The sequence below is a fragment of the Bos indicus x Bos taurus genome, chromosome 5 (genome assembly GCF_003369695.1).
Source record: "Bos indicus x Bos taurus breed Angus x Brahman F1 hybrid chromosome 5, Bos_hybrid_MaternalHap_v2.0, whole genome shotgun sequence".
NCBI lineage: Eukaryota > Metazoa > Chordata > Mammalia > Artiodactyla > Bovidae > Bos > Bos indicus x Bos taurus.
Window position 1 is genome coordinate 3261416 of NC_040080.1, and position 505512 is coordinate 3766927.

The 505512-nt window shown below is 55.2% G+C and overlaps 10 protein-coding genes and 4 long non-coding RNA genes across 31 annotated transcripts; 7 read left to right on the forward strand and 7 right to left on the reverse strand.

The window, feature by feature from the left end:
- Positions 1-903: 903 nt before the first annotated feature.
- Positions 904-3178, forward strand: LOC113892096. Its single transcript, XR_003510965.1, has 2 exons — positions 904-1296; positions 2703-3178. It is a non-coding gene; the product is annotated as an uncharacterized LOC113892096 (long non-coding RNA).
- Positions 3179-12557: 9379 nt separating this feature from the next.
- CELSR1 (cadherin EGF LAG seven-pass G-type receptor 1) lies at positions 12558-157130 on the forward strand. Of its 2 annotated transcripts, none has more exons than XM_027540486.1 (35): positions 12558-16226; positions 66404-67042; positions 87730-87952; positions 93408-93523; positions 93902-93990; positions 111503-111660; positions 113008-113171; positions 113538-113663; positions 115881-116047; positions 121084-121269; positions 122124-122237; positions 123020-123194; positions 123763-123904; positions 125416-125536; positions 127179-127362; positions 127795-127896; positions 128496-128590; positions 128969-129178; positions 130386-130569; positions 132017-132160; positions 135882-136086; positions 137097-137264; positions 138870-138996; positions 140624-140824; positions 145858-146032; positions 149111-149223; positions 149596-149675; positions 151197-151323; positions 152005-152130; positions 152492-152586; positions 152816-152919; positions 153048-153197; positions 153588-153818; positions 154072-154339; positions 155188-157130. In XM_027540486.1, exons 1-35 carry the CDS (start codon positions 12623-12625, stop codon positions 155195-155197), a joined length of 9123 nt encoding a protein of 3040 aa, XP_027396287.1. In that variant the 5' UTR covers positions 12558-12622; the 3' UTR covers positions 155198-157130. The 2 variants fall into 2 exon arrangements, with proteins under 2 accessions (XP_027396287.1, XP_027396286.1); XM_027540485.1 differs by having other exon boundaries at positions 12559-16226; positions 155155-157130.
- A 4194-nt stretch (positions 157131-161324) lies between these two features.
- Positions 161325-176733, reverse strand: TRMU (tRNA 5-methylaminomethyl-2-thiouridylate methyltransferase). Of its 4 annotated transcripts, none has more exons than XM_027540487.1 (11): positions 176597-176733; positions 172665-172830; positions 171866-171972; positions 170023-170145; positions 166762-166934; positions 166095-166148; positions 165944-166010; positions 164633-164733; positions 163028-163172; positions 162119-162201; positions 161325-161689 (listed from the first exon to the last, which is right to left on the reverse strand). In XM_027540487.1, exons 1-11 carry the CDS (start codon positions 176676-176678, stop codon positions 161537-161539), a joined length of 1254 nt encoding a protein of 417 aa, XP_027396288.1. In that variant the 5' UTR covers positions 176679-176733; the 3' UTR covers positions 161325-161536. The 4 variants fall into 4 exon arrangements, with proteins under 4 accessions (XP_027396288.1, XP_027396290.1, XP_027396289.1 ...); XM_027540489.1 differs by having other exon boundaries at positions 166762-166875; positions 176597-176732; XM_027540488.1 differs by lacking the exons at positions 171866-171972; positions 172665-172830.
- A 4385-nt stretch (positions 176734-181118) lies between these two features.
- On the reverse strand, positions 181119-200595 carry GTSE1 (G2 and S-phase expressed 1). Of its 2 annotated transcripts, none has more exons than XM_027540494.1 (12): positions 200493-200595; positions 199957-200041; positions 195389-195446; positions 194666-195290; positions 191503-191673; positions 190712-190835; positions 188559-188933; positions 184742-184814; positions 183085-183315; positions 182701-182905; positions 182069-182272; positions 181119-181609 (listed from the first exon to the last, which is right to left on the reverse strand). In XM_027540494.1, exons 2-12 carry the CDS (start codon positions 199976-199978, stop codon positions 181526-181528), a joined length of 2172 nt encoding a protein of 723 aa, XP_027396295.1. In that variant the 5' UTR covers positions 199979-200041; positions 200493-200595; the 3' UTR covers positions 181119-181525. The 2 variants fall into 2 exon arrangements, with proteins under 2 accessions (XP_027396295.1, XP_027396294.1); XM_027540493.1 differs by having other exon boundaries at positions 182060-182272.
- A 2941-nt stretch (positions 200596-203536) lies between these two features.
- TTC38 (tetratricopeptide repeat domain 38) lies at positions 203537-227821 on the reverse strand. Its single transcript, XM_027540495.1, has 14 exons — positions 227714-227821; positions 226660-226737; positions 223790-223871; positions 222195-222366; positions 220870-221043; positions 219413-219488; positions 216068-216187; positions 213286-213345; positions 212375-212413; positions 210874-210955; positions 208656-208821; positions 207450-207609; positions 207165-207238; positions 203537-204858 (listed from the first exon to the last, which is right to left on the reverse strand). Exons 1-14 carry the CDS (start codon positions 227744-227746, stop codon positions 204765-204767), a joined length of 1410 nt encoding a protein of 469 aa, XP_027396296.1. The 5' UTR covers positions 227747-227821; the 3' UTR covers positions 203537-204764.
- A 2908-nt stretch (positions 227822-230729) lies between these two features.
- LOC113893375 (polycystic kidney disease and receptor for egg jelly-related protein-like) lies at positions 230730-238625 on the forward strand. The gene has a single exon (XM_027543380.1). It carries the CDS (start codon positions 230730-230732, stop codon positions 237693-237695), a length of 6966 nt encoding a protein of 2321 aa, XP_027399181.1. The 3' UTR covers positions 237696-238625.
- A 136-nt stretch (positions 238626-238761) lies between these two features.
- On the forward strand, positions 238762-267684 carry LOC113893376 (polycystic kidney disease and receptor for egg jelly-related protein-like). The gene is made up of 3 exons (XM_027543381.1): positions 238762-238813; positions 240464-240570; positions 259647-267684. The coding sequence occupies exons 1-3, from the start codon at positions 238762-238764 to the stop codon at positions 266739-266741; spliced, it is 7254 nt and encodes a 2417-aa protein (XP_027399182.1). The 3' UTR covers positions 266742-267684.
- Positions 267685-267829: 145 nt separating this feature from the next.
- LOC113893377 (polycystic kidney disease and receptor for egg jelly-related protein-like) lies at positions 267830-281957 on the forward strand. The gene is made up of 4 exons (XM_027543382.1): positions 267830-267896; positions 268986-269098; positions 270026-270205; positions 273908-281957. The coding sequence occupies exons 1-4, from the start codon at positions 267830-267832 to the stop codon at positions 281057-281059; spliced, it is 7512 nt and encodes a 2503-aa protein (XP_027399183.1). The 3' UTR covers positions 281060-281957.
- An 8071-nt stretch (positions 281958-290028) lies between these two features.
- On the forward strand, positions 290029-298642 carry CDPF1 (cysteine rich DPF motif domain containing 1). Of its 8 annotated transcripts, none has more exons than XM_027540507.1 (4): positions 290029-290092; positions 295012-295124; positions 295980-296091; positions 298061-298642. In XM_027540507.1, the coding sequence occupies exons 2-4, from the start codon at positions 295012-295014 to the stop codon at positions 298205-298207; spliced, it is 372 nt and encodes a 123-aa protein (XP_027396308.1). In that variant the 5' UTR covers positions 290029-290092; the 3' UTR covers positions 298208-298642. The 8 variants fall into 8 exon arrangements, with proteins under 8 accessions (XP_027396308.1, XP_027396305.1, XP_027396301.1 ...); XM_027540504.1 differs by having other exon boundaries at positions 290067-290475; XM_027540500.1 differs by lacking the exon at positions 290029-290092 and adding an exon at positions 290102-290880.
- Positions 298643-298811: 169 nt separating this feature from the next.
- PPARA (peroxisome proliferator activated receptor alpha) lies at positions 298812-372742 on the reverse strand. Of its 4 annotated transcripts, none has more exons than XM_027540496.1 (8): positions 372638-372742; positions 371444-371590; positions 327964-328213; positions 320738-320898; positions 318951-319089; positions 317832-318034; positions 310343-310790; positions 298812-306158 (listed from the first exon to the last, which is right to left on the reverse strand). In XM_027540496.1, the coding sequence occupies exons 3-8, from the start codon at positions 328175-328177 to the stop codon at positions 305911-305913; spliced, it is 1413 nt and encodes a 470-aa protein (XP_027396297.1). In that variant the 5' UTR covers positions 328178-328213; positions 371444-371590; positions 372638-372742; the 3' UTR covers positions 298812-305910. The 4 variants fall into 4 exon arrangements, with proteins under 4 accessions (XP_027396297.1, XP_027396298.1, XP_027396300.1 ...); XM_027540497.1 differs by lacking the exon at positions 372638-372742 and adding an exon at positions 372143-372523 and having other exon boundaries at positions 305566-306158; XM_027540499.1 differs by lacking the exon at positions 327964-328213 and having other exon boundaries at positions 305566-306158.
- Positions 372743-374043: 1301 nt separating this feature from the next.
- LOC113892105 lies at positions 374044-380387 on the reverse strand. Its single transcript, XR_003510966.1, has 2 exons — positions 379987-380387; positions 374044-375852 (listed from the first exon to the last, which is right to left on the reverse strand). It is a non-coding gene; the product is annotated as an uncharacterized LOC113892105 (long non-coding RNA).
- Positions 380388-403195: 22808 nt separating this feature from the next.
- LOC113892106 lies at positions 403196-440298 on the reverse strand. 3 transcript variants are annotated; one of them, XR_003510967.1, is made up of 5 exons: positions 439594-440298; positions 419051-419213; positions 413977-414104; positions 412491-412632; positions 403196-404870 (listed from the first exon to the last, which is right to left on the reverse strand). XR_003510967.1 is itself a non-coding variant. In XM_027540509.1 (5 exons), exons 1-4 carry the CDS (start codon positions 439726-439728, stop codon positions 412576-412578), a joined length of 483 nt encoding a protein of 160 aa, XP_027396310.1. In that variant the 5' UTR covers positions 439729-440298; the 3' UTR covers positions 403196-404870; positions 412556-412575. The 3 variants fall into 3 exon arrangements, 2 of the variants coding, with proteins under 2 accessions (XP_027396310.1, XP_027396311.1); XM_027540509.1 differs by having other exon boundaries at positions 412556-412632; XM_027540510.1 differs by lacking the exon at positions 403196-404870 and adding an exon at positions 409437-410687 and having other exon boundaries at positions 412556-412632.
- Positions 440299-460999: 20701 nt separating this feature from the next.
- On the reverse strand, positions 461000-466833 carry LOC113892107. Its single transcript, XR_003510968.1, has 2 exons — positions 464717-466833; positions 461000-464080 (listed from the first exon to the last, which is right to left on the reverse strand). It is a non-coding gene; the product is annotated as an uncharacterized LOC113892107 (long non-coding RNA).
- A 7161-nt stretch (positions 466834-473994) lies between these two features.
- On the forward strand, positions 473995-475114 carry LOC113892108. The gene is made up of 2 exons (XR_003510969.1): positions 473995-474129; positions 474719-475114. It is a non-coding gene; the product is annotated as an uncharacterized LOC113892108 (long non-coding RNA).
- Positions 475115-505512: the final 30398 nt, after the last annotated feature.

Genomic DNA, 505512 nt, shown 5'->3' on the forward strand with positions numbered 1-505512 from the left:
CCTCCCCTGACCAGCCCTGCCACCCCCGGGCTCCGTCCCACGACTCATCGTGCCCTGCAGCTCCCTCCTGACTGGCACAGAGGGTGCAGAGACCCCCAGATCCCCAGAGGATCTGGGGGTGCCCCCTTCACACCTCTACCCCGAGCCCCTCTCCTGCCACGCCTGGCCCAGCTGCACCCTCTGCATCCCAGACATGCTCATGGGTGCCCCCGGCTACACCCCACGGCAGCCCAGCTTCCGGAGGCAGGCCGGCCTTCTCGGACTCAGCACTCTGTGATGTCTTGGCCAGATAAGTGACTGGTTAGTCTGGTGACTGGTTAGTGTACTTCTTATCTCTGTCCTCAGGATCTTGCAGGAGCTGAAGTCAGCAGTGGCCTGGGGCCTGGTGGCCCGGGGAGTGTGTGTGTGTGTGCTTCTGTGTGTGTGCGTATCTGTGTGTGTGTGTGTCTGTGTGTTTGTGCGGTTATTTGCGCATAGGTGTTTGTATATGGCTGAGTGTGTATGTGTGTATTTGTGTGTGTGTACATGTATTTGGCTTCCCTGGTGGCTCAGACGGTAAAGTGTCTGTCTGCAGTGCAGGAGACCCAGGTTTGATCCCTGGGTTGGGAAGATCCCCTGGAGAAGGAAATGGCAGCCCACTCCAGTATTCTTGCCTGGAGAATCCCATGGATGGAGGAGCCTGGTGGGTTACAGTCCACGGGGTCGCAAAGAGTCGGATACAACTGAGAGACTTCACTTTCACTTTCTTTCACAGGTATTTGGGCTTCCCAGGGGGTACTAGTGGTAGAGAACCCGCCTGCCAGCGCAGGGTACTCAGGAGACATGGGTTCAGTCCCTGGGTTGGGAAGATTCCCCTGGGGAAGGGCATAGCAACGTGCTGCAGTGCTCTTGCCTGGAGAGTCCCAGGGACGGGGGAGCCTGGCGGGTCCGGTCCAGGGGGTCGCACAGAGTCGGACACGACTGGGCTCACACACACTTGCACTTGTGCGCTCAGGACGGAAGGGAGCGCCGTGCCCCCACAGCAAGGGGCAGGGGGAGGCCCAGGAGAGACCCCGTCCCGAGCCGGGGAGAGGGAGGCAGCCTGAGGGCCTGGGCGCATCCTGGCTCCTCCAATTCCTGCCGCCGGTCCTCAGACGGGACACCCAGCTCGCCGTCTCCCGAAGGACACGCTCGTCTTCCTCTCGGGCGGTGGGGGCTTCAGGCTGCGGCTGGTTCCCCAGATGGCAGCTCGCCCACCTTCCTGTGGGAAACCTGACTGGAGACACAGGCGCCTGGCTCACGCGGAGCCCGCAGAGGGTGAGCAGGGCGGAATCTCACCCCCGGGGCTGTGTGCAAAGCTCTCTGAGGGGCCTGTGGGCTCCGGAGTTGCCCGAGGTGAAGGGGCCAGCGAGGGCCTTGACGGGCCGCCTGGCCTCTGAGCCCCTTTCCACGGGGTGAGGCTCCCCACCAGGCAGCACCGCCAGGCTCAGGGAGCCGAGCAGCGGAAGCGCTCAGTGAGGTGCGCAAAAGCCGAACTAGACGTCATGTCGCCCCCTTTACTGAAGCAGAACCGAGAGCACCCTCTTCCCCGGGCACACGGCTGGAGGGCGGCAGGAGCGGATGCCCCCAGGCTGCTTCTGCTGCGCCCAGCTCTCTGTCCATCCCCGGCAAGCTGGCCTCTCCACGAGTTACCTTCCACAGCCCGCCAGTGAGCCAAGGTGCTAGTCAAAGGAGTGACTCTCAAATGCTGGAATTTCTGTCTAGGAGACAGATAAGAGAGCAGGGCTCCGGGGGACTGGCTGTCATGGGGCAGGTGGCCTCGTCCCTGTCACCAGGAGACTCTCGGCTAGGGTGTGGGGACAACCCACCTGGCACCTGCTCCTGCCAGGGCCCCGTGTGTGAGTGTGGACACACCCCTTTCAGGGTGGGGACCTGTACCCTCAGCCACGCTCCCTGGGCACCACCTCACAGCGGGCACCACGTTTCATCAAGTGATCCTGCTTCTCTCACGGCCACTGCTGTTCTAAAACGCGCACCTGGCCATGTCCTTTCACAGCTTAAAATCCCTCTCACCTGCAGCGAAAGGCCAGACTCCTTCATCCCATCCCTGCCCACCTCTGAGGCCTCATCTCCCACCCCTCAGTAGCACTGAATGTCGTATGTTCTCCACTCTCCCCCAACACACACGATGCTCTCCGCCTCTTTCATGCTTTTGTGTAAGTTTCTCCCTCTGGCTGGAATTCCACATTCCCATTTACCTGGTGAACTCCTATTCATGCTTCAAAGCCCAGCTGCCCTTTTCTCAGACCTTCCCCCTCCTAAGAGGGAGAGAACACTTTCTCTTTGGAGTGACCCTGCCCCTCAGTCTCATCTGACAGTGTTTTAACGAGTACATGGGAGTGTCTCTCTGCCTGGCAGGCCTCGGCCAGGGCAGGCCAGCACATCTGAGTAAGTGGGGCCTGCGTCCAGCACAGGGCTGGGCAGAGGGCAGGCCCTCAGCAGCCCAGATGAGATGCAGCGCCCTCCCCACCGTCTTGGCTCCAGGAAACAAATCTATAGGAGTGGGCTTGGGGGTCACAGTGGGGTCCTTTGGGAAGGCTCCCAGCCTCCACCCTGGATCAGAGGCCCCTGTCCTCCCGAGGACGCGTGGGTGGGCGAGGCTGTTGATGACCTGATGCTTTGGCTTCTGCTGCCAGCACCGCCTGGTTCTCACCCTTTCGCAGGCGGTGTGAGCGGAGGCTTCCCCGCAGGAGCCCCAGCGCCAGCCCTGCGTGGCAGGCAGGACAGCCCCCCGCTGGACGCCCACCTCCTACTCTCCCAAACCTGAGACTCGGGTCACGCTGCAACAGGAGCTACGGCGGAAGGTGGACCCAGTGGCTGAGATGGGAAACGACCCTGGATTATCCCGGCGGCTCCAGTGTGATTGGAAGGAAACCTCACGGTGGAGGGGGGACGGGAGAGCCAGTGTCTGTGACTCAGCGTGAGAGAGGCCATCGCTGGCTGTGGACGGACGGAGGGGCCGTGAGCCAAGGAATGCGGGTGGTCTCCAGAAGGTGGGAAAGGCAGGAAGCGGGTTCTCCCCCCCTGGAGCCTCTGGAAGGACGCAGCGCTGCTGACATGTCAACCACAGCCTCGGGAGACCCCTGTGGACCCCTGACCCCCAGACTGTAGGGTAATAAATGTGTGTTGTTTTAAGCCACTAAGTTTGTGGGGTGTTGTTACATGGCCGCAGGAAATGGATGCACCCATTTCACAGACGAGGAGACTGAGGAGGAGGCTGAGAGAAAGGACCTGCCCAAGCCCACAGCCAGGGCACCGCCGTGCCCCCTGACTCACTGCCCCACGCTCCCTGTCCTGTCCACTCTCCTTCTCCAGCAACCCCCACGGTCCATTCCGCAGAGGTGAGAGGCTGGGAAGAGCTGGCCGCCGTCATTTTTCTGGCTGCCCTCGTGAATAAGTGAATTTTGTGGACAGAGAAGCACGTGTGCCTTGAATCATGCAAAACGACCAAGTACCCAGTTTTGACAGAAGTCGAAACTTGCAGGAGCCGAACGCCCTGCCAACGGTCCCTCCCCGGCCCCCCACCCCCAGGCCCCTGCAGCAGGTGGCGGCGGGCCCCCGGTGTCAGCGGGCTCCGGGGTTCCTCAGCTCTGTGGGTACCAGGAAGGGAGGTGCCCACCACACCCACTGCCTCCCGGGGGCAGCCTGGTGGCTCTGGCCTATTTACAGCGTTCCCATCCATCTTCGTTCCTTTTGATCCGAGCAGGGGCTGTTGCTTTGAGGCACAGCAGATCTCAGCATGCTCACTGAGCGGGCGTGACTCACCGCCCGGCCCCGGCGAGGGCTCTCCTCTGCCAGCAGGACGGGGGCCTGGGGCTCACCTGCCGCTCCCATCAGAGTCTCTGCCCCCTGCCCCCTGTACCCGCACACCCCAGATGACTCCTGGAAACCCCCGGGACCTCAGGCCACCTGCTCCCCTGCACGGACGGGGCCTCTATGAAGAAGGCGTCTTTAGCTTGTCTTTTCTTTCTTTCCAGACTGGGGACTTGGCTTTGGGGGCTCCTCGGGGCTGGCACCTCTTCCTTCGAAGCCACTGGGGGGATTTCAGTCATGCTCCCAAACCTTGCCCCTGTCTCCAGATGGCCAAAATCCCCATGCTCACTGGAATCTGGGGTAGCCTTCCAAACCTGAGGTCTGGGGGAAGCGCAGAGCTGGCCACTTCCTTCCTGCTTGGGGTCAGGCTTGGCCTAGAGGGCAGTCAGGGGGGCCCTGTATCCTGCTCCAGCACCCCACGTGGTCGGCTCCCTCCCTGTCCCCGGGCTGACCAGTCTGGAGGCCTGTGTTGTGTTCCTGACACGTCCATGGAGCGGACGGCTGGGCTGGGCTGGGGTGAGCACACATTCTACCGTGTGTGGCAAAAATAGTGGTGACCTTTCAGTCACTGTTCCCCGGAGTCGGGGCCTCTGCCGGCGTCATCCCCCCGCCAAGGGTCACGCGCTCATCTCCGAGGGCCCAGTGAGGGGACGCACGCGCACAGAGGAGGGGGCAGAGGGACAGGGCCGGCTCCCAGGCTTTGGACCCCAGGGTGTTTTAAGAAGATATAACTAGGACTGGGGACTGTCTTCACCTCCTCTGGGTCACTTCTGTGGCATCGTGAATGGACTCACCTCGCCCACTGTCACGTGCCCATCTCCCCCACAACCTGGAAAACTTTACAAGTTCAGCGAGAGAAATATACAAAGCACGGGGTGGCCCCGGTCCCCGTCTCCCCTGCAAGAGGGAGGTGGAAGCTTCCTGAGGGAGACGCGGGGCCTTATCCACCTTCACCTCCCCGCAGCTCCCGCTTCTCATCACTCTTCCCCACGAGTGCTGCGGCTGAGGCACCGCGGCCCTTCGGTGGAGACAGAGGCTCCGTGGAGGAAGGCGCTGGTGCGTGAGGCCCACGGTGTGTCAGAGTGAGGAGGCGTGCAGGCAGGAAGGGACAGAAGGGACCTGCGTCACCCACTTCCCTGTCGCCTGGCCCAGCTCTGGGGGCCCTGGCGCCTCTGTTTCTTTCGCCCCACTTCCACTCCACAGACAAGTCCCGCCGACTCCCCTCCAAACCCCAGCCCAGATCTGACCATCTCTCCACCCTCTGCATCCCCATCGTCCCGCTCAGGACGCCTAGGTCCTCCCCACCCACCTCCATCAGCCAGCGTGCTGGTCTGACAGCTTTCATCAGCTCTCTGCCCTCTCCTGTGCTCAGCTACATGCTGCCTTCCCATCAGACCCCAGGGAAAAGCAGAGCCCTGACGGTGGTCCACAGGACCCTGGCCACTCCCCATCCTCCAACTGCACCAGCTGCAAACCCCGGCACACACACTCCTGCTTCAGGCCCTTTGCACCTGCCGTCTTCCCTGCTGGACTCTGCTTCCCCAAGATGTTCCCGAGGCCGGGTCCTCACCCCTTCAGCCTCTGGCCCTTTGTCACCCGGCCAGGCAGCCTTTCCAGATCACTTCCCCCAAACAGCCCTCCTGCCCCTTTCTCCCCGTTATTCTACTGTTTATCCTCGGCCTGAAGCATATTTCTTTGTTTTTACTGCCTGTATCCTCCCTGTATCCTTGTGTAATCGTCCACAAGGGCAGGGCATTGCCGGCTGCATTCACCATGGTATTGAGTGGACACTGAACGAATGCATGCATGAAGGGAAGGGAAGCCCAGGGCTGGGTACGCAGCAGCTGCAGGGTCCCCTGACATTGCTGGTCAGTGATAAGGAGGAAGGTGATGGTGTTGGGGAGGGGGCAGAAAAACAGAGGCCACCAGCTGCCCGGCCTCTCCCCAGTCCTGCCTGGGGCACTCCCTTTACCCAGCAGGAACCAAGGAAAGTCCCTGAAGAAAGTCCCCTGTGAGCCATTAACGACAGCATGGTTGTGGCCCTATTTTTGTCAAAGTATAAAAATAGAGAAAATTTTCAAAAAAGACTTTTGAGTGCAAATTTGCAGAGAGGAGTGCCTTGCTTGTACTTTTCCACTCAAAAGGAAAGGCGGTTATTCAAAATAATCAACAAAAGTGGAAGAAACCCAAACATCCATCAGGTGATGAGTGGATAAACACGCCACGGCCTAGTCACACGATGGAACATTACTCAAGCATAGAGATGAATGAAGCGCCGACGCGTGCTGCTGCAACCCAGGCGATGCTGTGGGGACGGAGCCAGACATAAGAGGCCACGTGCTGTGTGACCCCACTGACTCGAAGTGTCCGAGACAGGCAGATCCACAGAGACAGAGAGTGGATCGTGGTTGCCAGGGGCGGGGCTGCGGGGAGGAGGACAGCCAGCTAACAGGTACGGGCTCCTTTCCAGGCTGATGACAGCGTTCTGGAATTAGAGAATGGTGATGTCAGGCAGCTTTGTGCATATACTAAAAGGCACCGCGTTGTACATTTTTAAAAGGGTGATAAAATATATCTCAAGAAAAGAAGAAGAGAGGTACGGGAAAGGGAAAAATAATCAAAGAAGATAATCAGCAGCGCTCCCCTGAATTGGCTTTGTGATGGCGTGGGGGTGGGGGAGGACGCGACAATGACGATGATGACGATAACAGGAACAGAACAAGGACGCCTGCCACGGCGACTCTGGGGAAATGCTGGATCTTCAGGTGGTCTCTGCGGGCCCGGCTCGCAGCCACGCACGGGGCGGTCTCCTGCTCAGCTCTGTTCCTGCCATCTGCGGCTTCCTCGGCCCTTGGGCGCCTCCTTCAGACCAGCCGGCTCCCTCCAGGGGCTCAGGCACTGATCTGGGCCTTCCTGTCTGCCCACTCAGGTCACTTTCATGATGAAAGTCAAAGAGAGTGAACAAGTTGGCTTAAAGCTCAACATTTCAGAAAACTAAGATCATGGCATCCGGTCCCATCACTTCATGGCGAATAGATGGGGAAACAATGGAAACAGTGGTAGACTTTATTTTGGGGGGCTCCAAAATCACTGCAGATGGTGACTGCAGCCATGAAATTAAAAGACGCTTACTCCTTGGAAGGAAAGTTATGACCAACCTAGACAGCATATTAAAAAGCAGACACATCACTTTGCCAACAAAGATCTGTCTAGTCAAAGCTATGGTTTTTCCAGTAGTCAGGTATGGATGTGAGAGTTGGACTATAAAGAAAGCTGAGTGCCGAAGAATTGATGCTTTTGAACTGTGGTGTTGGAGAAGACTCTTGAGAGTCCCTTGGACTGCAAAGAGATCCAACCAGTCTATCCTAAAGGAGATTAGTCCTGAATATTGGAAAGACTGATGCTGAAGCTGAAGCTCCAGTACTTTGGTCACCTGATGTGAAGAACTGACTCATTGGAAGAGACCCTGATGCTGGGAAAGATTGAAGGTGCGAGGAGAAGGGGATGACAGGGGATGAGATGGTTGGATGGCATCACCGACTCGATGGACATGAGTTTGGGTAAACTCCCAGAGTTGGTGATGGACAGGGAGGCCTGGCGTGTGGCAGTCCATGGGGTCGCAAAGAGTCGGACACGACTGAGTGACTGAACTGAACTGAACTGGTGACTGGACTGGATAAGAACCTGGAGTGTGAGTTCCAGCAATGCCCGCCCCGTGCTGTGCGCTATGGACTCCAGTTGGCCAGGGGTCCCCAGACCTTGGCCCCTCACCCTGCAGAGTCCCCAGAGCCCCAGGGAGTGTGGTCTGGCCTGCTCAGGGCAGCAAGGTGCTACCCAGCTCAGGGCTGCAGGCCCCACATGTGCACTCACCGCCCAGAGCTCGGGCCTGTTGCCGGCTGCAAGCTTGCTGGGGCAGAGGCTGTGCTTGGCCACTAGAGGCCAGTGCAGCCCGAGGTGGGCCTGGGTGGGCCTGCGCCCGGCTGGCTCAGTGCCTGCGTGCATGTGTGTGTGTGTATTAGGGGTGGGGGGACCCGGGTAGAGGCAAGGCCCATTGTCGCCGGCGTCCCCTCGTCCCCAGCTCCCCAGAGAGAGGCAATGGCAGCTTGCACGCGAAACCTGTGCCCATCACCCTGTGCTCACAGCACTTCTGGGCAGTCCATGCCAGCTTTGAGAAACTTCCAGAATCCTCCCGGGACTGAGGCCTGTTGGGGATGGGCTGGGCACACGTTGGTCAGGTGCCAGTCCCTCCCGGAGCACCTGAAGGAGTTGAGATCTTCAGAGGGGCCTTCACCCAGGGACCCCCGAGGCCACACACCCCAGTCCAAGGGCCTGGGAGTCCGAAAGAAACCCCAGCGCTTGTATTTAGAGGCTCTGCAACTTCCAAGCAGAAAAGCCATCTTCTTTTTGTCATAACGTTACGCGGCTTTTTCGGGGCAGCACTGGTAGCTAGAATGTGCTCTGTGAGGATCTAAGTTTCCTCCACCCCCTTGCTTCTATTAACCTCTAATTAAGTCAAGGTCCTGCTTTGTTCCATCTTTTAACTTTCACAATTTCCACCAAAGGTAAGGGGCACCGTGAGAGCAGAGGGCACGGCAAATTCTGCTCCCAAGAAGGTTTTCCCTCTGAATTCTTAAAAAAAAAAAAAGGGCACAGTGGGGCCCGGCCTGGACTTGCTTTTCCGCTTTCACCAATAGGGTGTTTCTTTTTGCTCCTCGCTGTTTAAAGATTGGCCCAGGAATTTATTGTTAAGGAACAGATTCCAGAATTCATGTGGGCTCTGGTTCGAGCCCCTGGCAAAAAGCATTTGGGGCTGCTTTTTAGAACACGTAGAACACCAGAAATCCACACCTTCTGCCTTCTTTTTTCTTAGTTATGTTTTTTATTTTTAAAAAGCATTCAGTTCACGTGAAACACCTCAGGGAGCATGCAAAATATAAACCCCGGTTACGATTCCTGAGCCCGGGAGGGGAGGGGAGGCAGCCACGCCAGGCGCACAAGCAGCTTAGGCAGGGGTCTCTTCCTGCAGCGGCTCTGGGGGGGACGGAGGAGAGGCTGCCCCCTCCAGCCACGCCTGAGGGAGAGGGCCTGGGAACCGGCCGCAGCTCCCCAGGTGGTGCTGGACAGGCCGCTGCAGTGGCGCACCCCTTCCCATCGCCCCGGGCGCATGCCTTCCCGTTCTGGGCCCGGTTTCACTCTCCACGAACAGTCAGGGTGGACTGGATCAGGGACCAAGCACGGACTCCCTCACTCCTCCCCACCACCCCGCCCAGGAAGTCGGATGGAAGCTACAGCCCCTACTTCTCCAGAAGCAAGGACAGTGCACACTCTGTCTACTTGGCCATTTCCATCACACCCTGGGAGGCAGCTGTGAAGCCCCGTGGTCGCATGTTCCTTGGTGGAGATTTGACTACAGCAAAGGTGACCAGAGTAGGTTTGTACCCGAGCCAGATCCAGGCCAGCCTCCTTCTGCAGAAGATCTCATTAATCCCCCAACAACGTTAGGAATCTAGACTCCTGTTATCTCCAGTTAGATGAGGAGTTAGGTCCTGGCGAAGCCCACATTCCCAGGTAGAGGCAGAATTGGAGCTCCACTACCTCCCCGCCCCCCCGCAAGCATTTCAGATTCCTGAATCTGTCTCGTCGAAGCAACTGGATCGCCCGGAAGTCACATCACAAGCCAAGGCCTGTTCTTAATTCCTTCCTCCCACCCCACTCTTTAAAATTTTGGACTGCAGCATACAGGAAATAGAAAAGCACATAAAGCAGATATGTAGAGTTCAGGAGGCAGAGTGGTAAAGAATCCTCTGGAAATGCAGGACATGCAGGAGACTCAGGTTCGATCCCTGGGTCGGGAACATCCCCTGGAGAAGGAAATGGCAATCCACTCCAGGATTCTTGCCCGGAAGATTCCGTGGACAGAGGAGCCTGGTGGACTACTGTCTGTGTCTCGAGCATGCTATGCTGCCTCAGTCATGTCCGACTCTGTGCGACCCTGTGGACTGTAGCCTGCCACGCTCCTCTGTCCCTGGGATTCTCCAGGTGAGAATACTGGAGTGGGCTGCTGTGCCCTCCTCCTGGGGATCTTCCCAACCCAGGGATGGAACACACATCTCTTATGCCTACCTGCACTGGCAGGTGGGTTCCTTACAACTAGCACCACCTGGGAATCCCGGGGTCGCAGAGAGTCCACACGAGTGAGTATACAACCCCCCCCCAAAAAAAGAGTTCACTGTAAGATCATAAAGCCAATACTCCGCTAACCCTCAGGTGTAGAAGCCGTCACCCCCTGCCCCCCAGCCCTCCTCTTGACCACGCTCTCATCACGTCCTTGACTATTTTTCATCTTTTCCCTGTTTTCCCATCTTTTCCCATCTTTTCACTGTTCATTCCTAACAGTGTGGCAGAGCAGCCTGCTTCTGACCTCTGTGGGAGTGGAAGCTGTCCCTGCGTCCCCCTCTGGGCCCCTGGAATCAGGAAGTGGTGCTGGGCTGTCCCTGCGGTTCCCTGCAGCTGGCAGGTGTCTTGTTCCAGGAAAGCATGTCCACGCCTAAACCCACTCACTGCATCTGAATTTTCAGAAACCAGCAAGAGCAGTGCAACACAACCTTTTGTTTATTTAAACCCAACCCACCCTATTCAAAGTCCCATTGCGAAATAAGCGCTCCAGGGCTTCTCCAGCAGGGGTCCCGTTCCCCTAAATCCCGGCTGGGAGCTTTCCAGGAGTCTGGGATGGGGAGGGTCGTCCCAGCCTTCCTGATCTTAGAACTCCTGCCTCTGACCCTCCCCAGGAAGAGGAAGGGCAGTCTGGGGAGGCCCTGGACCCTCACATTTAAGGGATGGACAAGCAGCACCGACTGCATTTCCCTACGGGGCTTAACAGTGGAAACTCCCAGATTAAAAGGTTCCAAAACCCATTTACGTTTTAGGTCAATAATAACGTATTCAAATCGTTGCTGAGGGGAAGAGAATGCTGGTATTTGCCTTCAGCCTAAGCACACTGTATTCGGTAACTTTCAGCCATATGGGTTGTTTATTTTTTGTGCCCCAGCTCCACAGCTATTGGCGCTCAGCTCAGAAATGCCGCCCGGGTCCCAAAACTCCATTCTAGAGACAGGACGAGTGGGTGAGGACTCTCACCCCTACGGCTGCCTGGGGAGGGGGGCGGGGGGAGTCACAAGGAGGGGACTCCGTCCGGATCCCCCCGACCGCTGGGAGGCGAGGGCCTAGAGTGTGTTCTGGGACCCAGAGCTTCGCGGACGACAAGTGCATCTCCCATCAGGAGGGGCCACAGCCCTAAAGCCCCGCGGGAGCGGGAGGGTGTCTCGCAGCACGAGCCCCCCCGCCCGCAGGCTGTGCCCGCAGGAAGCGAGGCAGGTGTCAGTCAGTTCTAAAGCACCCACTCCCCATCTGCGCCCCGTAGGAGGCGGCAGTGGTGTCTCAGCCCTAAAACTCCCTTCCCGGGCTGTTCCCCGCAGGAGACGGGGTGGGGCCGGAGACCGGCCGCTGTCGTAGGGTTCTGGGGGTCCCCCCGCCTCGCCCGCGGCGGCTCTCCGCCCCCCGAGCCTGCGCTCCGGGCCGCTGCGCTGCGGCCGTAGCCTAGGGGCCTCGAGCCCGAGCGCGCGGCCGCGAACTGTGCGCTCCAGCCAGTCTCACGCGCGGGAGACGAGCTCGCCTCCGCCGACTCCAACTCCGATCCCAAGTGTCAACTCGGATTGCTTTTCTTTTCCTTTAAAAGTTCCCTTTTAAACCCAAGGGGACCCTATTCTGGTTAGTCGCCTATAGAGTATCAAAGTCCAGGAAAATTTCTCTGGGTTAAGCACTTTAGCCTCGGGCATATGGCTGTAAATCTGTAACCCCCACCCCCACCCCCACCCAGGCAGCAGCCGCCGCTGGAGAGCTGCCCCCTCCCGGGAGCCTCCGCACCCTTCACTCTCCCCTGTCGGTCCAGCCCGGGTGGCGGTCTCCACGGATCAGCGTTGCCGGGGTGGGGAGGGGGGCTTCGGTTGCTCTCAGCCTCCGGAGAGTGGAGCCACCGCCGCACTGGTGGCCACGGCACCAGGCGCCCCCCTACGCCGCTCCGCCCGCCTTTCCCGGCCCGACTCCTTCGGCCCTGCCCCCAAGGGAGGCCGGGTGGGGAGGCCGCTGGAGAGTGGGCCCTGCCCGCAGCCCCCGCCGCCGCTGCGCCCCCGCGTCTCCATAGCGATCCTCCCGGCGCTCACCTCCGGGCCGGCTCCCCCAGGGGCCGAACAATACGCGGCGGGGCCGGGGGCGGGGCCGGGCCGGGCCAGGGGCGGGGAGAGCGCGGGCGCTGGGGGCGCTGGCCGAGCGCACCGCCCAGGCAGCAGCCGGCCGCTGTGGTCTCGGCCGAGCAGTGCGGCCCGTCCCGCTCCGGGAGCGCAGCCCTGGTCCCGCCGCGGGCCCGCCCCGCTTCCCACGCCGCCCTGTCGAGCCCGCGCAGGAGCCACCTGGAACCACCCAGATCCGCCGCCACCGCAGGTTGATGCGCGACGCCCTCCCGGGACGCGCGGAGGAGCCATCTTGAAACCAACTTCGCAAACTTTCGCAAAGTGCTCTTGAAGTGGAAGCTGCGGGGGAGACCGGGAGCCCGGCCCCCGGTGTCCCCTCCAGGGCCCCCGGGGAGGCGGGGCGCGAGCCGCCCCGAGGGCCCGGCACCGGGCGCGCGGGAGCCGCCCCCCGGCCGCGCCGGGTGGATGCGGAGCCGCGCCGGGTGCATGGATTGTGCTCGGGCGCCCGGCTCGGGCTCCGGGCCATGGCGCCGCCGCCGCCGCCGCCGCCGCCCGTGCTGCCCGCGCTGCTGCTGCTGGCTGCGGCCGCCGCCCTACCGGCGCTGGGGCTCCGAGCGGCCGCCTGGGAGCTACAAGTGCCCGGCGGGGCCCACGCCTTCGCCCTCGGGCCCGGCTGGACCTATGCGCTGGACGCGGCGCACACGCCCCGGGCGCTGCGGGAACTGCTGGACGTGAGCCGCGACGGCCGGCTGGTCGGGCGGCGGCGCGGACCCGGCGCGGGGCTCCTGGGCTGCGCGCGCCTGGGGGGACGTCCGCTGCCACTGCAGGTCCGCCTGGCCGACCGCAGCGCCCAGACGGCGTTGAGCCTCCGCCTGCGGGCACGCGCGCACGGTCCCGGTTGCGGCGCCCGGCTCCGGGGCCGACGGGCTCTCGGCGCCGAGCTGCGCGCGCGAGCTGTGCTAGCGGTGCCTGGCCCCGGCGCGATGCTGTGCTTCCCGGCCCCTGGCGGCGGCGGGGCCACGCTACACTCGGCGCTGGCCGCCTTGACCACGTTTCCCGCCTGCAGCTGCCCGCCGCGCCCCGGTTCCCGCTGCCCACGCCGCCCTGTCTGCCTGCCGCCCGGGGGCTCGGCCCGCCTGCTCCTGCTCTGTGCCCTGCGGCGCGCGGCCGGCACCGTCCGGGTGGAGCTGGCGCTGGAGGCGGCCTCGGGGACGCCTTCCCCATCGCCGTCGCCGTCGCCGCCAGGCCTGCCTCACGCCGGGGCGGGGCCGGCGCGGCGGGCCCGGCGGGGCGCTGGCGGCAGCACCACCCCGCAGTTCCAGCTGCCCAGCTACCAGGTGTCGGTGCCCGAGAACGAGCCCGCGGGCACCGCGGTCATCGAGCTGCGAGCGCACGATCCCGACGAGGGCGAGGCGGGGCGCCTGGGCTACCAGATGGAGGCGCTGTTTGATGAGCGCTCCAATGGCTACTTCCTCATCGACGCGGACACGGGCTTGGTGAGCACCGCCCGCCCGCTGGACCGCGAGACCAAGGACACGCACGTACTCAAGGTGACTGCGGTGGACCACGGCTCGCCGCGGCGCTCCGCCGCCACCTACCTCACTGTCACGGTCAGCGACACCAACGACCACAGCCCGGTCTTCGAGCAGTCCGAGTACCGCGAGCGCGTGCGCGAGAACCTCGAGGTGGGCTACGAAGTGCTGACCATCCGCGCCACCGACGGCGACGCACCCTCCAACGCCAACATGCGCTACCGCCTGCTGGAGGGCGCGCGCGGCGTCTTCGAGATCGACGAGCGCTCGGGCGTGGTGCGCACCCGGGCGGTGGTGGACCGGGAGGAGGAGGCCAGCTACCAGCTGCTGGTGGAGGCCAACGACCAGGGCCGCAACCCGGGCCCGCTCAGTGCCACCGCCACCGTGCACATCGTGGTGGAGGACGAGAACGACAATTACCCCCAGTTCAGCGAGAAGCGCTACGTGGTCCAGGTGCCGGAAGACGTGGCCGTCAACACGCCGGTGCTGCGAGTGCAGGCCACGGATCGCGACCAGGGCCAGAACGCCGCCATCCACTACAGCATCGTCAGCGGGAACCTGAAGGGGCAGTTCTACCTGCACTCGCTCAGCGGCAGCCTGGACGTGATCAACCCGCTGGACTTCGAGACCATCCGAGAGTACACTCTGCGCATCAAGGCCCAGGATGGGGGCCGGCCGCCGCTCATCAACTCCTCGGGGCTGGTCTCGGTGCAGGTGCTGGACGTTAATGACAACGCCCCCATTTTTGTGAGCAGCCCCTTTCAGGCAGCCGTGCTGGAGAACGTGCCTCTGGGCCACTCGGTCCTGCACATCCAGGCGGTGGATGCTGACGCGGGGGAGAACGCACGCCTGCGCTACCGCCTGGTGGACACTGCCTCAGCCTCCGTGGGGGGTGGCGGTGCTGTGCCCGCAGCCCCGGCTCCAGCCGCGGACTTTCCTTTCCAGATCCACAACAGCTCGGGCTGGATCACTGTGTGCGCGGAGCTGGACCGCGAGGAGGTCGAGCACTACAGCTTCGGGGTGGAGGCGGTGGACCACGGCTCGCCGCCCATGAGCTCCTCGGCCAGCGTGTCCATCACGGTGCTGGACGTCAACGACAACGACCCCGTGTTCACGCAGCCGGTGTACGAGCTGCGTCTGAACGAGGACGCAGCGGTGGGGAGCAGCGTGCTGACCCTGCGAGCCCTCGACCGGGACGCCAATAGCGTGATCACCTACCAGCTGACCGGTGGAAACACGCGGAACCGCTTTGCGCTTAGCAGCCAGAGCGGCGGCGGCCTCATCACGCTGGCGCTGCCGCTGGACTACAAGCAGGAGCGGCAGTACGTGCTGGCCGTCACTGCGTCCGACGGCATGCGCTCGCACACCGCACAGGTCTTCATCAACGTCACCGACGCCAACACCCACCGGCCCGTCTTCCAGAGCTCGCACTACACAGTGAGCGTCAGCGAGGACCGGCCCGTGGGCACCTCCATCGCCACCATCAGCGCCACGGACGAGGACACTGGCGAGAACGCGCGCATCACCTACGTGCTGGAGGACCCCGTGCCGCAGTTCCGCATCGACCCCGACACCGGCACCGTCTACACCATGACGGAGCTCGACTACGAGGACCAGGCCGCCTACACGCTGGCCATCACGGCTCGGGACAATGGCATCCCCCAGAAGTCCGACACCACCTCCCTGGAGATCCTCATCCTCGATGCCAATGACAACGCGCCCCGCTTCCTGCGGGATTTCTACCAGGGCTCCGTCTTCGAGGACGCACCGCCATCCACCAGCGTCCTCCAGGTCTCCGCCACCGATCGGGACTCGGGCCCCAATGGCCGCCTGCTGTACACCTTCCAGGGCGGGGACGACGGTGACGGGGACTTCTACATTGAGCCCACGTCCGGCGTGATCCGCACCCAGCGCCGGCTGGACCGGGAGAATGTGGCGGTGTACAACCTTCGCGCTCTGGCCGTGGACCGGGGCAGCCCTGTGTCCCTGAGCGCCTCGGTGGAAATCCAGGTGACTGTCCTGGACATTAATGACAACCCTCCAGTGTTTGAGAAGGATGAGCTGGAGCTGTTTGTGGAGGAGAACAGCCCGGTGGGGTCCGTGGTGGCGAGGATTCGAGCCAGCGACCCCGACGAAGGCCCCAACGCCCAGATCATGTACCAGATTGTGGAAGGCAACGTGCCCGAGGTCTTCCAGCTGGACCTGCTGAGCGGGGACCTGCGGGCCCTGGTGGAGCTGGACTTCGAGGCGCGGCAGGAGTACGTGCTGGTGGTGCAGGCCACGTCGGCGCCCCTGGTGAGCCGGGCCACGGTGCACATCCGCCTCCTGGATCAGAACGACAACCCGCCGGTGCTGCCGGACTTCCAGATCCTCTTCAACAACTACGTCACCAACAAGTCCAACAGCTTCCCCACCGGCGTGATCGGCCGCATCCCGGCCCACGACCCCGACCTCTCGGACAGCCTCAACTACACCTTCCTGCAGGGCAACGAGCTCCAGCTGCTGCTGCTGGACCCCGCCACGGGCGAGCTGCAGCTGAGCCGGGACCTGGACAACAACCGGCCTCTGGAGGCACTCATGGAAGTGTCAGTTTCCGGTGAGTGGCCGCAGGGGCTCCTCGGGGCACCCCCCTCCCCCCGGGGAGCGGCAGGGGGCTGCCAGGAGCCGCCTGGCAAGCCGGTGCACCTTCGGGCAGGGCCCCGGCGGCTCTATGGGGATCTGTGGCCTTAGGTTGGATGGTGGAATACCGCTCGCGGGAGGCAGGCCACATGGCTGCTCTCACTGAGCTTGCTGGGAGCAGGCCTGGGCATCTTCAAGTTCAAGACCGGGCCTTCCCAGGCTTTTCTCAGAGGGCCTGGCTCCCTGCGTTGTGCTATTGAAACCTGGCTCTGGGGTTATCTGAGTCGTCTGGTTGGCTCGATGGTGCTCTGCAGTCAGCACTCGCCCGTTGGGAAAGATCAAAGGTCACTGCCCTCCCCAGGTGCCAATTAGTTCCCGGGTGGGACCGTTGGAAATTGCTGGATGGGTCCCTGAGTCACCCTCTAAGACGGCTGCAGTTAGGTGCCTTCGTCTCTCCTTTCTGTCTCCTCCAGATAATAACAGGCGGGCTTCTGCGTACTCGCCCCTGTGGGAGCGCTTTGAAAACGTAGCCTCGTTTGATCTTGGCTTGTGCTCCTGGACAGGGGCTTGTAATTTGTGTGTAACTGAGAGGCCTGCCCAGGTTGGTGCTGGAGCCAGTGTGGGAACCCAGCCTGCCCGCTCTGGGGCTGGAGGGACGGTGTCCCGGCTCGGCCAGCCCGACCCAGGTGGGCAAGGGTGCCCTCCATGCTGCTGACCCCCCGGGACAAGCAGGGCGGTGGGGCAGAGAGGGGGGCAGATAGAAGGACAAGGAAGAGAGAAGGGGAGTGGGTGGGGGGGGGACAGTCAAGAGACCCCAGGTGGCTCCTGCAGGCTGTGACCTTAACTAGGAGACGAGACCGTCATCAAGAATGGCTGCGATCTGTGCAGTTGAGTCAATATTTCAGATGAGTTGTTTAAATGATAAATTATTACAATGCAGCATACCCCTGGATGAATTAGCAAGTTACTTCTCGGATTTATTTTGTTTCCACATTTTGCTATAACTCTCCATATATCAGGGATTGTGTTGCATGTAGGTTCCAGCTGTTTGCTTATAAAAGCTGGTATCTGCAGGTCCAGTTTGGAGGCAGTGCAGTACCGCGACATTGACTTTGGCCGCCTAGTCTACCCGCAGGTGAATATCGTGGGTTTTGTGAAGTTGTGACTGTGTGTAGAGAATATGGAATAGAGCCTTAAGGAGAATTGTCAATCAGGGTTATGGATTTTCCGAGCAACGATAATTTTTTTAAAAAGTCTCTCTCACAAATTTCCACTTTCATTTTTTTTCCCCCCTGTATCTGCTAGGTAGAGCAGAGTGGAAAATTCAGCCTATATAAAAGTGTCTTGGCAACATCATAGGGTTTTGAACTTACGTGGGACATGGTGCTTTTGTGGGAACCGGAGCTTGCTGGGAGCGAGGGTGTTTGTGTCCGAAGCATCAGGAGTGTGGCCCTCCCCGGCCCGTGATGTCTGGTTAAGGGGTTTAGGATGGATTTCAGTCTTTGGAGGTTGGGAACTGAGGGCTGTCTTGTCTACCTGGTGGGTCCACAGCCAGGACCGCACTGGAAGGTGAGCCGGGCGCTCCGTGCTGTGTAGTGAACATCCGGTGGTCCAGCTCTGGGCTCTGAAGCCCGTGGAGTCTGCCAGGCACTGAGGCCTCGTGTCCACCTCCCAGTTGGTGGTGGTCACCTGGAGCCGGACTTCAAGCACTTTTGTAAACTCTTCTTACTGCCTTGTCACTTATCCATCCGGTACCTGGGATGCCAGTGGCATCATGCTGTGCCCATTATACAGATGAAGAGGCTGAGATTCAGAGGTGTGAAGTCACTTCCTTGGGGTCACTCTGCTGGCGAGCAGAAGCACCAGGCATCCAACCGAGACCCAAACCCTCCCCTCTTACCTGAGAGAGACGTTGTGAGGAATTAGTTGCTACGGTGAATTATTGCAATGCTCTGGTTTAAAGTAGACTTGCGAGACTTTCCTGACCATCCAGTGGTTAAGACTGCTCGCTTCCCATGCAGGGGGCGTGGGTTCAGTCCTCAGTCGGGGAACTAAGAACCCACATGCCTTGGGATGCAGCCAAAGAATTAAATAAATAATAATGAAGTAGGCACCTTGGGATCCTACACAGCCCTCCAGCCGTTTGACAACTAGTTAATACTTCGAAGAACAAAATACTAGAAACTGTAAAAACTGTAACTCCCAACAGCACGGCTGTGTGTAGAAATGGAACAAAGTTAACCGGAGTCAGAATCTTAGGTTTTCTTTCTTTCTTTTTTAAGAAACAGTGGGAAAGCTGTGGTTTCAAACTCTGCTGCTTTCATTGAAGTGTTACTGGCTTCTCCGGGTTTACAGCCTTACCCTACAGCTTCTGGCGCCCTGGAGCTGGAGTTATTAGCAGCTTATAATCTGCAGTTGTTACCGCCCTGGAGCTGCTGTCAAGAGAGCCCAGCCATCCACTAGGTTTTGTGGGAGCCCTTGAGGACAGGCTGGGTGCCTTCAGGAGAGGAGCCCGCTGGGAAGGTGCACAGGATTGGAAGGGGTATGTGGTACCCAAGATGGACACGCTTGGGAGGAGGGCAGCTCCTTGTGCCTGGATGGGGGTCTTAGTATGGTCTGGGAGCCTATAGCATTGATGGTTTTGTGTAGCCCACCAAGGACAAAACCCCGATGTTCTCTGAATTCTAAATATCGTCACATTCAAATCTCCGCCATTTTTAGAAAGCATCTGGTGATACACGGTGTTAGTTTTACATGGGACAGTTTTGAATGAGATTTAGCATTCAGTGGGAGGGGAGCCATCAAACCCGGAGAGATATTGAAGGACAGGGAAGCCTGGCGTGCTGCAGCCCATGGGGTCGCACGTGGAGCCCCTTGGGTAGTTCTCCTAGGAGCTGCTCATTTAGTGAACGGACGTTTTAAATACCCACCTAGGCACGTGTGTGCCTTTGGGTGTCGAGGCGTGAGTCTCACGTTACGGAGCGCAGCACTGGGGGAAAATGACCCGTGCTTTGGGCCTGAGGGCCTTTGGGGTGGTAAGGGCATCGTTGGTGGGGTAAAAGTGGTCGGGCCGTGAATCATTCAGAGGTGTCAGCAAATCTCAAAAGTCATGAAACAATGAGACTGAATAACCTTTACCCGCTTACTTCGGTGGGGAGCCGATAGGATAAAGTTGTCTAGGCTTGATAAAGGTTTAAAATGTGTTTTCTGAGTTAAATCCAGGATATCGCGGGGACAGCGACTGCCAACAAGGAAATAGCGAGGTGGGCATAGTACCAGGCGGTGTCTGGAGGCAAGCATTATGTTTCTTTTCTGCTTCTCGCCGTGTGGAAAAGGATCAGACCAGCTTAACCACGTCAGTTGTCGAGCTGCATTCTCCGGTGACATAACCGGCCCTGGAAGACTTAGGCACCTGGGGAAGCAGTTAACCGTCTCGGGGCTTCAGTAGCCCTGGAGGTAGTGTCCTGTTAATGTACTTACTTTCAGAAACACTGGCTCAGAAACAAGGGAGTGTTTGTTTATTGAGCACCTACTGTGTGCTAGACCTACTGTGTGCCTGGCCCTGAGCGGGAGGTTGGGTGGGGACAGTGGGTAAACAGCAAAGTGACTGCAAGGGGAGGGTGGGCTGGGGACGCCCCTAACCACAGTCAGGGTGATGCGCCCTCCTGGTGGCGGGTGGGGGTGGGTGGGGCAAATCTCCCCCTCCCCTGAACTGCTGTTGGGAACATGGCTCTAGGGTGAGCATGGTGCATGGAGGGGATTCGGGAGGCTAGATGGTCAGATGTGGGAGTGAGGTGGGGTTGATCAGCCGACTTGCCCCGCCTGCTGGGAACACCTCCCCCCCTCAGCCTCCTCCCCCCTCCGCCCCTGACCTCATGCTGCCCATCTGAGCCCTAGGCCTGCTCCTGCAGCAGCCTCATCCACAGAAGGCATCCCTGGCACAGGCTGGACCTGCCTCCAGGGCCTCCGGCTTGGGCTGCTGGCACTGGGATTTGAACTCTGGGCAGCGGCTCACGAGCTGTGCTTTTGGAAACAGGCAGAGGAAGCTGGGTGATGAAGTGTGTGCAGGGGGGCCGGACCCTGTGGACCCTGTGTGGCTGGACCCCTTAGGCGTTGTCGTGAAGATGGTGGGACGTGTGGGTTCGGGCCGGGGAGAGCAGCTGGGGTCACAGCCAGAGGTGGGCTGCACGGCCTCGGGGGTGACAATCTGGACCAGCACGCCGTGGGTGGTCAGTGACCCGTCGGCAGGGCACTTGGGCTGTGATGGGGACGGGGGTCAGGGCCAGCCTGGGGGCGTGGGGGCCTGGCCTGAGTGGCCTGTCAGGCAGGCTGAACCTGCCTGAGAACTGGAGCTGGAATAACCACCCCGCAGGAGGAGAGAAATCAAGGGTGCCAGGCCAGGGGGCCGAGGCAGAGCGAGCGCCGGGAAGCGGTCAGCAGTGGTCGATGCCTTTTGGTGTCCAGGGGGCCTCAGGCCAAGTCACTTTGGGTTGGCCAAGAGGAGGTCCTTGGTGGTCTCCCTGAGAGCCAGGGTGGAGAGGGGCTTGCGGGGTGGACGACTGGGTCAGCGGGCGCCGGGGAGGCTCAGAGGGGAGGCGGGATGGCCGTGGGAGTGCGGGTGGAGTTGAGGGTGGAGAGGGGTCGATGAGCTAACGTGTACCGCCCTCCTGGTACTCCACCCTCCTGTGCGGGCCGCCTGTCGCAGGCGTGGGCCCCTTTGGGGAGCCGTGGACTGGACCAGGCTGGGGATCAGCGTCAGGGGCAGTTGCGGGCCTGCTGTGGCCGAGCTGCGTGCACCAGGGGCTGCGGGACTGGGGTGGGGATGGGGGCCTCTGTGTCTGCTTGAGGACCTAATGCAGGAGCGGGTGGACCCGGCTCCCCCGTCTCCGCGCTGCCCGCCCAGTGACCCGAGGTCTCCGGCCCCACCCACCAGCAAGGGTGACAGAGAAACCGCTTTTTTAAAACCTGGGAGAAGTCGCGGCCACACGAGCCCCTGGGAAGGAGGCTGGAGCTGAAGTCACGTCGGGAAAGGTGACTGGTGCTGGCGACCTGGTGACGCTGTGGGAAGTCCCCTTTGGGCTGGGCTGATGCACGCATGCACCTGCCCACCTGGGGGACACCGGCGGCAGAGACCCGCTGAGGATCCAGCTGGGTGGGTGCTGGGCACCCCCCCGCCCCTCCAGCAGAGGCCGTGCCCCGGGACGTGTGGTGTGGCTGGGACCACAGAGCCTGCATCTCCCCCAGCACTTATGTGCTGCGAACAGAAGTTGATTTTATCATGTGGGGCAGAGAGTGCGGAGAGTGTTCCCAGGTTCGGCTTGATTCTTTCCAGCTCACAGCCCTGGGGGAAATAGTTTTGGTTTTTTTTCTTCTGTAACCTGAACACGTAGACTCTCCTGCGAGCCCTCTCTGAACGGTGGGTGGAGGGGGATGGTAAGGAACCCTCTTCCTTCTGCGTGCTTGGTCTGGGAGGGTCACCCTGGTAGCCTGAGGAACCGTGGGTGGGGACCCCGCTTGTGGGGACAGAGGGGATAACACGGCTGAGGACCCCGGGGCGCCCTCGGCTGTGCCCTGCGGGCCTGAGGCTCGGCACACAGCAGGTGCTGAGCGAACCTGTGGTCCCCGGGGAGGGCCGGGGGCCGCTGGTGCGGAAACAGCACAGCCCGATCACATCGCACTTTCAGTCTCCTCTGCTCCCCTGGAGGCTTGGCCCCAGGTGGAAGGAATGGGCTGCTTTTTTTTTTTCCCAGGAAAACTCTAGTGTCTGGATTCTCCTGCTTTTGCTTCAGGTAAGAACTTGTGGCTCCCTGGCTAATCAGGCACCTTTTAGGGAATGAACATTCCGGAGCTGGGAAAAGCCCAACGCAAGGGCTTATCATCCTCAACATTCTGTCCATACTCTCCTGATGTTCTGAAGAGAGGCGGTGGTTTTGTCTTAAATACACAGACACACATGTACACACACACACACGTACACATGCTCACACATGGATATACATGTACACACAGGTACACATGTACACCCAGGCATACACACACGCACACAGATACTCATGTATACACTTATACACACGTATATGCAATACACATGAACACACGTGCACACATGGCACACATATACATGCACACACACCTACACACGTACACACCCATGCACACACGTGTACACATATGTGTACACGTGTACGCAATACACACGTGTACACACACTTACATGTGTATACACACATGATCCTGACAACTGCTTTGAAGGCAAACTGTAGAATCACCTTCCCTCAGCTAGCCCACCCTGGGTTTTCCCCTTTGCTCTCACATGGAGGCGTGGGGGCCACACAGGGGCTCCCTCATGACTGGGGGCTTGTGCAGGCGCTTGGGAGGGACAGAGGATGGGGACCCCATGCCAGGGTGTCCTTCTAGCCCTTGGCTGGTGTACATCACGATGTCGGGTCCACAGTGCCTGACAGGTCGGCAGCTGAGGCTGTGGGGACCAGCCTGTGGCCACCTTTCCACAAGCTTTTCCATTGGCGCCGCCAGGACAGGTGACCCTCGGGTGAGCAGGTGAACTGGTGTACCTCCTCCCTGAATCTCGTGGGTGAGGCTGCAGAGCCTCCGTTTTCTAAGGGGGGATGTGAGACGAGCTGTCCGGCCCCTCTCCTGTCACTGTGTCTCTGCTGAATGTGTGGGCGCTCCGGGGCCCCTGTGAGGCTTGTGCCAGCTCTGGGGAGCCGGGGGCTTGTGGGCTTCCCCGAACCATCCCCCTCGCTGGCCGTACCCGCTGGCCCCCTGCCTCCTCTCTGCTGTGGCTTCGTGGTCAGGGGTCAGAGCCCGGCCCCGAGGACCAGCAGGCCTGCGGTGCAGGAGGAGGCTGGCCTCAGAGCTGGACAGGGGGTCTGGGGTGGTCACAGGAGAGCACGGTCACCACTGTTCCGGTTTGCGTGCCTGGGCCCTGCCCACGTCATCTCGCTTGGATCTCAGAGAATGCCCATTACACAGCAGAGAGACTGAGGCCGGCAAGCTGGTTGTGGTGGGAAGGACCAGACCCTGGTGTCCAGGTGCTTTAACCGCTGTGCTGACCACCTCCTTCGATCTCCCCCTTTGGCCAGCAGCTAGGCCCTGGACGGGGGAGTGCAGGTGAGGGGGCGCCGAGGCTGGAAGCTCCGTGTGGCAGCCCGTTGTCCAGGCTGGGAGGCTGAGGGCCGAGTGTGCTCCACGCTTAGTCATGTGGGAGCATTCCCTTGCCCCTCGGGCGAGCAGGGTGGGGAGCTGCCCCTGAGCCTCTATGGGGCCTCCTGTGGTGGAGCCGCATCGCAGGGAGCTGTGGCGTGCAGGACTGGTGTGCTCCAGGTGCAGGCAGGACCCAGGGCCGGTGCAGGGGTCAGAGCCTTGGGCAGAAGCGGCGGACACCGATGAGGAACGTGCCTGAGCAGCTGTCTGATGTGCCCCGGGAGCACAGGTTCTGCGGGTCAGGGAGCGCCCCCACCTGCCTTCCCTCCCGCCATCTGTCAATCAAGCCTTTTCTTTCTTTCCTAAAAGTCTGTTTTTACTGCCGGTTCTGTATCTTTCTTATCTTTTCAGGATTTTAAAAATACCTAATCTAAATGACACTTGGTTAAGGTAAACTGGCAGCAAGTCGTGTAAACAAAGCCGTGCTCTAAGCGTTTGGAGATAAGAGCCCTCTTGCAGGGTAATAAATTTTCATCAGTGAGCTGATGGTCGCGGGACGGTTTCTGTGAAGTGCAGTAGTTCAGCTGCTGTGCGGCCTGCGGTGGGGACGGCCGCATGCGGCTGCCGTCCCAGCAGCTGTCCTTTTCGGGGCTGTGACCCGTCTCTGGTGTTGAGAGAGCACAAAGTTTCAGGGGGCAGCAGAGACAGGCGCCGACTTCTGACGCTGGTCGGGCGGCCCTCTCGGGGCCCACACTGCAGTGGGGGCAGGGGGCAGGGCGGGTTGGTCATTGCCCAGGACCCCTGCTCCCGACCCTGTGTGCTTCTAGAAACGAAGGGTCGGAAGAACAGCAGTGCAGCTTGAGCTGTGGCTTGGGAAACTTTTCTCTCTTGTACTTTCTCACCTTGCACGTGCTGAGAAATGATCATATGTAAAAGTGGTTACGAAATATTTTCATAACCTGTATCTGATAAGGGATTGCTATTCGGAATATATTAAGCACTCTAGCAACCCAACAGCAGAGAAACAAACAGCCAGATTAAAAAGTCAGCAAAGGGCTTGACAGATACTTCTCCCAGGAAGAGAGACAGATGGTCCACAGGCGCGGGGAGAGATGCTCAACATCACTGATCCCTAGGAAAACGCGGATCAGGGCCGCAGTGGGACTCCGCCTCCCACCTTCAGGATGACCATTGTGAACACAAAGCAAAACAGAAAATACCAATTGTGGGCCAGGACGTGGAGAAATCAGAACCCTTGTGTGCTGCTGGGAATGTAAAATGGTGCAGCTGCTGCAGAAAAGGTGTGGTAGGCAGTTCCTCAACTGCCACAGAATCCAGGAATCCCACTTGTGGGTGCATACCCACAAGAAGCGGAAGCAAGAACTCAACAGGTATTTGAATGCCCGAGCTCACAGCAGCATGATTCACAATGGCCAAAGCTGGATGCAACCCAGGCGTCCTTTGATGGATGAATGGATAGGCAAAAGTGGCCTGTATACACCACGGAATATTATTCAGCCTTAAGAAGGAAGGAGATTCTGAAACAGGCTGCCATGGGGGGTGCACCTTGAGGATATTGTGCTCAGTGAAATAAGCCAGACACCAAAGGACCAGCTTTTTTGTAGGCGTATGAGACTCTAGGGTGGCCAAATGCGCAGAGATAAAAAGCAGGGACTTCACTGGTGGTCCAGTGGCTAAGACTCCTTATGTAGTGGCCTGGGTTCGACCCCTGATTAGGGAACTAGATTCCATATGCCACAACCAAAGATCCCGCATGCTGGCCAAAAAAGAGAAAGGAAAATGCCGTGTAGCACAACTAAGACCCAGCATAGCCAAATAAATTTAATACTTTTTTTTTTTTTTTAAAGAATGAGTATTACCAAGGCTGGGAGAGAGGGATGGGGGGAGGTTTTGTGATGGGTATAAAGTTTCAGTTTTGCAAGATGATCTCTGGAAATGGATGGTGTTGATGGTTGCACAATAATGTGAATGTACTTAGTACCTCTGAGCTGTAGATTTTAAAATGACTAAAACATTAAAATTCACGTGTGTGTGCATGCTAAGTCACTTCAGTCGTGTCTGACTCTTTGAGGCCCTATGGCCTGTAGCCCGCCAGGCTTCCCTGTCCAAGGGATTCTCCAGGCAAGAATACTGGAGTGGGTTGCCATGCCCTGCTCCAGGGGATCTTCCCGACCCAGGGACTGAATACAGATCTCCTGCATTGCAGGTGGAGTCTTTACTGCTGAGCCACAGGGGAAGCCCAAATTTTATGTATATCTTACGATAATTTGTTTTTAAGTGCCACAAAGCAGAATTATTCTGGTCACTCAGGTGCTGGCCAGATGGGAGCAGGTACCTCTGATCTGTGGTCCCCCTGCCCGGAGGGCAGTGCCCTGATCCCTTTTGTCCTGTTTTGGGTCCTGACAGCATCCAGATGGACCCTGCAGAGCCCAGGTCTCTCATTCTGCGAGTTCCTGAACTCTTAACCTCTGTCTTGTAAACAGCAAAAGGGGCAGACACGGTCATATAATTTTGTGTCTGGCACAGGGGTAAAATCTCTTTGATGTTTAACTATATATGAGAAGCCGCAAAGATGAACGTGGATCTTAAGGCCCAGGGTAAGCAGAAGGGTGCTCAGTGCCTGGGTCCCCAGGTGTCCCCAGGGGAGGAGGTCAGCTCAGGGCTGGAATCCAGACCACAGGCCGGTGCCTTGGGGGGAGACCAGCAGAGGGGTGGAGACACTGCTGCCCCTCCCGCGTGTGGGGGGCTCTGCTCTCCCCAGCCCTGCCCTGTCCCTTGGCCCCGACCCCACCACAGCTCGGCACGTCTGCTGGTCCAGGCGTACTTGGCTGGCATTCTGACACATCTAAGCAATCAGATGTGATCTCTTCTCCGTGTTTATTGGGGTGACATTCATGTAGCATAAATAAACCATTTCAAAGTGGACGCTTCAGTGGCGTTCGGTACACTCAGGATGTCTGCAGCCACCACTGTGACTTTCAAGAGAGCTGGTGGCCCGAGAAAGAGGTTCTGGGCTTTTCCATGAACCGCCTCCCCAAGAAAGGGGGGTCTCCAGGGGAGGCATCTGGGTCAGGATGAGACCCCCATAGGCATGGATTTCAGGAGTCACGGAGGGAACGCAGTAGTGAATGTTATAGGGTGGGGCGGTGGGGTGAGGCTTCTCAGGAAGGTCTGAAGTGAGCTGGGGCTTGGGCAGGTCCGACTGATGGGGCTCTGGGGCCCGACGGGTGGAGGGGCAGTGACTAGTCTCAGAGAGGGGCTTGGAAGCTGCCGTGTCGTGGGGATTGAGGAGCAGTTACCCCAGGCCTCTGGTGCTGAGGTTGACAAGTCCCAGGGTCGTGCGGTCAGGACCAGCCAGAGCCTTCACCCCCGCATCCTCCCAGATCTGAGCAGGGCAGAGATTCAGGGCCAGCCGGAGCCTTCACCCCCGTCCCCCCAGATCTGAGCAGGGCAGAGATTCAGGCGACATCATGGGAATGCTCTGGACTGTCCTGTGTGGGATCCCCACCGGGCACATCCGCAGCCTCCTGTTCCCTTCAGAGCTTTGCTGGGGCTGCGCACAGACGGTTTGAGCTGTGGCTTCCTTGCTGAGCCCAGTCCTCTCTGTGTCCCTTCTGCAGGGTCCTGGCTTCACTTACAGACTTTTACAGGCTTCAGCCTGGGCTCCACACCAGCCTCGGAAGCCAAGGGACTTGTGATCGGCCGGTTGTTAGACTGAGTCGGAGGGTTGGCCGCTTCTCTTTGGACCCGTGCTTTGTGGTTAGAGGCCTGCTGAGTTGGCTTCCTGGGGCTGCTGTAACAAAGTCCAGCCCCACCCCCAACAACTGGCGCCTTCAAACAGCAGGCGTTTATCCTCTCACGGTCCGGAGGCCAGAGATCCGAAATCAAGGGGTCAGCAGGTGCTTGCTCTGAAGCTGTCAGTGGAGGGTCTTCCTGCCTCTTCCGGGGCTGCTGGGATCCAGTCTGCAGGAACATCACTCCAGCGTGTCTGCCTCAGTTGCCACCTGGCCTCCTCCTCCGGGTGTCTCTGCGTCTTCTTCTCACTCATAAGAACTCTACTCAGCAACTCTACTTCTGCTGAGTTGTTGTTGTTTTTGGCTGAGCGGCACGCAGGATCTTGGTTCCCCGAACGCGGTCGAACCCGAGCCCCCTGCTGTGGAACTGCAGAGTCTTTACCCCGGACCACCAGGGAAGTCCCTCCAGTTCTATCGACTTGAGGGCCCACCCCACTCTTCTGGTGGCTCAAACAGTAAAGACTCTGCCTGCAGTGCGGGAGACACAGGTTCTGTCCCTGGGTCAGGAAGATCCCCTGGAGGAGAGCATGGCAACCCACTCCAGTATTCTTGCCTGGAGAATTTCATGGACAGAGCAGCCTGGTGCGCTACAGTCCATAGGGTCACGAAGAGTCGGACACGACTGAGCGACTGACACTTCCCACTCCTAGACGTGCTGTGCTGTGAGTGCTCAGTCGCTCAGTCGAGTCTGACTCTTTGCAGCCCCGTAGACTGTAGGCTCCCCTGTCATGGGAGGGAGCCTGTGGCTCCCTCTGTCCATGGGATTCTCCAGGCAAGAATACTGGAGTGGGTTGCCATGCCCTCCTCCAGGGGATCTTCCCGACCCAGGGATCGAACCCATGTCTTATGGCTCCTGCATTGCAGGCGAGTTCTTTAGCAGTGAGCCCCTGGGGAAGCCATCGTCTCCTGGATGACATCATCTTAATTTATATCTTCATCACATCCTCAAGGATACTGTTTCCAAATCAGGTCATGTTCACGGGTACCAGGGGTTGGGACTTGGTCATATCTTTCGGGGCACACAGTTCAACCCACTACAGCACCTGCTGCATACTCATGCATGTAAGTGATTTCTTTGTGTGAAATCAGGTGATGGAACTTTCCCAGTGGAACCCACAGTTTGCCCACCGGAACACCCGAAACACAGCATGGGTCTCCTTATTGTAGTGACCCATCGGGACCCTGCGCTCTTCTCTCTTCCCCTCAAACTCCTCTAATTAGACTGAATATCACACTGGTTGAGGTCCCGTGTTGGTTGCCATCCCACAGGCCCCGCACTGTCCATGCGCTTAGGAAGCCGTGGTGGCCTTTGGATCTCGCTTCCAGGTCCCGTTCGGGCAGCAGGGGTGCAGAGTGTGTGTTCAGCGGAGGGTGGGTGTGCGGCGGGTGAGTGTGCTTTCAATGACAGTGCCCCCAGCTCTGCCTTTTGTGCCTGATGCCAAGGGGCCCGGCTGTGGGAGTGGCCTTTCTGATCCATCCTGTCTTCTAAGCATGGAAAATTCTCTACTGTGCAATCGAAATTCCTTCCAAATCTTCAGAGAAGAGAAAATGGAAAATATGAAGGTTTATTGTTCTGGGAGGTTTCCTGTGCATCCGGCACGTGGCTGTCGGAGGTCAGGGGTGTGTTTGTGTGTGCGTGTGTGTGTATGTGTGTGTGAGAGTGTGACGGGAAGTCCAGTGCAGTGAGTTTCAGCGCGTGTGCAAGGGCACCTCACCGTGGAACAAACATGACTGAGGAAGCGGAATTGGCGGCCGACAGCTCTATGTCCAGACAGCACCACTTTCTGCTACATAGATAGTGCTGGATGGAGTCCGTTCGGGAGGGAAGCCGGGGGAGGTGGCCCCGAAGCCAGGAAGCAGAAGCCTTCAGGGTGGGGGCAGCTGTCCGACCCGGCTGGCCCGAGAAGGCCATTGTGTTTGCTGCGGGAACTCGCTCTCCCCAACCTTTGTTTCTGTCTCATCAGTCTGGCATTTTTTTTTTGAACCCAGAGTGACTTTGGGACAGTGTGAGAGCTGACCAAGCTCTTTCAGGAGCCAAACCGGTGCGTGGCAGCTCCTTTCTCTGGAGCTGGGAGGCCCTGGGAGGGGTCTTCATCCCTCTTTGAAGTGACCCCCTCAGGAAAGGGCTGCCTCCACCAGGACGCCCTCCATCCCGCTTCCCCGGAACCAGTGGGTCTCCGTGTTGGTGTTCTCTGGAGCCGGCGCCCCCAGCTTCGGGGTCCGTCCCTCCTAACCCCTGTTTGAAAACCAAAGAGGGTGTCTCCTGGCTCACTGGCCGGGACACGAGTTTGAGTCAGACCCGGGGGGTCAGCGCAGGTTCTTCTGGGCGGCAGGAGGGACTGTGCCGTGTAGCTTGGGGCACAGCTTCCTGCCGCAGGCCTGGGCTGTGGCCCGTGTCCTGAGAGTTGTTTTTAAACCCCGTGCGAGCTGGCGAGAGGCAGAGAGAGCGGAGCCAGGGCGCACAGGCCATGAGGTGGCCGTGGGGAGCCCCAGGTGGGTCACGGTGGAGAAGGGGCTTCTCGGTGGGTGTGCCCGTTACCGTTGTTCTGTTACAAGGTCACCCATGCGTGATACCCGTCAGCCGGGGCCGTCTCATAGTGTCTGATAGTGTTCTCGGGGTCGACTCAACAGACCCTTTTAGGGAGGCGGCCCTCTTGGGAGGAAGCCCTTAGTGAAAGTGAAAGTCGCTCAGTCGTGTCCGACTCTTTGCGACTGTACAGTCCATGGAATTCTCTAGGCCAGAATACTGGAGTGGGTAGCCTTTCCCTTCTCCAGGGCATCTTCCCAAGCCAGGAATCGAACCCAAGTCTCCTGCATTGCAGGCGGATTCTTTACCAGCTGAGCCACGAGAGAAGCTCAAGAATACTGGAGAGGGTAGCCTATCCCTTCGCCAGCGGATCTTCCCAACCCAGGAATCAAACTGGGGTCTCCTGCATTGCAGGAGGATTCTTTACCAGCTGAGCCACAAGGGACACCCAAGAATACTGGAATGGGAGCCTATCCCTTCTCCAGAAGATCTTCCTGACCCAGGAATCAAACCAGGGTCTCCAGCATTGCATGTAGATTCTTTACTGGCTGTGCTACCAGGGAAGCCCATACATCCTTAGCGCCACCAGCTAATAACACGGGGGAAACCGTTTGGCTGCCCGAGGCTGTGATCGCTGAGCACGGTCTTGTGTGCCGTGTACAAGCGTGCAGGCAGGACAACTTACTGAACGCGAAACCCACCAGGCATCACGCGGTGGACAGGCCAGTGGCGTGTGGAACATTCTCAGCGCTGTGCAGCCATCGCTCCTGTCTAGCTTGGGGATATTGTCATCCCTCTAGCTTGTACGCTTTTTGTTTTACTTTACTGATGTTTGACAAGAAAGTGAAAGTGAAAGTTGCTCAGTCGTGTCTGACTCTTTGTGACCCCATGGACTGTAGTCCATGGAATTCTCCAGGCCAGAATACTGGAGTGGGTAGCTGTTCCCTTCTCCAGGGGATCTTCCCAACCCAGGGATCGAACCCAGGTCTCCTGCATTGCAGGCAGATTCTTTACCAGCTGAGCCACAAGGGAAGCCCAAGAATACTGGAGTGGGTGGCCTATCCCTTCTCCAGGAGATCTTCCCAATCCAGGAATCGAACCAGGGTCTCCTGCATCGCAGGTGGATTCTTTACCGACTGAGCTGTCAGGGAAGCCCATGATGTTTGACAAAGTACTGTTAAGTCACTAGCATGCGTTGTGACCAGTTGCTTCTAGCGGACTATCTGGTGGGAAGGGAGACTGGTGTCCACCCTCGTTCTCGTGGGGCCTGTGCTGGGGGGCTGTAGCCGAGCCTGGAGACATAGCTTTGTGTCTTGACCTTTGACCTTCTGCCTGCTGCCCCTCGCTGGCACCAGAGTTGACCCAGGGGTGTCACCATATAGGACTTCAGTGCTAATGGTGAGCATGTCCTGGGCAGAGTGGGCTGGACGGTCACCTCGATCTCCCCGAGCCTGACAGTCCTTCTTGCATGACGCCCTGGACTCCATCGGAGTCCTCAGGTCTCATCCTTCACGTCCAGCCCTGTGGTCCATCCAGGGCAGCACCAGCTCATGCTGACCAGGCCCCATCCCCTCTGCCCACTGCTGCCCGCTGTCCCATGTGTCTTCTAGGGTTCGCTTGTCTCCGCCCTTCCCTGCCCACCCCGTAACCCACCTGCCTTGGGCTTATCCAGCGCCTGGCCCCACCCCCTTCCCCAGCTCCTGCCCCTCCACCTGGACTGAGCAGGTGTGTCTGGGCCTGAGGCTGTCTCAGCCTTCATCAGTTCAGTTCAGTTGCTTGGTCGTGTCCGACTTTTTGTAACCCCATGGACTGCAGTACGCCAGGCCTCCCTGTCTACCGCCAACTCCCGGAGCTTGCTCAAACTCACATCCATCGAGTTGGTGATGCCATCCAACCGTCTCATCCTCTGTCGTCCCCTTTTCCTCCTGCCCTCAATCTTTCCCAGCATCAGGGCCTTCATGTTTTGTTTCTAAATGGTATTCCGTGTCTCATGCCCTACCTCAGTTCCCATCTGCTGGGGCCTCAGCCTTGGTTGCTGGAGGCCTGGCCTGGCACCATGGTGGCTGCTCAGCAAGTCCCCAGACTGAGGGTCCCCCACGAGTCACCTGGGTCACCTCCCTCGGGGCACTTTCTCCTGGGTCAGATGCCAGGTGGCGGAACTGAGCTGGTGGGGCCCCTGCTGCCCCCACGGGCACCCACGTTCTGCTCCCCCCGCCATCCCGGCCACCCAGTCACCCTTCCCAGCAGCCCAGTCTCAGCGAGGTGTCCCTCCTGTGACCCTGTGGCCCTGGGACTTGGCACACGCGCCTCCCAGCCTGCTTGTAGGAGCTGTACCCTCAGGAACTGCAGAGGCCAGCCTGGGTGATGTGTTTCCAGTGTTGGGACGGTTCGTACTTTACACAGAAAATTTGACTCTCTAGGTATTCTCCAGACTTCCCTGCTTTTAAAAAAGCTAATTTTGTTAATGAGATGAGCTGTTGGGGAAGCAGAAGCCACCCTAGGTATTTCAAGCAGGAAGGAATTTGACGCCGGGAGTTGGCTTAGGGGGCGGAGGCGGGCATCCTGCTCTCCCCGCCCCTCGGTCTCTGCCCCTGCTCCACGGAGACAAGTGGTCACCTTCTGTGGGCTGTCCATGCCACCCAAGGGTTGGACCGAATCAGTGACTTAGGACAATCCTTCAGCAACAGAACTCTCTGCACAGGAAATCATGGGTTTTAAAATGAATCCATTCCAGCCGGGGGCCTTGGGGCTCGACGGGGGAAGGGGGAGGCTGCAGTGCAGGAGGGTGCCCATGTGGGTCCCCGCCCTTCGGGGGCGCTGAGTTCTGAAGGCAACACAGGCTTGGGGGTGTGGGGTTTGGAGTGGACACCAGAGGCCCAGAGCGGCCTAGACGCTTGCCCAGTGGGCTGGCGGGCTGACGGGTGCAGGCAGGCATCCCGGGGGTGGGGTGGGGCTCCAGGGCTGTGCCTGCAGTGACTTGCTCTTCTCGGAGGGATGGGGATGACTCAAAGCTGGCACCCTGGCCCGAGGCTCTCTCTGCAGCTCAGCCGAGCTGTGAGCAGATGTTCCTCTTCGCTGCAGCCCCGGCTTCCTCCATGGAGGGACTTTTCCTCGAGGGTTTGCTGCTCTTGACACTTGGGAGGGGGAGCACAAAGGAGTCAGTTACCATCTGTGAGCGTGAGAGCGCGGGCAGGGAGAGTGACCCTGGTGCCCGCCTCGCAGCCGGGATCTGGCCACGTGGGGCTCTCCATGTCCCCCCAGGTCCAATCAGACTCGCTGGCAGCCCAGAGAGACGGGGCCTCCGGAGACAGGAACGTGAAGCGGGCCTCGGTGGACGGAATCCCGGGGGGCCTATTTAGATGTCGGGGCTTCTGCACCACACGGCTCAGCAGCTCAGGAGTGGCTCCCGCAGTGCAGTTTAGGAACCTTGACCCTGGCGTTGGCATCCAGCGGGGTGGGGAAGACCCCCAGTCAAGGTTAGAGGCGGGTCCATTCTCAAAGGCCTGTTCCCGCTGCGGGGCTGGGCGATGAGAGAAAAGTGGACGAGCCCAGTACAGAGCTGGCTCAGGCTGTTCACAGGACATTCGCGTGGGCTTTGTTACTCTGAGGCTGTGTGAACTTTTGCTTCTGGCTTTCGCTTCTGGGCTCGTATTCCAAGGAGCACGTGGCGGGGAGAGCTGGGCCTGGGGATGGCCCGATGGGCCGGACAGAAGCGTTGCAGGCGTGCAGGCAGCATCTCCTTCCGTGACTGTAACGCCCCCCGCCCAGCTTGCTGTCTGCTTCTCGGGTTTCATGGTAGAGGACGTGGCTTGGGACTCGAGTGTGTCTGATCCCTTTCCTTTCCGTGTGGATGTTTTGTGTGACACACTGGACTTCCTGGTGTGAATAAGGATGCTGGCTAACCCCCGCAGCCTGAAAGCCTTACTTAGGACGCTCCGTGGGCCTGCCCAGGGGCTTTTGAGGTCTTAGTCCCCTGACCAGGGATCAAACCCGTGACCTCTGCAGTGGAAGCAGAGTCCTAACCACTGGGTCGCCTGGGAATTCCCCGTGGGGACTGATTTTGAATGTGGATCTTAATCTCCCTGCCAGGCTACTCCCCCGTCCTCTCTGCATCTCAGTGACACCCCGGGGTGCTCCGTGACTTCCTCGGGCCCCCAGGGGGCTGTGACCCTGCGGGGTGCCAGACCAGTCCACCCAGAGCTGCTGTGGGTGCTGCCTCCCTCGTGTCGTCCAACGTGCAGAGAATAAAATCCTCAGTGAGATGTGTCAGTTCGTGCCCCCCGTCTGGCAGACTGGAAGCCATCGGGCGTGGGGCTGGGGTGGGGCCTGGCTTGTGCCAGCTCGGGCCTCCGCGCGGAAATGACTCGCACTTCCCTGGAGGCAGCGGGAGCCCAAGTGTGTCCTGGCGGAGTGCAAACTGCTGATGCTGGGGGAAGCGAGCGGAACCTGTCACTCCACGGTTCCTCGGGCAGGCCGGGCAGTGAGGAGGGAGGCCGGGCTTGTGTCGGGTCTCCAGGAGGCACTCACAGGCTGGGAGTGCCGGGGGGCCGCAAGGTGGTCACCGAGGGCCCCCTCTGGTCAGTGGAGAGAGTGGCTCATCCAGGCGCTGCCCCACATTGGGTGGTGCCCTCGTGGCCCCTGACCCTCCGTCTGCTCACCTGGGCCCCCCGCCCCCTCTGCTTCTGCCCTCAGTGACGCCCTGAGGTGCCCTCTTGTGCCCAGGGGCATGTGGCACCGTGAGTGCCACCCGGCTGCCCCGAGAACTTGTGGCTGTCCGTGCTGTGGGTGCCCAGCTCGACGTGAAGGAAGGCCAGTGTTTGTTGAATGGATGTATGCTGATGCGCCAAAGACATGGAGCAGAGTTAACGTTGGGTTACAAGCTGGGACCTCAGGGAAGGTTTACCCCTTGTTGCGCTCTGCTTGGGAGACCTGTGGTGTGGTGACGCGCCGTGTCCCCGCTGGGGTTTAGCAGCCTTGGCCGGGGGGTTGTCAGGAGCCTGGGCGATGCTTACGGGCTGTGGACCTGCCGGGCTGGCCCCCTGGTCTGCAGGGAGGGAACACCCGGCTGCGCCTGTGGTCTTGCCTTTCCCCATATTCGTCATGTTTTTTTTATCCCACCTACGGTGCCTGAAAAGTGAAAGTGATGGTTGCTTAGTCGTGTCCGACTTTGCAACTGTAGTCTGCCAGGCTCCTCTGTCCATGGGATTCTCCAGGCAAGAGTACTGGAGTGGGTTGCCGTTCACGTCTCCAGGGCACCTTCCTGATCCAGGGATCGAACCTGGGTCTCCCGTGTTGGAGGCAGACTGTTTACCATCTGAGCCACCAACACCTAGGAAAAGACAAAACCAGAGCAGCTACTGAGCAGACTGAGGAGAAGGTGACGCTGTGCGTTATTTATTAGTTTATTATTTTTGGCCACACACCACACGTGGGCTCTCAGTTCCCCGACCAGGGATCGAACCTGTGTTGCCTGCGGCGGAAGCCCAGCGTCTTCACCACAGGACCCCTGGGGAAGTCCCAACACTGTGCTTTTTAAATCTTTTAAAGCTTTATTGTGGGCTATAAACAGAAATTGCTTTTCCGAATCAAAAGCATTCTTGGTTTGTTCAAAAAGCTCACTCAGAAAATTCTTCCAATGTTGAAAAGCAGTAAAGGAGGAAGTGGGCTTCCCTAGTTGCTCAGCGGTAAGGAATCTGCCTGCAACGCAGGAGACGCGGGAGACTCGGGTTTGTCCCTGGGTTGGGAAGATCCCCTGGAGGAGGAAACGGCAACCCATTCGAGTATTCTTGCCTGGAAACTCCATGGATAGAGGAGCCTGGTGGACTATAGTCCTTGGGGTCGTGAAGAGTCGGACGTCAGGAACAAGGGAGGGAGCAGGACCTCGCCGCAGACCCCAAGCCCAGGGACAGCCCCGCCGCCCTTGTGGCTGGTCAGCCTTTCCCTGCGGCCCTTTTCTCTCTGGCTGTGTCTGCGGGGAGGAGGGTAGTGGTCCCTGCTCATCCCACTGTCGCCGGTCCGCCTGCCTGCAGCCCTGCTGGGGTTGTCATGGCGATGGAGCTCTTTGTGAGGCACCTCTGGGGCCCTTGCCCTGGAGAGCCGTCCCTTTGTCCAGGGACAATGGGGCCCTGAAGGACCGTGGTGTATCTGGCTCACTTTAATGACCTTCGAGGGGAACCCCTGGGGAGGGGGAGTCCCTGTCTCCTTGGAATGAGCTGCTCCTTTCCTCAACTGCTCACCCTCGGATCCCTCGCTTTAAACAACACGTGTGTGTTTCACGGCAGAGGCCTGAGCTGTTCTGACTTCACCGCAGTGGGCCAGGGGTGGACTCTGAGGGTGGCCCAGGGGAGGCCCGTCCGGGTCTGCTTCGTGCAGAGGGTGCAGAGCCAACCAGCTCACCAGGTCTCCGGCCTCTGTGACAACCGCCCTGGGGAGCACGCTCACCCTCCTGGACTGCAGTGCCTCCCGCCGTGTTCCGGACGTGGGGCTCCCCGCCACCGCCGCCTGTGTGCTGGGCACGGGGTGGCCTCTGCCAGGAGCCGTGAAGCTCCAGCTGTGTCACCTGTGTCCGGGGAGGCGGCGGGCGGCGGGCTCAACGGAGGAAGCGAGAGCCCCCGGTGCTTGCGCTCCAACCAACAGCCGCTGGCTCCGGGCACGGGGCCCGCCCTGCCTCCAGGGGCCACGGGCCCCCTTGCTGGGCCTCTACCAGCCGACCCCTTGTTCACCCCTAGCCAGGTGTCCCCTCCTTCCTCAGAGGGCATTCCCCAAGTCCAGTCCCTCCTGAGCACCCCAGAGGCCCTCGCCTCTGTCTCACTCCCATGCTTGCCATCTGTTGGCCCCCAGAACAGCTTCCCCCCGTCGGCACTGTTGACATCCGAGGCCTGGTCATTCTCTGTGCACTGGGGGATGGTTTTTTTTTTGGCAGCACCACTCGGAGCGGGATCTTAGTTCCTTGTCCAGAGATCGAACCTGCGCCCCCAGCTTTGGAAGCTCAAGTCTTAACCACTGGACCACCAGGGAAGCTCCACCAAACGGCATCGCTGGCTCCCACCCTCCAGGCTCTGGGCTCCCCGCCCCCAAAGTCCCAACAACCAAAGCTGTTCCTGGACATCAGCCCAGGTGCCCTGGCCTCTCCCCCGACCCCCTTGACGTGACCACCTAGAGCTGGGCATCCGCTCAGAGGGTCCTGCCTCTCGTGTTCGGTTTGCCTTTGATCCCCTTGCCTGATACAGCCCAGGCACCCAGGGAGTCCTCGGGAAGCCCTCAGGGGTCACGGCGTGTATAGTCTGGTAGGGCCGGCTCGGGGCTGGTTGCATGGAGGCCGTGCAGAGTGATCCGTGCAGCATAGAGCTGGGCCTGTGGGTACCAGCTAGAATAGAGGCTGGCTCAGCCCGACCCCGCCCGGCTGCGTGACCCCACCTGGCTGTCCTGGGTGCCCATCACCCTCTCTGAGCCCCAGTCTCCTCACGTAAGGGGTGTTGAGACCGCCTTGCAGATGTTGTGGACACTGGAACCCCCAGTGCAGGCCCCCCAGACCCCAGAGTCCTCTGATCCTGCCCCAGGAGTCTGCGGGAGGGCTGAGGCGCCTGCACCCTCTGACCTCCCCGCAGCAGGCCCTGGGCATGCTGGACTGGAGGGACCACCCAGCACGGAGACAGGGCACCCAGAGCCCCTTAGCTTTGTGCCAGTGGCTTTAAGACGGAGCAGAGGACGAGGCTGGTCACCACCTTGTCCTGCCTGGTCCGGGGGCTGTGGTGGCAGAGTTACGGAAGGACCCTGGGCTGGCCCACTGATCCGGAGGGTCCCCGACATGGCGCTGGCATCCCTGGTCCTTGCGGCCGGCGGCCTCCGGTCACCTCGGAGCCCCCGGCTCCCCGGCGCTGACGCCTCTCGGCCTTCCCGGCGCTTTCTCAATCTGCACTGTGTTCTCAGCGGCGCCTGCGGGAATGCGCTATTTATAACTGTGCGCAGACTCTTTCCTCGAAATTCTGGCATTTCTAAATTTCACCCAAACCGGGACTTCATGGTCTCCGGAGGGGAGACGAGCTCTCAGGATGGGGCGGGCGGGAGCGGCCTGGGTGGCAGCGGCTGGGGGCCGGGCCCCTCTGTCCGGGGCAGGGGGTGGGGGGCCACGAAGGGAGGCAGGACGCTCGGAATTTGGCGAGGAAGCGAGGGAGGGGAGGCACGGGAGTGTGTGAAATGCCACACCACAAAGGACTCTTGTGGGCCGAGGGGCCCCGCGGGGGCGGGAGCCCCCAGGGCAGACAGCAAGCAGGGCCACTGGCCCGTCTGACCCCCGCGTTCCCGGCCGGCGCCCCCTCCTCCCTCCCGCACGTACATGGGCTCCTGCTTAGTGTCCAGGACGTGGAGGGGAGTCTGCCCCCATGGCCCACCCTGATGGAGACGGAGGGCTGCCTGACAGAGGGGACCTGGAGGTGCTGTGCTCGGCCGAGGTGGCCCTCGCCCTGGTGTCCCCGCTCCACGGGCAGTGCCCTGGCTGTACGCGTATCCCCAGTGCTGTGGCTGTGGCAGGACCACAGGGGTGGCCAGGGCGGTGCTGGCATGGCACGATCGGACAGGATTTGGGTGACACGCAGAAGGCTCCAGAGCACCCCTGGCTGTGTCCACCCCCGACGGCTGGGTCTCAGGGGCCCTGGGCTGGTGGGTGATTGTGGAGGGCCAGCGGGCCAGACCGGCCGGGCACTCTCTGAGCACCGAGTGCCCCCCAGCACGTCGTCCCACTGGGGAGCCCACCACCCAGGGCAGTAGGTGGATGGCCAGGGAACTGGACGGGGGCGGGGGTAGGCGGGAGGCAGGGGCCCCACCGGGCCGGCCAGCACGTCCCCGGCGGGCTCCTGCAGTGTGCTGGGCTGCGAGGGGTTCTGGGCGCCTGGCAAGGGAGGAAGCAGGCAGCATGCCCCCCTCACCTCGCCCACCCTGTAGCGGGGAACCCCCCGCCTGGCTGGACAGGGCTCCCCAGCACTCAGAGCCAGGGTGGGACACCAGGTGGCATGGCCAGCCAGTTTGGGGGCAGGGAGGTTCCCAAGGGCAGCTGCAGAGGCCTGGGTGGAGGGTGAGGGGTGGTGAGGGTCAGGGACCAGTCAGCTGGGCTGAGGGGCTGAGCGGTGGGGAGTGACGGGGTGGGGTGTGACGGGGTGGGGTCAGCACGCCTACTGCCCACTCTGAAGGGGAGAGCAGGAAGCTGGTGAGTGTCGGGTGTTGGGGGCAGCCAGAGCCAGTGCTGGGGGGGACGTCGGCATAGGGACCCCCTTGGGCGCCCCAGAGAAGCATGCGTTTGCCCACTGGAGGAGCTCGGGTGACCGTGGTCTCTAGGGGAGCCCAGCGGTTTCCCCGACCCCCCCCCAGACCGTGGCAGATGTTGGGGGTCTGGATGGAGGCAACCCCCAGCTGTGGGTGCCTGGCTGCTGCCTCGATGGGCTCTGCTGGCGTCTGTCTCAGCATCTTTGGGGTGCCCTTGGGCCCCAGCCCCCCGTTACCGCCCATCTCTCCAGGGACCTCTCGGCGCCTGTTTGCATGTAGGCGATGGGCTGGAGGCCTGAAAGTCTTCTGAGAGTCAGAGTGAGCTCCTGACTCGAGTTCGCGTGTCTGCACCCCATCAGCGTAAATGGGTTGCTCTGTGTCACTGGGGGAGGGACTTCGGTGCTGGGTGTTCTGGGAGCATCCCCCAGAGGGATGGTCTTGGCGGTGGGTGGGAGTTCCAGGGAGAGAGATCTTTCCAGTCGTGCTGGGACTGGAGCCGGGATAGCGGGGCCCTGGTGAGCTGGACCCCTGATCTGCAGAAGGGGCCTGGTGTGAGGGCAGGGGCAGGTGTGGAGTGGGGTCTGGAAAACGAGGGGAGTAAAGACAGTCTGAGGGGGGAGGAGGGACCTCCCTCGCCAGGTGCGCCTGGTCAGAGCGCCCTGGGGGCTTGTCCGCAGCTCTGCAAGTCCTTCCGGAGCCAGGCTTTGCGGGGAAAGGGGAAAGATGGGTGGAATAGATTAACTTTATCTTTTATAAAAGTTCTGAAGAATCTTGTTAAAGAGTAAAACAAGCTTGTAATAATTCAGAAGCACACAATAGTTTTCTGTTTTCTGTGAATCCTTCCATACATTTTTCTGTGGATAGAAACTTACGTGGAATTCTTTTCTTCACCTCCCCATCTGCCCCCCACGTGCTCCTTCAAGTGGATTGCCATGGACGTTCCAGTCTAAATTCCTAGAAGTGAAATTATTGGTGCCAAAGGTCTGCCCCTTGCCTTTAGAAAGTTTGGACTAAGTTGTACCCAAATCCTCTGAATTTGCATCATCATGGGAAAGATGAATCTTTTTCATCCTCTCTAATCCTGAAGATAAAAATAAGTGTCTTCCTTTTTTGATGTGTTTTGAGAGAAAGGAAATCGTTTTTCCATCAGTTTATCAACCATTCCCGCTTCTTCTGTGAGTCGCCCGTCTGCTTTTTCCATTAGGCTGCTCATCTTTTACCGATTTACCTTTGCTCTTTGTATATTTGTAGGATCTCCGTATATACAGCACACCTTCTTACGTCTTGCACACGTCTTTTGTAGTTTTGAACTCTTCTCTTAATGCAGTGGCATCGTTGTAGCTCGATGGGGTGACTTGATGGAACTGCGGCCGTTCTCACTCCTGGCTTCTGTGTGTCCCAGGACACCATGTCACCACCACAGACAGAGGGAAAGGGAGCCCCAGGCTGAGTCCCTGTGCAGGCTGACTGCCAGTGGGAAGCAGACACCAGCACAGCCACAGCCCCTGGCCCGCAGACCCAGTGTCCGCTCAGGGCCCCTGGATGCAGATGCTGGGTCTTCTGGCACGTTCTCCGGCTGACCTCCTGGCTGGAAGTAGGCAGCAGAAGGCGTCTGGTGGTTGATCGAACATCACCGGACCACCGGCAGGTTGGATTCCTGGGTGCAAGACACCATTCCTAGGGCGGGCAGGCTCTGAGCCTGCTGGCATCTTAGGTCCTGTCCCCAAGAGCTCCAGGGACCCCACGGTGGAGCTAGCTGAGCCTGTACATCCAAGACCACTTCCATCACCAGGAAAGAGCCTCACTAGGAAGAGCTGCTGGTAACCAAGCCTCTGGAGGGGGTGGGGGCAGAGAAGGGGCACAGTGCTCGTCGCCTTTGGAGTGGGCGTGTCCAGCTGGATCAGAGGCTAAGCAAAGAGGGTGGTCTCGCTGCTCCCAGGGGTACACCTGTGCCGCTCACCCTCTGTGGGAGACTTTGCAGTCAGTCATCCCTGGCCTGCCTCCTCTGTCTTCTTGGTTTAAAAGCATCTTGTTCCTTTCTCCTCCTGTCAGGGAGCCCATGACTGTGCCAGAGAGGATTAAACAGTATTCAGACATTCTTTTCTCAGGCAGTTACTCCCAGCTGATAGAAAGATGCGTTTAGTTCTTTCTCACGGGAGGTGTTCAAATGTCAAAGGGTGATGTTTGCTTTAAAAAAACAGCATTATAAGTTCTGCCTTTGTGGGCGGGCATTAAAAGTATGATGTTACGTGTGTGTCATGCGAACAGACTGGTTTTCAGCTCTGATGGGCCACCGCCAGCCCTGGAGTGTACCCGGCCAGCTCTGCGTGTAATGGGAGGTCATGAGCCGGCCATGCCTCTCAGCCACAGGCCAGCCGACATTCGGACCCTGGGCAGGGGTCGCGTCGGTGAGTTCCACTCTGAGGCTGCAGTCGACGTCCGCTTGTTGCTGAGAATGTAGGCGGGATGGTGGTGATCCAGTCCCCTTCAGGAACGGTGACATCTGACCAAGGACCCCAGGAGGCCTTGCTGTGAATTCCCCCGAAGATCAGAGAGTGCAGGTGTGGCCCGGCCTCGGCTCTTTTGTGGCGGCTACGGGGCCATTCACGCCCCCTGTGGTAGCCCTCCCGCGTCATTTTGCTAGTGGCCTTTGTCCGGGCCCCCATTCAGCCCGCCCCGCCATCTGAATGAGCACAGAGCTGCCGCTGTCATTGTCCCGAGGTTACTGATCAACCGCCTGCCTGCCCGCGCAGGGCTGCCCGTTTCCATGGTTACCGCCGCCGCGAAAGTGATCCCAGAGCCCTGGGGGAGGGGCCGGAGCAGCTCCACAGAGAGAGCGTCTCCGGCAGGCGGTTGAAACCCTGCACCAGAGTTTTACTGCGAGCTTTCCTTGTGTCCTGTGTCCCCGGGGGCTACGGGCTCAGCTCTCCTGTTAGGCCAGCGCTGTGGGCGAGGGGCTGAGATGCAGTTACAGCACGAGAGGTCCTGACCAACAAAAGTCAAACTGGGGTTGGGGGGACCATCACTTCTGGGGGTCTGGTGTGTTCCAGGGGAGAGGAGCGGGGAGGGCTTTGGCTATAGGGAGGGGATGTGCAGACAGGGGAGGGGTTTCAAGCCCACCGGTCGGAAAGATCCAGAAGGGAGCTGGTGGAACCCTTGGCATCTGGCAGCTTGGGATTTTGAGCATCAGAAACAGAGGATGCTGGGAGATGGGGGCAAGGGTGGAGGGGCGGGGGGCACAGGGCAAGATGGCAGGGCACAGGCTCAAAAGCCCCTGCAGAATTCCCTGTGGTCGGGGGCGGGAGATCGGTGAGGTCGAGTCCTGTCTCATTCCTTGCTGTTACAGCCAAAGAGTGACTATCCTTGGGACAACGGTCTTGGGGCGTGTATTCCAAGGCGCCTTGAAAATAGATGTGCAGAAGTGGGTTTGCTGCTTCAAAGACCGAGCTTGTTTACATTTTGAATGAATTACCAAATTGTCTTCTAAAAATGCATCACTAGGTGACATCCTTGCCACCGGCTCAGAAGCTTGGTAATCTGTGTCTCCTCCTAAGCTTGATGTTATCGTTGTCTAAAACGTTTGCCAATCTGATGGGTGAAAAACAGCCGTCTGTTGAATTTTTGCCCTTCTCTGGTTCCCTGGAGATGGAGCGTCTTTTCACATGTTTATCGGCCATTTGCATTTCTGCTGGGGCCTGCCAATTCCTGGGCTCCCCTCCCTGGTTTCTGCTGCGGGTTTAGCATTCCCACGATTATAAAAATGTCCCATGTTTTATTTTTTTAATTTTTTTAAGAAAGTATTCCTGTCATGTATGGCTCTTTAATTCGTTGAGTTAAACGCGGGGCAATGGTGTAAAATCAAGGTTTACTTTTATCAGTGGTCTCAATACGCTTTATTTGCACGGTCCATCCCCCGCTCCTTGAAATGCCACTTTCCTCACAAAGTGCATGCCCACAACCAGGTAAGCGGACCTGTTTCCCACCTGCTGCCGGGGCTGTTTGCCCCCACCCAGCTCGCTGCTTTAATGACTGATGCACTGTCGGTCTCCTGAGAGCCAGGGCTGCATAATTCCTCTCATTGTTTTTGTTTGTTTTAAAAAAAATATTTGCTGATTTTTTGTTTTTCGATGCGTGGGGTCTTAGTTGCAGCATGCTGGATCTTTCGTTGCAGGGCACGAGCTTCTTTCCTCTATGGTGAGCTGGCTCAGTAATTTCGGTGCAAGGATTTAGTTGCCCTGAGGCACGCAGGATCGGGGTTCCCCCACCAGGGGTGGAACCCAGGTCCCCTGCATTGGAAGGCGGATTCTTAACCACTGGACCACCAGCAAAATCCGACTTTCATTGTTCTTTATCATGATTTTCTTGGGCTGTTCTTATGGGTTTTCTCTTCTGTGTGAGCATAAAAATACCTCATAAGGCTTCAGTGAATAATAATAATTAAAAAAAAAAAACTGTAGGGATCTTGGTGGGAATTACATTGTGTATATGGATTACTTTGTGTCATGGGTTAACTAGCGGGCCCCCAGAAAATACATCTACCAGGAACCTGTAGGGGTGAACTTCTTTGGAAAAAAGGCCTTTGCGCATATAGTTAAGGGTCTCGGGATGAGATGGGCTTGAACGAGGAGGGGCCCTGAGTGCAGTGACCAGCCCCGAGGACAGCAGGGCAGGACACAGAGGGAGAAGGCCATGTGGGCTGAGGGTCACTGGCAGCACCAGAAACTGGGAAGAGGCGAAGAGCAGACGCTGTTTCAGAGCCTCTGGAAGGAGTCAGCTCCCCCAGCCAGACCCTGATTCCAGACCTCTGGCCTCCGCGGCCGTGAAGGAATAATTTCCTGCTGTGTTGACGGCACCCAGTTCGTGGCAATTTGTTGCGGCAGGTCCAGGAATCCAGTACACTTTGGTTCAAGGGGTATCTTCTAGTTCAGTCACTGAGTCGTGTCTGCGACCCCGTGGACCACAGCACGCCAGGCTTCCCTGTCCCTATCTCCCGGAGCTTGCTCAAACTCATGTGCATCGAGTCGGTGATGCCATCCAACCATCTCATCCCCTGCTGCCCCCTCTCCTCCTGCCTTCCATCTTTCCCAGCACCGAGGTCTTCTCCAGTGAGTCAGCTCTTGCTTTTCTGCCTTAGAAACATGGTATGTTTTCATCTCTTTATGTCATCTCTTATGTGCTGTGGTGAAATCAATCATCTCCTCCACATACAGGCTTCATTTTAGGCTCATTTCTAGGGATTTCATGGGTTTTGTTGCTGTGGTGAGGACTCTGTTGATTTTGATTGTATTTTTAACTGGATCTTGGTGGGTGCTGTGAAGTAATGAATTTTTGGTGATGTTGCATCCAGCCACCATCACAAGCTCTCTAATTAAAATAATTCCTGAACTGATTCTCTAGGAGAGCTGTCATATTGACTCAAACAACAAAGATTTTGCTCCTTTTGTTCAGATATATCCTCTCTCTCCTGCTTTTTTCTGTCTTACTTTGTGGTCAGGTGGCTTTACTTGCTCAGACCCCCTGTGGCCCCTGTTCATTTGCTAACAGACTGGACTGGGATCTCCTGGCATGAAGTCCAAGAGCCTTGTGGTGACACTCGGTGCCACTAATAACTTGGCTCGTATCACCCAATCAGTATTCATTTGGTTTCTACTTCTGGAGAAGGTAATGGCACCCCACTCTGGTACTCTTGCCTGGAAAATCCCATGGATGGAGGAGCCTGATAGGCTGCAGTCCATGGGGTCGCTAAGAGTCAGACACGACTGAAGTGACTTAGCAGCAGCAGAGGCCAGACCTTTGATTTAGGTTCTGAATTTGCAACATTGTGCTGGAAGTCAGCCAATACAATAAGACAAGAAAAAAAAAAACCCTGTAAACATAACACTGTTATTATTATGAATAATAAAATCTATTAATAATAACATTGTTATTATTCACAGATGATGTGATAACAGAGAACATCCGAAAGAATCTGCAGGTAAATGGTTAATAATAAGGGACCTCAATAGGACTGCTGGATGCTTGGGTAATATATGAAATCAAATGTGTTCCTGTGTACAAGCAGTAAATGGTAAATGAAATAAGATGTATCATTTTCAATAGCAGAAAAGATCAGATAACTAGAAGTAAATCTAATAAAAGATGGGCAGAAAACTCTAAAATGTTATTATGAGAAGTTCAGATAGACTTAAGTACGTGAAGGAGGGATTAACTGTGTTCTTGGATTAGAAAACTCAATACTGTAGAAATGTCATTTCCCCCCAGACTGATGTATAGATTCAGAGCAATACTAACTAAAACCCACAGGATTTTTAGGGGAAATTGAAAAAAATGGACAAGTTAGTTATGAAACGTATGTGAATACATATAAAATTTACATGTAAATACATATAAAATTTACATGTAAATACATATAAAATTTACATGTAAATACATGTAAATTTGGGCTTCCCTGATGGCTTAGGCAGTAAAGAATTCATCTGCAATGCAGAAGACCCAGGGTCGATCCTTGGGTTGAGAAGATCCCTTGAAGAAAGGAATAGCAACCCACTCTAGTACTCTTGCCTGGAGAATGCCATGGACAGAGGGGCCTGGCAGACTGTAGTCCATGGGGTCGAAAAGAGTCTGACACAACTGAGCGACTAACACACACACATGTAAATTTACACGTATAAATTGCATGTTAATTTACATATAAGCTCACAGGTAAATAAAATCATATGTAAACTTTGTTTGTACATGATACCGGCCAAGAAGATCTAAGACAACCTTGAAGGACGAGGAGGGTGGACTTGGTCGGCTACGTGTCAGGCTTGTTACAAAGCCATTGTGATTAAGAGGGTCGGCCACTAGCCAGGGACAGCTAGATAGATAGGCCAGCGGAACTGACCAGAGAGCCCGGAAAGCAGGCTCTGCATGTTCAAAAGTTTAACTGATCAAGTAACAAAGAATAAATCGAGAACACAGAAGAGCTGAGTTACTCCCTGTGAGGGTGGGTCCTATGCCTGCCGTCGAGCTTCTGGATGTGCTGCGTCCTCAATATGCTCTTTTGACCTGTCTTAAGATGTACTAACTTCCTCATCAGCTGGGCCTATTCTGCTCCATCTAAGTTGGAAGGTGCCTTGCTCACAGGCAGGGGTCCTGCACAGCGGTTCCCCCAGGCACCCGGGCACCCCGATGGCACGTCACGTCCTCACCCAGCTTATCCTTCTGTCCCTGGAGGCCTTCGGGCCCAGCAAACTTTCCAGATAGAGGGACCTGTCCTTGGGGCTCCCCGTGGGCAAGTGAGAGAAAGGACACGGACCAGGGTCACTGTGTGGTGGCTGCTGCTGACAGGCAGGGATGCTGCTCAGTGTCCCAGGGCAGGGGACAGTCCCACGCGACAAAGAAGGAGCCCACCCCAGTGTCCATAGCGCCCGGGTGCAGAAGTCCGACTTCAGGAGATGTACCGTGCGGATTTCAGCTGAGCTCCTTCCTGCGCTGGGGGAAGGGTGTCCTGACTCCCTCCTACATGCAGAGGCAGCGAGTGTGAGAAGGTCCTGGAGCCCCTGACTGGACATGGGCTTGCAGCTTCACACACCATTAGCCAGTTAGGTGACCCTGGGCAAGTCACGTAACCTTCTGACCCTCTGAGGCCTGGTCAGAGCTGCCCAGGAGGATCGCATGGAGACTTGATGACGTTCCCAGGGTCAAGCCAGACTGGGGGCTGGGTCATGGTTGGTGGATGAGAAAACCCCATCTGTGTCTGGAGCATGGGCTGCTGCATCAGTGGAAAGGCTTGCATTTTTCTGTTGTTCTCAAGGCGAACCCCAGCTCCCCAGGTCTGCAGGCTGCAGCACGTGCCCTGTGACATGGTTGGGGAGGCCATCTGGGGTTACCTGGCGTTTCACCCCAGGTCGTACCTCAAAGGTATTTTTTGAGTAAAATGCTTATGGCCCTAGAGTGCCCAGGTGAGTTTTTATTTCTCTCTTACTGTGACATAAACCGTCGAGGCTGAGAATAGGAATGTTTAGATGGAGGCCGCAGGCAGAGTGTTCAGGGGCCCGGCTCGGCTGGAAGCTCTCCCGACGGCCCCTCCAGAAGCCGTTCTCCGCCTCCTTGTCAACAGGTGCATGGCCGGGCAGGACCCCGAGCGTCTGGGGGCTCTTCTGGAGGGAGGAGACCAGGGCCCCTCTCCAGGCCTCTGGGTGGGGGTGCCCGGGTGGCCCTGGAGCTCTTTGCACATTGAAAGCCTGGCCTCGGGAAGCGCCCCATTTGCTTGTGGCAAATGGGATGAGGAAGCTGAGAACGGCAGGGGAAGGGCCAGCTCTCACACCCACCAGGCTGGGCAGCTGCAGAAGGCTCATCCTGGGAACCCCCAGCCCTAGCGTGTTTCTTCTCAGACAGACTGAACACTGCTGTCGGAGACCTGGGCCCAGGCTCATCTCTGAGTCAGGGGAGGCTGGGCCGCCAGGGCCCCTTGGAATCTCAGCAGCGTCTGGCCCCTGATTACAAGGGGCAGGACGGCCACTCGGCACCTGCAGAGGCCTGGGCGCCCCAGCTTGGGCCTCCTTGTCTCCCGCGGTCATTGAACCCTTCATGGTGGTGATAAATGATGGTCTCGGTGCCCCCGGAGCCGAGCGTGGGAAAGTCAGGCCCCGGGTTAATAGTTAAAAGCGCCCTCGTCAGAAAGGCATCCACCACCCCTGCTGCTGGGCCAGGCACGGTTGCTCCTGGATCCTGACCGGCTGGCCCTTTGGGTTGTGACAAGTAGAGGAATTGGGGACAACAGCCATCTGTTGGTTAACACGTTCAAACAAAGAAAAACCACTCAGGCATCTCTGACTGGTTGCACACTGAAAGTAATGGTTTGCTTCGGGAGAACTAGCTTCCTGGCAGGTAATTTTTCAGATCAGTGTATAATCAGCAGGAAGGAGGCCCTGCCCTGGGGTGTGGGTGCTTCTGGGCACCTGAGCCCATTTATCCCTTCCTGCCTCTGAGACCCCAGGTGCCACCTGCTGAAAAGAGTACCGTCTCGGTGCAGACGAGCAGGTCCCTTGTCACCAGGCACAGTGACAAACGGGGACAGGGAACGCCAGGGCCAAGGCTGTGTGGACTGGTAACCTTCACCAGCTGCCCAACCAGTGCCCGTCCTCCTGCAGGCCCCTTCCCCCCGAAGCCCATCTCACGCTGGACACCTCCCCCAGCACCCCAGTCTCACCCTGGATACCCGCTCCCACTCCACACACCCCCATCTGCACCTCGGATGCCCCTCAGGCTGCGATTGTCTGCAGTTCCTCCTGTCACCCCCACCAGACTGAGGACTCCTTGAGACAGCCCTGTGGGTTCTCCTCTCCGAGATCTGGGCTCAGAACACAGAGGGCTGCAAGGATTGGCTGCATTAATGAGTGATGACAATTTTAATTAGTTTTTTTGAGTTTAGCTTGCAGATTAGGTCGTTAAAAAGGCTTATTATCCCAAACAATTTTAAATTATAAATGAGTTGTGAATGTCATGAGTCGCAGTAATTCCTGAGCGAATTGCATACATCCTTTCCAGGACCCTTGGGGGAACTAAGAGGGAAATCCAATTTGTTGTTTTTAAGTCATCTCTTAATCACTTAATAACAGGAAATCTGATATTAGATTAATCTCTTCCTTCTGTTTAGACCCATGCTAAAGGCGCCACTGGGAGAACTTGGAGCTGGCGTTCTTCGGAACCTCAGAATTGTGTGTGCCTGTGTGTGTGTGTGCGTGCCTCTGTGTGTGTCTGTGGGTGTCTGTGTGTCTGTGTGTGTGTGTGTGCCTGTGTGTATGTGTGTGTGTGTGTGCCTGTGTGTGTGTGTGTGTGTGTGTCTGTGCCTGTGTGTGTATGTGTGTGTGTGTGCCTGTGTATGTCTGTGGGTGTCTGTGTGTGTGTGTGTCTGTGCCTCTGTGTGTGCCTGTGTGTGTGTGTGTGTGTCTGTGCCTGTGTGTGTGTGGAGGAGGGGAGGGCTGGAAGTCCCTGGCCCGGCACACAGCAGGTGCTCCTGGGAGCCAGGAGGTGGCCTGCGGGGCTGGGGAACACAGGTGTGACCCCTGCCTTCGGGGAACAGGGCTGGACAGGTGGGTGGGAGGGACGAGAGGCCAGAGAACATTCCTGATGTGTGACTTTACCAAGTACCTGCAACACGAGAGCGTCTTAGCAGCAGAGCAGAGTGGGCCACAGCGTGCGTGCGGACTTTTGAGTCTTTCTCGAGTATTTTCACCTTCAGATGACTTCAGAGCCGACCCACAGCTCATTAGTTTCCAGGAAAGGCAGTAAGGCGGCCGCCAACAAAGGCCGCAGGAGGAGACTCCCAGGGCACCTGTGAGGAAGGAGGACTCGTCCTCCCCTGGAGCCGAACAGAGGAGGTGGAGGCGTGGTTCCACCGTTTGAATCCTGGAACCTGGTTTCGCCATCTGGACGGAGAGGAAAGAGGCCTGAAAGCGAATTGTGAGACTCAACTCCAGAAATTTAAGATGTAATACAGACAGGAGAAGAAAGGATGCCAAAACACACACTTCTGCTGTTTGCTGAAAGATATGTTTTCCCCGGGAGGACCTAGTGACTTTTCTCCTGCGCATCGTCTGGTTTCTGGTTAATTATCTAAAATGGCCAGGTCTTACCCTTCTTAGGTCATGCAAAATCGGTCTCTTGAAATTTAGGGTTGGAATTTTCTTAGCAAATACTTAACCAGAAAAAAGAAAAAAATCCTGCTTTTCTGCTCTGGGCAGTTTCGATGTATCATGTAAATTAATAGATGCCTGGGCCAATATTTGATCTTTTCCCCCAAAGGAAACAAGGCTTCCCTGGTAGCTCAGCTGGTGAAGAATCCGCCTGCCATGCAGGAGACCCCGGTTCAATTCCTGGGTCTGGAAGTTCCCCTGGAGAAGGGGAACTTCAATATTTATGGGCTTCCCTGGTGGCTTAGACAGTAAAGAATCCGCCTGCAATGTGGGAGACCTGGGTTCGATCCCTGGGTTGGGAAGATCCTCTGGAGGAGGGCATGGCGTCCCACTCCAGTGTTCTTGCCTGGAGGTCCATGGAGATGCAGAGTCAGCCACAAGAGCGACTAAGCCCAGGGCAGTTGCCCCGGAGAGAACGACGCGTGGGGTCTTCGCTCGGTGGGAGGGAAGGGCCTCGGGAAGCAGCAGAGATGGTCCCTTGCTGTTGGAGGGTGGTCGTGCCCCTGATGGGGGCCAGGCCGGGTGTTTATTGTCCCGGTAGCACAGGGGTGAGCTCATAGAGAATGTCAGTCCAGCATCTCCGAGGGCCACACGGTGTGAGGGCAGCTGCCTCCCTCGTGGGGAGCCTGAGCTGCCCCCTCAGACCTGGGGAGCTCAGGCACCAAGGGGCCAGGCCCTTAATATAACCTCCCAGTGGCATTTGTAACTTAGAAGAGGGTTCAGTGAAGTTACTCTGCCCGGGACTTCAGGGCCCTGAGGGCGTTGCTGGCAGGGGGCCTGGAGGGTAACCCTAGTCCCCGTCGGATGCTCTGCCCTGTCTCTTGAGGAAGGGTAAGCCTGCGGCGGCTGCTGCCACAGGCTGGGCTGGAGGGCTGGTGCTGTTCCGTGCTGGGGCCCTGCAGGCGAGGGGGCGGGCCGGATGGGTGGCCCGCACTCTGCCCAGGTGCCAGGCCCCCCCACCCCACCACTGCAGCTCCCTCTCTACGGCCTCATTCCCTGGGTTTCTGGACTGAGAGCCCTCTCTGCAGGGGCTCAGAGCCGGGCAGGGTCCGGGGCCATAGGTGTGTCAGAGCCGGGCAGGGTCCGGGGCCATAGGTGTGTCAGAGCCGGGCAGGGTCCGGGGACCTCAGGCGTGTCCCAGCCTGGCAGGGTCCGGGGACCTCAGGCGTGTCCCAGCCGGGCAGGGTCCGGGGACCTCAGGCGTGTCCCAGCCTGGCAGGGTCCGGGGGCCTGGGAACGTCCTGGGTCTTGTCTGGCGTCACACACGCTGTGCTCAGCTCTGCGCTCTCTTACCTGGAGGCAAGGGAAGTGGAATCTGAGGCGGTGGCTTCCAGCCGCCTTTGTTGTAGCCCATTTGCTCATAAATAGGTACAAATTATTGGTATTAGAAACCCTCGCAGCTCCTCTCCTCATTAAGCCTCTGCAGTTAATAATTATTTTCTCTCTGGAAAGCCTTCGTGGGAAACAGCGGAGGAGACGTGGGAGGCTGCCCTTCCTCCCGGAGGCGGGGTGTCCTGGGCGTCCCCGGGCCCCACGCCCTGGGCCCGGGGCAGCAGCCTGAGCCGTGGGAGAAGCAGAGGGGGTCACGGCTCACGAGAGCAAAGACGCAGCCCCACAGCCCTCCTGGGCCTCAGGGGGAGAGCCTGCCGTCCCGCCTTCCGTGTGGGGAGCCAGGAGCCCAGGGTCACGGCAGAGGTGGGCGGCGGGGCAGGGCTGGCTGGGCAGCGTGGGATCGGGGACCGCTGTGACCCGGGGGTCACGCTGCGACAGTCTTGTCTCTTCTGTTAGTTGAAGCCGTCCGAGGCCCACCCAGATTCCAGAGGAAGGGGACACCCGTTCACCTGTGGGTGGGAGGAGGTTGCCACATTTGTGGCTGTTTTAAAACCACACATCCCTCAATCCCATCACTGCCCAGACAGGGAAAACCTCACCTCCTTCCTGTCTGGGAACAGGATCCCCATTCAAGCCTGAAACCTCGGGCCTGCCGCTTCGCCCCTTTCCATCACCCCCATTGCACTCCCATTGCCTTTACAGAACTTTCACTGTTGATTTGAAACAGTTCAAAGCTATGAAATAACAAAGGACAGTTACACTCACACATGCGCAGTGCAGCCTTCCACGCCCCTGAAGCCCCCTGGGTGTCACCTCCCGGTCCTGTCCTGGTGTTTGTTTTGACTCTGGGCCATGTGGTCCTAGATGTTAGGATGCCAGTCCATAGCCCTCAGCTGCTTTCCCCAAATCCCAAAGTCTGAAAATCAGAGTCAGTTCGGTTCAGTTGCTCAGTCATGTCCAACTCTTTGCGACCCCACGGACTGCAGCACACCAGGCTTCCCTGTCCATCACCAACTCCCAGAGTTTACTCAAACCCATGTCAGTTGAGTCGGTGATGCCATCCAACCCTCTCATCCTCTGTCGTCCCCTTCTCCTCCTGCCTTTAATCTTTCCCAGCATCAGGGTTTTTTAAAATGAGTCAGTTCTTCACATCAGGTGGCCAAAGTATTAGAGCTTCAGCTTCAACATCAGTCCTTTCAATGAATATTCAGGACTGATCTCCTTTAGGATGGACTGGTTGGATCTCCTTGCAGTCCAAGGGACTCTCAAGAGTCCTCTCCAAGACCACAGTTCAAAAGCATCAAATTCTTCGGCACTCAGCTTTCTTTATAGTCCAACTCTCACATTCATACATGACTACTGGAGAAACCAGAGCTTTGACTAGACGGACCTTTGTTGACAAAGTAATGTCTCTGCTTCTTAATATGGTGTCTAGGTTGGTCATAACTTTTCTTCCCATGAGCAAACGTCTTTTAATTTCGTGGCTGCAGTCACCACCTGCAGTGATTTTGGAGCCCAAGAAAATAAAGTCTGCCAATGTTTCCACTGTTTCCCCATCTATTTGCCATGAAGTGATGGGACCGGATGCCATGATCTTAGTTTTCTGAATGTTGAGCTTTAAGCCAACTTTTTCAGTCTCCTCTTTCACTTTCATCAAGAGACTCTTTAGTTCTTCTTCACTTTTTCCCATAAGGGTGGTGTCATCTGCATATCTGAGGTTATTAATATTTGTCCCAACAGTCTTGATTCCAGCTTGTACTTCATCCAGCCCAGCATTTCGTGTGATATACTCCGCATATAAGTTAAATAAGCAGGGTGACAGTATACAGCCCTGATGTACTCCTTTTCCTATTTGGAACCAGTCTATTGTTCCATGTCCAGTTCTAACTGTTGCTTCTTGACCTGCATACAGATTTCTCAGGAGACAGATCAGGTGGTCTGGTATTCCCATCTCTTAAAGGATTTTCCACAGTTTGTTGTGATCCACACAGTCAAAGGCTTTGGTATAGTCAATAAAGCAGAAGTAGATGTTTGTATGGAACGTTCATGCTTTTTCAATGATCCAGCAGATGTTGACGATTTGACCTCTTGTTCCTCTGCCTCTTGTAAATCCAGCTTGAACATCTGAAGTTCGCGGTTCACGTACTATTGAAGCTTGGCTTGGAGAATTTTGATCATTACTTTACTAGCATGTGAGGTGAGTGAAATTGTGCGGTAGTTTGAGCATTCTTTGGCATTGCCTTTTTTTGGGACTAGAATGAAAACTGACCTTTTCCAGTCCTGTGACCACCACTGAGTTTTCCAAATTTGTTGGCATATGGAGTGCAGCACTTTCACAGCATCATCTTTCAGGATTTGAAATAGCTCAGGTGGAATCCCTCCACTAGTTTTGTTTGTAGTGATGCTTCCTAAGGCCCACTTGACTTCACATTCCAGGATGTCTGGCTCTAGGTGGGTGATCACACCATCGTGGTTATCTGGGTCATGAAGATCAAAAATTCATTTGGCAGCAAAACCAGACCCAGACCAGTGGGAGGCTGTTGACAGTTTTTATCCTTGTTCGTGTGACTGTTCACACGCAGTCTGCAATAGGATTACCCATTCAAAGGCGAGATCAGTTGTTATGTAAAATGGAATATGCACTGTTTATAACTTCCATATTAAAAAACTCCCAAATTCCAGAACCACCCGGCCCCAGGGGTTTCAGGCAGAGGACCTGGCCCTGTCTCACTGGGTCGTGTCTGTGTCTGGGCTGTGTGCACGGCGCCCGCTGCGTGACCTTACGACGGCCTGCCCCTCCACTCGGCACCGTGTCGGCATTTCAGGCTGTAGCTGGTTCCTTTCACTGTTGCGTGGCGTTTCGTCTGTGAACATTCCATTCTTTTTTAAAAATTTCATTCATTTTGCCTGTGCCAGGTCTGGGTCGCCACATGCGGGATCTTTGATCTTGGTTGTGACTTGCGGGGTCTTTAGTCGAGGCTTGCAGGATCCAGCTCCCTGACCAGGGGTCAAACCCGTGTCCCTTGCACTGGAAGGCAGATTTTTTGCCACTGGACCGCCAGGGAAGTCCCCGTTCCACTGGATCTCTTCTGCTGCTTGGACATCTGTGTACCTCCTGCCCACGGGGGCGTGGTTTCCCCAGCGGTGACTGCCTTGGGGTGATCCCCCTGGAGTGACTCCCCTGAAAGTTTCTCCCCGTCGGGCCTGAGGGTTAGGTGACTCCAGAGTTTTGCAGAGTGATTGGACCAATCACTTTCCACCAGCAGTAAGCAGCCGTGCCTCCCTCGAATGGGCCTGCCGTCACTTGTGGGAGTCTGGCTTCTTCACTTTCGCCAGTCTTTGGGTGTAAATTGGTATCTCACTGTGGTTTGGATTTGCATTTCTCCAATTGCTAGTGATGTCGAGCATCTTTAAATTTGTTTTAGGGCCAGATATCTTCCAGTTTGTGGCTTGTCTCGTCATTAATTTTTAAAATCATATTCTTTGTAAAGTTCTTCTAGTTAATATCAAAATGATACACTTTTCCCCTTTAAGATCATGATTTACATCTTAGGAAATCCTTATTTGCCTCAGATCATAAACAGTAGTTCTGTACAGTTCCTTCTGAAATAGGTTTTCCCTTTCATACTGCTGGCCTTAATTCCCTGGAATTGCTTTTCGTGTTCAGTGTGAGACGGGGATCCAGTGTCATTTGGTCTAGGGTTTCCCTGTGAGTCAGCAGGTGAAGAATCTGCCTGCCAAGGCTGGAGACACAGGAAATACGGATTTGATCCCTGGGTCCGGAAGATCCCCTGAAGAAGGAATGGCAACCTACTCTAATGTTTTTTGCCTGGAAAATTTCATGGACAGAGGAGCCTGGAGGTCTGCAGCCCATGGGGTCTCAAGTCGGACACGACTTAGTGACTTAACAACAATAACAGATAGACGGCCCCGGGCCCACCTGTGGAATGCTCCTCTCTCCCAGCGGCAGCTCGGCCACCTGTCGTTTTCCTGTGCTCGTGGGTCTGATTCTGGTTTCTATCCTGGCTCTAGCTTGCTCCGTGTCAATCCCCTCCAGTTACCGTGGACTCGGACGAGCGGTCACGTCTCCTGCAAGCTGTCCCCCTCACCCTGCCTGGCTGTGCTGGTCTGTCTGTCTTCCTTGTGGATTACAGACTGTCTTGCCAGTTCTGTGAGGGACCCTTTTGGGACCCAGACAGATAAGGCAGTGATTCTTGTGTCAGTTAGAGGAGAAGGGCTGCCCTTTCCATGTTGGCTTTTCCTATCAATGAATATGGTTGGATCATCTTTGTTTCTGCCAATAGTTCAGTTCAGTTCAGTCGCTCAGTTGTGTCCGACTCTTTGTGACCGCATGAATCGCAGCACGCCAGGCCTCCCTGTCCATCACCAACTCCTGGAGTTCACTCAAACTCTTGTCCATCAAGTCGGTGATGTCATCCAGCCATCTCATCCTCTGTCGTCCCCTTCTCCTCTTGCCCCCAATCCCTCCCAGCATCAGAGTCTTTTCCAATGAGTCAACTCTTCACATCAGCTGGCCAGAGTATTGGAGTTTCTGCTTTAGCATCAGTCCTTCCAAAGAACACCCAGGACTGATCTCCTTCAGAATGGACTGGTTGGATCTCCTTTCAGTCCAAGGCACTCTCAAGCGTCTTCTCCAACACCACAGTTCAAAAGCATCAATTCTTTGGCACTCAGCTTTCTTCACAGTCCAATTCTTACATCCATACATGACCACTGGAAAAACCATAGCCTTGACTAGATGGACCTTTGTTGGCAAAGTAATGTCTCTGCTTTTGAATATGCTATCTAGGTTGGTCATAACTTTCCTTCCAAGGAGTAAGCGTCTTTTAATTTCATGGCTGCAGTCACCATCTGCAGTGATTTTGGAGCCCCCCAAAATAAAGTCTGACACTGCTTCCACTGTTTCCCCGTCTATTTCCCATGAAGTGATGGGACCGGTTGCCATGATCTTCGTTTTCTGAATGTTGAGCTTTAAGCCAACTTTTTCACTCTCCTCTTTCACTTTCGTCAAGAGGCTTTTTAGTTCCTCTTCACTTTCTGCTATAAGGGTGGTGTCATCTGCATATCTGAGGTTATCGATATTTTTCCCAGCAATCTTGATTCCAGCTTCTGCTTCTTCCAGCTCTGCGTTTCTCATGATGTTCTCTGCATAGAAGTTAAGTAAGCAGCATGGCAATATACAGCCTTGACATACTCCTTTTCCTATTGGGAACCAGTCTGTTGTTCCATGTCCAGTTCTAACTGTTGCTTCCTGACCTGCATATAGCTTTCTCAAGAGGCAGGTCAGGTGGTCTGGTATTCCCATAATAGTAGTTTATCTTTTTATTCTTTTTGTTTATAAAGGGCTTCTGTATCTTTTATTGGATTAGTTCTTAAGTGCAGTCTATATTCGTTCTATTGTAAATGATATTTTAAAAATTGTGTTTTATGAGACTTGTGATTTAGTATATAGGAAATGAGCTAGATTTTTCTTTTTCTTTTTTAAGGCATCCTTTGAGATTAAAAAAAATTTTTTTTTTTTTAAATTTTGACCGCACCATGTGGCATGCTGGATCTTAGTTCCCCAACCAGGGATCGAACCCACACCACCTGCACTGGAGTGCAGAGTCCTAACTGTGGACCGCCGGGAAGTCCAGATGTTTTTGTCTCGCTCTTTAGCTACCTTGCTATGTGCTCTGGTGCGTTCTGACGGGTTGCCTGCAGAGCCTGTGGAGTTTTCTGTGTCGTTCGTCGCATGATCTGTGAGTAACGATGTGACATCTTCATTCACTCATCCATGTGCATGGCGCTGACCGGGCCTCCAGGACGACGTGGAAGTGGACGTGGTGGGCACCTCTGCTGAGTGCGCTGTTTGCTGTTGTGTTTATCATCTGAGGGAAGTGTCCGTCTCGCCGTTGTTTGCTAGCATCTGTGTTAGGAGTCATTGCAATATTTTACTGACTCTTTTCCTCTATTTATTGAGATGCAAATATGCTTTTTATAAAAAAGTGTTATGTTAGCACATTTTCAAATGTTAAAGTCTTAAGATAAATCCAACTTGGTTTTGATACATTGTTTTATTTTTAATAATTATTAGATTTCGTTTTCTGCTTTATTTTTAATAATTATTAGATTTCGTTTTCTGTTTTATTTTTAATAACTATTAGATTTTGTTTTCTGTTTTATTTTCAATAATTATTAGATTTCGTTTTCTGCTTTATTTTTAATAATTATTAGGTTTCGTTTTCGTTTCCTTTTTAAAGGGTTACTACATTTTGTCCATGAGTGGTGTGGCCTGTACTTTTTCTTTCCAGTGCTCTCCTTGTCTGATTTCTGTCTTTTTTTTTTTTTATAGTTTTGTTTGTTTATTTTTGGCTGTGCTGGGTCTTCGTTGCTTTTCTCTAGTTGTGGAGAACAGGGGCTCTTCTCGTTGCGGTGACGGGCTCCTCCTTGCGGGGGCTCCTCCTTGCGGGGGCTCCTCCTTAGGGGCACAGGCTCTAGGGTGTGAGAGCCCAGCAGTTGTGGCTCCCAGGCTCTAGAGCTCAGGCTCGGGAGTTGGTGGTTCACCCTCTTAGTTGCGGCACATAGGGTCTTAGTTGAGGCATGTAGGGTCTTCCTGGGCCAGGGTTCGCTCTCCTGTCTCCTGCATTGGCAGGAGGATTCTTAACCCCTGAGCCAGGGAAGCCCTCTCCTTGTCTGACGCTGGTGTCAAGGTTACGGTAACCTCACAGGATGGAATCTTTCACGGCTTCTGTAACAAATGACCACAAGTATGGTGGCTGGAGACAACCTGGATGTATCCTTGCTCAGTTCGCTGGGTAGGAGTCCGGCACAGTCTCACTGGGAAGAAACCGGGTTGTGGCAGGCTGCGCTCCTGTCTAGACGCCCCGGGGGGACTCTCCGCCCGGCTCCTCCAGCAGCCAGAGGCGCCCCCACCGCAGGCTCGGGCCCCCTCCCTGTCTGCGCAGCGGCGGTGCGGCATCCCTGTGCCTTTCTCTCACTGCCTTCTCTTCCGCTTCTCGGGGCCCTGTGGTCACACTGGGCCCACCTGGATGGTCTCCCTGTTCCAGGGTCAGCCTATCAGCAGCCCGACCCTTCGTGACGTAGCGTGACACACTCACGGGTTCCGGGCCTCTGGACTGGGCCTCATCTGGGGAGGTGAAGCATTATTTTGCCCACCACGCAAAGCCACAGACAAAGATTTACACGCGTGCCGAGTAACAGCAGGGGGTCCCCTCCTCACCTGTCCCCCACGAGCGCCACTGGGGCCCACGTCTCCTGCCCAGAGGCTTCCTGGGTCTCCTGCTTCTTTGGAACCTCCCGGACTGCCTGTGGGCTGCTCGCTAACTGCAGTGACTGAAGAGGCCCCGGCAGCGCCCATGGGCTCAGCAGCCTGCAGGGTTAACAGTTAACAGTTAACTGGGTTAACAGTTTCATCTTTACTGCCCACTGTAGTCTCGGGCTGACCTGCCTGGGGCCGCAGGACATATGAGTGACCCTCGGCAGGTGCCGGGGCCATGTCACCCTGATCACCCTGGAGGTCGTCGCTCAGCTCGGAGCCAGGCAGGACAGGGCACTCACCAGTTCTTTTTTTCCCCCCAATTTTTTAAAATCAGAGGATAACTACTTTACAATACTGTGGTGGTTTTGCCGTACATCAACGTGGATCAGCATTATGTGTGTGTGTGTGTCCCTCCTTCCTGACCCCCCCGCCCCCTGCCCACCCCATCCTCCAGGTTGCCACAGAGCGCCGGCTTTGGGTCCCCACGTCGTACATCGAGCTCCCACTGGCGGTCTGTCTTACTCGTGGTAACGTGTAGGTTTCAGTGCTGCTCTTCCGAATCTTCCCACCCTCTCCTTCCCCCACTGTGTCTAAAATGTCTGTGTCTCCTTTGCTGCGCTGCAAGTGCACATTCCCTGAAGAAAACCAGAGTTGAAAAAGACACGTGTACCCCAATGTGCATTGCAGCCCCGTTTACAACAGCCAGGACACGGATGCAACCTGGATGTCCATCACCCGATGAACGGATAAGGAGGTTGTGCTATACACAGTGGGATGTTACTCAGCTATAAGAAGGAGTGCGCTTGAGTCACTAGTTCTTTGAAATCCATTTGGACCTGAGTCTTTGTCGTGGGGGAGCTTTGGCCGATTTCCTAGGATGGGACACAAGAGTGGCCTGTCTGGCTCTGGCAGGGCAGAGTGAGGCCGGACTGACTCCACGTTGGCCCCGACGGTGGAGGGAAGCCCCACTGCACTGCTGGAGGCATGGAGCCCCTGGGCCGTCCTGCCTGACGCCCAGCTCCCGGGTCTCACCACCAATCTCAAGCCAAAGAAGAGTCCAGAAACCTCCGTGTGGTCTCCCAGAGCAGGGCTGTCACCTGGGTGTGATTCTGCCCCCGTGGACGTCTGCCGAGGTCTGGAGTCGTTTGTGTTTGGGGCTGCTCAGGGGTGGGTGACCACCTGGCCTGGGAGTGCTGTGTCGCGCCCTTAGCGCCCGGGCCGGCCCCCAGCCGCAAGTTACCCACCCCTACCCTTAGTGTCCGCGGGCTGCCCACGGTGCGGGGGCCCAGCCGGATGCTGAAGGCCCTGCCTCTCCGCCTTTCTCCCCCGAAACGTAACACAGCCTCTGTCCCCAGCGAGGAGTGTGGGAGGATCTGACTGCTGGCTTCCTGTGCCGCCAGCGAGGCTACGCATTGTTCAGCCAGTGCTGGAAATAAAACAAAACCCAGGAGCAACAGCGGTCCCTGACAGACGCTCCACGAGACCCCGTCGGAGCCGGGGCTGCCGCTGTGTTTTCACTGAGGGTGTGTGCTAGTCTCTTTCGCAACGTTCAGTTGACAGTGTAAACAGCCGGCCTGGCCTGAGCGGGAACTCGTGTTTTCACCGTCACCATGGGTCAGAACGTGGCTCCCAGCTCTGTCAAAGCTTCTGCTCCCCGCTGTCGGCTCATCTCCTCTGACTCAGTTCATCAGTTAGTTTTAAGAAAATCCTTCTTACAATGCCTTTTTCTTTTTTTTGGCTGCACTGCTTGCCAGATCTTAGTTTTCTGACCAGGGATCGAACCTGTGCTCCGGGGAAGTATAGAGTCCTAACCCACTGGATTGCGAGGGAGGCTCCACAATGCCTTTTAAAATAATTTCTTTCCTTTTGGATAATCTCATGCAAGATAAAACTATACTCTTTATAGGGTGAATCCTTAACTCTTTTTTCCTTTTTAATTATTGAGGCGGCATTCACATCACGTCGTAGAATGAGCCGTTTCAAAGTGGACGCCTCAGTGGCATTTGGTACGCTCAGGGTGTTGTGCAACCACCCCTCTGTCTAGTCCCCAGATATTTCCATCACCCCAGGGACACCCACACCCACCAGCAGGCCCCACGCCCGTCCCTGGCAGCCCCATTTGGTTTCTGTTATTACGGATTTACGTGTTCTGGACAGTTCATGCGTGTGAAATTGTAGTGTGTGCTTCTGAGACGGGCTTCCTTCCCTGAGCGTGTTTCTGAGGTTGTCAGTTCTTCGTCTCCCTGTGTCTGAGTTCGTCATATGGAGGCACCACATCTAGTTTCTAGTGTTTTTTTTTGGACCACATCTTGTTTAGATAGGATGCATCAGTCCATGGGCACGTGGGTTTCCACTTCCTGGCTCTTGTGAATCGTCGTCGGCTGCGCCAAGGACCACGTACAAGATTTTGTGTGGATATATGTTTTCATTTATTTTATATTTCCCCTCGGAGTAGGATTCGGGGTCAGGTGTCAATTACATGTTTAACTTTCTGAGGAACCGATCCTTGACTCTTAGGTGAAAGTGCTTATCTTGACAAGAATGCGTCTCAGCTCCCAGCTTCTGTAGCCCAGGGTCAGAGTGGCGGCTGGGAGCTGTGAGAAGCCTTCCTGGAGGTAGTGAGGCCTGGTACGATTTCAGCCTTCCAGAAGGTTCTGTCCGGCATGGACACAACGCACTGTTTCATGGGATAACTCGATATTGTGGATGCTGAATTCGACCCTGGGACAGGAGCTTCGCTCACACACGAAATTAGGAGAGGGCGTCTCTGAGTCAGAGTTATCCCGTATCAGAAAGCTTTACAGTAAAAAATAAAAGTGGGAGTGAGAGGAGAAGGCAGCTTTGGGATCTTGGCTGTTTCTTTATTCATTTCTTCATCCTTCCTGTTTGTTTGTGTATTCATCTTTCTTATTCAAACTGTAAAATTTATAACATAAAGGCTGTCGTTCAACCGTTTTTCTGTGTACAGGTCCGCGGCATTAAGTCCACTCACACCGTTGTGTGACCGTCAGCCCGTCCGTCTCCAGGACGTGTTCATCTTGTGCAGCTGAGACCCTGTCCCGCTTAAACGCTAGCCGCCCCCCACCCCGGCCCCCGACACCCGCCGTCTGCTCTGTGTCCGTGAGCTCGGCCGCTCTGGCTGCCCCGTGTCCCTGGGCTCACACGGCATCTGCGCTTTTGTGTCTGGTCCCTCTTGCTCAGCGCTCTGTCCTCAGGTTCCTCCGTCTCATACCTGTGCCGGGACCCCCTCCTTTGTAAGGTCTCCCCGATCCTTGTGCCTCGTGAGGCCGGGTGTTTCCTGACGAGTGTCGGGCGTGTTGGCCTCACTTGATGATCTGGTGATGTAGCTGGACCTGTGCGGGTACGATGAAGCTAAGCACGGTCAGGAGGTCCTCCTGGACTCGGGTGGGTCCCGATCCAGCACTGGTGTCCTTTTAAGAGGGGAATCTGGACACACGACCCACGGCGTGACGTGAGGCAGAGGTGTCTGCAGGCCGAGGACTGCTGGCAGGCACCGGACGCCAGGTCAGCACCAAGGGACCGGTCATCCCTCTGAGCCCCTGGGCGGAACCAACACTGCTGACCCTTGACTTTGGACTTCCGGTCTCCGCACAGAGAGGGTTGGTGTTTTCTGAGCCCCAGGCTGCGGGCCGGCCGTCCCGACACGCCTGTGTCCTGAGGCCGCGGCCATCTGGGCCCTCCTGCCTTCTCCATGCTCCATGCTGGGAAGGCGGCTGCCCTCCGCCGACTGACCCCATGCCCCGGCCTCCTGGGGCCTTCCTGTCTCACCTTCCGCCAGCCCAGCTCTGTCCCCTGCCCACTGAGGGCCCCCGGCTCTGCGGGCACTGAGACGGGCGGGGCTGAGCGAGCCCAGGGTCTAGACTGTGGACGACGGCTGCCCCCTGACCAGAGCCGAGCTCGTGGACGGGCCCCTCCCTCCATGAAGACCTTCGAGGCCCCCTCGCCTGTGGTCTCTGGGGTTTGTGGGCGGTGCCCACTGGTGGGTGCCCCAGCCCTGCAGCCCTTCTCCTCTGTCTCTTCTCTGTGACTCAGGGACCATGAGGGGACCTGGCTGAGCTGGCGAAAGCCCTTCGCCCTCCCGGCTTGGAGGCCCTGGTTCCAGCCCCATTTGCAGCCGCGGACGAAGGACCTGCAGCTCAGGCCCGGGGAGTCCTGCGGGAGCTCCCTGGTCTCCCAAACAAAACAGGCTTCTGAGTGATCGACCAGACGGCTGCTCAGGCAGAAGCAGGTGAAAGGCCCCTGAACATCAGCGACATTCCTGACCAGAGCTTCTGCAAACAGTCAAGATCATCCAAACAAGGAAAGTCTGAGAAACCGTCACAGCCGGAGGAGCAGGGGACGAGACGCCTACACGTCTTATGCGGTCCTGGGACGCCGAGGACAGGAGGCGAAACCGAAGAAAGGACAGGGGAGTGCGGGCTCCGGTGAACAGTGTGTCCATCTCGCTTCATTCAAATACACACCCCACACAGTGTGATAATAAAATTAACTGTGGGAGTAACTGGGTCCTGAATATTCACTGGAAGGACTGACGATGAAGCTGGAACTCCAGTACTTTGGCCACCTGATGCGAAGAGCCAACTCACTGGAAAAGACCCTGATGCTGGGAAAGATTGAAGGCGGGAGGAGAAGGGGACGACAGAGGATGAGATGGCTGGAGGGCATCACCGGCTCGATGGACTTGAGTTTGAGCAAGCTCCGGGAGTTGGTGATGGACAGGGAGGCCTGGCGTGCTGCAGTCCATGGGGTCACAGAGAGTTGGACTCGACTGAGCTCCTGAATAACAGGACACTGGATGCTCGGTATACAGGACCTCTCTGCACTGTCTGTGCAATTTTTCTGTAAACTAAATCTACTCTAAAATAAAAGTTTTCCTTAAAATTTAAAAACAAACTAAAAAAGTTTTTGATTTAAAAACAAATTCAGCAACCCAGACAGAATCCCTGTCAGCACTGAAGTTTTTGCTCCCCATGCTAGTGGCTCTCTGGACTTGCGTGTAAACATGTGTGTTGTGTGAAGAGTGACTTACTTTTGCCCCCTAACTTCACGTTGTCTGGGTCTGCCCTGATGCCTGTGGAGGGGGATGTCACCCAGTCGGTGTGGCTGAGCTGAGCTGCACGGTGCAGACAGCCGTCCTTTTATTTTGTGGCTCCCTGTTGATGGGCAGTCGGGTTTGTGCTCCTGGAGACTCAGAAATCCAACCCAGATGATGTAAACTCAGAGCAAATTCATTGTCTCCAGGACCTGGTTGTCCAGGACAGTCCATGGTCTTGAAATAAATTAATGGTAAGATTAACAGTAAGGTGCATAAGCACCTTTGACGTGAGTTAATATTCAGTGCTGTTTTCTGGTCATAACCTGGCTCCTTGGTCCTGGATGTTCCTCTGTGCTCTGCCCTCCTGGACTCCCTGTGGGAGGGTCTGAGCCCTGGACCCCTGGGAGGGAGAGGGCAGGACAGCTCAGAGCACATCCAGATGGCCTGAGCTTTTGAGCTTAAAACCAGCATGACCCTCGAATCTCGGACCAGAACCCATCTGTGTGTGGTTTAAGATTAAAAGAATGTTTCATAACAAGTGCTACCAGGAAAGAATATCCTATGTCTCGTATTATTACATTGGGCCTTTGCAAAAAAAAAAAAAAGAGAGAGAGAGAGAAAAGAAACACCCGCAGAAAAATAGCTTGGATGGAAAAATGAAGTCTCTGAAACTGTTGGTGCTAATGTCAGTCTTGGGGTTAAAGAGATGCCGCTGGACAAGGTTTTTCCCTTCCCCCCTCTGCTGCCCCCTCCCACCTTCCCCCGAATGTTTGTCCAGCGGCCTCTGAGTGCCAGGGACCGCTGTAGAAGTGACAGGTGCAGCAGGAACAAGACCTACAGGTTCTTGGTCCTCACGACTTCACTGGGGGAAGAACGGACATGAACAAATAAATCAGGCCGCGGCCGCTCCTATGCAGGAATTAAAGTGGGGGTGTGGCAGAGCATGAGTCGGGGGACGCGGAAGGCCCCTCTGATGGGGGTCGTGCCGCTGAGTCCCGGGTGGCCCAGGGAGCAGCTACCAGCGACAAGGATGCCGTGTTCCAGGCAGAAGATGCGGCGCGCAGGGGCCCTGGGGCAGGGGGGTGTCTTTAAGACAAGGGAGGGTGGTGAGGATGGACCACGCAGGACCATAAGGACCGTAAGGTGTGTGGGCGCTTCCCTGGCGGTCCAGTGGTTAGGACTCCATGCTTCCACTGCCAGCGGCCTGGGTTCAGTCCCTAGTCAGGGAACTAAGATCCCGAAAGCAGAGCAGCACGGCCGAAAAGAAAAAAAGTCAGCCTTTCCAGGTTATCGTGAGGACCAGGTGGAGCCGTCAGAGGGCGTTCACTGCCTGACCTGCTAGGCGGTGGGTGTGGTTACTGGGGGAGCCGGGGGCCCCTCCACCAAGCATGAGTTCTCAGGTGTGAGACTTGGCTTCCCAGGGTCTCAGTTTTTCTCGCCTGTCAAATGGGGTAATGCCGGCTTCTCTTAGAATCCCTGGGAGTCTCAGGTTTGCACCCGAACGTGTTGTGACTTCTGCAGCGGTTACGTTTCTCCGCTGTCTGGACAGGTTTGTGACTCAGGGTTCCCCACAAGTGGCTTCTGGCTCCTGGGTGTCTGAGGAAACCCGTCCCAGGGCAGAAGCTCCCATGCTGTGCCTGCCGTGCCTTCTAAGGGCTCCCAGCAAGCTGAGTGTGGTGGCGGCTGTGCCGGGTCCAGAGGGACAGGGTGGCCTCCCGGGCTTGTCGCCTCACCGCATCCTCTCGGGGGTCCTGAGGCTTCCCAGACTCGGGCTGGAAGGTGGTCCCTGGCCCCTGACCGTCCGGGGGCACAGCCCAGCTCCAGCTCTGGGAGGGTGGGGCCCGCCGGGGGCTCAGAGCTTGCCCAGATGCCCCAGGGAACCGGGGCGGGGGTGCTCACGCAGGGCACAGGCTGCACCCGCATTGTGGGGCATCCATCTGGGCTGCCGGGACCCAGAGCCGAGCTGAGTCACAGGGATGAGAATTTGGCCAGGTGTTTCTCGGGCCCCAGAGCACGTGGTGTGGGCGGTGGACGGGAGCAGGTGGAGGTCCCTGAGCATTGTGGCTGCACCTCAGGGCTGCCCTGGAGGTGACGGAGCTGCCCTGTGGCCATCGTGGCCGGAGCCAGTTCCTGGGGCAGCCGCTGGACAGCCCGCCTGGTTCTGGGCTGGGAACCTGGGGCATTGCTCAGCCTGGTGACCCAAACCCTCCGCCGTCTCTGGCCACCAATTCCTGAGGACCTCCCTTCATGAGTGGTCATTTGTGTTGGCTGAGAGGCCGTGTTCTCCTGTGTCTTCCTAAAGCAACACATGGTGAGCTTCTCCTGGATGCTGGGCTTCCCAGGTGGCGCCCGTGGTAAAGAACCTGCCTGCCAGTGCCGGAGACATAAGAGACATGGGTTCAGTCCCTGGGTCGAGAAGATCCCCTGGACAGGGGCATGGCAACCCACTCCAGTATTCTTGCCTGGAGAATCCCACAGACGGAGGAGCCTGGCGGGCTGCAGTCCATGGGGTTGCAGAGTCAGACACGATTGAAGCGACTGAGCACGCACGGGTGTGTTTAGATGAGCAGGACACAGCCAGGAGGAGAGAGGCCGTCAGCGCAGCAGAGGTCAAGGCCGTACCTGGGCGGGGACCGTGCTGGACACCGTGGGCTCTGAGCTGGGCTGGGGGGTGGGTGGGTGGCTGGAGCAGGTGCAGAGAGAGGAGAGAGCAGGGAGAACGGGGTCTCGGCGTCCCCCCGCGTCTGGAGGAAAGTGTGTGAGGCCAGAGTCTCAGGCAGTGAGGGCTGGGTTGTGTGGTGAGGGTTGAGATGTCCTGATGAGCTGGGGGGGCGGCTCCCCTGGGGGCTTCTGAGCTTGATGGGCGTGACGGGAGCTGTGCTTTCAGAAGCCGAGTGCTGGGGGAGGAGGGAAGCAGGCCCTGGGATGCGGGGTCAAGGTCGTGGTCACGAGTGGGCAGGGGCCTGGGGCTCGGGGGTGCCGGGCGAGGGGACCGGGCAGGCAGGCTTCTGAATGACCCCCCACCTTCTGTCTCACAGACGGCATCCACAGCGTGGTGGCGCTCTGCACCCTGCGGGTCACGGTCATCACGGACGACATGCTGACCAACAGCATCACCGTGCGTCTGGAGAACATGTCTCAGGAGCGGTTCCTGTCCCCGCTGCTGTCGCGCTTCGTGGAGGGCGTGGCCGCCGTGCTGTCCACCACCAAGGACGCCGTCTTCGTCTTCAACATCCAGAACGACACGGATGTGAGCGCCAACATCCTGAACGTGACCTTCTCGGCCTTGCTGCCCGGCGGCGTCCGGGACAAGTTCTTCCCGTCGGAGGACCTGCAGGAGCAGATCTACCTGAACCGCACGCTGCTGACGGCCGTGTCCACGCAGCGCGTGCTGCCCTTCGACGACAACATCTGCCTGCGGGAGCCGTGCGAGAACTACATGAAGTGCGTGTCGGTGCTCAAGTTCGACAGCTCGGCGCCCTTCATCAGCTCCCCCACCGTGCTCTTCCGGCCCATCCACCCGGTCAACGGGCTGCGGTGCCGCTGCCCGCCTGGCTTCACCGGCGACTACTGCGAGACCGAGATCGACCTGTGCTACTCCAGCCCCTGCGGCGCCCACGGCCGCTGCCGCAGCCGCGAGGGCGGCTACACGTGCGAGTGTCAGGAGGACTTCACAGGTAGGGGGCCCCCCACTTCTCCCCGGGGGGCTCGGGGGCGCGGGGAGGCCCCGGTCACCTGTGCCTCACACCAGGCTTCCAGCTCACAGGTCAGAGTGCCCGGAAGTTTCCTCCGTCCACTCCCTTCCTGAGGGACGTGGCCAAAGGCTGGACCCCGGGTCCCCGGGTGTTGGCTCTGCTTCCTGACCACAGCTCCGGGGTCTCCACTGACCCGTGCTATTTAAGCCACCCTCTTAAGCGTCTGCCTGCAATGCGGGAGACCTGGGTTCCATCCCTGGGTCGGGAAGATCCCCTCTGGAGAAGGAAATGGCACCCCACTCCAGTATTCTTGCCTGGAAAATCCCATGGAAGGAGGAGTCTGGTAGGCTACAGTCCATGGGGTCGCAAAGAGTCGGACTGAGCGACTTCATTTTCACTTTTCGCTTTCTTTGGAAGGACAGTGGAGGAAGCTTGGGCAACCAGAGCCCACTGAAAATCTATCCAGATGAAATGACATGTGTTTTGTTTAAGTGGCTTCATTTTCTTTTAAAGATTTTTTTTTGATGTGGACCATTTTTAGTCTCCGTTGAGTTTGTTACAATATTGCCTCTGTTTTATGTTTTGCCTTTTTAGGCCACATGGCACGTAGGATCTTAGCTGCCCCCCGACCACAATTAGCTGCCCCTCCCCCGACCACCAGGGTCAAACCCACATCCCCTGCCTTGGAAGGCGGGGGTCTTAACCACTGGACCACAAGGGAAGTCCCTAAGTGGCTTTGAATTTAAAGTAGTTCATTCCTGATTTCGAGTTTAATTGGTTATAGTGAAACAGCATAGGAACCTCCCTGGTGGTCCAATGGGTAAGACTCGGAGCTCCCAGGGCAGGGAGCCAGGTTCGACCCCTGGTCAGGGAACTAGGTCCCACGTGCTGCAACTGAAGATCCTTCGGGCTGCAATAAAGATCCAAATAAATAAATATTAAAGAAATTAAAATAGCATAACTGGGATAGAAACAGTGAGCCACTAATTGTTGGGATCTGGAAAGATGACGTTGGCTTTTTCATGCCTCGTTGTCGCTGTAGAAATTACTCATCTTCCCTGCCTCCAATATACGCTTCGCTTGAGACATCCTCATCTGTCACCAAAATGAGTCTTTCTAAAGGCAGCCGATGGTTGTTTTTAAAAACAAAAATCCTACCGAAAGCAGCCCAGAAACACACACTCTTGCTGTGGTCACGTAGAATCCAGTCGCCCGTTCGAGAAACAAGTGTTCTGAGGCAGATGGTGACCGTCTGTCTTTCTGGAAAGTTCTCTGAGGTCAAGTGGGACCTGACTCGGCCCGGAGGAGGCTCTGAGAGTCTTCTGTGGACCATGTCCTCGGTGGGCATGTTTTGTGTAGACAGTGGGGAGACCGTTTCTGCGCGCGTGGGGCGTGGCCCGGATGGAGCCCCGGCCAGGGCTTACGGGCACAGCAGGTGTTCCGGGAGCAGGACGAGCATGAGCCTGCGGTGGGGACTCCAGGGGCGGGAGGCAGGCAGGCCGTGCTCTGCGCCGAAGAGGAGGAACCACTGCTGGAGGAGGCGGTGTCTGGCAGCCTGGGGAGCTGGCGTGCGCCCCGGCCCGCTGCGTCTGAGCCCAGCCTGGTTATAACCCGCTGGCACGTCTGTGGCAAGAGAGGCTTGATTGCCCGCCCTGGCGCCCCTCAGCCGTCTGTGTCCATCTGTCCGTCCATCTGTCACGTCCGGCCCTGCCCATCTCTTCTCCATGGTCTCCCAATTGTTAACTGTAAATTCCTGGCTGCCCTGGGATCTGGTGATGAGCAGGGAAGGTAAAGGGGACCCCGGGGCCCGAGCCCACACCTGAGTCATCAGGGCTGTCGTCATGCCCAGGAGCCGTGCCACGGACACGCGGGTGGGGCTCCACCCCTTCCTCCCCTCCCACTCCTCGCCTGTTCTGTTCCGAAGTCCCTGCCCAGTTGTGCCAGCCGTGGTCAGCCCTCCACACAGTGGGGAAATGTTCCCCGCCTCCCCGCCAAGCTGGGTGTCTCTGCCTCCCTCCCCATCGCATGGCCTAGATGGGGACTGGGTCCACAATGACTCCTGCTTCCAGCGGAGAAGCCGTGGCCCCAGGCCCCTGGGACAGAGCCTGGTGCCCTCCAGGGAGTCAGCCAGTGAGCGGTCATTTGCTAGCTCAATGAGCATTAGTTGAGTACCTGCTGTATGCCGGCCAGCGCAGGCATCAGACCTGCCCCGCCCAGTGGGGTGGGCCACCCAAGGTTGCCATGCAATCGGCCGTCTCCCTGGTGGAGACACATGACGGTAGGGGCCACATGGGGGACACCCCAAGCACCCCAGACTCTGGCGGCTTCATCTTGAAGATGGCCAGCGTGGGGGGTGCTCTGTCCTGATTGAGCAGACCAGCGTGGCCTCGTAGCCGCAGCCACAGACCTGGGCTCCAGAAATCCCAAATGTGAGCTTGAGGCCACATCTGGGCAGGGTAAGCAGAGGCACTGGGGACCCGTGGACCCTGGGTCCTCTCCACAGAGGCATCAGCCTATTGGTGGGAAGGACTTCCAGACTTCTCAAGTTCCGTTTTCATCACCAGAGTCATTTCTAGAGAAATTATGCCCGGGAATGACCCGGTGTGTCATCGCTGCTGAAAGGTCCTGATGGGCAGGGGCCTCATCTGAACGTCCTTGGTACTGAGTAGTCGTACGCATTTCCCTCCGAGATAAGGCTGAGTCAGACTGATTACTCCTCCTGCATCCCCCTTCCTCTCTTTCTTCCTCTCTCCCTTTGAAGCCCTGCTCTCTCGCTGGAGGTAATTGAGCCCATTTATTCCTGGTGAAAGCCGTGCTGTCGTCACCAGCGTTTTATTACTGGCTCCCGGGTAAGGCGAGCTCCGGCCTGGCGGGAGGGAAGCTGGAAGGGGCCCAGGACCGCCGGAGGACCCCGGCTTCCTGTGTTGCCGGACGGGAGATGAGCTGGGTGAAGGAAGGTATCAGTTAATTTCAGGAAAAGCTCATGAATCTGATGCTGGAAAAATACCCCGACGGCTCCCCGGGGTTTGTTCCGTCCCTTTTGGCCTCAAGGAAGTTCCAGGGCCCCCGGAGCGAGGGCTCCCTGTCCTTCTAGGGAGGAGGCATCTCTCCTTGTCATAGCTCTGCGTGGGGGCCTGGCTGGGGTCTTCAGGGGCCCCGCTCTGGAGGGAACGGGCACAGAGGACTGCAGGCATTGAGGTCAGCCTGGCGACCTCGCATGCCGGTTTCCTGGATCTCGGTCCCTGTCCGCTCCGGCCTGTGAAGAGCGTGGCTTTGACTTGGGTTTTGGTTAAACTCCCCACGCATGTGGCCCATCCCTCCTGCCTCCTCTCCTCCGCACCTGCCATCTCTCTGTCATCACCGCCCTTGGGTTCCAGCCCAGTGCTGTCCCTGCTCTGGGGAGCTTCCAGGAGGTCCCTGGCTTCCTGAAACAGTGACTGTTGATCTCCCTGGAAACTCCCTCTGTTTACATGTTGGTCGATCTGCTCTCATTTGGGGTGTGAGCCGCATATTTCCACGACCCTCAGGAGGGCAGCAACCTGAAGATGGTACTCGGTGGGCCCTTCTGTGTGCTGTCCTGTTCCAGACGAGTCTACCCCATTTCCCTGATCCTCCTAGCAGCTCCGTGGCCCGAGTCGAAAACTGGAGAGCCTGTTGTGCAGGACATTCAAGTGTCTCATCTAGAGGTTCTCTGTGGGGGAGATTCTGCCCCTAGGGGACACGTGACAACATCCCAGGATGGGGGTTGGGGTGCCCGTGGCTGGAGGCCAGGCGTGCTCCCAGTGCACTCCAGGGCATGGGGCGTCTCCCACAGAGAACGGTCCTCCCACAGAGAACGGTCCTCCCCGGAGTGTTCTGGTGGCGGCAATGGGCCTGCTCTAGAGCCGGGTGAGGGTGAGGCAGGATTTGAAGCTGGTGCTCTGGCTTCTGAGCTCAGGCTCATCCACCCTGTGGACCCCTTGAGGGCGGGATGGCCGGGTTCACCTTTACCGAGTCCTTTTTCTTGCTTCATTGACGTCACAACATCTGTTCAGAAGCGCCTTTTGCATGCAGGGCGCTAAGGGTTCCAAGTGAAGTGCGAAGGGTCTCTGAGCGGTGGCAGCGGGAGAATCACACTGCGTCCCCCTGTTCCCGAGGTCAGTCCAGTCGCTCAGTCGTGTCTGACTCTTTGCGACCCCATGAACCGCAGCATGCCAGGCCTCCCTGTCCATCACCAATTCCCGGAGTTCACTCAAACTCTTGTCCATTGAGTCGGTGATGCCATCCAGCCATCTCATCCTCTGTCGTCCCCTTCTCCTCCTGCCTTCAATCTTTCCCAGCATCAGGGTCTTTTCCAACGAGTCAGCTCTCCGCATCAGGTGGCCAAAGTATTGGAGTTTCAGCTTCAGTATCATTCCTTCCAATGAACACCCAGGACTGATCTCCTTTAGGATGGACTGGTTGGATCTCCTTGCAGTCCAAGGGACTCTCAAGAGTCTTACTCAGCACCGCAATTCAGAAGCATCAGGGGGAGGCAACTCCTCCCAAGGAGGACTTGCCACTGGGCGGGGCCAGGGCAAGCCTCGGGCTGTGACTCTGAGCCTGGGTCCCGCTGCCCCTTGGTGTTCGTGTCCCTAATTAAACAGCCTGATCGCGCCTCGCTGCCATGGGGGAGACCGTGTCCACCCAGGCTGTGGTCTACTAGGCCTGCCACAACCCCGTGAGGTGGGGACGGTTGTCACCCGGTTCAGGGACACCCAGATGCAGAGCTTGGTGGGGGGCGGGCGGACCCCGGGGTCTCTTTCCCGAGCACCGATTGCAGTGCCCGACCCAGCCTCCCCACCTGGCCTCCCCACCCTGGCTTCTCATTTCAGCCTGTTCAGGGCTCACAGTGGGTGCCCCCTGCCCAACCCCATGCCTCATATTTAACCTGAAGCCAAACCTCCCGGCCCTGCCCCTGCGATCTGCTCTTCACGGGTGCCTGGGGTAGGGTGGGTGCCCAGAGGGTCCCTTTGGTGCAGAGCTTCAGCCTCCCCCACAGCCTCGGACGCCGACCTCAGCCCAGCACACCGCCCCTTGCTGGCCTTCTAGGAGCAAGACTGGCTCCTCTCACCAGGGCAGGCGGGAGCTTTGAGGTCAGCTGGGAAGGAGGGCTTTCCCGGACAGCTCAGCCACGTGCATGTCGGGGGACGAGGGGAGGGTCCTGTTTATTCCTGAGCCTCTGTGTTTAGACCCCGGGCCGCTCCTCTGCGTTCAGAGGGTTCAGCGAATAGTCCTGCTCTGTGCGTGAAGCGCCCGGCTCTCCCTGGGCTCCCGACGTCCACGCTGCCAGACCCTGTGTCGTCAAAGGTGTGCCCCAGCGGACTTAGCCTGGACTGGGGATCAGAGGGTCAGGGACCACTTAGTACCGTCTCTGTGGTGCTGGGTTTGAGCTTTGTGCTAACTACCCCTGGGTGGGACGTCCCGTTGTCCTAGGGGGGCCCTTCTGGGACTCTGACTGTCCCTCAGAGTGACCTCCCCCAGGCTGGGGGCCTGGACTGTCCCCAGGGTGACCTCCCGAGGGCCAGGGTATTTTGTGTAGGTTCAAGGCCAGAGAAACTGTTAACATAAAAATTGAGTCACCTTTTCTGTTCATGGGGAAAACACTGAAGTCAGTTCTGGCGCTTCTCTGATTCTGCTGTGAAAAATGACGCTTACCCCACCTCTGAGTGTTCTCTCGGCATCTCTCATCACCACAACGGCATCTCCGCGCTCCCGGGACGCACTGACCCTGTGCCCTCGTGTTAGACGGAAAGCGCTCCGTGCGTCTGAGCTGTGCCCTCCTCCTGGGGGTGACGGGCACATGACACAAGAGAAATACGTTTGCTGCGCTTATTGCCGTTTACTGGATTAAAGCTCATTTGGAAGAGTTCGCCGTCAAGTTGAATTTAGTCCTTAAACCCGAGTGTTAAGTATCATTCGAAATGAAAATCATTATCTGGCCTATAATTAAAATCTCAAATAAAGCAGAGGCAGAATCCTTTCTTAGGAAGATGTACTTTCCAGATACTCAGGATTACTCCAGTTTTCTCTCTTTGTAGCATCTACAGCTTCCTGGTTGGGGATAGCAGGCATTTCTCGAGTGCATTATCGTAAAGCTGGGGAATTATTGCACTTCTGGGAGACTTTGTTTTCCATTAAAATCATATTCGAGGCATTGCGGTGAGGATAAATTTGGCCAGAGAGCTCCTTTTCTCTTCCATGGAATTCTTTTCCCCAAAGCTGGGACTTTTGGCACACAGCATTAGCGTCTTCCTCGCCGGTCGGGGTGTCCACGCACAGCCAGATGGTTTCTGGGGAGAAGGATGGTCCTCGGGGTCCTGTTAGCTCCCTGGGCCTGCTGTCACAGGGCCGCACACTGGGTGGTTTAAAGTAACAGAAATGTATCTGGAAGTCCAAAATCAAGGAGTTGGCGGGGACTTGCTCCGGGGGACAGTCCTTCCTGCCGCTTCTTAGCTTCTGGTGGCCCGGGTGGTCCTTGGCTTACAGCTCCATCTCTGTCTTCATATGGCCTCCCCCACCCCACCCTGGGGGGCTCTGTCCCCATGTCCAGATTTCCCTCATCTTAAAAGGACACCAGTCATTGGACTGACGCTGAAGTTCCAATACTCTGGCCACCTGATGGGAAGAGCCAACTCATTAGAAAAGACCCTGATGCTGGGAAAGATTGAGGGCAGGAGGAGAAGGGGACGACAGAGGATGAGATGGTTGGATGGCATCACTGACTCAGTGGACAGGAGTTTGAGCAAGCTCTGGGAGTTGGCGATACACAGGGAAGCCTGGTGTGCTGCAGTCCACGGGGTTGGACACGACTGAGAGACTAAAGTGAATTGAACTGAGTCATGAGACCAGGGCCTTCATCAATCCAGTATAATCTCACTTTAACTTGGTTATCCCCTGGAGAAGGAAATGGCAACCCTCTCTAGTATTCTAGCCAGGGAAATCCCATGGACAGAGGAGCCTGGTGTACAGTCCATGGGGTCACAAAAAGTCAGACACGACTGAGCAATTAAATAACAACAGCTTGTTTCCATCTACAAGAACCTGTTTGAAGACTAATTCCCGAGACCAGGGATTAGGGCTTAAACGTAAGGTCTGGGGAGTGGAGGGGTGCTGTTCCACTGGCCTCAGGGCTTCTGGGGGTCGGTGTGATGGCCACTTCTTATCAACCTGCTTGTCCAGCAGCTGCTGGGCCAAAGGACACTCAGACTCTGTGGTTTACTTTCTTTTTAGACACCGGAACACAAGCGTTCCCCACATCCACCCAGCCGGCGTCCAGGTGGGTCAGTGAGCTGGGCGCAGGGCCTGAGTTGTTGAGAAACAGAGGTCGGTACTGAAGTGTCCGACCGCAGTGAGCGAAGCGGCCTGAGGACGTGCGGGCGGAGCCTCCCTGGGCCGTCCCGCCTGCTGTCCTGGGGGAGACGGGGCTCCTTGGCCGGGTCCTGCCAGGGTCTTCCCCGCATACGTGCAGGCTGTGTCGGATGTGCGTGCTTCTGCGGAAAGACCTGGAAGGCGGGCTCCACAGGAGCAAGGGCTGGGCTTGCCTCCCCCCAGCTCGTGTCCTGCAGCTGCTGTGATAAAGTCCCACACACGAGGGGCTTAAACTGCGCGGGTTTATTCTCAGAGCTCTGGGGCCCTGGGGAGCCCCCTCCGGGTCCGGCTTCTGGGCGCTGCCTGCTCTGCGTGACTGGTGACGCCCCCCCTCACCCCGGGTTTATTCTCAGAGCTCCAGGGCCCCGGGGAGCCCCCTCCGGGTCCGGCTTCCGGGCGCTGCCTGCTCTGCGTGACTGGTGACGCCCCCCCTCACCCCGGGTTTATTCTCAGAGCTCCAGGGCCCCGGGGAGCCCCCTCCGGGTCCGGCTTCCGGGCGCTGCCTGCTCTGCGTGACTGGTGACGCTCCCCCCTCACCCCGGCCTCTGCCTCTGTTGTCACTGCTTCCCCGCTGACCCCCGACCCCCAGGACCCTGGTCGTTACCTCGGGCCCCCGGGGATCCAGCTGGCCTCCCGGTGTCGAGTCTCAGGGTCCCTACCTGACCCACACCCGCCCAGTGCCTTCGTGGGGTGAGGGCACGTGCCCACAGGCTCCAGCGGGTAGGGTGGGAGCCTCCGGGGCTCTGTGCTCCGCCACCGCGCCCCGGTCCTGGCGCTCACTTGGTGCTTGTGTGGGGATGCGCACGCGAGGCCTTTGCCGTGGGCACTGACGTGGGGGGTGGAGGGTCCCTTCTGTTTCTGTGGAGGCACCACGTGGACTGAGGGCCGCCCACGAGTGTTGCTGGGAGTCCAGTCTGAGCCCCAGACCCAAGAGCGGCCACCCCGGACGTCCCCACAGAGAGCGGTCTCTGCTCACACAGCTGCCCGTCGCCCACCCTGAGCCCTGCCCCTGGTGTGGACAGGCTGACGTCTCCCCGGGCCAGGGGCCTGCGGGGCTGGGGTGGCGGGGTGACTTCTCTGCGGGTGGCCGGGCGCAGCTGAGGAGGCCGTGTGTGTCAGCCAGGGCGGCACGGCTGTCCCGACTCCAAGCGGCGACTGAAGAACGTGAGTTCTTGCTCGGGACGTGGCTCCGTCCCCAGACACTGTCCCCGCTCCTCCTGGCACCGTGCGGGAAGGGGAACCTGAACCACCGGCGGCTCAGCCGCTACTCCGCACCGTGATTAAGGTTTTAGTGAGCACTCCGGCCGAGTCTGGACACGTCGCTCTTCCAGAGTTGGCATGCTTTCCCCACAAACTGATAACGTGCTGGGCACACCCCTTTCCGGCTTGGCCCCCACAGCTGCGGGTTGACTGTCCACTGACAGGATCTTTCCCGTGGTCACTGGGGACCCCCAGCCCGGCCTCCAGGCCTCTCCCCTCACCCCCACGCAGCAGCCTGGGGCCAAGCCCTGCACCTCCGTCTCCCCCGGGGCGTGGGGTCTCTGCCACCCCTCCTGCACAAGCCCATCCTCTCTGCGAGAGGTTCCCGGGCCCGCCCGTGCCCCCACCCTCAGAGGTGCCCATGTCATTAGAACTGAACTGCAGGCCTGAGTCTGAGATGCTGTCCTGGGGCTGGTCCTCAGGATGTTGCAGGACAGATTCCCCGGCCACAGGCTGGCCATCCCTGGGGCTCCAAAGCGGGGACCTCTGGTCTCTGGAGAGAGGCCTGCAGAGGCCCAGGAGGACACAGGGGAGCCCTGGGCAGCCCTACTGTCAGCCCACAGGGCAGGATGAACCTGCCTCCCAGCAGGCCCCAGGGGATGTTGGCGGCGGCCAGTCTGCCTGGGGTGGGACCCTCCGCCCGGCTCTGCCTCATCCTGGGCCCCCAGCTGAGCCCACATCCCTGGCTGGGGAGGACCCTGCCTTTGCTGTTGGAGGCGGAAGCACCTGGTGAGGAGCCAGGATGGGGTTCTGTGTGCTCAGGCCCTGGTGGTCAGCTCAGTGGCACCTCCGCTGGTCGCCAGGCGCACCTTGCCTCAGGCCCTGCGTGTTCATTTGGCACCTCCTGGGTCCTTAGCAGCTGCCCGCCGGGCACCACGAGGGCCTGGGGGACACGGGGCACTCTCTCTTCCGTGGCCCTGGGTCTGCTGAGGTTTCTGGAGATGCTGAAAGGTGTCAGGTGTGCTGCTTTCTCCTGGGACTGTGCCCAGGAGGAAACTTCTGCTGAGTCAGACTGGCCTCTGTGGTGTGTTTAGGATTTATCGTGGTTTCCCGTGGCTGCAGGAATTGAAGACCAGACGGGGCGGCCCGACACAGCAGAAATTCATCCTTTCACAGATCCGGAAGCCAGCACTCTGAATCAGGGTGTGGGCGTGGCCGCCTCCCTCCCCAGCAGGCGCTGGTGGCCCGGGGCGGGTCCGTTTGCCTCCTTCAGCTGCGGTGGGCTCGGGCTCCCTGGGCTTGTGGCCACAGTGGCCTCTGCCCCATCCTCACGTGGGCTGCAAACCCCAGCTGCTCCTCTTTCTCGATTGCAGAGGGCCCTTCTGGGTAACAAGGAGGCCTCATCTCCACATGCTTATTTTAATCCCGTCTCGCGCCATGTGACGTGATATTCACTCGTCTGCCCCGTGGGGTGATGTTCACAGGTGCCGGGGGTCAGAATATGGACACATCTCTCAGGAGCCACCGTTTAGCTGACCTCAGGTTGGCTATTTTCTGTTCCCCCCACCCCCCAGAGGACATCAGGGGGTAGGGAGAGCACCCGTTTTCTGAACGGAGGGTCCCCAAGTGTGGCTGCGGGCCGGGCCGTCCCTGTACCAGGAGGTTGGAAAGCACAGTGACTTTTCAGGTTCTCCGGGTTCCAGCCCCTCGGGTGTGTAGGTGACTCTTGACTCACAGCCAGGAGCTGAGGGTGAGTTGGAATCACTTTTCTTTGCTGCTGGAATGCATTTTTTAATTTATATTTTAAAAAATGGGTGTGCCGGGGTTCTGGGAATTTGCTTCAGAGACAGTAGTGAAGTCAGCCCAAGGCCCAGCCCGGGACAGGCCTGCCATGGTCTGGGCTTCCGGTTTCTGGCCTCTGGGAGGCCTTTCCCAGCTGCCTTGCCCACTGGGGGAGGAGGCTCGGGGGCAGGGCCAGAAGATGAGACAGTCCAGCAGCCCTGAAACTCAGAGTAGGAGGGGAGAGGCTGGAGGAGCGGGGAGCAGGGCTTTGGGGTGCAAGGGGTGGACAGAGAGCACCTCCAGTGTCAGGAAGCCAGTTCCTAGCAGGTGTCACATGACAGCTCCGCGTGCCAGGTGTGCAGCTCAGAGCTTCACGGAATCAACTCATCTCACCTGCACCCTGGCCTCCGAGGGGCCTGGATAGTTCCGGGGCCACAGACAGAGCTCCCGCCTTCAGTGGGGGGGTGGGTTTCCAGCCGGGGAAACTGAGGCAGTGGTCAGGAGCCTGCTCGGGACATCTGTCCACCGCAGCGGCCTGCGGGGGCTGGCTGGGAGGAAGGCAGGGTGGATGGGCCGATTTTCTCAGGGTTTAACCTTTGCAGGACCCTGCCCTTGTCTCCGCTCCCACTGCTGAAGCTGCCCCCGTGAGCAGGGTGGGTGGCTTGCCGTGGGGTCTGGTTCTTTAGTTGGCAGCCCTGAGCTGCTGCTTAGGACCAGGCGGCAGCTGTCTCTTTATCGAAACGCTGGTGGCCTCAAGCCTCTACTCGCCCTTCCCCTCCTGGGCCCCGTCCTGCCCTCCTTCAGGGCTGGGGGTTCGGCCTGGCTACGCAGCCCCCGCTGCCGGCCCCCAGCGCCTCACCTCCCCTCGCCCCATCGGGGCAGACCCGGCCCTTCTGAAGTGCCTCTTGGCGGGACCACAGTCACATCAGCATCTCCTGGTTCCTGCCCTGCCCCTCGGCTCCCAGACCTGCCGTGACGGTCACACACACGTGCACACGCCCCACATCACATGTACACACCACACACACACCACATATACACACACGCACACCACATAATAGACACATCACATAATACACACACACGCGTGCACACACCCAACATCACATATACACAACACACACGCACATTATACACACACCACATATACACACATGCACATCACATAATAGACACATCACACAATACACACACACGCATACACACAATATCACACACACACACCACACACAGACACATTACACATACATGCCACACACATCACATATACATGCCACACACATTACATATACATACGACACACGTCACATATACACACAAATCACATAGAGATCACAGAATACACACACATTACATATACATGCCACACACATGTCACAGATATACACACATGCACATCACATAATAGACACACAAATCACACAATACACACCCACATTATATGTACATGCCACACACACGTCATATATACACACAAACATCATATAATAGACGTAATAAACACACATTGCATATACATGCCACACACACCACATATACACACATGTATATCACACAATACACATGCACACACACCCACATTACATGTACATGCTGCACACATCTCACACACATTACATGCACATGCTGCACGCATCACATACACACACATGTACGTCACATACACACGCATGCACACACACCCACATTACATGTCCATGCAAAGAGCATGCACACATCAACAAACACTCTGCTGGGCCTCAGTTTCCCACCTGTAGGATGGGGGCGTGTAAGAGCTCCCACACCAGGGGCTGTGAGGCTCCCCTGTCCCCTGTCACCCTGAGCTGTCAGCACAGTTGCCTTGCACACGAGCCCATGTAAGCTCGGTGCATCTGGGGCTTCTCTCAAGGACTTAAGGCCCTCCAACCTGGGGTCTGTGGTTCTGGCACTTCGGGCTGGGGTCCAGGCAGGCAGTGTCCCTCAGCCCCCAGCGTCAAGCCTGGGCAGGACAGGCATCCCATGGTGGGGACGTGTGTGAGGCCATGGCAGCCAGAGGGGCCTCAGCGTTTGCAGCTAAGAATGCTTCTTTAGGAGGTGGGGATCCCACAGTGGTCTCTGTGGGATTGTGCCCTTGCCACCGTGAGCAGGAGGCTGGGTCCCAGACCCTGTGGGCAGGGGTTGCGGTGCTGTGTGCAGTATGGAGCACAGCTGTGGGTCTGCTCGGGTGAGCCTGATCCTTGTTGTGGGGTGAGGCTGGCAGTCATAGTGGACAGGGGCCGCACAGGAGCAGCAGGGGGTCTTCCCCAGGGTTAGGGAGACTTGGAGCAACATTTGAGCCCAAGCAGGGCACTGGGACGCTTGAAACAAATTTGGAAATCCAAATTTATTTTAAATGAGAATTCCTAGAAGAGGAAAACTGAAGTTAAATCTTGATAAGCAAACGTAACTGAAAACATTTATTACAGTAAAATAGTGTTTCTTGTAAGATATATATATATATATATATATATATATATATATACACACATATATATTAAAGATAGAGGGCTCACTGAATTTGATCCAAGTTATTTGCCTGAAGTAAGATGATGATGTTGAAGCTGAAGCTCCAATACTTCGGCCACCTGATGCGAAGAACTGACTCATTTGAAAAGACCCTGATGCTGGGAAAGATTGAAGGCAGGAGAAGGGGACAACAGAGGATGAGATGGTTGGATGGCATTACCGACTCGATGGGCATGAGTTTGGGTGAACTCTGGGAGTTGGTGATGGACAGGGAGGCCTGGTGTGCTGCAGTCTATGGGGTTGTGAAGAGTCGGACTCGACTGAGTGACTGAACTGAACTGAAGATGATTTTAAGAATTAAAAGCCATCACATCATGTCTCTTCCCTACTCTGAGTTCTGTGGTGCCAAGCTGGCTGTGATGAGGGTACATCCACCATGGGAATCCGGCCATTGGGATCTGCCAGGTCACCACTGCATAGAGGATACAGTTAAGGAAACACGGAAGTGGATTCCTGTGTGGTTTGAACAAGTCAGCGGGAACGTCTGCCTCGAAAAGTACCCTGTTCAGGTGCCCATAGGGCCCTAGGGTTGGCCTGGGTCTCGCCCCCGGAACCCAGGGGTGAGAGCCTTTACAGGGAGCCCCATTCATCTGAAACTGGCATGCTCAGAGTTCTCACTGCCTTTTTTATTTTAAAAAAGTCATGTTTATCTGTAGAATTAATTCTTCATTCATGACATCAACATCTTTCCCGACATCATTTGAACCAAACATGTGAATTTTGCAAGTTTTATAATTCTGTACGAGCAGTCGTCACCAGCTTGCACGTGGGGAAGTCCTGGCATTTTATGACTTCATCTCACAGGCACTCGTCCAGAACCTGCTGCATGCCGGGCGTTTACCAGGCACCCTCTGTGTGCTGGGCATTCCGACTTGACCCTCGGACAGGCGGTGCCCCTCCCCCAGAGCCTGGGGAGACAGAGGCTGAGGGACAGTCATGCAGTGGGTGTCACCCTGGGGCTGGGACGGGCTGGGATGGAGAATTCTGGGCCCATCAGAGTCTGACCTGGCGCCCTGGCCCTGCCCAGGTGGGCGAAACCTCCAGAGGGATGTGGGTGCCTGAAGTGGGTCTGCATCTGGGCACCGGAGAGTCATCTGCAGAGACTAGAGAAGACGTGCCAGGCCAGAGAAAGGCGGTGTCCACGGGGTGACTGCTGATAACAGTGAGCGTGTGCGAGTGTGTCTGGGCGATGCCAGGACAGAGAAAGGTGGTGTCCATGGAGTGACTGCTAATAGCAGTGAGCGTGTGTGAGTGTGTACGCAGATGCCAGGCCCAGAGAAGGCAGTGTCCGCAGAGTGATTGCTGATAGCAGTGAGTGTGTGTGAGTGTGTTCGGGGTCTCCTCCGTTAGTCTAGTGAGTCCCGCGGCCGCCCTTCATGGAGGGTGACTGTGCGGCTGGCCTGGGAGGTGAGGAGCTGGTGTCGGCTGGGCAGGTATGTGTCTGGCTCCCCGAGGCGGAGGGTCTCTGTGGAGCGGCAGGACTGGCTGGGAGCCAGGTGGGCTTTCTGGAAAGCTCCCCTGGGTGTTCTGTGGGGAGCCAGCAGATCTATGAGGCGCTGAGCTGCTGCGGGGGTCCCAGAGGCCCAGGGGTGGTCGCGGCGGTTGTGCAGATCGGGCTGGTTTAGACTGGGGTATGACCGACAGTGGAGGCGAGTGACTCGGGCTTGGGGGGTGGCTCAGGCCCTGGGGGTGGCACGGACCCTGGGGGTGACTCGGGCCCTGGGGGTGACTTGGGCCCTGGGGGTGACTCAGTTCCTGGGGGTGACTCGGGCCCTAGGGCTGCACTGGTGAGGACAAGGCAGGAGGGGTGGGTGGCTCCAGGGCTCTTGGCCACCATCCTCCGTGGTGGCCGCAGGACCCTCCCTGGGTGGGGGACCCAGAGAACAGACTTGGTTTGGGGAGACAGGTCTGAGGCCTGGGTTTGTGGGGCAAGAATGGGAGGAGCGGGTGGGCGGGTGTCGGCCCAGAGAAGGGGCCCGAGGTGTGGCCGTGGAGCTGCGGAGCTGGCCCCTCGCTGGCCGGCTGGGGAGGCCGGAAAGAGCATCCCGGGGGTCAGGGAAGCCAGAGCCGGTGAGTCACCGGGTCCCTGAGAAACCAGGATCGCAGCCCTGCAGGCTCGGGTGCAGGCCCCTGAGGCAGCGTTTACCGGGAGAGCGGTTTTAGGGCGGACGCAGAGGCCAGCAGGGGGCTGGATGGTGTCCCCCCAGGTTCATATCCAGAACCTCAGAATGTTGGAAGCAGGGTCTCTCCAGGTGTAATCCGTAAGGCTCCCAGTGATTAGTGAGCATCGTCCCGGACTCGGGGTCCACCTGAACCCAGTGACTGGAGTCCTTATAAGAGAGAGGATGGGGAGACGAGACCCAGGGAAGATAGCCACGTGACCACGGAGGCAGAGATGAGGGATGCGGAGGCCACAACCCCAGGAACAGGGGTGGGGGGGGCCTGACAGCTGGAGGAGGCGGGAAGGAGCTCCCCTGGAGCCTGCAGAGGGAGGTGGCCCTGCTGACACCCCCAGATCTACGAGAGAATTCGTTTTTGTTCCCTTTAAGCCCTCTGCTTTGCCGTATTGTCACAGCAGACCCAGGAAACAAATACAACTACCTATGAGAAAAGAAAAACCTTTTGTGCTTAAAACAAATAATTTCACGGCAACTGAGCTTTATTTGCAGTTGATTTAAAGTTGCACGATGGGTTAAGCAGAGGAATGGAGGAACCCCGCAAGGCAGCACGCCCTTTCCGCAGCATGGTGGAGGCCCTGCAGCAGCGGGCTGAGCGGCTGCGGGGCCGCGGGCAGCACACATCCTGCTGGGCTGTCCTCCCTTCCCCAGGGCCGCCTGAGGACCCAGGCTTCCCAGCAGCTGCTGGAAAACCACCCGTGAGCAGGAGTATGGCGGGCAGAGTCAAATGCAGGCCTCAGAACTGAACGGAGGGCACGCTCGCTCTCTCTGTGCAGGGCCCTCCTTCTCTGGGCCCAGGCAGCTGGGAGCCCGTTGCGGGAGGTGGAGGGGTCCAGACGTCCCGTTGGCTCGAGGGCAGAGCCCGTGAGCCGCCGCTGTGGCCTTGGTGGGGGCGGGGCTGCGCTTGCCTCCCGGTGACATTGACCACCGGGGCGAGCCCAGCAGGGCAGGGTTCCGGGCGCCGTGGGGAGGGCCGGGCCAGGCCCCCCTTTGTTTGCCGTCACGGCTTAGGGAGCGCGGCCCACCCCGGCCTCTCACTGCCGCTTTATTACTTCAGAACACGCTGTGCTTGGCCCTCGACCCGCCAAGCTGGGACTTGGAGAGCAAACAGTCCCAGACGTCACATGGATTTTAAAAGGGGAGATTAGAGAATCTGAAGTGAATGAAGAACAAATACACCTTCGGCTAAGCATTTACAATTAATGAATAGAATTTAAGAAGGCTGCGAGCCGCCCACCTGGGAAGGGGCCAGGAGCAGGGCTTAGTGTGAGAGTGTGAGAGTGTGGGTGCGTGTGTGTGCATGTGTGTGCGTGTGGCTGAGGGCAGGTGTGAGGGTGCAAATGCATGTGTGGGTGTGAATGCTTGTGAAAACGTGAGCGTGTGTGTGACGGTGCGAGTGTCAGCAGCGTGTGACTGGGTGTGAGTGAGGGCGCGTGTGTGCATGTGTGTGAGGTTATGCGTGCCCACGTGCGCGTGTGTGTGCACAGCCTGCCTGGCGTCTGTGGCGGGCGGGGTGGGGCGCCCTGGTGACCCCAGAGCCGGCGGGGAGACCAGAGAGTCTGCCCCGATGGTGGAGCCCAGAGTGGGGTGTGCGGCTGGGTGGGCCTCTCCTTTCCAAGCAGCGTGTGAAACCTCTGCTCACAAGTCATTTGGGGGCAGCTGCCTGCTAAGGGAGAGCAGGTGGGTGTCCTGGGTGGGCCTGTGGTCTCTCCCTTCCCTGCCTGGTGGGGAGGAAGGGGATGGAAAAAAAAATCCGCCTGACCCTGCCAGGCCCTGGGGGTGGACACAGCTCTGGGTGGGGGCTCGGCCTGGGCCCCTGGCCTGGTGGTCCGTGTGCGGTTATGAAATTCAGTAAGAGCTCAGCGGTTGAAACTCTCCTGCCTGTGTTTGAGGGGCTCAGGCTGGGTCACCTTCACTTAGCAAGTTGTGTGTCCTCAGCTGTTGCAACCTGGGGAGGAAGATACTCCGGGGAAGGAGAGGAAATTCAGATTTCCCTGGTGCCCCGCTTGTTTCCGAGGATCGTCGTGCCAATTACAGATCAGTTTCACCTGCTCCTCAAAAATAAGCTCTTGTGAAGCGTTCCCTCTCAGTGACGGATGGAGTTTTCTTACACCTGTCAGTTACCAAGCTCTCGAAAATAAGAACGTTCAGAGGTTGGCCTCCCTGAGAAACAGACCCCAAGGCCCGAGATCCGCCTTCCCAGGAGCCACGCCTGGGCAGGGGCTGGGGACAGGGGCTCACGGGGCTGCCCAGAGGAGAGGCTGGGCCTCAGCAGTGCAGCAGCAGAGGCCTCTGTGACCCCACATCTCAGCTCTGGCGATGCGGTGCAGAGGAGGCTGCCCTGGGCCACGGGGCTGAGCTTCCCCATCTCCCTGTGGAGCTGTCGCTGGCTGTGAGCTGCCCCAGCGGGGGCCATGCCACTGTGGGTGAGGAATTTCGGGGGGAGGGTCTGAGTGCAGGGTCGCAGCTGTGAGTGGTCGTCACCCAGCCCTCCAGAGCCTCTGTCCTGGCGGGGCACGTGGGGTACACACAGTGGGGTACCCACTCTCCACCATATCCAAGAATTAATGATCGGGACTTCCCTCGGGGTCCAGTGGTTAAGAATCCACCTTGCAATTCAGGGAATGCGGGTTCCGTCTCTGGTTGGGGAACTAAGACCCCACGTGCTACAGAGTAGCTCAGCCCACGTGCCACAACTCGAGTCCGTGCGCAGCAAGGAAAGATCCTGGATTAACACAGCAAATATCGTGTGCTGTGACCAAGACCCACCGCCGCCAAAGTTTAAAAAGCTGATGATAAATTTTAATATCACCATCCAGTTTGTTCACATTCCCAATTGACTCATATGTGACTGCTACCGTCTGAATTGCATCCGCCCTGCCCCCAAATTCACAGGTTGCAGCCCTAGCCCCCAGTAGGACTGTGGCTGGAGGTGGGGCCCGCAGGGAAGTAGTTCAGGTAAATGATGAGGGTGGGCCCCCATCCGATAGGGTCAGTGTCCTCCAAAGAAGAGACGACAGAGACCTGTGTCTCCCGGTGCACAGCTGTGGAGGACGGGCTCTGTGAGGACAGAGCGAGAGGGCAGCCAGGAGGGAGCCCTCGGGGGAACCCAGCCGTGCTGGGACCCTGATCTCCCTGAGACTTCCAGCCTCAAGGGCCGTGAGAAATACATTTCATCATTTAAGCTCCTGGCCTAAGGTATTTTGTGATGGAGGCCCGAGCAGACTGAGACAGTCGGGAATGTATTCGCACAGTTCAGTGTTGAAGAGGCACAGAAGGGCACCCAGGGACACCCGTGTCTGAGGACCCTGGTGACTCCAGTTCCAGGGTGGTGCTGCCTCTGTGCACCCAGGCTCCTGATGCTGGGTGCCACCGAGCTCTGAGTGTCCTATCTCTTCATACCCGAGAGCTCTAGCATCACAAAGGAAAGATTGATCAGTGTGACTGCACCCAGATGTAATACTTCTGTTGCTGTTGTTGAGTCACTCAGTCACAGCTGACTCTCTGACCCCATGGACAGAGGAGCCTGGAGGGCTTGCTTCTTCCCAGGCAAGAATATTGGAGCGGGTTGCCATTTCCTACTCCAAGGGATCTTCCTGACCCAAGGTTCAAACCCACGTCTCCTGCACTGCCAGGCTTTATATTTGTATTATAAAAATGTATATTATACTTGTATTTATATATTTATATTCTTTACCACTGGGCCACCAGGGAAGCCCTATAATATTTTTATGTGCCACAAATACAAAAATAAATTGAAAGTTAAACTTAAGCCAGGAGGGAGTTGTCATAGAAATGGTAGAACATAATTTCTGAAATTTACAAGGAGCTTGTATACAGAATAAAACAAGACCAACCATCTGATCGAAAAATGAACGCAGGAATCATCGGGCAGTTCAGAGAAAGGAAAAGGATGTTGCCAGTAAAATTCGGGCAGATGTTGCACCTCAGCAAAAATTAATGCAAATAAAACACCTTGGAGGTTCATTTGTCAGAAATATAAAATATTTTACAGATTGATCACCACTCTGTGTTGGTGAGGATATATGAGTTTGTGCATCCTTTTGTGGAGGGCAGTTTGGAAATACTTATCAAGTGCGTACCTTGATTCACCACTTTCAGGAATTTTCTCTGGAGAGATATTCTTAAAACACACCAAGGACGTGTATCAGAAAGTTATCCGCGGGGGCCTCCTCAGTGGCTCAGTGGCGAAGAACCCGCCAGCCGAGGCAGGAGTCACGGGTTTGATCCCTGATCCGGGAGGCCCCCATGTGCCACGGAACAGCGGGTCCCGTACCCCGCGACTCCCGAGCCTGTACTCCAGGGTCTGCGCTCTGCAACGGGAGAAGCCACCGAAGTGAGAAGCCTGGGGACCACGACTGGAGAAAGCCCTTGCGGCAGCGAAGAGCCAGCGCAGCCAGAGACAAATAATTAATAATTTAAAAAGTGGTCTGCAGTAAAAGCGAGTTATAAGCAGCCTACCTGTCCATCAGCAGTAGAAGGAGAAACATCGGTGATTTGGGTTCTGATGGGGTCCTCTAACAGAAGACTGTGCAGCCACTGGGAGGAAAGAGGAGAAGCTCTGAGTGCCCACAGGCAGGGTCTCCACGGTACCCCTGGCCCTGAGCCCACATGCGGGCGGCAGGGCACCCCGCTCTCCTGTCTCCTCCGGTGGGACCTGCAAGAGACTGAAGATTTTCCAGGCCTCACTGTTTACATGGTGATTTTTTTTTAGTGTGTGAATGTAATACTCTTATTTTAAATGTATTCATTAAGGGACCGCCCTGGTGGTCCGGTGGTTAGGACTCCACGCTTCCACTGCAAGGGGCGTGGGTGCGATCCCTGGTTGAGGAACTAAGATCCCACATGCTGAGTGGCACGGCCAAAAAATTTTTTTAAATGCGTTCATTTAAAACTCAGTACCTGGTGAAAATATGGGTGAGAGCTGGGGAGTTTCCGGTTGTTGGAAGCGCCTGTTGGTCTGCGGGTCTGTGAGGGGCTGGCGATGCCCACCCTGTGACACGCAGGCCCGGCTGTGTTCCAGGGAGTGAGGGTCATGCAGCCAGGCCCCCGCGGCGGCCTCACCACTGATGGGCAGCCTGGGTCTGGTAGGCCTCTGGGGCAGAGACGGTCAGCCTGGGCTCCCTGGTCAGTGGAAGCTTCCAGAACTCCCCTGCCACGGGGGTAGCCGGGGCTGGGGGGGTGCAGTTTTCGCAGGGAGGCCGTTGGAGCACAGCTGGGGGCCAGTGTGCAGGACAGACTTGATTACAGGATCGGAGCCCAGCATGGTCAGGGGGGCAGTGGGTCTGCGTGGGAGGTGAGGGACTGGGGGCGCTCTGACGAGCCCCAGGATGCCCAGCCGTCGTGCAGACATGGGTGTGGGGAGGGCACGGGGCCCTCTCAGCATTCTCAGTCTTTCTAGGTGGGGCTCTTGGAAGAGCGCCGGGCTCAGCTGGGGGTTCAGAACGGGTGGGGTGCCCCTCCCCTCCCCCTCCCCTCCCCCTCCCCTCCCCCTCCCCTCCCCCTCCCCCCACCAGGCTGCCGTGTGACCCCCTCTCTCCCGCTCCGTCCCCCTAGGCGAGCACTGCGAGGTGAACGCACGCTCCGGCCGCTGCGCCCACGGCGTGTGCAAGAACGGGGGCACCTGTGTGAACCTGCTCATCGGCGGCTTCCACTGCGTGTGCCCCCCCGGCGCGTTCGAGAGGCCCTACTGCGAGGTGACCACCCGGAGCTTCCCGCCGCAGTCCTTCGTCACCTTCCGGGGCCTGAGGCAGCGCTTCCACTTCACCGTGGCCCTCGCGTGAGTGCCCGCGTCCCCGCCCGTGCTGGAGGTTGGGGTGTGGTCTCGGGTCTTGGGGCGGCCCTCCGGCCCTGCATCCACGGTCGCCCTGGCCAGCGCTGCCTGCAGGACCCCGTGCAAATAGAGGGTGTGGCCCCTGATTCAGGGGCTTCCCCTGTGGCTCAGCTGGTGAAGAATCCGCCTGCAACACAGGAGACCCCGGTTCGATTCCTGGGTCGGGAAGATCCGCTGGAGAAGGGATAGGCTACCCACTCCAGTATTCTTGGGCTCCCTGGTAGCTCAGCTGGTGAAGAATCCACCTGCAATGCGGGAGACCTGGGTTCAGTCCCTGGGTTGGGAAGATCCCCTGGAGAAGGGAAAGGCTCCCCACTCCAGTATTCTGGCCTGGAGAATTCCATAGACTGTATAGTCCCATGGGGTCGCAAAGAGTCCGGCACGACTGAGTGAGTTTCACTTTCACTTCACTTTCCCCTGATTCGAAAGTGAGAAATTTCCAGTTGGCAACAGCAGAGCGTTAACGAGCCTGGGGCCCTGTTTGCCCAGCTCCCACGCCTGTGAAGCCAGCCCAGACGCCCTGGTGCTGCCCACCTGCCACCACACAGGCACCTCTGCCATCCAAGTGCCCAGAAACAGGGGGCAAGGGCTTGGGACTCAGACTCGGCGTGGGCTCCTGTGAGGTCTCTGGCGAGCTGGGTAACAAGGGCGAGTGGCCTCACCCCTTTTAGCCCTAGTCCCTTAACCCGTAACCGGGAGCAGGTTGACTGCACGCTCGGGCCATTCTTTTATTTTTTCATCTTTTTCTCCAAGAGAATTTGGATTTAACTTTTAATTTTTAAGATCTACTGTAAAGATTTTTCTCAAGTCCAACTTAGTAGAATAAGGTGTTTTCTGTGTTTGGTGAGTATTTGGGGACGCAGTCTTTGGGGACACAGTCTTCATGGGAGTGCGCCATCCGTGTGCCCCAGAACCAGATGCTTGCTCTGAGCTGCCCTTTGGAACTCGGGGCCTCTTGGGGCAGGATGGCGCAGCTCCTCTCCTGAGGGTCCTGCCCCACCCGGGGAAGCCCTCCCCTATCTACCCCCCGCCACTGCACTCAGGTCCTCTGAGTCCTTCACCCCCATGTCTCCCTGTCTGGCCGCTTCTCTCCCAGTTTCCAGCATCTTGGCCTGGGCCACCATCCTCCCCTCGGCTGACAGCTGTGGTGTCCTCGACTCTCAGCCCGCGCCAGGGGGATCCGGGCCCGCCTGCCACCCGGGGTAAAACCCAGCTTCTGAATATGGCACTTGGCGGCCTCCCTGTGCTGACCCCTGTGACCCCGATCCTGGCGGGGGCCGCCCTCACCTCCTGATGCTCTGGCCCCGCCCAGCCCTGCGCGGGTGTTTCCTCGGCCCCTCCCGCCTGCCCCCATCCCGTCTCCCGCTGCTTCCTTCAGGAAGCCCAGTGAGCAGGCTGGCCACGCCTGCATTCCAGTGCTGGCCGTCCAGGCTTGGCCATCGCCTGCTCGACTGCTGCCTTCAGCCTCCGATGCCCCTGCTTGCGGGATCAGGCTGCCGTCCACCCTGCCTGCCCCTGAGGTCCTGTGGAGGACACACAGTTAACACGGGGCTTGTACATTGGCGAGTTTTCTACATTGTGGCCCAAATCTGCTCGCTGTAAACCCATCCCCCACACTGGGCGGCCGGGTGGGGGGGCCTGGTGCCAGGATTCCTGGCCCTGATATTTTTTTTCCTGGTTGTCAGATGATTCGATTGGGCTCAAGTCTCTGAAGCAGATGCTCGTCCTTAGAAGCCTTTAAATGGCCCTTTGGGTTCCCTGGCTGGGATCCGGGCTTCAGCCCCAGGACTGCTGTGCCCGTGCCTGTCCACCCGCTGGCCAGAAGCTCCTCACGGGCTTCTTATCCTGCGTCCTGACACCCAGGGGCCCAGAGGCCACGAGCAGCTGACTGGTAGTTCCATGCCGACACGGTGTGAACACTTACTGTTCCCCACCTGTAGCCTGGAGATGTCACTGGGGGGCCTCCTGGCCTCCCAGAACAGGGGCTCTTCCGCCCGGTGGGGGTGGGAGGGGTTGAATTGCAGAGGGCAAAGCTTCCAGGCATTCTCAGTGGTCTGGAGTGCCGGCTGGGGCCCTACAGAGGTGGGCAGACCCCTGAGCCCCCAAACCCACCTGGGCCCGCCCACCTTGTCCAGCTCCAGCCCCCCGGTAGGTTCTCGGGCTTGGACATTCGCACTGGGTACAGATGTGTCCTCTTGGAGGGCATTCCGTTTACAGACGCAGGTCCCTGGTGAGATACCTTCTGGGCTCTGCCCAGCTCATCACAGACCTCAGCGTGGACCGCTCAGTGGCCAGCCTGCTTATCCTAATCTGCAGGCATTTCCCCGTTCAGCCCCCTTCCTGAATCTTCCTCGGAGGCCAGCTTTAATGAAAGAGCAAGAGTGGCCCTCATCCGTGAGCGTGCCTGTCCTGGATCCTTTGAGCATCGCCCCCTTTCCCGGCAACTTGGAAGGAGAGTGGGAGACACAGCTCTGGTCGGCCCCCTGGCCCGACTGCAAGGCTGGAGTGGTGTTTGATTCCAAGGGCAGTTGCGAGGTTTGGGCCGTGTGGAGCCCGCTGTTGGGGGTGATTGCTGACATCTTGGTGCACGGTTCGCGGCGCCACCACAGCCTGTAAACCAGCGAACCAGGGTCCCTCTCCAGGGTGTGGAGAGGGCGCACATGAGTTGGCATGTGCTGTTGCCCTCCCACCCTCTCACAGGGCCTCCGTGCCAGGCCTTGGTCCCGGCCCCGCCTGCTCCCAGCCCAGTCCCTCCTCTGCCCGTAAGCCCTGTGCATAGGAGGCCACCGAGTGGGCACAGCCTCCAAAACAAGGGCTCCTCTTTGGCACCCTCGGCAACTCTGCGTGCCATGTGCCTGGATGTTTAGCAGGCTCCTGTGGGTGCCCATCCCCAGGTCAGAGGTGCCCTGTGTCTTCTGGCAGATTCATTGCTCCGGGTGGTTTTGCTGTCTCTGTGGCCGTGGCCGCTCACCACTGGGCATGGCCAGCAGCCCTCCATCGAGGGCAGCGCAGCCACTAAGCTGCAGGGGGCTGACCTGAAAGGTGGCCGGAAGTCCTGGGGTTGGGGAGGGGGGGTGGCCCACGGATGCAGAAACTGGCAAAGGAAGTCTGGCAGCTCCAGACTCAGAAGCTGAAGAGCAGTCGTGTTTAATTCAGCGTCCCTCTAATTCAGCGTGTGTCTCTGCTCGGGAAGTGCAATACTTTAGGTGATCATGTGACAACAATTTAGGGACAGTTTCCCATGGGCCTGATGATGGCTAAGGTGTCCAGGTGACGCCAAACCAGGGAGCGTTCTGCATCAAAAGCAGAATGTGAAAAGTCCCCCAGAGCATGGGCGGGGCCGGGAAGGAGCTGGCCCCCTGCCTGCTGGGGGCTGCGCCATGAGAAAGGTGGGCTGGGGCACTGGCCCAGGGCTTTTGTTTCAGGCAGTTTCTCTGGAAGCTGCCTCTCCCCTTTCTGGCTCTGTTTGCCCAGGGCCTGGGCTCGAGTGGGCGCCTCCGCCCGCCTCCTTTGTCCTTTCTGTTGCCCGGCCCCCTCTCCAGGCTGCGGTTTCTGTTTCTGGCCTTTCTTCTTTGGCGCTGTTCAGACCCTGCCCGGGGCCCCAGGGCTCTTCGTTAGCTCTTCCATCCTGGCAGTGCAGGGGGCCCACCCCTCAGGACCCTCCCGCACTGACCCTCTGCACCGGCTCCCACCCTGGTCCAAAGAGAAACCCACACCTGTCAGACCTGCAGAAGGGGAGCAGGTGCGGCCCGCGGGTCTCAGGAAGAGAGCCGCTGTTAATTCAGCTCCTCTCTTCTTCTGCCTGCTGGCTCCACATTTTGCTCTGCAGGTATTGTTTGGGTTGTCATTGGCGCCCGCTGCCTCTAAACCGAGGGGCTGCCAGCTGTGGGCGGGAGGTGTCAGTTCTGGGCACCTCAAGGAGTGGGAGCTGGGGTCAGGGCTCAACGCTGGCTCCCACAGACCCCTGCTGCACGAGAGGGTAACTGACCTGGAATCAAAGAAAGGACTTTCCCCACTTAATCTTGGGGGAGAGGGACACCCAGCTGTCTCAGGAAACAGTCTTGTGTTTCCCCTGGGATTTGCGGGTTCTTTGTAACCAGGGAGTCCAGGAGGTGTCGGGGTGTGTCGGGGACCCTCGGCTCTGATGGTAGCGGTCTCCTATTGGGTAGGAGGAGATTTCTGAGGCTCTTTGTTTCTTGTCGGAGTAAGTGGTTTTTTACTCTCGATGCTTCAAGTCTGACAAGACTATTTTCACGCGTCTTTTGGTTCACGGGAGCCCCATCCATGCATGGATGCAACACATGGGTGTCACACACTCTCCTGGACCAGATCTTTCTTGTTTGGTCTTGGAAATGCAGTTGTGAATGAGAGTCATCATCCCTCCCCTTAAAGGATCACTTGTCCTTTTGTAAACATTTTTTTATTTTAAAAAGTTTTTCAGCCTGCGGGATCTTTGTTCCCCGACCAGGGATCAAACCCTCGCCCTTGCACTGGAACCTTGGAGTCTTAACCACCGGACTGCCAGGGAAGTCCCAGGAGCACGTGTTCTCCTAAAGGAACAAAGAAGCAGGACAATTTCAGAAATGAAATGAGTGGCGTGATAGACTGTGGGCGGGGCACAGTTTAGATAAAACGAGTTGGGAAAACACAACTGCAGCGATGCCTGGGAGACCTGCAGAGGCGGGGAGTTCACCCCCGGGCAGGAGGCAGCAGGTGCGGAGGCCCCTCCGGGGGCAGGGAAAGGGCAGAGGGACCCAGCGTGGCTGCGGCTGGAGCCTGGTGGTGGAGACGAGGGGCTCCGGCCTGAGCTGGTCATCGGCACCTGCTTCCCGTGCCCTGGGGGCACGCGTGAGTCTGCCCCCCTGAGCAGCAGGCACCCTGCCTGTGTTCAGTGCCCAGACATTCCCCGTTGGTAGAGCGTCTGTGTCACCCTCCTAGAGCATCATACGGAGGTGGTGGTAACCAAGCTCCCCCCAGAATCTGCTTTGCTCCTTCCAGAAAAGAACGTCGTTAATCAGGATTTGTGCTATTTGTATGTTAAGTCGTGTCCAACTCTGCAATCCCATGGACTGTAGCCCGCCAGGCTCCTCTGTCCATGGGATTCTACAGGCAAGAACACTGGAGTGAGTCGCCATGCCCTCCTCCAGGGGGTCTTCCTGACTCAGGGATCGAATCCGCATCTCTTGTGTCTCTTGCATTGGCAGGCGGGTTCTTTACCACTAGCTCCTCCTGGGCTGTCAACTTCTGATGTGAAAGAGAGTCCCGGGACCAGGGTCTTGGCTGAGCATGGCCCATGCTGTCACCCACTCTGGCTGGGCCGGTCGCCCTGGGCGCCCCGCCCCCGGCCACCTGCAGATTCCACCCTGGGGTCATTCATTGTGTGATGTGTTCTGCCCCCAAGGTTTGCCACTCAGGAGAGGAACGCGCTGCTGCTGTATAACGGCCGCTTCAATGAGAAGCACGACTTCATCGCCCTGGAGATTGTGGACGAGCAGGTGCAGCTCACCTTCTCGGCAGGTAAAGCCTCCCGTGCGGGAAGGAGCTGCCCTCGGGCTGCATCCCAGGCACTTGGTTGGTTAAAACCACCCCATCCTGCAACAGCGCCCTCTAGCGTGCCAATCCCTGGTTCTCCACCTGGAAATCCATCCTGTGGCGTGGGGGCGTGGGGGGGGATCCCCGAACGCACAAAGATGTTCACTGCAGCGCTGTTTATAATGCTGTAGGCACAGCTCCAGTGTCCAGAGACTGGGGAATCCTGCGCCCTCTGTAGGATGAACATATTGACAAAGCCGTTGAAAACGTCTTCCCGGTTGCTGGGGAGAACGCGGGTCCAGAGGGTCAGAAGGCCTTTTCGCCTTGGGGGTCTGCTCACTGTTCCTCTCTCCGGCCCCGCAGGCGAGACCACGACCACGGTGGCGCCGCAGGTTCCCGGGGGCGTGAGTGACGGGCGCTGGCACGCGGTGCAGCTGCAGTACTACAACAAGGTAGGCATCCCCCGCCCGCCCCGCCGGCAGCCCCGGCCCATGCGCCGAGGTGCAGATAAGCATGCCGGGTGGCAGAGTTACGTAGGAAACGAGCATCTGTTGAGGGTCTGTGTGAAGATACCCAAGCCCCGCGGTGTGGCAGATACTCCCTCAGGGAGCGCTGGGACCCCAGAGATCACCCGACCCCCAGGGCAGGACGCAGAAAGAGCTTATTCATTGCGGCTGCCTCGGCCGAGCCATTACTGGGGGCTGAAATCCCAGGCCATTCAAACACAGTTCCAAAGCCTAAACCTTCCCTGCCTCCCTGGATGAAACCCGAGAGGCAGAAGGCTCTCCCAGGAAACGCTGTGAAGGTCTGGGCGTTTTTGGGGGGTTTCCTTTCATTTTGCTGTTTCTTGACTCCTTGCTAGTTTTTGCATCAGAATGCCCCGCTTTCCAATTGCCGGGGATTTGGCAAGCCTCTCTTTTCCTTCTTGGGGAACTCTGGGGCGCCTCCCCCTCATGGCATTCAGCCACAGACGTGGGCCTGGCTTGGCTCGCAGACAAGGGGTCCCCGCTCGGTAAGGGATACGCCCACGGAGAAAGAGCGCTGCCTTTCAGCCTTTGGACACAGTGGGGATCTAACTCTCCACGTCTCCACCGCCCTGAACGTGTAGCCCCTGGCAGTGATTGCCCCGCAAGGTGACCCTGGTTTTTTGCCCCCACCTGAAGGCAGGCGCTCCCGTTACCCCGCCCCGGGTAGAGGGCGGCCGGATTCTGACTCGGGTGTGGAACTCGGCGCCGTGTTTGTGATGAGGGCCGGGGTGCAGGTCTGAAGCGACGCAGGGGCTGGTGTCCCTCTCGGGAGCGTGAGGACCAGGTGGGAGGTGTCCACAGCTGCCTGGGACAGACGCCCCGCGCTTCCCGCTCTGTTAGGCCCGGGCCATGGTCTTGGCGGTGGCCGTGTTACCCGACGCAGGGCCGAGTGTGAGAGCTAAGGACGTGGGCTGGGGGCTGGGTGTTGGGTGGGGGGCCCAGAGGGAGGCAGGGCGCCCCCAAAGACACGGGGGCAGTTTCCTCGCTGCCCCGTCGTGCGTGCAGGAGCCTTCTCCTGCGGGTGTGCCTGTGGCCATTTGGGACAGTCATTAGCCAGCGCGAGGCACCCACCTCCTTCCCACCTGGAACAGCCTCTTGTGGCCGCAGTGGGAGATGAGGGGTGTAGGGGGACCCTCAGAGCTGACCTCCCAGGGCTTGAGGACAGACGGATCCTCAGCTTGGGTTTTTCTCTCTGCGGGGTCTTAACCCACCCAACCTCCTTTCCCCAACCCGTGGGCCTTTCTGACCTGATTCAGCTGCTCTGGAGGAAAGCAGGGGTCCCCCCAGGGACCCCCAAGGGAGTTCTGCCCCACAGCCCACTCGAGGTCAGATGCTTTCTGACGCATCTCTCTGCCCTGGAGGCAGTGTGCTGAGCAACCGTAGGAGCCGCAGGGCAGCAGCTCTCAGCTGGCGCAGGTGTGAGGGCTGCCCGAGCCTCCTGGAGGGCCAGGTGCCCACGGCATGGGGCCCCGTCCACCGAGCAGGGACGGCCGGCTCTGACCTCAGGGCCTCGATGTGCTCCAGCCAGTCCGGCAGTGGACGGCCCTGATGCCCCAGGTCGTGGCGATGACTTTCCCACGTCCAGACGGGACCAGCAAGAAGCCATGTTGGTGGCAGGGCTCCTGCAAGGCCGACCCCCTCCTGGCGCACAGATGGGGGACACGGGGGTCAGTGGTTCTCTGGGGCTCTTGAACCTGTGGTTCTCTGGCTCAGACGCCTGTGGGCTCTTTGTCAGGATGCTGCACACGCCCTCGAGTAGAACGAAGGGAAAGTTAAGAGTCACAGCGGTGCTCCAGGGCCACGCGGCAAGGACGAGGTGCCCGCCGTCTGACCTTCCTGCCTCTGAGCTCTCAGCCTCTGGCCTCCTCCCCTTGCCGGCAGGGCCAGGACCCCAGGGAGGGGCCGTCCCTGGTCATCCTCTGGGGGGAGGATGCGTGCGTCCGGGGGGCTTCCCGCCCAGCAGGGTGCCAAGGAGACCCCCGGGGGCCCCGCTTCATGTCAGGGAAGCACCCATGGTACCTCTTCCTTCCTGCTTGTGTGGGAAACATACCTCCCGGGGCCGGCTGAAGACTGGGCTTGGGGGCTGAGTCGGCCTCGACTCCCCAGCAGGGTCAGCTGCCAGTGGTTCCAGCTGAGCAGAGATGGGGCCTCTGGCTCGGCCCGCCCAGCCCTGGTCCCAGGGCGTCCATCGGCCTCCGACATCGCCAAGGCCTGCCTGCTCACAGCGCCCCTGCAGGCGGCCCCGAGGAACAAACTCCCTCCTGAAGGGGCCCCCGGGGAGGAGGGGCCCAGGAGACGTGGACCCCTGCCACCCCCGCTTCCGATCCTGAAGCAGACCCTCCGTGCGGGATTAGGCCTCTCCTCTGGGCCACTCAGCTGCTTCCTCTCTCGCCCGAGGCTGCTGGGTGGAGGCACCCTGCAGTTTGCACGCAGACCTGGAGGCCGCCCCTGTGGTCTGCCTCCGCGCACCATGGGAAGTGCTCGGGATTAGGGCGTCTGTCTCGGGGGCTTTGTGTCTCTTGGGGCCAAGGCGCGGGCTTGTCCAGGCGCAGAGCCCCACCCACCCTGGGCCCGGGCGGGGAGCAGCTCAGGCCCGTGTGGAGGGGCTGCGGTGGGGGGCTGCGGGGGCCCGTGGCTGCGGGGGGCCGCGTCAGGATGCGACCGCGGGCAGGAAGGAGGGCAGACGTGAAGGTGGTCTGTGGGGGGCGGGTCGCTCTGCTCTGCAGCTGTTTGTCTGTCTGTCATCCACGTCGGGTCTGGTCCTCAAGGTGGGTCCTGTGTGGGAAACCCCTGGGGCCCCATGGGGCCTGCCCCCACGTCCACGGTTGCCCTGGGGCCTGTCTGGGCTATTTTACCAGTCACCGCCCCCCGCCCTCCGAAACAGGTAGAAACCTCCCCAGGATGGCGCAGGAGGGCTTACGACCAAAGGGGACAGGATGTGGGGCTTCCATCCATGTGGGCAGTGCAGAACCCAGGGCTGTGTGAGCCTTGAGGCCGAGAGGGACCGGGAGAGCGCAGAGTGGAACCTGGACAGAAGAAGTAACCTCCTGGCAATGCCCCCCACCCTCAGTCTCCTGTTAGGCCTCCCACTGGCCAAAGGCAGCCAGGAAGCAGAGGACGTGACCCCTTGATAGGGTCCATGCGGGCTGGTCCCCCAGGCAGAAAAGTGAAAGAAAGTGGAAGTCGCTCAGTCGTGCCCGACGCTCTGCGACCCCACGGACTATGCAGTCCATGTAATTCTCCAGGTCAGAATACCGGGGTGGGGAGCCTTTCTCTTCTCCAGGGGATCTTCCCAACCCAGGGATCAAACCCAGGTCTCCCGCACTGTGGGTGGAAGAATCTTACCAGTTGAGCCACACGGGAAGTCCCCCAGGCAGGGAGTCCAGCAAAGTCAGTTCCCTTTTTCTTTCTGCTTGGGGTGGCATTTTAAGCGAGAAGGGCCGGTGGCAAAATTCCCTTTCAGTGGAGCTCGGGTGCCCGCTGGAGCTGGGTGTTTTCCTGGGAAGGTATTTTGAAGGCGGACACTTTGTACAAACATGTTGAAGTCCGTCAGGCGCAGGTGGAACCTGGGGCCTCTCTGCTCACACCGCCCATGGAGGTTCGGGGAGGATTTGGAGGGTTTGTGCTCTGGTGAAGACCTGCCTGCCAGCGCAGGAGACTCAATAGACACAGGTTCGATTCTGGGGTCGGGAAGATCCCCTGGAGAAGCAAATGGCAGCCCACTCCAGTATTCTTGCCTGGAAAATCCCATGGACAGAGGAACCTGGTGGGCTGCAGTCTATGGGGTCGCAAGAGTGGGACACGATTGAGCACCCACTCACGCACGCCCACGTGGTCATCACCTGGTCGCAGATGTCTTTTCCTCCGAGGCTGTTGTGCATGATCGATAAACGTTTTCCCCGCCAGCTTGCAGAAGGGTCTGTGTGGCTCATGCTTAAGTGATTTCTCTGCACTGGGAACTCGGGTTCAGCATTAGTCAGAGCTCTGTGGGGTGTCTGTCCTTCCCCCTCGCCCTTGGGCATCAGAATGTTTGTGTTGAGACCCCCAGGGCCATGGGGAGGGGGGAGGAGCACCCCCCTGTGGGAGCAGCAGGGAGCACACGTCTCTGCTCTTCGCAGGGAGGACAGTCTCTTGCTGAGCACCAGCAGTGCCCCCAGCGCGGCGGGGGGGGGACATCTGGAGGGGTTACTTGGAGGCCTTCACCCTGTCCAATCAGGCATCTGGGGCGCAGACACATCAGCCAGAAGGTGACTGACGGGATCCTGGGCGGGGCCTCGGCAGGCGGGGCCTCGGCAGGCAGGGCCTGTTCTGGTCCTGGTGACTCCCAGAGGACTGGGTTGTCTCCGGCCTGGTGCTGGAAGCATCTTGGAGCAGTGAGAGCCTGGCTGCACTGCTTCTCTCGGTGCCCGCATCCTGTGCTTCTCACCGAGCAGAGCGTCCCATGCTGAAGGTTCCAGTGACCCTGGGGGAGGGGCCGCTGGTGTGGGGCTCGGCGGGGATGGTTCCACCCCGGCCGCACTCATCCCCAGGCTCGTCCACGTCCTTCTTGACCTCTCGGGTCTGTGCCGCACATGACGTTCCAGGGGCTCCAGGGAAGTGGGCTCTGCGCGGCATGGTGCAGGGGGGTCTGATTGCCTGATTGTGGTGTTGAGCAAGACTCTTGAGAGTCCCTTGGACTTCAAGGAGATCCAACCAGTCCATCCTAAAGGAAATCAGTCCTGAATGTTCATTGGAAGGACTAATGTTGAAGCTCAAACTCTAATACTTTGGCCACCTGATGCAAATAACTAACTCTTAGAACAGACCCAGATGCTGGGAAAGATGGAAGGTGGGAGGAAAAGGAAATGACAGAGGATGAGATGGTTGGACGGCATCGCTGACTGGATGGACATGAGTTTGAGTGAACTCCAGGAGTTGGTGGTAGACAGGGAAGCCTGGTGTGCTGCAGTCCATGGGGTCGCAAAGGGTCGGACACGACTGAGCGACGGAACTGAACTGAACCACCCCCAGGCTCAGGGGGCTCCCTCTGCTTCGGCAGATCTTCCAGAAGACTCAAGGGTTTCCACTCAGAACCTTGTTTCAGGCTGGTCTTCATGGAGGTCCTCCTGGTGTCCTGCAGACCTCTGTGGGTTCACCCCTGGGCAGGGCTGCCCGGCCTCTGGGTCACTCCCTTCTGCCCTTTCTTCGTAATACATGGAGCAGTTACTGAGTGCCTGCTGCATGCCACGCATTGTTCTGGGTATGGGATACACAAAAAGACCAAAAAGATAAGACTGTTGTCGTGTAGGTGTGCGTGTTCCAGAGGGCGTGGGGGAGGGTAGGAAGGGAGAGACAGTGAGCAGAGGGAGAGAGAGAACTCGAGGGAGGGAGGAGGTCCGCTTTACCCGCAGAACTCCGGATCCTTTCCGTAAAGGCAGGTATTTAGGAGTCAGGATTCAGGTGCGGGATGCACTCGTTGCTCCTAGGGGGTCTCACTCCCAGTCTCTTACTGGGCCAGTAGGGCATGTATATGTATGTACAGGTATGTGTGTGTGCTCATATATACTCATACTGAAATTCATGTTTCTTTCTGTCTCTACTTATTGAAAACTTTGAATTCCGTTCCAGCACCACAGAGTCATTCCAGTTTTTTTCCCCTTCCATGTTTGTAAATCTTTTCTTGCTCAGTGAGAAAACCTGTTCCCATTGCCCTCGGTAAAACTCTTCATTGTCTCAATCACCGTCGTTTAAACGGCCTCCAACCCCAAAGGGCCGCCACCTCCTTGCTCACTCTCATCCCCCACCAGGCCGCCTCCCCAGCCACCCTTCTCATCCAGCCCAGCCTTGTGACTGCTGCCTCTCTAGGCCCTGAATCTACCGACTGACTCCAACCGGTGCTGGGAACAAGGGACGTTCATAGAGATTTGACATAAGTATTCAATTATTCAGAAAAGGGAAGAAGGGGGAAAAAATGAAGGAAGTTTGTTTAAATCTGTGTTTTTAATTTAAAGGAAATGAAAATACAAAATGCCAAAATATGTGGGATGCTGAGAGGGAAATTCATAGCATTTCATACTCACATTAGAAAAGAGCTGTGCTAGGCTGTGCTTAGTCAACCAGTCGTGTCCAACTCTGCGACCCCATGGACTGCAGCATACAAGGCTCCTCTGCCGTTGGGGATTCTCCAGGCAAGAATACTGAGGCTGCATCTCAAATCAATCATCTCAGTTCCCACTTCAGTTCAGTTCAGTTGTGTCTGACTCTTTGCGACCCCATGGACACACGCCAGGTTTCCCTGTCCATCACCAACTCCCGGAAGGCTCCTACTTCAAGAACCTCCACAAAGAAGAGCAAAATAAACCCAAAGCAAGTAGATGGAAGGAGTGAATAAAGACAAGAGCAGAAACCAGAGATTTTTAAAACAGGAAACCAATAGAAAGAATCAGTGGAACAAAGAGCTTTGGGAAAACCCGTAATGTCATCAAACTTCTAGCAAGAAAAAAAAAGAGAGGGAGAGAAGATAGGTTAGTAGTATCAGGAATAAATTCTCAATTCCTTGAAACACACACACTGTCACAAACCAACCAACACGAAATAACTAATTCAAACAACTATGTTACTATTACGGAAACTGTGCTTTAAAAACTCCCCAGGATGGAATCTCAGGCCCTGGTGGTTTCACCTGAGAGTTCTATCAAACGTTTCCAGAACTACACCGATTGTGTACAGTGTCTTTCAGAAAATAGAAGAGGAGGGAACACTTCCTGGGCCATTTTTTTAAGTTAATGTTCCCCTAATACCAAAATCAGATGAAGACAGTACCAAAAAAAAGCTACAGACCAACGTTTCCCATGACTATAGATACAACTCATGTACACAAAGATTCAGAACAGCTTACATCCCTAACATTCCCAAACTGAATGGTTAACACAGACTGTACATCCACGCACCACGGAACCCGGAATACTACTCAGTAATAAGACAGGAGGAACTTCTGACACATGTAAGAGAAAAGTGTGCTGACCAGGGAGAGCCAGCCAGTCTCATGAGTTTGCGTCAGCAAAGGTCCATCTAGTCAAAGCTATGGTTTAAAGTCATGTATGGATGTGAGAGTTGGACTATAGAGAAAGCTGAGCACTGAAGAATTGATGCTTTTGAACTGTGGTGTTGGAGCAAACTCTTGAGAGTCCCTTGGACTGCAAGGAGATCCAGCTAGTCCATCCTAAAGGAAATCGGTCCTGAATATTCATTGGAAGGCCTGATGCTGAAGCTGAAACTCCAGTACTTTGGCCACCTGATGCAAAGAGCTGACTCATTTGAAAAGACCCAGATGCTGGGAAAGATTGAAGGCGGGAGGAGGAGGGGACCACAGAGGATGAGATGGTTGGATGGCATCACTGACTCAATGGACATGAGTTTGAGTGAACTCCAGGAGTTGGTGATGGACAGAGAGGCCTGGCGTGCTGCAGTCCATGAGGTTGCAAAGAGTCAGACACGACTGAGTGACTGAACTGAACTGAGCTTGCGTGCTATGTGGTTCGATCTGTATATCACTCCTGAAAGAGGGCATGGCAGACCTGGAGCACGGATGAGTGGCTGCCTGGGCTGGGGGTGGGGGTGGGAGGGCCGTGGGTGGGGTCCTCATGCTGATGGAAACACTCTGTATCCTGACAGTGTCGGCGTCCACATCTGGGCCGTGATGTTTGCAGTTGGTGGAAACTGGGTAAAGGGCGCCTCAGACCTCGCTTATTTTTTAGAATTGCGTGTACATCTGAAATTAACTCAAGGGCTTAATTAAAAGAACTTGGAAAGATGGACAAATATGTGCTGGCATACGCACATTTTTTTCCTGAAGGGCACCCTCCTCCCCTCTGAAGCAAGTCCATCAACAGCACGGATCAGATAGCTGTGCTGGGTCCTGAGCCAGCCCACGCGTGGTATCTTGAAACATCAGCTGTTTATTATTCCTGTGATTCAGTGATGGGAGGCATTGTTGCAACTCTTTCTGCAGAGAGTCCGCCGCATGTGGATGCCTTTGGGAATACGGTTAATGAGAAGGGGGGGCCTTTGTGTTCGCTTTAACTTCCTGTGATGTCTTATGTGTTTCATGCTTTCTTTTATTAAAGAATACAGCAGGAGTCATCTGGGTGATGGGCTCGTGAGCCATTTTTGTTTTCTTTTCTGAAAAGTTTTCCGTTTAGAAAATCATTTGATTCAAAGCAGGTACGAGATAAGGAAGCTAAACTCTTTTCAAGTGTAGGTAGGCATTTGCCAAGTCCATCAATGCTTCGTGATGCAGGAGAGGGCCAGGTGGGTGGTTGCCGTCCCCCGGTCTGCACGGGGTCTTCTTAGCCTCGCTCCTCCCGCTCACGGAGGTGGTAGTCTGGGAGCCTTGCAGGCGAGTCGGTGGGACACGCTGTACACGCTCAGTTCCTGCCGGGCAGGCTCACCCGTTCCAGTCCGAGTCTGCGGTCTGGGGGGTGAATCGTTTTGTTTCTCTCTGGCTGGATTTCTTGCTTTCCTCGGCCAGTTTCTGGGGACAGGAATGGTCCCTGTTGTGTCTGGACTGGTGGGTAGCCAATCTGTGTCTGACATCGATGTTCCCGTGACCACAGTGTGAGCCCAGTGCCCAAGCGGGCGGGGCGCCCACCTGCTTCCTTTCCAAACACGCCCCATCAGAGGGCAGAGTCACCCGCCATGGAAACAGAATCACTCAGCCCCACCCGGGCCCCCGACCCCCGCCTGCCGTGGAAAGTTGCCCGCAGCCCAGAGCTCCAGGCGGCTCCCTGTCTGGTGGCCTCGTGCCTCCACCGGCCGCCCTGTCCCACCCAGCACGCCCAGCTCAGACCCCGTCACCGCCCCCCAACGCTCTGCAATGAAACACTGCCCGCCCCAAGCCCTCTGCCCTCCCAGGCTGCCCCCCTTTCTTCACCCCTACCCCCTGCCCTCCCCAGGACCAGCCTGTCACTGCCGAGGGCCTCACGTCCAGCCTGGGAGGAGGACACAGAGGGATGGGGTTGGGGCTGGACGGAGCCCACCTGCCAGCGCCCTCCCGCTCTGCCCTCCCCCCCCACCTTCCCAGCCCTTCCAGGCCTCACCCCTGCCTGCTCCCCACCGACCCAGCCCTGTCCCCACCCCTGCACGGCACCCTAGAGGCCTGCGCACCCGAGGTGGGGGCAGGGAGGCTGACCCGGAGCAGGGTGGAGGCAACTGGGAGGCGCTGGGGGTCTGTAGGGAGAAGCTGAGGGTCCTGGGGTCTCTTTGTGGCCATGCATGCTCTGCGGACAGAGGCAATCCTATTGGGGTCCCAGCAGGAGCAGAAGGGGGCTTTGCAAGAGTGTGTGTGTGTGTGTGTGTGTGTGTGTGTGTGTACATGTGAGTGTGAGTGGATGCTTCTCGAAAGCCTCTCTCTCTTTGTCCGAGAAGGTTTTCCGAAAAGATGACCTGTAGCCTGCAGACCCCGGCAGCCCAGAGACGTGTCACTGCTGACGCCGCCTCCCTTTCTCTCCTGGACCGTTCCAAGGGCCCCTCTGCGGCTCTGGTCCAGCTGGGAGCAGCCGACGTCAGAGTCATAGACTCCAGGGGTTCAGGGCGTGCACTTCTCGTGGGGCGCTTGAGGGGCCTCCCCTTCGTGTTGAGCAGCTTCTGGTCCACAGAGCCCCTAAAAGAAGGAACATGTGTAAATGTTCCAAGAAGGCACTGTGTAAATGGAAAGAACCCTGACCTTGAGCCCTCCATCTGTCACTGGAGAAGAGACCCCCTTGGAGCAAAGCTGCGTGAACTCCTGGGTTCCCAGAAAACTCGGAGAGCCTGCCCGGCCAGGCAGATACAGATAAGGGACCCGGCCTGGTGGGGACGGCAGCTCTGACGCTCCTGGGCCCCGCTCACCGGCCCCCGAGCTTGTCTGGTGAAAGGCCACACCTGGGGAGGATCTTTTCCAGAACAAAAGGCGTCCCCACGGAGATCGCTGGGGCCAGTAGGAGGTGCTTCTTCATACGCAGTGCCGAGCGCACAGGCCACGCTCGGTGGACCTCTGCCTCCCAGCCCTGGGTTTTCCCACGTCTGAGCAACTATCACAAAAGCACCTCCTTCGACCTGTGGCCGCAGTCCTCAGGAGTCGGGTCACTGCATTGCCTGAGAAATGGACAGCTCTGCGGTGGTTCGTGTTAAGGTGACCAGCTGATTCTGACCCTTGTGAAAAGTCTCCTCTTTTTAATGCTCCCCAAATAAGAAGGGTCCATTCTCACAGCACAGTATTCTGCCGGGCAGCCGGACACATGAGGGACTCAGAGCTGAGCGGTGCTCTGCGCCCTAGAGAAGGACCGGGGACTGCCGCGACGGCGCGCGGAAGCCCGGGCTGCTCGCCGCTCCTGGTCTGCTGCGTGTGGTTTTGCCGTGTGGCCGCTTGCAGGATCTTAGTTTCCCTGCGAGAAATTGAGCCTGGGGCCTTGGCAGTGAAACTCCCAAGTCCTAACCACTGGACTGCTAGGGAACTCTTGTATTTTCTTTAAAGGTGTTAAAAAAAGAAGCTATATATTTTTCATGCAGGAAAACAGCGTGGCGAAAATACAGGGAGAACGGCCGTTTGTGTGTATTTTGGCTTTCTTCCCGCCTTTCTTAGCAACAGCGCGGCAGCAACAAACTTCCTGGAATGTTCCCTTCACAAATGTCCCTGTGCATTTAATCCCACCCGGGAGGCCCCGTTTTCACCTCGGTTTTACAGCTGAACCTGGCTCAGGGGTCTGGGGTGGAGAGTGGGAGTCAGGGGACTCTGCTAAGTGGGGTAAGGATGTGACCTCTTGGCCTTTTGGAGGTGATGCTCGTTGGAGGCTGTGGACCTTGCTGTCCCCTGGCCCCTGCCAGCCTTGGGCCCTGGCTGCGTTGGTGTGACAGCCAGCCCAGTATCAGGGACTCGGCAGGGGGCCCGGGTCCTCAGTTCTGAATGACACTGGACTTAGCCTCTCTCCAGGAGATGCTGCCAAGCTGGGCAGCGTGTCCCCTGCCCCAGGTCCCCGGCAGGCGAAGCAGGCAGGAGCAGGTGCCCCTTTCGGCCAGCCGTGCGCCCTGCCCGGTGGCCCCGTCAGGCTTCCATGCAGCAGTGTGCTGCCCACGCCCTGGGGGACACTGTGCCCATCCTAGGGTGCGGGCGTCCCTTGTCTCAGAGGAAAAGGGTCAAGAAGGCCTGGGCTTAGGTCTTAATGTTAAATTCAAGAAGTAAATATGTTTACTGCTTCAGTTCAGTCGCCCAGTTGTGTCCGACTCTTTGCGACCCCATGAACCACAGCACGCCAGGCCTCCCTGTCCACCACCAACTCCCGGAGTCCACCCAAACCCGTGTCCATCGAGTTGGTGATGCCACCCACCACCTCATCCTCTGTCGTTCACTGCTTCATCTGGGGGAACTCTGAGCTCCTGCCAATTTCACTGAAGAAGGTTCTTGTTGCCGTTTAGGCACTAAGTTGCATCCGGCTCTTGCAACACCATGGACTGTAGCCCATCAGGCTCCTCTGCTCATGGGATTTCCAGGCAAGAATACTGGAGTGGGCTGCCATTTCCTTCTCCACTGAAGAAGGTGGAATGACTTCTTTTTCTACATTTTATTGAAGTATAGTTGATTTACAATGTTGGGTTTAATTTCTGCTGCCCAGAAAAGGGATTGATAGATATTCTTTCCCACCGTGGTTTTACCCCGGGACATCGAGCATCGTTCCCTGCGGTGCACATGGATGTTGTACATCTACTCTATATTTAACAGTGTGCAGCCACTACCTTGCATCCCACCCTCCTTCTCTGCTCCTGCCTGGGTGGCTTTGGGGCAAATCCCTCCCCACAAGAGAGGTGGACCTAGCTCTCCATCGCAGAGCCCAGAGCCCCTGTGTGGGGGCCTGGTCAGTGCTCCGGGTCTGGGAGGTGCCGCAGCCTGCCTAGGGGGCGGGAGGGCATTCCCACTTGTGTGTTACAGGCGGGGAAGCTGAGCGTCAGAGTCGCTACCAGAGCATCCAGGGACTGTCTGCACGTGGGGCGCCCCCCAGACCCAACCTGGGCCCCCGGGGACGCAGCATCTTGATCTGCTGTTGGAGTTCCAGCAGAGTCCTGTTGGGAGGCTCCCTGGGCGTTTGGTTTGGATCCTGGAAGTGTGTGTGCCTGGGTGTTTTCTCCTCTCGTCCACAAGTTAACATCAGAGAGAAACACCACGCCTGCTTTGGAGGGGGGCCTACTCACCTTTGTGCCTGGACCGGGGCGGGGGCTCACCCACATTTCTCGGTGTGCCCATCGTCCAGCGGGCTTCGTTCGTCCAGCCGGCCCAGTCGTCGGGTCTGAGCCTCACACATACACGTTCCAGGCTGCATTTCCACTCTTTGTGACATTCCTCAGGCCCAGCCGTCTGTGAATTCTTTGATATGAACGTCGGTTAATCATTTCTGACACAGAGCGTGGATCTATTTCGTTCCCAAGACTTGCCCCTCCTGGTATCTGGTTTCGAGCCCCCACCCCACACCTCCTTCCCTTGCAACCAGCATTTGAAATTGAACCCCCATCCGCCTCCCTGATGAGGAATTGTCTGTAGCAGGTTAAAAGGCTGTAGAAATATGAGCACTTCGTGGGGACCAAGCCCTATTGTGTCACAAACAATCCCCACGGGCTGCTCCGGGACCCCTGAATGGAAAAGCCCAGGGAGGGGGGGTTGCTGCCCAAGGAGAAGAAATAGCTGAAGGGAAATAAAAAGGGGCAGACCCCAAGTGACGACTTGGGGCGGGTTCGCCGGGAGCCAGGAACCCGGATCCGCACAGATTTGCAAAGCTGGTTGTTTTGGCCCGCCCCCCCCCCCCCGATGCGCAAGGCATCCTTCAGAACTCTTCCCGGGGGTGGGCACGGTGGGCCTGTCCTCACTGGCCCCGATCCCGCCTGCCCGTGGTGGGCTCTGCTCGGGGCAGCCTGTGGGCACTGAGCAGTGTAGTCTGCCCCTTCTTCAGGCCCTGCTGGCTGGCCTGGGCCTCCAGCTCTTGGATCGTATGCTGTGTCCCCTCGGCCCCTGGGTGTCCACGCCAGGCCGCTGTGGGGTGGGGCTCGGGGTGAGAAAAGGGCAGGGATCCCCCGACTGGGATAGCTGCCCCCTGGGGCCAGGCCCCAGGAGGAGGAGGGAATGTCAGGGCTCGGGCCTTTACCTGTCCTGTGCCCGGAGCCCCTTTCGCTTGAGAAGTAAGGTGACTTATGTCCTGCCACGTGGCCCCTTTATTCCTGGCCGTCTTTTTCTCTTGCACAAACTTTAAAAATTCATCTTGAAGATGTGAAGGGGCAGCTCCTTTCGCCTTGCTGTCTGTTCTTTGCTCCTCCCCTCTGTGCCCACAGAGCCTTGCATGCCTTCTCCTCCCCAGCCCCAGTCTCGCCCTGAATGCTCGGGTGAACCGCTCGCATCACAGTCCCTCCTGCCAACGCGCGGCTGGCCGTGTGCGCCTGAGCCAGGCGCCGTCGCCGCCTCACGATTGTCCTGATTCCTCCCCCCCACCAGCCATCCAGCCATGCTTTGTCTTCCCTCGACCAAGATGGATGAGCTGAGCCCAGATCAGACACCCTTGCTGGGGCCTTTGTTCCTCCCAAACCCCCAAGTCAGGCTGACTGTGTCGACACACACACTTCCCAAGCCTGATGGAGAACGCTCGCTGCTCTTTCTGCCTGTAATTGCTTGTGAGTCTCTCTAGGAAGGCTTTGGGATGCAGTTTATCCTCGTTTGACAGATAGAAAAAACGGGGAAGGTGAATGGTGGGTGTCCATCCAATTTTTTTTTTTCTAATTGGGTGAAGTTTACATAAAATTAACCATTTAAAGTGGCATTTAGTGCATTCATGATGCTGTGCAGCCACCACCTTTATCTAGATCTGAGATATTTCCATCACCCTGAAAGGAAACTCTGTACTCATTACCAGCCCCTCCCAGCCCCCCACCACGCCCTCCCCCTGAAACCACTCCTCTACTTTCCGTGTCTCTGTCTGGACACATCACATAAATTGGGTCACACAAGGCATGATGTGTGTTGCGTGGCGCAGAAGACGCCTGTGCCAGGCGTCTCTCACTTGGCGTAATGTCTTGGAGGCTCACCCACATTGTCGCGTATAACAGTATTTCGTTCCTTTTTAATGGCTGAATGATAGTCCATTGAATGGATATACCACATTCCGTTTATCCGTTCACTTGCTGATGGACTTTGGGGTTGTTTTGCCTTTTAGCTGCCGTGAACAGTGCTACTGAGACCTTTTGTGAACAGGTTTTTGTTTGAGTCCCTGTGTTCGGTTCTCTGGGGTCTATTCTTAGCAGTGGTTTCCTGGGTCACGTGGGGCCCCAGCTCAGTACTCCCTGAAGTTGCTCAGTCGTGTCCGACTCTTTTCGACCCCATGGACTGTAGCCTACGAGGCTCCTCTGTCCATGGAATTTTCCAGGCAAGAATACTGGAGTGCGTTGCCATATCCTTCTCCAGGGGATCTTCCCGACCCAGGGATCAAACCCACATCTCCTGCATCTCTTCCATTGCAGGCGGGTTCTTTACCACTGAGCCATCGGGGAAGCCCCGGGTCACGTGGCTGCTGTGTTGAACTCTTTGAGGACCCTCGTCCATGTGTTCTGAGTCACTGCAGTTTTGGTTCCTGTTACCCACAGCCTTCCCCCCAGCTCCCTTCTTGTTCTCCTGGCGATCCTGACCACACGTGGACAGTTGGCCTGGGCGTGAGGCTGGCCGGCCTGGCATTCTGCTGGTTCAGGAGTAGCGGCCGTGCTGCGGAGTCAGGCGCTAGCCCTGGGATGTCGTGGCTCCTCCCCGAAACCTCCCTGTGCGTCTCTCCTGCTGGTACTCACAGTTCTTACTCTGCGGGTGCTCAGTTCTGTGGTCCAAAGGGCCATCTCTTTTGGCCCAGTGGCTGGTGGATGTGGGAGCAGGAACGAAGAAGCAGATGCCAGTGCTTGTTTGTTTCCCCCCGCCTTGCTGCTTCAATGAAGTGACGCCAGACTCTGGGATCTGTCTTACCAGTGAAACCCGTCTCACGTCTGTAAGTGCTGCTGTAAATACAAATGCTGATTTTTTTTGTTTTTTGTGTTTTTCTGTCTTTCCGTTTTCCTCCTCGTTTCCGTTTGAAGCCCGTGGCTCTGAGCTGCTGATTATCAGCAGCGGTTTACAACAACCACAGTTGTGTAGACAGCAGGTTCGTTTCACTAGCGCCTCCCAAGTATAAATGCTGTTTACGTCCTTCCCCTGAAAGGCTCACACCCATCCCCAAAAATGTAAATTGCAAGTTGTAAAGATAATACGGGGCTTGCACAGCTGGAGGACGGTTCTTTCCCCGGGATCGCACCTAATATTTAAGCGTCTCATAATAGGCACTTGGACGTGTTCTCTAAAGGGGACTGCTATTACAGAGCGAGAAAACAGGTTATTTTTTACTTATCTAACTGTTGCTTAACCAAAGGTGAAATCTTTAAAGGAATAGCTTAGCCAACCTTGTGATCTCACCAACTGACGCAGAAGAAAATGGAGAGAATTATGCGCGAGCTGGGCCACCACGGGCAGGGGCAGTCTTCCTCTGGCTCTACCTGAGAAGGGCTCGAGGGAGGCTCCGGCGTCTCACGTTGACGTCGTCCTGAGGTCCCTGTCGCACAGAGAGGATGGGTATTCCAACATTAAACCTTCGTCTTGTAGACAGAGAGACAGGTGTAGTGATGGCCTTGTCCGGGTCGGATGGTGGCCAAGGAGGAAGCAGGAGGTTTGGCTGGGGTTGCCAGGTACAGTGATGTAGGCTGTGCAGAGCGCAACTCCAGAGGGTAAGGCCAGGGCGAGCGAGGCCTCCTGGAGTCACACAGCTCGGCCGCCTGGCTGAGCTCCTGTTACCAGAAACCCCACGTCCTGCCTTTCGGCCCGGCATCCTCAATCAAACGGATACTTTTTTTGTTCCTATTAAAAACTGAAGGTTTGGAGAAAAGGAAACCGAAGGTTTGGAATGAACTGTGTAGTTGTTATTTCCCCGTGAAAAGACATCGAAGATGATTCAATTAAATTCTCTGTTTTTACAACTCCCCATTTCCAATATTATTATAAAGAAGCATCGAATTTCATCATTATAAACTCGACTGGACCCAAGACCTATCACGTGGAGGCCCTGAGCCCTTGCTCTTGGGGTTGATGGACAGTCCCCACTGGGACTGGGAGCAAATGTTCTCTGTGGGGGAGGAAGGAGCCCCCACACGTCGCGTGCGGATGGTGAAGCGTGGTGACCCTCTGGGTTAGCCCACACGCCCCCTCAGGAGGCAGCGCTCGTCCAGGCTGTGCAGATGGGGAAGGGGCCCAGGCGCCTGGCCTGGCCCGAGCCTGCCCTCTGCATTTCCGGAACAGTGCCCCTTCCTGTATCACGTGGCTGGTGTGAACGGCGGCGCTGTATCTCCCGTTAGGAGGAGTCTGAGGGCCGTCTGGGTGGGTGTGCTGGGTGTCCTCGAGGGCTGGCCGGTGGGGGACTGGTGAGGAATGCCCAGGATGAGCGGGCTGCCCAGGGAGAGGGAGTCAGTCCTCGGATGTGAACCTCAGCCTCCCTGCTTGGGGAACGCACTCCTTCCAGAAGTGGGCAGGCTGCCCCCTGCGCAGTGGTCCCAGGGGATTCTTCTAAACAGCCCTGGGCAGGGAGACCAAGTATGTGAGAACCACGGGGACACCAGGGAACGCGGGGAGCTGGGGAGGACGGTGACTGATCCGGGGCACAGAGGGTGGCTGACCTCGGGCCAGCCAAAGGGGCTGGAGGGTCACCCCCGGGCCAGGAAGAGCATGAGCCCTCGAGGGGTGAGCACCTGGAGCTGCCATCCTTCTGGGCCAGATGAGGGGTACCCCGCCGGGTGTGGGAGCACTGACTGTGCAGCCCTCACCCCAGGAACCAGGTCAGGAGGTGCGTGGACATGGTCTGGCCAAGGTGTGGACTCACACGGATATTCAGAAGGGGTCCCGGGGCCCTGGTGTCGGCTGTGGGACGAGACACACAGACTAGGGGGCTGACAGCAGACCGGCCTTCTCCCTGGTCCTGGAGACGGGCATCTGGAGCCAGCTGTGTGCAGGGCCTCCCGAGGGCTGCAGGGCACGCTCCTTTTTGTCTCCGTCAGGGGTGCTGGCGCCCTTGGCTGTGGCAGCGTCACCCGCCTCTGCCTCCATCGTCACACGACGTCTCCCTGGGTGACTGTGTGTGTGAGGGTCTATCCCGCTGCAGCACGCCCTCAGCCCAACCAGTTACGTCTGCCAGATGCCAGTTTCCAAACAAGGCCACATTCTGGGGTTCTGGGAGGGACGTAAGTTTGGGGGGCTCCCCGTTCACCCAGGACAGGTGGTTTGGAGACTAATTTAAGACCAGGCTAGTGGGGGGGGCGTGTGCCGGGGCTGGGGAACCGGCTGGGGGCGCTGGCGGGAGGTCACACTGACGGCTTTCTCGTCCCCCAGCCCAACATCGGCCGCCTGGGCCTGCCCCACGGGCCGTCCGGAGAGAAGGTGGCCGTGGTGACCGTGGACGACTGTGACACGGCCGTGGCCGTGCGCTTCGGCAGCTTTGTCGGGAACTACAGCTGTGCTGCCCAGGGCACTCAGAGCGGCTCCAAGAAGTGAGTGTCTCGGGGGCGGGCCCTGCAGTGCGCCCTGTCCACAGCCACTGCACCAGAGGGGTCGCCCAGGACGGGCCACAGTGCGGGGCACTCTGGGCCTGGAGTCCTGGCAGTCCCAGTCTGGGGTGAAGTCGTGCTTTGTCCCTCATCCCTCGATATGTCAAAGCCTCCCAGAACAGGTCCCCTTAGACTCATCTGCCTAAGCGGTGGCCAGGCCACACCCAGAGTTGTGACGGCCGGCGTGCTGAGCCCAGAAGCCCTTGCCAGCCCTGTCTCCACGGGAGCCCTGGCTTTGTTCCAGAAAGCGCTGGTCCCTGCGATTCAGGGCTGGGTCAGTGAGCCCTCTGTTAGGTCCAAGCGGCTGCATCACCATGTGGATGCCGGGGTCCCTGGGGCCCATCGTAACCCCGGGCAGAGACATGCTGACGTGGAAATTTCCAGTCGAGGGGTATAAGGGTCCATGCAGGACTCAACTCGGATTGCTTGGGTGGGATATTCACTAAGCTCTTTGAACCCCACAGTTAGTTGAGCCTGGTCTGCTGGGGCATCTGGTATGAAACGTGCCTGTTTCCTAGGCTCCCCGCCCCCAGCTCTGGTGCAGGCGGGGCGCCCCCGGCTCAGTGATGGGACAGGTGTGCGCCCGCAGAGCCAGGGTTCGTGTTTGCTGTGACCTCCACTCAAGGTCGTTAGGGACCAGAGGCAGGTGGCACCACTGTTCGGCTCTGCGTGTCCTGTTGCGGTGTGGACAGGCCAGGCCAGCGGGCAGGACTCGGGCGGCCACCCGAAACCTCCCGTTTGTCAGGACCTGATGCGAGGGGGTAAACTGAGGCACAGAGCGGCTGAGAGCCGGGGGCGGCCCCGGAAGCAGGATCTGCCGAGTGTGTTCTGGCCTCTTGGCCGCCTGCTTCCTTGGCCTGCCCACCTGTTGGATTTACTGCTGCTCAGGGTGACGAGTCGGAGAAGGCAAAGGCACCCCACTCCAGTACTCTTGCCTGGAAAATCCCATGGATGGAGGAGTCTGATAGGCTGCAGTCCATGGGGTCGCTAAGAGTTGGACATGACTGAGCGACTTCACTTTCACTTTTCACTTTCCTGCATTGGAAAAGGAAATTGCAACCCACTCCAGTGTTCTTGCCTAGAGAATCCCAGGGACGGGGGAGCCTGGTGGGCTGCCGTCTATGGGGTCGCAGAGAGTTGGACACGACTGAAGCGACTCAGCAGCAGCAGCAGCAGCAGGGTGACGAGTGAGCCCGCAGCTGAGGCCACGGCTCAGCAACACCAGGTTATGGCAACGCCAGGGTCCCCCTCGCCAGCCCGCCATTTCAGCGGTTGACGTTGCCTCCACAGGTCCCTGGACCTGACTGGGCCGCTGCTCCTGGGGGGCGTCCCCAACCTGCCTGAAGACTTCCCGGTGCGGAACCGGCAGTTCGTGGGCTGCATGCGGAACCTGTCCATCGACGGCAGGCACGTGGACATGGCCAGTTTCATCGCCAACAACGGCACCAGGGCAGGTGCGGCGGGGGCATCATGGGGTCGCGGTGGCCAGGCAGGGAGGGCATCCTCCACCTCCTGGGCCCTCAGGCCTGCCACCGACCCAGACCCACGATCCCAGGTCCCCAGGTGGCCCGGTCGGCTGGCGGGCTGGGCCTGCGGCTGCGGGCCTTCAGACATGGCCGTTCCATGGCGTCTCAGGTCTTAGATCCTGATGGCCCAGAGGGGCCCGGGTCTGCCCGCCACCTCTCCAGCTATATCCACGGGATGCATCTCCCTGCCGTGCGGGTCGGTGCTGAGAGACACGAGTAGACCCCCACCCCACCCCCTCGTGGTTCTCTGCTCCGTCTCGTGCTCTGAGCCCATACCCTGCACTCCATCTCCAGGCTGCGCTGCTCAGCGGAACTTCTGCGACGGGACCTGGTGTCAGAACGGGGGCACCTGTGTCAGCGGCTGGAACACATACCTGTGCGAGTGCCCGCTCCGCTTTGGCGGCAAGAACTGCGAGCAAGGTGAGAGCTGGTGCGGTGGGTGCCGGGTGCCCCGGCCTCCCGTGGCACGTGTGTCCCCAGGCCTGGGTCCTGGTGGGGAGCTGGGGGGGCGGGGCAGCCCAGGGCCAGGGCTGCGGGCACCATGGTGCGTGATGTTGGAGCAGAGGCCGGGCACCCAGGATGGGTCTGCAGGACCCAGCCCTTTGCGTGAGCCGGACCAGCGTGGCGTGGGGTGTCCACGAGGGCCAGAGGAGCGGGCGGGGCCTGGGTGAGCCTCCTGGGGGCTGTGTGTCTCCTCACGGGCACCCTGAGCTGCCAGGGGCAGCTCCCCAGGCCCCGTGCCCCCACGCCCCTTCTCACCACCCCGGGGCTCCGCCAGCTGGCCGCCTCCCCGCCGGACCGCACACTGCGTGGGCATCAAAGCCTGGGCCTCCCCCCAGACCCCACCCCTGCTGTTGTAGAAACTGGCAGGTTTTAAATGACTTGTTCATTTTGAGGCAACATGGTGTTAAATAAGAGCAGTGATTTAAAACCACTGACGCTCCTTACAGTCGAGGGGCCTAAAGGGGCAGGCGGAGGCCACACCAGCTTGGACCCTCTCCCTGGGTCTGCCTTACAGTCAAGGGGCCCAAAGGGGCAGACGGAGGCCAGACCAGCTTGGACCCTCTCCCTGGGTACAGTCAAGGCCCAAAGGGGCAGGCGGAGGCCACACCAGCTTGGACCCTCTCCCTGGGTCTGCCTGGAGGTGTTGTTGGTGTTGTCCAGTCGCTCAATTACGTGCGACTCTTTGCAACCCCGTGGACTGCAGCACGCCAGGTTTGGAGCTGCCCGGAGCCCATTAGCAAGTTGATGGCCTGGGGAAGTCCTGCCTGTGGCCACCCGCTGGCCCCCAACCCACAGCCTCTCCGTAGAAGGCAGACGCTCCTCACCCCAGCCTGCAGGCCCCGAGGGATGGGCTCGGGATCTCCTGTGGCTGTTTGCGGGCGTGGGGACCACGGCTTCCCTGAGATTCCCTTAAGGAGGTGATGAGCAGAAGTGGGCGGGCCCCGTGATAGGAGGTTCTCAAGGGGAGCAGAGTTCACAGCGCGGGCGAGAGGGTGGAGCTAGCGGGCAGCCCACCTGTGCCGGGCGGCCCACCCTGCTCAGGGCCACAGCGACGGAGCTGAGACGCGTGACGTGGGAGCCGAGGTGTCGTGTTACGACTGCAATCCTTGTCCGGGACGCGGTCACTGGTCAGGGCCCCCTGCTTTGTGTCACGAGGCACAAAGCCTTTCAAGGCCCCAAAGGTCTGCTTCCTGTGTAGCAGGTGGGCACGGCCCATGCAGGCCCCGTGGCCAGGTTAGGTCCAGCCCCAGCTGAACGCCACGTGCAGGAAGCTGGGGTCGCGGGAGGGGCAGAGGCCCCTGGGGGACACAGCACCATCCGGCCGCCTGCCCTCGGAGTTCCTGTTATGGAGGCTGGGAGCCTGGCTCCGACTGTGCCAGAGCAAACAGCTGCCAGGGCTGGGTTCCTGAGAACAGGAACCAGATGCTGGTGCCCACGGGGCTCAGTGGCCCCCCGAGGCCGCCCCCGTCTGGCATGCCCCGTGCTGCCCAACCTCGTGGGGATGGCCCCGGGCCCACCTGGGGACCTGGGCTGAGGCTCGGGGAGCGGCCCTGAAGCCTGTGATACGCAGGGGTCTGGAGGCAGAGATGAAGCGGGGTGGGCTCAGCATCACCCCACCCACCGGTCTGTCTGTCTGGAGGCAGAGACGAAGCGGGGTGGGCTCAGCGTCACCCCGCCCACTGGTCTGTCTGGAGGCAGAGACGAAGCGGGGTGGGCTCAGCGTCACAGACGAAGCGGGGTGGGCTCAGCGTCAGGTGTGTGTCGGGGGTAGGGGGGGCACGTAGACTAGGCTCTCAGGGGCCCCCACTGAGCCCAAGGGTCCTGGGCTGTCCCGCTCTGCCTGCAAGCCCCTTCCCTTACACGGGCCTGCTTGAGAAGCCCCAGGCCTGAGCCTCACTGTCCAGGAGTGTGGCCTGTGTCCTGGGGGGTGAGAGGAGGTTTCTGCAGGGCCCAGAGTTCCTGGACTCAGAGGGCGAGTGCTCTAAAGTAGAAGTCTGAGGTCAGTTCTGCATTAAAATAAGAAAGGCCCAGGGTTTCTCCCCTCCCGCTCCCTGGGGCCCTGTCCCGCCCTCTGCTGCTGAAACGGACTCTCAGGGGCCGTCTGATGCGGGGAGCCTGTGTCTGTGTCCACAGTCATGCCCCACCCCCAGCGTTTCAGCGGGGAGAGCGTCGTGTCCTGGAGCGACCTGGACATCATCATCTCCGTGCCCTGGTACCTGGGGCTCATGTTCCGGACCAGGAAGGAGGACGGCGTGCTGATGGAGGCCACGGCGGGCGTGTCCTCCCGGCTCCATCTCCAGGTGAGTGGGAGCCCCGTCCCACCCCGGGTGCCGCAGGACAGCTGTACACCCACGTGAGGCGACCAGAGGCTCGGGCCGTCCGCCCTGAAGCCGGGCCTTCCCACTGCCCTCGAGGGGCGCCTGGTCACTTCTCTCTGCCCACGCCGCTGAAGGACCAGGAGAATGTGACCACCCAGCGCCCAGCACCAGATCAGTCAGCCTGTCAACCCTGCTGGGCGGGGGCTGGGGGCGCGGAGCCCAGGGGGAGCCCCTTCTCTTCTCCCACCTGCCCCACCCCCACCTGCCTCTCACGCCTCCCTGTCCCCTCCCCGGTCTCTGCTCAGGTGCGTCTCCCGCGCAGGCGCGTTCAGGTCGCACTGAAGGTGCAGTGTGTGCCTCCCGGGTAAACACGGCCACCATTGTTTTTCCCGTATTAACCAGGAATTGTATGGGTTTACCAGGCGGCCCCAGATGCCCGCTCTGGGCCGGAACACGGCGGGCACTCCTCTGCCCGGGGATGGGGTTTCCCTCTGTGGTGGTTTTACCGTTGGAACAAATTAAATTGGCTGATTCAGGTGACGAGTGGGCGCTCGCGGGCTGTCATTGGCCATGGGGTCTCCGTCGGAAAAAAGTACGCTCTCAATGGAACAACACCCAAAGCCACGAACTCCTGTATTGTCTGAGTAATTAAGGTATGAGTAGCTGATTCAAACATGAAGGGTTTCTGCCAGGAACCGTGGCCAGCGCCTCCCTGTGGAAGCCTGGGTGGCAAACGTGGTGACCTCGGGGCGGCAGGGGGATCTTCCAGACCCCGGAGGCCACCCAGAAGGCCGCCCCAGGGCCGTTCCCAAAGGCTGGTCAGCTGGGGATTACAGACTACTCTGGGCTGTTTCCACACGACGCTTGTGGAATGCAGGCCCCCCGCGGCCCGTGTGCTCTGGGGGCGGTCTCCGTGGTGTTCCCAGCCTCCGCAGCGGCCCAGACAAGGCACAGAGTCATCCTGCAGCCGGAACAATTTGGCTGATTGCTCTTAGGTGCCCTAAATCCACCTCCATTGTCAAGTGGGAATCACCTGGCTGCTGCTAAATGCTCTCCTAAATCCGGCGACAGACCTCAGGTGGCAAGCAGCTACTCCCAGTGCCCTGGGATCATTCTGCAGGCGCTGCTTTTGTTTGTGGTGGTACGTCATTTCATCGTGGAGCTGCTGGCTTCGGGGCTTTGTTAGCGAGGACAGCGAGAGAGAATGGCAGGGCAAGTTTAATGAGTTGACTGGGGCTTCTGCGAAACGAAGGGAAACGAAATATAAAAAGGTGAAAAACTGCCTTCTTCCGTTGACTCTCAGTTAAGACTGAAAAGTGAAACACATTACTAGCTGCGTTGTCTTTATAATCAGCTAAACACATTTTCTGTTTTCCGTCAAGATTTCTTCTTTGGCCCTTCGGGTATTGGTAAGCAGCTCTCTCAGTTAGCAGACAGGTGGCGTTTTTAGCCGTTTTGTTATTGTTTCCAGCGTAACCGCAGGACAGAGAACGTTCGCCGTGTGATTTCGGACCTTTGAGATGTGCTGAGACTTGCTTGTGAGCCCCGCATTTGGTGATTTTTGTCGATGTTCTACCTATGCTTGAAAAAAACACGTGTTCACCGCAGTCGAGTTCTGCGGCGTTCTGTCTGTCAAGTAGGTGGCGTGTGTTCACAGCGCGTTCACATTTTTTTCTGTCCTTATTGCTTTAGGGAGTTTACTCAGCTGCTGAGAGAGGTGCGTTAATCTCCAGCCTCGACTGTGGCTCACCTCTGAGCCCCTCTGGACCTGTCCGCTCCTGCTTTGTGGATCTGGAGGCTCCATTGTTGTTCTGGTTGTCACTGTTCAGTTGCCCAGTCATGTCTGACTCTTTGTGACCTCATGGACTGCAGCCCGCCCGGCTCCCTGTCCCTCACCATCTCCCGAGGTTTGCCCAAGCTTACTTCCGTTGCCTCGGCGATGCCATCCAGCCATCTCATCCTCTGATGCCCTCTTCTCCTGCCCTCAGTCTTTCCCAGCATCAGGGACTTTTCCAGTGAACCAGCTGTTCGCATCAGATGGCCAAGATACTGGAGTTTCAGCTTCAGCATCAGTCCTTCCAACCGGTATTCAGGGTTGATTTCCCTTAAGGTTGGTTTGATCTCCCTGCTGTCCAGGGGACTCTCAGGAGTCTTCTCCAGGACCGTGGTTCGAAGGCATCAATTCTTCAGCATTTTGCCTTCTTTATGGTCCAGCTCTCACAGCCGTATGTGACCGCTAGAAGACCTTAGCCTTGACTAGACGGACCTTTGTCGGCAGAGTAACGTCTCTGCTTTCCAACACACTGCCTAGGTTTGTCATCGCTTTCCTGCCAAGAAACAGTCGCCTTCTGATTTCATGGCTGCAGTCACCATCCACAGTGAGTTTAGAGACAAGAGGAAATCTGTCGCTGCTTCCACCTTTTCCCCTTCTGTTTGCCATGAACTAATGGGGCCGGATGCCATGATCTTAGTTTTTTCAATATTTAATATTAAGCTGGCTTTTTCTCTCTCCTCCTTCACCCTCATCAAGAGGCTCTTCAGTTCCTCTTCACTTTCTGCCATTAGCATGGTATCGTCAGCATGTCTGAGGTTGATGTTTCTCCTGCCTATCTTGATTCCAGCTTGTTACTCACCCAGCCCGGCATTTCTCACGATGTGCTCAGCATGGAGGTTAAACAAACAGGGTGGGAGCAGACGGGACTGTGGTGCTCCTTTCTCAATCTTGAACCAGTCAGTTGTTCCACACAGGGTTCTGTTGTTTGTCAGGAGGCAGGTAAGATGGTCTGGTATTCCCGTCTCTTTAAGAGCTTTCCAGTTTGTTGTGATCCACACAGTCAAAGGCTTTAGTGCAGTCGATGAAACAGAGGTAGATGTTTTTCTGGAACTCCCTAGCTTTCTCTATAATCCAGTGAATGTTGGCAGTCTGAGCTCTGGTTCCTCTTCCTTTTCTAAACCCAGCTTGGAAGTTCTTGGTTCACATAAGGCTGAAGCCTAGCATGCAGGATTTTAAGCATGACCTCACTAGCGTGGGAGATGAGTGTAAGTGTCCAGTGTTCAGTACTGCCCTCCTTGGGAACTGGGGTGAGGACTGGTCTTTCCCAGTCCTGTGGCCACTGCAGGGTCTTGCAGATTTGCTGACACATTGAATGCAACACCTTGATGGCATCACGCTTTAGGGTTTTGAGTAGTTCTGCTGGAATTCCATCGCATCCGCTAGCTTTATTAGCAGCAGGGCTTCCTGAGGCCCATGTGACTTCGCTTTCTAGAATGTCTGGCTCTGGGTGATGTGATTAGGCAATGTTATTAGGTGCATACAATTTTAGGATTGTTTTATCTTTCTGGAATATTGACTCTGTTATCACGATGAAAATCCTCTTTATTTTCATAATTATTTTTGCCTTAGAATATACTTTGTCTCCTGTTAATATAGCTGTGCTTAGCTTTTGTTGGTGTTTCTGTGATGTATCTTTTTCTATCTTTCTCCTTTCAACATTTCTGTTTCCTCGTATTTCAGGTTCCTTATATTCAGCAGTGCACTAACAGTGTTTTTTTTTTTAATATGCTCTGTATGTAATTTGAAGTTAGGTTCGTTACAACACTGTGTTTTTAGATTTCTAACATGTATTTTTGGAAGTGTAGTTGATTTACAATCTTAAAGTATTTAAACATGGTAGCTTGAGTCTTATCTCATGAAATAAGGAATAATTATATCCAGAAATAAGTCTACTGGTACCTGAATCAGTCTCCTTGAAAGCTCTGTGGTTCCCATTACTGTTTTCACGTCTGTGTCTGATGGTTCTCTCATCTGGATTCCCAAGAGTCTGTTTTAAGACACCGTCCTCTCTCCTGGCGTTCTTGGTTATTTTTGATTGAATACTGGACATCATGTTGACAAGCAAGAGGCAGTTTGAAACGAGGATGGTGGTGTCATTATCCCCTGTGTTTGCTTCTGGTTGCAGCCCTCACCCTGGGCAGGCTCAGAATTCCACTTCCTCTCCTCCCAGCCGCACAAGCCAAGAAAGCTTCGCACAGCTCTCAGCCTCATCGGTTCCTCCCAGAGCCGTCTGGCAGCTGTGCGGCAGGGCCGAGCGCGTCCCTGCAGACCCCCACCCTCTGCCTGGCTGTGCTTCTGTGACTTGCAGTGCCTTGGGTCACTCTGGTGCCTTGGACAGCCGTGCGTTAAGATTCTGCCTCATTTTCCCGGGTGTGCTCAGGAGGCGGGCTGGTCCAAACTGCCCAGTCCTTCACTGGAGAAAGGGAACCATGATCTCAGCGTTGCCCCAGCTACGTTCTCTCAAAACACGAATGTCTTAGGCCGGTTACCACGCTGACTTCTGTCTTTTCATACATATATTTGAACATGGTGGCCTGAATCTTGTCCCATAAAATGAAACATTTACATCCAAAAATAAGAGCCCAATAGTCAACAGAACCTGTGATTGTTCCGATACCTAAGTCCAGGGGGCTTCGTCTTACTTGATCTCTGCCAATATTTGATGCTTCTTACCATATAAGAGGGGCTTCCCTGGTGGCTCAGCTGGTAAAGAATTCGCCTGCAATGCAGGAGACCCTGGTTTGATTCCTGGGTCGGGAAGATCTGCTGGAGAAGGGATAGGCTACCCACTCCAGTATTCTTGGGCTTCCCTCACAGCTCAGTTGGTAAAGAATCTGCCTGCAATGCAGGAGACCTGGGTTTGATCCCTGGGTTGGAAGGATCCCCTGGAGAAGGGAATGGCTACCCACTCCAGTATTCTGGCCTGGAGAATTAGGGTCGCAAAGAGTCGGGCACGACTGAGTGACTTTCACTTCACTTCACTTCATCATAGAAGAAAGCATGTGATTCTGGAACATGTGACAGGCAACAGCAAATTAGACTTTGCCCAATTTTTATGTTCATCTTTAACTTGGTGCCCCACGGTGAGTCTGTCTGCATGGCTTTGTTCCTTAAGTGACTGCGATGTGGTTTGTATCTTGTCATCACTGCCTCAGTCCCCAGTGGAGCTCTTCCCGTCCTGCAGATCCTGAACAACCACGTCCAGTTCGAGGTGTCCCACGGCGCCTCGGACGTGGTGTCCATGCAGCTGTCCAGGTCACGCGTGACCGACGGGGAGTGGCACCACCTGCTGATAGAACTGAAGAGCGCCACGGAGGGCAAAGACATCAAGTACCTGGCCATCATGACCCTGGACTATGGCATGGACCAGGTGAGTGGGCCTGCGGGAACGCAGGGGGACCCCGCCAGGTGCCAGGTGCTTGTGGATTTGGAGGAGTGCTTTCTGGGCTCCCCTGAACTCGGGTCTGATGTTCCTCCTTCTGCTGGGGTCCCGGGAGCCTGCACCTCATCCCTGCCTAGACGGTTTCTTGTAGCAAAGCTGGCTTGAGCCACAGCCATTCTGTGCTGTGCGTCTGGGGTACACAGATGGATCTGGTGGGGGCACATGACCGAGGTGCCGGAGGGGCTGTGGGCCCCCGGAGAGACACACCTGTTGCAGCTGGGCAGGTGGCATGCCAGGCAGGTGACTCAGAGAATGCTGGATCTGCAGGGTGTGAGCCAGGTGATCGGAGGCATGTAAGGGGACCCCCACACACTGGAGGGGCTTCCCTGTGCTTCCTAAGAGCTCTCGGAGTCCAGGCTCTTCCCGCACCTGGCTCTCGGAGTGAATAGCTGCCGTGTTCTGAGCTTGAGGATCCGGCTGAGACTTCCTTAGGTTCCTGCCACCACGGATGGGTTTTACTTTTTTTTAGTTTATCGAACTTTCTTATGCAGTGGCTCATTGGCGGTGCCCATGACAAGTGGGAGGGTGGCCCATGTTCCCCCAGCCGTCCACCTTGGCCGGGTTGGGACACAGACACGTGTCCCCCGGCTGGTTCCCGCACCCCGCCATCTCATGCACGAACAGCTGTGGTCTCCACGGAAATGGCTGCGTGGCCCCCTGTGTGAGGCAGGGACGGCCCCCAGGCTGAGGGGAGCGCCCGGCATGGCTGGGTTGCAGTCTCTGAGCACGCGCTTCCTAGCCAGGTGTCTGCAGGCGGTGGCCCAGCCCCTCTCTTTGCACAGGACACGGTGCAGATCGGGAACCAGCTTCCCGGGCTGCGGATGAGGAGCCTCATCGTGGGGGGCGTGTCTGAAGACAAGGTGTCCGTGCGTCGCGGCTTCCAGGGCTGCATGCAGGTACCCCGCGTGCGCGCCCTCCCCAACCCCCACCCTGGGCCTCCACGGCGGGCTTAGGGCGGCCGGCACCGCCGTGGGTGTCATGATCGTCCTGCTGGTTTTCAGCAAACGAGTTCACTTGTCTAATCGCCCACCCAACTTGAACACATCGTGTTTCCCACTTACGGCCCCCCTCCTCCCTGCCTCCCCTCGAGTTCTGCACCGCCCTCCCAGCCACCCCCTCGTCCACCTGCAGCCCTGCCTTCATGTCCCGTCCAGAGCCTCCCTCTGGCCGCCTGCAGCAGCCCCCATCCTCACCCGGACGGGCCCCACGCCCATCCCCTAGACCAGGTGTGCTGGCAGCAGCCTGAGGGAGCCGTTCATAACGATGTTCCGCTCATGTCCACCCGCCCCCAGCCTCCCACTGCGGGCGACAGTCCTTCGTGCCTGCCCTGCGCTCTTGCGCCTCCGTGATCTGGCCCCATGGTGCTTTGCACGGTGCCTCGACTCCGGACACCCTCTGCACAGCCCCCCGCTTCTCCCAGGAGCCGCCCTGCCCTCCGTCTCCAGCAGCTGTTCTGCTTCCTGCTTCCTCCGTGACCCTCACCATGGAATTATCAGAACATGGAATTAGTCCGTCTCCATCCCAGATGGCCTGAACCCCGTCCTGGGGTCCACACCTGGGGAGGGGCGGCAGTGCGTGCATCCTGGCCTCACTTTTGCAATAAGGGACCCCTGGCTCCCTTTTGGGGATTCCTCCAGCCCCGAGGGACTGACTCTGGGCCCCCCTTTCTGAAATGCAGGGAGTGAGAATGGGGGAGACGGCCACCAACATCGCCACGCTGAACATGAACGACGCCCTCAAGGTCAGGGTGAAGGACGGCTGTGAGGTGGAGGACCCCTGCTCCTCCGGCCCCTGCCCTCCCCACAGCCGCTGCCGCAACACCTGGGGCGGCTACGCCTGCGTCTGTGACAGAGGTGGGCACCTGCCGGCCGCGGGGGGCGGCGCCTTCTGTGCTTTAACCCGCCCCGCACGCCGAGCCGGGCGCTGGTCCCCCAGCAGCTCTCTGCCGGCGTGTGGTGCCGGAGCTGTGTTTCGTAACTGAGGAGGGGCCCCTGTGCTGTCTCTTCACCTGGGGGCAGGGACACTCCCGCTGTACCCTCCGGGCACACTGACACGAGGGAGCGGTAGTGAAGGGCACACGCTTGAGAATAACATGTTGGGTGCTCGCCTCTGACTGTCGAGGTGATGCTTGGCTGGTACCGTCAGCTCCCCCAGCCTCCCACCCTCCCCAGGCAGCCTGGGAGGCCCTCTCCTCCGTGTTTCCAGGTCGGACCCCCTGAGTGTCCATGCTTCCCGTGCTTCCAAGGGCCTCTTCAGCTTTCCTCTGCAGAGCAGCCTGGAAAGGGGGTCTCGGGGCAGCCGCAGATTGCAAACACAGGCTCACGCAGAGGGTCTCTCCCCACCCATCCCCCCTCGCGGAACAAGGACCTGCGGTGTGAGAGGCGGGTCCCGGGGTGGGGTAACACTGGCCTGTCCCCACAGGGTACTTTGGGAAGAGGTGTGTGGATGCGTGTCACATGAACCCCTGCAGGCACGCGGCGGCCTGCGTGCACAGCCCCGACTCCCCGCGCGGCTACGTGTGCGAGTGCGGGTCCAGCCACTACGGGCAGTACTGCGAGAACAGGTGAGCGCCGCCCCCGCCGGCGGGCCCGTGCGCTGCCCCCGCTCCCGACCTGCTCTCTCCTCTCTGTTACTGAACCCCAAGTAGGCGAGGTACCTTCTGATCACCTCCATCTGATTCCCCCTTCATCACCACTCGGTGAGTTTACAGTAGCTTCATTACGGGGTTTAAAAGCCTCCCCAGGTGGCTCAGTGGTAACGAATCTGCCTGCGAGGCAGGAGACACGGGACATGTGGGTTCAATCCCTGGGTCGGGAAGATCCCCTGGAGGAGGAGATGGCAGCCCACTCTAGTATTCTTGCCTGGAGAATCCCATGGACAGAAGAGCCTGGCGGGTTACAGTCCATGGAGTCACAGAGTGTCAGACACGACTAAGCGACTGAACAGCAACATATGGTTCTGGATAACAAGGACGTGTCTTTTAATTTGGCGTGAAATAAATGAGAATCCAACCGGGCATCTCTCACCAACCCCTACTGAGCTTGTCTCCACCCAAATGCACAGCAGAGCTGCCCGGCCTGCCGGGTGATGGTGGGATGGAGTCAGGGAGGCTGAAGGGAGGGGCACCTCCAGGGGGTGTTCCGGGGGGGACACCAGAGGGCAGAGCCAGCGAGCAGTGATGGCATGAGGCCTGTCTAAGGAGCTCAGAGGGTCAGCCAGTCCCGGGCAGGGCTGGCACATGCTGTCCCAGGCAGCTTCTGGACCGGGGAGACTCCCAGGCCTGAGTGGAGGGCCTGCCCGCAAACGGGGAACAGAGCTCAGCTTTGTGGAGGCCACGGGGGCCCCGCAGAAAGCTGTGGGGGATCAAGACTGGGTGTCAGAGAGCCTCCGACTCTGGGGTGCAATGTGGCTCAAGCAGGTGGAAGCCAGAGGCCAGGGCACCGGCTGGGAGGCCGTGTGGCATCCCTGAGGCCTGGTGTTGCCCGTAGTGCAGGGCTGAGGAGGCAGGGGGAAGGGGTCCCCCCCAACGTCGATGCAGATCCGTCAACACCAGACTGGAGCCCCACCCCTGTCCCTGCCGTTTGTATTCCCCTAGTGTGTACACAGTCAGTACTTAATAATTGCTGGTTAGGTGAACAGGTGAGAAGGAGGGATTGACGCTGGTGGGAGGGCGGATGGAAAGCTGTCAGCCAGGGTAGTAAACGTAGGGCAGGGTTTCATTTTGTGGAGCCTGAAGGGCACGCATGTTGGGTGGCGCCGGGCCACGGAGAGCCAGCCTGGCGTGAGGGTGGCTGTCACCCACCCCGTGGGCCAGGCGTCCTGGTGGGGGGTGCTGGGCAGTGTGACACGGGAGGCTGGGCCAGGGCGTCACCAGTGTCTTCCAGACCTGGGCCCCTGAAGGCTGGGCCTGGCACGTGAGAGGCTAAGGGCTTCCATGGAGGCAGCATGGGGAAGCGGACCACTCGGGCGGGGGGCGCCCAGATCCAGGCCAGTTGGGGCCCAGGCCGCCAACATCCCTCTAGTGCCACAAAGGGCAGTTATGCACCTTCCACGCACTATCTGATGTCCCAACAGAATCGACCTTCCGTGCCCCCGAGGCTGGTGGGGGAACCCTGTATGCGGGCCTTGCCACTGTGCGGTCAGCAAAGGTTTCGACGCCGACTGCAACAAGACCAGCGGGCAGTGCCAGTGCAAGGTGAGGCCCGCAGGCCGTGGGGACCCAGGGGAGGGAGGGGCGGGCACCGCGCCTGCCTGGACAAGAGCACGTGAGTTAGGTGTTCACGGTGTTCACCCTCAGCACCCCAGGCCTTCTGGCTCAGCCCACCCGGGGTCATCAGAAGCTGAGACATTTCTGTGAGTTTTGGCTCATCTTCAGCACCAGCCGTGGTTCTCCCCGGTTGGCCGTTTTTCTGGTCTTTTATTGAACCACCCAACAATGACCCCCATTGAAAATATGAGGGACTTTCCTGGTGGCTCGGGACTTTCCTGGCATTCCGGTGGCTAAGACTTAGCCTTTCAGTGCAGGCGGTGTGGGTTCAATCCCTGGTCAGGGAACTAAGATCCCGCGTGCCTCATGGCCAGAAAGCCAAAACATACAACAGAAGCAATGTTGTAACAAATTCAGTAAAGACTGAAAAGTGGCCCACATAAAACATTTTTTAAAAATGTAAACAAATAAATGTGGAAAGCGTTGCCCACTCCCCCCGCCTTGTATACCTGTCGCCCTCATGCACGGCCTGTTCTCAGCCCAAATCACATGGAAACCCGGCCCCCTTGGCCTCCTGGAAAACACCATGTACCTTCAGAATATTGTGTCAATAATCGCCGTGAGCTGCCAGTAACTTGAATCCCAAAGGGAAGGTCTGTCTGTAACAGTAGCTGCTCAGAGGGACGCGCAGTCTGCTGGCTTAGCTTGCTGACCCAGGAAGGGACCCTGCCCTCATGGTGCTCTCTGCAGCCCCAGCGCTGTCTGACACCCGCGTGTTGCTTGGGGTCTGAAGAATCACGAGGGCCCAGCAGAGCAGGACCACGCACGCAAGCCACGTGGTGGTGGATGGGGTCGTAGCCTCAGTGGGGGGCAGGGCAGAGGGAAAGAGGGTACTTGGGGAGAACGTGCCTAGGTTTTTCTTTTTTTTTTTTCATAAAAAGTTATTGCAAATGCAGAAAGGACTATGAACGTTGACAGTGACATCCATGTCCCCTCCCAGGGTGGCTGCTCACGTGTAGCGTCCCCTCTAGGCCCTGGAGGACATGTGGTTGGACCCCCCAGGGGACAGTTCTGTGTCCCTGTCTGACACGGAAGCCTGTGTCACTGTGTCCTGGGCTGCCAGTTGCCCAAGTCACCGCCTGTCCCAGTTTCCAGCTGGCGACCCGTGGGCTTCGGGGGACCGAGTGGCCCGGCAAAGGCGTTGTGGCCCGTGAACCACCCAGCTGGGCGTCAGTCCAGGACTTTCCAAAACTGAAGCCTGTGTTCTTGACCATCACCCTGACCTGTCTGATGACAGATGTTCAGACGGCTTCTAATTTCTTACACTTTAAAAAAACAAAGCACAAAGCTCCCATCTGCCACCCTGGTGCCCCCGTGCACAGATCGCCACTGAGTCTCTGATCCTCTTGAGGACAGCAGCTGGCTCACAGTAAGCACTTGCTGAGATGTGAAGACACCCCTGCCCCGTCCAGCGAGGGGGCCCCAGGCACCGTCCGTCTGGACGCCGTGGGTGGACGGCAGCCGTGAGGCCGGCCGGCCGGGCTGGAACCCTGACGTCACTCAGGACACGTGCTCCAGGGGCGGGGCCTCTGCGGCACTGACGTCCAGCCTCTGTTTCTGGCTCCCGCAGGAGAATTACTACAGGCCCCCAGGGCAGGACGCCTGCCTGCCCTGTGACTGCTTCCCGCATGGCTCCCACAGCCGCGTCTGTGACATGGACACCGGCCAGTGCAGCTGCAAGCCCGGGGTCATCGGACGCCAGTGCAACCGCTGCGACAACCCTTTCGCCGAGGTCACCGTCCTCGGCTGCGAAGGTCTGCATCACCCTCGACCCGCTCGGGCCGTGTGGCAGGGACGGGCACTGTGGGTCTGCCTCTGGGGGGGGTGCTGTGTGTGTGCATGCGTGCGCTGCGCTCTCCTGCGGCGTTGGGGGGTGTGTGTGTGCACACGTGCGCTGTGCTCTCCTGGGGCGTGGGGGGCTGTGTGTGTGCACGCGTGCACTGCGCTCTCCTGCGGCGTGGGGGGCGCCTGACAGCCTCGTGATCCAGTTGTGTCTGCCTGGCTTTCTATGGCTGGTGCTCCAGGCGGCGTGGGTCAGAGCCTGTGTCCCCCTCCCTGAGTCTCACCCCCATGGTGGAGGCGTGCGGGGTCCGGTTCTCGGTGGGGCTGGGCTCCCTTCCGGGAGGAGCGTGCAGGGAGCACCGCACACTCATGTGCCAGGCTGAGCGCCTCCCCTCTGTCCCCAGTGATCTACAACGGATGCCCCAGAGCGTTTGAGGCTGGCATATGGTGGCCACAGACCAAGTTCGGGCAGCCAGCCGCAGTGCCGTGCCCCAAAGGGTCCGTGGGTAAGTACCACAGGGTGTGGCCTGTGGCATCCGTTCCAGACAGGACAGTCAATGGTGTGGGGCTCGCGGGAGGGCTGGCCAAGGCATCGGAGCTCACTGGATGTTCCGTGTTGAAAGAGTTCCTTTACCCAAAGTGCCAGGGTAATAAGAACTTCTTCGTCCATCGTAAACGGCAAAACCTGGAAAGAGCACAGGAAAACGTGAAGAGCACCGCGGCGGGAGGGTGGGGTCTCTTGGTAAGATGGGGGTGATGCCTGCGCCCGCGCCTCCAGGGGCCTGGAAGGTCCAGTGAGACGACGCAGGGAGCGCCAGCCCCAGGCGGGGTCCAGGCGGGCCCGCAGTGCACATGGACACGGTGGGCGCTCCAGAGACCACCCAGCCGATTTATCTTTTCACGGACTTGCTCAGCTGCCCACCCACGGTAACTGAGCGGCCCAGGTCAATTGTAAGGTTGCAAATGTAGGGCAGATGTGGGCACGGCCCCAGACCTGAGGGAAGAGCTGTGTCGGCTTCATGGCTGCAGCACCCTGGGCCCTGGGCAGCCAGGGGTTGGTTCACAAGTCAGCTCTCAGGCTGGACGGGTCCTTCTCTGCTCCTAGGAAACGCGGTCCGGCACTGCAGCGGGGAGAAGGGCTGGCTGCCCCCGGAGCTCTTTAACTGCACCACCGTCTCCTTCATCGACCTCAAAGCCATGGTAGGCTGCGCCCTGGGGACACGCGGGAGGGTGCTGGGCGTCCAGACCCCGGGATCGCGTGGGCCCAGGCCGGCCCTTGGAGGCCGTCTCCGCCTCCCTTTCCAGATCTCAGCCCGCGTCTGGGTCTGCAGACTCGGGGCCCCCGGGTTTGGGCCCCCCGCCCACAGCTGCCCGCACCCTGCCCTGTCCCTCGTCCACCTGGGCTCTTTCTCCAGGTGCTTTTGAGCCTGACACACCCTCCTTTTGTGTGCCATGGCCATCTGGGAGTCTGGGGGTTTTTAAAGTTCTTTCCTGAGAAGGGGGTTTCCACTGGAAAGCGACGGGCCCTGCGTCCTGGGAAGGGCCCAGGGCTGACGTGGCGCTTGCTTCCTGACCCAGAACGAGAAGCTGAGCCGGAACGAGACGCAGATGGACGGGGAGCGGTCCCTGCGGCTGGCCCGGGCGCTGCGCAACGCCACGCAGCACGTGGCCACGCTCTTCGGCAACGACGTGCGGACGGCGTACCAGCTGCTGGGCCGCGTCCTGCTGCACGAGAGCAGCCAGCAGGGCTTCGAGCTGGCGGCCACACGGGATGCCGACTTCCACGAGGTAGGAGGGTGGCAGGCGCGGGGCCCTCAGCCCCACACATCTGGGGTCCAGGTGGGGCTGTGACCGGCAGGCGTGTCCAGTGTCCTTGGGGCAAGACCCCACTTTCCCCATGTGAGCTCAGGCCCATTTAGTGACTGGAAAGGGGACTCCTGAGGGTTAGGAGCATCGCGGAAAAGGAGCAAAGGAGCAGGCCTGACGGGGAACAGCAGGATGCCGTGCGCACCAGCGTTCGGGGTGGTCTACCTGAGTCAGCCCGCTGACTGCCACACTCATCCTCTGTGGAGCCCACTGTTGCCCAGCTTTACAGTTAAGGAATCTGAGGCCCAGGGGCCCAGGGCACGCAGCCTGTGAGAGGCCCCTGAGCTCCCGATCTCGGGTGGCCTGGCGTCTCCTGCCCTAGAGACAGCCATGCATCGTGTTTAAGTGATCAGTCCCTACAAAGCATCTGTTGAAAATAACCAGTGAGGAGCCGCGTTCACTAGCTTATAAACTGCTCTTGTGTTGGCGGGTGGCTGGCATTGCCTCGTGTTTCTGCTTCACTCCTAAGGCCTCCTGGTCCATGTAGAGCCCCCGGGGACCCTCTCCAACCACTCAGAGCCCCCGGGGAACCTTCCTGTCCATGCTGACCACCCCCAACCCTGGGAACCTCCATGCAGAGTCCTCAGGGCCTCAGAAAGTCCTGTCACCCGCATTTCAATCCGGGCCTGAGGGTTTGGGCCAAGGGAGTTTTGTTCCCATTTCCAATTGCTTGCAAACAGAAGTTTCTCATCCTGCCTTCAGCCTGGGTTGTGGCCCCCTGAGTCCCAGTGACACCCCCGTGTCCTCACCACGCTGCCCCCCGTTCATTTGCAGTGTTCGGGGAGGGGGCGTCACCTGAACCAGAGTGCACCGGGCATCCTGGGCTGCCTCCCTGTGGGCTCAGCAGTGGCCAGGGTCCCCACGCCCGGCTCTCCTGGTGGGGTGGGGGTTGCCGATGTGACCGGGGGGCGTCTCTGCCTGCCTCTCCCCTTTGCATCTCGGGGGGAAGCCCTGCAAGGATTCACTGACCATGGAGGTTACACTCCAGCGCCTGTCCCCATCTCTGACGTCTGGGCCCAGCCTTGTCCCGAAGGCTCCCCAGAGCCCGGGCCCTGTCTCGTCAATCAGGCTCCTGCGGGCTGGCCGCACGTAAGCTGAGCACCGTCTGTCCGTCTGTCTGTCCGAGCAGGACGTCGTCCAGGCGGGCAGCGCCCTCCTGGCCCCAGCCACCAGGGCCGCCTGGGAGCAGATCCAGCGCAGCGAGCCCGGCACCGCTCAGCTGCTGCGGCGCTTCGAGGCCTACTTCAGCAACGTGGCCCGGAACCTGCGGAGGACGTACCTGCGGCCCTTCGTCATCGTCACGGCCAACATGGGTGAGGCCACGGCCCAGCGGGGGTGGGGGACCCCCAGGGCCCGTCTGCAGTGCCACCCACCTTGGCCACGTGTCGGGGAAGGGTCGACGCGGGGAGGATCTTAGTGGTCCGCAGGCCTTCCAGACCTGGGGGTGGGGCTGCCCAGGGAGGCGGGCTCGAGGGTCTGGCCATAGGTCCAGCCTCCAGCCTCAGGCAGAGGCTCAGACCCCAGAGGGGCAGAGACAGGCCGCTGGTAGCAGGCGCAAGGGAATACCACCCCCCATATCCACCGCGCCGGGCCGGGGGCTGAGCCGTCCGCACAGCGGACGCCTGTGGACCAAGTCGCCCCAGGGACCCAGGACGTGCTATTCTGGGCTCGGGGCTTAAACAGTCGGCTTCCTTCCTGGGGAGGAGGCCCTGATGTAGGGCCAGCCCCACCTGCCCAGACAGGGAGACGCTGGAGGGTGCCGTCCTGGACGTGGGGCTGCTGGTCTCCCTCCTGTGTTTATTAAGCTCCCCCATGGGGCCTCAGGTGGGACCCCAGCACTGCCCCTTCCCTGGGAGTTGCCCCTTAATTTCCGGGATCATCTGTCTCCAGAGGGCTGAGCCTTTAACCCAGAGCTGGCGTGGACCCTCGGGCTCATGGGGAGGGGCCTCACTGATGACCAGATGCTCACGCTGAGCTCACCTGAGCCTGGGACGCTGGGGTGGAGGAGAGCGTGGGATGCTGTCGTCACTGGGGCAGGAGGGAAGGAGGAGCTCCCGGGGTCCCTGCCTCCGTCTGTGGAGAGGATCTGGCAGAGCCGGCCTGCAGACTCCCGGGGCAGACAGGACTCAGGCACCCGAGGGGCGTCTGGTGCAGCTGCTGCCCCCCAGCCCCTTCGAGAGGCCGGTCCCGGCCAAGCCTCTGCCCGCACACCCTCCAGCGTCCACCCCGATGCTCTGGGGTTGGGACCCTCCCCCTGCCCTGGCCCGAGAGCGTCCTCCTGGGTGCTGCTTGTGCTGGGGCCAGCCGTCCACCTTCCCAGCCCTTGGGGCCAGCCGTCCCTGCCTCCCGCGTTCCAGGGCTCCCGCTGCCCCTGACCCTGACTGCCAGGGTGGGAGCACCCCTCCTTTGTTGTGCAGTGACTTCGGGGTACCCTTCACAGAGCGGGTGTTGAATCAAACAGCTCAGCAGCATGACCTGGGGGTTCTCCCTGGAGCCTGCAGGGGTGACCGTCGGCAGGGACACGGCTGGAGGGAAATGACACTCCTGTGGGGGGGTGAGGGCACCCCTCCTAAAGCTCCCCAGGTCCCCAGGCCCCCGGCTGTCTGATTCAGCCAGAAGTGGGCGTTGGTTCTGTTCAAAGGGGATGGTGACCAGGGACAACCCTTCTGAGCCGTTCGAAAGCATCAGCGGTCCAGTCGGGCTCTCCACGGGGGGCGGGGGTCAGGGGCCGTGTGTGATGGGGCCCCCCGTCCCCCCCAGTTCTTGCCGTCGACGTCTTCGACAAGCTGAACTTCACGGGAGCCCGCGTGCCGCGGCTCGAGCACCTCCGGGGCGAGGTCCCCAGAGACCTGGAGTCCTCGGTCTTCTTCTCAGAGGACTTCTTCAAACCAGCGGAGCGGAAAGGTAAGGCTGATGGGACGTGGGGGCTCCCCCGGGGGGCCTGCAGTGGGGGCAGGAGAGGGGGCTCAGCCTGCTGTGGCCCCCGCCCTCTGCCCTGCACCCTGCAGCCTGGCGTTTGCCGGCCCAGAGGGAAAGGCAGCCACGGGGGTGCCTTACAGAAATTGGGCTGGTTTATAACTTGGTGATGGAGTGAACACCCACACTGTGTGTGAGCCAGTCCTCCTTGTGCAGTGAAACACTGCCTCTCCACGGATGTGAAACTTTAGACTCTTCCCCGACCCCCCAAAACCCAAGCAGAGCCATCTGAGTGCAGTCCTCCAGTCCTAAGTTAGGACTTGCCACACAGCTTAAACACTGCAGATTTTCTTTAAGTATGTTTCCCAGATCTGCTCCAGCTGCTGAAAACATCTCTCCCAAATAGGGACTTGATGATTCAATGGACACTTTAAAATTTGAAACCTTTTTAGTCAATTTGTTTTGTCAGTAATATGCATATTATTTAGACATCTTAAAACCTTTAAAATTTTACACTGACGTAGGATATTGTTGTTGTTCAGTCTTGTCCAACTTTTTGCGACCCCATGGACTGCAGCACACCAGGCCTCCCTGTCCTTCACCATCTCCCGGAGCTTGCTCAAACTCATGTCCATTGAGTCAGTGATGCCATCCAACCATCTCATCGTCTGCTGTCCCCTTCTCCTCCTGCCTTCAGTCTTTCCCAGCATCAGTTTCTTTTCCAGTGAGTTGGCTCTTCCCATCAGGTGGCCAAACTATTGGAGCTTCAGCTTTAGCAACAGTCCTTCCAATGAATATATTCAGGACTGATCTCCTTTAGAATGGACTGGTTGGATCTCCTTGCAGTCCAAGGGACTCTCAGGAGTCTTCTCCACACCACAGCTCAAAAGCATCAGTTCTTCAGCGCTCAGCCTTGTTTATGGTCCTACTCTCACAGATATTTGCTGTTAATTTTTTAATGTGCTAATTTACCAATTAAACTTTGTATGTATGCATAGGAAAAAAATACAGGGTTCAGTACTAAGACCTAAGACTAAATATTAAAAAAAGTAGGATCATGGCATCCGGCCCCATTAGTTCATGGCAAACAGAAGGGGGAAAGGTGGAAGCAGTGGCAGATTTCCTCTTCTTGTCTCTAAAGTCACTGTGGACTGTGCCTGCAGCCATGAAATCAGCAGACGATTGCTTCTTGGCAGGAGAGCGATGACAAACCTAGGCAGTGTGTTGGAAAGCAGAGACGTTGCTCTGCCGACAAAGGTCCATCTAGTCAAGGCTAAGGTCTTCCCAGTGGTCAGGTACGGTTGTGGGAGCTGGACAGTAAAGAAGGCAGAACACCAAAGAATTGATGCCTTCGAACTGTGGTGCTGGAAAAGACTCCTGAGAGTCCCTTGGACAGCAAGGAGATCAAACCAGTCAATCTTAAGGGAGATCAACCCTGAATATTCCCGGAAGGACTGATGCTGAAGCTGAAGCTCCAGTATTTTGGTCACCTGATATGAACAGCCGACTCATTGGAAAAGTCCTTGACGCTGGGAAAGATTGAGGGCAGAAGGAGAAGAGGGCATCAGAGGATGAGATGGCTGGATGGCATCACTGATGCAAAGAACATGAATTTGGGCCAACTCTAGGGACGGTGAGGGACAGGGAGGCCTGGTGTGCTGCAGTCCAGGGGGTCGCAACGAGCTGGACACGACTGGGTGACTCAACAACACCAACAACTATCTCTGGTTCCAGGCGTCCACAGGGGGCCCTGAAGCGCAGCCCCGCAGCTAAGGTGCGGTGGACAGCTGTGTGTGTGTATCTGCATATAGTTTAGTGTCTTGACCTAAACTCAGGCTCTTTCTCTGTGAGGGCGTCAGTGTCACCCTCTCTCGGGGCCTGTGGCATCGGGAGTCGACACGCACGAGGCCATTTGCTTTAGGAAACCCCATGGGAGAAGCTTGTGGTGCCTGCTCCCCTGCCCTGCTTGGGAAGCCTCAGCTGACGCCCCGGCCCCCTGCACGTGGCCTTTATTCAGTGTGGTATTTACTTAAGTTGCCAAAGTGTCAGTTGACCAGCACAGTCACCCCGTGGTAAACCCGCCGATTCTCTTTTGATAAGATCCCACCCCGGGCCTCTGTGGCCTCCCCCGGCCACTTTCCCAGACACCTGACTTGCCACGTGGCCGGGAGGCTGAGGACCGCAACCCTAAGCTCCCCCAGCCCGAGATGTGGGTGAGACCCTCATGGCTGGGCTTCCCGGGGTGCAGTCCGGCCCCCTGGCCCCCCGTGTCCTGCCGGCCGCTCGGGTGTCCCTCCTGGAAGACCCCCTTCTCCCCGCCCCATTGCCCTGGGGGCTCCAAGCCTCTGTCCACTCTCACCCCCGCCCCCTCTGGCGTCACCAAGCCCACAACCCCCTTGCTCAGACACTGACCTTCACGCCCTGCTGACGCCACAGCCAGTGTCGGCCAGCCTGCCTCACTAAGCAGCCTGAGGGTGGCTAGCCAGGGTTGTTAACTGGCCTGAGGGTGGCTAGCCATGCTGTTAACCGGCCTGAGAGTGGCTAACCAGGATTGTTAACCAGCCTGAGGGTGGCTAGTCATGCTGTTAACCGGCCTAAATGTGACTAACCAGGATTGTTAACCAGCCTGAGGGTGGCTAGTCAGGGTTGTTAACCAGCCTGAGGGTGGCTAGCCATGCTGTTAACTGGCCTGAATGTGGCTAACCAGTGTTGGTAACCATCCTGAGGGTGGCTAACCAGGGTTGGTAACCAGTCTGAGAGTGGTTAGCCGGTGCTGTTAACCAGCCTGAATGTGACTAACTAGGATTGTTAACCATCCTGAGTGTGGCTAGCCAGTATTGTTAACCGTCCTGAGGGTGGTTAGCCAGTGCTGTTAACCAGCCTGAGGGTGACTAGCCAGGGTTGTTAACTAGGCTGAGTGTGACTAACCAGGGTTGCTGACCAGGCAGAGTATGGTCAACTGGAGCTGTTAACCAGCTGCTGACCGGCACAGCCCTGAGCAGGGTCAAGAGGATGTGGAAAGTGGGTGGCTGCCTCGGGGCAGAGGGGCGTCTGCTGGAATCGGCCGGCCACCCTGAGGCTGGCCCCCCGCCTGCGGCACCCAATCACGGCAGCAGAGGGAAGACCCTCTCCCACCACCCGCCTCCCTGGAGCCCGTGCTCCGGGCAGTGTGTGCTGGCTGGAGATGCCTCCCAAGGTGACCTCTGGACGAGGCCCAGCGGGCACCCTGTGGGTTGTTGGGAATGTGGGTGGTGTGGCCATGAGCCTCCCGCAAGGGTGGCGGGGAGCTGCTTTCTGTGCGTCCTAGGGGTCTCTGGGGCCCCACGTGAGTGGGGTCGACAGCGTCCCACTGGATTCTCAGGAGCACCATGCCCTCGGGTTCACCCACGCTGTGGCCCGTGCGGATGGACCACGTTCTGCCAGCCCGTCATCCATGCAGGGACACCTGGGCTGCTCCACCTCGTGGCTGCCGTGACTCAGGGGGCCGTGGGCGCGGTGTGCACGCCTCAGTGAAGCCCTTGCCCCCGGCTCTTCAGGGCACACCCAGAAGTGGGGCTGCAGGGTCCGGGGCGGTTCCATGTTCGTGCTTCTGAGGAGCCGCCTAGGGTTTTCCACAGAGCCTGCATGGATTTCACGGGCTCGAGGAGAAAGCGGTCTGGTGGGATCACAGGTGTCTGGCCCCCATCCTCACTCTGTGCTTCCGTTGCAGAGGGGCCCACGGCGAGGCCGGCCGGTCGCAAGACCACCCCCCAGATGGCGCGCCCGCAGCCCAGAACCGAGATGGAGGCCCCGTCCAGGAGGCAGAAGAGACACCCCGAGGAGCCTGGGCAGTTCGCCATCGCCCTGGTCCTCATCTACCGGACCCTGGGGCAGCTGCTGCCAGAGCACTACGACCCAGATCGCCGCAGCCTCAGGTAAGGCTGACTCCAGGAGGCGGGGTGGAGGAATTTCCAGAAGGTTCCAAGGCGCCTGTAGGTCAGAATCTCGACCACTGGAACATCTGTACAAGGACACTGCACAGTGACCCCGGCTCCAGGCCAGAGACCGCTGCCCCGCGATCTGCCTCGGCAGGCGTTCTGAGCGTGCCTGGTGTTTCTGCCGGAGTGCCCCTCCCGACACACGCCCCCGGCTTGGCCGTGTCGCCGCGGCCTGCCACCAGCTGCCAGTGGCCCCAGGCCCAAGTTGTTGTTCAGTCGCTCGGTCCTGTCGACTGCGACCCCACAGACTGTAGCACCGTAGGCTCCTCTGTCCTTCACCGTCTCCCAGAGCTCGCTCAAACTCATGTCCATCAAGTCGGTGATGCCGCCCAAGCATCTCATCCTCTGTCCTCCCTTCTCCTCCTGCCTTCAGTCTTTCCCAGCATCAGCGTCTTTCCCAGTGAGGTGGCTTTTCTCACCGAGGGCAGCTCAGTGAACACTGGCTGAAGAATCAAATGCCACCCAAGGGCTTTGAGGCCTGAGCAGAGGCAGGCACCCACGGAGGCTTGGCTCTTTTCAACCTTCGGGTCACTTTGCAGCTCTCCTGCCCGGGGCTGAGGTCCTCATGTGCGCCCCTCCCGGGGGCTGGACAAGAAGCCTCCCAGAGCCACAAGAACGGCATCTCGTTCCTTTTCCGGGACGTTCCCTGCAGGCCAGGGTTATCCAGTTCTGTTATAGGTTGTGGGGCCCGACATTTGCTCGCTCATTCCTTCTCTTCATGTTGAATTTCCAGAGTCCACCTCTGTCCCAGAGGGGCGTGTGCTCTCCTGTCTGGGGTTAAACCTTCACCAAGCCCACAGCCCTCCTCCTCCCCAGCCCATCACACGCTCTCAAGGGCAAAGGCCCTGAGCTTGCCCGCTTGGTCTGGTCCCTCCTGAGAGACCCCCGAGCTGTGTCCTCCCGGGGCCGCAGGCGGGTTTGTCCTGGGTTCTGCTTTCTGCCTACAGGTTGCCTAACCGGCCCGTCATCAACACGCCAGTGGTGAGCACGGTGGTGTACAGCGAGGGGGCCCCGCTGCCTAGCCCCCTGGAGAGGCCCATCCTGGTGGAGTTCACCCTCCTGGAGACCGAGGAGCGCACCAAGCCGGTCTGCGTGTCCTGGAACCACTCCATCACGTAAGGGTGACGTCACCCCCTGCCCCCAGCGCTGTGTGTCTCTGGGGGAGCTTTGCTGAGCCAGGGTGCCTGCCCGCAGGTCCCCAACGCTCCGCTGGCAGAGCGTCCTGGTCGGGGGCATTCGTCTGTGGTCGCTTTCTCCCCTTTCAGTCCCTCCTAGGGCGTCAGAGCCCTCCATAAGCACAAGTACACACGCATGTACACGCATGCACACCTGGAAACACATGTGTGTGCACACACACCCAGTTATGACCAGGCGTGTGTGTGCATGAGTGCACGTGGACACATGCCTGGAAACACAGATGTGCACAGCGTGTACACACTTGCACAGGCACACACGGTGGTCTCTCGAGAAGCCCAGCCCTGCAGGACTCTTGCCAACAGGTGCCCCGGTCACCACCGGACAAGGCGGGGGCTCGTTCTGGACACACGGGGGTGGGAGTCAGAGACTGGGTCCAGGGTCCTCCTGCACTGACAGTGGGAAATCCCAGATGTGAGGGAGGGGTCCCCGTAGCAGACCAGAGTCCCTGACCTCAGCCGTCCCACCCTGGAGACCCACATGGCAGCTGCTGAGGCTGGCTTTACTGCTCAGAGGCCCCGCCCACAGCAGCAGCATCCGTCTGTGTCCAACCCCCGCACGCCACGCTTGCACCCGGGACAGAGCCTTGAGCTCGCTCCAGTGCAGCCCAGACCTTCCCTGACATTGTGGATCCGCTGACGGCAGGGTGTCTGCCGCGGGGGCCCTGCGGGGCCGTGGGCTGGCACTGCCGCTGGGAGGCAGGTTTGGCTCGGCACAGACCACGCATCATCCCCCTCCTTCTGGTTTTTCCAAATTCTAGTTAACGAGCAGCCAGCATAGCGCCCGGAGGGTAGCAGGCGCTTGGCTTACAAAAGAGAATGAGGGGCCCCCTTTGACGAGGAGGGCGGCGCTGAGGTCTGTCTGGCGCACGCTGGGCCCGGCTGTCTCTCTGGTCACTTGATTAGACCCCGGCAGTAAGCGGTGCGCTAACGATCCGCCCTCCTCTGTGCTGCACCTGCCGGCCTGACCTTCATGTTCTTGGCAAACGTGTGTGAGCCTTCACATCCCACTTCACAGATGAATAGACTAAGGATCAGAGACGTCGCTTGGCTTTCCCAGAGTCAGGAGGGCAGGGCCCTGCGGCAGCCTGTCATCTGGGGCTTCCCTTCAGTAAAACAGGGTAATAATGGGCCCCGCTTCCAGGCGGCTGCCATAAAACTGTGTGCAATCTGAAGATGAAAGTGTGAAACGGACACACCAGGTCTCTTCCTAAATCATCGAGACTCAAAAGGAGACCAAAGCACAAAGTGGCTGTTTGAACAACTGACTAATGTCTCCGACAAAGAGGCCTGTGACACCCGTTGAAGTTTTACTGCGGGATGACGCATGAGACGTGAATTTCCGAGGGTGCCCATTAGAGGCCTGGGAAGGGAAGGGAGAGGGTTCACACGGTCACCGGGGCGGCCAGCCTGCGTCCTCACAGCGGGGACAGTGGCGCCTGGCCAAGGCACGGCAAGGACGTTGCTTGGGCTCCAGCGGGGCGGGAGGGCCTCAGAGGCCCCTCCTCACCCCCTTTTCCTCTGCAGCACTGGCAGGACTGGAGGGTGGTCGGCCAAAGGCTGCGAGCTGCTGTCCCGGAACCGGACCCACGTCGCCTGCCGATGCAGCCATGCTGCCAGCTCAGCCGTGCTCATGGACGTCTCCCGGCGTGAGGTGGGCACCACCCCAGGGCCGCCCCTGCCCACCTGGCCAGTGTGTCCAGGGACCCATCCCTCTGGAAAATCAGCCTGGCCCCACGCCTACCCCTCTGCGAGCTCTGCCTCTCCTTCTAAGGGCTCTGAACAAACCGATGCCACGATTGCAAACTGTGTTCTGGGAGGACTGGCCAGACTGTGTTAGGATTCCCATAATAAAACCCCCCAGAAGGGGTTTTCACAGAGGCCACACTGTAAGTTAAAAACTGTGATGGCCGCCCCGAACCTCGGGCTGAAACTCCTGGAATATACACCTCACTTCAAAGCAGGGAGCTCAGCAGCCTGTTAGGTGATGCGGTTTATGCTGCACGAGACCGGGGAGGGGGGAACAATAGAGTTATTTCCCTCCAACGCCATACACACCACCCCCGGGAAGACAGAGGAGGCTCGGTCAGGAGCCGCAGAAGCGGTGGGCAGCTGATGTTTAACCTCCAGTCTTCAGTGGCCTCCGTGGGCCTCCGATGAGGCCATGGGGCCTGGGGGCAGGGTGGGGCTGGCCGTCGGGGGCGTGTGCTGCTGTCGAGGAGCCGGCCCGGGTGGCTTGGGTACCTGACCTTGTATTCAGGCCTGTCATGTGCCCCGGGCAGCCGGCCATCGTCCCTCCCGGGACGCCCGGTCTGCAGCGGCCCAAGTGTCTGTCCCGTCCTCAGGAGGTGAGTCAGCCACAAGCTGCTGCCGACCGGGCGTCAGAGTGTCAACAGCAGAGACTGCGCCTCTGGGCGGTAGGACAGCAAGGCTCCCCTGGGCAGGGGCACTTTCCAGCGGGAAGCACTGGCCTGCGGCCTGGACAGGGTTAATTGTGAATCATCTTTGTCCACAGAGGGGCGGGTTTGGGGGTCCACAGATGGCCAGGAAGCTGGGCAGCACCAGGAGCAGCCTCGCAGGCAAAGGAGGCAGAAGGAAGTCCTGGTAGAAGAACTTAAACGAGAGTAGGAGTCGAGGCCCCCCACGCCCGGGTGCTTCACAGCCAGAGGCATCTGAAGAGCCCCCAGCCTCGGGGAGTGGGTGCTGCCACACTTGCGGATCACTCGAGGCCCCCCAGGCCTGGCTCCTCGCTTCCCCCGGGAGCCTGGCTCACGGTTCCGTGCCCGTTCAGAGCAGTGCTTCTAGAAGTTTCCATAGAACCAGTTTGTTTGTTTCCCAAGTGCTGAACCTCCACCGGGCGCCGGACCCTAGACGGGTGTCCGTCCTATTTTGAAAAATATTTGAAAAAAAAAAAAAATCAGAGGGGACGACTGTGGTTTCCTGCAGCTCTGAAACCTCTTGTTTTTTGCATGAGCTGAGACTCTGTTGGAAGGTCTCTCAGCTCAGAATTGGCTCCATACCTCCTGCCAGACAGTGCAAGTTAGGCTTAAAGTTGTTTTTTTTTTTTTTTCCCACTTTTTTGTCTGTTTTTACTTTGGCAAAACACACCTAACATGAACGTGGCCATCTCGGCCGAGTCTGAGCATGCACCTGAGAGCCACGTGGCAGCCACCCTGGCTCCTGTCCACGTGATTAAGCATCAGTGTGTCTTGATTGTGCAAAAACGCCGTCAGAGCCACGGCCCTCACGTGTTCTCCCGCCCTTGGCCCACCCGCCCGCAGCACGGGGAGGTCCTGCCTCTGAAGATCGTGACCTACGCGGCCGTGTCCTTATCGCTGGCCGCGCTGCTGGTGGCCTTCGTGCTCCTGGCGCTGGTGCGGACGCTGCGCTCCAACCTGAATGGCATCCACAAGAACCTCATCGCCGCGCTCTTCTCCTCCCAGCTGGTCTTTGTCATCGGGATCACCCAGACCGAGAACCCGGTGAGGACCCTGCCCTCAGCCCCCTGTGGGGCCACCTGGGCACGTACGTGGACCGACCTTCTCCAGGGCTGGGGCAGGAGGGGTCTTCTCACCCGTTCTTGGGGCCGGGCGGCGTGTTTGCGGCTGTTTCCAGGGATGAGTGAGGCTGGGAGTCTGGTGGGAAGCTGGGGACCCAGGCCCTGCATGTGGGCATGTTGCTTAGCCCTCGGCAGGAATCTCCCTGCAAGGTCACCTTGGGAGCCAAGAGCTCTGTGCACATCAACTCTCACTTTTGTGATCCAGACGCTTGCAATTACATCTGAGAGTACACTCTGAGACCCCAGAGTCCTACAAGCTGTCACTTGAGCCTGAAGCCCCCTGCTGGGCCATGTCTCCCAGCCCTGCATTTTCTGGGGAGTCATGGCCACACTCTCTGTGAAAGCACTGGTGTTCAGGACAGGCAATGCGGTGGTCCTGGGTCGGCAGGGTGACGAGAGAAGGGAGCCTGCAGAGAGAGAGAATCGTGGGGGAGAGGAGGAAGGATGAACGTCAGTGTGATCACATTAAATACGGGGCGTCTCTCTCAAGCCACCCCAGGTCACGTGGGCTCCTGGGGCATCACATGGGTTCGTGGGGTGTTACCTAGGCTCCTGGAAGTTATGGTTAGGTGATTATACATCTGATATGATGGACCTCACAGAAAAATCCAGACCAACCTACAGACACATTATAAGAAATGATTAAAGAGTTCAGCAAGGTAGCTGCCTATTATGGGGCTAGATGTATATAATCAGCTGCATTCTTGCCCACCAGCCACAGTCTATTTAAAAGGTAACGAACAAAGGAGGGGGTGGAAACGACAGCACTTGGAGAACCTGGTCGAGACTGAAGTAGTTTGGCTTCAGGAAGGAGAGGGTAAAAGATGCTGGCTGCAGCCAGAGCGGGGGCAGGGCACAGGCTGTTCTGTAGGATGTGAGGGATCTGAGTCCCAGAGGCATGGCTGACGGGGCTGGGTCGAGGTCCCTGGGGCCTGGGGTAGGGACCTGCCCTGGAGGGGAGAAAAAGGCAAGAAGGAGGAGGGAGCGTGTGGCTTGGTCCCTGGCTGGCTGCTAGTGGCTTTTCCTTTTTCCCAAAGAGGTTTTCAGAGACCAGGGGTCACAGCCCCTCGATGGGGGTGAAGGAGGAGGCACGGGCTCTGTGCCCAAGGCTTTGCCTGCGTGCTCTGGCTCTTGGCAACCTCCCTGGGGCCCTGGGGGTGGCAGCATTCCTGCTCACAGGTGGGGAGCCCCGGGGCCGGCCAGGTTGGGTAACCCGGCCCAGGGCCGACAGTTCATCATGTCTGAGTTCAGGGTCCATCACTAAATGGTGACCCCAATGGCCCTGGGACGACATGAGGCCCACTGACCATCACATGTGCACACGTAGTGATGGCAGGAAGTTCGGAGTTTGCTTTCCTAATTCCGATCTCTCCTGTGGTGAGCAGTGGGCCCTTAGCCTTTCAGTGGGCCGTTCCAGCTGCCCCCTGCTGCTGACACAGGTGTCATTCCTCCGTCCCTCATGCAGTGAGGACTCGTGGTTGGCGCTGTGTTAAGTCTGCCCAAGACCCAGACCCTGGAAGCGCTGCAGCCTCCATCCGTGTGTCAGACGCCGACAAGGGTGGGGCGTTAGGAGTGTCAGATGCCAACCTGGCACCGCAGGGGCTGATGGGAGCGCTGCGCCAGCCCAGAGGACGGCTGAGCAGGATGGTCCCGTCACTGTCCGGTGGGAGGGGCCTGGATCTCTGGTCATCTCTGTTGGCAGGCAGCCCTGTGCCACGGACAGCCAGGGCCAGGTCTACGTTTTGGTAAACGGATGGTGACAGGGAAGAGGGTGGCTAGGGCTGAGGCTGGAGGTCAGAGGGGCACCAGGATGGCATCTTCCTGGGGTGGGGGGTGGAGCCGCGGCCAGGACCGGGGCAGGGGGAGAGGGCCAGGGGTCAGGACCCTGCGGACATGGAGGGAGGGGGCGGGGGCGCGATGCCTCGAGTGTCCAGAAGGGGGCGCCACCAAGTGAGCTGGGAACAGCGGCGCATCTGGGTGAGCCTGGACACACCGGTCTTTAGGGGCTGAGGAAGAGCAGAGCTGGGCATGAGGGACCAGCCCTCACTGCAGGAGGAAGCGTGTCTGTGAGCGTGGTGGCCCGGAGAGCATGCAGTGTTAGGAAAAAGGCACAGCCTTACTGGCTTGCTGGCCCCGGGGCCCTTGCAGGTTAGCGCTCTCCCTTCTCTGACCCTCCGGAGGAGGGTGTTAGGGAGAGAGGCAGGGCGTCCAAGCAGACGACCTTGAGAGGGCTCCATGATGACCTTGGCGGTTCGCCAGGCCTGGCACAGAGGACGGGCCCGTATTTGTCAGGCTCCCAGGGCAGGTGGGGGCGCTGGACTGGCTGAGCTGCCCCTCTGCACCTGCCGGGCTCAGCACCCCTCTCCCTGCCTGCGAGTCCCTATCCCTGCGCCAGCCGGGGGCGGGGGGAGGGGGGCTGCGTGACTTAGGGCAAAACCCCTCAAGGGTGTCTTTGAGTGGTCTGAACAGAGGGACGGAGAGGTGGGGATGGGCCACTCCTCGCAACCAAACCCGGCGTGAGAAACGCTCAGGGGCTGTTGCTGGCTTCAAGCTCTGACTCACCGGCCTCTGGAAGGGGAGCTGAACGGTCTCCACGCGCTGGTGAGCACGAATAAGAGGAATGCCGTGCGCGTAATTCTCGGGATTGGCGCCGCGCCTGGCTTTGATGGGTTTTCTGTAAACTGAAGTCCCCTCTCCAGGCGAGGTTTTCATCTCCCGGATCACTGGCAGGTTGAAATGATTTATTGTGCATTAGTGTTTGTCTTTGTTCTGTTTCTGGAAAAGGTAGTACTTTTGGTGCAGAAGCCCCTGAATGTATGGTCCCATTACATTTTAAAACATCGGCTTCTGGCGCATGGGGACTTTTCCCCCCCAAAGGTGGTTTTGTGGGTTTACTTTTCATGTGATATAAGGCAGCACACCAGTCTCTTCCCCCTTCTTCATTCTGCTGAGCCAGCCATGGGTCAAAGGTGGCTCAGTGGTAAAGAATTCTCCTGCCAATGCTGGAGACGCAAGTTTCAATCCCTGGGTCAAGAAGATCCCCTGGAGAAGGAAATGGCAACCCACGCCAGTACTCTTGCCTGGAGAATCCCATGGACAGAGGAGCTGGGTGGGCTTCAGTCCACGGGGTCACAAAGAGTCGGACATGACACACACATGAGCCAGCTGTGCTTTGCACAGCGGGGCTGGGGGTTGGTATGGGGCGGACCCAGCCTCAGTCTCACCCTTTGCGGCCAGGCTGACCGCTCTGCCCATCCCTAAGGGTGGACTCCCCCATTTCCTGTGCAGCGTTGGAGGCACAGGGTGTGTCTCCAGCCATCACCTAAGGTTCTGTTTTTGCTTCTGCTTGGGTTCCCGCTTCCTGCTGCATTTGACAGATGTTAATCTTAAAAAGGGTCCCTCCCACATGTCCGGGGTTCTGTTCCTGGAGAGAACACCAGGTGGACTCAATGGCAGGTGGCACTGGTGTTTCCAACAAGCCTGGGGCCTGGGGACCCCTCACGAGGAGGCTGCCCGGGACTGAGCAGAGAGGCCTCAGCGTGCATCAAGTGGTGGCCCTCGGTCTCCAACTCGGTGTCTGTTGGGGCGGAAGTGTCTCTTTGGCACAGACGGTGAGACCCGGGGAGGTCGGGCTGGCCAGATAGCAGTGAGGATTGGACAGGATGTCTCAAGGGGTGTGGCTCCGCGGGGGCGTGGCTCTGCGAGGGCGTGGCCCAGCTAGGTGTGGCTCTACGGGGGCGTGGCTCCGCGGTGGGGTGTGGTACCCTCGGGGGCGTGGCTCCGAGGGGCGTGGCTCTACAGAGGGTGTGGCTCCGCAGGGGTCTGTGGTACCCCGCAGGGGTGACCAGGGACTTTCTCCTCCTCCCCCGCATCTGTCCTTCCTCTGCTCTCCTGCCAGTCCAGCCTCCTGGGACCTGGAGGGAAGCCTGCCCAGCCGCTGGGCCTTGGGTTCCCGGACCGGGCAGCCAGCCTCCCCCCAGCAGGACGGGTGAGGCTGCTCTGGGCCAAGGCAGAGGTCTTGAAGTTCCGTCCCTGGGCACCTGGCCTCAGGCTGGACGCCCCGATCCCACAGTGTCCCCAGTCCCGCCCCCCCAACACTATCTTCCTCCTGTTCTCGCCCCACCTTCGGTGTCCAGGGACTCGGGCTGGTTGCCAAGGCCCCCAGAGGCCGGAAAGCTGAGCCTCGACTATGGAGGTTGACTTTCTCTTCCCGACACTCGGCCCCACCAGCCGGGGACAGAAACATGACAAACGCTGCCCACCCTGCTTTCTTCCGTGGGAGGCAGAGGCCCCGATAAATCAGCACAGGCACGGTGATTTCTTTCTTATTTGATGGCGTGGTCACAGGGCTGAGGCTCCATCTCACCGGCCGCAGCTGGACTGCGGAGACCTGCAGCAGAGCCCGAGTGGTGGATGAAGGCCACGCTCACCATCGGGGCCACAGCCTGAGCTGTCTCCATGATACGTATTTTTTAGTGTTAAATGAAATGGCAACATTAAAACATTTGGAGCCATGAGGTGAAAATACAGATTTCTAGCTTCTAAATCTCTCGAGGCTGAGTGCACCCATCACCCCGGGTTAGGCTCACTCGTGGCGCTGACCTCGGCTGGGGGACGGGTGTCCTGGGGCCCCAGGCACCTACTCCCTGTGCTCTGTTCCGCGTGGGGAGCCTGAGACGCTGGCACTTGGCGCTCAGCTGCACTTGGGTCAATCAGGGAAAACGACTGAGCTGCTTTCCTTTCTCAGACCTGCGTGCCCTCTTGTTTGCAGCGTGCCGGATTTGGTCCCTCCCCAGGACCCCACCCCAGCCCCTCTCGGCCCCATGCGGTCTGGTCCTCACCCCACCGCCACTCCCTCCAGCCCGCCCCGCCCCCAGGCGCCCCCACCCCCGTCCCAAGCCGCGTCAGCCCACCGTGCAGGGGGAGGGCCGCACTCAGCCGCTGCCTCTCCCGCAGTTCCTGTGCACGGTGATCGCCATCCTCCTGCACTACGTCTACATGAGCACCTTCGCCTGGACCTTCGTGGAAAGCCTGCACGTCTACCGCATGCTGACCGAGGTGCGCAACATCGACGCGGGGCCCATGCGCTTCTACTACGTGGTGGGCTGGGGCATCCCGGCCATCGTCACAGGTGAGCATGCGCAGAGCGGCCACGCCCGGCCAGGGACCCGCGGGACATCGCAGGAACCCACGTCAGTGCCCCCAGGTGCTGGCAGGGGAGCTCTCTGGCCTCGTCCTGGGCACCTAGCACCCACATCTGCTCACAGGAGTGTGATCACTCAGTGTCCCTGTCAGGTGTGAGCACACTGAGGGCTGGGTTCAGGCCATTCAGGGTTCTTTCTGGCACCTAACAGACAAAAACTCCCACGTCTGCCGCTTTGTGGACAGATGGGTGAGTGGATGGATGGTGAACGACGGACAGATGGGTGGGTGGATGGATGGTGAATGACGGACAGATGGGTGGGTGGACAGGTTGGTGAGTGGATGGATGGATGGGTGGATGGATGGGTGGGTAGGATGGATGGATGGATGGATGGATGGATGGATGGATAGGTAGATGAGTGGTTGGATCAGTGGGTGGAGAGATGAGTGGATGGATGGATGAATGGTTAGGATGGATGGATGGATGGGTAGATGAGTGGTTGGATCAGTGGGCGGGTGGATGGAAGAAGGAGTTAATGAACGAACAGAGCAGTGGCACTTGCTCAGCACACTTTTCTCTAAACATCAGGAAGTCAAAGTTTGCTTCCTGTGGGGAAAGATCCCCACTGGTATCACAACAGGTGAGCGGCACCCTCTCTCCTCTCAGCACCTGGGCTCCCAGGGATCCTGAGTGACCACTGTCACCTCTGTCCAGGGCTGCTGGGGGGGCAGTGGGGCCTCCCGTGCTGGCAGCCACCCCTCTTGACCCAGAGAGTGACCCTGGCAGACACACCATGCTGCATGTCTCTGGTCAGCTCAGGAGAAAGGTGCTGAGTCAGGTGGTCTCTGAGCCCCAAAGACTGGGAAGAACAAGGGCTCAGAGCAGCTGGTTTCAGGGGCCCCCACTGCCCATCTACTGAAACCCTGAAGCCAAGACCTGGTCCTGCTTGGACACTCAGGACACTCACCTCATCTTGAATTTCATCTCCAATCTGCTCAGAGCCTCAATTATTACTTGTTTTTTTTTTTTTAATTAGCAAATTAACCTCAGAGACCAGAATGTCAGATTTTATTTACATTAAATTCTATGAAGAGGAGTGAAGAAGTCAGGTCGGAATTATTTGCCGATTTGCTTATTTTACAAAGCGAAGAGTTAAAGTGTGCCATCTGGTTTTCCAGGCTTCCCTGGTGGCTCAGACAGTAAAGAATCTGCCCGCAATGCAGAAGACCAGGTTCAATCCCTAAGTTGGGAAGATCCCCTGGAGGAGGGCATGGCACCCCACTGCAGTACTCTTGCCTGGAGAATCCCATGGACAGAGGAGCCTGGCGGGCTACAGTCCATGGGGTCGCAAAGAGTTAGACACAGCTGAGTGACTCACACTTTTCTGTGCCCCCAGTAAACTTAGAGTGTGGCTTCTGGTCTGTAATGTACCCCGTGGCCGGTCATGCGTGGCCTGGGGCCGTAGTAGTATTTGTGATGGGAATGGAGTTCGCTGCGTGCACAGATGTCCCACCTGTAGATGAGCCCCAGTCCGATGGCCAGCCCCAGGGCCACGCTCAGGAGCCGATGTCCTGGCCAGCGTGGGCTGAGGTTTAAGCACAGGTGTTCCCACTTCAGGGCTTCTGAGACAAAGTATCACACACTGAGGGGCTTAAAAGACAAACAGAAGCTTCTTCTCTCGCAGGCCTGGAGGCCAGAGTACAGATCAAGGGGTAGGCAGGATGCTCTCTTTCGGAGGCCCTGGGAGTAGTCTGCCCCTCTGGTCCCCTGGCTGCGGCAGCCTGGCCTTGTGGCTGCGTCCCTCCCGTCTCTCCTCCCCCATGTCTGTGTCCAGACCTCCATCTCCTTCTGAGAACACCAGTCATTGGGTGGAGCTGCTGCTGCTGCGAAGTCGCTTCAGTCGTGTCCGACTCTGTGCAACCCCATAGACGGCAGCCCACCAGGCTCTGCTGCCCCTGGGATTCTCCAGGCAGGAACACTGGAGTGGGTTGGCATTTCCTTCTCCAATGCATGAAAGTGAAAAGTGAAAGTGAAGTCGCTCAGTCGTGTCCGACTCTTCGTGACCCCGTGGACTGCAGCCTACCAGGCTCCTCCGTCCATGGGATATTCCAGGCAAAAGTACTGGAGTGGGTTGCCACTGCCTTCTCCAAGGGCCCACCCTAAATCCAGGATGACCTCATCTTAGATCTCCAGCACACTTCCATCTGCCAAGACTGTATTTCTACATAAGGCCACATTCAGAGATTCAGGGAACACCATTCAGGCTGCTCCAAGGCAGCCACGTGGGAGTTCACGGGGCTGAGGCCACGCCGAGCCCCTACTGGGACACTTGGGACCTTCGTAGGAGAAACTCGAGCCCCCACAAAGGGCTTCTGTGCCGGCGGACTCGAGCTGGGTCCACGTGGTCACTCCAAGTGGGGCCGTCCTCACCTGCGAGCCGGAGGCGCCGAGCCCCGGCTAACAATCACGGGCGCTGTTGGCCCCAGGCCGGCCCAAGGCGTGCTGCGAAGGAGCCAGCAGGAGGCTGTCCTGCACAGGCAGCCTGTCCCTCCGAGGACGAGGACTGCCCACGGGGAGAGAGGCTGCTCTCAGTGCCCTTTTGCCTCACACCCTCTCCCGGTCGACCCCGATCTGGGCAGGGGCACCGCCAGTGCAGAAACACTGCTCCTCTAAGGCGGCGCTGGAGTCTCAGTTCAGACCGTTCATGTTTCTAACTCGCTTTAAGAACAGTTTTGGGTGCTTTCCTTTTTTTAACGCCTAAGCCTCTTGCCAAAGAACTTAAGGCGGTTCCCGGGACCTCGGCTGGAACGAGGCATGGTTCCGGCCACACTCCGGCCCACGTGGACCCCGCTCCAGCCCGGCCCAGCCTCGGGTCAGTCCCCGGCCAGCCGTGCTCCCATCATGTCTTCCACGTGCTGGGCCCTGAGGACACACGCCCCCAGCCCCGCAGCCTGGTTCCTCTGAGCCTTCCAGGGCGGAGGGTCCTGCCTGGGGGGCTGGGGACACCCCAGGTGTGGGCCACCCCTCATCGGGACGGCCCTCACTCGTCCCCTGCCTGTTGTCCAGGACTTGCGGTGGGCCTGGACCCGCAGGGCTACGGAAACCCGGACTTCTGCTGGCTGTCCCTTCGAGACACCTTGATCTGGAGCTTCGCGGGGCCCATCGGGACCGTGATAGTTGTGAGTGCTCAGAACCCCTGATCCTCAGAGGTGTGGGAGGCTGGGTGCCCCTCGCGTGAGTTGAGTGGTGTTGAGAGCCCATGGGTTACCGGCTCCACTGGCCATCTGGACGGGACTGGAGGGGCTGACCTCCCGGTGATGCAGCTGCGTCCTCAGACCCGTGGATTCCAGGCTTTGGACCACATCCACATTCACTCAGACCACTCAGCGTCCGCCCCCAGCAGGCTCCTGGGCCCTGAGGGCTCATCTCAGGGGCACACCCCCCGAGATGAGGGCTGAAGACCCTCAGAAGCCTTTGGGTTGTGAAGGTGTGTTGTGACAGTACTGTGAGGCTGCCACCTGACTTTGGGATTTTCTGTTGTTTTTTTTCAGGTCAATACAGTCATTTTTGTCCTGTCTGCAAAGGTTTCCTGCCAGAGGAAGCGCCATTATTATGAAAGAAAACGGGTCGTGTAAGTTGGTGCTATACCCGGGCAGTGGGCGGGACTGGACCCAGCCCCTTCTGAGACCCCCGCCGGGCAGAGCCTGTGAATGTGCCCGTCACCCAGCGGGTCAGCTGCTGGCTTTTCTGGGCCAGGTCAGGGGGTCACAGCAGTGGGGCTCGGCGGGCTGCAGTGGGGAGCGGGCGGCTGAGTCTGGCCGTGTCTGGGCTGAGCCCGGCGGGCCTGGGGCGGGGGGCCAGGATGGCAGCCTGGACCAGGGAGGGGCGCACTGGACCCCAGAGGTTTTCGGGGTGCAGGACACACGGGGCTTGGTGGCAGAGTCCCCGAAGGGAGACGGGTGAGCGGTGACACCCGGGTGGGGGCGGGGGGGACAGTGACAGCAGATGGGGGAGGTGCCTGGAGTGGGGGCGGAGTGGGACATTCCAGGCCGTGGTGATGATGGTGATGTTGGTGCCGCAGGAGGGGAGGTACTCGCCCAGCGAGAGGAGAGGACGTGCAGCACAGCGAGAGTGGGGGCCCCGCAGAGAGGGTGCCTCCAGCGTTTGGGGGCTGGACCAGGGCGGGGGACCTACAGAACAGCCTTGGGGAGGCAGGGCAGCAGCTGAGAGCACAGCGTGGGGCCCAGGAGCCACGAAATGGTCAGAGCAGGGGTGACCACTGGGCCAGGCGACCCAAGCTGGGGCCAGGAACGGGACGGTGTGTGAGGAGGAGCTTCGAGGCAACAGGAGGCTCCTGTCCACACACCCCCGGAAGAGCAGAGTCTGAAACGGCTGTGGAGGGGTGGAGACCCCGGGCAGGGGACACAGGGCAGCCTGGTCATCGGCTCCACCGCCCTCCACCTCCTCCACCACGCACATGCACCTTTCCAAGCACTTAACTCACCTTAATGCACATGGTCCCGCCACCCCAATGACCCCATGAGGGGTGCACATCGCCAGCCCCCTGACAGCTGGGGAGACGGAGGCAGGGAGCGGGGAGCCCTAGCAAGTAGCCTGCACGGGGAGCCTGACACCCCTCTTCTTGCCCCTCACCTCCTCCGGGTCCACGGAAACTCCCAGGCCTGTGCACCAGGCTCTCCACGTCACTGTGGACACGGCCCGTCCCCTATCTTGGCCCCCAGCTTCTTGATTACCTCATTTCAGTTCAGTTGCTCAGTTGTGTCTGATTCTTTGCAATCCCATGGACCACAGCATTCCAGGCCTCCCTGTCCATCACCAACTCTCGGAGTTTACCCAAACTCATGTGCATCGAGTCAGTGATGCCATCCAACCGTCTCATCCTCTGTCGTCCCCTTCTCCTCCCGCCTTCAGTCTTTCCCAGCATCAGGGCATTTTCCAGTGAAAAGACCTTCCCCTTTGCTGGTTAAGTCCTCGCCTGCGTTTCACCTCCCCGCTAAGCTCCACCTGCCTTTTCCCCTGTGAGCCCCGTGGTAGATGCTTGGAGAGGTGGTGGGAAGGAACGGGGTGGGGGGGGCGGGTGATGGCGGAGGGGCGGGGCATGCCCGACACTCAGCCGTTGCCCCGCCCCCAGCGCCCTCCTGAGGACCGCCTTTCTGCTGCTGCTGCTCATCAGCGCCACCTGGCTGCTGGGGCTGCTGGCTGTGAACGGAGACGCGCTCGCCTTCCACTACCTCTTCGCCGTCTTCAGCTGCTTACAGGTGGGCGGCCGGGGAGTGACCCTGCGGGGCCGGCCCTGGGGCGGTCAGGGCTCACCCGTGCTGCTTCCTGCCCCCCGGGGAGACCCTTGACCTGCCATCCAGACTGCGTCCTGGCTCTCCGGACACACGGGACCACGCCGCGGCTGTCTGGCCGGTGTCACCGCGGTGTGTGCGGGGCTACGGAAACGCCTCGTCGTGGTCCTGCCGCCAAAGACAAGCCTGCTGCTGCAAACGCAGCTCTGCTCGCAGCCCCCCGCCCCAGGGACCCCGGTCCACGGCCCGCTGTGTCTGTCAGGACACAGTGGTCTGCTCAGCTGGAACGGGCCTCACGCTGTCCCAGCCAGCGGGGTGTAGACCCCGCTGTGTCCTGAGAGTGCTGACCATTTACAGCCCACATCGAGGGCTTCCCCAGACCCTGACTGATGATGCGACATTGGGGGCCCAGATGCCCCGAGGGCTGGGGCCCAGGAGGGGATGGTCCTCCAGGCACCTGGCGGCAGGCTGCTTGCCCTTACCAGGCCCCTCCTGGAGAAATCGGAAGCGCCCAGGGCAGGGCAGGGCGGCCAGGTGTGGGCCCTGCTGGGCTCCGCGCGGTCTCTGGGCAGGCAGGCACGCGGGGGTGGCCGCAGCCGGGTGTCTCCCCGCGAGGCCGAGCCGCGCTGACCCCGCGCCGCCCCGCAGGGCCTGGCGGTGCTCCTGCTGCACTGCGTGTTCAACAGGGAGGTCCGGAAGCACCTGAGAGGCGTGCTCGCTGGGAAGAAGCCGTACGCCGACGACTCGGCCACCACGAGGGCCACCCTGCTGACGGTAGGGGGCGCCCGCGGGCCCCGGGGTAGGGTGGGCCAGGCTTGAGGGGACGCAGATCAGATGCAGCTCCTTGGTCTCGCCTCCCCCACCACTTGGACGTCACAGGCCTGAACCGGAGCACAGCCGCCTTCCCTGCAGCCTGGGAGGAGTGGGCTGACAGGGTCGGTGTCTGTCCCGCCGCGGCCCTTGGTCCCCTGAGGCCGAGGCCAGCGGGGGTCCCGACCAGGGGCGGAGAGGCTGCTGTGCCCAGCGCCCGGCGGGTGCAGGCAGGCTGCTGCGTGGAGCCCTGCAGAGGGGACCCAGCCGTCCCCCACGGCCCGGTGGCCTCCGCTCGTCCGCTCACCAGCCCCCCGCCCCGCAGCGCTCCCTCAACTGCAACAACACGTACGGCGAGGAGCCCGATGTGTTCCGCACGGCCCTGGGCGAGTCCACGGCCTCGCTGGACAGCACCGTCAGGTCAGGCCGCACTGGGCCCTGCTGTGGCCGCGGGGCGGGGTGGCGGGGACAGCTCCCAGAGCAAACGCCAGCTTTGTCACCTCCACCCCGTCATGTGTCCCGTTGGTTGGGCCCGGCAGGGCCACCCTAGCACACACATGGGGCACTGGGTGAGGGCAAGGCTGGGTGGCCAGTCACGTGTCCCCCCTCCCCGCGCAGGGGCGCTGAGCCCACCCTCTCCCCTCTCCAGGGACGAAGGGGGCCAGAAACTCAGCGTGTCCTCAGGGCCAGCGCGGGGCGGCCACGGGGAGCCGGACGCATCCTTTGTCCCCAGGAGCGCCAAGAAGCCCCATGGTATGTGTCCCATGGTGGGTGGTCTCCCTTTCCGGGGGCCGGCTGCCCTGAGGCCCCCACCTCTGGCCTGGACCCAGGTGGCTTCACTCAGCCCTTGACAGGAAGCCCCCCACCTGCCCCCTCCCCAGGCCATGACTCGGACTCGGACAGCGAGCTCTCCCTAGATGAGCAGAGCAGCTCCTACGCCTCCTCGCGCTCATCTGACAGCGAGGACGACGGGGGCGAGGCTGAGGACAAATGGGACCCGGCCCAGGGCCCCGTGCACAGCACCCCCAAAGGTGAGCGAGCCCCAGGCCACGGCGCAGATCCCAGGCGTGGCCGCCCGGCCCTAGGGCAGAGCTGTGGCGGCGGCAAACACAGACCCCTGCTCGCCGTCTGGGCAGCACAAGCAGGCCTGCTGTGGGACCCCCCCTAGCGAGGATTCCGTGAAGCCGACCCCGCCGCTCAGGGAATCGAGGCTCCCGGGGCTGGGGGTGCAGGGTGCTTGCAGCCGGGGACCCCGCATTGGGACCAGCCCTCCCTGGGTCTTGATGTCCCCCCTGGGCTTGCGGGTGGGGGGCTGGGGGTCAGCGCCCCTCTGGACAGGCTCTGCTGAGCAGGAGCGGGAGGTGGTGGGGCTCATGAGCTGAGCTGGCGGCCACACGTTGAGGGTGTGTCTTGCGCATCAGTGGACGCCGTGGGTAACCATGTCCCAGCCGGCTGGCCCGACGAGAGCCTGGCTGGGAGCGACAGCGAGGAGCCAGGAGAGCTGCCCCGCCTGAAGGTGGAGACCAAGGTCAGCGTGGAGCTGCACCTGGACGAGCAGGGCAACCACTGCAGCGAGCGCCTCCCAGCCCGGGACAGTGGGGGCCCCAGGCCCGCGGCCGTGCCGCCCAGCCAGCCCCCTGAGCAGAGAAAAGGTGCCAAGGGCCTGGGCTCCCCTAAACGGGGGGCTGGGGAGTCCCTGCTCCTGGGGGAGAGGGCCCCGGGGACGGGGTGCTAGAGAGGGACCACCCCTCCCCTGCAGGACACAGGGGAGCCCTGAGGTGGGGAGACCAGCGGCCATGCCTGCAGCCCCGTGTGACTATCCCTCCCCCAGTCCCCCACGTCCCCAGCATCTGGCAGGGCCAGCCTGGCTGTGACCTCTTCCATCTCCCCCAACCCCGGACCCAGGCATCCTGAAAAACAAAGTCACCTATCCGCCACCGCTGACCGAAAAGACACTGAAGTCGCGGCTGCGGGAGAAGCTGGCCGAGTGCGAGCAGAGCCCGGCATCTTCACGCTCGTCCTCCGTGGGTTCCAGCGACGGGCTCCGCGCCCCTGACAGTGCCATCACCGTCAAGACGCCGTGCCGGGAGCCTGGCCGGGAGCACCTCAACGGGGTGGCCATGAACATGAACGTGCGGGCCGGCAGCGCCCAGGCCCATGGCTCCGGCTCCGAGTGAGTAGCCTGGGCCTTGGGAGGGGCGGCGGGGGCCCCTGGCCAGCCTCCCCTCTGCTCCGCATCTGGAGGGCGGACGCCAGGTCCAGGGGCCCATGGCCAGGGTCTGAGCACAGGGGTGCCCAGGATGAGGCCTGGGGGGCCGTGGAGGGGCTTCCACCCAGGAGAGGAGCTCTGCAGGGGTCAGGAGGAACCAGCCGGAGGTGGGCCAGACCCCCATCCTGGGGGCCGAGTCAGCCACAGCCGAGTCCTGTCCAGCCCTGAGTCCTGTCCAGCCCTGACATTCTAGGATGTGAGAGCATGTGGGACTAAGCATTGTCTCCTCAGCCCGGGGTCATTACTGACCCATTTCGTGGCTGAGGAGACTGAGGCTGGGGTGGGGGGACACCCGGCCACAGAGGCATGGAAGTGGGCTCCAGCTCCGAACCGGTCTGCTCATCTCACCAGATGGCCCAGGGAGGTGGGAAGACTGGGCCTGGGTCTTCTAGTACATTAACAGAATGGCCTTCCTAAGCCCAGAGCAGGAGTCTGGTTGTCAGTGGCGCTCCGTGGGCCTCTGTGGAGGACACTCAGATGGGCCTGGGTCTCTGTGGCCCTGTGGGCGGGGTGCAGTTTCGACCTGCCCCCTCCCCTGCCTGCGAGTGTCACTGCCCACACGTGAGTTTGCCCTCCGTGGAGCCTCCGGGCGTCCCCTATCCCCAAGTGGGGGCTCTACCCCCGCCCGACCTCAGACCCAGCCCCGCTGCTAGCTTCACGGGTGGCAGGGCCGTCCTCGCTGACCCTCTGCCTGCCTGCCGGCTTCTTCCCACGCGCAGAGGCAGTAACGAAACTTCAATTTGAACCATCAGGAAACCGTGAGACAAGCCCGCCACCTCCACCAGGCCTCGGTGCCGTGTGGTCGCGCTCCTGGATCTCGGAGCCCCAGGGGCCCCCGCGTGGTCAGCGGAGCAGGCCCTGAGGGCAGGGGTCCCTGCAGGGGCAGCCCCACAGCTGGCGTGACTGAAGGTCCAGACGCAAAGCCCTGAGTGGCCTGGAGGCTCCAGGCCCCTCAGGCCCCGTGACAAGTGCCAGAGGCCATGGGGGGGCTCGGACTCCCAGACGGGCACGGCTCAATCCTCAGACTGCAGACAGAGCCCAGACTGTGTGCTGGCCTGGCCGGGACTGGGCCCAGCAGGAGAGCTGCCTAGAGACAAGCCGCCAGGCCGGCTGGCCAGGACTCAGGGCCCCAGGCCAGCAGCTAGCCCCGCAGCCGCCTGCAAAGCCAGCCTGTGCCTTAAGGCAAACCCTTTCCTTTGTCGCAAAGGTGTAGATACTTTTGTATATTTGTATGGAACTTTGAAAAGGCGAAAACCTCTGTATATTTTGCATCTGTACTGACTCTACCCTGGGAGATCCGTGGGGGTGATCGCAGACTCCAGCCTGGAGTCTGGCATGCAACCAGCAGTAGGTATCCCAGGAAAGCAGAGATGGGACGTGTGTAGGGTGTGAGCTGGACAGGGGTTCCCGTGCTGCTTCCAGCCAGGAGCCTGGAGCCCGTGGGCGTCACACGGGGCCGCCCCGGATGAATTTGAGCTGCTTGCCCTCAGCTCCCACCTGCTTGGATGTGGGTATGGCTCCAAGACAGGACCGGGACCAGGCAGGACTCAGGAGCCCTTCTGAGCGTGGACGCGGGTGCACACGGCTGAGACGGGCCCGCCGGCCAGCCCCTCAGCCCCGCGGGCCTCCCTGGCCCCCTTCCCGGCCGGGGCTGCTGCAGGTGGGGCGCTCCTCTGTCTGCTCCTGTTCTCGGCGGGACTGCGAGTGTTCACACGTCCCCGATTTGGGCGGAGGGATGAGGTCTTCCAGAATGTCACATTCCTTCCTGCCAGTTTTCCAGCTCTTTGAGGCTCCGAGGATCTCCAGGCAGGCGGGGGTCTCACCCCCAGAGTCTGACCAATTACTTCACTTTGCTTCGAATGGCCAATTGTGCGGAGGGACAAAGCCACAGCCACACTGCTCAGTGGTTACCGGGCTGCTTTTGGGAAACTCACACCGGGGACCTGCTGGGACTGCCCCTCTGCGGGCAGTTGGTGCGGCGTGGCCCGAGGGGCTGTGGAACAGGGCCCAGAATCATTCAGACACGTCTCATTTCAGTGTTTCTTTTGTTCTCTAATCGGTGCCCAAATAAACGATCTGCCCAGCTGCTTCCAAATATGAGAAGCCGTAAACTATGAGGAGAATCGAGTAAAACGCAAAGATGTCCGTCTACTGTGTTGTTCTGATGGAAATGCGAGTGTTGTTCGTGGTGTAAAGGAAAGCTTATCTGATACTGGTCTAAGACCACAAGTGAAAATGAAATGAGATCCCAGAGCCCTCACAGCAAAATGAACTATAAATGTGCCTTAGCAGGGGAGTGGCCTTTTCAAGATGCACAATAGTAACAGTACCTTCGAATGTTTACCATGGAGGAAGCATTTTCTAAGCAAAAAAGAAAGTGGAAATATTTTTGAATCTTTGAACACTCCATTTTCATATTATCCCATATTCTTCCACAACTGGATTTTGTCCCTTGAGATGTATTTAGTTTTTAATTTGATCAGAACTGTTACCAAAAGAGAAAAAAAATGTCAGTTTTATTAAGACAGGAAAAATGTAAACCTATTTTTGTGATTTAAAGACTTTATGAGAAATACTAGACACTGGAGGGTTTTTTTTTTTTTTAACAAATGTGTATTTATTAATGTTCAGAACACTGGAATTGCAACACAAATGAGGAAAGAGTCTACAATAAATTAAGATGTTTTTGAATTTGTACTTCTGCTCTGCTTTCGCCCCATCCCTACTTCTGCACCCCTGTTCCCTCCCTGTTCTGAGGCAGCCCTGGAGAAGGGACCACGAACAGGACGAACAGGACGCTGAGAAGCCTGGGGGGGCAGGAGCCATTCTAGAACTTTCTGTATGTTCTTCTGCTCATCCAGACTCTTGCACCTCACACTTCAAAATCTTCCCGCCCCAGTCTCTCTTTCCAGCCCCGCAGGGACTCCAGTGAACACGAACGGTTCCTGTGGCTTTGTTCATTTGTGTTCATTGTTTCAGGTTAGATCACCTCTAGTGATGAGTGTTCTTTTTCTTTTTTGCGGGGGGAGAGGAGCCTCAAATCATTTTATTTACATAACAAAGGGAAGGGTGACCCAAGACTAGAGGATTTGGGAGTACTTGGCCTGCATATTTAAATACATAAACTATATATATATATATATGACATATATGTGGAGTGGGAAATGGCAACCCACTCCAGTAGTCTTGCCTGGAGAATCCCATGGACAGAGGAACCTTGCGGGCTGCAGTCCATGGGGTCGCGAGAGTTGGACACGACTGAGTGACTTTGACTACTTTGACTTGACTGTAACATATATAAGGGTATATGTACACACACACACACACACACACACACACACACACGTAGTTGGGCTTCCCCGGTGGCTTAATCAGCAAAGAATCTGCCTGCAATGCAGAAGACTCAGGTTCGATCCCTGGGTCAGGAAGATCCTCTGGAGAAGGGAATGGCTACCCACTCCAGTATTTTTGCCTGGAAAATCCCATGGAGAGAGGAGCCCCGAGGGCACAGTCTGGGGGTTGCAAAGAGTCAGACATGACTTAAGCAACTAAACCTAAATCAAAACCATATACATATATACATAGATTGTACCTTTTATTTTAAACCAAATTAATGTTAACTACCATTTTACTATTAAAAATTTTTTAAATTAGGATATATATAATGCTATGTTGGTTTTTGCCATACAGCAACATGAATCAGCCAGAAGTATATACAAATCCCTTTCCCCTTGGGACTCCCTCCCATCCCACCCCTTAGTGAGCCACTTTCAAGCTCACTGATTCCTTCTTCTTTAATATCCGTTCTGTTATGAAGTCCATGCAGTGATTTTTTAAATTTCAAATATTGTAAGTTTAAGTTCTAAAATTTCCACGTGGCTCCTTTTTATAATTTTTATTTCTCCACTAAAGATGTCTAAGTTTCCATGAATTACAGAAGTGTTTACCTTTACCTCATAGAGCATGGTTGTAACTTTAAATTCTTTGATAATTTGGACATCTGGGGGCCCAAAATCTGTTTTCTTTCCTCTTGGCATTTTCCTGGTTCTCTGTAAACTGGCTAATTCCACACTGAATCCTCGACACTCAACGTTGCATCATGAGCCTCTGGGTCCTGTTAAAATCCTCTGGCAGATGTTGGTTTTGTTTTAGGAGGCAGTCAACCCAGTGAGGTTCAGACCACAGCTGTGTGTCCCTCTGTGGCTGACTGCCGTGCGGCCCTGGGCCCGCCCTGCACACCTGGTGCACGGTCAGCCCGGGACCCGGGGTGGTTTACGGCCCATCTGCTCTCAGAGCCTTTCATGTGCTGCCCGGGGTCTGTTCCAACTGGGGTGAGCCAGCGCCTGTCAGCGTACGTGGAGTGAGGGGTCCGCTCTGCCCACGCTCTGCTCTCTGGGTTCGCCTCACGTACGCTTACTCCCGGGGCCCCTTCCTTAGTTCCTCTGTCCAGAAAGACGGGTTGCCCCCAGGGTCCTAGCCGCCTGCACTGCCGCGCTTCCACCCAACTGGGGCTGCCTTTGGGAAAAACCAGTGGAGCAAAGAGAAACAGCGGGGACCCCACGATCTCAGCCCACAGGGCCCCTCTTCCCGGGCCTCCAGGAGCCCTCGCCCCGGTGCTGGCCACACAGCTCCAGAGGGCGAGGCCACCCTTGGGTCAGGTCTGGGAGGAGAAAGAGGAAAACCACCCAGAAAAGCCCTCCCCAAAGGCCTCTCTTCAGGTCGTCTCTTCAGTCCACCTGCGGACAATCGCCTCTCAGAGAGCTTGGCCATGAGAGCAGCAGACGCGCTCCATCTCAACCCAGAAGCCCTCCTGTGGGGGACGCGTCTGAGAAGGCGAGGAGCCCCTGGGGAGAGGGGAGCAGGCGCATCTGCTGGGCCTGGGTGTCCTCCCGTGGACGTGAATGGCGGCCCTCCACACCACCCCCAGCCCCAGCTGCTCCGGGACCCACACAAGACAAAAGCACTGAACAGATGTGAACACTGAACCCCGTCCAGGCCACGCAAACACCCTACGTAGTAACTGCCCCTCACGTCACAGCTGTTGCCTCGCCCCAACCGCCCTCCCTGCAGACACTGAAGGTGCTGGGAGGCCTGGGACTCGTGAAGGCCTCCCTGGACGTGGACAAGAGGCCGCTGGAGCCCCAGGGCTGCGGGCAGAAGACGGGCCCCAGGGGCTGACCCTAACACGGACTTGAGCCTCCCAGGAGCGGAGCACAGGCCGGGCTCAGGGGTCTGTCTCGCCAAGGTGACGTGTGGGGGGCGGGGCAACCCTTCATCTGCATCGAGAGACGGGGGTTGGTGTGTCAAAGCAGCAGCCCGGACCCTCCCTCAGGATGCCCAGTGTGGGGTGACTGGCCTGGAGGCAGGGCACCAGTGGGGGAGAAGGCAGGGAAGCCCATCCACTACCAGCCCCAGCCCCTCTGAAGGTCACGGGGTTATAGCCAGGGCCCAGGGGGTGGAGCCAGAGGCCAGCCACACCCCCTGCCGACAGCTACAGCTGAGTCGGAGGAATTGCCCAGAGACCTCCTGAACACACGGGAGGCAGGCTGTGCCCAGGAGGTGGCACTGCAGGCCTGGAGGACTCGGGGGGGCAGGCAGTGCCCAGGAGAAGGTGGCACTGCAGGCCTGGAGGACACGGGGGGGGGGCAGGCAGTGCCCAGGAGAAGGTGGCACTGCAGGCCTGGAGGACTCGTGGGGGCAGGCTGTGCCCACAAGGTGGCACTGCGGGCTTCTAGGCTCCCTCGAGTAGTGCTGAGCCAGGGGTAGCGGCAGGTTTATGACCCTCCTCCCACCTCCACTGGCCGACCTGGCTGGAGGCCTGGCATCGGGCCAGCAGGACAGGCAGAGCCATCAGGAGGCTAGAAAGGCAGCTTCCCTTCTGCTGGTCTGTGTCCCTGCCAACTGCCCCCCACCAGCCACCGTTCCTCCCACCGTGGAGGCTCCCCAGACGGCGAGAGCCCCAGCCCAACGCAGTGGACCCCGGGGAACCTGAGCCCAGGGGGGCTCCACGCCGCCCCTGGAGCTGGCAGAACACAGGCGGTGTCTCAGCTCTGGCCTCCAGCGGGGCTGAAGGTACCCAAGGCACTGCTGGCCTCCCTGCCCCACCCCCACCCGGCACAATGCGGAGAGCGGCTGCGGGTCTGCCTCCGCGCTGGGCTGAGCAGAGCCTCTCTGGCCGAGCCTGGCTGGAGGGCCCCTGGTCTTGGAGGCCACGCAGCATAGTGGAAAGTGCCAGACGTGTCCCCTGCCCCACCCTGGGGACGCGCCCTGCTGGGGGCCTGGAACCGGGGGAGGGGAACGTGGGGGGCTGCAGCTCTACAGATGGAGCAGCACAGAGAGAAGACCCTGGGGTGGCTGGGGCCCACAGTCCCTACGGAGCGGTAGCCTTCTCCCTGCCTGTGAGCGCACCCTGTCCCACCCAAGGCCAGGCCCTGGTCTCAGACACGTGGCCCGGGCAGCTGAGAGAGAAGACTCCCGCATCAGTGAGCCACCAGCTCTGGGGTGTTCTGGCACGGCAGCCTGGACGGACCAAGGCGTGAGCACCTGCCAACCACCTCTTGGTGGACCCGCCCAGGGGCCCAGGCCCCCTGCTTCTGCCGTGACTGGCCAGGGTGCAGGACACTCTGGTGGGGTGTGCAGCTGCCTGGACTCAGGGCAGGGCCGCACTCAGAGGGGCCTCAAACCTGCAGCGCTTCCCGGCAGACACCCTACAGGCTGGGACCCAGCTCAAGGCTGTTTACACGGCCCTGCCACAGGGGAGGGTGGGCACAGGCGTGAATGGAGAGGCAGAGAAGCGGGACCCATCCCCTCTGTGCCATCCCCTGCCTTGCCACACACCCCCAGTGCCCTGGAGCCCCGAGACAGCCCCCCAAGAGGCACCGTCAGAACCTATGTCCCAGACAGGGTTTTTATTGGACGCTGCCCCTCCTGGGGGTGTGAGGCAGGAACCCTACAAATGGGCACCTGGGACAGATCCTCCAGCCAGCACTGGAGCGGCTGCCGGGTCACCAGAGGGGAGGCAGTGCTGAGCCCCTGGCGGCCTCCCGGCTCCGCTTCCCCACCCCTCCTCCCGCGAGCTCCGCAGCAGCCGTTCCACCTCCGTCAGGGTGCAGGCCCCAGGCCCGGGCTGTCACTGGGGCCCTCCTTGGCCACGCTGGACGTTCTCTGGCCCTTCTGCAGTGTGTAGGCGGACGGCCCCAGACGTAGGATCTTCCCGCTGCCCAGGCACTCGTCCCCTTTGTAGAACACGGCGAACTGGGGGGACAGAGGCCACGTCACCTGCAGCGGGACCCGGCCTCCGGGTGCCCTGAGCAGCCTGGACCCGCGCGGCTGGTCTACTGCTGGGGGAGGGCGGGCCCCGGGCCGCCTCCCCCGGCTTCAATCCTCGCCTCCCTGGGCCCAGGCCACAGGAGGGCCAGGGCGGGGCCACACGGCAGCCAGGCTGCGTGCTCACAACTGGGAGAGCAGCGCCAGGTGCAGGGCTGGCCGTGTGACCAGCACCCCCACACCCCTCTGCCCTCAGCCCCTCATTGTCCAGAAGAAAGGCAGGCCGTCTGTCCTTCCAGAGCATGAAGCCTCTACCGAGAGCCTGCATGTCTGCAGGCTGAGCTGGTGCTAAGAAGGGCCACACACAGCTGCAGGGCCACAACCCCATTCAACCCGCCAGCCGGAGTCCCCACTCACCTGTCCCGGGGCGAGAGCGCGCACAGCCTTCACGGCAGTCACCCACACGGTGCCATCCTGATTGAGGGTCAGCACGCAGGGCACTGGGTGGAAGACAAGGATCCTTGGAGGAGGCGCTAGCCTTGCTGACTGCGCAGCCTCAGGTCTTAGCCCCGGGGAGGAGGAGCAGGAAGTGCGGACAAAGGAAGCTTGGGGCAACAGCAGCCAGAGGGGCTCAGCACCGCCCAGCCGGGGCCAGGTGGACACACACACTACCTGCCAGCCACCTGCCGGCTGGACCGAGGCCCCCACACCCTTCCCAAGACGCCCCCCTGCATCCCGGACAAAGGGGGCTCAGCTGGCCTCAGTGCCCCCAGCCTGTCTGTGCATAGGCAGAGGGCGAAGAGGGCTGAACGGGCTATGTGGTCTGGACACTGAGGCCCTCCCTGCCCCAGGTCTGATCCCCTGTCCCAACTCTGCCCTGGCCCACGGGCCCTCCCTGCCCCAGGTCTGACCGCCTGTCCCAACTCTGCCCTGGCCCACGGGCCCTTCCTGCCCCAGGTTTCACCGCCTGTCTAAACTCTGCCCTGGCCCACGGGCCCTCCCTGCCCCAGGTCTGACTGCCTGTCCCAACTCTACCCTGGCCCACGGGCCCTCCCTGCCCAAGGTCTGACCTCCTGTCCCAACTCTGCCCTGGCCCACGGGCCCTCCCTGCCCCAGGTCTGATCCCGTCCCAACTCTGCCCTGGCCCACGGGCCCTCCCTGCCCCAGGTCTGATCCCCTGTCCCAACTGTGCCCTGGCCCACGGGCCCTCCCTGCCCCAGGTCTGACCTCCTGTCCCAACTCTGCCCTGGCCCACGGGCCCTCCCTGCCCCAGGTTTCACCGCCTGTCTCAACTCTGCCCTGGCCCACGGGTCCCTGAGCAGTCACCTAGCGCCATCTGGTGGCGGAAGCGGAAGTGACACTCCATCATCTTGTCGCGGACCAGGGCAGCAGGCGGCTCCTCCGCGATCCAGTGAACGCGGCCGGTCCGCAGCAGGTCCCTGTACAGGGCCGGGTGGTCCGTCCGGGGGGCCTACGGGACGGAACGCGAGGCTGTGGTGCCCTGCACCCTCAGTAGAGGGTCCCTGCCCAGAGCCCCTCACTGCACTGCATTCACAACTGTAGCAGCGAACACGCACTGAAAACCACGCTGCCCCGTGGACACTCGCGCGCGTGTGTCCCTGGAGCCTCCCTAAGCCTGTGCAGATGAGTGCAGAGGGAAAGCCACTCGCCACGCGCCCTCGGCAAGCAGCAGAGGAGCATGCGGTCCACTCACAGCCTCACTCCTCTCGTCCCCGCCACACTCTGCCTGTCCAGCGCCCGGACACCCGGGCCAGCCACATTCCCACAGGGATCCCACCAAACACCACGTGGCTGGGAATAGGCTCCTGGGGCCTCCACACACCCTGGCCTCCTAGCACCCAGCAGCCCCCTCAAGGCAGGACCGAGAACATCAAGTCCAGTGCCCTCAGGCTCTAAGGAGACAAGGACACCCACACAGGAACCAGCCTTTCCCAAAGCGAAAGACACTGCTGAACATCACACGAAAGTCACTTTAACTCAATGCGATCAGAATCGCCGTTCAGACTTCTGCACCAGGGCTCTCCTGGGAGGAGATGTCCCGGCCACGGTGGGCAGGGTCACTGGCCCTCCACCCGGTCTAAGAACAGCATGCGCTCAGCCAGGCTGCTCACCCCCAGCCCTGCCGAGACTGGGACTGGATCATTCCGCAGGGGACAGGGCCCCGGGCTTCACCCGCTACACACCAGCAGGACCTGTTGCCCGCCCCAATGCTGTGACACTAAAAATGTCCCCTGTTAAGCTGCTAAATCGCTTCAGTCGTGTCCGACTCTGTGCGACCCCATAGACGGCAGCCCACCAGGCTCCGCCGTCCCTGGGATTCTCCAGGCAAGAACACTGGAGTGGGTTGCCACTGCCTTCTCCAATGCATGAAAATGAAACGGAAGTGGCTCAGTCATGTCCAACTCTTCGCGACCCCATGGACTGCAACCTACCAAGCTCCTCCGTCCATGGGACTTTTCAGGTAAGAGTACTGGAGTGGGTTGCCGTGGCCTTCTCCAAAAATGTGCCCAGGTCCCGCTAAAGTCCCAGGTCCCAGAGCTACAGCAGGTGGCCTGGGCTGGCCCCAGCTCTGTCCTTGTCTGCTCAACAGCAACTCGCTGGGGCCCCTCATGAGCAGGCCCATCCTGGGCACTGCCCACCCCACGTCCACGAGGCCTTCCGCACGCTACTTCAGCTTTGGGTCTGTCCACTGGGTACAATCAGAGGAGTGACATCTACTTACAGGGACTGACGTGATGACGACCAGCGTGATGGGCATACAAGAAGAGCTATCAAGTACCTTACACAAAACCTTTGGTAGCGGCGCCAATCTTGGAGGGCACAGAGAAAAGGCCCTGCAGAGCCCCCACCCCGCCTGCTCAGCTTCGTGGGCTCTGCCCAGCCCGGCCTCGTCTCCTCCCGCCGACTCACCACGAGCACATCGCCCTTGGCACCATCCTTGTCCACCACGTACCAGGGCTCCCGTAAGCCTCCTATGTTGGCTCTCTGGCCCAAAGTGTACAGGAACCAACCTGTGGAGACAGTTTCTCGGTGAGGTGGGAGGAGTCCTCTCGCAAACGTCCCGGTGGGACGGGGCGGCAGGCAGGAGGCGCCCCTCTGTGGACCGCTTGCAGCAGCTGGGGTTAGGCTGCACCTCCCACCCTGCAAGGAGCAGTTCCAGCCACGGGGCCACCCAGCCTGCAGTGAGCAGGGCCCACTCCTTTAGAAGGAGGACCTAGTGCCCCGCTGGAAGCCACGAGCCCCTCCTGCCGAGCCTCTGTGCGTTTCACAGGCATGCCCGCTCCCCTGTACTGACCACATGGGGCGGGGGCACCAGCGCAGCCTCGCTCCCTCTGTGCCCAGTGCTCTCCAACTTCCTCTGTGTACCCCCCACCCCACCACCAGCAGCACAAGACCCAGCGGGGACAAGGGGACCCACGGTGCCCAGGCTCAGCGCTCCCCTCCTGGACCAGGCTCCCCGAGGCTCCGGCCATCTCCTGCCAGGACAGGCTGGGAGCACCCTGCAGCTGTTCCCAGCAGGGCCAGCTTCTCCTCCTGCCTCAGGTCTCGGGGAGCCCATGACATCTAAGCCCCACCCCCCCACCAGCACCAGGAAGGGGAGGCCATCCAGCCCAAACCAAGGTGGACTTCTCTAAGGAACAAGCCCCTGTTGAGTGTCCACGTCTGAGGCCCAGCCCTCCTCCTCCAGGCAGGTCAGACCCTGCTGGGCCGAGTCTCGCCTGTCATCAGGCCCCCAGGGTGCAGCCCCACATCTGCCCTCCCACCTGGGCACCTGACCTGTCCTCCCACGCCAGCCCAGCACAGACTGGGGGTGCCCAACCCAGCAGAGTCTGCGAATGAGGAGCGGCAGCCCACCAGGAAGCGGGTGGTCCCAGCTCTTCACACCGTCCTAAGTCACGGAACTTGCACTCTGCAGTCGACCCGACTCCTTCCCCCAGGGTGGAACTTTCCTGTAGCCTTCTATTCTCCCTCGCGTGGATGAACACCCAACTCGCAGTGAGGCCTTCTGAGCCAGGCGCACTGTCTATTATTGGCTGCAATGCCTGAGGAGCCACACCTCGAGATGCAGACCCCCGTCACAGCGACGCCCGCCCCTTCCTGCGGCCCTCCGAGCCCCCTGCCACTCAGCAGGGCCTGGGGCACCCCGCCTGAACCCCCAGCATGCAGGCGCCCCAAGCCTCAAGGCGCTCAGCACGAAAAGCAGCCCTGGACTGCGCTCACCTTTGTGTGTCCCCAGAACCTTGTTGTCTTCTATAGAAATAAATCGACCAGGTCGAGGCTGTAAATACTGGAAAACCAGTGCTCCATCACCAACAGCTCCAGGTTCAGAGCAGAAACAGGGCCCCATTCTTTCACATCAAAGAACACTCACCTCAAGGATGAAATTTTCAAAGTTCCTTTTACCAATAAAACAGATGCCCATGCTCTGAAATGAACAGAAGACCACGTGTGAGATGAGCGGCTGGGCGGGGGCCCCACGCTCCACTCGGAGACCCCAGGCAAGGACGGGGGTACAACACAGGGCCTCCTAGGGCTCACCCGCCCTGAGCCACCCCACCCTCCAGGCCAGGGCCCGGCTGCCCTCCTCCAGGGCCACAGACACCAGTCAGAGCCATGCACGGACCTCGAGGGGCTTCTCTAAGGTCCCAGACAAGGACCTGGCGGCTACGCTTGCGAGCAGTGCCACCGCCAAGACCTGCCGGGCCTGCCTTCACGGCAGACCCTCAGGCCAGCCACCCAGAAAGGAAGCCAGTGCTAGAGCCCCGAGGCACTGTCTGTGAGGCTGGGGAGAGGCTGGGGAGAGACAGGGGCCGGAGCAGGAGCAGGAAGCGCAAGCCAGGCCACAGGGCGAGGGCGCAGGAGGGTCAGAGATGCAGGGTCAGGGGCCCTTCCCGAGGTGACACGTCTAGGTGAGAGGAGCGAGTGGGAATGGCCGTCGCCCGGCGTCCTCGCCTCATTCTGCCTTGTGTCTCCCTAGAATGGGGGTCCTGAGGGCGGAGCCCTCGCCCCCTGCCAGCGGCAACGCCCTTCAATCCTACCTCCTTCTTCTGAAGCACATGATGAAGTCTGTTCTCAGCAGCTATTTTCTTTACGAAATCTTTCGTTAACTCCCCCAGGGGGAAGAGGGTTCTCCTTAGTGCCTCCTGGGGAACCTGGCTGAGAAAGAAGGTCTGGTCTTTAAAGCTGTCAGCTGCTTGGAGGAGTTTTACCGCTGCCAAGAGTAAAGAACAAAAGATGTTGCAGGAACAAAAATAACCATACATTGCTTTTAATAGTGTCCTCCTGTTTACTTTGACAGATTAGCCCTGGTCTGGCAGAAACAAAGATCAATAATCAACAGTACATTTCCAGAAAAAAGATCTGCCATGGTTAACAAAAAGTCCCACCCCTAATTCATCTACTGTTGAAAAAAATACACGGAAGGGAGATTTTATGTGATAAGGGAATTTATTCCGGTTCATGTGTTAGGCTATGTTTTCAAAGATTAAACATCACATGACAAAAACATTATGAAATATTAAGAAGAAAACAAAATGAGCCACATTTGGGAAAATCAAACCCTGCTGAGACGGCCTGGGCTGTGCTGTTTCCCACTGACGACAGGAGTTCACGCCCTGGCTGCTCTCCTCACCTCCCGCCCCCAGTGCATGCCGACCACACTCCCCAGCAGCGCCCGCTTCTCAACCCGCTTCCCCGCCTGGTGACAGTGGGCTGTTCAGAGTCCAAGCTGTCACCTGTCAGCCGAGCCTCTGCGGTTTCTCTAAAGGTCTGCGTGTGCGCTAAGTTGCTTCAGTCGTGTCTGACTCTGCGAGCCCACGACTGCAACCCACCAGGCTCCTCTGTCCATGGGATTCTCCAGGCAAGTGTACTGGAGTGGGTCACCGTGCCCTCCTCCACGGGATCTCTTACAGGAAACCCACACCTCTCACATCTCCTGCACTGGTAGGTGGGCCTCTACCACCCGAAGCCCCTCCAAAGGTCTGTTTCATGTGAAGACTGTTCCCAGCTTGATGGCAATGGTGCAGAGCTCTGCCTGACCCTGGCCTTGGGACGGGGTTCTCTGGGCTGCTGGGTCCTGCCTGGCATGTTACAGGCCTTCTACAACCAAGAACACTGGGTCCTCCGCTCTGCAGCTCAGTGACCAACGGAGGAAATGGAGCATGACGCCAGTGTCACGGCCTCTCTCCATGTGTCATGACTAGGGCTAAGCGAAGCCTCAGCAAGTCACACGCCGAGCTCACATCCATGCAAAAGGTACAAAGAGCCCAGGTACAGCACGTGGCCCGCCCCGTCACACGTGTAGCGTGCTCTCTGTGTGGTTGGTTATGTTTTCCTTCTGTGACCTCAAATTTGACCCTCATGTTAGCCCTATGACAGATTTATCCCCATCTTCAGGTGAGGAAACCGAGGCCTAGATAATGAAAGTGACCGCCCACAGGGGTGCAGGGAGACGAGGGCAGAGCTGGAAACTGAGCCCAATCACATGGGTTCCATTCCATCAGTTTTTACGTATAAAACAACAAAATCAAGTGAAAAGTGAAAAAGAGAATCCAGTCAACCAGTCATCAGGTAGGAAGACTCATTTGCCAAATGCTATTTTTTGTTTCAAAACTAAATTTAAGCAAACAAACAAAAAATTTATGATTTTAAAAAAGCAAGCAGGTAACCCTTGACCAGGAAGAGGGACCCCCACTAAGGGAGGGTTTGCTGGCACCCAGAGCCCCCTTCAGCACCTTCCCTGCTCCGGGTTGGCCAGCGTGCCACCTGCCCCTGATGGGTGAGGACACAGGCTGCCCCTGGGATAGGAAGGGCACAGGAGCTCAGGGTGGGCGCGCTGACCCCGTGCCCTCTCCCCAGTGACTAAGGCCAGGAGGCTTAGTCCAGCCCCCAGGGCAACTGAGTCAGAACAAAATAAAAAACCTGTAGTGTCTTGAAAACACGCAGAGAACAGACACTGCGGCCCTGTTCCAACAGCGACACAGGCCAGAGCAGGCACCGCGCCACCAGGTCTGGTCAGAAAGGCCCGCCAGCTCTGCGCGGCAGCGCCTCTTCCAGGAACTCAGCAGGCACGCTACGCGACACAGAAACAAATCCTTCATCTACTCCCACCCCGAGAGCCACAACCACTGGGTCCTGGGGCCTGATTCTGCTGTGGAGTGCCCGGGCGGCAGGGCTGGGCGGCCACAGTCAGGCCCTCCCAGTGTGCGGGGCGGGGGGCTGCTTTCCTGCTGAGGGGTTCCCCAGGAGTGTACAGGTCGCACCGGGGAGGGAAGCGGTCATGTCTCCCTGCGCACCGGCGTCCCCCAGCGGACACAGTGCTGTGCTGGCGGCAGCAGGAGGCCTTCCCAACACAGGCTAAGTGGCGGCCTGGTCTGGGTCCAGTCAGTTTGTTGATCTGTGGCCTCGGCTGCCGCAAGGTGGAGAGGAGGAGAGATCACAGGGCAGCTGAGCTGCGGCCTGTAACTGGGCTGGACAACACGGAGGACCGGGGAGGAGCAGAGACTGTGGAGCTGGGTGGACCGGGCTGTGTCCAGCCCCCGACCCAAGGCCCCCTGCCAGCGATGCAGCCAAGCTTCAGTTACCTCCTCGGAGAAGAGGACCCGGAGACCCGCCTGCTGGCCCTGCTAAGATGGGTGCAGGGAGGGGACACCTCTGGGGTCAGAGAGGGAGGCGGTGGACAGGAGGCAGGCCAGGGCAGGCCAGACCTGGAGAAACGCAGGTTCCCTACTGTCCTGCAGCCAAGGAAACTGTCTGCAGAGACGTGGCTCTGGGCTCCATGCCGTCCTTCACTGCATAAGGATGTAAATTCCTCTCTTCTACATAAACGTGCACCAGGACAAGCCAACAGCCTTCCAGTCGACTGCTTGGCACTTTCTAGGCTGGTGACACCTCGTGCCCTTTGACACTGAAAATTTATACATGTCATCTTCCGAAGCAAGCTGCCAGACCTGTGCCATGAATGTCAGGAGCCAGCCTCATTTCACACTGAAGTACATCACCCCTCAATCTCGACAACGCAAGGCTGAGAATGGGGTCTGTGACACTCCAACACTGTCGCCTACTTCCCCCAGAACTGGGTTAAGTTTCCCAGCAGCCCTGCCCGGGTGCTCGCCTGAGCCAGTCGGAGGCCCCGGGGGCAGTGACCCTTGAGGCAACTCACTGTCCTTCTTTGAGGAGGAAACCAAAGCCAATGAGCTCGCCTGGAAAACACGGGGAGAAGTCGGGCAGAGCACGCTGACAGCCCGCAGCCACTGCTTCGCTCCCAAATAGTTCGGCCCTGGCCTGACACGTGTACTCACCGTTCCTAACTTCAAACCGGTTTCTGAAGAGCCCTTCCGGCCTCTTGATGTGTTTCTGCTGGAACACCTCTTCATCTTCCAGGGACGTTCTTGCGTAGTGACCTGTCGCCACCGCATCTGCGCCTGGGAGGTTTTTACAGAATGAGGGTCAGAGTTCAGGCGTGCACTTGCTGGCCTCGGTCAGTCTGAGCCCAGGGTGCTCCGTGGGGCAGAGATGCCAGGTCTCACACCAGGCGGTCTGCACAGGGGATCCGCCCCGCTCCCCAATGCCCAGATCCCAGGGAAGAGACACACTCCTGGGATTCCATTAGACAGGTGGTCTTTGAAGTCTCTGAACTAATAAAATGTTAGCTACGAGGTTTTGCTGCATCTCTAACAGCCTTTCAGAAGTTAATGTCAGGAAGTCCCGGGGAGCTCAGTGCTTAGGACTCAGTTCTCTCACTGCCAGTGCCCAGGCTCGATGCCTGATCGGGGACCTAAGAACCCACAAGCCACACGTCCAAAAAAAGTTACCATCTATTTATTCATTCTAGCTTAAGGAAAACATCAAACACATACACAAAGGTTTAAATACAGAAAGCTCATTTCAGCGCTTCTTATACTAAGAAAACACTGAAAACAACCAAACTGTTTAATACCAGGAGACTACGAATAAAGCACCACTGCACGATAACAGCACCACACACACACAATGTTTAAAGGCACCGGGGAAACACTTATGATGTTATTCAACAGATAAAGTACAGGATCCCACTCTTCTCGATGTACAGGAAAACCGGAAGACAAGCAACAGAAAGCCTTTCTTTTTGATTCTGGGAGGAAATTGCAGATGACACTTTTCCTCCTCTTCTTATGCTTGTAAGTTTTAAACTTTCTTTAATAAACGCATAGTACTTTTATCACAGTGAAGGACCATCCAGTAAAATCAATTTCTTCTTTCCATACTATGCAAAAAAGTCAAAGAACCTACCGAGGCATATACTAATCCACAGGCCTTGCATTGTGTGAAAATTTCATAGACATTCAGGATTGTGAGACTGTTTCCTGGAAGCTGCAGCAAAACTGACCCAGCACTTAACCAAAGAACTGTTTAGTCGCTAAGTTGTGTCCAACTCTTTGTGACCCGACTGTAGCCTGCCAGGCGCCTCTGTCCATGGGATTCTCCAGGCAAGAATACTGGAGAGCGTTGCCATTTCCTTCTCCGGGGATTCTTCCTGACCCAGGGATCGAACCCACGTCTCCTTTCTTGGCGGCAGATTCTTCACCACTGCGCCACCAGGGAAGCCCATCAATCAGCTGTCGTTCAGCTGCTCAGTCGTGTCCGACTCTGCAACCCCTGGACTGCAGCACGCCAGGCGTCCCTGGCCTTCACCATCTCCCAGGGCTTGCTCAAACTCATGTCCATTGAGTCGGTGATGCCAGCCATCTCATCCTCTGTCGTCCCCTTCTCCTCCTGCCTTCAGTCTTTCCCAGCAATAGGGTCTTTTTCAATGAGTCAGCTCTTCGCATCAGGTGGCCAAAGGACTGGAACTTCAGCTTCAGCATCAGTCCTTCCAATGAATATTCAGGACTTATTCCTGATGGACTGGTTGGATCTCCTTGAAGTCCAAGGGACTCTCAAGAGTCTTCTCCAACACCACAGTTCAAAAGCATCAGTTCTGCCTGGCTCAGCTGTGATTCTCACTCCGGAGCTGGAGGAAAAATACTTGTCCAATGCTGGGTGAGCTCTTCAAATTTAAGCTTTACATCCTCAGATCCAGCAGATACATGCTGAAACCAACCTCAGCTCCTGGAAATCTCATGATTTTTAAAAAGACAAATGAAGATAATTCAAATCACTTACCAAGGTTATCCACAGCATAATTAAAAAAACAACGGAATTTGATATGCTTGTTGCAGACTATGTCAGGATTAGGAGTTCTTCCTTTTTCATATTCATTTAAAAAATCACTGCAATGAAAAGAAAAGCCTTTTTATTTCTAAGTGTCAAACATCCTACAGAAAAATAAATCAGGTACACGACTTGCTTAGAGATTCTCCATGTTTGATTAAAACTGTAACTTTCTGCAAGATAGTAGCTTCAGTACAGAATCATTTTCAGTATTTTCATCAAACGTTTGTTTAAAGCCAGCTGCGCTTTCCATCTGAATCTGCACTCACCAGACACCGAGGCCCATTGTGCCATTTCCCAAAGTAAGAGCCACAGGACCCCATCCGAGAACCAACTGGAGCGCCTGCTGAGGTGCAGGTTGCAGGGCCCCGCCCAGGCTCGGATGTCTGTTTAACCAGCACCCCAGCTGCTTCCTCAGCCCAACACTGATGGCCCAGGGGCTCCATCCTCAGGGACCAGCCACAGCCGGCCTCCCAGAGCAGACCTGAGCCCTCACTCTCTCATGCTAATTTAGCAACAGAACATCTCAAGGTTCAAGAGACGTTAAAGAGACTTCTGGCAGGTGGCACAGTAATAGGAACAAGGGCTGGGGTGCTCAGGATGCAGGCCTGGCTTCCAACCCAGACTCTCCAGGGGCGGTCGAGGCCTCCCACACACGGTCTCTGGCACCGCGGCCTGAAAAGAGAAAGCACTGGCTGACCCCAGCAGGCCTGCCGTGGAGAGGGCCTGCGCCACGGCAGGGAGCCCTGACCTGAACACGTCGTTCCAGTACTCCTTCGCGTAGGACACCTGGCGGAAGGGGATGTCCAGGATCCGGCACACTCTGTAGGCGTCCTCACAGTCTCTGTCAGCGGTGCAGACACCGTGCTCGTCCAGGGAGTCCCAGTTCTTCATAAACACCCCGGTCACCTGGTAACCTGGGGGTAGGAGTGGAGGGGCAAAGTCAAGAGGGGATGTGGCGTCGACCAGGTGTGGAAAGGCAGTGCCTTCCGAGCTCTCCTGCGCCCCTGGGCACTGGGCCTGGCTGTCCCTCCTTCCGAGCTCTCCTGCGCCCCTGTGCACGGGGGCCTGGCTGTCCCTCCCGCTGCCACGAGGTCTGCAGCGCTCCGACCACATCTTGATGTAAACACTCCTGATGCTCTGCTGCACTTGGTAAAGGCCTCCATCATCACAACACCCTGTGGGGCTGAACTGACAGTGTGCAACCCGGGGGTGTGAACACCCTGGAGGTGTGGACGAGATGGCATCTCTCCATCTTCACGTCCCCACACTGTGTCAGCAAATAGAGAGACTTAGCAATGTGACTGAATGAAAGAAAAGCAGAAATTCTACACAATTTTTCAAAACAAATAAAAACCGCCATTCAGTTATCAGAAAAGTAAACTCAATTCAAAAATTATTTCCAATTACCCACTAAGAATTAGATTCTAAGACATCAGACATAAAGACTGTTGGGAAGCGTAGTGCAAAATAGCCGTAAAAGGAGAAAGTCCTTGGGAAAATGGCGAAGGGCCAGAAGTACGCGGCTTTGCACTACGGACAGAAAGACATCTCCTGCCTTTGGTTATGCTCGGCGCCAAGAGTTAATAATAAACAGGGATGTTACTTGTGAGAGCGGGTTGTGGGAGAAGCCCATGAGTCATTTAGAGCGCGCTGTCCTTGAAATGTTTCTACTGATTATGTGTTAACTCCGTACGCGCTCTGCTGGCCGCATACTTTAAGCTCTTTGTTCCTGCTTCTATAAAAAAGCTTGACTGCAGAAATGAACTTGTCAGTCCTTGCGAGAGACTGTCCAAGTGTCCTTCTTTCAGGTCCGTCGCTTCCAAGTCCCGGGGAGAAAATCCCCAACAAAGACATTAAAACTTTTGGTTGCTTTATCATAGGGCTTCCCTGGTGGCTCAGACGGTAAAGAATCTGCCTATAATGCACGAGACCCAGGTTCAACCTCTGGGCCGGGAAGATCTCCTGGAGAAGAGAATGGCAACCCACTCCAGTATTCGTTCCTGGAGAATCCCATGGACAGAGGAGCCTGGCGGGATACAGTCCTTGGGGTCGCAAAGAGTGGGACATGACCGAGCGACTAACACACACACAGGCACACACATCTATGTACTTTGGGACCTGTTTTTCCCCTTTTCTGTTGCAGACAAAGTACCAAACCAAACGTGGGGGAGACCAACTTTGTAACTGCATAGGTGTCTACCATGTATGAGAAGCGTTTCTTTTGGGTAGGCCGAATGTGATGAAAGACAGGGCACTGGACTGTAAAAGCTTTGACACGGCATTCCAAAGAGCAGAGACTCGGTGACAAAGCTTGGCCAAACTCCAAAACGCCATGTGAGCCAGGCCACTAGCCCCGTCCCAGCAGGTCCTCCCTTCTCTTCTTCCCAAATCCCCTGACCGTGCTTCCCTAACAGTGCACCCTACACTGGGCTCCAGCTGGTCCTGTCTGCGCCCCTGCAGCTACCAAAGTGAGGCGCTCTGCCACCTGCCAACGCCGTCTCCACACCCATGTGTCCCCAGAGCCCAGCACACAACAGGAGCTTACGCAAAACAAACACACAACTCCACACCCAGAGCTTTAAAAATCCCCTCTTCCGTGGCTCATGTGCCTGATCATCCTCCTCCTGGCGACGTGACCACTCACGTGGCTGAGGCCCTGGCGCTCCAGGAGACCACAGCGCTCTGCAGGCTCTCAGCTTTTCAGGAGGCACCTCCGACGAGATTGGGAAAGGCCTCCATGTCGAGGGGACAGGGCCGTGCTGCTTCTCTGCTGTGCCCCTCGGCTTCCCACCCGGAGGAGCAAAACCCAAGGTAGCTGGTCTGTGACGGTGCTCAGCCTGGATTCTGGGAAGGAGCACTAGCCTCCTGAAGGAGTAAGATAACCCAACTAGCCTCCCCAGGGATGTCTGCCACATCACCCTCGACGTGTCGCTGCCTAGTCAGAACCCTTCAAGGGCTCTGCGCTGTCTCCCACGACACAGTGTGAAGCCCCGAACAGAACACACTCCACAAGTGCGCTCAGCCGGCCTCCCCTCCTCTCTCCCCCCATGCGGGGAGCTGCCCATGAGAGGTCCTTTGTCCGAAGGACACAGCTCTGGGAGCTGCCTCAGTCCTTGAGGGTTTGCTTGCAAACACAGCTCTCTGTCCCGCCACCCCAGAGATTAGGCGCTTATTTACTGCAGGCACCTGGAGTTCTGTGCAAACTTCTCACGCACAGAGAAATGTTATCTGGTGTAAGAAATAATAACAGGGAGCCATTCCCATGCTCTCAAGATTTCTTGTGACTGTTTGTAAGATGTATAGGCCAACCAAGAAAAAATGTCAACTGTCTTGTCTTTCTCACGCTTTTCTGTATAAATATAAGATGCTGAATGAAGTCGGTGTCAGACTGCGTCCCTTCGTGGAGCCGTGTCTGAACCTCTCGACCCCATCTTTGTAGTCTCTTGCTTTAGTTTCTTTCTTAGCCCCGCCGTGCACGTTCTCGGGACCTGATCGACTTTGCCGGCTGACACCAGCACCCCCAGACCCAGCCAGCACTTTCGTGCCTGAGCTTCGCACCTGCTGCCGACTCCACCGGAAACGCTTCCTCCTCACCTCCTAAGCCCCAGCCTTTGCTCAGGGAACTCCTCCTCCAAGTCCTCATACCATGGATGAGAGGATCTTAGGTCTCTCATCTTCCACGTTGCAACCTCCTCCATGAATAAACCTTGCTCCGCTCCAAACTCAAACCTTCAGTTTGTCTGGCCTCACTGTACCACTGGACACATGAACTTGGCTTTGCCAGTAGTCTCAGCGCAAACACCACCATCTCTGTGATGCTTTGATTCCCTGCCCTATCGCAATTATATATGCTCACAGCCTGCCTCTACATTAACTGACACTTTTTGTTACACCTTTTGTGACAGTTTGGTTATTAATACGCACTAATAGGCTCTACTGCTGAGTGCCTAACGTGTGCTGGGCACTGTGGTAAAGGCTTTGTGTGTCCTGTTACTTATTAATACTACCTCCAGCAACCCTGGGAGGTAGGCGGTCCCTCCATTCTACAAACAGGGAGAGCTTGACTCACTTGTCCCAGGTCAGGAACCTTGGGTTCCCTCTGCATTCCAAGTGCCTAAGAACGAAAGGCGCCTCAACAACAGAGCGTCTACAAGTGCCACTAGGTACAGGAGGGCTCCCAAGGGAGCGGGTCACACGGACGGAGAATTAGACGGGCAGTGAAGCCCGGCTCCCGACCGGGGGCGCCCGATAGACGCCTGAGAAAACGGAAGCGCTCCTGCGCCAAGAGTCTGTCATCCACCGAGTGGAAAGCACAGCCGTGACCTGATAAGCACACCGCCCGTCGGGACTGGTCGGCCACGTCGTGTGTCGTGGAGGGAAGGACCTCCACGGAGGCTGCGGCGCTCCTCAAGCCTAGGCTGAGTGTGGACGCCGCCGCCGCCGCCGCCGCCGCCGCGGGAGCAAGGCCTCGGGGCCAGGGAGAAACGCGACCGCCCGGAGTCGGAGACCCACTCTCCCCTGCTCGACCCCGGCGGCAACTGGGGGCCTGACCGCTCCCCGACAGGCGGCCGCGCGCTCTCCGACCCCCAGGCGCAGAGGGCGGGCCGGGGCGCGCGCCACCAAGCGGGGCTCTCCGAGAAGGGGCCGCTCGGGGGCGGCCGGGTCACTCGGCCTTCTCACCTCTCCGCCTCAGCAGCAGCGCTGCCACTGCGCTGTCCACACCGCCGGAGACGGCGCACACGACATGCCGAGCCACCTGCATCGACAGCGGCCGATTCCCCTCACTGCCGCCGTCGCTTCCGCTTCTAGCCGGAAGTCCCGCCCTTCCCTGGAGGCGAGAGCGCAGAAGAGGCCCGGGCGGAAGCAGGTGCTCAGCGCCCTGCGTTCCTCCCTGCCCGCTGCTCCCTGGCGGGCCTGTGACCACGCCCCCTGCGCTCCTGGCTCTGGCTTACCTCTCTGCCCGCAGCTGCCGGACACAGTCTTCGCTTCCTACGCGCGCGCGTGCGAGTGTGTTCCCAGAACACACAGGTGTGTGTGTGATGCCAACTACAAATTGGCACTTACCAAGAGCATTCCCAAGGTCTGAACAACAAAGGCATTTGCCATCTGCCTCCACGGATATTGAACCCCATTCTGCTAAAATAGCTCTTGACCTTCAACATCACCTGAGGGCGTTCAGGGTGGACTGAGGTGCTCTGTGCTCCAGGGAATCTGGTAGGACAGGTCTTTGTATAGTTGGATGTTTTTAGGAACAGGTTTTATAATCTCCATCCTTGCATCTCCTCGTATCTAGAGAAGCACTAAATCCCTTCAAGGTGACATCAGACCCTCAGGACTAACAAAAAGCCCTGTGTAAACTGAGTGCTTCACGGCACTGAACTCCCCCTTCCCCAGACCTTCTATCCTGACTCTCCCCCACTGCCGCTTTGGAGCAGTCTCTCAGAGCTGTCTGAGACGCTGCCTCCCGGGCTGCAGTCCTCCTCTTGCCCCAGATAAAACTTAACTTGCAGCTCTCAAGTTGTGCATCTTTTTTTAGTCAACAGTGACAGGCAGGCGCCCAGTGAACGGGCTGCTAAACGATAGAAGGGTGTGAGGTCGCCCCGGGGCTGTGGTGTCCAGCTGGGTGCTTCTGGAAGTGGGCGCGGGCCTTCCCTTAGCTGACCGGGAGGGGAGGGTGAGCAGGCGGAGGGCCGGGCCCTGAGTGAAGGGCGCTGGGCCTGGGGATGAGCGTGGGGCCAGACCCAGCAGGGGCAGGGTGCCTGCCGACCCCGGTTCAGTCCCAGGGGAGATGCTCGTGGCCACAGTGCAGACAGGCACTGAGAGCCTGGTGGGGGCTGCTAGGTCAGGCATCTCGTCATCAGCGCTGGTCCTGCTGCTGTCTGCTTCCAAAATCAGTGCTCACAAATGGCAGAGAGGCAAACTGCCTTTAGTCCAATGCCAGCAATCTGGGGGAGGTGGTGGGCTCTCCGTCCCATCAACCACCTCTGGAGATTCTGCTCGGTTATGAGTTTTTGAAGGGGAACAGAGAAGTAGTCTCAGTCATTGAAATAGTGGGTCAGAGTCACCAGGAGGTTTTTTTTTTTCCAAATTCAAGTTTTTATTTACTTATTTATGGCTGCGCTGGGTCTTCATTGCTGCGCACGGGCTTTCTCTAATTGTGGTGCCCAGGCTTGCCACTGCAGTGGCTTTCCCTAGAGTCTAGAACAGCCACTAGGGGACCAGGGCTTAGTTGCATGTGGAATCTTCCCAGAACAGGGATTAAACTTGTGTCCCTTACACGAACTAGCAGGTCAATTCTCAACCACTTGACCACCAGGGAAATCTTATTTTTCCTGTTTAAAACTGTGGAAAAGTTAGGGTTTCCCTTGTGGCTCAGCTGGTAAAGAATCCGCCTGCAATGTCGGAGGCCTGGGTTCGATCCCTGGATTGGGAAGATCCCCTGGAGAAGGGAAAGGCTACCCACTCCAGTATTCTGGCCTGGAGAATTCCATAGACTGTAAAGTCCATGGGGTCGCAAAGAGGTGGACATGACTGAGCGACTTGCATTTTCAGATAACTGCTGGGGCGGTTCACAAATTGACTTCAGGTAGGACTTGAACCACGGTTTGAAATAAGCAGGGGAGGAAATGCACTAGAGATGCAGATGGTTTTTATTTTGTTTATTTACTTTTGGCCACATGGTATGTGGGATCTTAGTTCCCCAAGCAGGGATGGAACCCACTCAGCCTGTCTTAACCACTGGGCCACGAGGGAAGTCCTGCCGATGGTTTTTTAAATCAGGCAAATATACACACCAAAGCTTGGCATTAAAATCACATTAGTTTCTTAAAAGGTTAACAGTGGACGTTAACGTCTAAATGCGAATAATTCTTAAGGCAAGTCATTTTCTTGAGAACAGGAGTAGTTTCGAGTTCAGAGTGAAGGAATTCCCTGGCAGTCCCGTGGGTAAGTCTCCACGCTTCCACTGCAGGGAACTCGGGTTTGATCCCAGATTGGGGAACTAGGATCCCAAATAAGGAAGAAAAAAAGAGAGTCTAGAGTGAAATGCGGGAGGCCCCATGTCCCCGTTTCTGAGATGAGAAGCAGGAAATGCCAACCGAGAGTGCAAGAGCAGGAGGCGTAAACTCTGTGGTTGGAGCGAAGTGCACGGGGCCCTGCAGGGAAACAGGAAAAGGACGTTTCAGAATAAGGTGTCCGAAAACACCCGAGGGGGCCATGGCATCTTGCATTTCCCGGGAGAGATGATGACACCTGGCCTTCAGAGGATTTCAGGGTGAGCATTTGTTTAGCGGAGGCTGTGGGATGGCCCAGCTGATGTCACTGGACTCTGGGCTCTGTCTGGGGGACCCCGCCCGCCTGAGGCAGAGTCCAGTACCATGCCCAGCACATGGCCTTGGGGTCAGGAGAGCTGCCACCCACCCCCACAGTGGCTGAAACAGGACACCTCGGCAACCGTGTTTTCTGCTCCTTCTTGGTTAAATGGGCGGTATTAGCTATTTGGGATCGCAGTCAGACACAACTGAGACTGAACAACCATTTGCTACTTGGCAGCTCCAAATCTTTGATCACTGCCTAACACAGGTGCACGATGGACCAGCCGTGTAAACGACAACGACATCCCAGGTGCCCCAACAACAGCAGTGTGAGCTGTGTGAATGTCAGCTGTGAAACGTGAAAGCGTGTACTCCTGAGAATAAATGGAACGTGACCATCACGTGAAGCTAGGCCTCTCAAGCTGGGAGGGTGGCCCTCTGGCGGCAGCTGAGGCTGTTCACCCCCAGGTCCCGAGGAAAGGGCGGCCCCTCCCCTCCTCTCGGTCTCCCTCCCAGGGGTGGGCTGGGGACCTGCGAGCCAGAGAGGAAAAGTGCTTTGTGGGACCAGCTGGATGGAAACCCGGACAGGAAGGGAAGAGAGCGACACACGCGGATGGCAGGCACTGCTTTACCCACTGTGCACTCTGGGGCCTCCTCCCAACTGTCTGAAGACTTTAGATCCGGTTACTCTGTCCTGCCCCGGGACACCTGTAGACTGGACATGGCACCGTGGCCCACAGGAGAGTGTGGCTGCTCCAAGGAGAGCCTGGGGGAGCAGGCGGGGGCCAAGGCCCAGCTCACCCCTGCGCTGTAGGCCGGACGGCCGGAGCCCCTCTCTCCCACCCACCGCCACGCCCCCAGAAGACAGCCATGTGCGAGCTTTGCACCCCCATGACCACTGCCCACAGGAGAGTCCCCATAAATATTCAATGAATGGATCCGACCCCAGATTTTGGCTTTCCCCTGTGAAATGAGGAGCCAGACCAGACATCTGAGGACCTTAGTGGTGGATTAACACCACACTGGCCACCGGGATGGAGACAAGGGCGGAGGAGCAGACCGCCGTGACTCCCGCGGGCTTGGCTCCACTGGCCCGGGGGAGCTCCCAGGGCGAAGGCTGTTTTAGGTCAGAGCACGGGAGGGCCACCCTCCCGGGCAGCCGCTGGTCAGCTGGACGGTTGCCCCCAGGCAGGAACCCCGCCTTCTGAGCAGCCCCTCCTTTACCTGTGGCGCTAGACCTGCAGGTGTGGCAGCGCCGCCCAGGGCGCACTTTTCACTCTTGATCCACTGGGGTTGCCCTTCCAAACGATGACCTGGAAGTGCAGGACACCCCTCTGGGGTCAGAGGCCGCCTGGCTCCATGCGGGGAGCCCTGGATGCGAGCCCCAGAGCGGGTCCACTTAGCAGTGTTCCTACTGTTTGCTGTGTAGCCACCGCAGAGACTGAGAAATTATCCGTACACACTAGCGGCTTTCCGGTCCGCTCATTTTCAACCAAGATCAAGTCAGAACAGCTGCAGGCCGCGAGTGCGCCTCCCAGGGGCCCTGCCCCCTCCACAAGGAGCGCTCCTGCTCCAGCACCCCGGGGGTCTGTCCCCTGCACACCACCCATCACCCCCGCATTCACACGAGCTCCTCCTCCCCCGTGCTCGCCTCCCCTCAGGTGTGGTCTGTGGACCATCACATCAGGACCCCCTGGCTGCCCACTCAAAGTGCAGATGACTAGGCTGCCCCGGACCTGGGGGCTGGGGCCTGGGGTCTGCACTTAACCAATTTTTCTTCATGCTAAATTTTGAAAATCACTTTGGGAGAAAGAATTAACATTTCGAATAACACATATTGTGCATACTGACCACTAATAAACGCAGCCATCTGTCTTTGAAAATTAGGATAATCTGAAACATCAAGAGGTGCTTTAATCCATTTTCATTTACTTTACCATTTAACTTAAACTAGAATATTTAACTTTTCATACAATGTTAACTTAAAAGATGGGTCACTTGCTATTTTACATGCAAAAAATCCAGACTCATCCGGAGCGTAGCCATTCTTCACTCTGCACCCAGCACGCAAGCGGGGCCGGGAGGACGGGGGCCATTGGCCTGCAGTGACCTCAGGTGGCCAGACACCGCCCCCAAGCCCATCGCCCGCTCCAGGCACGGTAACTTTACTTAGCTTTTTGTTTCATTTTACAGCTTTTCCAACACAAACTCTTCTAAAATTTATCTCTGACAGTTGAATACCACTTGAGGACTGTTCTTGTAACTGAGTGAAGTGCAAAGGACTGTTTCACTCCACTCAGAACTTGAGGAGCGGAGACTCCATGTTTTCCTTGTCAGCCTCGGGGCTCAGCAGGATCAGAGGGGAAGCCAAGTCTATGAGCTGTAGGAGAAAGGCCACACAGGTGAATGGAGCGTCTGTGACCCCCTTCCCGCCCCAAAGACCCCGAAGGACTGGCTCTCTGAAGCCAGGGCTGCCTGCGGCCGGTTCCCCACGGTTTGGCCAAAGTACTGGGTGAACTTGGCTCGGGCCCAGAGGAAAGGCACCTTGAGCGCCACGCTGAAGCCGCTGGAGGGAGGCAGCAGCACACCCAGAGGAGCTCTGAGTTCCTCTGGCGTTTCTGCTCCCTGTTAAACGCTGGGGGCCATGGGCACAGAAGGGCTCCAGCGAGATGCCTCCTTGGCACTCACACTGCTGAGGGTGAGGCGAACCGAGCCATGTGGCCCTCGGAAGCCCCCGTGGCCACTCTCCAGGGTCATCGTGATGTGCCTGAGCATCAAACCCAGCAGAGACCACTTGAGGCCAGAGCCAGCAGGCCCTGCTACAGCTCACCTGTCCCACCTCGTCAGGGGGCTTGGCCACGGCCTTCCTGTTTGCCTCTGGGGTGTTTGTCAGGAGGTCAACTAGAGGCCCACTTCCAGACCGCAGGGCCACGACTGCCTCGGGGCTTCTGCAGAAGTCAATGAGCGGGCGGTCGTCTAGGGCTGTGGCCGCAGCCTCCATGGTGAGGCTGAGTTGATCCAGTTTGAGATCCACGAGGAGAGCCTGGATGACAAACTAGAATGAAGGGCCATCCCAGCGTCTTCTGTCAGCCATCTTGGGAAAGCGGTGGGTTCTGCCTAGGCCCTGGGGGCTGCTGGTCTGGAGGCCTAAGGAAGGAGGCTGGGATGGCCCTGCTGGGCCGGGCTGTGGTGTGTGAGCACCGAGGACTCCCCTCCTGCCAGTGGTCAACATGGGAAGCCCCTCCCCTGTGAACCCCCGTCCTGGCTTCCCACCCCTCCCGTGAACACCAGCTGCCCCGATGTCAGACACAAGGAGATGCAGCTTCTGTCTCCTCCAGGGGAGGAGGTCCCACAGCCTCCCGCCTCCCAGCCGTGGCCTGGCTGACACCACAGGCCCCGGGCTGCAGGTGACGTCCTCAGTTACCCGTAGGACCCAGGAGCGCAGACGTCAGCCCTGCCTGTGCCCCTCACCTCACTGGGGGCTGTGGCTTCAGGGGGCTGTGCTTCATCCAAGGTGACTTCTACAGTGACACTTTGTGAAAAAGTAAAATCACTCTTTTCTGGAGAAAAGTCCAGTGCCTGTGGCACAGCAGACGGAGGTGAGCAGCTGCCGTTGGGGGACAAGTCGAGGCGCCTGGATGCAGGCTGGCCGTCGCCCTCCATGGCAGGCGCAGTTCTGTAAAGAGAAGAGGGCATCCATCAGGACACGCCACACAGCGCTCTTGTCTGCCTGTGACCCGGGTGGACCATGGCGGGAGCGGAAGCGGCATCTGCTGCAGAGCAGACCCCCCCAGCACATGGTCACTTGAGGTTTTACAAATTGGCGATGAAGAGACTGCAGCCTTTAACTCTCACCTCACTGTGGATTTTTTCGGGGGCTCAGAAGAGAGTCGCTTAGCAGATGTAGGCAGGGGAGAAGCCAGGAGCCTGGGCACAGTCGTGGGGGTTGCCAGAGGGAGGCTGGAGAGCCGGCGGCCGGCAGGCGTGGGCAGGGCCGATAGGCGCCTCGTGCTCACGGGGGTCCTCATGCTGCTGACAAGGCTCTGTGCGGCTGAGGACCACCTCATGGGAGTGCTGTGGGCCACCCTGGAAAGAAGAAAGCCTTCAGCAGAGATGACCCAAAACCTAACGACTCAGCCACACACTGAGAGTAGAAAACCTGTGGCTTTAACGTGGAAGGCTCAAGCCAGCGAAACCTGTTAGACCCCTGGGTGGCGGGGGTCACGGCAGCACCCCCTGGGAGCCCTGGAGTGGGCTTCGGTTCCTCAGTGGGCCCATGTGAGGCTCCGCTCTGGTTTGGCTGCACATTAGGGGTGGGACCAGGAGACGCTGTGTGGGAGTCTACGGGGTGCCGAGCCCCCTCTCGCTGGCTCTCCCATTTCCACGAGGGAGCCCAGGCCCAGGGCGGCCCGGCGGGGTCACGCAGTCTCCCTGTGTGCTCCCACTCCGAGTCCAAGACCCCTGAGCTGGGTGAGCACAGGTGAGTGGGTCGGGTGCCAGGCTCCCCACCCATCTCTCCTTCCCACCCTAACCGTCCAATCTGGTCTCGCTCTGACCCCGTGTGCATGGCAGGGAGGCAGCCCAGCGTGGCTGGTGCTGGGAAGGGAGGGCTGGCCCAACCCCAGGAAGTGTCTGCCAAGTTCATGTACAAGCAGAGGCACTCCCAGAGCCCTGGAGAGCCGAGAGGAGGGCCAGGCTGGCCTGGGGCAGAGCCAGGAGGAGGACCCTGGCCCCGGGGCTCGTCCTGCCTGTCCCACCCTGCAGGGTCCGAGGCCACACTCCCACCCTGCTCACGGGCACTGGCACCAGGACCCTGCCCTGGGCGCAGCGTGCCTGCGGGTCAGGTGACCTCACTGTGCCCCGCCCCCAGCCAACAGGCACAGGACTGAGGGGCCGGGTCCCTCCTCTGTGACAGCACTCAGAGCTGGGGAGGGCCAGCTGTGTGGACAGTGCTGCCCGCCCCCTCGGGGGGGACTGCCCTCTGTGTGAAGAACCCCCAGGAGTGCACATGTGCATGGGGCGTGTGTCGTGTGTGTGGATGTGTGCCTGTGCGTTTTCTTACTGTTTGACTGGTTCCATTCCCACTGGGCAGACGAGGAAATGAGGCCAGCAACCTTTCACAGGCTGCACGAGACGCTGACCGGGGCAGCAGCAGCTCCGGGACCCAAACCCGAGCCTGAGCCAGGCCGGCGGTCTTCAGCCGTGGCACATGGGAATCACCTGAGACCCGCAGGCCCTCAGCTCCACCCAGACCGACCAAGCGGAACCTCCAAGGAGGCTGGGCGGTCTGGCTGGAGACCCGCATGTCAGGGCTGAGGACCGGCAACCCCGCCCCGGGGGCCAGTCTGTGCTACTGCCAACCTCGAGGGACACCACGGCGGCTCAGGAGACCAGGCTCAGGCCAGGCCCGCGAGGCCAGGCTGGGGGGCCCCACACGTCGGAGAACACACTCTCAGAGGTCACTGGGGACTCGGTTTGTTCTCGTAAGAGAGGAAGCAGACAGACTCGGTACCTCCCCACCGACGTGCAGGACTGCGGCCGCTGCGCCCGACAGGACTTCGGCGTTGCACCGTCCGGGGGCTCACCTGAGAAGAGAGAGGCGGTGAGTGGTCAGGCAGCCGGGACACCACCTTCACCACACGGGCAGCCTCCTCTAAGCGTCTCTGTCCTCCCAAGTTGCAGGGAAAACCTGTGTCCCCAGAGTGCGGGGCTGGGGGAGACACATCCCTCCCCAGGGACCCACCCCAGGACCAGCAAGTGCAGAAGAGGGAGAACCCTGGTCCCACTGCTGCCCTCGGCCTGGCTGACCCCCAGACGGGGACGGAGCACTTGGTAGATGACCCTCTCAGGTCTCCCAAGAGCCCCCACAGCAGAGCTAACAAGGGGGTAGGAGGAAGGTTCCAGACGGGCCCCACGGAGCCTGCCACAGCCTCTGCTCTGGGGAACTGGGGTGGCCCGGGGTCATCACAAGACATAACGGTATTCACGTGCCATCTGGAGGCTGACAAGAGTTTCGTGTGATCTCACCTGGTCATGGAGTGACGACAAGCGGGCTCAGAGGACTGAGGCCAGGGCCACTGTTCACGGGACTGAGTCCCAGACTCACCTGGGGCCAAGGCTCAGATGCCAAGCCCCGGGTAGCAGCCTGTTGTCTTGGAGGCCACGGGCAGAGGCCATGACAGTCCCAGACGAGAAGGCGGCCCGGGCCTCCGAGGAACTGGGAGAGGCCCAGGCCAGGTCCCCCATCTCAGAGCAGCCTGCAGCGGCCGCTGTGCTCCGGGCCTGCTCCCTGCCCCGTCCACGTCCCTGCGCCTCTTCACAGCAGGATCTCAGAGAGCCGCCTGCACACGCTCATACCCACCCCCACCTCCTGTCCCCTTAGAAGCTGATCTTATCAAAGTGATTCCTGCGCCAAAACAGACAAGTTGTAAAAGCCACCCCGCCTCTAACCTGCTTCCCGAGGGGCTCGCCTTCTGGCTCTACGTTACACATCCTGCGACTTCCCACGGGCTCCCCACCCCAGCCCACACGCCTGCCCAGCCCCCAGGGTTTCTGTTTTGGCAGCGAGCGTCTAAGAACAGCACACAGCCCACCCCTGCAGCGCCCACCCACCCCACCTCCAGGGCTGAGAACTGCTTCCGCCTTTTGCTGCTTTCTTATTGGGCGTCCTGTGATGAAACTTCCCTGCACACGGTTCATGCCACCTCCTAAAGGAGCTGTGCTGACCAGCAAGCTGAGAGAACCTGTCTGGTTAAACTGTTCTCCAACTTCCTTTATTCATGCCATTAAGCACAAGCTGGAATCAAGATTGCCAGGAGAAATATCAATAACCTCAGATATGCAGATGACACCACCCTTATGGCAGAAAGTGAAGAACTAAAGAGCCTCTTGATGAAAGTGAAAGAGGAGAGTGAAAAAGTTGGATTAAAGCTCAACATTCAGAAAACTAAAACCATGGCATCTGGTCCCATCACTTCATGGAAAATAGATGGGGAAACAGTGGAAACAGTGGCTGACTTTATTTTTGGGGGCTTGAAAATCACTGCAGATGGTGACTACAGCCATGAAATTAAGACGCTTGCTTCTTGGAAGGAAATTTATGACCAACCTAGATAGCATATTCAAAAGCAGAGACATTACTTTGCCAACAAAGGTCCGTCTAGTTAAGGCTATGGTTTTTCCAGTGGTCATGTATGGATGTGAGAGTTGGACTGTAAAGAAAGCTGAGCGCCGAAGAATTGATTATTTTGAACTGTGGTGTTGGAGAAAACTCTTTGAGAGTCCCTTGGACTGCAAGGAGATCCAACCAGTCCATCCTAAAGGAGATCAGTTCATTGGAAGGACTGATGTTGAAGCTGAAACTCCAATTCTTTGGCCACCCGATGCAAAGAGCTGACTCATTTGAAAAGACCCTGATGCTGGGAAAGATTGAAGGCAGGAGGAGAAGGGGACGACAGAGGACGGGATGGTTGGATGGCATCACCGACTCAATGGACATGAGTTTGAGTAGACTCAGGGAGTTGGTGATGGACAGGGAGGCCTGGCGTGCTGCAGTCCATGGGGTCGCGAAAAGTCGGACATGACTGAGTGACGAACTGGAACTTATGATCTGACAGTGTACTTATCTGACTGCATTTTTTATCTCTTACTAGAAAAATCTAAGTTCCATCGGTGGGAGCTATCTTACCATGATGCCCCTTGTACCTGTTAGACTGCCGAGCAACGGACAACACTCAACAGCCGGCTCATTCCTTTTCAGGGTGGAGGGCGCAGGGCGCGTGACAGCTCCCCGAGTAGGGATTAAACCCACACCACCTTCTGTGGAAACGCAGAGTCAACCACTGGACCAGGGAAGCCCCAGAGTGGCTCATTCTTACATGAGCAAGAACTCCAGTGAGGTTTTCCAGTGCTAACAGCCACCTGAATTGGTCAGCAAAGCTGACAACTTCGACGTCCTGAAGCCGCTAGACAGCACGTACTTGAGAGGGGAGGCCAGAACCACCCTGGGCTTTCATCAGTGCCGTGCAGCCTCCTGCGTGACCATGTTCCTCAGATGAACTCACCTTGACCAGACGCTGCACCTGCCAGGCACCACGTGGGCTTTCTGCCCAGTGGCCCTGGCAGGACGCTGCGGCAGATGGGGAGAGCCCGAAGGGGCTGGAATTGGGAGCGGCAGTGTACTAGACACGAGGGAGTTAGAGAAGAGAGGACTAGAGAGGGAAGGAGCTCCGGGAGCCCAAGAGGGACCCCGAGTCCTGGCTGTGCAGTGAGCAGCAGCGCCACGTGGGTCGAGAACAAGCGCCAGGAACGCTGCCTCGTCACAGGGCTGGGAGGCACGCCCAGCAACTGGCCAGAGGGGACACACGGCACAGGCAGGAGGGCTCGGAAGGGCCGCAGGTGGCAGGGCTGAGCTGTCCCGAGAGTAAAGGCCGAGACCCCCACCATCAAAGCTCTAAAGGAAGCCTTGAACGAATCAAGTTCTACTGAAACCTAACTGCCTGTCAAAGCAAGGTTCAACTCCTTCAAGTCCAGATATGCAGAAAATTTATGATGTCTAGCAGACAATAAAAAATCGTTAGACAAGTGAAGAAGCAGGAAAATGTGACCATCACCAGGAAAAAAATTAGTCAATAGAAACAGGCCCCAAACGATACAGAGGATGGAATTAGAACACACCATTATAGACATGTTCAAGAATTCACAGGAAAACATAAGCACCACGAGGACAATAAAAGGGGAAACTGTAAGGTCAGAAATGAAAATCTAGCTGGATGGACTTAAGAGCAGATTAGACACACGGTGGAAAAAACAAACACGTGTGCATGGAGACAGGCCAGAGAAACGAGCCAGACAGAAGCAGAGGAAGGAGGGGGGCGGAGCGCGAGTGACCGAGGGGACAGCACGAGAAGGCCTCTGACACAGAGACTGGAGTCCCAGGGCCAGGGGGGCAAGGAAACATGTTTGAAGAAACAATGGCTACATTTTCCCCAGACCCAGTTAAAAATATCAACGCACAGAACAAAGGAGCTCAAGAAGGCCCAAGCAGGATAAACACAAAGAAAGCCACACAAAAATACATTAGTAACAAAAACCCTGAAAATAACAACAGAAAGTCTAAGAGTAGCCATGGAACAATGATATGTTTACAAAGAGGAGAGTAATTTAAGAAATTCACTAACTTATCCAAACCTACAAAAATTAAAAGACATATAAAATGCTTTATAAGAAATGAAAGCAAACACCATCACCAAAACTGATAATTATTTGAACTTTATAAATATAATTTGTTCACTATTTTAAAAACATGTTAAAGTTTATCTATGACTTACCAGTAGAAAATCTGGGAATTTTAAATTGATTCGTAGGGGTAGCCACAGCCTTTGTCTTGGAGTTTAGACAGGAATCGCGCCTCCTTGTACCCCCGGTCTTATCCCACTGAGAAGACTGTGACAAACCACAACAAGAGCTCGGCCCAGGGCCTCCCTGTTCCGGGGTCTGGGGCTGGGGGAGAGATGCTCTGGGGGGCCCCCTGGGCCGCTCCGCCGTCCACTCCGCAGCCTCTGGCCTCTGGCTTTGCCTGCAGGCCACGCCCCCGGGTCCCGCCTTCAAGGACGGCCGTGGCAGGGCGAGCCCCGCTCTGCCCGTCTGGCTGGAGCTTGACCGGGCACTGTCCGCAGAGATGCCTGGACGCTCACTGGGCTTAGCTGGAAGAGGAGACAGGAAATCTGGTTGTCACTCACCCCGATGCTGTGTTTAAATGATGAAGTTATTTAACATACACACACAAGATATGCTATCTTTAGCATATCTACCTCAGAATGTGGAAAAGAAAACAACTTATTTCTATCATGGTGATTTCCATATTAAAAAATACGACACAGGAACAATATTCTGCATGTCCACCAGACAACATCCTCAGACACAAGACGACCCGGGTTGCTTGTGGCTTAGCTGAGTATGATCCGAGGTGCTGATTCTAGACACGGTTGCCAAGATGCATCAGGATGCATAAACTCAAGCTCTCTTGTCCTCACTATGTCGACAGCAGAACTCTATCCCAGCTGAGCAGGTGAAGACGGACAGTCTGGTCAGATGCCCCACCTGGCCAATCAGGGGTGCGGGCAGGGAGACATGGAGAGCAGATGCTCCTTACTAGTCAGTTCCTTTCAGCCACAGGGAGGCTGGGTCCTGTCAGTCACCGGGACTATTTAAACGAGCTAGCTGAAAATACTCAGTTGCCAAAATAGCCAACACAGGCCAACCTGGGGAAAGGCTCTTAAAGAGAAACTTAGGAGGACTAAACCGCAGCCCACGTCACACAGAGTGCAGGCTCATGGTGCTCTTCCCGCCGCAATGACGGTCAGATCCCCATCAGATCTGACCCTGGGGATTTTGCCACGGAAAACTGAGGAACACACACCAGAAGGCCCCCCGCAGCCTGTCTCGACCTTTCCCAGAGGTAGGCTCAGAAATCATAGACAGAACTGGTGCTGATGCCTGAAGCAACACAGCCAGACTCACGGAGCCTAGTGTAACAAAACTTCGTTTCCCTGAACACGCGCCGTGCCACACACGGGGCCAGGGCACCGTGTGGTCCTCAGGCCCGCAGGGACACTGCGAGGGCGGGGCCGCCCCCTAGTTTGTAAAGGTACAGACGCAACTTCAGTTCTCCTAACCACCCAGGCGGTCGGGGCCCCAGATCGGACCAGCCTCGCTCCAGAGGAGAGACTTCTCACGTCTGTGTACAAAACGCAGGCCGTGCTGCCCGGCTTAGAGCCTACCCAGCAAATCTGTTTCAAAGAAGGTTTTAGTCCTTGAGGGCAGGAGGCCGCGTGCCTTCCCACAGCCTCCTAGGGTTTCTCCCCTTTACCAGCAGATGGCACCCTCGGCTTGGAAAGACAGCAAAGTCGCCTGAGTTGAAACAGGTTTGAGCAGATTTAAACAAACACCCAGGAGTTACGGCTCCTACGCCTACACTATCTGGAACAGCCCCACTTTAAAATACTACATTTGATCACGTGGCTGAGGCTGGCCTCAGCGTCATGCCGGGTCCTTGGCACCAGCAGGAAGTGCCCACCTTGTGACAGCTTGTGCTCAGTCATGTCTGACTCAGAGACCTCAAGGACATAGCCCACCAGGCTCCTCTGTCCATGGGATTTCCCAGGCAAGAATACTGGAGTGGGTTGCCATTTCCTTCTCCAGGGGATCTTCCCAACCGAGGGATCAAACCCAAGTCTCTTGCATCTCCTACATTGGCAGGCGGGTTCTTTACCTACAGAGCCACCTGTGACAGCTTAACTCAGCAGAAACTAAGACCGCCTGCCTGACCGTGCCTCTCCTCGGAGGAGGGGAGGCACCTTGAGGATGGAGGCTTCAACAGTCTCCCTACCCCAGACCAGAGCCAGCCTTCCAGAACCTGCAGCCGAGCTGAGTGGTTCTGTGAAGAGTCTGGCAGGAACAAGGCGCTCAGGGCTGGCCTTACCTCCGCCAGTCGCAGGGGAAGCACGTGCCGTGGAGCTCAGGCCTGAGACAGACCCCGACGAGGACCTTCCTGCCAGGCCGCCAGCATACCCAGGTGGTTTTAGCATGGTTTTCTTCGGCCCGGACTAAAACAGAGACTGCATTACCTACCCAAGACTTATTTCTGCAAAATTCGGGGTTTTCAACAGCTTACAAGATATCATCTCGAATCAGAGAGAGGCTGAGCAGTGTTCCCTGGCGTGGCCGCCAGGCTGCCTGTGTGAGGAGCGCCGGGAGCCTGCTGACCGCAGGCGTGGGGCCTGGACTCCAGCCTGGGGAGTCGAGAGCTGCAGGGCCCAGTGTGGGCAAGCTTAGCAAGTACCACCAGGGACGTGGCACTTTCACAAGCACACAGAGCTCAGCGCTGGAAAACAAACAGCAAAGACGAGGACGGTCGCCCCCACGCCTGGGAGGAGCTGTAGTTTTCAAAGCACCAACAGCCCATCTCCTCGGCACACCAACCCCGTGAGGGAAGCAGGGGCATCTCTGCCATCAGACACCCCGATGTCAGCTCAGGGGGGGCCGACGTTCCGCGGTGCTCACGGCTCCCCGGGGGCAGTGGCCAGGCCCTGCCACGTGCCAGTCCTGTATGCCCTGCATTTCAGCACACCGCCCCTCCTAGATCCTATCTTCAACCTCCTAAACATTGATTTTGGTCCAGACGCATCCCACATCCCACATCCTCAAAGCTGCCTCTTACTCCCTGCACTCACAGGCCAAGCCCCACCCCTGCCCCAGCCCCGGCCAACCCACCTTGTTTGGAACAGGGAGCGACCGCTTGCCTGGGACCAAGTGGCTTCCACTGGCTGGCACGCTGGCGACGGCCCGGGTGGTGCTGAGCTTGTCTGGGGGCACGCTGCTGTGGGTGTCCTTTTCATTTTGGATTTTCATCCTGGGAGGACTAGCTGGTTTCTGTCTCACAGGCTGAAAAATTGTAAATCGAAATGTGAGAACTGTCTAGTCTTTCACAACGTAGAGACACATAAAGGCTTCAATTAGAGGGCATGCACCATCCATCTTCCCAACATGCAGTCCTCAATTCATCAACGGGAGAGAAAAGAACATAGCGGTTCACTTCCTCCGCCAAATTACCACAGAAAAAAATGATGATGGAGCCTGCTTCCTCATTAAAAACAGGGTAAAATAATACCAAGACAGACTATTAATAGGAGAGAACTCCTCTAGGCTAGTCCTCAATCAGGATTCTTATTTAAGGGTGATAATGAGGAAATGGGATCTGGTTACACAAATTTTAAAATGCCGTCCAGAAAGGAATCGTTCATTAAATGGTCATGCCCTCTACCAGAGGAGCTGCTCGGCTGCAATGAATCTTCATCTAGGACTGAAAGCCATTTTTCTTTAGTGAGCAGAGCCCAACAAAGAATACATTCCTCACTTTTAGGTACAAGGGCATTCGTGGAAGTAATTCATGCTTCCATAAATAACCCCCCATACTAAGAAGAGTTCAGAAGAAGCAAAAGCAGCTCATAAAGCAGTAACCTTCTTTCTCCTTTACATCATTTTTTACATCGAGATATGCTTCACCTAAGCTAAGGTCCACCATTTTAAAGCGTGCACTTGAGTGGCTTTAGCATACGGTCACAGCGTCACTGGACAACATTTTGTTGCCCCAAAAAGCAACTCCTGGCCGTCAGCACTCCTTGCACCTCCCAGCAGGGTGACCATGGACCCACTGTCTCCAGAGCAAGACAGGACTCGCCTGCTACGGTTACTTCCTGTGAATGAGACCGTACAACATGGGACCTTCTGCGTCTGGCTTCTTCCTCTGACCGTGTTCCCAGGGTCACCCATGTTTACCAGCATTTCTTCACGGGCCAAAAGTATCCCACTGCATGGACCAGTCATCAGCTGGTGGGCATCTCGATTGTTCCTACTTTTTGGTTATTATGAATGAAGCTGCTTTCAACACTGCTACACGGGTTTCTGTGTGGACATATGTTTTCAATTGTCTTGGGAATACGCCCAAGTAGAACATGTGGAATTGCTGGATCATGTGATAATTCTGAGTTTAACTTTTCCAGGAACTGCCCAACTGTTTTTCCACAGAGGCTGCACCACTGCACAGCCCTATGGGCAATGCACAGGGATGCAGTTTCTCCACGTCCTCATCAACACTTAGTTTTTTAATTCTCACTACAGCCATCCTGGGTTTTCCTCGTAGCTCAGATGGTAAATCATCTGCCTGCAATGCAGGAGACCTTGGTTTGATTCCTGGGTCGGGAAGATCCCCCGGAGAAGGAAATGGCAACCCACTCCAGTATTCTTGCTTGGAGAATCCCATGGACAGAGGAGCCTGGCGGGCCACAGTCCATGGGGTTGCAAAGAGTTGGACACGGCTGAGCGACACCACCACCACCCCAGTCATCCTGGCAGGTGTCCTGAAAAGACACTTCTAGGCGGCGCCATCAAGAGGCCCAGCCTTGTCCACAGGTGATCCTCACAGGTGGCGGTGTGTAAGTGAGTCAGTTTCCATAGAAACAACATGGGAAGTGATGGGGGTCCCTGTGTGAGCTCAAACAGCTCCATGGTCCAGCTAACCCCTCATTGACCAAAACTCAGCTCTCTGGCAAGAGTGCTTCTTACGACCCAGAAAATTAAAGGATCCAGAATAGTCATGGGCTTCCCTGGTGGCTCAGACGGTAAAGAATCCGCCTGCAATGCAGGAGACCTGGGTCCGATCCCCTGGTTGGGAAGATCCCCTGGAGGAGGGCATGGCCACCCACTCTAGTATTCTTGCCTGGAGCATCCCCGTGGACAGAGGAGCCTGGCGATCTGCAGTCCATGGGGTTGCAAAGGGCTGGACACGACTGAGGACTAAGCACAGAACAGGTGAAATTACACCACAACCCCGGCCCTGAGCCTATGTGTGACCACACAAATCCGGGCCCAAGTCCGGTGTTGCACCTGGACCCACGATGCTTTCATTCTGGAAAAGTCACTTCAGAAATTTACATCCAAACGATCTCCAGGAAAAGGCATTTGCAAGACTAAAGGACAGCTTCAGCCCTGGGGAAGCAGAGGCCACACGGCCCCTCGAAGGGTCTCCGTGCAGAACTGCGTCCAGCCTGGTTCAGTTCTGGGCTCTGCTGGCAGGCAGTTGTGGGCTCAGGAGCCGTGCAGGGATCTTCTTTGCCTGTGCTGGGTGTTTTGCACGGACCTAACCCTGCTGACAGCCCCGCGAAGCAACGCTCCTCTCTAACTAGCTGGGAGTGCTGAAGCTGGTGGCCAGGGCCGCGGAGCTGGGGACGGCGCAGGGCAGGCTCCCGGCTCTCCCTCGCCTCCCCTGTGCTACCGCCCCGCCCTGAGCTCAGAATCAGAGGAGACAAACCCAGGTGGCAGCCGCAGTCTGACCCCTACCCTGCTACCCACAGACTGCTAGGACTCCCAGCTTGGCTAACAGCACCCCAAAGACACACGTGTCCCCCACATCCCAGAGCAGCACCTCCACTCATGTCTGGGAGGAAGGCAATCTAAACACAGTCATGGTTCAGAGGGAGACTCGTGGCCATCCAGAAGGGGATTTGGCAAAGAAGCTGCTTGTTAACGCACCTAAAATCCCTAATGGGAGCGGGGAGGGGGGCGGGTTGGTGAGGGGAAATGTCCAGTGCTGTAACAAAACGAAAGGGAAGACCTCAAACAGAATGGAGGAGGAGGTGTCCTTGAGTCACCACGATAGGGACCCAGCCCTGCCTGTGCCACCCCTGCCTGGCTCCCCACGCCACGGACACAGCTCCTTCTGAAGTTCCCATGCCAGCATCTCTGAGTCCTCCCTCCAAGCAAGACATCCCCAGGCTTCCCCCACAGCGGTCTGTTCCGGGGCATAAACCCAGAGGGCTCGGAAGCAAGGCCGCGTCTGGTCCCCGAACAGAAGTGCTGGGGGAGCTGGAGGGGCTACCTTCTCCACGGCCGAGTGAAGGCTCTTTGCTCGAAGGGACGAGGTTCGGGGCGGCAGCAACTTGCTGGCGACCTTCTTCTGAGCCCCGGCCTGGTTCGGAGGCTGAGCAGCACTGGGCTCTGCTGGCAGAGAAGGGCACAAGGTGGGCGGCGGACCCGAGGTCTCGGGGCAGCCGGTCTGGGCCGGAGCGGCCAGCGGGGCTGCGCTGGAGGCGGGCTGAGTGCCCCGGAGCAGGGGTGCCCTCCAGAGGTCGTCCGACAGGCAGTATGTCTCCCGCTTAAGTGACTTGGGGCTTTTCTTCACTTCGTTTTCTCTATCGAAGAGGTTTATTTTGAGTTTAGGCTCCTGAATGAATCCTTCCCCTCCCTGGCCCCCAGGGTCTTCGGGCTGGGCCGCCTGGGCCGCCGTGGTTCTGCCGTTGCTTTGTATCTGGAAGGCCAGTAAGTGAGCTTCTTTATAAACTTCCACAAACTTTTCCCCCGCGAGCGGACTCCAGATGAAGTGTCTTTCAGAAGCTGGCAAAGGAGGTTCTTCGGGAATCTGATTATTTAATTCTAAGCTGGCAGCAATACATCTTTCTTTATGGCCAATAGGTCCGAAAAAGACTTCATCATCTTCATTGGCACTATTTTAAAAGAAAAGGATTATTAACACTGGCATCACGCAAAAGACTTGACCGAACGTGGTTACACCAAGGCAAGGGGAGAAAACTCATTTTTTTACCTTGAAGAAGACAACGAAAGGTCGAAGTCAAACTTTTCATCAGCCAACAGAAGAATGTCTGGGGAGGAAAAAGTCGGCCGTTACCTTAGGGGTGGGCTGATAACGAGCAAACATCACCAGCCTCCACCAGCGATCAAAACTCTTCAAATTTCACTTCTACAGTGTGACAGCAGTATTTTAATAATCACATTTTCTCAAGGGGCTCTAGATTATCTTAATTTTTCCTTTAAAAAAAAAATAGCATCAGCCATTCTGTGTTCGCTAAGCTGCCATCAAAGCCCAAGTCCTTGTTTTTAAGTTCTTATATTTAAGACACGATCTAAAATGCATTCACCGAGTCATTCGATTAGCTTTGCAAGACTCAGTCAGTCATTTTCTGGTAAAGAACATTTTCAAAAGACCCCCTGCCTCAGCTCCCCAACTCTCCAGTTACAGACTACAGCTAGTCCTCTTTCAAAAGCAAATTCAGTGCCCCTCACAGGCACAGTAGGGGCCCCATGCACACCTGAGGACCATCACCTCTCCCTGGACCCCATCCCAAATGGCCAGATAAAGCGCAGCTGACATCCTGCGTACACAGGGCCTTCACCAGCCCTGACGGCCCATGAGCCTCTGGGCGAGCGCACCCCTTGGCTGGGGCCACCACTCTTTGCCCCAGCTCCACATCCCGCTCCATGCCCGCCTCCCTTAGGGCTTCCTGGGGCTCCCACGGCCCCGGCCCTGATGTCTGCCTCAGCATCACCATCCTGTAAGGACGTGTCTCTCGCCCTTCTGCGGCGCCACCCGGCCTGGACGCGCCTCCAAACAGTGAACGGCTAGTCCTCTCCCAAGCTCCACCTCAGGGTCTGGACACTTAGCAACTATTTCTCAAAAAGCAACGAACCGGGGATTCCCTGGTAGCCCAGTGGTTAAAAATCTGCCTTAACCAACACTAAGCAACATTGACCAACAAGTGAACAAAAGGAAAGAATGTGGAGGTTAAAACTGCCGCAACGGACAGATGCTATGATTACATACAAGAAGTATCAAGAAAATCAACTGAAAACTATTATAAATTGTGAAAGAATAAAAGCAAATGTCTGAGGACAAAATTATTATACGACAAATCAACAGCTTTCATATCTAAAAAGAAGAGAAGGTATAATGGAAGAGAAGACCTCATTTACTATAACCAAAAAATGCAAAACACCTGTGAATTAACAAGAACTATGCAAGATGGATACAAAGAAAGTTCAGCATATCATAAAAGTAACATATCAAATAAAAGGGGAAAATGCATTATTCAATGAATGGTATTGAGATAAACTAGATAATCCTTTGAGAGGGAGAAATACACACATCTGAAGTTTGATCCATAGCTCATAGACCATACCAGGACAGATCCCAAAAAGGTCCAAGACTTAACTGAAAAAAACTAAACCCAAAAGGAACAAGAAACCACGGGGAAATCCCTGTATAGCCTGGAGTGCGGAGGTTTAACTCTGTCACCAAGCTGGAAGCCATAAAACAACAGGTTGATAGTCCAACATATTAAAGATTTAACGTCTCTGCGTGACAAAAACCACCGCGAGCAGAGTTGGCAGGAGCAACAGACAGGGAAGAGAACACGCGCGGTCCCATCGCGAGGGCTGATGGCGAGCGCTCCCACAGACCGCAGGCGAGCGCTGGACACGCGGGAAGAGCAGGCAAAGGACACGAGCAGAGCGAGGCACAGGGGGCAAAAGGAGACGTTCTGAAACACACGACCGGAAGCTCAGTCGCACTCAAAAGCAAGAGCCATGAAAAACTCAGAGACGCCCAGGACTCCAGTTTTCATTGATAAGACTGTTAAAAATCTAAAAGTTTGATCTGTAAGCTACTACAGCTGTACGGAGGGCAGCCTGACAGTGCCTACCGAGAAAGAAGCGCACGCACCCTGGCGGGAGGCCCACTGCTGCCGAGCACCCCACCTGGTTTGCTGCAGCAGCACTTGCAACAGCAAGATACCAGCCACAAAGCCAAAGCTCCCGGGTGGCAGATAAGCGTACAGCACATCCCCACAGCGGAATGGAACACGACTTGGGCTCAGAGAAGAACAGTAACACTTCCTATATTGACACACAGAGCTCATGGAGATAAATGAGAGGCAAAACCCAAGATGGCACCCAGGGTTCTACATGCTATAGAAGAGGGGGCTGGACTGACAGGTACTGCCTCGCACGTGCACAAGTCAGGTCTGGACTGCCCAGGAGGCCGAGGAGATCAGTGGCCTCTGGAGGTGGTAACTGGGCAGCGGAGGGGCATAAAGGAGGAGGAGATGGACTTCTCACTTTTTAATGTGTCTAAAACCTAGGAAGTCAATTTCATGGGTCACTACCAGAAAATTCCAAACGTCTGCTGTGGGAAAAGGAATTCTAGACCGGGAGTCAGGGGAAAAGCCTTCCACGCCAGGCTCCGCCGGTGGCTCAGGGTGACCTGGGCTAGCTGCCCCTCCATCCACTCTGCAGACGTGGGCTGCGTCCTCCGCTAGGCACTCCTCAGGGGCGCATTGTCCAGTGGGCATACACCGTGGAAGGCGGTGTGGGGAGGGGCCGCCGGGAAGTAGGGACACCTCTGAGGCCAGTGGCTGGAGGAGGTGGAGACACAGGTCAGGTCAGATCCTGGGTGGCGTCCAAGCCATGGCAAGCTTTTAGTTTATTCAGAGTGCAATGGGAGCTATCGAAGGGTTTTAAGCAGAAGAGTATTGTGCTCTAACTTCTGTTTTTAAAAGGCTACCCTGGTGGATGTGCTATAAAAGAAGCAGGCGGTATCTACTGAAATTTCAGCATACACATTGGCTAAAATGCATAATATATATGGTAGGTGGAGGCAAGTTAATATGGCTGAGACCAAGGTGGTGGCATCAGGGTGGAGCTGGAAAGAGGCAGATGGATTCAAAATATACCGTGGAAACGACAGTAATTGATGACTGAACAAATGCTTCACAACCTTCTCAGCTAGGTGAATGGACAGACACTTGACTTCTATTACAGAGACAATAGAGAAGGAAATGGCAACCCACTCCAGAATTCTTGCCTGGAGAATTCCATGGACAGAGGAGCCTGGTGGGATATAGTCCATGGGGTCACAAAGAGTTGGACAGGACTGAGTGACTAACTTTCTTTCTGCTTTTCACAAAGACAAAGAATCAGCCAAGAATGGGGTGGGAGGTGGGACCCGCTGAGTAAGAGGTGGGAGACATTCACGTGAAGACGCCAGCCAGCCAGGTGGATGCACAAGCCCAGAGCTCAGAGGAGAGGCTGTGCCCAGACAAAACGTGGGCACCACCAGAAGGTGGAAGGATTTAAAGGACTGTCTGAGAACCTGTTGGAGGGTAGGGGGAGTTCAAAGAGACCCCAGACCAGGTCCTGGGCAACTCGGCTTCAGAAGGTAGGGCAGAATGAGAAGTCTGCAAACAGATGGAGATATACTGGCCAGAGTGGGCAGAAGGAAAAGCAAGAAGCCAAGCTGGCCAAGTTTCCTGTAGGAGAAGAGGTCAAAAGTCACTGAAAGGACAGAAAAAAACGACCGTAGATTTCACAACACGGATGTGCTCACTGGTGGACAAAGGCAGTCTGGGTGAAGTGAGAGGGCAGAGGAGGTTCGGAGGGGTTGAAGGTTGTGGAAAAGAACAGCAGAACAAGTGGGAAAGCTCTTGCCCTGAAGTCTGGCTCTGAATAAGGCACACAGCAGCGGAGAGGGCGTGGAGCACATGAGGGCAAGTCGGACAGCGGGACCTATTTGTACATCATGAGCATGAAGAACAGACAAGAAAAGATATAAAGATACAAAGGATGGGTGACAGGCAGGATTAGTCCTCAGGAAGCAGCAACAGGGATTCAGCTGCATGTGGAAGGGACTGGAAAAGGAGGGCGTTTTCGCCAGGGTGGAGGTCAGGCTGCAGCAGCAAACCCTGTTCTAGAACCGAGGAAGCAGCGCTGATGACTAGCAGTCTTGGGGCTGTTTCTGCAGAATGGGGGTGTTAAGGAGAAACTGGGTACCCAGTCTCCCTGACTCGCACACGTGTCCTGAAGACAAAGGATATAAAGGATGTCCCCGCGCTTCAGCAGAAAAAGAGGGCAGGGCCCGTAACTCCTTTTGTAAGGCTGTGCTCTCACTTCCACACTCACAGCAGGCAGGAACAGAACAGGACAGCAAGGCTACAGGCCAGGTCGACTGGTCCGACGTGCTGGCAACGATCCTGGCAACGATCCTGGACAAGTCTCAGCAACCAGCCAAGAGGCAACATCAGTTCCCCAGACCTGAGTGCCTGTGGAGAACGTCAGGCCCTGGGGACAATGAAGTATATAGAACAGAAAGAATCCCTGCTCCGCGGGAAGTCACAACTTGGGGGGTAAAGAGAATGTAGAAAACCCGAAAAAGAAAGAAGTTAGAGGAATGAAAAAACTCGGGGAAGACAGTTTACCGGGGCGCAGAGAACGGGGTGAGTACTGAATAAACAAACGAGCAAGTTTTCTCAGGAGCATTAAATCGACCTGCGTGTTCCCTGAGACCCCCGGACCGACAGGGCTGCGGAGACAAGGACGTACCTTCCTTCTTGGGAGCCTCCATCTCCGCTTCCTGGGGGGGCCAGGCAGGCTGAAGGCACGTCGCTTCCTCCTTCCGCGGCCAGGGCTGTCAGAGGTCACAGCAAGGAGCAGGAGACAGAAGCGGGGTGGGTGTCGGAGCCCGGGTTCCCCCAGCCCCCCAGGGAAGCCCCCACCGTGCGGGCCGCTGCAGCACCGGCTAGGCAGAGAGGGCTGGTTAGGGAGAGGTCGCGAGGCCAGCAGAGGCCAACGAGTCAGGGAGAGACCGCGAGGCCGGCAGAGGCCACCACGACCGCAGCCCAAGACCCTCCGCCCCGGGGCCCGCTCGCCTCTGGGCCGGCGCCACCCGAGGCAGGCCCGAACGGGGGCACTGGACCCGGACAACCAGACCTCCCCGGCTGGGCTTCAAGCCGGGGGTCTTCGGCTTGAAGACCTCCTTCAGCCTCGCCGGAGCGTGCAAGGGAGTACCCCCCGCCCCGAGGACCCCTGACTGCCCCCCTACACAGAGCCACACCCGAGTCGCCCGACGACCCCCTTACCCCAGAGCCGCTGCGATACCCCAGCCGACGCGCCTGCGCCCTGGATTTAAACGGGGCGCGCAGGAAGCGCTGCGGGCTGCTGATTGGCCGGTTTGAAAGGCCGCGGGGCCCGGTGCATCCTGGGGGTTGTAGTCGGAGCCTCAAGAGGGGTGGGGGGAGGGAAATGGAAGGTGGCGCGCGTGCGCACTGCCTTGGCTCGCTGCGCATGCCCGACAACTGGCCAGAGCCGGGCCGCACTGGGCTGGGTGCCTTAGGCTCCTTTGGTGTCTCCGTAGGCTCAGCATCAGGACAGCTACGTGTCGCAAGGGACATGGTTATGACACCACATCTTCAACCTTAAATGAAGATCCAATTCCTATGGTAGGAAATAGGTGCGTATGCCCGCTTTGTAGAGCACTGCCGGTTCGTTCTGGGGGATAAGAAAACCCCATCCCTGCCCGCGGAGCGCCCGGTGACTCTGGGTGACCAGACACCCTAGTTTATGGCCCTGGACCACCCTGACACCTCATTTCTATTTAGAGGCTCCCTCTGCAGCCTTCAGCCTCGCTCTTTGCGGTCCCCTTCACTTCTGATGTGCTGGGTACGCACTCCCTCAACCCTCCCTGAGCTTCTGTCCACAGGCTCCCTTCTGAGTTCCATCATCTGTTCAGGATCCTACTTAACTGGAGAAGAGAGATGGGGCCATGCCGGGAGCCTTCATATTGCATATTGAGTGCATATTGCGTGCAGCACTTTCCACAGCATCATCTTTCAGGATCTGGAATAGCTCAACTAGAATTCTATCACTGCCGAGAGCCAGCGTGAGGAACTCCGCCCATGGCAAAGGTCAGGAGGAAGGAGGCTCAGCATAGGCAAAGGCGGGATTGAGCCTCAGGAGTCCCCCTGGAAATTCTCGAGCATTTACCCCCAAAACCAGAGTCTGCCTACTTTCTGCTTTGTGCCTTCACCTACACTTCTGACTTTACGGGGGGCTGTCCCCCACTACCTCTCTGAAAAAAGAGTTAGCTTACAGCTCCAGTTAATAATTCCTGGGTGTGACAGTGTTTCAACCTACAAACTCCTTTGGAAATCCTCTAGCCTGCCTGAATAGGTTTTTCTGGCCACATGTGATTGTTCAGAGCCTCCCAACTGTGAGAGGCAGGAGATGTTCTAAACTGTCTAAACACAGATTCCTTTGAGTAGTTAAAAGATTGATTAGAAATTGTATTGGTGAAGGGATTTTCACTTGTTGGGCCAATGTTTGCTGCATCCCTTACCTGCTGTGTCCCTGGCAGTGTATTGATTAATAGAATTGGTGTAAGTAGTAGCTTTAATGTTTGTAACCTGGGACCCTTGAGTTAATTCTTTTTCTTGTTGTAGCCCACCACACCTTTGCCCTATAGGAATGCAACTTTAATGCTTTTGGAGGGTGGCGCTTGACTAATCACCTTTAGAGAAAAATAAGTTTTCTGAAGAAAGGGTCTTAAAATGTTAACAGGCCTCCGGGCCAGAAGATGATGCAAATCACCTAAGCTTTTGCATATGATAAGTTTGCAGGAAGAAAGCCTGGCTTGCTGCATGACTCTACCCCTTCCCCTATTATCCTCTATGCATAACTTAAGGTATAAAAACTACTTTGGAAAATAAAGTGTGGGCCTTGTTCACTGAAACTTGGTTTCCCTATGTCGTTCTTTCTCTTACCTTCTGGCTGAATTATTCAGCCTCTTTTCTCCACTGAATTCCCTCACTGAGCTATCCTTATTCTATTACTCTTTATATCCTTAATTAACGTTTAATTAAGCAGTTGTTTCCCGATCCTAGCCGACGCCGTCCCCGCTTCGAATTCCCTGGATCCACCGGGGCTGGACCCCGGCAGGGCCATACATACCCAAGTTAAATCCCAGCTGCAGATACTGGTCATGAGCCTCGGGGTTGCAAGTAACAGAAGACCAGCCTCAAGTTGGCTTCAGAAGAAGAATTTATTGGCTGGAATTGGGAAGTCCAGGAGCAGCCCTGGCTGCAGGTGTGGATGGAGAGAGGGGCTTGAAGTAGGGCACTAGGTCGAACTGTCCCCCAGCGGCCTCTCTGGGTCTTGCTCAGCTTCTGACAGGAGCCTTTGTTGAGCCCACTGCCCAGGGGCCCCAGGCTTCCCTCTGCCTGCTGGGGCCTCCTGAAGGCAGTGGCCAGCTTAGTGCTGTGTGTGCTCAGTCCGTGGTCCCAAGGCCTGGGTTTGCCTGATTCATGACCACAGGGCCACTGCGGCAAGAGCCCAGTGGGTCCTAGCCTCAAGGGGTATTCACCCAGGTGTCAGATCCACACAGCCCTGGGGAGGTCTGCTGGGGGCCAGGGTCCCCAAACGCTCACTCCCAATGCCCCTCCCCCTGTATCATGTCAGCACATGAGACTCGGTCAGTGAACACACCAATTGTTGATAGCTCATTGCGGCTAACTGAATTCTGTCTTCATCCAGCCCTTCTCTTGGGCCCCTCCTCTCTTCTGTCAACGGCCTACCCACCTTTTCTTCCTGTCCCCAGTCGGATTCTGCTTCATTTTGTAATGCACTCATTCAAGGGCTCATTCACCAGTCATGGGTTCACTGACAGGTAGTCAGGGCAAGTTCCGTGCTGGATGATGTTGGGACACAGATGTCCCTGACCTGCGGAGGGCGGAGCTGGGGGAAAAGGTGCAGTAGCAAGGACTGTGGGACCCTGGCCTGCAGTGGGAGGCCGGAGGCCTTCCTGGAGGAGGGGGCCAGGGTTCTTGCTCCCCTGGCCAGGCTGTGTCTTGTTTGGAACCAGGAGAGGGGAGAGCATATGGGGTATGAGCATGGGAGCTGGCAGGAAGGGACAGCTCAGAGTGGGAGGGCAGGCTCCCCTTGGGATGTGTCCCTAACTCCTGGGGACAGACAGCAACTCTCTTGAAATCCCATTGTAATGACTCTGCTTTTGACTCACTGCCCTAATCCAACCCCATGTTCAGGAGAAGCCTGTCTTCCCAGGACCCAGCCCAGGCCTGGCACATGGAGGAGGCTCAGAGGTGCCCACCCAGTAACAGTCAGGCAAAGGAACCAATTAACTAATTTATTTTAATCCCAGGAAATGTGTCTAGTCGATTTAGAGGTGTCTGCTGCCTCCCGGAAGACCCGCCCCCTCCGTGCCCCGTGAGTCCCTAACCTAATTTCAGTTTGCACTGAAGGAACCTGAGAAACACCAGTGGGCAGAGACTGCCTCTCACAGCATCACCAAGTTGGACGTCAGGGCCGGGTTCCCCGCGGGGAGGGAGACAGAGGCAGCAGTTATAAAACTGGCTCAGATCTTGTTAAAGCCAAGTCACAAGGCTTTGGTTTCTGCGTCCACACTCAATCTTCACACCTCAGAAAGCACAGCAGATCAACGAGTGTGCATACATATGATTAAAATCATGGTTGACAAAAATAATCAAGGACCCACTGCAGAACACAGGGATCCCTACTCCATAGTCTATAACAACCTAAATGGGAAAAGAATTTGAAAAGGAACAGACACATGCATGGGTATAACTGAATCACTTTGTTGAAACTAATACAACACCGTAAATCAACTGTACTCCCATGTGAAGTAAAAAGTTTTTAAGAATCCTGGTTGACAATGTGCAGTTTAGAATTAAGAGAAAATCTACCCAAATCAGTGCCACTAAAGCCCCAGGGGAAGCTTGCAGACGTCTCTGCAGACACAGCAGAAGGGCCAAGGGCCCAGGCACTGAGGTGGGAGCCCCTCTCCCAGGAGGCACAGGGCCCCCACTAGTCGGGACCCTGGGCAAGTCACTCCCCACCATGGGTCCCCTCATCCAAAAGGTGGGACGACAGAACCTTTCCAGAATATGGAGAGGAAGGCAGAATGGTGGGCTTTATCCCAGGGGCGGCCTGGAGTGCGGAGAGGGGTGCCCCTAGGGGTGGATGGGAGACTCCCCTCCCCAAGCTGAGCCCACCACCACCCCACCCCGACCTTCCAACCCTCGAACTGGGAGGTGTAAAGGAGGGTCCCCTGGGAAAACAGTTTTTGAGGCAAATAAAACAGCAGCCCCCACCTAGGCTCTGCTTGAAACCGCACTATGGCCCTGAGCGAGTATTAGAAAAAGATTTGGAACCATGCTGAAAATTGATTTCTGCCCCTCTTCCTGTAACGCTGCTGGTTACAGGGCCTTCTGCTTTACAGGCCCAGCCAACTGGCCCCAACCACTTGTAACCCTGCGAAGCCCATGCAGCAGCCGGTCTGAGGGTCGCAGAGGCCCCGCGGGGTGGGCAGCCAGGCCGGCTCACTGCAGGAGGTGGACGGCGGCCGCCTTGCGGATGAGCCTAGCGGTCAGGGGGGAGTTGGGCTTTAAGGCATCTCGCTCCATCAGAAGGCTCCTGGGGAAACAGAGACAAGGTCAGTGCTGGAACCTTCTAGAAGCTGGGGGATGGATGGCTCTCCACCCTGAGGCAGGACATGAGCAGCATGGGCTGGGGCTGAGCTGGCAGAAAGCAAGAAGCCCCCTCACCCAGTGGTGGAGGGAGGGGCTGGCATCACGGCCCAGGGGACAGGTGGGACCAAGGCCCAGAGGCAGGAGACAGGGCCTTGGCAGGGGTGGGGAGAGGACAGCAGGTGGGCAGCGCTGTGAGGTTGAGAAAGCCTGGGCTCCCGCCCCACATCTTCATGCTGGCCCAGGCCATCCATGATTGGAGAGCACCCTGGCAGTGTCCTGGTGATGCCCAAGTGCAGAGCGTTTCAGGGTGGGCACACCCCTGTGGCCTCACCTGCCCCAAGACTGGGGCCTGTCTCCTTGCCATAAGGAGTGCCTGGACCAGAGGGTGGGGCGTGACCATGGAGATGGAGGGGAAGACCATGCCTGAGAATGCCGGAAAAAACCCTGATGCTGGGAAAGACTTGGGGTAGGAGAAGGGGATGACAGAGGATGAGAAGGTTGGATGGCATCACCGACTCGATGGACATGAGTTTGAGCAAGCTCCGGGAGTGGGTGATGGACAGGGAAGCCTAGCGTGCTGCCGTCCACGGGGTTGCAAAGAGTCGGACACGACTGAGCGACTGAACAACACCGTGCCTGAGAATGTTCTAGGGAATCAAGCGGCCAAAGGAACGGTGAGGGGAAAATTCCAGCTTTCAACAAGGGAAGATAATTTAAGACAAAGACCCCCCGCCAAACAACTGACCATAGTGATCCTTTGCACTGAGGGCAGGGTTAAGGGGCTGGGCCTGGCACTGGGGCTGGGGACACCATGGCAGGGGGCTGAGGCGTTCTGCTTTGGAGGGGAGGGGGGCTGAGCAGCGTGAGGATGCCAGGAAGGTACCCCGCCGGCAGCGGGTTCCCCAGCACCCCCAGCGTGGACCGCATCGTGCCCTCCAGCTGACCCCAGCTCCCCTGCTCAAGGCCTCGCCCGCCTCTCTGTCCACAGGGCCCCACCCTCCCTGCCCAGCTGCCACCAGGCCTGGAGCCCCCAAGCAGCTCCAGCACTAGAGAATGTGTGCGGCTCTGCATGTGACCGTGGGGGGCTGATAGAGGGGCCATGCGTCCAGGGCGCTACAGGGTGTGACCACTTCCTGTGTGTCTGTCCACACTCGTGGGACACACCATCAATGCTCGTTTCATCAGCACCACCAAACCTGCACTGCTCGGCTGGAACCACCGCTGAGGAAGCTGGGCCTTGCCTGCCATGGGCTGCGTGGACTCTGGCCCCTTCCGCCGGACCTCTAACCTCCAGAGTCCAGCAAGTGCCCCCTGTGCAGTCTGGACTTGCAGCAGCAGCTTCACGGGGCCTCAGGAAACCTCTTCCACCCACCTGGCACCCCGGAACCCCTTTCCCTTTGGCGCTCCAGCTGGCCAGGAGACTTGGGCGAGGAGGGGGTCTCATCTCACCCCCAGGGCACTGGGGCCGGTGGGGCTGAGAGGAGCCGGGGTGGGAGCACAGAGGTTGTGGCAGAGGCTGGCTTCCCAGAGCTTTCTTCCTGGGGTGCCCCCACCCCGACACCCCTAATCCTCCAGCCGCACCCCTCCTCCTGAGCAGATCACCTCTGAGCCGATTAAACCCTCTTGGTTTCAGGAGTCCGCCTGAATGTCACCTCCACGGGCTCCCTCCCACCCTGGCCCCCATCCACTCAACCCCTCCACCACGGCATCCCGGGCAGTGCGCCCACGCCCACAGCGTTTTTACACACATTTGTGGAATGAATCACTTACTCCCTGCAGGAGAGGGAAGCTCCTCGCAGCCTCGGCTGGGGCCTACCCACCCACCTCTCCCCCTGGCACCTGGCACAGTTTGGTAGGATAATGTGAGCCGAGGCCTGAAGGCTCAGTGGGTGTCAGCGGGTGCACAAGGAAGGACGTCTCAGGCAGAAGGGCGGCACGTGTGAAGGCCCAGGGGCCTGCACAAGTAACGAGCTCAGCGTGGCCAGGACAAGGAGTGCGCTGGGGGAGGGCGGGGCAGGGGGCGCTGAAGGCAGGGCCCTCTGCCCCTTTGGTCAAGTTGCAGATGCTCAGAGGGGAGAACCAGGCACCCTCGGGGCCTCGTGTCTTCACAGGCTTAGAGATGGGCACCACCTTCGGCCAAGGCAGGTGGGAACCTCTGGGACCCTGAAAGTCCGGGGGAGACCCCCGAGTGACAGGGGCTGTGCTCGGGGTCCTTCTTGGCTGGGCTCTGGGCCAGAATACGGAACTCACCGGGCCACGTGCTTGTGGAGGCCGGACGAGCAGTTCAAGGCCGCGTGAATCAGTAACTGGTTGAAGACATCTCTCTGAAAGATGCACTGGGCACGTGAGACCCCGTGACACGGGACGAGGGGTGGGGACCCCCTCCCCCACTGCAGGCCGGCCAGTCCTCAGGGACAAGCTCATGGGGGTGTGAGCCGCAAGGACCTTCCCACCCCACGGGAGCCCGGGGGCTGCGGACTGTGGGGGCTCCTGGCCCCAGGGCCCTTGTGTGACACGTGCAAGGCTGGGGCTCACCTGGGCATTGCTGCCTCCTATCTGGACCAGCCGGTAGCGGATGGGCAGAAGCAGCTCCACCACGCGGTCGGGGCTCCCATCCTGGGCCTCCACCAGGGCCTGGCACAGGGGCAGCCCCACGTCGCGGGCCAGGAGGTGCTGGCAGTTCTCCCCTGGGGACCTGCCGGCCCAAGAGGGTGCCCTCAGCCCTGTGCTGCCCCCGTGACGGCACATCGGTCTCCCACCCAACTCAGGTCCCTAAGAGGGTGGCCTCCTCCTCAGCCCGGCGCCCCTGACTCTGTGCCCCACACAGTAGGGGCTTTGATAAGGTGGGCTGACGGAGGACAGGCCACCAGGGATGGGAGAGAACAGGCTCTCAACTCAGTCCAATGGCGCTGTGGCCTCGGGCCGGTGCCCTGACGCCTGGCCTCAGTTTGCTCATCTGTAAAGTGGGAGTAGCAGGGCTGACCTTGCAGGGAAAGCAAGTCAAGGCTGTACTGGAGCTGGTGCTGCCCCTGGACTGAATGAACAGCTGGGGCAGGCCTCGTCTTCCCAGGGCCCTCAGGAGGTGCCCGATCTGGGTCATGAGGGCTGGGGGCCTCAAGCTATGGCCAAAGCCCCAGGAGGAGGGGCAGGGCAAGTGGCCGTGGGTGTCAACCTCCCTTGGGCAGCCGGGACAAACCGCCAGGGCTCCTGGTCCCCAGCTGTAGCCCTCCGCTCGGGAGACGGCTGGCCACATCCCTGGTGGCCTGTACTGTGCCTCCCCGGACTCTCTGGCCCCGCTGTGATTGGTGCGGGGATGTCACCATGTCACTGCCCCCATTCTCCCACCAGCTGAGCAAGCAGGCTGACAGCAGAGAGCTGAGACCCTGTAAGGGGCAGTCCCTCTGGCTCCAGGGCCTCCCCACCTCCCCTGGGCATGACATTGACCTTGACCTTGAGGCGTAGAGGACAGGGACTGCTCTGTGTCGGGGGGGGGGGGGGGGGGGCGGGGTGGGAAGCAACCGTACCCTCGAAGGGCCCGCCCCACGGGGACACACAGCTGGGGGAGACTGAACACCTGGGGCACGCACCTTCGGAGGATGTTCGTCTAAGGGGCACCCCTGGGAGGGCCGCCATGGGCATCCGTGTGGCTGTGCTCACCTGGGGCCTCCACCCTCGGCCTCCCGGCAGGCAGAGGCGGTCTGCCGCGCTGCCCCCGCCCCCCGCCCCAGGCCCTCCACGTACTCGCTGGCATCCCGCAGGGTGCTCAGCAGCTCCTGCGTGGTCTGGGCGTCCCCTGCGCCCAGGGACGCCATCAGAAAGTGCGCATCGTTGAAGAGCAAGATGTGGTCTCGGCTGTGCTTCCGGGTCACAGACAGGACGTCCTGCCACCGCTCACCCACGGAGACCCCTGGGGACACGGGGGGACACCCGCGGGCCTGGCGTGAGCGCTGTGTGCACGAGCCTCTGGCCCCCACAGGTGGTTCCACGTGAGGAGACCCTGCGAAGCTGGCAGGTGGCATCTGGCCTCGGGCTTAGGCCTTTGGGCCTGGCTTACGTTAACTTTGTTTAATCATAAAAGCAGCAGATGGGTAAGGTAGAAAGCCAATCAAAATAATAAAAGCTATGGAAGGGTGTTCAGTGAAGTCTCTGACCCCTTTGACAAACCCCAAACCACTGTATTGGAGAAGGAAATGGCAACCCACTCCAGTCTTCCTGCCTGGAGAATCCCATGGACAGAGGAGCCTGGTGGGTTACAGTCCATGGGGTTGCAAAGAGTCAGACGCGACAGAGCACAACCACTGTAAAACTTGCTCTTGTGGTTCTCACTGGGAAGGCCCCTGACACAGGGCAGGGGGCCAGTCAGAACCTGCGGAATTCATAAAGAGTATCCTTTGGGTCTTCCTTTTGGGGCTTCTCTGGTGGCTCAGAGGTAAACAATGTGCTCGCAATGTGGGAGACCTGGGTTCGATTTCTGGGCTGGAAAGATCCCCTGAAGGCGGGCATGGCAACCCACTCCAGTGTTCTTGCCTGGAGAATCCCATGGACAGAGGAGCCTGGCGGGCTACCATCCATGGGGCTGCAAAGAGTTGTCGCAAAGAGTCGGGCACGACTAAGTGACTGAGCACTCCTTTGGGTCTGTATTTCCAGCTCGAGACTGTTCCTTCTACTCTGCTCTCTCACACCACCTCCCCTCCTGTCCCTCGTGGATCCCGAAAGTTACCCGACTCCCCCTCCTGCTCCTCACGTTCCTCCCGCGACCCTGTGGCTGCCCTGGACCTCCGCGTCTCTGCCCGTCAACTGGAAGCAGCCTGGAGGCTCCACTCTGCGGTGAGGAAGCAAGTGGCCTTCCTCTCCCTTCCCCAGCCCCATGGCACCCCGATGGGGTCTCCCAGCCTCCAGACCAGGGCCCGGCCCTTCTGAGCCCCTCCTCACAGGCATTCGGGGGGCCCAGGCTTGAGGCCCAGGCTGGACCTCCACAGACGAAGGGTCTACAGGGTCGGGGTCAGCAGGACGCAGCTTCCCCGGGCCCTCTCCTCCCCTCCCAACTCTGGAGGCTCTGGCTGAGCAGAGACACAGGCCCCACCAGCCGGGCTCTGGCCGCCCAGCCCCGTCGCCCCCTCGAGCCTGGCCTCCCCTTGCTCAGCCCGCTTGCTGGACGGAACCAGTTCAGCCTGGCCCCAGAGGCCCTCCAATATGCAGATAAAAGCTGCATTCATCACCCTCCATCCCCACCCTTCAGCCTCCTCCGCTCGTGCCGCTCCGGACCGTGCCGCTCGCTCATCCCCAGAACAGGCCATCGGCTGCCGTCCTTGTGGCGCTGGATAGGCCACTCCCTGTTCTGATGTCCTTTCCCATCGCCCCTCGACAAAACCCTGTGCTCCTTTTCGTGGCTTCCATCTCACCTCCTCTAGGAAGCCTTCCCAGAGCAGTCTAGAAACAGCCTCATGCCCACTCTGTCCCGCTGACACGGGCCCTGTGGTGGGCAGGGGTTTGGCTCTGCTGAACCTGGGAGGGCGGACAGAGCCGTCCGGTACCCGCAGCGGTCGGCCGGAAGCCCTCCGTGGCCCCCAGAGGTATGACCAACCCCGTCCTGGCCATGTCCAAGCATAAGGTGACACTGTTGAGAAATGTGTCTCTCTGAAATCCCTGGGCATTGAGAAACAGATGGTACCAGAGACGGGTGGCCAGGTGCCACCTGTGCCTTGCAGGCCGGGCAGGTAGGCTGTGGGGACGGCAGGGGCCCGCCAGGTTTGGAGCTGGAGGCCTGTGCTCCGAGGGGAAGTGGGAACCAGGACAAAGGGCAGCTGGGGCCTGGCCCCTGGCCTGGGGCCGCACTGCCCCAGGGCTGAGAGCAGGCCCTGGAGAAACTCGCTCAAGCGCTCCTGCCGGCCTGGACCCCAGCCACGGCACCGCCCGCTCGTCACACTGGAGGGGGGAAGCAGGAAGCAGACAGGGCTACCTTCCATCTGCAGCCGGTACAGCATGGAGCAGCTGTCCACCACGTCCAGCATCGCCCCGCTGGCCCGCAGGCTGGGGAGGATCTGGAAGACAAGGGCGGGTGGGGGGTGAGGGGCTGCAGGGACCACCCGAGTCCGCCCATCGGGGCCAAGCCCTCAGCCCACGGAAGCCACCGCCAGCGTCCCCTCCACGCACCCCTCAGGGCCATTCGGCTCTCAGGGCCTGGGCCGCTCCGGGTGCCTGAGGGACACTGGACAGACTTGGGAGAGAGCCCAGCGCACTGGCCCCAGGGGAGAGGGCGTCGGGCCCTGGCCCGCCTCGCACCGCGTGTCCCCGCCTGGCCTGACAACAACTACTCCTCCAGCGGGTCTGCACCCCACCCCACAAGCTCCCGTCACCCTTCATTCCCTACCGCAAGGAGTGCCTTATAGAGGATGGAGCTTACATAGGCTTTCCTCTTACAGGAAACCCTACTGAGCATTTTTCTCCAGGGTTCAGAGCCTCAAATCACAAGCATGTCTGTGCCCCAGACTGTTCGTAAGCCCACAGTGGGGTGCCCAGAAGTTCTGAGTGAGGCTTTTTTTTTTCTTTTAAACACACATCTTTGGCTCAAAAGTTGAGTCTGCCTGCTAATACAGGACTTGGGTTCAATCCCTGGGTCAGGAAGACCCCCTGGAGAAGAGAATGGCAACCCACTCCAGTATTCTTGCCTGGAGAATTCCCTGGACAGAGGAGCCTGGCGGGCTACAGTCCACAGGGCCGCAAAGACTCAGACATGACTGAGTGACTAACACTTTCACTTTCAAACATATACTTAGGGCCTGGAGAGAGGGGGAATGGTTAGCGTTGAGTAGGTGGGGATTTTCAGTTTGGAAAGATAAAAAAGTTGCAGGAATGGATGGTGGCGAAGGCTGCATTGCAATGTGAATGTACTGACCACCACAGAGCTGTACATGTAAACTGCTTACCATGGGAACCGCACACCTAATGCGGTCACCATGGTAACTGTACACACAAACTGGTTGCCATGGTGACCGTACACTTGCACTGGTTACCGTGGTAAAATACAGTATGTATGCTTTATCTAGTGCTCAGTTGTGTCCGACTCTGCAACCCCATGGATTGCAGCTCACCAGACTCCTCTGTCCATGGGATTCTCCAGGCAAGAAGACCGGAGTGGGTTGCCATTTCCTCCTCCAGGGGATCTTCCCAGGGGATTGAACCCTCATCTCTTGCATCTCCTGCATTGGCAGGTGGGTTCTTTACCACCGAGCCATCTGGGAAAGCAATCTCCCAACGCCCACAGGTGAGCAGAATCAAATCCCATTCTGGGTTTCAACACCACCCTTGGAGAGAATCAGCACTGTGAGGTCTCACACAAGAGCTGGGCTCTCGCTCCAGCTATGGGTCTGTCTGGGGCAACACGGACTGGATCAGGGAACTGTTCGAGACTGAAGGTGAATCGACGAAATAAACTGAATTGGGTGCAAGCGTGGACTTACGTGGTCATCGTAAATGGTCAACGCAGCCTCGTATTCACCCTGGAAAAATGAAGTTCCAGGATTAACACAGGGAGGAGGTGAAATGAGATGCTGAGACGTGAACTGAAAACGCCTCGACAAAGGCCCCAGCCTGCCTACCCACAGCTTGGTGGGTCTCGGGATGGGAGGAGGGGAACCCACCCGGCCCCAGCCCTTCTTCCCAGGTGGGAGACACGGCACCAGCTGCTGCTAGGGGAGCCCTTTCCGCAAAAGCATCATTTTTCGCATGAAGCGCTTGTCGAGCGGCTGTGAGCTCTCCCATCTATTTCTTCCAGGACGGTTTCTTCCTCTCTGTCTTTTCCTCATGGCCCATTCCGCTGGGTTCACCGCTTTCTTGAAGATGCTGTGTTACTGCATTCTGCATATCCTTACAGGGTCCTTACCTTCCAAGCATTTCTCTTTGGACCTTTAGGGAGCTTCTAGATTTTCTCTACGACAAACTGTAAGAAGAGCCCCTATAAATGGGACCCAGTGGTGGGGTCGCTGGGGTCCAGCATGGCCCCACACCCGCGCCCCCACTGGGTGAAGCACTGTGAGGGCCCCACGGCTCGTCCAGGTTCACTGTGGGGTGCAGGCCTGGAGTTCACTGCAGGGGCTGCCTTGGAGCAGTTCACACTGGAGCTGCCTTGTCGCCACAAATGGCACATGTGTGTACAGGGTTTCTGAGTCCAGGACAGTGGGAAGCACCTAACGGAGTTCAAACCTGAGAAGCTGTTTGAAAACATGAGTGCCCGACTGTGTGAGAACACCGCTGAAATGCACACACACACCACTGCTCCGCAGGGCATACAGTACAGCACAGGGGAAAAGCCTTTCTTTCCTTGGAGGGTAAGCCCTCCATCTTTGTAGGGTAAGACAGCCGGTCATCTTACCTTTTCAATCAGATATAAGGCCCAGTGCCAATAATTATGACAAGCAAGCATGTCAGAGTCCTGGGGAAAGAACAAGAGAATGAGAAAAATCTGACAGCCCAGGGTCGGGGGTTGGGGGGGCGCGGTACGGGGGGATAAGCAGCTGCTGTCCGTGTCAACGCAGAAGCCCGCAGCTTCGGGTGCAGGAAACACTTCCCAGCCCCTGCCTCGGCTGCCCTGGCTGGCAAGTCCACGCCTGTCCATTCCTTCGGCCCTGAGCCTCGGCAAGCGGTATGCCTGAATTTACTGAGGGTGCTGAGGCTACGGCAGGCTGGCATCTTAGCCCCAGGACGAGGAGACAGGAAAACCAGAGCCACCCAGAGGGGGCCACTTGGCACCCCAAGCCTCGCCTTCCTTAGGTGTGGTGTGGAGAAAATGAGGAAGTCCATCCAAACGGCTGCAGAGGCCGACTGTGCCCAACAGGCAGGGCATCCCAGTAAAGCCCGACGGACAGCTGTGCCCGGGGCCGAACCTCTGCAGGTCCTGGCACAGCCCACGGGATAAGAGGGCAGCGGTGGCACCTGGACGGCTGCGGCTGCTGTGCTTTGGGCCCCACCACGAGCGCCAGCCTACAGGGTTACAACAGACACTTCCTCCTCTGCTTGGGCACCTCCCACCTCCTGGGAGGCAGCTAACGCTGCCTCCTCCATGGCCCACGTCTACCTGGCACCTATGTCTGAGGATTCAACCCTCCCAGCTCCCCTCTGTCACAGGCCACTGCGGACTTCTGTTTACACTGATCCTACACTTCCCTGTCCTTTGTCCATAAACTCCTACTCACCCTTCGACATTCATCTCACAGGCTGCCTCCACCAGGAAGCCTTCTCTGACTGCTTCCCCCTCAAGCCCAATTGGGTGGGATGCTTCCTCTGGGTTTCCATACCCCCAAGAGTGCCCCTGTCATGCTGTGGTCATGCTGGGAGCTGCTGGCTCCACTTGACGGGCCTTTTGAAGACAGAGAAGCCTGGGCAGGACTCTCAGTGGGGTCCCTGGGATGAGGTAAAGCCTGGGACACTGACTGGAGCCTGAAGAACTGAGCTTGGTGCCGGCAGCCAAGAGCCAGGGGCAGGTACTGGAGGACGGGAAGGGGAGCCGCGGGCCCCGCCATCTGCCCCTGGGCCATGCAGTCAGGCTGGAGACCGTCAGGAGCCACCGTAGGGGCCTTGCACAGGCGTCGGGGCCCAGCGCCTGCCAGATGAGCCCAGCCATCAAGTGCTGCCTCATGTTAAGAGTCAGACCAGCGTCCATGGGTGCTCCTTTGGGGCCAGGGGCCTCACGGCAGTGGCAACAGCAGGTTTATCAGATGAGGAAACTGAGGCTCAGAGGGATCGGGCTCTTGCCCTGGGGAGAGGTCAGGCCTCAAGCACCCAGGCCCAGGAAATCCAGAGTCTGGGGCAGGAAGTAAATGGAATGAATACAAATGACCCGGCCTTGGCCAGGCCTCCCCGGCCTCCCCCCGGAGGGCACGGCCGCCCAGGTGCCCTCTCCATGCAGGGTCAGTACCTGCCGGGGGGCCTGAGGTCCGGGGCCCGACCCACACTGCGCCCCCCACTCCCCATCCAGGGCCGAGGTCAGGCCCAGGGTCTGGGGATCCTTTAAAAGCCGTGAGTCTGAATCTAATGCCATCACAGTTCTCTAAGTGCACCTTGCACCTGCTCGCCTGCTCCACCTAATACCCCTCCCGGAGAGACCGGGATGCTGCCTTCTCGTCAATGACTTCTCACTGGCCTTCCTGGGCCAGGGAGCCGCTGGGAGGCACCGAGGTGACCCAGCCAGTCCCCGATCCCTGCTGGGTTCCTGGTCTCGCCTTCGTTTGCTCAGTCGCTGACCACCTGCTGCTGGGTGCCCACCGGGGCCCAGAGAAGGGCTGGGCAGCAGATGCCCCTGGAGAGGTAGCCCGGGTGTGTGCCAGGGACAAGCCCGAGGACAAGAGGCACGTGTGAGGGTGGAGGGCCACCGCAGCTGGGCACAGGCGGGCACAGGGAGGCCCCAGGGCGGTCAGGCCCCAGGAAAGTCCCTGGCAGGGCTTGAGAGGTCTGGATGGCAGGGGTGCCGCTGCCCCACCAGGGACCCGGCCCCCGCATGCCAGCCCTGCAGACGGTCGCTGGGCCCTCACCCACCCCATTGGCCCCTGGCTGCACCAGCTGCTCCCTGAGGATACTCTGTGGCTCCGGGGTCTATGTCCAGCCCTCTGGCCGGTGGTGGAGCAGGCAGCTCAGAGCCTCCGTGGTTCTCACCAGCACCAGGCTCTGGTTCGTTGCCGTTGTTTAGTCGCTCAGTCGTGGTCGACTCTGCGACCTGGTGGACTGTAGCCCGCCAGGCTCCTCTGTCCACGGGATTCTCCAGGCAAGGATACAGGAGTGGGTTGCCATTTCCTTCTCCAGCGGGGGATCTTCCTGACCCAGGGATCGAACCTGGGTCTCCTGCATTGTAGAGGATTCTTTACTGCTGAGCCACCTGGGAAGCCTGGGTTCTTGTTCACCCAGTAATTTTTCTCATCCATTCCTTCTACAGCCAAATGCCTCAGGCCACGACCAATTCTAGGATTGCCTACAAAATGCTGGCAGGTGTTGGGGAGCCATGTGGCTCCCAGGGGACCTGGTGGTTTGATAGGAATGCTTCCAAGAGGAACAGAAGTTTCCCCAAAACTAAGCTGCACCCAGTAACCCTGGATGTTAATCCTCAGCTTAACTTACGAAGACAGATAGAATTTTCCAGGCAGGTGGATGGACAAGAACCATACCTTCCAGTGGGCCTCTGAGTGCTGCATGAACTCCAATCCTTCCTGGACCTCCGCTCTCATCTCGTGAATGTGCGCAACGGTGTGCACCGACCATGCGTCCGTCGGGTTAATGGCTAAAGCCTACGTAGGTGAGGAGGGGGAGGCAGGAGGACAAATTAACGTGATGCGTGAGTCGGTCCACCTGGGGACAAGGCGTGCCAAGTGCAGGGGCGCCAGGGGCCTGGGCTCTGCCCCAGAGTAACGACCCCAAAGACCAGCCCGTGAACCGAACGCTGGATGCTGCCAACGAGGGTGTCAGTGCCCACTTCACGGATGAGGACACTAAGGCGCAGGGAGGCTGAGTGACTTGCCCAGAGCCACACAGTGGGACGGCAGTGGGGTCTTTCCAAAGCAGGGCTTATCCAGCCCCTTCGCCCCAAGCCTCCGGTACACAGCTGAGTCACGTGCAACACGCCGCCCAGCGTCTCCACCTTCCTCTCGGGGCTGCCATGGAGGCCAGTGGACACTGAGTGTGCACGGACTCCGGGGGCTCTCAGCTGCCCCTCCCAACTAGTACACACCCAAGGCCACACACAATCAAGGCCCACAACACGCAAGGACCACAGGTGTGGCTTTCCAGGCTCGTTCTGATACTGCTAGTAATAGCGACAGCCACTCACAGGACTGGGGGACTTGCCAGAGACAACACGGCAGAGGGGTGTGAGGCTACTGGGCGCCTACTGAGCCCGGCACGGGGCAGTAAGCCGAGCTTCCCCACGACCCTGGGGACCACCCACACGGGTCCAGACCCCCCACACCCGACCACGGGCCCCCCAGCCCTGCCACCTCGGTTCCCCCGTGCCTTTCACCTCTGCCCCTGGCCTGGCCCCTGCCAGGTGGTCTGCGCTGCAGCAGGCGGTGTGAAGCCCCACTGCACGCGCCCGTCCGGTCTGCGTGGGGACAGAGAAGGGGCCCGCCTGCAGGGATGCCGGGGGCCTGGGGCGGAGCCCCACAGGACCGGGATGCCGCGGGAGACCCGGGGGTGCAGCACAGGGCCGGGGCTTAGGGCAGGGGCTGCTCTCACCCCCTGTGGGGATCGTGGCCGCCCTCCCCGCTGACCTGCTTCCCCCACAGTTTCCTGGGGCAAAGTCCGCCTGGCCAGGGTGACCTGGCCCTGCTGTCCCCAGACTTTGCTCCCAGCACCCGGCCCTCCCGCCTCCGCCCTAAGCCCCGGTCTATCAGTGCTCAGTCTATCAGTCAGCCCCGGCCTGCCTCTCCCCTTCCCCACTGCCGCCCTTGGCTCTTTCTGCCCTGGGGGTTCAGCCTGCAGAGGAGGCCCGGGTGTCACCACCATGAAGCCTCTCCTGATCCCAGAGGAGCCTGTGGAGCCTACTCTCAGTTTCCAAGAAGCCTGGCCTTGCCCAGTACCTGTCTGTAGTGGACTGCTGCTGGAGTCAGCGTGTGGGCGCCCGCAGGAGAACAACTGTGAAGGGAGGGAAGGGGGCCCCCACATCACCCCTTCCTGCTCCTGCGGTTGTGACCCTTCACCTTTTGGTCGCCCTCTGACTTTCTGAACCATCCTGCCACCCACAGGTGCCCACACAGATGGCGCCCTGCAGGAGGGCCCGATGCCAAGGTGTCCAGGAGACCTTCCTGCAGCCGGCCCCCTGGGAGGTGACGCCTGGTCCCCCAGCACGGAGCCAAGAGTACCATGAAGTCCCCTGTGTCGCCCGCTCAAAGCCCTGACTCGGGACTGCATCACAGACCCTGTCACCTCCTGTCAAGTCCCGCCTCTATTTGTGAGCCCGGAGGTCTGCAGAGACCCATGTGCCCTGTGGCCCCAGGAGGGCACCACTGCCCCCTGGGGAGGGGGAGGGTGCTGGGAGCCCTCCAGGGCAACGTCTGGGGGACGAGCCCTGCTGGGAGCTGGGGAGCAGGTCTGTCCAGGCAGCATGGATGGTGCTCAGGCAGCCTGGGGGAGCTTGGCACTGCCTTCTGTGGGCTGGGCGGCCTTGGCCTTGGCCTCCTAGAGCCCGGCTGCTCTCCTCTGAGTGACGAAGGGCTCAATGCCTCATGGCATTGCATCCAGCAGATGGACCGGGCATGTCCAAGTGAGGGCCAGCCCTGAGCCAGGCCCAGGAGCGGCTGTCAGTCCCGGGTACATGGTGGTCCCACCCTGGGCCTCAGTCTCTGCTCCTGGGAGGGGAGGCGCTGGAGGAGGGGCCTCTGAGTCAGAGAAGCAGAGGCCCTGGGGCCTGCAAGCCAGGGTGTCCAGGGTGCCGCCAGGGTAGCGGCCAGCCAACGTGCCCCAGCACAGAGGGAGGGGCCGGGCCTGCGGGAAGCACTTAGCATCCCGCCCAGCTCTGTGCCCTTGGCTGCGGCTCCCTCTGGTGGAGGTGGTACACCTCCAGCAGGCCCCAGTGCCAGGTCAGGGCCCACCAGAAGCAGCCTGATGAGATACAATTTATATTTTAAGGCAGGACAAGAAAAATTAAGCATAAGATCCTCCCTGTGCTTGTTCGGGCCTCTTCCCTGGCTCCCTGATAAGCAGTGCACGTCTGCATCACACATTAACCAGAGCTCCTCAAAGAAGGGAGTGCCTGCTCAGCCCTAGAGATGGAGTCTTCCCTCTCTTCCGACGCTAGCAGCGTAAGTTCTTCAGAGAACTCTGCCCTTTCGCAGCTCTGCAGCGGGGCATGGTGACTCGCTGCTCACTTTGTTCGTGCTTATCCAGACTGCGTGTGCTTGGTGGCCTTTAGGGAAAATATCAGGATGTCATTTTGATGTTCGGTCCTTAGTCTCACAAAAGTAAGTGACTGTACCTTCAAGTTCTAACAGGCGGAACAGTGCTCAGAACTGTTTGCTTCCCAGTTTACAATCCTCAGTTTGGCTCGAGTAAAATTCCCTTTCTTTCCTTCTTAACTTGATAGTTCAGTGGATTTTTGGCCACAAGCCTCACTCAGCACCTCATGGTCCCCTCCTAGAGGCTTGGTGCTATCAGCGACGGTTAGAAACCTGCGGTTCCAGGTGGGAGAGGCAACGCTGACACCCACTTCCCACCTACACAGTCTGGGTCCAGAACACACCCGGGGGGCCCTGGAGACATGGAGCCAGGGTACACAGAGCCGCCAGGCCGTACGGCCCAGAGGGGGAGGGGCGGACGGAGCCCCACAGGCCTTCCCCACCTGTGCGAGGTGGCTCTGCAGACCCGAGGGGCACAGGTGGCCAGAGGGAGCTGCCCTCTCTGTTAACACACGGCCTCCCCGCAGGAAATGGGGTGCAGAGTCGGGGGCCGAGCCTGGCCTGCTCTGCGCCCCGACACCGCTCCCCTCGGGCGCTCCCGCACCTCGGGAAGGGCCCACCTACCTCTTTGGCGAGCTTTTTCGCCTGATCGTAGAGGTTGGTTTCCATCAGTCCGAAAGAATAGATGCCTTTCACATAGCTGGAAACAAACAAAAATTATTATTTCTTAAAAATGGATGGGAACCATTCCACCCGTGACACGGCGGGTGCAGGGCTGTGTCCCCCCAGATGGTGTGTCTGGACACATGCCCTACGTGGAATTCGAATCTTTGCAGCTCATTATCAAGATCAAGTTAAGCTGAGGTCATCCTGGATGAGGGTGGGCCCCAAACCCAATGGCTGGTGTCCTTATAAGACAAAGGAGAGGGACGTTTTGGATACAGAAGACACTCAGAGACACACACAGTGGACAGACAGCCACGTGGAGACGAAGGCCGAGACTGGAATGGCTGCAGACTTGCCAGTCCCCACAGTCCCTGGAGCCAATGCCTCCCTCCTCCGCCCCCTTTCTCTCCCTCTGGGTGAGTGCAAATAACATAGATATAGATATACACATCCTGGGTTTCCCTCGTGGCTCAGTGGTAGAGAATCTGCCTGCCAACGTAGGGGACTCGGGTTGGATCCTGGGGTCAGGAAGATCTCCTGGAGGAGGAAATGGCCACGCACTCTAGTATTCTTTCCTGGAGAATTCCATGGACAGAGGAGCCTGGCGGGCTAAGTCCGTGGGGTGGACACAAAACTTAGCGGCCAAGTAACAATAAACACATGTCCTGCTGGTTCCGTTTTCTGGAGGGCCCTGACACAGCCCTGCAACCTCTCAGTCCCCTTGCCCTTCACAACAGTCCTGCGATGCAGACGCAGTGGGGGTGCGCCCGTGTGGTGGCCCCTCGGCCTGCTCACAGGTAGCCCATGCCTCCCTCTGCTCCCAGCCCGTGGTGGCGCTGCGCTTCCTGGCCTCCTGTGGGGGTGACTGGATCTGGCCAGCGACTCAGAGCACTTCACTCTGAGCACTGATGCCATGCGAGTCCCCCAGGAGAGCTCTCCTTCCTCTTAGCAGCTGGCGTGTCCAGAGAGTAGTGGCTTCACCAGCTGGGATCCCAGAGGGAGACAACGCATGGGCCCAGAGACTCCGCCTGCCTCTGACAGACATGTATCGCGAGGGAGAAGCTCGTCTTTCTCGTAATAAGAAGTGGAGTAAAAGACCTAGAGGATGTTTGTTACTGCAGCAAAAACTACGTAGTGCTGACTGATACATAATGGCATTCATTCCCAGGATGGGATAAAGATCAGATGAAGATGTGAAGCCTTTTCACTTTTTGTTTTCTGGCTGAGACTTGTGGCGAAACCATAGTTCCCTGACCAGGGGTCCAACCCAGGCACAGAGGCCGAAGCCCTGGGCCACCAGGGGACTCCCACCTTTCACTTCAGAGAAACAGGAAATAGCAGCAGCAGTCTCACGAGTTTCAGGGCAGAGGAGAGAGGCTGAGACAGGAATGATGTGACTCCTAGCGGGCACCGACCTGCTCAGGGAGATGTCGGGCGTCCAGAAGGGATAAACTCGAGCCACAGAATCTCGCATCTGCTCCTGGTAGCCCAGGTAAAAGTAGGCATCGTGGGAAAACTTCAGGGCCAACATGTCTGTTGGGTGGTCCTGGAGAATCTGCTCCCATAGCTCACAGGCTTTCGGGAAGTTCCTGGAAGCCAAGAGAAGTGTCTCAGCAACCCCGAACTCAGTTCACACACGGCGAGTGGAAGGGGCTTCACTTCCCGCCAGGGTCACGGCTTGCACTGAGCTGCTTAAAATACACAGGCACGTTTCTGTGTCAGGTTGTGGCTCAGGAAATGCAAAAGCCAGTGGGATGGTTTACTTTCTAATTCAAGCAAACAAACAAAAAAACTGGTTTCACAAGTTGCCAATCCACATGAGACCGTGTACCAGGTGTGGGGAGTCTGAGAGGTGGATTTCCGGCCCTGGGCTGACATTCACACTGATTCCCCAGGAAGACAGTGAAGGGCAGGGCAGCCTGGTGTGCTGCAGTCCGTGGGGTCACGCGGAGTCAGACACAACTTAGCGACTGAACAGCAGCGACACCAGGAAGGCCGGGACGTCACTGCTCAGAACTCCTATACCGTCAGCTCCTGTCACCCGGGTCTGCGGGCACCTCCCCTGCACGAGCAGACACACGGGCTGTCCTGGGGCCACAGGACACACAGGGGCACAGGTGGGAACCAGGGGGGAAGGGGGCAATGGGCAGATGCTCACCTGGCGCATCAGGACCAGGAGTCTAAGGGCCAGAGTCTTCCTCTCTCTTTTATCTATTTCTTTACTGTGATCCTATTATTTTTGATGTTGTCATCCAGTCGCTAAGTCGTGTCTGACTCTTTGTGGCCCCATGGACCGTGGCAATTATTTTTGTAACGAAAATAATAACCAACTTATTCAATGGAACCAAATAAGCTGCTTTGAATGTCAGACTAGGGATCTGAACCGACCGTGCCCTCGGTCAGCTGAGGGTACAGCGGCACATAAGGCGCGGTTCTCAGTCAGACGCGCACGGGAGGCAGGGCGGGCATCACCCCGCCCCTTCTGCACAGCGCACGGGAGGCAGGGCGGGCATCACCCAGCCCCTTCTGCACAGCGCTGGGGAGGCAGGGTGGGCATCACCCAGCCCCCTGCACAGCGCTGGGGAGGCAGGGTGGGCATCACCCAGCCCCTTCTGCACAGCGCTGGGGAGGCAGGGTGGGCATCACCCAGCCCCTTCTGCATGGCGCTGGGGCAGCCTGTGGCATTGGCCAGCGAGCGTGGCCCTGGAGTGCCAGCCCCCGGGCCAGGGAGGCCCCTCACCCCTTGGCAAAGGTCTCTACTGCAGACACGTGCAGCTGCTCCCGGTAGGTCAGGGGCTGGGTTTTGGAAATCTCCACCATCGTCTTCACGGCCGCATCCAGCTCTTTGTCCAGCCTCACGGAGCTTCCGGTGCCAATCAGCACAAGGCCATTAGCGATGGCGTGGCCCATGGCTGGCGAAAAGTGGGAAAAGAGCTGGTGATTCAGATGGTCCTGCCCAGCCCAGGCAGGCCCCGCAGGTGAAATAAACACCCCGCGTCCCAGGAGGAGCAAGTCAGGTGGCCTTAGGCTGTGTCCCCACCAACAGCGCAAAGCTCAGGTCCTCACCATGCGCGTGGAGGTGCAGCAATCCTAACGTATCCTGCACCCCCGCCCTCCGAACACGTTTCCAGCCAGGACACTCCAGGGAGCACAAGTGTGTGGGTCGCCTGTGGCCCCACCACCAGGTGAGCTGGTCAGGGGCTGCCCCAGGCACTTCGGAAGCCCCTCTGCTTCCTTCATCAGCTGCTACTATCCCTGCCACCAGCACAGGTCCTCCCAGGGCCCAGTAGATGCTGTCGGGGGGCTGGCCCCCAGAGCACAGAAGCCATGATGGTGTCTTGGCTGCCTTCCTGCGCTGAGAACTTGGCGGCTGAGAAAGACTGGAGTGGGGGTGCCTTGCGGCCCTTGCAGCAGTCTTGCTGGCAGGTGTGCGGGCCCCCAGGCCCCACCTGGGCTTGCCAGCCCCCACCCTGACAGAGGAAGGATGTCCACTGGTGTTTCAAACTCCAGTCCCTAGCCCGGGTCTGGGACCTAGGACCCAACCAGAGTGCTTGGACCACATGTGGCCCCCACGTCTGACCTGGGACCAGGGTCTGCTCAGAGAGCCTGAGCCCACGCCCAGAGGCTAGCTCCCCTGACAGCTTCCTTCATCCCCTGTTCTGCGCCCCTTGCCCTCAGTGGGACCTGGCCATGGCAGGGGGTGGCGGCAGGGATGAGGGGAGGAGTCCCTGCTGCCCTCCCCTCCTCAGCTCTTCCCCCAGCCCAGAACCTTACCCAGGCTGGGGCTACCCTGCTGGGGTTCTGGAATGCACTGGGCTGACCCCCATGCCTGCCATGCACATGGCTTGCCTGTGACCACAGCCCCTGTCCCCAGGTCAGTCTCCCCTGCCCCAGCCTCTCTAAGGGAGGCCTCACTAGTATGCAGAGAGGCTGCAGAGGCCACTTCTTGTGTTTCAGAGGGTTCCAGGCTTTGGATTGAGACAGCCGTGTCTGATCCCAGATCCCCAACTACCAGTTGGATAGCTTTGGGTGTATTTCTTACTCTGTCTGAATCTCAGTTTCCTCATCTGAGAAATGGGATCAGAGTCTTCCTTGCAGAATTAATGTACAATTAAGGAAAACGTTTGAAAGACACCTTCTATAGAAACTGGCATCTTTATGGGAGCAGCTGTTATTCCCAACACAGTGCTGACTGTGATCTTCCCTTCCTCCCAACCTGGTCACTAGCACAGGCCTGCCCTCTGCGGCCCAGCTGAGGTCTGTACTCAGAGAACCAGTAAGGGGCTGGACTCATGAAACATGGCCCTCAACCCAGGGGAAGGAAGCATCACTCACCGAAGGTCGGATCTGCCGCTTTGAGCTTTGACAGGCAGCCCTCAATGCCACCAAGGCCCTGGTCGTTGGTCCATTTTACATACTGAAATTTAAAAGGTGAAACAAAGCTGTCCCAAGGGAGCTTTTAGTCCGTGTAAATGAAGGCATGTATCTAAACCTTTTTTTTTTCTTTCTAGAACACTGAGTATTTTCTGGACCTCAGCTCAAAGAAAATGTAGCTGGGTGCATCTCAGATGAAGAGACTTAATAGATGTAACTCAAACCACATTTTCGAGGGCCAGTGAGGCCTCTGTGTCCAAAAATGACACATCTAAAGGAAAGTCCTTCCTGACCGGTGACCTGCCCGCAGTGTCAGCCTCGTCAGCCTCAAGAGGGCACTTGACATTTGGGTACTTGTATTTATTCTTTTTAGAAAAGAACCATAGTAAACATCCACTATAGAGACTTAGGAAGGGCTTCCCGGGGCGGCTCAGGGCTAAGAATCCTCCTGCCGATGCAGGGGACACGGGTTCGATCCCTGGTCCATGGTCCAAAGGCCGTGGAGCAACTAAGCCCATGTGCCATAATCATTAAGCCTGTGTTCTATGCTCTAGAGGCCACGCTCTGCAACAAAAGGAGCCATTGCAATGAGACGCCCCCGCTAGCTGCAACTAGAGAAAAGTCTGAGCAGCAGTGAAGACCCAGTGCAGCCAAAAGTAAATTTAAAAATATATTAAAAGAGAAAAGAGGAAGAGGCGCACAAGCTAAAAGATCAAACTTATCCTAATTCCCCTGGTGTCTCGGCTGGTAAAGAATCCGCCTGCAATGCAGGAGACCCTGGTTTGATTCCTGGGTCAGGAAGGTCCACTGGAGAAGGGACAGGCTCCCCGCTCCAGTATTCTTGGGCGTCCCTTGTGTGGCTCAGCTGGTAAAGAGTCTGCCTGCAGTGCAGGAGGCCTGGGTTCGATCCCAGGGTTGGGAAGGTCCCCTGGAGAAAGGAAAGGCTACTCACTCCAGTATTCTGGCCTGGAGAATTCCAGGGACTGTACAGTCCATGGGGTCTCAAGAGAGTTGGACACGACTGAGCGACTTTCACTCTCACTTTCACCCTAATCTCATCTCATCGTCGCTCTTGACAATTTGTTTCCAGTCTCTCTGTTTTAATGCCTCCTCACTGATTTGGCTGTACTGGGTCTTAGCCGTGGCAGCGGGACCTTTTACTTGCAGCACTGGAGCTCAATGGCAACAGGTAGGATCCCCGACCGGGGATGGAGCCCGGCCTAGCACCGGGAGTATGAAGCTGTAGCCACCAGACCACCAGGAAAAATCCCTTACTGCCTAGTTTTTAAAACTCTGTGGGATGTTCCTGGCGGTTCAGGGGTTGAGATTTGTGCACTTCCAACGCAGGGGGTGCATTTCCAGTTCCATCCCTGCTGGGGGAGCTAGGATCCCACATGTCTGGTGGCCCAAAGCCCAAAATATAAAACAGAAACAATTCTGTAACAAATTCAATAAAGACTTTAGAAATGATCCACATCAAAAGAGAAATCTTAAAAAAAAATCCTAAAACCATAATAAGGCATTAGATTTTAGAATGTGCTCTATCTGATATCCAACCTCCATCTATACAGAATTAGCACGTGGTATTTTAACAAGACACAGGAGAGTGGGCACAGAGACAAGGACGCAGGGGACAGCGTACACATTGGCAGGGGTTGGAGCATGGGGCTGCGCTGAGGAATTTTTCCTGTAACAAATCACGCTCTGCAAAAGCCAAAAGGGGAAGGGGACACACAGGTAAAGAGCTCAGAGGCACACGGCGCAGCCCCTGGGCAAGCCAACAGCCTCTCCCCGGTTGTCTCTTGGCCGGCCCTTATGTCTCTAGAAGCTTCCTCGGTCCTTATGCTACACGGATGCAAGCAGTAGGCAGCGGCCTTCCTGCTCTTGGAAGAGCCCCGCCCTAATTTTCCATTGAGGTGTGCAGACCCAGGTGCATCCTGCCCCTCTTAACTCACTGCAGGAGTCAGCCCCACTCTCCAGGCCTCAGCTCCCCTGCCTGTCAACCAAAGCATTTGGACCTTATCTCTGAGACGCTCCTAGTTCGAAGACTATAGGCTCCTTCACTGCCGTTAGAAATGACCGGTGATACGGTGGAAGGTCTTAGAACAGCCACAGGTGGAACAGTATATTCACAGATTAGACCCAGGAGAGGAGAGAGGGAGGGCTCACGTCCTAAATGGAGGAGCTCCACACCAAAAACCCCAGCACCCTCATAGACCAATGCCCGCCGCCTGGAGGACCTCCCAGCTATGTCGTGGGGCAGCTGGAACTGCTCCCCCATCCTGAGGATACAGAGGACATGGATTCTATTGCACTGGATTGCTCAAGTCTGCATGCAGCTTAAAAAGCATCCATGGCTTTCTGAGCCACTGACTTGGACTTGGGAGCAGCCTGAGCCATTGGTCCAGTGCAAGGATGCTTCAAAGCATCATGAAGGTCCCCAGGAAGTCTTTCTACACTCGAGTTTACCAGGGTACAATAACTCTGGGTACGAGTGGGGTTAACGGGCTGCAATGTTTATAAAATCAGGATAAAGTGGGAAAGCTTTGAAAGCTTCCAGTGCATGCCTGTATGCAGTCACCACTGACCAGCTCTACTTGGACAGCACATTGGATGAAAGGCAGTTCGGCTGTAACCTTAAGCAAGCTATGCGGATGGAAGCTAGAGATCACTGTGCCTGTGTGGAAGCATCATGTCCTCGTGGCGCAAATAAATGCGGCTCTAAGACACACCAAACATATATCTCATGAACATAAAAACCATTCACCAATTTAAGAAACCTCCTCTTGGATCTTTACAGACGGAACTGCCCCTTCCCTCTGCAGGCGTACCTGGGTCAGGGTGGCATCAAACAGTCTGCAGGCCTCGTTGCTTGTGGTTGAGAGCGGCAGCCGGGCATCCTTCCATGCCTGTACACATCAAGAAGCCGTCTTATTCCTTGTAGCCTTTCCAAGGAGCACACATGAGCCTCCACCCCCAAACCCCGAAGGTGCTGATGCCTGTACTCTGCAGGTATGGGCCTGGAGAAGCCCCATCCTTGTGGGCCAGGTGCGGACTCCCAGATTTCATAGATGGTGCAGATCAAAGAGAGTTGAATCCTGGGTGGGGCCATCCCTAAGTAACTGCCAGGGACTACTGAGCAGCCAACTGCCCTCAGGCAAGCTCCTCCCTCCCTCTGACCTTTGGCCCCTCTGTGAAATGAGGCTCTGGAGGATACCTGGGTGACCGGGACATATCCCCCAGGGCTCCCACGCTCAGCAAGGGGGAGGCACTCATCAGGCTGCAGGGGGTGTGCCAGGGCAAAGGAGGGGCTAGAGTTGGAGTCCAAAACCAGGGGCTGGTCCTTCTCCCTGGCCTGCAGGGTGCCAACCACCAAAGCGATTCCTCTCACTCCACTTTTCAGTCAGACATTAGGGAACACCTCCAGCTCTCAGAACTCTGCACTGTAGTGGCGGCCCAGGCATCCTGCCATGGGCACAGGCCGCTCCCCTTACTCCCGGAGCACAGCCGGCGGCCCCTCCAAGTAACAGTCGGGGCAGGCCCCCTCGCTCCTCCTCCTCGGCTCCCCTCCCCAGCGGGCCCCGGACGACACTCTCCACTGCCCGGCCTCCCCTCCGTGCGACGACGGGGTTGCTGGGCTACGCTGTTTAAGAGGATCTGGGGTCGCCGAGGGGCCGGGCCTCCTGCCACAGAGCTCTCGGTGGTGGGGCGCACCGGAGTATCCTCTGGAGCCGTCCGTGCGCCCAGGACGCCCGCGGGGCTGTCGGGGGGGCGCCCTGCCACCACCACACCCCAGGAAGCTCTATTCCTACCAGCCCACATGTCGCGGGGCCACCCCAGGGATGCGGGGCCGCGGGCGCTCGGCCGAGGGCGGCCTCCGGGTACCTGACAGTCGCGAAGCGGCACGGTGGCGGCCATGGTGCGGGTTCCGCGTCCGCGGTGCGGGCTCCACGACCTTCCGCGTGAGGGCGGGGTGTCGAGCCTCGGGGGCGGAGCTGGGGGCGGGACGGGGAGGTCTCCGCCCACTACTTGCTTTAGACACACCCGCCCTGCCCGGAGAGTTACCCTCCCCAGGCTGAGCCAGGGGCGGCAGGGGCGGAGGGCGGGCGTGGGAGGGGGAGTGGGATGAGGGACTCCCTCTCCATGGGAACCCTTTGAGAGGTGACTGCAGTCCCCTAGGAGGCAGAGGAGCCCTGCGGCAGGGGTCCCTTTGAAACTCTGGTGGGGCGGGGCGGTTCCCAATCGTCGAAATGCGCATTCACAGAGGTCATTTTGACCTGAAGGCTAGCTTGCCCTGCACCCTCTCCAGGGTAGAGGTTGTAAGTGGCCGGGAGGGAAAGTGTCTTTGAGACCAAAAAAAGGTGATGTGACATTTCCCCTCCCCTCCCGCTCACCCTTGCAAGTAGCAGGGCTTTCTGGAGACCCTTGACCTGTGCTCCTGCAGGGCCTGGGTCCAGAGCTGGTTTGGGGTGCTAGGAGCAGCTTTGAACAAGTGGGACGAGGGACTGTGCTGTAAGGGCCCCAAGCCTGGGTGCCTCTGTCCTGGGTGTGGCCTGGACAGTGGCACAGGGCCTCACACTTAGACGGTTCCCATGCTCGCTCTAAAGCTCTGCTGTGGTCATCTTGAAATTCTTGACCATCTTTGAAGAAGGTTCCTACATTCTGATTTTGCACGGGGCCCTGAAAATCATGTAGTTGGTCCTCTGACAGCCAATGCATTAGCAAGTGCATCTTTTCTGAATTCCTCACAGCTCACCACCTCTTCGGCCACTAACCCCAAACTGAGTCAGGACCAGCTCACTCGCATACCGAGTGCTCTTGCAGCAGGCAGGCCTGGGCCTTTGGTTTCCCTGGACCCCGCCTAAGAGGCCCCTGTACTTTCAATCCTGTCCACCTACAATCTATCTCCCTCACAGCAGGAGGATGCTTCCAACCTGGAAATCAGATCAGGCCCTTCCCCGCTCAAAACCCTCAAACACTTCCCCAACCCACTTGAGATGAAATTCAAATACACGACCATGGTCTCTGAGACCCAGCTTGCTCTGGTCATTGGCCGTCTCTCCAATGACATCTCCTACCACCTCCTCTCCTCTCTGCTTACTCAGGCCCCACTACTAACCTTGTCTCCTTCCTGCCTCCCTGCATTTGTACTTACAGTTCCCTGCCCTAGCTATGCCCTTCCCTAGCTCTGTGTGAGCCATGCTCCCTCATTTCACGCTGATCTGTTGGCTCAGAGGGCACCTCCTCGAAGAGGCCACCTCCTCGCAGAGGCCTTCCTCGATTCCCCACCTCACTGTCATTCTTATCTCTGTACCTGCCTTATTTGTCTTCATATCGCTTTTCACAGTAAAATCCCACATGGTATGTCATGGTTGGATTATTTTTGATTGTCTTTTACCCCCATTATAATGGAAGCTCCATGGGAACTAGGCCTAGGGCTAATGCCTAGGAAAATGCCTGGTATATAGTAGGTGCTTGAGAGCTGTCTAAAATGACCAATGTTAAATGAATTAATGGGGAACAAAAAGGAAAACAATCAGACATAACAGTGGATAATCAGAGAAAATAAAACAAAAACTTAGGTGACAGATCTAATCCAAACATATCAACACTTGCATGAGATGCTGAGCGGACTTATATGAAATGTTGATGGCCACTTGTTGTGCAGTCACTAAGTCCAGTCTGATTCTCTGCCACCCTACAGACTGAACCTCACAGGCTTCTCTGTCATTCACCGTCTCTCAGAGCTTGCTCAAACTCATGTCCACTGAGTCCGTGATACTATCTAGCCATCTCATCCTCTGCCCTCCCTTTTCCATTTGCTTTCAATCTTTCCTAGCATTGGGTTCTTTACCAATGAGCTGGCTCTTTCCATCAGGTGACCAAATATTTTGAGTAGTCCTTCCAATGAATATTCATGGTTGATGGTCTAAAGAACTCAATTAAAAGGAATAGATCAACTGGATAAAACTGTAAAACTCTATTAAATGTTGCTTGTAAAAGAACACTATAAAATAAAGACATAAATAATTTGAGTGTAAATAAATGAAAAAATATTATGCCACCTAGAAAATAAGCATGAGAAGGCAAGTGTGGTCATCTTATTTGACTTCATCCCCACCAACACCAACCCTGCCCTGTTTTATTCAGATATAATTGACAAATAAGATGGATATTTTCATATCAGGTAAAGGAGATTTCAAAACAAAGATTCTGACCAGAGATAAAGACATTTCATAATGATAATAGGGACAGTTCAGCAGGAAGACATAACAACAATTGTGTATCTACCTAATAAACAGAGCTCCAAAATATAGGAAAAATAAGTTAACAGAATTAAAGAGAGAAATACACAATTTCACAGTTGCAATAGGATATTATCTTCTCTCAGCAATTGCTAGAACTAGAAAAAACTGCAGAAAAGATACAGATCTAAGGAACAGTACCACCCTTCTTGACTTGACTCCCAAACAGAGGACAGTAGAATACACATTCTTTTCAAGTGACATGGAACACACAGATGGACGCAAGACAGACCACACGGTAGATTTACACAAGTCTCAACTCGTTCGAAAAGGTAAAGGATCGCACAGAATAGTCTGTGACCATAACAACACTGAATTACAAATCAATAACTGTGAGGATTTTTACAGAAACTCTAAGAATCTGTAAGTGAAAGTGTAACTTGAATTGACAGGTCAGAGCCAAAGAGGGGAGATTAAACGACTGATTTCCTGGGCCGCAGGAACCCCACTGACCACGCTGACCCCAGGCCACCGAGGCCCCCGAACCCCACGCCCGCCGTGACCCCGGCCCGCGCCCCGGCCGCCCCGCGCCCGACGCGCCGTGTCCGTTGGCCCTCCGCCCTGCGCCTCCGACGCAGCTCGCACCGGGCGCTGCCATGGGGCCCGGGCCGGCTCTCCTGCTCCTGGGCCTGGGCCTGGGCCTGGGCTGTGGGCCCGGCCGCCCGCCTCCGCCCCCGGCTCCCGCGCAGGCGCCCGGCTCGCCGTCCCGAGACCGCCCCATCCCGACGCCCGCCGCGGCCCGAAGTGCCGCGTCCGAGACCCGGGCCCTCGTCCAGGCGCGGCGGCCGGAGGCCGCGCTCCGCTCGGTCAGGGCCTCCCGGGACCCCGGGGAGCGGGGCGCAGGCTTTGGCGGCCTTGGGGCCGGCCGCGCCCGCGTCAGCCTCCGGGCCCGCGCGGCCCCGGGCGGCGGCATCTTCCTGAGCGGCCGCCGCGGCCTCTGCCTGCCGGCCGGGCGGCCCCCGAGCCTCGTACCGCGCTGCGTCCGCGCGCACGTCCAGCTGCGCGCCCGCCGCGCCCCCGCCGCCGCCGCGCCCGCGCCGGTGGACCTGCAGCTGTCCGCGCCCGGCGGCCGGCTCTCCCTGCGCTGGCTGTCCCGCCTGCCGCGCTCGCTCGGGCCTCTGGAGTGGACCTTCCGCCTCGGGCTGCTCGGGCCCGCGGCCGCCGAGAGCCGCGCGTTGCCCCGTCGGGCTCTGCAGCGCGGCCGGCGCTCCTACCCGGGATTCGTGGCCCGAACCGAATGTCCCACGGACGGGCCCACCCCGGTCGTCTTAGAAGCTGTCAGCCCGAACAGCTCAGAACCCACTGAGTCCTCCGTGTCCTGTCAGGTATTGCGACCCTGGCCTTGTAAATTGGACCCCGTGAGGATAAATAGGAACGACGATAGACCGGTGCGACTGACCAGGGACATGGAAGACACCTTCAATGCAACAGTCATCCTCTTCTGTCCCATCCAGGAGTACTATTATCGGGGTTGGTATATCTATTCCGTTCCTTATGTAGGGGCCGTGCCTGACTGGACTAAACCTCTGGAAAAGCCACCGGTCAAGTTTAGTAGAGGTTTCTTCGAGGTGACTATACCCCCATATTCTTTACCTTGGGGGGTGTATCTGTTTAATTTCTCGGTGGTTGTCAGAACGCGGGATCCCCAGGTTCCAGGGAAGAACGACTCAGACCGCATCTATGTCGTCATTTTTAGACGTCCCCTGAATGCTGTTATTTCAGGGCCTTCCAACATCACAATTAATTTCACAGATGGGGTGACTCTCAATGGAAATATGTCTTCTGATCCAGAGGAAACAGACCCTCTAGAGAAAGAGAGACTTAAGTTTCTCTGGTACTGTACCACAGACTCAAGAAACTATGATGGAGAAAACATAACAGTGATAAGCAAGGAAGTTTGTCTCCCGGAGCAGGTTGATCTCAAGTGGACATGGGCTTCTGGTCCTATTCTCACACTTTCTCCAGAAACACTTCAAGGCGGCCGTGTATATTTTTTCAGACTGGTGATCCAGAAGACAAGCAGGTCAGCCTTTGCTGATGCAACGGTGCACGTGCTTCAAGGAGAGCCGGTAGCAAGCACTTCATGCATTGAAAATTGTGACCAGGTTCTGGTTTTATCAGAGAGATTCTCGTTGTCTCTGGATTGCACAGGTTGTACAGCAGGCCGAGATGTCTATCGGTGGTCCATTCTGACGTCTTCAGGTCAGGAGGTGCCATTGGACTGGACGGGGCAAACTTCAACAGGACGGAATGGTGCTTATGTGTCTATAAAAGCTTTTGCTTTCTGGAATTTCAGGGAAGATAAGTTTTGGATTTCTCTAAATGCAGCAACTTGGAGTGGAGTCACCTTGGTCTTAAGATATCCTTTCGTTATTCACCATGTCCGTATAACCACAGACTGCAAAATTGTTCCAGAAAAAGGAATTTCCTTCATTACTCAGTTTGTTGTCATTTGTACTCATTTCAAGCATAAGAACATTGTTCTTACATATAAAATAATAGTTCCTGATGTACATGGTTTTGGTGAGATCAGTTCTTTGAAAGAGAATAACTTTGGATCCATCCTGTATTTGGGAAAGAATTCCACATCGCCCCCTTCCTTTCTCCCTGTTGGTGTGTTGGACAGTCATTATGCCTTGAAAATAATTGCTCAGGCATATAATACCTCTCTGGGAGCTTTTTCTCAGGTGAACTTGTATGCCACTGTGCGGCCTCCCACTGACGTAAAGTCATCACCAACTGTGCTGGAGGAGTTATCCAACTTCACCATGGGACCAAATTCCTCCCTGTCTACTTTGCTTCAACAGCAGGATTTTCTAAATGCAAGTTATTTAATATACGTAGTAGCTTCTGTCTTGAATAGTATGAAAAGCGACTTAAGTCTGCAAGCTGACAAAATTAAAATCCGAGAACACCTTTTCAATCAGACACTTATTCTTCCTATAAACACTTTGGTGAATATTAGCCAGGTGGTCATGGCTGTTACTAAATTAACAGAGAAAACCTCTGAGATCAGTGCATTCTCCCAGAAACTGGCCACAGTGAGGTCTTGGCAAGCAAGCCAAGCCCTCCAAGATAGTCATCAGAGAGATAAGAGCATTTCTTCTGAGCAAATAGAAAGTGTGTGCATTGGAATATTAATAACCTTGTCTAACATCCTGAAACTGCTGGTTCATTATGAAGTCTTTGAAGAGCCTTTCCACGTGCTTGAATCTCTAGCAGACACAGTATTGGCTGTGAAAGTGCCGGAGAATGAGACCACTGCCTTGAGGACCTCCAACTTTAAAATGTATGTCAAGAAAACCGAAAAGTGGAATGTTACCAAGTTCTTCAGCACCCAGAAGCACTGTCAGAATTGTTTTTATCCCAGCCTAAATGTGAACAGCGTTCCTAGTCTGCCTGCCAGCGCTCCGATTTCGACGATGTTTTGTGAATTTGCGGATGACCCTTTCCCTTGGCTAAATTATGGGGAAAACATTTTGACCCAGGTGGTTGGATTCCGAATGACAGGAGTGGAGGCCACGGGTGACGTGATTGAGATCCCACCCGATGCAGTGGAAGTGCACCTCATCAGGAAAAACCTGAGCTTTGGAAGTTTTAATCTCACGGTGGGACCCAGCTCAGAGCCTTATGCAGTGGATGAATCTGCGACAAAGACGACAGGGGCGTTTAGCTTTGTTGTGGACGGTACCGCAGGCAGGGACGTGTTGATCCACATCATGACAGACGTGTCCGTCTTGTTCACGGTGTCTGTGTACGCAGGCCGTGAGATCACACCCAACTCTTTTATGACCAGCTACCTGGTGCCCCATAAAATCCCTCCGATTGCCAACGAGAGTGACCTGTTTGACCCGGAGTGTGCAGTGAAGGAGGCCCGAGTGGTCTGCCTCCCCGCGGCCCTGGTGCAGGTCATAGCTCAGCGAACCGATTCCTCTGAGTGCACCATCGCTGTGGTTCTACAGGCACCTCGTTTCGTCCTAAAACCCAATAACAAGTTGGTGAGAATTTCTGTTTTCAGCAGTGAATGCTTGGACATGTTTGGGATCCAGAGCGATTGGAGAGAAGATACCTGCGCTGTGGGAGAGAAGACCACTTGGCAAAGAGTGCACTGTATCTGCAAGAACCCACGGCGGGCCAAACGGCAGCTGGATATAATCAAACAGGCCAACCTTCGCCTGCGTACCCACTATTTGACGGCCAAGGTGATCGTGGTCCCTAACCCTGTGGACTTACGAGTGGAGACAGTCAAGAACGTCACCCAAAACCCTGTGACCCTCTTCACGGTACTTCTCATTATGCTGTTGTACTTGATCCTTGCGTTCTGGGCCTTGCACAGAGATGAAACGGACCAGTATCTTAGGGAACATGTGATAGTTCTCCTTGATAACGATCCTTATGATAATGTGTGTTATCTAGTCACTGTTTTTACAGGAAGCCGTTGTGGTTCTGGGACCAGGGCCAATGTCTTTATCCAACTGCACGGAACCAAAGGTAGCAGCGATGTGCACTGTTTAAGCCATCCACAATTTACGACTCTCTACCGAGGAAGCATCTGCACTTTCCTCCTAGCGACGAAAAAGGACTTGGGTGACATCCATTCCCTCCGTGTGTGGCACAACAACGAGGGCAGGTCCCCTGAATGGTATTTAAGTAGAATCAAAGTGGAGAATCTGTTCAGCAGACACATCTGGCTCTTCATGTGCCGAAAATGGCTTTCTATCGGATCATCTTTGGACCGAACCTTTCAAGTAATGCCCCCAGATAAGCCTCTCAAGAAAATGGACTTTTTCCTCATAGATTTAAGTTACAAGCTGGGGAGAAGCCACTTGTGGTTCTCCGTTTTTTCTGGTGTCATTTCTACACCATTCAATAGGCTCCAGAGGCTGTCCTGTTGCTTAGCCATGTTGTTATCCACGCTTCTGTGTAATATTATGTTCTTTAGTCTAGAGAAGGAGATCGAAGCAGAGCCACAAGAGCAGAGGTACATCAGGTCGATGGTGATCGGACTGGAAAGTGCCTTTATTACCCTCCCTGTGCAACTAGTGATCAAATCTTTGTTCATGTATTCCCAGAGGAGACCTCAGGTGACTCTACATGAGGTCACTCCTCGGAAACATCCTTTGAAAGCACCAGCAAGGCAGCACTGGGAAGAACGATTGGGAAACTGGCATGCCTATGAAATTGACAAGGCAAGCTCCCAGGAGCCTGTGTCTAACAGACATCATGCAAAACCCAAGGGTTCTGTCAACGTCACCTCTAAAAGACAGCCCCCGGCCAAGCAAGCAGAAAGCCAAGGGTCTCCCATCAAAAGCAAGGTCTCCAGAACTCAAAGCAAGGTCTCCAGAAACCAAAGCAATGTCACTCAAGCACAAAGCAAGTTCTCCAACATCCAGGGAAGAAATATAAACACCAATAACCCAAATATTGAAGACAATACAAATGTTTCTGATGAGCAGCCTCCCCAGCCAGGTTCAACAGCCCTTAAAGAGAAGACCAGAATGGTCCTGCCACAATGGTGTGTTTGTGTCGCCTGGCTCTTGGTTTTTCTTACCTGTGCAGTATCCTCCTTCTTCATCATATTTTATGGACTGACTTACGGCCTCGAAAAGTCAACAGCATGGCTGTTTGCATCGTTTTGTGCGTTCACTCAGTCAGTCTTTCTCGTGCAGCCATCTAAAATCATGCTCGTATCAGGCTACAGAACACGGAAGGCCAAGTACTGTAAAAACGTTTCATGGATTGGCAACAGCCGCTTCTCTGAGATCAAGCTGCACAACATTCGGAAGGACCCAGAAGAAATGGACAGACGCCACCGGTATGTCATGGAGCTCCGAAACTCGAGAATGTACCAGCCTCTCACCCAGGACGAAATCACAATATTCCAAAGAAAGAAGAGGATCAAAAGAAGAGCTTTCCTGTTCCTGAGTTACATCCTCACTCACTTCATCTTTCTGGCTCTCTTGCTGAGCCTAGTCACCATCCTACATCCCACTGACAGCTTTTACTATAATCAGTTTACTCGGGACCAGTTCTCTGTGGATCTGGCAGGCGTGACCAGGCTGGAAGACATCTATCAGTGGCTGAACAGGGTGCTGTTGCCTCTGTTCCACAATGACCCGAATCCCACGTTTTTCCCTGACAGCTCCTCTAAAATCCTTGGCTTGCCACTCATGAGGCAGGTGAGGGCGCAACCTGGAGACATAATGTGTCTGCCGGCCAAGAAATTTGTGGAGGGCAGCCTCAAAGGAGAGATTCGCTGTCACCCCGAATATGGCATTGACCCAGAAGACACAAAAAACTACTCTGGGTCATGGAATAGAGTTAGTAAGCGGGACACTGACAAGACGACCAGAGGGTTTACTTATAGGCCTCCGGAGAAGAGGTGGGCGTACTCTTCCTATGGGCTGCTGCACACCTATGGCTCAGGAGGATACGCCTTCTATTTTTTTCCAGCAGAGCAGCAGTTTAATTCCACACTGAGGCTCAGCGAACTCCAGAAAAGCCATTGGCTGGATGAGAAGACGTGGTCTGTGATTGTGGAATTGACCACCTTCAATCCAGACATCAGTCTCCTCTGCAGCATCTCGGTCATCTTCGAGGTCTCTCAGTTAGGTGTTGTGAACACTAGCCTGAATGCGCACTCCTTCTTGCTCGCTGATTTCAACAGAAAAAACTCAGCCGACTCAGCAGAAAACTACTTGTACTTGGCCATCTTCATTTTCTTCCTCGCCTACACTGTTGATGAGGTTTACGTAATCACACAAGAAAGGACTGCCTATGTGCAAAGTGTATATAATTTGCTCAACTTTGCTCTAAAATGTATCTTTACCCTGTGGATTGTACTCTTTTTCAGGAAGCACTTCTTGGCCATCAGTATAGTTCAGGCTTACCGGTCGAACCCTGAGGATTTCATTCCCTTTCATGCAGTGGCTCAAGTGGATCACACCATGAGGGTGATTTTGGGTTTTCTGGTATTTCTGACGATCCTGAAGACGCTCCGGTATTCCAGGGTCTTTTACGATGTGCGTCTGGCTCAGAGGGCCATCCAGATTGCCCTTCCTGGCATCTGCCACATGGCATTGGTGGTGTCCGTGTATTTCTTTGTCTTCATGGCATTCGGGTACTTGGTGTTCGGGCAGCACGAGTGGAACTACAGTGACATGATCCATGCCACCCAGACAATATTTTCCTACTGTGTCTCAGCTTTTGAGAACACGGAATTTTTCAATAACCGGGTTCTCGGGGTCCTCTTCCTCTCATCTTTCATGCTGGTGATGATCTGCATATTGATCAACTTATTTCAGGCAGTGATTTTGTCAGCCTACGAGGAAATGAAGCAGCCCGTGTACGAGGAGCCCTCAGAAGAGGCGGAAGCCATGACTTATCTGTGTCGCCGGCTAAGATCTGCTTTTTGCTGCCTGTGCTTCAAACCCAGGGCAGAAGACGAGCCCAAGTTCTTCATCAACATGGTGTACGGGCAGCCAGAGAAGAACAGCCGCCACTACCTGGGGCTGAAGACCAGAAACATTAATGGGAAGAAAATGGTTTACCTCGTCGTGTGATCCATGGCAGTGTCAAGGCCCACAGACAGGTTCCTCCAAAGGCTCGGTTTCTGGGGTCGAGGGGCGTTTCATGGCTCAGTTGTGTTTCCCACCCATATTCTTCACAGTGCACCCCGCGTCTGGACGTGTCTGCAGCGGAGGCCTCCAAGCTTGGAACTTGAAAGGCGGGTCAAGGGCAGCATGGCCTCTGCGGAGAGAGGAGGGCGACCATCTGTGAGTCCCGGGTTCATTTCCCTTTTTCTTAGAAGCTGCTGTCTTTGGCACCGACTGCAGTTTAGAGGGTTAGAGACCTAGATTTGGGGGAGGGAACTGAAAGGGCCCCCAACCTCATCTCAGCTTGTCAGAAGCAGCAGGTGAACGCTCCTGCTGTCCCGGTTCCCCTGTCCCCGAGGCTGGGAGGCCAGGGCTAGTGGTTGGGGGCAGAGCCCAGGTCCTCCGGCCCTGCTGGCCCTTCCCTTTGCTGATGGGGCTGCAGAGCCTCCCTGCCTCCTTACCCCCACCACACACACTCCAGCTGGGCAGGGCTGGAGGGGCCTCATGAGGGGTCCCAGGAGTGGCCCTTGTGCCTGGAAATGGAGGGATGTGGACCAGGGCGCAGCAATCTGAAGCTTCCCATCTGCTCTTTAGGCCATTGCAAGTTATGGATGTAACGTGTTTCTGGCCAGGAGACATGACTTTTGTTAAAGAAGAAGGTGTGTGTGTGTGTGCATGCTGTCGAGCTCACACTGAAAGGTGGTAAATGTTCTATGTCATGAGTGTAGCCATCTCTCTCTCCAGGATTTGGGCTTTTGTTTATTGATGGCCTGGTGGCTTGTTTATAACACATTGTTTAAGAAAATTGTTAACGGCTCCTGTGTTTTCAACCCAAAGCATGTTCCTTCATGAAAATGTCATGCAAAGCTTCATCAGAATTAAAATATGATTCCTCTATGAGGCCTGCAGTGATTTCTGTGAGAGGGGCAGTACACAGATGGCACCTGCCCTCGGAATGCAGTGCCAGCAAAGGGGAACGAAGCGCAGGTGTGCCTGCTTTGACCCGACTGTTTATCACTTGCTTGGCGCCCTGATGGTGCTCACTCAGCTGCACTGCATGGCCATAGCACTTCGCACCTTGGCAGGTAGGGGCACGTGTACATGTAGAGGCCTTCTCTCCCTTCGTCCCTGGGGTCGGGGTGGTCTTCCTGCCAATTAGACAATAGTCTTTCTGACTCACCCAAGACCACCCAAACTGTCATGATCAAATGCCCAGTTTTGTGTTTTCTAACTTCCCTGGTGGGAGTTCACAGGTGTGGCTAGGTTCTGGTCAGCTGGTGCTGGGTGATGTGCAGATTCTGCATAGCACTTCTTATTGTCACCCAACTGCCACCTGTACATTTTTTAGAAACATGGCCTTGCCCAGTAACCGTATGGGACTGGTGCTGGGGTCAGAATGTCCGACTCTTGAGAACCCATGGACTGTAGCCTGCCAGCCTCCTCTGTCCTTGGGATTCTTGAGATAAGAATGCTGGAGTGGGTTGTCATTTACTTATCCAGAGGATCTACCCGACCCAGGGATTGAACCTGGGCCTCTAGAGCTGCATGCAGATACTTTACAGTTGAACCATCAAGGAAGCCCTCAGGAGAACAAGTGTGAAAGGAGAGAGAAGGCCCCCACATCACCCCTTCCTGCTCCTGGCAGTTGTGACTCATTTCAGTCACCCTCTGACTTCCTGAACCATCCTGCCACCCACAGGTGCCCACACAGATGGCGCCCTGCAGGAGGGCCCGATGCCAAGGTGTCCAGGGGACCTTCCTGCACCGGCCCTCTGGGAGGTGACACCTGGTCCCCCAGCACGGAGCCAAGAGTACCATGAAGTCCCCTGTGTCCCCCGCTCAAAGCCCTGACTCGGGACTGCATCACAGACCCTGTCACCTCCTGTCAAGTCCCGCCTCTATTTGTGAGCCTGGAGGTCTGCAGAGATCCATGTGCTCTGTGGCCCCAGGAGGCCACCACTGCCCCCTGGGGAGGGGGAGGGTGCTGGGAACCCTCCAGGGCAACGTCTGGGGGACGAGCCCTGCTGGGAGCTGGGGAGCAGGTCTGTCCAGGCAGCATGGATGGTGCTCAGGCAGCCTGGGGGAGCTTGGCACTGCCTTCTGTGGGCTGGGCGGTCTTGGCCTCCCAGAGCCCGGCTGCTCTCCTCTGAGTGACGAAGGGCTCAATGCCTCATGGCATTGCATCCAGCAGATGGACCAGGCATGTCCAAGTGAGGGCCAGCCCTGAGCCAGGCCCAGGAGCGGCTGTCACTCCCGGGTACATGGTGGTCCCACCCCGGGCCTCAGTCTCTGCTCCTGGGAGGGGAGGCGCTGGAGGAGGGGCCTCTGAGTCAGAGAAGCAGAGGCCCTGGGGCCTGCAAGCCAGGGTGTCCAGGGTGCTGCCAGGGTAGCGGCCAGCCAATGTGCCCCAGCACAGAGGGAGGGGCCAGGCCTGCGGGAAGCACTTAGCATCCCGCCCAGCTCTGTGCCCTTGGCTGTGGCTCCCTCTGGTGGAGGTGGTACACAAGAGAAGGCCTGGCCAGCAGGCCCCAATGCCAGGTCAGGAAGCCAGCCTGCTGAAATAAAACTTACATTGAACATAAGGGGCTAAACTTAGGACGATCTGTGGTCTCTGAGCGGCCAGGACACGCCCCGTATTTCTTGGGGCCTGGCTGCACTGGAGAGTCCACTTGTCCCTTCTGTGTGCCCAGGACCCGCACTCATCTCTTGGGGACCTCGCCCTCTCTGGTCCCCAGGAAGGTCGGATCGCACTGCCACCCGCGCGCTCCAGGCAACCCCGGGGATGCGGGTCCGCGGGCGCTCTGCCGAGGGCGTCCTCCGGGTACCTGACAGTCGCGCAGCGGTGAGGTGTCAGCCATAGCGCGCGCGCGTTCCGCGCCCGCGGTGCGGGCTCTGCGCTTCGCCGCGACCTTCCGCGTGGGGGCGGGGTGTCGAGCCTCGGGGGCGGGGCGGCCCCCGCCCACTACTTGCTTCCGACACACCCGCCGCGCCAGGAGGGTTACCCTACAGGCTGGGGAAACCCAGGGCCACCCCAGGCTGGCAGTTTTGGTGTGAGCCCCCACCTACCCGATCAGACAGGAGCCAGGGACGGCAGGGGCAGAGGGCGGGCGTGGGAGAGTGGGTGGGATAAGGGAGTCCCTCTCCATGGGGACCCTCTGAGAGGTGACTGCAGAGTCCCCTGGGAGGCAGAGGAGCCCTGGGGCAGTGGTCCCTTTGGACAACAAGTGGGACCAGAGGCCGTGCTGTAAGGGCCCCAAGCCTGGGTGCCTCTGTCCTGGGTGTGGCCTGGACAGTTGCACAGGGCCTCACACTTAGAAGGACCCCATGCTCGCTTTGAAGCTCTGCTGTGGTCATCTTGAAATTCTTGACCATCTTTGAACAGGGTTCCTACATTTTGATTTTGCACGGGGCCCTGAAAATCATGTAGTCGGTCTTCTGACAGCCAATGCATCTTTTCTGAATTCCCCACAGCTCACCACCTCCTCGGCCACTAACCCCAAACTGAGTCAGGACCAGCTCACTCGCATACCGAGTGCTCTTGCAGCAGGCAGGCCTGGGCCTTTGGTTTCCCTGGACCCCGCCTAAGAGGCCCCTGTACTTTCAATCCTGTCCACCTACAATCTATCTCCCTCACAGCAGGAGGATGCTTCCAACCTGGAAATCAGATCAGGCCCTTCCCCGCTCAAAACCCTCAAACACTTCCCCAACCCACTTGAGATGAAATTCAAATACACGACCATGGTCTCTGAGACCCAGCTTGCTCTGGTCATTGGCCGTCTCTCCAATGACATCTCCTACCACTTCCACTCCTCTCTGCTTACTCAGGCCCCACTACTAACCTTGTCTCCTTCCTGCCTCCCTGCATTTGTACTTACAGTTCCCTGCCCTAGCTATGCCCTTCCCTAGCTCTGTGTGAGCCATGCTCCCTCATTTCACGCTGATCTGTTGGCTCAGAGGGCACCTCCTCGAAGGGCCTTCCTCGATTGCCCACCTCACTGTCATTCTTATCTCTGTACCTGCCTTATTTGTCTTCATATCGCTTTTCACAGTAAAAGCCCACATGGTATGTCATGGTTGGATTATTTTTGATTGTCTTTTACCCCCATTATAATGGAAGTTGTATGGGAACTAAGCCTAGGGCTGATGCCTAGGAAAATGCTGGGTATCGTGTAGCTGCTTGTGAACCCTGTATGAAATAACTATAGTTAAATGAATTAAGGGAGAATGAAAAGGGGAAAAAATCAGATATAAACAGGAATAATCAGGGATAATAAGAAAACAAATAATTAGGTGACACATGTAAGTCGAGACATATCAATCATTACATGATCTGGTTCAAGATGACAGAGTAGAAGGATGCGGGCTCATCTCCTCCTGCAAAAGTACCAAAATTGCAACTAGCTGTTGTGGCAGCTATTTGCCACAACAAATAGCTTCTATTTTCTGGAAATAGAAGGATGCTGGAACCCACCAAAAAAAGATACCCTATGTCTAAAGACAAAGAAGGAGCTGCAGTGATGTGGTAGGAGGAATGCAATCAAGATAAAACCAAATCCTATACCCACTGGGTGGGTGACCCACAGACTGGAGAATAATAATCCCGAAGAAGTTCTCACACTGTTCTGAAGGATTTGAACTCCATGGCAGGCTTGCCAGCCTCAGGATCTGGTAAAGGGACTGGGAATCCCCAGGGAATCTGGCCTTGAGGGCCAGCAAGATTTGATTATAGGACTTCCAGAAGGCTGGGGGAAACAGAGACTCCAGTCTTGGAGGACACAAACAACATTTCACCTGCCCCCAGACCCAGATGAGAGCAGTGACCCCACAGGAGAGTGAACTCAAAGTACCTCCTAGTACTGGGGGCCTCTTGGAGGCGTGGGCCACCACAGGGCCATTGGCAGAAACCCCTTTGGAATTCACTATTAACCCTAGAGGTTGTAGTGGGCTGGAGTGGCTATAAGAGATACCCCACGTGAAGAGATACCCCACGTCCAAAGGCAAAGGAGAAGCCCCAGCAAGATGGTAGGAGGGGCGAATTCATGCTTAGACTCAAACCCCATACCTGCCAGAGATGCTCAGAAGGGTCAAACATACCTTGTGTGCACAGGACCAGAGACCCCACGGAGACTGGACAGAACTGTGTTTGAGTGTCTCCTGTGGAGGTACGGGTCAGCTGTGGCCTGCCACAGGGGCAGGGGCTCTGGGTGCAGCAGTCCTGGGTATGGCATTAGCCCTCTTGGAGGAGGTCACCATTAACCCCACCACAGAGCCGCCAGAACTTACACAGGACTGCGGAAACAGACTCTTGGAAGGCACAAGCAGAACCTTGTGCACCAGGACCCAGGAGAAAGGAGCAGTGACCCCACAAGGGACTGACCCAGACTTGCCTGAGTGTCCAGGAGTCACCGGTGGAGGCGTGGGTCAGTGGTGGCCTGCTGCAGGGTTGGGGGCACTGAGTGTGGCAGTGGGAACTTTTGCCTGCATGGGACCTTTTGAAGGTGCCATTATCTTCATTACCTCCACCATAGTTTGGCCCCAGGTAAATAACAGGGAGGGTACATACAACTCCACCCATCAACAGAAAATTGGATTAAAGATTTACTGAGGATGGCCTGGTGAGGTCTCTTGGCAACTCTGGTGGGGACTCTTCTTTGCTGAGACTGACATCCTGACCACTCAGGGTACTCAGGGGCCAGCTTGCCTGCCAATGGACCAGACCCAGAGGCTGCAACTGGGACCCTTTTGTCCCTGGTCTCCTCCTGATGCGGACAACTGGCCAGAGTGCCCCGACTGGTAAGGAGCAAGAGACTTTATTGGCCTATCTCGCCTTACCTCTCTCTTTCCTCTCCTTAACCCTTCCTTCTACTTAACGGCCAGGAAGAGCTACCCCACGTTCAAGGAGCGGTGGCTGCGTGGGCGCAGGAGGGCCAAGAGGAGCTACTCCAGGAGGGGTGGTTGTGAGGAGATACCCCTCGTCCAAGGTAATAGAAACTCAAGTAAGGTGGTAGGTGTTGCAAGAGTGCATCAGAGGGCAGATACACTGAAACCATAATCTCAGAAAACTAATAAATCTAATCACATGGACCACAGCCTTGTCTAACTCAATGAAACTAAGCCATGCCCTGAGGGGCCACCCAAGATGGGCGAGTCATGGTGGAGAGGTCTGACAGAATGTGGTCCACTGGAGAAGGGAATGGCAAACCTCTTCAGTATTCTTGCCTTGAGAACCCCATGAACAGTTGAAAAGGCAAAATGATAGGATACTGAAAGAGGAACTCCCCAAGTCGGTAGGTGCCCAATATGCTACTGGAGATCAGTAGAGAAATAACTCCAGAAAGAATGAAGGGATGGAGCCAAAGCAAAAACAACACCCAGCTGTGGATGTGACTGGTGATAGAAGCAAGGTCCGATGCTGTAAATAGCAATGTTGCATAGGAACCTGGAATGTCAGGTCCATGAATCAAGGCAAATTGGAAGTGGTCAAACAAGAGATGGCAAGAGGGAATGTCGACATTCTAGGAATCAGCGAACTCAAATGGACTGGAATGGGTGAATTTAACTCAGATGACCATTATATCTACTACTGCGGGCAGGAATCCCTCAGAAGAAATGGAGTGGCCATCATGGTCAACAAAAGAGTCTGAAATGCAGTACTTGGATGCAATCTCAAAAAGGACAGAATGATCTCTGTTCATTTCCAAGGCAAACCATTCAATATCACAGTAATCCAAGTCTATGCCCTAACCAGTAATTCTGAAGAAGCTGAAGTTGAACTGTTCTATGAAGACCTACAAGACCTTTTAGAACTAACACCCAAAAAAGATGTCCTTTTCATCATAGGGGACTGGAATGAAAAAGTAGGAAGTCAAGAAACACCTGGAGTAACAGGCAAATTTGGCTTTGGAGTACAGAATGAAGCAGGGCAAAGGCTAATAGAGTTCTGCCAAGAGAACACACTGGTCATAGTAAACACCCTCTTCCAACAACACAAGAGAAGACTCTCCACATGGCCATCACCAGATGGTCAACACTGAAATCAGATTGATTATATTCTTTGCAGCCAAAGATGGAGAAGCTCTATACAGTCAGCAAAAACAAGACCAGGAGCTGACTGAGGCTCAGATCATGAACTCCTTATTGCTAAATTCAGACTGAAATTGAGGAAAGTGGGGAAAACCACTAGACCATTCAGGTATGACCTAAATCAAATCCCTTATGATTATACAGTGGAAGTGACAAATAGATTCAGGGGACTAGATCTGATAGATAGAGTGCCTGATGAACTATGGACGGAGGTTCCTGACATTGTACAGGAGACAAGGATCAAGACCATCCCCAAGAAAAAGAAATGCAAAAAAGTAAAATGGCTGTCTGGGGAGGCCTTACAAATGGATGTGAAAAGAAGACAACTGAAAAGCAAAGGAGAAAAGGAAAATCATAAGCATCTGAATGCAGAGTTCCAAAGAACAGCAAGAGATAAGAAAACCTTCCTCAGCAATCAATGCAAAGAAATAGAGGAAAACAACAGAATGGGAAAGACTAGAGATCTCGTCAAGAAAATTAGAGATACCAAGGGAACATTTCATGCAAAGATGGGCTCGATAAAGGACAGAATGGTATGGACCTAACAGAAGCAGAGATATTAAGAAGAGGTGGCAAGAATACACAGAAGAACTGTACAAAAAAGATCTTCACAACAAGGATAATCACGATGGTGTGATCACTCACCTAGAGCCAGACATCCTGGAATGTGAAGTCAAGTGGGCCTTAGAAAGCATCACTATGAACAAAGCTAGTGGAGGTGATGGAATTCCAGTTGAGCTATTTCAAATCCTGAAAGATGATGCTTTGAAAGTGATGCACTCAATATGCCAGCAAATTTGGAAAACTCAGCAGTGGCCACAGGACTGGAAAAGGTCAGTTTTCATTCCAATCCCAAAGAAAGGCAATGCCAAAGAATGCTCAAACTACCGCACAATTGCACTCATCTCACACGCTAGTAAAGTAATGCTCAAAATTCTCCAAGCCAGGCTTCAGCAATACGTGAACTGTGAACTTCCAGATGTTCAAGCTGGTTTTAGAAAAGGCAGAGGAACCAGAGATCAAATTGCCAACATCTGCTGGATCATAGAAAAAGCAAGAGAGTTCCAGAAAAACATCTATTTCTGCTTTACTGACTATGCCAAAGCCTTTGACTGTGTGAATCACAATAAACTGTGGAAAATTCTGAAAGAGATGGGAATACCAGACTACCTGACCTGCCTCCTGAGAAACCTATATGCAGGTCAAGAAGCAACAGTTAGAACTGGACATAGAACAACAGACTGGTTCTAAGTAGGAGACGGAGTACGTCAAGACTGTATACTGTCACCCTGCTTATTTAACTTATATGCAGAGTACGTCATGAGAAACGCTATGCTGGAGGATGCACAAGCTGGAATCAAGATTGCCAGGTGAAATATCAATAACCTCAGACATGCAGATGACACCACGCTTATGGCAGAAAGTGAAGAGGAACTCAAAAGCCTCTTGATGAAAGTGAAAGAGGAGAGTGAAAAAGTTGGCTTAAAGCTCAACACTCAGAAAACGAAGATCATGGCATCTGGTCCCATCAGTTCATGGGAAATAGATGGGGAAACAGTGGAAACAGTGGCTGACTTTATTTTGGGGGGCTCCAAAATCACTGCAGATGGTGACTGCAGCCATGAAATTAAAAGACGCTTACTCCTTGGAAGGAAAGTTATGACCAACCTAGATAGCATATTCAAAAGCAGAGACGTTACTTCACCAACAAAGATCCATCTAGTCAAGGCTATGGTTTTTCCAGTAGTCATGTTTGGATGTGAGAGTTGGACTGTGAAGAAAGCTGAGCACTGAAGAATTGATGCTTTTGAACTGTGGTGTTGGCAAAGACTCTTGAGAGTCCCTTGGACTGCAAGGAAATCCAACCAGTCCATTCTAAAGGAGATCAGTCCTGGGTGTTCTTTGGAAGGAATGATGCTGAAGCTGAAACTCCAGTACTTTGGCCATCTCATGTGAAGAGCTGACTCATTGGAAAAGACTCCGATGCTGGGAGGGATTGGGGGAAGGAGGAGAAGGGGATGACAGAGGATAAGCTAGACGGCTAGACGGCATCACTGACTCGATGGACGTGAGTCTGGGTGAACTCCGGGAGTTGGTGATGGACAGGGAGGCCTCAGTTCAGTTCAGTCACTCAGTCGTGTCCGACTCTTTGTGACCTCATGAATCGCAGCATGCCAGGTCTTCCTGTCCATCATCATTTAACTCAGATGACCATTATATCTACTACTGCAGGCAGGAATCCCTCAGAAGAAATGGAGTAGCCATCATAGTCAACAAAAGAGTCCGAAATGCAGTACTTGGATGCAATCTCAAAAAGGACAGAATGATCTCTGTTCATTTCCAAGGCAAATCATTCAATATCACAGTAATCCAAATCTATTCCGTAACCAGTAACTCTGAAGAAGCTGAAGTTGAACTGTTCTATGAAGACCTACAAGACCTTTTAGAACTAACACCCAAAAAAGATGTCCTTTTCATTATAGGGGACTGGAATGCAAAAGTAGGAAGTCAAGAAACACCTGGAGTAACAGGCAAATTTGGTCTTGGAATACAGAATGAAGCAGGGCAAAGACTAATAGAGTTTTGCCAAGAAAATTCACTGGTCATAGCAAACACTCTCTTCCAAAAACACAAGAGAAGACTCTACACATGGACATCACCAGATGGTCAACACCGAAATCAGGTTGATTATATTCTTTGCAGCCAAAGATGGAGAAGCTCTATACAGTCAGCAAAAACAAGACCAGGAGCTGACTGAGGCTCAGATCATGAACTCCTTATTGCCAAATTCAGACTTAAATTGAAGAAAGTAGGGAAAACCACTAGACCATTCAGGTATGACCTAAATCAAATCCCTTATGATTATACAGTGGAAGTGACAAATAGATTTAAGGGACTAGATCTGATAGATAGAGTGCCTGATGAACTATGGACTGAGGTTCGTGACATTGTACAGGAGACAGGGATCAAGACCATCCCCATAGAAAAGAAATGCAAAAAAGCAAAATGGCTGCCTGGGGAGGTGCCAGGAGCCGGCATATTGCATATTGAGTGCATATTGCATATTGAGTGCAGCACTTTCCACAGCATCATCTTTCAGGATCTGGAATAGCTCAACTGGAATTCTATCACTGCTGGGAGCCAGCGTGAGGAGCTCCACCCATGACAAAGGTCATGAGGAAGGAGGCTCAGCATACGCAAAGGCGGGATCGAGCCTCAGGAGTCCCCCTGGAAATTCTCGAGCATTTACCCCCAAAACCAGAGTCTGCCTACTTTCTGCTTTGTGCCTTCACCTACACCTCTGACTTTATGGGGGGGCTGTCCCCCACTACCTCTCTGAAAAAAGAGTTAGCTTACAGCTCCAGTTAATAATTCCTGGGTGTGATAGTGTTTCAACCTACAAACTCCTTTGGAAATCCTCTATCCTGCCTGAATAGGTTTTTCTGGCCACATGTGATTGTTCAGAGCCTCCCAACTGTGAGAGGCAGGAGATGTTCTAAACTGTCTAAACACAGATTCTTTTGAGTAGTTAAAAGATTGATTAGAAATTGTATTGGTGAAGGGATTTTCACTTGTTGGGCCAATGTTTGCTGCTAAGTTTCCATATCCCTTACCTGCTGTGTCCCTGGCAGTGTATTGATTAATATAATTGGTGTAAGTAGTAGCTTTAATGTTTGTAACCTGGGACCCTTGAGTTAATTCTTTTTCTTGTTATAGCCCACCACACCTTTGCCCTATAGGAATGCAACTTTATCTAATGCTTTTGGAGAGTGGCTCCTGACCAATCACCTTTAGAGAAAAATAAGTTTTCTGAAGAAAGGGTCTTAAAATGTTAACAGGCCTCCGGGCCAGAAGATGATGCAAATCACCTAAGCTTTTGCATATGATAAGTTTGCAGGAAGAAAGCCTGGCTTGCTGCATGACTCTACCCCTTCCCCCATTATCCTCTATGCATAACTTAAGGTATAAAAACTACTTTGGAAAATAAAGTGTGGGCCTTGTTCACTGAAACTTGGTCTCACCATGTCGTTCTTTCTCTTACCTTCTGGCTGAATTATTCAGCCTCTTTTCTCCACTGAATTTCCTCACTGAGCTATCCTTATTCTATTACTCTTTATATCTTTGATAAATATTTAAATAAATAGGTCGCCTATGCCGTCTCTCCTTCGAATACCCTGGATCAGCCGGAGCTGGACCCTGGCAGGGAGGCCTTACAAATGGATGTGAAAAGAAGAGAACTGAAAAGCAAAGGAGAAAAGGGAAGATATAAGCATCTGAATGCAGAGTTCCAAAGAATAGCAAGAAGAGATAAGAAAGCCTTCCTCAGCAATCAATGCAAAGAAATAAAGGAAAACAACAGAATGGGAAAGACTAGAGATCTCTTCAAGAAAATTAGAGATACCAAGGGAACATTTCATGCAAAGATGGGCTCGATAAAGGACAGGGAGGCCTGGTGTGCTGCAATTCATGGGGTTGCAAAGAGTCAGACACGATTGAGTGACTGAACTGTACTGAGGATGGCCTCACCATCAGAACAAGACCTTTCCCCCTCAGTCTCTTCCATTAGGAAGCTTCCATAAGCCTCTTATCCTTCTCCATCAGAAGGCAGACAGCCTGAAAACCACAATCAGAGAAAACTAACCAGTATGATCACATGGACCACAGCCTTGTCTAAGTCAATGAAACTATGAGCCATGCCATGTGGGGCCACCTGAGATGGACGTGTCAAGGTGGAAAGGTCTGACAGAATGTGGTCCACCGGAGAAGGGAATGGCAAACCACTTCAGCATTCTTGCCCTGAGAACTCCATGAACAGCATGGAAAGGTAAAAAATAGGACACTGAAAGATGAAATCCCCAGGTTGGTAGGTGCCCAATATGCTAACGGAGATCAGTGGAGAAATAACTCCAGAAAGAATGAAGAGACGGAGCCAAAGCAAAAAAATACCCAGTTGGGGATGCAACTAGTGATAGAAGTAAAGTCGATGCTGGAAAGAGCAATATTGCACAGGAACCTGGAATGTCAGGTCCATGAATCAAGGCAAATTGGAAGTGGTCAAACAGGAGATGGCAAGAGTAAACATCGGCATTTTAGGAATCAGCGAAGTAAAATGAATTTAACTCAGATGACCATTATATCTACTACTGTGGGCAGGAATCCCTTAGAAGAAATGGAGTAGCCATCATAGTCAGCAAAAGAGTTTGAAATGCAGCACTTGCATGCAATCTCAAAAATGACAGAATGATCATTTCCAAGGGAAACCATTCAATATCACGGTAATCCAAGCCTATGCCCTGACCAGCAATGCTGAAGAAGCTGAAGAATTCTATGAAGACCTACAAGACCTTCTAGAACTAACACCCAAAAAAGATGTCCTTTCCATTATAGGGGACTGGAATGCAAAAGTAGAACTTCAAGAACCTGGAGTAACAGTTAAATTTGGCCTTGGAGTACAGAATGAAGCAGGGCAAAGGCAAATACAGTTTTGCCAAGAGAATGCACTGGTCATAGTGAACACACTCTGAACCCAAGAGAAGACTCTACACATGGACATCACCAGATGGTCAACACCAAAATCAGATTGATTATATTCTTTGCAGCCAAAGATGGAGAAGTTCTATACAGTCAGCAAAACAAGACCAGGAGCTGACTGTGGCTCAGATCATGAACTCCTTATTGCCAAATTCAGACTGAAATTGAGGAAAGTAGGGAAAACCACTAGACCATTCAGATATGACCTAAAGCAAATTCCTTATGATTATATAGTGGAAGTGACAAATAGATTCAAGGGATCAGATCAGATACAGTGCATGAAGAACTATGGACGGAGGTTCGTGACATTATACAGGAGGCAGTGATCAAGACCATCCCCAAGAAAAAGAAATGCAAAAAGGAAAAATGGTTGTCTGAGGAGGGCTTACAAATAGCTGTGAAAAGAAGAGAAGCCAAAGGCAAAGGAGAAAAGGAAAGATATACCCATTTGAATGCAGAGTTCCAAAGAATAGCAAGGAGAGATAAGAAAGCCTCCTCAGCGATCAATGCAAAGAAATAGAGGAAAACAACAGAATGGAAAAGACTAGAGATCTCTTCAAGAAAATTAGAGATACCAAGGGAACATTTCAGGAAAAGATGAGCACAAGAACAGAAATGGTATGGACCTAACAGAAGCAGAAGATATTCAGAAGAGGTGGTAAGAATACACAGAAGAACTATACAAAAAAGATCTTCACGACCCAGATAACCACGAAGGTGTGATCACTCACCTAGAGCCAGACATCCTGGTACGCGAAGATAAGTGAGCCTTAGGAAGCATCACTACGAACAAAGCTACTGGAGGTGATGGAATTCCAGTTGAAGTATTTCAAATTCTAAGAGATGATGCTGTGAAAGTGCTGCACTCGATATGCCAGAAAATTTGGAAAACTCAGCAGTGGCCACAGGACTGGAAAAGGTCAGTTTTCACTTCAATCCCAAAGAAGGGCAATGGCAAAGAATGCTCAAACTACCGCACAATTGCACTCATCTCACATGCTAGCAAAGTCATGCTCAAAATTCTCCGACCCAGGCTTCAATAGTATGTGAACTGTGAACTTCCAGATGTTCAAGCTGGATTTAGAAAAGGCAGAGGAACCAGAGATCAAATTGCCAACATCTGCTGGATCATAGAAAAAGCAAGAGAGTTCCAGAAAAACATCTACGTCTGCTTTATTGACTACACCAAAGCCTTTGACTGTGTGGATCACAACAAACTGTGGAAAATTCTGAAAGAGATGGGAATACCAGACCACCTGACCTGCCTCTTGAGAAACCTGTCTGCAGGTCAGGAAGCAACAGTTAGGACTGGAAATGGAACAACAGACTGGTTCCAAATCGGGAAAGGAGTACATCAGGGCTATATATTGTCACCCTGCTTATTTAATGTATATGCAGAGTACATCATGAGAAATTCTGGGCTGGAAGAAGCACAAGGTGAAATCAAGATTGCTGGGAGAAATATCAATAACTTCAGATATGCAGATGACACCACCCTTATGGCAGAAAGTGAAGAGGAGCTGAAGAGCCTCTTCATGAAAGTGAAAGAGGAGAGGGAAGAAGTTGGCTTAAAACTCAACATTCAGAAAACTAAGATCATGGCATCTGGTCCCATCAGTTCATGGCAAATAGATGGGGAAACAATAGAAACAGTGACAGCCTTTATTCTCTTGAGCTCCAAAATCACTGCAGATCTTGACTGAACCATGAAATTAAAAGATGCTTACTCTTTGGAAGGAAAGTTATGACCAACCTAAGATGGCATATTAAAAACCAGAGACATTACTTTGCCAACAAAGGTCCATCTAGTCAAAGCTATGGTTTTCCCAGTAGGCATGTATGGATGTGAGAGTTGGACCATAAAGAATGCTGAGTGCCGAAAAATGGATGCTTTTGAACTGCGGTGTTGGAGAAGACTCTTGAGAGTCCCTTGGACTGCAAGGAGATCCAACCAGTCCATCCTAAAGGAAATCAGTCCTGATCTGGCCCCCTGAAGCAAGGAACTGACTCATTGGAAAAGACCTGATGCTGAGAAAGATTGAAGGCAGAAGGAGAAGGGGATGAGAGAGGATGAGAAGGTTGGATGGCATCACAACTTAATGGACATTAATTTGGGTAAACTCTGGGAGCTGGTGATGGACAGGGAGGCGTGGACTGCTGCAATCCATGGGGTCACAAAGAGTCGGACACAACTGAGCAACTGAACTGACTGAGAAGTTGTAGATCCCAGTGCTGGGTTGCCTCAGACCAAATAACTACCAGGGAGAGAGTGCAACTCCACCCATCAGTAGATAATTAGATTCAAGCTTTATCAAGCAAGGCCCAGTTTTTCCCATGGCCAGTTTCTCCCATCAAGAAGCTTACACAAGCCTCTCAGCCTCATCCATCAGAGGGCAGACAGAAAAAGCAAGAAGAAGGACAGTCTGACAGTAGTTAAATCAAAAACCATATTACAGAAAGTTAATCAAGATGAAAGTCTTCCCTGACAGCTCAGTTGGTAAATAATGTGCCTGCAGTGCAGGAGACCCCAGGTTGATTCCTGGGTCGGACAGATCCACTGAATAAGGGATTCCTGGGCTTCCCCTGTGGTTCACCTGGTAAAGAATCTGCCTGCAATGCGAGAGACCTGGGTTTGATACCTGGATTAGGAAGATCCCCTAGAGAAGGGAAAGGCTACCCACTCAAGTATTCTGGCCTGGAGAATTCCACGGACTGTATAGTCATAGTCAAATCTATGGTTTTTCTAGTAGTCATGTATGGATGTGAGAGCTGGACCATAAAGAAGGCTGAGCACCGAAGAACTGATGCCTTTTTGAACTTCGATATTGGAGAAGACTCTTGAAAGTCCCTTGGACAGGAAGGAGATCCAACCAGTCCATCCTAAAGGAAATCAGTCCTGAATATTCATTGGAAGGACTGATGCTGAAGCTGAAACTCCAATACTTTGGCCACCTGATGTGAAGAACTGACTCATTTGAAAAGACCCTGATGTTGGGAAAGATTGAGGGCAGGAGGAGAAGGGGACAACAGAGGATGAGACGGTTGGATGGCATCACCGACTTGATGGATATGAGTTTGGGTGAACTCCAGGAGTTGGTGATGGACAGGGAGGCCTGGCATGCTGCCGTCCATGGGGTTGCAAAGAGTTGGACACAACTGAGTGACTGAACTGAACTGAGTGTCCATGGGGTCACAAAGAGTCAGATATGACTTAGCTCCTTTCACTTTCACTTTCAATCATGATGAAAAAGCAGAAAGTTATGTCCCATATGAAGAGATAAGATAAAACCCCAGAAAAACAACTAAATGAAGGGGAGATAGGCAGCCTTCCTATAAAAGAATCCAGAATAATGATATTCACAATGATCCAGGATCTTGAGAACAGAATGGAGACAAAGATTGAGATGATTTTAGAAATGTTTACCAAAGACCTAGAAGAACTAAAGAACAAAGACAGATGAATAATATAGTAGATGAAATCAGTAGCAGAATAACTGAAGCGGAAGGACAGATAAATGACCTGAAGACCAGAATCCGTGGAAATCACTGCCACAGTAGAGCATACAGAAAAAAAGAATGAAAAGAAGTGAAGATAGCCTAAGAGGTGTCTGGAACAACACTGAATGCAACAGCATTCACATTATAGGGTCCCACAGGAGAAGAGAGAGAGAAAGGACTGCAGGAGATATTGTAAGAGATAATAGCTGAAAACTTCCCTAGCATTGGAAAGCAAATAATCAACCAAGTCCAGGAAGCACAGAGAGTCCGAGGCAGAATAAAGCCAAGGAGGAATACACTGAGAAACATAGTAATCAAACTGACAAAAATAAAAGACATAGATAAAATATTTAAAGCAACAAATGAGAAATGGCAACACACAAGGGAGCTCCCACCAGGCCATCCGCTGATTTCTCAACAGAAACTCTACAAGTCAGAAGGGAAAGTCTGATAAAATGATATATTACACGATATATATAAAATGATATATTACAGTGATGAGAGGGAAGAACCTGCAACGAAGAATACTCTACCCAGCAAGACTCTCCTTTACATGTAATGGAGAAATCAAAAGCTTTCCACATGAGCGAAAGTTAAGAGAATTTAGCACCACCAAACCAGCATTACAACAAATGCCAAAGGAACTTCTCTAGGCAGGAAACACGAGAGGGAAACGCACTACAGAAAACAAACCCAAAACAATAAACAAAACGGTAATAGGGTCATCACTTCAGTTCAGTTCAGTCGCTCAGTCGTGTCCGACTCATTGCGACCCCATGGATTGCAGCACGCAGACCTCCCTATCCACCACCAACTCCTGGAGCTTACTCAAACACATGTCCATTGAGTCAGTATTGCCATCCAACAATCTCGTCTCTGTTGTCCCCTTCTCCTCCCACCTTCGATCTTTCCCAGCATCAGGGTCTTTTCCAAGGAGTCAGTTCTTCTCATCAGGTGGCCAAAATATTGGAATTTCAGCTTCAGCGTCAGTCCTTCCAATGAATATTCAGGACTGATTTCCTTTAGGATGGACTGGTTGGATCTCCTTGCAGTCCAAGGGACTCTCAAGAGTCTTCTCCAACACCACAGTTCAAAAGCATCCATTATTCAGTGCTCAGCTTTTTTTATAGTCCAACTCTCATATCCATACATGACTATTGAGAAAACCATAACTTTGACTAGGTGGATGTTTGTCGGCAAAGTAATGTCTGGTTTTTAATATGCCATCTAGGTTGGTCATAGCTTTTCTTCCAAGGAGCAATGGTCTTTTAATTTCATGGCTGCAGTCAATATCGGCAGTGATTTTGGAGCCCAAGAGAATAAAGGCTGTCACTGTTTCCATTGGTTCCCCATCTATTTGCCATGAACTGATGGGACTGGATGCCATGATCTTAGTTTTCCGAATGTTGAGCTTTAAGCCAACTTTTTCCCTCTCCTCTTTCACTTTCATGAAGAGGCTCTTCAGCTCTTCTTCACTTTCTGCCTTAAGGGTGGTGTCATCTGCATATCTGAGGTTATTGATATTTCTCCCAGCAATCTTGATTCCACCTTGTGCTTTATCCAGCCCGGCATTTCATATGATGTACTCTGCATATAAGTCAAATAAGCAGGGTGACAATACACAGCCTTGACATACTCCTTTCTCAATTTGGATCCAATCTGTTGTTCCATGTCCGATTCTAACTGTTGCTTCTTGACCTGCATACAGATTTCTCAGGAGGCAGGTCAGGTGGTCTGGTATTCCCATCTCTTTCAGAAATTTCCACAGTTTGTTGTGATCCACACAGTCAAAGGCTTTGGCGTAGTCAACAGATGTTTTTATGGAACTCTCTTGCTTTTTCTATGATCCAACAAATGTTGGCAATTTGGTATCTGCTTCCTCTTTTTCTAAATCCAGCTTGACCATCTGGACATTCTCGGTTCACGTACTGTTGGAGCCTGGCTTGGAGAATTTTGAGCATTACTTTGCTAGCGTGTGAGATGAGTGCATTGTGCAGTAGTTTGAGCATTCTTTGGCATTGTCCTTCTTTAGGATTAGAGTAAAAACTGACCTTTTCCAGTCCTGTGGCCACTGCTGAGTTTTCCAAATTGGCTGGCATATTGAGTGCAGCACTTTCACTCAGCTGGAATTCCATTACCGCTGCTACCTTCACTCATAGTGATGCTTCCTAAGGCCCACCTGACTTCACATTCCAGAATGTCTGGCTCTAGGTGAGTCATCACACCATTGTGATTATCTGGGTCATGAAGATCTTTTTTTGTACAGTTCTTCTGTGTATTCTTGCCACCTCTTCTTAATATCTTCTGCTTCTGTTAGGTCCATACCATTTCTGTCCTTTATTGTGCCCATCTTTGCATGCAGTATTTCCTTGGTATCTCTAATTTTCTTGAAGAGATCTCTAGTCTTTCCCATTGTATTGTTTTCCTCTATTTCTTTGCATTGGTCAGTGACAAAAGCTTTCTTTTCTCTCCTTGCTATTCTTTGGAACTCTGCATTCAGATCTTTCCTTTTCTCCTTTGCCTTTCGCTTTTCTTTTCACAGCTATTTGTAAAGCCTCCTCAGACAACCATTTTTCCTTTTTGCATTTCTTTTTCTTGGGGATGGTCTTGATCACTGCCTCCTGTATAATGTCATGAACCTCCGTCCATAGTTCTCTATGGACTTTATCTATCAGATCTAATCCCTTGAATCTATTTGTCACTTCCACTGTATAATCATAAGGAATTTGATTTAGGTCATATCAGAATGGTCTAGTGGTTTTCCCCATTTTCTTCAATTTAAGTTTGAATTTGGCAATAAGGAGTTCATGATATGAGTCATGAACAGCTCCTGTCTTGTTTCTGTTGACTGTATAGAACTTCTCCATCTTTGGCTGCAAAGAATATAATCAGTCTGATTTCAGTGTTGAGCATCTGGTGATGTCCATGTGGAGATGGCTCCTGTGTTGTTGGAAGAGTGTGTTTGCTACGACTAGTGCATTCTCTTGGCAAAACTCTGTTAGCCTTTGCCCTGCTTCATTTTGTACTCCAAGGCCAAACTTGCCTTTGGCCTTGTATAGGGACATACATATTGATAATTACCTTAAATGTAAATGGATTAAACGCATCAACCAAAAGACATAGAGTGGCTGTGGATGAAAACATGTTCCTGTATGTACTTCCACATACCACATCACTCTGCTTGACCCACCCACGAACTGTATCTAATTATTTTATATTGTTAACTTAATAATGTTCCCATTATGGATTGCAATTATAATTACCTTTTTTTTTTTTTTTGGTCTGGCTATTGATTTTGAAAACTGATAAACATCTTTTACAGTTGTGATTATATAGCTACTGCTCACCAAATACCATTATATGATAGTTGCTCAAGAGAAAAATAATAGAACTCTATATCACCAAATTAAGGATCTAATAGAAAAACTTGTCATCATTTTTAAAAATTCAGATGCATATCAGAATTATCTTGACATTTTTTGAAAAATGCAAATGGTCAGGTATTGGCTTTTTTCCCCAGAGCTCCAGATATGTTTCTAACGAGCAGTCATGTTTAAAAACAACTACAGTATATGATGATCCTTTACTTTTATCTAGTTGCTTCACTTTTTTAATTTCATATTTAGTGCTTTTATCTCATTTAGTTTATGTTCTTCATTTTTTTCATCTCTGTTTTTTCTTTTGATGTTTTTTCTCAAGCCTTTATCTAGTAGAAAAGCTTTTGTATACATATATATATATATATATATATATATAAAATTATGTATGAGGAAAGCCTAGCACTGAAGAATTGATGCTTTTGAACTGTAGTGTTGGAGAAGACTCTTGAGAGTCCCTTGGACTGCAAGGAGATCCACCCAGTCCATCCTAAAGGAGATCAGTCCTGGGTGTTCATTGGAAGGAATGATGCTGAAGCTGAAACTCCAGTACTTTGGCCACCTCATGCGAAGAGTTGACTCACTGGAAAAGACTCTGATGCTGGGAGGGATTGGGGGCAGGAGGAGAAGGGGACAGAGGATGAGATGACTGGATGGCATCACCAACTCGATGCACATGAGTTTGGGTGAACTCTGGGAGTTGGTGATAGACAGGGAGGCCTGGCGTACTGCAATTCATGGGGTCGCAAAGAGTCGGACATGACTGAGCGACTGAATTGAACTGAACATATATTTTGGAAAACTCACAAGTTTTGAATGAGATAGTTTTTGCCTAATAAATAGATTTGCCTAATAAAAAAATTATCACATTTTGATTTCACTTGTTTGACTTAGCATGAATAGAATGCTAGATTTCGAATTAAAAATAGATAAGCAACAAGCAACAAAGGTTTACTGTATAGCATAGGGAACTTCAGTCAATATCCTGTAATAAACTATGGAAAATACTTTCCAAACCAATATTTCATGTGTGTACACCCGGTCGTGCTGCTGTGCACCTGAAGCACCGTGACCCACTGTGCTTTGACGAAGTGCATCCACCGAAATAACAATAGTGATGACATGAAACGCCGAGAGTGATTCCACCAGGTGAACGGTGTTTGCTTGTTGTCACCCACTGCCTAAGTCCTGACTATTCTTTGCCACCCCACAGACGCACCTCGCCAGGCTCCTCCGTCCTACACTGTTTACCAGAGTTTGTTCAGATTCATACACACTGAGTCGGTGATGCAGTCTCACCATCTCATCCTCTGCCCTCCCTTCTCTTGCCTTCGATCTTTCCCAGCATCGGGGTCTTCTCCAATGAGCTGGCTCTTCTCATCAGGTGACCAAGTATTGGAGATACAGCACTAGTCCATCCAAAGAATGTGCAGGGTCGATGGTCTAAAAAACTCAGTTAAAAGGCAGAGATTGAATGAGTAGATAAAAGAGTAAAACTCTATTAAATGTGGCCTGTAAAACACTACTTATAAACATAAAGACGTAAATAAGTTGAAAGTAAATGAATGAAGAAAACAAATGCCACACAGACAATATGCACGAGAAGCGAGTGTGAGCATTTTATTTTACATGAGTCCCCCCCCCCCGCCCTGATTTATTGAGATATAATTGACATATAATGTGGCTTTTTAACAGGCAAAGGAGAAATTCAAATCAAAGACTGTCACAAAAAAAACCACATCATAATGATAATAGGATGAGATGGTTGGATGTCATCACTGACTATAGACATGAATTTCGTAAGCTCCTAGAGTTGGTGATGGAAACGGAAGCCTGGCATGCTGCAGTCCATGGGATCACAAACAGTCAGACATGACTGACTGAACTGAACTGAATGATAATAGAGACAATTCGGCAAAAGACATAACCACAATTGTGTATCTACCTAATAATTGGCGCTCCAAAATACAGGAAGCAAAAGTTAACAGAAGTAGAGAATTAAATAGAAAATTCCACGGTTACAGTAGGAGAGATTATCATCTTCTCTCAGCAACTGCTAGAACTAGAAAAAAACTGCAGGAAAGATATAGATCTAAGGAACAGCACCACCCTTCTTGACTTGACTCCCAGAGGACAGTAGAATACACATTCTTTTCAAGTGACATGGAACACACAGATGGACGCAAGACAGACCACACGGTAGATTTACACAAGTCTCAACTCGTTCGAAAAGGTAAAGGATCGCACAGAATAGTCTGTGACCATAACAACACTGAATTACAAATCAATAACTGTGAGGATTTTTACAGAAACTCTAAGAATCTGTAAGTGAAAGTGTAACTTGAATTGACAGGTCAGAGCCAAAGAGGGGAGATTAAACGACTGATTTCCGGGGCCGCAGGAACCCCACTGACCACGCTGACCCCAGGCCACCGAGGCCCCCGAACCCCACGCCCGCCGTGACCCCGGCCCGCGCCCCGGCCGCCCCGCGCCCGACGCGCCGTGTCCGTTGGCCCTCCGCCCTGCGCCTCCGACGCAGCTCGCACCGGGCGCTGCCATGGGGCCCGGGCCGGCTCTCCTGCTCCTGGGCCTGGGCCTGGGCCTGGGCTGTGGGCCCGGCCGCCCGCCTCCGCCCCCGGCTCCCGCGCAGGCGCCCGGCTCGCCGTCCCGAGACCGCCCCATCCCGACGCCCGCCGCGGCCCGAAGTGCCGCGTCCGAGACCCGGGCCCTCGTCCAGGCGCGGCGGCCGGAGGCCGCGCTCCGCTCGGTCAGGGCCTCCCGGGACCCCGGGGAGCGGGGCGCAGGCTTTGGCGGCCTTGGGGCCGGCCGCGCCCGCGTCAGCCTCCGGGCCCGCGCGGCCCCGGGCGGCGGCATCTTCCTGAGCGGCCGCCGCGGCCTCTGCCTGCCGGCCGGGCGGCCCCCGAGCCTCGTACCGCGCTGCGTCCGCGCGCACGTCCAGCTGCGCGCCCGCCGCGCCCCCGCCGCCGCCGCGCCCGCGCCGGTGGACCTGCAGCTGTCCGCGCCCGGCGGCCGGCTCTCCCTGCGCTGGCTGTCCCGCCTGCCGCGCTCGCTCGGCCCTCTGGAGTGGACCTTCCGCCTCGGGCTGCTCGGGCCCGCGGCCGCCGAGAGCCGCGCGTTGCCCCGTCGGGCTCTGCAGCGCGGCCGGCGCTCCTACCCGGGATTCGTGGCCCGAACCGAGTGTCCCACGGACCGGCCCACCCCGGTCGTCTTAGAAGCTGTCAGCCTGAACAGCTCAGAACCCACTGAGTCCTCCGTGTCCTATCAGGTATTGCGACCCTGGCCTTGTAAATTGGACCCCGTGAGGATAAATAGGAACGACGATAGACCGGTGCGACTGACCAGGGACATGGAAGACACCTTCAATGCAACAGTCATCCTCTTCTGTCCCATCCAGGAGTACTATTATCGGGGTTGGTATATCTATTCCGTTCCTTATGTAGGGGCCGTGCCTGACTGGACTAAACCTCTGGAAAAGCCACCGGTCAAGTTTAGTAGAGGTTTCTTCGAGGTGACTATACCCCCATATTCTTTACCTTGGGGGGTGTATCTGTTTAATTTCTCGGTGGTTGTCAGAACGCGGGATCCCCAGGTTCCAGGGAAGAACGACTCAGACCGCATCTATGTCGTCATTTTTAGACGTCCCCTGAATGCTGTTATTTCAGGGCCTTCCAACATCACAATTAATTTCACAGATGGGGTGACTCTCAATGGAAATATGTCTTCTGATCCAGAGGAAACAGACCCTCTAGAGAAAGAGAGACTTAAGTTTCTCTGGTACTGTACCACAAACCCAAGAAGGTATGGAAAAAAAATAACAGTGATAAGCAAGGAAGTTTGTCTCCCGGAGCAGGTTGATCTCAAGTGGACATGGGCTTCTGGTCCTATTCTCACACTTTCTCCAGAAACACTTCAAGGCGGCCGTGTATATTTTTTCAGACTGGTGATCCAGAAGACCAGCAGGTCAGCCTTTGCTGATGCAACGGTGCACGTGCTTCAAGGAGAGCCAGTAGCAAGCACTTCATGCATTGAAAATTGTGACCAGGTTCTGGTTTTATCAGAGAGATTCTCGTTGTCTCTGGATTGCACAGGTTGTACAGCAGGCCGAGATGTCTATCGGTGGTCCATTCTGACGTCTTCAGGTCAGGAGGTGCCATTGGACTGGACGGGGCAAACTTCAACAGGACGGAATGGTGCTTATGTGTCTATAAAAGCTTTTGCTTTCTGGAATTTCAGGGAAGATAAGTTTTGGATTTCTCTAAATGCAGCAACTTGGAGTGGAGTCACCTTGGTCTTAAGATATCCTTTCGTTATTCACCATGTCCCTATAACCATAGACTGCAAAATTGTTCCAGAAAAAGGAATTTCCTTCATTACTCAGTTTGTTGTCATTTGTACTCATTTCAAGCATAAGAACATTGTTCTTACATATAAAATAATAGTTCCTGATGTACATGGTTTTGGTGAGATCAGTTCTTTGAAAGAAAATAACTTTGGATCCATCCTGTATTTGGGGAAGAATTCCACATCGCCCCCTTCCTTTCTCCCTGTTGGTGTGTTGGACAGTCATTATGCCTTGAAAATAATTGCTCAGGCATATAATACCTCTCTGGGAGCTTTTTCTCAGGTGAACTTGTATGCCACTGTGCGGCCTCCCACTGACGTAAAGTCATCACCAACTGTGCTGGAGGAGTTATCCAACTTCACCGTGGGACCAAATTCCTCCCTGTCTACTTTGCTTCAACAGCAGGATTTTCTAAATGCAAGTTATTTAATATACGTAGTAGCTTCTGTCTTGAATAGCATGAAAACTGACGCAAGTCTTCAAGCTGACAAAATTAAACTCCGAGAACACCTTTTCAATCAGACACTCATTCTTCCTATAAACACTCTGGTGAATATTAGCCAGGTGGTCATGGCTGTTACTAAATTAACAGAGAATACCTCTGAGATCAGTGCATTCTCTCAAAAACTGGCCACAGTGAGGACTTGGCAAGCAAGCCAAACCCTCCAAGATAGTCATCAGAGAGATAAGAGCATTTCTTCTGAGCAAATAGAAAGTGTGTGCACTGGAATCTTAACAACCTTGTCTAACATCCTGAAACTGCTGGTTCATTATGAAGTCTTTGAAGAGCCTTTCCACGTGGTTGAATCTCTAGCAGACACGGTATTGGCTGTGAAAGTGCCGGAGAATGAGACCACTGCCTTGAGGACCTCCAACTTCAAAATGTATGTCAAGAAAACCGAAAAGTGGAATGTTACCAAGTTCTTCAGCACCCAGAAGCACTGTCAGAATTGTTTTTATCCCAGCCTAAATGTGAACAGCGTTCCTAGTCTGCCTGCCAGCGCTCCGATTTCGACGATGTTTTGTGAATTTGCGGATGACCCTTTCCCTTGGCTAAATTATGGGGAAAACATTTTGACCCAGGTGGTTGGATTCCGAATGACAGGAGTGGAGGCCACGGGTGACGTGATTGAGATCCCACCTGATGCAGTGGAAGTGCACCTCATCAGGAAAAACCTGAGCTTTGGAAGTTTTAATCTCACGGTGGGACCCAGCTCAGAGCCTTATGCAGTGGATGAATCTGCGACAAAGACGACAGGGGCGTTTAGCTTTGTTGTGGACAGTACCGCAGGCAGGGACGTGTTGATCCACATCATGACAGACGTGTCCGTCTTGTTCACGGTGTCTGTGTACGCAGGCCGTGAGATCACACCCAACTCTTTTATGACCAGCTACCTGGTGCCCCATAAAATCCCTCCGATTGCCAACGAGAGTGACCTGTTTGACCCGGAGTGTGCAGTGAAGGAGGCCCGAGTGGTCTGCCTCCCCGCGGCCCTGGTGCAGGTCATAGCTCAGCGAACCGATTCCTCTGAGTGCACCATCGCTGTGGTTCTACAGGCACCTCGTTTTGTCCTAAAACCCAATAACAAGTTGGTGAGAATTTCTGTTTTCAGCAGTGAATGCTTGGACATGTTTGGGATCCAGAGCGATTGGAGAGAAGATACCTGCGCTGTGGGAGAGAAGACCACTTGGCAAAGAGTGCACTGTATCTGCAAGAACCCACGGCGGGCCAAACGGCAGCTGGATATAATCAAACAGGCCAACCTTCGCCTGCATACCCACTATTTGACGGCCAAGGTGATCGTGGTCCCTAACCCTGTGGACTTACGAGTGGAGACAGTCAAGAACGTCGCCCCAAACCTTGTGACCCTCTTCACGGTACTTCTCATTTTGCTGTTGTACTTGATCCTTGCGTTCTGGGCCTTGCACAGAGATGAAACGGACCAGTATCTTAGGAACCATGTGATAGTTCTCCTTGATAACGATCCTTATGATAATGTGTGTTATCTAGTCACTGTTTTTACAGGAAGCCGTTGTGGTTCTGGGACCAGGGCCAATGTCTTTATCCAACTGCACGGAACTGAAGGTAGCAGTGATGTGCACTGTTTAAGCCATCCACAATTTACGACTCTCTACCGAGGAAGCATCTGCACTTTCCTCCTAGCGACGAAAAAGGACTTGGGTGACATCCATTCCCTCCGTGTGTGGCACAACAACGAGGGCAGGTCCCCTGAATGGTATTTAAGTAGAATCAAAGTGGAGAATCTGTTCAGCAGACACATCTGGCTCTTCATGTGCCGAGAATGGCTTTCTATTGACACCTCTTTGGATCGAACCTTTCTTGTAACCCCCCCAGATAAGCCTCTCAAGAAAATGGACTTTTTCCTCATAGATTTAAGTTACAAGCTGGGGAGAAGCCACTTGTGGTTCTCTGTTTTTCCTGCTGTCATTTCTACACCATTCAATAGGTTCCAGAGGCTGTCCTGTTGCTTAGCCATGTTGTTGTCAATGCTTCTGTGTAATAGTATGTTCTTCAATCTAGAGAAGGAGAATGAAGGAGAGACAGAAGAGTGGAGGTTCATCGAGTTGATGGTGATCGGACTGGAAAGTGCCTTTATTACCCTCCCCGTGCAACTAGTGATCACATGTTTGTTCATGTATTCCCAGAGGAGACCTCAGGTGACTCTAGGTGAGGTTACTCCTCGGAAACATCCTTTGAAACCGCCAGCAAGCCAGCACTGGGAAGAACGATTGGGAAACTGGCATGCCTATGAAATTGACAAGGCAAGCTCCCAGAAGCCTGTGTCTAAGAGACATGGTGTGAAACCCAAGGGTTCTGTCAACGTCACCTCTAAAAGACAGCCCCCGGCCAAGCAAGCAGAAAGCCAGGGGTCTCCCATCAAAAGCAAGGTCTCCCGTACCGAAAGCAAGGTCTCCAGAACTCAAAGGAGGGTCTCTGGAAAACAACACCAGGTCTCCCACACCCAGGGAAGAAATATAAACACTAATAACCCTAATATTGAAGATAATACAGATGTTTCTGTGGAGAAGCAGTCTTCCCATCCAGGTTTGGCATCCCTCAAAGAGAAGACCAGGATTGTCCTGCCACGATGGTGTATTTGTATAGCCTGGGTGTTGGTTTTTCTCATCTGCAGTATATCTTCCTTCTTCATCATATTGTATGGACTCAGTTACAGCTACAAAAAGTCAATAGCATGGCTGTTTGCATCATTTTGTGCATTCATTTTGTCAGTCTTTCTAGTGCAAATGTCTAAAATTATATTGATCTCAGCCTGTAGAACAAGTAAGGCCAAGTACGGTAAAAACCTTTCGTGGATCGGCGACTATCGCTTCACTGAGATCAAGCTGCATAACACCTGGAAGGACCCAGAAGAAATGCGAAGGAGCCAGGCGAGTGTCATGGAGCTCCGAAACTCGAGAATGTACCAGCCTCTCACCCAGGACGAAATCACGATATTCCAAAGAAAGAAGAGGATCAAAAGAAGAGCTTTCCTGTTCCTGAGTTACATCCTCACTCACTTCATCTTTCTGGCTCTCTTGCTGAGCCTAGTCGCTGTCCTACGCCCCACTGACAGCTTTTACTATAATCAGTTTATTCGGGACCAGTTCTCTGTGGATCTGGCAGGCGTGACCAGGCTGGAAGACATCTATCAGTGGCTGAACAGGGTGCTGTTGCCTCTGCTCCACAATGACCCGAATCCCACGTTTTTCCCTGACAGCTCCTCTAAAATCCTTGGCTTGCCACTCATGAGGCAGGTGAGGGCGCAACCTGGAGAGATAATGTGTCTGCCGGCCAAGAAATTTGTGGAGGGCAGCCTCAAAGGAGAGATTCGCTGTCACCCCGAATATGGCATTGATCCAGAAGACACAAAAAACTACTCTGGGTCATGGAATAGAGTTAGTAAGCGGGACACTGACAAGACGACCAGAGGGTTTACTTATAGGCCTCCGGAGAAGAGGTGGGCGTACTCTTCCTATGGGCTGCTGCACACCTATGGCTCAGGAGGATACGCCTTCTATTTTTTTCCAGCAGAGCAGCAGTTTAATTCCACACTGAGGCTCAGCGAACTCCAGAAAAGCCACTGGCTGGATGAGAAGACGTGGTCTGTGATTGTGGAATTGACCACCTTCAATCCAGACATCAGTCTCCTCTGCAGCATCTCGGTCATCTTCGAGGTCTCTCAGTTAGGTGTTGTGAACACTAGCCTGAATGCGCACTCCTTCTTGCTCGCTGATTTCAACAGAAAAAACTCAGCCGACTCAGCAGAAAACTACTTGTACTTGGCCATCTTCATTTTCTTCCTTGCCTACACTGTTGTCGAGGTTTACGTAATCACACAAGAACGGACTGCCTACCTGCAAAGTGTATATAATTTGCTCAACTTTGCTCTAAAATGTATCTTTACCTTGTGGATCATACTCTTTTTCAGGAAGCACTTCTTGGCCATCGGTGTAGTTCGGGCTTACCGGTCGAACCCTGAGGATTTCATTCCCTTTCATGCAGTGGCTCAAGTGGATCACACCATGAGGGTGATTTTGGGTTTTCTGGTATTTCTGACGATCCTGAAGATGCTCCAGTATTCCAGGGTCTTTTACGATGTGCGTCTGGCTCAGAGGGCCATCCAGATTGCCCTTCCTGGCATCTGCCACATGGCATTGGTGGTGTCCGTGTATTTCTTTGTCTTCATGGCATTTGGGTACTTGGTGTTCGGGCAGCACGAGTGGAACTACAGTGACATGATCCACGCCACCCAGACAATGTTTTCCTACTGTGTCTCAGCTTTTGAGAACACGGAATTTTTCAATAACCGGGTTCTCGGGGTCCTCTTCCTCTCATCTTTCATGCTGGTGATGATCTGCATATTGATCAACTTATTTCGTGCTGTGATTTTGTCAGCCTATGAGGAAATGAAGCAGCCCGTGTATGAGGAGCCCTCAGAAGAAGTGGAAGCCATGACTTATCTGTGTCGGTGCCTAAGATCTGCTTTTTGCTGCCTGTGCTTCAAGCCCAGGGCGGAAGACGAGCCCAAGTTCTTCATCAACATGGTGTACGGGCAGCCAGAGAAGAACAGCCGCCACTACCTGGGGCTGAAGACCAGAAACATTAATGGGAAGAAAATGGTTTACCTCGTCGTGTGATCCATGGCAGTGTCAAGGCCCACAGACAGGTTCCTCCAAAGGCTCGGTTTCTGGGGTCGAGGGGCGTTTCATGGCTCAGTTGTGTTTCCCACCCGTATTCTTCACAGTGCACCCCGCGTCTGGACGTGTCTGCAGCGGAGGCCTCCAAGCTTGGAACTTGAAAGGCGGGTCAAGGGCAGCATGGCCTCTGCGGAGAGAGGAGGGCGACCATCTGTGAGTCCCGGGTTCATTTCCCTTTTTCTTAGAAGCTGCTGTCTTTGGCACCGACTGCAGTTTAGAGGGTTAGAGACCTAGATTTGGGGGAGGGAGCTGAAAGGGCCCCCAACCTCATCTCAGCTTGTCAGAAGCAGCAGGTGAACGCTCCTGCTGTCCCGGTCCCCCTGTCCCCGAGGCTGGGAGGCGAGGGCTAGTGGTTGGGGGCAGAGCCCAGGTCCTCCGGCCCTGCTGGCCCTTCCCTTTGCTGATGGGGCTGCAGAGCCTCCCTGCCTCCTTACCCCCACCACACACACTCCAGCTGGGCAGGGCTGGAGGGGCCTCATGAGGGGTCCCAGGAGTGGCCCTTGTGCCTGGAAATGGAGGGATGTGGACCAGGGTGCAGCAATCTGAAGTTTCCCGTGTGCTCTTAAGGCCACTGCAAGTTATGGATGTATAATTTAGTACCATTTCTGGCCATGAGACACGACTTTTGTTAAACAAAAGGGTGTGTGTGTGTGTGCACGTGCGTGCACGTTGTGAGGTTTACACTGGAAAGCAGTAAATATTCCATGTAATGTGTTTTGCCATATATACTTCTAGGATTTGGGCTTTTGGTTATTGTTGGCCTGCTGGATTGTTTAGAATACATTGTTTAAGAAAATGGGCTAATAGCTCTTGTATTTTCACCCCAAAGCATGTTTCTTTATGTAGATGCCACTTTAAGCTTGATCAGAATTAAATCTGCGATTTCTTCCCTGAGGCCTTGTAGTGATTTCTGTGATGGGGTGGGGACAGAGATGGCACCTGCACTCCAAACCCAGTGCCAGCAAGGGGGGACCACCTGCAGGTGGTGACTGCTTGTACCAGGTGTTTGTCACTCGCCTGCCACGCTGATGGTACTCAGCTGCACTGGAAGTGCCATGGCACCTCGCACCTTTGCAGGCATGGGCACGTGCACATGTAGGCGCCTTCCATCCCTTTGTCCCTGGGGTGGTGGTGATCTTCCTTGCCAGCTTAGACAATGAAGAGGCTTTGTGCCTTGCCCCAAGCCACCCAAACTGTTATGGTCAGAAGCTCAGTTCTGGCTTTTCTAATCCCTGGTGGAATTCACGGGTGTGGCTAGGTTCTGGTCCACTGGTTCTTAGTGAAGTGCATGTTCCAGGAGTCCTGTTCTTATTGTTGTTCAGTCGATCAGTTGCCTCTGATGCTTTGCACCCCCATGGACTGCAGCACACCCCGCTTCCCTGTCCTTTACCATCTCCCAGAGCTTGTTCAAACTCACGTCATTGACTTGGTGATGCCATCCAACCATCTCATCCTCTGTCGTCCCCTTCTCCTGGCATCAATCTTTCCCAGCATCGGGATCTTTGCTAATAGAGTCAGCTCTTCGGATCACGTAGTCAAAGTACTGAGTTTCAGCTTCAGCAACAGTCCTTCAAATGAAAATTCAGGACTGAGTTCCTTTAGGATGGACTGGTTTGATCTCCTTGCAGTCCAACAGTCTTCTCTAACACCACAGTTCAAAAGCATCAATTTTTGGCACTCAACCTTCTTTATGGTCCAACTCTCACATCCATACATGATGACTGGAAAAACCATAGCTTTGACTAGATGGACCTTTATCAGCAAAGTCTCTGCTTTTAAATATGCTATCTAGGTTTTTCATAGCTTTTCTTCCAAGGAGTAAGCATCTTTTACTTTCATGGCTGCAGTCAACATCTGCAGTAATTATGGAGGCCAAGAAAATAAAGTCTGTCACTGTTTCCATTGTTTCCCCATCTACTGCCATAAATGATGCTCCACTTCATGTTCCTGGGTAGCACCTCTCATTATCTCCTGACTTCAATCCTTAATTTTCTATGACTATAGCCTTGCCCAGAAACTGTCTGTAGTGGACTGGTACTGGAGTCAGCATGTGGGCGCCCGCAGGAGAACAAGTCTGAAGGGAGGGAAGGGGGCCCCCCCACATCACCCCTTCCTGCTCCTGCGGTTGTGACCCTTTACCCTTTGGTCGCCCTCTGACTTTCTGAACCATCCTGCCACCCACAGGTGCCCACACAGGTGGCACCCAGCAGGAGGGCCCAATGCCAAGGTGTCCAGGGGACCTTCCTGCAGCCGGCCCCCTGGGAGGTGACGCCTGGTCCCCCAGCACAGAGCCAAGAGTACCATGAAGTCCCCTGTGTCCCCCGCTCAAAGCCCTGACTCGGGACTGCATCACAGACCCTGTCACCTCCTGTCAAGTCCCGCCTCTATTTGTGAGCCTGGAGGTCTGCAGAGATCCATGTGCTCTGTGGCCCCAGGAGGCCACCACTGCCCCCTGGGGAGGGGGAGGGTGCTGGGAGCCCTTCAAGGCAACGTCTGGGGGACGAGCCCTGCTGGGAGCTGGGGAGCATGTCTGTCCAGGCAGCATGGATGGTGCTCAGGCAGCCTGGGGGAGCTTGGCACTGCCTTCTGTGGGCTGGGCGGTCTTGGCCTCCCAAAGCCCGGCTGCTCTCCTCTGAGTGATGAAGGGCTCAGTGCCTCATGGCATTGCATCCAGCAGATGGACCAGGCATGTCCAAGTGAGGGCCAGCCCTGAGCCAGGCCCAGGAGCAGCTGTCACTCCTGGGTACATGGTGGTCCCACCCCGGGCCTCAGTCTCTGCTCCTGGGAGGGGAGGCGCTGGAGGAGGGGCCTCTGAGTCAGAGAAGCAGAGGCCCTGGGGCCTGCAAGCCAGGGCGTCCAGGGTGCTGCCAGGGTAGCAGCCAGCCAATGTGCCCCAGCACAGAGGGAGGGGCCAGGCCTGCGGGAAGCACTTAGCATCCCGCCCAGCTCTGTGCCCTTGGCTGTGGCTCCCTCTGGTGGAGGTGGTACACAAGAGAAGGCCTGGCCAGCAGGCCCCAATGCCAGGTCAGGAAGCCAGCCTGCTGAAATAAAACTTACATTGAACATAAGGGGCTAAACTTCTTAGGACGATCTGTGGTCTCTGAGCGGCCAGGACACGCCCCATATTTCTTGGGGCCTGGCTGCACTGGAGAGTCCACTTGTCCCTTCTGTGTGCCCAGGACCCGCACTCATCTCTTGGGGACCTCGCCCTCTCTGGTCCCCAGGAAGGTCGGATCGCACTGCCACCCGCGCGCTCCAGGCAACCCCGGGGATGCGGGTCCGCGGGCGCTCTGCCGAGGGCGTCCTCCGGGTACCTGACAGTCGCGCAGCGTGAGGTGTCAGCCATAGCGCGCGCGCGTTCCGCGCCCGCGGTGCGGGCTCTGCGCTTCGCCGCGACCTTCCGCGTGGGGGCGGGGTGTCGAGCCTCGGGGGCGGGGCGGCCCCCGCCCACTACTTGCTTCCGACACACCCGCCGCGCCAGGAGGGTTACCCTACAGGCTGGGGAAACCCAGGGCCACCCCAGGCTGGCAGTTTTGGTGTGAGCCCCCACCTACCCGATCAGACAGGAGCCAGGGACGGCAGGGGCAGAGGGCGGGCGTGGGAGAGTGGGTGGGATAAGGGAGTCCCTCTCCATGGGGACCCTCTGAGAGGTGACTGCAGAGTCCCCTGGGAGGCAGAGGAGCCCTGGGGCAGTGGTCCCTTTGGACAACAAGTGGGACCAGAGGCCGTGCTGTAAGGGCCCCAAGCCTGGGTGCCTCTGTCCTGGGTGTGGCCTGGACAGTTGCGCAGGGCCTCACACTTAGAAGGACCCCATGCTCGCTTTGAAGCTCTGCTGTGGTCATCTTGAAATTCTTCACCATCTTTGAACAGGGTTCCTACATTTTGATTTTGCATGGGGCCCTGAAAATCATGTAGTCGGTCTTCTGACAGCCAATGCATCTTTTCTGAATTCCCCACAGCTCACCACCTCCTCGGCCACTAACCCCAAACTGAGTCAGGACCAGCTCACTCGCATACCGAGTGCTCTTGCAGCAGGCAGGCCTGGGCCTTTGGTTTCCCTGGACCCCGCCTAAGAGGCCCCTGTACTTTCAATCCTGTCCACCTACAATCTATCTCCCTCACAGCAGGAGGATGCTTCCAACCTGGAAATCAGATCAGGCCCTTCCCCGCTCAAAACCCTCAAACACTTCCCCAACCCACTTGAGATGAAATTCAAATACACGACCATGGTCTCTGAGACCCAGCTTGCTCTGGTCATTGGCCGTCTCTCCAATGACATCTCCTACCACTTCCACTCCTCTCTGCTTACTCAGGCCCCACTACTAACCTCTCTTTCCTGCCTCCCTGCATTTGTACTTACAGTTCCCTGCCCTAGCTATGCCCTTCCCTAGCTCTGTGTGAGCCATGCTCCCTCATTTCAGGCTGATCTGTTGGCTCAGAGGGCACCTCCTTGAAGAGGTCTTCCTCGATTCCCCATCTCATTCTCATTTTTATCTCTTTAACTGCCTTATTTTTCATCTTATCACTTATCACACTCAAAATCCCACATAGTGTATCATGCTTGGGTGAATTTTGATTGTCACTCACTCCTATTATAATGGAAGCTCCATGGGAACTAGGCTTAGTGATGAAGCCTCGAAGAGTGCCTAGTATATAGTAGGTGCTAGAGAACCGTGTGTGAGATGACTAATGTTAAATGAATGGGGAATGAAAAGCAAAAAATCAGAGATTATAAGGGATAATCAGAGATAATAAGAAACAAATAATTAGATGACAGATCTAAACAAAACGTATCAGTCATTATATGAAGTGCTGAGAGTTATTACATTAACCGTAAATGGTCTTTGGTTGTTTTTTCAGTTGCTAAGTCCAGTTTATTATTTGCCAAGACATGGAGTGCACCTTGCCAGGCTCCTCTGTCATCCACCATCTCCCAGAGTTTGGTCAAATTCATATTCATTGAGTTGGTGAAACTATCTTACCATCTCATCCTCTGCCTGCCCTTCTCCTTTTGCGTTCAATCTTTCCCAGCATCAGGGTTTCTTCCAATGAGTTGGCTGTTCTTATCAGGTTCCAAATAGTGGAGCTTCAGGATCAGTCCTTCGAAACAACATTCAGAGTTGATGGTGTAAATAACTCAATTAAAAGCCAGGGATTGACTGAGTGATAAAAGCATAAAATTGTATGATATGTTGCCTGTAAAAGACCACTATAAATGGGAAGACATAAATAAGTTGAAAGTAAATGAATGAAAAGGCAGGTTTTAGGCTGGTTTAGAAAAGGCCCATCAAATTGCCAACATCCCCTGGATCATCAAAAAAGCAAGAGAGTTCCAGAAAAACATCTATTTCTGTTTTATTGACTATGCCAAAGCCTTTACTGTGTGGATCACAATAAACTGAGGAAATTCTGAAAGAGATGGGAATACTAGACCACCTGATCTGCCTCCTGAGAAACCTATATGCAGGTCAGGAAGCAACAGTTAGAACTAGACACGGAACAACAGACTGGTTCCAAATAGGAAAAGGAGTACGTCAAGGCTGTATATTGTCACCCTGCTTATTTAACTTATATGCAGAGTACATCATGAGAAACGCTGGGCTGGAGGAAGCACAAGCTAGAATCAAGACTGCCGGGAGGAATATCAATAACCTCAGATATGCAGATGACACCACCCTTATGGCAGACAGTGAAGAAGAACTAAAGAGCCTTTTGATGAAGGTGAAAGAGGACAGTGAAAAAGTTGGCTTAAAGCTCAACATTCAGAAAACTAAGATCATGGCATCTGGTCCTAACACTTCATGGCAAATAGACGGGGAAACAGTAGAAACAGTGGCTAACTTTATTTTTGGAGGCTCCAAAATCACTGCATATTAAAAAGCAGAGACATTACTTTGCCAACAAAGGTCAGTCTAGACAAGGCTATGGTTTTTCCAGTAGTCATGTATGGATGTGAGAGTGGGACTATAGAGAAAGCTGAGCGCTGACGACTCTGTGCTTTTGAACTATGGTGTTGGAGAAGACTCTTGAGAGTCCCTTGGACTACAAGGAGATCAAACTAGTCCATCCTAAAGGAGGTAAGTCCTGGGTGTACATTGGAAGGACTGATGTTGAAGCTGAAACTCCAATACTTTGGCCACCTGAGGCAAAGAGCTGACTCATTTGAAAAGACCCTGATGCTGGGAAAGATTGAGGGCAGGAGGAGAAGGGGATGACAGAGGATGAGATGGTTGGATGGCATCACCGACTCAATGGATATGGGTTTGGGTAGACTCCAGCAGTTGCTGATGGACAGGGAGGCCTGGTGTGCTGCTGTTCATGGGGTCGCAAAGAGTCACACAGGACTGAGCAACTGAACTGAACTGAACTGAAATGAAATGAATGAAAAAAAAAACAAATGCCACGTAGACGATAAGCTTGAGAAGGCCAGTGCTGCGATCTTATACTTCATTCCATTGCCTTTACCTACGTATACTGTGATATAACTGACATATAATATGGCTATTTATTTAAACAGCCAAAAGAGAATTCAAATCAAAGGTTGTCACAAAAGACAAACACATTTCATAATGACAATAGGGCCAATTCAACAGAAAGACAAAACCACAATTGTGTGTCTACCTAATAAATAGACCTCCAAATATAGGAAGCAAAAGTGAACAGAATTACAGAATGAAATAGACAATTCCACGGTTACAATAGGAGAGATTATCATCTTCTCTCAGCAACTGCTAGAACTAGAAAAAACTGCAGAAAAGATATAGATCTAAGGAACAGCACCACCCTTCTTGACTTGACTCCCAAACAGAGGACAGTAGAATACACATTCTTTTCAAGTGACATGGAACACACAGATGGACGCAAGACAGACCACACGGTAGATTTACACAAGTCTCAACTCGTTCAAAAAGGTAAAGGATCGCACAGAATAGTCTGTGACCATAACAACACTGAATTACAAATCAATAACTGTGAGGATTTTTACAGAAACTCTAAGAATCTGTAAGTGAAAGTGTAACTTGAATTGACAGGTCAGAGCCAAAGAAGGGAGATTAAACGACTGATTTCCTGGGCCGCAGGAACCCCACTGACCACGCTGACCCCAGGCCACCGAGGCCCCCGAACCCCACGCCCGCCGTGACCCCGGCCCGCGCCCCGGCCGCCCCGCGCCCGACGCGCCGTGTCCGTTGGCCCTCCGCCCTGCGCCTCCGACGCAGCTCGCACCGGGCGCTGCCATGGGGCCCGGGCCGGCTCTCCTGCTCCTGGGCCTGGGCCTGGGCCTGGGCTGTGGGCCCGGCCGCCCGCCTCCGCCCCCGGCTCCCGCGCAGGCGCCCGGCTCGCCGTCCCGAGACCGCCCCATCCCGACGCCCGCCGCGGCCCGAAGTGCCGCGTCCGAGACCCGGGCCCTCGTCCAGGCGCGGCGGCCGGAGGCCGCGCTCCGCTCGGTCAGGGCCTCCCGGGACCCCGGGGAGCGGGGCGCAGGCTTTGGCGGCCTTGGGGCCGGCCGCGCCCGCGTCAGCCTCCGGGCCCGCGCGGCCCCGGGCGGCGGCATCTTCCTGAGCGGCCGCCGCGGCCTCTGCCTGCCGGCCGGGCGGCCCCCGAGCCTCGTGCCGCGCTGCGTCCGCGCGCACGTCCAGCTGCGCGCCCGCCGCGCCCCCGCCGCCGCCGCGCCCGCGCCGGTGGACCTGCAGCTGTCCGCGCCCGGCGGCCGGCTCTCCCTGCGCTGGCTGTCCCGCCTGCCGCGCTCGCTCGGGCCTCTGGAGTGGACCTTCCGCCTCGGGCTGCTCGGGCCCGCGGCCGCCGAGAGCCGCGCGTTGCCCCGTCGGGCTCTGCAGCGCGGCCGGCGGTCCTACCCGGGATTCGTGGCCCGAACCGAATGTCCCACGGACGGGCCCACCCCGGTCGTCTTAGAAGCTATCAGCCCGAACAGCTCAGAACCCACTGAGTCCTCCGTGTCCTGTCAGGTAGTCAATAAAAAGGTCTGTAAATTGGACCGCGTGCGAATAAATAGGAACGACGATAAACCAGTGCGACTGACCAGGGACATGGGAGACACCTTCAATGCAACAGTCATCCTCTTCTGTCCCATCCAGGAGTACTATTATTGGGGTTGGTCTATCTATTCCGTTCCTTATGTAGGGGCCGTGCCTGACTGGACTAAACCTCTGAAAAAGCCACCGGTCAAGTTTAGTAGAGGTTTCTTTGTGGTGACTATACCCCCATATTCTATACCTTGGGGGGTGTATCTGTTTAATTTCTCGGTGGTTGTTAGAACACGGGATCCCCAGGTTCCAGGGAAGAACGACTCAGACCGCATCTATGTCGTCATTTTTAGACGTCCCCTGAATGCTGTTATTTCAGGGCCTTCCAACATCACAATTAATTTCACAGATGGGGTGACTCTCAATGGAAATATGTCTTCTGATCCAGAGGAAACAGACCCTCTAGAGAAAGAGAGGCTTAAGTTTCTCTGGTACTGTACCACAAACCCAAGAAACTATGATGGAAAAAAAATAACAGTGATAAGCAAGGAAGTTTGTCTCCCAGAGCAGGTTGATCTCAAGTGGACATGGGCTTCTGGTCCTATTCTCACACTTTATCCAGAAACACTTCAAGGCGGCCGTGTATATTTTTTCAGACTGGTGATCCAGAAGACCGGCAGGTCAGCCTTTGCTGATGCAACGGTGCACGTGCTTCAAGGAGAGCCGGTAGCAAGCATTTCATGCATTGAAAATTGTGACCAGGTTCTGGTTTTATCAGAGAGATTCTCGTTGTCTCTGGATTGCACAGGTTGTACAGCAGGCCGAGATGTCTATCGGTGGTCCATTCTGACGTCTTCAGGTCAGGAGGTGCCATTGGACTGGACGGGGCAAACTTCAACAGGACGGAATGGTGCTTATGTGTCTATAAAAGCTTTTGCTTTCTGGAATTTCAGGGAAGATAAGTTTTGGATTTCTCTAAATGCAGCAACTTGGAGTGGAGTCACCTTGGTCTTAAGATATCCTTTCATTATTCACCATGTCCGTATAACCACAGACTGCAAAATTGTTCCAGAAAAAGGAATTTCCTTCATTACTCAGTTTGTTGTCATTTGTACTCATTTCAAGCATAAGAACATTGTTCTTACATATAAAATAATAGTTCCTGATGTACATGGTTTTGGTGAGATCAGTTCTTTGAAAGAGAATAACTTTGGATCCATCCTGTATTTGGGAAAGAATTCCACATCGCCCCCTTCCTTTCTCCCTGTTGGTGTGTTGGACAGTCATTATGCCTTGAAAATAATTGCTCAGGCATATAATACCTCTCTGGGAGCTTTTTCTCAGGTGAACTTGTATGCCACTGTGCGGCCTCCCACTGATGTAAAGTCATCACCAACTGTGCTGGAGGAGTTATCCAACTTCACCGTGGGACCAAATTCCTCCCTGTCTACTTTGCTTCAACAGCAGGATTTTCTAAATGCAAGTTATTTAATATACGTAGTAGCTTCTGTCTTGAATAGCATGAAAACTGATGCAAGTCTTCAAGCTGACAAAATTAAACTCCGAGAACACCTTTTCAATCAGACACTCATTCTTCCTATAAACACTCTGGTGAATATTAGCCAGGTGGTCATGACTATTACTAAATTAACAGAGAAAACCTCTGAGATCAGTGCATTCTCCCAGAAACTGGCCACAGTGAGGACTTGGCAAGCAAGCCAAGCCCTCCAAGATAGTCATCAGAGAGATAAGAGCATTTCTTCTGAGCAAATAGAAAGTGTGTGCACTGGAATCTTAACAACCTTGTCTAACATCCTGAAACTGCTGGTTCATTATGAAGTCTTTGAAGAGCCTTTCCACGTGGTTGAATCTCTAGCAGACACGGTATTGGCTGTGAAAGTGCCGGAGAATGAGACCACTGCCTTGAGGACCTCCAACTTCAAAATGTATGTCAAGAAAACCGAAAAGTGGAATGTTACCAAGTTCTTCAGCACCCAGAAGCACTGTCAGAATTGTTTTTATCCCAGCCTAAATGTGAACAGCGTTCCTAGTCTGCCTGCCAGCGCTCCGATTTCGACGATGTTTTGTGAATTTGCGGATGACCCTTTCCCTTGGCTAAATTATGGGGAAAACATTTTGACCCAGGTGGTTGGATTCCGAATGACAGGAGTGGAGGCCACGGGTGACGTGATTGAGATCCCACCCGATGCAGTGGAAGTGCACCTCATCAGGAAAAACCTGAGCTTTGGAAGTTTTAATCTCACGGTGGGACCCAGCTCAGAGCCTTATGCAGTGGATGAATCAGCGACAAAGACGACAGGGGCGTTTAGCTTTGTTGTGGACGGTACTGCAGGCAGGGACGTGTTGATCCACATCATGACAGACGTGTCCGTCTTGTTCACGGTGTCTGTGTACGCGGGCCGTGAGATCACACCCAACTCTTTTATGACCAGCTACCTGGTGCCCCATAAAATCCCTCCGATTGCCAACGAGAGTGACCTGTTTGACCCGGAGTGTGCAGTGAAGGAGGCCCGAGTGGTCTGCCTCCCCGCGGCCCTGGTGCAGGTCATAGCTCAGCGAACCGATTCCTCTGAGTGCACCATCGCTGTGGTTCTACAGGCACCTCGTTTTGTCCTAAAACCCAATAACAAGTTGGTGAGAATTTCTGTTTTCAGCATTACGTGCTTGAATATGTTTGGGATCCAGAGCGATTGGAGAGAAGATACCTGCGTTGTGGGAGAGAAGACTACTTGGCAAAGAGTGCACTGTATCTGCAAGAACCCACGGCGGGCCAAACGGCAGCTGGATATAATCAAACAGGCCAACCTTCGCCTGCATACCCACTATTTGACGGCCAAGGTGATCGTGGTCCCTAACTCTGTGGATCTACAACTGGAGGCAGTCAAGAACGTCACCCAAAACCCTGTGACCCTCTTCACGGTACTTCTCATTATGCTGTTGTACTTGATCCTTGCGTTCTGGGCCTTGCACAGAGATGAAATGGACCAGTATCTTAGGGAACATGTGATAGTTCTCCTTGATAACGATCCTTATGATAATGTGTGTTATCTAGTCACTGTTTTTACAGGAAGCCGTTGTGGTTCTGGGACCAGGGCCAATGTCTTTATCCAACTGCATGGAACCGAAGGTAGCAGCGATGTGCACTGTTTAAGCCATCCACAATTTACGACTCTCTACCGAGGAAGCATCTGCACTTTCCTCCTAGCGACGAAAAAGGACTTGGGTGACATCCATTCCCTCCGTGTGTGGCACAACAACGAGGGCAGGTCCCCTGAATGGTATTTAAGTAGAATCAAAGTGGAGAATCTGTTCAGCAGACACATCTGGCTCTTCATGTGCCGAGAATGGTTTTCTATCGAATCCTCTTTGGACCGAACCTTCCAAGTAATGCCCCCAGATAAGCCTCTCAAGAAAATGGACTTTTTCCTTATAGATATAAATTATAAACTAGGGAGAAACCACTTGTGGTTCTCCGTTTTTTCTGGTGTCATTTCTACACCATTCAATAGGCTCCAGAGGCTGTCCTGTTGTTTAGCCATGTTGCTGTCCACACTTCTGTGTAATATTATGTTCTTTAATCTAGAGAAGGAGATGGAAGCAGAGCCACAAGAGCAGAGGTACATCAGGTCGATGGTGATCGGACTGGAAAGTGCCTTTATTACCCTTCCTGTGCAACTAGTGATCACATATTTGTTCATCTATTCCCAGAGGAGACCTCTTATATCTCTACATGAGATCACTCCTCGGAAGCATCCTTTGAAGCCAGCTGCTAATGAACACTGGGAAGAACGGCTGGGAAAGTGGCATGCTTATGAAATTGACAAAGCACACTCCCAGGAGCCTGAGAAGTCTAATAGATATCCTAAACCCAAGTCTTCTCTCAAGGTCACCTCTAAAGGACAGCCCCCGCCCAAGCAAGCAGAAAGCAAGGTCTCTGGTACCCAAAGGAAGATGTCAGGCACCCAAAGCAAGGTCTCCAGGCCCCAAAGAGATGTCTCCAGTACACAAAGAAAAGTCTCCAGCACCCCAAGAAAGGTCACCGACACCCCAAGAAAAGCCTCCAGCACCCAAAGAAAAACCTCTAAAGCCCAGGAAAAGAATAAAAACACCAATAACCCAAATGTTGAAGACAATCAAAGCATTTCTTCTGAGGATCTGCCTCCCCAGCCGGGTTCACGAGCCCTCAAAGAGAAGCCCAGGATTGTCCTGCCTCGGTGCTGTATTAGTGTCGCCTGGCTCTTGGTTTTTCTTACCTGTGCATTATCCTCCTACTTCATCATATTTTATGGACTGACTTACGGCCTCGAAAAATCAATAGCATGGTTGTTTGCATCGTTTTGTGCATTCACTCTGTCAGTCTTTCTCGTGCAGCCATCTAAAATCATACTTATGTCAGGCTACAGAACAAGTACAGCCAAGTATTCAAAGAACCTTTCATGGATCAGCAACTATCACTTCACTGAGATCAAGTTGCAAAACCTCTGGAAGGACCCAGAAGAAATGGACAGACGCCACCAGTTTGTCATGGAGCTCCGAAACTCAAGGATGTACCAGCCTCTCACCCAAGATGAAATCACAATATTCCAAAGAAAGAAGAGGATCAAGAGAAGAGCTTTCCTGTTCCTGAGTTACATCCTCACTCACTTCATCTTTCTGGCTCTCTTGCTGAGCCTAGTCGCTGTCCTACGCCCCACTGACAGCTTTTACTATAATCAGTTTATTCGGGACCAGTTCTCTGTGGATCTGGCAGGCGTGACCAGGCTGGAAGACATCTATCAGTGGCTGAACAGGGTGCTGTTGCCTCTGCTCCACAATGACCCGAATCCCACGTTTTTCCCTGACAGCTCCTCTAAAATCCTTGGCTTGCCACTCATGAGGCAGGTGAGGGCGCAACCTGGAGAGATAATGTGTCTGCCGGCCAAGAAATTTGTGGAGGGCAGCCTCAAAGGAGAGATTCGCTGTCACCCCGAATATGGCATTGACCCAGAAGACACAAAAAACTACTCTGGGTCATGGAATAGAGTTAGTAAGCGGGACACTGACAAGACGACCAGAGGGTTTACTTATAGGCCTCCGGAGAAGAGGTGGGCGTACTCTTCCTATGGGCTGCTGCACACCTATGGCTCAGGAGGATACGCCTTCTATTTTTTTCCAGCAGAGCAGCAGTTTAATTCCACACTGAGGCTCAGCGAACTCCAGAAAAGCCACTGGCTGGATGAGAAGACGTGGTCTGTGATTGTGGAATTGACCACCTTCAATCCAGACATCAGTCTCCTCTGCAGCATCTCGGTCATCTTCGAGGTCTCTCAGTTAGGTGTTGTGAACACTAGCCTGAATGCGCACTCCTTCTTGCTCACTCATTTGAACAGAAAATACCCAGAAGAAATCTACTTGTATGTGGCCATCTACCTTTTCTTTCTTGCCTATATTGCTGACGAAGTCAATGTCATCACGGATGAAAGGACTGCCTACCTGCAAAGTGTATATAATTTGCTCAACTTTGCTCTAAAATGTATCTTTACCTTGTGGATCATACTCTTTTTCAGGAAGCACTTCTTGGCCATCGGTGTAGTTCGGGCTTACTGGTCAAACCCTGAGGATTTCATTCCCTTTCATGCAGTGGCTCAAGTAGATCACACCATGAGGGTGATTTTGGGTTTCCTGGTATTTCTGACGATCCTGAAGACACTCCGGTATTCCAGGGTCTTTTACAATGTGCGTCTGGCTCAGAGGGCCATTCAGACTGCCCTTCCTGGCATCTGCCACATGGCATTGGTGGTGTCCGTGTATTTCTTTGTCTTCATGGCATTTGGGTACTTGGTGTTCGGGCAGCACGAGTGGAACTACAGTGACATGATCCACGCCACCCAGACAATGTTTTCCTACTGTGTCTCAGCTTTTGAGAACACGGAATTTTTCAATAACCGGGTTCTCGGGGTCCTCTTCCTCTCATCTTTCATGCTGGTGATGATCTGCATATTGATCAACTTATTTCGTGCTGTGATTTTGTCAGCCTATGAGGAAATGAAGCAGCCCGTGTACGAGGAGCCCTCAGAAGAAGTGGAAGCCATGACTTATCTGTGTCGGTGCCTACAATCTGCTTTTTGCTGCCTGTGCTTCAAGCCCAGGGCAGAAGATGATCCCAGGTTCTTCATCAACATGGTGTACGGGCAGCCAGAGAAGAACAGCCGCCGCTACCTGGGGCTGAAGACCAGAAACATTAATGGGAAGAAAATGGTTTACCTCGTCGTGTGATCCATGGCAGTGTCAAGGCCCACAGACAGGTTCCTCCAAAGGCTCGGTTTCTGGGGTCGAGGGGCGTTTCATGGCTCAGTTGTGTTTCCCACCCGTATTCTTCACAGTGCACCCCGCATCTGGACGTGTCTGCAGCGGAGGCCTCCAAGCTTGGAACTTGAAAGGCGGGTCAAGGGCAGCATGGCCTCTGCGGAGAGAGGAGGGCGACCATCTGTGAGTCCCGGGTTCATTTCCCTTTTTCTTAGAAGCTGCTGTCTTTGGCACCGACTGCAGTTTAGAGGGTTAGAGACCTAGATTTGGGGGAGGGAGCTGAAAGGGCCCCCAACCTCATCTCAGCTTGTCAGAAGCAGCAGGTGAACGCTCCTGCTGTCCCGGTCCCCCTGTCCCCGAGGCTGGGAGGCCAGGGCTAGTGGTTGGGGGCAGAGCCCAGGTCCTCCGGCCCTGCTGGCCCTTCCCTTTGCTGATGGGGCTGCAGAGCCTCCCTGCCTCCTTACCCCCACCACACACACTCCAGCTGGGCAGGGTGGAGGGGCCTCATGAGGGGTCCCAGGAGTGGCCCTTGTGCCTGGAAATGGAGGGATGTGGACCAGGGTGCAGCAATCTGAAGTTTCCCGTGTGCTCTTAAGGCCACTGCAAGTTACAGATGTACAACTTAGTAACATGTTTCTGTCTATGAAACATGCCTTTTCTGAAACAACAAGTTATGTGTTTATGCTGAGGGGTTCACACTGAAAGGTCGTAAATATGCCATGTACCGTGTGTTACCATATATACTTCTAGGATTTGGGCTTTTGGTTATTGTTGGCCTGGTGGATTGTTTATAACACATGAGTTAGGAAAATGATGTAGCAGCTCCTTTATTTTCAGCCTAAAGCATGTTCCTTTACGTAGATGTCACTTTAAGCTTGATGTGAATTAAATGTATGATGTTTCCTGAGGCCTGCAGTGATTTCTGTGATAGGCGTAGGTACACAGCTGGCGCCTGCCCTCCACATCCAGTGCAGCAAAGGGGAACGACCCACAGGTGGTGGCTGCTTTTCCCAGGTGTTTGCCACTCATCACCCCTGGAGAACGGAATGGCTACCCACTCCAGTTTTGGCCTGGAGAATTCCATGGACAGAGGAGCCTGCAGGCTACAGACCACGGGGTCACACAGAGTTGCACAGGACTAACACTTTCAGTTCACTTGGCACCCGGAGGTGCTGATCTGCACTGCGTGGCCACGGCACCTCACACCTTGGCAGGTGTAGGCACATGCACAGGTATAGGCCTCCATCCCTTCCTCCCTGTTGTGGGGGCAGTCTTCATCAGGTGAGTAAACGAAGGAGCTTTGTGACTTGCCCAAGGCCACCCAACAGTTAAGAGTCAGAAGCTCAGTTCTGGGTTTTCTATCTACCCTGGCGGGAAGTCCCAGGTGTGCCCAGGTTCTGATCCACTGTTCCGAGTGAAGTTCACGTTCATGGTTAGCACCTCCCATTAGCACAGGACTTCTGAACTAGTTGCGAGCGTGGAAAACTGGGGCTAACTCTTTATATTGGGTTCCAGTCAGGCGCACTCGCCCATGGAACACAGAATTGTGGAGTGTAAGCCCTGGCGATGTGGGCCAGGAACTGTGGGCCAGGCCCCCCTTAGAGGCTGGGAAGACCCATGGCAGATAAGGCAGTCTCAGGTGCTCTTTGGGGGAGGGTGGGGAGCGCCCAGACATTCTTCCCAAATTTAGGCATCAGCTCAAGTCTCCACCCCTTCTGATGTTGTGGGAGGCCCAGGGTCACCCTATTTGGGCTCCCTTCCCTGGAAATAAGCCCCCAAGTCAGCACCGCATCTCATGATTTGGAGGTGCGACAGAGTCAGAAAGGCACCGCCCAAGTGGGCAGTCCAGGAACAAGGCTGGGGATGGGAAGCCATCTGAGACAGGACCAGGGACAGCAGCTGAATGCCCCGGGGAGACAGGACTCTCCACTTCTGGCTACAGTGAGAAGTCTAGCAGATTTGCAGGGGTGTTCCCATGTGTACTGGGAACGAAGGGAGTGCCAGGGGCCTTCCAGTGTCAGAAAGCAATGACACGTATTCTTAGAGTTTAGAAATCTCAGAGATGCCAATTGTAACATTGTCAGCGTGGAAATTATTAAAGGGAAACCTCACTAAAATGGAGTCGGGAGGCCAGATGCGGGGTCTCATGCATACCCCACTCAAGTCAACACAGATCCCAACTGGAAGAGAGGTACTGGCAGGAAGTGATGCAGGAGGAAGAAAGATTTTCTCCTTGCCTGGCAACTGCGTAGCCAATGAGAGGCTGTCACAGCTCAGCCAGTGAAAAGCTATCATAACAGCCCCTCCCAGCTACCCCTTCTCTATTAAAGATCTCTTTTCTTTGTTCTACCAGACTTACTTGTCCCAAACTGCAATTCATTGCTGCTCCTGAATGAATCCATTTTTCTGGTAAAAATAACTGGCTGTTTTATTGTTTTAGGTTAACATCTGGGAAATAAAGTAATGAGAAAACTATAAATTCAGGTTTCTCCAGAAGGTCGTTTTCCTGGAACATGGCGTCAATTTCTAAAGGAATCTTTTAAGATGCCTTTATTCTTACCACATTTCCAGGCACAGGGCAGGCGCTTTTCAGAAGAAGTTGGAGGCAGTTATTCATGCCTCCTGAGTGTGCATTGCCCAGGAAAACAAGATAGATGTTCTTGGGTTTGTTTTTCACTCAGAGGAGTGGAGCAAGCTTTGTATGCAGAGAGGTGGCACCATCTGAAGCTACATGTCCTTCACCTACCTCAAACTGTTGTGTTAATTAAGAAGACTTGTATTTGTAAAGCCTGCTTCTGTGTGTATATTATACTCTTCAGTTCAGTCGCTCAGTCATGTCCGACTCTTTGTGGCCCCATGAACCGCAGCACGCCAGGCCTCTCTGTCCATCACCAACTCCCGGAGTTCACCCAAACCCATATCCATTGAGTCAGCGATGCCAACCAACCATCTCATCCTCTGTCGTCCCCTTCTCCTGCCCTCAATCTTTCCCAGCATCTGGGTCTTTTCAAATGAGTCAGCTCTTTGCATCAGGTGGCCAAAGTTCTGGAGTTTCAGCTTCAGCATCAGTCCTTCCAATGAACATCCAGGACTGATCTCCTTTAGGATGGACTGGTTGGATCTCCTTGCAGTCCAAGGGACTCTCAAGAGTCTTCTCCAACACCACAGTTTAAAAGCATCAATTCTGCACTCAGCTTTCTTTATAGTCCAACTCTCACATCCATACATGACCACAGGAAAAACCATAACCTTGACTAGATGGACCTTTGTTGGCAAAGTAATGTCTCTGCTTTTCAATATGCTGTCTAGGTTGGTCATAACTTTCCTTCCAAGGAGTAAGCATCTTTTAATTTCATGGCTGCAATCACCACCTGCAGTGATTTTGGAGCCCCCCAAAATAAAGTCAGCCACTGTTTCCCCATCTATTTGCCATGAAGCGATGGGACCAGACACCATGATCTTAGTTTTATGAATGTTGAGCTTTAAGCCAACTTTTTCACTCTCCTCTTTCACCTTCATCAAGAGGCTCTTTAGTTCTTCAATTTCTGCCATAACAGTGGTGTCATCTGCATATCTGAGGTTATCTCCAGCCCAGCGTTTCTCATGATGTACTCTGCTGAACTCCCCAGGTCGGTAGGTGCCCAATATGCTACTGGAGATCAGTGGAGAAATAACTCCAGAAAGAACGAAGGAATGGAGCCAAAGCGAAAACAACACCCAGTTGCGGGTGGGACTGGTGATAGAAGAAAGGTTCGATGCTGTAAAGAGCAACATTGTATAGGAACCTGGAATGTTAGGTCCATGAATCAAGGCAAATTGAAAGTGGTCAAACAGGAGATGACAAGAGTGAACATCGACATTCTAGGAATCAGTGAACCAAGATGGACTGGAATGGGTGAATTTAACTCAGAGATGACCATTATATCTACTATTGTGGGCAGGAATCCCTTAGAAGAAATGGAGTAGCCATCATAGTCAACAAAAGAGTCCGAAATGCAGTACTTGGATGAAATCTCAAAAACAACAGAATGATCTCTATTCATTTCCAAGGCAAACCATTCAATATCACAGTAATCCAAGTCTATGCCCTGACCAGTAATGCTGAAGAAGCAGAAGTTGAACAGTTCTATGAAGACCTACAAGACCTTCTATAACTAACACTCCCAAAAGATGTCTTTTTCATACTCTTAAATATTTACTTAAAAACTATACAACAGTTAAAAGCATTTTTTCTCTTGGCCATAAATTCAGTTCTCTAAATGCATCCTCCCTCCACCACCCTACAGAGGGCCAACCTTTCCTTTGAGCCAGAAGAAACCTCTAGTGTCTTGCACTGTAGAAGACTTCACCTGGGTGCTGGATACACTGCTGTATTTACTTTGTGAGATTTCACCTTGCTGCACACTTAGGAAGTATGTATTTTTCTGTATGTATGTTATACTTTTAAGAGTTTACTTAAAAAAACTAAGGCCTGCTTCTGGCATTTCATTCAGCACTAAAAGCAAAACTGCCTGTCTTTGGAGCTTAATTTTACTGGAAGAAATGGAGAAAGGGATGAGCAAGGTTGTACTTAAGTGAGATGAAGTGCATAAAGAATGAATCCTCCAGAGTACCCCCTTTTGTTGCTACTAGCAGTGCTTTGCTTTAGATTCTAATCTGCAGTCAATTTCTTATTTTTCAATTTTCAAATCTTTCTCAGTCTTCACTTAACTAAAAATATATAATATCAATAGTATTTGCAATGTTCTGCCTTTTCCAGGAATGTAATAGAACTGGAACCACACACTATGTAGCCTTTACATATTGGATTCTTTCACTTAGTTATATGCACTTACATGTCCTCCATGTCTTATCATGGCTTGATAGCTCATTTCTTTTTAGTGCTGAATACTCCTTTGTCCATAGTTTCAGAGAAGGCAATGGCATCCCACTCCAGTACTCTTGCCTGGAAAATCCCATGGACAGGGAGCCTGGTGGGCTGCAATCCATGGGGTCACTAAGAGTCGGGCACGACTGAGCGACTTCCCTTTCACTTTTCACTTTTATGCATTGGAGAAGGTAGTGGCAACCCACTCCAGTGTTCTTGCCTGGAGAATCCCAGGGACGGGGGAGCCTGGTGGGCTGCCGTCTATGGGGTCACACAGAGTCCGACACGACTGAAGCAACTTGGCGGCGGCAGCAGCAGCAGTCCACAGTTTATTTATCCACTGACCTACTGAAGGACATGTTGGTTGCTTCCAAGTTTTGGCAATTATGAATATGAATAAAGCTGTACTAAACATCTGTGTGCAGGTTTTTATATGGACATAAGTTCAATTCCTCTGTTGAATACCAAGGAGCACAACCAATGGATGAGACGATAAGAGTATGTTTATTTTTGTAAGAAACTGCACAACTGCCTTCCAAAGTGGCAGCACCACTCTGCGTCCCCGCCAGCCGTGAACGAGCGCTCCTGCTCTCTACATCCGCAGCAGCATTTGGTGTTGTCAGCGTTCCAGATGTTGGCCATTCTAATGGCTGTGCAGTGGTATGTTATTATTATTTTAATTTGCATCTCCCTGGTGATACAGGATGTGGGACATCTTTTCATATGCTTACTTGCCATTGTGTATCTTCTTTGGTGGGGCATCTATTTAAAGTCTTTGGCCCATCCTTCACTGGGTTGTTTCTATTGTTGTTGAGCTTTAATAGGAGTTCTTTGTATATTTTGGATAACAGTCCTTTATCATACATGTCTTTTGCAAATACTTTCTCCCATTCTATGGCTTGCCTTTTTTATTTTTTAATTGGAGGCTAACTGCTTTATAATGTCATATTGGTTTCTGCCACACAACGTCCATCAGCTGTAAGTGTACATATGTCCCCTCCCTACTGAACCTGCCTCCCACCCTCCACCCCATCCCACCCCTCTAGGTTGTCAGAGTGCACTGGGTTTAGCTCCCTGTCCTACATAGCAACTTCCCGCTCGCTGTTTTATATGTGGTAGCATATATCTTTCAGTGGTGCTCTCTCAGGTCCTCCCGCCCCCTCCTTCCCTCAATGGGTCCACAAGTCTGTTCTCTGTGTCTGAGCCTCTACTCCTGCCTTGCAAATAGGTTCATCAGCACCATTTTTCTAGATTCCGTGTATATACATTAATATACAATATTTGTTTTTCTCTTTCTGACTTACTTCACTCTGTGTAACAGGCTCTAAGTTCATCCACCTCCCTAGAACTGAGTCAAATTCATTCCTTTTTATACCTGGGTAATATTCCATTGTATATATGTACCACAGCTTCTTTATCCATTCCTCTGTTGATGGACATCTAGGTTGCTTCAGTGTCCTAGCTGTTGTAAATGGTGCTTCAATGAATGTTAGGGCATGTGTGTCCTTTTGAAATATGGTTTTCTCAGGGTGCATACATGGTTTGTCTTTTCATTCTCTTGATTTAATGCCTATTTCACATGCAGTTTCTTTTGGGAAACGATTTTTTTCTAAAGCTTTATTAGATATTTTAAATCCTTTTGGATTTTTTGTAAGCTTTTTATCAGTAACTGTTGTTGTTCAGTCTGACATCTGGCAACCCCATGGACTGCAGCACACCAGGCCTCCCTGTCCTTCACTGTCTTCTGGAGATTGCTCAAACTCATGACCATTGAGTCAATGATGCCACCCAATCATCTAATTCTCTGTTGCCCTCTTCTCCTCCTGCCCTCAGTCTTTCCCAGCATCAGGGTTTCTACCAATAAGTTGGCTGTTCACATCAGGTGACCAAAGTATTGGTGCTTTAGCTTCAGCATCAGTCCTTCCAATGAATATTCAGGGTTGATTTCCTTTAGGATTGAATGGTTTGATGTCCTTGCTGTCCAAGGGACTCTCAATAGTCTTCTCCAGCACCACAGTTTGAACACATCAATTCTTTGGTACTCAGCCTCCAGCTATCACATCCATACATGATTATGGAAAAACCATGGCTTTGACTATACGGACCTTTGTTAGCAAACTGATGTCTCTGCTTTTTAATACACTAAGTTTGTCATAGCTTTTCTTCCAAGGAGCAAGCATCTTTTAATTTCATGGCTGTAGTCACCATCTGCAGTGATTTTGGAGCCCAAGAAAATAAAGTGTGTCACTGTTACCATTGTTTCCCCATCTATTTGCCATGAAGTGATGGGACCAGATGCCATGCTCTTCGTTTCTTGAATGTTGAGTTTTAAGCCAGGTTTTTACTCTCCTTTCACTTTCCTCAAGAGGCTCTTTTAGTTCCTCTTCACTTTCTGCCACAAGGGTGGTGTCATCTGCATATCTGAGGTTATTGATATTTCTCCCGGCAATCTTGTGCTTCATCCAGCCTGGCATTTCGCATGATGTACTCTGCATGTAAGTTAAATAAGCAGGGTGACAATATACAGCCTTGACGTACTCTTTTCCTAATTTGGAACCAGTCCATTGTCCCATCTGATGCTTCTTGATGGGCATACAGGTTTCTCAGGAGGCAGATAAGGTAGTCTGGTATTCCCATCTCTTGAAGAATTTTCCACAGTTTGTTGTGGTTCACGCAGTCAAAGGCTTTAATGTAGTTAATGAAGCAGATGTAGATGTTTCTCTGGAATTCCCTTGCTTTTTCTATGATCCAACGGATGTTGGCAATTTGATCTCTGGTTCTTCTGCCTTTTCTAAATCCAGCTTGAACATCTGGAAATTCTCTGTTTATGCACTGTTGTACTTCAAGCCAACTTGAAGGATTTTAAGCATTACTTGCTAGCATGTGAAATGAGTGCAATCAATAACTGTGGACAGCTCAAATCAAAATTAACATTATTTTCTGCCTAAGACCACATGACTTGCTCTTTGAATATTATTTCACTTAACTCTTTCCGTGCAGCTAGGAACTTGTCCAAACTAATGGCTTTGACAGCATTCATGGGATAAGCTGTCACATATCTGGGAGTGGATTTAGGTCAAATTGGAAATGCTTCATCAAGATGGTCCATCTATGGCCACACTCAGAAATAAAAACCAACAGTATATAATCGTTGAATTGACCCCAAAAATGCCATTGCTGTAAGCACACGTCGAGGTCATGTTCTAGTAGTATAATAAAAGTGATTGCCAATTCCTGAAAGTCAGGACAGGAGCATTCTTTCGGTCAATTCAAAGACCATATATCATTGGTTTTTATTTTTGAATCTGCCCAGATGACGAAGGGCATTGCAGGCAGGTCACTTCAAGGCTTTGGAGGAGCACAGTGGCAGGTCTCAGGCGCACACAGCTTTTAAGGACAGCAGGAAGGGACACGACCCATTTTGAACCCATTTTATCTGCTGTCTCAGGGGACACAGTAACCACTGCGTGCAGCGCTCACCCTAGAACCCGGGCTTCCGTGCTAATGAGAGGACAGGTAACAGGAGAACTAAGACCAGCGCATTTCTCTCAGAAGCACAGGGTGAGCGAAACTGCCTGGGGCTACAAACCCCAGGGGTTGGGCGGTCTGTGAGGCTGCACACTGGCAGCACCGACTCTGTGGAGCTCGAGAAGGAAGCTGAGAGACTCCGAGCAGCCAGGACGGCAGGTCAAGTCGGCGTGAACGAGTCAAGGCGCGCCAAGGGCTGCCCAGCCCCTGCCAAACAGTAGATCTTGGGTGTGGGACGCCGCCACAAGGCGGAAGCGAAAATGAAAGGCATTCAGTCGTGTCTCTTTGCGACCCCAACGACTGTAGCCCCACCAGGCTCCTCTGTCCATGGGAATTCTCTAGGCAAGAATACCGGAGTGGGTTACCATGCCCTCCTCCAGGGCACTCTTCCTAACCCAGGGATCGAACCCAGATTTCCCGCATCGCGAGCGCAGTCTTCACGTTCTGAGTCACCGCTGAAGCCAAGCGGAAGGCGAAAAGGAAGTCCGCCGCGAAGCCCCGCCCCACCCCACCCCCCGCGCAGGCGCCCAGGGCACGCAGTGGCGGGGGCGGGGGCGGGGCCGCGCACGCGCCCAGGGCTGGGCCTCGCAGCCGCGGAGGCAGCGGAGGTGAGTGGCGCGGCCTAGCGGCCTGGCGGGAACGCGAGGGGACGTGTGCGGCCGCGCGCCGGTCACCTCACCGGCGTCTCCCGCTGCCCTGGCCGGGCCTGGGCTCCTCCGCGGAGGACTAGGGGGTTCTGAAGGGAGTGGCGGGCGCCTTGGAGCCAGGCCGCGGAACTTGCGCCCGGCTCGTTCCCGCGCTGCGCGGCGCTGCGGGCCCGGGAGCCGTCCGAGGGCCGGTCGGCTGACTGGACAGAACCGAGGGGGAAAAGTCAGTGAACTTGACGGCAGGGCGGCAGACACGACGCGAACTGAAACGCAAAGAGAGTGACAGCAGAGGTTCCGAGAACCGCGGGGACACTACCCGAGCTCAGCGTACTTGCGGTTGAGATGTCCGTGGGAGACGAGAGGGAAGGGGGCTGAAGAAGAAATCCATGAAGTGATAATGGTTAAGGATTTTCCTAAACTACAGATCAAACTGCTTAATGCAGCACAAGCAGGATAAGTAGGTTTAAAAGAGGTGAGGGTGGCGGGGAAGTCGATATATATTCAAACCGCTGAAAGCCGAAGGTGAAGAGAGAAACTTCAGGGCAGCCAGAGGGAAGTCCCCTAGGTGGAGACACGAGGGAGACCCTCCAGGCGGCTGGAAGGCCAGGAACGAGGCCGGGAGGTGGGAGAGCGCAGGGAACGCGTGGAGGATGCCGGGCCGCAGCGCAGCCTGCTGTATGGACAGTGGACGGCGGAGTCTTTGGGAAAAGATAATTCCTGAATTAAAGAGGCCTCACATGCCCAGGAAGGTTTGAAACACCACTCAGAGCCTTGAGTTTTGTAAAATCCTGTTGAATTCTCTCATGCTTACAGTTTATGCGTCTCCTGAAATGATGGTGCCGTTTCTTCCTGTATTGTTACTCTCCTGAGTTGCATTCACTAGTTTTCGAATGTTGAACCAGGTTTGCATTCCTGGGTGGAGTCCAGTCTGCACTGATGCTCTAGGCTTCTTATGTATTATTGGATTCAGTTTGCTAATATTGTGCTGAAGAATTTTGTTTGTGAAGGATATTGCTCCGTTGTGTTGTTCCGTGGCTTCAGTTCAGTTCGGTCTCTCAGTCGTGTCCGACTCTGCGACCCCATGAAATGCAGCATGCCAGGCCTCCCTGTCCATTACCAACTCCCGGAGTTCACTTAGTCGTGTCCAATTCTTTGTGACCCCATGGACTGCAGCACGCCAGGCTTCCCTGACCTTCACTATCTCTGGGAGTTTGCTCAAACTCATGTCTGTTGAGTCGGTGGTGCCATCCAACGATTTCATCTTCTGTCACCCCCTTCTCCTCCTGCCCTCAATTTTTCCCAGCATCAGGGTCTTTTCCAGGGAGTTGGCTCTTCACATCAGGTGGCTAAAGTATTGGATCTTCAGCTTCAGCATCAGTCCTTCCAGTGGACATTCAGGGTTGATTTCCTTTTGGATTGACTGGTTTGATCTCCTTGCAGTCCAACGGATTCTCAACAGTCTTCTCCAGCACCACAATTTGAACGCATCAATTCTTTGGCGCTTAGCCTTCTTTATGGTCCAACTCTCACATCCCTACATGACTACTGGAAAGGCCATAGCTTTGACTATACGGACCTTTGTCAGCAAAGTGACGTCTCTGCTTTTTAATACACTGTCTAGGTTTGTCATAGCTTTGTAGTTTTCCTATAATTAGTTCAGTTCAGTCTCTGAGTTGGGTCTGACTCTTTGCAACCCTTGGACTGCTGCACACCAGCCTTCCCAGTCCATCACCAACTCCTGGAACTTGCTCAAGCTCATGTCCATTGAGTCAGTGATGCCGTCCAACCATCTCATCTTCTGTTTTCCCCTTCTCCTCCTGCCTGCAATCTTTCCCAGCATCAGGGTCTTTTCCAAGGAGTCAGTTCTTCTCATGAGGTGGCCAAAATATTGGAATTTCAGCCTCAGCATCACTCCTTCCAATGAATATTCAGGACTGATTTCCTTTAGGATGGACTGGTTGGATCCCCTTGCAGTCCCGGGGACTCTCAAGAGTCTTCTCCAACACCATAGTTCAAAAGCATCAATTCTTTGGTGCTCAGCGTTCTTTATAGTCCAACTCACATCCATACATGACCACTGGAAAAACCATAGCTTTGACTAGATGGACCTTTGTCAGCAAAGTAATGTCTCTGCTTTTTAATATGCTGTCTAGATTGGTCATAACTTTTCTTCCCAGGAGCGAGCATCTTTTAATTTCATGGCTGCAGTTACCTTCTGCAGTGATTTTGGAGCCCAAGAAAATAAAGGCTGTCACTGTTTCCATTGTTTCCCCATCTGTTTGCTATGAAGTGATAGGACTGGATGCCATGACCTTAATTTTTTGAATGTTGAGTTTTAAGGCAGCTTTTTCACTCTCCTCTTCCACCTTCATCAGGAGGCTCTTCAGTTCCTCTTGACTGTCTGCCATAAGGGTGGTGTCCTCTGTGTATCTGAGGTTACTGACATTTCTCCCGACATCTTGACCCCACCTGTGCTTCACCCAGCCCGCGTTTCAGCTGATACACTCTGCGTAAAAGTTACATATATGCAGTACACAGCCTGGACGCACTCCTTTCCCAATTTGGAGCTAGTCGTTGTTCCCTGTCTGGTTCTAACTGTTGGCTTCTTGACCTGCATATAGGTTTCTCAGGAGGCAGGTGAGATGCTGTGGTATTACCATCTTTTGAAGAATTTTCCACAGTTGTGATCCACACAGTCAAAGGCTTTGGCATAATCAATAAAGCAGAAGTAGATATTTTTCTGGAATTCTCTTGCTTTTTCTGTGATCCAATGGATGTTAGCAATTTGATCTCTGGTTCTTCTGCCTTTTCTAAATCCAGCTTGAACATCTGGAAGTTCATAGTTCACGTACTGTTGGAAGTCTGGTTTGGAGAATTTTGAGCATTACTTTAGTAGTGTGTGAGATGAGTGCAGTTGTGTGGTGGTTTGAATAGTCTTTGGCATCGCCCATCTTTGGGATTGGAGTGAAAACTGACCTTTTCCAATCCTGTGACCACTGCTGAGTTTTCCAAATTTCTTGGTATATTGAGTGCAGCACTTTCACAGCATCCATCTTTAAGGTTTTGAAATAGCTCAGCTGGAATTCCATCACCTCCACTAGCTTTGTTCGTAGTGATGCTTCCTAAGGCCCGCTTGACTTCAAATTACAGAATGTCTGGCTCTAGGTGAGTGATCACACCATTGTGATTATCTGGGTCATGAAGATGTTTTTTGTATAGTTCTTCTGTGTATTCTTGCCACCTCTTCTTAATATCTTCTGCTTCTGTTAGGTCCATACCATTTCTGTCCTTTATCGTGCCCATCTTTGCATGAAACATTCCCTTGGCGTCTCTAATTTTTTGAAGAGCTCTCTAGTCTTTCCAGTTGATGCTGTCAGGTATCAGTTAACCAATTATCAGCTAATAGTCTAGTCTAGTTAATGGTATCAAGGTAATCCTGGAAGTTTTGGTAGTTCATGTGATACTAGCCTCAGAATTTCTTTGCAAGTACTCCTTTCTCTGTATTCTTTTTTCCTATGGTTGATTTATTTGCGTTTGGTTGCACTGGGTCTTTGCCGCGAGCGGGCCTTCTCTGGTTGCGGGGCGCAGGGGCTGCTCTCTGGTTGTGGTGTGCGGGCTTCTCGCTGCGGTGGTTTTCTTACCGCAGAGCACAAGCTCTGTGGTGCATGGGGCTTCAACAGTTGCGGCTCCCATGCTCTTGGATGCATGGGCTTAGTTGCTCCTCCACATGGGGCATCTTCCTGGTATCAGGGATCCATCCTTTGTATCCTGCATTGGTGGGTGGATTCCATACCACTGAGCCACCAGGAAAGCCACCCTGCTCTGTATTCTGAATGTTTCTGTAGGTTGGTGTTACTCATGTAAATGCTTGACAATTTGCTGGTAAAGCCATCTGGGCATGAAGTTTTGCTGGTGCTCTATTTCATTTTAAAGTAAAATTTAAAATTACAGATTCACTTTTCTTAATAAATATAGGTCTTTTCAGGTTTTCCATTTTGAGTCACTTTTGGTAATTGGTGTTTTTATTTTCAAGAAATGTGTCTATTTCATCTAAACTGTCAAGTTCATTGGGTAAAAAGGTCACTGCATTTCCTTATTATTCTTTTGATGTCTGTAGTCTTAGTGATGTCCCCTATTTTGTTCCTCATTATGGTAATTTTTATCATTTTTCTGTTTTTCTTGATCAGTCTAACTAGAGGTTATCAACTTTATTGACGTTTTGAAGTAACCAGTTTTGGTTTTATTGATTTTTTTCCTATTGTTTGTCCATTTTCTATTTCCTTGATTTCTGTTCTTTATTATTTTCTTTTTTCTGTGTATTTTGGGTTTAATTTGCCTTTTTGTAGCTTCTTAAGGTAGAAAGTTAGATGACTTATTTTAAATCTTCATTTCCAGTTTAGGCATTTAAAGCTGTGAATTTCTCTAAAATCAGCTTAAACTGCATTGTGTATACTTTGGTATTTTAGTTTTCATTTAGTTCAAGCTATTTTCTAATTTCTCTTGGGATTTCTTCTGTGAATCATGATTTATGCAGAAATATATCATTTAATTTCCAAATATTTGGGGATTTTCCATGTATCACTTTGTTACTGATTTTAATTGACTTATTTAGGGGTTAGAGAAGGTACTTTATGGTTTCAGGCTTTTAAAGTTTGAGGCTCATTTTTTGGCCTAGCCTGTAGTCTTATCTTGGCGGTTACCTCATGTACACTTGACGAGAACGTGTGACCTTGAGCGGGTCTTGCAGTTGCCCTGACTGGAGACTCCTGGTGTGTATGGTGCCCATCTTCTCTGTGGGGAAGAAGCAGGCAGTGGGGAACTTTGAGATGTGCGTGGTTCTTGGTTCTGTAGGTGATGTGCCCCATCTCTTGGCCTTGCAGATGGCGTGTGAGACGGAGCGAACCCCCCTGGGTGTGTTCAAGTGCCAGCTCTGTGCCTTAACAGCTCCATACAGCTACCAGGGGCGGCAGCCCCCTGACAGCCAGTCTGTCGTGTGAGTACCAGGGTCCCAGCCCAGGAGCCTTGCCAGAGCTCTCTGGCCTGAATCTGACACAGAGCTTGTGTGTTGTGTCTGGGCCCACCCTGCCCAGGCTCTGGGTGCTTGAGGTGTGAGCCACACCTGATGGGTTCAAGGGCCATCTGGCTCTTCTGGAACCTCCCAGTCCCTCCCTCCGTGTTCGGCCTTGGGTGGACTTTCCTGCCCGCAGCTCCTGTTCTGGTGGGAGTGAGCCCTGAGGGCCAGCATCTGCCCAGGGAAGGCCTGCAATAGAGCCAATGGGTCCCAGGCCTTGATTCTTGACCTTCAGCTCGTCCTTCATCAGACGCCACCTTGTGAGGATCTGACCAGTCCATTACATGGGACGGGTGCTGGGGGCCAGGCCTCTTCCCTCTGGCCGCGGGGATCCTGGGGGTGTTGCCTCAGGACTCTCTTGGTCTCCTTTCTGACGTGCACTGGAGGCCAGCAGGGCACCCATCGGCAGCCTCCACGTGCTCCCTGCGTGGAAGCCGTTTGGGAGTGGGCATCATCCTGGGGGCGGGGAGAGGACTCGTGCCTGCCCCCAGCCCCATCCTGTTGAGTCAGGTGGGGTCTGGGGTGGAGTTGCCGCAGCACTTCTCTGGGCCAAGGAGGAGCAGCGCTCTCTCGGAGGCTGTCGCAGAGCCTGGAGCAGGTCTTGTTTCTGTCCCAGCCTGGCCCCTTTGCTCCTCTCTGCTACTACTCGGTGGCGCTGGGGGCCCAGCCCCTCCCTCAATGCGCGGCCCCGGCGGGCGGCCCCCGGGAGGTCCGTGCAGCTGCCGAGTTCCTGTCAGCAGAGGTCGGGCCTTTCCGCCCCCTCTTCCTGTCCTGCAGCCTCCTGGAGGAGAGCTACGTGATGAGGGACCCCTTCACCCCCGACAAGGGCAGATTCCTGGTCGTCGGCTCGAGGTGCAGCATGTGCGGCAGGCTGGTGTGTGTGGGCCCGGTGGGTAAGCCGCGCGCGCCTGGGGCTGCCTCCTCTCTCCACCCCGTGGCTGGGACCTCACGAGTGCTCTCGGGAGAGGTGACCCTCGTGCCTTTCCCAGGGGCAGTGTGAGCGGCAGCCTTTCCTGGCCTTGGTGTTCCTGGGCCCCCTCACGGTCACTTGGCGGGGGCAGCTGCTCTGCCTCATCATGGGTGGGTCCCTGCAGCCAACAGAGGGCTCGGGGACAGGCAGGCTGGGGTCAGTTTGAGGGTCTCAGTGGGGGTTGAGGAGAGAGATTCTTGGAGGCTCTGCACTGCCCCCCTCCCCACCCCTTAGCCCCTAATCGCCTCCCCTCCCCCACTAAGTGCAGCTGGCATTGTGCTCTTCCCTCCATGGGACCGTGGCCGCCTTTCTAATCGTCCCAGGGCCCTTCCAGAGGAAGGGGCGTGCTTTCCGGAGCGTTTGTTGTGTGCCAGACCCTGTGCTTGGGGCTTGTGTTGCCAGCAATGCCTTCTTCAGTCCTACCCCAGCCCTAGTTAGGCAGAGCGGTGCCGCACCCATTTTACAGGTGAGGAGACTGAGGTTTGGAGAGGTGGCGTTGGCCCAGTTCACTGGGCTAGCTGAGCCTTTTGTGTGAAAGCCTGAGGACGGATGGAAGGCGGAAGACCCTTACCCCGAGTGACTCTGCAGCCCAAGCATCCCTGAGTATTCTGGCTGGGGGCCGAGGGCCAGCAGCGGAGGGGCAGGGGGGCTGTGTCACAGAGCAGATTGGGACAGCCAGTCTCCATCCATCAGAAGTCAAGGTGATGAGACTGGCAGGTGGGAGGAAGCCTCAGCTCAGGCAAAGGCCCAGAGGGAGCCACACTACCGTGGGGCCGTGTGAGGAAACAGGCAGCTGGCGCCGCTGAGGCCCTGTGTGGACCGGAAGCAGCTGGAGTTGGGAGTGGGGCCAGGCGGGGGAAAGCCAGGACTGCCGCCCTGGGAGTTTGGGCCGCACTTGGTGCCAGAGGGGACGGGGCCCCGTGTGGCGTCAGATCTCCACGGTTGTCTTGGTTGAGGCACAGCCTAAGCTCCTGGAAGGAAGGGACCCCGATACACGGGACAGATGAGACAAACAGAGCCTGGCCCAGGTGGCGCTGGCTGGTGGGGCACAGCTGTGGTCCTCAGCACAGGACCCGTCGGGTGCCCTTTGTAAGTTGCAGCTCCCACCATCACATCTACATCCCCACTGGTGGGAAGGGACAGGAGTGCACACACCTGTTCCTTCAGAGAGCACGACCAGGAGGTGGCATGCAGCTGTGGTGACGCTGCTGAGCAGACTCAGCCTCGTGGCCACCCCTGGCTGCAGGGCGGCTGGGAGGCAGGTCCGGGCCCTGTGCCGGATGGGCATCAGTGCAGTGTTAGTGGATGCCACGGTCGCCACGGTACGTGGAGGAGCAGTTCTGGCCTGCCCGGACCAGCCACTCGGCTGTGGCCTCCACCTCTGTGGGCTGTCCTTCCCGTCCCTGGCTGCTCCCAGCACCGGTGTCACCAAGCCCCTGCCCCACCGCCGTGATAGCCGGGAGAGGGAGGGACCTCGGGTTTCCAGCCCATTGGGCCTGGCTTGTGCTCATCCTCGGCCCACGGTGGAGCCCCGCCCTGCAGAAGCCAGGCTGCGCCGTTTCTCCTGGCCGCCTTCGCGGGTCTCACCCAACCAGGCCCATGGCCTGCGGGCTCCGGCCCTGGCTCTTTTGCCCCCATTGCCCTCCTGGAGGCCCACCGGCTCTTCTCTTAGATGAGGACCACCCTCCTGGAGGTGGGCAGCCAGGCCCCTGTGCTCCCCTCTCCCTTTTGCTGTCTGGCTCTGGCCACACCCCCCAGCTCCTCTCTGCTGCTGTGTATCTGGGGGCCTTGCCTCGCCCCCCTGCCCTGCCTGCAGTGAAGGGCTGCCCTCTGGGAGATGCTGCACTGGGCTTCTTGTGGCACTCAGCACTCCCTGCCCTTCTTTCAGGAATGCAGTCTATTCTACTCCAAGAGATTTTGCCTCCCCTGTGTCCAGGACAACGTGGATGCTTTCCCTCAGGAAATTCAGCAAGACTTGGAGAAAAGAAAAGTCCCCTTCACGAGGCCTGCCAGCCAGCGCAGTTCTCAACCATGAGTGCAGTCGGGTACCAGGTCCACAGCGGTGCTCACCCAGGGCTTGTGGCCATGCGGGCTTCCGTGGCCCAGGTCAGAGACGGGGCCGAGATGGAGCCACTGTGCCAGCCTTCTTTCTGGGCCACTGGGAGCCGTGTCTGCAGCCCGGGGGGGCTGGGGTCTGCCTGCAGCAACACCAGGGTCAGGAGCCGGCAGAGACGGCGCCCACAGGCAGACCCCAGACGCCCGCGCTCAGGGACCGCAGCCCCCCACCCGCACAGCCCCCACCTTAGCAGCTGGTGAGACGCTGATGTGGGCTCGCCATGTGCCCCCAGTCCTTAGAGGGTAGAACTGCTCCGTCCAATTTTGTAATTTCTGCAGGGCCCGCGCACACTGCCTGGGGGTGATAGAGACATGTCTGATGAGGGGACCAATAAAGAGCTTTTACTGACCAATGTTGGTGCTGGGTTTTGTCTTCTGGGGCCGCACTGTCCCAGGTCCACTCTGTTACCGGACCCTGACAGGCAGAGACGACCTCAGGCTTGGGTTCAGGGCAGACCCTATAGTTGGTACTTGTTTTTCCAGACAAGCAGTTCATCTCACAGCATCACTCAAAACTCCCCAAATAATTTTTAAAAATAGTTTATTTTTTAAAACCATTAAGGCAATACTGTACCCTGAAATTAACTCTTTACATTCATCAGTCTTACAGTAGGACATTCCAAACATATAAGTTCCCATCAATTCAGGATAGAAATTAATATACATGATCAGTTCAATCTCCTAAAGGGAAAATGAATAAGATCCTTTTTTTTTTTAATTAACGTTATTTTATAGCCATTTTCTAATTGCCGGGCACGACCACCAGGAAAGTGACCAAGGAGATCCCACTCGTTGTCCTCTGCATACCCCAGCTTCCCTGACCCCAGGTGCCCCACCGATCACACCCAGGGGGCTGAGCCACAGAGGTCATTTGGAGCCTACCCAGAAGAGCTCGGCTTTGGAATTGCTCCTGTTTAGTATGAAATACAAGGGGTCTGTCAGCCCCTAAATGCTTTGAGAGCATTAAGGCACCAAGAACAATAATGGACCAACACACACCAAGGAATCGCGCTTAGTCCTGGCTTTGGAAACCGCGTGGCTCTGCCGCATGTCTGGCAAAGGCTTCCTCTATGCCCTGTGTACCCCAGGCACAGACACGCGTCAGGAAGAGGCCCGCCTGGGTTTGGAACAGGTTGCCTGGGAGATTCACGGGATCTGTGGCTTCCGCTGGAGGCTGCCAGAGGAGCAGCCGGTGAGAGTCCCTGTCTCAGCATCTCTCAGATTGCAGAGCTCTTTGGTAACAATCCCCAGGTAGTAATTCCCTGAAGAGCAGACAGCTGCTTACTACATAGGAGAAGTTCCGGGTCTCCAGCGGGACCGACCCTGCTTGCGTGAAATTGGTGGCTTCTAACCTGGGTCTGCCTTGCTGATAGATAGACAGGCTTGCCTGTGCTGCTCATGTGTGAAAGACGAAGAGAACAGATTTACAGGGAAATAAATTCCAGATGGCTCAGGAGAGAAGGAAAGCTCAGACGTGTGTGTGCGTGCGTGCGTGCGTGCGTGTGTGTGTGTGTGTGTGTGTGTGTGTGGTGTCTGGGGAGGGGCGGGCCTGTGTGCGCATGCGGGTGTATTTCTCTTGTGACGTTTCAGCTTTTTTTGTGTTTACAGCAGGTCCAAGAGCCAAGCTACTAAACAGTATACATCAGTTCACACTGATTTCAGAAGGATCCCAATGTTTGTTGTTAGACACATGATTGTTGGTTAGTAAAATATTAGGATTTAAAAAACTCAAATCACAGTATTTAAGATATAGCTATTAACATAGTTCCTTTTACCATACAGTGTAGAAAAAAAAAGTGATTCTCAAATACAAATACTGTGACTGCAGGACAGTGAGTGGCATCATCTCACGTGAGGTACGTTGTTCTTTAGGCCTGAAACAAGGACCAGACCATCCACGCCTTTAAGAAGAAACTTCCCCAAAGCGAATGATTTTTCTTGGAAAAGATCAGCTACTCGTCTCCAGGGCTTCTCAGCCCGTGGCCCCCACCTTCTGTCCCAGGAGGCAGGGCTGGTGGTGGGGTCTTGTCTGCACTCCGGCTGGCACGATGCAGTGCTACACTGGTCACGCCGCTGGGGGTGGCAGTGGTGGGGGGAGGCAAGAGAGGAGGCGGCTGCTGTGTTACCTTCTCTGGGGGAAACAGGGAAGCTGTTCACATTTGACCCAAACTAGCAAACACATTTTCAAATGAAAAAACCTGACCCAGGTCTCAGTTTGCTGTTTTGCAATGTGAAAAAATTGGTATTTCTTCAATTTTTGTTTTTTTCCAAATAATGCATTTAACAGCCACAGGGCCCCCGAGGTCCTTGATGTTATGAGTTGCTCAGTCGAGATGTGACCTTGGCGTGGATGCAGTGTGGTCCGTTCTGTGCAGAGGATCCCAGAAGCATGTGGCTGCGTGTCTTCCAGCTGAACCACATCATGTGACCCCCTCTTCCCCAGGGGGGTTATACTTCTCCCGCCTCACTGAAATTCTGAGAAGCAGACAGTCTAGATCTGAGGAGTCTGGGCGCCTCAAGCCAGGAAAAGGCGTGTGGAAGTGAGCCTCGGGCAGCGGCCTCTCTGTTCTAATAAGTGGGCCGCACCCATAGCAGCCCACTCTACGGGAATACAGTAGGAATCTGCCACACCCCACACAAACAGCATCATGGAAAGTGTTATTTAGCTCTTCAAATGAATTTGAAGACGCGTGGTCTTTTTTTCCCTTAGAGCACTTCCAGTACCACACTTTAATTCGTCCGGCAGTTCCCAGAGAAGTAGGAGGGCCTCCTGTATCCCAGTCAGACCGAGCTGCTGCCCTTGTTTTCACTCTAGTGTGTGTCCCTGGCTGAGGGTTGATGACCATTTTCCTAATTGTGCTAAAAAATGGTGCCTAAAAATAGATGTAAATCTCAGCCAACACTCAGACCTCAACCTTTGGAGCCTAATCTCGGATCTTCCTAGAGAGAAGTTCCCCAGAGGAAAGTGTGCCCCCGGTAAAGTCCTAGCCCTGGGAAGGGGGGGCATGCGCAGGTGGTGGGGCGCAGTCGGCAGCACGCAGCCGGCTGGTTGGGATTCCCCACCAGCCCTCAGGGAGATTTCACGCGGGCCTCAGTCCGCTCCTCCCAGCGGGGCTGTCCGCAGAGCCTCCCTGCCGCAGGCGGGCCGTGCCTTCTGGAGAGCTAAGGCAGGAGTCCCCTTAGCTGACCACTCCAGGCAGAGATTTCATTGCCGAGAATCTGTCATCCCAGAGGAGCCCCATAAGCCTGCTTGGACCAAGACTTAAGAACAAATGCAGATATAGTCCAGTGCCTGCAGCAACAGCGCCGTGAAAACCCTCCCTGGACACCTCTTGATAGTTCAGCCCTCAGTTAGTGGCAGCAGTCTAGTTTGTGACATCTAGGGACAGTGCAGTTTCCTTGCCTCTCTTGAATCGACATGGCTGTTGTGAACTTAAAGAGCAAGCGACCCCTCCGGGAACATGTGCAGCCAGGGGACCAGACTCAACCACAGGGACCACTTTGAAGCACCCTCACCTGCCTTAAATGCAGGGGCGGGAGAGTGGAAGCAAGCCACCCCCGGGGCCCAATCCGCACGTCCAGGCAGTCCTTCCGAGCCCGGTGTTTCCACTCGAAGGTGGGATGACACAGTCCGACCCCCTCGAGAGTCTGAGGCCTGGAGGTGGCACCAGAGCCTGCGCTGACGGCGCAGGTGGGGAGCCAGGAGCACCTGCATGTCTTCCTCGCAGGACCCGCGTTTTGGAAGCCGTGCGGGTTGAAGAGGCACTTTGAGGTGACTGGTTTTCCAGGGTCCCTGGAAGCCCCTACTGAAGGCCAGGCCAGTGGCCAAGTTGGTCTTAGCTGGAAGTACCTGACTCCCTGGTTGAAACAATGGACTTATATTTAAACAGGACTTTTTAAGACATTCCAGAGACGAGTGTGGTCATTGGGTCAAGACAAAAAAAGCCCTCTGTCGTGCATCTGGCCGCGAGCCATCAAAATGCGCCTGGTGTCACGGTGGCTTGGAAGGAGCCAGGCACAGAGGGGCTCAGGTGCGACGGGGGCGGAGGCCGCGCTGACGAAGGCTTGCACAGAGACGCCTCTCTGCCCTCGCCTGCAGAATCTCCCTCTGAGCAGGATCCCCCTCGGCCAGCAGGTGAAGAGGGAGGCCCTGCGTGGGCCAGTCACCTGGGCCCTCGGCAGCAAAGGTGCAGAGTCCTAACCCCTGGGCCACCGGGGAATTTCCCAGGCTCCCTTTAAACGATAAAATTTCCTTTAAAAATCCACATAGGCTTCCGTGTCTCAGGGTGCACACAGCAGAGGTGGGCACACAGTCTCTGAGCCCTGCTCACAGATGGTGTGACTAGGAACGCCCCGAAGGCCCTAGTGCTCCATGGACCTTAGATTTGACAGAGGCTCCTGACGGCCCTATCGACGTGGCTGTCCAGCTGCAGATTTGGGGAAACAGTAGCTGCTCAATTAATAGCTTTCTCATCATCAATCATCCAACCAAGGGCCCTACCTGTGCCTGGAGCTTCTGCTCAGATTGTAGGCTGCTGCGTTCTGTGCTCTTAAATTGGAAGGAAGGGCTCACTTTAACAGGGCCGACTCTCAGGCGTTCTGGAATTCTTTCCCTTCGATTCACAGTCACTGTTGACGCCTGTGTGTGTATCCTCTTTGGGAAGATGCTTTGAGCCCCTCTCCCCAGAGAGCTGTGTAGAGGTCACAGGGTTCCCGGGGGCCAGGCGGACAGCGGGCAGGGCTGTCGTCAAACTGCTCCTCTGACACTGGACATCAGGGAGGCAGCATCCGCGCGTGCAGCCCTCAGACTTCTCGCAGTGTGGCGGGGGCAGAAGTGAGCCCGTGGAACCCCCAACCAGAAATGCCCAGGAGGCAGAGAGGAGGACCACTGGGCAGCAGCAGAGCGGCCCGGAGGAGCCCCATGGTCCACCTGTCCAGACAAAGGCCGCCAGTAGTCTGTGGCCTCTGGGGAGTCTGGCACTTGGTGGTAAGTGAGGGAACGAAGAACCAGGTTTTAACAGTGGCTTAAGAGCAGATCAAGGTGGTGAAAAGGGGTCCCGCCATGACCTGCACCCAGCACCGCGGGCGGCTGGCTCTCCACTCGTCATCTGAGGTTTCTGGAACCTGCTTCCACTGGACCTTGCGCTGATGTCTGCTAAAGCCTCACAAGCAACAAGTGTGCTCCTTCAGTAGCTCCTGTGTGAAGCACTACCATCTACTAAACTGGCGAATAACCCGTCCGTCATCTGACTATCAGCGCTCGGAGAAGTCTTGGATTGTGTGACCCCAGACGTTCTGAGTGGCAATGAGTGGCTCTGTTATTTCAAGTGAATTTCTTCCTATTAACAAGTGAACAATGTCAGGTTGCTTTCAGGCCAAGGTCCTCTGTGGCTTCACCACGGGCTTCCCTGGTGGTCTGGCTGGACCCCAAGAGGACCAGACGCTCGCTGACACCGTGGATGCAGTTAGCCTGTTCAGTGGCAAGCGTGAGCTGGGAACTGTTTCAGATAGGTCCCATGAGAATCTAAACAGAACCTGCAGGTCTTCCGAAAGCCTGAGTCTTGAGCCTCACTTTCCAAAGCCGTGTCTATGTGACTAGACCTGAAAACACTAGAGCGAGAGGCGGCACACGCACAGGATCCAGCCCGTGACCCCAAGACCTCGCACGAGCCACAGGCCTCCAGGCTCGTCAGCCCAGGGAGTTCCCATCTCAGGAAAGAACGGGGACACGGGTGCACCTGTGACTAAGAGCTTACCTCCTTTCTGACTTAGGGTGACCCCTGACTGGCGTCAGTTCTAAAGCGGAAATGCTGTCATTTGTCTCCAGCAGGCCCTTTGATTGCATCTTAAAAAAATTAAAAGATAAAAGCATCACCGAATGTGTAATGTGTACAAAGATGTCCTAATTGTGAGGCTTGTTTTTTTTTTAAGCTGAAGTCTCAGTTTTTTGTATGATAATGCTGGTCTTGGTGGAGAAGGAAATGGCAACCCACTCCAGTATTCTTGCCTGGAGAATCCCAGGGATGGGGGAGCCTGGTGGGCTGCCATCTATGGGGTCGCATAGAGTTGGACACGACTGAAGCAACTTAGCAGCAGTAGCAGCAGCTGATCTTGGAGACTTTTTCAAATTCAGTCCTAGCCATTCTTTAACAGCAGATAATAATGACCTTATAGGACCAAATGTCCTAAAGACAGAGGGGGGAGGGTCATTAAGGATCGAAAGTGCTGCCGGCCCAGGAGGCGTCCAGGGGCTGAACCGGCTGGGGGGTGGGGAGGCACTCTGACAGCTCTCTGACGGACAGTTAATCCAAGTGGTGGACAGGACCATGTGCTCTAGACAAGAACCATAATCCACAGCGTCTCCAAACTGGACTGAGGTTGGAAACTCGACTTTAAGGCTGAATCAGACCTTGTAGATTTTGGTAAAACCACCTTATATATGTAGCTGGAAAAGGAGACAACTCTTGAAATCCTTGCAAAAACCACCTGTTGTGAATCCTGAGACCAAATGAAACCATTTCATCCCCCTACCCTGCCCCACCCTGGCCCACTCTCCAGGCGAGACCCCCGGCCCCACCCCCACGCTATACAGTCACAGGTGCTTTGTCCTCTCCACCCTAGGGAGCAGCTGCCACCAACAGGGGTTAAAAAGAAACAAAGCTGCATATTTAGAAAAGCAACACAGAAAAAGACCAAGGAGCTGCCTTGACAGAGGGGGCCTGGAGCAAGATTTATAAATAACTTGTCAGTTTGCCCCTGGAGACGCGACCCTGGCCCCCAAACAGCTCGGCTCGGTAGATTCAGATTTGATAGGGAGTCGAGCCGAGAGGAATGGGAAGTGGACCACACTTCAGTCCCTGTTCTTCCTGCTGACCGCAGGTGCTAGCTTAACACAGGGAGGGGATCAAGTCCAGAGGGGCCTTGAGACACGGCTTTCTGGAATCTTCTACACGTGCCTGGGAACAGGCTTTTCCACATACTACTTACAGCCACAAAACAGCAAACTGAACCGAAACAGCCGATGCATTTCAACAAGCTTATTGAAATCATTCTTTGACATTCTAAATCCTGTGATTCAAAAATAGCACGTTGTCTTTCTTAGAATTCAGGAAACAGAACCAAAGTCTTCCAAATAAATATTTTGCTGCTCTTAAAATACTTTGGAGACATCTATGTTTACAGGATTATAAAAATTAAAAAGTGCTGATTAGTTTTCAAAATTATAAAAGAGCACAACAGTCAAAAAGCGGTAAAAAGGGAAGACAGACCACGTATTCTGAGGTTAATTCACTGGTAAATTCCTAACACGATATAAAGAAATCTGCATTGATTCACATCAGGCACATTAAAAATCAGACCGCTGAACACCATTACCCCTCATTTCCCAAGTCCTGATTAGTAGCTGCTTCTCACCAGCATCTCAAGACTCTGCACTGCTCTCAGAAGTGGTTACAAAAAAGAAACGTGGAGTAGCCTTCCGGTTACCTAGGCAGTATACCTCCCGTTGTTCCAAGGTTTCCATGGTGGATATTTGTGCAAAGCTGCATTGCTCCTGTCTCGCTGTAGTGCCGCCGCCTCTAAAAACCCGAGAGAAGCCTCTTTTCCGCGCTCGCGTCTGGATCGTCAGTACATGTCCCTGTAGATCTCCTGCAGCAGCGGGTGCAGGGCGGCGTCCGACTCCGTCTTCTTGATCACCTGCACCAGCTGTGCGTGCTCCGTGACCAGCTGCCGCAGGTCTGCCATCTTTTGCAGGAGTTTTGGGAAGAGGAAGACGTCGTCAGGATGGTTGTTCTGTAGGTGGAGTTTGAGCACGTGCACAATACCCTCCTGCATTTTCTCAATGTGTCCTACATTTAGGAGGCCAGGCCGATCTACCCTCAGGAGAGAGGAGAGAGGTGTGAGTGGGGTAACCGCACGGTAACGCCAAGGAACAGTCTTCAAGTCTGAGAAACCAAACATCCTGACTGGACCCTGCCTTTCTTACCCAAAGCTCAGCTGCCTTTACACACGGTCCACTTGCGTAGAAGACAGAGCTACATTTTCCCCAAATCGCTGGGCCTGGGACAGACAGGAGGAATGCTGCTACTGCTAAGTCGCTTCAGTCGTGTCCGACTCTGTGCGACCCTAGAGACGGCAGCCCACCAGGCTCCCCCGTCCCTGGGATTCTCCAGGCAAGAACACTGGAGTGGGTTGCCATTTCCTTCTCCAATGCATGAAAGTGAAAAGTGAAAGTGAAGTCGCTCAGTCATGTCTGACTCTTAGCGACCCCACGGACTGCAGCCCACCAGGCTCCTCCGTCCATGGGATTTTCCAGGCAAGAGTCCTGGAGTGGGGTGCCATTGCCTTCTCCGGACAGGAGGAATACTCGTTCCTAAGTATTTCTTTTCTTTTTTAAAATGTATTTTATTTATTTGGCTGTACCAGGTCGTGCCTGCAGCTCACGGGATCTTCCATCTTCACTGGGACATGTGGGATCTAGTTCCCTGATCTGGGATCGACCCTGGGCCCTCTCCACTGGCCTCGAGGAGCCTTAGCTGCTGGACCACAAAGGAGGTCCCTCTCAGTATTTCTGTGACCTGAAAACCACTGGCTACCGTACAGGGTGGCTGCTTCATCTAGAGTTTATCCCATGACCGCCTGTCAGGGGGAAACTCCCACAACATTAGGAGTAGCAGCTATACACACAAGCTACTTGTGCCTAATATGGAAAACAATACCCTTCTTCCTACATCTTCTTAGGTACTCCGTTTCAACAACATTTAAGGAGTGTGATTATGCTCCACATAGGTTTAATGTGGTATAGAGCACCGTTACAGGTACCTTCTGAGTGTGTGAGTGTGTGTGCTCAGTCGCGTCCAACTCTTTGCAACCCCATGGACTGTAGCCCGCCAGGCTCCTCTGTCCATGGGATTTCCCAGGCAAGATTACTGGAGTGGGTTACCATTTCCTTCCCCAGGGGGTGTTCCTGACCTAGGGCTTGAACCCGTGTCTCATGTTTCTTGCATTAGCAGGCAAATTCTTTACCACTGTGCCATCTGAGAAGCCCACCTTCTAATATAAATCAGACAAAAAGTAGGTGGAGCCAGAAAGGAATGAGGGGATGGATACAGGCTGGAGAGGGGGCTGAGGACACCTGGAGAGGGGACGTGTGAGGCTTGAACCAGGAAAAGTGGGGTGGACACCAGGTGACCTCCCCAGGTTGGCTCAGACACGGGGACCAGGCACCGGGGACAGCTCAGACCATGCATCCTTCCCTTGATCCAGAAAGATCAGCCCCCGCCATGCATACTCAACAGGCAGCGCTCTCTTTAGAATCCCACACATCACTATGATTTTCAGAAGTGTTGCTCACAATGTGGACTTATCATTTTTTTGGAGGGGGGTGGATTGTAAAATAAATATTAGGTTTTTAAAGAGAGAAGTTTTAAAAGAGTAATAAGTGAATCCCACTTCATAATTGTAGCCCCATCATACAGATTTCATATATGTCTCACCAGATATTTTTCTGATCTGATTATAATTTCTTTTATAAAACTGTGGTCACACTACTTATATAAACAGTCATGCATCACTTTCCCCACCACACTGCCTCTTGAGCATGCAAAGGACGGTGGCAGATTACATACGGTTGCCCTGCCACTCAGTGCATTTTACCTCCACTGACTGTGCCCAGCTAGATGGCCAAAGGGACAGACCTCATCCAGCTCCGTGTCTGGAGTTGGGGCCACTGCGGCCAGCCTCAATTCTGCGAGTGAGGGACTCACGGGGGCACTACAGCTTCAGGCAGCAGTGGCCCCGTGGCTCTCCCTTGTGGCTGGGTTGGGTCAGCCGAGTACAGTAGAGGGATGACCTTCTTAGACCCAGGACAGGGCTATTTAAAGGAACGTAAGGCTGAGCCAAAAATCTGCAGAGCCAGCTCCCCATACAGAGGCCCAGGTTTTCCTTCACTGGAATCCATTTCCTCTGGCAAAGCATACTGTGCAGTCATACCTGTTAGCTAACTGCTTATGTTTTTCATTATGAAATTGCATAAGTACACCAATACAGACAGCAACTGGACTAACATCCATGTGGCACTTTATAGAATACTGTCTGCAACGTGGATACAAGATTATGATAACAGTTATAACACGGTCATCCCACAGTATCTGTGCAGATTGTTCCAGGACCCCTTGAGAGTCCCTTGGACTGCTAGGATTTCCAACCAGTCCATCCTAAAGGAGATCAGTCCTGGGTGTTCATTGGAAGGACTGATGTTGAAGCTGAAACTCCAATACTTTGGCCACCTGAAGCAAAGAGCTGACTCATTTGAAAAGACCCTGATGCTGGGAAAGATTGAGGGCGGGAGGAGGAGGGGACAACAGAGGATGAGATGGTTGGATGGCATTACGGACTCAATGGACATGAGTTTGAGCAAGCTCCGGGAGTTGGTGATGGACAGGGCGGCCTGGCGTGCTGCGGTTCATGGGGTCGCAAAGAGTCGGACACGACTGAGAGACTGAACTGAACTGAAACACCCAAAGCCACGAAAGCTCAAGCCCCTGACACAAAACGGCATGTAACCCGTGCACATCCTCCCAAACATATTGCATCACCTCTAGATCACCTGTAATGCCTCAGGCAGCGTGAACAGTATACAAACAGTTGCCAGTGTGTGGCAAATTGAAGTTTTGTTTTTTGGAACCTTCTGGAATTTTTTTTTCTGCATGTTTTCCATCCACGGTTGACTCTGCAGGTGCAGATGAGTATGGAGGGCTGACTGAATATGATGGTGTTATTATAACACATATACATTGTAATATTACTACAATTATATCTGATATATAATAGTGGGTATGATGTAATGAAAGTGAAAGTCACTTAGTCGTGTCCGACTCCTTACGACCCCATGGACTCTATAGTCCATGGAATTCTCCAGGCCAGAATACTGGAGTGGGTAGCCTTTTCCTTCTCCAGGGGATCTTCCCAACCCAGGGATAAAACCCAGGTCTCCCACATTGCAGGCGGATTCTTTACCAGCTGAGCCACAAGGGAAGCCCGTGATAAGAAGAAATATCACTAAATATTAACGATCCCTAATATATTTTGTTGTTTAGTCGCTCAGTCACGCCCGACTCTTTGCAACCCCGTGGACTGTAGCCCGCCAGGCTCCTCTGTCCATAGGATTTTCCAGGCAAGAATACTGGAGTGGGTTGCCATTTCCTTCTCCAGGGATCTTCCCAACCGAGGGATCAAACCTGCATCTCCTGCATTGACAAATGGATTCTTCACAGCTGAGCCACCAGGAAAATGCCACCTGATATATTTTATTACTTCCTGACCCAGGGATCAAACCCAGGTCTCCTGCATTGCCAGCGGACTCTTTGCTGTCTGAGCCACCAAGAAAGCCCTGATATATTACATCCTGTTATAAATAAAATGTGTATTTCTGTAGTTACAAATGGGACATATCACTACTTTACAAATGTGCTGTTGTCTTGTCACTCAACCACTCGGCCATGCCCAGTTCTTCTGTGACCCCGTGAACTGTAGCCCAAGAGGCTCCTCTGGGTTGCCATTTCCTTCTCTGTGGGACCTTCCTGACCCAGGGATTGAACCCACATCTCCTGTTTGGTAGGTGGATAATGTGTTTTATATAAAGTAACATGAAGACACTGCCATACATAAAATAATCAACAGAGACCTCCTGTGCGGCACAGGGGACTCTTATTCTGTAACCACCTAAATGGGAAAGTAATCTGAAAAAGAACAGACATACGTGTATACACCTGAAACTAACAACACTGTAAGCCAATTATACTCCAGTATAAAATAAGAATTGTTAAAAATAAAAAGTTAAAGCTCTGAAACTGGAAAAATTACCTTTGCTACAATATGATCCGACACAGATCTCATTCTCACTGAATCCTGGTCAGTGTCACTGTGGGAGTTCGGACGCCCTCCCCACCTGCCCCCAGCGGTGGCTCCATGCCACTCACATCAGATTTACCGCTGCTGGGTTCTCGAGACAGGAGGCCGTAAGTGCCCTGGCATCGATGCGAAATCAGCAACTTACCTCCACAGCAAATGATAGCAGCCACAAAGAGGGAAATATCACTGTCGTCCAGCTCCAGTGCATTGAACTTCATTGCAAAGTCGAACTTGGGTTCCATGATATCACAGAAGGGTTTTCTTAGGCTTTTAAGGAATTCACGGGTTATGAAGCCATTCCCGTAGGCTACCAACATCCCATCTTTATTCATCACAGAAGACAGCATCGCAAATATGGCTTCGTAAACTCCATACTTCAGCAGAGTGACTTGGTCATTCAAGTCCAAGTTTGCAAACCCAGGGATGGACTTGGCAAACTCCGTGAGCTCGGTGACGGTCTCCACGGACGTGCACTGGCAGCAGTGGAAAATGCGGACTTCCGCCTCCTTGTTCTGGATGCCGTTGGCCACCAGCTTGGCCACCAGCGTCTTCTCGGCCATACACAGCGTCTCCATGTCGTGGATGACGAAAGGCTGGAAACAAAGACACTGGAATAAGTTGGATGACTGGTGACAAGCTGTCTTCTTAATTATCATGAAACTGATGGGTAGTCACTGTAGTTCAGCCGCCTGAGAATCAAAGTATGTACAAAACACAGTCTCCATCCTTAAACCACCTCAAAATTAGCTGGGGATAAAAAGACATTTAACAGAGGACAATATACATCAGAAAGATAGTCAGCGTCATCGCCTGGAACTGGGGGGGATTTCATTGCTAAGGAAGTGAAGGACTTCCCTGGCGGTCCAGTGGTTAGGATTCCATGATTCCACTGCTTTGGGTGCGGGTTCGATCCCTGGTCAGGGAACTAAGATCCTGCATGCCTTGCAGCACAGCCAACAGCAACAAAGCAAAGTACTGATTTTGGCAATAAAGCTCACAAGAAAGAGAATATTAGCAAACCACTCTAAATGTTTGATAATTTTCTCTGGATTCCCAAATACTACTGCAATAGCCAATCATTACAATAATTCTTTTTTTTCTATAAACAATGGTGGTGGTGGTTTAGTTGCTAAGTTGTGCCCTACCCTTGCGACCCCATGGACTGTAGCCCACCAGGCTCCTCTGTCCATGGGATTCTCCAGGCAAGAATACTGCAGTGGGTTGCCATTTCCTTCTCCAGGGGATCTTCCCACCCAGGAATCAAACCCAGGTCTCCTACATTGCTGGGAGATTCTTTACCGACTTTGCTACAAGGGAAGCCCTGAGCTACAAGGGCTTCAGGCCCTGAGCTATAAACAATAATGGTTCATTTATTTCAGAGACTCTAAAAAAAACCAAATCCTAGTATTTATTTTGGCAAAGTCATATTTAAATCAATGAAAAGTGATAAAACAAATGAAATGATCATAGTCACTGATCACTGGGGAATATGTTCTATTTTAACTATGAACTTTTGGTAAGTTGGGATTTCCTGGTGGTTCAGACAGTAAAGAATCTGCCTGCAATGCAGGAAACCCAGGTTTGATCCCTGGATCAGGAAGATCCCCTGGAGAGGGAAATGGCAACCCACTCCAGTATTCTTGCCTGTAAAATCCCACGGATGGAGGAACCTGGTGGGCTACAGTCCATAGAGTTGCAAAGAGTTGGACACGACTGAGCGACTTCACTTTCACTTGGTAAATTATTCGTTACATGCCTGCGTACTAAGTGGATTCAGTCGTACCCAACTCTTTGCGACCCCGTGGACCATAGCCCCGCCAGGCTCCTCTTGTCCATGGGATTCTCTAGGCAAGAATACTGGAGTGGGTTGCCATGCCCTCCTCCAGGGATATTATTCATACAGTAATTCTTAGTTTTTCCATTTTATGAACGTTAGGGATAACCATCCTTATCCAACACTATTGAATGAATAAATTTCGCATGTAAATAAATGTAACTCAGAAAGTTGGCTATCTGTGTAGAAGTGAATGAACAAGCACTGTTAAACCCTTGCTCTCCAGGGATAAACCGGAAAGCCTCACAGGACCCCCTTTCCTGCTGCAGGAGACTGAAATCTCCCCACCACTGCTCCACATGCTGAGACAGTCTCTACAAGCTCCAAACGCTTGCGGCAGCTCCCTAAACGTGGCCTTACCATGAGCATCCAGACCCACCGGTCCTATCATTTTAGAAAGATCTAGGGGCTTCCCCGGTGGCTCAGATGGTAAAGAATCTGCCTTGAATACGGGACACCCGGGTCCGATCCCTGGGCTGGGAAGATCCTCTGGAAAAGGGAATGGCAACTCACTCCACTGTTCTTGCCTGGAAAATCCTGTGGGCAGAGGAGCCTGGCGGGCTACAGTCCAAGGGGTTACAAAGAGTCAGCCACGACTGAGCGGCTAACACAGTGGAGGACAGACGAGATGGTGGGTCATGGACCTGGAGCAGTGTGCTCAGAAGAGATGGTGTCTCTGGTGGGTCTTGGGAAAACGGGCACAGAAAACACTGCAGCTGAAATGTGGCCCGACCTTCATGCGGAGCAGGAGAAATGGCAGCCTCCGAGGGAGCTCGCTGGCTCTTCTGCAGGCCGGTGAGGAAGCAGGCTGAGGCGTTAGGTTCAGTCCCCGCTGGACAAGCACTGAGTGGACGAGCAGCCCAGTGATTTTAAGAACCACTCTGCAAGTGGGCAGATCGCATCACTGACAGAGCCTCCGGGCCCCACGGCATGACGCGTGCCCTGTCTGGGCTCACGAGCATCGGGATGAGCCACTTGCAGGGCACCTGTGGGGTGTCCCTGGCACAAAGGCGGAGGTGCTGGGGTAATCTGACGCACTGTCTTTGAAATGTCTAAACAGCATTCGCAAGATAGTCTTGGACCAAAAAAAAAAAAAAGGATCTGATTTCGCATCTGAGGCAAGGAAATATTTTTTAAATTATCTGTGTAGGACTGCAAACATCCTGAATACAAAACTTAAAGCCAAATTTCTAGCAATCTCCAGTTTGATGGAGAAAGACTAAAACTATCTTTTCCCAAAGACTTTAAAAGCAGGCCAGGTTGACCATTTTGGGGGGAAAGTTTGGGGGCAGTTTCTATGAAGTTGGAGCTCAGATTTAAAGTGGACTAGAGAAATATTTTTAAAGAATAGATGGCAGTGTTGCCTCAATTGCAGAAAATACAATATAAGGCCACCTCGACTTTATGCAGATCACTGACTTTTTAAAAGCACATTCAGCAGAAATAAAAATGTTCAATGAATTTTTTTTTAATGAGTTTTGTTGTTAAAAAAAAAAACTGGGAAAACACTGAGCTAAATGAAGTTAGGTCCTGCCAGCGTCTTTAACATAATGAGTGTACACTGTCCATCTTTAAGAATAATGAGTGTACACTGTCCATCTTTAAGAATACTGAGTGTACACTGTCCATCTTTAAGAATACTGAGTGTACACTGTCCATCTTTAAGAATAATGAGTGTACACTGTCCATCTTTAAGAATACTGAGTGTACACTGTCCATCTTTAAGAATACTGAGTGTACACTGTCCATCTTTAAGAATACTGAGTGTATACTGTCCATCTTTAAGAATAATGAGTGTACACTGTCCATCTTTAAGAATACTGAGTGTACACTGTCCATCTTTAAGAATAATGAGTGTACACTGTCCATCTTTAAGAATACTGAGTGTACACTGTCCATCTTTAAGAATACTGAGTGTACACTGTCCATCTTTAAGAATACTGAGTGTACACTGTCCATCTTTAAGAATACTGAGTGTACACTGTCCATCTTTAAGAATACTGAGTGTACACTGTCCATCTTTAAGAATACTGAGTGTACACTGTCCATCTTTAACATACTGAGTGTACACTGTCCATCTTTAACATATTGAGTGTACACTGTCCATCTTTAAGAATACTGAGTGTACACTGTCCACCTTTAAGACTGGGGTTAGGGACTTCCCTGGTGGTCCAGCGGTTAAGGCTTTGCCATGCAGGGGACGCCAGTTCAATCCCTGGTCGGGGAACTAAGATCCCACATCCCACGCCACTAAGCCCAAACTAGAGTCTGTGAGTCACAACGAAAGATCTCACGTCTCAACTAAGACCCGATGCAGCCAAATAAGTATTTTTTTAAAACAGAAATCACCTGCTAAAAAAATTTATTAAAAAAAAAAAAAGAACTGTTTGACTGCAGAATGCCTATTATTATTACTGGTAAGACATTTCATAGGACTAGCATAGACTGGCTACATAATTTTCAGGGCTCAGTGCAACATGCCAGTCACTTACTCAGAAGCAATTAAGACTTTCAAGACAGTGACAGAGAGCATGAAACCCCAGCGCAGGGCCCGCTAAGCGGGGGGCGGTGTGAGACAGGACACACAGCCAGGACGCCAGCCCTGGACTGGTTTTACATGAAATATTCTCTCATAAACGAAGACTTCGATCGTAACGAGTATTTCATTTTTATAAAATTATCAGTTGGGTTTTAGAAGGCAGGCCTCATTAACAGGCAAAATTAGAAACCATTTGGATTCAAAACAAGTGCGAACATTTAAAACCATGTTTATTACAGCCAAAGAGAAATTGTAGAGTAAGACCCTTGAAAGTTTGCCAAACTTTATTGAGAACTATTCTCCATTAGACTATTTTAGAAGTCCTGGAAGCTTTCATTTAACTTTGGAATGTGCCTTTTCTACTCAAGCTTGAATATGAATATATCTGATGTTACAGGTGGTCATTTCAAATCAATGAAAGTGAAAGTGAAGTCGCTCAGTCGTGTCCGACTCTTAGCGACCCCATGGACTGCAGCCTACCAGGCTCCTCCATCCATGGGATTTTCCAGGCAACAGTACTGGAGTGGGGTACCACTGATGCTACAGGTGGTCCTTTCAAATCAATGTAGCACATCATAAAAAGTTTAAACAGCATAAGGCAGAAAGCTGCCCACTTTCCCCTCAGAACTGTGCAGGCATGCATGCTAAGTCCCTACAGTCATGTCTGACTCTTTGCAATCCTGTGGAGTGTAGCCCGCCAGGCTCCTCTGTCCAAGGAATTCTCCAGGCTAGAATACTGGAGTGGGCTGCCATGCCCTCCTCCAGGAGACCTTCCTGACCCAGGGATCAAACCCTGGTCTCTTTAGGTCTCCTGCATGGGCAGGTGGCTTCTTTACCACTACTGCCATCTGGGAAGCACCCACCCCGAATCGCTCTGGGCCAAATCCAGAAGGCTCCCCTCACTGATCCATTACTTTTTTTCCGCTCACACCTGAAGTGTTCTATGTGTGTCAATGATGTTCCTTATAAGAGTTCATTTCCGAAACACATTCAAAAAGCATTTTCTGTGAAAACTTAGGCAGCACTATCTTTTAGGAGAAATTTAATTGTGAGTTATTTGGCAGAATCGCTTTGGATGACATTATCTAATAAGCTCTTGATGAGGTTTTACTACACGTTTCTCGACATAAAACAGTGTGTTCTTCAGCCTACTGACAACTGAAGTTATAGGTATAATATTTCAGTGTAGCACAGCAGGCCAGACCCCAGGGTGTGGTGGCAGGGGGTGTCAGCAAGGTCCACCGTGCCTGGGCAGCTCTACCTCTGTCTGAGCACAGATGGAGTAGCAGAGCCTGTGGCCCCGAGCTGGATGCCCCAAGCTCTGGCATGCCCTGGGCAGGCCAGGGAGACAGGGGAAGGGCCATGTCTCCATGTATATGGGGCATGGGTGGGAGGTGAGCCCACCTGGGAGCACACAGGGTCATCAAAGGCAGTGACTGTCCCCTGGACACTCCCTTTCAAATTGGTACCTGTGATGCTGCGGTTTGGAGGTGGGGGCAGAAGTGGGCGATGGACCCTTAGCCATACCCTGAACTCCATTTTTCCTATCCAGCGAAACCCAATCCTAGACTACTTGTCTATTATTTATTTCCTTGAGGCCAAAACACAGATTCCTCTCCCCAGGCCACTGTGTGACAGTCCTCAGCTGTCCAGGTTCCCACTGGCCTTGGATGACGGGCTCCTCCTCGGAGTTCGTGGACCTCAGTGGGGTATGGGAAAGACACTCTACAGAAATCAAGTTAATATTAAAGAAGAGTGTTCGGCTCAGAGTAAAGATGACTTATAAGTTAGCTTTACATTCTGAAAACCCAAGGGAGAAGTAGAAGATCTCGGCAACATCTCAAAAGATTCAAAGAGATAAAAAATTTGGACTACAAGATCAAACCAGTCAATCCTAAAGGAAATCAACCCTGACTATTCGCTGGAAGGACTTGATGCTGAGGCTGAAGTTACAATACTTTGGCTACCTGATGGGAAGAGCTGACTCATTGGAAAGACCCTGATGCTGGGAAAGATTGAAGGCAGGAAGAGAAGGGGACGACAGAGGATGAGATGGTTGGATGGTGTCACCGACTCAATGGACATGAGTGAGCAAACTCTGGGAGATGGTGAAGGACAGGGAAGCCTGGTGTGCTGCAGTCCGTGGGGTCACAAAGAGTCGGACATGATTTAGCGACTGAACGACAACAACTCGGGGCTGTACCAATCATTTCCAGGGTAGAAATTCAAAGGTGAAAGGTTACTTTGCTTTCACCCCCGTGATGTGGAAAGGATTGAGTCTGTGCTGGCCCAGCTTGGGTACAGCTTTACCAATTTAATGAGAGTTAGCTCAAACCCTTCTGAAGTACCTCAGCCTGTTTCATTGGAGAAATCACCAAAGAATGAAAAGACTCAGTAGAAAAGAGGCTGGGTGTGTTCATGAAAGTAAGCAGCTTGTGAAATGCTTTATTTTCCTGTGACTAAAAGTTCCAGCTTGTAATTCCCAATAGGGATGGCTTCAAGCTACTCATTAGTACACATTAAACCTGTTGCACCATGCTCGTAGGGAAGAGGCAGAACGTCTTGATTTGCCAACCTTGGGCCATGCCCCGCTTTGAAGGCCACTCTGAGATCAGTCCTATAACGGAGACAGGCTGGGCTCATTGTGGGGTGGGGGCCAGGTGGGGGCCGGGTGGCACTAAGCTGGGCAGGCAAGTGTTAGCGCCCACAAGGGGCATTCTTAGCTGCTCCCAAGAAGGTCCAGAACTGTCCAAAAGACAGTAAAAATAAAGTTACTGAAAACAAAAGGACCCCTTCTAAGCCTGGAGATGTCATTTGCTTCTTACTGGAAAGATGAGGGGTGGGTAGGAATGGGGCACACTGGTGAGGACAGAGTATTTTTTAGGAGCAAGGATACAGGGGCACATTCTGAGTCAGAAGGGAATGGGTTAATTTTCTGAGATTAAAAAAAAATCACTGATACAGCTCTAGAATCTGGTAAACTATTAAACAGAGTTTTGGGGCACATTAATTACACAGTCATTATACTAACTTGGTTGCTGGGAGCGTTGAGGTGGATCAATGGATGGGAATTGCTGTCAGGCTGAGTTTCACAGTCTCTGAATGAAAATGTTTCCATTGCATTGTCTGTCGTTTGCCTCGGGGATAAATATTATTTTCCCAACATTCAGAACATACTTCCTCCACCCTCTGCCATGACTCTAGCTGACAGGTTGCCCAGGGAGCCCGTCAGACTGTAACTAACAGAGCAGAGCCACCCACCGGGTTGTTGTTGGTCTTCCCGGCAAGGATGACCCGGGCCTTGATCTTGTTCATGTTGAAGTTCTTCAGGTAGGCCTCGTAAATCCTCTTGGCCAGAGACTTGAGATCCGCGGTTTCGGAATCTTCTAGGTCATGCTCACACGTAAGGATTTCTGCCTTCAATTTTGCTTTTTCAGATCTTGGCATTCGTCCAAAACGAATCGCTGGGGGTCGGAGGGGAGACACGGAATCATGGGAAACAGAGAAATGAAGGACGTAACGGGGAGTGATGACTAACAGCTGCAGGGAAAGTTCACACTACGGGTCAAACTGTGGGCGAACATCAGCAGGAAGTCAGAACACACTTCACGGCTCAGCTTTCCCCCTGTGGAGCGGTGGGCATGCTGCTCACACTCCACGTAGCCTAGACTTTCAAAACCAAAAGGTTAAAGCAAAAATAGCACCATTACTCACTTCATCAATAGGACGGGCTCAAGGTCACTTGATGTCATTAAGTGTATAATTGACCCTTTCAATCAAGGAGATGAAAGTGAGCCTTAGAAGGAGTTAACTATTACCTTTTTCTTTTTCAGAAGGTAGACGAGCAACTCTTATGAACATTATTTTAAACTTACTTTCACGTAGTGATTGGCATGTTTTAAAATAAAAGTAGGGGGCCTTCCCTGGCGGCCCAGTGGTTAGGACTCCATGCTTCCAATGCAGGGGGCGTGGGTTTGACCCCTGGTTGGGAAAGGATCCCACATACCACATGGCTTGGCCAAAAAAACCCAATAATAATAATAATTAAAATAAAAGTATGACTGAATATAATTAAACTTATGGTAAAATGCTTGAAATGGCACACACTTCATATATATGATCTGAACATTATCTCTGTGATTTCCAAGTGTTTGCAAAGTCTTATATCCAAGTTTCACCATTTGAAGTTTCTAACCATAACACCAAGGGCTGTACTGGATTTCTGCCCTCTGAGACTTACTTTCTTAGGCTCTCGTGTTACAAAATGACCTGAATATTAAATGCTGCAGCACATTCATTCAAAATACAGCACGTTCCAAGCCCACAAGGGAGGCAGACGGAGGCATGGGTGGGTGAAGTTTGAGAGACAACCTTACCTACCATTATGGGACATCCCAACTGAAAGGCACTTGTGGAAACGACAGTATTGGCACTTATTCCGATTCTTTTTCTGAATCTTGCAACTACGGTCACATTTGTCATACACCAGCTTCAGCCGAATCGTTCTCCTAAAGAAACCCTGTGGATTAACATACAGTTTGTTAACGACTAGGAACTGATGATCAGCGTCATTCCTTTATTCACGCTTCTTGTTCACTTACTGTCTCTTTTAAGATGAACTAAATGTAGAGACATGGTTCATCTAAAAAGTCCAATGTAGGGACTCCCCCGGTTAAGACTGAGCTCCCAGTGCAGGGGGCACGGGTTTGATCCTTGGTTGGGGAACTAGATCCCATGTGCAGCACAGCCCGGGCAAATAAAAACATAAAGTTCATAATTTTTTTTTTTTAAGTCTGATATAATTGAGGCAGGTTGAAAATTTGAAATTTCATTCCATGGAAAAGGAAAAGTAAGAAAATGAGGCAAAATTCAAAGTAATACCAATACCGCCTCACCTGGGAAGGCACACAGTCTCCCAAAGAGTGACCCCACCCAGCTAAGACTCTACAAGTGTGACTTTCTCTTCTTGGAGAACAGGTCCATTTGGGTGATGAAAGTGTTCTAAGCATTTCTGTGGGAGAATATAAACTCTCTAAAAGATAAAGATTATACAATAAAGGGAGGCTAGCTTCTTATAAATGGAGAAGGCAATGGCACCCCACTCCAGTACTCTTGCCTGGAAAATCCCATGGATGGAGGAGCCTGGTAGGCTGCAGTCTATGGGATCGCTAGGAGTCCGACACGACTGAGCGACTTCACTTTGACTTTTCACTTTCATGCATTGGAGAAGGAAATGGCAACCCACTCCAGTGTTTCTGCCTGGAGAATCCCAGGGACCGGGGAGCCTGGTGGGCTGCCGTCTATGGGGTTGCACAGAGTCGGACACGACTGAAGCAACTTGGCGGCAGCAGCTGGTTGTAAATAACTTTCTTGCTTTATAAAAGCATCTTAAACTTTACCCAGTGAGAAACAACTTTTAAAAAACCCAAAGTAAACAAAGGTGACTAAGCCGTGGCCCGGTGGAAAGACAGCTTTGCAAGGAGCAAGGCACTCGCTGCGGGGCCCGCGGTTCGGGTGGACGGGCCCCGGCAGAAAGGACACCCTGGGGCGTGCCGCAGCATCGGGGAGGACTCTGCCCGGGCTCTGGCCTTTGGCTGGCACATGCTGCGGGCTCCACCACTGTCCTCCGCGGCCTTCTGAGGACGATGCAGAGAGAATGTGCGCGGAAGCTGTCTGACCTCGCGTCGCCATGAAGGGAGCAGCCTTAACGTGGTTCATTCTCCTTCAAACAACACACTTGCCACATCGCGAATAAAGAGCAGTCCAGCAATATACCACAGGCTTTCCAAAGAGAGAAATGAACGTGTTACTGGGGTCAGTTTCTGATCAACAGCTTTAACGTGCTTGTGCTAAGTCACTTCCGTCGCGTCTGACTCTGTGTCACCCCATGGACTGTAGCCCACCGGGCTCTTCTTGTCCATGGGATTTTCCAGGCAACAATACTGGAGTGGGTGGCCATTTCCTTCTCCAGGGGATCTTCCCCACCCAGGGACTGAGCCCGAGTCTCCTGCGGCTCCTGCACTGCAGGCGGATTCTTTGCCACTGAGCCACCAGGGACGCCCTTTAGCAGATCTTTCTTACTAACGACAAACATTTGTGTATAACATAAAGGGAAGCACACGTGGTCCCTGAAAGGTCACTTTTCTCCGCATCCAGGGTCCCCGTACCTTGCAGCCCTCACATGCGTGGACACCGTAGTGGTAGCCAGAGGCTTTGTCCCCGCAGATCCTACACTCGATGTTCAGGGCGATGCTGGATGACTCCTCGGCGCTGCCAGGGACCGCGGGGTAGGAGACGGACGAGGGGCTCGAGGCGGGGGACAGGGTGTCTAGGAAAGGAAGGGGCGGGTTATGAGCTTCCGCGCTCTCACCATCCAGCGCCCAGACCAGCTTTCTGAGGATCCATCCCCGCCTAACCACTCCCGCCCTCCATCCAGCACCCAGACCAGCTTTCTGAGGATCCGATCCCCGCCTAACCACTCCCGCCCTCCATCCAGCACCAAGACCAGCTTTCTGAGGATCCGATCCCCGCCTAACCACTCCCGCCCTCCATCCAGCACCCAGACCAGCTTTCTGAGGATCCGATCCCCGCCTAACCACTCCCGCCCTCAACCCCCGCCACCCCACCGCCCCGGGCTTTGACTGGGGAGGCGTCAGCTGCTGGGTAGGGCTCCCTTCCTGTGTCAGCCCTGGCCCGGCCCTCCCACAGCGACCAGGGCGGGGACATCTGGAAGCTCCCCTAGCCAGGGACTCCCCAACTGAAAAAAAAAAAAACCAAAAAACAACTATACCCTTTAACTCATAAAAATCAAAACAAAATGGACCAAATCACGGCCCCATAGAAAAGGCCACTTCCCAAGCAGCCTATACACATGAATGCTCACAGCAGCTTTATTCTTCATTCCAAAAACTGAAGTGTCCCACACAGAACTTGTTGCTTTTTTTTTGCATCCTCCCTTCCAGCCCTTTTGTAATTGTTAACTCAGTAAATTGCACCAGAAGGACAATAAAAATCCATGAGGGCGACCCAAAAGCACAACTCAAGAAAAAAAGAAGTTGGGCTTTCTTAAAATTAAAAACGCCTGCTCTGCAAAAGACACTGTTAAGAAAATGAAAAGACAAGCCACAGACTGGGAGAAGCTATTTGCAAAACACATCCGCAATAATAGAGCTGCATCCCAAATACATGAACGAGTCTTACAGCTCGATAGCAATGAAATTAAAAACTCAATTAAAAACAGAGGATCCGGATAGATATGTGGCTGAAGAAGACACAGAGAGCAAGCAAGAACATGAAAACATGCCCCCCATCAATGGTCGCTGGGCAACTGTGAAGTAAAACAACGAGACATCACGGTGCAGCTATCAGAACTGCTAAAATCCAAAAAGCTGACACCATCGAATGATGGTGAGGAGGTGGAGGAAAAGAAGCTCTCCTTCTAAGGAAGAGAGTGGTGCAGCCGCTTTGAAAGGCCGTTTGGCGCTTTCTTATGAAGCAAAACAGTCTTAAAGAATCACACTGCTAGACACTGGCACATGGTGCTGGAGGAGACTCCTGAGAGCCCCTTGGACTGCAAGGAGATCCAACCAGTCCATCGCAAAGGAAATCAACCCTGAATATTCATTGGAAGGACTGATGCTGAAGCTGAAGCTCCAACACTTTGGCCACCTGATGCGAAGAACTGACTCTTTGGAAAAGACCCTGATGCTGGGAAAGACTGAAGGCAAGAGAAGGGGGCGACAGAGGATGAGATGGTTGGATGGCATCACTGACGTGATGGACATGAGTTTGAGTCAACTCCGGGACTTGGTGATGGACAGGGAGGCCTGGTGTCCTGCAGTCCATGGGGTCACAAAGAGTTGGACCAGACTTGGCGACTGAACGACAGTAACAATACGGACAAAAGTGATCTGAAAATGTGTGTCCACACAGAAACCTGCATGTGAATGTTTTCAGCAGCTTTATTCTTTATAGTTGCTTTATGGTGTTGTGTTTAGTTGCTGCCGTACAGAACAGTGACTCAGTCACACACGTATATTCTGATCCTTTACGGTTCGTCACAGGACACTGAGCGTGGGTCCCCGTGCTGCACAGCAGGACCGTGTTTTTTTCCACCCCGTATATACCAGTTTGCATCTGCGAATTCCAGCTCCCGATCCTCCCCTCCCCCACTCCTCCCCCTTGGGAACCCCAAGTCTGCGCTCTATCTCTGTGTGTCTCTGTTTGGTAAATATGCTCATTTCTGGTTGAGTTTTAGATTCCACCATAGCTGATGTCATATGCTATTGGTCTCTCTCTTTACGACTTACTTAGTATGAAAATCTCCAGTTGCATCCATGTTGCTCCAAATGGCTGAGAAAAATGAAAAATCACTTCTTTTTTGTAATGGCTGAGTGATATTCCATTGAACCTACATATGCACCACATCTTCTTTATCCACTCCTCTGTCGATGGACGTTTAGGAGGTTTCCACGTCTCGGCTATTGTGGACAGCGCTGTAGCAGCTTTATTCTTAATTGCCAAGAGGCCCCTCAATAGGTAAGGTCAGTTCCGAAAGGCTACATATGCGGTTCTTAATATCTGACATTTGGGGAAAGGCAGAGCTATCGGTGGTAAAAAGATCAGCAGCTGGAGTGGGGTGAGGGAGGCAGGGCTGAATGGGGGAAGCACGGTGGCTTTTTCAAGGTGGTGAAACTATTCATATGAAATTGTAATGGTGAATACACGACCTATTTACTGGTCAAAATCCACAGAGTTTTACAGTTCAGAGTGAACTTTAATGTGTGCAAATAAAAAAATAATTGAGGAGGTCCAGGGGCTCCAGAATGAAACACAGAATGCAATTATACAACCTAACTATATCACAAATGTGGGAAGCATTTGTAGGAAAGCTGATGAAGATGTTCACCTGCATGACCTTGGAAATGCACGGAGTCTGTGAGTCCAGAGGAAAAGGGAACTGCGCCTGGTCATTGTCCTGAGCCAGTAAGGTTGTCCCCACAGGGCCCTGGGGGAGCAGTTCTGAGGCCCCTGCACTTGCTGTTCTGTCGTTCGGTCCTGTCTGACTCTTTGTGACGCCATGGACTGCAGCACACCAGGCTTCCCTGTCCATCACCAATTCCCGGAGCTTGCTCAAACTGGTGTCTATCGAGTCGGTGATGCCATCCAGCCATCTCATCCTCTGTCGTCCCCTTCTTCTCCTGCCTTCAATCTTCCCCAGCATCAGGGTCTTTTCCAGTGAGTCAGTTCTTCACATCAGGTGGCCAAAGTATTGAAGTTGCAGCTTCAGCATCAGTCCTTTCAAAGAATTGTCAGGCCTGATCTCCTTTAGGATGCACTGGTTGGATCTCCTTGCAGTCCAAGGGGCTCTCAAGAGTCTTCTCCAACACCACAGTTTGAAGGCATCAATTCTTCAGTGCTCAGCCTTTTTTTATTGTCCAGCTCTCACATCCGTGCATGACTGCTGGAAAAAAACCATAACTTTGATGTAGGCAAAGTAATGTCTCTGCTTTTAAATACGCTATCTAGTTTTGTCATAGCTTTTCTTCTAAGGAGCAAGCATGTTTGAATTTCATGGCTGCAGTCACCATCTGCAGTGATTTTGGAGCCCAAGAAAATAAAGTCTGTCACTGTTTCCATTGTTTCCCCATCTATTTGCCATGAAGTGATGGGACCAGATGCTATGGTCTTAGTTCTTTGAATGTTGAGTTTTAAGCCAACTTTTTTACTCTCCTCTTTCACTTTCATCAAGAGGCTCTTTAGTTCCTCTTTGCTTTCTGCCATAAGCATGGTATCATCTGCATATCTGAGATTATTGATATTTCTCCTGGCAATCTTGATTCCAGCTTGTGCTTCATCCAGCCCAGCATTTCGCATGATATACTCTGTATATAAGTTAAATAAGCAGGGTGACAATATACAGCAGCCTTGACGTACTCCTTTCCCAATCTGGAACCAGTCTGTTGTTCCATGTCTGGTTCTAACTGTTGCTTCTTGATCTGCATGTGGGTTTCTCAGGAGTAAGGTAAGGTGGTCTGGTATTCCCATCTCGAAGAATTTTCCAGAGTTTGTTGTGATCCACACAATCAGAGGCTTTGGCGCAGTCAGTGAAGCAGAAGTAGAAGGCACTACACTGGAAATGAAAAACTAAATGTTCATTTAATGATGGTGGATGGATGGATGGATGGATGGTGGATGGATGGATGGATGGTGGATGGATGGATGGATGGTGGATACTGTTGGAGTATGAGCTCACAGATAAGAATAAGAGGCTAGAGTGGTCCATGAGGTGGTGGATTAGAGGTACAGACATTTGTTTGAACTTATATCACCTTAACATAGAGACAGACAGCTGTATATAGAAATACAGACACGTGTACATATGTGGGTTTGTATGCACACATAAATGTCTGCTCCATCAGCTGAGAGCCTAAAAGGAAAGATGCTCCAGGGGATTTCCTGGTGGTCCAGTGGTTAGGACCCTGGGCTTTTACTGCCAAGGGCTCAGATTCAGTCTTTGGTTAGAAAAACTAAGATCTGGCAAGCCGTGGGGTGTGGCCAAAAAAAAAAGGAAGATAAAGAAAAGATACTCCAAGAGCAACCTCAAATGCTTAGAAGGAACAGTATGGAGTATCTCAGAATTCTCAGGACCCTGGGTAAAACACTCAAAAGGGTTTTGCCTCAGAACTGGGGCAAATTACGTCTAGAATCAGCACTGCTCTGGGCCCATCTAACAAAGCTTAACCACAGGACCTGAAAGGATCAACATTTTCCACGTTAAAACTTAACTGCCTCCCAGAACAGGACTTAAGAATATTTATGTAAATACAAAATATCCATCATCAACAAAATCCACAATGTATGGTATCTAAAAATAAACTGTAAAGAAAAAAAAAACATGCACAGAAGCAGAAGAACATGATCCCTTCCACTCCTATTTACCCAAGAGAACTGGGAGCACCGTTCACACAGAGGTATGTACGTGAACCTTCCCTGCAGCTGCATCTGTAACAGCCAAGACCTGGACACAACCCAACGTTTATCAACAGTGTGGATAAACAGACCATGGTAAACTCAGGGAATTTTAAAAGATGAACTGTTGATACACGCTGTCAGTGCAGATGAATCTAATTTGGCTGAGTGAAAGGGCTTAGAGTAAAAAGGGAACACGCGGTACGATTCCATCTATATAAAATTCTAGCAAATACAAACTGACTGAAGACAGAAAGCAGACCAGCGGTTGCTGTGGGAGAGAGGGAGGTATGGTGAGGGGAGGGACTACACGAGGGCACAAGTAGGCTTCGGGTGCCGGGGCTGCCGTTTGATTGTGCAGATGGCTGCACAAGTCTCCGTGTGTGTGCGCATCTGATTGCACTGTTTGGATATGTGAAGTTTTTATGTCAATAAAGCCAGCTACGGGGGTAGGGCAGGAAATACAGACTGGCAGAGCAAACAGTCTCACCCATCCAATCTCCTAGGTGTAAATTTGCCCGTGAACACATTTTACAGAGGGCCCTCCCGAATCTGCAATTTACATAACTTAGAAATATCACCAAGGCAGCCGTTAGAGACAAGGATGAAAAATCGAATTTACAAATAAGAAATCATTTTATCTCTCAAATGAATTGGTAACAATAGCAATGAAAAGCCTAACTAGGAGACAAAGATTTTATGGATTATGAGATGATTCTAAATGATCAGAAGGTTTAACTAACCATGATAAGGAGAACTGGAGGGAAGTAAAAATGGATGACCACACACCCACCACCTTAGCGGCCAGTGGCCGAGAGTCAAGGACGTGTGTCTGGTCACTTTCTGTAAGCTTCCCTTTCTTCCTTTCTGCCATGGTGCGCGCCCTGTCACAAACACCACCTCAGTGCAGACCCCTGTGTGTGAGGTGAACAACGCCCACCCCAGCAGGCTCGCAGGTCATGCACTCTCAACCATGCTCTCCATGACACGGGTTTATCCGTGAACACGGCTGCCAGCCAACCTCCAGCCTCCCTCTCCCGCCGTCACTGAAGGTCAGTGCACAGTCTCGGAAACCATCTTCCTGGGGTGGGGACATGGGAGAAGACGGTGGGGGAGTGCGCCCTGGACACAAGGGGAGCCGTGGGGGTGGAAGAGCACAGAGACCTGCCACCAGACGCTGCCGGGAGAACCTTCTCGGTTCTCCCGAGGGAGCTGGGATAATCCGCGATCGGAGGGGAAAACCGCACACACACCTCCTGGCCGGTCCAATCCTGACTCCTCCAGTCCCAACCCAACACCCACTCCTGCCAAGAAGGACAGTGAAGTCAAGTCCACCTCCAAAGGAGCCTCCTTTAAATCAAGGGTGCAGTCTACACCACATTATCCCAGGGTGGCTTTGGCGGGGGCATGCTGCAAGGCTTGAAGAATCTTAGTTCTCTAACCAGGGACTGAACCCATGTCCCCTGCACTGGAGGCATTGGAATCCTAGCCACTGGACCTCCAGAGGAGTCTCCAGGGTGGCCTACATGTTGCCCAGAGAGATGGACTGCGCTGCGACTCCCTCTTTCCCAGTGAGGCTACCAGACTAGACCCCACATTTTACTGCTTTGTATCTGCCTCGCCTGATGCTTAATGTAGTTCTTTTTTTTTTTTTTACCATAACCATCTTAAAATTCTTTTTTTACAGTTTTAATATTTTTTTTACTAAAGCATAGTTGATATGCCACATTGTATTAATTTCTGCTGTTCAGCAGAGCGATTCAGTTGTACACATACACATATATACATTCCTTTTTAAAATATTCCTTTGCATTACGGTTTATCATATGCAAAAGACCCTGATGCTGGGAAGGCGAAAGCAGAAGAGGGTGGCAGAGAATGAGATAGTTAGATCATCAACTCAATGGACGTGGATTTGAGCAAACTCTGGAAGAGAGTGGAGGACAGAGGAGCCAGATGTGGTGCAGTCCATGGGGTCGCCAAGAGTCAGACACAACTGAGCGACTGAACAACAGTGAAAAAAGTAATTTAGTTCTCCATGCTGCGCAGTAGGGCTTTGCTGCTCATGCATCCCATACGTGAAGGTTTACAAAAGAGGAGGGAGATGGTTCGTATCCGTTTCCAGACAAGACAGTGATTTTTATTACAATAGGAGTCTCTGCTTTAAAGAAACATAAACTCACACCATTAAAAAACAAAGCAGCTGCCAGCTGAATTTCAAGCATTATGTGACTTATGTCCAGCTTTTATAAAGAGGACACACCGTGAGACGCCTCAAAAGCCCAGCGGCACGGGATGTCACGCTCTCACGGCTGCATATTTCAAGGCAGAAAGACGCAACCTCTCCTCCAGGTGACGCGAACACTGTTCTCTGCGGAAAAAACATTACTGAGTAAAGCTTTCCAGGAAGTAGTACGCTTACCTGTAATAACGGAGCCATCTGATCCTGGACCACTTCCTAAGTACTGGTATTCTGTAAAACTGAAGCTTCCGGAACTGTCCTCCCCAATAGACTGAGAAATCTCTTGAATGGTTCCCATCTCTTGTAGGAAGTCTGCCGAGAGCGGGCTTTCCAGGTCATCAGCCTCCAGTGGGGAGAGGGGACCGATGGGGCTCTCTGTGTCCACCATCTCCATTGGGAGGAGCTGGTCCCACTGCCCAGCTCCGATCTCCTGGGAGGAGAGAGAAGCCGTCAGTGAAAACACTGGAGACTTGGAGGGCCACTGGCTTTCATTGAACGGAAGCATCACTGGCCAGTGGACATGCCTGAACTCATAATCGAAAGAGTAACATTGTCAGCCATTCTCCTTCCGCTTGACTCTTGATAAGCTCAGTAAGAAAAGGAACATATTGTATTCTTCTTATTTTTTATTTTGGTCAAGCGGCTTGCAGGATCTCAGCTCCCTGACCAGGGACTGAACCCAGGTCCTTGGCAGTGGCAGAACCAAATCCTAACCACTGGGCCACCAGGGAACTCCCCTCAAAATGAAAAATCTCTAAACAAGAGCTCGTCTCAGGAACCAGAGCTGACCCGGCCGGGACTCCCTCTGCGTTGCCGTGTCCTCTGTGTATCGGAGGAAGACGGAAGTAGCAGCGGACACACGCTTCGTCCCCGCTGGCCCGGGGCAGCCCCTCCGGTGGGGACACGTCTGGACTGTCTGATGGGCACGCAAGGATGCAGGAGGGGGATGGGGAGGGCACAGCTCCACACGGCTGGCCAGGGAGGGCCTCACTTCAAAGGGCGCAGACCCCAGCAGGAACACGGCAGAGAGCTGTGCAGACATCTTGGGGAGAATGTCCAGCGAGAGTAGTGGCAAGCGCGGAGCCCCCAGGATGGATGCCTGCGGGGGTACTTGCAGGCACAAGCGGGTCGGTGTCCTCGGCTGGGGCCCCGGGGGGTTGCAGGGGCAGGAAGCTGGCGGGCAAGCTGGGGACAGAATTGTGTGTTCTCTGTGCCCGTGGGGTGCGCCGTGCAGGTAGGTGTTCCTAAGGTGACTACGCTGTGACGAGCACATCTGGGGTCACAAAAATCTAAACAGGGCAGTCCCCGGCAGTGCCAGGCTGTTTCAACTCACACACACGGAAGAACGCTCTCTACACGGGCATTTTCAGGCTGCAGCGTGCCCCCCAGATTCCTGTGTGGGAGTCCCGACGCCTGTGCGTGCCTGCCCAGTCATGTCTGACTCTTTGCGACCCAATGGATTGTAGCCCAGCAGGCTCCTCTGTCCATGGGACTCTCCAGGCAAGAATACTGGAGTGGGTAGCCTTGCCCTCCTCCAGGGATCTTCCCAACCCAGGGATTGAACCCGCGTCTCCTGTGTCTCCTGCACTGGTAGGTGGATTCTCTACCACTGAGCCACCTGGGAAGCCCTAGGGCCCTAGAATGGGGTTGCATTTGGACATAATAAAGGGGTGATTACATTAAGATGAGGCCCTAATCCAATCTGGCTGGTGGAAATCTGGACACACAAAGAGACACAGGGGTGTACACATGGTTGAGGGGGGCGGCCCGTGAGGACACAGCGGACGGTGGCCCTGTGACCCAAGCAGAGGGGCCTTGAGAGGAACCAAAGCCGCCCACACTCCGATCTTGGCCTGCGTGCCACCTAGACGGTGAGAAGCAAACACTGTCGGAGGCTGCAACCCGTGACCCGCCCCGAGGGCAGCCGGAGTACGGGTACAAAGTCAAAGCACAGGTCCTCCCTGTGCTGACTGGGTTCACGCTGTTGCCCACACCTCTGAAACCACTTCCTGCGACCTTCAGACCAGGGCCCGGTCTCCTGCACAACATGGGCCCTGGTAACACACCTTCCCCACCTCGCCCTGGCTAACGGCCCCCGTGCCCCCGAGACCAGCGGCACGGGTCATCTCCCCATCTAGAACCCCAGCGTCAGCCCAGCCCCCTGCCTGAACCGACCTCCCCTCCCTGCCTTCCCGAGGCCCCCTCCAAGTTCACCCCCCAGCCCAGCCTGGTCTCTCCTCGCCAACAAGGCCGACGAGGCAACATTCAGCTTCTGAAATGGTCTCAGGGAGGCCCACGCTCATGTTGAGGACAGGACCCGAGGGGTGCGTGCCACCAGTCCTGGCCAGGGCTCAGCGGTGGAGGGGGGGCGCTGTGGTCCCTCCACGACCTCGGAAGGCTGGGCTCTTGGGACCAAGGAAAGAAAGAAAAGAAAGAAAGAAGGAAAGGGAAGTCACTCAGTCGTGTCCAACTCTTTGCGACCCCATGGACTATAGCCTACCAGGGTCCTCTGTCCATGGGATTTCCCAGGCAAGAATACTGGAGCAGGTTGCCATTTCCTTCTCCAGGGGATCTTCCCAATCCAGGGATCAAACCTGGGTCTCCTGTGTTGCGAGCAGACACTTTACCCTCTGAGCCACCATGACCACGGAAGGCTGGGCTTTTGGGACCAAGGGAGAGGACCCTGCCAAAAGCAGACCTGTGGAATGTACTTGTGTCAAAGCATTTCCCATCTCAGCCCGGCTGCAAATCAATAGCAGCTTCAAGTGCAAAGATGAAGGGATGGTTTCCTTCCTTTAGAAACGAAAAATGGGTCCAGTTCACATACTTTTGTGAGAGTCACATCTCATGCCAGGATTCTGACAATAAATGATCATAGTCAATGATAACGCCATAGCGAAAAAGAAAAGGGAATCATTAAACTTCCATATGATTGAGAAGATATTATCATCTTTTAAATCAGACTGTAAATCTGCGATCTGTGCTTTTTTTTTATTGTATTTTATTCTGCATCATAATTGAATTTCTTCAAATGGCAAGTGAGATAAAGGGATTCCTTAAGATATTTTCTGGGAGGTCCCTGGTGGTCCAGTGATTACGACTTCACCCTCCAATACAGGGATGCAGGTTCCATCCCTGGTTGGGGAGCTAGAATCCCACACGTCTTGTGGCAAAAAAAACCAAACATAAAACAGAAGCAATATTACAAATTCAATAAAGATTTTAAAAATGGTCCACATCTAAAATAGATTTTTTTTTTTTAAAAAAAAGGTATTTTCCACCATGAACAAAAGATTCCAAAGTGCAGTCATTAACTTACTACCTCCACCATAAAACTCAACTTCAAAACTATACGAAAGCCAGGCAGGGGCCATGTTATCAACGGGGCCGCGACCACCTCCTCTGTGCCGTCATACTCAGTGCTGCAAGGAAAACACAGGTGGAGGCAGGCTTGTATTCCTGCAGACATCCTATCTTTCAACCAGGAGAGCCCAGATCCGGAGGAACTCAACTCTGACTACAAACGATGCTAGTCTCCCTGGCGTTCCAACAGGGAGTTGGAATGCTCTGCCATCTTATCGTTTTACCTTTCGGTTGCTTTCCAAGGGTACCTGAGATTTATGGAGAGAAACATCAGTGTTTCTGTTAATGAAGAGCTAAAGGATGTGAGAGTTGGACTATAAGGAAAGCTGAGTGCCAAAGAATGGATGGTTTTGAACTGTGGTGTTGGAGAAGACTCTTGAGAGTCTCTTGGACTGCAAGGAGATCCAACCAGTCCATCCTAAAAGAGATAAGTCCTGAGTGTTCATTGGAAAGACTGATGCTGAAGCTGAAAGTCCAATACTTTGGCCACCTGGTATGAAGAACTGACTCACTGGAAAAGACCTTGATGCTGGGAAAGATTGAAGGCAGGAGGAGAAGGGGATGACAGAGGATGAGATGGTTGAATGGCATCACCGACTCAATGGACATGATTTTGAGCAAGCTCTGGGAATTGGTGATGGACAGGGAAGCCTGGAATGCTGCAGTCCACGGGGTCGCAAAGAGTAGGAAAATGACTGATCAACTGAACTGAACCGAAACGAGATCCATGGGGAGTGAGACAACACCATGACCTCTGGCCAGAGGACCGGCCGCCACACATCACTGGACACACTGGCCCTGCCTGCTTCCAGCCAGAGCAGATAAGGGACACTGCCCTTTGGACGTTTCCGCAGGTGAAGATGAGGCCGCGTGGCACATGCCGTACATCGTGGGCCTGCGGTTCCTGGCAGCCTCTGCACACCCGGCCTCCACACCAGTCACCTCTGCTCTGGGATCAGGAAGATCACGGCAAGTCCCTGCCTCTGGAGCCCACAGAACACAGTTACTGCCTGGTCGGCCAAGACGGGCAGCCAGGTGCCAGTTACCGTGCCCTGGCCCAGGGTCCTAGGTCCTCCAGGGCTTTAGAAGAGAGAAAAAGACACCACCAATGATGTCTCAGCAGCTCCCAGTGTAGCCAAGAGGCAAGACATCAGGAGGTGGTGCAAATGGAAGTCAAACAGGCCTCGGTTTCCAGGCAGGGAGCAGCGAGCGATGGGGTGGTGGGTGTTGAGGACACTGACCGGTAATAAAGCCAAGTTCCAACAGAGACGTGGGGGATGCATACTCCGTCCCCCTTCCTGGATGATCCATTCTGAGACTCACTGGCTTCTAAATGCATTTTTTTTCTCCCCTTTCTCATCCAACTTAAGTGTTAGAACCGTATCCCGTATATGGGAAACTCAAATGTAAACTGCTAAAATTCTACTTTTAGTAGAACACCGATCCGTCAAAATATTGATGGTCCAGTGGTTAAGACTCAGCCTTGCAGGGGGTGTGGGTTTGATCCCTGGTCAGGGAACAATTATATAACCCCACATGCTGAGCGGTGCAGTGAAAAAGAGATTTAAAACAAAATTAAATGAAAAAAAGAGAAATTAACAGAGTGAATCATAACCATGAAACTAAGCCTGAGAGACGAAACACACACACACACCTGGGCACCGTTGTCGTTTGCTGTTGTTCAGCCACTAAGTCACGTCCAGCTGTTTGTGTCACGGTGAAAGCAGTGAGCAGGAGTCCAAGTGGGCAGGAAAAGGCAGGCTTCACACAGGGAGGTGGGCGGGGGGTGCACCTTTATCCTGAGACGGGGACCGTGCCCGCGGCCTGGGAGGCCGACTGGCACGCATCACCGACTGCTCAGGAAAGGCGTGGACAGAGCGCCAGTCTGACTCTACCAGAGAAGCAGCAGAGAGAGGACTTGGAGAACGTTCAGTGACACAACAGTGCTTTGCAGAGAGTCAGGAAGTCTCATTATCTGATCGGAGTAACAAAGCGGGGACTCACTTGGCTGTTGTCTCCCGAGGGTGTTGCTGTGTCTCACCCATTTTTGTCCCCTTACGTTACTTTTTAAAGTTTTTGTTTAAAGTATTTATTTATTTAATTAGTTTATTCAGCTGTCCCAGGCCGTAGTGGTGGCATACGGGACCTAGTTCCCTGACCAGGAATCGAACCCAGGCCCCCTGCACTGGGAACGTGGAGGCTTAGCCACTGGACCGCCAGGGAAGTACCCCCGCGCACACACATTATTAACAGAGTTTCTTGGACCTAGGAGGCCTTTTGTAAATGTTCTCTGAAATAAAGTACTAAATAAAAGTTCACCATCTAAACATATTTCTATGCTGTGACATCACATACTCAAGAAAAAGAACAAGTGGAATTAGGCTGGAGTTCTCTCGCTCAGAACTTATGTTTGACTCAAAAGGGTCCAGATAAATAGCTGAGCAAACATCAGTCTTTTACTTTGCTTCTCTTTACCCTGCTCTGTTCAGTTCTTACCGTACCGTAAAGCCCTGCTAGATGGTCCCTTCTCAGGCCTGACAATGCTGCCTCTGAGCAATCTGCTGACAGCTGTCTTCACTCAGGTAAGTCTGACTACACTTCACTGAGTGATTAAAAGTAAAAGAGGGGATTTTTGTCAAAAGAGTGCCATTTGCGGGCAGACAAGCAGCTTTCAGACAAGGAATTCTTCCACTTTTCATCGACTCTGATTTACTACCTTGTCACATTCTTTATACTGTGCTGTACACCTTATGGAGATTACACAACTACTGAGATGACTTTTGGCTTAACTTGCTGGGTTAGGACTGGAAACAACATTTCAAAATAAACAAAATAATGCCAAAAAGCCCTCTGCAACTTTACCTCGCACCTGAAGTTCACTGAAATAGATTAATCATTAGGGCCTGCATAATGATTAACAAAGTATAGAAAGGCCTAGGAAACACGTCTGAAACAGAAGAGAAAGTTCCAGAGTACAATAAAAAGAAAACAAAGGACTGTGCATTTTAACGAATTAAATCAAACATGCTAGGAGCACTCTGCACAATAGGTTTGACTAGAGCTTTCTAGATCTTTTCCAACAACGCTTAAGACGTGAAATTTTGTAATCAAGAGTCTGGCAGGCAGAAATGGGAGACAAAAGGATGTTGTGAGCCTCTACACCTGTCTTTAAAGGTGCAAAGAGAATGTTCCCGATCATTTCTAAGAAATCTCCCTCCAGTTTTACACAAAGGTCACACTCTATCATGTAGCTGTTCCAGCACTTCAAACCCACTCCTTCCCATGTTCCTGAAAATGGAGTTATCGTTCCGAAATATAATCTTACTTTTGTGGATGGTGATACCAAAATAATCACAGGCAAGTGGCCACTTTGGACACGCATTGGTGCCAGCTGCGACGGAAGGTGCGTGAGCTGAGAACCGAAGCCAGTGGATGCAGCCACTGTGGAAAACAGTATGGAGTCCCTCAAAAAACAAAAATGGAGTTGCCTGTGATCCAGCAATCCCACTCCTGGAGGGATATCCAGACAAAACTACAACGCAAAAAGATACGTGCATCCCTATGTTCTCAGCAGCACTATTTACAACAGCAGAGACGTGGAGACAACCTACCCGTCCGTGGACAGACGAATGGATAAAGGGGACGTGGCAAAGACAGATACATGACTACTACTCAGCCATAAAAAGAACAAAACAAAGCCAACAGCAGCAACGTGGACGGACTTAGAGATTACCATACCAGAGTGGAGTAGGTCAGAGAGAGACAAATGCCATATGACGTTGCGTATACGTGGAGTCTAAAATACGACACAGCGGGACCTACTTGGGAAACAGAGGCAGACTCACAAAGAGAGAGAACAGATTGCTGGCTGCCAAGGAGGATGGGGGTTGGAGAGGGATGGTCTGGGAGTTTGAGGTTAGCAGATGAAAACTATTACACAGAGTGGAGGGACGACAAGGTCTTACTGCAGAGTACAGGGAGCTACATTCAACCCCCTGCGACGAGCCGTAATGGAGAAGAACATGAAAAACTGTATATGGCTTATATACATATAAGGCTACTATGTAGCTCACTCAGTAAAGAGTCTTTCTGCAGTGCAGGAGAGCCGGGTTTGATTCCTAGGTTGGGAAGATCCCCTGGAGAAGGGAATGGCAACCCACTCCAGTATTCCTGCCTGGGAAATCCCATGGACAGAGGAGCCTGGCGGGCTACAGTCCATGGGGTCACAGAGTCAGACACGACTGAGCAGCCCCACCACCACCATATGTGTGTGTATATACATATAACTGAATCGCTGTGCAGCGTGAATGAACACAACATTGTAAATCAAGTCGACTTCAATTAAGAAATAAATGTAAGAAGTTGTGAGCGAGAGTCCACGGAAATTAAACGCATATTTATGACACAAACGCTTTGACCCAAAGAAGACAGAACCAGGAGCAGCGGGGCGGACACTGAGCTTCTGCCGCTCAGACGACAGACCAACAGTGGAGGATCAGGGGCCCTGATGGTCGCAGACCTGAGCAGTGACACCCCAGGCAGGGAGGGCTTGGTGGCTGTTGGAGGAACATCCCACGGACGACAGGATGTGAGTCAAGCTGGGGCTCACCGCTGGGATGGGAGCCATGTTTTGTGAGCTTGGTGGGCTGTGTGCGTTCCCCTGAGCTGGTGACCATGCTTCTCCTGGAGACCTCTTAGGGGGGACCCACAGCTCCAGGGCAGGGGTGTGGGAGCTGAGACGGGGCGGGGAGGGGTGCAGGGGCACACCTGGAACCAGGCCCTCCGGAGCAGTTACTGCAGCGCTTTCGCTATGGGTCCACACTGGGGCAGGGGAGGCAGCCCTGGTCCACTGACAAAGGGGACCAGAGGCTCAAGAGGGACCCGCCTTATGCAGCCCAGACGTGAAGAGAGAGAAATAAACAAGAGACGGCAGAGTCAGTGTGATGAGGGCCATCTGGGGACACCCTGAGGGTCGGGGGCCTCCACCAGGGAGGGGATGTCCATGCTGAATGCTAAGAGGTGGCCATAAAGAAATGCAGCAGAAGAAAAAGGGTGAGGAGGCGTTTCTAAGAAAAGGGCACAGCCTGTGTGCAGAGACGACTTGAAACATCACTGAGTAGCTGAGAAGGCCAGGATCACCCATACTGAGGGGGCTGGACCCATGACCCGTGGCTGCACAGCAAACACCCCCCCGCTCAGCGGCTGGAACTCCATCCACTGTGCTTGCTCACAGTTCTGTGGGTCAGCAACTCGGGCTGGGCTGGCTAAATCTTGCTTGGTCAGCGGGTCATGGTGGCTGGGGGGGTCAGTGGGAATGGACACTGGGTCCAGGCTGGGCCCTTCTCACCACGTGGCCTCTATCCTAGCAGGCCAGCCCGGGGCTCCTGCAAGTGCCTTCGTCTTCCAAGAGGGAGTGTGGGAACTTGGCGACCTCACTCATAAATACTGCATCACTTTGGCCAATTTCTGTGGGTCAAAGCGAGTCGGAGGTGAGCCGAGATCCAAGCGGTGGGGAAATGAGCCCAGCCTCCGAGAGGGAGCCCCAGAGAACCTGGGACCCTCTTTGGGGCAGCATGGGTCGGGGGTGGGGGCTTGCACAGAGGAAGAGGCTGCAGTGCAGTTGAGGTGTGTCACCGCTCATGGCTCAGGACTCAGCCTGTGGCCTCCACCTCGCAAGCAGGAAGCAGCCACCGAGGGATGCCTGCGGACAGTGACATGGGAGGAGCTGCACTGGGCTTGTTCTGGCAGCAGGTGGGATCCAGAGTTAAATGAAAGCAGGCAGGGTGAGAAGCAGCAGGACTCCTCCAGAGTGAGTGGTAACTGCTCCCTGTAAGAGGCGACACGTCCCAGGGCTGATCTGGGGAGGTGGGAGGGAAGAGAACAAAGACCTAACATGGCCAGCGGGCAGGGATGGAGCAGGGAACTCGGATGGAGCCTGGGCTACACCTCCTCCCCAGCTCAGGTAACTGGGAGACAAGGTGATGCCATGAAACCGGGAGCATGAAGAGAAGAGCCGGTTCCCAGAGCGGAGAGTCACGGAGAGGGAGGGTGGCGAATTCAGGGGCAGGCTGTGGTGGTGTCTGCGGGACATGCAGGCTCAGCCTCTATCAATGCCTCCTCTTCCGGAAAGTTCTGAGGATGTTACCAGCGTTCGCCTCCTACAGCTCTTAGCAGCAGCAGCATCGGGCGGGCAGATGAAGCCCCATCCTGCTCTGGGTGACCTTGGATACCTGAAACGCAGTCTCAACAGCTGCGACGGGGTTACTAACATCCACACACTGGCTGGCCCGAGTGTGTGTGGATCGACTGTCCCTCCTCCTTCCTCAGGTCCCCCCGCCCTACCCCCACCTTTATCCCTTAATCACGCCCTTCCTCCTGCCTGGCTGGACCTTAAAGAAGGCTGAGAGCCGAAGAACTGATGCTTTTGAACTGTGGAGCTGGAGAAGGCTCTTGAGAGAGTCCCTTGGATGGCAAGGAGAGCAAACCAGTCCATCCTGAAGGAAGTCAACCCTGAATATTCACTGGAGGGACTGGTGCTAAAGCTAAAACTCCAATACTTTGGCTGCCTGATGCGAAGAGCTGACTCACTGGAAAAGACCCTGAGGCTGGGAAAGATTGAAGGCAGGAGGAGAAGGGGACGATAGAGGATGAGATGGCTGGATGGCATCACCTACTCGATGGACACGACTTTGAGCAAGCTCCGGGAGTTGGTGAAGGACAGGGAAGCCCGGTGTGCTGCAGTCCATGGGTTTTCAAAGAGACAGAAACGACTGAACGACTGAAGTACAACAAAGACAAGAGCAAGCTGATGGAAACATACAGCTCAAAATGCCCCTGGGTGGGCTGAGCTGAACACCAGGAGGAAGGGGAAACGAGGCAGCATCTGTATTAGATTCTGCAAGTACCAAGAAGGATGTCGGAGACCGGTGAGGCCTTCACGCTGCTGAAACAGAGTGAGACAGAAGGAAGCAGACTACTCGAGGCCGACTGAGGGCGTCAGCCCCAACCGTATTTCCACCGCCTGCCCTGCGGTGCTGAGAGCCTAGACAAAGGTTTTACGGGAAAGAGAAAAGTCCCTTTATCTTTAACTTCTCCGGGCCAACTCACTGAAATCTAAGTTTGTTCTAAACCAAGAGAAATCAAGTAGAAAGACGATTACTTTTGGTAGTTGTATATCCTGGAGGCTAATTTTGGCTTTTTGATTTCAGAAACTTGATAACAGATGTGTCCATTATTTTCTTTTTTAAAAAACCATTTAAAAAAAAAATCAAAGTGTAGTTAATTCACAGTGTGCGTTAGTTCCAGGTGTACAGCAAGGTGGCTCAGTTACACACATGTGCACATATGTATGTTCTTTTTCAGATCCTTCCTCTTACAGGTTATCACAGGACAGTGCGTGTAGCTCCCACGCTGCACAGCAGGTCACCGATGCTTGTGTGTCTCACACACAGCAGCACGTGTCTGTTGTGCGTGCATGCTCAGTCGCTCCAATCATGTCTGACTCTTTCTGACCCCATGAACCGTAGCCCACCAGGCTCCTCTGTCCATGGGAATCTCCAGGCAAGAATACTGGAGTGGGTTGCCATTTTCTCCTCCAGGGGACCTTCCAGCCCAGGGATCAAACCCACGTCTGTCGGTGTCTCCTGCACTGCAGGGGAATTCTTTACCTACTAAGCCACCTGGGAAGCCGGCATATCTGTTAATCCCTGCTGATTTATCCCTCCCCAGGACCATCCCCTCGGGAAACCATAAATTTGTTTTCTAGGTCTGTGAGTCTGTTTCTGATTCATTAATAAATTCACTGATATCGCTTTTTTAGATTCCACAGGTAAGTTACACCATACAATCCAAGTCTTTGTCTGACTCGCTTCACTTAATGTGATCATCTCTAGGTCCAATCTGTTGCTGCAAATGGCAGGGACGTGGCCGTGTCCAAACCACTCTCCTTTAGCTCCTGTTTCGGTTCTGGATGCGGTCAGAGGCATCGCATTCAACATTGGGCCACAGCAGGCAAGGTCTGAGCATCCTCCCATTTTTCCGGTCTGACATGGAGCCACAGAGAGTCAGACATGGGGACTCAGAGTAAAGTGGGCCTCCTCTAGTGACAACGTTCGGAGAGACAGGAGGGACCAGAAGTTTCTGGGGAGACAAGCTCCCTCCAGCAATGCTCTGAATGCCCAGAGCCAGCTCGGCCTGCAGAACCATCTGGGAATTCAGCATCAGCCCTTCTGTAAACGCACTCAGAGGAGCAACTTCACGGACAAGGTCCCACTTTCTGGGAGGTGAGAACCACTTTTTGGACATTTTCATAAACCACGCTAAGCTACAAAACCAATCGGTGCATCCAGCGTCTAGAGGGGCTGCCTCTGTCTCTCTTACCTGACTGAACAATGAAGCGTGCTAACGTCAGTAAGAGAAAAGCCAAAATCTGGGATAGTAATACAATGGTGTCACTGGGTTCATCCTCCTCCATAAGGATGAAGAGATTGGGGAAAAATCCTCCTCGTCTCTCCAGCAGTTCTATATGGACAACTGATACACAATATTACAATTTTATTTCTACCGTCACCAAGGGATGGCTTCTCTTCAGCTTCATGGGTCTGTGAGCGGCTGTGATAGGCATAGTGGGGAGACCACCGACTAAGAAAACACTCTCATTCTTGAGCTCCAAGTAATTGGGGGTCACGGTGGAAGGTAAAACATGCTCACCAGTAAGCACCCAGGAAAACAGATGCAAGCTGGCACTGAGTATTGGAGATGGAGAGTTTCAGGGGGAAACCCGATTACCACACTCAAAAAGTCAACAGGAGCTTAGCTTTGCAGAAGTTCAAACATTTTTTAATTTCCTTATTGTTTTTATTTTTGTGATTTTTTTTTTTTACGGTGCCATTCAGCCTGTGGAATCTTAGCTCCCTGACCAGGGACCAAACGTGTCCCCCAGCAGTGGAAGACCACCAGGGAAGTCCCAAAACTACTTTTTAAAAAATTTATTTGCTTTTAATTGGAGGATAATTGCTTTACAATATTGTATTGGTGTCTGCCATACATCAACACGAGTCAGCCATAGGTATGCATATGTCCCCTCCCTCCTGAATCTCCCACCCTCTAGGTAGTCACAGAGCAGGTTTGAGCTGCCTGCATCATAGAGCAGATTCCCGCCGGCTACGCGTTTTCCATATGCTACGCGTTTTCCGTATGCTACGCGTTTTCCGTACGATACGCGTTTTCCGTACGGTAGTGCACACTTTCCCATGCTACCCGCCCAGTCCGTCTCACCCGCTCCTTCCCCACTGGGTCCACAGGTCTATTCTTCGTGTCTGCCTCGCCACTGCCGCCCTGTAAATAGGTTCATCAGTACCATCTTCCTAGATTCCATACACATGCCTTCATATACGATATTTGCAGGACTTCTTTTTTTAAACTCAAACTTTAATCTTAGCCCAGAGATTAGGAAATGTGCCTTCTGGAGTCACCAGAACTGCCACAGCTGCACAGGAGTTGTGTAACTCTGGAGCTGACTTACAAAGTCCCTAAGGGTAGGGGGATAAAGGCCATCATCTCCCAGAAAGCAAAGCGAAAAAGCAGATGGAAATGGGAGAAGACAGAGGAGAAAGTGAGAGGAGCAGTCCAGGGGTGAGACTTAACCAAGCAAAGATGTCCCAGAGGGAGGGAGGCGGGGAGCTGGGGCGAAGGAAAAGATCCGCGAGAACTGCTCTCAGAACTGAAGGCTGTGCGTTGCCAGGTCCCCAGTACAGGGGGTGAATGCAGACCCACATCACAGCAGAGCACGGGGAAATTCTGGAGCACACTGGGACCAAGAGAGGCCACCAGACCCTCCCAGCTTTCAGAGGGGGCACACGTGCCCCATGCAAAGCGTCAAATACAGTACATCCCCTACTTAGGAGTGAGCTCCACCCCACAGCACATCTCTAAGTCCAACAAAGTTAGCCGAGGTACCCAACTCACACAACGGGCTGTATACTTGCTGCTTTAGTCTCGAAGTTGTATCCAACTCTTTGTGACCCCATGGATTATAGCCAGCTAAGCTCCTGTCCATAGGATTTCCCAGGGAAAAATACTGGAGTGGGTTGCCATTTCCTTCTCCAGGGGATCTTCCTAAACCAGGGATTGAACCCAGGTCTCTTGCATCTTCTGCACTGGCAGGCAGGCTCTTTGCCACTGAGCCACCAGGGAGCCCGGGCTCTGTAGCACTGCACTGCAATAGGTCTATAACACTTTCACACAGATAATACCTAAAAACAAACAGATACAAAAAACAAGGAAACCCTTTTAACCTTACAGTACAGCACCTTGAAAAGTGCAGTAGTGACTGCAGAATGAAACTAAAAGACGCTCGCTCCTTGGAAGGAAAGCTATGCCAAACTTAGACAGCATGTTAAAAAGCAGAGACATCACTTTGCCAACAAAGGTCCGTCTAGTCAAAGCTATGGTTTTTCCAGTGGTCATGTATGGATGTGAGAGTTGGACCATAAGGAAGGCTGAGCACCGAAGAATTGATGCTTTTGAACTGTGGAGCTGGAGAAGACTCTTGGGAGTCCCTTGGACTGCAAGGAGATCCAACCAGTCCATCCTAAAGGAAATCAGTCCTGAATATTCATTGGAAGAACTGACACTGAAGCTGAAGCTCCAATACTTTGGCCACCTGATGTGAAGAACTGACTCATTGGAAAAGACCCTAATTCTGGGAAAGACTGAGGGCGGGAGGAGAAGGGGACGACAGAGGATGAGATAGTTGGATGGCATCACCGACTCAGTGGGTATGAGTCTGAGCGAGCTCTGGGGGATAGTGAAGGACAGGGAAGCCTGACTTGCTGCAGTCCATGGGGTTGCAAAGAGGCGGACATGCCTGAGCGACTGAACAACAAGAAGAGTACCACAGCTGGCACACAGGGGCTCGCAGCAGTGCCAGCTGCATCGCCGCTTTCACATTGGTTCCTGGACATCCTCGGCCGGAAACAGAGATGCCGTGCAACTGGGCTCACAAGCACAGCCACTTGCAGAGCATGCACACAGCAACGTGCGCCGGGTACCTGAGCCAGCGGACACGGCTGGACACGTAAACGCAGGTTCAAATCTTTGAAAGTTTGCAACGTGAGGGCTCATATGTAGGCACCTTGACTTCCTGCTTCAGAACGCTTTTGCATTTCTCAACAGCGGCACTGGAAGCGGAAGACGACAGGACGGCACGCTTACAGCGGGGAAAGGAGGGGACTCCCACTCACAACTCAGCATCCAGGTGAGCAGGCCAACGGGTGGGGAAGCAGGAACGCGCTGGTATATTCTTTCAGCGCGGTAACTGTGCCTCTCTCTGAGACTCGAGTCTCTCCCTCCCCTGATAACCTGGTACTTATCTCGTCTCACAGGCAACGACAGGGGAATGTGTTTTTTAAATGGAGTTATGAAATGCAACTCAAGGATCTCTTCTAGCCATCTAACCTGCAGTGAAATATTGAAAGTTGCTCGTGTCTCATCTGCTGTGGTTCTATAGGCTCCTATGCGTCAACTTGACATCATCATTGGCCACCATGCAGACACAGCACTGCTCTAAATTAGAGATTTTGTTGCCATGGATGATGGAGGCTAATGCTCCTTGAATCTTCATAACGTGCCAAGCATGCGTTAACTCGTTCCATCCTTGCAACAGCCCCATGAAGAAGGTCCTGTGAATATGCTTACTTTAGAGGTAAGGTAACTGCAGTACAGAGAGGTTACAGTACTGGGCCCAGGGTCTCAGCACAAGTGGAGGTGGGGTTTGAGCCTTGCCGGCCAGCCTCCAGTTTCCGCTCCTGACCCACCATACTGTTAACCTTGGTAGAGCTGATGGTGTAACATCTCCCAGGGCTCATGTTTCACAGCCTTCTGGTCAACCACTGTGATTTCTGAGGTTTATCGTCTAGTTTCTGAATTACCCTCAAGCTGTTTTTCTTTCCCAGTTTAATCTATGTTAACAGCAGATACGCTGCTGCAGGAATGTTATTCTTAACTAGACTGTCTAGTAAAGTTTAGAGCTGAGAAAAAAACCCAGCATCATTTCAATTTGTTTATTCAGTGGAGATTGGAGATTTAAAGTCATGGCAAAATTAAATATAGATAATTAGCGGAATGCCCAGCTCTCATGCTGCTGTTTGCGTATTCAGTGGAGAACTGTCTACTCAACTTTGCCAGTGGAGTCATTTGTGAGAGTGTCTTTACACTGGGCCATGTGAGTCTTAGCTGATGACTTTAGGGCCACGCCTACAGTTTTAATACCAATTATGAGTGAATCATTTTTTTGTTTTTAAAAACCGGTCTTACTGATGTATAACTGGCATACAATAAACTGTACGTATTAATTTTTTTCAATTTGTATTATATATATATTTTTAAAGTAATTATTTTTCTGTGTCGAGTCTTAGTTGCTGCCTGCAGGCTCTAAGGTGCTCGTTAGTCGAAGCACACAGGCTTAGTTACCCTGCAGCACGTGGGACCTTAAATTCCTGACCAGGGAATCGAATCTGTGTCCCCTGCATTAGAAGGTGGATGCTTAACCACTAGACCAGCAGGAAAGTCCCTGTATGTGTATCAAGTATACAGTTTGAGAAGTTTTGATATATGCACACACCTGTGAAACCACCATCGCTATCAGGATGGTAAAAACATCCGTTGCCCCCAGAGTTTCTTCCTGCCCATCTGTAACCTCTCTCTCTCTCACCCGTCTGGACCCCCACCCTACTGATCTGCTTTCTGTCACTACAAATTATCTGCATTTTCTCGAGCTCTATGTAAATGGAATCATTCGGTGTATACTCTTGTCTGTTTCCTTTGACTCAGCGTGCTTCTCTGAGCCTCATTCGTGTTGTTGTGCACGTCCAGAGTTCATCCCTCTTCGCTGCAAAGTAATATTCCATTCACCTGTGGACGGACATTTGGACTGTTTCCAAGTTTGAGTTATTACAAACAAAGCAGCTATAAACATTCATGTATCAGTCTCTATATGGACAGGTGCTTTTTTTCCTCTTGGCTAAATACCTGGGTGTGGGATTGCTGGACCAAATGGTAGGTGTTTAACTTTTTAAGAGATTATCAAACTGTTTTCCAAAGTGTTTGCATCGTTTTTCATCTCTACTAGCAGTGTATGAGAGGTCCAGTTCCTCCATGACATGGCCAACATTTGGTGTGGTCACTCTTTCGAATTTTATTTCTTCTAATGGGTCTGTCGGAGAAGGCAATGGCACCCCACTCCAGTACTCTTGCCTGGAAAATCCCATGGATGAAGGAGCCTGGTGGGCTGCAGTCCGTGGGGTTGCTACGAGTCGGACACGACTGAGCGACTTCACTTTCAGTTTTCACTTTCATGCATTGGAGAAGGAAATGGCAACCCACTCTAGTGCTCTTGCCTGGAGAATCCCAGGGATAGGGGAGCCTGATGGGCTGCCCGTCTATGGGGTCGCCCAGAGTCGGACACGACTGAGCGACCTAGCGGCAGTAGCAGCAGCAATGGGTCTGTAGTAGCACCTTATCACCTCTGTGAAAGCTGTGAAACCCGAGCACAAGGATTATAGGTTTAATTTGCATTGCCCTGGCAACTAATGATGTGGGACATTTTTCTCACGGTATTGGCTACCTACGTATCTTCTTTGGTGATGTGTCAGTTCAAATCTCTTGCCCATTTAAAAACTGGATTATTTTCTTAATGAGTGAATTTCCTAAGTTTTTTTTTCCTGTTTTCTGGTTACAAGTCCTGTATCAGGCTTATGCTTTACAAAAACTTATTTTCAGCCTGTAGTTTGCATTTCCATTCTCCCAACACTGACTTTCGAAGAGCAAAAGTTCATTCTGATTAAGTCCAATTCATCGATTTTTGTCCTTCTGTGGATTGGGCTATGGGTGTCATAACTATAAAACTGTTGCCTAACCCAAGGTCACATAGATATTCTTAATTCTTGCTTTCTGTAGATTTTGCATTTAGATCTATGGCCCATTTTGAGTTCATTTTGTATATGGTGTGAGGAATGAGCAAAGTTCATTTCAGGCACATGGATAAACAGTTGTGAAAAGATTGTCTTTTCTCTGCTGAACTGCTGTTGTACCTTTGTAAAAAAAACACTGATTTCTCAGTAGCAAATATGGAATTTCATCAACAGCTTCTTCTACATCTATTGAAATGATCATGTAGTTTTTTTTCATTCTGTTAATTTGGTGAATTATGCTAATTTTTGATTGTTAAACCATCCTTACATTCCTGGCTGAATCCATTTGGCTATGATATAACATTTTTTTATACATCATAGATTCAAAGTCCTAAACTATAAATTAGAATTTTTGTATCTATGTCCAGAAGGGATTTTGGTATTTAGTTTTCTTGACTTGTAATGCTTTTGCCTAGTTTTGGTATCAGATTAATGCTAGCCTCATAGAATGAACTGGAATGTACTCCCACTTCTTCAATTTGGGGGAAGATTTTGTATAGAATGGTATCATTTATTCTTTAGATATTTGGTAGAATCTACCAGTGAAGCCATTTAAGCCTGAGGTTTCTTTGTGGAAAGATTTTTTAACTACAAATTCTATTTATTTAATAGATGTAGGGCTAGATAGATGATCGATTTATTCTTGAGTTTAGTTTTCGAAATATGCATATGTCAAGTAACTTGTCTTTTTATCTGAGTTGTCAAATTTGTTGACATAAAGTTCCTAACATCTTCTTTTTATCCTTCTGATAGCTGTAGACCCTGCAGTGATGTCACCTCTCTCATTGCAGATATTAGTAGCTTGTATCTTTTCTTCTTTTTCTGAATAAAACAGGCTAGAAGTTTATCAGTATTATTCATCTTTTCACAAGAACCAGCTTTGTATTAATATTTCATTGGTCTTCTCAGTTATGTTTGGCTTTCTATTCATTGATTTCACCCTGATCTTTATTATGTCCTTTTTTGTACTTACATCGGGTTTAATTTGCTCTTCTTTTTCTATTCCTAAGGAGTTCTTTCTTCTTTTCTAGTAAGGTGCTTAGTGTTATAAATTTGCATCTAAGTACTGCTATAGCGGGTTCCACAAATTTCAACATGTTGTTTTTAATTTTCATTCATTTCAAAATACTTTCTAATTTCTTCTTTGATTTCTTTTTTGATACATGGCTTATTTGGAAGCATGCAATGTAATTTCCAAATATTTGGTGAGTTTTCACTCATGTTTTTGTTAGTGACTTCTAATTTAATTCCATTATGTCAGAGAACCTACTTTATATGACTTAAACCTTTTAAAGTTTATTGGGATATGCCTTATGGCCCAGAATACAATGTATCTGGTAAGCGTTCTGCAGGCACCTGGAAACGACGAGTGTTCTGCTGCTGTTTGGTAGATTGCTCTGCACAGAAATGTCAGATCAGATTGTTTGATAATGTTGTTCAAGTCTTCCATATCCTTGTTGATATTCCCTATATCTAATAAATTATCTGACTATAATTTTGTATCTGTCTGTTTCTCTTTGAAGTTCTCTCAGCTTTTGCTCCATGTATTTTAAAGTTCTGTTATTAGATACATAAACTTAAAGAACTGTAAATCTTCCCAAAGAACTGATCCCATTATTTCTTCAAATGTTTTTTTCTGCCCCCCACTTTTTCCCTAGGATCTCTAATTATGCATACATTAGGCTGCTGTTGTTCACCAACACAGCGATGGCTCTTTTCATTTTTTAAAATCATAATAACTATTTTACTGCTTAATCTAACATACACACACATCAGTATATATCAGTTCTGGGTAAGTTTCAACTCACTGATTCCCACCTCCCACATTATGGATCCTCTTTTCTGGTTTTTAGCTTATCTAGTAACCCTTGATTAGCTGTCAGACACTGTAATTTATTTTTACCTTATTCAGTACTGAGTAATTCTGTATTCCTATAAAGATCCTTGAGCTTTCTTCTGGGATGTAGTTAAATTACTTGGAAAAGATCCTTTTGTTTATTAATTTTGAGAATCGTCAGGCAGGACCACAGCAGCATGTAATCCAGTGCAACTCTCTCCCTACTGGGGCAAGATCTTTCTGAGTACTCTGTCCAATTCCTCTTGAAGCATGAGGTTTTCCAGACTAGCAAGTGGAAACTGCCAGGCACTATTCCTGGCCCAGCTTGACTGCTGGGCGCTGATGCTTCTAATCCTCCCAGATGGCTCCTTCACTGGCCTCAAGCAGCTTTACTCACACGCCTGAGCCAGGCAGCATGTAGCAGGTCCCAGAGCTTTCTCCTCTGGTGCTCTGCCCTGGGAACCCTAGACCCTTTGGTCTCTCCAGACTCTCGGCTCCATCTCCTCAGCTTAAAGACCCCGCCAAGCTCTGCCCAGGCGCCTCCTCCTGGCGCCACGGCCTGGAAACTCACTCGCATCACACCTCTCCCCTTGCTTGTTTTCAGAGCCATTCACTGCCTGACGTCCAACGTCTTGAAAAACATTGTTCCATACATTTGTCTGGATTTCTGGTTGTCTCTGGCAGGAGGGTAAATCAGCTCCGTTCCATCTTAGACAATGAAGCCAATCATTTTTACACACATAGAATAAGTTGGTCACAAGATCACAACCACTTTCTCTCAACCTTTTTAATGTGAAATGGGAAACGGTTAGCATAAAGTTATATGACCCATCAATTGCACTCTTGGGTATTTATGCCAGTGACATGAAAATTTATGTTCACAAAGAAACCTTAAGACATACCAAGGGCGCAACTGCCAAAAGGGAAAAACAAATTGGATGTTGACATTTTTTTTAAAGTGCGCTATAAACATTATCATCAAGAAAGTGAAGACAACTCACAAAACGGGAGAAAACTGTGAAAATCAAATATCTGACACAAGACTTCTATCCAGAAGATATAAAGCACTCTTACAACTCAGCAACAAAAAGGAAGATACCCTATTTAAAAATGGGCGAAGGATTTAAGTAGACATTTCTCCAAAGGAGATATACAAATGGCCAACAGGTGCATGAAAAGATGCTCAATGTCTTTGGTTAGGGAAAAGCAAATCAAAACCACAGTGAGATACCACTTCACATCCACTAGAATGACTATAATACAAAAGGCAGACAGTAACAAGTATTGGTGAAGATGTGGGGGGACTGGAACCCTCACACATTGCTACTGAGATTGTAAAATGATGGAGCCATTTGGAAAACAGTTTATCAGTTCCTCAAAAAGGTTAGACACAGAGTTACCACATGACACAGCAACTCCACTTCTAGAGAAACGAAAACATACATCTCCACAAACACTTGTACATGAAGCATTCATAGTAGCATTATTCATCACAGCCAAAAAGTGGAAATCACTCACAAGTCCACCGACTGATTACTGGATAAATAAAGCACACGGAGCCTGCATGCACCTGTGCTGCTTCTTCAGGTGAGCCCGACTCTTTGCGAACCCACGGACTGCAGCCTGTCAGGCTACTCTGTACTTGGAATTCTCCAGGCAAGAATACTGGAGTGGGCTGCCATGCCCTCCTCCAGGGGATCTTCCCGACCCAGGGATCAAACTCACATCTCCTGCGTTGGCAGGCAGGTTCTTTCACTACCGCCACCTGGTAAGTCCCAAAATGTACTATATCTATACAAGATTCTTGGTGACAAAAAGAAATGAAGTACTGATTCATGATACAACATGGATGACCCTTGAAAACATTATACTAAGTGAAAGAAGCCAGCCACAGAAGACCGTGTATTGGGTAAATCCATTGCTATGAAATTGTCCACAACAGGCCAACTGTACAGACAAAGCAGATCGGTGCTTTTCCAGGGCTGAGGGTGGGGTGTGCAGGGAATGAGGCATGATTGTTAGTGGGTATGTGGCTTCTTCCGGGGTGATGAAGATGTTCTAAAATTAGATTGCGGCAATGGTTGCACAACCCCATAAGTATAATGGAAACCATGGAATTGTACACTTTGAACCATTGTTTAAACATACCAGTTACATACCAGTGTATGGTGTGTAAACGACATCTCAGTGGAGCTATTTAAAACCTGCGCAGCAGCTTTATTCATAATAACTCACAATTGGAAAGAATCCACATGTCTTCTGATGGTGAATGGTTCCACAAACTTGGTGTATCTGTTTCACGGAATACGACTCAGCAAAAAAAAGAATGAACTATTAATATATCCAATAACCTGTATGAATCTCATGAGAGTTACGCTATGTGAAAAAGCTAGCACCAAAAGGTTACATGCTGTTTTTTGTTCGTTGTTCAGTCGTTAAGTCCTGTCTGACTTTTTGTGACCCCAGACTGCAGTCCTCCATTATCTCCCAGAGTTTGCTCAAACTCACATCCATTGAGCCGGTGATGCTATCCAACCATCTCATCCTCTGTCACCCTCTTCTCCTCCTGCCCTCAATCTTTCCCAGCATCAGGGTCTTTTCCAATGAGTCAGCTCTTTACATCAGGTGGCCAAAATATTGGAGCTTCAGCTTCAGCATCAGTCCTTCCAATGAATATTCAGGGTTGATCTCCTTTAGGATGGACTGGTTGGATCTTGCTATCCAAGGGATTCTCAAAAGTCTTCTCCAGCACCACATTTCGGAAGCATCGATTCTCCGGTGCCCAGCCTTCTATTGGCCTCATTATGCACCACTCTCGAAATGATACAATGATAGAAATGGAGAACAGACCACCAGGGTGAGGAAGAGGCCAGGGTTTGAGAGATGGGTGTGGCTCTGAAGATGACTCTGAGAATGTTCTGGACACATGACTTCATCCTGGCTATGAGGCGGCACTGTGGTCTTATAAGACGTTTCCACGGGGGAAACAGTAGAAACAGTACGGGGATCTCTCTGAATTATTTCCTACAACTGCATGTGAGTCTACAATTATGTCAAATTTCAAAGATTTTTTCATTTTAAAAAAGTACTAAAAGGGAGATAAATTAGGAGTGATATTTTCGGAACAGGTGAGCTCAGACTCACACTTCTGATCTGCAGCTTGGTAAATAAACATGATAATAAACATAGCTGTGATACAGATGGTAGAACCTGTGCTTTTCTGTTTGTCTGCTTTTTTTTTTTTCCACTTGGAAGTGATTTCACTTACAGAAAAATTGCCCACAAACGCAGAATAGTGTAAAGAACACTGTGAACTCTGTACCCTTTATCATATTTGCTGATGATTAACATTCTACCCACTTGCTCTATCTTTGTAGGTAGGTAGCCATGACTGCAGCCATGAAATTAAAAGACGCTTACTCCTTGGAAGGAAAGTTATGACCAACCTACAGAGCATATTCAAAAGCAGAGACATCACTTTACCAACAAAGGTCCATCTAGTCAAGGCTATGGTTTTTCCTATGGTCATGTATGGATGTGAGAGTTGGACTGTGAAGAAGGCTGAGTGCCGAAGAATTGATGCTTCTGAACTGCGGTGTTGGAGAAGACTCTTGAGAGTCCCTTGGACTGCAAGGAGATCCAACCAGTCCATTCTGAAGCAGATCAGCCTTGGGATTTCTTTGGAAGGAATGATGCTAAAGCTGAAACTCCAGTATTTTGGCCACCTCATGCGAAGACTTGACTCATTGGAAAAGACTCTGATGCTGGGAGGGATTGGGGGCAGGAGGAAAAGGGGACGACAGAGGATGAGATGGCTGGATGGCATCACTGACTAGATGGACGTGAGTCTGGGTGAAGTCCGGGAGTTGGTGATGGACAGGGAGGCCTGGCGTGCTGCGATTCATGAGGTCACAAAGAGTCGGACACGACTGAGCGACTGAACTGAACTGAGCCATACAGCGTGTGTGTGCATGTGCGTGTGTGTGTGTGTGTATGTGTGTGTGTATGTGTGTGTATGTGTATGTGTGTGTGTACATGTGTGTGTACATGTGTGCGTGTGTGTGTGCGTGTGTGTGTATTTGAAGCATGACTCTATCTCCCTCAATAATGAAGTACCTATTTTCTAAGAATCAGGATATTCTATTAATACACTGCTGCTACTGCCGCTGCTAAGTCACTTCAGTCGTGTCCGACTCTGTGCGACCCCATAGACGGCAGCCCACCAGGCTCCTATCCCTGGGATTCTCCAGGCAAGAACACTGGAGTGGGTTGCCATTTCCTTCTCCAATGCATGAAAGTGAAAAGTGAAAGTGAAGTTGCTCAGTTGTGTCCGACTCCTAGTGACCCCATGGACTGCGGCCCACCCGGCTCCTCCGTCCATGGGAGTTTCCAGGCAAGAGTGCTGGAGTGGGGTGCCATCGCCTTCTCCGCTCTTATACACTAGTGTATGTTTATCTACAGGACACTTATCAATTTCAGCCAACTGAATAAATAGAGATACAAGGCTTTATGACTCAAGGTCAAATTTTCCTCAGTTGACCCAACAATATCCTTGACATTACTCCTCCAGGACAGGATCTAGTGTGGGGGTCACCTATGGCGTTTTGTTGTCATTTCTCTTTTAATGTGAAATACTTCCGCTGCTTTTGTCTTTTCGTGAAAGTGACTTTTTAAAGGCTCACCATTTCTACTACTGTTTTTAAACAGAATGTAGACATTGCTTTAAGGGAATGGCAACCCACGCCAGTATTCTTTTTTTTTTTTTTTTAAGTTTTATTTTAAACTTTACACGATTGTATTAGTTTTGCCAAATATCAAAATGAATCCGCCACAGGTATTCATGTGTTCCCCATCCTGAACCCTCCTCCATCCTCCCTTCCCATACCATCCCTCTGGGTCGTCCCAGTGCACTAGCCCCAAGCATCCAGTATTGTGCATCGAACCTGGACTGGCATCTCGTTTCATACATGATATTTTACATGTTTCAATGCCATTCTCCCAAATCTTCCCACCCTCTCCCTCTCCCACAGAGTCCATAAGACTGTTCTATACATCAGTGTCTCTTTTGCTGTCTCGTACACAGGGTTATTGTTACCATCTTTCTAAATTCCATATATATGCGTTAGTATACTGTATTGGTGTTTTTCCTTCTGGCTTACTTCACTCTGTATAATAGGCTCCAGTTTCATCCACCTCATTAGAACTGATTCAAATGTTTTCTTTTTAATGGCTGAGTAATATTCCATTGTGTATATGTACCATAGCTTTCTTATCCATTCATCTGCTGATGGACATCTAGGTTGCTTCCATGTCCTGGCTATTATAAACAGTGCTGCGATGAACATTGGGGTACACGTGTCTCTTTCCCTTCTGGTTTCCTCAGTGTGTATGCCCAGCAGTGGGATTGCTGGATCATTACGCAGTTCTATTTCCAGTTTTTTAAGGAATCTCCACACTGTTCTCCATAGTGGCTGTACTAGTTTGCATTCCCACCAACAGTGTAAGAGGGAAATTGAAACTGTAATCAAAAATCTTCCAGCAAACAAAAGCCCCGGTCCAGATGGCTTCACAGCTGAATTCTACCAAAAATTTAGAGAAGAGCTAACACCTATCCTGCTCAAACTCTTCCAGAAAATTGCAGAGGAAGGTAAACTTCCAAACTCATTCTATGAGGCCACCATCACCCTAATACCAAAACCTGACAAAGATCCCACAAAAAAAGAAAACTACAGGCCAATATCACTGATGGACATAGATGCAAAAATCCTTAACAAAATTCTGGCAATCAGAATCCAACAACACATTAAAAAGATCATACACCATGACCAAGTGGGCTTTATCCCAGGGATGCAAGGATTCTTCAATATCCGCAAATCAATCAATATAATACACCACATTAACAAATTGAAAAATAAAAACCATATGATTATCTCAATAGATGCAGAGAAAGCCTTTGACAAAATTCAACACCCATTTATGATAAAAACTCTCCAGAAAGCAGGAATAGAAGGAACATACCTCAACATAATAAAAACTATGTATGACAAACCCACAGCAAACATTATCCTCAATGGTAAAAAATTGAAAGCATTTCCTCTAAAGTCAGGAACAAGACAAGGGTGCCCACTTTCACCATTACTATTCAACATAGTTTTGGAAGTTTTGGCCACAGCAATCAGAGCAGAAAAAGAAATAAAAGGAATCCAAATTGGAAAAGAAGAAGTAAAACTCTCACTATTTGCAGATGACATGATCCTCTACATAGAAAACCCTAAAGACTCCACTAGAAAATTACTAGAACTAATCAATGACTATAGTAAAGTTGCAGGATATAAAATCAACACACAGAAATCCCTTGCATTCCTATACAGTAATAGTGAGAAAACAGAAAGAGAAATTAAGGAAACAATTCCATTCACCATTGCAACGGAAAGAATAAAATACTTAGGAATATAAAGACCTATATATAGAAAACTATAAAACACTGGTGAAAGAAATCAAAGAGGACACTAATAGATGGAGAAATATACCATGTTCATGGATTAGAAGAATCAATATAGTGAAGATGAGTATACTACCCAAAGCAATTTATAGATTCAATGCAATCCCTATCAAGCTACCAACAGTATTCTTCACAGAGCTAGAACAAATAATTTCACAATTTTTATGGAAATACAAAAAACCTTGAATAGCCAAAGCGATCTTGAGAAAGAAGAATGGAACTGGAGGAATCAACCTACCTGACTTCAGGCTCTACTACAAAGCCACAGTTATCAAGACAGTATGGTACTGGCACAAAGACAGAAATATAGATCAATGGAACAAAATAGAAAGCCCACTCCAGTATTCTTGCCTGAAGAATTTCATGGACAGAGGAGCCTGGCAGGCCACCATCCACGGGGTTGCAGAGAGTCAGGCATGACTGAGCAAGTAACGGGCACACAGTAGCTTGCATTTCGGTGGATATCTGGGGAGAAGAGCCAGCGCTTCTGGAGTGCCACTGACTTGAGATACCACAGGTGCCCTTCCAGAGCGGGGTGCTTCAGCTGCCTCGTAGCCCCTCTAGCAACTTCTGTCCGTTTGCCAGCTGGAAATGTTTGCCAGGCCTTCCTATTTGGAACTAGAGGTTCCCAGAGCCACATAGCTTCCATTCCTATTCACCATGACAAATAAAAGCAAACTGAAAACACAATTATTCTGTAAATTCCCAAACAAGAAGAGGCTGATCTAACGCTGATTTTCAGCAGCTCTATAATTCCAACATTTAGCGAATGTTGGTAACAAGCAACCAAGGGCCCTCTTCCGTAGCAGGCTGTAGATCAATTGCTTTTCTTAAGAAACCAGGATGAATGCGACTCAAAGTGACAAGGACACGAAAGGAACAGAAGCAATCTGTTTAAGGGGGAAAAGTGAATCTACTGCTGTCAAGTCAAACTCTGCATGAAAATAAGAGAGCCGGGAACCCTACGAAGGGTTTATTCATAACACCCAGCGCCGGGGCTTATGAGGAGGAGATGGTCCTATATCTGCGGTAACTGGCTATTCGCGTCCACTGGACCGAATCTGGGAGGGGAGCGGGCTCAGGTGCCGATCAAAGCACCGACGACTGACATGCAGGAGGCTCTGCTCAGCCACGCTGCCGGGGAGAGCAGGTCTGGGCCAGGAACAGCTGTCCACATGCCTCATAAGCAGCATGGCCTGACATGACCTTGGTCTTTGAGGGCTGACAGAGTTCCAGCCTAGAGTCTTTTGGACAGTATGGTTTGCTTGCTTCTTATTTGTTTTGATAGACTGTTTTCTAATTACTTGCCTCTTTCCTGCCTCCACCCACAGCAGCACCCCCCTCCCCTACTTGGACTTCGGCAACATCCTCCTAAGTGGCCGGCTCGCCAGCTGCTCCTCTCTCCGAGGGTCTCCAGCGACACTGCCAGTTGCATCCTGAAGTCCCGCCCTGATGGCCCCACCCCTGCTTTACGGATCCCTCTGAGGTGCATGGGTTCCAAATACCTGGACTTACAGGTAAGGAAGGAAATGACAACCCACTCCAGTATTCTTGCCTGGGAAGCCCCACACACAGAGGAGCCTCCGGGCTACAGTCCGTGGGGTTGCAAAGAGTTGGACGGGACTGAGCATCTGAGCACGAGCAGACCTAGGGAAAGCATCGTCCAGGGCCACATGGCAACTCAACTGTCAGCATCTCTGCCCCACGCGGGGCCACGTCCACACCGCCCAACAGCCTGAGCTGCTCTCCGCCGGACCCTCGGTGAGCCCCAAGAGCCTCATGGCCGGCCTGTGGCTTCTGTCCCCAGCCCCAGATGACAGCCAGAGGGAGCCCGGACCAGCTGAAGAGCTGTGTGCGGCAGCCCCCGACTCAGACCCTGCTCCTGGGGGTGCTGCATTCACAGAGCACACAGCCAGAGCCCTTGCAGCACCCCCAGGGCCCTCCACGGGGACCTGCTGCCACCTCCCTGCCAGGGCCACGTGTCCTCCTCCTCAGGCTCCTCCACGAGCTTGGCCCCGGCTGCCCTTGGCCCGGGACGCTCCCCCCACAATCTGTGGAGCCTCTCACCTTCCAGGCCTTTCTCAGACGTCATTTTCTCGGCGAGGCCGCTTGGCCGTCCTTCGAGCGCCCTGGCCCTTCCCTGCGTGCACGCCCGCCCACCTGCCCACACACAGCATTTCTGAACACACCAAGCCAAGCATGGATGTGTCCACTGGGCTGATTGTCCATCTCTCCCCACCAGAGAGCCAGCTCTCCAAGAAAAGAGATTTGTGGATTTTTGCTCCTTTATGTATCCCCCAACCAATGCTTAAGAATAATGCCTAGCACAGAGAAGGAGCTTAATAAATATTTGCTGAAGTTTTATCCTGAACAGATCCAATGTCTCTTCATTCCCCTTTGCGACCCTGTGTTCCAAAATAAACTATTCAGGGCCTTGCCAGACCCACCTCCTAATTTCCAGTCTCTATACCTTACCCTATTCCTCTGCCTGGAATGCCTCCCATTCCCATACGTGTCGGGGGAAGCTCAAATACAATTCCTCCCTGAAACTTTCCTGGATGCATCCAGATGGAAGGACCCCAACCTTCACATTCAATCTATTGATTGAAATAGATTGATGTCTGTAGTTTGACCACCTGATGTGCAGAACTGACTCGTTGGAAAAGACCCTGATGCTGGGAAAGATTGAAGGCGGGAGGAGAAGGGGACACCAGAGGATGAGATGGCTGGATGGCATCACCGACTCGATGGACATGAGTTTGAGTAAGCCCTGAGAGTTGGTGATGGACAAGGAATCCTGGCGTGCTGCAGTCCATGGGGTCGAAAAGAGTCAGACATGACTGAGCGACTGGACTGAACTGATTGATGTTTAAATGCCCAGCTGATCTGGGTCTCCTTAAGGCAGTGTTCACACCCCAGAAGGCAGGTGTTCAATAAATATAGACTGATTCAATCTAACATCAGTGCTACACTCTGGACATTGATCCCTTTCTTACAAAAACACCTCATATCATTTTAAGCAATGAACCAGCGGAAGGAGTTTACGTGGGGAACACACCAGGGGTCAAAGGGCTGAGGCCGGGCATGGAGCGGGTGCTTTTCTGAAGAAACAGGGGTTTATGCAACTTCAAGTGTCAAGAAAGGTAAGAGAACAGAAGTGATCCGTTTAAGGGGAAAAAAAGATGGCAAAGTTCCTGAAGCACATTCGAAGACATTCTGGGGAACAGTGCATGCAGGGGTGTCAGGGCCAATTAAATTGTCTTTAACCAGTTTTCAGAGTCCACACCATTCAGCTGAGCACAGTTGAGATGCCCACGTGAACTTGGTGGTAAACTTAGAGGTCACTTTCCCTTGTTTGGTACATGAGGCCTTTTCAGAGAGAACTGACCCCTTCCCAAAACTGAGTTGTCTCCTCCAGAAACACTGTACAGCCATCTGTTTATTTGGGCTACATTTAATGTCAACACTCGGGTTCGATGCCTGGGTCGGGAAGATCCCCTGGAGAAGGAAATGGCAACCCACAGTACTCTTGCCTGGAGAGTCCCATGGACAGAGGAGCCTAGCGGGCTGCAGTCCTTCGGGTCCCAAAGAGTCGGACACAACTGAGCGACTAAGCACGCATCCGTGTTAATGTCAACAGTAGGGTCAATTATCTGAGTAGAGGTCTTGTATACCTGTTTCATTAATAGGTTTATTCTTAGGTATATGACACATGCAGTCTAATTTATTCTTAATAGAATGGATTTTATTACTTGTTTCCAATTTTTAAAATTGAAGTAGAGTTGATTTACAATGTTGTCTTCATTTCTGCTGTACAGCACATGATTCAGTTATACATATATATACATCCTGTTTTAATGTTCTGTTCCATTATGGTTATCATAAGATACTGAATACAGGTCTCTGTGCTGTATAGCAGGACCTCCTTGTTCACCCACCCGGTACATAAAAGCTTACATCTGTTAACCCCAGCGTTCCGCCCCGCCTCTCCCCCAGGCCCCTCCTTCCGCTCCGCCTCTCCCCCAGGCCCCTCCCTCCTGGCAACGACCGGTGTGTTCTATTAAGCATAGTTCAAAGTTTACAGAAAAACTTAGAAGAAAGTACAAAGAGTTCCCGTGTTCTCCCGTTAGTAACATCTTGGTAGGGTCATTACCACTGACGAGCCAATGTCAATGTACTAATTAAAGTCCATAGTTTACATCAGGGTGCGCTCTTGGTGTCGCCTGTTCTGTGGTACAAACATACATGGATATAAACAAGCTCTGGTTTTTCCTGTAGTCATGTACGGGTGTGAGAGTTGGACAATAAAGAAGGCTGAGTGTCGAAGCATTAATGCTTTTGAACTGTGGTGCTGAAGACACTTGAGAGTCCCTTGGACAACAAGGAGATCCAACCAGTCCATCCTAAAGGAAATCAAGCCTGAATATTCATTGGAAGGGCTGATGCTGAGGCTGAAGCTCCAATACTTTGGCCACCTGATGCAAAGAATGACTCACTGGAAAAGACCCTGATGCTGGGAAAGATTGAGGGCGGGAGGGAGGAGAAGGGGACGACAGAGGATAAGATGGATGGTGGAATCATTGACTCAGTGGACATAAGTCTGAGCAAACTCTGGGAGACAGTGAAGGACAGGGAAGCCTGGCGTGCTGCGGTCCATGGGAGGAGCTGGATACAACTGAGCAACTGAACAACACGTGCCTACTACAGTATCACACGGAGCAGCTTCACTGACCTAAAAAGCCTCTGTGCTCTGACTCATCCTTTCCTCCACCCAACCCTCGGCAACCACGAATCTTCTAACTGTGTCCATAGCTTTGCCTTTTCCAGAATGTCACAGAGCTGGAATCATGTAGTCTGTAGGCTTCAGTTTGGGCCCTTCAGGTATGTGACATTTTCGGTAATAGCGTCAGTGATATCACTGGCCAAAATGTTTTACAAAGAGGCTGTACCAGTTTACATTCCCATCATCAGCATGAGTTCTTGCCAGACCACGTCCTCAGACCAGACACTTGGTCAGTCTTCTTAATGTACCCACTCTGGTTGGGGTTTAATATCTCTCTACTACTAACAGCAGGCTTCCCTGCTGGCTCGGACAGTAAAGAATCTACCTGCAAAGCAGGAGACCCGGGTTTGATCTCTGGGTTGGGAAGAACCCCTGGAGAAGAGAATGGCCACCACTCCAGTAATCTTCTCTGGAGAATTCCATGGACAGAGGAGCCTGGTGGGCTACAGTCCATAGGATCAAAAGAGTCAGTCACAACTGAGAGACCAACACTTCACTATTAATAGCAATATCTGCTGCTATTAATTTACATTTTCCTAACGACTAATGATGTTGAACACCTTTTCACGTGCTTACTTGCCATCCAATACCTTTTGCTGAAGAATGTGTTCAAATATTTTGCCCACTTTTGCTTTCATTCTTAATTGGGTTGCTTGTCGTCTTCTTATTAAATTGTGAGAGTTCTTTACAGATACAAGTTCTTTGTCAGATGTACGTTTTGCAAATATTTTCTCCAAGTCTGGGGCTTGTCTTTTACTTTCTTAAATGCCTTTTGATGAGAAAAAGATTGTATTTTTTTAAATTTTGTTTATTTATTCATGGCTGCAGTGGGTCTCCGTTGCTGCGTTTTTTCTCCCGTCGTAGCAAGCTCCGGGTCCTTCCTGTTACGGTGGGTGGGTCTCTCACTGCAGCGGCTTCTCTTGTTCTGGAGCGCAGGCTCTCCCGGACCAGGGATAGGACCCGTGTCTCTTAGATTCACAAGTGGATTCTTTACCACCGAGCTGCAAGGGAAACCCAAAAGTTTATAATTTCGATGAAGTCTAATTTATTAGATTTCTTTGGTAGCTTGTATTTTTTTCATTATAATCTTTACCAACCCCGAATCACTAAGATGGACTCTGTTTCTTCTTCTAGAAGTTTCTATAGTTTTCACTCTTAAAGTTAGGTCTCTGGCCCATTTCAAGGTCTTCCTTTTTAAGATGACCTGATATGGGGGCTGAGATCTGTTCCTTTGCATGTGGCTATCCAATCGTTCCAGCACGAGTTGTTGAGAAAAAGTGTCTTTCCCACAGAAGCGATCTGTCACTCTGCTCACAGTCAGCTGGCCGTGAGGCTGGGTCTGTCTCTGAACTCGCTGTCTGGGCTGCTCCTCTGTTTCCCTACTTTCATGTCGATACTATATTGTTTTGAAACTGCGGCTCCATCATTCTTGAAACCAGATAGTCCAAGTCCTCCCTCTGCATTCTTCTTTTTCAACGTCGTTTTAGCCACTCCAGGTCCATTGCGTTTCCATATAATGTTAGAATCAGTTTGTCAGCTTCTACAAACAGGCATGCTGAGATTTGACTTTGATCACTGAATCTGTAGATCATTTGGGAAGAACTGCTGTCTTAACAATGCTGAGCCTGATAATGCAAGAGCCTGCTGTGACTTGTCATTTATTCAGGTTTTTCAAAATTCCTCTCAGCCACGTTTGGTAGATTTCATTGTTCAGATCTTAGGCATTTATTTTATCCAGAAGCATTTCATGCTTGTTGATGTTTGATTACTTTAAAAACTTTTTCCAGGTTATTTTAAAAAATTAATTATTTTTGGTTGTGCTGGATCATCATTGCTGGGAGGGCTTTCTCCAGTTGCTCCAAAGTGTTGGAGCCTCAGCTTCAGCACCAGTCCTTCCAATGAATATTCAGGAAGGTTGGTTGATTTCCTTTAGGATGGACTGGTTTGATCTCCTTGCTGTCCAAGGGACTCTCAAGGGTCTTCTCTAGCACCAGAGTTCGAAAGCATCAGTCCTTTGGTGCTCAGCCTTCTTTATGGTCCAGCTCTCACATCCATACATGACTACTGGAAAAACCATAGCTTTGACTAGACGGGCCTTTGTCAGCAAAGTGATGTCTCATTTTAATACGCTGTCTAGGTTCGTCACAGCTCTCCTTCCAAGGAGCAAGTGTCTTCGAATTTCATGGCTGCAGTCACGGTCTGCAGTGATTTTGGAGCCCAGAAAAATCCTCCTTTCTAAGTTTGAATCTGCATCCCACATTTTTTTTTTTGCATCCCACATTTTATCCTTTGTACTTTCAATGTTGTGAAATATCTTAGAGAGTTCTATCAATGTGATTGGGGGAAAGGGCTAGGCTCACTTCCTGTGTGGCACTTTCCACCATTTTCCTCAAGCATGTGGATAAGCTAAGCATGTGGGTACTAAGCTCCTCTGCCTGCCCCTCTAGATGCTAAATAGCAGCAGTGTCCACATCCCCACTTTTGAGCCTTTAAAAAGCAGAGAACCTTCTCTGGCTGAAATGAGGCAGAAGGGGAGGTGGGAGAGGTTCAGGGCATGAGAAGGACTACACCCACACAGCAGGTTTGGAAAACCACACGGGGCCACGAGCCAAGGAATGTGGGCACCTCTGGTTGCAACCAGGAAGAAAATAGGCATGGAGATGTTCAGAACGCACAGAACTGTCCATCCGAAAAGGACGGATTTTACCACATGTAAATTAAACTTCAGTAAACTTGACTTTAAAAAGACCTGAAAGCCATCTCCACTGTCTGGATTTTAGGGACAGGTGGCTCAGTGGTAAAGAATCTGCCTGCCAATGCAGAAGACACACGAGACAGAGGTTCAATCCCTGGGTCAGGGAGACCCTCTGGAAGAGGAAATGGCAGCCCACTCCAGTATTCTTGCCTGGGAAATCCCATGGACAGAGGAGCCTGGCGGGCTACAGTCCATGGGGTCTCGAAGAGTCGGATGCAACTGAGCGACTAAGCCATAGAAAGAGGTGAGTCTGGTGTTAGAAGGTGACCCAACGCACATCACACCCTTGGAGCAGGGCAGCCACGGAGGTTCTCCAGCATCTGCAGGTGTCAGCCCTGCTCCCACCTGCTGTAGCCAAGCTCCTGACCTCGTGGGCAGGATACAGCCTCTCTCCCCACCACCCCAGCCACGGAGCAAGAAGCCAGGAGGCAAAGACATCACCCATCTATGGTCCTAGGAAAGGGGCTTGAGTGTGTCTAAGAACAGTTCACTTCATTCACTTCTGTGACAGCAAACAATGGCGGGCTGGTGACACACCTGGTCGCTCACGCCCGGCTCCTCCAGGAAGCAACTACCCCGCTTTTATAATGAGGACAGATCGCTGCTCGGCGGGCTTCTCCACGCCTCGTGCCTAGCCGTCGGCAACAGAGACGGCAGACCCCCAAGTCAAGTGCGGTGCTTCCTGGAGACAGGTCACTAGGTGTGGGGTGGGAGTCTCTATGCCTCTAAGGTTTAAATCCAGCTGACCTGAGCGGGGCAGAAGGATTTCAGCTGAGTACGTGATGCCAAGAGAAATAAAAAGGTAATCACCAGAAGAACTGAGACGGGTGCGACCATGGCCCGGATCCCTCATGTTCACCCGTTTCCTTTCTCCCAACTCAGCTCCTGTCGTTCAGGAGCCCCCGACCCCTGGGCCACGGACACGCACCGCCCTGTGGCCTGTTAGGAAGTGAGCCCCACAGGAGGAGGTGAGCAGTGGGCAAGTAAGCGAAGCCTTCGTCTATATTTACAGCTGCTTCCCATGCCCCGGCCCCGCCCGCCGTCGAGTTGCAGGAGAACAAGCCCAGGGCTCCCGCTGACTTTGCATTATGGTGAGTTCTGTAATTATCTCATGACACATCACAATGTAATAAAAACAGAAATGAAGTACACAATAAACGGAATGTGCCTGAATCGCCCCCAAACTATCCCCCGGCCCCACCCTGGTCTGTGGAAAAGTTGTCTTCCACGAAACCAGAAACTGTCTTCTAACGTGCCCTGTGCCAGAAAGGCTGGGGGCTGCTGCTCCAGTTGAAAGGATGTGTTAAAGACAAATATTACTCGAGGAGCGTGTGCAGACCCCTATTAAATCGTTGCTGTCCCCCTGGCCCCCCAGGGGCTCGGAGAAGGCCAGCCTCGCCCGTCAGGTCTCCTGGGTTGGCTGTCCCCATGCAACACCACCTTGCTTGGGTACCTGCCTGAATCCTGAGCCGCCATGTGACACAGCGCGTCCTGATGGCAGGGAATGCAGCCTGCCCTTTTCTGCTGTTGCCCCCAGCACTTGGAACACTGCCTGGCCCGTAGCAGGGGCTCAGGAAAGGTGTGCTGAATAAACGAATGAGCTCAGGAATGAATGACTGAAGTACTCAGTAAACAGCTGCAGAGGCGAAGGTAGAACATGACCAACCAGAGAGATTCACGCTGCAGTAGGGCGTCTGGGCGGCAAAATTCCTGCCTCTCTCTCGGGTAGCAATCAAGGAAGGCTTCCTGAAGGAGGCGGTATTTGATCAGGCCTGGAAGGAATCTCAAACGGAGGGGTAGCCGAGCTGGAGCTCACGCGCTTGTCCTGCGGCCCCTGCTGGCGCACATCCTGGTGACTGGAGCGTGAGGCATCTGTGGTTTCCTGCCCCAGAGGGTCTGCGACTCAGCCAGGGAGGGCGACTTGCACCAAGCAGCCACGATGAACACGTGACTGGCGAGCACACAAGCAAAAGCACCGGACGCTGCGCCAGACAGACCTGAGCCGGCAGGCAGCGCTGGAGGGCTTCCCCAAGAAAGGGATTTTCACCGAGATCTCTGGGGTGGGGGCAGGGAAGGAGGAAGGGTGAGCCGCAGGGCAAGCGAGCTTCTCGGGCACAGCCGAGGAGCTGGCCACGGAGGAAGCACGTGGGCCTCTGGGCGTCAAGGCCCTGCCCTCCAGTCGCCACCGGAGCTGACAGACAAGGACGAGTAAGTCCATGTCACAGCTAGAGACTTAATAGCAAGCCAGGAAACAACACAGCCCCAGCAACAAGGTCCTGCTGTGTAGCCCAGGGCCCTATGATAAACCGTAGTGGGAAAGAACAGGAAAATGAACATACACGTGTATATGTGTGTGTAACACTCTCATGTCCTGTTCAGCAGAAACGAACACAACACTCTAAGTAACTATACATGAACAACCACTGGGAAAGTCATAGCTTTGAGTGTATGGACCTTTGTTGGAAAAGAGATGTCTCTGCTTTTTAATATGCTCCTTAGGTTTGTCATAGCTAACCCTGAATGAATTCATTGGAAGGTCTGATGCTAAAGCTCCAATACTCTGGACACCCGATGCAAAGAGCAGACTCACTGGAAAAGACCTTGAGACTGGGAAAGGCTGAGGGCAGGAGCAGAAGAGGGAGACAGAGGATGAGATGGTTGGATGGCATCATCGACCCAATGGACTTGGGTTTGAACAAACTCTGGGAGATGGTGAAGGACAGGGAAGCCTGGCATGCTGCAGTCCATGGGGTCACAGAGAGTCGGACGTGACTTTGGAGACTGAACAACAACAAATTCTTGAATAAAGTAAAATTTTTTGGAAAAGCCTTCTTGGGAATTCCCTGGTGGTCCAGTGGTTAGGTCTCCACTTTCACTGCAGGGGTCCAGGTTTGATCCCTGGACGGGGAACTACGATCTTGGATCCCACAAGCTTCATGGAGTGGCCGAAAGTAATGATGATGAAAATAAAAGGCATTCTTCCTCTGCACCAGGCGACAGCCTCCCACTCAGAGCAGCAGTACCCCCACCTGTAGACAAGGGGCGCGGGCGAATGGGTGATGTCCGTGGCCAAGAGCCGCTCAGCTCTCAGTACCGCTCCACCTCCATGGCCCCAGTGGGAGGCCACTTATTGGACTAGGAGGAAGACCAGGGTCAGGGAGGGGAAACATGGGGGGCTCAGAACCGACATTCTGAGTCTGAGTCTCAGGGAGGCAGGCTGGGGAGCGTGGGGCCCCCCGTCACAACAGCGATGGCAAAGTCCAGCTCCGCTGAACCTCTGCTGCCGTACTTCAGTCTAACTTCATGTCTACAAAGATGAGGCTTCCCAGGTGGCTGAGTGCTAAGGAACCCGCCTGCCAATGCAGGAGCTGTGGGTTCAATCCCTGGGTCGGGAAGATCCCCTGGCGGAGGGCATGGCAACCCGCTCCAGTATTCTTGGCTGGGAAATCCTATGGACAGAGGAGTCTGGCGGGCTACAAAGAGTGTGGCCTAGGGTCTGAAAAGTGCGGGACATGACTGAGCACACACACACACAATACAAAGAAGAAGGCGTCAGCTGGATGGACGTGTTAAGACCTTCGGTTGGAAGACCATCTTCTCATCTCTTAAAGTGATTCCTTTTCTAAATTTTATTTACTAGTTTTTGTAGTAAATACAGAGACCTCTCAGAGGTCTCGTTCTCAAAGAGACCGCACCAGATCTGACATCGCGAGTGGCCATGGATCTTTCTGAAACGTCTTCTAGAAAACAATTTCTCCTGCTATGAAAGCCCACATTTGAACTCATCCATTCCACACAGAGTTGCTGAGCCCTTCCTCGGTTTTGTGCCCTTTCACCAGTCCATGAACCAGTCATGGGTTTATCTGCTTTCCTGGCTATTTTTTTCCCTTCTAGAATTTTCTTTCTCTTAAGTCCTGGGCCTCTCTTAGTATTAAAGATTATCAGCCGTCCTTGAATGTGGTTAAATATTCACTTTCACTTAGACTTCTGACCTAGACACTGAAAGCTAACTTTGCTGCCTTCATCTAAGTAAAGAGAAAGCAGCAGGAAAAAAGTCAATAATTTTTGGTTTCCAGAGTGAAAGAAAATACCCTGTTTTTTTTTTTTTATAATGATAACCTGCTAGGTACGCTTGTTTAAAAAATTTGTTTTACTGAAATATCGACTGACAGTGCTGTGTTCTGCTAGGTACTGACATCCACACACAATGCTGGCCTTGGAAAGACTTAGTCCCGCTCTTCCCGGAACCCTTCCTCTCGTCACCGGCCACTGTCACCCTCGGCCAGGATGGGGGCCTTCCTCTTTCCGTTGAACACACCAGCCCTGGAGGGGGACTTCCTGCCCCCGTGCTAGGGGGGAGGGTTACAATCTTTGGTTTCCAGGCTGCTGGGGTGGATGCTGGCAGTGCCCCCCCGCATCACTGGGGAGCCAGCATCTAGACCCGCCCTCCCCCTCCCCTCCCCAGGGATGCGGGCACCCTGCCCTTTCCTCCTTGCCCAGGTCCAGAACCTTCCGTCTCTGGCTCAGACATCAGTATTTCCACCCCCACAACCTTCTGTCATCGCTTGTCCAACACATTCTTTTAACCCTGTTTGTGCTGGTGTTTTTTTTTTTTTTTTTTCTCTCAAGCAACATCTGCATGTGAATACTCTGATGCCTTTCTCTGCATACCTCTTCTTTTTCGAAGGCTTCGTGGTCGAGTGTCGCCCACAAGCTCATGCCACGGCTTTTTGCACAACTGAACTTTGTGAGTTTTTTTTCAACCGTTCCTCTCTGTCGGGACCCCTGCCTGAAGGTGGCGGATGAGCTTTACTTTCATGGCTTGAGAAGCACCGCACTGGAATGCATTTTCTCCTGGAAACAGCTCTCGAGAAGTGATAAATCGAAGGAAAGCAGAGAAAGAAAGAGGCTCTTTCCTGAACCTGCGTGTGCTCTGGACCGATTGCTGTGAACACTCAGGGGGACCCTGCAGAGATGGGGCTGGAGTCCCTTTGCCTACAGGTGGGGATAGTCTGCAACAGGTTTCAAGGAGGGGAATAAAAGGTGATCATAATATTCAAGCAAGATATACCCTCCACAAGTCCTAAAGTCCAAGGATATTGTTAACGCATCCAATACTGCTTTTTTGTTTGGACTATAAATAACTTCAGTACAGCAAGAGATGCTTCTATTTAAACCAAATTTCAAATTGCTCGGAACCATTTTCCTTTTATACGTCACTCCTGTTAATCCCATCCCCAATACACAAATAGAAAATCAGAAATAAAGTGAGTGGATAGAGAATAAAATAAGACCATAACCCACTTACCAAACTGTCCCATAAAATCAGCCAAAATGAGATTACCAATTAGAATTTATCAAATTGATTCACAATCCTTGACAGAAGGGACATACGTTCTTCATGCTGGCAGCCTAATAGATGTCAACTTGTCCAAGGAGGAACACTGCCTGAAAATGCTTCTGAAAATTTTTTTGGTTAAAAAAAATCCCATTAACATACAGGTAATAGAAGAAAACTTGACTTCAGATCATCAAGATCTGATTGTCACTTGAGTCCTCTGTTTTACTAGCCACACTGCTTCACCGTAACTATGCACTTAAATATACGTCAGGCTAACAATTTCTTAGAACACTTCCGAAAGGGACATGGCCACGTGTCAACCTCTAGATGACTCGGTCTGTTTTACTAGAACTTGGCAACTTGTCACCTCAGTGTGGTTATCACATAACCACAGATGTATGCAGTTGCAAATGGCCTCAGGGAACTTGGTGCCCCACTTGCTCTTAAAAATTGGGGGGGGGGTAAGGAACTATGGTATACTGTTTACTTAACTGTATTATCATCTCCAACCTTTCCTGTGAAGCTTCGTAACCTTTGAGACAATTCATTCTGCCTTTGCTTTCCAAACTCTTCCTGTTTCAAAGGGATCCTTTTTCAAAGTTTACTTGTGGTCTCTGAATTAAAAGTGTAAAAGAAAGTAGATCAGAAGAGAACTCACCACTCCTTTTTATTTGCAAATCCCTTTGTGTATGTGTGTGTGCGTGCACGTGTGTGTATGTGTGTGTGTGTGTGTGTGTGTGTGCTCAGTTATGTCCAACTCCTTGTGGCCCCATAGACTACACACTCCCAGCCTCCACTGCCCGTGGAATTTTCCAGTCAAGAATACTGGAGTGGGTTGCCATTGCCTCCTCCAGGGGATCTTCTCCATCTAGGGACCAAACCCCCATCTCTTGCGTCTCCCGCATTGGCAGGTAGATTCTTTTTTTTTTTTTTTTTTTGGCAGGTAGATTCTTAACCACTGTGCCACCTGGGAAGTGCCACAAATCTCTTTAAATAAAGCAAAGTAAAAGCAGTCAGATGGGAACTATATCCAATCTCCTGTGATAAACCATGATGGAAAAGAATATGAAAAAGAACATATATATATATGTATAACTGAGTCGCTCTGCTGTACGGCAGAAATCAACACAACACTGTAAACCAACTCTACTGCAATAAAAATTTTTAAAAAATTAAAAGCCAAGCGATGAGTGTGGCATCTGAACCAGAAGACAAATCTCTGCAATGCTTTCTCTAATTTCTCCTGTGTGTATCTTATCTTCACAGTTGGAGAGCCAACAGGACCCTTGCCCTGTTAAATAATAGCACATGTCCCAACTGACAAAGATTTAGAACACAACTCTTTCCTTCTGAGTCAATTTTTTGGAATCAGAACGCATGATCTTGCAGAAAGAAAGAGCATTTTATTTAATTAGCTGCTCAGGCCACCTCATAGAAACTCTATTTCATGCTTAATATACCCCAAATCTGGGCTTCCCAGGTGGCGCTAGTGGTAAAGAACTCTTCTGCTAATGCAGGAGATGTAAGAGAAGGGATTCAATCCCTGGGTTGGGAAGATCCCCTGGAGGAGGAAACGGCAATCCACTCCAGTATTCTTGCCTTGAGAATCCCAAGGACAGATGAGCCTGGAGAGCTGCAGCCCATAGAGTCACAAAGAGTCAGACACGACTGAAGCAACTTAGCACCCATACCTCAGATCTAGTGATAATTATTAACAGAGTAATTTGAACGGCAGCTGCCACCTTTATAATACCTATGCCGTGGGAGCCACGTGTGGGAGTCCAGCAGGCGTGCAGGAGCACGCCCGTCTAGTGCAGATGGAAGGAGGGGTTCTGGCCATCTGGGTGTGAGGGAAGTTGCAAAATGCCAAGGGGAAATCCTCCAGCAGGGGCAGGTAGGCCCTAAGTGCCTTCTAAGTGCCCCCCACTAGTTCCCACCCACATCTGAGCACTGTAAAAGAAATCGACAAATACTCGCTGAATTCAATTCTGTTCACGTTTTAGTGGCTCAGGGCACAGGCACAGGCCTCCGTCAGCATCCTCAAGGATGGTCCCAGGCCCCTTGGGGGCACCAAAACCTGCCCACCAAGCTCAGGTCCCTTAAATGGTGTAGCATCTGCATACAACCTACACACATCCTTCATAGGCTTTCAGTCACCTGGAGATTACTTCCAATACCTAATACTACATGCATGCAATGTAAATAGTTGCGGATACAATGTATAGCTATTGGCAGGTGGCAAATTCAAGTCTTGGTTTTTGGAACTTTCTGGAATTTTACACCCTCGAATATTTTCGCTCCATGGTTGGTTGAATCTGGGGACACAGAATCTGGATGTCGAGGTCCTACTCAGGATACAGGGCGAGCTGGGCAGAACTGACGGGCACACTGCCCGTCTCATCAAGTCAGACTCAGTGGAAGAAGACTTCCTTCAGCCTGCATTTCCAGAGACGCTCCGAGGATGAGCAACAACTGTTGTCAGGGTCTGGGGATACCAGAGGAAGGACAGATGCAACATACATCACCATCAAAACCTGAGCGCGTGGACTTCCCTGGTGGCCCAGTGGTTAAGACTCCGTGCTCTCAATGCAGGGGGCCCAGGTCTGACCCCTGGTTGGGCAACTGCTAAGCCCACGTGCCGTAACTCCTGACACACCTAAGAGTGTGCTTCGCAAGAGAAGCCACCGGAAGGAGAAGCCCCCGCGCTCTGCAGCTAGAGAAAAGCCTTCACAGCAACTAAGACCCAGCTCAGCCAGGGATGAATACATAAACAGACATTTTTAAAAAGAATAAGAAAAGCAAAGAAAAAATTGCTTTAATAAAAGTGTATATGCAGGGTGGGCGATGTGCTTCTTTCCAAAAGCCTTTGAAAAATCATCCAATGGTCAGAGCCAAAATAACAGGTACCAGATCCGGGCAGGTGGCACCGGCGTGCTCCTTTAGACCCCGACTGGGCGAGACTGACTTCTTACCTGCCACAAAGAATCTTCACCCGCACTTCTTTGCCACCTCTTATGAGCCTCCCAACCCTTCAAAGAGGTGGAGCAGAGCGAAAAGCCATTTTGTGATGAAAAGTCAGCATCTAGAGAGGGGGACAGAGGTCCCCTGGCCCAGCGGGCGGCCCTGAAGGGACAAAAATCAAACCTCGAGATGACCTAAACACCTCCTCCACTCTGTCAGACTGCTTCTCCGATGCGACCGCAAAACAAACGCAGCTCAGCTACCAAAGTAACTATATACTAGGCCGGGCTTAGTAAGGAGCAAACGCTCCATCTTTTGAGGTGCATAAACCCCTCCCCGATACTGCTACGAGAAGATGCTAGTTAAATGTTCTAGAAGCAAAGAATGAACACCGCTCCACACAGCAAGCCAACCAGACTGGGTGAGGTCTGTTCCCCACCGGACAGGTCACTGCAGGTAAGTGACAGAAACACTGGGAAGAAGAAACAAGTTCTGTCAAATCTGGCCCACGGGGACATCAAGGGCTTTCCCTGTTTGGTTCTTAACCCTAAAACTATCTTCACACCAAGTCGGAAATTACAATTCTTTGCCTAATTTTCCCCAACCACATGGCCTTAGAAGTGAGCTAGCCTGTTCTATGTAACTCCTCAGGCAGAAGCAGCAGACACAGCACACGTCTATCCTGCAAACAGAAACTGTGGCATTACTTGAGGCGTCTGTGAAGCCCCTACCAAGCCACCAAAACCAGAATAAAAACAGAGGCCCTCAAATTCCCAAAAAGCCACATCCTCTAACTGCAGTGCAACAGAATTAGTGCAAACATTCACCCCCAACGCCGGTCACTTGGAAGTTAAGACACTCTGCCGCTAAGGACATATTCATTCACACACAGACTGAAAGAGGAAATAGAGAAATGTGGCATGTTTAAAATATGTTTACAGTAAGCAAAGAAATGTTTTAATAGAAGTTTTTAAAGATGATTACTTAATCCTTATAAAAACAGATGCTCACAGACAACACATCAAAAAAAAAAAAAGCACTGGTTAACAGTCATTTATCACATATCATAACATATGATTTATTATATCATATATAATCATAAACACAAGGTGTATGGCAAAAATAGATTCCCTTTCTGCACCTCAATTTCATCTCCTTTCAGCTCCTTTTTTATATTCTGGTATAAAAATCAGCTTCATGAGCAGATTCACAGTTGCCTTCCCCAATACTAAACACAATATCCCAGGGCAGCTAAAAACTCAGGAAATATTTATAGAATATATGAATTTTAAAATGTACATCTATTAAAGAATCAGCTTAATAATTATTCTATCTAAGCATGATGAAATATATGATATAGACACAAACACATTTATTCACATGAAAAGATTTTCCATAACCCAATGCTTAATAAAGCAGCTTATAAAATAGTTTCTATAGAAGAAACACATTTTTTTTTTTCTCCTCTCTCTCATGCTCTCTCCCACATACACAGACTATGTTTAAAAATCTGGGTACAAGTTGGACAAACGTGAACTAGTAACAACACTTGCTTTATGATTATGAAATAATCACACGTCCAAGATGGGAGAAGAGGGAAAACGTTGCTTTCTGTGGTCAATTAATTTGCTGTTGCTTCCAAGTTGTGTAGAAGTTTGTCAAGCTCCCTGCCTGGTCCCTCAGTGACCAGTGAACCACTCAGCCTGAACCATCTCCTCCAGGGTATCACTGTCCTGGCTGATGGCACTTCTAGACCTGGCCTACCAGCTTGGCAAGCATCTGCTTGATATTAAAATTGGAATTAAAACAGCTAAGTCGTGGCACGGCTCCTGACTTGTCGGCGTCTGTAACTTAAGTGTCTGTTAAGTGAAAACATTTCTCACAGTCATATTATCTAGTTTTAAATTATGTGGAACCAGCCTGCCATAAAGAAAGGAAGTTCCTGAAGAACACTGACACGATCAAGTTTTCAGGACTTAAAAGAACTTACCCACATTTATCTTACTTTCAAAGAAATGAAAATAGACCTAACTGCGGCATCGGCAAGGTAGTACTTAACCCTCAAATTGCTAGTCTGTAGGGCAATGGAAGTAAAGACTTCAATATTTCAGTCCGGAAAAAAATGAGTAAATCAAACCTCCTATTTACCTGTGATGACAACGTCTTGGTTCTGGGCTGCTCCGGCCACAGACTGTTACTTTCCAGAGGAGGCAGGGCCCTCCTCCTCCGGCCTTGGCGGCAAGAAGGTAAAGGAGGAAACGATCTGTGCTCTGGTTCTGCCAAACTCTCCACCACCTTGAAAGAGGAAAGTCACCGTGACCCTGCGTCTTCAACCGCTACGGTGTGGCAGGGTCGTCCCAGGAAAGCCCAGCCCCGCCTCCCTGCCCCACGCACCCCTTCCCAAGCAGCCTGGGGGAGGAGGGGACTCCCGAGTTTGGGGAGGGGCCGCAGGGACTAGGGGTGGGCAGGCGGCCGCGAACGGCCCAGGGCGCTCCGCGAAGTCCAAGGCAGTATACAAGCCCGGACTTTTCTTAGAAAGAATCTTGACGTTTGCGGCGCAGCCACCAGCCTTTAAACTTCAAAAGGCAGGAGAGCACGGGTGTGCCGTTGTTCCCGGTTAGACTGCGGAGCGCGTAGGGGCAGAAGCAGCCCTCCGGACTTCCGCCAGGACCGCGGCGCGCAGCCGGGGACCCGGGGAGACCCGGGCGCGGGCGCCCAGCGTCAGACCCGCGGGCCCCGGGCTGGGAGGGCCGTCCCGCGGCGGAGGCTGCCCTGGGCTCGGCCTGTCCGGGTCTCCCGAGGGCGCTTAGGCGCAAAGTGGGCGCAGTTCCGCAAAGCTGAACTAACCCGCGCTTGTCTCTCTCATCCGAGCGTCTAAGCCCGGCGCACGAGGGTCAGTCTGCCGGACCTCGGGCCACCTGGCCTAGGGGATCCTCGGAGGTCTCGGGAACGTCCCCAGTCGGGGACAACCAAACTCGACCATGCAGAAGGAAGGGCGAGCCTGATGCCCCCGCCTGGTGGGCCTTCTCTCCGGAGTGGGGGCAACTTGAGCACCTAGCGTCTCTGAGGTACCAGACCTCGACCCCTGCCCAGGCCCCAGTCCCAACCGACAGCTGCGGACGCCGGGGCTCCAGGCAGGCCCCGGGCGCTCGGAGGGAGGCCGACCAAGGGGAGGGCCCCTGGGCCCCGGGATCCCCAGTACTAGCCAGCAGCGAGCGCCCTCACCCCGCGCCCCGGGGCCCCGCGCATGCGCCACCCGGCCCCTCCCCGTCCGCCGCCGCTCTCGGGAGGGAGCCCGGCCCCCGGACCCCCGCGCGCGCCCGCCCGCCCGCCGCCTGGCACCTGGGGCCGCGCGGTCCGCCGCCTGCCGGTCCGCCGGGCGAGCACGCCGAGGGAGGCGGCGCCGGGCAGGGCGCTAGCGGCCGCCTCCGCCCCTGCCGCCCGCTGCCCCCGCCATGGGGCCGTCGCGTCCCCTGCCCCTGCCCGGCGCCGCCTCCAGGCTCCCGTGCCAGCCGCGCCCCCGCGGCACGCGCCGCCCCTCTGCCCGCCGCCCCAGGCCGGGCCGCTCGCGCAGGGGGCCCCTCCAGGAAGCCCCGCCCCCGGCCCCACCCCGCGCGGGGACACAGCCCCCGGACGGCGGGGCCCGATTGGCTGCCCGCGGGGTCGGGGGTGGGACCGCTCTCGGCGCGGGGGCGCCCACCTCCTGTCCCACTGCAGCGGCGCCAGCGGGGAAACTGAGGCCGGGGCGGGGGTGCGCGGAGGTTCAAGGTCACCCGGGTGGGCGCAGCGCCCGTGAGAGTACTCCGCGCGTGACTGGACCTGGGCGCGCGTCCGGCCCCGCTCACTGGGGGAGGGCCGAAGTCTAGGAGGGGCGGGCGCGAGACTGCCGGCCGGGTGGGGGTTCCCGCCCGCGGCCCGGCCACGCTGGCGAGGCCCCGCCTCCCCTCCGGGAGCCCAGCTCTGCCCGGGCCGCGCGAGGAGCTTGGTCTAGACCCGGGACCAAGGCGCGTGGTGCCCTCGAGTCTAGGGAGAGCGCAGGGCCAAGGACAGGCGGGGAAAGACCTTGTCCCGGGGACCCCTGATTGCAGAGGCAGGGGAACGGGAACGCTGGTTGGGAGGGCGCGTCAACAGGTGGCGGAGTTGCCGGGGGCGGCGGACGGGGGACGGAGACGAGCGAAGGGCACCGGGCCCAGACGCCCGGAGGCGCTGTCGACTCTGACCAGCCGCCCCCCACCGCCCCCCGGCCCCGGCCCCCGGCTGTCCAATGAGCCTGCCCTCCCCCAGTGAATGGGGGGAGAGGGGCTGACTCTGTGCCCAGCCGAGGAGCTGGGCTTCTGCCAGCGCAGGAGGGGAGGTCGCGGCCCGGGAGCCAATGGTGAGCAGCAAGAGCGCGAGCTGCAAAGCGGCTTTGTTTGCGCGGTGACGCCCGAGCTCCCCGCGCCGAAGGCACAAAGCCCCAGGTGCCAGCGCATCGGGACGCTCCTCCTTTGGGAACGAAATGTGTGCTATGTGGGCCCTGCTCCTTGCCCTCCCGCGACTCGGTCCACTGTTCTATTTGTGGCGGCGAGCGCCCAGAAGGACCTACTGGGGCGGGAAACAGCTCCAAGCAAATTCCCGCATGACACACAGACGCTGGAGACCCGGGGAACGCGGCCCCTTATACGGATGTCTTAGGCTCACCCTTGTTGATTGGCTGCATACCTGTGGCGAACTTTGCCCCACCCAACAGACACCCTCAACACCTTGGCACTAACACACTGGACAAGCCCAACTTTTATTGCACATGCTATATAGCGAAGGGCAGTTTTTGTATTACGTTTCAGAGTTTACCAAGTGATCCGTGTACATTACATCCTGGATATCTCACAGGTTGAGCAGGCAACAGTATTGTTTATTTATGGAGCTAGAGGGCCCATAACTGGGTTTCTGTCCTCATGAGGGCATCCAAGCTCGGAGAGGTCACCTGACATACCACAGATCAAGAACCCAAGAGTTGGAATAGAAGGGCAGCGACTTCTCTCCCCAGACACACCCGTGATTGTCTGCTGTAAACCCAGTTAAACCAGGCAGTTAGAGAGACCTGGTAAAAACTGTTTTGAATAAGGGCGAAGGAAGCTGCCTAGGGGTCAACAGAGTCATGTGTACACCCACAGACATACAGAAATGATGTTCTTGGGGCTTCCAAGATTTTAGGGAGAGAAAGCTTGCTTTCCATGCATGTAATGTAATCAAAGCTTTCACATTTGAACAAATGCTCTCAGCCAGTCCCTTGCCTCCCCTTCCCTAGGAAAAAGTAGAAGGATGCTCAGGACTTTCCTCGTGGGAGTAGTCATGCGAGGTTTCCATACACGCAGCCCCCAGGGGACCGTAGGTTCCTGTTTACCTTGAGCAGACTTCTGTTAGCCATGAAAACCCGTCACAGCCAGAATAGGAGGTCCTGTCACAAAGGACGTCCCTCTCCCAGCCCCCAGCTCCTGGAAGTCTCTCCCACCACCCCCACCCCCGACTTCTGTGTGATGACAAAGCTTGAGCAACACAACAACACAGACAGCCTCCTACACTGGGACAGAGCAGCACCTTGTAGCTTGAGGGACACGTCAGTGCTCCTAAACACGCCTCCAAGCATTGCCTCCGCTCCTCTCTGCAGCCTTGGTGAATACCAGGGGCAGTGTGGGTTGTGTGTGTCTTCGTTCATAGCTTCCATTTCTTTGGTGCTGATGCTCTTTCAGATCCTGTTTCACATTTTCTAATCTTGGAGACATTTGGAGAAATAATTATTCTTGTGCCCACATTACAACAGGGGGACTGCGGCACACACACACCCCCCGCCAGGTCATACTGACCAGTTGCAGAGCCCAACATAGGAAGCCTGTCTGTGGTGCCCACACCTGGATGGACCTAATCCTACAGGGGCAGACAATGGTTTCCCATGGCCTCAGGGGAGAAGTCAGGAAGCTGGGGACGTTCAGAGGACAGGAAGGGAGTTGCTGGCCAAGGCTCCCATCACCAGATACCAGGTGGCAGGTTCGACCCTGGATGTGTAAGCAGGTGAGGTCACCACCTGTGTTCAGAAACTGGCCCTGACCCCTGCAGGGCTGAGGCATCTGCTGTGGGTTGTGTCCAGGCCCCAGACAGAAGTCTATCTCTTTGCCGTGCAGTTGAGCTAAGCCCTTTTCCGGGAACTGTCCAAGCCTCTGCGGGTCACTTGCTTGCCCTTTGATGATGTGCAAAGCCTCCCAGTGAGACGGAGTTTGTGCTTCTGGGGTGTCATCAACCAGGACGGTGGCCTCTGATCTCCTGGACGCGTGACCTCTGGTGAGATAGTGGAAGTCAGCAGGGGCAAGGGACACGGGCTGAGAAACTGCAAGTTCACTGTTGGCTGGTTCGGAGCTGCCCTGTGGTCCAGACTGGACCTCAGCGGGGACCAACCCTGAGCGTGCGCATGGCTGCTCTCCTAGTAGTGATGGCGAAACCTCAGGGGTCCAGGTGACCAAGTCTTGTCAACCCGAAGGCTGGAACTCACAAAGGTCCCGAAGAACAGCTGGGTTCATCTCATTCTGCAGAAGTGGAGACAAAGGGAGTGACAGCCCTTGGCCGAGGTCTTCGAGAATGAGCGAGAACCTGGCTCTCCGAGTCCAAACCCACTCTACCATGGGTGCAGAAGAGGGCCTCGAGTAACCCCAAGGTGCAGCTGCCTGGTCCCCAAGCCCGTGCTCTCCTGGCCCAACGCCCCGGCTGTCTCTGGCGGGCCCAGGAGCCGACTGTGAAGGACCAGTCTGGGCCCAGAGCATCAGTGAGGCCACAGCACACCACAAGCTTGTGGCTGGAGAAAGAGGCCATGTTCAAGGGGAGAGTGGACAGGGCACGGACCAGGCGGAGGTAGGCAGTGACCTGTGACCTGGTGGGGAGGGGGAGGTCGGCTTGACTCCATCACATCCGTAACAAATTGCAAATGATACATGTTAACCAGTTGTTATCATGGAAGTGGCGGTGGGGTGGGTGGGGTGGGGTGGGGTGGGTGGTGGGTACAGCCCTGCACCCGCTTGAGGTCGGCAGGGTCTGGAACCTTCTGCAGGTCCAAAAACAGCTTCCATCAAGATACCAGTCCCTTTGATTACTCACCTGTCCCCAGCCAAAGTCCCCAGACTGGCTTTCCTATAGTCTCTGTCTCCAATCTCTGTCTCTGTTGTTCTTGAGAACCCCAAGGCAGCCTTCCCACAGCCATGCTCCTCCAGCCCCCACCATCCTTCCCTAGAGTCAGATTCCCTCATCATCACGGACTACTCCGTCCCAGGTGGCTTAAGCTCCTTGGGACGGGCTGGGTCACAGATATCGTTTGCTGGGTTCCGAGCTTGGGCTTGGAGCTTCAAAGTGATCCAGAAGGAGAGAATCTCACACTAAAGTATGATGGATAGATGCTGTATGATGTATAAAGCAGCATCTATATAAAGCACAGTACATCATGTACATCATCATACATATAAAGCACAGTAAAAAAATAATAAAATGTATACAGAAAGCTGAGTGCCAAAGAATTGATACTTCTGAACTGTGGTGTTGGAGAAGACCCTTGAGAGTCCCTTGGACTGCAAGGAGATCCAACCAGTCCATTCTAAAGGAGATCAGTCCTGAATATTCATTGGAAGGACTGATGCTGAAGCTGAAACTCCAATACTTTGGCCATCTGATGTGAAGAACTAACTCACTGGAAAAGACCCTGATGCCGGGAAAGACTGAAGGCAGGAGAAGGGGACGACAGAGGATGAGATGTTGGGTGGCATCACCAACTCAATGGACATGAGTTTGAGTAAACTCCGGGAGTTGGTGATGGACAGGGAGGCCTGGCGTGCTGCAGTCCGTGGGGTTGCAAAGAGTCGGACACGACTGAGAGACTGAACTGAACTGATAGATGCTATGCCATGAGTGCATGCTCAGTCGTGTCCAACTCTTTGCAACACTAAAGACTGTAGCCCTCCAGGCTCCTCTGTCCATGGGATTTCCCAGGCAAGAATACTGGAGTGGGATACCATTTCCTTCTCCAGGGAATCTTCCTGACCCAGGGATCAAACTCGCAGCTCCTGCATTGGCGGGCAGATTCTCTCCCACTCAGCCACCTGGGAGGCCTGATGTATGGATAAATTTGGTCAGTAAAGGACATTCTGCCTGCTGGGGTTCTCAGTTATCTGACCCGGGGAGGGGGGTCCTGAGTGTGAAGTGCACTGTTGTAGGTGGGCGAAGTCTGGGGGGAGGGCGTGCAGAGATAAGACAGGTGTGTTGACCCACAAATGCAAAATAGATTCACATGTATGTGGGGATCACCGCCTCTCTCTAGGGCACCCCCAATTCCCTCATGAAATTAACAGACAGAACCTGGGATTTGGAGTCAAACAGATCTGGATTCAAAACCTTGCTCTGCCTTTTTCTCATACCATAATCCTAGACAAATGGCTTGAACTCCTATCTGAACTTTTTCCTCGAGAAAATGAGGTGGCAATGCCAAGCTCCAGGTGTCCTGGGGTGAGAATTAGGAAGGAGGGTAGAGGAAGTGCAGGGACAGGGCCTGATAGGTGGGTCACTTTTGGGACCTGGCGACCACCTGCCTGAGGGCTCTGCCAAGGGCCACCTCCTCCAGGAAGCCTGCCTGGCACCCATCCCACCTGCAGAGCCGCCCTCTTCTCTGTGCCACCACCGCCCGCATGGCTCTCGCCTAGGTCAGCGCTGTCTTGACCGTGCCTCTCCCCTTCCTGCCTCGCCACTCAGAACGGCCGACACGATCGAGTCCTTGGAACTTTCTGACACCAGGCGAAGTACCTGCTCCTTGCTCCCTCTCGTGATCCTCAAATCTATGCTGGTACCTGCCTTTAGGGCTTTCTGGTGCCTCAGCCATAAAGAATCCTCCTGCCATGCAAGAGATGCAAGAGACTCTAGTTCGATCCCTGGGTTGGGAAGATCCCCTGGAGGAGGAAATGGCAACCCACTCCAGTATTCTTGCCTGAAAAGTCCCATGGACAGAGGAGCCTGGTGGACTACAGCCCCTGGGGTCGCTGCGACTGAACACACACCACCTTTCACAGAAGAGTTCTGCCGGCCGGTCAAGGCAGCGTGACCTCCAGCTGAGCGGCCTGCAGGTTCCCAGCCTGGCTGCCAGCTGCCCTCACCCAGGTCTTCATCTCTGAGTGCACAGGGCCTGGAACCCACCCCACCAGCCCCCATAATGTGCCAGGGAGTGGCCAGCATGTCCAGGCCTCGGAGTTCACTAACATGATCGAGTGGCCCGTGGGCCCCAGTCCCCTAAGGGGACAGCCCGTGTTTAACAACATGTCCCCAGTCTGTGGCTAAATGGACAAAAGAGCCTTTGGCGAGTCTTCTGTAGAGCTAGTTGACCTAAAGAGGGGTCCTCTTTGTCCCTGGGTGTGTCCTTGACACTGCCCTGGTTTTTTGTCGAAAATGCCTTTTCTTACTAAAAAGGTGCTGATAACCGACCATAGCTGTGTTTTGACTTGGCGGCCCCACGGCCGTCCCCCAAACCGGGTACAACGTGGGTCTGTGAGCCCGAGGTCCGCCGGTGTGCTCTGTTCACCGATAAACGCACAGCATGCTGCGAAGGCCTCCTGGCCCCTGTCCTCTGGCCCAGCTCTCTCCTCCAGACTGCCTTCTGATGCTTATTTTCCCATCAACACTTCGGCTTGTGTTGAGACTTGCAGCCGGGAATATAAAATCCTACACAAGGGCCTGATTTTGATCTCTGACATGTGGGCGGCGCCCTCGGGAGCCTGCCGGCATCACACTCACTCGGGGCCCCAGCTCACCTGTCACCTGCTACCCTCGGGTGGGGCCAGGCCTGGGGAAGAGCGCTCCCTCTGCCTGGGAGCCTGAGGTGTGCAGGGCCCGACTTTCATGGGAGGCAGGAGGGAAACTAAGATCTACACTCTGGAACACTCTAGAAGGAGCCAGGGGCCTGCCGCAGACAGCGTGGGACCGGCCTCCTGGCAGATGGGGCCCTTCGGTGGCTGGCAGGAGAGACACTGGGGGCTGTAGACCCATTGTTTCTTTTCTCTAAGTTGAAGTACGTTAGATTAAACCAACTTTCTGGGCAAGCGTTAGTGCTAAGTTTAGTTTCAAAATGGTCCCTCCCCGCAGGGAGATCTAGGGATCGCTAAGTACATGCCAAGGACTGAGATGGCCCCTTCCAAGAGTGATGCCAGCTTCACCACCCAGGGACCCCAGCCCTGACTTCGTCCAGGAAAGCAAGGCGGGCTGTACCCCCTTGTTCCTGACTCCCCACCTCCAGCTTACAACAGAGAAGAATCCCTCAGTTAGACGCCTCTGATCTTGACTTCTGTCCTTACATGTGCCTCCCCCCACCCCAAGGTCAAGGCCCGGCCTTTCCAGATTGGCAAAGGCCCTCAGGGCAAAATGGCTGCAGAGCCATCGCCCCGTTCCTGCTCCCCGTGTCCCCAGACTTAGCCTCTGGTGGTTCCCTGCTACCTCAGCCACACTTAGAGGCCTGTAACATAATTTTTAAATAACTCCTTTATCCAAAACATTTACTTGCTTCCGGAGAGAGTCAGTGGAAAGAATCTGGCCCACCATTACTAGACACAGAAGCTTAAACCCTGTTTCAGTCCTTGATATTTATTTGTCTTCTGGCTCAGCTGTTAAACAGCTTGAAGACTGCGCCTTGGGCTCACCTGGCACAGGGGAGGCGGTGACTATTCGGGGATCTTGAGCATGTCCCTGAAGGGTGCTGTTGGTCCAAAGGAAAGCTGGTAGGTAACTTCAGGTGCCCGGAGTTCCCTCCTGGCTCGGCTGCCTGGAGAGGGCGTTGGCGAGGTCACCCACCTACCTCTCTGAGCCTCGTACCTGGGAACCACAGGCCTGGGCGCGGTCGGGCTCACGTGCGCTCACTGTTTCCACTGTGCCTACCCCTCCCCTCCCGGGCTCTGTGACCTTGGGCAGCCCGACCAACCGCCCTGCGTCTGTTCCGGACCTGCGTCTGTTCCCAACCGTAAACTGAGAGGCCGGGCTGGCTGATCTCAGACGCCCCCTGCCAGCTTGAGACTCTGCGTCTTGCTTAGGGGGTGTGACTGTGACGTACCCCAGGAGCCAGCTGCCAGGGCCCACGAGGGAAGCGTTTTTTTCCTGCCTCGTTAGGGGAAAAGCAGACACGTGACTCTTCCAGCTGATCTCTTGCGTGAATTGAGATCAGCATCTCGTGCTCTGCTTTGGAAAGGCGTTGGGGACCAGCCTCCCTGGTCTGCGCCCTGGGGGAAATCGGCTGCTTCTTTGGGCTGGAACCTTCCAGGCTAAGGCTGGTCGGCTGAAAGTCCCGCAGCCCTGCTCCTGCAAATGCCCAGCAGGCAGACTGTGCCGAGTCCCGTCCCAAGGCCGCAGCAGGGAGGGGACATGCCCCAGGCTTCTGCTTCCTCTTCCGGGGACTGATCCTCTGCTGCCTGCTGCTTCGGTCTAAAAATATGCTCTGCCTTCTTGTTAGGACCCAGTAGGAGTGATAGACGCTGCCAACGAGAGGAAGAAGTTAGGGGATGGGGCACACTTTGGGAAATTCCCAGGACGGCAGGAGCCCAGGCTGGGTGCCCCTGGCATCCTCCACTCACGTTAGGGAAACAGAAGGCCGCTGCCCAGAGGGACCCAGGGCTCCCTACCCCGTCGCTCCTGCCCCGATTAGGAAGGGAGCCCCGCTCGGCAGGACCAGAGGTCCACCTGGAAGTTTCTGGACCGGGGGGGTTCCTTCAGGGCAGGACCCTATGGGATCCTTGCTGAGTCTCCTGGGCCCAGGGCCAGGCCCCGAAAGGGAGGCTCAGGCAGCCATGGGGGTGACATGGGGCTGGCCCCCCAAGGGGGCTCTCCCTGTCTCCATCATCCATTTTGTTCAGGGAGCAAAGCCAAGCGGAGAGTCTGAGTGCTAATCCCAGCTCTGCTGGGTGAACTTGGCCAGTTGCCTCACCTCTCAGCTCCTCAGTTTCTTCATGGGGGTGGGATTTAAGGCTGCCCTTGGAGGGTCACTGTCAAGGTCAGCCTGATGAAGGGCGTCCTGGCCCCTGACTCCGCCCCCAACTCTGCTGGCCCCGCCCTTTCCTCCTGGCCCTCAAGTCTCACTCCCCTTACCCTCCAGCGCCAGGCTCCGCCCTGCCTGCACAGCCGCTCCCCAGCCCATATTTCTGCCCTGCTGGCAGCCGGACAGGCCTGGGCACAGCCCTTGGGCCTGATACTTGGGGTCAGCCAAGGTCACACGCCCACCTCTTTCTCTAGCCTCTCTGCTTGCAATCCACCACATCCCCAGTGCTTTTGCTTCTGCAGGGCATCTCCTTTTCCTTCTTCTGTTTTTCCTGGCACCGCCTCTTCCAGGAAGACCTCCCAGATCGCCCCTCTCTGGGCTGTGTTCCTCTGCTGATCTGTCTGTGTTATACTGGTCTCTTTACTAGTCCATCTCCCTCACTAGATTGGAAGCTTCTTGGGGATTAGGATCTTACCTGAGATTATTAATAATAATAATGACAGAAATGATGAACTTTTTTAAAAAGTTCCTTTTAAAAAAGATTGTACATCGTGCATGTTCAGATTTAACAATGCCCAGCTACTTTGTGCTGAAAAATTTCACTAGTGATTGCTTTTTTCATACTGCAGTTATTTTATAGTGAAGTTTATCACGTGTCTTATAATTTCACTTGTTTTTTATGACACATATGATATTGCTTATGTTTGAATAAATGACTTCCTTTTAACATAGTAATTTTTGACTGTGATAAAATATACCTCACATGGGCTTCCCAGGTGGCTCAGCCCATCCAGTATTCTTACCTGGAAAATCCCATGGACAGAGGAGCTTGGCAGTCCATGGGGCTGCAAGAGTGGGACATGACTTAGCAACTAAACACCAAAAGGCATAACACAGGGCTTTCCCTGGTGGTCCAGTGGCTAAGACTCAGAGCTCCCAGCGCAGGCGGCCCGGGTTCAACCCCTGGTCAGGAAAGTAGATCCCACATGCCGCTACGAAGACCCAGCACAGCCAAATAAATGAGTATTAAAAAATGCATGCGTGACATAAAACGTACCATTTTGAAGCATCTGGTTCACTGGCATTAAGGACAGTCGCTTCGTTTGCTTCCACCACCAGCATCCAGAACTTTCCCATCTTTTGAAACTGAAACTTTGGTCATCCCATGCAACTGCGGCTCCCCACTTCTTGTTCCGGGTGTTTAGTTGCTGTTAAGGAGATTTGGGGAACACCTAGTGAAATCAGAATGAGGTCTGTCCCACAGATAGTGTTGACTTCCTGATTTTAATCTTTGTACGGTGCTTGTGTAAGATAGTGATTTTTAAACATTTTGGTTTTATGATTCCTTCATCCTCTTAAAAGCTATTGAGAACTCCAAAACATTTTGTCTCTGAGGGCTATATTTGTTAGTATTTCTGGTGTTAGAAAATGCAACTGAAAAAAACTTTAAGTATTTATTAATTCATATAAAAATAACAATAATAAGCCCTTCGTATCTTAACATATAGAACACTTTTATGAAAATGATTATAATTTTCAAAGCCTTACCCCCAAATTTTGAAAAACATTTTTTCAAATCTTCTTAATGTCTGGTTTAATAGAAGGTAGCTGGATTCTCGTGTCTGCTTTGTCCTCTTTGTGTTTTCGGATGATTCCTAGTTTTGAAAAATTAACTTTAAGTATAGTTGATTTATATTGTTGTGTTAATTTCTGTTGCACAGCAAGATGATTGAGTTACATATACACACACATTCCTTTTATCACTCTTTGCCATATGGTTTATCACAAAGTATTGAATATAGTTCCCTGTGCTCCATGGCAGGACCTCGCTGCTCATCCTCACGTCTGCTTCTGCAGTCTCTTGCAATCTGTCGTTTTTGTCGACCTCAGTGAAGAAAATCTAGCAGGTGGAAGAAGGAGTGCAATTTAATAGTCATTGTGGATATTCTTTGCCACTGCCCCCAGAATTCAACAAACGGATGTTTCCCTTTCTCTCCTTTTTTTGATGTAACGCTTTATTGCAGTATAATTCACATGCCATAAAATTCACGCTCCTAAAGGCTCATGGTTTTAGGGCCTCCTCGCTCCCGGCTCTTCCGGGACGAGAAGGCATTTGAAGGAGTGCGCTCAGCCCAGGGGAAATCAGGCCCTCCCCACCACACACACACCTGAGGGAAGACAGCACGGAGGGGCGCTGCCAGGAAGGCAGGGGCGTCTGGGAGCATCCTCCAGACCCGCAGACAGGCTGCCTCTGAGTCCTTCTCCCCTCCCGCCGGAGGCCACACGGGACGAGGAGTTTCAGCAGCTTTGACCCTGACCATGGAAGAGAAAGCCTCCCCATTCCTGGCATGGTAGGGCTGATTTTGGGTCCACTAGGAGGGGGATAGACAAAGCCTCTAAGAAAAGAGGGAAGAATTCATGAACTGCCGTTAAGTGAGATGAGAGAAGGCCGTGGAGGTCAAGAGCCCAGCCATCATACGAGCCTCCTGTGGCCGCTGAAACAAGTGACCACGAGAGTAATGGCTGAAAAACCACCAGGGGGCTCCCAGGAGGCCTAGTGGTTGAGGTTCTGTGCTCCCAATGCAGGGGGCCTGGGCTCGATCCCTGGTCAGGGAGCCAGAGCCTACACACCGCAGTGAAGACCTGGCACAGCCAAATAAATCGAAATGAATAAAGCAACCCAAGTCTCTTCTCTTGCAGGTCCTGAAGTCAGAGTCTCATGTGGGTCTCACGGTGCTCAGGACAGGTGTGGGCAGGGCTCCGCTTCCCCTGGAGGCTCCAAGAAAGAATCCATCTCCTGGCCTTTGCTGGCTTCCAGAGGCGCCCACGTGCCTTGGCACATGGGCCCTTTTCCCACGTCCAAGCCAGCAGCTCAGCATCTCCTGATCTCTCTCTGACTCTGACCTCTTCCTTCCTCTCCTGACCCTTGTGATGACGTTGGACCTTCGGGGGAAATCGAGGACCATCTCCCCTTCTCAAGATTCTTAACTAATCCCGTCTGCAAAGGCCCTTTTACCATAGAAGGCAGCTATTGGGACTTCCCTGGTGGCCCAGTGACTAAGACTCTGCACTCCCGGTGCAGGGGGGCCCAGGTCCGAGTCCCTGGTCAGGGAACTAGAGCCCACATGCCTCATCTGAGCGTTCGCATGCTACGACTGAAGATCCCTCGTGAGGCATCTAAGACACGGGGCAGCTGAATACGTGAAAAAAAACATTTAAGAAAACGGAGGAAGACGTTCACAGGTTCCGGGTATCAGGACGTGACCATCCTAGAGGGGCGTTACTGTGTCCCCACGGGGCTCGAGAGCGTGGCCACTGGAGCAGACAGGCTCCGGGGCCTCAGACAAGTCATTTCACCTCTGCGTGCTTCAGTTTCCACATCTGTAGAGAGAAGACAGTGACAGCCCTACCCCGTTAGGCCCACCGCTATTTCCACAAGCCCTTCTGGCAGATGCAGAGGGCTGTGGGCAGTGGCCATGTTTCCAGAACCTTCCGTGGCCATGGCCCAGGTAACTGGGGAGGGGCTGCTCACTGAGCTCACTGAGCTCGCTGCTCACTGAGCTCACCATCCGTCTGTCCCTCGCCCCCTCCAAGGGCAGTTCCGGTGGCACCCACACACACACACTCGAAAGCCCCCCAGACACGCCTGGGAGGGGCCCCTGGGAGGGCAGGGAGGCCGGTGGTGGCGGCCGCCACAGCCACACACGGCTTTTTCCTGCATTTAACCGGATTACAGGACTTGAGCTTCCTTCCGTGTTAGGTCCTCCCAAGCCCCTGGGAAGTCACGGGCGCTAAGCCTACACTTGTTGGATTGTGAGTCATGCATTGGCCGAGGGGTGGAGAAGAGATGGAATCAGAATTTCGGCCCTGGCCCCCTCAAAGCCTTCATTTTTCTGTGAACGTATAGTGCAGAGGGTACTTATTTCAGAACAATAAAGGGATCATGACCTTGACAGCGAATCCTTCCCCTTGGCTCGGAGGGAGCACAGCCAGCCCTCAGCCCGGGGTGAGAGTCCTCCCCCTGAGCCCCTCCCCGGCTGCCCTTGGAAGTCGGGAGCTGCACAGAGCAATGGAATCCAACCTTGAGCTGAGCGTGTTCTGCCCACAGGGGAGCATCGGGAGCTCCCTGAGCCCAGGACGCCTCCTCCTCACCACCCAGCAGAGGAGAAAGGTGAGGGTGTGCCCACCCCCGGGCTCTGCACAGCTGAGTCACGGGAGGCGTGGAGTCACCTGCCTGCCATCTTGAGCTCACACACATGTGCAAGACCAAGCGCACGTGTGTGTGTGTGCTTGTGTATGGGTGTGCGCACCAGCAGGTTTGCAATTATGTCTGCGTGTGTGTGCATGTGTAACTGTGCACTTTTGCGTGCCACCTGAGTATGTACATGAATACACGTGTGTGCATGCCTGTGCACACACACGAGTACACGCTCGTGCGTGTACGTGTGTGCATCTGGGTGCACAGGTCTCTGTGTGCATGCTTGCCTGTGAGCGTGTGCCTGCGTGGGTGAGCATGGACATGTCTGTGTGCTCACATCTGTGTACAAGTGTGCATCCACTTCTGCGTGTGGGGGCCTGTTTTTGTGTGTTCAAGTCTCTGTGTGCACACACACGTGAGTGTTGCATTTTCTCCCTTGGGTGATTCAGACGGCCGTGGAGATCTGACATAGCAATGAAGGTGGCCGCCAAGACAGATCCAGGGAAAGGCGCGGGCCAGGCCCCGCCCGACGCCTACCCACCGTGGGCTCGGCAAAGCCAAGGGCTCAGGCAGGATGCTCCCAGGGCCGAACTGCCAGCACCTTCGACCAGCTGCGTTGCTTACTTCTCAACCTCGCCCACCTGAGGGCATCTTGCCATGTATTTCAGTTTCAAGCACGATCCGAGGGCCAGCTGCCGCCCATCCTGGGGGAACATCGTCTTCTTTTGGCACGTGCCCACCTGCTCCAGGCCGGCCTCTGGGGACCCCTCCCCAGGCTCTGGGGGGCTGCTATTTAAGACCCCCACAGTCGTATGAACAGGGTTGGTCTCTCAATCATTGGCTTCACGGGGAACAAAGGCAGAATTGTGACGGCTGTGGGAAAGGGCAGCAGTTTTGCAGCACAAAGAATTTATTTTTTCTTTCCCTGATCTGAGCCCTATTGGGGCCCACGGGCTGCCTGGGAATTCGGAAGCAGCTTCTGGGAGAAAGCTGGGCAGGCGGTGTGGGTGGCCGGCTGCTCAGGGTGCCTGCTGGCCCCCCAGTGCCTCCAGGGCGTCTATTCTGCCCCTGGAGTCCCGCCCACGGCCCTCCGGCGTGTTGGGGACACACTTGGGCACTCCTGCCCCTCTCTGATGCCGCAGCCCCTCCAGCCCTCCTCGGCCTGGATTGCACCCAAAGCATGTCTCCCGCTGCTCCCCGCTCTGCCCAGGCCGTCCTCCCCCTCCTCCTAGTGGATCACCTCCCACCCCATCCCCATCCCATCCCCATCCCATCCTGCCATCTGGCTCCACGGACCCCACAGGAGGCAATGCCTCCCGGTCTGTCCCCAACCGGGTCTGCCCCCCAGGTGCCTCGCAGGAACCCCCGAATTGCTCTGAAGTCTGACCCCCTCCATGGTCCCCGTCTTGACCGATGGGGCTACTAGACAGCCAGTCTGTCTGAGCCAGCTGTCGGGGCTGGGCTGCACACCACGTGGACCCCCGCCCCTCCAACCCATCACCAGCTCCAGCCAAGGCTCCTGAGAGCTCTCTCCTATCTCGCCCACCATCCTCCACTTTCCTCACCTCCCCCACCTCCCTCACTCACCCACTAAAACCCTTGAAGTCTCCTTGTGGCCTTCGAGGACCCAAGGGTGCCCCAGGCCCTTTGCAGCCCACCCACACACTTCTTGCCTCCAGGTTCTGCTCCCTCTAGAGGCTCTCTCCCCTGTGAACACCAAGCTTCCCTCCCCAGCCCCACGCGTACCTACCCCTTCCCTTGTCAGGGCTCCTCATCCCTGAAGACTTGGGTTAGTGGTCACGTCATCTCCAGGAAGCCTTCCCAACCCCCAAGCTGGTGAGCGCATGCCTCCCACAGCCCTTGCTCTTGATTCACCCTTGATGGAGGAACCCCCTTCGTGAGGGGGTGGGCTGGGATATGGAGGCATCCCTGCAGCCCAAGTGAGAGGCTGTGTAGGTGGGGGATGTCACCTTGGCACCCGCAGACCTGTACCTGACCTTCCCGATTGGGGCGTGACCTCAGGGATGGCCTGTGAGACAGGGCCCCGTGCCCCCAGTAGGGGCAGGGCCGTGTGAGTGATGGGAGTGGGCAGGGCCAGCAGATGCTTCAAGCCCCATCTCTGTGACCTTGGGTTGACCTTGCCCAGCCTCTGTGTCCTGCCTGCGAACCGGGGACCACAGAAGGGCCTGAGATTAGAGCCAGACCTGCAGGGAGGCCCGGGGCCCTGAACCCACAGAGCTCAGCTGGGCGGTCAGAAGCCTGGCCTGAGGAGGGGTTCCAGGGACAGAGGGAATGTGGGGTCAGGCGATATGGCGGCCACCTGGCGGTCTGCCCTTGGGAAGGTCGCCAGCCTCCCGAGCAGACCGCCCTTCGGAGGCCCCACGGCTCGCCTGGGTCCTGCCTGTGTTCCCAGGCCCTGGGTCACGGCCGGGCTGCCCAACTGCCTTGGGAGCTGACCTGGGCTGACTGTGGCGCTCGGCCAAGCCGTGTCTCTGCATTTAGCACCAGAGCTGAGTCGTTTAAAGCGGGGTGGGGGAGCGGGCACCTCCTGTCCTCTGCCTGCACCGATGGAGGAGACGGGGGGCACTTCTCCACCGCCAGGGCCCCTCCAGTTGCTAACCACTGGCCCCCGCCCTGGCCAAGAGCCCTTCCAGCTCTGACAGGCTCTGGCAGGAGTCTTTTCTTTTTTATATATGATTTTTGTTTATTCATTTCTGGCTGTGCTGAGTCTTCGCTGCTGGGCAGCCCTTTCTCTGGCTGCAGGGGCCTCTCTAGCTGGGGATCATGGGCTCTAGGGCGCGTGGGCTTCAGGGGCTGCAGCTCCGGGCTTGGTAGTCGTGGGGCCCGGGCTCAGTCGCTCTGCAGCACGTGGGACCTTCCCAGATCACAAATCAAACCCCTGTCTCAGGCATCAGCTGGCAGATTCATTACCACTGAGCCATCAGGGAAGCCCTGGTCAGGAGTCTTGGGGCTGGCGCCAGCTCGGGGTAAGAAAACGGCCCTCAGGGATCACGTGGGTGGCTGGGGGCGGCCGGCCTGGACTGGCTCCTTTGCTCCCGGTCCTCAGTTTCCCCGCCGGCCCCTCAGCACCACGTGAGTGAGCGGCCCTGCAGTAGGCTGGAGGCCGTGCTGCAGTGAGCGCCCCATGGGGGGTGAGCAGGTGGGTGCCCCTGGGCCTCTGCCCAGCCTGGTTTGCGTATCAAGGTTGAACCTTCTGCTGCCCGCCCTGCCCCCCTCCCCAGACAGGGCACTCACTCAGTCGTGGCCTGGAGGGTGGCTGTGCCACGCTGCCCCTGGGGCCCTGGGGGACCCTGGTGAAGGTGCCTGTCTGCAGCGAACCGCTTGCCCTGGCCAGAAGCAGGCTGGGTGGCAGGCCCAGGGCCCAGGTCACGCAGGGCAGCTCAGGCTGTGGGTGAGACAGGCCACCAGGCCCCCGTGGGCCGCAGGACTCTTGGTTCCTGGCCTGAAGAATGGGCGGATACGAGCAGTGCCCACCTGGCAGCTGCCGGAGGTGCCCCCGGGGGTCCCGTGGAGCCCCGAGTGGCCAGAGAGAAGCAGACAACCAGCACCGTGCCTCCCCCGCCCTCCCAGAGGTTATGGCCAGGGCAAAGCTGGCCTGGCCTCCAGGGCGCTGCTCCCTGGCCCCTGGCCACTGCGCGGGGCTGAGCGCTCTGATGGGCGCAGGGGCACAGACAGGAAGTTCCCGTATCCTCGCAGGTCAAGGTCACTCACTGCAAGGGCCCTCACAAAGCCCGTGTCCTCCCGGCACTGATCTCAGTGTCAGTCCCAGGAGCAGCAGCTCGGCTCTGCCCACCAAGCCACTGCTGCCCCCGACCCCTGCAGGGCCGGCTCCACCCGGGCCAGGGAGTACACACAGCCAGGGCTCGATGAGCCTTTGTGACTCACTGCTGGGGAAGGGGAGACAGCTTCCCATGGCGCAGGGATGGGGAGGGCAAGGCCTGGCCTTTTCTGCTTTTGCGGTGGAGCCGGCTGGAGGAGCGGGGCACAGGGAGGAAGGCAGTCCACAGACACGGGGCCGAGCCCTGGGGATGCCCTTTGAACCAGCCCTGCCTGACGCTGGTCCAGTTCTGGGATTTTTTCTTACATAAGGTGGTAAGTCCCTCTCTGGGCCTAAGCTGGTTTGGCGTGGGTTTCTGTCACCTGCGATTAAATCTTCCGGATTAATTCTGAGACTGACTCTAGAGAGGACCTGCCCTTTTGGACACAAGAGGCCCCGGCTCCCACAGGGAGTCCGTGGCCCGTCCACCCCAGCGGCATACCACAAGGCAACTCCCACAGGCCCGCACAGCACGCACAGCGAGTCCCCTACATACGGACCTTCCAACTGTGAACGTGCGTCTGTGCGCACACTTCCGTCCGGCGTGAGGGAAACAGCAGCTCGCCCTCCGTCTCCTGTTGCTGACGGCCCTTCAGCTCCAGCATCTCCCACATCCTCTCCCTGCTCTGGTCAGCAACTCCTTTTGCCTGCTCACTTGATGCCAGTCCCTGCACGCCAGCTGTTGTACTGGATGCTGTACTTTTCAGGGGACTGTACTATGAGATTAAAAGCTGTTTTTGTTTTGTTTTGCTTTTATGTCTAATTTGTGTGACAAGCATTATAAACCTATTACAGTAGAGTATTCTGGAGTACGAAAGGGCAGCTCATTCCAGCGTTCTTGCCGGGATGATCCCATGGACGGAGGAGCCTGGCGGGATCTCAAAGAGTCAGACACGACTGAGTGACTGAGCGTGCTCACGCACGGCACAGTCCTGGATACCTGATTGTGTTAGTGGGGTACCTAAGCTAATTTTGTTGGACTTTCAAGCCAACTGGACTCAGAATGGAGCTTGTTTGTATATAGATTACTGCACAGTCAGGGTGTGAACGCGGGGGCTTCTCATTCCTTTCCCTACTTTACAGCTGGCAAACTCCTATTTATCCTACAAAACCCCACTCAGGACTTATCTGAACCAGGAAGCTTTCTGTGAACTCTCCCCCTGCCCCGACCCACCTCTGCTCTGTGGCCCTCCCTCCTTCCCTGTGCCTCCAAGGCCCTCAGCATTGTCTCCCTCATCCTCATGCACAGTCAGTGCCTGTTCCGAGTCTGTCTCCCAGCTGGAAAGGATTGAATGAAGGATAGTTTGGAGGGCTGCACCCCCAGGTGGATCCCTCAAGCTGATGCACATTCCGTTCTGGCTGGTCTGCAGTTGGAGCTGCCCTGGACCCTGAACCTCTCCCCCTCCACCGTCAGCTATCCACAGCTGCTCGAGGATGTCTGGTTCAAGTGTGGAGGCTGCCAGGAAGGTTCCCTGGAGGGAAAGCGGCTGGATTCCTGCCTCCAGGACTGGCTGGTGGAGGCAAGGCTGGGCATGCCGGGGTTTGTACAAGTCTGCCTGGGCCCGGGGTGCTCCTGAATGGGTGTCCTCCAGGCCCTGGGGGGCTCGGGCAGGCTTCTCACTGAGACGGACGGAAAAAAATAACACCTACAGGAGGGTCAAATGACAAGACGGTGTCAGGCATCCATGGCTGGTGATTAACAGAAGCTGGGGTGGGGGCCATGACGGAGGCCCGGGGAGGTGCCGGCACCAAGCAGCAGCAGGAGGGGCGTCCCAGGCCGCGGCCTACTGTGAAAAGCGCTGTGCCGTGCGCTCTGCAGGGCAGTGGCCTCCTGCGGCTGCAGGCAGGCTGGTAGGGGAGGTTCTGCTCCTGCCAGGAGTGAGCCTTCAAGAGCAGGGGGAGATCAAGTCAAGGCTGTGAACCAGGCAGGGGAGGACTGGTGAATGTCTGGCCCCAGCAGTCTGCTGTCTCTGGGTGGCTGGTCCTGTGCTGGGTTTTACAGTGGCCTGACCTTTGCCTGTTCAAGACCAACTTGTTCAGGCCCAGTGAGGCTGTACAACCTATAGCCTCCCAGACAAGGCTGCCCATTAAGCACCAGTCTCAACTGGAATGGCCAAGCCCACTGGGCCTGGCCCGACTCCCAGCCTGCTCCATTGGGGCCAGGCCAGCAGCTGCCCACGTCCTCTGCCAAAGGGGCAACCTCACTCACTGGGCCGCCTGTCTGTCACTGGGTTGTGGGTCAGGCAGACTAAAGAGCCTGTGGCTTCCAGGCCCACGTGTACCCGGCTCCTATCAGCTGCCAGGGGTGGCGCCTGCCCACTCGTCAGCACTGTTCCCATGCTCCTTGCCCACCTGGCCAGGAGTCTGTCCTGTGAGCCCAGAGCTTTAGGCGGGGAAACTCCCTGTGGCTGAGTGATACCTCCAGGTCTCTCTTGGGGTGGGACTCCCTGAGGATCTAGGAGGGTGGTGACTGCCCCAGGGCCACTGAGCAGGTACCACGCTGATAAAACAGCGTTGACAGTCCACCATCCCTGTGACTGGGCTCACAGGGTGCAGAGGGGATTGAGGAAGGCCCCTGTCCTTGGGGGACACGCTGTGCCGACCTCTCTGGGCCCAGGGGCACAGGGATGGGACACCTGACTCAGCTCCTGTGGTGGGATCAGACGAGACCACCACTCCCCACCCCACCGGGCAAGTGATGGGCAGCAGGGCTTTCATCTTGGGTCTTCTGTAGCCTAACCCCTGCTACATGGGACCTTGTGACCTCGGCCATGCAGCCTTCTGCAGCCTGGCACAGATGGCACCCTCCACTTTAGAGGGCAGCCCTGCTGGGGACCCCCCACTTGCAGATGCTGGCCCATAGCGGGTGGCCAGGTGCAGAGGGGAAGGGGTGCCATGGTTCTTTTCTGTTTTGCAGATGGGGAAACTGAGGCTCAGAGAGGCAGAAGTGTGGGCTCCCGTGACAGAGCTGGGGGCAAGGGCAGACAGTCCCCGGGTTGGACCCCAGCCCAGGGTTTGGACACGGCAAGCACAGCTGTCCTCCCGGTGGTGGGAAGAGGGGCTGTCCCCCACCTCCCCACGGCCAATGGAGCAAGACACTCACCCCGGGGTGTGTGAGGGGAGAAGAGGCCTAGCCTCCTGCGGGGGCAGCTGGCCTGAGGCAGAACCCACCTGCCCTTCTCTCTCCTTGCTCTGGACCTCGAAGGCTGCCGGGGACAGGAAGCCGGTGTTGGGGGGTTGGGTGGCGAGCGTCTCGAGGACCACCCTCCTTCCCCAGCCAGACCTGCGCTATTTGTCGGATGCGGGGCGCCACCTGGTGGTCACCTCAGGCCTCGCCCATCCCACGTCGTCGTCTAGTCACTAAGTCGTGTCCGACTCTTTGTGACCCCGTGGACTGTGGCCCGCCAGGCTCCTCTATCCATAGGATTCTCTAGTCCAGAATACTGGAATGGGTAGCCATTCCTTTCTCCAGGGAATCTTCCCAACCCAGGGATCGAACCCAGGTCTCCTGCATTGCAGGCAGACTCTTTACCAGCTGAGCCACCGGGGAAGCCCCCAGCTCCTCTGTCGGTGGGATTCTCCAGGCCAGAATACTGGAGTAGGTTGCCATGCCCTCCTCCAGGGGATCTTCCTGACCCAGGGATCGAACTAGGCTCCTGCGCTGCAGGTGGATTCTTGACCGACTGAGCTAGGAGGGAAGCCCATCCCCCATAGCTGAAAAAACATCGGGGACCTTCAAGTTCATGCCTCCTCATGCAAGAACCTACTCGCTGGAAAAGACCCTGATGCTGGGAAAGACCGAGGGCAGGAGGAGAAGGGGGAGACAAAGGATGACGTGGTTGGATGGCATCACCGACTCAATGGACATGAGTTTGAGTGAACTCCGGGAGACGGTGATGGACAAGGAAGCCTGGTGTGCTGCAGTCCACGGGGTCACAAAGAATCGGACACGGCTGACTGAACAACAAACATCATGCACATGGGGGAACAGGGGCTCCCGGGGGGCCAGGAGCTCTGTGGGTCCCTCGGGGAGGCAGAGCTCCGGACACAGGTCCAGTGGTCATGTCTCTCTGGTTGTGCTCAGGGCCATGTATGTGCGAACGTCGCTCAGTCGTGTCTCTTTGTGACTCCATGGACTGTAACCCGTCAGGCTTCTCTGTCCATAGGATTCTCCAGGCCAGAATACTGGAATGGGTAACCGTTCCCTTCTCTGGGGGATGTTCCCAACCCAGGGATCGAACCCACATTGCAGGCAGATTCTTTACCAACTGAGCCACCGGGGAAGCCCTGGTTGTGCTCAGGGCTAAAGTGGCTTTGTACACATGGGGATCCAGGCCCAGGGCGGCAGAGACGTAAGTCATGGTTGGGCTTGTGCAACCCCTGCCAGGGGGTCAAGTCTGTCTGCCCTGGCCAAGCGAGAACCCGCCCTGCTGTGCTCATCACCCTTCTCAGACCCCATTGCTGGCTGAGATCTTGGGGGAACATCCCCTAGCTCGTGGCCACACCCCCTAGCTCGTGGCCACACCCCCTAGCTCGTGGCCACACCCCCAGCTTGTGGCCACACCCCCTAGCTCGAGGTCGCAGGTGGATGGGACTGGCTTGGCCTGGTCCTGAGGCTCACCTGGCGTGGTCCCCTGCCTGCCTGGCACCTGAGTGGCTGCCTGGACTCCATCAGGACTGGGTCCCTCCCTGAGAACAGAGAACCAGGATCATCAGTTCCTGTCCTGCCTTGGCGGCCCTTCTCAGGGCTCACTGCCCAGCTCAATCCTGTTCTGGGACCCCATGGGCCTGGGTCCTTGGGGACCCTCCTCTGCCCCCCACCCCGCCCCACACTGTTCCCGCCCCTGAGGAACGCTCCCTGACCCTGAGGGCCCAGGAAGCCCAGGAGTCTCTCTCAGGTGCCCCTGGGCAGGGTGTGTAGGGTGGGTGGGGCACGGGGGCTGGGCTGGCCGCACAGGCATGACTTCCTGCAGGGCAGACCTCCAGCCCATGTGGGGTCCCCAAGGTCAGTCCCTGGAGCATGTCCAAAAGCTCATGCTCCGGGTCCTAACAGGGTTCCGGTTCGGGTTGGGCCTGGCTCTTCTGTTTCAGTAGCTGTTCACCCATCAAGCTGGAGAGGCCTGGGCTTCCCCTCCCGCCCGCCGTCTCTGCCCCGGTCAATCTGCTGGTCCCTTTGCTGTCACCTCCCAATGCGTCTCAAACCTGCCACTTTAGTGCTCTCCTGGTCACCACCACGGGCTGGGCACAGCTGCTTCAGCCTGAGCCCAGGGGCCACCACCGCTCAGAGTTCTGCCTCCAAGAGGTCCTCTCCCCTCAGCGAGGGGCCTCTGGCAAATGCAGAGCTACCAGGCCATGCTCATGTCCTGTGGGACAGCCACTGGCGTGCCTCAACCGGCGAGGCTGATGTGGTCAGGCCTGTCTGGGGAACGGTGAGGTAAACCGAGTCCAAGAGGCCTGTCTCCTTTCTGCAGGACTTGCCAGAGCCTTTAATGGGCTCACCTCAGTGTGACTCCAAGAGAGGACACTGAGAGAACCAGCTCTGAGTTCACGAGCATCTCAAGCCCTTCACAAGGGACAGCCAGCCCCCCTTTCTCAGCCTAGGTCCTTAGGACCCCAGGGACTGCCCGCCTGCCCCACCGCCTCTCCTGCCAGTTTCCCTCACGGCACTGGGCTCCACTCCACCAGACTCTGTGCTCACTCCAACTTGTTTGTCCTTTCAGTGGGCATTTATTACACACCCACTGTGCACCACCAGGCGGGCTTCCCTGGAGGCTCAGCGGTAGAGAACCCGCCTGCAATACAAGAGACACAGGTTCGATCCCTGGGTCGGGAAGATCCCCTGGCGAAGGAAATGGCAACCCACTCCAGGACTCTTGCCTGCAGAATCCCATGGACAGAGGAGCCTGGGGGGCTACAGTCCAAGGGGTTGCAAGGAGTTGGACGTGACAGAGATTAAGCACACATGTGCACCCAACACTAGACCAGGTGCTGGGGATAAGGCAGGGACAAGATGACACAGGTCCCTGGAGCTCAGCTCGTGGGGCGGGGGTTGGCCCACACGCAGGTAGATAAGGAGCACGGTAGGGGCAGGTAGAGCTTAGAGCTGCAGGGAGCGGCCCCGGGACGTCAGCTGCGTCTGGCAGTCCTCCCATGGACATAAACAGTTTCACGGAACACCAACACCCCCGGGGTGGTCCCGGACACAGACAGCAGCGTGGACCTCGTCCAGGCCACAGAAATGTTCGGACCTCCCCGTCTCCAGCTGCGGGAGTGACCGCTGCTTCCGGGGTGAATCACAGTCCCCGCCCCCTCCTGTCACGGCCTCACCCCTTCCCGAGAGCAGCCAATTGGAAGCGAGCTGGCCTCCTCAGGCCCCGCCCAGCAACCCGGGCACCTGGTGAGAAGCCGCGTGACTCTGCCTTGTGGCGGAGACCGCTGAACTTCTTGGTCGACCACGGGGAAGCCCCGATTTGCTTTGACAGCTCAGTGGAGACAGAAAAGTGGGTAGTGGGGAGAGAAAACGGAGACACGGGGGGCGAGTGTGGGCACTGTTGGCCCGGGTGGGTGTCGGGGAAGGCCTGGGTGTCTGGGGGAGGGAGGCTGTGCCCCGAGCAGCGCTGGACCCTCACCGCCTCATCCCGCGGGGTCCGCCTGCTCCGCCCACCTGGCCGGTGTCTGTGGCCCAGGGACCCCTCAGTACCTGCAAGGGCCGCTCTGCTTGTCGTCAATCTGGGTGAGGAGATGGCTTCAGAGAGGGCCTGGGTCACACAGCTGGGGTGTGGCTGAGACGGTGAGGGTGAGGCCCCTCTGCGGGGTGGTCTCCTGAACCTGTGTTCCTTCTGCCACACCCTGGGCCCCCTCCCTGGCAGCAGGGGCTGCTGGCTGAATGCCTATGGGCCAGAGGGCTGGCAGGTGGCTAGCTGACTCCTTGCTGCCATGCACTGCCTGCCTCTGGGGTGCCTCCATCTGGGGGTGACCACAGACCACCTGGAGGGTGCCTCCCCCATCCCCCGTCCCACCAGGGCTCCTGCTGGCCTCTGCCCCAGCCTCAGTCCCAAACACTGGGTGGTGGGCCATCTGGCTGGGCCCTCAGGTGCTGGGTTCCTGGGCCACTGGTGACCCCCAGTGGACTTCCTCGCTCCTGGAACTATCCTGCCCCCACGCTCTGGGGGGTCTGTGCCTGCTCCGACCTGTGGGGCGGCCTCCTGCGGGTGCCTCTTCCTCCCACAAGGACCCCCACCCCCTTGACCGGCTCCACTGCCCTTCACGCCTGCCCTTCAGGGGGTGCCTGTCCTCCTCCCCCCAGCCCCACAGCCCCCAGCCCCACACCTGGAACACACCTCCAGCCCCACACCCCAAACCCCCCTTCCCAACCCCCACCCCAGAACACTTCCCCTCCAGCCCCACACCCCGAATCCCCCCAGCCCCATACCCTGAACCCCCCCATAGAGGTGCCTTCGCGCACCCCCTTCCTCCCTGTCCTCTGTCCCCTCATCCTGCCTCTCCGTCTCCCCCAGGCCTTCACCTCTCTCCACCAGCTGCTGCCTGGGCCCTGATGCCTCCAGGCCATAGGCCAGCTGCTCGGGCCTCCCTGCAGTGCGTGGGGGACGAAACGTCCACATGAGCAGGGACCATGGACTTCTCCGCTGCCCCAGGAGAGGTGTGGGAGAGGGAGTGCTGGGGGAGGCCCTGTGATGTGGGGGCAGGAGGGGAGGAGGGGAAGGAGGGGGGTCAAGGAGGGGGCGATGTCCTCTCCAGGATGGGCTACCCCTTCATGTTGGCTCCCCGGAGACCTCAGTGGTCAGCACGCCTTGCTCACCACGCTCTGCTGCCCTGCCCACCTGGGGCTTGGCTGCGGGGTTGACACCCAGGATTTGGGAAGAAGGCAGAGCGCTGTGATCCAGGCCCACCAGGAACAGGCCCCACCACCTTTAAGCCCAGGTCAAGCCCGCAGGGAGAGGGAGTCACTTCCTTCTGAGGGGCCAGGTGTCCGGTGTGTAGGCGGCCACTTTGCTCTTGTTAAAGTGGACCCTCGTGTGCGAGGCAGATGCAGAGGACCTTGGGCGGCCCCTCGGCTGGGTCTGCTTCCCTGGCCACAGGGAAGGGAGTCTAGAACTCCACCCGCCCCTTCTCTGCGGCCCTATCCCCTCACCATGGGCAGGAGGACACCCGGTGGCAGGACAGCTGCAGGGCTGCCAGGGGCACAGGCCAGGTTGCGGTTCCAGCTCTGTCATGGCCCCCTGTGTGGCCTGGGGATGGTCACTGAGTTTCTCTGAGCATCAGTGTCAACCCCCATGAAATGGGCTCAGGACTGCAGCCCCTGCCTAAGGACCAGAGACATCGCCCCGGCACACGGCATCCCCAGTGGGCGCTGGCTCGGGAGCATTTACACCAGTGGCTGGAGCCTAGGAGAGTCACCCCTGCCATGGAGACTGGTAGCCATGGAGATGCGCAGGAGCCGGGGCCGTCTTTGCACCAGGCAACCTAAGAGGTCCTGGGGCCTTGAAGCCAGAGGCACTTGGTGCTGTCAGGGCAGATGATGAACTTAGGCCACCAAGCAGGAAGCCGGGAAGAAGGCAGCCTTGAGTTCAAGAACACCTGAGGCTGCGGTGGGATTGGAGGCCGTCGAACAGACCGGGCCTGCAGGCCCTCTCCTCCTGGCCCATCTCAGACCTCCAGATGCCCAGGCTCTGACATGTAACTGTAGCTGGTGCTGCCCCCTCCTCTTCTAGAAAGACTAGCTGAGCTCAGCCCCTTACCCAACTGATGCGGGGATTCCCCTAGGCCCCCAGGCCCCCCAAGCCCACCCTGGACCCTCAGACCTTGCCTCATCTGGAAGGTACAATGCTGCGGAAACCCATCTCTGCTAAATGACACCGATGGGCATGAAGTTTCTCCAGGCAGACCTGGTCCTACAGCAAGAGCCAGACCCTGCCCTCCCCTCTCAGCCTGGCGTCTGCGGCCTCCACGTCAGGCCCCTCTGCCGGGGCCGCCTCCATTGTGAGGTCTCCATCCTCCCACGCGTGGGGACTGCCTCCCTTCCTGCAGAAAGCGTAGCCTCAGGCCCGCAGGTGGTGCCTGGAGACAGGTGACAGATATGGCAGGCGGCCCTGCCCCTCACCGGGGTGCTGTGGGTGTGGCCGTGAGGAGGGGGCGCTGATGGGGGTCAGGATGCTGCCAGCTGGGTCACCCGGGGCCATGCACCCTGCCCAGGGCGTGGGGGAGCGGCGAGGTGTGGGGCGGTGAATGCTGCCCAGTCATTCGTCCGCAGGAAGCTCTCCTGGGGCCTTCCCCCCCAGGCTGACCTTGAACTCCAGGCTTCTTGCCTCCCAGTGGGGTCAGCCCCTTCCACAGCCTTGGGCCGCGGCGGTGGATTGCCTCCGGCCGGCCGCCATGGTCTTCTCCCGCCACACGGTGTCGCTGTTGGGGACGCTCAGTGCGATGGCAGGGGCCGCCCTGCGGGGCCCAGCCCAGCCCACCCCCGGCTGTCCAGGGAAGGAGGGACCGAGGGGGATGAGGGCAGGACTGGGCCCAGGGCCAGGGAGGCGGCCGGGCCACGGAGCTGAAGGAGGCGCTCAGCCTCTCCGGGCGGAGGCCACGCTTGCAGGCAGGGCCCAGGCTGGCTGGGGTGGGGGTCGGGGCGGGTGCTTCCTCCTTAAACATGATTACAGAACACGTCTTAGGACCCAGCGGCATAAAGACGCATGTACTCCAAGCTGGTTTCATTGCTATGGATGCCATGTGTTAAATAGTACGTATTATTATACACAGTCACGACGTATATCGTATATTACATGTAATATATAGTCAGTATCATTGTATTCCTTTTTTCTTCGAATTTTTAACGGAATTGAAGTGAGACTTTCTGTTGTCACGAACAGTATGGGGCCTTGGCGCTGTGCCCACCCTGCTGATGGACAGGCTAGCTGTGCCCCGTGACCCTGAGTGTCCCCTGAGACGCTAGACCCTTGTATCAACTCACCCGAGTCACCTCAGCCCTGGGGGACGGCCTGGTCACTCCGTGCCCACGTGGCCAGGTGGGCCCTCGCTCAATCCTGGTCTGTAGGGTCTAAATGCTGGGCTGGCTCTGCCATCATCTCTCCCAGGGGGGTCCAAGGTCAGCGGTGGCCCCTGTGAACCTTAAGGCCCATGGTCTCTCAAAGGCCCCCCACCTTGGACACCCCAGAAGTCCCTCAAGTCCCTCTGGTGAGTTGCCTCCCAGGAACGGCAGGAATGCGCAGACCTCTCCCCGGCGGGACACAGCCACCCTCGGCCTGTTGCAGCAGGCAGAGGTCCGAGGGAGGCCTGCCTTCTGCACACTTAGGGACAGGGGATCACCTCCAGGGTTGTGGTCTCTCGCTAGCCCCCAGCACTCACCCACATCTCTGAGCATGGTCCTGGCCTGCCCTGGGGGGCGGGGGGCTGACAGTCTGGGGGCCCCCAGCCTGCTCTCCACCCTGCTCACCTGTTGGCCAGACCCAGGACCCACGACGGGCCAGGAGCCACTCCCTGGTTAGGCAGCAGGTGGCAGCAGGCGCCCAGCTTCAGACCAGGGCTCCGGGCTGGCCCCTGGCTCCCTCACTCCCCCACCCGGCTCCACTACCCCAGCTGAGCAGTCTCAACTGCTAGCTTCTTCCATCCATCAAACAGCCCCTACAAAGTGGGGTGGGGAAAGTGAGGCTTGGTGAGCAGAGCAACTGCCCAGACCTCTGCTCCTGAAGCCTGGCCCTTTCTGCCACTTCCCAGGGCTTCCCAGACAAAGTAGCTGCTTTGCCCACCCTGACTTCATCCAGTTTGTTTTGGGATTCAACTGCTTCTGCACATTACTGGTGACTAGGTGGTCAGAGAAGGCAATGGCACCCCACCCCAGTACTCTTGCCTGGAACCTCCTATGGACAGAGGAGCCTGGTAGGCTGCAGTCCATAGGGTCATGAAGAGTCAGACACGACTGAGCCACTTCACTTTCACTTTTCACTTTCATGCATTGGAGAAGAAAATGGCAACCCACTCGTGTTCTTACCTGGAGAATCCCAGGGACGGGGGAGCCTAGTGGGCTGCCGTCTATGGGGTCGCACAGAGTCGGACATGACTGAAGTGACTTAGGAGCAGCAGCAGGTGATTAGGTACCACCCTCCCCCATGCCCCTCGGGCCCACATTTGGGGCCCTGTTGGTCTCTGGGGTCAGCCAGTTGGTGACAGATGAGAGGCTGGAAGGTAGAGACAGTTGCAGGGTGAACCAGGTGTCACCTCCTCCAGGAAGCCATCTCCGATTGCAATGCTGGGCCCAGGGCTCTTCAGGGCTTTCCTAGCCCCTGGGCTGCTGTCATCATGGTGCTGACCACAACAGGTGGCTGTTGTGTGTCTGGCCTGCTCCCTACCAGGCCATGAGCTCTGATTGCAGGGCCAGACACAGCAAGAGTGCCAGGAGGGTATCCATGGTCACAGTCAGCTCAGAGAGACATGGGCTCTCATGGCCAAAGGTGGTGCTGAGCTGCGGACATTCAGAGGAGAGGGGCTGTGCATTCAGCACCATGGCAGGCAGGAGGGGCGGGGATGAGTCCAGGTGGGAGCCCAGTGCCCAGAAGGGCAGAGCAGCTGCTCCAAGCAGCTCTGAGGTCTTGCTGTGGGAGTGGGGATAGAGAGACAGGAGGGACAGAAAGGGTGTCCAGGAACATAAGCAGCCAGATTCTGCTGCTGACTGACCCAAGGTGATGAAGAGGAGGTGGGCAGTGCCTCTCCTTGATGACCCACACAGCCAGCAAATTGCAAACTCCTACACAGGCATCAAGACCCAGCTCATATGGCCCCTGCTTTGGAAAGCCCTCCCTGCCCCTTGGGGGTCCCTGCTCTGGGTTCCCACCCTGACCCACAGTGCAACTGCAGCTCTGCAAGGGCAGCCAGGCCACAGATGATGTCAGGGTGCTGGCCTCACAGGTGTGGCCACGCAGGGCTGGGGGCCTGCAGGACCCAGGCAGGAGGCTCAGGATGGTGGGGTCTGGGGCTGAGATGGCGGACTGGGACAGTCATCATGGCTGGGGAGGCGGGGCAGGGGCTCCCTCCACAGCCCCAGGCTGCTGCACTTGGGCTGAGGGGGTGCCAGGCTCAGCCCACCTCTCCCCACTCCGGGACCCTGGTGGCGTCAGGAGCCTCCTCTGGCCTCATCACAGGGTCCCTGTCCCAAACCCTGCCCAGGATCAGCCTGAGCCTTGTCTGTCCTGCAGCCGGGGGCCCCTGAACTGTCCTGTCTGCACATCCTGTGCCACAAGCAGGAGCCAGCCTGCAGGGCGTCGTGGGGTGACGGCGGGGGCTGCTCCAGCTGTGGGCACAGGGGCGGGGAGTGGACCCAGGCGTGTCAGCCTCTCCCAAGGGTACTCTGAGTCAGGGCGATGGGTCTCTTCAGCACCTGGGCTGGCGTCCTGGGGACAGGCCTGCAGCAGCCACTGGCAGACAGCCTGAGACCCCAGCAGAAACTGGATGAACGCTGGGAGGGCAGGCAGACCGGAGAGGGACCCCGACGTTAAGGGCTACTCGAAACTGTCCTGAGAGCACTGGGGACTTCCGGGCTCCAGTCAGGCACTGGATCTGTGGTGGCATCGGGGGGCGGGGCCCTGGACTGTGCTCTGAGTGGCTGACTGGGGTCCACACCCCTGCAGGGGGGCCCGGGGACACCTTGGAGCCCAGCTCCCACAGCTTGTGCTCAAACGGGGTGTGAGATGGGTGGGGGCTGGGGTCCAGGGCTGCACCCACCAGGAGGGCCTGAAGGCGGCCGGGTTGGCAGACGAGGGCGTGCTGATCCCCCAGCAGCCCGGAGATGGCCCCCCAGTCGGGCCAGACCCACGCCCCCCAACACCAACACACACGCCCTCCAGCGCCCAGCCCCCGGGCTCCCAGAACGAACAGGGCCGACTCCATTTCCACGTTGAACAGCTTTATTGCGCTCCGGGTGTGCATGCCGCAGCCTCCCGCCCGCCTGGCCACCCAGTCGCCTGCTGCGCGCGGGGGCGGACCCTCCGTGGACGTCACTGGGCCCCTCGAGGAAGGCAGTAGGTTGTATAGTTATCTTCCGAGGGGGCAACATCACTACCCTGAAACCACACAACCTACTACCTCACCCCGCCGGCACCCGGGGGTGAGAGGGTCCGCCGTCCCGCTGCCGCCCAGCCCGCGGCCCCCGGAGCCGTGGAGGGCCAGGCGGGCACCGGGCAGGAGGGCCACGCCGACGGTACCACGGCTCCTCCGCGGCGTCCAGCCTGCCTGTGGGCGCGGGGAATGGGCACAGGACCCACGGGGCTGCCGCGGGCTGGAGAACGCGCCTCTCTCTTCCTGCCTTCAACCGGGGAGCCCCGGCCCCCCTCCCTCCGCTGACCAGAGGCCTGGCACTGAGATGGACGGGCTGGCCACTGGAGAAACGGGCAGATGGAAGCTGGCCCCGTGGGCCGTCCTGGGGCGCGGTTGTCCCACCCCAGCCGAGTCTCAGCTGGCCCCGGGGCTGCTCCTCCTGGCATCCAGGGTCGGCCGCAGCCCGGACTAAGGGCCGCCCACGAGCCCCGTCAGGGGGACGGAGCGAGGAGCAGGTGGCAAAGATGGCGTGAGGGGAGGGAAGGGCCGGCTGAGTGGAGCCTTCCTTGGACACCTCATACGGTCCTGCCCTCAACCCTCACCAGGCCCGTTTCACAGATAAGGAAACTGAAGCTCAAAGAGGTCAAGGGACCTGCCCCAGGTCACACAGCACCGCCCCACCCTGCAGAGGCCGCACCCCTCCCCATCTGCCCGCCCCTCGCCCCCCCACCCTCCCAAGCCAGGGTCCTGGGTGCTGGCCGCTGTCGGTATTACAGCCACTTCAGGAAAGACAGTAGATTGTATAGTTATCCCATAGCAGGGCAGAGCCCCAAACTATACAACCTACTACCTCACCCCAAAGGGCCGTCGGTCAGTCTCGGAGCCTGGACTGGGCGGACTTGGTGGCTCCCAGAGGCGGTTCCTGGAGGCGGCGGCGGCGGAGAGCGGCAGGGGCAGGAGCTCAGGGTGGCGCTGGAGGCTGAGGGCCCGGGGCCCTGGCAGGCAGGTCAGCAGGGGCCTGTGGGCCCAGGGAGCTGCCCCGCAGGAGGAGACCGCTGACCAGGGAGGGGAGGGAAGGAGGGAGGAGAGGGAGCAGGGACACCGGTGGAGCGAAGAGGCCCGCGGGGCTCTCAGGAGAGGCTCACAGGCGACCAGACCGCTCCCATCTGGACTGGAGACCGGAGAGGCCGCGGTGTCCCCAGGCGACCTGTGCTGGAGGCGCTGGGAGGAAGGCTGGCGTTTGTCAGAGGCCAACCTGTGCCCAAAGTGGCCAGAGTGCCCACCACGTCCCCATCTCACAGCACCGCCACCTGTGATCCCGCCTCCACCCGCTGGACCGGGGGCACTCCCTCCCCAGCAGCCTGATCCTGCCATCAGGGTAACCCGGGCTTTCCCACCAGGCAGAAGCTCTAGAATGTTCCCTCCTTCCAGAAGGGAACCTGGCTCTCAGGGAAGGGTGTCTGGGCTGGAGCCGCAGACACAGGGCCCGGTGCCCGAGCCTGAGCCCCCACACAGGTCACATGACTGTCATGAGGTCACACTGCCGATGGGTGGCAGGGCAGAAGACAGGTCATTCCTGCTTTCTGCCTGGTAACACCTCTGCCTTGTAACTGGTGCCACTGGACAAGAGCCCCGAGCCGTCAGACACCCCTCACCTCCCCCGACACCCCTCCCTAGCAGGCTGCCTCCTCCAGGCAGGCACCAGGCTGCTCCATGCTGTGTGGTCTTCCCGGGCCCAGTGAAGCCAGGATCACTGATCCCGTGGGCTCTGGGCAGGGAAAGGGCCCGCCCTCTGGCTCGCCCACTACCGCAGGTGGGGTCTCATGCCCAGGCCCAATGAACAGCGCAGTGGCCGCTTCCCGAACAACCCCAAGGAGTATGAAGTCAGTGCTAGGGCCTTCAGCCAGGGATGGGGATGCCGGCACCCATACCGTGCCGTCCACCCAGAGGACGAGCCTGAGGTACAGTCACCGGGGTGTGGAGCCGGGAGCACCCCAACTCCTGGCTGGCCTGTGGTCACAGCTGTCCTGTCTCTCCTCGAGGCCCCAGAGGAGCATCTGCATGAGAGGGTCTCAGGGTCCCGTCGTACTGTCTGCCTGAACTCCCTGCCGGAAGTCAGGGCCAGGGAGTCCCCAAGGACAGAGCCTCTAAGGACGGGGGCTGAGGAGAGGGTGACCAAGGGTCCTCCGTGACGGCTGAGGCCACAGGGCGCCACAGACACAGCCCTGACCGCGTCCCTCCCCGTTACAGTCCTCCCGCCAAGGCTCCTTACTTCCCAGCACCAGGATGGCCGGAGGGACACGCACAGTCACTGTGCTCTCCTGTGCCCTGGGACAGTCACCACACCGAGGCCGGGGTGGGCCGGTGTCCCGCAGCACAGGGGCCTCCTGGGCGTCCCGGCTGGGCTCCCCACGAGGAACGCTGGCCTCAGGCAGACACTCCCATCTCAGCGCCACTTCTTGACCTGTTGGGGTTTAGAAAAAAAGACACAAGCGTCAGACCTCGTGAGAGGTGCAGCCAAGCCTGAGCTCCGGCCACTGCTCTGCGCCTCCTCCCTGGACTCGCCCGTCCACCTCCTGCAGATCCCACATCTCAGTCCAGCCTGTCTCACTATGGCCCCTTGCCTGGCGACACACCCCGTGGAGAGGCCTGGAGAGAGCAGCCACTCTGGCTGCCCTGTGTCCGACGACCCCAGATGGGGAATGAACAAGACCCAGTCCGCATCCGTGAGTGGCCAGGGCCACTGGTGTTCCCATGCCGGGTGGCCAGACCTTCCAGGCTCACTCTGGGGCCTCGATGTTGGGAGGGGGCGGCAAGGGGAGGAGAGATGGGTGCTGCCTCCTGTGTGGCAGGCCATTTGTGGGACCCAGGAGGAGGAACCAAACTCCCCAGTTCACAGAGGAGACTCCGAACAACGAAGTTGAAAAGTGAAGCCTCGGACCGTCCCAAGAGCAGAAACGTGTGGGAGCGGGCACCCAGGGCCTGGTGTGAGGCCTCAGCCAGGGCTCACTCAGCGAACCACGGCCCCACCTGGCTCCAACCCGCTCGGCCAATTGGAGGGCCTGAGCCTCATCCCAGGTCACTGCACTCGGAGCCAGAGCCACTGGGGTCTATCCAGCCCTATCATGTGCCAACCACTGAGCCTCGGTGTCCCTGGCCGGTAACAGGGACGGAGGGTCAGCCCACCAGGCTGTAGGAGTGCTGTCCTGCCCCTCGTCCCTCTGCGCTCCCAGAGGCCCGACGTCCATCAATCACCTGGGCTCATATCTCTGTGCCCCGCCTGGCCCGGCTCCCATCATTTCCCCCTCCAGAGCAGAAGAGCACCCTGGACAGCCCTCCCCACCCTGCCGCGCACCTCCTGGCCTTTGCCTTGGCCTCTCCTGAGCCAGGAGTGACCACCCTGTTGCCCATGAAGACTCTGCGCTCCCCACGCACGTTCCTCTCGCTCACTGCCCATCGGGAGGCCAGTGGGGGGGGGAGCGCCCCAGTGAATTCTCACTGTCCGGGCTCTGCGACCTGGCCTGGCCCTCCTGGGCCCCAGGTCTCACGTCTGGACACCCAGAACCGTGGCAGGCATGCAGCTGACTCAAGCGGTGCCCGTGACAGTGCCCCCGGATGAGGGGGACTTCCTCTCTCCACGAGGGCTGGGCGGGCTCCCACGAGGCGGCCCAACTAATGGCCTCTCCAGGTGGGCAGGAGGCAGGTGTACCCCCAGCAGGGTTCCCCAAACTCGGGCTCTGCCTGCCCACCAGGGAACCGCTTTCATACAACCTGGCTCTTTCTTTAGCCAACAACCCAGGATTGGCGGGAAGGAAGGAAGACTGACCCAGGTCTGAAACCTAATCGTGGAGACATTTCAGAGCTGGGTGGGGAGGCCTCGATTCCGGGTGTCAGGAGGCGTGCTTTGCTCGGCCCACTGCCCCACAGTCCTAAAAGTGAGCATGGGTCCAGCCCAGGGAGGGTCAGCAGAGACCTCCCCTCTTCCAGCGGGGTGGCAGGGGTCTGAGACCTCCTAAGGGACCCTTCCTGGTCAGCCTGGACCGGGGGTGGCAGCAGGAGCAGCCACTGTGCCATGAAAGGGGCTCCCTGGGCAGGGCTGCGGGAGAGAGTGGTCAGCAGTTGCCCTGCCATCTGCCACCGCCGGCCCAGCCCCAGGCCCCAGCGTCGGCCTGTGGGCAGGGCGCCGGGCAGGGAGGAGCCAGGCCAACTGGGGACAGGTGTGTGGGAGGCCTCGGTGGGCAGGTGGCCCTTTCAGGGCCAGGCGGATGTCTGGAGCGAGCGAGGCAGACAGACGGTGTCACCCCGCAGTCACCTCGGGCTTGGCTTGGGGCCACTGGGAGCCTGGACCCCCCCCCGGTGACGGCTCCCCCTACCGCCACCCCGATTAGGTTTCTCCCCATAAAGCAGCCAGTGTTTCTGCTCGGCAAGCCGTGCCAACAATGGAGTCTGGGAAAAAGGCGTGGGGGGTGGCATCCGGGGGCCGGGTCTCCCTACAAACATGGCCCATAAAGTTAACGAGATGTGCGCCCAGCACAGGCTGGCTGGGGACGGGCAGAGACTGGGCAGAGCTGGGCACACACTTGAAAGGGGCACCAAAACTCAGGAATCAAAAGTTGCAATGTAAAAATTTTTTTAATGCAAAAAGGCCCCTGGTGTAAGAAGGACAAACTTATGGCGGAGCGGAGGCTTACTGATTTCTGAGCTCAGCTGAGTGCAGGGCCCAGTAGCTTCAATGCCCCAAAAGCACCTCTGGGGGACAGAGGAATAAAAACTAGATCTGGAACCTAGCCTTCTGACCCTGGCTCTTCCCATAGCCCTGTATACAGCCTGGTGGTGCCACGTAGGTGGGGAAGTGGCACCCACAGACACTGGAACGCCTGCCTTTCTTCTCAGGGAGACGGGGGCCCTCTCACTGGTACCCTTCCTGCCCAGTCTCCCTGAGACACATGCCCTTGTTCTCTGGGTCAAGGCCTCCCATCCCCGTAAGTCTGTACGCTGCCCTGGCTGCCTGCTCTCCTGTCTTCCTCCAAGCTTGCAGCTGGGAGGTGGCACGCACGGGAAATGTCCAATCCCCAGGGAAGGGGGCCAGACATGCGCCAGGGACCGAGGGTCACTGCCCACAGAGGTGTGAGTCCCAAAGCCCCCAGGAAGTCCTAGCATCTAGGAAGCTGGGGGTTTCCTCCTGGCCGGGAGGCTAAAGCTGCAGTGGGATCCAGCCCTGCTCTGCAGACACCCCTGCATTCACGGGGGCCATGGGCACAGGCTGGGGACCGATGGCTTTGGGAGCTGCCCGGCCACAGTTCTGTCCCCTGCTCTGGCCTCTACCAGCGATGGGCCTCAGGCAAGTCAGTCAGCACCTCTGGCCTCACCTGGTGGCTTGGTAAGTGGGGCAAGGATGCCAGCCAGGGCTGTCGGGAAGGAGGTCCAGGTGCCTGTGCCCAGGGGCGGGGCAATCACCGGGGAAGCTGCTCCTCACCGCAGAGGGTCTGCTCAGAGTCCAAAGGGAACAGCAGCCAGGAGGCAGAGCCCTCTCCATGCCCGGTGGGTGTCTCCGTCTGGTGTTTAACCATTAGGCAATCATTTTAACCTCAAAGGCGTCTATTTATCTGAAAATATTCTCAGTCGCAGCCACAGTCTGGGTCACAAGGCAAGGAGAGGGAAGAACGGGGTGGGTGGGGGACCAGATGCAACCACATCAAAAACGCCCGGCGGCGTGAAACCGCGCCCTGGGGGCAGCCCCACCTGGCCACAGCCCCTCAAGATGTACCTTCTGCTTGCTAGGGCTCCCTGCGCCCCCCTCCCCGGGAGGCTCCGGGCCTGGGCGGGCGTGGCACCACCCCGTCCTTGGCTGGGTTTCCCGAGCCGGCGCTGGGAGGGCGCAGCGCGCAAACCCCACTCGATGGTGACGGAATGTCCTCTCCGGGAACCGCGAGGAGCAGGGATCTGCGGAAAACACGGGAACTGTGTGCCCAGCAGCCGACCCAGCCTGGAGGGCCTGACGGGGCCACGGGTGTCCAGGGACAGTGCCCCACCGCTCCCGAGGGCCCGGGGTGCGCTCTGCTTTGCGCGTGCTGCCCGGCGAGGGCCTAGCCTTGGCCAGCCGGGGACCACAGGCCAGAGCGTGGCCCCGGGGCCGCCCGGCACGCCCCGTATGCCAAAGAAAGGGCACAGCCTCTGTAACGCGCGCGCCCTCTCCTCCAACATCGGCCCGGCCTCTTTTCCAGGACACGTCTCTGCACCCCTCAGGGAAGGACGCGGACTGCCGTCGGAGGCCCTCGTCGCTGGGTCCTGCGGGTGGGCGTGGACGCCCGGCGGCTCCACGTCCACCCCCGCCCCGGCCGCCGCTACGCTGCCCCTCACACGGCCGCCGCCTCTGCCCCGATCGCCCGGCGCTGACTCGGGGGGCGGCGCGGGTTCACACAGAGTCTAGAGCGGAGTGCGGAAGGAGACCGGAGAGCTCTGTCTCTGGGAGGGAGAGGCCCCAACTCGGGGCGGGGGGGGGCTGGGTCTTAGGGTCTGGGAGCTGGGGGGCAGGGGAGGGCCGGGGTCTTAGGGTTTGGTCTCCGAGGAGCCGGCGTCTGGGGCGGCCGGGGTCTCAGGGTCTGGGAGCCGGGGGTCTGGGGGGCGGGAGTGGCCGGGGTCTCAGGGTCTGGTCTCCGGGGGTCTGGGGGGGGCCGGGGTCTCAGGGTCTGGGAGCCGGGGGTCTGGGGGGCGGGAGTGGCCGGGGTCTCAGGGTCTGGTCTCCAGGGGTCTGGGGGGGCCGGGGTCTCAGGGTCTGGGAGCTGGGGGTCTGGGGGCGGGGCAGGGCCGGGGTCTTAGGGTCTGGGGGTCTGGGGTCTCAGGGTCTGGGAGCCGGAGGTCTGGGGGGCGGGAGTGGCCGGGGTCTCAGGGTCTGGGAGCTGGGGGTCTGGGGGCGGGGGAGGGCCGGGGTCTTAGGGTCTGGGGGTCTGGGGTCTCAGGGTCTGGGAGCCGGGGGTCTGGGGGGCGGGAGTGGCCGGGGTCTCAGGGTCTGGTCGCCGGGGACCAGGGGGGCCGGGGTCTGGGGTCTCAGGGGCTGGTCTCCAGGGGTGCCGAGGCGGTGGGCCCAGGCCGCAGGGAGCGCCCCTCCTCCAGGAAGCAGCCGCCTCGGCTTCCTCAGGGCGGGCGGCGCCTCAGGACAGGCAGTGCCGGTCCGACCGAAGCCTGAGGCTGCTCAGGCGGGGAAGCGGGTGACTCGGAGGCCCGAGGGCGCCGCCTGCCTCCTCCACGTGGCCTACACAGGCCTGCCTCTGTGTGCGGCGCGTCCGGGGGCCCGCTCCCCCGCAACCCCGCTATTTCTAGAACTGTCCGCGGCGGCCCCGTGGCTGCGAGGTCTCCCCTAGGGGCACAGCCTTCCCGACGGGGCCGCTCCCGGGCGCTGGCGGGCAGCGTCTCCACCCGCGCGGCGGGCCGGCCCGGGGCCACGAGGGGCCGGCAGGGTCGGGGCTCCCAGACGCCTCACCAAGACGCCGGCCGGTGCCAAGCCTGGGGTGGCCCCGGCCAGGGCCGGGCCGGGCGCGGGCCAGGCCGCGCGGGGACGGCGGGTCGCACTCTCGCTCACAAAATGGCGGGGGCCGGCGGCCATTTTGTGCGGCTCTGGGAAGACAAAGGCGGCGGCGCGAGGGCAGGGCGCCCGCGGCAGGAGGCGGCCGTCCACTCAGGAAGCAGCCCGGGCCGAGGGGGCCGGGTCGGGGAGAGGGCCGGGCCGCGCCCTCTCCAGAACCTTCTCCTGCCTGAGCTCCCGGTCACCGGGCCGCAGAGGCCCTATTGCCCTTGGGTGGCCCCCAGAATGGATGCCTCACGGGGTCTGGGTCCTCATTGGCCTGAGGTCGGGGCAGCCTCTGACCAAGTGGCCTGAGGGGCCCTCCTGCCTTCTAGGGACACCCCGGCACAGCCACCCCGAGATCCAGGCTGGCACCTCCTGTCTGTCCGGGGCAGGGGAAAGGCGGCACAGGCAGCTGCCAAGAAACACCCCAGGGATGCGTGGCCACAGCTCTCCTACCTCCTCCAGCACTGAGACCCCGCCTGACCCCAGCACAGCCGCCCACAACAGCCCCAGCCTCCTCTGGCGCCTCAAGACTCCTGTCCTGCTTGCCTGACTCATGTCCCTTCTGGGGAGCCCCCCTCCCCACTTCCTGTGGACAAGAGGCACATCTCTCTCACCCCGTCAGCCAGTGCCTGGTGCAGAACCCCAGACGTAAGGCAGAGACCAGCAGCCTGCTCTGGGAGCCGTGAGTCCAGCCATTGCCACTCCTCCCTGCCCCTGCAGAGGGAAAACTCAGGATGGAGACCAGTCTCACTTTAAAGATGGTAGACAGGTCCAGGGGGTCATCACGGACCTGGCTGCTGCCAGCAGGGGACCCCTTGGAAAGCGACCAACTCAGGGGAGACGCTACTCACATATCTGGGGGCACAGCCAGGTCTGTGCTCTTATGGAGACGGGCAGATGCAGAGACCAGGGCAGATGCAGAGGCCAGGGCAGGGCCCGTGTCCAGGTCTGGGTCCTGGGCAGCGCCCTGGCCTCTTTCCCTGTGCCCACCCTGGTGCTGCATCCACACTGGGCAGCAGGCGGGAGCCACGTGGGGCCCGGTCAGTACCCCTGGTGGCCAGTTTTCTGCAGGGAATTAATTGTCCCTCTTCTCCCTGGCGCCCAGAGGCCGCCCCGCTGGCTCTTTGGGGGTTTGCGTGGATGTGGGTCCACAGGACACGCGGGCGTGCGTGGGGCACCCCACAGCGGAGCCACGTTGAGAAGCTGTACCTGCTGAGCCTAAGACTGCTGGGTGTCTGGGGTCACGGCCTGGAGAAAGGGTCCCTCAGCGACCCCTGCCCCCGGGTACTTCAGATCCTCGAGGTGCTCCTGGCCCGTGGTGCCCCGAGAGGATCTGGGTGCCCCTGAGTTGTGCCGGGCCTTGTGGAGTCTTGGGTGGGGTGGGCCAAAGCCAACGGGGTACAGAAGCAGGGCGTGTGCCCCGCGCACACCCAGGGACGTGCCCTCATGGCCTCCTGCGTGTCTGCCAGGCCCTGGGGGTCGGTCCCAGGGGCACATTGGTGCCCCAGCCCGGGTGCTGGACACAGCTCTCAGGGCCGTGTCTCCGCTGGGAGGCTGGGGGGATTCCACAGGGAGTGCCCAGGAGAGGGCTGCACTGCCCAGCCGTGAGCGGAGCCCGCGGCCCTGTCTCCCCAGCGACGGCCCGGCGGTCCCCGGTCCTTCTCTCTGGTGTCGTCCTTCTCCGGGGCCTACACCCCTCTGCTCTCTCCTTTGCTGTTACACTCCCGTCAGGTCTCTCTTCCCCTTGCCCCTGATGTCCCCCGGGGGGCCTCCCCCCTCCCCGCCTTCAGGCAGTGGCTGGCGCAGGCCCTGCATGCAGACACAAAAGCCCTGGGACGGCGTCTGCAGAGTCTGGCGGGCAGGCTGGACCTGTAAACACGCGAGGCCCAGATGGCAGAGGGGTCCCGGGCCCTCTCTAGGCAGACCTGTCCCGGGCTATGGCACCAGGCAGGGGACAGGGAGAGGCTGACAGTCCGGCCCTGACCCTCACAGACCCCGTGACCCTCTAGGAGGCTGGCAGCAGCCAAGGGGGCCCGGCAGTCGGCAGTGCAGGCTGGCTCCTGGGAGGGGCAGGGTGTGGCCAGGGCACCAGCAAACTAGGAGCACGACAGCTCCCTCAGGGCCAAGGGGCAGGGCAGGACGTCCTCAGGCGCCGAGCCCTGAGCTCTGCCCAGCAGTTACCAGTCCCCCGCTCGCGGCCCAGGCCCTCTTGCTGCGGCTGCCTCCTTGCAAAGGGGGCTTCGTCTACCTTACGTGCCGGGGCCAGCCGGAAACACGCCCCAAGTTGAGCTGCCTGGGGGAGACCTCAGCAAGCTCCTGGCCCCGTACTCAGCCTGGACCCTCGGCCGCAGAAAGAGGCTGGTGGGAGGGCAGAGCTGAGGGGGGTGCGCACCCCCAGCTGAACCCGAGCAAACGGGCAAGAATTGCCTGTCTGGCCCTGTGACACGCCCCCCCCAAAACACACACACACACACACACACACACGCGTGCTAAATGCCTGTGTTCTCTCAGACATACCCAGCCCAGGGTGACGCCGGGACGGAGCGGGTGGGGAGCTCTGACTTTCGACATTCAAACGCTACCTGGCCTGAGGGTGGCACAGTCATCCGAGCTCCGGGCGCCAGCTGAGGACCAAGGCGTCGGGGCGGAGGGACGAGGCCTGGGAGGAGAAAGAGATGCTGGTTAACTTGCGGGAAAGTGCACGCCCTACGTCTGCACACTATTGGTTTTGGTCTCCCCGAGACCGCGCCCCAAGACCCCACAGCGCCCAGCACAGCTCAGGGGCACCCAGAGCCTCTCGGGGGACACCACGGGCCAGGAGAACCTTGGGGGCCTGGGATACCCCCAAGCAGGTGGGCCATCTGTTCCGGCGATGTGCAAACAGACCCATGACCAGCACGAAGCTGCTCAGACTCTGAGGCCTCAGACAGGCCCCCTCTCCCCACTCAGCCACCTCCAGCAGAGTCCTTACTCGGAGGGCCAGCTCCACGCCCTTCCCAAGCCTGTGAAACTGACCCAAAGCCCGTGGTCAGTAACCACAGCAGGCCTGGGTTCCTGGGCCACCGAATCCGTCCTGGCTGCCTCAGAGGTGCTGCCAATAAAGCCCCGAGCCACCTGGAGCTGAGGCTACTGCCAAGTCCCCATCCTGCACGGGGCAGTGGTGGCTCTGCCTTGCCTCATGCCTTCTTCTTGCTCCGGCAAAGGGAGACGAGGCCAGCAGGGCGCCCGGTTGGGGAGTTCTTTCAGTGGATCGTGAAAAAGCGCAGTGTTAGTTGCTCTGTTTGCGTCCAACTGTGTGTGACCCCACGGACCGTAGCCCACCAGGCTCCTCTGTCCATGGACTCTTACAGGCAAGAATCTTGGAATGGGCTGCCATGCCCTCCTCCAGGGAACATTCCTGACTCAGGGATCGAACCCAGGTCTCCTGCATTTCAGGCAGATTCTTTACCGTCTGAGCCACCACGGAAGCCCTTCAGTGGATCATAAACCCCTGCAAAGACTGGTTTCTACCGCCAGCCTCTTTGCTGAAGCCACGGGTGCACTGGGGTTCACTCTGCACTCCCAAACTCTGCTAGGAGGTATTCCCACCCAAGTCTTACAGAGGGTAAACAGAGACTCAGGACTCCAGAGAAACCTGTCGGGCCGTACAGCTTGTGGGAGGTGGTCTGGGGGCTGCAGGCACTGACAGGGCAGGGTGGTCTCAGGGACATCTCTGCACCAGCAACCCCGGTCAGGGAGGAGGCAGGCAGCCTCCTGATTCCGTCTGCTTTGAGGATTCTGGCCAGTGCCACAGTTGTGCCACAGGGCAGGTGCGGGGCTCGGCGGGACCACAGCAGACAGCAATCGGCTGCTCTACTCCCCAGCTCCTGGTGGTGAGGCGGGCACCCCTGGGGAGTCTGGGCAAGGTGGGCCCAGCTGGCTGCCAACTGGGGCCTTCAAGGAAGGACTGGTGCTGGGGTCACCCGAGACCGGTCCACGTTCCCCTCCCGGTCAGGCCGCTCACCTCCTGGGCTGCCCTGCCAGCCAGACACGTGGCAAAGACTGGCCACATGGTTACATGGTGCTGGAGCGTCTTCCGAAGTCCACGACAGGCGTCCAGCTTCCTGGAGGTGCTCTTGGAGCAGCCACGTTCTACAAGAAACAAAGTGAGCGAGGAGTCAGCCCCACAGGTCTGGTGGCTCACAGCCCAAGCACAGAGGGGCTCAGCGGGCGTCTGCCCCTGCCCCTGCCCTCATCCACCCCACCCCGTCTGATACTGTACCTGCAGATCACCCGGCCCTACACATGCTGCCGAGGAGGCGCCTCCAGAGATCGGGGACCTTAGGGGCAGAGGGCCTCACAGAAAAACCTTTTCCAACAGTCTGACCACCCCATTGTCGTCCTGGTGCTGGACTCATGCTCAGAAGTCAACCCACGCACCGGCTCCCTCGCAGCCCAGCTGCGCACACCCTTCAGAGTCTGCAGAGGAAGGCGGCTGGTGAGACTCGAGGCGCCTGCTCCCGGCACAGCAAGCTTGCTGCGTCATGGAGCCCTACCCTCTTCACTCTGGCCCTGCCTTGGCACCCACCAACTGGCACCTGGGGCCAGTGCTCCTGCCATCAGAGGCCTAACTCCTACCCATCCTTTAGGTCACCTCCTCCAGGAAGGCCTCCTGGGTCAGGAGCAATAGGCTCAGCTCTAGCAATAGGCCGGGGTCCCTTGAAATCAGCTCACAGATGCTCTTGCTACCTGGACCCCCTCAGCCTCCAGCTCCCGAGCCTGGTAGAGACCACCTCTTAGCAGCTGTGTGGTCCTCACACCTAGAATGGTGCCCATAACCCAGGAGGCCTGGAAATACCCCCACAGAATTAATTTTCTCGAGTTCCAAAATCACTGTAGATGGTGATGGCAGCCATGAAATTAAAAGACACTTGCTCTCTGGAAGAAAAACTATGACAAAGCTAGACAAGCATATTAAGAAGTAGAGTCATCACTCTGCCGACAAAGGTCCGTATAGTTAAAGCTGTGGTCTTTCCAGTAGTCACGTATGGATGTGAGAGTTGGGCCATAAAGAAGGCTGAGCACCGAAGAACTAATGCTTTCAAACTGTGGTGCTGGAGAAGACTCTTGAGAGTCCCTTGGACAGCGAGGAGATCAAACCAGTCAATCCTAAGGAAGTCAACTGAATGTTCATTGGAAGGACTGATGTTGAAGCTGAAGCTCCAATACTCTGGCCACCTGATGTGAAGAACTGACTCATTGGAAAAGACCCTGATGCTGGGAAAGATTGAGGGCAGGAAGAGAAGGGGGTGACAGAGGATGAGATGGTTGGATGGCATCACCGACTCTGTGGATGAGTTTGAGCAAGCTCCGGGAGATGGTGATGGACAGGGAGGCCTGGCGTGCTGCTGTCTGTGGGGTCACAGAGAATCTTAGCGACTGAACACCACGCCCCTCAGAACCATGCCTGCTACCCGGGAATAGACGGTGCAGATGTGACTTTGTGTCCTTCCCGAAGGCGCCAGTGCGGGGACACCCTAGGACGACTGTCCAGGGCACCCCAAGGCCCAGAAGGCTGGGCAGAAACCCGGAAGCCGGCACTCGGCCGACGGCAGCCCGGGCCCAGCCTTCTGCTCCCGCCCGGCCTGCGCTCAGGCCGCAGGAGGCGCACAGCGCTCCCAGAGCAGGGACAGCACACCCTCTGTGACGACGAGAAGGCAGACCCGGACAGAGGTCCCGCCCGACACGACGGGGCATGCTGCTGGGCCTTAAGCTTCAGGTCAGGGCTCTCCTTCTGGAGTCTCTGACCCGGGCCCAGGGGGAGGCTGCGGCTGGGATGACGGCGGGTCGGGGCGCCCAGTCCCCAGGAGCACGCAGGGCCTCCCCGTGCCCAGGCGCAGGGGTGTGGCTCCCACAGACCCGGTCCTCTCAGGGGCGCCCGTCACCTGAGGGCCGGGGCCGTGCTCCCTGTGGACAGGTGGGAGCCGCGTGGGCACAGGGCACAGGGCAGCTCAGTGCCTTCTCTGCAGCAGCGCCTCTGACTCTGACTTTCACGGGACACGCGTGGGACGCGTAAGGCCCTCAGGGTCCACAGGGGACCTGGTGGTGGCTTCCCCAGGATGTGCCCGGGCCTTACGACGCCTCAGAGAATGTGCCGAGGTCACCCCCTCTCTGGAGACAGAGATGGGACCCTGGGAGCCCACCGCCTGCGACCTATACGTGACGTGGGCACAGGACCCTGCATCGAGCAGCACTGGCTCTCATCCTGCCTCCCGCTCGCTCGCTGCCCAGGCTCTCACGGGCCCCCCTCCCCAACTGTCGGATGGGGCGACAAGGTCTGCACCCCAGAGCCCTGAGCGGATTCCGAGAGAAGCGTGGGGCTGGGCGGTCAGCCCCGGCCTGGCTGCTGCCGCCTGCACGGGCCACCAGCCTCGAGCCCACCACTGTCCTGTGGGTTTCAACACGTGTGGCTGGGCCAGGGTGTGGCACACAGGGTGTGCCAGCTTTGCTGCAGCCCATGGGGTCTTTAGCAGCGGCCACGTGGGATCTGGTTCCCTGACCAGGGATCAAACCCCGGCCCCACACTGGGAGCAGAGCCTGAGCCGCAGGACCAGCAGGGCCGTGCCCACTGTCCTGCTTACGGGAGCGGGGAGCACCTGCCCCTGCCTCCAGAAGGGCCGGCCCTCCCCGCCCGCCCCCCAGCAGGGTGGGCTGAACGCACCCCCACTGCCCGATGAGGAAGTCCATCTGACGGCCCCTCGTGTGTGGCCCCTGGGCTGGGGGGCCTCCAACGCCCTCCCTGGAGTGACAGGGCAGCAGCTCCGGGCCCCCACAGGTCGAGGACCCTCCACCGGCTCGGGGAGCTGACTGCAACACACCAGTCTCCTCTCTGGACAGCGAGTGTGGCCCGGCCGGCGTCCAGAGGGCTCTGCCGTGGGCCATGCTGAATGCCCACGGCCCAGCGGCTGAGACCCCGCTTTTTGCCAACAGCCCAGGTCAGTATTCCTCTGTGGATGCTGGAATCAGAAGCTGGACTTCAGGGCACAGGAGCCAGGAAGTGAAACGGCACAAGGCCACCTTCAGCAGGGGAGAACCAGCCAGAGGCGGGTGCCGGCCACCCACACCCGCTCAGCACACCTGGGGCTGCCGTTTCCACCCGAGGGCGAGGGAGCTCGCGCTGCAGGCCCGGGGACCCTGGCTGGATGGCTGAGCGTCGCAGGAGCCGCACGTGGCCATGGCCAGAAACCTCACAGGGACAGCCACCCGCCGGACGGTCCTGGCGCCAGGGTGGCCCTTCACAGTGGCATTTACAGGCAGTCCTGCCTCTGGGCACTCGGCACCCCTGAATCATTTCACCCACCCACCCAGCATCGCCCATGGAACCACCAGGCTGGCTGACCGCCGGGCTCCCTGGTCTGGCGCTCTGCACACAGAGGTGCCAGGCAGTGCCACCTCCCTCGGGCTGCAATCCTCACCCTCTGCTGCTCCCAGTCCCGTGTTCCCGGGTTACACCCACAGCATGTCACCGCCCTCGGAGCCTTTAAGGCTGTCCTGGGAGTACAGAGTGGCCCTGGGGAGGGCCCGAGCCTCTCCTGATGGGCCAGCCCACATGCTGAGCTAGAAGGGTGGCCAGGGGCCTCAGCCTGTTTCGGGGTCACGAGTGAACCACAAGCTGAGGCCCCCTGGGGACAGAAGCCCCTATTTTGTGCGGGGACTGGGAAGGCAGAAGAGTCAGTCAGACCCACTGCCTACTCACGCTGTGTGGCTCCAGGCACAGGACTGCCCTCTCTGGTGCAGCTTCCTCCCCCGTGACATGGGACAGCCTGTCCCCCGTGTGGGGCTGTGACGTCATGGACGACAGGAGGAAAAGCCCCAAGCCCCAGGCTGGCTCACAGTCGGGCTCCCCTCTCAGCCCTGGAATCCCACAGGGGCCAGGGGCACTCGGAGCCCCTGCCCCACGGAGGGGTCACTTGGGGGGTAGGTCCTCCGTCCAGAGACAGTTTTGTCCTCTGGAAGCTCCTGGCCCACGGAGGCCGGCGGAGCCTGCTGGCACCAGCACGAGGCCCAGCGGGGTGCCGGGAGGCTCACCCCGCCCCACCCCAGCCCCCGAGCATCCCTGGATACTGGCACACTCCTGCGTCCGTCCACAGGGGCCGGGCCACGGGCCTCCATCTCAGCTCTGTCCTTGTCACCCTGGACAGGCCCCTCTGCCTCCCCGGGCCTCCATCTCCTTGTCTGTGACAAAGGGGCAGCGATGTGGTGCTCCCCTCCTAGGATTTACCTGGAGACTAGAGACTACGCACAGAGTGTGCTCGCCCACTGTGGGGCTCAGCGGACGGCGGTGCCCACTGCTGACCCTCCATATGATTTCCAGGCCACAGACGGCCACCCTGGTGCCTGCAGCCTCTTGTCTGACAGCTGTCGGACCCGCCAGGGCTGGGCCTGAGTGGACAGAGCTGTGGGCAGGCCCCGGAGCGGGAGGCTCTGAGCCGCCAGCAGGAACTCCCCCGTCCGCCAAACTGAGGGCCCAGACCCACGGCACACAGCGCCCCCGGGGGGCTCAGCCCTGCCTTGTGCACGCGCGCCTGCAGCATCCCACCTGACCCCTCTCAGAGGTCACGTGTGGGAGAACGTCCTTCCTGGAAACACTGAGTGCTATCGAACCGCGGGGCGGAGGTGCCGCGGGCACCCTGGGTGGCGCTGTGCCAGGACTCAAGCCCTCGGAGGGGCCTGAGACACGGCGGGAGGGGTCAGAAGTTGGCAGGCGAGCCTGCAGGCCATGTCCTCCAGCACCACCCCCACCAGGGGGGCTCCCAGATGCACAGACCCTGGGTGTGTGCCCCACTCTGCCGCCCCACTGTGGCCAAGACAGCTCCAGGAGGGCCTCAGGGGGCTGACGGCTCCCAGGGCAGGCAGTGTGGGCAGGGTGCCGGTGAGCGCAGGCTTCTAAGACACAGCATCTGGGGGCAGAGGTGCGAGTCCGGGGGAGAAGCCGAGGCTCTAGAGCCAATCAGGGCCGCAGAGAACCTTCTGGGCTGTGAAGCCTGGCCTCTTGAGGCCTCCTTTCTGTATCTTCAGAAGCAGCCATTTACACCTACCGTCCAAAGCTGTTGTCTGTCTGAGCAAACGAATGTGGAGTTCCCGAGAGCCTGGCAGGCACACGGTGGATCCACACCGAAGGCTGCGGGCAACAGCAGACTCGTCACCGAGTTGGTCTGGCAGGGGAGGCCAGCCTCTCCCAGGCTCGCACCTTGATGGTACCTGGAACAGCAGAGTAAGCCCGGTTCTAGCGAGACAGCAAAGCACAGTCCTGCACATCCTAGATTCCTTCCAGGCTTCAGACTCAGAACACCATGAACACACGTTCAGGCGTCAGGATGGGCTCTGCTGGGAGCCACGGCCCTGCCACCTTGGTGGTGGTGGGAGTGCACCCCATGTCAGAGCATCCCCTCCCGGCAAGTTGCCTCCGCTCCTTTTAAATGGACAGGAGGCGCCGGGACGACGGTGCTGCCCCCACCATGACCACCGGTGCCCCGGGGAACGTTTTCCTTTGAGGGAGAACACACAGGGAGAATCTCGGCGGGTCAGTTTCACTCCGGTGGTTGATTTCGTAATTTAAAAGAATTTTTTCTTCAGTTACAAAAGGAATAGGTGCTCACGAAACATGATTCTGGGAAACAAAGAAGAGGCAGCGAGCATTTTGCGTCCTCCGTGAACCCAGCCACGGCAGGCCTCGCCGACCCTGAGGACCCGCAGCCATTCTGAGGCACATGCATGTGGCCATAAACCCTGGTGGGCCCCGCGACAGGCCGTGGAGCCTGCCCCCCGTGACCTCGTCACGGCTGCTCAACCCACACAGCCAAGCCCAGGAGGACGGCTGGGCCCGTTTCTCACCTTTGTAAGAGACGTGAGGATGGATACCTCTTATCTTTATGCATAAACCTTTCCTTGCTCCCCTGGGGAGACCCCTAGAAGTGGGGTCCCAGCTCAAAGCCCAGGGCACTCTCACATGTCTGAGGTAGCTACCCCAAATCTGGCCCCTCAGAACCTTCCAGAGCCCCACCTGATGTCACAGGTGCAGGTCAAAACGATGCGGCATCGGGGAGAAACAGGCCCACCGCGGGGCAGGGACCGGCCCACGACCTCGCCGCAGGCCGCCGACAGAGCCAGGAGGCCACTGGGCCCTGCCCGCCGGGCAGTGTCTCCCCAAGGCGCGCTTTTATTTTTAATTTCCTTTTTAAAATATATTTTATTTTGTATTTATTTGGCTGAGCTGTGCAGCACGTGGGGATCTGGTTCCCTGACCAGGGATCAAACCCGCACTTCCTGCACGGGAGCACGGAGTCTTAAGCCCTGGACCACCAGGGAAGCCCCCCAAGGCACACCTTTAAATGGCCCGAACGGAAGCTGCCCCAGACCCTCCGCAGCTGGACAAAGATGCCCCAGAAGGGTGCCGGGCACTGACACCCGCGTTCACGACGACTCATGGAGGTGAACAGTGGTAATGACGGGTGGTGGCACTTTCCCCTCAAGGAGCAGCAAGCCCAGGGCTGACCTGTCAGGAACCAGCCGCTGCAGGGAGAGGGGAGGCCAGAGGGTCCTGCACCTTGTCATCACCCCCTGGAGGGGACCCTGGGAGCTGTGACAATGTGGGGGCAGGAGCGGGTAGGAGATCTGTGAGTCAGAAGTATCTCACTTAGAATGTACGGAAGGCCCCCTGCCCATGACACCCAACGGATTGATGGATCCTGCCTCTTACACCCAGTGATGGGTGAGGAATGGGCCCCACGGCGCCCGCGCGCAGCTGGACTCGCCGTTCTTCCTGGCCGGGACCCCTGGAGGCCACATGGTCCTCCCACAGCCTGGCATCCCCCGCTGTCCGCATGCTCAGGCTGCTCCTCGGGCATCACTGCACCATTTGTGACAAGGTGTGGCTCCACGGGTCCCAGATTCATCCTAAAAGGGAATATGGCTGGTGGAGGCGGAAAAAGAAATAAACTCTCTCGCTTCTCCAGGAGCCTGGACTCCTGGCCGCCACGGTGACCTCCTGGCTCGTGCCCGGTGCAGAGCCTGGGCAGCCGGCACTCGGCCTTCTCTTCTTCCGTTTTGGTCTCCGGATTCCATTTCATTCATTCATGAAACATTCCCCAAGAGCCTGCTCCGTGCCAGGCTGGTGATTTTGGCCCGTCCTTCCCGAAGCGCCCAGTCTCCCAGGGCAAGGCGTCTGTGGGCAGTGGGCATGTGGAGAGCAGGGAGGGCTTCCAGGAGGAGGCAATTCTGCACCGCAGTCTGGAGAGGTGGGGGATGACGCCGTGGAGGGGGCAGAACAGGTTGCTGGGGGCCTCTCGAGTCCCACCAACGGGACACTGGACTGCAGCCAGGAGCTGGACGCAAGCCTGCGGGATGGGCACCGGGGCAGAGGCCCGCGCTGCAACGGCCTGCTCCTGGGTGGGCAAGACAATGGACGCCGTCTTGCAGCAGGGAGGAGGGTGTCTGGGAAATGCTGGACGCCAGCAGAGCTGGAAGGGCAGTCCGGGTGTGGTGGGAAGGGGAGCTGAGGATGACAGGGGCAGGGCAGCAGCTGCAGGGACATCCCCCAGGAATTTTAGGAGGGAGAGGAGCCGGGTGTGGTCACAGCAGAGGAAAGTCCCCATGGAAGCCACCCAAGGTCAGGCCCAACATGGCGCCCCGTCCAGGCAGCCCGGCGTCTCTCGTCTAGTTATAGAACAGTCCCAGATCCACGCCAGGAAATGCACCTTCTTTCTTCTGCCCGACACTGTGGTCTTGGCTGTCCCCATCCCATGGGCCTTCCCTACTCTGACCAGCCACCTTTCTGATGGGCCCCTCCCAGACCCCGAACGCAGCTGTGGGCAGAGTGTCGGCTCTGAGGTCTAGGACACTGGCTGGTCTGGCTCGGGTGCCACCATCTAGCTCTGCAATGAGGGCTCAGCCTCCAGAACTCAGTTCTCTGGCTGGTGGCACATCAAGGTTCCGTGAGGTCGCCCCGATAACCGATATCAGGGCCTGGCACACAGAGGGGCTTCGCGCGTGGGTGCTCAGCGGCGTCTGGGGGTCTCCGGGCTTGGGCGGGGCTGAGACGGGAGACGGCAGTGCGGCCAGCCAGGGGAGCCCGCCGCCTGCCGTGAATCACCACGCCAGGCTTTATAATTATCTGGGCACTTAAGCTCTCTTTCTTTTCCTCCCACTTCCCTGGGGAAATTCCCTTCATTTCCTCCATCATCCCTGGCTCCCTGTGTGTCTAAATCAACCTTACCCCGGGCAGCAGGCTGCTCCTCCAAGCTCTCGCCCTCGGCCTACTTTACTGGAGAGGGCGGGCTGGGGTGCCAAGAGGCAGGGGCTACTGGGGTGCCATCTTTGCTCAAACTGAAGCTCCATTCCTGCCCTGGACAGAAAACCGAAGGCGCTACCCCCTCCCCTTAAGCTGCAGCGACTGCGTCCCTGGGGCCCATGGGCTGCTGCTCCCATCGCCACGATCTGTCGGCAAACCCAGGCAGCCTCGGGCAGGGGCTTCCACGGTCCCTCAGCTCAGACGACGACGAGAAAACACTGACGTGCGGGCAACGGGTTCTGGCAGCGGGTTCCAGGTGACCTCGAGGAGGTCGGGCTGTCCCCACTCTCTGTGAAGCCGCGCTGGGGGAGGGTCAGCCCCTCCGTGGGTCTCGAACAGCCTGCTCGTTCTTGGCGAGGGTGTGGGGTGAGTGCTGTTCTGATGCCACCTCCTGCGCGCATCCAGCCCTGACCCTGATTCTCACCGAATTTCCAAACGACCCCAGCACGTGGCTGTTGTGTGTGTTCAGTCGCTCAGTCGTGTCCGACTCTGTGACCCTATCGACCGTAGCCTGCCGGGCTCCTCTGTCCATGGAATTCTCCAGGCAAGAATACTTGGGTTGCCATTCCCGTCACCAGGGCATCTTTCCGACCCAGGGATCGAACCTGTGTCTCCTGCGTTGCAGGCGGATTCTTCACCACTGAGCCAGCAGGGAAGCCCAACCCCTAAGTAACTTAAATATGTATTAATTGTTTTAACACTATCCTTGAGAAGTAGAGAAGGAGGATAAAAAAAGAAGCAAATGTAGGAAAAAATATGGGAAACCTATTGAAAATCTGTCCATTTTGCAGATGGGGACACAGAGGCCCAGGGGGCAAAGCAGTCTGCTCAGACCACCCAGAAACCGCTCCCTGCCGCCCTCAAGGCTCTGCTCCCCATCATGAGCTGAAAAGTCTCCCCGGTAGAGCAGTGAGCAGGACCAAGCAGGGGCCAGCCCCTGAGGCACCTGTGACATGTCACAAGAAGTGAGTGGGCGCTGAGGGGTCTCATGGGAGGAGCCAAAGCACCCATTGGGCAGGGTGGGCAGAAATGTCCCCAAGACGTCACCCACCGTCTCCTGTGAGAGGAGGAGGTGAGGAGGCCAGGGCCTCCACCAGGGCACCGAGCGGGGCCTGGGGCAGCAGCCACGGAGCAGCCCTGGGCGAGCTCTTCACAGGTACCCAAGCATCACCGCTCTCCCGGGCTCCTCACCGGGCTCCCTGGAGGAAGAGCCGGCTGGGTTTCTTTATAAAGCTGGATCGCATTTTCTGCCCACATTTCTGACCTCCGGAAACCTCTCGGGTAGTTTTCCAGAGCCCTCTGGATTCCACCGGGGGCACGATGCGTGCCTCTGCTCACTGCGTTCACAGCCAGGCCGCTGGGCACCAGGCAGATGCCAGGAGGAGCCTAGCGGGCACAGCTGCACAGGCCCCTGGCCGCCCGCAGCCCAGCTGGGCCTCCCTGTCATGGGTCCGTGGGCTCCGGCTGGCTCTCGGTCTCTCAAATTTGATCTCTGGTCAAATTCCATGGCTCTTTCCTTTTAAAAAAAAATAAATAAATAAAACCCCTCTTTGAAAACAAACAAAAATCCCAGAACAGACTCCAGAAACGCTGGCCTCGCTGCAGCTTCATTTTCTCATTCTTTCTCTTTCGTTTTTGGCATCACAAGGACTGGAGGACAGTTCACCCCCGTCACTTCACAGAGGGGCAAACTGAGGCCCAGAGGGGCAAAGGGGCCCCTTCGAGGTCCCCCAGTGACTCCCTGGCACAGCTGGGGTGGGAGCTGGGGGTACCCGACTCAGGTCCAGAGTCTGAGCCCCGGCAGCTGCTGGCCCCGTGGGAGAGGTGGTGGGTCTGAGCCTGTTAGGACGAGAGCCGCCGCGGCCCTGGGCAGGGCTCCGGGCACTCACCCTGAGGAGGGATGCCCGCCTGGACGGGCAGGCCTGGGCCACCGGGCCTCTTGGCACAGGAGAGGCCAGCACTCAGTAAATGCGGGAAGAAGCCCCTGCCGGGGTGAGGGGGAGCCCCGAGGAAAGCAGGCTGGCTCTAATGGAAACCAGTCCGAGGGCCAAAGGCAGCAGGACCCCCGCCCCCCGGTTTCCATGGGGACGGAGCCGGGAGGTGGAGTCCTGGCAGGCTCACCGCAGCAGATGTGGCCTGTGCAGGGCTGGCGCGGGACGGCGGGAGGGGCGGCACTGGGCGGCAGGGCCCTGGGACGTGGCAGGCCCAGGCCGGACTCGCGCACAAGCCCGAGGCCGCAGGTCTGCCACCTCCAGGAGGCCACCCAGATTCCCCCCACCCCGGGGCACTCGCACTGGCCACTCCAGCCTAAGTTTCTGCTCCCCGCCCGGCTGGGCCCAGCCCCATCCTGCACCATCTCAGCCCGGGCCTCGCGGAGGGCGCCATGCTTGCTGGGACACGGGAGACATAGGAGCTGGGGACAGACCCCCAGGCGTGGCTCCAGCCCCTCCAGCCAGTGAATGGGTGCTCCACAAGGCCTGCTCCACCTGGTCCCTGGACGGTGCCGCTGGTCCCCTTCCTGAGCCTCGAGCTGACCCCGACTGCTCTGCTGGGTGCCCTGGAGAATCAAGTGGGTGCTGAGCCACCCAGGGACACAAGGAAGCTGCGGGGTCACTGGCAGAGCACTGGGGAGGTGGCCACTCGGACGGGGACTGAGTAACAGGGTCTCTGACATCAGACGGAGCCCCTGTTCACTTGCAGAGAGATGGTTTCCCTGAGCTCATCCCCCCCACCCCCGCACTCGGCGCTCTCCAGCAAGAGCCCTTCACACTCGGACCCAGGGCAAGCCGTGGGGCATGCAGGCCCCAGCTGTGCCAGTGACACCCTGCTACTGACCGACCTGGGAACCCCAAGATCAGGTGGGCGCGTCTCCACGGGAGAGACTCAGGGTCCCTCACACGGCCAGTAGTGCCTGCAACAAGCCCCACGGAGAAAAACCCCAGGCTCCTGGTCTACACCACCGGCTCCCGGCATGATGGAAGGGTCTGGGCTTGGCACAGAGCAGAAAAGACCATCTTGAGAATGCTGGAACCTGCAAAATGGTCTTGCCTGTTTGGGGGTTTTACAGCATCTCCCAAAGGTTCGACTTGCAGTTGTCTGACCACCTCGGCCTACAGCCTCACTCTTTCCCGCTCTGGGCTGGGGGGACACCAAGATAAAGGGTGACCATGGCTCCCTTCCTCCCACCCCTCGCTGACACGCCGTGCGTCGTCCACGCCGGGCCAGCAAACGACAGAGGCCTGGAGCCTCATCCAGCCGGGCGCTCGGGGGCGGCGGCGGCAGTCCAACCTGTGGGCCTGAGACCCTAGAGAAACGGCAGCTCAGGCAGAGACAGGCCCAGGGCTCCCAGATCTGCCACCGTCGTATGGTCCCCAGGAGGGGAAAAACAGAGGCAAACCCCGACTCTCCCTGGGGCAGGCCAGGGGACAGGACCTCCTGGTGACCGGCGTCCAGGGAGAGCCCCCCGAGGTCGGCACCCATGAAGGGGACCCCGTGCCTGGCTGTCCCCAGTTGGCCAGGGGTGACGCTGGGTCCCGCACTCAGGGACCCGGGTTTGAGGGCAGGCTCTGTTGCCTGCTAGCCGTGTGACTCTGGGCACATTCCTTGGCCTCAGTGAGCCTCAAGTTTTCTCAGAGAACCGTTAACAGCCACCTTCCACGAGGGCAGGGAGGGGGGCATCCTGGCTGTGCCCTCTCCTGCCACCAGAACAGCACTAGCCCCTGCTGGCTCTGATCAGATGTTGAAACAAGATGAAATTGAACAGATTCCATTTAAAAATAGATGTTTAGAAGAACGGATTAAAGTCCTCGGCCCTAGGGAGTTCCCTGGTGGTCCAGCGGTTAGGATTCCATACCCCACGGTGGGGGACATGGGTTCAATCCCTAGTTGGGAAACTAAGATCCCGTAAGCTGGGCGGAGTGGCCAAAAAAATACTGATTTTTTTTTTTTAAAAGAAACAAGGACTTGACCTTGGGCCTGGCACTCAGTAGGTCCATGAAGGTCAGCTCCCCCAACCCTAGGGAGCTCACTCTTATTTGCCAACTCAGACATGTGCTGGCCTCTCATGTCGGGGAGACAAGGGTGGATCCCGACCCTCAAGGCAGAGGATCTCTGCCACTCGAGTCCCCCCTCCACGGGTCCTGCCCCAGCCTGCCTCGCTCACCCTCCCCGGCAGCTGGATGTACCTGACCTTCGTGGCACGGCCGAGGCGGTGGGCCATGGTGGCGGGCCAGGCTGCCAGGGCCGGGAGCCACTACCCAGAGGCTGCTTCGCTGGGCCTCCCGTGGGCACTGGTCACAGGCCGGGCAGGAATACCAGGACCGGAGCAGAGCCCTCGAAGCTCACGCACCCATCCACCATCAGGGCCGAGAGTCTCCCAAGGGCTGGTGCGGGGCGACTTACGAGTGCGTGTTCACAGCAACAAGGGCGCCGGCTGAGGGCACCCTGTCCACACCGCCGAGCACCCACCACGGCCGCTGGAGGCCTCCGGCGCCACGTCGGGGGCGCTGCTGCCTGGACCCGGCACGGTGGGCCCAGGTGCGACTCCTCGTCCCTTCGAGTTCAAGGAAGCAGCACGCCCGGGAGGCTCGGGTGGGCGGGAGTGGCGGGAACTGTCCGCCCGCCTCTGGGATCCCTCCACCCACGGCAGCCGGAAGCGCGGGCACACCCACCGCAGGAATCCCGGGGCAGGGCCAGCGCCCAGGAAACTGGGCCAGAGGTTCCTGTGCGCACTGCAGCAGCCGGACCCCCAGAGTCAACCTGCTCCCAGCTCTCTTCAAGGCCCCAGAGAGTCACAGGGACCAGAGGCGAACCTCCCCAAAACCTGCTCCCATTCACGGCAGGTGACATGGCCTGCTTCCACAAGAAGCCTGTGGGTAGGACATACCCTCTGCCTCCAGGTGGGGAAACTGAGGTTGAGAGGGGCAGGTGGCTCCCCAAGCAGCCAGGCCCCACGCTCCTCCCGCGAGGCCGCAGCTTGGGATGAAGCAAGCTGGCCGCAGCTTCCAGGCAAGACCCCCACTTGCTACCTCTGACCACGCCCCCAGGCCAACGCTGTCTCCCCCACTTCAGAGATAAGAGAATGGAGGCCTGGCCGCGAGAACCGTTCTTATTGAGGCCTTTTCTACTTGAAGGCAGGCTGGGGGTTCACAGCATCTCATCAGATCCTGCCCCCAGTCCCCGCTGTGTTCCTGGTGGGGAAACAGTTCGCCTGGGCTCCCGGGTGTGCGCTCAGGGCCCAGAGCCTGGCACACAGGTATGTGCACACACAGGAACACACGCACACACATGCAGACCTGCACAGAAGGCCGGCCCTGCCAACCGCTTCCGGGAGGAGGGGGCTGGCTGCAGGACGCGCGCCCCCCGGGCCACCCGGCCGCTCCCGCCCTCGCATGCCTTCCCGGGCCCCGTCCTGGGCCTGCCCCGCCGCCATTTCCTCTCCTGGGCTGGAGGCCCATGCCAGTCCTCTGGGTCTGCAAATGGCCGGCGTCCGGAACGGCCTGCGGCTGCGAGGAGACTGTGGGTGCCTGACCCGGGCCCAGAGCGCAGCCACAGGCCTTCCTTCACTCGCTAGTGCCCGGCACCTGGGGCCTGTCCACCCAGCACCAGAAGAACAGCCCACCCACTGGGCAGCGAACGCCCAGCCAGGCGTCTTCCGGGGTGGCCCAGAGACCTGGACCCCCCGTGTATGCGCGCACGTTACAGCACCACCGAGCACGCACACACAGGCCAAGGGACACGGATGTTCACACCATCACTTAACGCAGAAGGCACGCAGGCTTTGGAGGCCTGCAGGCCTGTGTTCACATCCACCCGAACGCACATTATCCAGCTGAACCTCTAAGGCTCATCCCCTGCAGAAATGACCCCACTGTGCAGGCACTTCTGAGACTCAGAAACAAACCAAGGACGAACAGGACATATGAGGTGCTCTCTGTGAAAAGTGTTGAGGCAAGTGCTGTATCTGTATTACTGTGAGGCAGGGACACTTACTGCTCCCATTTTACAGATGAGGAAACTGAGGCCACAAAAAGGGGAAATAACTCACCCTTGACCTTGATCAGCAGAGCCAGAAAATCAAAAGGACTCAACTTGAACCCTGGCCATGAGTTCCGAGGCTCATGGTCTCCGCCACCCTCCTCTTCCAGACGGGAAGAAGCCTGGCGTGGAGCACGAGGCGGAGCATCGTCATGGTGACCATGCCTACTACCACCGTCCATGCTCTGACGCCATCCCTCTGAGGCTCTGACCTTGGTATCGGGATGTCTCGTCGGGCCTCATCTTTGAGAGCCCCAGACCAGCGCCACATCCATGGTGGCTGATGCTAAACCCAGTTCTGATGCCCTCTGCAAAGACCACCAAGGGAAAGGACAAAGTGGTTAAAAAAATGACCCCGAGCACGCAGCTGCTGCAGAAAGCAGCTCCCAACCCACTCTGGTAAACACCATCAACATCTCACTTTTCCTATTATCCCCCCACATCTCCGCCAACAGGTATGTTCCTTCAAACAAACAAGCCACAACAAAGCCCTTCTGCTGACCCACGGAACGGCGTCAGGAGCGTTCGGGACACGGCAGAGGGAGCACCCGGATCTCACCAAGCACAGCACGCGCTTGGGCGAGCTGCTCTCGGCCAGGAAGAGCCTCCGAGGCTGCAGCGCCCGAGTCCGGAATTCAGACTCGCAGAAGCGAACATTTAAAGATAAGGAGAAGCTGGAGAAAAAGAGCCCTCAGAACCGATTACATCATAATGCGAGCAAATTCACAAAATAAACAGTTATCATCATTTGCAAATTATCGTGGCTGTAAAACCGCTCTGCCCTCACGTGTGCTGATATGGACCAATAAATTCTGCACTTTATCTTGGTTAGATAATTTTTTTGTAAGTTTACAGCTACTCTTTGTAGCTAACCTGTTGAATTTTTTTTTAGCTTGGATTTATATGTATCTTTAGACCACGTGAAATAGTTATCATCTGGTTTTTCAGAAGCTTCTCAAAATAATTTTTATGAATGTCTACATAGAACAGTGAAAGGTTTAATTTTTTTATATAGAAATTATAAAGATGTTAAAATCAAAAGTCCCAAACCCCATCATTTTTAATATAAATTACTGTTAGGCTATTCATGATGCAAAAGATAACAATTGGTAATTAAAACATCTGAGGTCCTTTGACATAGGGTATTTGGAGTCTTAAAAAGGTGCAGATGAAGAGCAAATTTTAAATTAAATTTTAATAAGACGATGGTTGTTCTGCTACCAAATGTTTCAGGGGATCAGAAGATCATTTAATAAGACTGCTTTGATGTACAAAGGCAACTTGTTTATTTTGACCTCAGTTCTTCGAAATTGTCGACTCCACAATTGAAATATGCTGTGTGTTCCAACAAGGACCCGGCAGTCATAATGACAGACCAGCCCATCTGTGCTGTGAGAATGTATAATTTCAGTCTATAGTGGAATTTATATAGAAGCGATGATGTGAAAACTGCTATGTGCGGTACTTTCTTAAAAAAAAATACTGCTGAGAAGTACTGGGTGCCATGGAGAATGCTGATATTTTCGCCTGATTAAAACAACAACAACAACAAAAGATTCTGTGGAAATTTACTGACTTGGGAGAGGTACAGTGTGATTCCCCAAATTAAAAAATGAAGATGATAATTGATCACATATTACTATCCCAACTATACAAGGTGTAGGCTGGAAAATGTGTTATTCATATACATTAAAACCATTAGATGAACATAATCTCGGTGGAAAATACCACTTTAGAATGAAAATGCTCATTTATGAAAATTAATTGATTTTATGCTACTTGCGCTACCTTGTCCAAAAAGAAGATGAGTTAATGCTCAGGAAATTTGACTATCACTCTAGGATTTAGAATTAAAGGCCTATTCATCTACATTTAATTACAAGAAAGTTATAATTTTATCATATAAAATTTTTTTAAAATGAGGAATGGGCAGCTATTAAAAGCATAAATTCTTTAAGAATGATCAACCTTCCTCTCCAGTAACCCCCAGCCACCCTCTCTGGACCGTGGACTCTCCTGCCTCTAGAATTTGTTGCCGTTTTTTCCCGATTACTTTCGTTTTGTCACCCGTGTTTCATCTGGTGCTGGCTAAATATTTGGGTGGAATGATCTTCCAGCTTCCAGCAGCAGAATGTGGCTGTCACCATCAGGAAAATGTTTTAATTATCTCTGCTCCGTGCGCCTGTCTCTGCAGCCCCAAATCCTCCAGGAGCGACTGCTGTCGGATCTCAGAACAAAAGCAGCCGCAGACGCTTCTCGCGTGTGCCGAGCTCCGTTCAGTATTTGGTGGTGTCTGCTCCAGCCGGCTGCTCAGGCCTGCACGAACAGGACCCCCACGCCTCGGAACCAGGAAAACAAAAACGCATTCACGTGGGAATTTTCCTCTCGGTTGCAATTTAGAACTTTCGGGGCCTGATTTTCCATTTTCCATAAATCAAGACCCTGGCTGCTGCCCCTCCAACGTGGGGAAACCAGGCTGTGTCTGCGGGCGCTTTGTCAGCCTGCCAGAGGGTGGAGGCGAGCTCAGAGCTGAACTCGGCAAAGCCCACCTTCTAAATGGAAAGGTTCCGGGCCCGACGGATAGACTCCGATGGCCACAGGGCCAAGCTCCTGGATGGCAGGGCCAGCGTGGTCCGGGAGCTCAGAGGCCTTCCAGGTCTCACTCCCCATCCTGCTGGCCAGGGCTCAGACCCCAGACACTCAGGATGTCTCGGTCACAGCTCTGCCAGTTGGGGACCAGGGCAGGATCGGGGCACAGGCAGGCCCTGGGATCACTCAGGGCCCCAGAGGGTCGACCGGGTGGACGGGCCCACGTGCGCCCCACGAGCCGTCCACGGGCAGGGTGGATAGGAGCCGGCATAGCAATGTTAGCTGGAACCCCTGGCTTAAATAAGTGCTTAGAAAACAAAGCCCAAAACAACCTACGAGATCTTCCCACACTAAGCTGAGAGCTGAAAACAGCTTCCTTTTCTTACCCTCCCCAAAAATAAAATAAAATAAAAGGGAGAAAGAAACTGGATCGCTAAACTGTGGATATGGCAGCATTAAAGACGCCGGACAAAATGAAAGGGCCTCTGTTTCTCAAGGCAGAATCCAGCCTCCCGTGTGCCCGCCTGGCCCTGCCTTCTGAGGAGTTGGCTGGGGAGACCGTGGATGTTTCTGGTGTTTTTTCCCTTTGCCACTCCTGGTGTGGCCAAAAATTAAAATTATCAGAACAACAATAATGAGATCTCCCCCCTCCAAAAATAAAAATGAAAATAAAACTGGTACAAGTGAGCATGAAAGAGTACGGCCGTGCCTATTAATACCTCCCGAAACATTCGTTCAAATTATAATTGAACATGCAGCTACTGTGAAATAACAAACATTCATTTTTATTGTGATTTCAAACGCCCTGTAGCTTTGGATCTTAAAAATAAATGGGTTTGGCTTCTGCCTCTTCCCTGCAGTTTTTGGAAGGGCTTACTTCACTGAAGATGGTGGGGGTGGGGGGGGGGTGGGGATCTGAAATAGGATTTTGAATTTCGGGTAACCAATTAGAGAGAAGCAAACGTAGCAGGCACAAGATGGAGAGCCCCCAGCTCGTCTCCAGCGCGGAGAGGACTGAAGAGGAGGGAGACTTACCGGGCGCAGGAGGACGGAGAGCTGGTCCACAGCAAGGCAGTGAAGGCGGCGGCCGTCGCCCCAGCCAGGCCCCGCGGCAGGCAGAGGAGGGCCGGCCCGGGCGCCAGCCCTCGGGCGCCTCGGCTGTGGCCACCGGCGTCCACCGGTCCCCTCGGTCCCGGCCGGCGTGGCCGCGGCCTCGGCCACCCCGGCAACCCGGAGGCAGGCCGGCCAGGAGCCGAGGGCGCTGGGGAGGCCCCGCCGCCAGCCCAGGAGGGCGAGGAAAATGCTACTTTTGTCTCCTGCTCTCCTCTGGCACTGGCTGCCGGGGAGGGGGGGCCAGAGGCGGCCGCTGCGGCTCGGCCCCGCCCACCGGGAATTTTTGAAAGATGCTCGTGGGTGCTGGGAGGGTGGCAGACGTGGCAGCGGCGGGTGGGCCGGACCCCCAAACCCATCGCCGGCGGGAGGGGGCCGGGGCCGGCCCAGCGGGGGAGGAAGGGGGCGGCCGCGGCGTCTGGCCACTGCGAGGCCGGCCCGGGGAGGACGCGGGGGGCCGGGCTGGTCCGGGCGCCAGCCCTCCCCGTGGACAGGCGGCGCGGCCCCGGGCGCCATGTTGCGGGAGGCCCGCCTGGCTGGCCGGCTCGGGGGATAGAGGCCGCATTGTTCCCGGCCTGGGGGCAGGCGGCAGCCAGCACCCCGGCCAGGCTCCCCGGGGGCCCCCCAGAGCAAGCCCCCTCTAGCCGATGCCCTCGCAGCCGCACCACCGCCCCGAACCCCAGCTCTGGGTCCCAGCGGCCACCAAGCCCCAGGCAGGCCATGCAGCCCTTCCCAGCCTCCGTTTCCCCATCAGTACCCGGGCTGGGGTCTCGGCTCCGGCCACTCGGGGCTGCCGTGATGACACAGTGAGGAATGCTCAGCCTGGCCACGATGAGGGCCCGTCACCACACCCCACCCAGACCGCCACAAACCCACGGGTCTCACCCGGGCAAATCCAGCACAGAGAGGTATGGCCACCCAGGCCGGGTCAGTGGGCCTGAGGCGCTAAGAGGGGCACTTCCACCTGGAGAGTTATCAGACCCTCAGGCCTCTCTGTGGGCTCCGGGCCGTGACCGCGTGGCCGGCCGGTCCACCCGGTGTCTCCTTTGGGCCTTTCTGTGGCCCAGAACTGAGGCGATGACCACCTGGCTGTCCCCCCGCAGGGCGGGCCAGCAGGCTGTGTGTGTGGGCAGGGCCCCCAGGCAAGCAGAGCCAGCTCTGGGGGCAGAAGGGACGGCATGCAGGGACCGAGGCCAGGCCGCCACGGCCGGAGTTTGCTCAGGGGTCCCCGGGGCGGCTCCCCTGGCTTCCAGGCCTTTCCGTGGACCGAGCTCCTGCTGCACCCCGGCTGCCTGGAGTGTGTTTTAACACCGCTTTACAGTTGCATGAGACAGCCGTGCCCGGGGCACAGGCACAAGAAGGGGAGCGAGAGGGAAGCGGCAGGAGGAGCCCGCTAGTCCTTGGGCTCTGGGCTCACGCACATGGCCACGTGACCAGCTCACCAGCTGATGCCAGAGACAAAGCAGGTAGGATTCCAATGCCACGCGCCTGACCAGGAACGCCGGGAATTCCATTCCAGGAACCGCGTGGCATGGCTGCCAACAGCCTGGGCCCGGGAGGAGAGGGTCCCCCGTGCTCTGTGGGGGAAGCCACGGAAAACTGCAGGTGGGGGGGGCCGCCCCAACAAGGCAGAGGAGGCAGAACCTGGGTTAGGGCGCCCCTCCCCCACTGGGCACACACAGCACCCCCAGAAGTGCCCAGCTGGCCACCCAGGAGATCAAGGCCTCCGTCCCCAAGGCCTGTGGGTCCGCATGGGGCTCAAGACCCAAGAGAGCAGCCAAGCCCGAGCCAGGCCCTTCCGGGAGGGATCCCAGTGCCACGAGGTTTGGCAACATCGCCGCCATGCTGGGGTCAGAATTATCCATAAGCCCTTCTCCTCCCGGGAGCCTGGGGAGGGCCCCGCAGGTGACATGCACGCCCTCGGGCATGCTCAGGACACACGTGTGGCCCTGCAGGCCAACACCTGCGTGTCCGATGCCTGCGTGGAGCCCAGGGCTGTGACGTGATGTGCAGCCCACCAGAGCATCTCTCACAGTTAAAACATATGGAAGACAAGCCCTGGCTCCATCATTTCATTATAATTTAAAATGTAATTATAAAAGGCTGATTTGAATGTAAATATCGCTCTTAAACACATGAAAGGCGAATCTAGATTTAAGAGCCCCAAATCAGCAGGTAATATTTCAGCTAAACTTCCCAACCATCTCAAATCCTAGAATTTAAGGAAGGGTGATTCACCTAAAAACCTGGCCCCAGCGTCGGAAACCGAAGGCAGCAGAGACAACATGCTTCCCCCCACCCACCTTAAGGGGAAATTCCATTACTCCAAAAACAGAGAGAGAAACTTTGGGCTTTGCTCTGGAAGCCCCATGCACACATTTTCTAACCACAACTGCCAGGCTCATTTAGCGATAATAACCACCGCCCCTGCTGGCCACATCTCTGCTCAGAAAACCTCTTAGCCACTGATTCACAACAGTGGGCCCGGCCAGCAGATTTACCCATCCACAGGATTTCTGAGCCGTCCCTAAAGGCAAGACTCCTGAATCCAGAGTCTTGAAACAACACAATTCCATCCAAAATTTCACAGGAAGACTTTGCAGCCTTTTACTTGCAAAACCCTTCTCCAAAAAAAAAAAAAAGTAAATAAAATCTGTGTTTTAGGGTTGTCCTGCCTCATGGGAAGGAGTTTCAGCCTTTTCCATTTTATCAACTCCAAGCATGGGCTTGGAGCCTATTATAGGTGCCCCCTTCCCCTGACCCCACCCCCACCCAAAGAGAACTCATTACATTTTGGGGGGGGGCATTAATGCAGAAAGTGAAACAGACCCCATTTAAGAGGTTCCAGGATTTTTTTTTTTTTAAAGATGCAACAGTAGGTTTGTTTTGTTGCCTTTAAAAAAAAAAAAAAAAACCCTCATTTTTGAAGCCAGATAATATAATTTGCCAACAGTCTTTTGGGTAAAGAGGAAACCCTGCTGCTTACCCTGATGGGGGCCACTCCCTCTCCTGCTCTTCACCCACCAGACTGAGCACCCCTTAAGCCAGTAGGGGTCTGGGCCAATGGCCCCCCACACCAGGAAAACTGGTGCCCCAGTGTTCCCGTCACAAGCCCCAGCCTGATCTGTTCCTCCCGGGGCCCCTCATATGAGCCTGGGATCCGGGCCTCGCTTCCCAGGCCACCTTCCTAGCTGCGGCGAAGCTGGACCTTGATCAGGAACCCGGGTCAGCAACATGAGCCCCACTTGAGCCGCAAGGCAGGGAAAGGGGAGGTGGCTCAAGAGCAGGCCTCCAAGTAGAAGTCTGTTTGTTCTGTTAGTTCAGAGAACATCCATCCAGCAGGAACCCTGGGCCAGGCCTGTCCAGTCGGGGAGGGTGTTGAGGGGCCTATGTGTGGCTTCGCCAATTCAGGCCAGACTCTCTGATAAGCTGCTGGCAGATTCCAAGTTCATCGGACAACGCGATTTGGGGAGAAGTAAGGGACACCGGAGAATCACAAATAGTGTCCAAGACTGGCTCTTGATGGCTTTCCTTTCACCCCCACCCCCGCAAGGACCCTTCTTCCTCCAGTCCACTTCCGTCCTGCGACCCACCCCCCAGCAGACAACGGCCAGCCAGGCCTGGCCCCAGCGAGGCTGCGTCCAGCCCACGGTCCAAAGCCTGGCTGCCTTTCCGCTATGTGCCAACAGGCCCCTGCAAGCGGCCTTTCAGAAGAAATCACAGAGGGGGAGAAAATAAACTTGTGAAAGTTTAAACGCCACTCAGTAAAGAAAGCCAGACATTCCCACTGAAATTCCCCAAGAATCACAGGTCAGGGGACTCTTTTTTTTTTCCTTTTCTGTACATCTCGTCCCTGACTGAGTTCTCAGGGCCTGCGATGCCGAGCCACCGGGACACCGGTCGGCCCTGAAAATAAATATTTCATATAAAAGGTCCATTGTCTTTGCTCAGAGACAATTGTTGCTTTTTCTCTCTTCTCGGCTCCGTAACATCAGCAAGCAGGGCCGATGCCATCTGGGGTTCTTTCTTGTTCCGACAAGATGTTTTGAGAAAGGGCAATCTTTCTGGGTCTTCCTGGATGATCAGCTAAGAGATAAAGCTCTCTTAAAGCAAGCATCTTCGTAAAGGCACGTTCGTATGGGGTCAAAGAACAATTAGCTTGTCAGAGTGATGAAGCCCCATCAAACTGCCAACCTGAACTGCAGACAAGGACGACCAGCGGCTGGCGTGGGCACCCTGGACGCCTGGGTCAGAACGTCGCCCTTGTCTCTCCCTGGTCAGCCCCCCAGGGTCAGCTCCCTTGTGAGTGCCATCCTTGAGGAGGTTCCACTCTTAAAAGGTGCCTAGGAAGGGGCACCTCCTCCGTGAGCACGTGCCTAAGCCAAGCCTCCATGACGAGGAGGGCGCTGGCTCGGGAGCTCCTGGTCGTCCACCTTGGAATCACCAAGGTTCACTTTCACTATGGGCAGGGTGGGGGGAGGGGTGTGTCGTGAACGCCCCGGTGTCCTTTCCAACGAAACCAAAACTAGCTTCCCTGTTTCTTAGAAGCTCAAAAATATAATAACAACTAGCAATAAAAATGGCGATTACCATTTACAACGAAGACAATTACAACGACAGCCATTTATGGCGTCCCTGTCACGTGCCCCAACTGGGGTTTGTGGAAATAACCTCGTCTAAACCTTCCCAAGGACCCTCCGAGGCCTGGGCTCTTATTCCTGTTCTAGAGCGTGGACTGCAGTCCCGGGAGGGGACAGGACTTGTCCAGGGCCCCACGGCGAGCCAGGGGCAGGGGGCTGGGTTGGAGCGGCCCGGCCGTGCCCGCACTTGGCAGGGTTACTGCAGAGGCGGCTCTGTGCTCTCTGAACACGCAGAAACGCCCTCCTGAGAACAGCCAGGCGTGCTGGTTTGAAGATGTTTCCTTGCCTGGTCCGTGGGGCTTCCTTCCTTCCCCGAGCGTTGTCCCTCACCGAGGGCACACGTCGGTCACCCTGGACACCAGGGAACACCTACCCACCCAGGCAGAGAGCCCATCAGGGTGGGCAGAGCCCTTGCGCCCCTCCCTGGGCCCCACGGGACGCCTTCCCATCAGGCTTCGTCCACGCCAGGATGAAGATGGGAGCAAGTGAGACCCGTTCACGGCATCAAGCACAGCTGGGTGCAGACTCCAGGGACCCGAATGTCCCCCCTGGGGCAAAGCTTCCCGCTGGTCCTGCTGAGCAGAGCAGGATGCTGTCTGTACCTGTTTAGGCAGCAGGGAGACCTGACTGTGGGCGGGGGCTAGTCACCACCACTGCCCGTACTGGGCAGCCGGTGCCACCTGCACCCTGGAAACCCCCCGGGCCAGAATCGGGGGCCTCGAGTGGCCAGAGGTGGGGCATGGCAAAGACTCAGTGCGGTCCAGGGGGCACCCTGGGCCTGGCCCTGGTTGTAAACAAAAACAGGAGTGCCAGGGCCACCCTCCCGCCAGCCCACTGCAGTCCTTAAGACCCTGTCCCCTGCTTAGCACATTCTTCCCCTAAAACCCCACGAGAAAAACCAGGCAGGCGCCAGTTTCATTTTCCGAACTTTGTGTCACCTACACATCCTCAAAAATGCATTTTCTCTGGATGAGACCGCCCCGCGTGGTGAGAAGACCTCCCCACACAGTAAGAAGCCCCTGGCCGGGACTCGGGTCTCCATGAAGAGTCTCCAGGGTATCGGGCTGGCCCTAAGGACAAGGACAAAGGCAGGACAGGACGGCGTGGTGCCAAGGCAGGGCCTCCCTCCATGGGGCCGGCCCGGCTGTTGGCTGTGGCCTCTCAGCCCCAGTGCATCCCCTGTGCTGGGGGCTCACGTGGGGCGGGCACTGGGCCCCTGGAGCTGGATGAACAGTAGCCCCCCGCTGAGTGGCCCTGAGGGTGCCTCCTCGGATGCTGAGGCCTCTCCGTGCTCCCAGTGTCTGGCCCGTGGGCTCTCAGAGGGAGCTACCAACGCCCCTTGTTTTGGGGTCTGCTTTAACCGCGGGGGATGCCCAACAGTCTGAGCAGAAAGCCACACCATGCTTGCCCATCCTGCGCTATACTACGGGTCATCTGTGGACCCAGGAAAATGTCTCCCGCATTTTACAAGCAAGGCCCCAGCGGAACCCGGGCTTTCTGTAATTACTAACCTGTCGCTGCCAACACCACGGCCAGCGTCAGCTCCTGGCCGGAGGGGCAAGCCACCCTCCATTTCTGAGATCAGTCCCCAGTGTCTCTCCCCGCGTTTCAAGGCTGCTAACTGCCTCTGATAAAGTCATAAAGACAAATTCAAAACAGGGCACTGGGGTAAAGGGCGATGGCCTAGCTATAAAGATGGCGAGGATGGCTCTACAGTGGTTCACAGAAGCAAGCCTTCAGCCTCAGGGCCAGGTGGGCAGGACCTTACTGAAACCGGCTCTTCGTTCCTCTGGGTTCTCCTCTCGGTTCTGGAAACCAGGCAGCCCTGGGAGAGGGAGGCATGAGGCAGGCCTGGGCTACGCAGGCCTCTGTCCACGTTCCCGGAAACACAGCCTCCGAGCGCCAGCTCACAGCGCTGGGGAGTTATGGAAACAGGCCCCCCCTCCCCATTATTTTGTGGTCAAAGCACCCCGCAAGGTTGTCCAAACCACATCAATAAGATGAGGCAGGGTAAAGGGGAAATCGCACCTGTGATACGATCATATTAAAAAGCGGGTTTAATCTCCCAGTTATGGGTTTCATTTTAACAGGGTAGGTAACACGCAAGCACAAACGTGCTTTTTAAAAATCCCAAACAGCTAAACCCAACGAACTAAAATAAAATGAACACAGTGCTGCCTACAGAGAGGGCCGCGGCCTCTGAAGCCCAACTTTGAAGAAATTAATTTCAGCGTTACCTTAAAACCCTGTAATTACGGCAAACATGCATTCCTTCACCCCTTTCTTGCTCCCCACAAATCCCCCAGGGCTGTGGGCTGGGCCCGTGTGTGACCCATCTATAAAGAGGGATTTATTATGAAAAGTTATGAGTTATTTTTGTTTTATGCCACCATGAACAACAGCATGCACTCGGGGCTTTCACTTCAAGGGCCAGAGCGGCCAGTCCCAGGGCCGCCCTAAACCAGCTCTCCATAAACGCCTGACCAGCAGGGAGAAAATAAAACAAGAAGCAGCACTGATGGTTTAGGAAGTGAATGAAAGATTTCAGTTTTTCAAGAAAGGGCCGTGGCTTCCAAACAACCTTTCAGAACCCCTCTGATCTAAAAACTGTTGTTTTCTCTTTTCCTCGTGTTCTATTTAGGAGGCCTGCTATTTGACGTGTTCAACCAAATTCTCTCTGGCAAATGGCCGGCACACATCTGAGATTAAAAGCTGTATTTCACAAATTCCAAGTTCCAGAATTTTAACGACGGCCATGGAGTTGCTGCAAGCTGGGGCGGCTTCGGGTCCAAGATCAACCTTCCTTCCCAGGTCCCCGGGTCTGCGGAAGGCCTGCCCTACAAAAGGGCTCTTCTTAGAAATCCCTTCATCAATATTTAAATATTCACTAAGTAGCGAAAGTGAGAAATGCACTTACCGTCCTCAAGAGTCGCCTTGAACCCGATCGAGCCTGGGGCGCGCTGGTCTGCAGCTCTGCCCTTGCCGGAGGATCGCGCTCGGACGCAGCCGGCGCTGCGCTATCGCGCCCACGGCTGCACAGGCCCTGGCCCATCGGTCCGAGTTCTGGCTTCCAAAATGATTCTCCCCTTCACGCGGCGAAAGGGGCAAAGAGCAAAGCCATGCCATGTCCCACAACTCTTCCCAGGGCGGGACAGCTCCGGGACGGCGCGGGCGAAGCGCACGGCCAGGCCCCACTCCCTGGGTCCCGCACCGCGCTCCGACCGCGCCGCTCGTCCTCTTCTCGCTCCGACTTCCCCGGGTTGAACGATCGGACCAACCCGCAGAGTGACCCGCAGGACACGGTCTCCACGTCCGCGACCTGCGCCGCGAAGGACCTTTGTCCGGGGCGAAAACGAAAGCGCGCGGGGCCAGGGGCGCCCACGCCCTGCCGCGGAGGTCCGCGCCAGCGCGCCCCGCGACTTTCTCCAAGTTCACGTGCATCCCGGGGCGGGCGGGCGAGCGCCGTGGGCCCGAACTTCCAGCGCCCGGCCGTCGGGCGCGCTGCGGGGCGCGGGCAGTCACCGGACGGCCCGGGGCGCAGGCCCGGGGCACAATGGGAGCCGGCCGGCCAGCGGACCGGCGAGTGAGCGCGGGGACAGCGCGGGCTCGGCCTCCGCGCGGCCGCTCATCGAGCGCGGCCGGGGCGCCGAATGCCGCGGCGGCGGCGGCGGCGGCTGGGCACAGACGCGCCGCGCGCCCGGTGCATGCTAATGGCCGGCGGCCGCGCCATGAATTATTCAGCAGCGGCGCGGAGAGGGCGAGCGCGGCGCGGAGGGCGGCCCGGCCCGCGTGTCCCCCGCCGCCGCGAAGCCGCCGCGGCGACTTCCCAAACTTTCCCCGGTCGGCACCGAGGATGCGGCCCCCGCGGCGCCTCCGTCCCCGCCCGAGCGCGCCGGCCGCGCTTCCCCCGTTGCCGCCTATTTTATGTCTTTTGTCTCGGAGTTGGCACCTGTCCCAGAGAGCGCGTTTCCCTGCCCACCCCTTCGCCGCCGGATCAGGGCGGGGGAGGGGGTCCGGGGGACCTGGAGAGGAGGGGACGGGCGGGGGAAGCGAGGCGCCTACGGCCCCGCAGCCTGGGGGAAACCGCCCGGGGTGGGGGGGGGCGGCCGTGCAGCGCTCCCGGGCGCCCCAGTTCCGCGGGGAGATCAGGGCTTCGGCTGTGCCCGGAATACCAACAAGGCCTCCCGGGGCCCCCGGCCGTGCCCGCTGCGGGCAAGGACCCGGCGCGGCCCCTCCCCGACTCCCCCTCCACCGCGCACCCTCCTCCCGGGCCCGGCGCGCGCGGGCGGGGCGGGCGGCGCGAGCCGCGGATTCGCCGCCCGGGCCCCGCGCCTCGCCCCGCAGCCCCGCGTGCGCGCCCCCGCAGGCACGCCGCCCCGGGGGCTCCCCGCCCGCGCGGTCCCGCGGGGCTGGGGGCACCGCGTCGCGGAGACTCATCAGCCTTCGGCTTCGCGCCCTGCGGCCCGTAAGCCCGGGCCCCGGCCAGCCCCCGCCGCCCTGGCACCGAGGCAGCGGCCGGAGCGCGCTCGGCGGCTGCGCTCCGAGGCGCCGGCTGCCATGATTGCGGGCAGCGGAGCGCGCGCGCGCACGCTCGGGCCCGGCTTGGGGACCCGGGGCGGACCGACGGTCCCTGGCCTGACCGCAGCCCAGAGCGCGCGGCGGAGTGGCGGCTAGACCTCCGGCCTCCTCCCTGCGAGGCTAGGGCTCGCCGCGGAGCTCTAGACGAAGCTCTAGGACAGGGCTTGGGATCGCGGGTGGCACCGGGCTTCCCCCAGGGCACGGTGCGCACCAGGAGGAGCCCGCGGCGGCTTGTCCCGACCCTGCCTGCGGGGCTGCGGAAGGGGCGCGGGGTCCAGTGGGGTGGAAGACGAAGTGCAGGGGATCTGGTGCAACGGAGGGGGCAGCGCGCTGTGCCCAGAGATGGGGGCCGCAAGGTGCCTGGCACAGGGGGGCCCTCATGGTGCCCGGAGAAGGCATGGAATGGGCGGGGGCACCGTGCCCGGAGCCGCTGCCCAGCTCCAACCTCTCTCTCTTCCTTCCCCGCAGAAACAACTTCCTGCCACCCCCACCCCCACCCCCCAACCCCCGGCCCAGGGTGCAGGAGCTGCGGGGAGAAGTTCTAGGCCGCAGCTTTGCTATCTCAGGGCCGGACGACGACGCTGCTGCTGTCCCCGGGCCGCGCGGTTCCTGCCCGCGCCCTCTGCCGCAGTCGTGAGCGGGCCGGGGCTCCAGGGTCCGGACCCTGGTTAGAATGACAAGAAGGCCACAGCTGCTTTTTTTTTTTTTTTTTTTGCCTTCTCCGTAGGGGCGCCTGAGTGATTCCTGGCGCTTGGGGACGCAGACACAGGGTCACCCTGCCTGGACCCCATCCCCCTACCCGGGGCATGCCCTCTCTCAGAGCCAAATGGACCTGGTTGTCCCCAGTGCCCGCGACAGGGGCCGGAGAGAAACGAGGCCTCCTGGGCCCCATCCCAGTGTCTCTCTGTGCCTGTCTCTCTCCCCACCCCCCCACCCCAGCCGGCCTTGGCATTCTAACCAGTGTCCCTTGACGTCACATCTCGCCATCTCTGTCAACCAATTAAAACTTGCCCGTTGTCATAAAAATATATATACTTTTTATGCCATTGGTAAATTCAAAAGTTCCTCGTGGGCCCTGCTTCCCAGGAAACTTCATTCCACACTGGACTGCCCAGGCAGGGGGTACCCGCCATGGTGCCAGGCTGGGCTGGGGCAGGCGGAGCAGCTCAGGCCAGGGCCTCCCTTGCCCACCAACCCACCTAGGAGGCTCCCTAGGCCCACCCTGACCTTGGCATTGAATCGTGCTAGACACACACACACATGACTGCCACCACCGCATGACATATACGATGTGGGGAGGAGGAAGGGAAGGAGGAGGGAAATAGGATGGATTAAGAAATCTTCCAAAATTACTTTCTTGTGTGTTAGAATCTTCCTAATGGCCTCTTCTTTGTAGGGACAGACATTCCACCCCCCACCCCCATCCCCAGCCATGAGAAAATTCAGTTTTAGAGAGTGGAGTGGAAATGTTTTCTGGTTAATCTTTTCACCGAAACCCTGACCAACTTTCACTTTCTACGGCTGCTGACACCAAGAGAGAGGGCCCAAGCTGGGGTGGCTCCACGATGGGGTGGGTTTTGCTCCTGCTCCGAGGAAGGTCCGAGGTGACCCTTCCCAGCTTCCAGGGCTGTGGGGTCCCCTTGGGAAGCCCAGGAATTCTGTGCTCCCCTTCCTCAGAAAAGGACTCCCAGCAGCCGTAGCCACGTTCCAACAAGACGGCAGGAAAAACCAATCTCTCCTTAGCGCAGTCCTTTATAATTTTCTCCACTATGACAGTTCCCAGCCCTGACCAGGACATGTGGGGGAAGAGGGCACATTCCCACGAGATGAGCACTGCAAGGCGCCCCCGCCCAAGCCACACAGACCCTGCCGTCACCCCCTCCTGCTCTGGCCACACCAAGGAAGAACCCGACCACTAACTGCCATTATAAAGTCCCCCTTTCCCCATCTTTACTGTATGGTTCAACTCCTTTATAAAAAACATATTAAAGACATTTTGTGGTTTAGCAACTTGGGGACTCTAGAGCAACAGAAATGCCTCAGAAACCAGGCTGGATACAGAGACCTAAACACTGGACGTACCGGGCCCTTTTAATACCAAATCTCTGTTTTTCCAAAATAATGAGCAAGCTTGGTAAGGACCAAATGGAGATTTTGAAAATAAATATCTGGTGACTCTTCTCACGGAAAACCATTCCCAAGTGCAAACTCCAGAAAGGCTGCATACCTTTGAGATAAATTCACACACACACACACACAGACAAATACTATAACCAATACATTCAACCACCACGCTATAATCTATTTATAATCACTCTCCTAAACACTATAAATATTATAACTAATGTGATATATGTTGTGTGATTAAATGGGTGGATTAAAACACTGAATTTAAAAAGCCACAAAGAAAAAGATTATCTTCCATTATGCCACTTACAAGTCTTGTTCCATTGGCACAAATACCGATTTGACAACTGTATCATTATGAAGGCAATGACTAAATGCCAAGATATTAGCTTTGTAATTTTCACCTGAAATCATTGTATAATCGTACTGGCTTGCTAATCTTTTTATTAGCTGTTTTTTTTTTTTTTTTTTTTTTCTTGCTCTCACACACAGTAATAAGTTAATTTTTCCTCCTCCCAATTTTTATTTGGTAAAACAAGAAATTGGGTGAGTCAGAATAATATTCAAGAACACACACTTTTTTATCCTCTCTATACTTGGCAAGGATTTACATATAATTTGGTTGCAAATTCAGAAATCAAATTCTGCTTTACGTAAGGAAAATAACAGCATTCCTGTTGTTCTGTTGGGTATTTTTTAAGGTTTCAGGTTTGTAAAGTCTTTTTCCAACTCGCTATCATATTGGATTATTCAAAGTAAATAAATTTTAAAAGGGCGCTCACATTAGCAAAGAGGAAACATGGAAATTGACTTTGTTGGGTGAATATTCTGATGAACAGCTTTCTTGGAGGAAGAACCTGGTCTCTTGCTTGTGGGCTGCACCATGCCCGTGGTCAGATATTTGAAAAATAAGTCATAGGAGGGCTCTCGCTATACCAGGATGTTTATAGTATCAGCCTTATACAGTTATTTTTTCCTGATTTCTCCCAAGATGTGCCTAATGGGAATGCGGCCGGCCACTTCCTGCCGTGCCCAGCACAGCTTTCGGCCACAGTCCAGCCTCGCAAGGCCGGGTCGCTTGAGTTTGGTTTCCCTGTTCTTAACCTAGCGACACTTAATACTTTAAAATTTTCGGTGTCCAAAGCATTAGCAGGACTTGGTAAACAGATGCATTTAATCTAATTAAAGTAAGCAGGATGGAGTGTGAGTGAAAACTTACATGTTCACTTGGGTTTTAGACGTTCGACTTGCCCACCCCAAGGCTCTGATGCTTTAAAAACTAGCCCAGTAAACCGGAGGTGGCCAGTTTGCGGCCGCTCGTGGGTCAGATGCCACCCTTCCAGTCATCCCAGACAGTGCCCTTTTGGGCAGCCTCTGCAGAGCTCTGGGCACCGTGCGGAAAAGCAGCCCTGGCTCCCTGTTTTCTTTTCCCGTTTGCCTTTGTCACAGAGCAGTTTGTAGGTTTGGGATTCCATTTTGATCCATCTATTTCGTAATAACTTGTACCCTTGCTTTCTGAAGACTTCATTTTAACTCTCAATTATTTACCTGCAAACCTATTAGCATCAATTTACCTTAGGTAAGCTTTTTTTTTTTTTTTTTTAATAGAGGGGACAGAAGCCTTCAGGTGAGTAAAACAGTATGGTCTCAGGGTGGTTAAGGAAAAGTGAGCAAGTATCCATAGAAAGGATTCTTTCCTTCCAAACGTAAAGAAGCATTTTTCAGAACCTTTTGCTTTAGGTTACTTGGTTTTTGAGTTAACGAACAATAGAAAGGAACTCTGGGCACGGGACAAGCATCTCTGAGGGACAGAGCACAGGGCAGGATACTGCATTGGTAGCCAGCCCTCGTCCCCACAAAAAAAGCATGCTGGCAGGGCACTTCTGTGTTTTCTTTCTTTTTTAAAAAAATATACACACACAAAGAACAGACTCGGTGTGCCCGCTTCCGACAGCGATGCGCGGCTGACGGGCGGAGCGCCACACCACGCAGCCACCTGTCTGGTCAGAAAGCTTCTGTGAGTGGCTGTTTCATCGTATTAAACACACTTTGGAAATCTACATGTTCACGTCCGTAATGTCACCTGTGCGTGTGTATCAAAAAAGTCTATTAACCCCGAGGCCATTCTTTAAGGAGTTAATATTTTTCAATTAAAAGGAGAGCATCCAAAACCTAGAAGTCTAAAATAAGTGTGTGTTCGATCATGGATATAAATATGTGAATATACTGTATATAATACATATGTGTTAGTATGAGAAATTTCCTCTTACCAATGAGAAATTACAATGCATCTTTTCCATTCCAAAATAGTAAGAAGCACAAATCAGAAAATACGAATTAAAGAAGATGGGCCAGTATCCCTGGTTATATATGCATGTTTCAAATGCCAAAGCTATATTCCTGGCTTCCTATAAGGAATGAGAAAAAGCACAGCACAAACTAAATTTTTTAAAACATCAAAATTACCTTTCAAAAAGATGTGGGTGATGAATTTATGTATTTAGGTTGCTCAATTCTGCAATTTCTAAAATGGAATCATCATAAATTGGGAAATTAACATTTTTCTAAAGAATTTATTGTGTGGCTCATAGCAATTTTTTTTTTTTTTTAGCAATTAAAGATATATTAGAATTTGAACTGTAACAGTTTCTGGTAGAAGGAGGTACTAATTTCCACAAGAACTAAAAGACATCAGAAAATCTGAAAAGAATTTCACTCCCTCAGTTTTCAAGGAATGCCTTCCTTTCATGGTTGAAAAGTATCGATTTTTTGGAAGTACTTTTCATATCTTATCAATACTTTGTAGGAGTCTGATAGTCATTATTAGTCATTATTCTTTTAGAATTATATCTAAGCAGAATTTAGCAATTAAGAATTGAAAGTAATTTTTAAAACTGTCAAATGTTTATTTTTTTTTAGTTTAAATAATGCTGAAATGCTAATGAAGATCATTATCGAATTCTTTTTCCTCCCCACAGACAAAATGGGAATTTTAATATCATTTCTTAGTCCTTCAGTGAGCTAGATAAATTATAACCCGTCTAGAATAAAGAAAAAAAGAAAGGAAAAAACCCTGATTTAGAATTCAGATGGTTTACTGCTAAATTGCAAGGCATAGCAGGAACTTGTTTTTTAAATAAAGATTTCACAGATTACATCTTTAAAATGACTACAGCAAGACCTAAACTGCCCACAAAATGAATCCATACAGAAAGAAGGACTTAGGGAATGGGAGTGTCAATTACAAATTGTTTGAAATTTGACCACACTGGTCTTATTTATTGAAATATTCCCATTTTTTTTTTAAACTCTAACATGATTTCACACAGCACAAGTACTTCACCTTATGCATAATGACAGTTTCATTTTCCTGACTATGTATAAATATTATAGTTTTTAGATCTGGTTAACAGAAAGATAATATTAAGGTTGGATTTTTCACATATGCCCTTTCTATAAAAAGTGAAAAAATGTCTCACCTAAATTTATCACTGCAAGACAAGATAATATTTAATGGCTGCAAAATAAAATACTAAAAAAGAAAGTCAGTGCTTTTGTTCTGTTTTGTTTCTTGCTATTTATAGAGCAACTTTTGGTGTAATTCCTAATTTTAAAGAAACACGAAGTTCATTTTTTTTTTTAACCAAAAGAAAGAGGTCATGTAAGCAATCAGACAGTGGATGATATTAGACTTGAAAATAAGGGTCTAAATAATTTTTACATGATGAACATATATTTTTTAGATATATTTGAAAACAACCAGAGATGTGGACAAGCGTTTTCACAGCTGTGCCTGGCTTCCAATGATGTTCAGAGAGAGGGATTTTCAACTCCCGTCAATGTAGTTGCTAACGATTCAGCCATTCACCCGTTTTTCAGCTCTGTATTCTAAACAAGCTTCAAGATTCTGCTTCCAAAGTCCTTCCCAGACTCGGCGTCTGAGGGGAGGCTGTGGACGCAGGCACGGCCACCTCCTCCTCTCACTCACAACCTCTCCGAGATTGGCAGTCTCTCACACACACATTTCTAGGAGGACCCCAAGGCTCACCGGCAAACTTCTTGCGCTGGGAAAAAACTTCTCAGCGCACACCTGGATCTACAGATTCGGAAAAATTAACCAGCTGTAGCCAAAAGCCAAAACACTCAACCACCCGAACACAGCCTGCGAGAAACACAGAGCTCTTTGACGTGACAAGAAGACTTATAAATGAAATAGCTGCAAGGCAGACAGGCTGAACGAGCCTTTCACGACAGCCTGTCGCCGCCTCAAACTTGAACATTAGAACATTAAAACATTGGCAGCGTGAAGATAATATCCTGGGACCTGTGCGTGTGCGTGCACACGCGTGGACTCCCATGTATGTGTGTGTGTCCACGTGTACGTGTGTAGGGACATAGGTTTTGCGGCTCTTACAGCTTGTGGGCTCCCCTGAGGTCCTGGTGGCCAGCGCTGAGCCCAGAGGAAGGGCAGGCCCTACCTGTATTTTGGGGGGATCACTCGTATCACGACACATGTGCAAACACCAAAAGCCAGTGAAAACATAACCTGCTGTAGGCATGAAGGACAGACCTCAGATATAGAAAAACTTTCCCCGTAATTAAAAAAAAAATTGTGTTTTGTGAATGGGAAACCAAGCTGACCTCGTTCGGCATAGTCAGGACTAAAGCGGCCAGGCCAGCTTCGGGCAGCGCGGCTAGGGCCCGGGGCCGGGGCGTGTTCTCCGGCCTGTAGCTCTGAAGCTGGGTGAGCCTGATCCCTCACAGAGGAGGTCAGGCTGGGGTTCACGCCCCAAATATCACTACCTAAGCCAGGCTGGGTGAGGCTGCAGACAGAGCCGTGGACCCTGGGATGAACGTGCCCAGGCACTCGGTAAAGATGCCAGGAAGAGGAGGGTCTCCAAAGCATGCAGTCCAATCCTCCAAATTGGGGGCCATCTTGCTGACAGGATTGAAGGCCTTGAGGGCACCAGGATGCTTCGTATCTTGTCCAGACTCTCCCCACGCACAGCCCACAGCCGGCTCGCATCACCGCACAGGGTTTTTGATACAGTTCAAATCAACCAAAGCACCCCAAGCATTTAGTCAGTGCCAGGTATCACAAAACAGTTTCAGAAAGCAACGACTCAAAGTGAAGATTTTTGCTAAGGTAGCAGGATAGTATTTCGTGTGAGTGTGTAGCAAGCATCTCGTCACTTACAAGGCGAGTTCCGAACCCCGTCCCACGTGATCCTCACAGCCCGAGTGGCAGACAGAACAAGAATGGTCAAACCTCCTTAAAAACGAGAGAAACTGAGGCACACGTGGCTGGAACAGTGACTCTGGCCCAGCGTCACAGAGGCCACACACACTGCTTCGTTATTTTTGCTTTTTCTTTTTTAACAGAAAATATCACCGCCACCCCTTCACACTCATGCACACTCAGGCTTTTATATATGTGTGTGTGTGTGTATATATATATATATATGTAAGAACAGTTCCCAGGAAAAACAGAGCTCCATTGAAATCTGGGTCCCAGGACTGCCTTAGCTGGCCAGCTTGGGCAATCTCCCGCCTTCCACAACCAGCTCTGGTCATCTGAGGCGTCCACCCTTCCCCGCCAGGTGCATCACCCTCAAAGCTGGGCTGGACCAACCAACATCCTGGTGTAAAATCGCACCCGAGCTGGGCCTGCCAGAGTCCTCGGAACAAAGCCGCCTCGCCTGAGCTGAGGGGTCAGAGTGCCCCCTGTTCACCATCCCTTTTGCTGGGGTGCCAACACCCCACAACCAGAGACTCCCCCACCACACAGCCAGGAAAGCGCCGAGCCCCCACCCAAGCCTTCCTTGGCTTCCGGCCCTCTGTGAACCCGGCAGGTCCCACCCCGTAGTCTCAATGTAAAAGGCCAAACGGGTGACGAGAACGGCCTGAGAGAACCTCAAAGCGAGCATCCCTAATGACCGGCTCCCCGTGGAGAGGCTCCAGGGGCAGCTCTTTTCTGGAGGGGTGGCCAAGGTCCCGTGCCCAGATGCCAGCGGTCTGCAGGGGCACATGCGTTCCCGTCAGATGGTTCCTGCTTCTCAGAAACGGGAAAGCACTGGGGAAACTGCCACGGTTGGGGAGGGGCCAGGACCACAGGGAAGGGGTAAAGAAAGAGGGAACCAGCTTTATTTGGGAAATGGTTGGACTGAAGGTGATGCCAGCAGGGCCAGTCGCCATGGTGTTGCCCTCTCCAGCAGAGACCTGCACCACGGGGAGAAGCTTCCTTAAGCGCCTGCCTCCTCCCGGGGCTCCTGGTACACGCTGACCCCACCAGATCACCCTCAGGACAGCAGGTCTTCCCCCAAAGCCAACTTCCATCTCAGAATATTGCACCCCACAAACGACCAGCTCAGAAACAAACTCAGCATTTTATAGTTTCCTCGGCAAAGCCAGGTGAACAAAACCCACAGAACACAATGAGGCACAGGCCAGAGGGTCTGGCTTGGCCAAGAACTTGAAGCCTCCGCCCTGTTCATTTTCAAAGGCAAAGTCTTCCAAGACTCCTTCCACTTGCTTTCTTTTTACACTTAATTACAAGAAAACAGGCTTAAAAAAGAAAAAAAGACAAAATGTTTAAAAATTTTTGAAAAAGGTTACAAGGCGCTAAGTCTCAAAAGCTGCTTGGGATAAAAATTATAACCCTGTCCAGCATTGGAGGAAAAAACAAAGAACGCAGGGGACAACGCTCAAGCTGAGTGTCACCTCAACTCCTTCAGCACGTCCTGCCTGAGGATTCACCTGGACCTGCCGGGGCCTCCGTAAGGCAGTGATTTGGAGGAGAAGGCAGGGCTGGGAGGGGTGGGGCCCGCATCCCAGAGCAGAAGCGTCGGAAGGTCCCTGTGTCCCCGCTGAGGACTCTGGACTAGGCCCTCCTGGAGCACCTCTGCTTTTCCGACGGCAGGATGCCCAGAGAAACCGAGGCGGGCAGAAAGGAAAACTTGGCACCGCAGACCCTCCTCCGCACCTCGGCGGGAGGCTTGCCGTCCCTAAAGGCCCTGCCGAGGCGCCTCCAGCCGGGCGCCGGCTGGACCGGGCTGCGGCCGCCTGGGGTCCGTCGTCGAACCGGCGCATCGGCGACCTGGGCGGGCAGTGGGGGCCGGGGCTATTCTCCTCCGGGCGGGTCCGCACGGCCCTGAGGCTGGGCGGCCTCGTGCGCCTCCTCCGGGCGGGGCCAGGGCCGGGCAGATCTGGGGCCTGGGGTCCGCATCGGGTGGGGAGCGGGGCGGCGGCCGGGTCCACGTGGCTGGGGGTCCTGGAGTCAGTCCGGGGCGGGTCCGGCAGGCAAGGATCTGGGTCGGAGCAGGGGTCCGAGCGCCCGCCGGAACGGATGCGCGCCAGGGTCCCCAGGGCCGGGGTCGGAGGGCCTGTCCGAGTCCAGGTCCGAGGCGGGGCCGGGGTCGCGGCGGCGGCACGCGCCCCAATTAGCCGCGGGCTGGCGGCGGGGCGGCCCCATTGAGGGCGAACAAAGGGCGCGACCCTGGGGTCAGGGAGTCGCGGGCCGCCGGCCGCTGCCCGGTGGGCCCGCCTTGTTTACTCTGCCCGAGCGAAGCGCACAATATAGTGACTAAAGCGGATTAGAGGGTCGCGCCCCGGAGGCCCCGGGACCTCCCAGCCGGGCGCCTCCCCACCAGCCCTTCCCCGGGTCCTCCGCCGCCTGGGCCGCCCTGACCGGCGCAACCGGCGGGGATACGCAGGCCGCGGGTCAGCGCGCGCGGGCGGCCATCCGAGGGGCCCCGGGGCCCGGCTCACCTGCGCCCCGTGGCGGCCCGGGAGGGGGTCACTCTGGGAACCGCCCGCCCCTCCACCGGGCCTTGTAAACCAACCTCGGGCAGGGAGTCATAGATTTCCCGACCCTTTCCAACACTGCTGGTCCGGGGAATTCATTTAATTCATTTTATGGGACAGCAAATGGCACTTGCTTGAAGGCTGATGTTTTTAGATGCAAACACGGACAGCGTTTCTCAGGTCACACCATCCTGCAGCGTGAGGGTTAAAAAAGAAAATGCCCTGCCTCTTGTCTGGGCACAGAGATGCACCGCCCAGCAGCAGGTGACTTAAGGCTGCAGAATAACATACATTTTAAAAATAATATGTTGAGGTAGAGAAGTCCTGGGAAGTACAAGCTGGGGGGGAAAATCACCTTTTCTTTCTTTCTTATAAAAGAAAGCACATGAGTGTATAAATAAACCCTAAGATTTCCACCCAACGACCACAGTGTATCATCTGGCATGCTGAATTCAAGATCTGTGTTCTCCAGATAGGAACTTGCAGGATCTTTTTAATCGCCCTCACAAAACAAGCAATAGGAGCAGAAAGCACAAACTCAAAATCAAGCAGAGTCTAACATTGGGGGGGGCGGGGTGGGGAGGAGGTCATTGGACCAAACATCCAAGAATAAGAACGCCTTTCCCCCACTTCTTGATGCTGTTGTTTATGGGGACAAAAATACTTCTTAAGTTCAAACAAAATCCTAGTTGACATTTTTATGCCTTAGCTGTTCAAGTATATATGTTTCACTAGGAAACTCATATAGGATTTGATTAATAAGCTATCAACATACAAATCTTTTATAAGAGAACGAATACTATTTACTGACTATACATATTTGTTGACCTAACGAATATTTCTGCTACATGCCATCTATCCACAACTATTGAAGGAAAATATGCCATTTGTCTAGATTTCTACTCACAAAACTTTAAAAATGATTTTTCCTTGCTTATAAAAATACCACATGTTTAGAGAAGGCACAGCCTAATCTAAAACATAAGTAATTTAAAAGTAAAATATGAAGATAGACATTTTAGAGATAATTTTAGTAATAAGAAGTATAAATAATCCAAGTCTAAAATACAGGGGAAAAGGAAAAGTCACCTATATGCCATTATGTAGAAAATAATATTCAGTTGCATTTCCTTCCCAACAGTGAACATATGCATACAATATTAATGCATAATTTACATACATATTTACTGTTTGGGAAATATTGGCTCCCATATGTCCCTACGCGCTGACAAACTCTTTGTCAACAGTATTTTAACAGTGACATAATTAATATTCCATTATACTGTTAAGTGATAATTCACCCCAGAACTCCCTATTATTATTACAAGAACTTCAGTTCTTGCTAGTATTTCTGTACCGTAATTAACACTATGACCAATGACCTTGCCTGTGAAGTTTGTCTGCGGTATGGGTTGTTAACAAATCTCTTCATGATCCATTGTTAATCTGACGTTGAAGCCACAGCGTTATCTGAGGGGGTCAAGACAGAGCTACGGAGACTTCACGGTAGCAGCAATGAACTCACAAATTCTGGAACTTTCGCCTGATGGGTTTGTGGGACCAGCTGAGGCACATGCCTGATTGCAACACAGCGTTTGGGAACTGTGCCCTTGCATGAAAGCTCTGGCCTCTGTGTGCCTACCGAGTCACTTGGCACTAACCGCCATCCACTTGGTGAGTTTAGGTCAGGACCAGAGAGCTGAATACCTTGGAAACATTATCTCAACAGCTCTGTCGAAATTTTGCACATCTGAGGAGTGCTTTGGCCCGAGGTGCTTTCTTTGGGAGAATTCAAACCTCAGGCCTGCTTTTCAGCACTGCCTGCCGCGGGGTGCCTGCCGTCCTCCCAAGACCCAGCCCTGATCAGCTCGGAGGAGGCCCGGCCGAGCTGCTGGCCATCACCACCATGGGCACCGTGGGAGGCTGTGTTTTCGGCCGCTTGCCTCTTGTCCCCGAGGCCCTAGGAGAGGCTGGGCTCTGCCCTGGGGCCTCGCTGGCGGCCTGGCCTTCTGCTGACACGGCTCCCAGGAGGGCAGGGGAAGGAGCCCCGGGACCACAGAGCCGAGGTCTTCTCCCCAAACACCAGGACCTGCGTGAAGGAGGTGGCCTGGAGCTGGGCGCTGCCACCGGAAAACAGAAACACAAAGAGGCCAGGTGGCCCCAGCCCAAAAGTGCCGTGGAGGCATCGGAAAGTAGATGCTACGACTAGGCAGAGAAGACAGGCTTGAAGGAAATCTGTGGACATGTGACCAGAGCTTCCATGGGTGCTGAACGATTTCTCCCTGTCGTGCCTTTTCCTGCATCTTCCAATTATTGCTTTCAAAATAGAAAGGGATCCTATTGCTAATACAACTATTATAAGTCCAACCAACAGAATTCATCTTAAGACTAAGATAAATGATTACTACTACTCAGGGGTTGAACATAAACAATAAGAACCATACGCTGTTGCCAGGCAAGTTTTCAGGGTGATAATGCTGGGTCGCGTGTCTCTAGCACTTTGCCCTTTAGAGAAACGCTTTCAAACAGAAAATGAAAGCCGGCAGCCTTGCTATGCAAATACTGGCCACCGTGTGATTAATTCTCGCAACAACCCTTGACAGGGAGCAGGGAAGGACACCTTCCTCCTCTTCAATTTGGGAGACTCAGGGGTGGAAGAGCCAAGTTAAGAGCCCCAAGATTTGAATGGAGGCTCAGAGTCGCCGCCCCCCTCCCCACCGCCCCCACCCTACTGTCCCTCTGGCAGCTTCTGGGCCTCCATCTTAGCACCTTCCTGCAGGGGAGATATTTTTCCCAAGGATCCAGTGTGTTTCCCGTTTTTTCCATTATTTTTCCTCATTACTGGAGGTGGTGCCTATGGCCGGGGCGGAACTGCAGTGAATGAAGATTGTGTTGGTTTGCTCGAAAACAATAGTATTTGCACAGGATCCAATTATCTCGAGAGGTGTGTTGCAGCGAAGTGGCCTGGCAGAGGTGTGACAGCGTCTCAGAAAGGCAGGGGCTGTCCTGTTTTCATATGATGACACTATAGCTGAACGCCGCACTCCTCCTGGGAGGGAAAAACATGCCTGTGCCCCTCTGGGGCTCGAGTTCACCCCGAAGAACTCTCTCTGCCTGCGTGGGCACACGCCTTTCCCTACCGGACTTTGTTGAAGTGGGCCATTTCCAGCCCCTCGATAACAACGGATGGGAGCAAATCCATAAATCAAATACATTTGATCTTTGGTGTCTTTCTTTCAAAGGGAGTTAAAAGGCAAACCAGAATGCTGTTTTCTACTCTAAAAGGCAATTTCTAAATTTGGATTTTGAAAAAAAAAAAAAAAATTTTGTACTCCAGCTTGAAAATCCAGTGGCCCTCAGAAGGCAAGTAAGCTATACCACTCTGTGTGAAAATCATCTTAACTGGTTTAAAATACATCAGAACGAAAGGGTGTGAGCTGACCATGAGTCTCCCATCACGTACGATCTGAGAGCAGAGGTGGGCTGTGTGCTCCATCCTGAGAGCGGGCTGGGCCCAGAGGCCACGGTCAGTGATCTTTAAGAGAGAGTCACCAACATCGGAGGGGCCAAACAGGTCCAAGCTTGTGATATTCCAAAGCCATCCTCAATTTGTAGATAAGGTTTAAGTGATACAATAAATAAATTACAAAATGTCACCCACGGGTAAGGTGAATACATCGGAGACATCTATTTCCTCCAAGAAAAAACGTCTGGCTCTTGGCTTTTTAAGCTGTCAGGAGATGGGCACATTTTCACAGGACCCTTTCTTTTACTTCCCCTTGTTAACCAGGGCACAGCAAACCATCTCTGCCTTCTAAAATAAAAACACATGCACTTTAATTTCACAAAGAAAAGCCAACATGCAGAATCTCTGCACAGATCATTTTTAAATTAAAGAGAGACAGGGGAGACTGTTAACTGTGTTTTATACCTTTTGTGTGGGGGGGGGGGCAGTTACCTTCTCCACATGTTAATAATTTAACTGTCAAATCACAACAAACAGCTAATTCCATTTCTGAGATGCCAGGATTGCAACCTACAAGGGGAGATTTTAATTGTAACTGCTAAATAGCAAATGCTGACAGAAGTCCTGTTTTCAATCCCCAGACAAGGCTGGGACATGACTAATTTATTTTATCTTATCCATCTATCTGTGCACAGGATTAAAATATTTATATCAGTCTGTTCACTTTAAAACATGCAGTGCAGGCACCAGCTTCAGGGCCACTCCTTAATTTTTCACAGTTTTGGCTTTTCATTGTTTCCAGAAACGCACATTCCCTGCGTGGCGAATACTCTCAAATGCTGATGGGATCTTTAAGTCACAAGGACCCAGTCCCAGAGCCACACAAATGCCCCTGGCCACGCTGACGGCGACAGAGCTGTCCTGACGCCTCTGTCCCTGGAGATGCCAACGGAATCACGCAGGCCTGAGCCCAACTTCGAGAGGAAAGCTTGCCTCTGGCCGGGGTGGCTGATGGAAACCAGAGCCTGGGAACCTGTCCCGGCCAGGTGGCCAGGTGGGCAGCGGGCAGCAGGGGGTTAAGCAGTGAGTGGGGAAGGTGCAAACAAAAGGCCTTGGGCAGGGCAAACCGGGCTGCAGGGCCCAGCCCGGACAGGCGCAGACACAGGGAGCTCTGTCTGCCCGCCCGCTGCCCGGCACTGTGACTAACCGCCCCACTATTGTGCCCTGAAGCCAGCCCTTTGTACCATCCCCCTGGCGTCTGGGACCGAGGCCGAGGAACCTTCCTTGCCCTGGAAACTTGCAGCCTCGACACCCATTCTTTCAGCTCTTGGAGCTGCTGGGGGCATGACTAGCCAGTGGCAGCGTCCTTTCCCTGGTCAAGAAGGGATATCAGCAAAAAAAAAAAGAAGCAGAAAAACCAGTCTCCCCAACTCTGGGGGAGGGGAGCCCTGGGGACCGCTAAACTTGCCCTGCCCAGTGCCATGGCCCTTCCCGACACGCGGCCACTGAACCTTTGGACTGCGGAGAGTCCCTCAGAACGAAGATGTATGTGCAAAATACACTCTGTGATACAAAACCGGGGGTGGGGAGAGCAGGGAAGGGAAAATATCCCATTAATAATTTCATATTAATTACACATCGAAATACATTATTTCGGATGTATATTAAAGAAGTCGTATTATTAAAGTGAATTTCACCTGTCTATTTTTACTTTTGTAAAAATGTGGAACATGTTAAATTACAGATGTGGCTGCCTTGGCAGCTCACACGATGTTTCCATCAGACAGAGCTGCGCTGGGCTGCGGGTACGGGGGTCTGGGAACAGGCCTTGCCTGCAGCCCGCTTCCTCCTGGGCAGACAATGAGGACCCCACTGTCCCGCCCCAACCAGGGACAACCCTTCGCCCAGCGGCCAGGAACCCAGGCCCTCACGGCCTCACCTGACCAGCCTGTGTTCACTGACTCGAGGATGGGTCTTGCACACTCAGGTGTCTGGGACTCCTTTGTAAAGCACGTAAGTGTGCATAGGAACACGCACACGCATGCTCGAAGGCCCTGACTCTCCACTGCAGGCAGTGTCACCTGTGCCAGCTGGCGTTCAGAGAGAGTCGGTTCACAGGGCACCCAAAGGCCCCCAGAGCTGGACATCTGACCCTTTGCTCTGAGACAGGCCAGACTCGCCCAAGGCCCCATCATGACTTTCCTGGATTCAAGTACTTTTGCTTTCATGGCTTCTTCCTCCATAAATATTAACAATTATATTTTATGACTGCATTGGTATCAAGAACAATATAACCCACACTGAATTCATCATTATGTGTTCATTATTGCTATAGTCATTTTTTTTTCTCCTGATTAAAATTAAAACATATTTCTGAACCCTGGGCACGGTGCTTGCCTGGACCGTCACTCCGAGCACCCTTGACCACTCAGTGAGCAGCGTCCTCACCCGCAGAGGTGCGCCGGCCTCTCTTTCTGCGTTTGGGACTTCCCTGCCACCCTTCCAGTGACCAGATGACCCTCTAGAATTCCTTCCTTAAGTCCTGCCCTGGATGAATGGCTTGTGAAGTCCCCACTAGACACCAAAAACCTTTCTACATTATTTTTAAAGCACAAATACTGATCATGAGCAAGGCCCAGGATCGCAGCATGACTGAAGGCCCCAAGTCGGTGAGAACCAAGCCCCCCCATTCCCACCCAGCTCAGTGCTGGGGTCCCTAACCGGGTGCTCTGGGTGCCACATTCACCACCAAGAGACGAGCCCACTAAATATGTGATGGCGACCCAAGGGGTGACTGTTAGGGTGTGCAGCGGGCCACCACCAGCCAGCTCTGGGCACCCATGCCGTCCAGGCCTCACACCCCCGTGTGGGACCCAGCCTCTGGAACTGGGGTGAGGAGGCCACGCTTCTCAGCCCCTCTCGGAAGGAGGCATCTGAAGCTCGAGCCACCCACCCCTCCTCTGGTGCCACCGTGCAGGGCCTGGGCCACCCTGTTGGGGAAAATGGTGCAGGAGATGGTTAAAATTCTGCATCCTTTTTGCATCCGCCTCCAGAGGAAGCACTGCTTTTTTTTCTCTCTCTCTCTCTCAAGCAAGAGGAGAAAAAAAAAAAAAAAAAAGCTGAGAGCAGCAATTTGCAGGCCTTGGGATGTTTTTCTCCTTGACAGCCCTGGGCCCCGCCTCGCTGGGCCTTCCTCCGGCCAGAGCGGCCACAGCGCGGTCTGCAGCCGCTGGCCGGCCCCATGCATGCGCGGCCTCCCTGCAGAGCCGGGCCGGCAGGGCAGGCGGGAGGGAGGCAGCGATGCCTGGCACTGCCCGGCTTTGTGGCCGCGTCCTCTGCCCGCCTCCCCTCCGCCCACCCCGGGCCTGCTCCGGGCTGGCCGCGCCACCCGCGGCCTGCCGCTGGGCCACCCTGTGCCCACCCGGGGGTCCCTCACCTTCTGGGCCCCGGCCTCCAGGCCTTGGGTCCTGCTGGCGCCCAGGGTGCCCGGCCACGTCCTCAGTGTCGCCGCCGCTCACCCCACCCGGCTGCCCGCTCTCGGCGGCGAGCCTGGCACAGCGCCAAGCTGCCTGGGAGCCCGGCCCGGGCTGGGGAACTTTCCTGTGAGGGTGTGTGTGCGGGGAGGGGCGGGGGTGCGCTGGTGCCAGGGGACAGAGAGGCCCAGATGCCCGCCGGCCGCCCCCCACCCCGGCCCCCGGCCCCCGAGTCCCATAAAGGCACAGACAACACGAGCGGTTTAGTCAAAACAGTCATGTACGGGAGCCGGCAAACAAACAAAAGCCCTTATTTATTTATTTAGTTCACACACTCAGATGAGGAGACGCCTTTTGTGCACGTAATTTCACACACACCAGAAAGGGGGCGATGCCACCATGCTCCCCGCAGCCCAAGGCCCGCCCGGACAGCCCGCCTGGCCGGAGGAATAATTGCCTTGCCTGGCCTGGGCATTTCCATATTTAAATTGGGCAGTAGCGTATGATTAATTAAGAAGGAAAAAAGGCAAAAAGGGAAGAAAAGCAGTGGGGGTGGGGAGCCGGACGTTCTGGGCGGCACAACGTGCCAAGGTGCCCGCGGAGGCTTAACTCCTCCCATGCCAGGCCAGGCCCGGTGCGGAGGCGGCTGCAGCAGGCGGTGGCAGGGAGGGGTCCCGGCCTGGGGTGGGGCACGCCCTCGGCTGACCTTGAGCCACCCCAGCTTCAAAGGCGCCCGCAGAACATCCTCTTCCTCATTTTCTCTTCCCGAGCGGCTCGGCTCTGTGCCGGTGGCGAGGAGGGACGCCCCAAAGCCCCCGGCAGGGCACTGGCCTGTGAAGAGCCTGGGACCACTTGTCCTTTGCTCTCGGCACCCTGACCCTCCCTATCGACATGCAGGCTGCAGTGAGGCCCTGCCCGCTGTGAACCCCCCCACATCCCTCCACACTCAAATGAGCCCCCTCCCCAGGGCTGCCCCAAGGCCCTTCTGTCCCCTACAGCAGTGGCCTGCTCTGAGAATGGGGCGGGAAGCCTTGCCACCCTTCTGGAAAGAATCACAAACTATGTCTGAGAGCTGAGAAAGACCACATTCCTGGAAGCAGGTGGTGGGCCCCCTGGATCCCTGATTTAAGGTCCAGCCATCACCAAGGTTCAACCCTGCCCCTTGCCAGCTGTATGGCCTTGGGCAAGTTATCTGGCCTGTCTGGGCCTCCGTTTGCCCATCTGTAAAATGGGGGTGATAGCAGTGCCCACTGCGCCTGCCCCACGGGGCTGAGGAAGAGAAAGGGGAGCTCCCAAATTGGCACAGAAGCTGCCAGAGTCCCCAGACCCTCTGCCCTTGAGGTGGACGGAGCCTGGAGCCGGAGCAGCCTCGGGCAGGATGCTCCTCAGCCCAGGAATAAATCCAAAACAGCCCGAATCCACTCTGGAAGTGATGAAGTTAAAGGCCTGGAGCTGGGAGAGCAGCTGGATTATGCAGGTGGGGACAAGCTGACGGCAGAACTCCTTCCCAGCTACAATCAGAGGAAGCAACACGCTGCTCTCTCTGAAGACGAAGGAAGGGGCCACAAGCCAAGGAATGTGGGCACCTCCAGAAGCTGGAAGAGGCCAGGAAACAGATTCTCCTCTGGAGCCTCCAGAAGAAGGCAATCCTGCCCCCACCTGATTTGAGGCCCGTGAGACACTGCAGACTTCAGCCTCCATAACCTCTGACCGCTTGAGCCATCAAATCGGTGGACTTCGTCACGGCAGCACCAGGAAACTGACGCCCCACCCTGCCCCCAGCATGTCCAGATGCCTCCGAAGGAGACCCTGAGGATGCGGCCCATACGCAGCGCTGGGCAGCACTGGGCTGGGGTCAGCAGATCTCACCCCTGCGCTCAGGAGCCTTCGAGCGGTTGGCCGGTTGCCCTGAGAGCCCTCCTTGCCCAAGGGGCTATAACCTCACCTCCCGGCTCACCTCTTCCTCCTCCCCACCTCCTCCTCCTCTCCACCTCCTCCTCCTCCCCACCTCCTCCTCCTCCTGGTCACCATTTACTGCATGTTGCCCACGAGTGGGCACCTCGCTAAACCTTGTCTCATTTCATCCCCAGCCTAACAGCCTCCGGGTTCTAGGCAACCTGGACCCCCAGATCCTCCCAGGAGTCTGCTGGGGAGAGGAACCGCTTCCTGCTTCATCATCACGGACGTGGTCTTCTCAGCACAGGACAGGCAGGAAGCCCCTGGCCAGTGCCTCTGGCCGCGTCTGTGAAGGGGGCCGGTCATAGCCCCTCACGGGGCAGCCGTGCTGTGTGCGCTCACCACTGCCCGGTTGAGTCAGCTCCGGCGAGGGCTGAGTCTAAAAGTCAAAAGAGGTCCAGCAGGCCCTCCCCTCAGTACTGTTGCTGTGCAGGTGCTGGGGGCTGAGCCCCTGGCCAAGGTGGAATTTCAGACAACCTCCAAAGGCTTCTGGAACCTGAAAGTCTCTCCTAACAGCCTTCGATCCCTTAGGAAATAAGCCCCAACGGGCACACAGACATTCCCCAAACAACACGAAAAACCGGAAATAATTGGGAATAACCGAAGTGTCCAGTAATTAGGGGTTAAAGAGCTTCGGGGCTTCCCCAGGTGCTCAGTGGTAAAGAATCCCTCTGCCAACGCAGAAGACACAGGAGACGTGGGTTCGATCCCTGGGTCAGGAAGATCCCCTGGAGAAGGAAATGGCAACCCACTGCAGTATTCATGCCTGGGAAATCCCATGGACAGAGGAGCCTGGCAGGCTACAGTCCATGGGATCACAAACAGTCGGACACAACTGAGTGACTGAGCCCATAAGGAGTTTCATCAATAGAATATTAAACGGTCATTAAAAATCAACTTGCAGAAAAGTATCTTCTGACTTGGGGAACGAGTTGTGATAAAATATTTAGTGAAACAAGCAGAAGACAAAATGATACATATAATCAGATGCTAAGATGCTCATTCTGCTTAAAATTACGTTTCATAGAAGCTAGATGAAGTGCTCCCACTGGCTATTTCTGAGGGTGGTTTCACAGGTGATTGAAGACTTCTTTTCTTCTTTTATGAGGATTCAAAATGTTCTAAAATTAGCATGTAACATCAGTGATGGAAAAAAAAATCATTGCAGGAGAAGAGTCATGCTCCTTCAACAGAGCTGCCGGCAGGCCCTCCCCGGCCCTCCGCACGCGGCAGGAACACGTGCAGGGAGCCGGGCCAGCTTGGGGCGGGGGGAGGGCGGTCTGTGGCCTCTGCCACACAGGGCCCCGCACTCAGCAAGGCCCTGCATTCCGAAGGTCCCGTACTTGCTTTAATGCTCTGCTGTCACCGTCCTGAAATCCTTAACACTTTTAAATTTTAATTTTGCACTGGGTTCTGCACTGGTATCAGGAAGTAAAGAATCTGCCTGCAGTCAAGAGCCCAGGTTCAATGCCAGGGTCGGGAAGGTCCCCTGGAGAAGACAATGACAACCCACTCCAGTGTTCTTGCCTGGAGAATCCCGCGGACAGAGGAGCCTGGCGGGCTGCAGTCCACAGGGTGGCAAAGAGCCGGACACGATCGAGCGACTAACACTTTCACTTTCACCGCACCGATGTAGCCAGCCCCAGCGAGGAGCCTGGGGCCTCCAGAACCTGGCGCTTGCTTTCCAGTTTCCTGCTCGCAGGCAGCAGCCAGCTTTCTGTCCTCGGTTTGTCTTACTCCCCACTCTGTGACCCCTTCTCTCCTGCTTCTCCTTGCTGCACACACTACTGGCAAAAAAGGGAAACAGGGCTCTGTTTTGCAAAAACATGCATTGATCGTGTGCAGTGCTTTCCCTGGAGACTGAAAATCAGCATCTCGCCAAGTTTTTAGGACCTTCTTTCCAGGTGTGTGTTTTCCCCAGGAAAACCAAATGCCTCAGACCCAGAACCACTGCTGCAGTCCTGTCTCCCTCTGGTCCTACCAGTGAAGGCTCCTAAGAGCTTTCTAGGAGGCTTCCTCTGACAGCTTCTACAGAAACACTGCTAAAGAGGTAGTGAGCTGCTCACCCCTGGGGGCATTCAACAGAGACTGCACAGCCAGCAACAGGAGCATTGAAGGAAACAACCTTCTCTGGACAGCAAGTTAGCTGAGAGAGACTCATCCTGGTGTTACCATTGCACAGGGCACCCTGCAGCTTCTCAAGGCAGGGCCCATATCAGACTCATCGCTCGACCCCCTGTATTCAGCACAGGGCTATAAACACAAAGAAGTGGCTCGGTGATGGTTTCTTTAGGGGTGAGAAAAGAAACACAAAAAGTGGGGAGAGGCAAGCATTTGAGAGTTGATACGAGATTTGAGAGGCTGCCCCAGAAGTAGGTGCAGTCTTAGAGAAGCAGGAAGCCACAGTCCACCTCAAATAAGAGCAGCTAGATTTACCGGGTGCCTCCGCATGCTCGAGCCACGCTGAGTAGTCACACGGCTGTCACAACTCTCCCCCAGGATGCCACTGAATCAGAACTGCTATTTAGCCCAATTTATGAGTGAGGAAGTTGAGGCTCAGAGAGGTGAGATTACTGGCCCAGGGTCATCCAGCCATCACAAGACAAGGGTCTGAGTGCAGGCCTGCCTCACAAAAGAGCTGACCCTTCGTTGCAACAATAAACCCAGGCTATCTTAACCAGCAGCAGCAGCGGCTTAATTGCCCGGGATGTAAGAAAGTTCAAGTTCAGGTTCACTTTCTGCATCCTGCCTCTCCTTCCTCACTTGCAGGGCCCAGCTCGAGTGGACAGGCAGGTTGTCCAGGGGATCTGGGGCCAGGGTAAATTGGGTACTTCGGTTTAGAAAGATTTTAACCTCACAACAGCTCAATTAAGCATTTCGGGTCTTAAAGAGACAAACCAGCTTCAGCCAACTGAATGACTCAGTATATGGAAGTGACTCCTTCGAGATGAGAAATAAATGAGGCACAAACTCCCCCATCCCTGCACCCCAGATCTACAGGGCTTCCTTGTCATAGCTTGGGGCTGGGGCTGGGTTCTCTAAGAAACCTGCCCCCCCCCCAAACACTAAACAGCTCACGGGGGCACAGGAGCTGCAACCCAGAAGGCCACAGGCTGGCTGCACCCCAGGGATGCGTTTCCTCTGTCCTGCATTTGGGGTTTTCAGATGCAGGGCATTCCGTGCACAAATCTAGATTTCCTTCCCCCAAAGAGCCAGAAGCTCTGGAACCATAGGCTTTTACCCACTGGGCAGAGTTGACGCGAGGCCTCCTCTTAGGGCAGGTCTGGGCTCTTTGTTCCCACCGTCCCCCGAACTCTGCACTGCACCCCACCTGATCTCTGTAGACTGTCCACTCGAGGCCCCTGCTGGAATGTCCAGGGTGCCGAGGGCGGTGACCGGTCCAGCCCCCGGCAGGCCCAGGCCTTTTCCATTCATGGCCTTCTGTGAAGGGGACACTGGGGTCCAGGTGTCCTGGGGATGGAGGTGACCTTAGCTATGGCCTCTGGAAGGTTGGGAACTGACCCACGGGCAAGAGCAGGCCCAGTCAGGCCTTCCCTGCTGGGGTTTGGAGGATCTGGCCTGGGACAGGGGGAAACGGGGGTAGTCAACCTCAGAGCCTCAGAGGCCGGGCGCTGCTCTGGGGGTCTAGGACGCTCTGCCACCACCCACAGCCTAGGTGTCCCCCAGGGATCAGGCCACTCACAGGAGGCCTTGTCTCAGGCAAACGGAGGAGGAAGGTGCAGAGAAATTGGCCCGAGGGGGCCTAGGCCTGTGGGCAGAAGCCAGTGGGGGCACAGTGTCCCCAGCCCTGCTTCCCGTGGACAAGGCCCCACAGGGCCAGGCCGACCCCTCCCCTCAGGCCCTGACCACGCTGTGAGGTTGTGTCCCCCAAACCTACCACCACACGTGGCACTGACGCTGCCTCGGCACAGCAGCCTCCCGGCAGAGAACGGTGTGGGGGGCCGCTGGTGGCGGCTGGGGGTCCACTCCGGAGGGTCACCCTGGAGGGCCACAGGGAGGCAGCTCAGCAGAAGGGGAGGATCAGAAGCCCCCCAGGACCCCCTGGCATGGCAGTGGCCGGGGTCAACAGGGCAGGGGTCCAGGGCTATGTCCCCCTGGCTACGGGGGTCTCTTATCCCACAGGCCCTGATCTGCTTGCAGCCTCAGGCTGGCCCGGACCTGGGGGGTGGGGGGTGGGGGTGCTTAACACCTGAAAGCTGGAGCGGCAAGGTGCCCCCTCTTTCTACTTCAGCAACGCGGGTGGGGGTCGAGCAAGACCGGAGGGCAGAGAAAACCATAGCGAGCTTCTGTCCCCTTTAAGAGCCCTGATGGCCGCCGCCCAGACTCAGCGGCCGAGGGGGTGGAGGGGGGACGAAAATGTCGGGAAAGATTCCCTTCCGAACTTCCCGAGTCTTTGTTCGCAAGGCCAGGGCGGGCGGCTTCGCTGGGCGGAGGGCCGCGGGCTCGGCCGTGCGCTCCATGGCGGCCACGGTCACGGCGGCGCCCCCCGCGCCCGCGCCCGCCCCCCGGGCGCCCCCTCCCGGCCCGATCCCCGGCCCCAACCCCGGCCCAGCCCCGGACCCCGGCGGCCGCGGGGGGCGCCGAGGGCGAGGGCGGCAGAGCCGGGCGCCGCTTACCAGGTCATCCCCCGGTGCCCCGCGGTCCCGCCGGAGTCAAGTTCACGTCCGGCCTGCGCACGGTCCGAGGTCCAGGCGCGGCCGGGCCGAGCGAGGCCGCGAGAGGCCGCCGGCCCCGGGGCACGCCGCACCCGGCCCCGCGGCGCCGCTGTCACCCCGGTTCCGCGACCCCAACTTTGCGCACAGTCGCGGAGCTGGAAGTTTCCGGGCTTCGCGGGGCTCTGGGCTGGGTTTCAGCAGCGTCGTCTGAGCTTGGCAACAAAGAGGGAGCGCAGGCCTGGAGAGGGGAGGAAAGAAAGAAATACGATGGGGAGACGCCTGGCTACTCAGAAATCTCCAGGACCTGAAATTCCACCCAGAAGCTGTTTTGGGATGTTTTTTCCCAAGTGGTAAACAACCACCCCCAGCTCAGGGCGGGGCTGTTCCCAGGGCCCCTGGTGCCAGGGCTGAGGCGCCTTCCTCGGGCACCTGCCTATTTTATAACCCATGCCAGTGCATCCTGGGCAAATTTTTGGCGGGGGGTGGGGGGTGGGGAGTGAGGCGGCCCCAGATTTTCCCGGAAGGTGGTGGACCCCAGCGCAGCAGCAGCAGGCCTGGGCTCTGAGGAGCTCCCTCCTGTCTGTCCCCCCAGCACGCTGGCTAGGTCAGCTGCTGCAAGCAGCTCCCTGTGCTTCTGTCTGAGAGCAGGGGGACAGCTGGGATGCAGGTGCCCAGAAGAGGACCTGGGCTCCACACAGGGTTCAGGGTCCTGCCCACCTGCTCCGGGCCGCGTGTGCGGTGAATGTAGGACCGTCTTTGCCCTCTGGGCAGCTGTCCTGGGCAAGGCAGGAGGGTTCACAGGCTTGCCCTCACCTGGAAGCTCAGGCCTCCTCTTCTCGGGAGCTCCCTGGCTGCTGGCACCATTCTCTGCCCTTTGGGCTCTGCTTGGCAGGGTCCTGGGGACGTGTCTGGGGCTAGAAGAGGCAGCCAATGTCCCCATGCCTGGGAACCTTCTGAGTGGCCAAGCCCAGTCCCGTTAAGGGCCATGTGAGCCCTGAAACAGGAGCAGAGGGACATGGAGCATCCATTGTCACTCGGCCTTGGGATATTCGAGCCCTGTTTGTCTGTTTGTCTGTCTTTCCCAGGAAGACGTGTTCGTAGAGAAAATAGTCCCTGGCCCACTATTCCAGAGCTCTGTGAGAGGCTGCGAGAATGGGGCGGGTTGTTCTTTTAAAGAAAAATAGGCAAGGGGACTGTGGAGACAGGTTGGGGTTGGGGGGGTATGTTGTCTCTTGTCCCAGGAAAGTGGGTATTCCCTCCAAGCATCAGAGAACTTCTCCCCGCAGTGGATATTTGCCCCCAATGCCCCTCCTCCACCAGTGACTTCTCAAATGCGACCCTTTGCGGAGTCAGTCCTGGATGTCCACAAGCCGGTCACGGAAGAGGCTGCTCATGGGGCCACCTGGTGGGTGCCGCCCATTCATCTGGAAACTTCAGAGCTTGACGTGGACGCAGTGGTGGCGGAGGCGGGCAGGTCAGCCTGGGGCTGCCCAGGGCGGCGTGTGGAGCGGGTGTTTAGAGCCTCGGGCATTTGTCAGCTTATGGCCCTAGGCGGCCGGTTCACCTCCTGCAGTACCTGCAGTTTGCCTCATCTGGAAAAGAACCCACCTACCAATGAAGCCCAGGAACCTTCCCCAGAAGCGGTGTTTTCACAGGACCAAGCATTTCTCCCCAAGACTTAGTTGGTCAGCCCCACACTCCAGCAATGCACTGAAGTTCCACCTGGCTCAGTATTGAGGTGCATCCTGCAGTAGGTATTTCTCATTGACACGAAAGCCCCTTGCTCAGAGGCCAGGTCCTTTCTAGGGGTGGGGACAAGCTGCCTGTTCTCTCCCCAGCATCCTCACTGGGGGCTCCACTCCTGAGCTGCAATCACTTTGCGTTTCCAAGACTAAAAAATGCACCCATAACTGCATGGCTTCCTGAAGCTTGAGCCCACCCATTTGCTTTCAAATATGTGGTCGCTGGTGGTCAGCTTGTTCCCCAAGGGGGCATCACCTTAGCTTGGCCAAAAACTGCCAAGATCTTGTTTATGGGTATGTAGCCTGCACAGTTATGCTCAATGCTCTGCTGTCCCTGTCTTACATTTATTTGTTAATCAAATTTTAAAAATTTAAGTATAGTTGATTTACAATGCTGTGTCAATTTCTGCTACACAGCGAAGTGACTCAGTTATACATATGTTTATGTATATATACACACGCATATATATATGCTCTTTTTTTTACATTGTTTTCCATCATGATTTATCAGGACCTTGTTGTTTTTAAAATTCCTAATCCTTTTTGAACAAGGAGCCTCGCATTTTCATCTTGCCCTGGCTCCTGGGCTGTTGCTTACTTTGCCTGTTGGCTAACAGGGTCATAAAGTTAAGGGCGAAAAAAGAGATGATTTTTATATTTGTTTTATTAAATTTTGTATATAGAAATAATTTCAGATTCTATCTAAACAAGATAAAATATTTGAACGAAAGATCATTGTAGGAAAAATGTCCACCTTGAAGAGCCAGAACATTGTTTCGGAAAACACTGCAGTTCTGAGAGTTGGAACCATCCGCGTTCAGCCCCTAGCTCTGCCACGTGGGTGCATGTAGGACTCAGGGCCTCGGCTGGCGTGTGCCAGGGGTGACAGCTCCTGCCTGTGGAGCGTCTGAGGAGCCAGGATGGTGGGAGAATTTGGCAGAATATCTGGCACATATCAGATACTCAATAAAAATACCCTGGATCGTCTGTCGTGTTATGTCATTTGACATGAAAGCTCAGGTGAAATTTGACTAGTTTTAATAAGAGTATATTTTGTCCCTTCTTGTTATAAAATTAATACAGGTGACACTGTGCACACACACACACAGAAAGTACGCATGTCCCTCTTAATCCTTTTAATTGAAAGCCACCTTTGGCCACTCACACTACGGTTTATTTCTTTATATAAATTGACACACAAACACACTTCGCGTTTTAAAACTTAGCTTCGATTGGAGAATAGTCTCTTTACAATGTTGTGCTAGTTTCTGCTGTACAGCAAAACGAATCAGCTCTGTGTACACCTGTACCCCCCCTTTTGGACTTCCTTCCCATCTAGGTCCCCACAGAGCGCTGAGTTCCCTGTGCCACACAGTCAGCTCGCATTAGTTGCCTATTTTATACACATAGTATCAGTCGTGTATAGTCCTATAGTGTAATAGTCAATGCTGATTTCCCGATTCATCCTACCCCCCTGCACTTCATTTAGAAATTGTTTTCTTTGACTCCATCGACTTGTTTTTAAATGGGAACCATGAGGCCCCGCAGAAGAATCCAAGCACAACGAACGGCCCCCGCACTGTGAACTGAAGCCAGGCTGAGCCTGGTTCAGCGCAGCTTCACACACGGGTGCGAACCCCTAGTTTCTACTGCCCCCTGCTCCCAAGGACCATAAATTGTGGCATTTACAGTCACCAAAGTGCCGGGTGATACAAATTCAACGTCACAAAATGTCCTTAACCTGCTGCTGCCTCATCTTTCCCATTTGTGACTTGGTTTAAAAAAAAAAAAAAAAAAAAATTTTTTTTTTTTTTTTTTTTTTACAGTTTCAGGCTCTTATTTTTAATTTCTGCAGTCTGTTGTCGAATCTGCTCAGTCGAGGAGGGCAAAGAAACCCATTCAGTCAGGTCTCCTCCTCGGCACCTTTGTGAGGCCAGCTGGTTGGAGGGGAGAGGCCTGATAGGGGAGGGGATCCCAGCAGCTCTAAACTCAGGCAGAGCCTTGAGCTCAGAGGAACGCATGTTCACCTGCTCAGCCCAGGTGACCGGTCCACCCAAACTGCAGTAGATAGTAAATCGCACGATACCAAGAGCAGACAACAGGCACAAGAAAAACACAGCACGTGACCCCCAAACCCACGCTGCATTCATGAGCAGTTTGGGTTCCAGAAGCTCCTGGGAGCTGAAACTTAAAGGCAGTAGGAACCCAGGCGATGGGTCAAATCTGAGCTGCCGGGGGCTACCAACAGGGTGACTCTGGGCAAGTTACTTCTCCATTCAGTGTCCCCAGCTTGGAGGGAGTGGGAGTGATAAACAATAGCCCCAGCCTCCTGGGGCCTCAGGGGCAGGGCACTGCTGTTCATTCGCTGGTACCGGGTCTGCCACCCCTCGGCCCCTCTGCAGACCTCCCCAAGGAGGACCTCTGGTAGCAGGGACAGTGGCACCGGGGCAGAGACCAGAACCCCCACCTGCCCTTGCCCGCAGCAGCAGGGAAGACTGGCAGACTTGCAGTGGGGAGGGCTTGGAGTCACAGGTTCCTGTCACTCCAGACAGCAAGGTCTGGCTTCCCGCTCACCCAGGCTGGCCCAGAGAGCCTGCGTCTCCCTGCATGCATAGTGCCCAGTGGGCATGGCAGCCCTCAAGAATAACCCAGCACAGAGCCTGGGCCAAAGGGGTGGGGCAGAGAGCCCCACCCTCACACTCCCATCGCCACTACTGCCTTCCAGGCAGTTCCCTTTCGCTGGACCCGGGCATAGTCACTGTTCTGTCCCAGAGCGCAGCCTGGTGTCCCTGGGCCACTACAGCTGGAAGAAGGCACAGGAGATGTATTTGTTTTTTATTTGATCTGTTTATAAAAAGGAAAGTGTTTGTTGTAGAAAATTTGGAAATATAGAAAAGCACAAAAAAGAAAACAAAAATTACCCATGAGATAATTACCAGGTACATTTTGTTGAAAGTCCTTCTGATGTATTTCCAAACCACATATGTGTATGTACTCCGTGAGTGTGTGTGTGATCACAGTATGGGTTATCTCAGAATCTTTTGGTTTAATATGCTTTGAGTGTTTATGTCATTAAATTTTATTCTTTCCAGAATTTTAAAAATGAAACTTAAATACCGTTGATTTTTTAAAAATCAGCTTTACTGAGGTTTAATTTCTATGCAATGAGACCCTTTTCACTTCGCTGTTCAATGAGTTTTTACAAACGTTTTCATCCCTCTAAGCACCATTACAATCAAGAAAGAAAATACCATCACCACAGAATATCCCCTGGCAGGCAATCTTTGCCTCCTTGGGCCCAGGCAACCACTGATCTGAATTCTACCACTACAGATGTTTTACCTTTATTTACTATAAGTGGGATCACAGAGTGTGGACTCACACAGCCTAGTTGACATTCGTCTGTCAGTATGTCCGTCAGCAGCTCACTCTGTTGACTGTTTTATTTTAACCCATTATATGCCCATCACAGCTTGTTTACCTGTTCTGCTGTTGCAGACAACCGAGCTGTTTCTGATATTCTGGCTGTTGGGAATAGAATTATTATGAATGCTTTTTTAACAATGTCGCTGGCACAGGTTAAGGACCGACGTCACATGGGCACAGCCTGTGTACTGCCTGCCTGGAGTAATCCCAAGAGCCGTGTAGTCATCCATCTTATACTGCTGGACGCGTGAAGTACAAGTGGAAGTTGCTCAGTAGTGTCCAGCTCTTTTGTGATCCCACGGACTACACAGTCCATGGAATTCTCTAGACCAGAATACTGGAGTGGGTAGCCTTTCCCTTTTCCAGGGGATCTTCCCAACCCAGGGATCCAACCCAGGTCTTCCACATCGCAGGCGGATTCTTTACTGGCCGAGCCACAAGGGAAGCCCTGTTGGACGTGAAGTTTTCCTTAAAGTTTTTGCGGGACTTCCCTAGTAGTTAATGATCCATCTTCCAAAGCAGGGAATAGGCTTTGATCCCTGGTTGGGAACTAAGATCCCACATGCTAGCAGGGAAACGAAGCCTGCAAGCTGCAACTACTGAGCCCCTGGGCTCTAGAGCCCGTTCTCTGCAACAAGAGAAGGCCACGCGCTGCAACGAAAACCCAGCGCAGCCAAAATAAAAAAATGAAAATAAACTTTTTGCTACTGTAAATAATGCTGCTGGGGGGCTCCCCTGGTGGGAACTAGTGGTTAGGACGCCACACTTCCACTGCAGATGGCACGGGTTTAACCTCTGATCAGGGAACTAAGATCCAAAAGCAGCAAGATGTGTCTGACCCCACCCCCGCAAAATGCTACTGGAACATCTTTGTACTGACAATGTCACATGTGGCTATGTTTCTTTCCTGAAGATAAATTCCCAGAAGCAGGCATGTTAGGTCAAGTAGTGTCCATGTTTTTAAGGCCCTCACTGCATGAGGTTAGGACTTTTAGACACGTTTTTATCCATCCCTCCAGCTCCCAATTTACTTATAGACAGCATCATCCCCATTGTTCAGATGGAAAAGCCAAGGGCTGGAGAAGTGATCAGCCAGAGGCCACGGAGCCCGTTAAGTACAAAGCCAGGAGGAAACCCCAGCCTCTGAGCCCTGCACTCTTCGAGGACCACTTCCTGCCTCCCTCTCACGCATTTGCTTGTGTCACAAACGCTCGGAATTTTCCCACACAGATTTCCATGAAACTCGAACTGTGAGCTGAGAGATGAAAGGCAGCCTTGTGTTAATTAGCCTGGCTTTGGTTTGGTTCGTCCACTAAGCCTGGGTGTGTGTGACTCTCCTGGGTTCATATGCCTGCATGCTGGCACTCTCACACCTGCGGACACTAGCAGCGGCCAGTCCAGACGATCTGGTCCAGATTCACCTTCCAAACTGCCTGCAGAGCTGGGAGCCACAGGCCCCCTGACTTCGCAGTTGCCGCACATTCTGGCGCTGAACGGGTTTGGCTTCTGCACCTCTACTCAGCCAGCTTGGCCCAAAGCACATCTGGTTATTTGCAAAATCAAATCTCTCCCAAGGACAACGATCAGGCTGCTGGGGTGATTCGAAAGAATGATGCATTCCCGAGATGACTGCTTCCAGAGATGCTGTGGCTGGTGCTCATCTAGTGGACAGGGGATGTGGAGGTGCTCTGTGAAGTGAGGGAGTTCTCCGTATTTGTAGAGGGTTCTCAGGCCATTCTTGTGGACAGAGCTCACGACTGAAACTTAGGCATGGCTTGATTTATTTTACTTTTTCATTTGTTCTGTGTCTGACAGGGCTATACTCATTATCTTATTTCATCCTCAACAACCAAATACCATTATTCCCATTTTACAGATGAGAAAACGAAGGCTCAGAGAGGTTAAGAAACTTACCTGAGGTCACACAGCAGCGCACACTCAGTCTGTGTGCCTGCTCTCTGTAGACATCAGGCCCCAGCCTTTCTTCTGAGTCAGAGAGGTCTCTACCCTGGTGTTTGACTAGTAGGCCTCAGGAAACGCGTTCACCAGAGGACGGCTTGAGTACAGCCCAAGGCGATTCTCAAGTGCTCGGAAGACACAAATGGCCCAGACTCCCCCTCCCTCCACTCCAACCCTGTTCAGGCTCCTGAGGGTCTTCCTTCCCAGGACCACACCCCAGGCCCAACCCAGTGCTGAGTGGACTCCTAACACCCATTCCCACTCCCATTTAAGAATGTGGATGTTGTGCCCCGAGTTGGGGCAAAAATAATCCCCTTCTTTCGGCCCTGGGTCTGAGGTCTCCTGGCTCCTGAAGCAAGGAGGCCTAAGAAGGCCTTTGTCCACGGGAGAAGAAACCAGGAAGGGAAGAGCCCATCCTCTCAGAAAACATGTGTTTTCTGTTTACAGAGAGGCCTGTCCAGTTCCCATGCTTTGTTCTTTAATATGGAGCCAAAAAAAAAAATCAAATGTGCAGCTTCCTCTCTGAGGTACTTTTGGAGGCTGGAAAATCTGGATTGCTGCAGGCACGCCGTGCTGGGCCTCGAGCTGGCCGGGGTTGGGGCCTGTGTCCCACCCGCTGCCAATGTCCAGCATCACGTGGTCTTCATATACCAACCCAGAAAGCCCTGTGGAAAACAAAATGCCCCTCAGTGCCTCCCAGGAAGGGGGTGCATGCAGATGACGGAGGCAGGCAGCCCTGGTGTAGCTGGGGCTCTGGTTTCTTCAACAGAGTTGTGTGTGTGTGTGTGTGAGTGTGTGTGTGTGACTATCCTGGGTTGCTCTCACTCACACTTCCTGGCCTTGCACCACTGGCATGGCTGACCTGGCCCAACAAACAGACCATTCTGGAACCACTCGATTCTTCATACCCTCTTCTCAGATGCTGGGCAGAGCGTGTCTTTCCCAACACCTGAGGCAAACAGGTGGGTATTAACTTAGCCGAGGTCACTAGGCTCCTGGGGCAGAGCTGGTGGGTGCTGGGCACCTTCAGTGGGGCAAGATGGCCTTAGCTCTTAGCTCTGGGTCTACCTGCTGGGGATGAGGCAGCAGTGAGCTAAGGTAAGTTAAGAGCTGGCAGCCAGCTGTGCCCCCCACCCGTCAAGAGTCAGGTTAGCATCAAGTGTAAGCCTGAGATCCACGGCTGGGGATAGGGACCAGAATGCAGATTGTGACCCTTCTCCTGGGAGGCCTTGAAGGAGCCTCCTCTCGGAGCTCGGCCCCTCATCTGTGAAAGGTGACCGGTACTCAATGGAGCTGCTACGAAGGCACACGGCCCAGGCCTGCCTGGCACTGTTTTTCAATAACCGGCAGCTGCTCTCATGACCGCGAGGCCTCCTATTTTAGAAGCGGCCTTGCAAACTCTGCCTGGCTCACACGCCTGAGGCCACCGCGACCCCTTACGCGGGGCAGAGTCCACCGGGAGCCGGAGGAAGTCGCCTGGCCGGGCCCTGCCGGCCGGCTCACTGCAGGCCCGGCGTCCCGGCCATTCGCTCGCTCGGAAGGGCGGGCCCCGGCCTGATGCGCTTTGATCCGCCCGCGGCGCGCGTCCCCGGGGGCGGGGGCGGGGGGAGGGCCCGCAGCCCGCCTCGCTTTGATCTCTGCCCCCCTCGGCAGCGCGGCCTCCTCTGTGGCCTCCGCGACCTGAACACCTGGGGGCAGGCGGGGACACGGCTGAGGCGGACAGAAGGAAGCACGCTCGGGCGCTCCTCAGGGAACCGCGCCCTTCCGTGGCTGGGCCTCGCAGCCTCGGCCTGACGGGCTGCCCACCCTTCCGTCCCGTTCCGGAAGCCAGGACTTGCGCGACGGGCGGCGCGGACGCAGCGTGGCGGCGAGGGGGCGTGGCCTTACGTTCCCGGGGGCGGGGCCTGTGGCGCGGCCGGCTGCGGAAGCCCTGGCGAGGGCGCGGCCTAGCTGGCTTAGAGGTCCGACGCGGCGGGGCCGCCGAGGGGGCGGGGCGGCCGAGGGGGCGGGGCGGGGTCTGAGGGCGTGGTCTTTACGCTCCTGGGGGCGGGGCCTCTGCGGGAGCGTCGCCGAACAGCCTGGGCAGCGGGCTGTGCGGACGTCGTGTCCCCGAGAAAGCGCCGAGGCCTAGGCGGAGCCACGCGCGGTCGGGGGCGGGGCTTGGGCGGGGCCTCTTTTCTGGAGCTGCGGTAGTAGGTCGGTTTCTGCGTCCCGCCTCTTGCCTCGCTGTTTGGTCGCGTGTCCGAGGTATTTGAGCTAAATTTTATCTCATTCAGATTCTCATTTACTTTAGGTTTTCATTTTTGAAAGTTTAGCAGTTTTCCTTCTTTTTCCTAGATGTGGAATTGCTGAGTCAATGAATATAGTCACTAATGCTTCTTGTAGCCCTCTTTTTTCTTTCCGTGTTTTCCAAATTTAAAAAGTAATAAATGAATGTCTTGCCTAACCAGATAACGAAACAACCAGACCCTAGGGAATTTGGAAAACCGGGGTGAATACAAATAAAAATGAGACATCTCAGAATCTCACAGCGCAGAGCCCTTTTTTATTCGTTTTTTGATGTTCAGTCGCTAAGGTGTGTTCGACTCTTTATGAATATATATGTGTATATATTTTCACATAATATTTTAACCCTGTTTCACAGGGTAACACTGTGCATACACTTGTGGATGCCTTAAAAATAATTCACTTTTTTTTTACTGTAAAGCCACATGTTTATTGCAGAAATAATTGGAAACTGGAAAAAACTACGGAGAAGAAAATAAAAATAACCCGAGATTCCACCACAGAAGATCACCACTATTAATATGTTGTCATTTTTCCTTCCTCTTTACAGAATCACACATATGTTTGAAACAAAACTGGGATCGCACTGTAAATACCGTTTTGCAGTTTTCTCCTTTCATGCGTGGCTAATGACAGATGTCCACTCATCGTGCAGAGGGCTCATCTACAGTGTTACTTGTAACAGCAGAGCACTGTGTAGAGTCACCCGTGTTTTGTTTAACCTATATGCTCTGGTTAGACATTAATCCTTGCTTCCTCCTTCCTTTATGATGAACATTCTTATGGTTAAATCTTTGTGCATGTTCACAAAAATTCCTTATGACAAATCCCTAGATGTGGAATTGCTGAGTAAATGAATATAGTCACTAATGCTTCTTGTAGCCCTCTTTTTTCTTTCTGTGTTTTCCAAACTTAAAAAATAATAAATGAATGTTTTAACAAGTAATATGACCCCAAAATACATATATGCAAAAAATGACTGCGCGTATCCAAAATATATAAAGAACTCCTACAACTCAACAACAACAAAGCTGATTAAAAAGCAGGCAAAGGACTTAAATAGACATATCTGCAAAGTTGGTATACAAATAACCAATAACATAGGAAAAGATGCTCAACATCACTAATCATTGGCGAAATGCACATCAAAACCACAATGAAACCTCACACATACTAAGATAGCTATTACGAAAATAATAATAGCAGGCATTGGTGAGAATGTAAAGAAATTAGGACCCTCATGCATTTGCTAGTGGAAATGTGAAATGACGAAGCTACTGCGGAAAACTGAATGGCAGTTTCCTTGAAAAACTAAACATAAAACTTCCATGTGACCCAAAAATGCCACTGCTGGGCGTACACCCCAAAGGAGTGACAGCAGGGACCCCAGTTACTCACTCATCTGTGTTCTTAGCAGCATTACTCATGGTCGGCCAGAGGTAGAAACAATCCCGTGTCCACCCACAGGTGAATGGATAAACAAAATGTAGCATATATGCACAATGGAATATTATTCAGCCTTAAAAAAGAATGAACTTCTGACCCATGCTGCAACGTGGATGAAAGTTGAGACTATATCCTAAGTGAAGTAAGCCAGACACCAAAGGGTCGATACTGTGTGATCCCACTATATGAGGCACCTAGAGTGGTCACACTCATAGAGACAGAAAGTAGAACTCTGGTTACCAGGGGCTCGGGGGAAGGGAGAATGGAGGGTCATTCTGTAATAGGTAGAGAGTTTGTGTTGGAATGATGAGAAGTTCTGGAGATGGACAGTACTGATGATGGTTGCACACAGATGTGAATACTTAATGACACTGACATGGTAAATGGTAATTTTTATGTGTGTTTTACTACACACACAAAAGACATTTCTTGTGGAGGATGGGGAGATCTCTCCCAGATTCTGGTTCTAAGGTGCCTGTGTGGGACAAGGCTTGTACATGTCACAAATCTGGTGGGTGACCCTGCCCAGGTGATCAGGACAGCCCCTTCTGGGGAGCTCTAGAGAAGAAGGGGCCAAGATTAGCCTTACACATCCAGAATTTCCCATAAACATTTCCAAGCTGGAAAGAGAAACCTGCTCTGGGGAAGTAATGCGTCACTGTGGATCTTTATCTGAACTTGGTGTTTTCTTTCTGGGCCACTGAAACACACACACACACAAGCAAATCTCTTTGTCTTGACTGTAAATATGATACGCGTTTATTGTCATCAACAAATGCAGAAAGGCACTCACAAGGAAGTAACAAATATATAAAATCCTATCTCCAAAAAACCACAGCTTACATTCAACCGTATATTTGACCAGTGTTTCTTCTGTATTCGTAACACATACCTAAAATGATGGTGGTTATCCATTCAGTTCAGTTCAGTCACTCAGTCATGTCTGACTCTTGGCGACCCCATGGACTGCAGCACACCAGGCCTCCCTGTCCCTCAACAGCTCCTGAAGATTGCTCAAACTCATGTCCATCAAGTCGGTGATGCCATCCAACCATCTCATCCTCTGTCATCCCCTTCTCCTTCTGCCTTCAATCTTTCCCAGCATCTTCAATTTTTTCTAATGAGTCAGCCCTTTGAATGAGGTGGCCAAAGGACTGGAGCTTCAGCATCAGCCCTTCCAATGAATATTCATATATTGTGATTATTCATGACCAATGGTGGTTATATAGCATGTTTTATCATCTTGTTCACTTTCGCTAATACACAACAACTCACTTTGTCTTTCAATATATTTCTATAGCCCACATTTTTTTTATGATTAATGTATTTATTTTAATTGGAGGCTAATTACTTCACCATATTGTGGTGGTTTTTGCCATACATTGACATGAATCAGCCATGGGTGTACATGTGTCCCCATCCTGAACCCCCCTCCCACCTCCCTCCCCATCCCATTCCTGTGGGTCATCCCAGTGCACCAGCCCTGAGCACCCTGTCTCATGCACTGAACCTGGAACTGGCGATCTGTTTCACATATGATAATATACATGTTTCAATGTTATTCTCTCAAATCATCCCACCCTGGCCTTCTCCCACAGAGTCCAAAAGTCTGTTCTTTGTATCTGTGTCTCTTTTGCTGTCTCACATATAGGGTCAGCGTTACCATCTTTCTAAATTCCATATATATGCGTTAATATACTGTATTGGTGTTTTTCTGACTTACCTCACGCTGTATAATAGGCTCCAGTTTCATCCACCTCATTAGAACTGATTCAAATGCACTCTTTTTAATAGCTGAGTAATATTCTGTTGTGTATATGTACCACAGCTTTTTATCCATTAGTCTGCTGATGGACATCTAGGACAATAGCCATTCCATGCCCTGGCTATTGTAAACAGTGCTGTGATGAACATTGGGGTACACCTGTCTCTTTCAGTTCTGGTTTCCTTGGTGTGTATGCCTAGCAGTGGGATTGCTGGGTCGTATCGTAGCCCACATTTTAATGCTTGCAGAATGGCCCATTGTTCAGACATCCCCTTTATATAACTTCTGTACCTGGGTCACGGTTGACTATCTAGGTGATTTACAAATGTAGTATGCTGAACATCCTCCCTGCACATCTTTAATAATTCCCAAGTTCTAAATTCTTTTTTTTTTCAGTCTAAGCTGTGTTTTTTTTTTAAATTTTTAATTGAAGTATTGTTGATTAATGTTGTGTTAATTACTGTTGTACAGCAAAGTAACTTCAGCCAATGGTAAACCGGGTGCAGAAGTTACATAAAGGAGATGTCTGAACAACGGACTCTTCTGAAACATTAAAATGTGGAGAATACCCCTATATACGCAATTCCAGTTGAGCTATTTCAAATCCTAAAAGATGATGCTGTGAAAGCGCTGCACTCAATGTGCCAGCAAATTTGAAAAACTCAGCAGTGGCCACAGGACTGGAAAAGATCCGTTTTCATTCCAATCCCAAAGAAAGGCAGTGCCAAAGAATGCTCAAACTATTGCACGATTGCACTCATCTCACACGCTAGTAAAGTAATGCTCAAAATTCTCCAAGCCAGGCTTCAACAGTACATGAACCAAGAACTTCCAGATGTTCAAGCTGAATTTAGAAAAGGCAGAGGAACCAGAGATCAAATTGCCAACATCCGTTGGATCATTGAAAAAGCAAGAGAGTTCCAGAAAAATATCTACTTCTGCTTTATTGACTACACCAAAGCCTTTGACTATGTGGATCACAACAAACTGTGGAAAATTCTTCAAGATATAAGAATACCAGACCACCTTACCTGCCTCCTGAGAAATCTGTATGCAGGTCAAGAAGCAACAGTTAGAACCAGACATGGAAAAATGGACTGGTTCCAAATCGGGAAAAGACCAGTCAAGGATGTATATTGTCACCCTGCTTATTTAACTTATATCAGAATACATCATGTGAAATGCCGGGCTGAAATGCACAAGCTGGAAACAAGATTGCTGGGAGAAATATCAATAACCTCATATACGCAGATGACACCACCCTTATGGCAGAAAACGAAGAAGAACTAAAGAGCCTCTTGATGAAAGTGAAAGAGGAGAGTGAAAAAGTTGGCTTAAAGCTCAACATTCAGAAAACTAAGATCACAGCATCCGGTCCCATCACTTCATGGCAAATAGATGGGGAAACAGTAGAAATAGTGTCAGACTTTATTTTGGGGGGCTCCAAAATCACTGCAGATGGTGACTGCAGCCATGAAATTAAAAGACGCTTGCTCCTTGGAAGGAAAGTTATGATCAACCTAGACAGCATATTCAAAAGCAGAGACATTACTTTGCCAACAAAGGTCCGTCTAGTCAAGGCTATGGTTTTTCCAGTGGTCATGTATGAATGTGAGAGTTAGACTATAAAGAAAGCTGAGTGCCAAAGAATGGATGCTTTTGAACTGTGGTGTTGGAGAAGACTCTTGAGAGTCCCTTGGACTGCAAGGAGATCCAACCAGTCCATCCTAAAGGAAATCAGTCCTGGGTGTTCTTTGGAAGGACTGACGTTGAAGTTGAAATTCCAATATTTTGGCCACCTGATGCAAAGAGCTGACTCATTGGAAAAGACCCTGATGCTGGGAAGGATTGAAGGCAGGAGGAGAAGGGGACAACAGAGGATGAGATGGTTGGATGGCATCACCGACTCAATGGACATGAGTTTGGGTAAACTCTGGGAGTTGGTGATGGACAGGAAGGCCTGGTGTGCTGCAGTTCATGGGGTTTCAGAGAGTCGGACACGACTGAGCACCTGAACTGAACTGATGTTATACGGTAGGACCTTGTTGTTCATCCACCAAGTTCTAAATTCTATTAATTTAGGTACTCCTCGGAGAATTCCTGGAGAAGGAAATGGCAGCCCACTCCAGTATTCTCACCTGGAGAATTCCATGAACAGAGGAGCCTGGCGGGCTACAGTCCATGGGGTCGCAGGAGTTGGATATGACTTAGCAACTAAACCAGAAGAACTGGGCTTTCCTCATGGGTCAGAAGGTAAAGAATCTGCCTGCAATGCAGGAGACGGGTCAATTCCTGGGTTGGGAATATCCCCTGGAGAAGGGAATGGCTACCCACTCCAGTATTCTTGCCTGGAGAATCCTGTGGACAGAGGAACCGGGGGCAGGCTACAGTCCATGGGGTGGCAAAGAGTTGGACATGACTGAGTGACTAACACACACACACACACAGGAGAAGAACTGTAACATCACAGAGGATCTGCTTTTTAAAGGCTCTTGAATATATTACCAATTGGCCCTCCAGGAAAGATGAACGGAGTGTTTGCGGACCTTTTTTTGTTTTTAATCTTTTAATGAATGGGATTGTACATTTTATTTCTATGCTTTTATTTATTTTTTGATCGTGCCTTGGGCCATGCAAGATCCCCAACTGGGGATTTAATCCGTGGCCCCTACCGTGGAGAAGTGCAGTGTTAGCCACTGGACTGTCAGGAAAGTCCCTGCCCCCCTCTTCTTAAGCACGTGGTCCATGCTTCTCTCTCCAGCCTCACCTCCCACCCTTTCTCCAACACTGCCTCCCTCTTCTCCCTCCAGAGAGAACTGCCTGCATTTTCTCACTTACTGTTCCCTCTGAAAGGGATGTTCTTCCCACCCACGTTGCCTTCCCAGCTCCTGCTCCCTTACTCCTACCGTGAATAACAATAGCAGCTCCGTTATTGGTTACTGAGCAAATACCGCAGACAAAGCCTCAGCCCAGCTGCCACTTCCTCCAGGAAGCTTTCTGGGGTGGATCCCCTGGCTGAGACCCACCACTCCAGCCATCCAGCTTTGGTAACCAGCTCTACATCCTTGCCTTGGAGCCCCACCAAGCTGTAGGTGTTCGGAGAGCAAGAACATGAGTCTTTACTGTTCTCAGCACCCAGCCCAGGGTCTGTCCCTGGTGTCCAGTCACATCCTGTTTGGGGCAGCAAGTACAAGACCCCATGGGAGGTAGAAGTGAGCAGCTGAGCATTCATACACTGAGCAGAGCAGATCAGAAATTAATTCAGACCATCTAGTTTCAAACAACCATCTGGAAACAGGAAAGCTTGAACTTTTTCTCAACAGAGGGATAAAAGGGTAAAGGAAAGCTGGAAACAAGATTACAAGTTCATGTCGCCCAGAAGAGCAGTTGTTTTTCCAGTGTAACCCTCCTATGTGACCCTGGGCATGAGCTGTCCCTCTCTGGGTCTCAGCCCTCAGTGACCACACCGGACCTCCCAGCTCTAAGACAGGGTGCAAGGTGTCAATGTTAATTACCAATGGTATCCACCTTGCGGACCCTGGACAGATAGCTATTAACCAGAATGTAGATGGTAAAGAGCCTGCCTGCAGTGCGGGAGACCCAGGTTCAATCCCTGGGTCGAGAAGATCCCCTGGAGAAGGAAATGGCCACCCACTCCAGTATCCTTGCCTGGAAAATTCCATGGAGGGAGGAGCCTGTACAGTCCATGAGGTCGCAGAGTCGGACATGACTGAGCAACTTCACTCACTTTTCCACCTTGGAATCAGCAAAAGGTCCGTGGTGCAGCCTGCTGGTGGAAGTGAGGATGACTCTCCTTCTAGAACATTCCTCAAGGTGCAGTACCACAGCTTCACTTGAGGTGGCCCTGCCCTCCCCTCTTCCTCCAGTGGTTGGCAGTCCCCTGCCTGTGGCAGGTCCCCTGCAGGCCGCCCATGGGACCCTCCTCATGGTTCAGCTCATTGCAATGGTTGACCGGGTACCCTGGGATGGTTTCTGAGAGCTGCAGAGTTAGAGGTCCCCAGTGGAGTCAGGGGATCATCAGGAGACCACCTGGTCCAGTGGAGTCAGGAAAGGAGTAGTTCAGAGAGGACAAAATGCCCCAAGAAGGGCCTGCCTCAGTGAGGGCCCTGCCACGACCACGGCTGCAAGTGTTGATGACAAAGAAATGACAAACATAAGGGTGACGTGGAAGTTATTCATAACGCCACGTTTGATCAGCATGAAGAGATGGCCTTTCTCTTGAGATGCTCTTCCTGTTTTTTTTGTTTGTTTGTTTGTTTTAAAGCATGCTTTCAAAAAAGGAAATTATAATTAGTTATTTTTCTAAAGATCCCAACATGGAAAAGTAGAAAGTTGCCAACAGATCTGCAATATTTTCTTTGAAATTGGGACAGGTCTGTGAGTTCCAGATGTCTGAGGACCCCTCTCTGCGTGCTCCCCGTTGAGGCCACTGGCGAGTGTTGCCACTCTGAGTGTGAAGCTTGCAGTGGCTCCCTACTGCCCTCAGGTTTGGAGCCTAGTACCTTAATGCGGCATGGGAAGTCTAGGAAGGTGGGGGGAGGGAAGGAGGAAAGCAAGGGTCGGGGTAGCATTCATGAGGAGGCGGTAACTGAACCACACCTTACAGGCTGAGTAGTGGACAAGAGGTGGACGGAGAAGGGTTGGGGGCAGGCAGGAGGGCCTTCTGAGCCACTGAGAAGCATCCCAGGAAGGGATGGTTGAAACAGCTAGGAGTGGGATTGGCTGAGCGGGCACGGGGTTAGGGAAGCTGGACAGTCTAACCCCAGGATCCTGAGGAAAGCTCCGGCAATGAGGAAAACATAATCACGCCCATTTCATAGGCTCTCAGAGAAGGACGCACCACCAGGGCCAGGGGCTGGGGAAGGGACTTGAACCTGGACCTGTCTGATTCCTTAGGTCAGACTCTCCACTCCAGAGGGCCCCTCTGGGGCTGGTGGTAGTCCCCTCTCTGGTGCCCTGTGCCCCCACCCCACCCACTCCCCCCTTCTCTTCTCGGGCCTGAGCTTGCCTAGGGCAGACTGGCCACGAGGCTCAGCTCAACCCCGGCTGCTGCTGGAGACCCACATAAATGCACCCAGAGCACGCACCACCCCACCTGCAGGCCTGACCAGGTGCCCCAAGGGCCCCTGATTCTGCAGTGCCAGCCTCTAGACCTCCTGCACCGCGCTGGGGCCCTGCGTGCCAACTCATAACCCTCCCCCGGCCGGTCACACGTGGGGACACTCCTGGGGAACAGTGGGGCTCCCCTAAGAGAGGCCTGATTCCGCTTCACAAGACAGGCTCTCTGCCCCTTTCCCTTAAACACCAAACACCATGGCCTGTACACCTCCACCACCACACGGCTGAACCCACACGGGCTGGCATCCATGCATTAGATTATGAAGACAGTGGGTACATCCTGAGTTCTGCTGTGAGGTGGGGATATAGCAGTTTCTGCCCCCAGGAAATCGGGGGGCAGGGGACTAGAACACCAGGGGGTGATGGCCTTGAGGGGGAGCGGTGGTCATGACAGGGAGCTGTGACAAGGGCACTCACGAGGGCGTCTCCCACAGAGCCACACAGTCCGTCCTGGAAATGTCTTCGGCTTTCAGAAGAAGCGGTTGCCCTAGGGCTCCAGGCTGCCAGTCTGGACGGCTGCAGAAGAGGCCAGACCCTGGGAAGAGTGGTCTAAGCACCCCGCTCCCCCAGGCCTGCAGGAAGACACAGCCCGGTCCAGATGGGCCCCTGGAGACCTTCCAGGGCAACCTGAGGGACTGTTCCGCGAATCTGAAACCCGGAGAGGATGCCCGGGCCGCCCCGAGGGGCCTGTCCGCGCGGGGGCAGGGTCCTCCGCCGCGCTCCGCGCCCTGGCCAGCCACTCCCAGAACGGTGGGCCTGCCTTTCCCACCGGCGGCGCGGGAGGAGGGGAGGTCTCGTGGTCGAAGGGGTGGTGGTGGAGAGGGACAGGGGACCCGGCAGAAGCGCGGGGAGTGGGGAACCCCTGGCAAGGGACTCGAAGGCCTCCGGGGACGCCGGGGGAGGCTGAGGGCCTCCTGGCAGGGAGCGCGGGGGCGCCCACCGGGCCGCCCGCCCGGACGCGCTGCCAGGCTGATTAGCATGGGCGAGGGGCGCTGGCGCGGGGGCTGCGCCGGGCGAGCTGGCACGTCCCTCGCGGGCCCAGCTGGCCGGGCCGAGACACAAAGCGCCTCAGACGGCGGCGGCGGCGCTCGGCCATTCACGCGCAGGGGCTGCCCGGGCGCGGGCGGCGAGGAATTCCCGCCGCCAGGGGCGAAGAATAGCGCCTGGGCCGGGCGGGGCTCGGCCGCCCCGCGCTCCTGACCTTGAACCTTTGTGACTGGAGCGCATGCAAATCGCGGCGGGGCCGCGCCAAGCCCCGAGGGCGCTGCGCCGCCCGGGGTGTCCGGGCGAACAATGCGCCACTGTCCCCGCGCGGAGCCGCGGGCTGGGAACGGCGCGGGCACGCACCCGGCGGCGCGGCGCGGAATGCCAATGCGGATCCACCGCGCCCGCGGGCGGCGACCCCGGCCCCGCGCCCCCCGCGCCCCCGCGCCCCCGCGCGGCTGCGGCCCGGAGATCTCGGAGGCTTTTTTACGTGACTGCCTCTCCCGCCCTTCCTGTCTTTCTCTGACTGGTGTTAGTTTTTTAGATCCTTTAAGTAATCGGTAAAAAAATAAAGGTGGCCCCAATAACCGCCTCTCCCCGGAGGGACCTGGTGCTCCCCAAGGTGGGTTCCTGCCCCCCATTCCCTCTCCTCGGGGAGGGCTGCAGTCCTTGGGGGTCTCAAAAGAATCGGACATGACTGAGCGCCCATGCACACACAAATTGAACCTGGAACGGTGTGCCAGGCCCAAGTGTGGGTTCCCCAGCATCAGTCCTCACTTTATTATGTGACTAAGTAGGCACCTTAGAAAGCATACGCACCAACTGGGAAGCTTACCACCTCTCCTCCTCCTCCCTGCTGTGGTGGGATGTGTGCTCTCACAGTTCAGAATCTTGCCTTTGTCACTGGGCATTTCCCTTTGCCCTCCACACCCCTCACTCATGTCCTTTCTAAAGGCTGAACAGTATTGTTCTCCGTGGCTGAGCTGTGCTCTTCGATGCCTGGGTATCCCTTCAGAGAGAAAAGACTCAGGGAGGGGGGAATGTCACCATGAGTCCCTAAATTGTAAGTCGCTAAATTGAACCCAGGTTTCGCAGGCGGCTCAGTGGTAAAGAATTCGTCTACAAATACAGGTGGCACAGGTTCGATCCCTGAGTTGGGACGATCCCCTGGAGAGGCAACCCACTCCAGTATTCTTGCCTGGAGAATCCCGTGGACAGAGGAACCTGGAGGGCTGCAGTCCATGGGGTCACAAAGGAGTCGGACCCGACTGAGCACCCATGCACACGCAAACTGAACTCGGAACGGTTGTGCCAGGCCAAAGTGTGGGTTCTCCAGCATCAGTCCTCACTGGCCTGGATACTGTATTATGTGACTAAGTAGGCATCTTAGAAAGCATACGTACCACCTGGGAAGCTTAAGCAGGCTTTGATGCACACGTGAGTGACCAGATGATTCCAGCACCTTCTATGGATTTGAATTGGGCACATTCACAGTAGCAGACAGAGGCCCAGCCCGGAGACAGATGTTCCAGCTGTTGCAGGAAAGGGGCCCCTTCCAGGGCCCAGAGAGGGGGCTCTGGTCTAACTCTCAGCAATGAATTGTCCAAGAAGACACACAAGCTGACAGAGAAAGGCACTTTACTGGGAGGAGGCGCCCAGGTGGAGAGCAGCAGGCTAAGGGAGCCCAGGAAGACTGTTCTGCCACATAGCTCTCGGTCTCAAGTTTTATGATGATGGGATTATTTTCCGGGTTTTCTTTGGCCAATCACTCTGATGCAGGGTCCTTCCTGGTGGTTGATGGACGCCAGTGAGAAGGACTCTGGGGGGCAGTAGAACATGCGGCGTCTCTTTTTTGACCTTTATTGAACTCTTTCAGTTGTTGCTGTAGTTCCGTTGGGTAAGTCCTTTCTGACCCTTTGCGACCCTGTGGACTGCAGCACACCAGGCTTCCCTGTCCTTCACAATCTCCCAGTTTGCTCAAACTCATGTCCATTGAGTCAGTGATGCCATCCAATCATCACATCCTCTGTCGCCCCCTTCTCCTCCTGCCTTCAGTCTTTCCCAGCATGAGGGTCTTTTCCAATGAGTCAGGTTTTGGCATCAGTTCAGTTCAGTCGCTCAGTCACGTCCGACTCTTTGCGACCCTATAGACTGCAGCATGCCAGGCCTCCCTGTCCATCACCAACTGCCAGAGCTTATTCAAACTCACGTCCATCCAGTCGGTGATGCCATCCAACCATTGCATCCTCTGTTGTCCCCTTCTCCTCCTGCCTTCAATCTTGCCCAGCATCAGGGTCTTTTCCAATGAGTCAGTTCTTTGCATCAGGTGGTGGAAATATTGGAGCTTCAGCTTTAGCATCAGCCCTTCCAGTGAGTATTCAGGGTTGATTTCCTTTTGGATTGACTGGTTTCCTGGTAGGTGGTAGCTTGTTAGTTCCGTGTTCCTTACCAGGACCTCCTGTGGTATAATAACTCACGAACATGGTTACTATGGTGCCTGGCCAGGGTGGGCGGTGTCAGTCAGTGTATTTTCCCCTAACGCAGCCTGGAACCTGGCTGGTGACTGGTACCTTGTTCTCCTGGGACTTGGGGTCTCGCACTCGCCTGCTCATGTCATGGAGGCAGTGGTGTGAGGGCTGAGCCTGTGGGTGCCAGAGGCTGCCCAGGTGTGAGGGAGGCCCTGTGTGCGGGCAGTGTGCACAGGCCCCTTCCCACCAGAGTGCCGGGGAGCCTGGTTCTGCTGCAGAGAGGGCCCAGGGCAGGAGGGAGAGGACCAGGCGAGGTGACATTGGCCTCCGCTTCCCCAGGTGACGAACAAGGAAGCTGTAGAGAGTCTCTGAAAGTTGCTCCCGCTATCTGAGAGACACGAGGAGGACAGCTTTTCAAAGGATGGAGCAGAGCCCAGGGCTGCGTCCTTTGAAGCCAGGGCTCCTGAACATACCGGTGTTACTGGTTCTTAGCAGCTGACTCACATACTGACACCTCTTTGGGCTGAATGCTGGAACACTGATACCTCTTTGGGCCGGATGCTGGGATAGACCCCCAAAGGGCATGACCCGCACCCCCTGCCCCTGTTTGTTTTTTTTAACTTTTTGGTCGTGCCTTGAGGCATGGTGGTATCTTTGTTCCCCAACCAGGGACCTTGGCCCCCTGCATTGGAAGGGCGGAGTCTTAACCACTGGACTAGTGAAGTCTCTGCCCAGTCCTTGTGTGTCCAACTCTTTGTAATCCCTTAGACTGTAGCCTGCCAGGCTGCTCTGTCCATGGGGATTCTCCAGGCAAGAATACTGGAGTAGGTTGCCATGCCCTCCTCCAGGGGACCTTCCCAACCCCAGGGGTTGAACCCACATCTCTTATGTCTCCTGTGCTGCGGGTGGAATCTTTACCTCTAGCACCACCTGGGAAGCCCACCCAGCCCTTAAGAAGCTCAAAGCTGGAGGCGGGGGTGGGGGTGGGGGGTTGGGGGGGACAGGATCGGAAGGGTGGAGGGGAGGGTGGTGAGGCGCTGTGCGTGGTGGAGCAGAACAGAGGAGGAGGCAACGGTGGGAGGGGTCTAGGAAGGCTCCTGGGAGGGGGCTGCCTGAGCTAACACATCTTCAGGAGGATGTGTAACTTTATCAGGAGACAAGAGTGGGCCACACTTCAGGCCGAGAGGGTTCAGGGGACACAGAACGAGCATTCTAGGCAGGGGAGCCTTCTAACAGGTGGAGGATGGGAAGAACGCACACTAGGGAAATCCCTCCCGCGGGCAAACTGTTCTGCTTCTTTGCCTGTCTACGCTCTGCCTCCTGGGTGGCCAGCAGGATGAGAGACACCAAAATTAAAATAAGATCTCTGAGAGGCGTGCGGGCAGGAGAATGAGATGGGGGAGGGCTGAGGCGGGTGAAAAGACTCCTCTTGCTCTTGAGGAGTCACAGGTGGGGCTTCTCTTGTCCTCAGCACAGAAGACTCAGGGTACTGGGGAGCAGCTGTGTGCCCAGGAGACCGGCAGCTGGACTCTGTCCCTGAAAGCAAGACCAGGTCCTCACCTTGTCCCTCTGACAAGCCATGCAACAGGTGTCGCTGAGTGTGGTGCCAGGGGCCAGGGCTGCTGCTCTCAGCGTAGGCACAGCTGCGAGGGGAGAGGACGTCTCAACATGCTGGGTGGCATGGTCTACTCGGCTGGGGCGGTGGGGCGGGGAGGGAGAGGGCAGTGCCAGACTTGGAAATCAAGGAAGGCTTCCTGGAGGAAGTGATGCAAAAGAGTTGGCCTTATTCCGGCAGGCAGGTTAGCGTGGCTGCAAGGCGGTGGCAAACATGGTGCAAGCCTCCCAGGACGGGCAAGGATGAAAATGAGCCTGGCACACGGTTAGCCCCAGGGACAGAATGCACCTCCTCTGCGTCCTCAGTTGGCTGAAAATCTGGCTGCTTCAGAGATAAAGCTGAGACATGCAGAGGGCTGCGGGGGTGTGGGGGGGAGCGGTGCGAGGCGGGGAGAACCACGGAAAATTGGTAAGTCACGGTTGACTGCTCTTCACTCCCAAAGACACATTTGAAAACAAACAAAAGCCAGGAAGGCTGCAAGCCCCAGCTGCTGCCCCGACCCTCCTGGGCCTCTCCCGCACCTGGGCATCTTGGCAAATCCGCACTGGGACGGGGCCCTGAGCAGCACGGGCCCTGGCTCCTGACCCACAGGAGGGGAGACTGAGACCCCGGCAGCGCGCTTGTCTGAAGCCCAGATGGGCTGGGTCTCCCGCCTTCTAGGTCTTTCCACTACTTCACCAGATTCCTCGGAAATTAGCAATGGAAAAGCGATCCCACGCTGGGGGAGGAAGAGAGTCATATTTTCCGTCCTGGCTCCTTGTGAGCACCTGGGGTGTGGTGGGTCCCCCCAGATCCCGTGCAGAGAGGGGAGCTGGCTTCCGTCCCCCTCAGGGGCAGTTAACAAGGATGCTTTGGCAGTGCCGACATCACGGGCTGGGCTCCAGTGTGAAATCAGTGCTGGGGGCTCTGGCTGGGGCGGTACCCGCCCACTGCTACCCCCATCCCCACCCCTGCCTGCACCCTGGGCGCTGGCTACCGGCAGAGGGAGGCGGTCAAGGTGGGCAGCTGGCTGGCCTGGGGGCGATGGCAAAGCCTCAGAGCCTCTTGGGCCCAGGAGAGGAAGGACACATAAATGCTTGGCTCGGGGCGGGGGCCCCCCAGCGCCGTCCTGCTCTTGCCCTGGGTGGACCTGGAGGCCAGGAAGGCAGCACCAGAGCCGGCCGGCCTGAACTTGAGTCTGGCTCGCTGCTCACTGGTCCTGCGCCCACAGCAGGCCGCTTCACCTCCCCAGGCTCCATCTCCTCCCCCTGTGAAACCAGCCAGCAAACATAACCCAGTGCTGGGCCCATAGTCAGAGCTCAGGAAGTGCCAGCGTTTATCTGATGCTCAGACTCCCCCACCGCCACCCCCAGCCTCCACCGCCCACCCCGTCCTATACCCAGATGTGGAAACCATGGCAGTTTTGTCTTTTCTCCCCCACATTCTGATCCCTAAATCTGAGGTCTCAAACTGCTCCACGTGGAAGAGCTGGCAGCTGGAGGAAAGGGTCTGAGGTCCGACACCCATCAGTGATGTCCAGGCAAAGCTTGCTGGCAGGGTTGTCCTGCCCCAGGCTGTCGGGAGAGGGGTTCAAGCCGAAGGGGACAAACTGATTGAGACCCTGAAGCTGGCAGCTTTGCTGAGTGGCATGAGGGCCTCTACGGAGGCCTTGGTCCCCAGCGGTTGGCAGGAAATCACTGTCTGGGTCCACTGCTAAGCTGGTGCCCCCCACCCCGCTTCCATCCTTCCATCCCTTCCTCCCTTTCTCCTTTTTTCCTTCCTTCCCTCCCTCCCTCCCTTCTCTCTCTGCTCTTTTCCTATTTCTGTCCCTGTCTGTGCTGGTCGCTGGAAGCAGAGGGTGAAACTGAGCAGACATCGACTCAGTCTAGTGCAAAGCAGCAGGCACCTTGCAAATAATCCAGAGAAATGGTGTCCAGCAGAACTTTCTGCACTCTGTATCTGAACTGCCCACCACAGTAGCCACTAGATGTACGTGGCCAGGGAGTTCTTGAGCCGTGGCAATCGAGGAGCTGAATTTTAAATTTTATTTCACTTAAATCAATTCAGATGTAAATAGTCCCCTGTGTCTAAGGGCTACTGCATCAGACAGACAGCACGGATCTAGTCACAACTCCATGTCACCAGGCTGTCACTTCCGCATGGCACATGTCTTTATCCGAATGTGTGAGTTCAGTTTTTCATAATCTGTCTCTCTGAGATGCAATGTGCCTTAATCTGCTGTCCCTGAAAGCAGGTCCTGAGATAAAGGCTTGCCGTCTGGTAGCTCGGTGGGGAGTGAGACCCTAGAGATAACCAAGACAGGCTTCTCCTGCCTGCCCCCAGCCTGGCTCCTCCTGCTGGCGTGGTGCCTGGCACTTTGCCGGATCGTACGCCGGCACGAGAAGCCAAAAGGACCAACAGAGAGTTGAGGCCTCAAGGCTGTGGAATCTTTAGTTTGTCCCCTGGTGGAAGAATCCCTGGGGGAACCAGACCTCTCGCTTGACAAAGCCTAGGCTCGGGGATGACCAAGGAGCTGGTTCTACTTCTTGGGCCAGTGTACTCCCCTCGGTTCCTGGACTGCCGTGTTCTTAATCTCGGGGCCCCAGCACCGCGTGCCAGAGTCCGTCTCCCACGCTCTGGCGTTGAAGGCACCTGCCGCTCACGGTTCATAGGACTTTGAGGAGATGAGCAGCGAGTGTCTGAACAGAATGAAAGTTTCAGGGAAACAAAGTTCCTGTCTCTGCGGGTCGTTATTCTGTTTCCACCCCCTAGAACAGTATTGGACTAAAAATAGGAATTCAACAAATAGCAGAATAAATAAAGTGAAATTTTTTTTCAAGTGGAATTTAATATCTGTAAAATGTGCTATAAAGCAAATATTTTCAAGAAAGTGTAGGGCCATCACTGGGCTGTGTGGATCAATAAAAAGAATAGAAAATCTAGAAAGAAATGAAGGCAGGGGATATAAGTTTCTCTGTTTAGGTATACCTTTTTTTTTAATGATATAAATACATTTTTTTAATCTCTTGTCTTCTGACTTAAAATACAACTATATGAGGCAACAATAGCAGACTGTGGTAATGGGCTTATAAAATATAGAAATATAACTTGTGTGACAATTCTAGCACAAAGAAGAGGACAGAACAAAGTTATAGAGGAACAGAGTTTTGTTGACCATTTGTCATTAAGTTGGTATTAAGCCAAGCTAGATTTTTATAAGATGTTAATTATAATTTCTATAGCATCACTAACAAAATTACTTTATATATAAAAGATGTATAAAGAAGTTAAAAAATTAATGGCACACTAGAAAATATCTGTTTAACACTATAAAAGATAGTAACGAAAGAATAAATGAATAAAGAAGCAAATGGTAAAAGAGCAGACATAAATCTCATACCTCCTTTTTCTTTAGATCAGTAACAGCATTCATATTAAAAACATCCTTTCCAGCATCCTCATAACATTTGTCCATGGTGTTTCCATCACCTGGAATACCTTCTCCCCTTCCTTTCCTGTTACACTTAAATTCTATCAATCTGTCAAGACCAATGCAAGTTACAGCAGAAAAATTAGGGATGGAGCAATCGGCAACCATTCCAAAAAATGACCCGATGGTACATTCTCTCTTCTTGCGCCAAAATAAACTTGAGATGCATTAAGAATCTTAAGGTAAAACAGTAAAGCCATAAATATACTGGGAAGGAATATATTTATTTATGTAATTTCTGAGTGGATAAAAATCTTCCTAAGAAATGTCACATGCGTCAGGAGCCATAAAGGAAATAATGGAGATTTTTGCTATATAGAAACACTATAAACAAAGTCAAAAGACAAAGAATGAACTGAGAAAAAATATGCACCGGAAAAAATAGTTCTAACTCGATATACAAAAATCCCCTTGTAAATCAACAAGACAAAATATCTGCGGAGATACGGGAAGAAAACTTGGAGAAGAGAAAGTTCAAATCTCCAACACATCTGTGAAGAAAGTTTACTATCAAAGGATGCCCATTCATTAAGATTACAATTTTCGAATATTAGATTGAAAAAGCTTATGAAAAGATGAAAATACCTGTTAAAGATCGTACATACCAGTGAGAGTTCAGGGAATGAACAATCCTATGTGTTGCTGGTGAGACAGCACACTGGGAAATATCCTGGAGACAAAGTGAGCAACGTTCACTCATTAAACAAATGTTTACGAAGCTCCTCTGCACGCCAGGCACATGGCAACAACATGCCACTCATCTTTGCTCTCGTTTCGCATCCAGTGTGGTGGGGAGATAGGCATGAAAGAAAGAAGTATACAAACAGGTTTGTAATTACTGCAGTTGTAGGATGTACTTATATTTAACAAGGGGTCCTAACCTGGTCAGGATAACTGGGGAGGCTTCCCTAGCGGGTAATCCTGCAGCCAAGCTGCAGGATTTGGTGCAATGAGAAGGATTTAGCGAGGAGAATGGAGAGGAAAACCGTTCTGGGCAGAGAAAATGACGATGTGAACACTCTGACGATCTCTGGGGTTCTCCCCTATCCTGCACCTGTCACTCCCGGCATTCGCTGTCCCTTCTCGTGTTTCTTGACTCAACTCCTGATTCCAGAGCTGCTGCAATATATTATCTCCAGTAGCCAGTTTTCACCTCAAAATTATTGGATTATCCGAGAAACTAAAAAGTGTGCCTCACAAAGGAAGTCAATAGATAAAGACTCTTGAGTGGACACAGATTTCAAATTTAGCAGTCATGTACTTCAAAGCAGCTACTCTAAATTCAAGGAATTACAGAAAAACATGTTTAGAGAAAAACATGTTCAAGGAATTAAGTGACAATATCTTGCCAATGAGTGAACAGATAGGGAGCCACCACAGACAGATGAGATCTTAACCGCAATTCTTGAGTTGAAACGGGCAATAACTGAAACTTTCAAAAATTCACCAGATGTGCTCCAGTTCTGAGATGGCAGAAGAAAGGATCAGTAAACCTGAACGTAAATCAACAGAAAGCATTCCACTCAAAGAAGGAGAGAAATAGGATTGGAAGAGAGAAAAAAAGAAAAAGAATGGAACTTCAGAGACCAGAGAGACAATATCGAGTGGTCCAAATGCATATCTTTTCTTCAGAAGGAGAGGAGAACGATATAAGGACAGGGAAAAAGTAAGGAAAGGAGCCCTCTCAATACTAATGGAAAATTTAACTTAAATACCCAAGCAGCTCAAAAACCCAAGCAGGGTAAATACCAGCAAAAGCACTTCTAGGTAAATCACAGTCGAAGTCTGAAAGCCAGAGAAAAGGAAAAATCTTGAAAAGTTTGGAGAAAAAACAAAAACCCAACTTGTTCCGTGAAGGGGAACTGTGATACAGTTAACACCTGCCTTCTCACCAAGAAGCAAAGACATGAACCCAGAGGCTGCCTCACTTACCTATTGTTCAGTCACTCAGCTGTGTCTGACTCTTTGTGACCCCCATGGACTTACCTATTAAGATCCTCAAAAGCAGAAATTAGTGAGAGGGGAAAATAATTAATATTTAATAAAAAACCAACCAGGAATTCCCTAAAACTGAAGAAAGATGTGAGAGCTTAGATTGAAAATGCTCAGTGAACATCAAGTAAGATAAATAAATGAACAAAAAGAAAAATCCAAACATTCCACATCAAGGTACACCATAATGGAATTATAGGACATCCAGGAAAGAGGGAAAAAGTCTAAAATTATTAAAAAAAAAAAACTATGAGTCACTATAGGACTAGTTTTTAAAATAATTATACAAAGATTATAAAGGTATTATACATTACAAAAAGTACTTATAAGAGTTTATAAGTACCAGCTTGGTTAGAGTAGAAGTCAAGCTGTGGAAAATTGACTATTGGGTAAATGGTTTTTGTCCGTAACAATGCAAGTGAATTTTTTATACTAGAGCTACAATTGTATTCTGTCTCATAGCAAAGATAACCCAAAATAGTACTTTGTAGGATGTTAACAAGTTTTGTACCTATTAGCAAATTCATTTCAGCGTTTCTGATTGCCTACATATACATCAAATTCCCCTTCAAACTGTTTCTCACATATTACTGGTTCCTTATTAATTAGTGAGTTAAGCAAAACCTTAGATGTGTTCATTTTCTATTTGCATGAGGATCGTGCTTTTAAAAATTTAATTCTTTTAGTTCACTGACGAGGAATTGAACTGGCACATCCTTCATTGAAACCTAAGTCTTCATTGAAACGCCAAGGAGGTCCCATGAAAATCAAGCTTTAATCTCTTTAAAAATCATTCTTTGTCTACAAGAAGCTGAATTCGTAATATATAATATATAAATAGAAAAAGAGCTCCTATACAGAAAAAAGAAAAACACAAGTTCACTTAAAAGTGAACAACCTGTTAAACAGAGAAGTAACCTCATCACTATTCAGAGAAAGTACACTTGCAACAGGAATTAATCGTTTTTCCCTCACAGCAGCTTTCCATGGGCCTGAAATCATGGTCAGCAGAAAACTGACCAAGAAGGGGAGAGGGGCCTGGGACCGGCAAGGAGCTGGCCGGGGGCAGACTCACCTGTGAGGTCTGAACATCTTAGAAAGGGGCTGGGCTGGGTGGGGGTGACACCTCCCCCAGGGGGAGGGATGGCACGGCTCAGATCTAGATGGTAGCAGAGACAACACCCAGAGAAATCTAGGTGATGTGGGACACCAGCCTGCGATCTGAGAGTGACCCCCGGGGGCCTGCAGGACAAGTTCAGTCTCCTTATGCCACGGGTGAGTCAGAGGTCAAAAGCCACGGAGATGGGATAAACAAGGTCCTGCTGTACAGCCGTCGCTTTGCCGACCAAGGTCTGTCTAGTCAAAGCTACAGTTTTCCCAGTGGTCACGTTTGGATGTGAGAGCTGGACAACGAAGGCTGAGCGCCAAAGGATGTTTTTCCCCAAGAGGGAGAGGGAAGCACTGGGCACTGGAGGGAAGGGGGCCAAGGGGCAGGCACTGGAGGCAGGAGGCGGCTGTCGCCAAGGCAGAGGCGACGGCCGGGACCTGGATAAGCAGGTGGCGGTGCAGAGGGCAGGGCGCGGACCCCGCACGGCGGCTTTGGTGGCAGGGTGACGGGGCATGCTACCGAGAAGAAGGCAGGTGAGGCAGCGACTTGCCCCAGGTGCGGGGACTGCCTCTACCACCCCCTGCCCCAGCCCGCCCCAGCACCTGGGACGCTGACTTATCCGTGTGACAATCAGATGGGCTGAGGCAGCCCCGTGGGAAGACAGCTGGAAGAACGTCTGGGCTCAGGAACACACAAGTTGCAACAAAGAGCTCCACCCAGGCAGTGGCGCAGATTGCTGGGCGCCCAAGGCTGCAGGTCTCGCCCAGAGCCCAGCGCCAGGGTAGAGGCGGCTGATCCCAGCAGGTTCCGCCCTCCCATGGGCGCAGGTGGGAGGTGGAGGCTGACTCAGGCCCTGACTCAGCAGGGCTGCCGCTGGGGTGACGAAGCGGGTCCTGGCCCACCCTGAGCGCCCTTTCCTGGGTGTGTTCTGGGAATGCCTCTTAGAGGTCCTCAGTGGAGCCTGTGGCTTCCTTCCTTCTCTTGGAGTTCAAAGACATTTTCTGGGTTGGTCCCACAGCCTCTGAGCTCAGGGCTTGCCCTTCATGGGGCTTGAAAGGAAATCCTTCACCATCTTCAGTTCAGTTCAGTTCAGTTCAGTCGCTCAGTCGTGTGCGACTCTGTGACCTCATGCAGTGCAGCATGCCAGGCCTCCCCTATCCATCACCAACTCCCGGAGTCTACCCAAACCCATGTCCATCGAGTCGGTGATGCCATCCAACCGTCTCACCCTCTGTCGTCCCCTTCTCCTCCTGCCTTCAATCTTTCCCAGCATCAGGGTCTTTTCCAATGAGTCAGCTCTTCGCATCAGGTGGCCAAAGTATTGGAGTTTCAGCTTCAGCATCAGTCCTTCTAGTGAAGGAACCATCTTCAGGGTGATGAAATCAGTTCACGGCCACCCTGATCTCATTTGCTCGTTCACATGCTCATCCGTTGGTTCCTCCCTCCCTCCCCCCTTCTCCCGAGTGTCCACTGTGGGCCTGCTGGGCCCTGGGACGCTGTGAGATGGAGACGTGGCCCTGCCCTGGAAGCCCCCTGGGAATCTTTCTCCTGCAGCAGCAAAGCCAGTAAGTGGTGGAGAACCCTGAGCTGGGGCCATGGGCCAGGGAAGGCCTCTAAAGACCTCTGCTACTGCTGCTAAGTCACTTCAGTCGTGTCCGACTCTGTGTGACCCCATAGACGGCAGCCCACCAGGCTCCCCTGTCCCTGGGATTCTCCAGGCAAGAAGACTGGAGTGGGTTGCCATTTCCTTCACCAATGCACGGAAGTGAAAAGTGAAAGTGAAGTCACTGAGTCGTGTCCGACCCTCAGTGATTCCATGGAGTGTAGCCCACCAGGCTCCTCTGTCCATGGGATTTTCCAGGCAGGAGTACTGGAGTGGGGTGCCATTGCCTTCTCAGCTAAAGACCTCAGCTGAGAGCAAAAGGGTGATTTGGGGAAAGGGCAAAGGAGGGTTTTAGGGGCACAGGTGGAGGTGGGTGGAATGTGTGGTCAAGCTCTACAGACTGTGCGGGTGGCTGAAGCTGGGGTGTGAGTGGAGGAGACCCCGGACAGGGACTGTGTTCTGCAAGGCCTGGGGAGTGGAGGCTGCAGGCCTAGGAGATCGGGGCCGCAGGTTAGGGTGAGGGTGCAGAAGTGGGGAGGGGTTCAGGGGGCACCAGGCTGGCACTGTGGAAGCGCGGCTTCCCCAGACCTGCGGCAGGAGGCAGGAGGGACATAGCTGGGGCTGGGGGCTGAGGGTGAGGGGTCGGGGGCACAGCGGGGGCAGCTGGACAGGAGAGGCCCCGGGGCAGGGCCTCACCGTGGGTGCTCTGAGCCTCCTCTGCCCCAGCTTCCGAAGGTCTCCCCGCAGCATGCTCAGTCCCAGGCTCTGGCCCCTTCAGGGCTGGCCTCTAGATGTGGAGACCTGCCTAGCCCTAGATCGTGGCTTTCCCAGGCCAGCCACATCCGGTGATACTGGCAGGCCAGCGCACCGGGTCTGCCTGACTGCAGTCAACTCCTGCCCACGCTGGTGGCCCCTCTAGTTCCAGGGCTCCGGCGGGGTCAGTCTTCGGTCCAGGCCTGCATCCTTCCCCTCCTGGCCACAGTGGTGACCCCGGGCCATCGTGAACTGACATCCGGGTCCCCGAAGCCCGCCCAGAGTAGCTTCCCCCCACTGCCTACGCTGCCCCCCAACCACGGTGCCCGCCCCCAGGGGAGCGGCTGGGACTCTAGCAAAGAGGGCGGCTCAGCCCAGGCCAGGGGTGCTGGGAACTGCCCCACCCACAGTGGAGGCACAGTTGAAGGGTCAGCAAGGGGCTTCTGGAGGCCTGAGAACTGTGATTCGTGCAGACTCCTTGCTCGGAGCCTGTCCCACCTCCACACTCCCCTGCACACCCCAAAGCCCAGTAACCAAAACACTGACGGAGACCCCTCTGGGAGTCCCTGGCTCCCCCCAGGTCTTCCCAGGAGCCAGCCCTGAAGCACCACTTGTGTGAGCCCAGCTTACTTAGGAGGGGACCCCAGGAGACATGCGGAGGGCGTGAAGGAGGGTGGCAAGGAGGGAACCCAGCTATTACGGCCGGTGTCATCAGGCAAGTCACCTCTGAGGCTGCCGGGGCTCAGTCCCCAGGCCCCTGGGGAGTGCTGGGGGCCTGGGGTGGGCACAGGCTGGTGTGGCCCTGGCCGGAGGAAGTCAGCTGCCTGCTCCAGACATGCTTGAGTCGGGGGCTGCTTCTGGGCATCTGGGCTTTGTCTGACTCAGAGCCAGAGACAGCATCTGTCTGCAGAGGCAGCAGAGACGCCCTCCGGGGGGTGCCCCTGGGAGGGGCAGGAGATCCACGGGTGTGTGGGCGCTGACAGTCTGGTCTCCCGGCTCCTCGCCCAGCGATGGAGGGGACATCCTATTCCTTTATCCGAGGGCTTCTGCCAGGCCCCAGTCCTGGGAGCCTCAGCCAGGGAGCCGTGCACCGGGCAGAGTTGGGGAGGGGGCGTCCGCTCTGGCCCCCAGCCCCAGAGCTCCGAGGGGCAGGCCGAGGGGCTGGCAGCTTGGCCCTGACGGGCCTGGTCTGGACCGACGTTCCGCCCCCCGGGGCCCGCGGGCTGCCATGGGCGCCCAGCAGCCAGCCTTTGTCCTGCTGGTCACAGGCGCCGCGCTCCGTGCCCAGCTTGTGTTTCCCAGGCCAAGCCGGGCAGGCAGGAGCCCTGCAGCCATGGAAACCACACAGACCACCTGTCCCGCCCCGCTCTGCGCTCTGCCCAGCCGCTGCCTCAGTCTCTGTGGACCTCCTGGTGCGCTGGCCTGGGCCCAGCTGCGCTCCAGGCAGACCAAGACTCGGCCCTGCCTGCCCGGGGACCTCAGCTGGGCCACTGCAGAGGGAGCCCAGGGGCTCGGGAGCCCCAGGGTCCCCTCACCTGCTCCTGGCACTCAGGGCTCCGAGGATATCGGGTACTGAGGGCTCTTTCCTCTGCCTCGTGTCCCTCCTTCTGTCCAGCCGCTCACCCCTGGGGCCCGGGCAGGGGGCCAGCTCAGAGCCTTGCTCCCTGATCAGAACTGCCCCAATATAAGATAGGCTGTCTCGAAAAGAGGTGAGCTCCCCATCACGGGAGATGTGCAAGAGTAGACTCCTGGAGCTGCTCCAAGGCAGTCCTGGGGGGCGTGGAGAATAACTGACGGGATGAATGGGCGTGGGAAGGGCTTTCGCTCAACAGTTTGTTGTCCCACTTTTTGTTCAGTGAACACCAGTAGTCTCCACCTTTGGGCGTGTCCACCTTTGGGCGTGTCGACGGGCAAGGGCTGGGCAGGTAGGTGACATTACGGTCATGACTGTTGCCGTTATGGCAGGCAGAGGCCTGTGGATAAGCAGACTTCGGGGGAGACACACATGTTCTGCCCCCAGCCAGGCAGACTGGGAGCCCAGAGGGGTCCCAGAGGTCAGGACTTCAGTGCCAGATCCTGTTGGAGGGGAAACCGAGGCACAGGGGGTGGCCATGCCACCTGGAACATGGATAACACCCCAGAGCTCCGGGTCCATGGCCACCCCCACTGCAAAGGCCTTGGGAACTTCTGAGGAAGGGAGCCCCTTCTCCAGATTTGGGGAGTGGCCCGGGAGCAGCGCCGTGAATGAGGCTGGACGTTGTGTATTTATTCAACAAGGCCCTAGAAGAACTGGGCACATGCCAGGCTGGGCTGAGGACCGCCACGAGCATCTGAGCAGACTCTGCTCCTGGGACAGTATTCCAGGTTAGGACGATCCTGCTTCCCAGGTGGCTCCATGGTAAAGAATCCGCCAGCAATGCAGGAGACTTGGATCTGATCCCTGGGTCAAGAAGAGCCCTTGAAGAAGGGAATGGAAACCCACTCCAGTATTCTTACCTAGAAAATCCCATGGAGAGAGGAGCCCGGCAGGCCCCAGTCCATGGGGTCACAAAGAGTTGGACATAACTGAGCAACTGACCACTCACTCGTGCTTCATGGGGCCATGTGGCTGGCTTGAAGGGTCAAAACGTTCTGAGCTTCTCCCCCTCTCTAGTCAGCTAGTGCCGCATAACAAAGCACCTGAAAGCAGCGATGCAGAGGTGCTGCTGCTGCTGCTGAGTCGCTTCAGTCGTGTCCGACTCTGTGCGACCCCACAGACGGCAGCCCACCAGGCTCCCCCGTCCCTGGGATTCTCCAGGCAAGAACACTGGAATGGGTTGCTATTGCCTTCTCCAATGCATGAAAGAGAAAAGTGAAAGTGAAGTCGCTCAGTCATGTCTGACTCTTCACAACCCCATGGACTGCAGTGCACTAGTCTCCTCCATCCGTGGGATTCTCCAGGCAAGAGTATTAGAGTGGGGTGCTGTTGCCTTCTCCAGATGTAGAGCTACAACCATTTTATTCTCATGAAGTCTGTGGGCCAGCTATCCTGAAAGGACACAGTGGGGACCCCTCTGCTCTGCTCTGCCTGTCTGGTCCCTGGGCCAGGACTGTCCCCCAGCCCCGCTCTGTGTGGCCCCTCCACGTGGCTCAGGCTTCCCCAGGGCACGGAGGTCTCCGAGGCGTCGAACACCCTTCCTCTATGGTCGCTCAGGACTGTGGAGTAGCAGTTGTGCAGCCTCATGTGGTCAGCTGGGGGGATACAGGCAGCATCACAGCCTACAGACCCAAGGAGCCCCCAGCCCCTCAGACCCGCGAGGAGAGGACAGAGACCTCCGCTCTCTACGGGAGGAGAGGCAGGGCATTGGCAGCCATATTTAACACTGCTGCTTAACTGCCTATTCCTAGCCTCCAATTTCTTCCTGTGGTTTGAAAACTCTGCCGTCGGCCAAGTGAGTGCAAGTCACTCAGTCGTGTCCGACTCTTTGCGACTCGATGGGCTATAGAGTCCATAGAATTCTCCAAGTCAGAATACTGGAGTGGGTAGCCTTTCCCTTCTCCAGGGGCTCCAGGGGATCTTCCCAACCCAGGGATCAAACCCAGATCTCCCAAACTGCAGGCAGATTCTTCACCAGCTGAGCCACAAGGAAAGCCCAAGAATACTGGCATGAGTAGCCTATCCCTTCTCCAGCACATCTTCCCAACCCAGGAATCGAACTGGGGTCTCCTTCATTGCAGGCAGATTCTTTATTAACTGACCTATCAGGGAAGCGGCCGTCAGCCAAGGCTGGGCTTAAATCTGAAGCCAGAAAACCATCCTGATAACCCCTCTCCTGAGTAGCACTTTCTGCTCACACATTCGCCCTTGGTTAGGACCCCTTTCTAACGGATAATGGGGACAGCCATGGGCATGGTACTCCTTGCCTTGCCTGTGCACCCACACATGTGTGTTCTTTTTTGGTTGTCAGAGCAACCCTGTGAAACTTGCAGAGGAGGCGGGCATCTCACCTAGAGTTTTGCAGGATGAGTAGGAGTTCTCCAGACAGAGTTTGAAAGAAGGTGTGGTAAGCTTGAGCACATGCGCAGTCAGGTGTGGCTGGAGGACAGAGTTTCGCTTACCCTGGGGCAAGGAGGTTTTAGTGGGGCCGTGCACCAAACAGCCCGGACTCTAACCCTAACCATTCTGGCCCCAACTGCATGAAGATTGGCAGCTGGCCCAGGACAAGCTGGTGCTGGTGCTTGCCCACGGGCACCCCCAGAAAAGCCTGTCTGCCTGTCTTCTCTGCTTTACGTGGTTTCAAAAGTCCTTCAAAGCATTCTCTGGGGTAGGTAGGTGGGCGCTGTTAGCCCCATTTCACAGATGAGAAAACCGAGGCTCTGAGCAGTTCCTCTGGAGTCCAGGTGGAGTGGGAGGGCTGGGACCAGGGGTTGGGAGCTCCTCTGGTCTGCCCCACAGCCTCATCCTTCGGGACTGAGCTCAGGCAGGGCGGGAAGTTCTTCTTCTCCCCCCCGCACCCCAGCTGCCCCCGCAGCTCCCCACCCCTCTCAGCCCTGACCACATGGCCCAGAAAGGCCGATTCAGAGCCAGCTGCAGCCAGCCGGGCCTCTGGTTTAGATCAGCAGGCAGCAGAGAGCCTGGTCACGTGCTCACTCACGTCCACTGCTCCTTGGGGCCACGGGCGGGGGAGGGCGAGAACTCGGGGGGAGAGGTGCTGGATGAGGGGAAACCAAGGCCTCTGCCACCAGCTTGGGCCCGGCTTCCCCTCCTGTCCAGCCCTTCGCTTCCGGCTCTTGAAAGCCTGCCTCCGCCCGCCAGGTAGCCAGCCAGCCCCGGGGCCAGTGCCCCGCTGCCTGCCTGCTCCCGCCTGGCCCGGTCACCCCGAGGAGCTGACAAAAGCCAGCTGCCCTCCCAGTGGTCGCCCGGCAGGCAGACACCCGGAGGCGTGACGCCCGCCCTGGTCTGGCACCGGAGGCTGCCAGGAGGGCCCTTGGAAAGCTCCCCTCCACTCCCACTCCCGGGGGCTCTGCAGCTCCTTTCCGGAATGGCTTCCCGATGAGGTCATGCCGCTCGGAGCGAGGGAGGAGGCCGCCGGGAAATGCTGCTGGCCGGGCCCCAGTTCGCCTGGAAGATGGCTGCCCGCGGCCTCCTGGCCCCGCTGCCCAAAGGACCCAACAGGGCCCCGCGGGGAGAGGACGTGGGGCCGCATGCTTGGTGGCCTCGCCCTGGGGCGGCCGGGACCCGGGGCCTTCATTCCTCTGCCAGCCTCCATGCCGTGGCCCCATAGTGAGCCCAGAGCCGGGCCTGGGACCGCTGCAGTGCCCGTGCGGAGCTGGGGCTGGCTAGGCGGGAGTGGGCGCTCACTGGGCCTCGAGGGAGGGAGGGCCCTGGCCGGCATGCGGGCTCCGACCTGCCAGGCGGCGTGTTCCTGGAGCGTGAGTTCTTTCCGGCCACGGGCAGAGAGCTCGAGGCCGCCGCCTTCCGGGGCTGGGGCCGAGGGGGCCCATGCGGAGGCCGGCTGGGGCCCACCCTTGTGCCCCTCCACCCACGTCCCTCTCGCGCCTCTTCTTTCGAAGCCAGGCCCCCTTCCCTGCAAAATGGAACCTGCCCGCGGGGAGCTGGAGAGACACGGCAACTGAGTGCAGAAGTGTCCCCAGAGGTGACTCCCCTCCCCACCCAAGGAGGCCACAGGAACCGGCTGACCCCACAGCCCCCAGGGCCTCTCGTAGGGAGGAATGGACTTTAAGATCTGAAACCGCCCTGCGAGGGCTGGCGGGGCAAGGCTCACAGAGGCCTTCTTGGGTCCTCCCTGGGTCCTGGGAGCCGGAGGAGGTCACCTCTGCTGAGCGGGGCCCAGCTGGAGGCCCGGCAGGACCCCTGCCCTTGGCGGCTTGGGGACCCTGGGGGTGTGCAGAGCGAGAGAGCAGGCCTCTGTGTCTGCAGCCCGGGGCTCTGTCTCCACCTCCAATGGGCTGTGTGACCGCTAAGCCCTGCTCCCATCTGCAGACCGGAGGCTCGTCCACCCCCAGGCCTGACGACCCAGGACCAAGCCTCGCAGCTATGCGGGGGCAGCCTGTCTCTGTGTTTCAGCTCGAATGTCTGTGTTGGAAGAGACCCAGCGGCCACAGAGCGGCGCCCCGTGCGCAGAGGAGGGCCGGGCGCGGGAGTCAGCAGCAGGGCCAGGATCCGAGCCCAGCCTCCTCTGCTGGCCCAGAGTGACCCAGCTGGGCCTCCTTGTCCCCCTCCCGCCTCCCCCTGCACAAAGCACAGGCTCCCGGAGCGGATATGCTCCCCTCTGCTGCCCCCTGGTGGCTGAAGTCACACATGGCGGTCCACATCCCTAGACCCTGGGGTACCTGTCAGTTCAGTTCAGTTCAGTTGCTCAATCGTGTCTGACTCTTTGCGACCCCATGGACTGCAGCACACCAGGTCTCCTTGTCCATCACTAACTCCTGGAGTTTACCCAAACTCATGTCCATTGAGGCGGTGATGCCATCCAACCATCTCATCCTCTGTCATCCCCTTCTCCTCCTGCCCTCAATCTTTCCCAGCATCAGGGTCTTTTCCAGTGAGTCGGCTCTTCGCATCAGGTGGCCAAAGTACTGGAGTTTCAGCTTCAGCATCAATCCTTCAAATGAACACCCAGGACTGATCTCCTTTAGGATGGACTGGTTGGATCTCCTTGCAGTCCAAGGGACTCTCAAGAGCCTTCTCCAACACCACAGTTCAAAAGCATCAATTCTTCAGCACTCAGCTTTCTTTATGGTCCAGCTCTCACATCCATACATGATTACTGTACCCACCTACTATAGACACCCACAGATGTGTGGCGCCCACAGGGACACAGCTGTGCTCCCTAAGAGCCCTGGTCAAGAGCACCACTGTGCCTCCCTAGGGCATGGTACAGACAGGAGGCACCTGGCTCTCATTTGCCCCTGTGCCCTGGAGCAGGGGTCCCCAACCTCTGGGATCTGATACCCGATGATCTGACGTGGAGCTGATGTCATAACAACAGAAGTAAAGGGCACGGTGTGCAATGCGACTGAATCATCCCGACACCACCCCCCATCCCCATTCGCATCAGGTGGCCAAAGTACTGGCCCTGGAGAAACGGTCTGCCATGAAACTGATGAAATGGTCTTCCATGAAACTTGTTCCTGGAACCACGAGGTGAGGGACCACGGCCCTGGAGTCTCCCATCTCAGGCGGGGGGTGTGGAGGGAGGCGGGGGCCTCGTGAGCCTGCAGGAGGCCCTGCACAGCTGGATACAGTTAGGAAAGCTGAGAAGTTATTGTTTCGGGTTAAGTCGAAACTGATCTCCCCAAGGTGACGGCCAGACACCTCAAGGGTGTGTTCCCCTGATGTAGCCTCTTGGGCACCAGGAAGCAGGGCCCCTGGATTCCAAGGATGTGAGGAAAGACGACAACGAGGGTGCCACTGCCCCCCTCCCAGGGCTGGTCTGGCAGGAACAGCAGGGCATGGGGGTCTCCACCTCACCCTCCAAGTCCCGGCCCCGTCCACCTCCCACCAAGGCCCTGCCCTGGCCCGGCTTCACTGTCGGTCGGCCCAGCCCGCCTGGCCTCCACAGGGGTCTCCCCGACCTTTCCTCTGCCTCTGTCCACCACCTGAGCGGTTTTCTTAAAATTCCAAATGGCCCAGCCCTGACCCCTGGCCCTTGGGGAGGCCTCACAGTACCCCTCAAGGCTTCTCTAGTCCAGCCCCTCCTTGCATCCCAACTTCCATGGCTTCTGACACCCACCTCCTTGTTTGTCCTATGACAGCTGGGGGTCATTTCAGTCCATTTCACAGGTGGAGACACTGAGGCCAGGGAGCAGAAGGAACATTCCGAAGGTCCCAGGGTGAAGGTGGCAGAGCCAGGCCTGAGTGCAGGGTCTGAACCCCCATTGGGGGCAACCAACCCCCACTCCCTCCCAGTGTCCACCAGACAGAGGCCCATGGGACCCGGGAGCTGGGGGCAGGGAGTGCGGGGCGCCACCACCTCCAAAGGGACACAGCCTGACTCCTGGCCTTGAGTGGCCTCCAGCTCGCGGGGCAGCCAGGCTGCAGGGGGCCTGGAAACTTGACCGTGGCTGTTTATTCAGCTGTGTGAGTTGGCGCCGGCTCCCCCACTGGGCCTTCTGGAGTTAAAACACTCGGCCCTGTCCCCACCGCCGGGCAGTGACCTGCTCAGAGCCGGAGTCCCCTGTGGGCGGCTTGCAGGACCCCAGGGGCCACCCTCTCCGAGCCAGAGGAAGCATCTCCTCTCCCCGTCGGGCAAAGTCCGTGTAAAGGAAAAGCAGAGAGCATCCTTGGTTTGGGTTGAGGAGCATTTAAAGAAGGGACGTGGGCGCAGAGCCAAGGACTAGCTGCAGGGGACGAGCAGTCCTCTAGGGCTGGTGGTGGAGGGGTGAGGGGGACACTGGGTCCCAAACCTGGAGCAGGTTGCCTGGAGAGGACCCCCCATCCCGAGTCCTGTCGGGGCGCCTCCCACTGGCTGAGCCCAAAGGGATGTCAGCACTCAGGGAGACTGTCGATGCCTCCCTCCATCCAGGTCAGCCTCTGGGAGGCTGGAGTGGGCGGAGAGTGGGTCTGCAGATGCGAAGAGAAAAGGGGGCAGCAAGCCTCCCGAGGAAGGGGACCTGTGCCTGTGGAACATTCCTCATGGGGCTGGAGGTGGGGAGCCACAGTACTTTCCTGCAACATAAGCGCAGAGAACCCCGCTTGGAGCCAAACCAAAGGATGAAGCTCTGTGGTCTTTCTTTAGAAGCTTGCTGAAGTCCCGTCCAGGGGTGGCGTCTGAGTTCCTTCCCCTCAGGTCTGGGGGGAGGCCCTGATGGCCCGGGTGAGTACAGAGTGTGGAAGGGCACCAGGTGGGTTCAGAGGCCGGGCTGTGCCTACCCCAGCCTCCGCCTGGCTCTCTCACCGGCACTAGGAACCCAGTGGGTGAGGAGACGCCAGGTGCAGGGATCACAGGCGAGAGCTGACACTGCCCGACGTGTGAACAAGGCTGCCTGCCCTGATTCCA

Excerpts from the sequence above, each read along its gene's own strand:
- TRMU (XM_027540487.1), bottom strand. The coding sequence starts at position 176,678 with ATGCAGGTGGCTCGGCATGTCGTGTGCGCCGTCTCCGGCGGTGTGGAC. Across the intron at positions 163,173-164,632 it reads CCAAGGGCGATGTGCTCGTG|GCCCCCCGGACGGACCACCC; the intron begins GTGAGTCGGCGG and ends TCCGTCCCGTAG. Across the intron at positions 161,690-162,118 it reads GCGCTCTCGCCCCGGGACAG|TTCGCCGTGTTCTACAAAGG; the intron begins GTGAGTGGGGAC and ends CTGTCCCCCCAG.
- CELSR1 (XM_027540485.1), top strand. The coding sequence starts at position 12,623 with ATGGCGCCGCCGCCGCCGCCGCCGCCGCCCGTGCTGCCCGCGCTGCTG. Across the intron at positions 111,661-113,007 it reads ACTCAGAGCGGCTCCAAGAA|GTCCCTGGACCTGACTGGGC; the intron begins GTGAGTGTCTCG and ends TTGCCTCCACAG. Across the intron at positions 146,033-149,110 it reads CATCCCGGCCATCGTCACAG|GACTTGCGGTGGGCCTGGAC; the intron begins GTGAGCATGCGC and ends CCTGTTGTCCAG.
- LOC113892106 (XM_027540509.1), bottom strand. The coding sequence starts at position 439,728 with ATGGGCCAGGGCCTGTGCAGCCGTGGGCGCGATAGCGCAGCGCCGGCT. Across the intron at positions 414,105-419,050 it reads ACAGACAACAGCTTTGGACG|AACGTGGCTGCTCCAAGAGC; the intron begins GTAGGTGTAAAT and ends TGTTTCTTGTAG. Across the intron at positions 412,633-413,976 it reads CTGGCAGGGCAGCCCAGGAG|GCCTCGTCCCTCCGCCCCGA; the intron begins GTGAGCGGCCTG and ends TTCTCCTCCCAG.
- CDPF1 (XM_027540500.1), top strand. The coding sequence starts at position 290,782 with ATGCCGGGCCGCAGCGCAGCCTGCTGTATGGACAGTGGACGGCGGAGT. Across the intron at positions 290,881-295,011 it reads GGCCTCACATGCCCAGGAAG|ATGGCGTGTGAGACGGAGCG; the intron begins GTTTGAAACACC and ends TTGGCCTTGCAG. Across the intron at positions 295,125-295,979 it reads CCTGACAGCCAGTCTGTCGT|CCTCCTGGAGGAGAGCTACG; the intron begins GTGAGTACCAGG and ends CCTGTCCTGCAG.
- GTSE1 (XM_027540493.1), bottom strand. The coding sequence starts at position 199,978 with ATGGAGGCTCCCAAGAAGGAAG. Across the intron at positions 195,291-195,388 it reads CTTTCGTTGTCTTCTTCAAG|TGCCAATGAAGATGATGAAG; the intron begins GTAAAAAAATGA and ends CTTTTAAAATAG. Across the intron at positions 188,934-190,711 it reads TTCCCCTGCGACTGGCGGAG|CTAAGCCCAGTGAGCGTCCA; the intron begins GTAAGGCCAGCC and ends CTCCTCTTCCAG.
- LOC113893375 (XM_027543380.1), top strand. The coding sequence starts at position 230,730 with ATGGGGCCCGGGCCGGCTCTCCTGCTCCTGGGCCTGGGCCTGGGCCTG.
- TTC38 (XM_027540495.1), bottom strand. The coding sequence starts at position 227,746 with ATGGCCGCCACCGTGCCGCTTCGCGACTGTCAG. Across the intron at positions 216,188-219,412 it reads CGAAAAAGCTCGCCAAAGAG|GCTTTAGCCATTAACCCGAC; the intron begins GTAGGTGGGCCC and ends TCACCTACGTAG. Across the intron at positions 210,956-212,374 it reads TGACCATTTACGATGACCAC|ATCCTCCCCAGCCTGCGGGC; the intron begins GTAAGTCCACGC and ends CTTGTCTTCCAG.
- LOC113893376 (XM_027543381.1), top strand. The coding sequence starts at position 238,762 with ATGGTGCTCACTCAGCTGCACTGCATGGCCATAGCACTTCGCACCTTG. Across the intron at positions 238,814-240,463 it reads AGCACTTCGCACCTTGGCAG|GAAGGTCGGATCGCACTGCC; the intron begins GTAGGGGCACGT and ends TCTGGTCCCCAG. Across the intron at positions 240,571-259,646 it reads TACCTGACAGTCGCGCAGCG|GCCACCGAGGCCCCCGAACC; the intron begins GTGAGGTGTCAG and ends CGCTGACCCCAG.
- LOC113893377 (XM_027543382.1), top strand. The coding sequence starts at position 267,830 with ATGGTACTCAGCTGCACTGGAAGTGCCATGGCACCTCGCACCTTTGCA. Across the intron at positions 267,897-268,985 it reads AGGCATGGGCACGTGCACAT|GTGCCCACACAGGTGGCACC; the intron begins GTAGGCGCCTTC and ends TGCCACCCACAG. Across the intron at positions 270,206-273,907 it reads GCTTCGCCGCGACCTTCCGC|GCCACCGAGGCCCCCGAACC; the intron begins GTGGGGGCGGGG and ends CGCTGACCCCAG.
- PPARA (XM_027540496.1), bottom strand. The coding sequence starts at position 328,177 with ATGGAGATGGTGGACACAGAGAGCCCCATCGGTCCCCTCTCCCCACTG. Across the intron at positions 319,090-320,737 it reads ACGCATGTGAGGGCTGCAAG|GGTTTCTTTAGGAGAACGAT; the intron begins GTACGGGGACCC and ends GTTAATCCACAG. Across the intron at positions 318,035-318,950 it reads AGTTGGGATGTCCCATAATG|CGATTCGTTTTGGACGAATG; the intron begins GTAGGTAAGGTT and ends TCCGACCCCCAG.